The following is a 555,595-nucleotide window of genomic DNA, read 5'->3' as shown; positions in this document are numbered from 1 at the left end:
TAGAAGTAACAGGAGAGCTTAAAATGAGGAGACAATGGGGACAGGGCGGACAGAGGGAGTCGAAATGAAAACGAAGCCTGGTGAGAACGGGGCCTGGGGGAAGGCGAGGCGGCAAGGTCGGAGTGAGGTGCTGCAGGCAGGGGTCGGCTGGGGAGGAGGAAGGTGTTGGGAAGCAGCCGTGTGTGATGCAGTACAGCGATACAGGTAACTGTGTTTTGCCCACAGACTTCTTTCTTGTGGAGTCCTGCTTCAGGCACCGGATCAGATATAACCTGGGAAAACATCATTGTGGAGTGAAAGAGACCATTTTATTTGGGAGAGCTGCTGACCTGGTGTGAGAGTTGGAAGGTGTTTAGAAAAGGAGGTTGGTAGGAGAGAAGGGCAAGTGCAATGTTGAGCAGACCACAGGATGCTGCCCTGTAGAATCAGATCTTATCCTTGCCTCCACTGCAGAGACTTTATATGATGATGCACAAGGTTTGAGAGCTTTTCTACATACAACACTGAGCAATGGACTGTTCAGTTCTCTTTAGATTATTCAGAGTGTATCTGTAAAATGGATGAAATCCAGGTCTCTCTGAAGACCTTTACAAGGCCTTCCTAGACATCACTGGGACAGGATTTCTCAGACAATAATTACGGACTTTGTGATCTCTTCTTACCTTCTAGCCTGCCTACTGGATACTGCAAAAGTATTAGAAAGAAGAGTGTCACACATGCCTGCCCTGCTTTTAGGCCTTCTGCAAGGTGTTTGCTTTTGACAAGCTGGGATACTGGGCTTTACGTTACTACATTCAACGCGTGATGTGCTGTGCAGTTTGTCTGCTGTGCTGTCTCATTCCGTTTGCATCGGTACATTTTGGGTAACAAGGCTATACAGCCTCATGAGGATGCAAGATGTCCTCAGCATCTGTAAGCCATTTCATGTAGGAAATATGCCAAGGGAAGTTTGGAGGCAGAAGGACTGACTGTTCAGGTGACAGTAGCACAGCTACTGTCCAACAACAAATTCCGCCCACCTACAAACAAAAATCGTAAACCTAATTGTATCCTGAATCACGCACCATCTTACATCTGGTATAACTGAAAATATTAAATGCCGTCATTAGTCAGGTCTTGTGATACATCTATCACAATAGTAATTCAATACTTTCGAAATACAGGGAAAGGTTACACCAGTTCTGGCACTTGTATGGGTATAACTGCATCTGCAATCACGATGCTATGTCATCTTTATATTTCAAAACTGAAAAAACAGTAAAATAAAAATCTTTATAAGCAAATTGTTTAGCAACAGCTGTGTGCTGGGCATTTAAAAGTTGAATTGTGAATTGCAAAATGTTTTGAGAATTATTATACTCCTCGTCTTGAGAAAACAATACTACATTTCAAGTGAAATGCAGTGTTCATTTTTGTATAAGAACAAGATGGCTGTTCTTTTATAATATCCAAGCCCGATATCCTGCATCCCTCAGGAAGAGCCACCAACAAGTAGGGCTAGACATATGTGGGAATGCCTCCTAATACACTCCCATTCTCCAGCCATCTGCTGCTGGTGGCATATAGCCTGTTTAGTGAAACAGTGGATTTCTCCTCATGATACTTGTCCGGTTTTCCCCTGGACCCATCATCTAGTAGTGAATTGCACCGGTCTATCAGCTTGCATGAGAAGTCACCTTCTTCATTTTGAACGTGGCTTCTCCCAGCTTCATGTGATGCTTCCCTTATTGGAAGAGTAAGTAAGCAATTGGGTCCCTTCCAACTTGAGGTATTCTATGACTGCTTCACATTGAGTTGGTATGGGGCTGGTCTGTCCTTCCACTGGAACATTAGATGATTTACCTGATCCACACAAATGAAGCCAAAGCAACCAGTGGCTCTGTAGCCTGCTCGCCAGGCTGCCTACCCTCCTCTGCTCGCCCTTGCTTTCCTCTGGCAGGTCCTGTTCTGAAGCGCTTCCTTCTCCACTTCCCTCACCTGTTTTCTGCTCCTTGCTCTCACACACCCTCTTGGACCTCAGCTTCAAAGCCCTTCTTCGACCTATCTGTTGCTATTTTTTTTTTTTATATCTTAGGTGGTAGTGAAGACCTCCACTTCCCAGTGATCCTGCCTTTGCTGCTTTTATCTGTGCTTCTCAGAACGTGACCTTGCCTCCCAGCTGACTTAAAAGCTCTTCATTATTTCCTTCTTTTTAAATCCCTTTTCAAGGCTAACTTCCATGCCAGATACTGACCAAATAATGATAAGTTGAGGGATGCTGAGAATAGCATCCTTAGCTGTTAAAAATAAACCAAAAGCAAATATATGGAATCTGTATAAAATAGAACATATTCACACAGTAACTCTTACCTGTGTGTGTAATTCTGAGCTCCAGCCTTATGTGCACGCCTCTCTTACCATGTATGAGAAGTGCTGGAGAAATAAGGCAAATATTTCTGAGTCAAGCTGGGGTTCATTATATGTTTTTGTGAGAATTTATAGAAAAGAACCTTCACTGTTTTCTTGGAGGAAATTATCAGATTATATATGTATCTGAATATAATAAAAACCCAAGTAGTTCTGAATATAATAAAAACCCAAGTAGTTTATCAACGTCTTGGTTTATAAGCGGATGATAAGATTAAGAACAGTATTTAATCATAGTAAAATTTTCTAAGTTAACGTGTTACAAGAGAAGTAATTCTATCATCTTTCTGTAGTGGATAAGCTGAGAGAAATATTTGAGAGTGTTTAAGTCAATGTACTGTATTCTCTCTTAGCAGGAAGGGATACATAGACCTGAATGCCATATATGAGAATCTCTAGTCTCTGCAATTTATATATTGGAAGAATTCATTCAGTTGAAGTCTCTGGATGACTTTTTGCAATGTGTGCACTGGTTCTGGCTGATCCACATACCACTTATAATGCTCTTTGTACCTGAGGTTTTTCTGCCTGGTGTTCTGTACGCTTTCGGCCTTTTGTTTCACATTTAAAGGATGGCTTAAAGGGACATTATTTCAATGAACTGTGGGACAGAAGGCAGCAAATAGTGACATATCTGTGGAACTTGTATGGCAAATTATGGCATGGTAAGTGAGGGGTTTTTCTTTTAGCTTGAAAATAGTCTCTAATAAAGAGGAAGAACTGGAGGAAATGTCAGTTCTCCAGTTGCAGATGTAGACAGAAGGACGTACAATTGGCTTAAGCTTCAGAGACCGTCCAGTCCTCTAAAAAGGTATTTGCCAATGTATAATGACCAGATACTCAAATATTATTCATGACTTGCAGAACTAGAGGTGTCTCAGTATTATCTCATTTTCACTGTTTTTTGTTAAGACTAGAGTCCACTGAGCAAATGCAAATCATAAGGTCAAGGTAGTTTGACATACGATTTTGTGACCATCTGTGAGAGATCTTTTTTTTCTGTCTCGAAGTCCCCTTTGACACTTAGATATGAGTGATCTGGCACATGAGGAAGTAATTTTATGTGGCAACATTGTCTCAGTGAGAATTAAGCTCTTATAGTCCCCGAAACCTTGCACTTCTAATTCTTGTTCAGCGCATAACATTTTTTTGCTTTTATTTTGAAATACATGAAGCTGTCTGAGCTAGATTTGATATTTTCTTTAAATGGTTGATGAGCCAAACAAACGTTTAAAAGGACATAAAGCGAACATGATATCCAGGCATGTTATTTAGGTCTGTTACTTACTACATGGTGCATTTTTGATACCCTAATTGCCTTCTTAAAGACACCTTAAGTCTCTGCCTTCTAGTAATGGACAGAATCATCTAATTATGATGTAGCGGTACTCAGGTTGTGTCATTAGACAAATCTGTGGGAGATACAGGTTCTTGTAATCATTGTGGTTGCCTTAGGTGTTATGGTTTGTTTGGCATTGGCAATTACAGTGAAACAATAACACTGTTAAACAGTAATTACTTTGCTTTCACAGAAGCAAAGCAAAAGCATATAAGAGAAAGTCTGTTGGAAAACAAGAAATAGAGGGGTGCTTCGGTCACAGCTCCACATCCTTTGATTCCAGGACAGAATATGAATTTTAATTGCTCTTATACAGTGAAGTGCTCTGGGGTTTGTTGTTGTTGTTGTTGTTTTGTTTACTTTTGGTTTGGTTTTGTGTGTGTGTTTGTGAGGGTTTTTTTTGGTGGTAGTGGTGTCTTTTCTGTTCCTTTTTCTGTATAAACCAGGCCAAATAAGCCTATGTGACATTTCACCAGAGTGGAGAAACTGCCACAGAATAGGTAACTGGTTTGTTTCAGCACTGGGGAGTCCCACTGGTTATTGCTGGTACCTTTGATTCCTACATAAAGAATCTTCTAGCTCATGCTTGGAGGCAAAAGCCAGAAAGACTAGAAAGATAACAGATAACTTTTATAATCCTTGTACCATGGATTTGATTGTCCCTGGTTCCATATGTCTTCACAGCCCGAACGAATATTGTCAGTGCCTGCTGTCTTCAAAGCCCCTTTGAATCCCGTGGGAACCATAATTAATTGGTCTTGCCAGTTATCAGACACTGTTAACCTAATACTTCTGTTTCTGCCCATGGTGGTCTTTGGTTTAACTTTTTATTTTATTCCTTTTTTTTGTATGGTAGTATGCGCAGTTAAATTGTATCCAGTTACATAGTCCTAGATAATGGGCCAGGCCATTTATTTTACAAGCGGCCACTATTCATTTGCACTTTTGGAAGTGTTGCTGATGTAGTTTAAGCCAGAGAAGACCACATCCTGAGACTGTGAACACACTGGGGACATTTTAAAAAATTAATTTAAAGATGTGTAGCTTTAATTCTTCTTTACCGAGAAGTATATTTCTCTTTGAATCGGGCTAGTTTTTATAGGTGCAGCCTTCTGTGACTGTTCCTGTAAGGAAGTTTTATAGTGCTTTATTACAGCTCTGTTTTCCAGTATAGCTCTGAAAATAACAACTTTGTGCTTCTCTGTTGCTTATTGATTTTTGCTTGCAAGTTCATAGAGTTTTTGGCATTGTGTAAGAGCCCTATAGACCCATTATACTAAATAGTATATACATACTGAGTAAAAAGATTAGAAACAATCTAAAGAGTGAGTAGCAGCTTTGCGTAAAGACTGCAAGACTTCTGTGGAGATTTATTATGCTTTCAGGCCAAAAAGTAATGCCAAAGAAAGACAAATCAAAGGACATGGCCATAGGCAAAAGCCTATAGAAGCAATTAATTTTTCACCTCAACAGCCACCGCTGACCACAAAACAAGATCCTACTGGGTAGGGTAACAAAACTAATAATGGATCTAGCCTCTCACAATCAAGGTGGCAAATTAGGGACATGCCCTTGCCTATCTGCAGTAAAACAGTTTAATGTTAGTGCTTCCATATTAAAAAGGAGGTCTTCCATACAGGGGTTTTCATTTGAACCTGAACTTGTTCCTGCTGAGGTCCTGACCTGCAGGTGGAAGGATGCCCTCGCTTGCAACTTAACGTCTGAAGCTGGGGAAAGCTGTAGCAGTAATGGGCTGGCCACTTGCTAGATCTTCTTTTTATGTTAAAACTTTAAATGACTGGTAACTTTACTGTTTTCTTTCTGTGAAGTTCATAACAATTATATATGTATTTCTTTCGTTGTACCTTTGGATTATATGGTTTTAAATTTATTTGCTGTGTTTCATGATTAGTATTTTCAGTAAAATTCTACGGGATATGTTGTTTCTCTGGAACTCATCATAGAACCATCTTGCTTCCTAGTTCATATTTGAGGATCCAAAAGCTTTAGCTGCATTTTTATGTAAAGTTTTTTTGCTGAATGGGAAACTTTTATTTTATTCTGCTCTTTCTGCACTCTCTAGGCCCATAACATATTTTCAATTTCCTTAGATATACCATGTGTCTATGAGAAACTATTGACAGTTTGTTCATCTGGGAAGTATTTCCCCAAATTCAATGGTTTGATTGCAAAAAACACTAACCACGTGAGGAGAGACTACCTACTGAAATATAACTTACAAATAAGAAATTTCATTTCTCTATTACAAGCTCATACTAAAGGGTGGCCACATATAGAGAGGAATGGCACAGGAATGCACCAAACCAGCAACTTTGAGTTGAAGAGCAATATAATTAGAGGATCAGGAAGAAGCTTGTTAGTTTCTAACTACATTTATGCTAGGAAATGAAATAGTCAATCATCTGAGTTAAAGAGCTATTGTAACTTGAGTGTGATTCAAGGGTACTTAAGCTAATTGCTTACTGGTTTTTTAATAGCATATGACTTTTTTAACATAAGGGAGTGTGACAGGGAAGACTTGCTTGACTCACGGGCTTCAACTCAAATTAGGATCAAAGTGATTTACTGATTGATTAATGACACATAATTAGCCAGCAGTCAGTGAACTTCACATTCTGGATCAATATCAGCAGGTCAACAGATAAAGCAGAGTACAAGACACTTGCAAAATGCTAAAAAGCACCTACAAGTTTCTAAATACCTTTTTATAACTAATCCCCCAAATTTCTAATACCACAGGAGCATGTTCACCTGTGCAGGCCCCTCTCTTGCAGGATGGGGGGTGACAAGCATACTCCCCTCTTTTGGCTGTGCATGTTCTCCTGCTGGAGATGGGGCTGCTCCCGCTTTGTGTGGAGCAGTGCAGCTCCCTGCCACCTGTTAGTCTGTGCGCTGGCGAAAGGGCACCCCACGAGTTCCCGCATGCACCCCAAGCTGCGGGTTCTTCTGCCGCTGCACCCCATCCCATCAGCCCGGCTCTCCCTGTGGGACGGGGAGGATGGCGCGTCAGGCTGAGACGGGAGCACGATGGTGGCGGGGTGACTCCCGGCAGCATCCGAGGCAGGGGTCCGACTGCTGCGCTGAGCGCCTTCCCACTCCCAGGTCTCACCCCACAGCCACAAATTTCATTCCATCTTTATACTTCTCCTCAAGCTGCTGACTCTTCTCAAAAGCCTCTTGGTAATACCCTGGTTGCTAGTTAATCCAGCGCATGCCTATTGTAAACAAACATCATCATTATTAGTTTCCTTATTTGATTCACAGTTTTGGGGTAACCTCCTCTCAGACCAGGCAGTTTTGGGTGTCCTGTCTGTACGTTGACATTCCTGCCATACCACCAGTTACTATCCAGGCCATGCTACTAGGACAGGTCCACCACGAGGTTTTGTTACCTCACAACTCAGCTGGTATAAATTTAGTGTTATAACATTTCATATTCTTGACAGGTGAGGAGCTTTGTGGGGTGGAAGAAATGCCAGGTGGTCTATCACTCACCCTGGAGCCATCCCTGCTGACTCCTTGTACTTCATTGCTGGCTTATCCAGCCAGAGGACAGGCTGGTCATTTCACATTTAAAATACCAAGGAAATAATCTCATTGTATGAGAGAATGCTAAGTAAGAAATATTTTAAATTAAAATATTTTGATGAAACTCACAGATAAGTATGTATCTCTGGTAATTCTGGTAAGAAAAGAGTAATATAAAGAGACAAACCAAATGGGCAGTTATCCCAGTCATCCCTCTTCAGCCATGGCCAAATGTAGCTAACCAAGGCGAAAGGAAAAAAATAAGCCATGTATGCTATGGTAGTTCCCCAGATAAATTTGAATGATATATAGTGGCATAATGATATTTTCTGCTTTTCGTTTCTATTTATTTTCTTGTAATTGCCAGCATTCAATTAGCTGTTGACCATAACTGAGCATGGGACTCAGTAATAACATTTTCACAGTGTCCTGGTTTCGGCTGGGATAGAGTTAATTTTCTTCCTAGTAGCTGGCATAGTGCTGTGTTTTGGATTTAGTAGGAGAAGAATGTTGATAACATGCTGATGTTTTTAGTTGTTGCTGTGTACTGCTTACGCTAGTCAAGGACTTTTTCAGCTTCCCATGCTCTGCCAGGCGCACAAGAAACTGGGAGGGGCACAGCCAGAATAGTTGATCCAAACTGACCAAAGGGCTATTCCATACCATATGACGTCATGCTCAGTATATAAACTAGGGGGGGGTGGCCAGGGAGCAGCGATCGCTGCTCAGGAACTGTCTGGGTATCGGTCGGCGGGTGGTGAGCAATTGCATTGTGCATCACTTGCTTTGTGTATCATTATTATTATTATTATCATTATTATACTGTTACTATTAGCATTACTATTTGACTTTATTTCAATTATTAAACTGTTCTTATCTCAACCCAGGAGTGTTTCTCACTCTTACTCCTCCGATTCTCTCCCCCATCCCATCGGGGTAGGGGGAGTGAGCGAGCGGCTGCGTGGTGCTGAGTTGCTGGCTGGGGCTAAACCACGACAGTCCTTTTTGGTGCCCAACGTGGGGCCCGAAGGGTTTGAGATAACAACAGATTAACCAGAGGGTATTAAGGAGTCTGTTAACAGTTGCCGGTCACGATATTAGTTCATCTGATCTGCACCATGTTCTTTTTTTTGCAGCACGCGTTAAAGCTTGCTGTCAGTTTGTGTAGTGTGCTATGCTCTGCAGTGATTCATGATCTTTTGCTTGGGAGGCTCCTTATCAAAACCCTGACCTTGAGCATTCTTTGGTATTTGGGTTTCATACAGAAGTCACTACTGTACTTCGGGTACTACCTCATAGAGAGAGTTAGCAATTATACTTCTTACTCTGAGAGGCTTGTTGTGGAGGAAATACAGAATGGCACCTTTGCTGCTTTCTTCTATGATGTTTCCTCCTTCATTACAACAACTTTCCAGTATCTTGAACACCCCTGGGCAGTTAAGATACTTCTATTGATACTTCTTGGGAATGTTGTTTCCGTTTTGATAAAGGTCAGTAAGCAGTTTAAAAATACCATCCAGAGATCTACCCCAAGGCTGGATAGTTATGAGTGGCAGGGTGTGTGGGATCGTATGCGCAAGTACCTAGGGCAGTGGGGACTTCCAGTGTTTTGGAACTTCACCCCTGAACAAATGCAGAATCCTGAAGAATTAGTAAAGTATTTGGAAGAAGTATGTTGTCACCCTGGTAGCTCCAGAGAGACACAAATCATTGCAACATGCTGGGGACTGGCCCATGCCTATTGAGCTGTGGTCAACGCTAATCAGTACCCTCAAAAGAAAGAGAAGGTCTCTGGATCTGATGACAAAACAACAAGCACTGTGGCTACTCAAACCCCCACTACAGGCCCTGCGGCTACTCCAACCCCCACTACAGGCCTTGCAGCTACTCAAACCCCTGCCCCAGGCACTGTGGCTACTCCAGCCACAGCCATGAGCACTGCAGCTACTCAAACCACAGCCATGGGCGCTGCGGCTACTCAAACCCCAGTGACAGACACTGCGGCTAAACCAGAGAACCAACCTGCGCCGGTATCAGTTGCCCCTATACAGAAGAAAAAATACATGAGGAAATCAGTTCGTTTAGTAAGGGATGAAGATGAACCAGGGCCATCACGAGAACCAGAGGAGGAAGAACCCATAAATGAGATGGTGACCACCCGATCCCTATCCCTGAGTGAGCTGCGAGATATGCGAAAAGATTTCGGTTGTCATCCAGGCGAGCACATCATCACCTGCCTGCTCCGGGGATGGGATAACGGGGCCAGTAGCCTGGATTTAGAGGGTAGGGAAGCCAAGCAGCTGGGATCCCTTTCCAGGGAAGGGGGCATTGACAAAGCAATTGGAAAAGGGGCAAAACCACTCAGCCTCTGGAGGCAACTTCTGTCAAGCGTGAAGGAAAGGTATCCCTTCAAGGAGGATGTTTTATACCGCCCAAGCAAACGGACCACCGTAGAGAAAGGTATCCAGTACCTGAGGGAATTAGGCGTGCTGGAGGTGATTTACAGTGACCTGAATGATGAGCAGTTACCCAAAGACCCAGATGAAGTCAGGTGCACACAATCCATGTGGCGGAAGGTGGTACGGAGCGCACCAGCATCGTATTCCAACTCGTTGGCAATACTAGCCTGGAAAGACGACGAGGCACCAATGGTGGATGAAGTGGCTAGACAACTCCGGGAATAAGAAGAAAAGCTCTCTTCCTCCCTACGGGCCTGTGTCTCGGCTGTGGAAAAACTGTCTGAAAAAATATGCCAAGAGTTCCAACAACTCAGAGAGGATCTGTCCTACTCCCCACCTGCACGGACCAGTGTCTCAGCCATTAGGAGTCAACGTCCCTATGCTCAAGAGAGAGGATATAGAGGATACACACCACGGGGCACCCTGTGGTTTTACCTGCGTGATTATGGAGAGGACATGAGAAAGTGGGATGGAAAACCCACCTCAACCTTAGAGGCACGGGTGCGTGAGTTGCAAGGAAAAACTATTAGAAAAGGCGGTTCTCCCAGGAAAATTGCAGCTCCAGTTTCCAGTGAGCAGTTCCCCAGACAGAGTAAGAGGGCTAATTTTACTTCCGACCTTGATCAGGGGACTTTTGATTCACATTTACAGGAAGTGAACAGCGAATACTGTGACCAGTGTTAGAGGGGCCCTGCCTCCAGCCAGGTGGAGGAAAGGGACAACCGGGTTTACTGGACTGTGTGGATTCGATGGCCTGGAACGTCAGACCCACAGGAGTATGAGGCTCTAGTGGACACTGGTGCACAGTGCACGCTAATGCCATCAAACTATAGAGGGGCAGAACCCATTTGTATTTCTGGAGTGACAGGGGGATCCCAACAGCTAACTGTACTGGAAGCTGAAGTGAGCCTAACTGGGAATGAGTGGCAAAAGCACCCCATTGTGACTGGCCCAGATGCTCCGTGCATCCTTGGCATAGACTACCTCAGGAGAGGGTATTTCAAGGACCCAAAAGGGTACCAGTGGGCTTTTGGTATAGCTGCTTTGGAGACAGAGGAAATTAAACAGTTGTCCACCTTGCCCGGTCTCTCAGAGGACCCTTCGATTGTAGGGTTGCTGAAGGTTGAGGAACAACAGGTGCCGATTGCTACCACAACTGTGCACAGGCGGCAATATCGCACCAACCGAGACTCCCTGATTCCCATCCATAACCTGATTCGTCGACTGGAGAGCCAGGGAGTGATCAGCAAGACTCGCTCACCCTTTAACAGTCCCATATGGCCAGTGCGAAAGTCTAATGGGGAGTGGAGACTAACAGTGGACTATCGTGGCCTGAACGAAGTTACACCGCCACTGAGTGCTGCCGTGCCAGACATGCTAGAACTTCAATATGAACTGGAGTCAAAGGCAGCTAAGTGGTATGCCACAATTGATATTGCTAATGCATTTTTCTCCATCCCTTTGGCAGCAGAGTGCAGGCCCCAGTTTGCTTTTACCTGGAGGGGTGTTCAGTACACCTGGAACCGACTGCCCCAGGGGTGGAAGCACAGCCCCACCATTTGCCATGGACTGATCCAGACAGCACTGGAACAGGGTGAAGCTCCAGAACATCTGCAGTACATTGATGACATCATTGTGTGGGGCAACACAGCAGAAGAAGTTTTTGAGAAGGGAAAGAAAATAGTCCAAATCCTTCTGAAGGCTGGTTTTGCCATAAAACAGAGTAAGGTCAAGGGGCCTGCACAGGAGATCCAGTTTTTAGGAATAAAATGGCAAGATGGACGTCGTCAGATCCCAATGGATGTGATCAACAAAATAACAGCTACGTCCCCACCAACTAGCAAAAAGGAAACACAAGCTTTCTTAGGCGTTGTGGGTTTTTGGAGAATGCATATTCCAAATTACAGCCAGATTGTAAGCCCTCTCTATCAAGTGACCCGGAAGAAGAACGAATTCAAATGGGGCCCTGAGCAACAACAAGCCTTTGAACAAATTAAACGTGACCTAGTTCATGCCGTAGCCCTTGGGCCAGTCCGGGCAGGGCAGGATATTAAAAATGTGCTCTACACTGCAGCCGGGGAGAATGGCCCTACCTGGAGCCTCTGGCAGAAAGCACCAGGGGAGACTCGAGGTCGACCCCTAGGGTTTTGGAGTCGGGGATACAGAGGATCCGAAGCCCGCTATACTCCAGCTGAGAAGGAGATACTGGCAGCATATGAAGGGGTTCGAGCTGCTTCAGAAGTGGTTGGTACTGAAGCACAGCTCCTGCTGGCACCCCGACTGCCGGTGTTGGGCTGGATGTTCAAAGGGAGGGTCCCCTCTACACATCATGCAACTGATGCTACATGGAGTAAGTGGGTTGCATTGATCACACAACGGGCTCGAATAGGAAACCCCAGTCGCCCAGGAATCTTGGAAGTGATCATGGACTGGCCAGAAGGAAAAAACATTAGAATATCACCAGATATATGTATTCAAAGTTTTGGATCTCTTTCCCAATTGACTCTCACAGCCTATCCCAAACTGAGCTTATTTATCACTACAGAAATCATATGACTTCTAAGACATTAGTCTTAGGAAATTTTGCTCACAACTGCTAATGGGGCATAGCTTTCCAGAAACCATTAATATAGCATTATTAACATAAAGCATAGCAGTGCCCTTTCTCCTGCTCTGTGTCTCTTTTATTAACATGATGTTTTATCAAGGTCTATTCAAGAAGTGTCCTTTGATCCTCTTTCCACACACATTGATTTTTCAGTGCTTTTAAAATACCGGTTCCCTGATCCAGTTCTGAGCACAGTTTCTCTTGCCGACCACCAAAAGCGAAGAGGCACGTGATAGGGACACAGGAACAAGGGCTGGGGACTTACTAAACCCAGTTTGCCACCAGAGAAAACATGATGTTGGATGACATCCTAGAAATAATATAGGTTAAAAAATGTATCACTAAATTGTTTTTATTCCTGGCTCTCCAAGCTCTCAAATAAAGCTCTTCTAGCCGTGGCCAGGTGATGACTTAGCAAGGAGACGAGGCAGTGAAAGATGTTACTGTGCTTGCTGGTTTAGCGATGCTTCCCTGCTGGGAATTACCATCCCCGTAGCTCTGCTCAGGAGGGAGAGCATTTGTGAGCATTAGGTTCACCAGAGACAAAATAAGCTGAGTTAGTCTAATATGTGAATAAGCAGAGTGAACTAAACAGGCTGATTTAGTTTGAAACAGGCCAGGAGCGTCCACACGAGCTGTTTGATCAGTTGGTGCGTGAGAGTAGAGGCTTCTGGCAAAAAGGCAGCAACAGCCACAGGGGCAGAAAGTTTTCCTTTGGGTCCTTGGGATGCAGAAAAGCCTTCAAAAGAAATTACTTGTGTTCAGCACAATAAAATACTTGCCATGTATGTATAAAAGTATAAACTATGAGGGATCTAGTTTCCCGTTCTGCAAGACCTCCTCAGTACAAAGACAGCAAAGAGGTAGCGGTGAAATATTTGATGAAAATCACATTTTTTTCATTCATACATTCAAAGGAAAAAAATTCATTATCAATAAACAGATATTCTGTTATGGTCTGATGTACATCAGATTGTTTATGCTGTGAAACAGACTCTAACTGCTTTTTGCCTGCAACTACAAAAGTGCAGAATATTCCTTATATATAGCTGAACACTTCAGAGAGGTATTCCTCCCTCTTTAGGTTTTCTTTCCTTGTCTCCTGGTACTTCATGTTTGCAGCATTTCCAATATGTCCTAAGTATTTATTCCATATCTCTTGCTCTTTTTTTGGTACAGGGAAGATTTCGTGTACACAACCATCACTGAGAATGAACTGGATATAAACACCAATCCTACTTGAGCTCCATATGGGCAAACTTCTTTGGAGGAATTAAGCTATTGTCAAATATACGGTAACATGTCAGTAGCTAGAAGTGAAATTCTTCAAAATTAGTTTCTTTTCCCTCCAAACATTGCCTGTATATCTGCATTTCCAGATTAGGAAATAAATCCTAAAGCCTTTTAGATGGTGTATTTTACCTGTGTATGTCATGAATATAAAGACTGCAGTTCCTACAACTGCTAGATGTGTTTGGTTTTCTTTTTTTCTTTTTTCATTTCTTAACAGGCAAAAATTGCAGTTCAGACTCTAAGAGACAGACATGAAAAAACACCAGGAAACATGCTAAGAGCTTTATTAGAAAGATTTCATAAACATCAGATGGTTGACTAATATGTTTTTATATGTTGAAATATTTTATCCTAAGAAGTCTTCAAATTAATGAATTGCTAGAGCTTGTGATATTTTAAGGGAGAAGTTTCAATGCTTTCATAGATTTATTTAAATGTATTTGTTTGTAAAGTCAAAGTCACTGTATTCATAGTTGATTTTCTTTCTAGAAGACATCTGAGGTATATTTTCTATTCCAGATAAGCTCATACCTTCCTTGACCTCTAATTGCCACAGACTTCAAGTAGAAGGTGCAAGCATTTGGTCTGGGTCGTGAGAAATTCTATTACTTCTTATTTTTATTTCTCTTGGCCTCTATCTGAGGCTGCTTCTAGACAGGACAAGAGATGAGATGACCTTCTTATGGGGTGGGAATGTAACAGTAAAGTCACAGGAAGTGAAATTTTGATGTTTTTTGTTGAACTGCTTTTCCATTTAACATCACAAGGGTTTGCTGTATAGACAGTTTCTGTCTATTTTAGCTAAACATCAAAAGACTTACTACCTGTTTTCCAAACAAGAGATACAGAATCAGGCAATCTGAATCACAGAAAGAGTCTGAACTGTGTTTACTGTCTTTTTTTTTTTAATAAAAAAAGTTTAGAAGGAGAGTTTGAGGCATCATTTGGTAGGCTGTTACCCTCATCCCTCTATTTTTCCATTAGTGTTATTTTAATGTCTGTTTCTACTACATTGTTGTTTTTGTTATCAACATTTTTACCTTAGCATGAATTTGTATTTCATAACATGCTTGTTTTTAGCAGTGGCTTTAGAAAAAAGGTACCTATATGATAAAGTAACATGGAGAGAAAGTATCCTTTATGTTGCTACTATATGGACATTAACAAAAAAAGGGTAGTGGTAGTGGTTTTTTACTAGTTTAATATGCACTTTTTTTTTTATGAGACAAACTCAATGAATTTGTTTTGTTTAATGGAGTTTGGATTTTTGCTTTTTTTTTTTTTTAATCCTCAGTAGCATAATAAATATCAATGTCATAGGAGGATTAATGTGTATATTTTGGGCTCTTGTTAATTGAAAGGTTGCGATGTTCTTTTGATACTGATTTACACAGGTAATCAGTATCAGGTTTTTAATTAGTGTGACTGTGGCAGTATCAGACAGTAGTGAAGTTTGGATATGTGCCCTACAGGATGCCCCGTAAGCCCGTATTTGGTCTGGATCAGGCACAGTCACACATTTCTTCTGAATTAGAAAGAGGGAGAGGAGGGGAAGAAAAGGGAAGGGAGAGGAAGAAGCCTCAGTCCTTTTTCCCAGGCCATTTCTCTAAAGCCTTTAAGACTTCTAGGACTTTGGCACATTAATGCAATTCAAGACACAAGGCAGGGCTCACTGGGAAGTCTGGACAGGGTGTCACATCAAGTCCTACCACAGTAATTAGAAAAGCTGTGTCTACTGGAAACCCACACTGATGATTTGTTTTTCTAAATCTCTTATGTTATATCTTACTTAAGTGGTGGATTTATTCTCTGCTCTTCATTTAAGATGAAATAATGTATTCCCCAAAACAAGGGTAAATGCAAAACCATAATGAGTCTAACTGCTTTGGGGGGCAGTACTTTATTTGAGAAGTGGCACATGTGGATGGATGAGATGTGCCATTCAACAGAGAGAAGGATGTTTCAGTATCTCCTAGCAGCAGTGGCTTGTAACCCTGAGGAAGGCCTGGGGGAATGTGTTTTTGGATCATGTTGCCGGCCAAAAAAGGTTTTGAATTGTGAGTAGGGAAGATTTCCCTAGTTGCTTGTGTTGTCCAGAGTTTGGAAAAGCAAAACTCTGTACTGTATGATAAAATTATTCACACTTGTGTGATTTTACCAGCAGTTTCTTTTAACCTACAAGTCCCTAAACATTGGGCCTAAACCAAGTCTATGCAAAGAAAAAGCTTTAGAAGTCCAAGGCAGAGATTTTAGATCTGAAGAAAATTCCTGTTTTCTATCTCTCATCAGCTCCATGCCAGGGTAATAACCTGTCCTGGTTATGCTAGAACAAATATGCTGTAGCTGTAGAAAGAGGGATAGTGATTCATATTAAAACATTATTAGAATATGAAATGTATGGTGTTTTTTTTTTTTTCCTAGGCTTGTATCTGGAAAGTCCACAGAAACCAGAAAAACAGATCAAAAAGAAAAGACTGTCTGTCTGGCCAGCTGCCATCTGTGTTGCTGCTGGTCAGTGGGGCTGTCTCAGTGCTGACCCTGCTGTGGCTTTATTGTTTTTTTCCAGTGTTACTGATGTATAAGGCTGAGGTCTCGAACACTTTGCAAAACCACAAGGAAGAGACTTCAGCATTCAGGCTTGTTTTTATGGTGGTTTGGCTCAGTGGCTAAGTTCTGCCAGGTTTACTACAAACCGTAATAGGCAAAACACATTTGGCCTAATGATAAGCAGATCAGGAGTAAAGACCTACTTTCTTGTAGCAAGGAGGTCTGCATAAAGCCTGAAGGTGTCCCCTATGGCCATCAATCATCTCTCAGTCTTCATTCTCTTTTACAGCGATCAGAAACAGCAAACCTTGCAAATTTATCTTATCCATTAGCAAACCTGTGTGCAAACAGTATACATTAACCAACCATCCAGGGAGCTCAGCAGTACTTAGTGAGACCTTCTCTTGCTCTCAGGAGGAGGAACAGTATAGGGGATGTTGACGTCGGTAAAGTTTCACAAATTTATATTGTGGCTCTTATACACAATCATTACAGCATTATGCATGGACTGATGAAAGGGTTGAGATACAGGGACCAGTATCTGCAAAGATAAACTGCAAGACAGTAGCTAAGATGTGATTATGGGTGATCAGAAGAGAGAGAGTGTGATTCAGAGTGTTAGCAGGCAGAATACAGAATATGGCACATCTTGGTTTTGGTTTCATCCTTGACTAATGGTTGAAAACTATTGCCATCTTCATATAAGCTGTTTGCCTGATGTGAAATAAGTTTGGGATTAGCTTGGTTAGCCATGAACACAACAAACATCAATGTAGTTGGTGGTGTTTATCCTTACTGACAGCCCCAGGTGCTAGCTATGCCAGGAAATCAAGCAGGACAGGAAACGGTCAGATGCTAAGATGCCATCACCGTTTCTGTTTAAATGCCAGCATAGTCCCTGGCGCAGATTTGCAGGAGTTCAGTCCCATGGACATAAGGGCCCCTTGTCCTCAAGGCCAAGGAACAGCTGTTGTCTTGTTTGATTTGCTAATGTAGGTACAAGCAAGGAGACTGAATTACGTGGCCCTTCAGGTGGGTCCTACAGATCAGTGTTAAAGTACCAGCAGAGGGAAGCTTGTGCTGCCACTGTATTTGCTGAACACCTTGTATAGCTCCAAAAGAAAAAAAAAAAAAGCTTCAATTTCCAGTGTGCCAGTCTGTATCCTAATCCCACACATAACAGAGGAACCTTAGATGTCTTACTGAAATCAATATGACAATTCCATATGTGTGTGTGTATGTTTCATATATATTCATATATATGTGTGTCGTGGTTTAACCCCAACCAGCAGCTAAGCACCACGCAGCCGCTCGCTCACTCCCCCTGCCCCGGTGGGATGGGGGAGAGAATCAGAAGAGTAAGAGTGAGAAAAATTCCTGGATTGAGATAAGAAGAGTTTAATAATTGAAATCAAATAAAGTGAGATAGTAGTAGTAATAATAACAATATAATAATAAACAGTAATAATAATATACAAAGCAAGTGATGCACAATGCAATTGCTCACCACCTGCTGACCGACACCCAGCCGGTTCCCGAGCAGTGATCGCTGCTCCCCGGCCAACCCCCCCAGTTTATATACTGAGCATGACGTCATATGGTATGGAATAGCCCTTTGGTCAGTTTGGATCAACTATCCTGGCTGTGCCCCCTCCCAGCTTCTTGTGTACCTGGCAGAGCATGGGAAGCTGAAAAGTCCTTGACTAGCGTAAGCAGTACTTAGCAACAACTAAAACATCAGTGTGTTATCAGCATTCTTCTCATCCTAAATCCAAAACACAGCACTGTGCCTGCTACTAGGAAGAAAATTAACTCTATCCCAGCCGAAACCAGGACAATATGTGTGGAAGTGCATAGGTATTTGCCATGGCCTCATCAAAAACTATGAAAAAACTCCCACTGATTTCAAAAGGAAAAAGTACAAGTTGTAAGTATGAATTACTTTTTTTACCTACAAGGTGAAGCCCTTGTTTGTTAGAGCAATTCATCATGTTGTCGGAGTACCTAAGAAAGAGGAATAAATAAAACCAATAAATAATAACAAAAGGTAGCACAGTTAGCACAAAGAAAATGATTTGCAGTCAAACAAGAAGAGTATTCCTGATAATAAAACATAAATATAGAAAAATAAAGCAGTTTAATGCATGAAATAATATTCTTATTTTATTAGATGATGTCTGGAGGTGACAGTCACAGATCAGAAAAGACATATATCTGAAACTTCTGCCTTGCTTCATGTCTGGGAAGAAATATCAGAAGAAAGCTCTGGAAGAAAACTTATTAAAGAAGAAAGTAAAACATAAATCAATTTAGTGATGGTTTGCAATGACAATGTAAACAAATCAGTTTTGTACCTCCAATGTGATAAGGATACAGAAAGTAGTGTAACGGTGAATTATACGTGTTCAACCAGTCTGTTGTCATGCTGATACCTCTGTGGGTAGCAAGTATGGATAATACCAGCCCCTAAATAAACAAGATGTAAGCCTAACTACAGAGATTTTATCTTGTCTGTATTAAATGTCTCAGTCACAGCTCGAAGTCCAGGGCTTCACTCCTAGATGAAGTGCATTATTTGATAGGGGCTCCCAGAAATATCACCCTGCATGGTGGGCCCTGGGCAGCTCCACTCCTTTGGAAGGTGCCGGTGTCACCTCTGCCATGGGACACCCTGCCTGCCAGGGTGGTGTAGGATGCAGGAGTGCATCCTCTTTTCCCCTGGGAGAATGGACTCTGCCTTTCCACAGACAGGCACATTTCTCAGGATGTTTAGAAAACAAAATACATAATGAATTAAGTTAAAGCAGACAAACTCCAAACCCTGCAGTAAAGCAAAGTACAAAAAAACCCCGAACCTTACAAGCACACAGAAACTCAGAAGAGAGGACAGAGCACATTTACAAGACAGAGAAAATATAAGTATAAACCAGAGTGATATACCAGCTGGGAGGAATAAGACAACTGGATAAAGATATCAAATATGGATGGAGATACAGGTACATGAAAAGGAGAAACAGACATTACAGTTTTTGTCAGACTACAGAAAAGATAAGTACTAGAAATAATATTATGGGGATTTTTTAGGAAAGAGGAGAAGGGGTACTCTGTTTAAGCTGTGGTATATAATTATCTGGAACTTCAAGAGTAGAACAAAGAATGATAAATTATGTTTAAATAATAGAATAACTTATTCCTGTAGAGATATATGATGTATAAACAGTTTTTAAAGGAACTAAGAAAGCATGACAGTAATTTTCAGAGTAATTTCAAGTCATTCTTTGCGGGACCAGGAGAGTTTATGAGTAGAAATAGAGAATTATGAAACTAAGCAAGAAACTACAGACCTCTTACTTTTAAATTAATTGCCCAACAAGATCTTAAAGAAATCAGTTAAAAAATGCATGTCCCTTTCTTTTCTTTCCATATTTAGGCAAGGTGATTCTGGAAAATAAAAGGATGTGTGGATGGTACACTTGAGGATGATCAGAAGCGCTCCCCACCAGGGCAGTGGAAATGGAAGGAAATTATCTGGCTGCACTGTGGTTTCAGTTCGCGGCTGTGATGGAAACAAACTAGTGGTTGAAGAGTCGAATTAAGAACAGGAGACAATATTTATCCTAACATGAGAGTCTCTTTAACTGAATGAAGTAATGGTCCATTGAGTAACCAGCGTACCAAGTCAGTACTGACCCCCCTTTGGCAGGCTGCTTTTATAGCTCAGAACACCAGAGCTGATGCAAACAAAAAATGTGTTTCTCTGAGCAGCGTCTTGCACGCCCTGTGAAAGTAGGCGGAAGCGCGTCGTGAGCGCTGCACTTCATCATTTCACGAGTAATTATATTAAAATTGGCTATTGGTTTCACTTTATCCAATTCTAGGCGCGGCATAAAACTGATAATGTAACTATAAAACTATATGAGACATCAAAAATCAGTCCTCTCGCGCTCAGTTCAGCTGCGGGTGTTCTAAGACAGGTATTGCAGGGGGTCCGCTGTGCTACCAGAGCCAGGCACCTCAGTCCAGCCTGCCCTGTGGAAGATTCTGTGGCAATGGTTCAACCATACCCTGAGCGACAGCCTGGTGTCTGTTACAGCCGTCTGAGCTTTCCACCCACCCGACGTTTCCCCTGGGAACAGTGAGCGGTAAGGTAGCAACTACTGCCACGCCAAGTGTTTGGAGCCTTCAGAGCAGGCGTCGTGTCTGGGGAAGGAAGGCTGGCTGGGGCTCAGAAGGCCCCTCACACCAGCGGACATTCGGCTCACACTTTGAGTGTGAATCCAGCAGCATCAACTGTTGGGGACTTTTGATGGCGCCATAGGTTGTGTAGGAGAACTGTGCAAGAATACATGCTGATGAGCTGTAGAGTGGCTTTTAGTCCAGGCTGATCATCGTTTCAAAAAAGGGTGGGTTTCTGCAGGACCATTGTCGTGGTTTAGCCCCAGCCAGCAACTAAGCACCACACAGCCGCTCGCTCACTCCCCCTACCCCGATGGGATGGGGGAGAGAATTGGAGGAGTAAGAGTGAGAAACACTCCTGGGTTGAGATAAGAACAGTTTAATAATTGAAATAAAGTCAAATAGTAATGCTAATAGTAACAGTATAATAATGATAATAATACTAATGATATATGAAGCAAGTGATGCACAATGCAATTGCTCACCACCCACCGACCGATACCCAGACAGTTCCCGAGCAGCGATCGCTGCTCCCCGGCCAACCCCCCCCCAGTTTATATACTAAGCATGACATGGTATGGAATAGCCCTTTGGGCAGTTTGGATCAACTATTCTGGCTGTGCCCCCTCCCAGTTTCTTGTGCGCCTAGCAGAGCACGGAAAGCTGAAAAAATCCTTGACTAGCATAAGCAGTACTCAGCAACAACTAAAAACATCAGCGTGTTATCAACATTCTTCTACTAAATCCAAAACACAGCACTGTGCCTGCTGCTAGGAAGAAAATTAACTCTATCCCAGCCGAAACCAGGACAACCATTAAAAGGACGGTCTAGGTAGCTCAGTACATCCCCCTTATCACTTCTTCAGCCTTCTGGCTGAGGAGCAGGAGCCTGGGGGAATGGATAGAAGTGCAACAGGGTAGTGTTGATGAGGAAGAACAGTTAGTACAGAGGCAAGGAAGACGACAAACCAGAGCTGAAAGTGAAGATGGGCACAGCCAGCTGCCCAGACCTTGCTCCCTCCTGCCTCTCCTTTAGAGCCCCTTCTGACCACACTAAGCTGCTGATGGCACCCATTCTGGGTGTTGCTCAGGTGGCATTAGATGTTAGTTTGCAGGTCTACTCCTGGGAGAGGAAGGATGGTAGTGTCAAACCCAGGGCCAGGAGAGAGGTGGCTGTGCTGGAGCTGAAACCAGGCCACCACGAGGGAGACAGACTGGGCAGGGAGGTCCCAGCAGGCTCCCCGGCGGTGCTTCATGTGATGCTGCTCCCCTGAGCTTTGGGGCAGATGGTGGAAGAGGATGGAGTGGAGGCTGGAAGAATCCAAGCAGAAACACCCTCAACGAAGGGTAACACGAGACTTGGAAGGGGGAGCAGCTTCTCCCACCCAAGAGCTGGCCTCTTGGCCTCTCCCTGCCTTTGCGGCTTGGTTGGAAGGTACGAGAGGGCTCTGATACAGCAATGAGCATGGGGGGATTTTCTGTTGGTTGAGTAGAAAGGAAGTGGTTGGGGCAGTGGGTGGAAAAAAGAGGGGCCATGGCACTTGGGCACACAACAGAGCTTCAAAGTGATAAATAATGGTCTTTAAAGGAGAGAAAAGATCTGAGACAAAAGCAGGATCTTTCACACACTGTGCAAGTACTGCAGGATGCTCTGGGCAAGGCGTCATTTGAATCTATGGTATCAGATAAAACAAGTGACATCTTTATGAATCTGGGAAGTGTCGGCTGTGCAATAGCTGATAAAAAAGCCAGCAAGTGACATCCTTCTACTCTTCAGGGATTCATATGTAAGTGATGAGAGATTAGACTACCAAACTGATTTTTAAAATTAAAATAAATTAGACATAAGCAGACTATTCTGGAAACACCGTCCTTACGGCATTGCAATAGATTTTGTAAGAAGTTCTGTATGTTCAGGCCAGAGTAAGAGGAGATATAAAGACAGACATCAGATGCACAGCATAGCAGTTCGCAAATTTATTTTTCCTTTCAAAGCAGTTCTGTGCATACAGGTGCTTCATTTTCAGCACTTAAAGAAAAATCCTAGTAAATGATTTTTCACTGTGGAGTTCACTCAACTCCCTTGCTGTTGCCAGTGGGATTAGGGCTGCCCGTACCACAGCATGGGTAGGTAGCTCGTGAGCCTCTGCAAGCAGGAGGTGTTTTGACAATGGCTTTCAAAGATCTTTACTGATAGTGGCATAATATCAGGTCTACAGTGTCTGCAGGGAAATGATTATAGTTTCTGCTGCTTATCTGTTCCCAGTAGGATTCATTTACCCCAGCTCCTTTTACCTGTCAAAGCCTTAGCCATGTTCTTTTATTACCTCTCACTTTCTTTTTTTCCTCTAATCCGTCTTCATCTCCACTCCTTAGTGCAGTAAAGCCACTATTTATTAATGACATTCTTAGTGGTAATCTCTGTTAGCAGTCCTGGGCTCCTTCCCAGGCTACGTTTGGCCTCACTCATTTTGGAAAAGCACTTGCAGAAGAACTGTGCAGCTTTGAACTTGGTTTTCAGAAGTTAAAAACAAAGAGCTTACAATGCACTGGGCTGTAACCTGCTTCCATGAGAAACTGCTTCAGAACATCCCTTTGGTTTTGTTAGTGGAGTGCCTCTAAATTAATTCTGACTTGAAATTTCCAAATGACTTGAAATTTCCAAATGAATATTATTGCAGGTTTATAGTGACACATGTATTCTGCTACTTATTTTAAACCACAGCCAGGCAGAAAATAGGCTTTCATTTCTACATTTATTTTTAATTTTATTTTCATTTTATATATAGTTTTTCCCCCTGATTTGAGGACAAACATTTAAGAAGTACAGTCTTTTGCTGAAAGTGAAGTCCATGGTATGTCATTTAAAAAACTCAAATAGACCAAAATGTTTTCAAAGCCAAATATACTTCTGAGCCCTCTAGCAGCCCAGATTAATGAAAATCTTGTCTAACAGTGTGTCCAAAACAAAGAAAAAAAAAAAGGTTGTTGGAATCTAGGAGACAAGGGAGATTTCTTCTAAAATTCTCTCACATTTCCAAGAGAATACTCTTGTCTTTTAGAACCTGCATTTTCAGAACAACAACACTGGAAATGTTCTTTCAAATCACCTCTGTTTAAAATGTGAAGCATATGTAATGAGTGACTGCAACTTCTTTTAAAATTTGTTTATAAAATATGTTTATTTTAAAATAAAAATATTTCCTGACCTTTATGGTTGGTTTTTACTAGGAATTAGATATGAAGAGATGTTCTCTGGCAACAGAGGGGTTTTTTTTTTTGTACAAAAGGGACTGTCCAGTATCATCTAGTTGTTATATCTCCTTCCAAAGGAAACATATATTAGGTATTCTTCTGGAAAAGGTATTTCTCTGAGCTGGCAGAAGCCTCTGCATCTGCTGAATATTGCTAAAATGTCACCAAATCCAAGAGAATGTAAAGTCTGTAACTGTTCAGACTTCTTCTTTGTACATTTCAGAAGATGTGAAGACTTCAGGACGTCTGTGAGAATACTGGATTTTTGAGCTGAAAATGGAAGTGCAATCACATATGAGGCTTTCAGACTGCAGGAAATTAAAGTCCCAGTGCTAGCCAGAAAACAAACAAAAGGACTGTCCATAGATAGATTGCCTTTCTCTAACAATTTTCCTCTTTTTAAAAAGAATTTTGAAATTGTGTGTGTGTGTTTTGCTTTTAGAATTGCCCTTTTTATTAGGAGTTGTCTTTTGCTTCTACATTTCTGAATTAAGTGCAAATGTCTTTGGTCACCTTCCTCCTTGGACATGCATGTGCAAAAGCTTTAATCATGATGACCAGAGAAGTAAAGCATGAATTTTAATATCTCTAATAGGAAGTAGCTACCTGCGCTTGATGGTATTGCATGCACAAATGCCATGTTGTGCATAGGCCAAGAGACAAATAAAATCTGAGGTGCGCATTCCTTACGCAGCTCCTTTGCAGAGTGTAATGAAAAGTTTGATCACAAAAGTAGGTGACTTTTTATCATTAGGATGATCACCTGTGCTCAGCTCGTGTGCTGATTTCACATTTGTCTGGTCAATTTTCTAACTTCAGAATTATTCTTACTTCCCTCATGTACTCATTTATTTTGGTGTTATTTTTATGTATAAATTCCAAATGATAGCATGGTACATCTATTCATGTATTCATAAGTTATACAAACTGGTGCTAAAAAAGCTGTTATTGAATTGGCTTCTAATAACTGCACGTGTCACAAGCAATATAATCAAGAAATTTTAGACCTCTCTAATGAAATGAATGCTACAAAAGCAAAGCATGCCATATACTATGCTCTTGGTTTGTCTTCACAGCATTTTGATGTGAAGATGTGAAGGGGGAGGGGGAACGTATCAGGCTTGCCTATGACAAGCTGTGGGATGGTATGCAATGGTTAGAGGGACGGGGTGCTACTGTGAGCCCTCAACCTGTTGCGCAGAGGCATGATGGGGACACTGCAGTACAGTTAAAGTCTGGCAGAGATGAGCCGGGGGCTCCTGAGATAGTTAGAGCTCACAAGGAAACCTTCGTGAAACACCCCGAGGGAAACAAGGGATGTTCCGCTAAGAAGGTGACACGGCCAACAGCCCAGATGAAATGCCTCTACACGAACGCACGCAGCATGGGGAACAAACAGGAGGAGCTGGAAGCTGCTGTGCTACTAGACAGCTACAACCTGATTGCCATAACCGAAACCTGGTGGGACGAATCCCATGACTGGAATGTGGCTATTGATGGCTACAGGCTCTTCAGAAGGGACAGGTGAGGAAGGAGGGGCAGAGGCGTTGCCCTCTACGTAAAGAAAGCAATACAGTGTGAAGAGTTGCCCCTGAAGAGTAGCCACAAGCAGGTCGAAAGCTTATGGGTAAGAGTCAGAGACAGAGGCAACAAAGGGAACCTTGTGGTTGGTGTCTACTGCAGGCCTCTTGATCAAAGGGAGCCTGCTGACAAAGCCTTCTTCCTCCAGCTCCGGGAGGCTTCGCGCTTGCAGACTCTTGTCCTGCTGGGGGACTTCAACCACCCCGACATTTGCTGGAAAAGCAACACGGCGAGCTGTAGGCAATCTAGGAGATTCCTGGAATGCATAGATGACAACTTCCTAAGCCAGGTAATAGACACACCTACCCGAGGGGACGCGATACTCGATCTGATGGTCACCAATGCAACTGAGCTCATCGGTGATGTCAAGACTGGAGGCAGCTTGGGTTGCAGTGATGACGCATTGGTGGAGTTCATGCTCCTGAGGGACATGGGAAAAGCGAGGAATACAGTCAGGACCCTAAATTTTAGGAAAGCAAACTTCCAGCTCTTCAAGGAGTTAGTCAGAAGGACCCCCCGGGAGACGGTCCTCAGGGACAGGGGAACGGAACAGAGTTGGCAGATCTTTAAGGACACCTTCCATAGAGCACAAGAGCTATCAGTCCCCAAGTGTAAAATATCAGGCAAGGAAGGGAAGAGACCAGCATGGCTGAGTCGAGACCTGCTGGTCAAACTAAAGAGTAAGAGGGAACTGCACAGGCAGTGGAAGCAGGGAGGGGTGTCCTGGGGGGAATACAGGGAAATGGCCCGGTTGTCTAGGGAGGAGGTCAGGAAGGCCAAGGTGAGGATGGAGATGAATTTGGCAAGGGATGTAAAGAATAACAAGAAGGGCTTCTACAGGTATATCAACCAGAAAAGGAAGGTTAAAGAAAGCGTACCCCTCTTGATGAACAAGAAAGGCGAACTTGTATCAACGGATGAGGAGAAGGCTGAGGTACTCAACAACTTCTTTGCCTCTGTCTTCACTGGCAACTTCTCTCCTCACCCCTCCTGAATCGATGGACCGAAAGATGGGGACCAGGGGGGTAAAGCCCCTCCCACTGTAAGGGAAGATCAGGTTCGAGACCACCTAAAGAACCTCAATGTACACAAGTCTATGGGACCTGATGAGATGCATGCCAGAGTCCTGAGGGAATTGGCTGATGTAGTTGCCAAGCCACTCTCCATGATATTTGAAAAGTCATGGCAGTCCGGTGAAGTCCCTGCTGACTGGAAAAAGAGTAATGTTGTGCCCATTTTTAAAAAGTGAAGAAAGGAGGACCCTGGGAACTATCGACCTGTCAGCCTCACCTCTGTGCCTGGGAAGATCATGGAACAGATCCTCCTAGAAGATATGCTCAAGCACATGGAGGACAGGGAGGTGATTCGAGACAGCCAGCATGGCTTCACCAAGGGCAAGTCCTGCCTGACCAACCTAATGGCTTTCTATGAAGGAGTAACTGCAACAGTGGACAAGGGAAAAGCAATGGATGTCATCTACTTGGATTTCTGTAAAGCGTTCGACACAGTCCCCCACAACATCTTTCTCTCTAAATTGGGGAGATATGGGTTTGATGGGTGGACTGTTCGATGGATAAGGAATTGGTTGGATGGTCGCATCCAGAGGGTTGTGGTCAATGGCTCGATGTCCACATGGAGACTGGTGAGAAGTGGGGTCCCTCAGGGGTCCGTACTGGGACCGGTGCTATTTAACATCTTCATCAATGACACAGACAGTGGGATCGAGTGCACCCTCAGCAAGTTTGCAGATGACACCAAGCTGAGTGGTGCAGTTGACACACCAGGAGGATGAGATGTCATCCAGAGGGACCTGGACAAGCTGGAGAGGTTCAACAAGGCCAAGTGCAAGGTCCTGCACCTGGGACAGGGCAACCCCCGGTATCAGTAAAGGTTGGGGGATGAAGAGATTGAGAGCAGCCCTGCAGAGAAGGACTTGGGGGTACTGGTGGATGAAAAGCTGGACATGGGCCAACAATGTGCGCTTGCAGCCCAGAAAGCCAACCGAATCCTGGGCTGCATCAAAAGCAGCGTGGCCAGCAGGTCGAGGGAGGTGATTCTGCCCCTCTGCTCTGCTCTGGTGAGACCTCACCTGGAGCACTGCATCCAGCTCTGGGGCCCTCAGCACAAGGACATGGACCTGCTGGAGCGGATCCAGAAGAGGGCCACCAAAATGATCCGAGGGCTGGAGCACCTCTCCTGTGAGGCCAGGCTGAGAGAGTTGGGGTTGTTCAGCCTGGAGAAGAGAAGGCTGCGAGGAGACCTTATTGCAGCCTTCCAGTACTTAAAGGGTGCCTATAGGAAGGATGGGGAGAATCTTTTTAGCAAGGCCTGTTGTGACAGGACAAGGAATAATGGATTTGAACTAAAGAAGAATAGATTTAGACTGGATATAAGGAAGAAATTGTTTACAATGAGGGTGGTGAAGCACTGGGACAGGTTGCCCGGAGTGGTAGTGGAGGCCCCATCCCTGGCAACATTCAAGGTCAGGTTGGATGGGGCTCTGAGCAACCTGATGTGGTTAAAGCTGTCCCTGCTCGCTGCAGGGGCGTTGGGCTAGATGACCTCTAAAGGTCCCTTCCAACCCAAAACATTCTATGATTCTATGATTTTGACCATACTGGCATTCTGAAATGTTTGACTGCCAAGACTGAAGGATAATTGGTGAAATACTTAATTCTAGACTGCCCACTGAATTTTGACTAATGTGTACTTTCATTTACTGTGTTCTCAGCATGTTGTAAGGAGTTAAATTGCAGGATGCCTTGCCTGAAGCTATTATTGGAAGTATAGCATTCTGAGCACCTGACTGTTTATGAACAGCATGATGCAGAAACCACACTGCAATGACCTTTGCTTATTGCTTATTACCACGATGCTGTTCTTATAGATTACAGTTGATTTCTGAATTAACACAGGCTGGCTCTGCCACTCAGCAACTAATCACTTTATGAGCAGGATACCAGGTAAATACTCCTATGGTAAATAAGATGTTTCAAGCCTAAATTTGTAATCTAAATTCAGACACCAGCCTCCATACCACAATATGCAGAATGGATTTTCCATCTTTCTGTTCAGTATTTCACTTATGCTTGGTTCAGACACAACTAGTGTCAGCTGGAAGAATTAATTACTTAATTATTTTTACAATCATTTGATCTCAGAGTTGCAAGCAAAAGTATGAACCATTTTAAATAACTTTCTACATCAGCATAACAAATGGATTTCATATACAGTAATTAAATTATGCCACACTACTGTATAGAAGTAGAAAAGGCAAATACAGGTTTTAAGAACTGTGCAAAAGAAAAAGGGGACACCATACCTTTGGCAGAAGCAAGAAAAGTCCAGAGCCAACTTACTCAAAGAATGACCCAGACAGAAGATGTAATTCAGCCCAAGGATTCAGATTCAGCTCTCTGTGACCCAGAGTCCAGTTTGGTGCATCACATCTGCGGCTTAATGCTTCAAGGAGATTGGTTTTTAGCTTCAATACAGTACATGAGTGAAAGCCATGCAAGATAATAAAAGTAAAACCACAGGCAAAATGTAATTATTGAGGTGGCAATTGCTAGTAACTGAAGGAGAGAAAATAGCAAGAAAAAAAATACAAAATTGGAAGACAAGGGTGAGCGTATTAATGCTTAGCTTAGCTGCATGTTAGTCCCAGCTCTTTATCCTTTGTGTTAGCCAATAAATAACTGCTGAGTATTCTTGAGCTGTGTACATACTGCTCATAAAATCGCTCTGTGAATGATGAAATATGGCCAAACCTGTAGAGTGAGAGTTATTGAGGGTCTCTATAATCTGCTGTACATATATGAGACAGCCTGTCGTCCATCCAAGTGGCTGGATCAATTAGAAAGCTGCGTGGGTTCTACCTTCTGCCTTGTGATTCCTCAAGAGAGCAAAATAGGCTTCTCTCTTACAGCATGGGCATATGTCTGTATGACATGTGTATTTGCCCTTTGCAAACAGGTGCCAGCATGGAAACGTGCCCTGCTTATCCATGAAATAACCTGTGGGTTTAGGATCCTGTGATTCTACTTTTCTGTGGAATTACAGGGACTTTTTTATTTCTGCAGGTGAACCAAGTTCACATTGCACATGCTTGGCACCGTGCTACTAATCCACATGTATTTTGTATGCTTGATTCTTCTGTCAGTCTGCTTATCAGATATGTGATTGTATTGCTATTTCAGGATGAGGCATAGATAATCCAGTAATAATTAATTTTCTATGCATCTTCATCTCAGGTTGTTAGAACTGACACGTCCATCATTTCTAAAGTTCTAGAACCTGTTTTTATTGAGCCTTTAGCCCTTCTTTGTCCATTCTTCTATGATTATATCCCAAGTAATTTAATATATTATGCTTACAGTATATAGCCATTAAGTATAGATCATATACTTATATCATATTATATTATAGATTCACTCAGTTTCAGTCTGTATTGGTAAGAAGTAGACCAATGAATTTAAATTACCTTAAACACAAAGATGTTCTTTAATACCAGGAAGGGGGATTGTAGTTATTAACATCAAGGAGGTGTGTCTAGAACAGGGCACAAACAAAATGTTTTTTCTTAAGAATATAAGACATGCCATACTACAACAGACCAGTGATTCCAGTTAGCCCAATATGCTCCGAGAGAGGCAACAGGAGATGCTATTCAGGAAGACCACGTGAGCCTGGCTCTTTTCTGTAGTCTTTTACCTGTGTATTTCCCCAGCACACAGAAATGTATTAGGAGTGTTAGAGGGTACATTTCTGCCTGTCCTTTTCTGTGCCTCTTTAAGGAGACATTACTTTGTCTAATCCCTTTTTGAACCTATTGACACCGTCTGCTTTTATGAATTTTTTTGGTAGCAAATGCCAGAAGTCCACTGTCTGCTGTGTAATCAAGTATTTCCTTTTATCTTTATTTAACCATTCTCCTACTAGTTTCTTTGAGCATGCCTTAGTTCTAGTGCTGTGGGAGCTGATGAACAGTTCTCTGCTCACCCTTTCTGCTGCCTTCATGACAGGATAAACCCCAACCACATCCCTCTCAGCCTCCTCCTCTGGAAACTAAGGACTCCCGGGCTTTTGTGTCTCCTCAAATCACAGCTGTTTCATTCTCTTGATCATTTTAGTTACCTTTCTCTATACCCTTTCTAACTTGACTATGCCCTTGTGAGATATAGCTACCCGAACAACAAAAATTACTCAAGGTTTGGGAGCACCATACTTTTTTTGTACAGTCACAAAATGATACCCACTGTCTTGTTTTTTGATTGACACTAAACATTCAGCTAATGATTTCAAACAACTGTCAATGATAATGCCAGCACCTCTTTTTTGAGTTGTGACTCAAATGTAACTTTCTTCAAAGAGCACTTAGCAACTAGTCACCAACAAACAGCTTTCAATCATTGTAATTTATGACTAAAATTAGCTGTGTGGTTACTCAAGCTCTGTGAATTGTTCAAGGAACTGGCTCTAGAACTGATTTTGAACTACTTTTATTGAAAATATTGATCACTTAATACAGGGAATAAATTGAAACAATACAAATGTTACCAGAAAGAAAAGTATCTACCTCATAACATTTCAAAATTTAATTGACAGATAGGAATCTTAAGACTGAAAATTTGTGCATTCTAAGTTGTTAAGAAACATATATAGGAGGCTGGTCTCTTAGGGATAAACATTGCCTAAGCTTCAAGATAACAGGGTGCAAAGTGAAGGTCTCATTGCACCTCCAGGTGGAAGCACCAGGATAAACACAGGCTCAGGAGTATCAGGATAAACACCAGAGAGCTGTGCCTCAAAGACAAGCCCTTCCTTTATAATCTTACTACTAAGATGAAACTGCATTAGAAGTAGAGGAGGTAGATATATGTAACTGGTCGTATCCTATCTTGGCAATCAGATCTAACTCTAACGTAATTTTGTTACTCTGTGGTTATCTAAACCAGTCTAATGTTATACCCTGTAGTCAGTTCTACCAGAGGGGAGAAGTCCACCATTTCTACAATTCTTGCTTACAGCTACTTCCTTTGGTTTTCTCTACTTTAACGTTGCCTTGTGGCCTAACTCGGATAGAAACTTAATATATAATGTTTAATTTGGCCTACTAAAAGGTCTATTACTATTATTACTTCCCCTGGTGTTTTCTCTGATAATGACTTCCATTTGCTCTCTGGATCAGGTGCAGACCTTTTTGTGTTTATCTGGTACTCAGCATAACTGGGTTCTCAGTCCTGTGCTTTTCAATACTATTCAGGTTTTACGCCGGGGTAAAACAGACTCTGAAGAAGAGAGAAAAGAGGGAGAAGTGGCATAGGACACACCACTGGCAAATAGCATCAGATGCGAGTGGAGAAGTTGCTGGGAAGGGATCAGATGAAATTTCATCTGGCTTTCAAGAAAAAAATTCTAACCAAATATAGACCAAGTTGCCTCAATATCTGCCCCAAGATATATAGGCAGATTGATAACAAAAATCTACTAGCAACACACAGGTCGAAGCAAATGTTGCAGCCAGTTGCAATACACTGGTTATCACCAGAGAGGCTGAGGTAAAACAGAAGGAAGGGTGAGGAATTAAATTTAATCTGCTTAAAGTATATGACCTTTTGACCTAGATTAAATAAAGGAAAAAAACCCCACATTTAAACATGAAGGAGATTTGTTTAAGTTAAGGGACAATATTGGTACAAGATAAAATGCTTATCTTGGTAGTAAATACATGTAAACTGGAAACCATATCTGAAGACCAAGTTCTGGAATAATGTCCTAAATAGAGTCCTGAGTATGAAAAACCTAAAGGGTTTTAAAACTGAATTTGAAACATTTTTGGAAAGATTATATAGAAGTTCCTTGGAGAAAAGATTAAGTTCTTATATATTGTATCTGTTACTACCTCCAGAAGGGCAAGCAAGAGAGACTTTTATTTACATTTGTGTAACAGAATGCAAACATTATATTGATCTCATGTGTTGGCTTCTGCTGCTTGTCTTTGGAGCAGGGCAGGAGGCTCTTCCCCCCTCTTTCCTAATCTTTCCTCCTCTTTTCTAACCCCAGGCTTGCAGGACAAAATCTCTTTGTGTTTCTATTGACATTAAAACTGCCAAGGTGTGTTTGTGGTGTATACTGCTTATGTGCTCAGCATTAATCCATTTTGCCAGAACTGCAGTCAACAAAGAATTTTTCCCTAAGTCAGTTTTGCAGGGACAACAGGTTTTTTCCACCATCTGGGAGTTTTCTTCAACAAATTCCTTCTTGTTGTAGAAAACTCTGTCATTGACAACTCCCTTAATCTGTCCTGTTATCCTGTGACATTTAATTGCTATGGCTCGTGACCTCTTATTAAAATTATAAGCTTGGTGATGTGGAAGCATCATGTGCCATTGCAAGTGGAGTAGATGCTCTGCGGGCTTCTTCAGTAGCCATCTGCCTGTACCTGAGATTTCTGGAGACTGGATTTGCCCCCATTATTCTTTTCAGTTCTGTGCTTTTATATTACAAATGGGAGTTGAGTAGCTTGTTCCTATTAGGGTTTTTCTTCACACTGAAGGCTTGTTTATTTTCCTGGAGAGTACAAATTTCATCTCTGCTGAACACAGCACAAGTGAAACAGGAAGTCAACAATACTTATCCCACCTAATTTTACATGTTTAGATTTGTTTGATCCAGCTGTTCTTGATAAAACAGATGGAGGAAACTTAACCATTGGGAAGGCTTGAGAAAAAGATGTTGCAACAAAGCAAGTTTGATTTGGACACACAGACTACCTTTTGGACATCTTGCTTTTCTCAAGAAGGATGTCCCCTAGTGAACCAACTGTGGTTGGTTACTGACTCATCTCCTGCTTGAATTAGCTACCAGAATCCAAAAGGCTGTGAACTACTATTCTGAACCCCTCACAAGACTTTGACAATCAAAAGGGAGATATCTGAAAACAGAATTAGAAGAGTAGTTAATTCAGTGCATAGCCAGAAACAGATACATTTTAAAAGGTGGTTGAAGAAATGGCATATTTTAAGGAGTAAGAGAAGGAGAGATGAAGTTACAGTGTGTTACTGTTGGACATATTTGATCCCTGTAGTTTTTAAACTCTTCAATATAGATAAAATTCTGATCGCTTTTCAATAAGCTTTATGCCCTTTGGCTAAAATTCAGAGTTTGAATAGAGAATGTTACAGTACTAAGGTTTGGGGCTGTCAAAGAGATATCCACTCTGGACTAGCTGCAAAATTTTTCTCTCATCTGAATAAGGCTGGATGGGATAAAAGCATTCCATCAGACACATTACTCTTCTTGCCTGGGTAAAGAAAATCACTAGGTGTACCTCAGGGTCTTTGTTCTCCCTGGCCATGGTGACTGTAGGTCCCCCATGGACAGAAGACATTGGATTTTGAAGCACTTCTGAGGAATCAGGTAGCCTCATGTCTCTTGCAGTTTTTCTACAGGCCAAGGAAAAATATAAAAAGGAAACCACCGAGGAAGCACAACTCAGCTTGCATATATTCTTTGAGCAGAAAAAATTATCAACCAGATCAAACTTTTTGCCAAATGTTAAAAATCCCATTTTTAAAAAAAAGAAAATAATTGCTTGTTGCTTTTTTCTGTTTGGGTTTATTTGTTCAAAACTCTGATGTGGTTTGTTCATATGGCAAATGAATTGGCTCTTATCTGTACTCCTGAGTAAGATGTCTGTGTTTGCTTTTACTGAGCAATTAATTTTTAATGCTATTTACTGAGAAGAAAAAAGGCAATAAAAAATACTTACCATTAAATTAATTATTATTAAATTACAAGGAAGAGAGAATTTACAAATCAAAACAGTATTCTTCAAGAAGGAAAGCAAAAGAAAGTGGAGCTGTGTACAAAAACCTCATACCGCACCAATATTGAAATTCTGATTACAGAACAGATTAGGACAAGAAGAAATGGCCTCAAGCTGCATCAGGGGAGGTTTAGATTGGATATTAGGAAAAATTTCTTCACAGAAAGGGTAGTCAAGCATTGGAACAGGCTGCCCAGAGAGGTGGTGGAGTCACCATCCCTGGAAGTGTTCAAAAAACAGGTAGACGTGGCACTTGGGGACATGGTTTAGTGGGCATGGTGGTGTTGTGTTGATGATTGGAATGATGATCTTAGAGGTCCTTTCCAATCTTAATGATTCCTAGTTTTTACTTTCATTATAAATGATCCAGCCACCAAGCAAGGAGGCGTGAGGTTGCTACTCTACCCTTAATTGGTTTAGTGGTGCACTTGGTAATGTTAGGTTAATGGTTGGACTGGATGATCTTAAAGGTCTTTTCCAACCTAAATGATTCTATGATTCTATGATTCTAACTTTAAAGATATTTTCAACAGAAATTAATCTCATTCCTGATCATAACTGCTAAAGAAAAATAATAGTGTGAGAAGTGAGGATGTGAATTTATAGATGATTTAAAAAAAAAGTTCTGAAATTGCCTTTTATCAAGAAGTTAACAATGCAATCCAGATTTAGCTTGTGAAAACTGAGGGAACTGTGTTCACACTTCTGATAACAAATTACATGTTGGAGAAGAAACATCCATGCAAAATGTCACCATTCACTTGGTTTCTCTTCTACTGATATATCAAGAGATGTGTAAGATCAGTCCATCAGTTGCTCTTTATCAAGAACCTTGCTTGAGAAACTGCCAGGATGACCAAAAAAAAATCAAACTCAAAAATCTTTTAAGCAATCATGAATGAAATGTAATATTATAACCTTCCACAAATTATATTTGGAGATCTATACTCTTCGAGAATATATGTTGTCCGTTTCATAGAGGCTAATGCCACTGACCTTCTGGAGTAATTATTACTTTCCAGGAATGCAAGGACTGAGACCAGTGTCTTGTCACTTAGTGGAGCTGCATGATGGTCCATGAAGGCAGCCATGAAGGCAGCCATGAAGGCTGCATGAACACGTATCTCAAGAACTGAATACTGCCTATCTGAAATAACTTATTAAAACCACAGTTATAAAATGCAAAGAAGACTTAAAAAAAGTCCCCAAAACCAGAAATCAGTAAGACACATTTTGGGGAAGAGAAGGAAGCAAAACAACTCTGTGTATTATGGCTATGCAATTATTGAGGAAATTACAGATATATTTAAATTAACTTGTCAGAAAAATCTGCGAACCCATCACGGAAGTGGTAGTCAAAGAGCAACTTTAAAAATGCACTTTTACTAATTCAAGCCTAGATATATTTAGACAGGGAAGATTCTGCCAGCCAAGGTGCTGAGATTGTCTGAAGAACTGTAATGCATGTAAAACACTTAGGACCTTTTAATCTGGTTTTGCATCATTTACAAGTAATTTATACAAACAAGCACTAAACAGAAAGGACATTAAGATTTGCTAATGTAAAATCACAAATTACCAATCTTAGGCTCACTACTGCAACATTAGCTGATCTCTTTTGTAGATGAACATGGCATAATTTTCCTCTCATAGGACGCTCATATGAGTTGGTGCAAGTGGGTGCAGATACATTGAGGCACTAAAGGTACTAAAAATCCTTTTGTTTTTAACATCACTGTTGTTCTTCTAAAAACTTATTATTAAATTGGGTTTTTTATGAAACTGTTTTTAGAAAAAGAACAAAACCCAAAAGCTCAGTCTGTATCTAGACATATATAAAATATATAAAGAAAAATACTGATGCAGAAAGGCTCTATATAATGTCAACTGTTACACAACATTATTTACAGGCATTGCTCTACCCAGGATGGTTTATAAGATTATTTCCACATCTGGGTGGTGTTAATGGACAAGTTAATTATTTGTTATAACTTTGATTAAACTGTTTATGAACTATGACTTTAATATCAGCTCTACAACTTATAGTGTCTAGATAAATGGCACTCCTATTGGTTTCAAAGATGGTCTTGACCCACAGATGTGAAATCAGTTAATGGTTTGTTCTCTCACTTTTACTTTAATGATCCTGGTAAGTTCTGACCAGGATACAAAAGGAGTTTGAATCTCGAAGAAGATCCCTGACTTTAAACAGCTTCTCATAGTGGCCACATTTGTGGTGGTCAGGAGATGCTTTTTCACTGAGGCATCATTGCACGGAGGCACACCACTGAGGCGAGAAAAATAAGAAAATAAAAATCTGCCTTTTTTTTTTTTTCTTATCAGCTACTTTCAGCTGCATATTTAGGAGAACTCTCTTGTTGGGTGAATGATTCAGACAAAGAAGCTGTTCTGATAACCCTACAGGGTATAGGAGACAAGTGTTTTGTTAGGGGTCTTTGGACTATATTACTATAAAGCAGAACTTCTGAAACTCCTATTAACTCAGTAGGCTATATAACTATGTATAGATCATGATGTTGTAGAAAACATCAGTGTAATGACAGCTGCACTTAACTGCAGACACATCTCAGCAAATATCCTCTATTTTTATGAGTACCTTAAGAAATGTATCAGATGTATAAAATATGTAAGAAATGTATAATAAGACTACAAAGAAAATGAATAAGAATAAAATTAAAAGAACATAACAAAATGTATTTTTAGTGTACTTATCCTGAGTCAGGGAATTAAAAAGGACATCTTTTTTTCAGGTACTCTTTGATTCATTAATTCAACTACATGCTCTCAAGTATAAATGGTAAAAATTTCAGTAGCTTCCTACCTGAGGATGACAGGAGTAAAGACATCGTACCAGGAGCAATGTTTTGTTTGCAATTTCAGTTGTTAGGTTTGGAGTTATGTGGACAACCGGTACCCTTGATGGCTGGAAACAAGAATGATCTCAGCTGTGGGACTGAGTCACAGAACAGACAGGTAGTCACAAGACCTAGGGCAGCAGCTGAAAGACTACATTAATTCAAGATGAAATCTGTAATACTGTGACCAAATCACCAGGGAGTGCACTCTTTAGGACTCATCTTTTACCTAACAATTACAGGTAATAACAGAGCATTTAAAAATATACAGGTATTTTTATAATCTTTCACCAGAGTTATTTCAGGGGTCAACAAGCTTTTCCTTGTCTGTCAAAGGTCAGTAAGCTAGGACTGTTTCTGACATGAGACAGTCCTGAGCCTGTATCCTGTATCAAAGCTGCTACTGCATTAAAAACTAGCCAGATTATGCCAACTGTTAGGTATTCGCAGCAGCAAAGTAACTGGAGTCTTGAAGGTGTGCTATCCATGTGCAGGTTTGCACGCTGGTGTGCCTGCTCTTCAAAGCTTGAAGAGTGTTCAGTCTTACAGTGAGTATGTAGGTCATGATCCCTCCTGCTCCCTTCATGCCCACCGCATGGGTACGTGGGATGTAAAATGTCTGGCGTCAGCCAGACTCTCTCCTGATGCCAAAATCCCAGAATCCGTGTTCTTAGCAGATTCTGGAAGAGAAAGGAAGAATGGCAAGAACTAAATAGCCATCCTAGATTTTACTTTCATTATAAATAACCCAGCCACCAAGCCAGGAAACATGATATTGCTACTATGCCCTTAACTGGTTTAGTGGTGGACTTGGTAGTGTAGGTTAATGGTTGGACTGGATGATCTTAAAGGTCTTTTCCAACCTAAAAGATTCTGTGATTCTATAAAGGCAATACATTTCAAAGGACTGCAGCTGGGGGAAGTCACTTTCTTTTTACTTTCAAGTGGCTGTTTATGTCTATGTTAGCTTCACAGGAGACCTTCATGAGCTGTTCACACTGAGTTTCATAATCCTTGTGGCAAATAAGAAATGCAAAAGCCTTTATCACTAGTGGAAGTCCTCCTGGAGGGCTCAGTAGTGGCAGGGTGGTTGGAAGCAGTATGGATGCAGTTACAGATGGGATGTGGGCAATGTGAGAATGGCAGTATACATCCTCAGTACACTGAAGCCACAGATAGAGCTTGAACTCTAGTGGCATGGGCTGTGATGACAGAGGACACTTCCATCCACCTTAGCAGTGTCATAACAAGCCTCAATGCAATCTGCTCTGTATTTATGCTTTCTTGGCGTGGAGATGACTGTACCTCTGGATTTCTTGGCTGCTAATGTGATCAGCTTCCCAGGCCATCTGCAAAAAATAGTGTTGAGGGGTAAAAAGAGATGGCTCTCTTGATATCTGCAGTATACACCTCAGCCTCAGAGTTGCAAGGTTCAGGAAAGAGCACAGGTAATTTAATTCTCTGATTAAATTTTAATGTCTGGGAAAAATTTTTCTCAAAGGTACCCAACCAAACATTTAAAGAAGCAGCCACACTGGTCTTCATCTCTTCCAACCTCATGGCAGCTGTTACCATGCGGAAAAACACCTTCCTGAATACATGTAATGATGAATAAATTTCCAGGGGCTCAAAAGGTGGATCCAGGAAGGCTGCAAATACTGACGTCAGGCCTTACCAAGTGACAGTCTTTTACAGATGGGAACAAGTCGGCCAATCCCTTAAAAAGGTTGTGTATAATTAGATATGAAAATATTGAAATATATATATATTTGTGGAAATATTGAAATACAAAAATGCCATGCAGTGGCCTAAGTTAACTACCAAATGAGCTACCAGATGACTTGGTTCTTGACTGACCTAAAAAAATAGTAGACTCCTTCAATTCTAACCAAGAGTTTAGGATAATTAAAAAAAAAAAAGAAAAGAGTGGATAGAAAGGTCCAAGAACACACAAGACTGATAAGCTGGTGTATTTTGTTAAATAAGTTTCATGGATCCATTTTTATAGTTAGTGAGCACTTTCACAAGGAAAGAACAAACATTCTATGAATGCTGATGAGCAGCTGTCTGAGCCATTATGTCAGGCATCTGTGGGTTGGGACAGAAGAGCACCACAGAGTTCTGTGCTAGTAATTTGGGAAGAAAAAGGCAAACTCCTGGGATTTCTCACTGTAAAAGACAGTGAAATTTCATATGAAAACCACTTATTATTCTTTCTGTTTCATCCAGAATAAAATCTCTGGGAATACGCATGCTAAATTATCAAGTACAATTTTAAGCGTGACATGCAAGAATATATCGGATTGACCAAGATGCCATAATTTTCTCAAAGGCAAAGCTGGCAATTGATCATGAGAGTATCTCTGGCCAGTACTTGGTACCTCCTATTTATCTTCCTGTAACCTGGGATAAAAGACACAGAACTACATCTAAGTGCTTTGTCCAAATCAAGGCTAGCATCCGTAACTGGAAACACCACCTTAGTTCCTGCTGGTCAATGACTTGAATAGACTGTTCTGTGGCTCAGACTCCTTATCCAGAAATATCTTCCAGGAAATCACTTCATGAATTCTGGAAAAAAACTCTAGGTATCCAGACAGGATAAGGAAATTAGTTCAATCCTCAAACAGGTAGAAGCAGTACTTATTACAGAATACCCTCAGAAGAAAATATGAGAAAAAGGATTATTTTTGTGACTCAAGTTATTTGATCTCAGATGGCTGAGCATAGGCACATTCACACAGTGGGCATGGGAATGAATATGTGTCAAAATACAATACATATTTTAAAAATGAACTGCATTTTAAATATGCACTGCATACTTTTAGAGAATCCTTATTTTAGACCCGCCTCTAAGACTGTGAAGAAACCCTAGAGATATATGAACAGGAAGAAGCTTTTCAGGTGACCTCACACTGATAGAGCAGTGTAAAATGAGCTCAAATGTGGATGAGAACCAAGGATCCTGCTCTGTTGAATCGGCAGTGTTATTAGAAAGATGTGTGGCACAGTGAGTGAAGTAAAATGAATGTAGTTTAACACATTGCAGCATGTCTACTAAATTCACATTCTATTCTGAAACGTGACTGTGCAAAAGGTTGTACTTTTTCCTTCATGGATGGCTCTATTTTAGAAAACCATTTTTTTAAAAAAAGTTTTTATTAGTAGCCATTGCAGCCATAAATGTAACTGTAGATACTGGTAAATCTAAGATAGAATAAAGTCACTGTAATGTAAATCAGCAATTAAATTCCTTGCTCGCCAGCGAGGTCTTGAAAAATCCTAGTTTGATCAGGCACAAAGTGTGGCTGATCACTGAAAACCTAGAAATTGAAAATCTACAGAAAAAGAACTAAGTTCAAGAAGCACTTTGGTACTTTTTCTGAAAGGAAAACGGGACTGAAAGACATGCAGGGGAGAAAAATGGTCTAAAGCAGTCTAATTAAGAAAGTAAGACGGTTTGTATTCACTTTCTTATTACTAAAATATAAATGTCATTTTTCGCCATTTTCCAGGTTCCTTTCAGTTAATAGCATTGCTTTTGTGAAATTACTTGAAATCATTATTTATTATTGTTTTATTACAAAAGTGTACTTCATTTTACATACTCCCAAAGAGCTCCTATTTTTTTTTTCATGTGCCAGAAATTAAACATCTAAAATTGCAACAAACAAAATGGATATGTATCTGTGATTACTACTAATTTTAATGGAATATTAAAGTGCTTTAATTCATCATCTTTCAATCCATCTCCACAGACCAACCCTCTATCTTCTGAACCATCTGTTTGCTTTACAGAAGACTCATAACAAAATAATAATAATTTTGTAGTGTTGTGGGGTAATCTCTATTGCTTGATTTTTATTAGACCGATGCAGACAAACATCTATGAAGACACAGACATAGGAGGCACTGCCTTAAGCAAGGGAATCACCTCCTGAGGTGACCTGATCCCTTCCAGTCCTGCTCTGGCCACAGAGGGTTGCTCCTCTACTTCCTTGAACAGAAGAATTGAGCAACCTTTTTGTCTGTGGAGTGGTACCAGAGGTCATTGTCACTGCCCTTCCATGGATAAGTCCATCAGGTGCGGCTGAATTCAGTTCTTTGTGTTACCAGGACTAGAGACAGAAAAGTCTGGCCTACCAGTGATGGTAAAACCTGGTCTCAAATACATGAAAATATAAAGCAGTCCAAATGTTTTGCCATTACCTGTGTGAGAGGGTGGCTTACTGAACAAATGGTTCAAATGTCTTAGTGACACTGGACCAAGGATGTTATGCAGGCATTAATCTGTTGTATTTTATATCAGAAGAACAACTGCCTGAGTAAGAAACTTGACTACAGCTTCTGACTTCTCATCAACCTACAAGTGAGGTTTGTCACATTTCTGGCTGGGTTTTCTGGTTTTATTTAAGAATGAAACACTCCTGCAATCTGAAATGAAGTTACAATATTTTCTTGTTTGTCTTTAAATATATTCCCCTATGAACGTTCTCTAATGTTCAGATTCTCAAAAAAATCAAACAGGCCTTAACCTTTTCTATCTGCTGTGCTTTAGTCAAGATTGTAATTTGTATAGCCTTTTCTTAATGATGCAGAAGAAAACATTTATAAAATTTTCATTTTAAGGCACAGCATTTGAAGTTACAGTTTCATAAACGTCCAAATGAAAATTACTTCGTAGTACGCAAGAAGATGACAGGAAAAAAACCTCCACAAAACCAAAGAATGTCTTGTTAAGCACTTTTAAATTCCTGAAGCATTAAGCATCCTAGACAGATCCATTCAGCACAACCCACACTCCTGTAAGGTTTTATGACCCTTCAGCCCTTCAGAAGGCTGCCTTGTTTGGTGTGTACATCCTGCGTTGGCAAGCTGAAAGTGTGTATAAAGGAGGCATGCCACCCACACTCATATTACAGCTCAACTACTTCATTTGCATCTGTGCAAATTCTACCCGCTTAGGCAATTGCTACATATACACCCACTCAACTGCTTGCTATTACAGCAATTCTATAGAATGCTATTATTACAGTATTTAACTGAAGTAATAACTAGAGCAAGGCCACCTAACCTCTTGACAATTGGGACCTGAATTATATTGCAATGTTTATTTTGGGATTTGATGGTGAATATGGTTAATAATGCTTGAAGTGGTGCAAAATCATTCAGGAGCAATGGGACCATCAATCACACTGCTCTGAAGTGGAGACCTCAGTCCTGACTGTAGTCTAGCTATGGTATGAGCTGTGCAACCCCGTGGAAAGGAAAGTGTCTAATGAGATAAGGCCATATTTTACTGTGTCTGTATGTACATGAGTTTAGAAAATAACCATGTATTCAGGTGCACATAATAGTTAATAGCCATGTAATTTGCATACATGTCTGTCAGTAACATCACCACAGGGCAAGTATGTTAAATACACTTCAGTCCTGCTAAAAGATGTACACTTATGGTCATCACTAGTATTTTAACTGCTCACACCAGCACTGGGTTTGGTTCATTGTGCCCAGAAGGTCACTGAGTTATCAGAGAAACTATGTATGTATGTGTGGTTTCGCTGGGGCACCCCATGAGTGTTGCAACCCAGAAAATAGTGTGTAACTACTGTAAACGTTTCTGAACCTCTGTGTGTATTTTGGGATTAATCGTTTTTTCCTCCCTCTTCTCTGAACTTTCTGGCAGCAGGTTGTGACATGATTGTCACGGTCTAGAGGCAAAATTTAAGTATTTCTATCCTACAAGCAATATGCAGCTCTTGGTTGACTTAACCAACTGCTTATTGAGCTTTCAGCCATTGACACGAAGGCTAAACAGTCCACTGTGAAGCTGGAGTGAATGGAGGGAAATCACCAGATATATTTCTCACCTGCATCTAGGCTGACCTCCTATGAAACATAAAAAACACAGTGTGCTTATGTTCAAAAAGACTGTCACCTTTTAATATCTAAATATCTGCAAAGACTCTGTCCTCTCTATGTACTGTAATTTCTCAGAATATATAGCATTGATCAAACTACAGCTAAGCAGAAAAATTCATTCTATTTCCCCTACCTCTAGGTGCAAAAATAGCTCAAGGCTATCAGTGCAGGGAAGGAAAACGATACGAACATCAGTAGAGTGGAGATATATTGGAACAGAATGCAGAGGACACTTGCAAAATATTAAGGTATAGAGAAAAGAGAGAGAAGAATACCTGCTAGAGACCATGTTTCTTTATAAATTGGAAGAGACACAAAAATTCCTGATGACTTGTCACATCTCTGCTATCTGAAAATGATCTGCTGAAAACCGTTAATAAAGCATGCATGACAAGAAGGCAGGATGAAAACCTACAGTACAGTGAAGTGTATTGTATACACTTCCACCAAGTGGCAAACTCCAGCTGCAGTGGTTAGAAGGTCTCCAGCCTTGTGGGCTGAGAACCACTGTCCCTGCCAGTAGTTAGATGCTGAATTAGGAGCCAGCTGGCCTACACTGACAGCTGTGAAAGGGGAGAATAATGAGATTGAGGATATGAAAAAGAAATAAGAAGTCTTGAGTAGCAAAGCAGCCTTGGCTCACATGATCTTGTGTATGTAAGAGGGATGGCTTACACAGAGTATTGAATCTGGACCAAAGAGCTCTTCCTAGAGCTAGGAGTAAGTACTCTGTGTTGTTGCTCAGGTCAACACCTTCTGCTTCAGGACAAATGAACTGAGTTAGTTTTTAGACCATAAAGTCTTAATGTCAAGTGATTTTCTGTTTTCCTCCAGGCCAGAAACGATATTTGCAAGAACAGGCTAAGGCTTGAGCTCTCAGCCTTGGCAGAGTTCGGCTTGACTCCGTCCATTTTACATAGGCAAAAAGAGAACAAGCTTTCACATGTAATGTCTGTATTCCCCTGCCTGGGCAATATAGCTCCTCACACCATCTACAGCCAGCAAATTACATCCATCTAACAGCTTTCCAAGAATGTTATTGGGGGATGTTTCCTTCAGGATCTAAGGAAAAAGCACTACCCTTTTATTTATCTGCTACATTTCCTTCATCTTCATCAGTGAAGCATTCTCTCCTAGAAAATAAAAAATACTTATTCTTTGTCTCAGCTCCCACTTCTACTCCTTCCAAGCCTGCCTGCAAACAATCCCACAGCTATGGTACTATCCTGATTCCCACATTTTAGCATCGGTACTTGATATCTCTAGAATATCAGTTCTGAAGGAAAAAAAAAAGGGTTCAAGTTCAGCTTGTTGAGACTTGAGACCTCCAAGACAGCCATTTCTTCCTATCACTCTACAACATCACTGGCTGAAATAAGATCCAGTCCTAAGGACCCACAAAGGCCACCACTTGCTCCAGAATGCGGTGAGTAGCAATTGCTAATCCTGTCTAGGTTCTGGTACTGATGCACTAGCAAGTATTAAGAGACTGAGGCACTTTTTTGGACCAGCACCAAGTAATCAGTTTCTTTTAGGTAAGAAATTTTCCAGCCTCCAAACCCAAATGGTCACTTTATGTTAAGCATAGAATCATAGAATCATTTAGGTTGGAAAACACCTTTAAGATTATTGAGTCTAACTGTAAACCAGTATTAGCATTGCCAAGTCCACCACTAAACCATGTCCCTAAGTGCTACATGTACATGTCTTTTAAATACCTCCAGGTATAGTGACTCAATCACTTCCCTCGGCAGCCTGTTCCAATGCTTGACAACCCTTTCAGTGAAGAAAATTTTCCTAATATCCAATCTAAACCTCCCCTGGTGCAGCTTGAGCCCATTTCCTCTTGTCCTATTGCTTGTTACTTGGGAGAAGAGACCAACACCCACCTCACTACAACCTCCTTTCAGGTAGTTGTAGAGAGTGATAAGGTCTCCCCTCAGCCTCCTTTTCTCCAGACTAAACAACCCCAGTTCCCTCAGCCGCTCCTCATAAGGCCTGTGCTCCAGACCCTTCACCAGCCTTGTTGCCCTTCTCTGAACACGCTACAGCACCTCAATGTCTTTCTTGTATTGAGGGGCCCAAAACTGGACACAGTATTCCAGGTGCGGCCTCACCAGCGCCGAGTACAGGGGGACAATCGCCTCCCTGCTCCTGCTGGCCTCACTATTCCTGAGACAAGCCAGGATGCTGTCGGCCTTCTTGGCCACCTGGGCACACTGCTGGATCATGTTCAGCCGGCTGTCAACCAACACCCCCAGGTCCTTTTTGGCCAGGCAGCTTTCCAGCCACTCTTCCCCAAGCCTGTAGTGTTGCATGGGGTTGTTGTGACCCAAGCGCAGGACCCGGCACTTGGCCTTGTTGAACCTCATACAGTTGGCCTCGGCCCATCGGTCCAGCCTGTCCAGGTCCCTCTGCAGGACCAGCCTACCCTCCAGCAGATCGACACTCCCACCCAGCTTGATGTCATCTGCAAACTTACTGAGGGTGCACTTGATGCCCTCATCCAGATCATTGATAAAGATATTAAGCAAGACTGGCCCCAGCACTGAGCCCTGGGGAACACCACTCGTGACCAGCCACCAACTGGATCCATCATTCCACATTCTGCTGGAACCGTCCTTGGTGAAAGGGAGCCAACTCCAAGCGCAACTCACCTGCAGTGTCACGCAAGCAACACCAGACCGGGACCGACCACACTTTCCATATCCTATTTATTTCAACTTCCAAATAGCAGTAGAAACTCTATTACTTCTCTCATAAACAGATTCAGAACCTCTTTTTTCTTGCTAGAAATCTTACCTGAATATAAAATGTGCTAAAGTTATAGACTGGCCAGTAACACTTACTTATTCTGTGTTTTGACTGACCTTTAACTAAGTTACTTTTTTCCCTTCTTACCCCCAAACCTATTTAACAGCAACAGTTTTACCCTGTTTGAAAGTTCATTTTGCTAAGTTAAAAAAAAGCCACGTGCCTCTGTCTTAATTCTCCTAAAACAAGCTTCTGCATCTCTCTCATCCTTTGGGCTCTTTTCTGTTCTTGTTTCAATCTAAATTAATCTGTATAAACAAGAAGGAAATAGAATTAAATACAATATTTCAAAGAAGATCTCAGCAATGCCTTCTACGCTGGCTGTAACACTTCACTAATCCTACCAGGAATTCTTGCCAGATAAACCCTAGGGTTGTACTTACCTCTTCCATAGTTTCATCCCATTGGCAGGATTGCCTGGCAGGATTTGCAATTGGAAAATGAAACATGGGTTTATCATTTCTGCACATCTTGAACTACTATTTTCTTAACATGTATTGGTCTGGAACACACTGTACAGTGCAAAACAGAGGAGACTCCTAACTGTTCTTACTTTCTCAAATATAGGTGCTAAATTTGCTATTTTTCAGTTAGCTGGTACTCTTAACTTCACGAAGCTACTAAAAAATCCTTACTACTGGGCCTGCAATTACATCTGCTAGACATTGTTCGTGTATAGACTGAGAAAATTAACTGGTTCTATCCTTAGAATTTCTGAACCTTGATTTTTCACTCTAACTTTGCAATTTCTGCTCCTTCATCTTTATTATCAAGCTACCAATGCTGCATCTCATTGCCTTTATTCAAAATTAGAGCAAAGTACTTTTTCAGACCTATTAATTTTTTATTTCTATCTCACCTTCATTGGTTGCTACTTTTGTTTTTATCTGAAGGTAGAAAATCTTGACTGTTATTTTTTTCTGCCAGTTTAACATATGGTCCTTATTCACAAGACACAGTTTATTATACCACTCAGTTCCTTTTGCTCCATTTCTCACAGAATCTTTATATTCATGATAACACCACATCATACTCTAGGTATTTGTACAATTATTTGGGAACCTTCTTTCTAAAATGTTTGCCCATTTTTCATCTAAAAATTCCAGACTGTTGAAATTTTGCATCTCTTGAATATCTTTTCCCACTCTCTGAGATTCAAATGCCTAAATTATGATTTCATGTAATGACATTAATTGCTCAGAGTAGTTTTACCCATCATTAGAAATCTCCTTTCATATCCAAGTCTGCTGCTGGAGGCCCATACCAGATTCCTAAAAATACTCTGAAAAAGCCTCATGCCACTCTTCTTCAAGATGACTCCAAAGAAAAAAAATGAGAAGGAAAAGCAAAGATAGCAATATAATTGTTTTTTATCATACAATGCTATTCAATACTCCTTATTCCAAAGCATTTTTTAATATCCATGTTATCATGATTCTTATTTCATTATAGTTGTTCTTCCACAGCAGTTTTAGTTCTTTCATCTCTGTACAGATCCTTTGCAAGATAGTATACCATCATGCAAACACAAGGAAACAAAACAGATGCAAACAAAACAAAATACTTTATTTCAGCTACATTTGGTGTTGGCCAGTAAGCATTACGTACAACCCTTTTTCCACCTGCACGGATCACCTGAATCTACTCTTGCCACTTGAAGACTTTATATCTGCATTCTGTTGACCTCTCTACTAGCAAAAACAGTTTTCCAGTGATTTTGCTGCTTCATGCTAGGCAAGGAATATTAAGTTTTTCCTAAATGTCCTCCCTCAAGAGAAAAGCTGTTGTTGAACAAGTCTGCCTTGAGCCATAAAAGGCTGAAGCCAGCAGAAAAGCATCACTGGTGGATGCTTTTTTGCAGGTTTGTGACTACTTCCCCTGAATTACAGCTACAGCAGAACGTATGCACGGGAAGAACTGTACTGCAGCCACACATTTTTTTTCATGGGAGCCATGCAAGGGCTGCAACTGGGATGAATGTGGATAAAGAGAAGATGCTGAGATTGCAGCACTGTTTTCTGTCCTCTGCCTCTTCTGAAAAGCAGGTGGCAAGCCAATCTGCTTGTCTCAGCTGAATCAAGACTCTCAAAAGCTTGGAGGGAGTCTAGTTGTTGAAGAACCCTCTTTGGGAATAAATCCTACGGGACAATAATTGCAAATCCCCTTTACAGTGTTACTGAATATGCTCGCTTAGTCCTCTGAGCATTTTCAAGTTTGGGTGAATCTTTCTTAAAGCAGTGTCACACTCTGAACAGCAGGTGGTGGACAATTCTGCCTTCCTTCAGGACCCGTTTCAGTCCTGAATCAGTATGCTGTATCCTGGAAGAGACAAACTCCAAGTTCTCTCTTAGAAGCCTTTTCATTCTTAAGAAGTTGACTCTAATTACATGTACATTTTTTCTGTTGTCCACCTGGGAAACTAGATTCTAGGTTCCTCTCCTCTTCATTTGCAAATCACTGTTATTCCTCAATTTCTTGTTCTGTATCAAATCAAATCAAATCAATGAAATCCTATCACCTGTCTCAAACAGGTCAGATTAATTATTTTCTGAACTTAAAAATTGGTACCTATTGGTCTTATCAGTCTAAATATGACTTCTGTCATATTAGTCATAGGGTGTGCAGCAATACAACGTAAGGGTATTACATTTCAGATTTCATCCGCTTAATTTAGCCATAATAGCACGGTCTAGCTGCCTTCTATTTAATTATACCCCAAGTCCGTGTGACACCCTGTTCTCCTAAGCTTTTTAAAGAGATTCTTTCCGTTGCAAAACCATTGCACATTCTCAGCTCAGTAGTCAACACCGCTGTCTGAAAGTTTTCTTAATCAATGTACACACAGATTGACTGGAGGCACGGCCCGGGGAGGCCTCCTTCTTCCAAGCCGAGAGCGGGCTACTCCCGCCTTACGACCAGTGATGCAGTCCATGCGGGAAGTCGTGCAAATCCTGAAATCCACTACCTGCAGCTGTTTTAAATCCCATCTGCCTGCAGGATTTATTGGCTGCAGGGCCGGCACCGTCCACGCAGCTGGATAGGAAACACCGCTTCATCGCGTGAGGCCAAGCCGCAGGCTTTCGCCCCGGCCGCGGCCGCAGCCGGCGGCGCGCCCTTAGGCCCAGCGCTCCCGTGCCAGAGCCTCCTCGCCGGCTGCTTCGTGGGCAACTCCCCCCCGCCGCCCACCAGTGGGAAGGGGCGTCCCAGCCTCCGCCGACGGGGAGGGGGGGGGGGGGCCGCTTGTCCTCAACAAGCTCGTTGAAGAATCAAAAATGGAGACCGTGGGCGCGGAAGCCGCTGAGGGCCGCCAGGCCCAGCCCCGCCTCCCGTGGCCTGGGCGCGGGGGCGGCCGCGCCCTTATCCCCGGCCTAGGCCCCAGCCGCGGGGTCCCTGTGACGGCCGCCGCCGCCGCGGGCAGGTGAGCGGGGCCGGGGAGGCGGCGGCGGCGGCGGAGCCGGTGCCGGGGGCAGGGCGGGGGTGGCGGGGGCTCTTTGCCCCGCCGGGGAGCCGGCGGCGGGCGAGCGTACGGCGGCGTTGCGGCAGCCGTGTGCTTGAGCAGCGATCCTTTCTGCGGGCCCCTGGGCACCAGAAACCGAGGAAAACCCCCGAGGTGTCGCAGGTTAATGACATTTGCAGGTGAAGGAAAGGGATAAATGTGGGTGCCGGGCACTTGGCGTATTCTCCTTGTGCCTGAGCACGACGGGGGCCACCGCTGAGCGCGGATCCCGCGCGTCGTGCACCAGCTCTTACCTGCCATGTTTCTGGGAACTGGGCTGAGCGCTGATGCCCGCCCAGGGATGGTTCCTCATTTCCACCTAGTGAATCAAACCCGAGTGGGAATTCAGTTCATCGTATTTCCTGAAGCAGTAAGAGAATAACTGGGAAGCAATACGCTGGGTTAGGTACCCTCGGTGTGTGCGAAAGGGGGAATAGCCACTGAAAGCAGGGGACTGGACTCTCTAATTGCTGATAGTCTCTGTTTTGAGGGGATAGACCCTTCAGTTTTGGAGCGGCTGCGCTGATAATTCATGAAGGTGGGGAAAGTGGTAGAATCATAGAATCATGGAATGCTTTGGGTTGGAAGGGACCTTTAGAGGCCATCTAGCCCAACCCCCCTGCAGTGAGCAGGGACAGCTTTAACCACATCAGGTTGCTCAGAGCCCCGTCCAACCTGGCCTTGAATGTTGCCAGGGGTGGGGCCTCCACTACCTCCCTGGGCAACCTGTGCCAGTGCCTCACCACCCTCACTGTAAAAAATTTCTCCCTTATGTCTAGTCTAAATCTGTCCTCCTTTAGTTTAAATCCATTATTCCTTGTCCTGTCACAACAGGCCTTGCTAAAAAGATTGCCCCCATCCTTCCTAACACAGCAGTGTACAAGATGGGTGGATTTATGGAGGCAAATAAAGTGGGTGGTGACTGCGTGAGACCAGCAAAAGAGTTCTTTTCCATGGAATTGCCACAAAAAATCTGGGAAACGTAAAATTGGAATTTCATTTACGTTGAAAGGCAAGGTACAGAGTTGTAACTGTTAGATCACTCTCCTTGTGAAACAGAGCGGTTGAGTTTGACAGAAGGAGGAGCCTGCCACAAGAAAGCAGGTGTCAAAAAAATTCTCTGTAGAAGAGTCTCCAGCTACTTTACACTCATCTTCCCACTCCACTCTGCTAAACCTACTGCCAAGAACAAGCTGGTGAGCAGGAAGACCAAGATTATCCACTTTAGTCATGGTTGAAAGCCAGCTACAAGGTTTTCATTTTGATGCCGTAGGTCTCTTGTGACAGCTTTGCTGTTGCACTTCCGTTCTCTGGGATTACAGTGTTGATAAAAGTATCCCTATCAACAAATGATGCTTCAGCAAGAGCTGAACAGTCCTTTTTGGTGCCCAACATGGGGCTTGACGGGTTTGAGATAAGGACAGATTTGATTGGAGTGTGTGAGACCAAATTTATAACTGTTATAGCTACTCATCAGCAGGGCTTGCCATGGAGCTTGCTTGCCTTCCTGCATGTTAGAATCTAGTGCTTGTTTGTGGCTGCTCTTTGCTGTTGATGTTTGCTGTATGCCTTGTCATCCATAACTCCGAACAGGGCTGTGCCTTACACCACTCCACCCCTATATTCTACCCAGAGCTTCAGAGAAGAAAACCAAAAGTGGAGTGGGTAGCATATAACAGGTTTGCTCATAGAAGTATGCAGATGAAGACATAAAGTCAGAAAAGCCTGGACTTGCTGCACTTTATGATCTTTGGCGCTGACTGTGGCAATTACAGTTTGTTTCTTGTAGGTGCTTGTTCTGGTGTTGGAGCAGAAAAAGTTACTCGTTAAACAAGCAGTAACCTGACTGAGGCAAATATTGAGTTATGGGTTACTGAACTTGACTGCAATAAATTTAAATCTCTGGCTAATGCTCAAGAATCTTAAAATCAGCCAGCGATGCTGGAGTGCTCTTGCATTCTAGAGAAACCACTACCTGCTGTCAGGCAGGCAGGGTCAGCTGTAGGAACAGACTAAGTCAGGAGCTGCATGTGGCAAACATATCACTAGGGCCGTGGAGCCCACTTGGCCTTTGCCAGGGCTGGAAAATCTGAAAGAAGGCTGTGTTGGCATGGTTGTGTGGATGAGGGGTGAAGAGCTGCTTTTCCCAGTGCTGCCAGCAGTGGCAAATGCTGTCCCAGGCACCTCCAGCGCTTGGGAAGGAGCCACAGGTGCCCAGGTTTTGCCTACTGGCTCTTCGTCTAGCTCAGATGATCACTCCACTGTTCATGTCCCTCACTGCCAGCTGCTGCCAAACTGAGGGACCAGAAGCCCAGGCTGGACTCTCTGCAGAGGGTAAGGAGAACCCAGACCTCTGGTAGCAGTCGTCTTGGCTAACGCTGCTGAAAATACTTATGACTTGCCCTCTTTTGAACTTCTAAAAAGTAAGCCATACTTATACAGAGAAATCATCTGATAAATAGCTTTGACAGTGAATGTGCTCTGTGTTGCATGGATCCTGAGGCTTCCCTGGCCTCCAGCCCTCGTCCTTTCAGCCTCTATTATCTGGGTGTATAAAAAAGATCCATAAATACATAGGATAATCTCATCACCCTCTATATGCGGTAGTGGATGGCAATTGCCAGCAGCTATCTTAGCAAGACAGAGAGACAAAATGTTTGACTCTGAGCTATACCAAAATAGGCATAAGGTATATCTACAGAAAACTTTTTTCCTAAATTGAGAAACTTCCATTATTAGAGAAATTAGAGCTGTATTTTTATTTTTTCTCCTCCATGCAGGACATGATAGGTAGAAAAGAATCCTGTGCTTCAGGACAGATACCGATGACCGACCTAAGCTGCCTTGCCTATGTACTGGAAGAATGGACTGTTGTGGAGTACCTGAAGAAATACCTTTTTCATGTGGTCATCATCTCACTGACAATGAGTGCAATATTAGTTTTTTTTATAGTTCCTTTAACAATCCTCTTTTTCATTTACCTTAGTAATATTTTGCTTTTAATATATCAGAGGAACAGTGAGGTAAAAGCAGATCCTTTGAGTGATGTTTGGGATAGTGCAAGGAAAACTATAGCAAGCTTTTGGGATATAGGTGCAAGAATATGGCATGGTAAGTATGACATGACTTGTCTGAAGCTTTGAATTACAATAAATAGTAAATACACCTAAGTTTTAATTTATTTTATTTAATTTCTTTCAAATAGATGCAAAGAAATCACATTTATTATACTTTGTATGGCATCTAACCCAAAAGTTTGTGCCTCAAAGACTGATTGCAATATAGAATAAGCAGAATGAAAGGATAAATTAGTTTATATAGGGTAAATTTCTGTTAAGTGGTTAGGCAGGTGCAGTTTGCTGTATGTGGTATCAGAGTGAAGCACGGTGTTCATGTTAGTTCTAGTAATGTAACTGCAAGGGAGATGTGTGATTTATTTTTTGCCTTAGTAGCCCTTTAAAACCCACTTAATAAATGATCAAAACACAACAATTAGTTGAAAATGTAATTAGTATATTTTTAGTTGGTGAAAACTACTTTGCGTTACAACAATTGAAAATAATTTTAAGAGCTGCATGGACAAAGAAATAATTAGATACCACATTTAAATTTGTACTGTGGCAGAATTTAAAAGTAACCTGATTTTTCAGTTTCATTACACTCAACCTTCAGATACTTTCAACACACCCTGCTCCCTAGGAGAATCCTCAGCTGCATGTGAAGCACTTGTTCTTCCCACAGTTATAATTTAAGGCTATCAGAAAGACTTAACTTTGCTGCCGTAAGGATGAAGAATAACAGGTTGTTATCTATGTTGCTATCCTTCCTCACAGTGTTTTCCCTTAATCTTTGAACATCCTGCAGTATGAAACTTTCTTCACCTCTTCCTAGGACTCTCCCTGCTCCATCCCCATCCTTCTCCCTGACTGGCTCATAATAGGTGCTATAGCAGGGCTGGAGATGAAGGCAGACAGGGTGGAAGAGAGCTCTTAGTTGGCAGAAGCTGTGGCTTTCCCAAGCCTTTGTATACATTAGCCTCCTACTCTGGCTCCACCTAAAACCTAAATCAAATGTAGGAAGAGTCAGGAGAGGCATTTACAGAAGTTCATGTCTGTGAGGAAATTCACTTCCACTGTGAAGTAAATATATTTAACTCTCGAGGAGAGAACCTCTCCTTGGGATTCTTATGGGTTCTGTTTTGGACTTAAACATCTCAACCAGAGAAACTTTTTATTATGTAAAATCCCAAACTTTTCATTCTGCCTGACACAGAATGGCGATTCATACTTCCATATTTCAGGAAAGCATCCTGACTGGTTGTTTGCCTCTCATTCCACTGATGAAGCAGTTTCACACCAGTGTAGTAAATTTTTTTTATTATTATTCTTGTACTTTGGACTGGGAAAAGTTCCAGTGGGACATAATTAATTTAGTCCCCTCACTGGGGAAAATGTCAGGTTCAGGTCTGATCTAGTGACTAAACTGACCAACAAATTAGTCCACTGATAACCTGTGGTGTTTGAGGGGCTTCCTCTTTGCCATTGACCATAAGTTCCATCCAGAACTTAATTCTTTTAAAAGCCACTGCAGAGGCTTTCACTATTCTCTGAAAGTCATTTAACAAAGGGCAGTAAACAGTTTTCTTTAAATTGCCAGATGATTTACAGCTATCATTGTCAGTGTATTGCTTTCCATCCCAAACAGGTTATGAGCTTCATGGTGTGGAAAACCTACCAGAAGGACCAGGCATTGTTGTGTATTACCATGGAGCTATTCCTATAGACTACCTTTACTTTTTGTCTAGGCTGTTTCTCTGGAAGAAAAGACTTTGTCTGTCAGTAGCTGATCATTTTGTCTTTCGTTTACCAGGTAAGAACATGGTCTCTTGTATTTTAAACATCCTGGATTCACTCAAACTGTTGGTAGTTTAGGTGACATTTGCATTTATTACCTTTCAAGAGAGCTTTTAAACTAAAAGACTGCTTTTAGACTTTTAAACTAAAAACTGGTAGATGCAGAAGGGCAAACAGGGTAGAATATCCTGTCTTTTAAGTGAAAGGTCATAAAAACACTGGTAGACCCTCCAAAGACAACAAATAGACATTATATAATCCCAGTGGGATGAAAAGTCATGCCTCAGTAGAAAGTGTAGGATAGGACTATATTATTGACCTAATACTGGCTGATCAGCAGTGGGCTGTGAGTGCAGAAGAGCCCAGTAAATGGTAGGATATCAATTACCTACTTGCCATCTACACTGAGTAGCCATTGCAGTGGGGTATGATATCAAATCTATATTTTGATCAAAGCTTGGAGTAGGGCACAAAGCTTGTTTGAAGATTTTACTGTTGAAGAGAGCTCTGTAATACTGACAATGACAACACATCCAACACATTGTAGACTGAGAGAGAATTCCATTGTGAAAAGGAGAAGATACAGAAAAGCAAACCTCATTCATTTTTAGGAAAACAAGGCATAAAGAAGGAGCATCCAGAAGGAATAGCAGGGAGATTATTTAAAGGCACCTTTGTACTACTTATATGAAAAATTATTATAATACTAAAGAGTAAAGGAAGCTATTTAAAAGTAGAAGGACATTCTTCAGAAAAGGAAGTTGTGTTCAAACACTGAAAACAAAGAGCATAAACTCAAACAAGTTTGATGCAAGAAGATATTAAGGCATCCCTGGAAAGATGGTGAGGAAGAATTTGCTAAAGGCATAAGTAAATACTGTTTAGTACTAAACACGTAAGAAGCATGAAGTCATCAAGAGATGATTGGTTTTTAAGAGGACCCCTAAAGGAAGATAAAGCTTAGCAGAATGTTGCAAAGGAGACTTCTTTCTTAAGGGATAAATGAGAAGGTACTGTTTCAAATTGAAGTGTCCGTAGCAGAGATTTTTATTACAAATGTATAGTAAACTATTGTCATGACCAAGCAACATTCTCAGCTGTGCAATTTCTGGACTATTGATGTGCACATAACATATTGCTTGAATTATGTTCATGCTAGAGGAACAGAAGGTAGCAAATATGGTGTCAACCTATAAAAAGGCTACCAAAAAGGCATCTGGTAAAAAAGACCACAGATAATGGGCATTAGGCCTCCCTATTCACTGCTTTAGTAGAAAATGTGTCTGAAAGTAATAGACTGAGTGAAACTTCTCCCTAACTTTCTCTTGCTCTACCATACTTACCTGTTTTTTGTAGAGAAATGTTGTACTTCACAGACTTCTTCTTTAAAGAACACTCATGAGCATATGCTGAACCTTAGTCTGTTGGATTAATTACAGTTATGGGAGAAGTCTTCTTGTGAATGAATAACTGGTTAAAAGGTAGGAAATAAAGGGTAGAAATAAATAGCTCATTTTCACAAAGAAGCAGAATTCATCAGGTATACCGATGAAGATCGGTGCTGGCACCTATATTGTTCAAAATAATCATTATCTAGATCAGTAGTGAAGTGACAAAGCTTTATACTGGCCATTTTTTTTCAAGGCAGTAAAAGCCCAGAGAGTACAGTTATCTACCGATACTGAATCACTGGCTGATTAAATGGCAGGTGGAACCCAGTATTAATTATAAGCAGTGCAAAAGGAAAGAAAAACAAGTCTAAACACTTAAACCTGTAATTAGGCTTTAAATTTTCTAGATGATTTTAGGAATATATCAGCTTAAGTCTCAGCAATCACCAAAAGGCAAACAGAATTTTAGGCTTATCATGAAAAAAGAAAAATCAGAAAATACCATTACGTGCTCAAAATGGATATGGTGCCCACATCTTGAGTACTGCGTGGAGTTCTGGTCTCCCCATCTCAGAAAAGCTGCAAGGTAATAAAGATACAAAAAAGGACAAGAATGATCAGAGGCCTGGCCTGGCTTCCTTTGAAGAGCCAGTACATAGGACAGAAGTCTTGCATGACTGAGGGATGTAAAATTCTGTGTGACCTGGAGAAGGGGAATAAGAAGTGATAATATGTTCATGTGATATATCATAGTTCTTGACAGGCAAAAGTTTTAAAGCCAAGCAAAGGAAGTACCTATTCACTTAAGAAGGATATGGCATTCATGGCTGCAGGATGAAACAGGAATACATGAGAATTCACAAAGGGATTAAACAAAGTCAACATCTGTCTTTGACAGAAAGACCTATCAAACACGATGCCTTGAATAAGATTAAATACAATTCAATTACAAGATGCAGCATTGTGTTTTCCACTGTCTTCCAAAGTTTCTGTTGCAGACTTTTGTCAAAGTTGCAGTGCTGGACACCATTTCTGGCAGTCCATAGTTGTTGTTTATGATTGTTAATATAAGTAATTTCTTCTCAAACCATGCTGTTGGGACAGTGAATTTGAAGACTGGGGAAACTCATTTGCTGAAGCTGTCTATGGGAGTTCCAAACTGATAGATTTAAAATGTGAAGATAATATAAGAAAGCATAGAGTGCTTCTGTGGTTCTCAGTTTATCTTTTGGAGAAATCCCAGTTACGGAAACAAAGGAAGGAGATTCATTAAAGTGTTCATGCAGTGCTGAAACTGCCCTGCTAACTTCTGCCGTTCATGCATCTTAAGCGGTCCAATTTGATCCACGTAGTTAGCAATTTAACCACAAAATACTCAATTTAACAACTCAAAACCTCAATGTTTAAAATGTTAAACATCACATTTTAAAAGAACACTAAAAATAGTTGCCTGTCAGGTATTTATTTGCATAGTAGTCTTTATTGTATTGAAAATTTATATTTTTTTCTGTATTAAAATATTTAAAAATGAGGAGGGAGGAATAGATGTTTATTTTGAGATTTCTAGCTATAGTGCACAAGTTTCAGTGTTTTGATAATTATAGAAAATAGCATGCGGAGGTATTAGTTTCTTGAGATTCTCCTGGTAAGCTGGTTCATCTTTGTAACATTTGGGCAAAAACACTGTCATGTATTTATCATTTTGCCAGTTTTTCCTCTGTATGGGTTTTACTTCCTTCGTACAAATTTCCCTTAGCCTAAATATATAGCTATTAGATTTTAATTTAGCTGTAGTCTTTCTCCTACGTGCAAGCAGTATTTGTGATACATTGTTATAGTAATATATATATTTGCTACTTATTTATTGCAGGACTTAAATTATTATTGGAAGTGACTGGTATTATGCTAGGTACAAGGGAGGAGTGTCTCATTGCACTGAAGAATGGACACTTGGTGTCTGTCTCACCAGGTGGAGTTAGAGAAGCACTATTCAGTGACGAAAGTTACCAGCTCATGTGGGGAAATCGAAAAGGCTTTGCTCAGGTTGCTCTAGATGCAAAAGTGGTGAGTATTATGTTACCAATCCCAGTTTATGCTTATTGCATACATGCTTCATTATAAAATGCAGCTTAGGAGCGTTTGTTGGAAAATCTTCCAGACAGAAGAAAAGGCTTGGGAGTAAAGATTTCTTTTCCTACCACTTTCCTCAAGCACATTAATCCATAGGGAGCAAGGGGTTTATGGAACTCTATAGCTTTTCGTGACTGTTGCAAGGCATCTATCTCTACAGTTCCATGTCTACAGTTCCATCATGGAGGCATCCAATTTCTTGTCTTGACTGTACTTCAGGAAGCTGCACTGTGCTCCTTCTGCATATTGCCATAACGTTTCATTCTTTTTTCTCATCCTACTAGACTTATATCTTTATCTTACTTCTACATACCTAGTCATTTTCTTATGGCTCTTTAATGTATTATCCTTATCTTTCTTTCTTCTCATATATTCTGGGAAGGTCCAGGATTTTGTTCTCACCCTTACTTTTCTTCACGTTTGTGACAGATTGCATCAACTAACACAAGGTGTGTCGACAGCAGTGTCTGAGTTTGAATCGTGTGTGCACTTTTGAAGCAGTTCTTCCATCTCCCTCACTTACCATGCTTTAATTCATATCATGGAATGTGTTAGAATACCTGAGCTGCATTTGTTTTGGCTGAAACGAAACCAGAAGTGGGACCTAATACGCTCCAGTTGCAAATGGGCGTTCAGTCAATGGTACCAGTCAAGAATTAGTTCTACATAAAAACAGAGCACTGAAATGCGTTCAGTGTTGATGTCAGATCCTCAGCATCCTCCAGAGATGTGCTTCTACTGGGTTGCACTCCACTGAGGTACACATGGCCACAGTTTCAGTTATATTTTCCATATGGACGATGATCTACAAATACAGACTTCTACCACTGGCTCTGACTTTTTCCATATAATTCCAGATGTGAGGCTGTTTCTCTGATATAGTCTCTGGGAAATAATTTTATTTGGGATGGCATAGAGCTGAAAGAGCAGCAACCCTGTTTTATTCCTAACCGCTACTAATGATCATCATCACCACTAGACATGTGTTTTCTGTCTTAATTTAGACTTAGCATACCTAGTGCTCTTTGTGTCTGACAATACTGGTACACATCCAGGCTTCATCTGTTCTGCCATGAGCTTTCTGCTGCTTTCTCATGGATTGCACAACAGTCATTTTTCTTTACAGTCTTATGAATATCTCATCAATTGTAGTGCTCTTCTTTGGCCTTCCACATAAACATAATCCTTTTCTGTCTATGTAGGAGAATCTGTACAGGGAGTTGAGTTCTTCCCATGAAACTTGAATTTCTTACCACCCCTTTCAGGTTTTTTATGCAGTTATATCTCTTTCTCGCCCATCCAGTTTGTTGCTTCTCAAATTTTGCTTTGGTCTCTTGTGCTAATGCTCGTACTACAAAGTACCTGTGGTTGCAAAATGCATGCTTCAGGTTAATATTTCTTCATAACTTTATCTACCTCTGAAATCTTGTGGGGAGATAACACCACTAGAATAAATTTAGGGGGATTTGATTACCCAATGGATAAAGTAATTTTAGGCTGGGAGTCCTATTTCTGTGTCTTTATTTGTCCTGTTATGTGGCCTTTTAACAGTTGTGTTTTATGTGCTTCTGTTCCCTCTCTCACCCTTTTTCTCAAAAAGCATGGGCTGGTAAGTATTAGTCACAATACTTAATATGTTGTGGGGGCCTGTAAACCACCACTACTAGGAAAACATCAGAATGCGAATAGGATAAACCCAGCCAAATTCATATGGGCATTTTGAATTCGCTTATAGTCTTTCCTCTTCTTTACTAATTTAATAATATACTCCAACAGTCAGAAGGAGATGTCACTTTAACAACTTGAGTGATTTCTAATAATTTTGTTTTCATATCTGTCTTTCAAGCTATCTCAAACATTTGAACAATATTTTTTGCCAGATGTTTTCACTTCACTTGGAACTTTATAGTGTAATTCTACAGTGTAATATGTATATTTATTAAAATAAAAATGGAATTAAAAAAATATGAGCACCCTTAATATAGAGTGCCACCCTTATGAAAAGACATCACAAAAATCCTTGATAGTATTCCTCATAATCCTTCCAATCTTCCATAATTTAGAAGCATATGAAAATAGCTGAATAGTAGTACCTAAAATTGCTGGCACCTCCTATTAACATAGTTTGGTTTGGGGTTTTTTTTTTTTGTTTAATGAATTGGGTATTCATTGAGGATAAGGTTCTTGCAGTGTGAAAGGTTCTTGTTGTCATTTGTATAACATGTTTGGTAAAACGGGCATTATGTAGGATTATCTGTTACCTGGAGGGCAGAGAGAATATTTTCTCCTTTGACACCTACTAGCCTCAGCTCACCTTTACTGTGAGTGCTGCTGGCTATCACTTATTATTGCACTCATTCAGGGTTGGGTTTTTTTATGATCAGGAAGTCTGTCTGGATCTCAGTATGGTGGGCCTCACTGTAATTAGCTTGCAGGCTCCATTGAATTTTGGGCATCTTTCTCTGGAAATCTGTAATCAGACACACCTTAGGTAACTGAACACTTAAAAAAGAAGTGCTATGCATTTAACAGTAGAGGGGGCAGTATGAACCTTATATGCCATTTCTTATATAAAGTTAGACCCATAGTAGTAACTGGATTCCATCTTTTGCCAAATTTGGAGTTTGATTGCTCCTGTTTGTTCTCACTGCGTCCTTTTCAATACTGCCCAAATCAGTCTTGTAGGTTGTCTGAAGAGGGGATAGACTCGTCTAAACTAACAGAACTTGCTCTGTAATGTAGCAATTCATATATGTTTTCCTAATACTTATTTGGATCCTGGATGAAGGTAAGAGAGGACTAGAAGTGCCTTGTTTTGAATTTATTCTACACACCGTGTAGCCATCAACCAAAGAACCACACACATTTTGCAATATTCATAATGACTACATGGTGGTTCATAACCTGCCATGGGTGACTTGAATGGGGATTTCAAAACAAAAATAACTTTATATATGAATAGACACTCCCATTCTTACAATGTAATGGAAGTTCAACAGTTCTTCCACTGAAAAAGTTGAAGAAAACCAAACAAGGAATGTAGTTTCAGCCTCAGTCCTTATCTGCAGATTTCCACATTAAGTATCCACTTCATCTTGTATAACTACTCTGCTTACTTGGGGTCAGAGAAGGAGAGCATTGCTATGTAATGTAATGTTCTGACTCAGTGAACTTCTGAGACATACATTTGTCTGAGGTGAATTTATGTAGGCTAGGGGCCTGAGCTTCAGAAATACCCTCTGCCTGTGGCTGGAGTTTGGCAGGCTAATGGGGAGGAGTCATCATTTCTGAAGATCCCTGCATTTTTTCTGTGCCAAGAAATTGATTCAAATCTAGTTAGGTAAAAGATAAACAGGGACTACAGTTTATAAAATTCTTAAAAAAGTAGAATAACCCTATGTACCAGTACCTGCTGGGGGCTGACCAGTATGTGCAGGGGATTTGGACTAACCCAGAGGTTCCTTGCAACCTCAACTGTCCTGTGATTCTGTGATTTTCAAGCTGGCCGGGTGCGATCCAGCTCAGTTCCAGCACAGCAAATCTAAATCTGTAGGTTACTGCAGATCTGATTGTGCTGCTTTACAGATGCAAGCTTTTATGTGTACCCGTTTTTATCAGCTTAGGGACCGAACGCTGCTACCCACTGTACTTCATTGGCTGATCATTGTATGCGAGTAACTTTCATAGTTGCCAGGTTTCTTTATAGCCTAAGATATGTTTCTCTTGCACTATTCCTAAAATTTAAAGTGTTTTGTCTGTATGATAGATGGGTATCAAACATTTTAAATGTTAGACATACAGTATTCAATCAACAGCTGAAGTGAAATGTGGTATTTTTAGTGTCCAGTAGCTGTATGCTTTTAAAAGACATTACTGATTATTTTTTAAGGGATTATTTCTAAGAATTTCCCATAATTTCTCATTCTGAAGGGTTTACTATGACAACTTTTGTTTCATATTTTTGCTATCTGTCAGTGTTTTTTTTCCTTAAATGATTTCCATCGCTTTGAGTTCTTTGTTAGGCTCTAGTTAGGTAATCTTCTTGCGTGGGTTTTTTTTTTCATCCTGTGTTTTCTCTTCTGTGGTAATGATTCTTGACAGCATAAAGGTGTTCTTTCATTATCTTTTGGAAAAGTAATTCCAACAACATGCTCAAAATATGGTTTAAAAAAAAATGAAAAGGGACAATAGATGGGGAAAAAAGTCATTGTGTGTATGGATACAATCACTGTTAGTTTGTCTACAAACTACAAAATCTTACCTCAGGCTGTAAGACATGACTGTTTCAAGTTCAGATATCTCAAGTGTCTTTCTTTTTAATTACAATAATGAAGTGAACTTGTTCTGTAGCTGCCTAAGGATCTGCCTTCCAGAAGGTGTGTAGTCCAGGTCAATGAGGACATGCAATTGCCTTATTTGTCTAAGGGATCTGCAGAAGTTTTTTTCCAGTGGGGTATTATCCAAACATTACTGCTTCAGTGAGACCTTACTTGGAGAAGCAGATGAGATGAGCCGAACATGAATGTCTGCTTGCTTTCTGCAAGACTTCACGAACTGAATACTTTCCTATTCACCACATGTGATGTAAGCTTTAGACAGAGAAACTGCAAAACTTCATTTTACGTTTCAGTCAGCGATACTGCAATAAATATATAACATACAAGTTACTGTTTTTAGAATCTCAATTAACTTTCATAATGTACATTCAAAATGAAAGGTATAAACCTCTAACACAATGTCAGTCATTTTCCTTTCAGATGGTGACTTTAAAAGAGCAATGTTTGTGGAAGCTGAGAAAAAGAATTGGTTTTTATTCTGGAGTTTATTTTTTATAACAAGATTCCTTGTTTGCTACCTAACTGACATAATTATCCTCTGTATTCAAGTGATTTTCTTAGTTGCATTAACAGGCACTAAAACATAAATTCGAACTTGGTATAACATTTTTACCTTTTTGGTTTTTTGTGATTCCTTAGCCCATCATTCCAATGTATACTCAAAATGTCCGGGAAGGATATAGGATGCTTAAAGAAAGAAGTAAGAACTTTAAAATGTATTTTAAGTATTTGGAATGTTTTCTGCACTTCTCTCTCAGATTTCTCTTTTCTCTTAGATGTTGCTTTTCAGACTGCTGCTTACTTTGGATTCTCTAACACGCTTGCTGTGGGTCAGAGATATCTCAAATATGGAAATAGCTTGTGTATAACTGATCTGTGCTATGTGATTTGGTTCTTGAATGCAGTCTTATTTCAGTGATCTATTAAGTCTGTTGAACTTTTTTTTGGTGGACAGTTACCTAAATCCTAATTTCTTCTTGAATGTCAGACAAAGCATGCATTTTTAAGAAGTCTTCCATATTAATCAGATTTCAAGTTTGGATTGTGTTTTCTGTGACTGTAATCTCACGTTTTTCTCCCTTAAACTATTTCAGGATTTTTTAGACAGTTGTATGAAAGTACTCGATTGCCGTTTATTCCTCCGTATGGAGGACTTCCAGTTAAATTTCGCACATACATTGGGGAGCCAATCCCTTATGATCCGAATATAACTACAGAGGAATTAGTTGAAAAGGTAAGTTAGCTACCCTTGCAATACTGAACTATATACTTTGCCCTGTATTATATATACACTTGAAACTAGTTTTTTGTATGCTTGAATAAAGACAAATACACTTTTACTAGGTTGTTAAAGCAATGGGCAGTTGAGCTCCAGGATTATTTAATGTACGGATACCTACATAAGTATTGGCATAGTAATAGTCAGTTGGTATGCCCTCATCCTTTCAGAATGTGTGAGCTCTGTCTTCTTGAGATGCTAACTTTGCGTCTCCCATGCCTTTGATAACTTTGGTAACTGAAATGATGTAAACTATGTTTTAAGTTTGCTTTTCAGTAACCAGGAAAATAAATTTCATATATAACAAATACCTTTGAGAATCTTGTCTGAGTAACATAGGGCTCTAGAAACAAAGTTCCACAAGAGCTTCAGTCTCATTGTCAAAAGGAAAATGTTAAAAAAATAATTTGCATCTGAAATATAAAAATATTTTGAGTACCTACAGCTTGGTGATATCAGTGGTGCCCAGAAGCATAAAAACACTTATAGATCCAGGGTTTAGGCATTTTTCAAAATACTAATCTGTACAGAAAACACAGTTTTAAAATTTTTTCATAGAAGATGAAAGGAGGGCTTTGTGCAAAAAAAATCTGCTATGGTCTAGGAATACACAGATCAAAGCACTTGTTAGGAATCACTGATGTAAAAACCACCTTGCTACCCCCAAAAGATCCAAGAAGGCTAGCTTCTCTTCTCTTCTTTCCCCTTTTTTCTCTTCTTTCCCCACCCCCCCTTTTTTCCCCCCTTTTTCTCCCCAAGGATTTTTGCAGATTGTTCTGGGCTTCGCAGCAGCAAAACCAGAAAGACAGGTTTGGTCTGTTACAAGGGAACTGCCCCAGCAAGCTGAGTTTGGTCTTAGCAAGTTTAGGAGGCTGGAAGCAATATTAGTGCTAAGACTGCCCTTGCGGTTATCCATATTCTTGGATTTTGGGAGAACAGTATTTCAAAACTGAAACTGAAATTTCCCACGACATTGATTTGCTTTACTAAGTCGAGCCTTTGACCACCCACTTAAGTGGGAGTACACCTAGGTCTTCTGTGGCTCATATTAGTTAAAAAAGAAAAACAAATGGGTTTGAGATGAGCAGTTGCCTGGCTGACCTCTATCTGATACTGCCTGGAAAGGAGTCGGGACATGAACCTGTCAAGAAAGGTTTGGCCGCTCTCTTCTTATATTCCCAGTGACATTCTACCATCACTGTGGGGTAGATCCCTGGAGTATGTAGCTACCCTTATTTCAAATTTAAATACATGGGGAAAAACTAAGGGAGATTATTTCTTATCCCTAGTAGAAATACAGAATATTTTATGTGTTCTCTTCACAAATTTGCATTTGAATCTCATGTAGAGTAAAAATGAACAGAATTTAGATATGAATTCTCTTATTATGTGCATGCTGCATATGATACAATTACAGAGGAATTCGTGTTGGGAAGGACAGACAGAGGTCCCTACTCTGAATTCCTGGTCCCAGCAAGGTCAGCTATGAGATCAGATGAGGTTAGTCAGGCTTGATCCAGTGCTCTTGATGAAAACCTTCAGGGATGGAGATTGCACAAACTTAATGTTTGCATGTGTTAAAGGCTGCTTTGACTTAGTAATAACCAAGTTTGATAAATCGCAATAATTTGAGCTTATCCAAACTGCAGTCAATGTTTTTATTCCTTTCCTTTCCAAGGAAAGTGTCATTAGGGCAACTAGCTAATATGAAAGACAACTTTTTTCCTTAAAGTAGATCTTATGTGTGAATTTCCCAATACCTCTTCAACCTCTGAGAAGACATCAGTGATTATACTGTTCTTCCTTGCATAAGCAGGTCTGTAAAGGCAACTTTCTCTTCTCTTTTCAGACAAAGACTGCCGTCCAGGCTCTCATAAGCAAGCACCAAACAATCCCAGGCAGCATATGGAAGGCTTTACTGGAGCGATTTGATAAACGGCGTAAAAGTGATTAGAAAAGTGTTTATTTGATTTTTTTTACAGCATACAGTAAAAAACAATGTCCTACAGCAGTGATGACTAATAATTGGTGTTCAACGAGTTTAATTTACAAGTTTCTAGAGATTCGACAGAAGAAAACAATTAACCTCTTGAAGGTTCCCCTGTGTCTTTGAGGATATTCTGAAGTCAGAAAGATTGAAGAAGAAAACTTACGTATAATAGCAACGCGTCAGCTAAATTCCCCAAAAGGAAATCATGTAGCCAGGATTTGCCTGGTTCCTAAAACAAGTATGTACATACATCTGAGAGCCTCAGAAGTTTTGTCTAGATCTGTGTTTCTGTAGAGTTTTGAGCGGTTCACGGTCTAATCTCAGAGCAGAACCTCAGAGTTGGTGTTGTCCCACCCTTGTGGGCACCTTTCCTGTCGGACCCCACGCAAGACGGTGTCAGAAGAAAAACTGTCTCACTTCAGCTAGTGATCTACTGCTTAGGCTATTTTTCTTGAGAGACTATACAAAGAGAAATAATCCCATTAAACCAGATATTAGACTCCTACAAACACATCAGCTTAGTGGTTTGGGACCTTGGAAAGTAGGAATGCTACATCCAAGACTTCGCCCCGACAGAAAAAAGAAAAGTCTCTCAAAGAGAGGAAAAAAGCTTTAGTTAAGTCTAGCACTATACAAATACCTGTAGAAAGTAGTTTCAAGTCTGAGCTGGTACATTCATGCACTATTGCACCATACAATACGGGTTTAGTGGGTGAGGCTGCCTGCAGCCTGAGAATCCCTGCATCATAGTGTGTTTGCAGTATGGATGTGCTGTGCTCACCCAGATTTCCCGGGGAGCAGGGAGTGGGCTGGGGGCAAGCTTACTTGTGATGCAGCCCTGAAGCTTATCATCACTGGTTGTTTGCCCAAAAATGTGGTACTGCAACACTGCCGTCCCCATATGGATTGAACTGAAATGCCTGTTTGGAAAGGTGGACATAGGCAGTGTAGTCTTTCTAATACAACTTTCAGAATACTGAAACTTGCTACAAAGCAGAATGTGTTTTCACAAGCTGTGGGATGTTGTTACTGGTGGAAGTTGGGGATCTTTGTATAATGTAAAATAATGTATAATAATATGCCATTAAATGCAGCCAAGTCTGTTAACTTAGAACACCAAGAAAGGTAATTTTTGTGCCTTGTTTTTCTTTCTTGCGCTTTTAATACCAATATAATCTTTCCCCTCAACATTCTAAAACTTTATGTAGCATCTAAGGAAATATGTACAACATTTGCCCACTTTCACTAGAAAACTAAATCTGCTCTTTGGATTAAAATAAATCCCCCCTCTTCCCATGCTGCTTCTCCACAAATATTTCTTGCACGTCTAGAGAAGGGAGGGGGACAGACAGGTGAGTTATTTCCCTGGAGCAAAAAGACAAGAATCCCGTTCTGAAAAAAAATATCAAATCTGTCCTAAGACATGGGAATGTTTACTTGAACACCTTAACTATAATTGCTGTGTACAGGCAGAAAGATTTTTTTCCCAGCAGAGACTCAGTGTGCATAGGAGATGATAAACTACAGCAAATCGAGATGCTGGCTGATATGCGTGGACATGGACAGGAATTCAAACCATGCAGTTTTACATAGTGCACTCCAACAATATAAGCTAAAGTTCAAAGCCTGAGCTTAAGTCAAGTGAGAAAAGGAACTAAAAGAACGGGCTATCAAGTCCCAAAATGGACACAGACGAAGAAGCAAGAGGAATTAGGAGTAACGGGAATCTGAAAGCATTCCTTGTATGGCAGAAACTATGTTGAAGGACTAGACAGCACCCTTCTCTGACTATCCTATCCTATTTTTCAAGTGCATTAGCATCATCAATTCAAACACTTTAGTCATCTGAATTTGAAGAACCTCCATGCTTTCTGATACGTGATGCCAGGGGCCGTGCTGCAACTGGGAACAGAGCACTAGCCTTCGACGGGGGATATCTAATTGGAGCACTGATTATCTTTCAAAGTGGGAATTTGAGCCCGTATCTCAGACAGCTGTTAACATTTTGCTAACAAATTTCAAATTTTTCCTGGGCTATTATTTCATCTTACAGCAGTGTCCCTGTATTATCTGCAGCTTAGCTGAAGTGTGCTGGAGTAAAAATTAGTTTCTATTAGTTGTCTAATGTCACAGTTGTCTTAAGAGTATTTCCTGGGGTCTCAAGGTGATAGACAAAAACTATTACTGGGAGATGTGAGTGGTTTTGAATGACGTGTAAGACAGTGATTTCTCTGGCAAAAAATATTTAAACCTTCCCCCCCCCCCCCCCCCCCCCCCGAAAACATAATACTGCTCTAATAAAGAGCAGTTATTACAACATTGTTTTAGAGGCCCCCCTCTAAATTTTTACTTTTTAGAGCATAGAAACCAGAACAAAAAACTGGTATTACAGAAACCAGCAGAAGCTAGACTTCCTTTCCACACAGGTAGAATTGTAATTGCGGCTCGAAGCGCTCCCCCGCTGCGCGTTATTTGCTAGCGTATGGTTTTGAGGGTGACCTGGGGATAACAGCAGCTGGGCGAGCGTGCGGAACCCTTTGGGGTTTTTTTCTTTCTTCTTTTTTTCCTTCCCCCCCAAGTTGAAGGGCGGCACAGCGGCCGTGAAACACGTTGCTGCAGCTGCAGGACGGCACGCCCCCGGGCACCCCCTGGCGGCGCTCGCTTCCTCTCCCGCCGGAAGTGCCGGGCGGTGCGTGCAGGACGCGGTCCGGGCGGCTCCCGCAACTTCCGGCGGCGCGGAGTTCCCCCCCCAAACACACACGCCGTTCCCTCCGCTCCGCTCTGCCGCCGCCGCCGCCGCCCTCCTCCTCCTCTTTCCCTCCGTGCCCCCCACGCCGGCTCCTCCGCCTCCTCCCCGCTGTGGGGAGCCGCCCTAGCCTGGCCGCCCCGCGGGCACCCGGCCTCCCGCGGGGGCGGCGGGCGGAGAAAGTAAAAGCGGGCCCCGGTTGGGACGCGGAGCTGTAGCCGAAGCCGCCGCCGTCAGGGGAAGGTGAGCGGGCTGTGTGTGTGGAGGGGGTCCCCGTCCGGGGCCTGGTCCTCACTGCGGCCCCCGCAGGGCTCCGGGTGGGAGGTGGCTTGCCTTGGTCACCACCGAGCTTGGGGCCTTGCTGTGACTGCCGTCGGGACGGGAGCTGCGGCCAGAGCGCGGTGCGGGACGGTGCGAGGGCAGCCGAGGGAGGCGGGGAGCTGCTTAAACGGGGCAGCCGGGCTGGGCGTGTGTCCTTCTTGCCAGAAAAAAGAAACTCGCCCCTCCTCCCCTCCAGCCTCTTGCAGAAGGAGCTGCCGGCCTGCTGTCACAGAAGCAAAGGGCAGGCCTGTTCGTGTGTCAAAACAAGGAGAAAAACACACTCTTGACTTCCAGCATCTTTCCAGTCGCAGGTGCCATTAGCAGGGTTACCAGGGTCTTCCTTTTTTTTTGGTGTTTGTGGTGGCATTGCTAATTCTAGTAGAAATACACTCTATAACTGACTGATGCAGTGGAAAGTGGTGTATTTCTGTTGGCAGGGGCAAGTTGTAGCTGTTGCTTTTCAGTATCTTTCTAGTTTGGAGATACTGGAATGTTCTCCACTTACACATTTCATATACATGCTGAAATCACCCTGTACGTGGTTTACAACAGTATATGTTGTGTTCCATAATTGCTTCTTCTAGCATGATCAATAAGGTCTCGGTTAACCCAGTGTCTGCTGACTACAGCTGAAGACCTGCAAGTTTAGTTAAGGAATTTTCTGGGTCATGTGCTAGAAGTCAATGAAAGGAATTGTATGTTAGCCTTGTTTCCATTTCACTGTCAACATAAAGCCTTAAGCGTAAGCATAAGTCAGCGTGCGCTGTCATTAGTCAAATGAGAAATTGCATCTTTTTCATCTAGTGAAAATATATGCAAGCTGCTCTATTAGGAAGTCAGAACTTAAAAATACTTAGTTTGAACTGCACAACAGGAAGTGTGTTAGTGGTGTCAGTTAAAATAAGAGTTCCTTTAAGGGTATGCTCGTATTACAGAGGGATTCTGCCTGTAAGTTGGATAAGGGTGAGACTTAGTAGTATTGCACCCCATTGTAGTTTTTCAATTTAGATGGTGGCAGATGTCAGAAAACCTCTGACAAGGAGGGCAGGATAGTCTCTCTTTGCTTGAATGAGGTCCTAATCAGAGTGACATTGCTGGTGTTTCTAGAAGACAGCGTGCTTCATCTTGTCATTTTAACTGCTCTGGGCAGTCACAGAGTGGACAGCTGTAAAGTTGGAACAGACCATGGTGACATTATGTGTTAGTAGTGTATATGAACTATGTTGGACCTTTATTCGATGTGGAGCATCCTGTGCTTTTTTTGATCATGGAAACAAAATCTGTCTCGCCTTCTTCACTGCCATTGCCTTTGATAGGGTGTTCAGTGTGGCAGTAATATAAATCACACTTCAGCTTCAATACAGAGTATTTTTTGTGGATGTACCATGGGTGATCAGAACAAATGCTGGAGTTGTTATGGGGGGAGCAAAATGACAGGCAATAAAGGCCTGGAGTAGGCCTTTATGTGGTGGAGAGTAAGTCAAATATGATCGAGGATGGCTATCTATATTTTGGGCTATGTTAGCAAGGCCATAGCCATTAGATCAAGGAAGTATTTTTTACCCTCTTTTCAGCACTTTTGAGACCACAAGTCCAGTTTAGAGCCCCACAATACAAGAAAGATGCTGATGAACTGGAAGGGGTACAGAGAAGGGCACCAGCATTGTTAGGTGGCTGGAGCGTGTGGTGTCTGAGGCTGAGGAAACTGTGTGTGTTTAGCCTGAAGAAGAGAGGACCTAAAGAGGATCTTACCACTGCTCTTGATGAGTGGTTGTAGAGAGCAGGGAGTTAAACTCTTCTTGGCAAAGGGACAGGAGGCAACAGGCACAAATTGCAGTAAGGGGAATTCTAACGAGAATAAGGAAGAACAGTTTCACCATGAGGGTGTTCAAGCACTGGATTAGGGGCCCAGAGAAGCAGTGGGATCTCCATCCATGGAGATATTACAAACTGGACTGGACATGGCCCTGAGCAACCTTATCTAACTCCTTAGTTAGCAAGAGGTTGGACAAGTGCTGTCCAATGAATCTTTCCAATATAAATTATTCTATGATTCTCTTCAAGATGAGGAAACAACATTGTTCAGAGTAGAGTTGACTATCCCTAAGAGAAGGCAGTACTTTAGGTGTTGCCTCTGTGGTTGGCAGCAAAGAAGATGTTGGATTTTAATTTCTGTTGCAGGTTAGTGCATAGATATGCAAGTAAACTTACAAAACTGTGATGATTGCATTTGAGATATTGCATCTAACATTACAGCCAAAAGGACGAGTAATATTTTGCAAGGCTGACATCTGTGGGCAGGACTTAAAATTTACTTGATGTGGATTTTGTGTTTCAAGAAAGCCATAAACAATTAAAAATATAATAGATGGGAGAGTATAACTTTCAGTAATCTTTAAAGCTATATAATCACCTCTGGGTTTTGAAAAATGTTTCTGTGCCATAACCCATGCTCCATATTGTTCTCTAGCTAGTAGGTGGAACCCCTGGAGAAGTCCAGGCATAACAATCTGATAAAAATTGTTGTGTTGAATGCTACTCCTAAATCCTGCTTGGTCTCACAAGTTGTGTTTCTTGTGCTTGCCGTGGGTGTTTGCTGCCTGACAGGTTCTGGAGTTCGACTCTGGCAACTGGAATGAGAAAGAGCTTTGTCTTGCGCTCCCACACGCTCGCTCTCTCCTGTGCTCTCCCTCAAATTCACACCCCCAAACACATGTGCATGAAATCAGTGAAGTGCATGTCACTAATGCTATGTGCTTATACATCGCTGAAGATAAATCAGCTGCTCATCACATTGTCCTCAAGAACATGCTGAAGAGCAAAATGTTGTAAACCTGAATTAGTAGAACGGGCATGGATTGTGGGAGCAAAGTCCTTGTCACGAGATCAGCTTTCTTCTCATTAGTAGGAGTTACCTTGAGCAATGTGGGTAGAGGGCAATTTCAAAACAGAAGGAAGAGGAACATCCTTGCTCTGTCAGCATGGGAGGAAGAATTGAGACTGGGAAATAAGTGACATGAGCTCTGCTCTAGTACATGTTTCGACATCTCATAGCAAATGTGCAGTAAAACTGATATGCTTTGTAGTTTTTGTTGTCATTGGGGTTCTGATAGTATTAGCAAAATTATCTTCTGAATTTCAGTCACCTGTTGCTTGCAAAAACAGAGTAAGAGTAAAGGAGTGATAGACATATGTCTATCTAGGCATAGGAACTCTGCAATCACACATGCTGTAGGTCAAATTTTAATAAAAAAAAAACAAAACAAAACAACAACCCCAAGCTTAGATTCTTTCAGATATTATTGTTCTTAACCGGTTTCTCTCTACAAGCCTGCAGTATAGTTGCAACATGTTTTTTCTTCTTCGTCCTGACTAACAGTTACTTCAGGTCTTGACTAAAACTTTATTCTAGACTAGGATAACTTTTTTCCCCACAAGGTGTTGTGTTGTTCTAGAACTGTAGCTAAGATAGCTAGGCATACAGGTTGTCTCATGTTTGTAAGAAGAAGTAAATAGCAAGTTTTCCCCTAAATGGTACAAAGCTAAGAAAAAAGTGTTGCTCCAGAGTTACAGAAAGCCTGAAATATCAGCCCAGAGAGGTCTAGCCCTGAAACTTCTTAGGAGCTGGCATTGGAGAAAAGATTCTTATACACAGACACGGTAAAGCCAGAGCAGTTAAAACTTTTAGAGGACTTTTTGTGGTCCTTTTTGACTTGTCCTTTCTGCTGCCTCTCTGTGTTGTGCTCTGGGACTCGGCGTTTTGCTATCTGTAAATTTCCAGGTGCAGTTAAAGCTCTCTATGGGAGTGAGACTTGCTTCTTTGAGACCATCTTCTTCCCGAGTCATTGTATGCTTGTGCTTAGTGGAAGTGTTCAGCTGTTTTTTTTATAGAGCTGGATTTGACATTGTGCTGTTTCCTGTTGTAGTCGGTGCTTGGGACAAGGTTTTGAGTGTACCGTGTATTGTGTAGAACAATAAATTAGACTAATTAATACAGCTTTCTGAAAATTGAAACTACAGTATAAATTGGTATTGGTAACAGTATAAATGTTCTGGATCTGCATAAGTTGAACAGTTTTTAATGAGATAAAATCTTAGCCTGAGATTAAGTAATTGCACTATCTTTCTCAATTAGAATTGTCAGCATTTGTACTACACAAAAGAAAAGGACTGAAAAAATCAAGTAAAACTTTGCTGTATGAGACATTATGTTTCCAATAGGTGCTGCTGGGATGTGGGGTAAACGGTATATGAATAAAATGCATCAGAAAGGTTTTTTTGTATGATTAAACAGTATAGACAGGTCTGTCTTTTTTGAGGATTTATTCATCTGCCCCCTTTTTTTTTTTTAATTAAACAGGAGATGATAGGTGGAAATGAATCCTGTGCTGCAGGACCAATACCTATGTCCTACTTAACCTGCCTGACTTACATTCTGGGAGAATGGACTGGCGTGGAGCATATTGAAGATTATCTGAGTTATGCAGTCTACCTTTTCTGGGTGCTTTTTCCACTTGCAGTAGTTTTTCTACTTCCAGGAGTTCTCATCATCCTCTTCTACACTTCCATTCTCCTTCTTCATGTTTATAAAAGGAAGAATGAACTAAAGGAAGCTTATTCCAATGATTTTTGGGGTGGTGCAAAACAAATGTTGGCTACTCTATGGGATGGACATGGAAGAATATGGCATGGTAAGCGACATCTGACTTCTCATTAAAAATTGCTGAAGCTCTTATTCCTGGTTTACCTTTCAGGATTATCAATATAGATATGATTCTTGCTGCTGTGGCATGAGATCTAAAATTCAGGCCCATTTTTTTTCCATTTTATCAATGACTGACAGTGGTGCTTAGGAGAAAAAAAGCCATTGAGACTTTTTTGGATGTAAAACGTTTTGTCTTATGCATTTATTCCTTTGCTGCTACAAAATGAGATCTTGTACCCAGTTGAATGTAGACACAATTTTAAAATTTTTTTTTCTTTTTTACTTTTTATAACTACTCCTGGATTTCCTTGTTCCAGGAGGACCTGAAATGATTGTTATGTTAAAAATTAGATCAATTAACTGTATTATTTCAGAATCAATATGTGAACACTGGAAGTTAAATGCCAGTTCCCTGATAGCTAGTATGTCAGCACATGTTAGCATAATTTAATTGCACTTAACCAGTCTTCTACATATAATGCCAAATGATGGCTAAGAGGAGCACTTAGTGTCAGTTCGCTCGCTAGTTGCTTCTTCAAATTGACTTTAGAGCCCAAAACTGTTACAGAACCCTATTTTTTATTTTCTTTCTATGTATTTTTGGCAACTACTTTCTGCTAGAATGTCAAAACTAAGGGCTCTGTTCCTTGTCCTTTTACTATTATTTCTTTTATAAAGACAGACTTAATAAACGATTTGGCTTTTATTGCTAACGAAATGGTAAGCCTCTCTCAGAACCATTCAGTCTAGATGCAGCTAAAGGAAAAAGAGATGTTTAAGAGCAATTTACATAAATAACAAATCCTTCTTGAAAATCATCTCTATTTGTTCTCTAGTCAAAGGGAAGCGGGTGTTCAAGGCATTGATAACCAGATGGTGCAGTGGCTATATCAGATAGGCTTTGTAAGACTAAGATGTAACTTTCAAATCTAGGAAAGTACACTAGATTGAAATCAACAGCTACATCAAAGAGCTTAAAATGCTCACTTCACAATAAAAAGCTATTTACTTTTTTTCATAAGAAAATGATTTTTAAGGCCTTGGCTCTTTTCATCTTTAGTAACTTTTTCTTTTTATAAGGTCTAACTTTTTATTTGTGCAGAAAAGATTCTTATCCAGTCCCTCATTCACAGTTGTGACTTTTTTCTGCCCTGGCAGCTGCTTCCATGTTCTCTGTACACTTGTCTTGCTAAAGAATGAAATGTTTTGTGATCATTTTTTTCCCCCACTTGATTAATCAATATATCATAGGAAGAACTTTTCACCCTGAAATCTTACAGCATCAGAAAAAAAACCAACCCAAAAACCAACCCCACAAACAGAAAGCCCCAAACCAAAACCCTTGTAACTTTGATACTTGTAACTTTACATATGTTATGCAAATGCTAGATGCAGGTATCATTCTGGTTATGATCAGCTGGCATGAAGCAGAGTTAGTGGTCACTTGGGATGCTACAGATGATATGCTTGCAATATGTTGCAGCCCCACAGGTATAGAAAGTAAAATAGAGGGAGAAGAGACAAGAGTACCTTCAGAATTTAAAAAAAAATTAATGAAATGGGAATTGCAGACCTGACTAACTTTGGAAGAAGTGACAGGCTTTGGGTTGGGGGTTTTTTGTTTGTTTTAAAAAAAAAAAAAAAAAGCAAACAAGATACTGTAACAGTACTGCTCAGTATTAACTGAATGTGTTCTATACTGATGTGTTTTGATATTTTGTGTTAACTGAATATATTCTGCACTGTTAACTTAATTAGAAATGTAAGTTCAGTAAGAAACTTGTGTGTGTTTATGTTTCAATTAAGCATATAAAACCCCAAATAGCTTTTAGTACTTTAGTACTTAATGATGGAAAAATGGAGCAAGTATAACTCTGAGGGAAATAACAAAGATGAGTTCCATACCCTGGAGTAAAAGGAGACATGTAAATGGATGTTGTCATGTCAAATCTTAAACGATTACTGGTGGCAATAAACTTTGAAAGGTGAATAATAGCTTGAAAGAATTGTGTTTCACCACCCCTATCCAATCCTTATTTTGATTTCTCTTGAATGATTCATTCAGAGGACTGTGCAGCCTTGAAGACAGTGAACAGAAAAAATAAGGAAAAATGATATCGTTCAAGACAGTGAGACTGGGTGTTTTGTTTTCAGTTTTTTTTGTTGTTCTTCTTTCTTTAAATGTGGCTCTTCTGCTTTAAATGAAACTTGTATTTCCTGTGGAAGCAACTTAGTAAATACTGCAAGTAACCTCTTGACTTTTTAGCAGTCACTTTGCTCTTACCACTTCTCAATAGCTATTGGTTTGTTTGCCAACTTGCCACAAGTTGGGATAGAATTGTATCAGACTTTGACATCTGTTATGCCTTTAACTCCTAACAGGTTATGAGCTTCATGGTGCCAAAAATATTCCTGAAGGACCAGGGCTTATTGTGTTTTATCATGGACCTACTCCTGCTGACTATGTCTATTTCATGGCTAGATTTTTTATACAGAGGAAGAGAATCTGCCACGTAGTAGCTGATCATTTCGTCTTTAGATTACCAGGTAAGATACTTCATTATAAACAATCAGTTTGAGAACTGTAATTTTTTATTTGTTACAGTGTAATTAATAAAAATTAATTAAAACACAGGAACACAGCTGTCAGAACAGACATTCAGACAAATTTAGTGAAAGCATTGAAGAACAGCTGTCTCTAACATGTTCTTTACAAACCAGAATGAGTTTATGAGACTGGCCCATGCAAGGATGGGTCAGACTGCTGGGTGGGCAACACATTCTGATGACTCTAGGGTGTTCAGAAACAAAGAGAAGGAGATCATAGGAGAAACAGTTGTCTCTTTACTGGGTAGCAAAGACTTCAATAAGATGTTTCTTTTTTTATTACTATAGGCAGAATGAGTGGTGTAACCTGACTACGAAATAAACTGGAAGCAATGCCCTTAAAGTTGATAATATTAGTCTGGGGAGACAATATATGTTCGTATCCCACCCAGTTGAGTATGGTGGGCAGTGGAGCCTGTCCCCAGGAAGACTGTTTCAAGTAGAATCTGTTTTGAAGGAAAGCTGTAAAAGTGTACAACAAGTTTGTGTGAAACACGAGGTGAAGCATGAAGCAAATTCAAAATATGTTTAGGGCAAGATTTTGGCTGTACAGCCTAGTGAAAAACACTGCTGACTGGTGACATTATTTATGTGAGGGGTTTGGTTTTTGTGTGCGTGAAATACAGTAGTACCCAGTTCTTTTTCCAAGTTCAGCTTGTGACTAAAAACCTCGTAATTCATTTTGTGGATTTACAGGAGTGTTTTGTAGTGTACTGATGCTTTTAGTGGAAACAACTCATAGCACAAAACTGTCCTTTTGCCAGTATAGTTTTATTTCAACCTTAATCCCTGAAAACTGAACTTTTTCATACTGATAACAGCATGGCTTTGCCTCTACAACCGCTTTTGCCAACTGACTAGGATTTGTCAGTTGATTGCTTTAGCATACAGCTGACTAACGTAACCTATTTTGTAATTTAGATTTGGCTCCATATTATATCTTTTAATACTTATGCAGAGTTGTTTATCAGATGGGACATTATTTTGTTTTTCTCCATTTCTGCTTTAAAATAAGTTTCTAAGTATGAGTATAGTTACGAGTCCCCCAGATATCATTTAGTAGCATCGCAGAGACATCTGGCTGGATGACTGGTCTGGAAGGACTGGGTTCAGCAGTAGTGTCTAGCTAACAGCTGGTTTCTGTAGGCATTCCTCAGGGATTGATACTGGGACCAGTGCTGCTTAATGTTTTTATTGCGCACCTAGATGAGGGGTTGGAGTGTGCTCACAGGAAGTTCACTGATGATACCAAACTGAGGGAGCAGTTGATACACTGGGGGTTAGAGCTGGTATTCAGAGTATCTTCACAGAAATGAACTGGCAGAAACATCATGAAGTTTAGCAAAAGCAAATGTGAAGTTGTGCATCTGGGACGGAACAATCCAGTGTGACAGCACCCTGGGTAGAAGGTAGCTTTGCAGGAAAGGACTTTGGCATTCTAGTGGACAGCAAGTCGAACGTGAGTTAGGAGCATGCCCTTGCAGCAAAGAAGATGAACTGCACACTGAGTTTCTTTTAGCATGAGTGTAGCCAGCAGGTTGAGTGAAGAGGTTTTTTTCCCTTGTCTTGGCACCTGTGCAAGCACGTCTCACAATGCGGTGTCCAGTACAAGACAGATTTTGACACACTAAAGTGTGTTCAGTGGATGATGGGGGGCTGGAGCACACAATGTATGAGGAGAGGCTGAGAGAACTGGATTTGTTTGGTCTGTACCAGATAAGGGTGGGGGAAGGCATTACTGCTGTCTTTGGTGACCTAACGGAAGGGTGCAGAGAAGAGAGAGTGAGACTCTTCTCATAGGTGCACAGTGATAGAATGAGAAGCAACAGAGACAAGTTGCAAGACATGACATTTTGATTAGATGTGTGGAAAGGTATTTTACCATGAGGGTGATCAGACACCTGAACGGATTGCTTAGACAAGTTGGGGAATCTCCGTCCCTGGAGACTTTCAAAACTGTTGGGTGAGGCCCTGAGCAGCCTGATCTAGTTGGACCTGCTTTGAGTGGGAGGTTGGACTAGATGACCTTGAGAGGTCCCTTCCAACCTACATAATTCTCTGGTTCTGTGAATGAATTAAGGCTGTTCAGGGGAGACAAGCTCAAAGAGCCAAGACAATGTTCTGGATTGTGTTTCAAAATCTGCACAATAATCTATGACTGGCAACCCAGATAGATGCCGCTTCTCTTGTGAATCAAACCAGAAAGACTGCCATAATTTTACGCTAGTACTAAGACTGCCTGATCTTGATTAAGTCTTCAGATTAAATTGGATGCGTTTTCAGAAGATGTTTTAGTTAACCAAAAGTTATTATGCTCAATGCAGGAGAAATGGGGGGGTCAGGTGGGGGGTGGGTTTGGGGAGTCTGTAGGCTGTTAGACACACTTGGATTAGATGATTTAATGATCCTTCTGTTTTTATGATTATTGAATCTCCTATGAATAGCTGTGAGGACTGGCTTGTCCCATGAATCCGAATCTCAGGTCCATGCTAGTATGCAATTGCCTATATGCAGTCTCATTGCATCCTATGCATTGGGCACTGCTGTCCTGAATTAACTACAATTAACTGGTTGTGTTTGTAAAACATTGCTGTGCCTCCAAAGGGATGCATGAACCTGCAAGGAGTCCAGCATGCCTCTCCCTACTGCTTAGTCTTGGACAATACAGCTTGGTAACTTATGGAAGGGAATCTAACCTAACAGGAGATCTATAGGTATCTGGAGATTCCTGTTGAACATAGCCTAATGCATTTTTCTTTCACGTTGATGTAAAAGGAAATTATTTCATTGTCTCAATTTATACTGTATCAGTGCTGTGTATGCTTCTGTTGCTTACATTTTGGGGCAGAAGGATATGAAATATGGTCCTGCAGCTTCTTTTTTTCCTTTTTCTTTTAGATACTGGAGGTTAGTCACAGAAAAAAACCCATTCCAATGGTTTCTGGTTCTTTTAGATTCTTAGCTTTGTAATGCTTAGGAGTTAAGAGAAAATCTTTTCCCAAAGAGTGCAGTGAGGACTGAGATTTCGCTTGTGTTCTTCTCCATCACCCTCTCCTATAGTATGGGCCATGTCTGCTTCCTAGACTCACCTGGGACCCCTCTTTAAAAGGTTGCCTGCTATTTTAGGGATCTAAGACAGTCCCTCTCCTGTAATGTGCCAGAGGAAAGGAGCTGTGGCTTCTTGTCTGTTACATACACAAGGTGTTGCAAAGTGTCTTGTGGACTGGATGTTCTGCAGATAACCATGCACATGTACCTACAATTGTGGAAGATTGGGTTCAGTGGTCTAAATGATTCCTCTCTCTCTGTGTCCTAAAGGTCAACCATAGAAGAATGATGACATCCTTGCCATCTTGCTACCAGGTAGCTGATGGCCCCTATATTACAGTCACTGGGGCTAAGTTAGAGAAATGTATATAGTGCACTTATTGAGATGAGTGTTAAATGCATTACTGTGTACTCTCCAAAGGGTTTTCATACATCGGTGCGGACACAATGTTGTGGAAAATAGCAGAAGAGTGTGCTGGGGCAAAGGGCAGAGTCCAGGTTAAACTGTGGATTAAAATTAATTTTGGACTTCTTGGTGTTTGGGAAAAATAGCATCCCTTCATGCTCTGGAAGGCTGAACATCTGTGTTTAGATAGTTTGGAGAGTTGTTTTGTTGTTTAAAGTAGAAAACCAGATTCTTGGTCACTTTCATGCAACAGCCAGGTACTACCCCAGTATTTCTTCTGACTCCATGATGACCTTTGCATTGGGCACAGAGTACCCTGGCTGCCCCTTTAGGGCCACTGCCCTAGCTCCTGTTTCTCTGCTGCTCTAATGGAGCTGGTTCTTCCTCTTTGCTACTGGAGCAGAGATATTGGTGGTAATGTATGATCTGCTGGCTAGGCTGTGAGGTACAGCTCAGAATGTAAGGTATATACTAAAAGTCAAGGGGGGAAATACAGCTGAGAAAGACTTGAAACCCCACCCCACCACTATTCTGTATTACAAATTTTTGCCTGTATTCTGTCTATATTCTCTTCTTTTTTCTGACCTATGAACTGGACAGACTCATGGTGTTGCTCTATCACCTCCCCTGCCCCTTCCCCAGCATCTCCAATGCAGAAAGGAGAACTATCTTTGCAGCTTCTGCTTCCTTGGAGTCTCTTGCCTTGCTTGGCTCAACGCTTCTCATGACTGTTTTGTCTCTCTCCTGAACTCACTGACTGAAGGAGCTTAAGAGACAGGCAGCTTCCTACCACCCAGTACATTCCAGAGAGCTTTAATTAGTTTGGGAATGTAAAACGTTGTAAAAACCAGCTATTGAAGATCCCACAAACAAAGCACCTGAGAGAAATTAAATTACTTTAGGAAAACTCTATTTCGGGTGTCCTCTGTGCAAATGCTACTAGATGAAGACTGCTAGCGTCATCAGCAGTGTGTGAGGCAGGCACAGCAGAATATGAGTGGGTGTAATGCAGCTTGTGTTCTGTTGTCATGTTTACAGACAGATCCCGATTGTGTATAGGTATAAATCAGGAGTAATTATACTCACACCAACTACAAAGACTAGTCAGAGATCAGAGTATAGTTAAGAATAAAGTAATGACATGCTGCCTCATGCTCTCCTTCCCAAGCCTTTAGTTTATGCGGGCTGTAAGAGGAGACAGATCTCTGTCTTCTTAACTATAGTTGGACTCTTCTTCAGTGTGTGTGTGTGTATGTGACAAATGTGTGTTCATAGTAACAACTATTAATTTGTTAATCTGAGGTTAAAAAAAATGAAGATCTGTTATTCAGGGGCAAACTCGACTAGATCATTTCTGTGTCCTTGTCTATGATAAGGTTGTTTGCCTCAGTGGGAAACTTCAAGAAAGAGAAGTAATCTTTCCCATACTGCTCAGTCATCTAAAGTTCCCATTTTGGTACTCAGTACTCATAATAAATACTGTATAAATTTAAAATTCATTGAACCAAGTGAACATGACTGATTTCCTGCAAACAGAGGTTTATGCTAGTTATGTTCTTTTACACTAGACTAGTTGTCTAAATTGATCAGTTGTGTACCCATTTGATGCTTGTAAGCAAATTTTTGATGTTCTGCTGTTTCTTGAAGAGTAGGGTCAGTATGACATTTCAAATTCAAGATGATGTGAGGAGTTTATGTGATTGTACAGTTAAAAACTTCAGTAAATGAAAAGTCTTAACTTAAGATGAATATACCCAATCCAGGTGTGCCAGATGCCTCTTTGCATGGAAGGCCATCTGGGTACTCACAGACTGAACCAGGGAGTCAATTCCTGCACTGATCTGTAACGCAGAGAATGCTGCATTTTCCTTGTCATTCGCCTTCTTGTGCATAGACTGCTAAGTTGACAACAAAAAACCACAACAATTTGCTGGTATTTTGTCTTGTTGCACTTTATTAGGACTGTGCTACATTTGAAAAGTAGAGCTTGGGCAAGGAGCCGGTGCCCTGGAGCCAACTTTCCAATTCCTTTGAAGGGACACATGAAAGATGTCGCAGAAGTGCTTGCCAGTTTTTTCCAGTTTAGTCCTGATTGTGAGATAGCACCTGACTTTACTATGACAAAAAGCCACTGAAAACCCTAAATCTTCAACTTTTAGACCAAAATTTATAAGCAGGACTTCAGTCCCTCGAGTAACATCTCTGATTTGGGGTTACAGGTTGTTAGGCAAGTAAGTTTTAGCCATTGTGTTCTGTGTTAGGAATCTGTACTCAATGGTAGTATGAATTAACATTTTCTGAATTAATATTATCTTACCCTACAGGTTTTAAAATATTACTTGATGTATCTGGATGTATACATGGACCAAAAGAAGAATGTGTCAGTGCTCTGAAGAAGGGCTATCTGATAGCCATTGCCCCAGGTGGACTTCGGGAGGCACTCTTCAGTGATGAATTCTATACTATTATCTGGGGTGATCGGAAGGGCTTTGCTCAGGTGGCCATTGATGCAAAAGTGGTGAGTATGACAATCACAGAAGAGAAGCAAAGAATGCTAACTTGTTAGTACTGTCTTCCAGGGAAAGCTGTTTTGATTATTATATTTTATATATATAATTATATATATAAATATATATATATAATTCATTTTTATTTATATATATATTATAAGTATTATAAGTATTTGGTGTTACATTGCTGAGTGTCATGAGTGTGGTCTGCTTGCTCTCATGACTACATTTCAAGACTCTTTTTGTTGCTTTTGATAAGGTGGCTTTGGAGTCAGCTAAGAATAGTGTGGTCAGGAAATCCAGAGTTTAAAAGAATGAGAGATTAAATCCAGGACGGTTTCTACATTACAAGCCTGTGCTGTTTTACACGTACCTGGTCAGGATTGTGATGGCTTAACCCCTGACCAGAACAGTTGGGAAGGAACCATACATCAACATTTCTGTTTCCAGTATCGATGAAGTATAGACTCACTGGCACTGTGTACTGTATTGGCATTTTATGATAGTAAGGGATGTCTAGGGCATACAGCAGCAGCAGGACATGCTGTTCACTAGTGTGAACTGTCTCTTCAATTCTAATACCTAGCATTGTGCTTGGTCAGCAGGCAGATAATTATTCATATGGGACCAACTGTGAAAGGCACATAAATGTATAATATATTTGATTTGTAACTATTTTAATAATAATTTCAGAGTCCCTCTCATTCTATATTTGTACTTGAAAGATGTGTGCATATGTCCGTAGGTCTGCATGTACCTAATTTGAAAGTAAGTCTCACACCAAGGGTTTTATATTTAGGTACGTCAAAGAGACTAGTTAAATCTCTGGATTTTATACAGAAATGGAATACTTTTAAGACCCAATTTTAAGCATGTGACACTTTTTCTCAGGAGGAAAATAACACTGTTTAAACAGGATATTTTCAACAGATTTAGATTTTACTAATGTATTGTAATAGCATATGAAAGACCATACTTGGGATTCAGCTATGATTGTACTAGTTATATTTATTTTATTGAATGTGTGTTGAATTCCCTTTTGCACTCACACAGGTCTTGCACCTTCATCCCCCCCAAAAAAAAACCTGAGAGATGCAGTAGAATAGGAACAGTGTCGGAGGCAGGCTGAAAGTGGGGAAAATATCTTTATTTAGATCAAAGATGAACTTTAAGTCACCTCTGATCATGAGCATAACTCCTCATGGAAAGAAAAATGTGTCTAAAACATCAGAAAAATGTTTCTAAAACTGGGACCTTCAGCTTCTTGAAGTTGTCTTATTTCAGCAGTTTGTTTGCCAGAATTTTTGTCACATAAACCAACTTGGTACATAGAAAACTCTCTACCTCTATGTCAAAAGTAAGATGTTCCATGTAAGATGGCCCTAGAATAAAGAATTTTGTTACCATTCAGTTTAGGCAACTGCACTTCTTTTGTTCTTTATAGTTGCATTGGATTATTTACAGACTTCCCCCCTCCAACCCCCCCGTCCCCCAACTTGATACCTGTCTGCAAAGTCTTATTTACTAGCTCATCTCCATGCTTGTTTAAAAAAGTTTGAAAGAATCTGAATGTTTGAAAATTCCATAAAGAGTTCTGTATTTCTGATGATGCTATATACAGTGAGTACATACTATAAAATGATATTAAAAAACTTCATGTAGTACTAAACTCCACCCCAGTTCTTGTAAATCTTGATAGCTGTTTGCAAGTTCAAACACAGCGATAAAAACTTGAAATACTCAACACTATTCCAAATATTCATCAGCAGAAATAAATCATGGACATGTATTGAATATGACACATCATGTGTGAAGCAGTACAGTCAGCATAGCAGAGATGAATCGGACAAGTTTAGGGTCCCAATCCTGTGAATTCTTCCCTTTGAGTATAACTACAAATTAGGTAAGAGGTTTAACCACTTAAGTCACAACTGTGCAAACACTGCTAGACAAGGGGAGGCCTAAATGCTCCATAGGTTCTGAAATCCTGGAGTGCCTTGAGAAAATGGACTTGCTGAAACAGCGACTCACTGAAATCTCATGGTATTCTTCAGCTTGAAACCTCATGGCAAAAGGTTGCAGGAGACCTTAAGAATTCTTGTTTTGCTCTCTATATGTCCTTGTCTGAGAAACACTTCTGAAATTAATTTGCTTGTTGGGTTTAAGTGAGGTAGAAGTTTCTTAGGTAGTGCTATCTTCATTAAATTCTTAATTATTTTTTTTCCCTCCTAGCCCATCATTCCTATGTTTACACAAAATGTTCGAGAAGGCGTTAGGACATTAGGAGGAATAAGTAAGATATTTTCTATTTTTTTTGTAGTTTATTTTTCCATATATGTTTAGCCTATCTCTGTAGAAATAATCCCCGTATAAATTTGACACAACCTTGTTTCTGGAGGTTTGCTTTCTGGTAGGGTTCAGAGATGTTATTAGGATTTAATATCAACATTAGATATGGTGTTGGCTCATCTAAGTTACTCTCCACATAACAGTGTGCCTTCACAGAAGCAGCAGAAGAAAGGAAAAAGGAGCCAGAAAAAGGCAAATAGATTTAGAGCACTTTTTTTTCTCTGCTTACATCTGCTAGGCCAACTCTAGGTTTTCTGCTGTCTGTTAAGAAGCAAAGCAAACAGGGGTTTGCAACTGACACGTAATTTCTTCAAATGTCCTCCTAAAGCTCTGTGCTTACACCTCTACCTGAACTTAAACTTTGAATGGTTTGGAATACATTTAATCTGTAGTTGGTTTACTATTCAGCGCTAGACCTGTGGTTCCTCAAAAAAACCTTGCATTTGCCTGCTCTCTGTTCTCCTCTCTATGGGACTTCCAGCCAGCACACAAACAGATGGGTACATGTCTGAAGGGTCCACCTCTGGGATGATTAGATGCCACATCTCTGCTGATCTGCTAGTGTTATATAGTTATATAGTGTTTTGTAATCTCCAACTTACTATCTAGCAGAAAGGGCCTGAACAGTCTCCTTCACGCCACATGTTCTGCCTCAAGTATGGCATTGTCATCTTCATCAGAGGACTGCAGGGCAAAACAGTTCTGTTTCTCTCCCCCTCTAATTAAAAGCTATATATTGCATGGAGAAAGCAAGTCATCAGATGTAGATGCACAGAATAATTCACACATTCGTGAGGTTGTACAAAAAACCCCAGCAATTAATTGTTACTGTGTTCAGGAGAATCTTCCCAAACAAGCAGAAATTGAAGCCAAAATCATTCATGCTATTTGTGCTACTTGTATTCTACAGCAGAGGTGCTAGAGGAGTTGAATTCTGTTGATTGCTGGAGGTGTTACTCCAGTTTCAGTAGTTTTGGAATATTCTTTGTCCTTCTAGGTTGCATACAGAAAATTCCACATCTTGGTCAGTAAGGATTTTCCTATGCCAACACCTCAGTTAAAGGAATTTCTTGTCTAAAATTGAGAGAGAGAGTATTAGCGCCCATTCTGCAAGGAATCTGTTCTGGGTGCATTTGGGCTAGATGCTTACAAGGTGGCCTGTGGAGAAGAAGATGTGTCCTCTTAGAGCTAATTGAAATACCTTTTTTTTTCTTTCTTTCTTTTTATATTGTTTCACTGCAACCAGTGTGTGATCTGACAGACCAATTCAGTGTTTTAGCATGACTGGCCTTTAGGCAGATAAGACCATTTCTGATCCTCTGGACCTCAGCGGGAGTGAACAGAACAGTCTTTCAATACTAGTTTCTTATGCTAACCTGTAAAATTAACTGAACTGTAACCTGTATTGTGTAGCATTCCCTTCCTCTCCACAGAGGTAGCTACTGGATCTTTCTCCTCTTCTTCCTTCTCTTTGCAGCTACTCTTTGGAGGAGAGATTTCACACCAAGTTAGGGTGGAAACAAGTCTGCGGTAGCATTAACACAGCTTTTAGGAAATGAAAGTCAAGGGTAGAATGGCACTTGAGATGACACATTGTTTGAGAATCTGGGTCAGGGGCTGGATTGCTTGACGGACTGTCATGACGGAGTGCTTTAAATAGTGTAAGGAATCACCATCAAAGGTATTAGGAAAAGTGGTTTTAATATGATGTTGTAAGTTTTAAGACATACTGGGGAAAAAAATATTACAGAATAATCTCAGTCTCTCTGTCTTCCCCCCCACCCTCCCCTTTCTTCCCCACGGTCCCCTTTCCTTCTTCTGCTTTTTCCCTTCCCCCTAATTTTTTTCACATCAGAAATACTTAGGTCACTATATGAACGTGTTAGATTGCCCGTAGTTCCTCTGTACGGTGGGTTTCCAGTCAAGCTTCGTACATTTATCGGAGAACCCATTCCATACGAACCAAATATAACTGCTGAGGAGCTAACTGAGAAGGTAAGATAGATATGCTTGTATATATTTAAAATATTGACTGTTCTGATAGAAAACACTGGAATATTCTTGTCAAGTGATTTCTGCCTTGGAGCTAGTTATAGGAGGTGGTGGAATCATAGTAAACTTTAGGCTTCCTTAACTCTGAATGCCCTTCTTAAATGCTATCTTTTTATTACTACGCCTTGTAGATGTTCTAGGCCTTTTGAAGTCAATACTGCACCCTGTATTTGCTTCAAGAAACAACTTGTTTTAGGGACTGAAGAAGTTCAGTCAGATAAGACTGCTCTGGGTTGATAAAGATATAAGCACTTCACCCAGAGAATGTGTTCTGGTTCTTGGTCTTTTCAGAAAGATAGTAATGAAGCCTTTCAAATATAGCAAATCTGTGCTCACAAACTGTTGAAATTCCATACAATAAAAAAATAATTTCATTGCTTTGTACAGTGTGTTTCCATTTCTATTTCCACCAACTTCTCACCCAACAAATTAACTTTTGAATATTCCCCTAGTTCAGATTTAGGTGGTTTATAGAAAGGATTGTCAGGTCCTCATGTTCATTCAGTTTATTAATAGATTTCACAGTGCAGAGACATAAACAAGTTAAGTGATGGAGCAGTCAGATGGAGGGGGCCGAAATAACCATTTTTGAAAGCTCCACAGATGGTCACTTTCAGCATTCTGAAAACTTCACTTGAGAGAAAGAGATTTTTCTTCTTGACCATGCAGATGTCAGTTCAGTTGTCTCTCCTCATCTGTTTACTGTCTGATTAGATAGCTGCAAAATGACATCTTAAAGTGTTTATCTGCATTATCTTATGCCCTGGTTATGGAAACCTGATTGTTTCTTTTTGGGGGTTCAGTCTGACAGGACTTCAGAACTGTTGGCTTTCAGGAGAGAATGTGTGTTTAAATGACTTTCAAATGTGCTTTGGCATCTTTCATCTGTGCCAACCCTCACTTGCTTCTGACTTAAGTCCAAATTCTGCTAGATAAGGCCCCTAGAATGTGAATCCCCTAGAATCCTAGTTAGAGTGGTTTTAAGTTGTATCGCCTGTTTCAGGCTATGGCACAGTATGCATTTTCCCATTATATATAGAAAAAAAATGAAGCTCAAATTTTTTACTTAATAGAAATTTTGGATCTGTAGAGACACTTAGGACCTTAGGACCAGACCTATAAAGAGGTGTGGGCAGGAACCTTCTCCCAGGACTTAACAGTTGATCACATACTTCATATAAACAGTGGGAGCTTGTGCCAAGAATCAGTTTTTCCCTTGCTGACCACTGGTTTACAAAGGCAAATAGTTCTCTGTTCTGTCTCAGGCCTTAAGAATTCAGTAGTCTGTGCTTCTCTAGGCAGAATAGGAAGGTTACGGCATGTCCTTACCATAGCTTTTGCATATTGCCCTGGTTTTGAATGTTCTCCATAGAGCTTTTATATAATAAGAATGGCTGCTATTTACTTCTTGGCCTGCTACATTTTTGAGTGAAAGTGAATGCTGCTGTCATATGCAGTATTTTAGGTATGGTCTAAGCATGCTTTACAGGGCCAGCTGCTTTAGGGGACTTAGGTGCAAGGATAATTAACTTTGTGCAAGCCAAATGTGCTGAGACACAATTGTGTTTCCAGTGCTGCTTCTGAGCATGTGTAGAAGCAAAGTTCTTGCATACTGGAAGAGTGTTACTGATGCAAACCTGGCCATAGGCAGAATTTTCTGAATGGCAGTGCAGCACTCAGCACTGACAGGCTTTATAGATCTAGGTCTCTTCATTAATTTACTCCATTGTCATTTTACTATTGTGTATCGCTAATAGAGCTTGTGAACACAGCTACTATAGAGAAAAGATGCTAGTTTGGTCTGTTTCTTGGCAGTGATCCCACAAACACATCCTGTGGGCTTAAATATGGAAAAATAGTATTTTGGATTTGTACTAGTTCTGTGACATTTGAAAGGATGAAAAAGAGCCTAGAACTTGTGTTAATGTATGAACAATATAAAGATGACTTAATCTGACTGAAAACTTTTCTCTTTCCTTACAGACAAAAGCAGCACTCCAAGGTCTAATAGAAAAACATCAGAAAATACCAGGAAATATATTTAGGGCTTTAATGGAACGATTTCAAACAGAAAAGAAAGAAGATTAAGGTCTTCTGAATACACTACTATTTACTTATAATATTCTTAAAGTCATATTTGTAACTTATTCCTTCTTCCAATAATAGGTTTTAAATACTGTCCTAATGATACTGCTGTATAATTTAAGATGTAAGACACTTTCCCTTGTCCTTCCCCCTGTCCAGTATCAAGCTCAGGAACCCAAACTTCAAATCATTCATAACGGGGCAAAGCTTACTTTTTGATAAATGCATTCCTGCCTTGAAAATGGGTTGTTGGTTTTGTTTGGTTTTTTGTTTTGTTGTTTTTTTTTTTTTTTTTTCAAAAATGACACTGCAAGTCTTTATGTACATAGTGGTTTTTTTTGTTTGGTTTTTTTTTTTTTCCTCCTCCCACCCATGGTTGCTCTTTAATCTGAGTCTTACTGTCTTGATCATCATCACTGTAACTAGGTTTTGCAGGCCAGATTAATGCCATGCAGCATTTATGAAAACTTCCCTTAGGTTGTTACTCTTGTGCTGCTGGAAAACAGTCAGCTTTCTGTGGCCTGCAGAATCTCTAGCTATGCCTGCAAAACCTACGGTGGAAAGCGTTTAGTTTTACTACGGTAATCTCGGAAAGAGTTTGCAGCAGTGAAAATTGATTAGAGAACTGCAGTGAGCGGAGGAAGTTTGTTACAGAATCCGCTCCAATGCAGTGAATAAGAACCCTACAGCACAGCTGCTACTCCAAGCCGAGCCATGTTGTATATCTGCCTTTGAGTAGAGAGTTATCTGTATACTTCTCAGTGAATCTGCAAATTCTTGTTTGAAAGAATGAGCCAAGCATGTAAACTTTAAGAAGTGGAAATGAGAATCCTGTTTAGTAACATGAGCTCATAAAGCTTTATTTTGAAGGAAAGAAAAAATTAGTGCAACACTCCTTTTAAAAGAAGTAGTAGTTCTTTTGAAAACCAGGATAAACATTCCCAAATACCCTTTAAATCTAGTGTATGTGTAAACTGTTAAACATCCATATTCTTCAAACACAGTTATTTACATAAGTTATTAAATCAGTTTTGAGAGGGAAATCCTATATACTTTCCTTAAGTGAAAACAATTGAATGAACAGGAAAGAATTGCAGGATTGGGCTTTTGTGCACTTACAGTAAATTATATTATTAATATTGCTTCTGAACTAAAGCCTATGCTTTTATTGTCCAAATAGGAAATATCTGAAACATTTCTTCTGATTGCAAGCAAGTTTAATCTACAGTTCTTAAATTAACATCTGGGAACTCTTCAGTTTTAAGAGGAGGACAAATTCCTTAAGGAAAGACAAAAGCAGTTTTTGCTATATTATGTGGTCTCCTTTCAATATTGTTGGGGTTTGACCTTTTCTTTTAAAGAAAAACAACCAACCAACCAAACAACAACCCCCCCCCCCAACTTTTGAAAGAGCAGTTGTATTCAATTTAGTATCCATTCCTCCCACCATTTAAGCACATGCTTTGCTTTATATTTTTTTTTAAATGTGTAAATTAGTGAGATTACATAAGTGCATGTGGATGATGCCCTATGTTAGAAAAATATCACTTTATGGGAAAGAGTCTATAAATTATGGTTTACAAAAAGCAAAAAGTTTACTTATTTTATGATGTTATTTTATATCAAAAGCATTTTATGTGGTGTTGAATTAAATTTTTTACAGCTTGGGTAAGAATTGTGTTATAGAAAAGCAAATGCCCATTCTGGAGTCTTTTAAAGGCCTTGGGTTTTATTTGAAGGCAAGATTGTGTTCTTTTTAATTTATCGGTATATTTCTAAAAATATTATGTTAACACAGTGTGTCATTAAAAGTGATAATGCCACATTCCCACATTGGAGTATAACTTAAGTATGACCTTGTTTTTACTGTCCATCTCAAGGAAAATGTATGTCAGTCTATATTGTGAAATTCTCAAAGGCAGCTGAACATATTTTGTGTTGAGGTTGCATATATGTAAAAGAAAACTCAGTCTAAAAGGTTCTGTTATACATGAACAGACCTTTGTGATCCGAGATTTTGTAAAATTTATTTTGCTAAACATGTGGGCTGTTTGATGCAGTTTTGTCCCTTTAAGTATTGAAAGATGAGTATAAAAAATGAAGGGCAGTATTGGTACTCTTTAAGTGTTCGTATTTGTGTAGGCCTTTCATATTTATTTCTGTATGTAAAATAATGTATAGAAGACACCTTTCGAATAAAACTGACAACTGGAACAGGCTTCTGAAGTTTTGTGTTGTGTTTGAACTAAATGAAATTATACATGGCCTGCCCTGCTGAACCTTCAGTGGTTTTGAGCTGCATGTAATACCCTTGAGAAGCTTTTCTTCCCTAGTATCTGAATAAGGGGTGGAAGGATCAAAGCCCCAGAAGGAGTGAATTAAAGGAAGAATAATTCGGACAACAGTGGAATAAAGGACAAAAGTCACATAAGCAATACGGTCCATGTTTTAATAGTTGTAATCAGCGCTGCAGGAGGCCTTAACAGGCCCTGCAATACCACTATAGTTACATTTAAGATTCCACAACAGAAAATGTCATAAGTACTGACTAGTAAGGTGTATTTGTATGTATTCAATGTGTGAATGATTACCTCCTTTATTTCATTGAAAAAGGGGGCACATCTGGAGAGAGACTCTTACAAGTAAGGCTACAGACCAGGCTTCTTGTTAGCTGATTTGGTTTACTGTGTGTTAGGCAGCAGTATTTAAAGGAAATTTTAGCAGCATTGGACTAGACTGCTCATTGCCTGGTTAGCCTTTGGGTACGCTGAAGACGTTCCAGGTTTCTCCATGCGAACGGCATAACCAGGATGTGCATTTTTTGCTTGTTTGGAAGGAGAAATAGACTGACTGCTGTACTGACAGGTATTTGTCATTATTTGTCAGCAAGACCCAAATCTCCTACTGGCCAATTTACTGTCCTGTTGTGTAATAGCAGAGCTCAGTCTGAACATCTATTATTAGGATGCTTTCATAAGAAATTAATCACTGCAAATGCAAGGTAGAGCAGTTAATCAGCATTGTCAACACAATTGTGTGGTTCATCCGGTATCGGATTTGCTGTACAAGTATACCATTATGTTGCTTCATCCTATTACTCTGTAGGGAAAGACAGCTATGTTGACACTTAATGTGTTAGCTCTACAGTGCTTAATCCCTATTAAGCCCGTCATAGATGCTAGACTGCTTTTTTGGTGTTATATTTGCACCAGAAAATCACGCTACCAAAAGTAAACATGGAAGTGCGTGGAATTGCTACGTGAGCGTAGTAGCACAGGAAATACATGTTAAGTAAGAAAATCCTCTAAAACATCTCTACTGAAACTTCATGAGACAATCTGATGTCACTTTCTTAGTTCTATTCGCTTCATGTCTATGAAGGTCCTCGCCAGCAACAAAGATAATGCATTTCTACAGTACAGATCTGTATACAGATGATGCTGATGCCTTTTTGTATATATTTGTATTGTATATACTTGCCTTTTTGTATATTTTTTTTAAATTCAGAACTAGCCAAAATGAATGGAAGTCTCAACACAAATTTCTTTTCTTATTGTGGGTTATTTGCAGTATTTGCTTGTCTGCTTTTTTTGAGTAATTTTGTTTTGCACAGATGGCTGCAAATTTACCACTTACTACCTTGAATTTTGTCACAGCACACGTAGAGTGCATACCACATGTTGCTTCCTGAAACATTTTAAAATTGTTATAATGATCTCTTCATGTCAGAAAATTGGTCACAAAAGTGTAATAAACTTTTGAACTGTAGGGAGATTTTTTAAAAGAAAGAAAACTGTTCCCTCATGCTTCTCACTTTTGTGTGTGCGTGTCTGAAACATTACAAGAAGGTAAGATGCCATTTGGAACTAGCGTCAGGTATCATCTATAAGGCAGACCCACTATTTTTTCCCCACCATGGAGCTGAGTCGGCTGTTGTAGAGCAGATCCTATTCCACCAGGCCTTGTGTTGCAGCCATTGCATGAGAGAAAGCCCACCGCTCCCTGCTGTCCATACTAGTTACTATAACAAGAGAGCACAGCATCATTCTTCAAATCACCTTTGGCTCCTGTTTTCTAGCTAAAACCACCGCATGCTCTGGAAACATGAGATGCCAAAGTTCTAACAAAATACAGAGGGGAGTATTGTATTATTCAGAGAAGATCTTAAAAGTTGAAAAATTTAAAGTTAATAGGCAAGAAATGGAACCATTCTTACCTAATTCCTTTTAATGGGAAACAGAATGTGCCAAACGTCAGGGAGGGTAGGAGTTTACAATTTTGTGTCACCTTTACAGGGAATTTGTGGCAGATGAATTGGGATGAGTCCTGTTGCAGATGTGGCTGATCTTCATATGTTCCAGACTGGGGTTTGCTTTTCTTTTTCTTCCGATAGTGTTTTCTTATGGTAAGGTCTATGCTGTGCTCAGAGCAGCTCCACTCTTCCTTCAGTTACTTCTGAAGTGAAATGGAGACCCCAATGAACATTTGTTAGTTCTCTTTTTGATCTATTTGAAGTCTACCAAAGGAACCTAGAAACATTTCTGAGCTCCTACTTCAGCTGCTGTGATGGAGCTGCCAGCTCTCCAGACAGTTCTTCAGTAATCAGATTTCTCCTTCCCATATAAAAACCACTCTCCTGACAGATCCACCAAAGCTTTTGAAGTGCCCTGTCCATTCAGAAATGGATTGATTTTCTTTTGCCCGTCATGCAGTGGATTAATTTTCTTAACTAGGGAGCACAGCAGTTACAGGCTTGCTTGGTTAATGTTTTTTACCAAAGATTTCCATGTTCCAGATGGACTTTTTGGTATCTTGATATTGCTTTGTGAGAACAAGCTTGAGGGAAAATGTTGAGTGCAACTTGAATGCTCAGTCCCTGAAGGCATTAATGAAAATATAAACCAAGCTCCACAACTGAAATAAGCACACCCAAACCCCAAACTCATTTTGGAATCTTAATTCTGGACAATCTTGAGTCACGTTTATAGAAACAAAACTTCCTGGCTCCTTTTTCTCCTTGCAAAACCTGCCACCAGCACAGAAGCGTAGCAGCTCTGTTGGTGTTTCCAGGACCAAAGTTGCCATCTAAGTTGAGCAAGGGGTGCTTGTTTGGGAGGAGCAGCCTTAGGAGAAGACCTCAGCAGCCCTCGAGGCCTGTCTGGAGCAAACTATAAGCCAGTAGACTCTGGTGGAAGGTGTCCAGTACTCAGCACTCATCAGTTAGCAGCACGCCAAGGGTTGCTATTTCCCCTCGAAAGCAAGCTAGCAGTCATGCTTGCTATCCAATTCCTCTCTCCATCACTAGTCTTGGTCTATGTTCTTTCCCGCAGACTCCCCTGCTTCCCATGATGATACCCAGGATCGTTCAGGACATGGTTTGAATCACACTAAAGCTTTGCCTTTGCAGGGGAGCAAAGCAAGCTCGAGCACCTGCAGCACTGGTTCGCCTTGCAGTAGGGGCAGTGCATGGCACTGCACTGCGGTGGGGCTGCCTTCGCAGAGCAGTCCGGGGAAGGGGCAGCAGCCAGGCTGGCCCAACCACCTTGTTTTCAGTGCCTCAAGTACCCTGAAATATCGTGTTCAGCCCAGGGCTGTCTCAGGTGTGGCCAAGCAGACACAAGAAGTTAGAGCTGAGGACCTAATGTGCTTAAGTTTCAGTCTTTGTGCGCATCCCACCACCACCTGTAAGATCCCCATAGGGAGCAAACCTTAGAAGGGAAGACTGCTGTTCTCATAGGTGAGGAAGTTTTATATAGCCTCTGGTATTTTTCTGTCATATGTACAGTATCCACAAATACCATTTCTGGAAGGAAATAAGCTTTCTGCATAGCAGCTGTAATAAATGAACCAACAAACACTCATACTACACAACTCATTCCACCCTTCTGGTGCAGCAACTGGGTCGTACGGCAACGAAGCTGGTGAAGGGTCTGGAGCACAAGTCTTATGAGGAGCAGCTGAGGGAACTGGGGTAGTTTAGTCTGGAGAAGAGGAGGCCGAGGGGAGATCTTATCACTCTCTACAACTACCTGAAAGGAGGTTGTAGCCAGGTGGGTGTCAGTCTCTTCTCCCAAGTAGTTAGTGATAGGACAAGAGGAAATGGGCTCAAGCTGCACCAGGGGAGGTTTAGATTGGATAGTAGGAAAAATTTCTTCACGGAAAGGGTGGTCAAGGATTGGAACAGGCTGCCCAGAGAGGTGGTGGAGTCACCATCCCTGGAAGTGTTCAAAAAATGGGTAGATGTGGCACTTTGTGACATGGTTTAGTGGGCATGGTGGTGTTGGGTTGATGATTGGAATGATGATCTTAGAGGTCCTTTCAATCTTAATGATTCCTAGTTTTTACTTTCATTGTAAATAATCCAGCCACCAAGCTAGGAAACATGAAATTGCTACTCTACCCTTAATTGGTTTAGTGGTGCACTTGGTAGTGTTAGGTTAATGGTTGGACTGGATGATCTTAAAGGTCTTTTCCAACCTAAGCAATTCTATGATTCTGTAGATCTGAAGTTGTGCTCAACACAGCACTTTCAAGTTGCTTTGGTTACTCCATGCCCAGTGCCTCATTTGCAAAGCTCTCCTCAAGAGCCAGCAGATGTACAGTTTGACAAACATTTAAAATTGGAGGATGGCTTTTGTTGCTGTCTGCAGCAAGGTGAATCAGGAGAACTCGGCATGTGGGTGGCTAAGCACCCACAAGTGCCTAAAAACACACTTCAAGGAGCAATGGGAGTAGAGACCTGACCTAAAAAGGCAGCCAGAGACTCTCAGCCATTGGAAAGCATTAATCAGTCTTTCTTCAGTTTCTTAACATCTTCTGACCATTAATGGCTACAGCAGCAGATACCGTCTGACTTTATTATTTACACAGCAGCGTAGGTACGTGTACACGTGTGCATGCGTGATGCCCTGTTTCTTTGGTATAAACAGGAGCATGGAACCTGCTTTAGCTGCTGTTGCAAGGCAAATAGCAGACCATTATTATTCAATCCACCTGAGCTTTGCAAATGTCAAGATGATATCATTCATGCTTGCTTTGTCATTATTATCCTTGATAATTTTTTTTTAGCTGGTGCACCAAATATTTTCTGTAGATGTACTGATTTCTAACAGATTGTCGCTTCAAACCGTGCAGCAAAACATGGATAGCAAGCAAATAATGATTCCAGAGCCCCAGCTCCTAATTTTAATGCAGATTTCTGTAAGTGTAGGAACTAAATTTATAGGAACATTTTCATCAACAAGAAATTTGCCCACCTCTGAGGATTTGGGCACCATTTCGAATGTCTAAAATAAGAGACAGCATCCATGTTAGCAGCATGCTAACATCAGGGCAAATAAAGCCAGAAACACTCAGGTTCCAGAATAGCATTGCCACCCCAACAGATATTTGCAATACCGACATCTCTGAGCTCCAGAGCTACAGCGGAGTATCAGGTTTGGCAACAAGGGGAACTGATACACTCAAATATAAAGGTTCAATTTCACCTGTAGAGGAGGACCTCCTGAAAAAGACTGAAGGTTTTATACCGGGCCTCTCCTTCAGAAGGAGCTTTATTTCTTTGGCAAGCTGTCCTGTTTCAACAGTCCCTCCACCTTTCCAGGCAGCACGCCAGGCAAGAGACAGCAGTGGAGACAGGCAGTCGAAGGAAAACACGTGAGCCTGTATTATTGGCCCTTTTGGGACAGAATGAGGACCTGCTTCCATCAAATTTAATCAGATTTAATACTCGGCTGCTGGGAACAGCTACTATTTTGCAACTGGGGAGAGGAAAAGACAATTCACTGAGCACAGGCAGGCTGCATGGGGAGAAGGTAGTGGTGATTCATCCAGATATAAATGTGTCGCTGCTGGGGTGGGGCAAAGTCAATTTTAAGAGGTGCAGCAAGTGTTGGCAGCTGCGTGAAATAAATGAATCAATCAAATGAAGAAAACATGACTGGCTCCACATAACTCATACGCACATGTTCCACGTTTCCTGTCCTGGGATCCCATGCTCTTCTGTGTGTGTGCTGTGTTTACCTTATATTTCAGCAGAAAAAGCTGAAGGTTTACTTCTCCCAGGAAACCACTTGTCTTACAACAGCCCATCCGTAATGGAAAAGTTTGATCCTGCACAAGGTGCTGAGTTGTTTTCTTTTTTTTTTTTCCTTTCCATTACACACATTTTGCCCCTTTGTTTAGTGAGCAGTGCTGCCTCATTACAACCATCCTAATAAAAATCACTAATTTCAGCTGCTGCTAGCACAAAGATGGGTTAATATTTAGCAAGGCAGGTTATCTTAAGTTAGAAAAGCTGTCAAAATGCAAGATGGCTCAGATAGTGCAGTTATGCCCCTTTTTAAGATGCAAGGAAAACTTTTTATATGCCTGATCCCCAAAGACATTTGCTCTGGCCAGTCTGAAAGCAGCCCTGTCTGCCCAGCTCTTGAAGTTAGGTCTGCTTTTTCACATCTACAATACAGAAGCCGTAACGCATAGCATGGAATAACCCCAAAATTGCATCACCTCTGCAGGCATCTGAAGGCAAGTGAAGGAAGGATTTTTGCACAGGGAAGTTCACAGCGTGAAAAGGCATGGCTTGCTAACATTTTTGCCTGTGTTTTTTCATTTTCTTCCCCAGGCATATTGTCTGGATGTTTGCAGCCCGTATTTCTGATGTCAGAAACAGTAAGGACACAGGGAATTAAAAAGCATTGCTGCCTTGGCACAAGTGGAAAACCACACTGCTGAAGCAGAGGTTGTTCCTCTGAACACTTCAGCTGAGCATCTCTGAGCGCTCGCACCAAATCCTCCATGCACATCCTGACAGCTTGCAGGAAGAGCTCAGCTCAGCGCCGTGTACCATCTAAGACAGCAGCAATGCAAGGTGGCACATAGGGAGTGAGTTATTCATGCAGTCTGACGTGGTCTGAAAAAGCCAGTATGAAAAAGTCCTCTTTGCAGCCTCTGCTTAAAAAAACGGATGTGTGAGACCTGGGAAGTGCCAGGACATGGAGTGCTGCCTTGCCTTGGATAAAAGCTCAGCTCTGGCAAGGCAGCAGGCGACAGTGCCCAGCTCCATTACTCACGCTCCCTACCACGTCTGACCAGCTGTATCTCCTTGCTGGCTCTGCCTGGTCCTGCTACACGAGCTGATCTGTACACTTACACCTTGACACCTAGGCACAGAGTGCTCATATATTTGTCCCAGGCAGTTACAAGATAAATAACAGAGAGATCCTGAGCCCAGAAGTTTCTCTGCTTTCTTCCTTCTATACCAGCTGCCTTCATAAGAGGCACAACATCTCCCTAGAGATCTGGCTTCCTGTATGAATTCAAACGGCACCTCTTTAGTACTTCTTTTGAATTGAGGTAGTAGATAATGCAGAGCAAATTATTGCTTCCGGTAACTCAGGTTTCAGAGAAATGTCAGATAAAGTCTTCAAGGCAACCTGAAATGAACACAAGACTTTTATGTTCTTCCAAGATTTTTTGTTTTTCTCTAAGGCTGCCCTGCTTTTTCTTCCTCTCCCTTTACAAAATATAGGAGCTATGATCTCAAAAGATGTTGCACGTGTGCACACAAGAAAGAGTAGTCTGAAGGATAAAAGTGCAACCAAACACTTCCCTTCCTACTTTAATTCTGCTTCAGGCAGAAATAGAAAGAGACTGTATTACCTTAATGCACAGTCAGAAGCATCCTGTGGCATAGGCTGCTGGCAAAAATAGATTACCTATGCAAGAAAAGTTAATTAAAGAAAAGGTTTTATGAGATCTGTGTTCAAAACAACATTGAAAAAAGCTAAATTTGAGGTTTCTCATGTCCTACTTGCATGCACTACCAGGGGAATGGCATACCTGATTGGAAATACAGTGCAGTGACTTCTCAGCCACTGCTCAGGGAGGGGATGTGCCATAATGGGTCAAATCATTAGCCCGTATCACCATCGAAACCAAGGCATGCACTGGTGAGGCTGGCAAATTCCCACCAGACAGCTTGCCCTTGTGCAATTCTGTAGGGGCTGTGTGACGAGTGAGACAAATCCAGACCAAGCAGCAATGTCCCTGTGCCGAGCAGGTGGCACAAGAACCTTTTAAATGGGCAGAAGCCACAGGTGACATCATGTAGGTGGTGGGGTAACGGGATCAGGCAGGAGCAGAAATGGTCCTTTTGGTTCCCTGCTCCCCAGCCCGCATTTTAAAGTCTCACCATGATGAGGAAAAGCAAACAGTGTGTCAGAGGTCCAACTGAGCACTGAGAATGAATCCCGAGGACCACACTCTTTGGATACCCAAATTTCAAGAACATTTCTCATTTAATTGCCTGTTTTCTGAAGATGTCTGATTCTAGTAATCCATACATGGAAATCGAAGACAGAAGTTTCACTCTGTAATTCTTTCTGCAACAAAGCCTCACAGAGGTGCTCTACAAGCAAGGTAAATTAATTTTATGTGCTAAATAATACACCACTTCAATGAAATCCTGTCCCATTAGGGTGTTGAAGAAGCTGTTATCATGAAGTCTCATGTCTTTCCAGCAAGGAGTAACAGTTTGGGATAGGGTGATGTGCCTAAATGTAAAAAACTGCTAACTACATAAATAGAATAGAGTTGGATAATTATAACTTTAAAGACCAGATGGATCACATACAAAAGCAGAAGCCCATCTAAAGGCTAAAGTTAATTCAGTATTAGTTACAAGTCACACATAGGAGTTCATGTCACTTTAAAGATATAACCATGAGGCATATTTATTCTTAATTGCCAGTAATGTCCAGCCTGCTATCGGCTGGAGCAAAGATGGGAGAGCTGTAACCTCTGTGTGAGCCACAGTGCTTCCCACAGCAGGCAAACTAGCCCATTTCTGCCTTTATACGGTAACACGGAACTTAAGCTTCAACCTCATTTTTCCTTTACAAACACCGAAGACAATGCACTGTGTATGCTGCTCACATGGCTGTGATATTTGGAGGTGTTCATTAAAGGATAACATTAAGGCATGCTATATGCTTTATGCTATAGCAGAGTATAAGCACATGGCAATTATTTGCATTCCTTGGAAATGGTGAGAGCTCTAGGACATTATGGCTCAGCTTAGGCGGGGTGTCCTTATTTTTGGTTGGGGTTTTTTTTTTTAAGGTTTTAAAATATGGGCTAGGTGGAGTCACACACAAAAGTCAAAGAAATTCCAAGTCTGCACAACAGATCCTGGGGTGAAACTGTAGGCAGAAGATGGCACAGGGTACCTAACAGAACACTGACTAGTCAGAGAAGTTGAGAGATGGGTTAATTTTCCTGCTTTTACCAGGACATTGTTAGGACATTCCTCAGGACATCAGACCTCTGACAAAACGCCACACACCTGTAATGTAACCACACAACTCCTCTCCCACTGCTGTACCAACATGGTCGGCTGGAATCAAAATAGGTACAAAAAGGTGACAGCTTTTGAAATGTAGACTCAAACATAACAGATGGCAAGCACAGCCCAAAGCAAAAACAAATCCCCAAAGGAAAACACAAAAACAAATATCAGAGACAAACAGGCATTTAAAACAAATGAACAAACAAACAAACACAAAAATAAAATGCCTTAAAGGAAGAATCTTGGACAAGTTAAAAAATCATCAGACAAGAGAAAAAAAAAGATCAGTAGGGACAAACGTGCAATAAGGAAGAGCTGAGTTGCATAATGCTGCTCGCTTAGTCTGAAGAAGCCTCCAGATGTTCCCTCTTACTCTCACATAGCTACAAGTTGTGAAATAGCTGGTTTGCAGAGGGTGGCTAAGCGGAGGCTGGTCATGGTGCCTCTCGTCTCACACTGGCCCAGGGAAGAGAAACTATACTCATTTCACTCTACTGGTGGATCCACTGGCATGGCAAAAGAGTGCACGAAGCTAACACATGGAATAAAGTAGGGCTAATGCTAGTGAAGGCATAGAGGAACTACTAACAGTGACTACTGCCAGAGACCTACTAGTCACGGATGTTAAAAATGAAGGTAGGTCAGCATCTAAATGACCTTTGGAGTTTAATGAATTGATCAAATTCCAAATTTGGACTGCTATAGTCTTTACAGACACAGGAAATTTAAAATTAATATAAGATTAACTTACTTAAAACTATGAGATAGTTTGGAGATGAACTGCAGCAGCTCACAATATCAGTAATAATCCATTAGCTCAATTCCAATATTTGTAATGGTAATGTACTTAACCTTATCCTTCTGTGTTTTGGGACATTATCAGTGATCTTGCCTTCCATAAACTGGTCTACTTGATTAATAATGTAAGTCATGAGCACACATAGCAGTTACACAGCAGCGGGAAACACCATGTATTTCTTGGGTGTGATCGTGGCAGTACAGTTTATGCTCACAGCAGTTAACAAGAGCCTGATTAAAAATAAACAACTTGGTTACTGGAAGATGCTTATACTGGAAGACACAGTAAGTATGAGCATCCCTTTGTGCTCTTCTTTTTTTTTTTTTTTTTTTTTTTTTTGTGCAGCCTCCTGTGAATGAGAAATCTTTCCATGTTGGAAAAACCTACTGCTTAAGAACAGACATGAAGCCTATGATATGCATGACCTGGTGTGCTAGGTGGCAGCAAATGCAGCTAAAGCCACCAGTTAGTCTGGCTCTACATCCTCTGGAGCTACACTTTTGCCAGCAAATAGAGCTCTCTTCCCCTTGCCCAGTGAAAAGAAACACAGATGAGCACATGAGAATAACGTTGATATAAACTGGTTAAAATATCTGTGGACAACATACTTTAGAGCGTAGTGTACTTTAGAATTCACTCAGCCCCAAAACATGCCAGAGAGCAGGTTTCCAACCCATCTTCACATCAAATTCGCCTGTGGTTCTATGCTTCACCATGGGTCTGAAATGCTTCCACAGCAAAAATACTATACAGTATCAGTGCTTTCCAACTTTCCAGTTTCATTTCTGAAGTCACAGAACAAATGCCTTTTATACCTGTGCAACATTCAAGAGAAGAAGAATAACTTCTCATCTCCAATCTCCCTTTCCAAGTGTCCCATTTCTGTGGTAGGAAGACACCGCTCCTTCCCATGCACACAGGTCTCTAGGTGTATTATTAGCAGTATTAAGTCAAGCCTCTTACTAGCTCCCAAGCTGAATAAAGCAGGAGACAAACACTGCTTGAATAATTTTGCCAAGACACTTGGGGCTTTTATTACCAAGTCCCTGTATTTAGTTTTTCAGCATGTTTTTTTACTGGAACTGTAAGTATTTCTGTCGTCTTTTAAGGCAGGAGAGTCAAGAAGTGCTCTGAATAAGCACTTTTCAAGCCACTTGCAAAAAAATCTCTCATTCCTTTGTTAAGAATCTAACTAAACTGTCTGCTACCTTTGTTCAGCCCAAAAAGAAACTGCTTTGTTTCTTTCATGCAGAAGGTTTATGTTAAAAGCCCCCTGAAGAAAGCTTTTGCCCCATAGGTTAATAATTTGCCTAAAAACATGCAAAGTAAATCCCTCTTAGCCTAAGCTAACTAGTCCCATGTCATGGCATCTACCCACCCAGTTAATGTGTCCCATGAAGCCCCGCATTCGGATAGAGGAGTAGGAAGCCGTGTTAGAGGTCTCCAGCTCCTTTCAGAGACACCTAAATGCAAGGACAAGATCTTTAGGTGAAGACTCCTGGCTTCAGAAAGGCTGGTCAGCCAGCCATCCCACTTGCTCAAGGCAAGTGTTCCTCTGGGGGTGTAGGACAGTTCAGCTCAGCAGAGAAGACCAAAAATGCTCCTTGTGTTGCCTTTCTGGGGGATGCTCTTTCACCTCACCAATTATCTGCTTATGGCATGTCATCAAATGACTTTCCAGTGCTTAAGATTGTGGCTTTGATGTCTTCTTCCCCCTGATTCACATGAACAGTTAAGAAAATTATTTAAGAGTGTGTTTCTGTGACTCGCCTTTTGGTTTCTGAGCCTTTGGTGGGGAGTCACAGGGTTACAGGGACTGAGGATTTAGGACTCTTTTGAAATAAGACAGCTACCAGTAGTGTTGCTGGGCTGCTGTTCCCCCCATTATGCTTTGCCAAGCTACAATAACAAACTGCTCCCTCCAGACCCTTAGCCGAACAACAAGACACATGTGAAAAACATAACCTTGAAGAATCTATCAGTCACATATCATCCCTACTTGCAGTCAAGTTGACTTACCCAAGATATATACCTACATATTCTTTCCTCTTTTTGAACTCACACTAATTATTTACTAGTTTGGTAGGTTGTTTTGCCCTCATCTCCCTTTCTCTGTGACCTGAGGGAGGCCAAGAAGCAGCATCTAAGAAGGAGTGGGAGCATGGCTATGGAACACACAGGCAGAGAGATCTGGGCACTGGCCTTCACTGCACAAACTTTGGGTGCTGCTTGAGGTGACACTGCACGTGCAAATATGGCAATGAAGTCCAAGAGCGCTATTAAGGCCATTGGAGATGCTGCCAAAGACAGCAACAACTTGTGTAATAGTTTAATGATTAAAGCACTTGCCCAGGAGGCAGAAGTAGAAGAAACTAAACCTTCCTCAACCCGAGGGGGTTTGAACACAGTAAGATCAAGGAAGCAGCTGCATCTTCCCTGGAGTTTTTCCTAATTGTTGGGCTTGGGACAAGACTGGGGTGAGGCTCAGCTCTCCCTCCCCCGCTACTTGATGGGGCTCACTGAATGGCGATGCTTTCAGGAGCCTGGAAGTGGAATAAAAGCAACAAAGCACCTTATTCTGTCCCCTGTGAGCAGGGCCCTTCTCAGGTGATGGAGGAGTCCTGAGTTTCTGCACTCCCCCGACAGCCCTGAGAGCAGAGCCCTGAAATCCCCCTTTCCAGTGGCAGGGTCAGGCTCCTTTCACTTTATCCCCTCCTTGGTGCTGTGGACCAGCCGGGGGACAGCTGCGGACTGTGGCCCCATGTCTGAGAGCACTTTGGCTCTGAGGGGCCAAGGAGCGGGGAGGACCTGCTGGCTTGCTCCCTGGGCAAGAGCAGCTTTTTTGGAGATCTTCCTTCAAGACAGCACTCAGGACCCCAACCATGGCAGCCAGAGCATCCTGTTCTGCTGCTCTGGGCAAGGTGCCTGTTGGGATATCTGGTGGTTTCCTGGGGGTTCCTGCTGGGACAACACCAGTAAGATTGTCCGAGTCGCAGGTCAAGTCTTCTCCCAGTCCCAGAGGTAGTCTGGGAGCCACTTGCATCACTCCTGCGCTTGGGGATAAGAGCTTCTGTGCTAATACTGCCTAGACTCACAGAATAATTAATGGTTTAAAGGATCTGTGGAGATCATCCATACCAAGCTGTTGTCCAAGCTGGACCAGCTTTTGTCTTGTTTGGTAATAATTTCAGAAGCTCAGAAGTTAGCATCCTTTTGCTGATCCACCAGGATAAAAGTTTTAAAAAAGATGCTAGAACCATGGTAAAATGACCACAGTGTACTTTATTTAATGATTTTGGTACCTTGTGTTGCAATAAAATAAAAAAAATCTACAAAATCCAAATATATAAAATTTTCAAGTTTTCCTTTTAAGTTTTACAAGAAAAATCAAGTTGTAACCAAGGAAATTTCTTAGTATGAAGCACTACTTTCAACTTCATTTCATCACAAATTGCAACTTACTTAACAGACCAAAAGAACTATGGTACTGCAGTACATCAAATACTTCACACACTGTGTTCTTTACTATAGCACATGTAACCCCTGCCATGGGAGACAGCGGTCTCTAGCCAATAAAGACACTCTTCACAATCTGAACTCTAAAGGAATGTTTGTATACATGGATTCAGAATATATATATTTACAGGAAGATTTCTTTTTTATTTTAATAACTATTTTGATTCTTCATTTCAAATAAAATACCAAATACATTTTTACAATGTTTACAAGTCAAAGCACAAGTTCTGCAATGATTATCATTCACCTCAAGTCACTGTGCTTGTACTGGGGGGATATCTGCACTGTTCCATAAACACAAATGTGATCTTCCATTACTTTATTTCTGCAACGGTGACTAAGGAGTATAAGCACAGTAACAATTATTTTAGCACAATCAGTGTATAATGCAACAGTTTACAACAGAGAACTGAGAAACTATTGGTCCGTTCTGTTCAATTTGCTGTTTATCTGCCAACTGTTATGTTAGTCTTTGTCACATAAATTGTGTACAAGAGTTAAATAACACAACTTGAATAGGAAAGAGCACACATTTTTTAAGGCAAATTAATAAGCAGCTTATGGTGTTTTTTTTAAACTATACCCCAACAGAACCTAAAAATAAAATGTATGTTCTGCAAGTGTCAATAATTATGTCTTGTTAAATTGATCTCCTCTATAAATTGATCAACATGGCTTTGAACCTGGTTATTCAAAATGGAAAGAACTCCTCCCCCCAAATCCCCAAATATAGAAAGTGCATGACTTCATATGTGCCAAAACAAAACAAAAGGCAGCTGAGGTAGTTAGATGTAAAATGTATTTACGAAAAATAACCAAAAAACTAAACCCAGGAAGTATACAGTAAAAATCCACTCATTTGGAATTAATTTTATATCATGCAACAACTTAAAGCAGAAAACTTTATGATTTCTAAAAGAAAAAAAAGAAGAAAATTATTTTAGTAATAATAACATAGGAATGAACACAGAATATACTATTGGAATTTGAATTTCAAGTATTTGAGTCTATTTGCATGTGCATTTTTTTACAGGCTTTTTATAGTTTTAGGAAGTCATTTATTTTTTATCAGGCATCACATGAGATCTGGTCTACCTCTGGGACTGCAGCTCCTGGAAGGCAGAAATACACTGCGAGTGCCTGAAGATGCACCACCATATGTGCCCGGAGGCACCACCATCTCAGCTTGGGTGAACTTCTACATACCCACCCTCCACCGCGGCCACCTGAGAGTCACAGGGCCAGGGATCCCGTGCCTACGCCTCCAGGGGACTGATTGGATAGATGTCCGGAGAGCCTGCCTGGGATGTACCCATACGTCTGGATCCATGCGGGATGTGCCCATGCGGGATGCGCCCATGCGGTGGGGATCCCCCATGTGATGTTCCTGCAGAGCCTGTGTGTTCACACCCGGCACAGGCAGAGGCCCCGCGCACCGAGCAGTCCCCAAAGAGAGGATCAGCCCCCACCTTGGACCACAGAGTCACACCCCTCTTGGGCCTTCCTGCCGGCACCCAGCACCATTGCATTTCAGCCCTCATGGTGACCTTTTCTAATCTGGAGAAAGGGATGGTGTTCCCCCTCCTGCAGACAGGACAGTCTCCAAGAAAGTGTTGGCTTGAGTCCACTCAGGATGAGCAGGGGTTTGGGCTCGCATCGCGGTCCCAGAGCTCCAGCTAACAGCCCCTGGCACAGAGGCAGCCCCAGCTTTCCCTTCCATTCCTGCCTAGGAAGAGGAGCAGGCAGTTTTCTCTACCAAAACACACAACTTGAGTGTGCAGGTGCAAGAAAAGACTTCAGGCTCTGGGAATGAATTTCACAAAAAAAGCCTACTTCTAGGAGACAGACAATTTGGAGATGTGTTCCTGTCTTCAGTAGCAACAACCTAATACATCCCATTACTGAATGTGCAATGTGCTGGCTCTTCTGAGTCCTACTGTTAGGTCCCACTGCTGAGGGTCACAACATGGGTACACGCAATTTGGTATCATGAATTCTGCACTAGGCACCTGGCTTGAAGGAATCTCAGCAGGGAGCATCACAAACCAGAAATGGTTTTGGTGGGGATTTTTTTTGATAGGCCTGTGAAAATATGGGGTTTGTACTTCTGTAGTGTGTGCATATGATTTACATATAATTTATGAAAAGGAAAAATTTATTCATGCCTTCTTTCATTTTTGTTTTCTATTAAACAAGGAAATCCTGAAACTCCTTTGTTTTGCTTAATTTTACATTTCTAAGGTCCCTGTATTTTGATTACCATTTTCAAAAGTGATGTGTGGTTTTGACCAACTTCATCTCTGGCAGCCCAAAATGAGGAATCACTGATGTTCACCGTGTGCTGAACCTATGTACTACGGTGGCAGAGCCACTGGTAATTGCCAATTAAACTTTCACATCCTGAACATCACGGCCTTTAATTTTTCCTGCTCTTGCCACAGAACTAAGTGGAAAACTAGAAAACTGGAGTGTGAGATTTCTTGGTGTGGCACAGTATTGCAATTTTCCCCAAAATGTTTGTCAGGTGTTCCTGCTCAGTTGCTCAGATTTTTTTTCGGGAGGAGGGAGTGGGGCTGTAAGAATCTCAGGTTCTCAGACAAATCAAAGCTTTATAGTTTTATGCAAACCTAAGCAGTAAAAGATAATCTGATTTTGAAGGGGAGAGAAGTATTTTTCAGGCCTTATTTCATAAAACACAGGGATGCTAAAAGGCACGCCTTTGAAACAGGTGTAAAAATCTTTTTCTTCATGTGAAACAACAGCAAAGGCAATCCCTTGTTTTTCCCTATGCATATCAGTTTGCAAAGGACAGAAAACTACAAACTGCATTTTTGAGGACTGCATTGCAGCAGCTAATAAACTTGTTTGTGTTCTTAGTACTAACCTCTACAGACTAGGCATCCAGCTTGATGTTTCAGTGTTTTGGCATTGTGGGTATTTGACATACATAGGCATCCTCCTCACTGCATCATAACTTCTATTCACCGCCTTTGCTTTTCACAGAGGCATGCTACAAATAATATCCCCAAGTCTCAACAGGGGATGTTGTTCACAAGTAACATCTGCCCCAGGAAGAAGCAGTCCCCCTCCCTGTCACCAGTTCAGCTGTGTCAGTGGTAGCCACTGGAGAAACTGGAACAAAAGAGGACCTACCTGCACCTGCCTGATCCTACCCTCGTGCCATCGAGGTGCCTCTGTCCCTTCTCTGTGCGACCCAGCACCAAAGACTGAGATGAGGTTTGTCAGGATCCAAGTCCTAGATCCTTTTTCAGGGGTTTCAGTGGTGAAAGCATGACAGGCAAGTATTGTGGAGGGCTGGGGTGGCAGGCTGGCGAGGAAAGCAGGGGGAACCTTGCCCGAGCTTAGGATAAAATTCACCACCCCAACTTGTCCACTTTTTCCCCTGCTGCCCTAACGCCCAGTGACTCAGGTTTTATAGAGATAATTTTCTTGAAATGGAAACATGTAGCTTAAAGGATATGCTTTTCATAGAAAATGTTAAAATATTATTAATATACTAATAAGCCGTCTGAAAATTTAAACAGCTATTTTAATTTATTCTGGCATCCAGCCAGGTATCTTGGCCTCATCCAGTGACTAGCAGAATTGGAAGACCTAGAAATGCTTTAGTATTATTTCCAGTGGACTGTTTTTTTTAATACAAAGCCTGATATTCCTTCCTCAGACATTTTCATTGATTTAGCTTAATCAGTATGGGGTGCATAATGACTGACAGTTTCACTTGATAGTAAAGTTCAAGTGAGCTGTAAAATAGTTATTAAAGAGATTCCTTAAAAATAAATTTCACTTAGAAAGGCATTGTGAAATTTAAAAGCAAAATGCCCATGTGCTTACTCCTGGGGCTTATTGGACTCCATTAAAGTCAAAAGAAAGTCATCCATTTGCTACAGTGGACCTTCAGGGAAGCCCTTTATGATTATAAACTGCCTGTAATCAAAGCAAATCCCAGTATAATAAATGCTCCTGTCCAGAGTGCTGGTGTAAGTATGACTTATTGATGTGTTCACCAGGCAGAATTTTTCTATGAGTCCTTTAAGAGTGTCTTTTGGTTTGTTTTTATTTTTGCTTAGCTGTAGATCATTCAAGAAGGTTTTATAAGCACAGCTGTTATCAAGTCTGTCTTTTTGGATCATTTGCCTCACATGAAATTGCTTTGGAAGGCTCACCTGTTTTACTAATAGCCTAGAAACACGTTTGCACACATTTCCCCAAAACAAATCAAATTCACCAGTCAATCTGAAAACAAACTTTGTTAGTTCTGTATCTGAAGAAACACAGGGTGGAAGCATGCACAAATTAGCCTTTGAGTATACTGAGTATACATTTTGCTGTAATGACTGGACAATATACTCTTTTTAATTACTACTGGGTTTATTAATAGTTCTTGTAGGAATCCATTTGGAAAGTCCACTGTGAATTAACTGACATGCTCCTTGCATATCACAAATTTCAAGAGAACAATGTATATTGAGGAAGAAAAAGTTGGATTTATTTTCTTTTTTCTTTTCCTTTTTTTTTTTTTTTTAATACAAGATGATTACAGAGAGCTGCACAAAGTTTTAAAGCACAGCTGTACTCTGGAAAATTACTATAAAATCAGCATGGTAAGGAACCATGTTTATTGTGTCCCAGTGGGTATCATTTCCAATGCACTTGGCTTACAGTGAGAAGATGACTCTCCCATTTGCTAATGCCATGGGTCAAATCCCGAAGTCAAACTGGGGTTTGCATGGCTCTGCAGCATGACAAATAACAGTTGTTAAGTTAACATTTCATTAAATATGTAGGTAAGTAAGCACGGGAAGAAGAACAGAGCCAGCTTCCACTGTTGAGACAGCCTTATACATGGAATGGCACCTGCAGGAAAATACAGTGATGCTTGTTTGTTAGAATAAACATTAGCTTGTTAATAATACACAACTCCAAGAATAGACAGCAAAATATGTGTCCCCTCAAGCAGAACAAATTATGCAGGGGATAGTTTCTGCCTTGAGAATCAATGGGAATTGATCTAAAGGAACTGCAGTACTGTTAAAGAACCGCAGCGGGATAGAGGATCTGTGCTTGCTAATCCAACACGATCCTGAGTTAGTGGCTGTTCTGTGAGTCAGGAATGATCTCAGAAACAAAAGATATTTACTTCTAGGTTGCTATGGGTATATACCAAGGCTTTGGAATGATGAAATAAGATCATTTGAGCTGCAAAATGTGACAGCTATCTTTAAAAATGTTCCTGCTTTGTGCTTGATAAAATTACTTCAGTATTTGCATCTTTAACTTGTTTTTCCTTGTCTAACTATAGAGGTTATCTGAGGTCTTGTGCAAAGGAATTTTTGAGTTTTGTACTACTACATGAGGAAAAAAATCCATTAGATAACGTGAGTGTTGTCTTCTCTCATCGGTGGGGTTCGCACATGAGGATCATAAGCATAGGAGGAAAACGGAAGCAAGAAAAAAAATCAGAACAGTTTCTAGTAAATTTTGCAGACTTGTTTGGGCGAATCTTTGAAGAAAACAGACCTGTCATGACATGCTACACCTACAGATCATTCATGAGGCTATGGATGCCTCCATAGTGATTTCTGCTGAAATCAGGGTGATACTGTTCCTGCTTCTAAACAAGCAAAAATTGATAACTGATATGGTTGAAAGTCCTTCAGCAGTGATTTCCATGATGCACTGAGTGACAGAATACCTGAGCATGAACAAATACTATGAGGGCTCACCTACTCTAAAGATTCACAGCTGTTCCCTTGTTATAACAAGGCTTTTACCAGATCATCTACTGATCTCTATTTTTTTCCTGCTCTACAACTCAACTTTACAAGTGTACCCACTTCCCCCCCCCCCCCCCCATGTACATGCTCCTCAGCTGTTCAGGAACAAGTTGATGTGAGAACTATCAGCACTAAAGGAACATGGACTTGCAAATCCACTATTATGCATGTACTGCATGTGAAACTGAGAGCATGAGAAAATGCACAAGCACTTGAACAACACCAAGCCTGTAATATTCCATATACAGAAAAGCCCATCTTCTAAGCCTATTTTAAAACTTAGGGTTTTTGTGGAAGCCATCTGAGGTTTATCCTCTGTAAAGAAAATAAAAAAAGTTCTTTGACCTACAATCTATTATAAAGATCTATGATTTCTAAATTTAACAATCGCTGGCATAACAGCCATAAAACATCACAAAATCCTTGTCTCCCAGGCCTTAGTTTGAGACACCTTTATATCTTATTGCTAATAAACAACTCCTGTCAATAGCAATGAAGTTATTTCTAAAAAGTATCTTTCACTGTCTCCCTGTATGTTCCAGTTAGTTTGTAACATACCTAGAACTTTCTCACTCAACACCTTCCTAGAGGAGAGAGTAATTGCACCATAAGTAGTATTTTGGCATTAAGGTTTGCTGGGGGCTTTTTTTGCTGTTAAAAGACTCTGCTCCTCCCTTTACTCACTGAAACAGCAGAGGCAGCTTTTCCACAGTGTTTCACAAACGTCTCTTAACCCTGACTGGAGGAATCATTTCTTTGCTTTCGTGTCTTTTTGATTTCTGGCCTCCCTGCTAAGGTTACCAGTGGAGATGCTTCCACAATAAAACATATGTACAGATTACTCATTGACGTACATACATGTGCACCCTGTGCAGATGGACCAGAGGGGGCTGTGGCAGCACCCTGCTTGAAAACTACCAGGAGGGGGTACAGACAAGTTGTGAGTTCTTGCAAAGTCCCATGTTGCTGCAACTGTGTTCCTCCAAGTACCAGAGCTAGGTTTAATATTAAACTGCCCGCTTGTTCCTACTGATTTTTATAAACTGCAAGTATACTAACCTACACCCTTCCTGCTTATGAAAGGACTTAAATGCTTTCTGATCACAAGCCTTTCTTTATTCAGAGATCAGGTTTGGTATAGGCAACATTAGATATTTTTTCCCTTCTGCTTCACGTCAAAGTAGCTAAAATCCACCTGTGTGTTAAAAGCAATGAATAAAATATTTTCTCCACTCATTCACCCAGTTCTTAGTGCTGTTTCTAAATGTGGTATGTGCTTTGTTACAGTCATTTCTCCAGGATAAACTGTTCCACAACCAGCACAGTAATCTCAGAAATGAAATTGTACTGCTGCTGGGTAGAATGACTTTTTGGTTGATAAGGAAATCAATGACCAGAAGGAAATTTGGCCAGTTCCCCACTGATGGTAACTAGAGCTGTCTCAATCCCAGCAACCCTCTTTCAAATACAACTCCTTGCATGTACAAAACAAATCAAATGGATGAAAGATTCATAAGATGAATGATGAAAGCTTAGCTAGGACGAATTTACTAATGTTGCATTTCTTCTAGGTCTCCCTTTCCAGTGTGGGCACCACGCTGAACACAGCTAATAATGGCCTTCTTTTTTCTCCCCCTAACTGATTAATGTTTGCTCACGGGAGCTTGATTACTGTATTACAAGTCACAAATTTGCAAGATTAAAAATGTCTGTTGAATTAATTAGCTGCAAATCAACCGAAGCAAAGCTTGACAAGTTCCAAGCTGTTCCAGTAAAATAAAAAAGGAGGAATCAATAGCAGCCACAAATACATGACAATATGCTGGCACTTTGTGACTATAAATAGTGGCAGCTGCCCTCTCTGCTGACAAAGGAAGATTTTTCATTGTCCATACAGTGCTGTCTAGAGGCTAAATCCTGCCCAGATCACTGTGGCAATCTCGCCGACGGCTAAAGTGTTCTCAGTGAAATATCTCCTGTGGGCCAGCCTGACAACCCAGGGGGAACTGGAGCTGCAAACAAGCTGCCTACTTTGTCTTCCCTTTCAGCAAGAGCCAGCCCTGCAGTGCCAGCACCGGGACCCATCACAGCACGTGCAGACGCTGGCCGTCAGGAAGACTACGTGCATCCCAAAATGGGAATGCGGGGCATGACGTTGGGAGTCATTAGTGGCTACTTTTGAACTTTCCCTCTGTAGCTACTGCCATTGTCTGACCCAGTCACTGCGACAGTTTTAGATCTATCTGTCCATAAATCAGATCCTATTGGAAAGTTACTATATTTTTCAAACGCTATCCTTAATGCTGAATTGTGACTCAGGTCAGGAACTCAAGACATATACTTGAGCTTCAATGCAGCAAGTGCCTTCCCTGGCTAGTAACCTTTTCTTCAGCTTCATAAAATTTAAAATTAATTCTTATCAAACATTGTCTAAGAAACAATCTGGGATACACGGATAATAATGTAGAACACATGCTGAAAAAAGCATCAGTAATTAAAATTTCAGAAATAGCTACTGTGTATTCATGGTACATGTAAATTGACAGGGGTATTGTTTTCAAATATATGCATTTGAAATTTATCTTCAGTACATGATCCATGAGCTAGCAAATCTTTCCTTCTGACAACATGTATCAGGCAACTGATATTTGTTGGATAACAAACACTCTGTAGTGTTCTTCAGACAAAATTCAAGTAAACCATCCTAATTATTGCAGCTTATTTCCTTCATAAACTACTGACATTGATAACTGATATTCAGTGAAAAAAATACAATCAACATTAATGAAACACAAGGTTTAATTGGTCCCTTTGCCATTTGCCTATATGTTTTTTTTTCCTTGATTAACTAAATGCGATAAATCCTTATTTCTTTTGTACAACTTTTTTTTTTCACCACTCTATTCTTTTACCAAAAAATTTAAGATGATGAAGTATAGCATTAGACATATTTCCTCCACAACTTTTAATTAAAGTACTGGCATAACACATTGCAAAGCTGTCTCCAATAACGACTGGAATGTGTTTTCCAATAATGTTCTGTTCTTTTTGCAGTTATCGCTTGATTACCCGTGATGGCGATGCTCCTGATGCCTTTTTTAGGCTTAGAAATTAAATAAACTATAAGATTGAATCCTAATAGAATCTCAGGAGCCATTGTCATGTGTATACACACACACACACACGTATATGTATGTATATATAAAAATTCATTTGATACTGTAACTTTGCTCCCAAGTATGAGACATGATCCTATTACTTTTATTATGAGAAAAACAAACACTTTCACAAAGAGTACTCTTTATAGCATGCTCCAAACTGTGGGCGCTGAACTTCTTGCATTTGCCATAACCTGGGCAATTTGCACATAACTGTGGTTCAAGTGTACTGTCCAGAGAAACCACATCTGTTCCACATGCTTCACTAGATGTCATAGAGCTTGTTTGCCCTTTGCTCGGCCCAAACTGATCTTTGTTCGGCAAAAGAACCGGGATCACAAAGGGAGTGCACTATGGGCTCGGGGAATTATGGATAAGCTACATGGTGCATCTCTAGTGCACACACAAAGTCTGCCTGAACTCCAACGAGAAACCAGGTGAACGTGGCCAGAGTAGCACACAGTGCATTAATAGACCTGATTCAAGGCAGCGTGTAGAGATTCAGGCTTTGTCACAGTGCTAACCATGTTCATACAGCTTTTGGTCAGGTTGGAAGGTGAGCAGAGTGATTTTGCACCTGCCCCAATGTTTTATTGTAGACATTACTCTGGCTGGGCGCAGGCAATGGCACTGGACATGCACAACAACTTCAGAGTCCTCAGCACTAAGGGGACCGAATGCATCAAAATACTAGAAGTATGTCTGTATTGCACAGGATAACCTTTCGGTTTTGCACAAGAGGAGGAACAGCCTCAGAATAAGAGGGAGGGAGCATGCCCTTCTCCTCAGTAGCGTGCAGCCCTATAGCCTTCCCCTGAGAGATAGTAGCTGGAGATATGAATCATTGCTAGCTGAAGAGATAACTGAGCCTGGCCCTCCCCTTGGTCTCTGCTTACCACGAACCTGCTGCTGGAAAAGCAGTCATGAGTACTTCTGTGTAAAGCTCCATCTGATAGCACCCTAGAGGACCCAAGTCCTTCAGGTAAGATGGGCAGAAGAATACCTGCTCAGGGGATCCTGGCAGGCCTAGGTGGGAGATAGGAGCCGAGCTACTCTGTACTGTGAAGACCGAGGTGTTTCTGACCAAGTCCAGGAGCCAAATTTTAGGTGCTTGAACATCTAGCATAAAAAGTTCAGGAGCTCCTGGTTAGTGCAGTTTGGAGGCCTCTGATGTGCCTGCACTGACCTCTGCCTGTGTGCCGCAGCACGCCAGGTATCTGGTCCTCCTGTGTTGTGACCTTCGTCCAGACCATGCACGTGGTTTTCCTCTCTGTGGGCTCTTCCGTGCATGAGGTGGGGGAGAGGGTGCTGGACTGTGCCCAGGCCTTGCCCTGAGCGGGCTCATAGCACCCAAACACATCTTGCCTTAGCACTATGTTACGTCTCTGAAGGCTCTCCTAGACATTCAACTAGCAGCCTTTTTACCTTGAGGAAATCACTTATGGGTGAACTTCTGTTTTGCAGTACCTTTTACACACTAGATGGCTGAGTGGACACACCTATTTCACACTAGAAATGCTTCTGTGAGGTTTAGTTCAGTGCAAAAAAACCAAACCCAAATCCAATACTTTGTTAAAAGGATGTGGACTTTCCTACAGCAGAACAGATCTTGTATAGAAAAGCTGCTAGCATGCCTAGGGCTACAGCATGCCCAGAAGTAAGATCCAGAAGCAATTGCTTCCAAAGATATTTGAAATAAGAGGCTGAAATCTACAGATACAGAAAATGTCTGTATCCATAGCAGTCATGTCTTTGTTTCTACATTGACAAATCCATTACTTTAAGTTTATCCCAGCCATTCCCAGAAATGAGATTTTTGGCTACACTTTGAAGTTTCTTGGCTGTTTTTATTTTACACTGCCTTGCATGTAGAAGTTTAGATTTGATCTATCAGTTGACCATTTATCTCACAATTTCTTGTAAATCTCTATCAATGAATACAGCATCTGTAACTATTGTAATTATATACAAGCTTCTCTCTTACCTCTCTTGCTCATGCAAATCACCCCATAAATGCGCTGAAGAGGACTTTTCCCCCTGCATCTTGCATATCTGTTCTCTTTGCTCCAGGATTCAGAGTAGGCACATGGCTTACTAACAGGTATATAAGATCCTCTGCATAAGAATTAGATGCTAAGCATTCAGAGTAAAATGTAAGTACAGGAGCCAAGCTTATGTGTTTAGAAAAAGTTCCTTTTAATGAATGTGCTGGTCAGCAATTGGCTTTTGTAAGGATCATAGGAAATGACTGGTTTCAGAGAAATTTTTCAAAGTCTCCTTAAAAGGATCACAAAACAGCAACTTGGTCAAGAGGGGTATATATGTTTGAACTAAAAAGGAAAGAAGAAATGTTTTGATTCATGCTGAGTTAGCAGTAAGTTCAGAGTATGTATTTCGGTTTGAGCCAAGTGACATTCAGGCTCTTTGGTATGAAGCAGATCTGCAGCTGTCTTCAGTTAGGAGCTAGGAAGAGAAGACTTTCACTGCCATGGTCTGAATTCATGCAGTTATTCACTCAAGGCCAGGAGCCTGATTTTCTGATATTCATACCAGTGTACTGTGAAGAAATCCCACCAAACACCTGCAGTGAGGTCGCTATGGTAAAACAAATAGTCCCAGGGGACCCCTCACATGTTAAAAAAAGCTTTGCAAATGATCTGTAGATCAGTGACACTATTCCCCTAAACTTGTGTGAGCAAGGCTTTACAAGGTCATCTCCACTCTCCTGTAATGTAATCTGCTCATACCAGATGTGAGAAATCATCTCAAAAGCAGATCACTCAGCAATTTGCAGCCAAGTGAAAATGATGATGGAATTTGTGTCAAAAAAAATCACTGTACGTGAACTGCAGTAATCTGTTGTGGGTTTTTTAATTCCCAGATTTAAAAGAATCTGTTCTCATTTTGCATTTTATCTGTTTTATCAGAGTAAAGAGGAATGAATTCAATGCTGTAATGAAAAGACATAGTCCTATAAACCATCAAGGGAGGGTTTAATAATGTAATGTCTCTGGTATATAAATGGCTGTTTGCCACTTACTCCATTTGGCTTTCTGTTGAGAGCATGGGCTTCATGTGAGCTAGTCTAATTGCTACAATTAACAAAATTAAATGGCTTATTGTGTATTTAGACAATTGTTCCCACATTTAGCATTGTTATGCTACAGAATTAGTAATTACAGTGTTGGGCTTGTAAATTCAGGGACACGTGTTGTGATTATTTTCATCACGCACCTCTTCTAGGGACTCAGCCTAAATAAGCTTGTTTAGATGGATGCACAAATGCAATTTATTCTGCTTCCCACCATGCACAGGAGCAAGAGAGGCAGCAGTAGGACCCCAGCAATCTGCTGAAGTCTTTTCCTTGGCATTGTGCAGGCAGTGCAGGGGGTGCAGAGTAAATCACAGCGTCTCAGTCACTCCAGATTGCATGACGTCAGGGACAGAAATGAAAAAGGGCAGTGGCTTTGGGAGCTGAATCACTGGCGGAAACAACTAAAACTCAGTACAGCGCTCCTTTTAAGGCTCTTAAAGAGTTGTATGTTCAAAGCACAAGCACTTGAAAATTGTTTAATTTGGGTTCTAAAAAAACCAATATGTGGTTTGTGAATATTTGCTGGCCAATAAAAAGCAAATGAATATATTGTGTGATCAGGAGCCCCTTTCCAAATAAAGCAGCACTCATACTTTTAGTACCACTCATGAATTGCTCTTTTGGGGAGATAATGCTATATTGGCTAGACTATCATATATTTTAAACAAATTTCAGTTTAAGAGCTATTCACCACATATTAAAAATTGCAGCTCCAATAAAGTTTTAATTTACCTCCTCTGCTTAAAAGTTTACAAAATCAGGCAGCTGAGGCCTAACATTTCATTTCCGAAGGAAAATTTCCTCAGATATTATAGAAATTAATTAATAGAAAATTTGTTGATTTGCCAATGAAAATAGTGTTTATATGCCATTAAGCCCATATAACCCAAGCACAGACACATTGTTCTAGCATAGGAAGCATATTTAAACTGACAAAAACAAAAGTGGAAATTAGTTTTTTCATTATTAAATCTGTATGAAAAAAGTATTGCACATATTTTCAAAGAATTCATTTTTTAAAAAAAGATTATCTTATTATAGAACAAATTTCTTTTAAAATAAGACAAAAAGTTTATCTTACATTTTCTTATATGTTTTCTGAATGAACACGGGTATGCATTGCCTCTCCTTAATCTAATTAGAGTAGTGAATACTACTTAAATTGTCTTTTCTGTAACATACAAATCCACAACTCTCAGAATTTTGGGATCAAGTCTTTAACCAGATAAGTTACTGTTAAATCTAATGGCAAATTTGTTTGATTCATTAGAATAATGCTTACATGACTCTTACTTCTAACAAAGAGATGTGACTGGTTTTCTTTACCCAGAATATAATTATGAACTTTTTCATATTCCTGTTATTCTGGAATTAAATTTAAAAGACCTGATTTTTTCATTATTTCAAAAGCAGAAGTTAATTTTTTTTATGATTCTTTTTTTCTTTTGCTATTGCTGTCTTAATTGAACTCTATTAATAGATCTCAAAACTGTCTGTGGCAAAAAGAATAGTGCATATTGATTATTAACTGTCCGTAAGGCCATCGTGGGATTTCAATGTGGACTATGTTTAATCTTGACAACGTCTATAAAAAATTCTTACAGCTTTTAATGTGACTGTTCACAGTAAAGCAAATTAAGAAACTGTCCATGTCATCCGAGTGTCAAGATTTCAACGGCCATCCTGTTCTCAGTGCAAGTATCACTGACATTATGAACATAACAGAGCAAGATTTTGGAGAGCAAATTTTGACTTGCCTTCTCCCCCTTCCTCAAACAGCCAGACTGAATTCTGAAGACAAGCTGTGTATATGTACTGCCACATATAGCACTGTGCACTCAGACCCTGCAGTAGCTTTCTTAAGATAAATTTACAAACATTATTTAAAAAAAAATGCTGGGAGAGTAAAGAAAGTAAATGCTATATATTAAAGACTACATGGATAAATAACGCCTCTGTGTCCTTCCTTCCAAAACCAAACAAGAGCAAATCAGACAAGCTCACCCCAAACCTTCTTCAGAAACCTTGCAATGCAAGCACTGGTCCAGACCGTAACCCTTTAAATTCTGTACAAAGCAATGTTTCTTCAATTCTGTAAGCCCTGACCAAAGGGCTTGAGGGTGCTGCCTGCTGTGCCTCACTCATGATAAAACTTCTGAGTTGTTAAAGCAGCAGCAAACACATCGAACTGTTTCCAAAAGGAACCCTCACACCTTGAATTACAAAGCTTACCATTTGCCTTTTTTGTAAAGAAAAACAGCAATTTCCTTGTGCAAGCTATAGCATTTGATTCTGGAGTGAAGGCTGTACTGAATTTGACAGGACAAAGGACTTGCTCCCAAAATGTTTTCTTAGCAGTTCTTGCAGTGGAATATTTTCCGACAAAATATGAGTGCTTTTCTCTGAATAATCAGCTATATCTCCATTGAGGAAAGGGCAATCCCTTTATAGAAAGCTTCAGGTGTAGACTATCAAAGAATTATTTTATTTAAAAAATTGCTATAGAGGCAGTTGGCCACTGCTTAATTTGAAAATACCTAAGACACCCTTGAAGCACAGGTGTTTTCTGATCTGTGTAAAGTTCCCTCTGACTTGCAGATTCCTGCACTTCCACAGATGTTTTGTTTTGAGGAACTCGCCCCAGCAACGAACAACAGGTATCGAACATTTCACTAATAAAAAAAGTCAACATTAAAAATGGCGAATTGAACACATACAAATAAACATAGGCTGTGTAACCTTGGCCATTTCATAGTACAAATATTAATAACAGGAAAGACTGACATTGACCCAGCAGCATATACAGCAGTGACTACACTGGATATACCTGACAGTGAAGGTTACAATACCAATCATCAGGTCTTCTCCATCCTGACAATGCCATTTACAACAGTATCTCTTCAGTTCTGCTTCGCTCTCCTAAAACGGATGGAAATAGTTATAGCAAATTGTTTCTTATGGAATCGCTTGGTGTCTTTACAAGCCATTTACATTTGAAGCAGGATCCATGGTTTATAGAGTATTCTAAAAGTACCCATGTAGGCTTTCATATGGCATTACACTGCAAAACAAATCCATAATGTGTGAAAACCAGGTTTATATCAACCTGCAGAAGCCAGTTGATAAAGTTCATGGACCAATTCTTAAAATCTAAGCTATAAAGAGAATGAAATGTATTAAAAGATTTGAGGTTTATAAAAAGTAACCTTTTTATACCATATTTTTACTTTACAAAAATATTGAAATAATTCATGAGTTTTTCACTCTGCACCAGCTTTAAAAAAAATACTATCAAATTTTGACTTGCACCTTTAATGCATCTGAAAGCACCATCAGGGGATACTTTTAACATAAAGGAGGATACTATTGACTAGATTTAGGGAGGTATTTAAAACCCAAAAGCTTGCAGCAAAAGCACTCTATTACAAGAGATTCAACGTAATTTTTAGACATATCTGGACACAAGTCTTGAACAGGCAGAAGAGGGTCTTCCACATAACTTGCTTATATTATACTTCGGTGAATATACTTACTAAGAGGTGGCTGAAAGCCTTTAAAAGACATCACTTTCACCTTGGGTGGGAAAAATCAGAGCTGTCTCTACATGTTGAGAACTTGACTGGTCTTTCCTGCTTTTTGTTCTGGTAGGGCTCGTGCCACTTGTTATCTGTCCCTCAGGCAATATCAACCTTGCAGTTAGACAATGTTTGGCACTAGAAGGGTATGGCATGTCACAGTCTCTTGTCACCCCTGCATACATTCACACACTGAATCATGCATTCTGAGTCCTGAAACAGAGAAGTTTCAGTGTGTTCATCTCCTCGTAGTTTCTTCCGAAATATCTGAATGGGGTCCTCCAAAAAGTTTAGAATACGAAAACTATACTTCCCTGTGTTCTTTTACATATTTTTTTTTTTTTTTTGCAAATTGAACACTGAATCATGATTATCATTTAATTTACATCACTACGTGCTAGAGCTCCTTATTCCTCCTGAAAACCAGAAGTGAGCTGCATAGGATTTCTGTTGAAAGTAACATAAAGAACTGAAACTGCGTTTAAAAAGACTTTGAAATTCCACAGGAAACAAACAGCTCTGGTAGTATTAATGTTTATGACCTAATTAATCAGAATTTAGTTTATTTTCCATTGACAGCCTTACAAACATGACGATGTGTCTTTTTAATTAAGAACTATTTTGCAAACCTGTTCTAACCTGAATGGTTTATTTATGGGAGTATTGAAAACTTCTATGCTCCTATTTTTTCCCCAGAAAACAGTTTTCATAACAGCAACATTGAGTGCTACCGTTTTGTTATTTTGAAAAGGGTTTTTTTTGTTTGTTTTTGCCATTGATTATGCAAATATCAATCATTCATTTCTAAAATAAAATGCACTACTGGCTCAAGTTGAAAGCTCTGGTCAGAGCCTTCCTATTGGTTTCATTATAAGTACTGTGCAGTCAGAGTTTCATAGCAGCAAGGAGTCGTGGGTGAGTTTCCCCAGCTGAAGTAACTGATCTGTATGTGTGGGCCAGGGTTTGGGGTCTTTTGAGGCTTTCAGGTGCTGCTGCTGTATCAGTGTCCTGCAGACAGACTGCACACAGTGGATCAAATGATAATCATGATGATAGCCAGACTAAGAACACTACAGCTTGCTGCTCTACTTGTAGTACACAGTTTAGTTATTCCTACAGCCCTACTGTCAACCCTTAATTTGGACTGTAATGTCAGAGCTTCTTCAAGCTGTGTTTTTGTTTTGTTTACAGTGTGGTTTCATATTCCAAGCGCTCCTGGATAAGGGCATCATCTTTATACTGTAGCCGTGGAGGAGCAGGGGAACATTCAAATGCTAAGATCGCCTTCCTCAGGCTCCTGTCCAACACGTGTCTCTCCCATGCTGGGTACCTGTTCCTGAACAGATCGATTTTAATGACAGACTCCTCAATCCTTGGTGGCCGGGATGAAGGTGTGGATGGTGCGGTGGGTCTCACCTGAAACACAGGCACACACCCATCCCTCTCTGCGAATTTTTGATCCCGCTCGCTCGTGACACTCCGGTTGTTGGAGATGGACCGTAGAGTGTTTGTTGCCACTTCTGGGGGTAGGGTGAAGGCAGCGGCAGGGTCCTCACAAGCACAGCTTGGCGACTGCCCAAACCTTGGTCCGTTGGGGTGAAAGAAGGCATAGTACATTAGCATAAAAACAATGCCCGTTAAAAAGCTGCTGAACACTACACACAGTGCTGGTATGGCAAATGCATCAGAGATTGGTGGGGCCTTGTACAGATACCAGAGAGCACTCAAGGCGGTGTTTTCTAAAAGGATCACAAAATAGTAAATGAAAAGCCTACAGCGTGTCCTTCCTTCCTTGACATTGAACCAGCTGAAGATATAGATTATCCCAACAACCATGTCGAAAACTATCTCCTCCCATTTAGTGATGCAAAACTCTGTCTCGCAGTGGACGATCCAGAAGGTCATGATGCACCAGTGCAGCACGATGAAGATCCCAAAGTACAGCTGGAAAACCGAGGCAAACAGAGCAAAAGTAATAACCCTTGCTGCAATTGTGAAGAAATGCCAGCAAAACTGGATTATAACAGCCATATAACTGATGGGTTTCTTGTCATCACGGGAGTCACGAAGGGCCTTTTGGTAGGAAGCCAAAGCCCAAGCCAGGGATACAAGAGATGCTGCAGCAGTAAGACCTAGGAGAAAACAGGAAATGCAGTTAAGGTGTAATGAATATATCAGCATTTCGTTGAAACTGGTGAGATCCTTGCTGCTTTAAATGCGCTTTTCCCCACTCACATCATAAAATCTCTTACTTCTCCTTTAGCTCAGCTAGCACTGAGAAATGGCCCTCTACTGCTGAGATTTCATTCCCCTTATAAGCACACTGGCATGTTGGATACACATGGACAAGAGTGGCCAGCAAACTACACTGAAACACTTGTCTAGCAATTTTATGTTTGAAGAATTCATTAATTCACAACTGAGCAAGCCGGGAATAGGTGTCTCTGTCAGCTGTGTGATTTAATAGGACCCACTGTGGTTATTGTTTTAAAGAAAGACTATAAATTTTCCAATTTTGATAAGTCATTAAAGAAGCCTAATATAAAGCAACCAAGTCTTTCTAATTAAAATACCAGCATCATATACATATAAACTAAATCAATAGAAATGTAAAAAGCATAGATCTAAATTTTTGAAAGAAATTAATGTAACTCTTGTTATGTCAGTTTAAACTAACAGCCTTACTCTTGCTGAGGGAAAAATATTGCCCATTTTGATATTTCCACCACTTTTAAATATAATTTTAATAAGTAGAATATGTCAAAACTTTATTTCCTTCCAGTTGGAAATTAAATTGATTTTATAAACGTTGGAATTTTCTACTGAATTAAAATTCTGAGTATAGATCCTCCTAAAGTAGGGAGTTACGACTGTTCATATAGCCATTCTGTCTCCCATATATCACAGAATTACTTATTTATAAGGCCCTCAACTATAATATTTCTGGAAAACCTCTCAAATATTTTTCACAAAAAGAATGCAATATAAAATAATTTCTCATGAGATTTTCAAACTTTTTTTGTGAAAATAATTCCTATTCACTTGAAAATAAAAAAAAACCATAATTTTTTTTTTTAAAAAAAACTTTATATGCTTATTTTGAATGTGTATTATTCTTTTTTCCTCAAGTGAGTTTGATTGTTGTTGGTAGATAAACTTAAAAAAAAAAGTCGCTTTGCAACTGAATCTAGTTTTTAAACTAATCTGTTACTGCCATACACTACCAGAAAAATACTTTACATTCCCATTTAAGAAGTGATATAGTTCAGCAGAATTATTCAAATGCTTAACACTTACATAGCATTCTGTTAGAAATGAATGATAATTCTTCTTTACTAGAAGATTAATTTTTATTTACTTATGACTCATATCAAGCTGCTTTGCATGGAATGGGAATTCAATTGACATGCAAAACCCCAGCCTTTTCAGTGTATTTATTATTTAAATAAAATGGCAATAAATAACATTGTATACAGAGGAAAAATGTATGAAATATTTTATACTTAAAACTGGTTTATTACCAAAGCAAATTTTATATACAGTTAATGAATGAATTCATAAGTCTCAGCATCCCAGACTGAGAATTTATTCCTAGGCCATTTAAAGATAATGATGCTTCAGCTTACTCTATTTCTAAGCAGTTCTTCAACTTTGAACTAGTTATTGAAGTAAATCAAACTGAAATGAAGAAAACATTTCTTTTGTTGTTGTTAAAAGCTGTTTAATCATTTCAACAACCTCCGGTTCTGGATGCATAGACAGTATTTTTCTTCCCTGTTCAGTAGCTTTCTTTAAAAGCTAACCATCAAAAATGTATTACTCAAATATTATAAATTTTATGCAAATTTTGTTAATACAGAATGGTAAATACATGTTGCTATTCACTTTTGAAAAAAAAAAAAAGTTTATTTTAAACCAGAAAGATGTAGGTTATGGATATTATTATACCTGATTTTGAAGGGGAAAAAAAAAATCTATTTAAGCAATCCACCTGGCTTAACACATTAAGATTTTGCTCAGTAAGTGGTACAGAGGGATTCATTGCTTTCAGGAGGGATTGTGTTTGCCAGTGTTTTTCCCTCAGTCACTGGCAGGGTGCTAATTATGTTGTGAGCTCCCATGAATCCATGAATTTAAAAAACCTTTCTTTTAAAAACAAAAATAATAACAAATAATCAGCAGAAATATAGAACAAACTTAGGATTCCAGGGAGAATTTTTAATAAAACTTCATCATTTTTCTTCCCACGCAGATGCCTGCATGCCAAAACACCAATGTTACTTCTGGAATCCTCCTTCACGGAAGGAATAAACTATCAGCGATGAAGACAGGAAGAAGACATGGTATAAATTATTATTTTCATTTCTGACATGTATATTTGCTTTTCATGCTGGGCTGCCTTTCAGTGACCATTATCTCTGGAGACAACACTTACAGCTGAAAACATAAGTTCTCGTTTTCCTGTAAGAATGTTTAAGTATTGAAAAACCACAGTTCATTTCCCTTATGAAATGAAAAGTTTGGAAAGGTAGATGAACAGGATAAAGGATAAGAGAATCTTTCAATACAAATGAGCCACTCTGAGCAAGAGCTCAAAAATAGCAGCACAGGAAAGAATAATGTGAGAGAGAAATCCATGTATTTTCTTTGCAAATCTAACTTTAGTGACCTCACACGCTCCCCCAGAGGTTTGCAGAGATATCATCAGTTTCGCATTAGGAGGTGTAAAATCATTCAATAATGCACACAGACTGTTCCAAATAAAATGTTAAAATTCGTAGGAATTTCCAGTATTCTAATGCTAATTAATTCATAGTCATTGTCTGGAACAGAAAGAAGCAAGTACAATAGCAATGTAATTCTGTTATTTAAATAGTCATTAATACAGAAACATCCTTTGCTTTTACAGAACAAACTCAGGGATATTGGCATACAGGAGAGAAAAGGACACAAGGGAATGGACAAAAGAGAAGAACTGCCAGTTAAAGTATTATTTATCTACTCTTGTGCTATTGGCAATGGTGTTAGGGATACAGAATTAAGATAAGGCTAAATGCTTCCTGGGCACCATCCATTTTTTTTTTTTTTTACTGATGAGACCAAGCACTAAAGAATTATTAAAAGTATAATTAATAACAAAAGCAATAATGCAAATGGCAGTTTGCAAATAAAGACATGTCACTATATAAATAATTCACTGGGAATGGTTAGAGATAAAGTGAATTATTGTAGCACTGAATGGTGAATTCATTAATTAGAACATATTGATGCATTTGCTGAGTATGTGTTCATAGAAACCTCTTTATCCGTATTTCAAAATAACTAAAATAAATTTCTGTTACTAGCAAAACAAAACTTTAAAGGCATTAACATGGCACCAGGAAAAGAGAATAGAATGTCCTATAGACCTAATGGGAAACAAATAATCTGTAACAATGCAGGTGGTTTAACTTCCGCAGTCAGGAAGGCTTACTTGCCATTCAGAAATGCACAGAGAAGATTGCACTGTGATCTGTGGAGCCACCCTTCATGAAGAACGAGCATCAGCTTTCCTGCTTGCTCAGCTGCAGCCTCCACACTGACCCTTCAGGTGTCGCGGCAGCTTTCTGGTATATTTGACAGTCTTGTATATCAGTCTTGTATTTAGAGTCTTGATCTTGGAAATTAAGATTAACTAGCCATTCTCAGTGAATATATACTCAAGAAACTATATGGTCATCTGTTACAGACTGTTAAAAGTCCAGGAAAGCAGGAATTCTGTAAAATGACCTTGGGAAACATGAAAGCATGTTCCTGTTTTTCCCTTTTCTAAAGCTGAACCTTTAAATTTTTTCCTCAGTATACGATTTGGTCGCTAAAATTCTGTCCTGAAGAGTCTTTACTCTTTACAAAAACAGGCTTTGCACAGGAAAAGGATCACTCCACCTATTGCATCAGGCAAATTATGCTTTTGTTTGTTTCTAAAATGGACACCTGAAAAACTGGTGTTTTTCACCAGCAATTAGTCAGCAGTGTACCTACCCACCACTAGCCTTCGTAGCTTAGCCCATCAACAGTAGTCTCAATAGTGAGACTAGCCAATAAGTCATTGTATTAGGACAACTTTCTGTCAGAAACTAATTAGAATCTATTTTGAGTGAAAAAGACAATTTAACCTCTTTTATTCTGTTAACAGTTTGCATTACTTAATTATATTATTTGTATAAAGGAATGACAACTTTGTAATTACAGATGAGATTCAGATGTCCTTAAGATAGCGCACTTCCTGTCTGAAAACAAAGAACAGAATTGCCTTGATTGAATTATAATTTTTGCTTCCTTCCCTGGAAATGATTCATTTCTCCATATATAAGAGATGTTCTTGCCTTTTATAGGGCGTGTCATATCTGTACTGGTACTTTAAATATAATACATAATACACTGCAATGAGCTACAGCTCATTAAAGACAAGATAAAAAAACACAAACACAACGTTCACAAGTGAAAGCAAACATGTATGAGGGAAAAGAGAATGTGTACAGAGATAGGTACAGCCACAAATGTAGTATTATTTCAAGCAAGCTGAAATAGCTACAGGAGAGCCGATGAAGTTCTCCTCGACTGTATTTGTGAGAAATCTGACTGCAATGTTCATGAGTAATTCAAATAGAATTGCTCACAACCGATAAGGGTTTTCCATACTACATCTCTGCTTGGCAATTCACAACTTAATTGTATGCTGCTGACACCTCTGCCTTTGCATTATTGTTCTCCCAAACATGCACAATTTATTTAACCTTGAGGAAAGCAATTCAATGTCTAAGCAGCATATATGATTTATTAGTTTGTATTTTTCTCCCACTCCCACAATATAACTTTTAGAATGGTGCGTAACTGAAAAAAAATACGGGTCTCATTCTCACACTAATTTTACCTTACTCCTGATTTGTACCTGAGAGAGTAAAGGCATATTCAGGTTCATAAACTACATTTTTTTCTAATCATATCAGTCCATAAATCCTATACAGAATAAGTACAGAATACCTCAGGTCAGCTGAAAACCCTATAAATGAATGACCTGATCAGAGAAAGCGCTTCTTGACATTCAGCCTGGTTTCAGAAATCAAACTCCTGCCAAGTCTGTCTCTGCTTCATCCTCCTTTTTAAACTTGTACTCATCTCGTCATTTACAGGAGTAAATTAAGGTAAAAGCAGGAATACCAAATGCAGCAGGACACCTGGGCATGGAAACATTGCCTGGGGATCTGGAACCACGAAACATTTTTTAAGAAAGCCTATTTTTACGAGGTTCCTACCCAGCTGGAGAAGTGACATTATATGTATCCAAGCTTCCAGCTGCTTCTCTGAACCAAAGCAAGGATCTCTAACATTCCTCAAAGGCCTCAATCCTGTAGGAAACAGAATATCATGACTGCATCCCTCCAGCTTCAGAAAATGGCTTGCTATATTTACACAGTTTTTGCCATGCTGCTCTGCAAGTATAGCCACAAGCTATAGTGCAAGTTCATGTGGAGGCCTTGCAGGCAGCTTGACAATAGTCTATGGGTTTCCACACTAATTCTTTTATTCCCATACACTTTTACGGCAATGTACGACGTGGTATACATACTGTGCTTCCACATGTGGTTTAGTACACAGGACGCTTGGCATGCTTCAGGGGCAGCTTTTGATCATATCAGGGACTGTGTGTCCAGGTTCTCAGTATGTGTTTCATGCTCATGGGTCTCACTCCCTGACCAATATTACGAGATGAAACGTAAAGATGAAGCTTACTTTTTTATGCTTTCCTATGATCTAAAAGGATAACAATATAAACTCTTGCCCTCACCTAGGTTATTTCTTTGCTTGATGACTGCAGATGTAGCCTGCTGGGGTAAGCTGTAGTACTGTACTGAAGTATCCATACTGGAATCCATCCTTACAGCCTTAAGTGTCTGTCATCAGGTTTCATAGTCAGGGACATTTCATAGTCAGGATCCTTGCTGACACTGTTTGCTGGCACACTTCTTTTTTCAGAAGAGGGGAGCACCGCTAAGTTAATGTCTGCAGTAGGTCCAACCCCTAAAGTATGTTGTATGCTGATCTTAACATATCTTTCTGTACTCCAAGTTTTGTGGCCTTGTTGTCCAGGGTTATTCTCCATAAGCACGTTGCCAAGGTAATCCTATTACTTTCCCACATCAGCAAGTTTGTCTTACATTAGCTGTCCTAAACCATAGCCAAAGGCTTTCTGTGCAATTGAAACAAGCTGCTTGAGGTCAGAAAGGGACTTTTTTGTTCTTTCTTCAGGGCCACTAGATCTGATCGTGCCCAGATAGAAAAGGCACCTTACTGAAATTCTCCACTTCTGTAGTTTTGCCTAGACTGTTTGTTACCCACAAACATGGGAGTGATGGTGTCTGAGAATGCATCTCTAGTAGTTCATATTTCCAGAGTTTGCCACAGGCTGCATTCACAACTGGGGATATTCAAGGCAATATAGATGGTTTCATCAGTTCATCTGCCAATGTTCGAGTTAACTTTTTCCCATTGCATACTGGGGTGGCGTAATGCAGCATAAGGGATGACAGGAACTCTTCCTTGTTGAAATGTAAGTCAGATTTATGCCTGATATTACTTCTCTTAAATGTTACTTAATGCTTAGAGAACATGCTAGCACACATAGGAATAATTTCTCCCATGATACCTTTCAGCTGCTTTCTATAGATACATCTGGTGAGACAACTTCCAGCTGTTTCTTTAATTTGGCTCTCCAAAACATCTTACCTTTGCCCTGGAAGTCTAGAAACATTCTACATATTAAATGTTACTGTCAACCTTACTCATTTTACCTACTCCTAAATTTTTTCCAGCGGTGGTTTGGACTCTGTGTAGAGGACCAAAGTCAACTGACAAATATTTGGCTTATTGTACGTACCTTTAGCAGATTCTTAAGAGTCTGTACCAGACACCTGCCTAATGATTTGCCTCTTGCTGCACTCAAGGTCATATCCATCTTGGCAAATCTAACTGTTAGACATCCTTCTGAGAAGCTTCTGCTGAGCAGCAGTCCTGGTCATAGCTTTAAACAGGTCTACAGCTGAATGATGGTCATAATTTTACTCCAGTCTAACATCAAGAACAGTTTCCCTTTGACTCTCCCCCAAATCTAAACTAAGTCTTTTACCCAAATTTTGTTGTTAATATCCCAGGAGTTCTTTTGGAAACTATGAATAAAATCTACTACAGATAAAGAAAGTCAACTTAGCATGCAGGGACCACAAGAACCATAAAAGTTGGACCTCTCCTGTCTTTCAAGAGACAGTAATTCAGGCCTCTCTTTCTCCACAGACAGCTAATGATGAAAGGGTTTTGGGGCACAATAACCAAAAGCTCTGCTACCTGCTCATCAATCTGTAAAAGTAATTGACTCTTTTTAGATAATTGAACTGAAGTCACACTGCTGGAATATGCTAGCTAAGGCCAGTTACTAGCTGAGTGCGCATCCTGGTGATCCTCCCTCACAAGTATATTTTCCTAGTGTTTATTAGTTTCTTGTTCTACTAAAGACGTGTTATATTTATAAATTACAATTCAGGGCTCCTTATTAGGCCCTAATCAAGTCCAGTCCTTCACAGGCAGTGACAACTCTCAGGTACTCATGTATGGCATGTAGTCTGTATGCTGCCAGGCTTGGCAAGACAGCATGAGATCATTTCTCCTATTAGGAAGCTAAACTTAGACTTCTGTACCTTCACAGCTAGACTCCTTGCCTGTTAGGTAATTTGGTATCTTTATATTCCAGTGAAGTATGTGCAGCATAAACATACCCACTGACTCCAGGCTCATTTCCATGATTTGTACGTTTCTTCTTGGCAAAAAGTGCTTTTGATGTCTTGTGGTTGCTGCAAGTAGCTTGTAGTAATCAAGGGATTATCTGGAGACTGCAGCAACCCCAAGCAGAAAAAAACCCCTGCCATTTCCTCTTGAGGAGAAACAACATCATGATAACATAATGCTAAGCTAAAGATAGGGCACCATCTATGGGAGAAGGCTCCACCTGCACTGCTCGGTCCAATGCACTGCACATATGAACACCTTCCGTAAAGTCAACGGCAGAAGCAATACCACTTCTCCCAGCTGCCCAACAGGAGAAAAAGATGCAGTCTACTAGACACATAAAAAAATCCTGTTGAAACGTAAGTTTTGAGGAAACGCATTTCTGTCTATCCACATTTCTGTGATTTTACCTTTATTTGTCTGTTAAGCTTTTATATCCTTTTGCTTATGCAACTTCTGGAAAAAGTTTCTCTTGGCATATTACACTGATTTGGAGGAAACAGGCACACAGATTTTGCTCCATGGCTGCTAACAAGATCAACTGGAATTCTTTTATTGGAAACACTTTGGAAAAATATTCATCAAGTGAAAAAAAAAAAAAAAAGATGTACACAGTAAATGCCATTTAGATGATTTCAGTCTTTTATGAAAACAAATGATATTTTTTTCTTTAGAAATATGCAAATATTTAAAAAAAAAGACATTGTACTTAGTCTACAACAGCGTACGAGCACGAATAGGGAGAAAATGAGTATTAGTATTTGTTTCTTTCACACAGTCACTGTCATCACCTGTGCCAAGGCCTGTATGCCGCCCTTCCCAGCTGACAGCGCAGCGGCCTGCCAGGCCCCGGCGGCTGCTCGGGGCCGCTGTGGGCACGCACCGAGCCCATACAGCAAAAGTTGGCAGGAAAGTAAACCTTCAGAATAACAGCTCTGAAAGCAACACCACCAAAGCCAGGACTAAACCAGTACACGATTTGGAAAACAATCCGTTAAAGTGAAAACATGGCGGTGCTAGAAACAGTGCTGGTTTCCTAATCGATTCTGCGTGAGACTGTTTTCTAACGCACTGGGTGTCGGTGCCCGGGAGCTGGCAGCGGGGCGGCCTCTGTGAGGAGAGGCCAGGGCCTGCCCCGTGCCAGACACAGCCGGTTCCAGCCGGTTCCAGCTGGTTCCAGCCAGCTCCAACTGAGCCGCTGCAGGGCGCAGCTGAGCCCATCAGCCAAGATGGTGGTGCCTCTGGGAAAACATTATTTAAGAAAGGACAAAAACGCCCAATAGTCAGAGGAGGGGGAAAAGAAGAAAGGGAGAACAGCAGCGTAAGCACCAGGCTGAGAGGAGGAGGAGAAGGAGAAGGAGAAGGAGAAGGAGAAGGAGAAGGAGAAGGAGGAGGAGGAGGAGGAGGAGGAGGAGGAGGAGGAGGAGGAGGAGGAGGTGGTGCTCCAGGCGCCCGTGGGAGAGGACCACGGCGGAGCAGGTATTTCCCTGCGGCCTGTGAAAGACTAACGGTGGAGCAGATATCCACCTTGCAGCCCGTGGATATTTCTTGAAGGAAACTGCAGGCTGTGGAGAGCCTGCACTGGAGCAGGTTTATCCTGAAGGAACTGTAATCCTGTGGGAGGGACCGCACGCTGGAGCAGAGGAAAAACATGAGGAGGAAGGAGTAGGAGAGGCAAAGTGTTATGGACTGACCGCAACCCATCGTTCCCCATCACCCCACGCCACTCAGGGGTCAGGAATGCAGGAGGGAACTTGAGGCTGGTAAAAAGAGGATGCAGGGGTGAAGGTGTTGTTTTAATTTGTCTTTGTTTCTCACTATCCACATCTATTTTAACTGGCAATAAATTAAATTAATCTTCCACAAGTCAGTCTGTTTTGCCCGTGATGGTAATTGGTAAGGGATCTCCCTGTCTTTGCCCCAACCCACATAGTTTTTCATCCTATTTTCTCCCCCTGTGCTGTTGAGGAGGGGGAGTAGCCGAGCAGCTGGGTGGGTGTCTGGCTGCAATCCAAGGTCAACCCGCCATATCCAATGATCTCACTGCAATATATTTTTGCATGCACAAACCATACATGTGGTCATTAAAAAGCAATGTTCAGGCTTCAGGGGCCCGGCTGTATATGCTCCTTCCAGGACTAGTCAAGAAAAATACTTCCTTGCACAGGGATACATGGAAACATACGTCAAACTTCTGTAAACCTTCCTTCCTCTGAAAAGTGTCCTGCTACCTGCTAAGACCCTACAAGGCATTGGTGACCTCAAAGAATGGATGTTTGAGAATATCAAAGCTGCCATGTAATTTCCTGAGATTTAGTTAGATGATGTGGGAGCAGAATGGCTGAATAGCCAGGATGACTGGAAAGTTACTACAACAGCAGTTTTTCTAAGTCTATAGAGAACAGTATAAATTCTGGAAAAAGGAAGGACATATCAACATCTGCTTGTTTTAATTTAACGCAGTCACAAAAAATTTACTATCTTCTCTTTTTTTTTGAGTGAAACGCACAAAATTCAATACTTCAGTGATGTGTTTCGTAGAGATATATATATTTAAAGTGAGATAGAATGATAACAATCAGTCAGTGTACAATACAAGGCACAAAGCTTTGCCTCATGAACACTGAGTGAATCCCATACTTGTGTTGCAACAGGCGCATAAGAATTCAAAAGTTACAAACAAGGGAGAAAACATCCTTCCAAGGGGTATTTACCTTCACTTTAAAAATGCACATTTTTTTTCCAGTCTATTTACCTATGGTTTTCAGCCATTGATTTGGCTGAAGTTCTGTAGGGTTCAAACAACTTCAGCGTAACATTTTGTGGACCTTCAGAATTTTAAAAGCAAAGGTTTCCAGGACATCAGTTTTTCACATAGAACCCCTCAGTACCTTTGAAATAGTGTAATGTTGGGACATCCTTAAAGATGTATTTTTTTCTTTCTTTCTTTCTTTCTTTCTTTCTTTCTTTCTTACTTTCTTTCTTACTTTCTTTGTTTTGGGGAAGTATATCTCCTCCCCTTCTCAATATGCAATGGTACTATAGAGATCAGGGTATAACCTACAAAGAAGACTTGATGGTTAGTGGTATTTCCAAGTAGTTGTTTTTAAATTAATAGAACATATGTGTGTCCAGTTACGTAAAGGCTAAACGCTGGAGAAGAAGGAGATGTGGACTTTGAAAGTCCCATCATATATACCCCTCAGAGTGAGGGCTTAAAACATTATTCCTGATAGCTCTAAGGGTCTTAATCATCTGTGTGGCTAAATGAATATCCATAGAAATGTCAAGAGCATGGACAAAGCAACTTTAAAATAAATTTTAAGTATCTGAAGACAATTTTCCTAAGGCTGAAATGAGCTGGTGAAAGGTATATGTTCCTACTATTAACCAAGCTTTCTGATATGTTTTCCACCAGCATCCCACAAGCAAAACAGCTTGAAATGACCATACTGGCTGTAGCATGGTGGAACATATCAGAAGTAGTACCCGGCGGATCCAAACTGTCTCTTCTAAGTATTTTTTTCAAGAGATACTGGATATCAAAAAATACACGTAGCAGTATCACACTGCCTCTAGAAATGTCTGTTGAGGATTTGGAAGAGGAAGGTCTAAATCAATATTTCAAATACACCAGAGATTGATTTATTTTTTTTAGATATTGCACTAGCAGTGGCCAGCATCCAACACAGAGAAAACTAGAAGCCAAGACATGTTTTGGCATGAAAAATATCCCAAATACCTTATATGAAGTCTTATTACAAATCAATAGCATGGGACCAGGTCACTGGCAATGAAACACTGACTCCATGCAGAAAGATAGCATGGGGCCATTACTCCCCTTAAATCTCCTTAAGCCATAAGTTTAGGATTGGCTTTCAGTGGTTCATAGGCTCGTATTGGCTTTCTGAAAGGGGATAAATTTCAGCCTCATTAAGCAACTGATATTTCTCCCACTTGCACATTAAAGTCATTCTGAAGTTAGTACCTTATTTGACACAATTTGTCTAAGAAATATTTTGTATATATAGCATTTTTCTGTGTTTGCCTTTTAAGCTTCTCTAAGCTTTTCAGCTCTGAAGAGGTGCTGAGGATAATGACTGATATGTTGCTCAGGGACAAAAGGCAATTAGTATCACTCTGAAAAGGAAATCGATTCAGCATTTGTGCAATCCCTCTTAGCAGAGGGAAAACTGGAGCTGTTAGTTTTGTCTGCTACATGATGCTATTTAAGTTTCCTCTGGATCAAACTGAAATGCTATAGTTCTCACTCTTTGTTATGTTTCTTTCACTTTGAAAAACTTCAAACACATTTTCACAATACTTCATTAAATAGACTTATTTTTCTGTTAGTGGAAAAGCAATCACTAACCTCCTCTCCCCCCCGCCCCCGCCAAAGAAAATCCATAGTTTCACCTACTGTGCAGATAATGTAAATTGAAGCAAAGTCTAACTAATTGATTTGAAGAATATTCAGCATATTCTGGGAAGTCTGGAGATTAATTCTAGTTCTACCTCATACCTAGCTTTGGATTATCTTAGACATCATGTTTATATCTTTGTCTTCAATATTAGTTATAAAGCCATTCATTATCAGTAAGGAAGCTCTACAACTATATCTCTACCTATCTCTCATATATCTAGAATATGTCCACATGATATACATAGGTAAATGTCTACACTTTATATGTACAGTATATTTAGATTTATATACTACATACAGACAGATAAATTGGCACAATTTGAAGCCTCCAAGAAAAATAATGAATCCACATTTCCTCTGAAAAGCTTTTTCAATATTTATATGTGGTTTGTGCCAAAAAATTGCACCTCATTCCAAGATTAAATTAATCTAATTTCAATTTCTGGTGCTTGTCTAGAAGATTGAAAAAACTTCCCTGGCTCCTGCTATCAAACATTTGTTTCACGTACAAGTACCCACAGAGGATGATTGAATTACTTCTTCAACCTTTTCCCAATATTCTGGGCTGATCAGTCCCTTAAAGTCTTATATCTAAATGGTTAATCAATGGCCGCTGGGACCATTTTGTTCACCTCCTTTGAATTTCCTTCAGTAGCTCCATCCTCCAGGAGGTGTGCGTCACAGAACAGAGCACAGGCTTTCAACAGTAGTCTTATTGGTGGTGTTCACAGTGGTATGTGTCTACTGTGTATCTTCCTTCTACAGCCATGGATCAAAATAAAGCTCAAAGCCACAACTTGACACTGAGATCTCACAAAAAACCCTCTCCTCTCTGCTGACTGCTGTCCCATCTTCTGACTTACTGTTTTTTAAGACAGAGTTTTTCCCATCCTATAGGTGTAGTCTCTGTTTCTGATTCTCAAATACACTTTTCTGTATTAAAACATAATTAGCTGGATGTGATAATTTTGACCAAATGACTCACATCAACCTGTGATGGGAACCTGTCCTATGGACTATTAACTATGCTCACATCTCCGTGCAAAGCCTGGAAATGTAACCAGTCACTGGAAACCCAGCCAGCAAATATTATGTATCATCATTCATAATGCTATCAAACAAGATGAGAGCAAGGATAAGTGTTTGGTAGGTGCTGCTAAGCATTTCCTCATTCTTTCCTAATTTTCATATCCATCTAGATGACAGCTTTCAGTTGACTTGGTGTGAGCCCTACTCACTCCTACTTCAAGACCTCATAAGATTTTAAGTCCCATGAACTTGAAAAAAAATAAATACATTATTCATTATAGTTGTTGCCATCATTCTGACTTGTAAGCTTGACAAGGAAAGATAACAGGTCTGGGTAACAAGACCTAATATTCATGAAACAATTGTTTGCAGAATTCTACTACCTAGCCTCTAATTCTTTGTTATCTGAGTATGCAGTTAACCTTTCAGGCTAATCTATACTTATTTTTTAGCTCTGTGCACCTTTTCTTTTATCATTTTAAGACTTTTTTCTTTACTCATCTGCACATCAGTCTGCTCCATGGTAATTTTTAAGAATGATCAAGTGATTTCGACAGAATTTGACACAGAAATAGATGTCTCAAAGATACCAAGTTCTGTAAAGTTCAGGGAAAACGGCAGGTAGAGAAGGGTCTAAAGAAGTGTTCCCACTGAAAGGAAAGCAGACTTCAGGCATTTTTATGCCTGAATTTCAGGCATTTTTATGCTTTCAGGCATTTTTATTCCAAGAGCCAGGGACCAATTAGTAAGTGAATAAATATGTTCCTGGCAGCTGGCAAATCCACATAGATATAACTTTGAGCTAACCTCACCAGATATTGCCTCTTACCCCTCCAAACCCAGGGTCATGAGAGAGAATTGGGAATAATGTAGGGAGTGAATAGTATAGTGTTGTAATCCAGGGGATCTGAGGAAAAACGAGATACTTTGAGGGCGATGATTAAGGGCAGGGTAGGAGTAGGAGACACTGTGTGAGAAGGCTATGAGGACATGATGTGTTTATTCCTACAGCAGGGATAGAAAGAAGCCAGTAGGAAATAAGGGTTCATTATTTTTGCTGCTTGAAGAACCTATGGAAGTATATTAATAGGCATTCTACTTTTCTGGAATTCACCTGCTTCTCCAATATTTTTTTAAAAATGAATGTTTCAACATCTGTAGACATCTGCAGTAGAGTTCTCCAAGCTGGAGACAGTATAGTTCAGGCTGGAAATAGAACACAAAGAGGGCCCCATAACTGGAACTCAGAGACTCAGATTATGTTTTAGAGATTACTGAGCATCTACCTAAAGAGCAAACAAACGGGTACTAATTTTACAGCAGTGTGACTTTAAATCAGGTTCTCTGCAGACACAAAGGGGGAAATGGCAGTCAGCTGCATACCTAATATTTACTTGATTTATTGGTTTGTTGATATGGTGTGACAGCAAATTAGCAAGGCATTTTTTCTGACACTGAAAATGATCAAGAAGTTATCAATTCCCATCACTGGCACATTTTTACAAACAGAATAACAACAACAAAGCATTCAATCTACACTAGTAACCTAACAACACTAAATATTTTGATACAAAAATTCAGTCTTTTCTCAACAAGAGCACTAGCAACAACTGATAAAAGCTCAGAAGTAGTAGCTCTAAACCTATTGGTGAATACACCACACCAACAAAATGCATCCACTCTGGTCCACCTTAATCATCCTGATTTGGAGAGGAAAAAGGATAGATGTACCCACAGTTGGGTGGGCATGAGGAATATGCTATTTACCTTCAACTTTGGTAGTGGTTTGGATGTGCAACAGTGAATGACTATTCATTCAGCCTGCAGAAAAAAAGCTTACCCCTCCTACATTCAGGGAACTCATCTCTCTCAGTCAATTAAAAACATAGCTATTCCTTAGAAAACAGGATTCCTAGAAAGCCTTCTGAGCCATCCACAAATACTCTAACAAACAAAGAATCAAAACCAATACCATGACAAACAAACATCACATTTCAAGATTTGAAAGGTAATATGGAAATACGCTTCAAAGAGTTTACATTCCCCATTTTAGCAAAAAAAAGTGTCATGATCTATTTGAGTAAATGATGTTCCACAGAGAGATGAAGTAAATAGGCAAAAGCTTGTTTTATAATCACAGTTCTTATTAGAGCAAATGCAAAATAACTTTCCTCAAACACTCAGGTACTGGTGGGAAAAAAATATTTCACGTTAATCAGAAATCCATTCAGTATGCATGTAGAATGTCTCTACAAGTTTTAGTGTTAGGATACCAAAATAAGCTATATTTTGAGGTATTAATATTTAATTTGAACCCTAAGCACTTTATGGCCTGGTTATACCCTAATGAATTTAACATTTTTCTGTTACTATTACTGACTGGTTTGGAACAATGTATTATGGATATTGATGCTCGCTTAGGAATAAATGCAACACTCTTGCAATAACCAAGTATCCTTAAATTATTAATATTACTATTTTCTTTCAATTTTAACCTGATTTGGGAGGCAGGAGACAGACTTGACAGATATGAGTACAAAATTTAGAGATTTTCCTTATTCTGTTTTTGAAAAGTAAGGTCTATCAAGGTGCAAGAGTGTGAGTCAATTCATGCTTTCTCAGATAGTCAGTGCTTCCTTGTCCTCTCGCCAAATAACCGCCATAAGGGATAGCTTAAACATCTCATCCATTTCAGTTCTGCATCTTTTCCTTCCAGTGTTTTTGCCCCTAAAAGTCTTCAGCATCACCTGCCTCCCAAGTGTTCCCTGGGACACCTCCCATTCCACTTTGTCATCTGCAAGGTTTTCAAACTACACTTTCCCCAATGCTCCTCATATTTCTTGCTTTTCCACAGGTTTCCTAGCTCCTATATTTGTTTTCCACAGAGGTGCTCCGAACCCCCTGCCCTGCTTCCTCCCATCCCACGCCCTTCTCACCTGATGTCTCCACAGTCCCCATGGCTATCCCAACACTGGGACAAGGTGCCCAGGCCTCTGCTTTTAGATACAACACCCTGATGACTGGGACATTGAGACAGTAGCTGTCTGGTTCAGGAATGTGTGGTGGTCCACCATAAAACCTAGACAGCTATCATCTCATGCTCCCTTCTCTTAGCTGCAGGCTGTCCCAGCAACTCACTGCTCTGGTGCTCTGGTGTCCAGCCTGTACCTACTCACTGACAGGTTGTACCTATTTGTTGTTCTTCAGCTCTTCCCCCCACGTCAGCTTTTCTGCTTTCCTTAAACATCCAGTTCTTTCAAAATCCTATTAAACAACTTTTTTTTTTTTAAAGAAAAAGATCCTCCTACAGCCATGAATTCCATAGGAAACTAATATTCTTGTTAATTTTAAAGAAAGTGTTAGTTTTATTAACTGCTTCATATTTTAATATGAAATATCATGCTGAAGACAAAGGTCTGCTTGTGTGAGTAACTACCAAGTGAGCAAGGGTATTCACTGCTTCTTACTTTTTCCAAAGCAGCTGTCATTATCTAGGGCATTTCAATTCACTTTATTCTGTTCTGACTACCGCTCCTACTTGCTGAATTATGTCATCAGAACAACCCCTGCCCTGTGCTTCTATTCGTTTTTATTACCTCTCTTTCTCATAATGACGTGAGAAAAACCTGAATACAATAGTCAAGTAATCAAGGTACAGTTCCGTAGAATGCAGGAATATATTTGTAATTATTTGCTGTCACATTGTATTTCTGTCTGCATTAAAATAATTTATGCTATTCACAGAGCATCTAGAACCATAATTTCATAATTTAACATTAAAATAGATAAAGTTATAGGCATGATCTCAATACACCCTATTCTCAGTGCAATTTCAAGAGTTCACAAACTGCATATCTCAAAGGCTTATAGGAAACATGAGTGATGTTCATGCAAAAGATGTGTCTGTTGATATTTAGTTAGTAAAACACATTATTTCTGTCCCCAGTATAAGATTCCCTCTCCTTTGTCCGTGCTGAAAAGGTGACAAAATTTCCCCTTATAGCTTCCATTGTACTCCTCTAAGCTCTTCAAGCTGAGCAACATATTAGCTCCCAGAATGTGCATGTTCCTGCGAATGGGACATTTTAACAATGCTTTGCAGATCTAACACCTTTTCTCAAAATATTTTCGTATTCTCTATAGTCATTACATTATTCTTAAAATAGCTCATGAAGAATGTCTGTATAACATCCATTTGCCTCATGGATGAACCAGGGAAAGAGGAACTGAATGATTTGCCTGAAATATCAACGTACAAAACCTTTTCAAGAGGAGGAACACAGGAGTTTTAAAGCAGAGCCTATTACCGTAGCCAAAAAGAATATGCCTTCAGTGGCACCTCAGTACCACTTCACAGCAGACTCCTCAGCCAAATTTTCAAACAACAAATTAGCTGTCTGCATTGGTACTGTGCTTATCAGTGGACTCGAGCACCATTGTCCATGAGCCAGCATTACAATCTGTGCCCGCACTGCAAAAGCTGGCTTAAAAGCATAGAGCTGGATCTTTGGAAGTTTGTTTCCTAAGAAATCAGATTACCAAAAAGATAAACAACTTGTATATTTGGGAAGCCAGCTGAGTTCCACTCAATCTACCAAAAGCAACTGGGCTTTGAAAATAGCTCAAAGCAGCAAGGAGAAAATGTTTTCAAAACAGCCTTCAACAGTACTGGGCAGTGACAGGGATTTCATTCTTACAAGCACATGGCTAGAACAATTACAATTCAGAACAACCACAATCAGCTATTCTCAAGAGCTATATAAATAAAACCATCTTATCAACTTAACAGCTTTCTACATCCTAGATCAAGAAGTGCTTAGTTTATCTTCCTACAGCTGCAGGTGAAGTTCTGTGCCTGTGCTCACCTGAGACAGTGTTTAACCACTATCTTTCAAGCATACTGAGAATGCCTGCCACAAACACTGGCACGCCTTTCAGTGAGTAAGACAGAAATTTTCTTGGAGCTTTTCCAACCTTAGATGCCATTCACAAGATTATCACAGCCGTGATAGATTTGTTCAAGACCACATTTGTGCAAACAAATTTCCAGTGGGTTTCATGCTAATTCACTGGCAATAACTGTTAGATGAACTAATTCTTCTTAAATTAGTTCTACAAAAGTGTAAAATTTCAATAGTTTTCCTCATCTGAAAGAGACTCGAGGACCCAGTATTTACGAGCATAAATTCTGTGGATTATTAGAAGAATTTGGTTCGCTAAATCCTTATGAGCCTTTTGAAAATGTCTTCTCTGATGTACTTAGTACAAATACTCAATCAAATGCTGTGACTTGAATTTATTATTTCTGGCCAATGGCACATTCCAGCACAGTCACATCTGGTACTTCTGTATGTGTTGCCATAGGGTATATACTCTGCTGTTTAAATAGCAATTTAATAGCAGTGCTGGCTAAATAAGGATATTGGCTTAAATCCATATTTTCTGAAATCTTCAAGATGAATGGAGGCAAAGATTTGCTATTTGTCTTTTAAAAATTCTTTTGCATTTTTAGAACAGAAATCAAGTAGCAATTTTATTGGCATATTTGCAAGTAGAATATTAACAAATTTCCCTAACTCTATAAAAGCTAATGTATACTAGGTATCACCAACCTGAACAGAATTATTACTGTATGGTAATAATGTCCTCAAAATAGAAGTCTATAATGTGAGCACTTAAGCTCACATAATGAATGCCAGGCTATCATACAATTATTACTCTGCACAGTATATAATTACAGAAACTGGAGAATATTCTGGGCTTGCAGTTTCTCTATTGTTGGACTGTTTGGTAAACTTGACTGGCAGCTTCTCTGTTAATTTTTTTTTAACCAGCAGGGAATCAAGTCATGCAGTCATTTTGAGTGACAGCTAAAGAATACTGACTAATAAGCGAACACCCTACACTGCATTTTAAAAATGCAAACACCATCCAGAAGAAAGAATTGAAGTAGCCAATTTGTATAATAAATGACTTTGCTAGGCATGCATGATGACAGAACTGAGGAAAAATGGGATGCCAATCCAGGTGCGCTGCAGGCAGCAGGCATGCACAGCACAGGACGCCTTTACATCCTGAAAGGCAAACACCGCATACCTTGGCTAAAATGCCAAATAATTAAATAAATTGTTAATATAGTTAGTTTGTTCATTTTTTGCTTCCTGGGATGAAATTAATCAAAGGACCCTTTGCACCTTTGAAGACAAATGCTTAAATAATCACATGTATTTATCATAGGAAATGTAGGTCCTCAGCCCTCAGAGCAGCTGGAGAATGGAACGAGGGAGTTTGCCAATACCTTAACATGGTATAAATTATAGCAGCTTGAAGGTGGCTGTCATTTGCCTTTGCTGCCGACTGTTTTAAGGGACTATTGATTCAGCTGATGAGCTTTGGAGGAGTGTAGCCACGTTGCCTTTCCCAGGGCCGTGCTCTTGGCACAGGAGGGAACAGCTACTCACCTTCCAGAGCATCAGGGAATCATTGCATACTGGAAAGCTCTCCTGCAGTCCCTGGCTGTGAATTAAGGGCTGCCCTGTGGTGGGAGTGATTGCCTGTGCTTGTGAAATAGGTCAGCCTGCCAAGCAATGCAAGGCTCTTCCCTCAGTTACAAAGCATCAAAGCCCCAGAAAACCATCTAAGCTAAATGTTTGAGAGAGCAGAGGGTAACGGAGGGAGGAAAAAAAGTGGAGCAAAGGTTTAATGGGTTGTAAGCAACTGGAAAACAACTGTGATTCTTTCTGTGAGGAAAAATAAGGCTCTCCAGAACTGCTTTCAGTACTGGCACATAGCCATATCTGAGGAAAGGGGTACTGCAGAGGAACATAAAGAGCGGTTTCTTAATAGAGTTTCTTGTGCTGACTGTACTTGCCAACGTTTCACCTTAGGGGTAAAACCTTTTACTTTTGTTTGCTGAATGGTGACCCATGGTACAACAAGGTGCAAAGGCAACATATAACACAGTAGGATTTGAGTCATGTTAAATCCATCATAAGAAAGATTTTAGTGGAAATTTGTGAAAAGTCCTGGTTCCAGTTTCAAAAGTAACTGAAATGTGGATCTTTGGCAGTATTTAGGTACTTAATCTCACCAATGTCAGTGGGAATCAGACATTAAAGCACTTCAGATGAAATCCTATGGGCCAACATCTCCACATTTAAAAATAACAGTTTGCTATAAGACCCCTACTACAACTCAAAATAAACCCTTACGCTGAATCCTCAGTGCCAGTTCCAATTCAAGTTGGAAATCTCTTTTGAACTTAAGAGTATAACATTGACCATCACCAGTCACTCTTCCTCCTCTTGCAGTGTAGTTAGGGATTACACAGTTATGCAGATCTCAGGCTTAGGATGTCCAGAACCACGAACCTCACAGCTCGCTCTTCTTGATATCCAAGTCTTTATACTTTCTTTCTGGAAGAGCTCTGCACTGCAAGTATGAAGCACTTGGGCAGCTTGCTATGTGAAGCAAGTGGAAAAGGCTATCTTACATTGCTTGGTCAGATTAAGGGTAGGCTGATGGCTGCCACTAATACCAGGGTTGATATTTTCTCGAAGAGTCTAACTGGCATATCCTAAATGCCTTATTTACCTAGGATGTAGGTGCTTTAATTTTTTCATTGTTTTTACCATAAATGTCATAACTAGGCCTTAAAATATAATTATTGTTCTAAGGCTATCATCTAGCAACAATGTCCTAATGTAACACTAATTTCTATCCCTGCTTTATACCACTTCAGAATTAGCAATTGGCACTTCTTTAGAAGCAGATGCTGCTGTGGCTTGTGCAGAGACAAAAACAGATTCAGTGTCTCAAGATTTTCCTGCCAAAGAAGACTGATTACAGTTTTTGAACTGTGAAGACTAAATAGTTTTGGAAGTGTAACCTGAGAGCACATTGACCTGGTCCCTTGCTGAGGACATATTCACTGCCTGTCTGGGAAAATTACACTTTCCCCAAAACTTGAACTACGTTTTCAACAGTCGTTTTCTTCTGCTAACTTTTAAATGTTCAGCCTTGCTCTGCTGTTTCCAGGGGCAGACAAAGAGGCTCTATCTAGCTGAGATACTTGTACATCCTTTTCTGCCTTTGATCATTCATGCAGCCATGAAGCTCCCACATAAACAACAGAAAGAAATGAAAAATCCAAGATAAGGTAAAAGCACCATTAGAACAACCTTCCAGGAGGGAGAACACATTGTTGTTCAGAGGCCAATATATTTCTAGAGCAAGAGTCCTTTTACAAATTGCTAATTCCTTGCAGCAGTCCATGGTTTTCTCTAAACCCTGTAAAGTGAGTGTGAATGGGTGTTAAGGACTCTGTGTAACTACTGAAGACCTGAGCACAGTCACGAAACAATTTGCTCTACTTGTCATCAAGTGCATAAGTGCTGCACGCTAACGAGCCATAGGCATAGACAGGCAGAGCTACCTATCATGAAATCCAGGCCAATGCGAAGAGGGACTCATTCACCGTGTATTCAAAGTACAGCGTAGGTATCATTCTGGCATATCCTCCCAAGGGTCATTTTGCCCCAAAACACAGCACAATACCCCATCTGACCAGATATATTACTGGCAAAGACGTAGGGTATAGAAAAAACACAAGCAGACATGGCCAACTTTTCTTCTGAATCAACTGAATACAGAGGAACGGAAGAGGCAGTAATATATCAAACTGCTTCACAAATGTACAGCCAGCTGAAACATCAAATGGCAAACCCAGAAAACATTTAAAAATCCTACCCATGATTCTGACAGAGATGAAATTGTTATTGTCTGCTCACTGTTTGTGATTATCTTCTGCAATCCAAAGGAACACTGTGCCATAAGTTTCGTTTTTTAAAAATTTGGGGGTTTTGTTTTACTTCAGGAATTTTCAAGGTTAATTGTCAAATCCTACATGACACCATGTCAACTTCTCTGTGCTAAATATAGGCTTTTGATCAGCAGACTGTCAACTGTATTTACTTATAAGTCAGTGTTCTTAGAGACACATCTAAAGGCTATACTTAGAGGTTGTGCCATAATACTGCAGTGCTGCAAAAACTGGTCACATATGGAGGTAAACAGTTTTGAAAGGTTAACCCTCCTCAGCCGTGATGTGCTCTGACATCCTGTGGATGCCAACTGGCTGCAGACAACACGAGAGAGGAAGAGCTGTGGGTATGTCAGAAAAGGAGACAGCTGCTTATTTGGATGAAAATTTACAACTTAAAATGCTAGGATGGAAAATCTGCAGGGTATTGTAGGAAGGTCAATGATATGGATGTTAAGACTGGGAGCAGACTCACAACTGACTTAATCCTGAGTGAGCTGTACGCCTGAGATAATGAATATTTATTCTAAGTAATCAATTATTTATATTACATAGAACATAAATATATTTATTATAAAAATATTTTAAATATGGTATTAGTTAAAAAATATAAGGCATCTAGCACAGTCACCCTAGACAAGCATACAAAATATCTGCAAAAGATTTTCAAGGTCTAATTTAGTGCAGACTTAAAATAAACGTGTCTCACACTCATCTATCCCGAGATAATCTCCTAAGCAAATATGAGCTGTGTCAGTAAATACGGTTTGTGATGCACTCCTCTTCCAGCTGATAGAGCCTACTTTCTCAAACAACTCTCTCAGTTAAAGTCTTCTCCTTTGGAAATATTTATGGTTGAACCTCAAACACCCTTGTAAAATATTATTATGTTTCTATTCTCATTTTATAAATTAAAAACTGAAACATACATAGACTCCTTTAAGAAGTGCAGCTTATTTAAGCAGTTTCTTTGATACTTCAGGCACTGATGAAATGTCAGTTCATCTCATTATCTCCGTGTAGCCAGGTTAGGTATTTTTAGAAATGAAATGCAATCTGACTCAAGTCTTGGTGGTGGGTTTAAGGTATCTAAGTAAAACTTAACAGTGATATACAGACAGTTGGACCTGAATTTCTACAAAACTGCAACTGTCCAAACTAACAGAATGACCTTTGGGAAAAGTTGCAAGATTAATCCATTTTCCCATGTCTCAGGTCCTTCCTTTTCTACAAGGCTCTGTTTTCTTTTACTAAGAAGAACAGATAATTCCAGAGTCAAGAATATTTTACAGAAAGTATCATACTTTTTCCTTTAAGTCCATCAATAAATCTTCAAATGCATGCAGTGCCCTGATATTTCAGAAAATGTATTCCATAGAGACAAAAAGATAAGAATAAAATGAATTAAAAAAACCCACTCAGCAGATATGGTATAACTGATAATATCAGTCACATGTAGTCCAAGGTAAAAATACATGGCTTTGTTAATCTCCAGTGAATAAAAGAGAAAAAGCTGTAGGGCAGTATTTATATATCCTTATTCATGCTAGATAGCGTTGTCCTGTTCCTACAGTAGCAGCACTACTCAGGATCACTGTAAGGATACCAGAAGCTGTTTTTAATGACAGTTAATATGCTTGAGAATATGCAATATTGTGATGGTCACAAAAGTACAATTCAGAGAGGCAAACAACCTGTCCATGGCATGTTAACTCTCTGTAAAACCAGATTGTTCAGCTTGCTTGTTATATGGAAATGTAATAGCAATAGTATCTGATCATTAAAGACATTGATAAAAAAATACTAAGGAAAAGCCATCCATTCACGTTCAAATCTACACACTTTTTTTTTATGCTGTTTTTGTAAACAGTCTAAAAATAAAAAATCTTGTCAAAAAGAAGCCTTGAAAGAAAATGTTGCCCTTAAGGGTTACTAAAAGAGAAAGTAAATTCAAAAGAAATATGTTCTGCCTTGTGCAGGCGAAAACAGAAGAACCAGCTAATTGCATACAGGCAGATGCAGGCTTACCAGTGAAGCTAAGTCAACTCTAGTGTCTATATGACTAAGGCTGTGCAGCCCTGCAGCACCATTTCCCTGCGTATCCATGTCCCCCCACCCTTCGCCTAATCCTTCTGGCCTGCTATGCTGGCTCAGCTGGCTTTACATGAGTGTGACTGACTCCATGATGGTGTTTGAGGGAGCATCCTCAAAGACAGTCCTGACAGGACCATTGTTAAGGTTAGGATAAGTTTCAGATGGCTGACGTAATTTCTGCAGGAGTCCATACCATCCTTTAGGCAGGGGAATTAAGGTGATGGAAACCTAGGCCTTGCTGTTGAGAGGTGATAAGCATTGAGGAGTCCTGCAGGAGTGGATGTTTCTTATTTAGTTGTGGATGTTTCTTACTTAGTTGATAGAAGTATTAGAAACCCTATAATATTTGGTGGCTGATTCAACAGGCACAGACACCATCTTGTGATAATTTTCCACTTTGTTAGAGTCTTTTTAAAGTACCTGATAACCTGCAAAGAATAGTGGTGAGGACTCATTTTTTTTTATTAATAGCAAAGCAAAAGAAAAAACTCTCTCGTATATAAATACCAGTGAAGAATGACTGAGAAAATAGGAGTTGCTGCACTGGCTCAGGCAAAGGTACATGGAGCCTCATATCTCTGGCAATGGCCAAGATCAGTCACCTAGGGAAAAGCACACAAACTGGTCAGCCATACTCTCCTCTTTTCCAAAATGTGGATTTATGTTTTAGCTACCTTCAATTCTCTTTCTCTTCCATGACCACTCCCAGATTCTCTTTGGACTTGTGTAACATTTATCACACAGAACATCCTCTAGCAAGGAGCTCCACACCTTAAATACAGCCTCTATGAAAAGCCACATCTGTTTATTCATTCTGAACCTACCATCTGCTAACTTCCCTTCTTAGTCATCAGACCTTGTACCAAAAGAAACTGAAAACCACTCATCACTCCTCAATGCACTCACAAGTTCATATCTGATATACATAATTTTAGCTTTCAGTTTTCAGAAAAGGCTGAAAACATGGCCCATGTGTGTTCAATGTCTTCAATGTAATAACACATCTACTTTTGTCCTCCAGAGAAGAGAAGACGACCTGCCAATAGGACAAAGAAGAGACTGCCAAGCTGGATCAGGCACTGTAGGATTGACTCATCCCTGGTGGAGGGTGGACAAAAGCCAACACTAGGTTTTTCCTGCTGTATAGTGGGCTGTTCCAGTCAGAAAGATGAAGGAGAAAATGATACAGCTTTTCAGTAAACTCCCTAAGGATGGGACCAAAATAAAATGTCTGCATATGTAATACTTTTTTCTATGTATTTACTAATCTTCATTTTTACACACTGTAATCAACAGTGAAATAGTTAATGGAGTGGTCTCTGTTCAATAACTGCCACCAAACACCTGACAACACATTGACACAAAGGAGATATTTCACAGTACTCATCATTTATTCAGACTTTCCACAAACACAGGCACACATCACTTTCTTGATCTGAAGTTGTCTTAATTTACTTCATAACTATAGGGATTAGGAACTTTAGTAGTAACTAAACTGAGATTCTGAAGAACAAAATGTCAGCCTCAAACAAGAGCAAGTTACATTCCAACTCATCTGAACTGAGCTTCTGGCAGGAGCAACAGAAGCTTTAATGTGAGTTTTTTCTTACTTTTTTCTCAGTTTCTGAGTCTGTACAATTCTCACAGCATACATTAATACATCAGACACATCCTGTTGATGAGGGAAGAATCTGGAAGAGAATCAGGTCTATTTAAGTCAGTAGACCCTCATGTATTTCTTATAGACACAAGAAATAAAATGATAAAATGGAAGCCTGCAACATAGCAGTTGCCCAGTATTGCTCAGTATCTTTGTTTATGAGCCAATAAAGTTTGAGGCATCAGGCTTGCTGATGTCATTTATAGGAAGAATCAAAGAAGTTAACAAAACCGGTAAAAAGAAACACATAATTTGAACACATACCTTTGCAACAGGCTTGCATGGAAGGCAAAAAGAAGCTATTGAGCCTGCTTACCTGAACTTCTTTTATTACTAGGCTATCTTTTCCTGCTCTCTCCAGAAAATAACAAGAATGAAGAGCTGAAGTCTGCTTGTAAGTGGAGCGATTATGTTGAATTGGCTGAAGAACACGGTGAAGTCAACAGAATGTGTACAGGACCTGCCACCCTCAAAGTCCCTAAATGCTGCTTACTTAGACAATTGTCCTAGAATCAATTTTGGCAATTAGGCAATTTTTTTAAAGTGTTGGCCCTGGAGCTGTTACGCTATTATAGTCTGAACCAGCAGTTCCAATTGGCTTTGGAAAGTATTGGTGACATATACTTTAGCATTAGGGCCCATGCAACTAATTTTTATTTTCCTGTAGCAGCTCCATGCATGTATTTCTATGGGTTGTACTGGAAATTTCCCCACTGGTTCGCAGAGGGGCTATGCACATATATGTCATAGGGACAGAAACTGTCACTGTTTTCTTGGCAATGAATGCCAGCTTGTCCCTTTCTTGCATTGTTTCGCAGAACTTCATCACAAGTGACATTCTGCAATAAGACCAATGTAAACTGTAGTATACACTACCAGCTGAAAATATGTACAGAGAAAATATATATTCAGTATGTTGTACTGTTACAGCACATAGTAAAAAATACTAAAAAACCCCTTTATCTCAGTAAGCCCTGTCTGTAACTCAGGAAAAAAAAAGAACCCTCAGCCTGGAAGAATCTACATTATTAATTTCCATTGTATGAAATCTGAATGGCTTGCTATTTGAATAGAATACAATGCTCACCTTAGTTATGGCAGGCACTTGCTCAACACATCAATTTTATTCTTATAAAGAAATACAATTCTTCAGCAGAGGAAATGGCATGTTTCTGATCTACTTGGCACTGCTTGAGTGACGTACTAGATGACATAATGGAAGTTTTCTCTTTATGGTGACTGAGTGTAGCAATCAGCATCTTTGTACTAAGGCAGGTTTAGATTCTTTATCAGACAAGTCCTGACACATTTCAATGTAATTTCACTGAAGGTGTCTTGTAGAAAGGTTAGTTTTGTTCTGCTTCCTTGTTTGCCAGTAGTTGATGGCCAGGCCAACTCTGATTCATGGGTCATAAATACATCCTTCAGTCAGTTGATAGGACGTTTATATCAAAAACATATGTAGGATTCATTACTTCATTATGAATAATTATTAATTATTGCATAATTTAGATTCATAGCACAAATAAGTTTCTGCCCCATGGTCTGTGTATTTTCTTGTAATTTAATTTCACAATCAGTCTAGTGCCCCCCCCCCAATAAATGCTCTGACAAATAAGAAATTAAATAAAATCTTAGGCACTATACCTAGCTCCCTCTATAAATACCTTATGCTAAAGATGATCTTTCCAGAGAGTTTGTAAGGTAACTAATAAAGGTCTTAATGGATCATGTAGGAGACACAGTCTAGAGCTCAGAAGTTCATCATGAAGAGTATTTGGCCAAATGCACCTACTCATGTCAATGGAGTTGCAATGCTTCAGCAATACCAGCTGCAACAGTAAGAAATGGGTTGCACCACATTACTCAGCTCAGAAGTGACAACAGCTGTTCTGGCATGTTACTTGAAAGAGAGAACTTGGAAGTCTTGTTTCCCGAGTTATTTTGGTATCTGTGCCAGCTGTGTGGTGTGCAAGAAGGTGAGAGACTGAACTCTGCAGTGACAGGAAGAGATTGCACTTAAGTGGCCACCTAAAAGCAAAAGAAATTGCATTTGGTTATAGGTAGCTAGAGCAGAAGGAGGCCAGTATATTCACTTGTGATACAAATCATGTCATCCTTGTTTGCTAATATCAGTATGATCCCTTGCTATCTCTGCCAGCTTTTCTCCATTATCACCTTTCAGTCTGGATTGATTCATACATCCCTCCTACAGAACACCACACAGCTGGGAGTACATCACATCTACTCATAATCCATATTAAACAAACCTCATGATAGGAGAGCAATTACCCACAGCTACTCATTAGGTCCTGCCAAAGGACAAAAACAGAACAATGTAAGGACCATATCACCTGCCCTGTTAGGACCTGCAATGTCTCCTTCATAATAATAGTTCACAGATCTAGAAGAATCAGACTTTGTAACTTGTTCCTTCTGCTGCCAGGAATGAGTGAACAGGTCATGCAACTTCTTTTCCACATTCAGATCCCAATAAGAGAAGCTGATGAAAACCAAGACCCAAAATTACCCTGGCAACACCTCTCAAAAAACCTCCATAAAAAAAGTGGAGGAAGAGCGGAAGAGCAATTCGGAGAATAGTCAAGACTTTCACCATGAAATGTCAAGAGTTTTTGTGCAAAGCTGAACAGCTTAATCCATTCCCTTTCAGGAGAAGCACTGACACTCGCCCACAACCATGGGTACATGGCCTTTATAGTCTGGTAGGTGAAAGGCATTCTAGAACATGTATTGATATACTCAAAAGTTGACTCAGTGACTGATGTCTTTCCAATGCTGTTTTTAGGACAGTATAGATCTGAGATATCTAATCTACAAAATAACTAAATAAGGAAAACCCAGCTATTGACCGCTCAGAGCAGTCTTCTAAGTCAGTTTGTCTGTGAAGAAAAAGAAACCATTCTTGATGTTGTGAACTGCCAATGCACATAATATTTCCTCTGACTATTCATCTGCAAGTCTATGAGGAAGAATAAAAGACAGTAATGAGTTGTAGAAATGTTCAACATCATACTGCCTACTACTGAAGCAATAGCGATAGAAAAACTGTTCCCATTCGCCATTGTAATAATTGACATTGTAATAAATATGACTTTAATAAACAGATAAACCTTGTAGTGCTGCTTCATGGCCAGTGAACTTGGGATTTTCTGAATTAAGTAGATTACAGAAAAAAAGCATCATCTCAGAGAAAACCCTGCCTCTGGTTGCCCAATATACAACATAAGGCTTGGTAGCAGAAGCATTATAGTGTATCTTGATTGTAAACATTATTCATTGGGAATACGAAATGGAAATTGGAGCTCATATTCATCCCAGGGTTGTCCCATCTAAAAGCGTCAAAGATATATTAGTGAAAAAAAAAAAATACTATAGTGGCAGCTTGTATTATTGTTCTCAGTTCTGCATTAATATAGTCTTGTAGTCCTGGCAAATTTTAACAGACAAATGGCTCCTTAGATAAGAAGAGTTAAATGCAAAGAGTAATTAAGCATGCGATAACTTCAAGATTCCTTATGAATGGCTGCTGAATTTCTAATTCCTATGTTTCTTTTATTCTCCAACCCCCAAGTGTTCTTTGGCTACCAGGTAAGCATTTAAAAGAAGTAATACAGTGTTTATATGATGTGGATGATCTCTGGTACAGTTGCTTAATTAAACAGTAAGGTTTACACAGGCACAGCCCAGGGCACAAAGCTCTGTTTGATTTAGATCCTGGCTATCAGACAGCCATCAGGGTCTGAAAAAAGTATGGTTAAACTAACAGCTCCTTTTTATTAGTTGGCAGGCATATCAGTGGTAATGTATATTCGGTGAGAGACCCCTAGAGTCTGAAAACTAATTTTTCCTTTTTAGTGAGCAGAATTAGAAAGAATTCACCTATGGGTTTTCTGCTGGATTTGTGTATGGATCCTATTTACATTTTTATGTATAGTAATATATAGTTTTTGAAATAAGTGTAAGCTGTGCATTTTATAATGGTAAAGTTTTATGTAATATCACTGAAGCGCTGTGTAGCTGAAGTCTTTTGATACTGCCATAAGGATATCCATGCTGGCCAAAACTTGAAAGATTAAACTGGGGACCTCTATAGCCAAAAAAACCCATGAACGTACTACAGCCTGAGCTAAAAAATGCAGATTTGCTAGGTAGCACTGTAAGAAACTAGGCATAGGTGCAAGAAGACCTGTTACATATTCCCTAATGGGATGCAAATCATATTGATCCAAGTCTTAACCAAAACCAGTTAATACCTTAGACTGATGTATTTCTATTGCAAAGGCTTTCAGGACTTTTCATCCTTATGTAAGAATACTTACATTTTCCAATTAAATAAGAAATATAAATATTAATAGTATTACTTATGTTTGCCAGTGTAAGCTGACATAATTATAAAGATATTTTATTGGAAGTGATTCATTCACAGCTTACTTAGAGATTACATCTTTCTCTTACTTGCCTCTGAGGATTTTATAAGCTACGGAGGGCCAAACTAGGTCAGATCTAGAAGAAGTTTAAAGGTGCTATGAAAAGTAAGATATTCTACTTGAATGCTTCAATGCTAAAGTTTTGGTCTCACTTTTATGCAAGTATTTCAATTAACCTGAAATATGAGTCTATAAAGAGACTTCAAAAGGGCTTTTCCTGACTTATGAAAGTTTAGTAGAAAAAATATTTGAAATGTAAGCATGATATTTCTCCATATATATTAAAAGGTTCTGCTCACATTATGTGGTTATAATATTATTCAGTGTAACTTCAAACAGGTGTCTTCAGGCTCTTCTAGAAAGCCCAGCTACGACTACAATTGATTTATGGAAGTAGTTAGGGATACAGTGGACACACAGCATGATTTTGGCTCATAAACTTGATGAATACTTGATTAGCAACAATGTCATTTTCCCCTTGCCAGAAACAGAAGACAGCAAAATGTTTTCTTCCCTCCTCTTGTCCACACCCTTGTCCAGTTTTCTGCAGGCCACTGCAATACTAGGGCAATGCATTGCGTGCCTGGCATAAGCCTTTGGACCTTCATCCAGCACCAGAAAGCCCCTTTAATAATAGCAAGGCCTTATATTGAGGTCATGTCAGGTATTAAATAGGTACAAATGGGTATTACACTTGAACTCAGTCAAAAGGTCATAAAGATCAGCCGGTTTACTGTGCTTGTGTGTGTCCACTGACTAGTTCTCCTCCCTCCCGTTCCTCTGCACTTTGCCTGCTGTGGATTAGCTATGCCATTGCACAGGAAAGCCTCTTCTTGGCTCTGGAGAGGCAACAAGAGGAGCTGCCTTGATTTTCTCAGTCTCTTGTGACGTAAACGGTTAGGTAGTGCACTACCTATGTGCTGTACGGATGTGAAACAGTTCAAATGTGTCTGTTGAAACTGGATCAGACAAGCATGTCATGAATTGATTCATCACTGCTGTTGCAGCTGTTAAGAGGCCTTACACAACCAGGTGGAATGCTTGGAATTGCTAAGCAAACGTTACATCATTCAAAGGTAGCATTCAATCTTTCTAATGCATTTTTAAAAGGAATGTCAGGCTCATTTCTAAGAGCTGCTTTGATAGTGTTGATAATACTGTGATTAACCAGGCTTTTTATAGACAGACTTAACAGTTTGCAGTCAGGGTCACCACAGATATTAAGAGTTTCTGATAAAAGCTTAAGTGAGGAATTCATTTATGCCAACAAGTTACCCATTTAAGGCTATGTCATTTACATTTGGTTTAGGGTAACAGTCATCTTCACATCTAAATACATTTCAAATGTTGATTTCTTGATACTTTGCACAGCCTACTTATTCTGTGATTACTTTTATCAGGCTACAGCATTAGAAAGGTTACTGGTGGCCTCCTGATGTCAAAAATGTCTTGTTTTTCCTTCCCCATTCCCATCCTTATCCCCATCCCCTTCCCCTTCCCTTTCCCTTGCACTCCTCTTAAAAATGCCATCTTTAAGAGTGAATGAGGAGCTTCTTAATAGTCCCAAGTATTCAAGGGTACAAAAGCCTTTCAAAGAAAAGGTAAGGATCTCCAAAAGACAGTAGCATGCTGACATTTGACATAGGATGAAAGAGTGGACAGAGAGACACTTCAGATCTGAATTTTAAACTCAGTGAACATGAATTTTCATTGTCAGTAAAACTAAAGCAGAGAAAGTGAGTTATCTAAGGAAAAAAATCATAGCATAGCCCATCTAACCACTAGTTCTGTTATTCTCCCAATTTAGAAATATATTAAGCAGCCATGAAGAAACAGAGGGAAAGACTGATGATCATTTTAGCCTTGTAACTAAAATTTGCTTACACAGACTAGAATCATTATTACAGACTTTCTCTAAAGACACCTTTTAAATAAAGCAGCTCTAAATCTATAGCTCTAGGGATTTCAGTAGAGCTATAGAAAATCATGCTTCAGTGACTCAGTAAATCTGGGTCTGAGGTGCTTTGTGCTGGACTATATGGCCCAAAGTGCTTAGACATCTCTCAATACACATCTCTAATTCTTCCAAGGTTCCTCTTGCCTTTCTTTAGTATCATGACTACTTAAGTAACAGAATAGTCCAGCTCTGGACCACTTTCAATTTTTCTTGCATCTCACTAGGATTCCAGCTAAGGGTATTTGAGTGAAGTACAATATAAAATTTAAGACCTTAGATTTATTCTAGGTACTGCAGACATTGCTGACCCAGGAATTGGGGACCCTTGGTTTTAGGCTTTGTGCTGGATGTAAATGGGATATTCACTTTATTTAGCTGAAATCATCTTCCCTGAATGTAAAATGGAGCTAATAAGAAGCAGCTATGCATAGTTACTGTGGATGAAAAGCAAATATAGAAAATTAATTCCTAAAATGAAGCAGGTGAAGATACTGTCATGGATTATGAGTACAGGTGTCTGGGGGACCCATGACTTATGCCAGAGCTTTAAAGTCTTAAATAGCTAGAGAAACTCCTAAAAAGCTGGCCACAGTAGGTGCTGCAACAGCAGCAACATTGTCTTCTCTGAGAGGGATAGCATGTGATAGCATTTACTTCTCCAAGCACAGTGAAGCAGGTGACTTGCCTGGATGCAGAAGCTTATAAGGACCATTGTTTAAGCAGGCTCTATTCTCCCTCTGTTTGCTCTGTACCTGAAACCATAAATAATATTTCAATTTGAAGAAGCTGCTGGACAATCATTTCCATTAGCCACTACCTCAGCTGGCAGACAAAAAAAAAAGACTGCAAAGCTCATGCTATTGCCTAAAACATTGGGGGCTGCTGTGTAGATCTAAGATGAAAAGTGGTTAGGCTAGGGAGGGCACAACACTCTCAAAGAAGGAAATTAGGTCTGTTAGAAACTGGTTAGAAAACATAGCTCACACTATATTGATAACTTCACTCTCAGTCACCAAAGGCTCAGCCCCTGTGATGCTGCATGTTGCAGTGTAATCCCCAGTGCCGAGATGGGTGCCTTGCTCTCGGCTTAAGTGAGGCACAAAATGAAGTGAGATAGATGGTTAAGGAGCGATCCCTAACAACCTGCATGCTGGCTGTGCCAGTTGGAAATGCTGAGGAAAGAGCTGAGTTACAAAACCTCCTGGGCTTAGGAACTTTGAAGAAACTGGTATTTGCAACCAGATGAGGCTGAGATGCGTCCATGCAGTCAGGACAGCAAGCACCAGGAGTTTGCAGAGTGTCGAGCGCAACATGGCTGGTTTGGAGGTTTTTTCTTTTTGTTTCGGTGAACTGACCATTTGGAACAAGATGTCTACACTGTGCCTTACAACCTAACAAATCATTTTAATCTTCAAATTGCTGTACAAAATAGGTAATCCTTGCTGAGCCTCTGTGAAATATGTTCAGTTGCTCAGTCACTACTGAGATGAGTGCACCATGCAGGTTTTGGTAAGGACATTTACTGTCTTAATTTTATCAGAGATGCAAACAAGTATGGAGGAGGTTAGGAAACTAGCACGAGATCTTGCAGTGACTCAGAGGCTGAGACTACACTGAAAATTAGACGTTTCTGAGCTATTGTGCTTAACTCTCGGCACTATTCTATGCCCTAGCTGATTCAGGCCACTCAAAAGGGGTGTAAAGTAAAAAGGGAACACAGTAAAACATTTGGATTCAGATGTTAAACATCTAAGCTCAGTGAAACTAAATCATTACACATTAAGACTAAAATAAAGACAGACTCCTGTTCAGACCAGACCTAGGGTTAGTCTTCAAACAGCATAAAAATACGTACTTTTAGCTCCATTTCCAATAGGCTTTATGAGTAAAAGCTTGCCTTTTGTTAATGAATAGCTCACACTGTAAATTATGTATATGAGTTTTGCATTGAAAACCATTTTTTCTTGTGTGAAAAGACTAGGGGAAAAAATGTAATACACACAATGATTTGATTTTATCTCAGCATTTTCTCTACCCAGTCTAGATATCAGAAGCATAAAACAAGTTCCCGTCCTGACCTTATAAAGAGCTGTTGCTGAAGATTTAATACCTTCTTTTTGGGTTTTTTTCATAATGACAGTAAAATTGGCCAAACAATTTCTAAATCAAAAGCATTTGGTTTCATTAATTCAGACACATTCAAGTGTTCTCACTGTACTTTTATGTTTGACCTTCTCTAAGTGAACCTCCAATTTAACTAACAGCTTTCTGATTCAACAAGGCTTTTTGGGTGGAGAGTGGGAGTTTCTCCTCCAGGAAAACAGGGGTGAGGTCTCCCAGTCCACCTCTCCTCTTCTCCACAGGGGTCTCAGGCTCCTACTCCATCCTGTCCACTCCCGCACATGCCTTGTGCCAGCAGCAGCACTTGTGCAGCTCTCCAGTTAGTGGTTTGGCAAGATGATCTGGTTGAAAATGAATACATTTTGTTTGTGCATAGGGTTAGTTTCAGCAGGATCTGTGTGGCCCCAAAAGTCCTACCACTAAACAATGGAAAGGTAGGAAAAGTCTGCCAAGCAGAGGGCAGGAGGACTGACTCTCTCGTCAGTAATATGACTTTAAATTGGCATAAGTGCCTTGTGACACTGGCCCTAGAAATTAATTTTAGGTAACAATTGCTTTCGCTTTCCTACTTTGAAAAAAAGACAAAATATAGAAAATACAAAATAGAAAAATGCTTTGAAAAGAATTAATGTGGTGTTGTCTATGGATCTCAGTGAGAAGTGTCTTCCAGGGCTTCAGCTATTCAATTTCAATGATCAGAGGCCACCGTTATCTGAAAGACGTACACAGTCTGCTTAAGCATGGCTAAAGTTTCTGAACAGCTATCTTGAAAAATGCCATTTGTACAAGAAAAAATAACATCTTTTCTTCCATAAGATTTGTTTAAAGACATTTATCAGCTATATATTCCTTAGCAGGGGTTTTATAAGAATTAAGAGGGCTCAGATTCAGCTGAACGCCTAGATAAATGCTTTACTTAAAAAAATCAAATACAACCAAATTTAGGAAAGTACTTGAGGTTGAGATGAATTTTATTTATAATGAGCTTTGATAAAAGCATTCAAATGCTTAAAGCCAAGTACCTGTTTAAGGATTTTTCTGAACTAGAATCTAAAGGAGAAATATAGATTTGAAGGATCAATACAGTCATCTACAAAGAACTGACCAATAACACGTGGAGTGCCAGGGATGAATTTTTTATTTTTTCTTTAACTGGTTTCTGTTTTCCAAACCTGTGTTTTTAATGGCTGAAGGTCTGGACCCACATACTTTTTCCTCAGTAGCAACACTGGCTTAAAAAGTTCTTATCTTCTTTCTCTCCCCTGTCCCCCCATATGCCTTAAACTTCACCTCATCTTCAGAAACATCTGTATTATTAAGGAAGCCTTTGAGAAAAACAGGAGTTTAAAAACTTTGATCGCTAAGTTATCCAGTTTAGAAGGTAATGCCATAAGCAGATGCACCAGCACAAGTGAGAGCGGTCAGCTTCAGGAGGGGACAGGAATAAATAGGTTGTTTTGAAACTTACCTTGTGGTTACAGGCTGAATCTGAATAACCAGTTTATGAGCCCAGAAGTTGTCAGCATTATTTAACAGACATAAAAAGTTGTGGGTGCCTTTCTACTGCTTAGCTGTGCAAATGGTTAGTTTACATGCAGTTTAAAGGCTGGCTGGGGGTTTCTTTAAAAATGATGCCTTAAGCATGGTTCTTTGCTGAAAAGTTACTGGAAGAACAATATTGCAAGTATGGGGTAGGGTATGTCTCTTTCAAATCCATTCTACTTAATGTACAACTTAAAGCTGTGCTGCTTTTGCTGCCAGTAATGCAAATTCAGGATACTCTTAAAAGCGACATTAGCGTCTTACTTCAGCAACTATGAGAATTTTGGGATGAAATTTAGGACTAAGTCCTGGTTCATAGAAAGGTCTCTTGGTGCTCTTTTGACTAAGTAAGGAGCTAAAACTTCCCTAGGATTGGCACACTGCTGACTGGCAGAGAACTATGATCATTGTACTCCAACATGCATTGGGTTTCATGGGCAAAACTAGGTGTTTCTCCCAGCTGATCAGAGGGAAGAATAGGAAGAAGTAACCTTTCCTTCCCCAGCAGTGCTAGCCATTGTTTAGAGGTGCTGGAAGACTGAGACAAGAGTCATCAACTACTTAGATGATGCACAAGCTGAAACAGCATCAGGTTTTGCAGGTTTGTTAGAGGCTCAGGGACCACTTGGGTAAAGGCTGGTATGGTGCTTAGGTATTGTGTTCAACTTTGCACAGCTTAAACTGGTTGGTCACAAATGACAGCTGCCTGAAACTGCAATAAAGGAAAACAAGACTAATGGTTTATAGTTAGACTCAGATGGTGTCACCCTGGCTCCTCTGGAAGAATTTTTTGCCAGAAGCAAATGGACTATCTATGGAGTACAGTGAAGGAACTTCATAACATAACTTAGAGCATCAATTTAGTAAAAATTGACATAAGAAGTGGAAAATGTTAGTTGTTTCTAAGCATACCCAGAAAACATAATACAGTTAAAAACTCAGGATATGTATGCTTGGTTACTTTACATTCCAAAATAACCACATGAGCTTGAATTGACAAAAAAATGGGGGGGGGGGGGGGGGGGAAGAAGCAATTCAAGCTGCATGATGACCAAAAAGTATTAAGTTGGCTGAGGTTTTTGTAGGGGTTGCTATTTTCTTCCTTTAGAGGAAGGATTGGGATCAGCTGTGAGTTGTGTCATTATCTACAATTCCTTTAACAGCAGCATGGAGAAAAGCTGCCAAAGCATTTAAAATTAATTCAATCAGGCTAAGAGGAGTATGTCAAACTGACTTCTTTGCCTGCAAATTACAAAATTATCTGTAGTTAAAATTAGTTTCTAACCATCTTGGAGAAGGAGATGAGCTCCTAAAACTACTGTATGCTGTGATGAGGCTGTGATGTAGGCTGAGCCCATCAGCAGTACTTGCAAAATCCATTGCTATTGGTAGAGCTGCTGAGGTGCATATGTGGTGCACGTGATAACCACTGCAAGACAAAGGAGATGATAATAGTAACTGTAAACTATGAATAGCAGGCTATTATCAGGAAGAAAATAAAATCATCTAGACACTGAATTATGTTCTCTTTTTCTCTTCAAAATTCAGCATAGCATAGCATAGCCTACTTAACGCTTGAGTATAGTAAAATTAATTTTTGGACTTATTACTAGTAGCTAGAAACATCAATAAAATTTCCCTTAGCAAATTTGGTTTTAGTCACATCTATCTTCTGATTACTGTCCTTCAGCACAGGGACCATTACAGTCAATTACATTGTTATCTGACTCAAACATGTGGACAGCTCAGTCAGTGACTTTAATTACTTTCTCATCAAAGCCATGTTGGACTGTGTCTGAAATTTCTTCTTTGCCTCCTAGGACATCGTAAAGGACAAATGATTTTTGCATCCCGTTCATCAAACATGACAGGAAATCTTTTAGTTTAGTCATCTCAAGTCAAGTTCTACAAAAAACTGTATGTATGCCTCGATTGGCAATGGGCTCATATCCCTTGAGATCTGACAGGCATTGTATGTCCTTAGCTTCGTGGATTATTTTCAGAAACAACAGGCAAACCCACACATCTTCACTCACTGAGTCTGAAATCAATATATTAACAGAATCCTTTTGTTAAATTAGTCCCTTCACAATACAAAAATGTTTTCAAGTTGTCTCCACTGGAATGGAGATTCACAAGGTCCTGTGCTTACATGCTAATTAATTGTGCTCTGCTTTAGCCTTGCCAGAATTACTGGTGGGGCACATACATTTTTTTCAGACTGAGTAGGACTTTTGGTCCTAGCTGTAACTGCCAAGGCACCAATCTGCAGGGTTACTTTCTAGTTTGCTCTAGAAACTCGAAGCGTCACACCAACAAAAAAAGCTCAAACTTATTGTAGATTGTTTTGAATGTGCAATGAACTTAATAATACTTAAGTGCTTCTTATTGTTACTTAAGTCCGTGAACACATGGATAAAGAGATAAACAGGATGTAACTACTGGATGTTCATATCATAAACAGAGGGATGTTGCATTATTATTGTAGAAAGCAGGGCAGATATCTCAGATATACTCAAAAAAATTGCCCCATGGGGCCATAATTAAAACTTTTTTATCAAGAACACTTATTTCCACAGAAGAAGGTGTACTGCAAATGTCAATGATTTCTTTCTGATAGCTACAGCTGCCAGTCCGTGCATCTAAGGGGGCATTTGAGCCAATGTTTGAATAAAAATAATCATGGCCTCAGAGAGAATAAAATTCTATGAAATTATACTCTAAATACTGTTGCCTTTAGAACAGACAAAACTGCAGCTGTTCATTTCATGAAGAACAGATTTAGACACATGCAATCAGGGTGAGAACTGCTCAGGGATGTGATAGATGTTTGATTGCAGAAGGGACAATTACTCCTATAGGGTTTTGAGAATCAATGAATCACTGAGGTTGGAGGGACCTGGGTCATCTAGTCAAAGTCCTGCTCAAAGCAGGATGAACACTGAATACAAGCCAGGCTGTTCAGGACTTTTGAAAATCCCCAAGGAGGGAGGGTTCACAACCTCTCTGGACAACCTATTCCATGATTAATTCTCTTTTTGCTGAATTTTTTTCCCTCTTATATGCAGTCAGAACACCTGTTTCAATTTTTGATCGCTGGCTCTCATACTCCTGTTGTGCAACTCAGGGAAGAACCTGCCAAGAGGAGGGAGCAATACTTCCTACACATTTTCCCTAAGTATCTCTCCTACTGGACACTGTCAGAAATAAATTATTGGTGTAGCAGAACCTTTAGTTTCATCGTGTGCAGTGCCTCACGTTCCTGTGACAGAACCTCCACTACTTTTCTGTATAGACCACTAAATAGTAATTACTCATTTCTTTTTTTTAACATTTCTGCTCAGCAATGACTGATGTATAGAAACGTAACAAAAAAGGGTCTGATCTACAAAGAGAGAGATTACAAAAGTTATTTAAGGCATTAAATGCCTTACATGTTGTAATTTAGAAAGTTGAATTTAATTTTCTTGATAAAACGACACATGGGAAACATCATCATTTAACAACAGAACCTAGTGAATTATGGAGCAGGGATCAGGAAGAGAAAATAGCATTGAGAAGGAGCATGCAAAAAGAGTGCAGGTGTCAAACATGCATTTGTTAGCAAATGTGTCACTATTACTCTGAACTGGAAACTATTGTCTTCCACTGCTCTAGCACTTTCACACCTCTGCTCTTGTACAAATGTGCAAGAAGAAGAAATGGCAAGGGGTATGATGGAGGTGGGGATGCATGATTGCAACCACCCCCACTCTGGGAGGCACCCAGGCATTGCTGAAATAAACAACAGACTCAGACCTGTAGGAGTGCAGCTTGGAGGTAATGTCAAAGCTGTTGAAACTAGTGACTTGACTGGTTTGTTGAGCTGGAACTATGTGTACCATAAAGGTTTTGGGTAATGCAACAGAGTGCTATCACATAACAAGAAGACTGGTTCAATGGGACTTAAACAGAATGGTTATCAGTGATTAAAGTGGGCTGGTATTGAGTTTACAATCTGAGTACAGTCTCTTGATTTCTTCACACAGAGTTCTCATAGACTAGCAGAGTGAACTCAAATGTACCATTTAAATATGTCAAATTAATTTTGGAGTTTATGTTGCATATAGAGGCACATGGGGCACTGGGGTTTCTCTGCTACGGCTTAAAGGGAAAGTGCTGCACTGCCTTTTGTCCACTATTCTTTTGTACCCTTTGCCTTCATCTCCTTTATACTTAGGATTTTTAGCCTGTGCTGTAAAACCTGCTACTTCTTTAAAGAAAACAATTTACTTCAGGATAAGTTTGTAGGGAGAAACAATACCTTTCATTATAACAACTTCACTTGTATCCTTAGAGCATCATGTTTACATTATTATTTGTGATTTACTTAGAAAAGAGAGAAGTGGATTGCATGCCATTCTTGGAACTGGGATCCTCATCATCTCTGTCAACCCATTGGCACTTTCAAAAGAAAGGGATTTGAAGTAAATGTTATGCAAAAAAAGTTGCTGGAACATTTACTTAAATTAAAAGAATGCCCAAATGCACTCCTATATCATTGTTTCTTATAAACATGAAGTAAGTTGTAAATGCACGTTAGAAGCATAAAATAAGCACAGCAGATTTTTGCTCATTTTTATTTCAATTCCTTAGCTTTTAAATTTTAATTTGGTTTATAAAACAAATAGTACTGGGTTTTTTTGTTTGTTTTGGCTTTTATTGAGATAGTACATGGAAGAACACATGTTTTTGCAGTTATGAAAAAGTGTAATCATTAAGGTGCTGGAACTAGGATATGGGAAATTTGCACAGATTTCACAGTTGTGCTGTGGGCTTCCTTTTTTACTCTGGACAATACTTTAAAAGCCCTAATACCCTTTTCCTCCAAACCTTGTCTGTTTACATACCACTTTCACTTGAGAAGAGACTATAACCTACCAAATGAAGGCAGAGTACAACATGGACCAAGAAAATGCAAATCCTACTCTTTTTACTGTAAATGCATGCACTAAACAAGCAAGGGACAAATTATTTGCAGCAAATATGTCATTTTCCCCTTAGATATGCAACTGTTTTGTCTAGGAAGCTGCAGAAAACTTTTACAAGGTCACAGATGAGCAAGCTTCATATGCATTTGTGTGTGGTTTAAGGGATTTCAAGTTTTAACATTTAGTGTATTCAGCAGTGGTGCCACTTAAACTGGTTTGAAGAGTCACCACCCTCCTGCCCTGAAGTGGTTCCCATCTCCACACCTTCCCCACTGTTGTCATGGCACATGTGAAAGCATGACTCTGCAGCAAACTGGATCACAGATGTCATCTGGCCAAAACCAAAACTATTTCTGTCCAGGTTATTGTTCAGCTGAATCAGTTCTGCACACAGAGTGAGGGTTTTTACACAAAATTGTGGAGTGACTGTCTTGGAGCACATTCCTGGGCACACGGGAAAGAAAGTGATTGGGAACAGCCAGCATAGATTGCCTCGTATGCTAAATGCTGAGGACACTGGGCAAATGAGACCAATGGGTGTCATTTACTTTGACTTTAGCAAGGCTTCCAGCTCTGTCTGCAACAGTATTCTTGTATTCAAGTTGGGATGTTATAGTCTGGAGGGGTGGAAAACTGGGTGGGTGAAGAAATTGGTTGGATGGTTGGGCTCAGAGGGTGGTGGTTAATGAGTTGTACTCTACCTGAAGGCTGGAAGAAGAGAGCAGCACAGGGGTCTGTCCTGGGACCTTTACATCTTTGTCAATAACCTGGAGGATGCGACACTGCACACTCATCAGATGTGCAGATGACACCAACCTGGAGGGATCAGTCAATATGCTCAAAGACAGGGCTGCCATCCAGAGGGACCTGGACAGGCTAACAGGAAACTTATGAAATTCAGTAAGAACAGCACAGTCCTGCCCCTGGAAAGGAAGAATGGCTGGCAGCAATGCAGGCTGGGGATGGTCTGGTGGGGGGGCAGCTCTAATGAAGAGGCCCTGGGGACCATGGCAGACAGCAAGTGGTGGATGTGTCCTGGTGGAATGGCAGGTTAGCACACAAGCAGCATGGCCTGTAGATTGAGGGAACTGATGATCCTGGTTTATGCAGCACTTGTTAGGCCACGTGGACATACTGCATCCAGTTTTGGGCCCCCAATACAAGAAATGCATTGATCAGCTGGGGTGAGCTCAGCAGAAGGTCCCTGAGATGGTCAGGGGCTGGAGATGCTTGCCCTGTGAGGAGATACTGCAGGACCAGGGCTTGTTCAGCCTGGAGAATCTACAAGGAAGTCATCAATAAGATGGATCCAGGCTCTTCACAGGGGTACAAGATGGGAGAATGAAGGCAATGGGTTTAAGTTGAAACAAGGGTGTTTCAAACTGAACATAACAAATTTTCTCCCCATGAGGACAGTGATGCAGTTGGACAGGCTGCCCAGAGCAGTTGTACAGTCCCCATCTGTAGACTGTAGACCTGACTGGATAAAGCCCTGAGCAGCCTGGTGTGACCACACCGCTGCTCCAGCCTTGAGCAGAGGTCCCTGCCAACTCCAGTGACTCTGTGATGCACACCAGAGTCAGTAAATGCTTGAACTGGCTCTGCTACGGACCAAACATATATGGAAGTGTGCTATTCATCCCCCAGATCAAGTAGTTGGGATGTATATCAGCAAATGAAACACAATGCTTTCGGCCCTTAAAAACACATGAAAAAGGAATACTGTGCTACCACACTCTGTACATTAACAACTACTGGATAAGCAACACAAAGATCTTCACTACCAGAGTTGGTGTTTATCCCTCTGTCCCTATATAGTCTTTATTTTTGTGTATTTATGTCTGTGTGTATGCAAAGATATCACTTTTCGAGAGATTTACCCCAAGCAAAAATTACTCTGTACGGAGTGTTTGTTACTGTATTGTATACATTTCTTAGCTGTCTCAACAGTGCAGAGAGTTAAATTTTTCAGAAGCTCTTAGAGGGCGAGAACTGGTTATAAGGGTGTGGAGAGGTTCAAATTATGCAGTACTGATTATCAGAAATCAGACAGTCAATGAAGCTGATCTCTACAGACACTCGGATGCTGAGTGATTGCAGTACAACACATGCATAAGACTATCTTGGATATATTAGGAAATAATTGGCCTTTTGTGCTTGTGTGCATTGTACTTGAAGAGATGGATAAAATGCTGGATTTAAGAGAAAAATAAATATCAATACTTCACAATTCACACCCTCCCATAACACTTGAGACGTGGATTACCGATGTTCTTTTCAGAGTATTTTGTAAGGCAGGCATGCGTGATCCTCACCTTTTCAGATGAAGAAACAGACGCACTGAGATTGAATGGCTTGCCCAGGATCACATGTTAAATCTGGGACAGAACCACAAAGAAAACCCATGTATTAAGGGCAGCATGTCCTGTGCCTTTCTAAGCTTATCTTTCATCATCTTTTACTGCCAAATTAGAAGGTTACTGGGTCAGAGAAGCTGTTTTCTTGTCCGCCAGTGAACCACCAATTACAATCTACCTTAGGACCAGTGTTACTCCTTAACATGGTATCTGTGTACAAACGTGGATATCGGTGTTCACCCTTGTAGGCAGTAATTGCCATTGGAATGGAGCCACTGAAAGACACTGATATCCACCTGACTCTCCTCTTCTCTCATAATTTAGCCTTATACGAGAAGAAAAAGAAAAAGAGAACTTGGGAAAGGAAGAGCGAGAGAGAAAGCAGGGAAAAAGATGCAACACCATGGAGAATGCAGAAGGACAATAAAGGACAATGGAGATGGAAAGGAATATGGAAAGAGAAAAAATATGAAGGCGGAAAGAGGAAGGAGTATAGGAAGGGAGAGGAGAGACATAGAAAGCAGAAGTAAAAGATGGCAAAGAAGGAAGACCAGAAGGAAAGCAGAAAAATTAAATGAAAAAGAAAGCATAGCAAGAGGAGAGATGAGGGGAGAGGGAGACGTCACACAGGCGTACTAGAGCCTGTTATCTGAATATGTGTATTAATAAATTTAACAGAACTAGCTAAACTACCTTTGTTTCAATGTCTAATTCCATGGATTATCATGGAATATAAATGCAAAATGGCTTTAAAGTTATGGCCATAATTTCCAAGTTGTAGTAGAAAAATTAAAATATGAAAAGCAAAGTTTAACAGTCACGCCAGGCACTACACAGTCCAGCCTGATCTGTATAGTATACTTTCCAGAGAAAAAATTGTGTTTGGTATAACAAAATGTGGAAAGTTTATTGCATGGTTCACTGCATCTCCTGAAGCAAATTCATAAAAAAATGCTGTATTGCACAATAGGATGGAAAGTGCATCATGAGCAGCTTTATGATACTTTTTTGCTAGGTTCTTGCAAAATGCCTTTGAACTTCCTTCCGGAATAGATAAACTTTTATTTTGTGCACTACCATAGGAACAGCTATTTCTATTTTTATTTAATTAATATAAACTGTCATAACTTCTTTTTAAGATGCCATAATTCATTGGGAGTTTATAGCTTACATTTATAACTTGATTTTTTCAACAGAACAATTGGAACATTAATAACAATAAAGAAAAAAAATGAGATTTACTTTTTTACATTCTCTCTAAGCCTAAGCAAATGAATTCAGAGAATATATTTTCAAGTGAAACACAACATCATGTATAGGTACTTCTGTATCCAGCTAGAAGGAAAGTACTTGCATTAGAAGAAGATTCAAATCTATTTGGCAGAAATTTTTTTAAATAGATGTATTGAGAGGAACAGATAGCATTACATTGTGGTATTAAAAAATGCCAGCTCAAAATCTGACAAATTGCAGAGATTAGTCAATCAAGAAAAAAAAAAAAAGTTTCATTTAATGGAGAAAGATAACTTGATGTAATTATCTCTTTCTTGGTTTTCCTTTCTGCTGCAGCTATACTTTGCTCATTCTCTCTGTCATTTTTGGAGCCAGTTCAGCTTGCCTTCCCCTGAAAGTCTCTTACATCCTTTCAATAAAGTAACAGGGCTGAAATATCACATCTTGATCCATGTTCAGACAGTGGGTGGGCACTACATGCCTTTGTCTTAGGTTTAGTATTTCATACATACATACTCCATCTCTAACTTTTCCCATTTAGAAGTATCGACTACTTTCATACTTCTGGGTGAAGTATTGCCTTTCTTCTTGCAAGGGCAAGGACACTGACATTGATTCTCATCAAGCTTTAATTTAAAGAGGACAATGTAATGGAAACATTATGTGCACACTTGTCTGCTCTCAGCTCCACGATTCATCATAATCACAGAACGTTTAATACATGTTTTCAACTGAGAATGCCTCTTCTAGGGAAATGACAAGGGGTTTTTTTTTTGAGGTTTGCTCTATAGGATACTGTAGACAACGAAACCGAGATTAAACAAAAATAGAGTTAAAGAAAAATCCCAAGTACATCAGCCTCCTAGAAACTTTGCTGTCACTACTTTTCAAAAGTGACCCAACATAAGCCTGTAATGTATGTCAGATGCTACCAAAAGACAGGAATTTAATCCAGCTGATCCTCGTGCCTGCTTTGTGAGGTGAAGGCGCGGGATGGGGAATATTTATCATTCCCGGAGAGCAAAAAACAATAACCAAAGTCATAAAAACCCTGGGAAATCCAGTAGTGAGGCATTGCTCTGAGGCTGACATCCAGCTTGATGAAATACATTCTTCCACAGCTGAAGGTACTTAGAGGAGAAATGAGAGAAACTACCCTACATGACCGGACACAAATGCTTCTGTGCCCCATGCTGACCTCACCTGGCTACTACAAAGGCCAGGAGCATCCCAAACTGTTTCTGTGCACCGAATCTTCAACTGAGAGCTATTTTCTCTGTTTAGAAGGGGTGGGCACATCTGAAAGATGAATTATTCCTTTACTGCACATCTTGGGGCCTGATTTCCCAGTCTGCAGGGAATAGATCTGATTTTGATTGGGGCCATTCAGTAAGAAGAAATGTAAATTGTGGTACTAAGTGTCATGATTCCTAGTGCCTCACAACAAAGCAGTATAATCTTATGTTTTAACCACCCTACTGAAACATCCCAGCCAGGTTTAGACCAGCTCCTTCCAGCCTGGTCAACAGCAGGGGCCTGTCCGAGAGGCAGTGGGGGCTCCACCAGATACCCCATGCTGAGCTCCCTCCCAGCACCCACTTGCAGCCAGAGCCACTGACAACAAACCCACAGCACCATCACAAGGGTGACTGAAGCAAGGTCAGACTCGTTATCGGTGATGGTGGTGTTACGACAGTTGTTAGGAAATGCTTGTAGCATTCAGGTGACAGCTGTCTTGCGAGGGATCTACAGGAGGACAAGACGAAGATGATTAAAAATCCATTGCAGTTATTTCTCAGATTGGTTCCAGGACTCTTTCCTCTTTGGTTAATCCTCTTCTACCCTCACTCAGGCACCAGTAAAACTGATTTTTAATCTGTTCATAGTTTCAAAGGGATCTACTTGTTGATATGAGGAAAAAGAGGGAGGATACTTCCTAGATATTATCTATGAGGTTTCAAGAAGGAGACTGGCAGGAGGAGTAAAGAAGAGAAAATGGTTTCAAAGATCAGTGCATGTCATTTCAAGGCTTGAAATAAATTTGACAGAAGTATGCTACCTATTTTGAAAACCAAGTTAGAATTTTCAAAAGCAGACTCTGGCCTCAACTTACTTTAAACACTTAAAAACATACCCATCAAGGCCAGTTCATCTTAAGACAAACAGAAAACAAATTAAGAAATCACTGTTCTTTGGGGCCTCATTTGGTTAGTCTTAGTCTGATTTTTTAAAAGGTTACCACATCATGCATATTATTTTGAAGTCAGGAAGTTTTTAAGCATTATGTCATGGCTAGAGTACATGGAACTAAAGAAATGCAGTTTAAAAATTACATACATCCATGGCCTACACCATTTTCACATTATAAAGGTGGGAAAAGAGTGGATGACATTTTGATTACAGCTGTGTATGTCAGCAGGAAACTGAGGGTGCATGTTTGGTGAATCACAAGATTGGATAAAAATAGATTTATTTAGGCACTAGTATAATTAATCACGTGCATATATAGATGTATGTATATAAACTATTTAGAGATTGAAAAAATTCAGTAGATATATACACACAGTTTTATGTGCATGCAACTCAAACACAACATACCTGATGTTCACAGAACAAAATGGTCACAGTAATTAATAGCCCAAGTGTAAAACCCACTTATTACAGCCTGGCTGATGATACCACAGAAAACCTCCTTATCAAATATTTCTGGTTTTAGGTGAGCGGCAGAAGCCTGCCAACCTAGCTGGTACGCAAGAGTGCAAGACCACACACAGGCAGGCCCCTTCCCTATGGGAATGACCTGACTCCGGGTCTGCTGTTTCCCCACCATATGCCCCATCAATCCCACCACCAAAGAAGCAGGTGAGGAGGATTTTTCCTGGCTCCTTTTCCTTCTCCTGGGCTCAGACTTCCTCTCCTGGCCTCTGGCACCACTGCACCCCTGTCCCCCTCCCCCTATTTAATCCTGTCCCAGGGATTAAATGTCACTTCAGTGTCACTGTTCCCCACAGAAACTTGGGGTCAGCTTCCTAGGGCTCCATCACAGCACCTGCTTGTGTCAATGTGGAACTGCCTGTAGCCGTTTTCTCATATTTTCTCTCTAGCACACAGCTATTCAACACAGGTGTCACCAGAGCAAGGTGACAGTTCACAGCATGGGGGTCTGAAGGGATGCCACATCCCCAGCTTCCCTCTTGTGAAGGCGCTTCTCTGGGTATCAAGGTGACGAGACAAGCTGCCACCTTACCTATAGGCACTTGCTGACAAAAGCCCCTGATTAGCAGTGTGGCCAGCTCCTCTGGTTTTATCATGATATGTATTTGAATCTGCCCACTCTTAGTGTGAAACAATATTTCTATTTCAGTCTTGCAAAATTTCCCATTTTCAGAACAGTCCCTGCTCAGAGGAGGTAAGATGCGGGCACTGCTGACTGCGCAGGCTGCTGCCCTAGTAAAACAGCATCAGTTCCCACCGTTTCCAGGGAGACCAAAGGGCCTTAGCGAAGATTTATTTGGGGGTTACACAAACAGCTGTAGAGAAGATGGGACTGGCTGATGTAAAGGAGCAAAAAAATGGACAAGAGAGAATGGTGGTGGATATAAGGCAATAAGAAGCAGAATAAAAAACCTTGATGCAGTGCAGGAGAATGTCTAGACTGGTGAATAAAATGGGCCAGGAGCTGTTGCCTAGCCCTGAGGGCAACTTCACTTGCAACCCTACGGTTATTATTTTCTTTCTGCTCCACCTCCATCTCCCCAAAACCCCAAACCCAGACAAGCAGGGCAGTGTCATCCAAACTGCCCTCTGGAAGCAGATCCTGGGTCTGTGCTAATTCCCTGAGCAGCCTAGCCATCGCCGGCGAGAGTACTGATGGCTTGGGGGGGCACTGTATACCAACGTCCACCACACCCTGGTCCTGTTTCATGTACTTGGGCACATATAGCTATAGATACACATACAGAGAATGTGACAGCTGGCAAAAGAAGAGGGAAATACAATCCACAAACAGATGTGGAGGACCACAGAAGTCAGGACCAGTGGAGAAGCAGGAAAAAAGCATTATTTGGACAGCTTTCTGTACAGGCTAATTGCTGTGGGATGCAGTAAGGTAGCAAGGCAGATCCCCACCTAAGCAAAGGAAAACAAAGAAGCCTTAAAGCAATGGACAGGGAAGCCACTTACATGCATAGGGGTTGGCTTATCGTTGAAGTTTGAACCTGAGACGACCATAGAAATATTTGAAATTGTCAGCCTCAGTCTAAAAGTGAAATTATAACAAGATAAGCAAAATCAATGCCATTAAAAAACCCTCATGATTTGTAAGCCAATCTCATTATTTTTTTGGAAGTAACACACTCTTCCTTAACACCTCACTTTGGCACTGGTGAATGCAGCAAGAAGGATGAAATTGCTCATCTCAGTAGCCTGTTACTATCAGTGAGCAGTGTGTGTGACTGTGGCATGGTCCAAAACCATCATTCATTGATGTGTGACATAGTTATCAGATCACTAAAGAAAATTTACATGCTGCAAAGCATTTAAAGTTAATGAAAAATTTCTTTGTGCCTTCTGTGCATGTCTGTGCTCCTGCCTGCCTCTACTGTTCTCCCTCTTTTCACTGAGGTTATGGATGAGATCAGAAGTGAAGGCTAACTAACCTTTCCATCTTAGATTGTAAGTCCAGAGTGGCAGGGTCAATTAGAGGTGCAGGTGACTGTGGAAGAGGCAGAAACAATCCTTTCCATTCTCAGATCAATAAAAGGGGGAGTACTGGGTCTGGCTGGGATGGAGTTAACTTTCCTCATATTAGTCCGTACAGTGCTGTGTTTTGGTTTTGTGGCTAAAACAGTGTCGATAACACACCGATGTTTTGCCTATTGCTGAGCAGTACTTGCACAGCACCAAGGCTTTCTCTTTTTCCTGTTCTGCTCCCCCTCTCCCCTCCCGCAGTGAGCAGGCTGGGGTTGAGCAAGAAGCTGGAAGGGATCACAGCCGGGACAGCTGACCTGAACTGGCCAAAGGGATAGTCCATACCATATAACATGATGCTGAGTGACAAAAACTGCGGTAGAGGAAGAAGGAAATTAGGGATTTTGGCTTCCAAGGTGGCCATTGCTTAGAGACTGGTGGGGCATTGATCTGCTTGTGGAAGCTGGTGAGTGATTGCCTTTACATCACTAAATTTTTTTTTTTTCCTTTTTCCTTCCCTTATTAACCTGTCTTTATCTCAACTGTTAGGAGTTTTCTTGCTTTTGCTCTTCCTAGTCTCTCCCCTGTCCTCCTGCAGGAGGGAGAAGGAGTGAGCAAGTGGTTGTGTGGGTGCTTGGCTGCTGGCCAGGGTCAACCCACTACACTAGGGTTTTATCCCAGCCTTGTAAAACTTTTACCAAAGTGCAAGGAGTTTGTTATGCATATTTTTCTGTCATGCATATAAACACATAAAATATCTATTTAAAATATTATTTTGTTAATAGAAAGGAAAAATAGAGAGATGATTTAATGGCCAGCTTGATTGCAAATTTTAATATTGTAATATACCTTTAACCAAAGTTGTCTTCAATTATATCCCAAAATTTAAAATAAGCATACATCACAGAAACACCACATTTCCTAACCAACCTTTTACCTTTATGATAGTAACATTAATCAACATAGCCAACTTATTTTGATGACTGCATAGAAAAATCTTGCGGGGACCCATCTGAAATAATTTTTTTCAACCGAGATTAAAAACCTTGGATATCTAAAGGCAGAGATAAATTTTCGCTCCAGTTGCTGCTTGCTATAAAGACCCAGGCATAAAACAGACAAAATTAATGTCCTTCCTTATCTGAAAATTTTATTTCTCAGAATGAGCATATTTTTTGGACTGGACATAGTGTCTTTATCTTTTAATAATCTTTGTGAAATTAAGTTTGTACATACTATACCTTTTGCTCAATTATGTCTTTAATCTACAGCAATTCTATTAATATTATTTTCTGCTTCTAAAGTCCTGTTCTGGTAAGGATTTCTGGAACCCAAGTAGAGTGCTGCCCCAATCCAGAACGCTGTGGTTGTCCATGATGTGGTAGAAGAAACAGGCATCATCTGCAAACCATGTCCCAGACAGTGGGTTAGGAAAGCTAAAAAACCTTTAGAAAAGGAAATTAATTTTCTCTATTACTGCAATGTAAGATAGTTGTGACCTGTGGTTTTTTTCTTAAACAAGCTGTAGTGGCATAGGAACCCATGATCCATTTTTCAATTCAGGAAGGATTACATGGAAAAAATGTAAAGAAATGCCACATTGCACTGATTTCCATACATTGTATGATAGCCATTACAACAGTAAATAGTCTTCTGAAGCGTCCTTTTTTAATGCCAAAATTAAGTATGAAATTAATTCATGATGGTCACCTGCGCAGAAGTTTTTTTTAATGCAACACTTTCTTTTGGATGTGCCCTTCCACAAAGAACTTCCCCTCCCTAACACGCAAAGTCAGTGGCACTGGCTACAGGCACTGGCTACAGGCTCAGGGGACATGAGCTGCCTGGGCACCAGTACTGGCCCAGCAGTCCTGCTGCTCTCTACCCACAGTGTTAGTAAAACCACTCTCTGTCTCTTAGGGACTGTTGGGCTGGAGCATGAATATGCTGTTGTTGAACAGAGCAGGAAGTATTACTGATGCATGGCTTACAAAGGCAGATCCCACAGCCAGAGAAGTAAGTGAAGTTTCCTCTCTTGCAGAGGAAGGATCCTACCTCCTCCTGTCCTGTTTTATCCATTTGCTGCTCAGAGGTGCAGGAGCAAAGGCTGTCTTAGCAAAGATCTCCTCTTCTCCCCTCTTCTAACCCAGCACTCTTCCCTATCCCCACTCTCTGGCTCTTCCATGAAGAGTTTATGCAGACTTATGGCAACCTCATAGATTTTATACCTCATAAAACCTTTCTGCATAAAGGATTTTGATAAATAGAAGGCTCAGGGGGGATCTTATTAATGTGTATAAAGACCTGAAAGGAGGGTGTAATGAAAATTGAGCCAGACTCTTCTCAGTGATGCCCAGTGTCAGGACAAGAGTCAATAGGCACAAACTGAAACATAGGAGGTTCCCTCTGAACACAAACCCCCGCTTTGTTTTACTGTGAAGGCCACTGAACATCAGAAGAGGTTGTCCAGAGAGACTGTGGAGTCTCCATACCTGGAGATATTCAAAACCTGACCAGACATGGTCCAGGGCAACAGGCTCTAGGTGATGGCCCTCCTTTGAATAAAGGGGTTTGACTAGATGGTTCCCAGAGCTCTCTTCCACCCTCACCTAGTCTGTGATTTTGTGATTTGCTGTTTATTTCTTCTCCTAACCATTTTGGGAAGGAATTTTGGACCCTCGGTTTTTATTTAGTTTTGCAGCCGGCTATCCAAGGCACACAAACCTACAAACACAGATTTACAAAACCCGTAAAAGACTCATGCATGCTTCTGTGTAGCTGGGTTTGACATACCTCTGCTCAGTTCTGGACCCTTCTCTCCTCTCCTGAATGGTGCACTGTAACATAATATTGCAATACGTCATAGCAACAATCACCAGAAATGGCAAAATCCGCCTCTTGGCCTGACTTGTGTTCAGTCATTTCTTTCCATTCCTCAGTAGGTGTTTTAACTCTATCTGCATGACTGGTATCAGTAGGAATCTTCTGCCACCTTGTAAATGGTAGATCCAGTGGTTCAGTGTAGCTGCCTTGTGCCTGGATACAAGGAATGAAACGAACCTCTTTGGCCAGCAGTGCTCCAGCCTCCTGACAGCGTCCAGATGTATTTTCTGTTGTAAGATGGTGTCTGGTCTCAACAGAGCTGGGTCAGCTGCAGCTGAACAGCTGTACCACTTGATGTTGTACTAAACAGATCTTTCTGTGTGCACTGTCTGTCTTTCTCTGATCAGCCTCCAGCTTTTCAGACTGTTCAGATTGGAAGGCTCACCACTATATTGTGCAAAGCCTTCGAAAATCTCCTTAGGGTTTTCTTCCTCCTAAATCCTCTTCTGTCATTTGCTTCACTGTCACAACGACAGCTTAAAGGTAATCTTTAATGTTTCTGTCCCATTCATCTCCTACTTTCCAGCCATGAATAAATCTTGCTGTTGCTTTCAGTTGATAGATACCTGCCAGACCCTGGCTCTCAAAACCAAATAATTTGGTGATGCTTTAGCCATTTCTTGATTCAGCAATCACATCTTCTGGCTTTCTCCCCATGGATGAATTTCTGACCCTCCATGGATGATTCCAGTCCATACATGTTCCGCTTTCAGACTCTGTTTTTCTCATCCCTGAGCATGACCTGCAGCTTCTCAATGCTTCTCAATGCTTTGCATATCACATTCAAATGTGGTCACCCTGCTGCTTTTGTCTTTTCTAAGCTTGCCCCAGTCATCTGGCATTTCACCCCACACACCATCAGTGATGCATCCCTGTTCCACCCATGTTTAGTGCACAGAAATAGCTCCCAGCTTGTCTTCTTCATACTACCAGCACTGTCCTGTACAATTTTAATAGGCAGCCCAGTGAAAGGGGAAAGAGGGCATCAGGTGGTGTATCGGTTGTGAAGTGACCAGGGTGGTGCATCCCCACTGTCGTGGTTTAGCCAAAACCAGGACACCCACCCACTGTTTTAGGTAGCTGACATGTCATGGGGCATTTCCAGGTCCTTCTCCTCTCCTGCATGCAGGGCGGCAGGGCTTCACACAAAGGAGGTGCACAGGAGTGCCTCCTGTTAGGCTTACAGCTGCCTTAAACCGTGATACCCACACAAGTAGCACAAAGGGAAAACGAGGAACACAAAGAGAAGGATTCATGCTTGCTACAGACCCATGCTGCCAGTTAGGTGAATACTGCAGAACTAGCTTCACATTTGTGACCCAGCTGTAATGCAGCAACAAACAGGTGACAGGTTGACAGGTGTCTGGATGGGGATGATGTCTTAAACTTTGCTTACAAAAGCAAAAATATTTGTGTTACCAAGGTATGACAAAGGGAAACGTAAGGCTGTTGAGGTTGAATAAATAAATGTAAATCTGGGAAAGTTGCCCTCGTGCCAGTTCTTATGCCATGGGGGGAGGCACCCCAGGGCACTTGATCTTGCACTGAGCTCTTCAGCTCTCGCAGTGTTGAGTCTCTAAGTAGTTCACCTTTGTTCCTTTATCCAGAACCTATTAAGCTGTGGTCAAGGGGTCTGCAGTGCTAGCCAGCTTTAGCCACCAAAAAACAGAGCAGATGGTAATATGGCTTGGAGCCTTTTTCAGGAAAGCCAGTGTAATTATTACTTACACTAACTGCAACTCCAAAATACTCTGCTCCCTACCCCAATGAACTTACCATCTTGTTGAGGACAAGACCTGTCACATTCCTCCTCATAACTGTCATTACGATTATCTCTCACACTGTCTTCCATTCCTCTCTCTGCCTCTGCTTTCCCAAAAATAGAGCTTCTCATTGTCTATCAGCCCACATCTTCTTGGTGCTCTTTTGTAGTCTCTCTGGTCTCTTTCACTCACAGCAAGAACTTCAATAAAATACCTGAATTCAGAACAAAACTATCCTCTTTTTCATTCTTCCTCAAATCTCATCTCCATCTGATAGGTAAGGCAGCTGACAACTGAGGAAACTGTTTATTATATTCAGTGGTAGTAAACAGACTGTTTATCTGTCCTTTCCATTTTTTTTTTATGTTTCTACTTTGTCCTCCATATGTTTTAACTCACTATGAGTTGTTTTCAGTATATGTAGGGATGGCACATAGCACAATTTGGCAAGCTTGACAAGTAGCTATAAATACTACCTCAATGCAAAATACTAATTAAAGAGAAGTAAAGAATTTCTTACAATTATTTCTATATATTCCTATATATACCTTGACAGAACCCTGCTTGCTTAAATGCTCTTCAGCTTTCTGGTACTTTCCTATAAAGACTGTTATGGTACATCCTCTGATTCCAATTTTTCATCTTTATGTTCTCAAAGTCACACTTTGAATTTCAGCTTCAAAAGACAAGAAAGCATGAAAGAGACACTGTTGAAATTGTAGCTGTAGTAGACCATTTGTGAGAGGAAAACAGAGTGCTTTCATGTATTAACTTATTTGACACAAATGCTCTGTTCTGTTCTGAATTCATACAGTTTGAATCAAACCAGGAAACTAGAATTTTGATTTAACAGCATAAACTACTCCAAATTTCCTGGAAAAGTCTGAACAATAGTGATCTTTTAGCTGAACAGTGCTTGAGTCTGGAAAGCAATCAGTATTTGAGTTTGGGTTTGTTATGCAACCAGGAGCAAGAGCAGGCAACTTGAATTTTAAAGTGAACAATTTGCATTGTACTGTAACCACTTTGTTGCTGAATAGTGTAGTGGTCCTGCATACCACTGCTCTCTTCATCACTGGGAGCTTGATTTCTCATTGCTTTGCACCTCTTGAAGTGGTTTATGGCTGTGTAAAGTGGATAGTTAAAAAATACTGGTTTGGTTTAATCATAATTCATACCTACTTTGCACAGGATGCAGCGAAAGACTTTATATGTCACTCCAGCTATCCATTACCGTAGACATCATGATCTCTTAACTTACTAGATCTGTCATATTTGGAAGGATAAAACCATCTTTTTTGCCCCATACCCATTTCAGGAACCAGTGCCTTGATTAATTAAATGGGCATTTTAAAAGTAGTTAACTTGTTTGACTCTTGCACCCCAATCTCCTTTTCCCCATATTAACATCATAAAGGGAATTTAAAGAAGTTTAAATTGGCCAGATGGCACCTCTGGGGCTGAGCACCCTGTCAGCATGCTCCTAGACCACTTACTCTCAGCTTATTATACGGAAGCTGGAGGTTCCTATATTCTAAAATGTGTAAACATGGCAGACACCAGCTGGTTCCTCAGGCAGTTATTAAGGAAGACAGCAAATACTGGAGATACTGAATCTCAGTCCACAAAATCATTAACTCAGTGAGTGCATTTTCATTTTTGCAGTCTCCAGACCATTAGATGACAGGGCAAGATTAAAAGAAAAAAAAAAAAAAAGACAAATTTAATCAGAGCTTTGTGAAGTGCACTAATTATCTACAGGGGACAAGATGCTACAATAGAAGACTGTGGTTTAAACTCCCTTTTCTGAGACTCTGGAGCTTGCATTTGTTCTGAGTGAGCAGCGTGTTAGGTAGGGACTCTGGGGTAAACCTAGAGTGGATGTGTTTTGTGATCAGTGGACTGTGTAATGAAATACTGATGCAATATATTTCCCTTTTTCTGCAGGGGAGTCCCTCTGGGATTGGATGTAGCTTCATTTGATATTATAAAGAATTTAAAACTGGTAATAAATGTGTGCATATCTTTTCCTAAAAAAACAGGTATGAATGTTGATGCACTGATTATTTATGATGTGTGGAGTTGTTTTTTTTCCAAGCAATATAACGAATCTGCCTTGCTGTTCTTTCTTTCAGCAGTCTGAAACTGTCTTATATGCACACCATGTATTAGCAGCCCCAGCAAGAAAGCTAAAGAAGCCAGCGGGGATGAGCAAAGCAACCACTGCAGGCCTACATGATTCCACCTTTGCTATAGCCTCCTGCTCATTCTTCTCTGTACCCAGTTGCTTTCAGCTTCCCCTTCACCTATCTGTACTATGGGTTTCTGGTTGTATATTTACTATCAGAGATGTGAAGGACAAAGTTTGACCTGAATTCCCATTTCATTTTTTTCAGCTTCATAAACTCTAGATTATATGCCCAGTGGCATCTATTCAACCCCCAGCCATTCTGATGAAAGCCACCAGAGCGCTTCTAAGCCTCTTCTGCAAGAGCAAGCCTAATATTCCTCAGCATCTCTTTCAAGTGGGTGCTTAAAACGCCAGAGTCTATGCTTTGAACTGCTAAAGTCATCCTCTCCTCCTCTCCCTCCTTCATGCTCTTCAGAGCAAACAACTTGTCCTGGTTTCGGCTGGGATAGAATTAATTTTCTTCCTAGTAGCTGGCACAGTGCTGTGTTTTGGATTTAGTAGGAGAAGAATGTTGATAACACGCTGAGGTTTTAGTTGTTGCTGAGTACTGCTTATGCTAGTCAAGGACTTTTCAGCTTCCCATGCTCTGCCAGGTGCACAAGAAACTGGGAGGGGGCACAGCCAGAATAGTTGATCCAAACTGCCCAAAGGGCTATTCCATACCATATGACGTCATGCTCAGTATATAAACTGGGGGGGGTTGGCCAGGGAGGAGCGATCGCTGCTCGGGAACTGTCTGGGTATTGGTCGGTGGGTGGTGAACAATTGCATTGTGCATCACTTGCTTTGTATATTATTATTACTATTATTATTATTATATTATTATTATTACTACTACTATTTTAGTTTATTTTATTTGAATTATTAAACTGTTCTTATCTCAACCCAGGAGTGTTTCTCACTCTTACTCCTCCGATTCTCTCCCCCATCCCACCGGGGCAGGGGGAGTGAGCGAGCGGCTGCGTGATGCTGAGTTGCTGGCTGGGGCTAAACCACGACACAGCTACAGCTGCACTCTGCAGCCGTATAACCCCAGCGTACAACTTCTCCACGCTGCGGACATCAGCGAGGACCCGGGCCACCATCCCGCAGGAGGTTCAACCAAAGCACTGTTCCCTCTGAGGGGCACTCCCTAAAAACGCTTTTGCAGGATGCTTACAGCTGCATAATCTGGAGCTGGGGCTGCAGAAGCGACACAGGGCCAGCCCTGGTCAAGAACTACCTCAGTTGGTTTAGTGGTGGCCTTGGTACTGTAGGTTAATGGTTGGACTGGATGGTCTTAAAGGCCTTTTCCAACCTAAACGATTCTGTGATTCTATGATGAGTAAGAATGACGCTCTGCCACCGCTGTGACGGCTCCGGGCCGGGCTCTCACTAGATGGCACTGCGATGCTGCTGCGGGGGAACGGCAGCGCAGCAGCCCAAGCACCGGGACGTTTCCCTGCCTGCTCTCTCTTCAAGTTTGCCTGAATGAAGCATAAGCAAGCTATGAAGGATTTTCCGTATGTTTTGACAGCGAAAGAAAAATGGGATCTGCCCGCTGAATAGTCCTGTTCCCTCTCTCCACAGTGAATAAAGCACCAAGAAGGATTTTTCTGGGCTGTTTCTTCTAGCAGGCGTGTGGAGGCTGGTGCTTTCTCTCACATAGAAGTCTGTGTGGCCTGTAGGAGTGGCAAATCATGCTTCACAGCTCACTTGCATTAATTTTTAATTGCACAGCAGAGTTATACCAATGTATTTTAGGAGATCCTTGTGCTCGCAAATACTTTGCATCTTTCAAAATTCATCAAAATAGATCTGACCTGTCACGGAGATCTTGTTCTAGCTTCTGTAGGGATTTCCCTCCCAGACTGAACATGCACATGCAGCAGCTGACAAACAACAGCATCCCTGATGTAATGGGGAGAGGCTGGAATTTCTTGATTCCACACACAACTGAGCCAGCAGGACACAAACTGCTCATTACAGATCGTGTCCGAGAAGCTGCATGAAAGACAGGCTCAAAATAGATGAAATTCCATTTTAATTGCAGAGGAATCCCCTTTGGCTAAAATGGGGCACAGGGATGCTAAGTAAACAACGGTGCTAAAGGCAATACCAGCCTTTTCACATTCCACTTCTCAAAAGTGAAGAAATAAAACATGCTGTATTAGTGAGGCTTTGAGCCTGGATATCTGAAGGTAGCATTAAACCCTCAGATGAATTATAAATTAATACACTGTTTAAGCATTAGAAAAATATATGGGATTAATTGCAAATGTGACCTGGGATCCTTGGCCTAGAAGCAGTCCTCAGATTAATGAAACTCCTGGAAAAGCCTTTGTTGTGATAACTGAGAAGCACTCTCTCTGCACGATGAGTAAACAGGTCAATAGTAGAGGTGGATCATATTCTGACTGAATAAGATTTCATTTCTATCGACCTATTTGGCAAAGACTATGAAAAGATGTTTTTAAATCCATACTGCGTGGGAAATTTAACTGCCATTATGGTAGTTTTTGAGGAAGTTCTACATAATTATGGGTCTTCTTTTGAAGGAATATAAAGCATCAGTCCCAAGAAAACTTCTAATATTAGGATGATGACTTAGTGTTTATACCCACACACGTGCAGATATATGTGTCTTTGTGAGCCTGTGTTGGTAGTATGTCCGTGATTTAAATCTGACTTTTTAAGGAATTTAGTCAGGGTAGAGACATATTCTGAGCTAACGTAGGAGGGACAAAAGATATCTGGAAGGCGTATGGTCATTTCTCACAAGTGAGTTGACAGGGAGTTTCTGGAAGGAGTGGTCTCAGTTGTAATAGGGAAACAACGTTGTGTTTCCTCACCACAAGACAGATTTTAGCAGATCCTAGAAAGGTCTTGCTGTTTCCTGAACTCTGCTTATTTATCAGAGCTGTCCCATCTGTTAAGAGGACTTTTTAAATAAGCTCTCATTAGGTAGTCACCTCAACAAATGGCTAAAGACAGCAATCCCGGGTAACCTTTACAAATGTGTTCCTCTCTACAGCTTTTGTATAACTGTCATCCTAATCAATAACCGAGTAATTGAAATCCTCCAAGATCAAAGTTGTGACCTTCTGACTGCCCTCCTTTCTGATCTACTTTCTCTAACTCCTGTAGAGGAGGACAGCAACATCCAGAGTCAGATGATTGGCTTTGTTGTCCTAAACGCTAACCAGTCTGCCTCAGCTGTGTCAGCCAAAACATATCCCCTCCTTACAAGCTCAATAACATCCATTCATTTTCTGCTTCTGAAGTCTAGGTATCTTTTTACACATTAAAAAATAATAAATCTACTGGTGTTTCTACATGCAAGATGAAATTGCATTTTTTTTCTCACAATTTGAACATACCTTTTAGACTCAATAGCTATTTTTATAATTTTCAGAAAAATAAAATCATGTTGCTAGCCATCCAGTCTCATTTCTTATCTGGTTTTGCTTCACCTGGGAGCAAAATCCTGGCCACAATGTGAGCAACGATAAACTTCAGGTGAACTGAATGACTCCAAGATCTTTCCCTGTAAGTTTCTTTACACTATTCCCAATGTATTTAGATGCAATTAGATTATTTTAAAAGCCTGATACTAATAGTTACAGTAATTATTTTTTTATTTTTAATGTAATACAATAGAAAGTTTTGAATTATGTAGTTCATTAACAAATCACCATGAAACTATTATAAAATCAAGGTTTTCTCCAAGCATATTTTTTTCAAATATTTAAGACTTTGTAGTTTACAGGAGAAAAATATCCTCAGTCCTAAGAACTTGAGACTTAAAACTTCAATTTTGTAATGGGAGCCAGATCCCTGACTCCACCTGGATCCTCAATGAAATCAGCAGGTCTGTACTGTGTAGGAGTCTACACAAATCCCATTTTCAGGCTCAGTATACGTTAATGATGAAACAGTCTCGTGGTTTAACCCCAGTCGGCAACTAAGTACCGCACAGCTGCTCGCTCACCCTCTCCCCCCTGGTGGGATGGGGGAGAGAATCGGGAAAAAAAAAGCTGTGGGTTGAGATGAAGGCAGTTCAATAGGACAGCAGAGGAAGAGAAAATAATAATAATAATAGTGATAAAAGAATATACAAAGCAGGTGATGCACAATGCAATTGCTCACCACCCGCCGACCGATACCCAGACAGTTCCCGAGCAGCAATCGCTCCTCCCTGGCCAACCCCCCCCAGTTTATATGAGCATGACGTCATATGGTATGGAATAGCCCTTTGGGCAGTTTGGATCAACTATTCTGGCTGTGCCCCCTCCCAGTTTCTTGTGCACCTGGCAGAGCATGGGAAGCTGAAAAGTCCTTGACTAGTGTAAGCAGTACTTAGCAACAACTAAAAACATCAGTGTGTTATCAACATTCTTCTCCTCCTAAATCCAAAACACAGCACTGTGCCAGCTACTAGGAAGAAAATTAACTCTATCCCAGCTGTAAACCAGGACAAACAGTAAAAAGGTGGTATTAGACACTGGTGGCTTGGATGGGATAAAGGGATATAGCAGTAATAAACATTTTGGCATATATTTTAAAGTTTTGCTTGTTTTTTTTTTAACCAGGAATTTAGTAATTGCTTTGTTTTAAAACTTATGTGGCTTTTATAATGTATTTCAGTGCATATAAGGTGGTAGCCTTGGGAATTATTTTCATGCATTAGGAAAGAACTGAAAATTAAGCATGTTACCACTAAAAAAAAAAAAAGATGGTGCATCACATCTAGTACTAAACGAGCATGTAGGACTGCGGCAGGCTCTGTATATTAAACATTTTCATGGATCTCCATTTTGCAATAGGACAGCTCTAGAGGTATCATAACAGAGGACTGATTCATATTCAACAATCTGCTCTTTCAGATAAGAAACATTTAATTTAGATTCTTTGAAGACTTGAAATAATTAGTTTTTTACAAATTTTATCTTAGAATTTTGTCATTTGCACTTGATCAGTTATTTTTTCTAAGCTTTTCATAAGTCTTAAATGTTGAAAATTTTCCACTCGGTTTGGGGAATGAAACAGATTGCTAGTCATCAGAACTTCTTTACTAAGACCAATCTTAAGTGCGCTTTTTTTCCTCCTTTGTCTTTAATTTATTTTTGGTAGTTGAAAAATCAGATCTTTTGATTAATCAGCTTGAAGTTGCTGAAGTAAGGGAAGTTAGGCTTCTCCTTTCAGAATTACTTAATGAAGGGTTTTTCCATTATTTTTGTCACTTGCATAATCTCTCACAGTAACAACAACATCTGTCCAAAACATAAAAGATTCAGCAAGCAAAACTAGCTAGACATAATCCAGGCTCCCTGGCACCACGTACTTTCAATTTACTGATTATTTCTATCCAATATACTTCAGAAACAACTTCACAGCTCAGGCCTCCTTGGCTCTATTAGCCTCCTTTTTACTTGATTTGAAATCACTCTAAAGGTAAGAAATCATGCTAGTTGCTAGATAGTATCTGTTAATTGCTCCTGCAGATAACGAGCACCCTAAGGGGCAAAAAAGGTTACAAGGCCTATAGAGACACACCAGAAATACATAATTTATGCTTCTTCCAGCAGTTAACATTGCAATATTTCTGTGTGCACAGTCTATCTTATGCTGTTCAGCCTCCAGCTTTTCAGGCATTTCATTTTTGGATGGTTCACCATAACAAAGTAGTTAAACCCCCAAAAATCTCCTTAGGGCTTTTTCCTTCTAAATCCTCTTCTGTCATATGCCTCAATTATTTGATGGTGAAGGAATTTCCATTTCCCTGCTCTTTGTTCCTCTCCTCACTTCCCCACTTGCAGTCCAAAATAAGTGCCAAGAGTGGTGAAAAGTGTTTAAAATAATTAACTTGGCATCTTGTACAGCTTGATTGCAAAGCAGGAATTATTAGTACAAATGAGCAATGCCTGTAGGACCTTTGATATAATTGTTGTTTTGTTTATGCTGACAAAGTATAATGTTTGCATTTTGTTATTCAATCGTTATTAAGATCTTTGAGACAGTGAAGATAATGTCTTTGGCATACAAGAGGCATTTATAATTATTAGAACAAGAATTGTAAAATGTAGGCAAGATCTGCACATGTCATGTCTGCCTGTGGGAACCAGTTAAACCAGGCTCTATGAATGGGCCAGATATTTCATATTCCATCCCTAGAAAACCAGTTTCCTTATGCATGCCCCTTCGATAAAGTGTTTGCAATGCAGGCACTTGCAATCAAGCGGTTTTAGCTGGCCTCTGTACCCATCTCCTTTGCCCCAACAGTTCTCTGAAGCAGCTGATGGTGCCTGTGTTGGTCTACTCAAACAATCTCGCTGAAGAAATCTCATCTATCTTCTGATTCACTGAATTCACATTGTGTCTGCCAGTATGAATTAGACAAACCAGTTGTACGAGGACACTCCCGAGGTATCATATCGGAGCATTTTCCGTACAAGGCTGCAAGGCCAATCTTGTGGCAGGTGGAACAAGCTGTTCCTTCCTCGGAGAGCCGCACTCTGTCATTTTTGAGGGCAGCCTAGATATAACTCACTGTATGACCTGTAGCATTATTACGTCACAAACACGTGCAGTGTCTCTCATTGCTGCAGGTTTGACACACAACGGCCATGAGTTCAACCACGAGTTGTTTAAGTGCAGCATCCTATTTTCAACCTAAACTAACTTTTAGCTTAGCCCTGGGTGATAATGCAGGAAGAGTTTTGTGGTGGAGGCATTCAAAATTTCTCAGATTCTAAAGCAATGCAAATTCCTGGCATGTGCATGGAGCAATGTGAAAGCTCTCTCCACAAATTTTTCAAGCAGCTATCTTGCAGTAAAAGAGGTAGAAAAAGTTATGTGTGTTCATCTCCCTTGATTTTAGCCATCTTAAAGTCAGACACTGAAACTAAATTAGTTACCTGGGCTCCATTTCTAGTCCATGGAGAGAAGTGAGCATATCTATAGGGTAAGTCATCTCACTGATATTAGATGCCTCTCAAGAAAGAAAGAATGTCCTTCAGGTGCCTCTCTCTCTTAATTGGCTATAAAAGTAGCTTAAACGGGACATCTAACTTTTAAACCGAACTATAATTCAGTGAGATTAATTCCACCCTTAACATGCAGTTTCCTTAGTATCATATTCACAATTCAGCAAGGTATTTAAATACATGCCCAGCTTTCCGCAGCTGAATAACTCTAATCACATGGGCTGGCTTAAGTATTGTGTTATACCAGGACTCAATGTTTCTTGAACTGAACGCTTAACACTCTGCGTGACTGCCTCTGTTAGACTCCAGGCTGCTTGTTTATGACACTAATTCTCTTTAGCTTTCTTGAGCAGTAGCATTGGTATTTCAGAGGGCAAATGGAAAAAAAACTATTCTAATTTCTTGGTATTTTCGAAAGAAATAGATGGCATCATTTACTGCCACGCTTTGTGCTGCATGTCTGACTAAGAGTTCAAATTATTTCTGCTTTCCTTTGCCTAAACCTTTTTGAATTTATTTATTCTCTGCTGTTATTTACTGAGACTGTTTTATCTAACTCTGTTAAGTGTTCTGGGACACAGATGGTATGAAATGCTCCACACATAATAAAGACTCATTGTTCAGGCAGCTCCCATGGCAGTTGATGGTAGAGATTCCAGTACTGGGCCATAAATTGTATCGGTATTGTGTAAGCAGGATATTGTTGACACTTGATGTTCCCAATTAAAAAAAATACAAAAAGAAAGTTGTCAGTTTTCTGAGCAGCTTCCAATGATTTCTTCACATGAGAATTTAGGGAGCATATACAGACAGTTGACGTCTCTCCATTTGGTGTAATGCTCATTTCAGGCAAACTTTTCCTCTACAGCTGGCTAAGGAATATCTAGTTTAAGACAGTTTTTCTCTCTTGCTGACCTAACTATACATGCTCTTGCATAAAACTCCCACTGACGACAAGAAGAATTGGATATTCAGAGCAGTATCTATAAGAAGGTGTGGATCAAAAGCCCGCTGAAACCAATGGAAAACCAAGCCCCCATCCAAGCAGACAGCAGAAGGGAGAACATTGCTAAAACAAGCTCACTGGAGATAGCTTGAATTCTGACAGAAAACAAAACACGCCAAACCAAATGTAAGCTCATTTAATATACAATTCAGAAGAAGAACCTGAGCCTGATGATCAATGAGGTTTGAGAGCATTGGCATATTCCACCAGAATTCATCTAAAATAATCACTCACAGTAACCCTGTGACAGTGGATGATGTCTGAGAAGCATAACTCAAAATCATTGAGCCAAACTGAGGCTGAACCTGAGCCAAAACTGGAGCAAACCATTGTTTATCAAGAACCAAAGCTGAACCCGAACCGCCAGTGTGAAATCTTTGTAGAAGTCCCTTGTGCCCTCCCCAGTGTCGGATGCCCGTGCAGGGGGTCCCGTACCCCAGGCCTTGCTCAAACAGCCCCAGCGCGGCAGGGGAGCAGACTGCTCCTGAGCGATGCGAGGCCGGCTGTCCTGCAGGACACAGATCCGCTTGGCATGCTCATCAAGGCTCACGGGAGTATTGCCACTGACATTCCCGGTAGGAGAGACTGCCCGCAATACCTGCAGGTCTTACAGCATGAGTTACACCGGGGGCGTCAGCTGGAGGTGACCTCCATGGATGGGACCCCCCTGGGCAATGTTAAGCAGGGGTGAAGGCTATGCTTCTGCAGGCTGCTGTGAGGGCTGGGTATCACTTGCAGTGCTGGTGTCACAGTTGTTCTAGAAAGCTATCTTGTCTGGAAGAAAAGACACAGGCCATGTGCTTTTCTTCAGCATAATGTTGCAGAAGGACTCATTCCCACAATGTCTCACAATGGCTTTGAGTGAAGCTTGCATAGGGATGAGAATTAAAATGTAAGGTCAAGTTTGGTGGGTCAGTTATGTGCTTGCACTTTGCTGGCCAGTACCTTTACCTGTTTGCCTCTTTCTTCCCCTCTCAGAACGGCACATTTCTGCTATTTTAGATGTAACTTTTCAGTATCCTTGGGTTATAGCACTTCATGGCAGCAAGAAGGTATAATTTTAGCATATTTTAGTTTTTATGCCATGCTCACTCAATCTGCCTCCTTACCTCTTTTTGTTCTTTTTCTCTTAAGCAGAAAGGCAACAGAAACCAGGCACTGAAGAAAATGAATACTGCTCCCTGACAACAAAATAGAGAGCCAACTGTTGCAGCCAGTTTTAATTTGCATTCCCTGGTGAAACCCTGAAGCTTACTGGGACATGGAAACACAGAGGCTAGAGCAATTTATCATCATGCACATAGCTACTGCTTTTTCTATTTCTTTTTCCTTGCAATTGTTCAAAATGAAATGTTAGCAGAGATGCAGACTTCTGCCAAACCTATAGAGCTTTTAGGATGTCCATGTGCAAGGTGAATTCTCGGTCCTGAGTGAGGAGAGGTGGGCTCATTTCTTGTGCCCCAGCTGGAGAGCAATACAGATTTAGTGCCTGTTTGCCTAGAAATCTCTAATCTCAGTCCTGAGTCCCTCCACACATAAATACATGAACCACTCTGGGCAGTTTGCCTATTCTTGCCTCACTTTGGACACAGTTAGATGACGTATTGCTAATTTTTGTTGATTATTGTTTTGCGTCTTGTAGCTTAGTATTGTTTCATTCGTTTCTTTGTGTTTCATTGCAGGAGAGTGAGTTTGGTGACCCAAATACATCCCTTCTCATCTGACACCTGACATTCCTTTAACTATTGGGAGAGGCCAGGATAAAAACACACTCTGAGTTTTACAATTACAGCCTTTGTAATGGCTTTAGAGGGTTGAATATATTTTAATGGTTGTACACAAAGACGCTGAGCAGCTAAAGCATCTGGTTTTGACAACAGAAATACTGGTTGAAAGCATCACCCTCCCTTTTCTTGAAAATTTATGACATCATTGTCTTTAAAACCAGCACCTTCTGCAAATGACAGGGAGGGAAAGGTGTGTTTGGGAGGGGGAGTGGAGGGAAGGACAGGAAGGAGGAGGAAATAGGATTTGTCACTGCGGATTAATAAGCCAGAGAATGAACATTTGGGCAGTAGTGCTTAACTGGAAGCAGCATCAAACAGTCACTGTGAAAAACTAATAAATATTATAGCACTCACCGGTGAGGTGCCAATGAATTTGTATGTATGTTTTTGTGTCAGTATGGGGGAAGCAATCCAAACCTAAATATTAGTTAGTTAATTAATGCTATCCTTAAGGAAAGATTTTGTTCCTCTTGGCCATCTTATCAGGCAGCAAAAATGCAGACCCACTTACAAGTAAGTTCACAGTCTGGTGGGCAGGAGATACTTCAGTAAAAGAGCAAAAATTAAACAAAATCTAATTGTGTTCCATACAACCCTATTTTTTAAAATAAATATATGTATTTAAAATCCAATAATGATTTTAAAGTGCTTATTAATGGAGTCAAGAAACTGTAAGTTGCAAAATATCTTGTGATTGGTTTATTATCAGTCACAAGACTACAAGATATTAATGATTTCACATGATGTCATAAAAAGACTCACAAATATTTTCATGGCTTTCAATGGTATATGATTCCAGTTTTTTAATGGGGCAAGCTGTCACTTGGGTCAACAGGTACTTAGACAATCCCTCTGTAGCCACAACATATTGACAAACACATAGCTGCAAACTTTTTTTTAAGTTACAAATGCTTATCCATTTGAAAAGCAGATTACCTATTTATGTGCTTAACTATGGGTCCCTTTTCCTAACTTTAGATACGTGATTTTTAAAGTGCTTGTCAAAGTAACAGGTTATTGGTGTGTTACAGAAAGAAACCAAAATAACATCCCAAAGACTTGCTTTAAAAGTCTGGTGTTCTCTTCATTATATTCCGGCTTTCCTCAGACTTGAGATCTTTATTTTTTCTCCTTCCAGACTTGGCAGTGGAGACATTTGGCAAAGTTTTCTATACAGTTCTTGGGACCAGGAATTTGGTATCTGAGAACCATCTTCCCATAGTCTTGCCAGCAGGGTTATTTTATTTCATGGCAGGTATGGCTCATATGTAGAAAAATGTGTGAAAGTCTCTAACTGGAATTCTCTCTTAGTCAAGGACTTTGTTCTACAAATTACTCATGTTAAGATATTTGTCTAACCATCTCCTACAATACCTTTCAATTTTACTTTTAACTTCTGTATATGCAGTGATCTGCCTCTTCTGTTTTAAGGCTGCATAAAGTACTCTCTGTCTAGTTAGTATGAAATCTGGAAATCGGTTCACAGTGTGTACAGATATCAAGATTGTCAAAACAGGTTATATTTTTAAGTGTCTGATCTTCCTAATTTGTTCTGCAGAGCCGCTTTAAATACTTCTGACTGTATAATCTGAAAGACTTGGTCTTGGTGACTGTTCCCTATTGAGGAAACCTCAAGTAGGAGAAAAAAAGCCCATAATGCAGAAGAGTTCCCCAAGTGTAGTAACAGATGAACATAAGACAAGGCAGCTGCACCGAACTTGCAGGACAGCTATTTCATTTGTGTTGCTGATAACAACCAGTGCAAGACACTTCACTGAAAGGTCTAAGAAAATCTACAATAAACAGTTCAGGAATATCCTGCCATGAAGAAAAGGGCTTTTTCTACCTCAGGAAACAGAACTCTGAAAGATACAAGCACATAAATGCCTCCAGAATGGCTGGATTGTAAGCATTTGCTGTTAGAATTCTTCTTCTATATTATTATATAATACTTATAATAATAATAAGGTTCTTCAGTCCCTGGTCACCCTTACTGGTTGCTTGGCCTCAGTGATACTTTATGACAAAGGGATGCCTTATACAGGCTAATGGTTTAAAGAGAGCACTTTCTCAATACAGAATTTTGACTTTGCCACCATTCAATTTACTGGTCTTTTACCTTTCATGTTAGGTGAAGTACGGCTGATGTGCTTTCCTAGAGACCACTTGCAGCTCTGTGTATTTTATCCAGCTGATCTTTTCAGAAGAGCTTTTTTCAAAGCTCTGTTCATTCTCATTGCCTCACTTGCATCTCAGCTTCAGAAGCAAACACAAGACCCTATCTGTGGGGAAGCAGATTTTGCTACCCTCTTACATTTAAGCTTTTTCATACCAGGAAGCCTTTCATACAGAGATGAACTGGGATCCCTTTTTAGATTGCTCTGGTTCTTGGCCCATGTTCTTGTTCAAGCGTCAGCTAAAAGTGAATTTTTACAGCTGCTTGAAGTCATTGAGAATCGAAATTTAGAAGTGAAATGCTGACACCACCTTCCCCATTACAGCATTTAGCTGCTTCTGTCATGCTGTAATCAGCCCTGTATTGTAAGCGTCTGTGTTGTGAGCCTCTCTGATCTAAACATTTGTTAGCTTAAAATATCAATTCAATTGCAATCCATTATGCTCTGCTCAGAAAACCCATCTGGCTCCAAAGGCCGCCGCCACACGATGTGCTGCTGCTGCGAAGCCAAAGGCCTGATTGTGCCCTTGCTGACACTGCTCTACATCTCAAGGAATAGCATTAAAGTAGCTGAAAGTGAACCACCCCAGAGCAGGTGTGGGGCATGAGTCAGACAGGTGTATGGCTACGTCATGCACTCTTGCAAACTTGTTTTCCCAGTTTTGCTGCTACTCTCATTATCAAGGAAGTGAAATTCAAAGTCTGAAAAAAAAAAACCCATCAAAACCAGAAAACACCTTTGGATTTTTTCTTGACGAGACGATTGTAACCCCATTTCTTTCCTGTTGAACCACCATTCAAGACACTTTCAGGCATTTCTGAGACAGCTCTTTAAAAACAAAACTGACTCCATAGGCGTGGAGAGTAAAATCATGCTTTTTAAATGAAATGCCAAGAAAAAAGATATAAAATATTCATCACCTAGAAGAATCACTTTTTACTGAAAACCATTTTAGTGTCTATTGTGCTTGCAGGTGAAAATAACTGATTAAAAACCTCTAGATGAGAGTCATGGTCTCGTGGCGTGCCTATGAGATCTGCTGGGACTACAGCAGGTCTGAAGAAAAGACATGAGAAGCCATTTTCATTTTACTGTTGCCTTGGACTCACGTTGCATGTTTTCTGCCTTCTGTTGAGCAAAACCAGCAAAGAGCCCAGTTACTTAGGAAAGCAGTTATGTTTTGTGCTATATATAAGTAATAAGGATGACAAGCTGCTATGAGCACCCAGAGAGTAAACGCTACTGTGCCACTTAGGTCAGGCTCAAGATCACCAGAGCTCAATTTTTTATGGCTTTGGGGCATCTTACTTACTAAGCTTCATTACCAAGAGTGACTAACCTAGGAGTTCAAAATGAGCTCTGAATGCCTTTCTGTGGCATGGGAGACCTAGGAAAGATCCAATTTAACTACATGGTGCACGAACAGCTCTTTCCTGTCTATCCACCTTTCCAGTGATAATGAATCACTCAATACATTTTTCCACAGAGCAGGAAAGAGAATATGAGAACACCAAAGGCACTCGTTAAAACCTGAAAACAGCCTGAAGTTGCATAAGCTTTCCGAGGGCTTTGACGCAGGGGTGGCAGCAGATGGCTGAAGGAGGGGTACACCCCATCGTTTGCTTGCCCCTGTGACAGCACGGCTCACGAAGCAGCCCCTGAGCTACCGCAGATTTTAGCACAGCATAAAACAGTAAGCTGAGATGGGGGTTAGTTTATTTAATTTCACAGACTGAAAACTGCAGTGAATCAGGAGGCTTTTCGTGAGTCATTCAGTTGTCCCCGCCGCTGGGGACACGGCAGCAGCCCTGCTCAGAGAGATACGGCAACTGGCAGAAGGGGCTTGCTGCTGCTGATCTCTGCTACACGTGAGTCCCAAAAGCCCAGTGGCCCCAGTACCCAACACCTGCAGGATGCTCCCGATCAGCCCCTCGGCCACTCTCTGACCCTGCCACAGGGTTGCTGGCTCCTCCCGGCGACACTGGGTGGGTGCTCCAGGAGGGTGCCACTGCCAGAGCTCCTGCAAAACCCTGTGACAGTCCCGGACGGCTGCTGGAGGGCGACAGGGAGGAGGACTATTTGTGGCTGTGCCAGGAAAGCCACACCGAGAGAGGATTCAGTTCATGCTTTTAACTCAATTATGTGAGAATGGAAGAATTCCCCTGCATCTTGAAATGTCCACAGGGTGGGAAAGAGCATGCAGACACAGTATCTATTAAATGTAATGGACTGGGATCAATAGTGAATCAGTAGTCTCATATCATGAGATTCTTCCTGCCCAGACCGCACTCACGAGAGCACACTGGCCACCCATGCACAAACGACACGCTAAATGCCCCAATCAAAACTAAAACTAGAAATTCTGTCTTCAACTGTAACACAAAAGCCATTAATGATTTGTTTTCAAATTGTATTCGTGATATACAGAGAACAGACTATAGTTTACCAGTTTATTAACTGACACACTATGAGAAATAACACCCACAGGAAAAAAAAAAAAAAAAGGATTTGAAATTTATTTTCATTCTAATTTAGTTAGGGAAACCAAAAACTAATAAAATACATTTAATAGGTTTGTATCCCCATTAGGTTAGGTAGAATGTCAAGCCTAACACAAAAGAGAGCTATTTAATACCTTTTTGTAAAACCATGGTCCTTTACATCCCAGCCCAGTGAATAGTCTTTATTCATGAAAGCAGTTCCACTGACTCCAGTGAAAGGTGCCCACAGGGGTGACCCTCCTATGCCAGACTGGGCCTTTCGTTTGAGTCTCCCTGTAGCACTGGCTATTCATTGATACTCGCAAAACTCAGAGCACAAAGCAAGAATGCAATGGGGTTTGTTTATATTTGCAGTTCGATACTCACCTAGTGATGTACAACAGAAAAATACTAATACTTATCAAATAATTTATAGATACTAATTTCCATAGGTGATTTCTTCGTTTGTAGTATATCCTGTATACAGCTAAACTTGAACTTCATGCAAGACGCATTTTAAAACATCCAGTCCCACTTTGACTTGCAACTTTCAGCTAAAATCACTCTCAACAGAAAGGATTATTTTTCTGGTAAATTTTGGCCAAAAAGTAATTTTGCAGAGACGCCAAAAGGTGCAAGGTGAATAAGGAAAGGGGCATATCATGCACTAACAAAGAAAATGGCTGACAGAATTTCAGATCTATGTATGTGGAGTAAAGCTGGATGTGTACATCGGCTCCCTGACAGAAGCTTTAAAGGCCACTGCATGAGGAAGAATTCACATTAATTCTTATCTTTGCAGTATTGTGCAGTCTTTGGGTAGGACACAATCACGACTGAAATTTCTCACTGCTATATTAGACACAAGAAATCTTTTTCTGTGCCAAGCATGCATCACTTTTTTCCCACCCCTGAACAAAAGTACCAGTCACAGAAAACACAGTAACCCAAAACGAAACTACAAATCTGTTCTTTGGCAAATGTGCTTTTAGCACAACAAAAAGGGAACAGAAGGATATCACTTTCTGACATTCCCCAACAGATAAAATTTAGTGTGTAGGAAATACATCACGCTCGCAGAAACTAATGCACTACTTTGTGTCTCAGGCTGTCTTTACCACTATGTATATATTAGCAGCTTTGTGGAGCCATTATTAAATTTAAAAAACTGTAGATAACCCAAAAGTAATTTTGTTTGATTTTTTTTTTGTTTGTTTGGGTTTTTTTTTTTTTACCATTCACCCCCAACAGTAAGGAATTTCTCATCACAATATCTCCAGGCTGGAGGTCCAGCTTAGACCCATCAGAGGGGAGCAGCTGATGCGCTGGAGAGCCGGGCTGCCTTGCTGATCTTAGCAGGCTGGGAGGAACCGCAAAAAGACTTACAAAGGCAAAGGAAAACTCTTGCATGTCCTTATCATTTTGGGCCCCCAGTACAGGAAAGACTTTGACAAACTGGGGCGAGGCCGGTGGAGGGCCACTGGGCTGGTTAGGGGCTGGAGCACATGGTGTGCGAGCTGGGTTTGTGTAGCCTGGAGAGAGGGCTGGTAGAGAGGGGTGTGAAGCAAGGGAAGAGATCTAATTGTCATTTTCTCCTACCTAAAGGGGAATTATAGAGAAAAAACAGATAAACTTTTCTTAGAGGTGCACAGTGAAAAGACAAGAGGCAACAGTCACAAATTGCAGCAAGGGAAGTTCTGATCTGCTATAAGAAAAGAAATTTTCACCAGGGTGGTGAGCACTGGTACAGTGCACAAGACCCAGAGAGGCTGTGGGATCTCCATCCAGAGAAGTACACAAAACTCAAAGAGACATGGCCCTGAGGAACCTGATCTATCTTTGAACATAGCCCTGCTTCAAGCAGGGTTTGGACTAGACAATCTCCTGAAGACCCTCCAATCTAACTTATTCTTTGATTCTGTGACAAGTTAAGAAATGGTATCTCTCAATATGTATGAGTTGGAAATGCCACCCACAGGTGAGATTATCGGCTTGGTACTGGGACAAACTGCATCAAAAAGCCTTGAGAAACCAATCTTGAAATTGTATTCATATGCAAACAGAAGTTTCTAAAAACACTTACAATTCTTTCCTTTCAGACTGGCATAATACTTTCAAGGTATTACAAAATATGTGCCTAAATTTGGGCTAACATATGTAAATATATCACAGGATTTTTCAAAATTTAGTGAAGAAGGTACCCACCTAATATCTTTGATAATCAGCTGTGAGGCCTTTCAATAGGATTTTGAAGCTTAACTGGAGACATCTGTACCTGCAAATGTAGCTAGGATTTCTAACATGGCCAGAAGAAAGGAGACAAAAAGAGTAGCAGTAAAATGTATACTAAATCTTCCTAATACTGTTTTTAATCACTTTTTTCTATTAGAATGACATATGCAGATTTCATGCTGGTATGTTATGAAGCCTTACTGCTGTTCATTTAGAATGACCTGAATGACCAGCATAGTATATTAATTTTTCCTGTTATTTAACAATTGGCAAAAAATGGGCAATGAGTGGCCAAGCCCCACAAATGTTATTTTTTGTATCCTATTAATATGTCTACATAGTGCTATGAGATCCTGTGGTCCTTTTATGACCAGTTATTAGAAGCTAAACAAGGATAAAGATACCAGCACAAACTCAGTAAAAAAGAGTCACCAGAATATATTATTTGGGAAAAAATGTTGGAGGCAGTTCCACTCTTGTTCCTGACATTGCTGGAGGAGTTATTTTTTTTTTACTGCACTTAAACAGGAAGAAGAATAATGCTCACTAGTATCTTCTCTAGTTGTCTTTCAGAACTTGAGGTCCTGTACGCTGGGTTTGTTATGGAGGTGCTAAGAAACACCACCATCATTCTGCCAACTCCTTATCTTCCTGACAACAGCTGCCACATTGAGTACATTGCCTCATTTACAAGTTGTATTGATGTATCATACCTATAGATAGCTGAACGGATGGGGACAGGACATTGAGAAACACAGGAAATAAAGTCATGGGTGCAGGACATAAAGCACTACAGGGTTACAAAGAGAACTACAGGGTTACAGAAACATCATGGACTTGTAATCACTCCCTGGACATAGGTACTGAAAGGGAGTTGGTGTTCAGAAAAGATGGAAATAATGGTAACAGTGGTGTGTGTGAATGGAATGACAGACTGATGTTTCGGAAAGGGATCCCTGATAAAACAGGTTCTGTTTGCATGCAAAATTACTTTGGGGAAAGATAGTGGGTGGTTCTTAGAATCTGCTGTAGCACTCCAGAGTTAAATTTGGATATGGATAGAGATGTTCAAACCATTATTACAGGGAGAAATTCTGCAGAGAATTGTCTCATTATGGCAGACTCCAATTTCTCAGATATAGACTGGAGAACAAATGCTACTGAAGGCAGCCCAGATACTCTGCAGTGTGAGAACTGACAGATTTTCTGACAGAAAGCAGAGAGGCTTCTTGCTAAACTTAGTTACAGAAAGTATTGAGGTTGTTATAGGACAGCTAATTGTAAAAAATAGCATCGGATCGCATGAATGTTAGTTTAATTTAAATAAAATGGAGAGATAAACAAAAATAGATCTGTTAGTAAGTCTGTCTATCAGAATTTTAAAGAAATGAGTGAAAGCAGCAGAAGTTAATTGTTCAGGGACTTCTCTGTGAAGGAGACTTGGATTTTGAGGCAAAACATAGAAGAATTTCTGGAACTTTTAAACCCTGCAAAGCAAAAAACTTCTTGAAAAAGCCTCAAAACCTAGCTGTATGCAAACCCACCTCAGAAATGGTGCCTGGATGGAAATGGAAAAAGGATGATCAGCAATAAAGGCTGTACCTTATAGGTCAATTTTCAATAAGGGGTCTTGAAAGAAGGGCTCAAAGACAGAGCCAGCTGATAGCAAATGAAAACAGATAGGAGAACTGTATTACTGTAGATGGAAGCAAAACTCAAAGCTCCTTGTTTTCACCCAGTGTAACCAGAAAACCTCTGCTTCAGGATTCTAAAAAAGCTGGTGTATGAAATCCTGCTGCTGGTGAGAAGCATCTTAAGTAAGTCTCTCCACTCAGAACTGGTGCCATGTGACTGGAAAAGAGGCAATCCAGTGCATTTCACAAGCACCTGGCTAAAACAGGCCTGCAATATCGGCTTCAATACAATACAAAGCTTTAGAGCAACTTTTAAAGCAAAAACTAATTGAACGTAAACATAAAAGAAGATGAAAAATAACAAATATCTGCAAAAAAAGTAGATCATAAGACAGCTACAGAGTCTAGACTAACATATCTTTCTTTTATAACCCCTTTCTCAACAAATAAAATGTGGCAGATCTATTCTATTAAAACTTTGGCAGAATGGTGATTACCACGTTAGTTGGAAACTACTGGTGAAGCTTGAGAAGATGGGGATTAGTGGAAAATAGCTAAGGCAGGTAAAGGAACTAGTTAAAGAAAGATACTTCAGGATTATTTTGACATGCTATTGAAAAACTCGGGCTGGAGTAGGATTACTATTACTTTTTTCAGTACTGATTACCTTTGGAACCAATCTTGTCTGAATATTTCTCTTAATGACCTTGGTTTTCAAAAGTAATATACTAATAGGGTTTTGGGAGACTTTATCAATGTTGAAAAGGACACTGATACGTGAAAAAATCAGGAGTACCTTGCAGGCTGGAAAAGTAGAAAAGACATGAAATTTCATTGCATGCATTTAGTTGCTAATACATTTTGTTAGTGTAATTGAAGCCTCATCAGAGTGACGTGACACCAGAAGAGCCTGTGTATTTTAGAGGATTATGAAATAATGAGGATTAACCAGTGCAATGCCTGAGTCAACAGGGAATTACAATCCTAGGTCATACCTAGTGAGATATTGCCATGAGAAATATAAGAGCTCTGGAGAAATGTAATCTGGAGTACTCTGTACAGTCTTGGTCATCCGTATTCACCAAAGATGAATTCAGACTGGAACTGATGCAGGGCAAGTCTATGAAGATAATCAAGAGAATGCAGAATGTCTCATGAGATGAGAGAATGAACATCAGGAGGAATGATTCTTACTTTCCCATCAAAGTGTCTCTTATTCCCTAATCCCATCTGTCTTTCACGATAGTCCCACTGGGCAGGGGAGAGCAATGCAATGTCTCGTCTTGAAGGATGCATATTTGGACTGGCTGGTGGCTGGTGCCTAACAAAAAGAATAATGGTTGAAGTCTGCCTGCTTTGCCCTTTAGTGGAGGCTTTCATTTGTCTTTTCTTCTTCTGATTTGGCTGCTTTTTTCACAACATTTAAAGAAACATAATTATCTTTGAGAAGTTGGCTGGTTTTTTATATTTGATTGAAATAGTGCAATGGATCAGAAGTTCTTAAAAGTTGGGACTGAAGGACAGAAATGGACTATATAATCACATGAACCTCATTTCCTTAGGGAACAAGTGTGAAAACAGGGATGGCACAAGAATAAATAGGGACAGACTGCTGATGAAATTAAAAAGGCAGGACAGCAGCAGCAGGTCTCTATCAATCAGAGAATTAAACTTCCAAGTGGTATATTAGATACAAATGGTATAACTAGTTTTAAGATTGTAATCAGGTTATGAAATGGATTACATGACATGATCGCCTTCAGGAAGTCCTCTTCTGTCCTATCAGAAACAAGTAGGTGCTAATATGATGGCTCTATCCTAATGAGTGCAAGATAACATTTTAAGATTTGCAAAGTGGCCTACAGATCAGTTGAAAAGTCATTTGCAGAAGACACATTTACTCCATAGTATATCATATTTGTTCATCCTTGTCATTGAAAATCTGTTTTGCCAAATTGCAGGCAGAAACTGTGACTATTGCTTGCTCTGCTTTTCTTTCTCTCTGGAAAGGCTGGGTGCTGGACTGCAGTGGTACAGAACCTTGACAGCACAGAGAAAAGCAGTGGCAGCTTGCCCAGAACTCCAGTGCCGCACCTTATTTCCATACAAATGTACATTGAATTGTATAAGATTTTACATCAGAATTCTTTTTTTTTTTTTTTTACTTAAAGAGCACTGCAAGTGTAGGCAGCACTTTACAGAGCAATCCAAAATTGCTGTGAAGGTCACAAAAAAAGAAAAGCCATGTAAAAGCATAGCGTTGTCCTCACAAAAAAAATTGTAAAGCCTTAAATGAATTTCAGTTTATTGCGCTGATACGAAAAGAGTTTGAATCCCTGATGCACAAGGATGAGCTTTGCCGGAGGATTTTTTAATGAACTAGCTAACATGTAATTTCCTTCTGCCAGATAAAGTTAGGACCTATCAGCCATGTCATAAACTGCTAGCAAGTCTCTGAACTTCTTGTTCAGCTCAGGCAGGAACAGCAATTTGTTTGGAGCAGAAGGACTGGAGAGCAATGCTTGGTGGCATTGTGAACTTTTGTATGCTGGCTGCGGTGTCAGCATGCGAACAGCGTAGGAGTTTCCAACAGAGCTGGTAGGAAATGGGAAAATGGTTGGCCAGGGAGATTTCAGAGAAATAGTTTCAGCAGAATCCAGCAAGTCTATGGGAGTGTGGTGACTTCAATGAAACTTGCTGAATTTATAAATTGTTATGAACTTCTCATTTTGCTTCTGCACTGTTGTCAGTCTATATTAAGAACTGCAGCTTTATATGATATAAACTTTGATTAGACTTTGATTAAACTTTGATAGAGATTTTGATTAATAGTACTGTATGGAGAAGCCAGAACAAACTCCCCAGGGCTGACGAAGAAAAAAATGTCAAATGCTGACTAGCCAGCATAATATGCAGTAAACAGGAATGAGAAGCTAATCTATAATTTAAACAATGCGTTAATTAATACAGCATAAATAATGAAATCTGTGGTAAATCCAGGGAGTAATCTTGTCTATCTGCTCATCTAGGAGCAGCTAGAACACCATGCCCTTGAGTAAGACGACAGTAACTGTATGCTAACGGATAGGAGTTTCTTTCCAATCAGGTGATCAGCAGGATTTTTTGCTTGCTGGTTTTTACTAATTTTAAGGTGGGAAGTCTTTCTAAAATCAAATGGCATCGTGGGAAAATTGAAGGAAGTAAAAGGAGAGTGCCAAGGGATGACTGCCAGTCTGTGGGCATGATTCCAAAACGAGGTGCCACAGAAAGGGACAGCCCTGACCTTCCCTACCCACCCTGATGCCATGTCCCCCCTGCCTCCCCAGAGCTGGCACTACCAGTTGTGTGACATCTCCCTGCCCCAGGGAGTCCAAGGGGATCCCACTGAGACTCAACCAAGTTAGCAATGGGGAAAATAAAAGTGTCCGAGGGACTCGGCGTGCGGCCACGGGAATGCCAGTGATGTGATGGGAACACACAGCTTGGGTGAGGTGCCAGCAGGGCTTTCCATGATTAAATCAGAGATTTTCAGGGGCAGCCTGCAGGTAGGTTGGCTTCAAGTGATTGCAGAATAACCACGCTGAGCCAATTTGCCAGTCCAGGTCTGTCTATCACTTTGTCAGTCCTAAGACCCTTTGAGCCAGCAGAGCAAACGTAGTGACATATCCACAGACCCAAACAAGGAGGAGTCTCGTTGTCTTTAGACTGATCTTACTGTGTCAGCAAACCTGCCTAATACTTAGTCTATGGCAGTTTATTGTTGGAAGTGTTTGTTTTTATAGAAAAGACTGTGAAACTACTGCTTATTTACTAAAATGGCTTGAAGGGCAGAGGCATTTTTAAGGGAATTACTTGCAGCCTTCTGAATTTATTGGGGTAATCCAATAATCCAAACACTTTCAACTCTGGTATTTTGGTTCCCTGTGACTCAGAGGTAGATCCAGTGCAGGACCTGGTTGCCCAGCCCTGGGAGCAGAACTGAAAACACAGGGGGGTGAAGGGCCCAGGTCCACAAGGAGTTTCAGGTGGGTTGGTGTACGTAGGCTGGCACTGAGATCAATTAGCCCACCCTGGCCTCCAGGCTATTGCTGTTAGAGTGTTTCTGGTAGCTGAACTAGCTCACCTGCAGATGGTTCAGACACTTCTGTCCACATACATGCCCTTATGCAAACAGATGGATGCAGGATGAGCATCAGTTGTTTCAGTGGACTATCTGCTATTGCTCCCCCCACATGCAGAGCTGTCCCATTCCTCATACAGTTCCCACCTAGAATAGGACTGGTGACCATGAAGCTGCTTAGGACACGACTTTTCTACAGAGACAAGAGAAAAACCAAACAAATGCAATGCAGTTTGAAGGTGCAGCTGGCTCAGCAGAGAAGTTGCTGTGGGAGTGCTGTGCTCAGACCACACGGAGAGAAAGGAAGGGAAACAGACTCCCATAAGGAAAAGACTGAGGAATTACTTATTTTCAAGGCACATCTGTCTTCTAGAGAGTAGATAGTTCTTCAAACTCAGAGGAACCACCAGGGTGGAAAAGGTGGAGGTAATGGTGGGGTTAGCACAGCTCCAGCTTAGTCCAGCATCATACTGAAGTTGTTTGTCTTTTGAGGAATTAGCACTGAGAAATCATCAGCTTCCCCCATAAGCCATTTCATTCCTTCCACTCTGAGAGGGACCTGGCTGCTGGTTGTAGACAGAATAAGAAAGATCTTTGCCTCTAATTGTGCCAGTTTTGATGAAATCTTAAAGAAGAATTAGATTTTTAGATAATAATTTAGATACTGTTTTATCAATACTCAGATTTCTCTAGATGCCAATGCAGAAGAGAGATGCCACTCCATAATGACTGTCTATGGCCTCCAGCATAAGCAATGTTCTGCTGCAGCAGTCACGATACAGTGGTACACAATTCTTGCTAGAAGTTTACACTGCTGGTTTTTAATTCATGCTTGGGAACCCCAGGCAAGTGCTAAAGGATCCTTGTGGTGCATCCTCTGGGCTTTTGAAGTGGCCTTCACTGCAGTGTATGGTAGACTGAGAGGGAAGGTTTTGCACACATTGGACAATATTTGTCTTGATCTTCAAAAGGACTTATGTACATGCCTGTATTTCTTACCTTGATTAGCAGGACTTAAGGACTGAAACAAGAAATAATCCACACCTAGCCAACACCCATTACAAAATGGGGAATCTTCAGTCACACTGACAGCATTCTCCTGTTGGGAATGATGCTTATTTGGTGCATTTGGAATGGAAAATATACAATTTCATAAATAAAATATTTAACAGTTTTTCTTGCGGTCATTAATGGTTTGATATTAGAAATACCCAGCTTATAGACCAAGACATTTCCAGTATCATTCATTTCCCATGCCAAATTTGTGGTTTGTGATGGAAGTATACTTATAAGAATGTGGAACAGCGATGGCACTTATCAGTTGTCATGATAACTTTGTCCTGTGGGACAGAGAACTTGAAGAACAATAACAAAAACCAAGTAGCATTCTCTAAACGACGAAAATCAATCAAACACTCTGTTTATTGATCCACGTTAGAAATCTCTCTAACAGGCTCAGTGAGTGGACAGCTAGCTGAAGCATATACCTTATGGCTAGGTCTTTTAAAACACCCAGTTGTAGCATGATACCACTGAGAGAAATTATGCTCTCCTTATGCAGCCTCACAGCAAATCTACCATCCTATAGTGCAACGTATTATCCCTAACATTTGTTTAAAAAAGGAGAGAGAACAGAAAAAGGATTTTCACAGCTGGCAATGTACTAAAACATATTAGCTTTCATCAGGAGAATATAATGGTACTACTGTTTAAGAAAATGTTACAAATTTGTTTAATTTTGTTAGTTTTTTTAAAATGGAGCCTCTTCTCCTTGGAAGATGGAAGAAAATGGGGGAAGAGAGGATAAGTAAATATTTTCAGCCTTCTCAGCTGAAATCCATAATTATAGTTTTATTCCTCTCTGGTTTCTGATACATAGATTTCACAGAGCTGATTGCAGGCTTCAGGAACCATCTTTGCCTTTTAAATTGGAGCATTTCAGGTTTTCTCTAATTAACAACCACTTGCAGAGCACATCACAGGCTTAGTGCCTACTCACCAGCCAGGTTTCTTATACACAGATCTGTTATTGCTCTAAAATGAGGGAGAGAGGCCTTCTGTATTAATAGTTTATGAAGATAGCTAAATTACAGCTGACCATACAGTATTCTGGCTATGTTCTTCTCCTAAGCCTCTCTCTCCCGTCTCTTTTTCTGGGGGGACAAAGCTTCCTGAAGTGATAATACCTTCTGAATGATAATAGTTTGGACTGGTTGGTGTGGGGCAGCATCATTTTGAGAAATAGCTCTAGGAACTGCTTAGGCAACCTTCCTTGTACAGAACACCAACTAATTAAAATAGAAACTTTGGCTTTCTTTTCCCCTTAAGGTGACAGAATTTTAGATCTAAAGAAACAAAACCAAAAAACAGAGGAAGCAGAACAGCTGCTATTAGATGTCAGTTCAAAGGGGAGGTGAATGAAAAGCCTCTGATTTATCCACAGAAAACTGGCCAGGATCTGGGTCTTCACATGGTTACCCGCTTTGTTCCCAGTCCTATTTCACCTGATCAGTCTCACTGCATGTTACTCATAATCAGCTAACTAGACCCAGAGCCTCTTGGAGCAAGGTGCTGTTACAGTTTTATGTTGTACAGTGCCAAGCAGATGAGTTGTTTCTTAAAAATAAATGGCAAAAATGCTGCGTTTCCTTCCTCCCTTTGTCCCTCCACTCCTCCTCCCCTCTTCCCTTCACTCCTCACCACCTCATGACTTCTGTGTCACCTTGTGGTTCGCAAGTTCTCATTCACCTCATGCCCTTGCTAATAATTTCTGCCCAGGTGCAGAAAGGCAAAAGGCAAAACAATGGTGCAATGCAAAAGGAAAGCTGTCAGGTAGACAAAAGTAGCATCAAAAATGCAGTAGAGAAGGAGATATATCTATATCGCTGACTGACAAAATCCTATAGCAGGACATATGCATGCATTTACCATTTTAAAGAAGTAATCATGCTTGCTGAAAGTGTCAACCTTAGAAGGAAACCCAGAGCTTGAAGGAATGAGTATTGTTGTAATGCTCAGGAGGTGACTTGTATTATTTCAGATAAACATGGCCAAGAACTGATGGACATGTATTCCACAGACATTGGCATTTTCTTCACAGAATAGCTGTTTTCTGCTGTGACGTCTTCTGTTTTGCATAATACCATATGAACCTCATTACTGCAGTTTGGAGGGTTTTGAACATTCACAGAAAGAAGCATAGGGAGAAGAGCAATAGTTTGATTGATGCAATTTTCACATTGGCCCAGTGGATAATCAGAAGAGTTCTTCTATTACAAGGACATGCAGAAAGCAAAACATTATAAATTCTACCCACAACCCAGGGCCAATAAGAAAGGTTAAAAAAACTCCAACAACACAGGCTTTCTTGACAGTCATTGTTAACAGCTTAATAGCGGCTAGCAGGCAAGATCTGCTCTTATGCCAGGAGTACAAGGCACACAGCACTTAGAAGGATAAATATGTATGTATAGAAATTGCATCTTCCTAAAATGATAAAACACAAATAGATTAAATGAACCCCTACCTTGGAGAGCCTGGAGTGTACGAGTCTGTACAACAATACAGAGCTGCAGGACCAGCTGTGGTGCACTTTCCAGAAACGTGGCTAGCAAATGCAGCATACTCACATCTGCATACTCATACACCATTTTCCAATAAAACCGCCATCTGTCATTCTCTCCACTCCGTCGACTCCGGATACCCAAGTATATTGTGTGGAAATACCTAGAAATGAAAGAGAGAGTTTATAGAAATGCAGAAGGATATGTTACAGGTAACACTTCTGCTTGAAAAATAACCAACGTTTTTTCAATGTACTTTGAAATAATGAAAATTTATTTAGAAGGATTATTGTATTGCCATTTATAATAGTTGATGTGATAAGAGTAAACTAAACTGAAGACAAGCCTTGCCTTCATAAAACCATTTAAAAAGCTTAGTGTTGTCTTATGTGTTAAATAGTATTCTTTTCAAGGACCCAGTTTTCTGAATTGAAATATAAGGGGAATGTGCTGATTATATGCCCTCCCTCAGAGTTTTTTTTCAAATAACGAGGGGATAAAAGCTGATTCTGCAATGGTCTCTACTCAGAAGCTGCAAAGAAGTGATCTTATTTCTGCATGACTCTATGAGGACTTGGAAGACCACGTGCACTGCAAGCCTGGGCTGGTCTTAGCCTGGGGCCCTGCTGTGGCGGAGCTCATTGGCCTGCTTTTCCACTTGTCTAATGCATTGAATACCATACTTCAGATACTGCCAAATACATAGTGCTTTTTCTCATAGTTTGATTATTTTAAGAGGAGAGAAGACGTAGCCTTGAGTTCCTATTTTACAAGGAGCAGAGATCTGGCTGTGGGTTCCCTTGGTGATTAGAAATTACTCACTACAATAGCTCCTGTGCAACAGCAACAATAAGAAGAAGCAGGAGCCAGGAGCCCAACAGGCTGCTGCTGCTGGCAGTAGTAACCAGCAAATGAGAGAAGTAACAGTCAGAAAGCCATGTCAGTTCTGGTGGTCTGTGCACGCAGGGGGAAAAACACCTGGCAGCTAGTCAATTAAATGGATTTCAGTGGGTGCAGGAGCAATGAGTGGTTTTAGAAAGCAAGGGATGTCTTCTGATGGCCAAGCCACCCAGCTGCTGTGATGCCTTTCGTGACCCTTGCAAGAGCTTGCAGCAGTCTCCCGTGATACACCTGTGTCACAGCGCAACGACCGCTCTGGGTGGCCTTTGATCTGCTCTATTATTCTGATCTTCTCTCTGTTATTCTGTGCCAGAAAGTCTAGGCTCCCACCCTACTCCTACAATTTTAGTTCAAAACTAATTAAGGCTGGCTGAAAAAACAGTCTCACTTAGTGAAAAAGTCTGAAGATTAAGATGTTGTCTTGCATCAGGGTGTCTTGCATCCTACCAGAGTGCCCTGTTGGGCTACTAACTGATACGGATCTCTGTTGCTCTTTTTCTCTCCTTATTTTTCACATCCTGGTCCTGAGAGCATTTCCTTATAATCTTTTCAATGTTTTCACAGCACTTTTTTTTTTAGTGAGATTATATTTTCTAGTAAGAAAAATTTTAGTATATAGTAAGCACTCCTAATATGAATTGTTTTAGTTGGTTAAGATAAAACATTTCAGTATTCCTCCTCCTTTTCACAAGTCCTTATCTTAAAACCCTTTTCATAACTGGTGGAGCATGGTGAACCATGGAACCTCTTTTTACATAGGCTGCATGCAACCTTTCATCCCCCGTCTGTTCAGTTGCAGCTCTGGAGGTATCTTCTGCTGATGAGATTTTTGGCCTCTGACTGGCAAACAGCCCAAGAGTCAGTTGCCCCCTTGAAGAATGACCACTGTGCTTATACCCCACGAACCCTTGTACCCAATGCACACGCCACTGCAGAGCCACAGCTTTACTCGGGAACGCACGTCAAACAAAACCAGGGAGTAGCACAGAGAAACAGCTGAGAGGCCAGATCTGACCCTGCAGCACTTCTCTTGACAATGCCCGTCATAGCAATATAAAAGGAAAACACATTAAATTCACATTTAAATTAAAATCACACCAGCTGGCTTTGAATGTTATCGAAGTCCCATGTGGGAGTGAAGCAGCAATGAACCACTCAGAGATTTGAGACCACAGAGGTACAGTAAACAAGATGCCAACCCCACCTATCGTGCAAAACACTGAGGAGGTCTAGATGGGTCAGAGTTCAATGGGACAACAGGGGCACTCCGGTGTCCTCAGGGTTAGGTAAAATGAAATGACCTGCTGCCCAGATCTGAGAGAAACCACTGAGCCAGAAAGGCATCTTCTGCTGCGCAGTTCTGCCAGTGGGGTTGGTTGGACCCTGAGGTTCTCAGTCACAATCAGGTTCATTGTTCCTAGACCTCTCATTAGTGTCCTGCAGCACAACAGGGATAGGTAAGACTTGGATTTCCTTCTGCAGTTTGGTTTTTGGGTGGGGTTTGTTTGGCTTGTCTCAAACATCCTCCCAAAGGGCACACTTGGGCATATTGCACATAGGGAGGGCAGACATCATCTTCAGCAGCCTTCTTTTGAGATATCACTAACCCTTGCTATAAATACCCAAAGTAGCTTTGGCTGCCGAGGGTTGTGCCAGGAGGCTCTAGCTCTGCCAGTGGAGCCATCTGCAACTTCAGTTGTACAGCATTTGTGCAAAAAATACTTTTCCTATTATGAAAATGACATGCTGTGCCAGGCAACATCCCCTAGGGTTCTCTACCTGCTCTGCAGAGTCCTTGTGCATGGCAAATATGTTGTGATTAATGAACCCTTATGGAAATATTTCCTCTCCCATTGCACTTTATTGTGAAACACTGGCAGTGAGTTATTGGGGATTGGGGAATCATTGCTCTTTGTCTACTTAGCTCTGTGCAATTTAGACACAAGAGGCAGAGGAGGAAGATACTTTCTCTTTTTACACATTGGGGAACAAATTTCAGCCTAGGGTGGTATTTTTTTCTGTCCTATCAATTTTGGCCAAATTAATTGCAGGCTGAAATGAGCATTTACACACATAATTACTGTCACTGATTTATAAGCACAATCAGGTGACTAGACAGCTAAACATTCTCATTTGCATCCACAATTAATTGCACCAGCAACTGATGTTAGGTGTGCAAATTAGCAGTTATTAAAATAAAAAGATGGTCTCATAAAATGCTTCATATATCAAAGACACTTTTTTCCTATAGTGAAATAGAAAGAAGAAAAAAAAAAAAACTGGGAGAAAGTGCTTTTCTTGTTGTGGTTTCCAAATATAGCTTAACACCGCAGTAATGACACATTCCATTTTATATATATATATGCATGATGTAATTGCATCTTAGACAACCTCACTGGAGTCCCATTGTCAGCAAATGCTATATAGGCACACTCAGACGTAGTTCCTGCCCTGAAGAGTTTTTATATTTTGGTCTTCTGGTATTGTTTTGGTGGAAACTCACATTTTTCTGTTAAGTCCAGGTTGTGGCTCTTTATATAGTTATTCCAGAAAGATATAGGAAGAAGTAATAACAGCTGTGCATTGGAAAATATCTTAGGTTCATTGCAAGGTAAACTGATGCCAATGAACCTGAAAGAGCAGATGTGGATGTTACTATTTTGATTGTGATTGCATCCAGAGGCCTCAACTGAAGTCTTGTGCAGGTGCTGTACAGATATACAAAAACTGCCTATCCATTTCCCCAAAGAGCATTTAACTGACATGAAAAGAAATGACAAGGAGTGAAGAAGTGAGAGTTAGAGCACCAGAGGAAGAAAGGAAAAAAAAGAGGAACGGGAAGTATGGTAACAATACTGCCATCTAGTAAAGTAACTACTTCATCTAATAAATCAAGATAGTCCATTAAAGTTTCTGATTTTCACTAGGAAAGTAAAAACAAATAAAACCTCCACCCCTCAAAAAAAATCCACAGCTCTCATGTTTGTGGAGAAAAGCTTAGAAGTAACTGAGTTTCCTAAAGATTTTACAGTTAGAAGACTATAAAATGTACTATGAAAAAGCAATATAAAACCTTATTATTTTAAAATTACTCTTTTTTTTTGAGCCAGACCACTGCTTGGGTTGTCAACACTGATATAAACAAGCTTACTATTCAGAATGAAGACAATGGAGTAGGAAGCAATACCTCCTATACCGCTGATAATCAGATGGCAACATATATATCGTTATTTGAGGCTTAATGTCTTTTTTACCCTCTGGAGGAAGCAGAGAATGCTTCAGTATTTAATTGTTTTAATTTATTTCAGTACATCACACAGCACAGTATACAGACGATTGATAAAGCATAACCCTGACGGATATGAATCTGAGACAAGATCACAAGTGACATTCTTCTTCCATTATATTAATGAGGGAAGGCAGTAAAGTAAAAAAACAAACAGAAAAAGCAGATAAGTCCTTGTGCTGCCCACAAGAAGTGTTGAAGATGAAGGACACATAGAAGAAAAAAAATTACCTATTTTTGTAGCTGTGGAAAAAGTGTGTTTCTGTTCTAGGGAGAGACACATTCATTCTCATCAGGCAGTGGGTCTCCAGTGTTTCCAAAATCAAGAGTCCTCATTTTACTCCAGGTTTACATACCAGTCTTGAGGAGGGTCAGCACAGACTGATACACCTACATTTGAAATATTTCTGCTGACACTTCAATTACATGATTAAAGCATGGCCAATTGTGCATTTAATTGCAATGTGATAGTGTAATTATATAATAGAAAATACTTATAGGAGTGCTTTTCAAGTTTAAAGTGCTTTACAAACATTAATTGATTAACTGGGATGAATGTAAATAATCTCACAGGGTTCATTCCCCAGGAATTGGCAGCGGACCAACCTAATACCTTCCTGCAGGAGCAAGGTATAGCTTTTTCTCAGCAAACTCAAACCCAGGTGGGATTTCCTAAGCCCATGATGGGGATGAGTTGCCCTTTTCTTGTGTGCAGAATAATGTCACTCCTTTCTCCCTTATTCTTAGGAATGTGATATTCTGTCCTGAATTTGTGGATAAAAAACCTTCTCCTCAGATCTTGCTCCAGTACAAGGTAGGCAATGAGGTCCCCAAATACTTTTCAAACAGGAGGCAATTCCTCGGAGTCAGATGTTCTGGAAGAGAGAGTTGAGATGCCACTGGCATCTGGGCTAAAGGTTTCCAACCTGACTACGGTTCATCTACTCTTTTATAAAAGGCCTTCGGTGAATATCCTGGTATCACTGAACCTGAAGAGGCTTTTAGCAGTGCTTTAACAGAGCTTGGGTTTTTACCCATTTTACATCATGGTAGCTGGGTGTCATTTATGCCCATTACTCTCTACAAAATCGTTTCAGAAGCTGCTCCATTGTGCTTCACAGACACTAATCTTTTTAGTACAGACAGCTGAGGCTTATAATAAGCAGAACAGAGAAACCAAATCCTGATTGCTGGTGGACTTGTTCCCATGTGTGTGGGACTGAACTGTTCTTGCTGCACATAGTTTGGCTCAATCGTCTTTCAGTCTTCTAAGCTCCTCTGAGCTTCCCATCCCAAAGTTTATTATTTGCCCTTACTTCCTTTCTTCCAGCCCCACAATTTATTGCAAATCTTTAGCTACAAACTGAGATTTTGGAGATGAGGAAGAGTTTTGTTAAGTTGCTTTTGATTTAGACAGTGTGCACACGTATGCGCATACACAAGCACAGAGCCATATGCAAGTCCAGCCTGACTATGGCTCTGAGCACTTCTTGCTACAGATTTTCACCTTAATGAAACCATCCATCTGACGGTAATATCCACAGCTCTAGAAAAAAGTCTTCCATTTAGAAGTGTCAAAGACTGCATCGCTACCATGTGCTTAATCTAAAAAGGCCTTAGGACAATACACATGAACGAGAGACCATTTGCATTCTCTGGAAAAATGAAAATGTTCTGATTTCATGCCTCATGTAGTCCATATTTATTACAATTGCCTAAGTCAGTAGAGGACATTTGCTTATGTTACATAATCTACTGAAACATTTGCGAGAAGATCAAAAGTCATTAATGGCTAGTTGTAGCAGTCCTACACATTTATTCTGATGCCTAATTTGCCCCTGTATCAAACAGTACATTAAACAATTTAGCCATACCATAAACAGTTGTTCTTTCTGTGTTTGAGGTGTGGAGAATAAAAATCACTACTGCAGAGCTAAAAAACAGTAGAATAAACAGCAATTCAGATAAGTGGTATTTTCTTCTGTTGCTTAGTTACCAGAGAAAACTTAACTGTATTTGTATCTCAACAGTATTTGCTGTGTTAAATAACAACAGATTGTTCTGTTTTGCTTCTTGTGTGCCTTTTTATTAGGTGTGCCTGAATACTTAAAAGAAAAAGATTCTTTAGCAGGAATACTTACTTCCTTATCAATACGTGCCAACACTTCTTCTTTTTGTTCTGAAGAAACAGATAAATCCCTTCAGTTTTAATTCCTCTTTCTAGGAAGGAACAAGCAGCCAATTTTTAATTTTCCAATCAAATTATTTTTTGATGGGAGCATTAAGGTTTAATGTGCAAAAGGAAACTGAAATGCATTCTGTAGCACAGCAGTGACCAAAGCTGGTCCAACCAAGCACGATTCTGGCAATTTACCAGCAGTCAAAAGTCTGGGCTTAATTTACTTTAAATTATGAATACAGCATCCTCATCTGTGTCACTGAGATGAGATCCATGTGAGGACAGATCCCACTGGGGAATGTTTCTTCATAAGAGATGATAAAAGACTTATTTCCAGAATATACCTCCATTACAAAGATAAAAACCAAAACCCAACTTCTTGTATTTAATTTTCCCTTGCAGTATTTAAGACGTCAGAGACATATCTCCTTTATTTCCTTTAATACAAAGGAAGACACTTTATGAGCATAAACAAAATTATTACATCTGTTTCATTATGACCTATAAAGCATTCCCCAGCATCTTCCACGACTGAGTGATCCTTCCCAAATGGCCATGAGTCGTATTGCAGCAGCATTTTATGGTCATCTAAATTTTAATGGCCATCTGAATTTAGATACTTTCCGCATTCCCCAAATGTAACCAGTCATCCCCAGCCCTTTCCTTCCTTTCCTGACATGGCCAAACTGCGGACCTCTAGTATGGGAAGCACTGGTGCAGAGAGGTGGTAGGACCAGTTAGGGCTAGTACAGGTTTAACAAGGAGAAGGCAGGGCTCCCTAAAGAAATTGCTGGTGCTCCCTGCTCCCCTACTAACCCCCCTCACCTGTGGGGTACTGCTGCTTAGCCCCACTGCTCAGGTTGAAGTTGGATTCAACCCTGCGTGAGGCAAAGGCCCCCTGAAGGAAACAAATCTGCTTGTACTGGAAGAGAGGTGCAGCTTGCATGCTTGCATTGAGTGGCACAGATGCCAAGCTGTCCTGTGCTAGCACCCCTCCGGCTTTGCCAGTGTTTTGCCATCCCTTCCTTTTCTCTGCACCCTGTGGTTCTGGTAAGACGGGCAGCAAATCCCCTGCCTATGCACAAAGCGAGGTGATACCCCCACACCATGCCCGCCACGTGCTGCCACATAGGACAGAAGTACTCCTGCAAGTCTGACATTTAGTTTAACAATTCCCGTGTTTCTGTTTTCAAAGCTGGGGTATTCCCAGCATGCGCTCATCTTCCAGGGCTCCCCATCAGCCTGGCAGCTCTGCGGCATCCCGACCAGCCTGTGGCTCCCCGTGCTGCCAGGCTGTCCCTGCCGTGTCTGTCGTGCTTGTTCTCGTGCCAGCTTTCCCCTCTGTAGCACCGGGGCCCAGGGGCAGACGGAGCTCAGTGGCCATGGACCCATCGGGCAGGCAGCTGATGGTGTCACCGCCGGTGACAGGGATGGCTTAAATTTGTCGTGGGGTGTGATACAGCCACTGGCTGCAGCTCCTCAAGATACTTCTCAGAAGTAAACTTTAGTGCATTTTTTGCACTATCAACTATGGGCTACAATTAAAAAGGAGAATGAAGAAGTGAGATTAAAAAAAAAATATTCATAGTGTGCTGAAACTGTCTACAGCTTTGTATCTCAGAGTTTCTTCACCAGGCATTGCCACTGGTGCTGCATAACAGCTGTCTTTCCTGTTTCAATCAGGGCACGAGGCCATTTAGACATGTTCAGCAGCACAACTAAAAGGTTTTACTGCGCTCTCATTTCCTGTATGGCACCGCACACCTGCGTGCTCTTTAACCACAGCCACTGCTTCACCAAAAGCTGATGAAATAGCTTTGGGCCTCGGAGGCCCCTTGGTTCCCACCTGTGGGAAACATGGGAGTTTCTTAGGTATCATCAAGGCTGCAGCCCTGGAAGTGATACCCGTGTGAGACCAGACCCCTGAGGGCAAGCAGCTTCCTGAGAGAGCACAGATCTGCCCTGCTCTGTGTCCTCTGAGAAGCTGAGGGCTTTCCCGACATGGAAGGGTCCATACGGGTTTCCTGAAGCAACAACACTCAACTGAAACTGTTAGGAAGGCATGGCTTTATTGATAAATGCCAGGGCACTCCAAAGAGTTAAATTAAAATCCTGATTCACAGTCTGCTGTGTGACTGTCTCCTTTTGGTTTTCTTCCTACAGCGTTACATGCTTTTGGGGATGCCCAAGTGGAAGGCTGTCTCTGTCCTATGAACAAGGGTTGACATCCCCAACCAATAGTGGTTTACATTGAATTTCTTTCTCCTCTTCTCCTCTCTTCCTCCCCATGTCATATTTTCATTTGCTTCTAAGCTTGTCTGCCTGTTAGTCATCCCAAAGCACCCTGGGAACTGAATCCTGGTTTGCCTCTGTGTCTCAGTCTGGAGATATCAAGAAGAATCAGGGAGCAGAAAAGCACAGAATCCCCCAGGGAGCTTCAGGCATTCCCTGGAAAGGCAATTAGTCATGGCCAAGGATCTGTACCATGCAGCTGTCACAGGAATATAATCATTATCATAGGCATCCTCACTTCACCAGCCCCTGGGGTTGCAGCAGGAGCTGAATTGTTTCCCTGTTCCTTCCCAGCTATGACAAATTCATGATGATAGCCCTTGGAAATGGTCCTGAGACACCCCTCATCTGGCAAGGAAGATGCACCTGTCTCCTGACCACCTATTTGACTGCACTTGAAGAAGGGACCACTTGTACAGTTAAGAAGTGGGCACAGCTGGAGAACAGTGCCTCTGGCTTCTTCTCAGCTTGGGGTACCAGCTGTATTTCCCAGCTCTCTGGAGAAGCAGTTGGGCAGCATCCCATCACCACATAAGGATAAGACCAGGATAAGGCATCAAGAACCCTTTGCCTTCCTTACCCCATATTAGTTTCCACAGGAACAAAGTGTACAACGGCACACTCTGGAAACCGGGTTCCCATGGCTGGAGACTTTGCAGTTTGGAGACAGGCCCTTCTCCTGGGTACCAGTGTTTATTATGCATACTGCACACAGGGAGATGCTCAAGGCCCCTCTGGGGCAGCCGAGTCTCTCCCAGCATCCATCTCCAGAGGGGCTTGGGCTAGTTATCAATCTGAACAGTCCACAAGGGAGGGTTCGACACGAAGGTGGAGCGCCAGAGCAGCTAGCAGGGTAAATACCCTGGAGCATTCCTGTACCACTTCTTGGCCAGCTTTGTTAGGGAACCCTTCAGTGGCAAGCTCACAAACTCGTGGTCAAATTCACCATCTGTAAGAGGGAACACCTTCGTGCCATTATGTACAAGAACCCATGTTGTTTGTTGCTTTCTCTGATGTCTTTCATAAATTAAGTAGGTGAATCTGCCTGCAGAATAGGCAGCTTTCCAGTGTCAACTTCCACAGAACAAGAGCAGGCAGTTGTGATTTCTTTAGTCCAGGAAAGGAAAAAACTGCATTTTTAAAGCAGAGGAGATGCCTGAAGTATCTTTTGCAAAAGTCAAGAGAAGCAACAGTAGTACAAATACTAGAGAATCAGAATGGCTAGGGTAGAGGCTATATTTTATCCCCAAAGACAAAATATAATGTGTTTCCTTCCATATACCCATCTTTCTTTCATGACCACTGGTGTGTGCCAGGATGAATCTGGGTTGTGTCACTCTGGGGGCCTAGCATGTAATCGCACACTGTGGAGCAGCAGGAGCTAGCTGCCTCCACTAACCAGTAAAAATGAACTATTGCCAACTTTCCCCTTCCTTCCTCCAAAAAACCTTCCAAATTGCTTATAAGAGCTTTTATAGGACCTGCCTGCTCTTTCTAGCTCAGAGAAAACACACAACTGAGAATTCTGTTTGGAAATATCTACGCTGTAAATAACTTTTTATTCATCCTATTTAAACAGCAGTCTATGCTTCAGCTTTTTCTTTTGAAGTACTCAGGAAAAGCTATTAGCTAATCCTCTGATATAAAACTCTTAATAAGTTGAATGCTCATTGTTTGGATGGAGCAATCTATAAGCATTCAGGAAGCAATGTGGGGATTAGTCACTCATTAAGATATGGACAGACAGTGCTCGTGTGATCTTTATGTGATATTCAAATGGCTGTCAGCATTATTTAACAGGAATTCAGGCTAACTTCCTGTTGGTGCTTGTAAGTGGTCCTGACTAATGGAGAATGTGCTTTAAATGTTGTCTGCTTGAAGAATTTTATATAAGATTCAATTCAAAAACAAATTTGCCGGCTAATAGTATTAGTAGTGCTGAACAGCATCTCCCAAGGAAGTGGTCCTGAATACCAAGCTGAACACCACACTATAGCTGTGTGCTTTGCAAATGTGCTATTCAGAAATATTTGGAATAAAGTTGCTAACTTGGGTTTTGCCTAAGGGAAGAGCTCTAGGGCAAATGACAGCATTTTCATTTCAGCCTTTCATCAGTTCCCATAGGCCAAATCCAAAGGGCGTCAGTGCAAAAAAGACCTTGAGGAATCTAGTAGGAATTTTGCCAACTTACAGACCTCCCAGTTCGCCCCCTTATCAATATATTATAGAAAAAGATGAAGGAATATAAGAGGTGACATGCTGGCAGCAACACACAAACCAAAGGAGAAAATAACATGAGCTGGCAAGACAGCAATTACATTTAGGACTTGAAAGCAAACTGTGGTCATTCGAGATCTACAGTTTTTAGTCTAACTGGAATTCTCAATTCCAATATTAGTTCCATCCTAAAATATAGCTGAAAACCCAAGAAGCACTGAAGGATAGTAAAATGCCTATGAGAACAAGTGCTTCAAGGAATAGCTTGTATCAAAGGACATGAATTTATAACAAATGCTGAGACTGACTGTGAATTCAACAGCCATTTTGTTTGTAAAGTTATTCAGAAAAGAAGGCAGACATAACACAGGCATGCAACAAGAATGAAGAAAGATTTTTTTGCTGTGGCAGGAATTCCCTGGACAAACAAGAGAAAAGAGACCTGACCACATCAATCTCTTTTATACTGTATTTTAGGAAGTACAACCTAAGGGGCAGATGAACACAATGGCTATTGAAAGGGGCAGCACAAAATAGTCTGGGGTGTCAGAGCCTTATACACATATTATGTGTTACCTGATAGCTCAGAAAAGATTCATTCATGTGCAGCAGGAGCAACTCCAATCAAAAGTCTATTTAAGAAAAGAATTACTTCAGAAAAATCTGTATGATCAGTATGAGTTAGTCTACATGGGCAGTTACACACATTTAATTGAAATTATGAATTTATAATGGTTGATTTAAGCATTTAAATTCTTGACTTACAGGAGGCTTGCTTTGGTTTAGGATTGATTAAAAGCTGGCTTAAGGTAAACTGAAATAAGCCAATAACACTGAATTAGTCTGTACCCAAAGGTTTGAAAAAATTTAGCTGAGGTTTGGCCTATGAACACTTTTTTAAATACTGTTTTTAGTTGGGTGCAAGATCAGTAAAGTTTTGCAGCACAAAACACAATCATATTTGCATACAGATGTATATGTATAAGCTTGTCATTCCCCTGCAGTATAGGCATCTTATTCCAGTAGAGAAGGTTATAACACCTGGTAGAAGGCTTGTAAAATTTGGGAGACCATACTGTCAAAATGCTACAAATATATATAACTAAACAAACCCAAAATCTGTGTGCAGGTATGTCCCAAACTGTTGTACGTATATGTATAAACAAAGAGCAACATTTTAAGTATCAAGTTTGAATTCATTGCCGCCTAACTTGCCCTGAAAAGCAGTGTAATTAAGAGCCTGATGTAGCACAGGCATGTTTTCAAGAGGGTAAAACTGGACAGGAGTGGTTTGCTAGGAGCTATAGGGCCACCTGGTCCTCACCAGGGTGAGGGGGGAAATGCCAGACCTGGAAGGCTCTTTTGGGACTTGTGGAGGGAACAGTTGCTCCCCACACAGCATAGATGCACTATGCCTTTGCACCTGGGCAGGAAACATTCCCTAGCACTGGTTGCCCTAAACACACTGCAGGTTAAAAGAGCTCTGAAGGGTATCTACAAATCCTACTTTGGCTGAGGTATGTCCACTGAGACTGGCAAACTGTGATCTGCTTCACCCTTCCATTACAATCTTAATCACAGAATGGCTGGGGTTGGAAGGGTTCTCTGGAAGTCATCTGGTCCAATCCCCATGATCAAGCAGAGCCATCACTCTGGAGAAAGTCCAGACAGCTTTTGAATATCTCCAAGGATGGAGATTCCACAATGTCCCTGGGCAACCTGTGCCAGGGCTCAGTCACCCTCACAAAGAGTTTTTCCTGATGTTCAGAGGGAACCTCCTGTGTGTCAGTTTGTGCCCATTGCCTCTAGTCCTGTCACTGGGTGCCACTGAGAAGAGCCTGGCTCCATCTTCCTTGCACCCTCCTTTCAGGTATTTATGTACATTAACAAGATCCCCCCTGACTTGTCTCTTCTCTGTGCTAAACAGTCCCAGCTCTCTCAGCCTTTCCTCACAGGAGAGATGCTCCAGTTTCTTAATCATCTTTGTGGCCCTTCACTGGACTCTTTCCAGTAGCTCTACATCTCTGTTGTACTGGACAGCCCAGAAGAGCACCCAGTACTCCAGATGTGGCCTCACCAGTGCTGAGTAGAGGGGCAGAATCACCTTCCTCAACCTGCTGACAACACTCCTCCTAATGCAGCCCAGGACTCTATCAGCCTTCTTTGCTGCAAGGGCACATTGCTGGCTAATGTTCAACTTGGTGTCCACCGGTACACCCAGGTCCTTTTCTGCCAAGCTGCTTTCCAGCTGGGTGGCCCCCAGTGTATACTGGTGCATGGGGTTGTTCCTTCCCAGGTGCAGGAGTCTGCACTCTTCTCCTGTTGAGGGTCCTCTTCATGAGGTTCCTGGCAGCCCATTTCTCCAGCCCATCAAGGACCCTCTGGATGGCAACACAACCCCCTGGCATATCAGCCATTCCTCCCAGGTTTGTGATACTAGCAAACTTGCTGAGGATACAATCTGCTCCATCATCCAGATCATGGATGCAGCATCTCTCAAGATGTTAAACAGGATCAGAGCCGGCATTGGCCCCTGGGGTACACTGCTTACCTACTGGCCTCCAACTAGACTTCATGCCACTGTCACAACCCTCTGAGCTCAGCTGTTCAGCCAGTCCTCAATCCACCTCCATGACTGCTTCTCTAGGCCACACTTCATCAGCTTCTCTGTGAGGATCTTATGGGAGACAGTGTCAAAAGCCCTGCTGAAGTCTAGTTAGACAATATCCACTGCTCTCTCCTCACCTACCAGGCCAGTCATTTCATCGTGGAAGGTTAATACTAAAGTAAGAAGAGATCAGTATGGCAGAACTTATTGTCAGGTTTACAGGTACAGCATTGGTGAAAAAACTGAAAGTTTACAAGTAAATTAAATATTAAAAAAATGTAATTCTAGCATCTGTATAGCAAGCAGATAGCTCTTTAACTACCCATCCCTGCCACCAAAAATCCCTCAGAGATATGGCAGATGCAAGAGCTGGAATTCCTTGTTCAGACTGACACCCCATCTCCAAAATGCCACCTGCTACAAGCCTGATTCTTGGCCTGGACTCTACAGATTATTACTTCTTCAAGGAATATATACTACCTGTCTTCCTAGCTCTTTGCACAGTGAATAAAAATGCTCTCAAAATCCTAAGTGCAACTGAAGTTATACGTAATGCTAATAATACTACTGCTAATAATAATAATTATAAGGCTGTTTGGCATTATTTGCTTAAATGGAAAACCATTTATATTAATCCAGACAGCAAATTGCATGAACTTCTTTTAACCTTTGGAATCCATTAAGAAATTCAGTATTTTTGGCTAATTATGGTTGCAATTCATGGGGCCTACATGCCTTCTATGTTAGCTAGGTAAAACACCAGTGTCCCCATGACATTTCCTTCCTCTGTGGATCTCAATCACCCAAGTGCAGAAATGGGTTTTGCACGTATGTGGCAGCTCTGAATTTAAGGAGTATTTGAGGTGAAGGTGGATAGGGATGCAAGTGTGCCTGATAAAGGAGGTAATAAAAACTATGAACTGCTCTTCTCAGCTCTTTGAGAGCACAATTAAGAACTTGCTTTCTCTGCTGGTACAGCTGGGATCAGAAGCTAAAAGAGCTTGGGGAAGCAGGAAAAAGTAAGTTTTGCAGTTATTTTTTTTCTATGGAGAATATTATAAAGAGAAGCTTTCCCTTTTTAGACCTATCAGTTTCCTTTCTAAGAACAATCTGTCTGATTGCTACTGGCTCCCAGGCCACACATATGCCCTCAGTTTCCAGAGGAAGTTCAGAAAAAGGGAAAATAACTGGGAAGACTACTTCTGTATACAGAAACATGCATGCATAGAAGGGGTAAAGCAAACATACAGGCATAAACAGCTCCTGCTGGGTGCTCCAAAGAAAGGACTCGTGGTAGGTTAAGAGGGTGGGAGGCTATGCAGATGGCTTCCCCACACCCACGGCCATGGCTGGTCCCTATGTGTCCCTTGGCACTTGCACCATATTCCTGGAATTTTCAGCCTTCCACGCTCTGCTGGGAAATAAATTGTTTAGGTCTAGGAGGGATTAATGAAACTAGCTCTACCAAAGACCTATGTATTAGTGTTCAAAGATGCATATCATTTCCTACAGCTAGAGGCAGCCATTTAGATTTGGCAGATGTTATTTTATTTGTTCAGGCTGAAAGGTCACTATAATTCTGCCAGCTTTATTTTCCGTATTTAAAATGTCACCCCAAACAGGTAGCTAAGGTAACGCATTTGCTTTCTACGTATCTTCTATCATTTTCCATGTCAGAGAAGGTCTTTTATGTCTTAGGAATGCTAATTAAGTTTGAGAACTGGTCTTTGAAAAGCCACTCAAAGGAAGTGAAGCACCTTTTTAAGATGATTGTCTCAGTTCCAAGGGTGTTCGATTCCATTGTTTTTCTAAGGGCTTTGACATGTTTGCTTCTGGCAGCATTTCTTCGTTCTCTCAAAGCATCTCTTCATGCAAGAAGACAATTATAATGATCTGAAAGGTTTCCTGCTACTGTCCTCCATTTCTGTGCTCACATATACTTGTGTCTGCAATTTGCACCTACAGAGATACACGACAAATTTGACCCTGTGTTTTGAAGTCCATTTCAAAAATGCAATTAAAGCCATGGCTATATGGAAGTCTACTTTGATCTATCTGTTGACGCCCACCCTCCATGAATTCTGGCTGTGCAAACCCACTCTCTCCTTCATGCCAGCTCCTGCACACAGCTGAATCTCTGCTGAGCTGTTTCGACCTGTCATGCAGGTCAAGAACTACCCGTTTTTCTTATTTAATTCTGGTTAGTTTTCTGTCATCTTAGTGTGCTGGAATGGCTCCATGAGGATCACAGAGCACCAGAACCACAGGGAGAGGCAAGAGAACAGGAAGCTGTGGGCAGACAAAGGCAGGAGGAAGGTGGGACCACATCACCCAGCACTTGGAGGGAGTCCCAGTCCCATGGCAGGGCAGCTTCATTTATTGGAAAAACCTCAGTGGTTCCAAGGACGCAGTTTTGCCTTGCCATATTTCCCAAGGGAATACTTTGATTCTTTTTCTAATTAGAAACCCCCTGCCTTTTACTGACATTTGAAATGCAGGTATCTAAATGCATTTCAACTGGCATGCTGGTCAAATATGGCTAACTGTACTCCAGAGAATCCTGTCTGTTTATTAACTACCTTATCCCAGGCACATAATGACAATAAAAATCTCTGTGCATTGTTTAATTGAATGCACTGCAATTTTGTTGTTGTTGTTGTTTTAAACTGAAGAGTTAAAGCTCTTGTTTTGTATTATAAATTACTTGAAAGGAAGAGAAAAACATTCTGGTATTGAGGTATATTTCTGAATGGTTTTCTTCGTACATTCTGTTTTTCCATCTTGTCCTTGTCAGGATGGACATGAAAGCAAAAAGTCCAAAAAGAATCTTTACAGAAGAATACTTACTTTCCTTGTAAAATACATTAATGATCAACGCTGTCTCTAACGACCTGTGATTCTTTCTTCCTTATTGTTGTATGTGTTCTAAACCAAACTGCAGACCGGCATGATATACTTGTGAAGCACTGAAAGCCTAGGTCAAGATAAAGACCATCATTCACTCTTTTAATTTGCTTTTGAAATTAAGTTTGAAAAAGTCTGCCGAAAACCTGTTCCTGTGCCAAGGGTTTCCTTTTGTACTGACTATTTAAGTAGTTTCACAAATGCATTTTTATCTTTTTTTTCCTTCCTGACCGCATGGTTTGAACATACAGGTCAGTGTGACCTTACAACTTCCTAGGGGAAAATTAGTTGCAGAGAGATGGCACACAAAGTAAGAGACACTGACAAAAAATCAGTGGGTTTTCTGCAAAATACGTTTACTGTTTCTTGGCAGTCTCTGCCCTCAACTCCCACCTTTGCTTTAGTAGCATCTGCTGTGATTTTCTTATCTTGTACTGAGTGGTCCAACCAGAATTTCATTATTGGGAAAGTGCATTCCATTCACTAATGTGTATCTGATTAAACCTGGCTCCAGATTACCTTAAGTTAGAAGCACATTATAGCTACATTTTCACAGAATGCTGAAACATACCACTTCCCAGAAAGCACTGGCACAGTCCCAACTGTTGCTGAAATCACCAGGACTGAGACATCTAGCTTCCTTTAAATATTGGGTCGGGTCAGATCAGTAAAATGGGACAGCCTGAGCATTTTATATACATGCATACATATATATACATGCACACATGTCCCATATATATGCACTCACACCATATACCATATTATTATACATCTGCTGGATGCTCTACAGGAGTCTGCATGCTTGTGACCTAACTTTTTTTCCCAGATGCAGACCGAGATTCAACAAAACCGTTTGAGGGAAATGAAGGCAAAGAACTGAGGCAATGTCGGTAGAAGCTCTACCAGCTAATTCTTGCAAAATGGTAAACCAGGAAGTTCAGCCAAAGGCTTAGAACAAGCCACAGGTTTCTTCTCACGCCAGCCCATCTTGCGGGATGCAATTCCTCCTACAGGCCCCAGGCTCATGTGCTACTTCCCTGGGCTGAATGGAGTCTGTGGTTCCTTCCTCATTCTACAGTCCCCTGTCCAGCCGTACTTGTGTCTGTTACACATCCTTCCCCCGCAGCGGTGAATCTGGTGCTTAGGATTAAATTTCCATAGCTAGGCTTAGACCACTTTGTCTAAAAGAGCAGATTAAAAAGAAGTGAACCTGGTCTTTGCAATTCAAAATGAAAACCAAACAAATAAGCAAATAAACAACAACAACAAAAAAATCCCCTGAATGAGCCAGTCCAAATCCCTTCATTTAGCTGGCTTTCAACATTGTTTTTTCACACTCTTGGACTTCAGTATATCAAGCAAGCCTGGAAGCCAATGAAACAAATTTCAGCACTCTGGGAATCTGGCCTATGTTTGCAACGGGTGGACCTTAACTAGGCACAGGGAGTGCCAGAAGTTGTAAAGACGACTGATCCTCTTGAGACCTCCAAATTAATTTTAATGAACTGAGGAATTTGACTAAGCTCCTGTTAAGCTTTTCACATTGGAAACTGCTGTTTCAAGGCAAACCTGTGGGGTTTCATCCATCTCTATCTTCTTGGCTCGATTTGAACTGTACCCTCGTGATGAGGGGAAACACGTCAAGCAGGGAGGGAGGGAATGCTCTAAATGATTAGCACCAGGAGTGAGGAAAATTTGGTCTTAATTCTCATTCAGTATATCTCATATAAGCTTGCAGAATCACTGAAGTGGAGATAGGCTAAAAACATACTCAGTACAACAGATAAGACACATATCCACAAAACCACATGTGCACATAGAGTTGAATGCAACTCAATTTAGGCACCCACAGCCAAGAGCGTGATGAAAATCTTGACTACTCTGCGGAGCAAACAACCAGTGTTATCTCCAGTTTCATCCACAAGGAACACCAGAATTATGGCAGTGCCCAGAGCTACCACCACATGGGCCTCACTGAATGGCTTGGTGTCTCCTCCCTGCTCTTGCCCACGTGGGATGTACCAAAATTTACGTGCCTACGACTCTGATATGGACCCAGTGGTGGCTATAAACTCAGTCACTCCTGCATACAAAGAGCCCCTTTGTCCCCTGTTCCTGGTTGGGCCCCCTTGGCCCAACCACCTTTTGGTGATCAAGAGCAGAGTGTGCTCTTATTGCAAATCTTTCCTGTGGCCTTCTGGCTCAGTAACTCCCAAGAGACATGAGACTGGGGCTTGATTCCCCGCAGGCTGGGGGGGACGTGCAGGAAGCCCATGCACTGCCTGCGCACTGCTCTGCCCAACAGACTGCAGGCTGACCTGTTACGACTTCTATAGTTTTAAGACAATTACCAAGAACCAGCAGCTGATTTTCAGCATCCAGTAGGTAACCAAAAGCAGATGAGATTTCAGATACCTCCTCAGTATTTCCTCCTTAAGTATTCTCCTGTGTCAAAGTTAACAAGAGACCGGCCATTAATTCTAATGCAATATAGTAGCTTTATCTGCTTGCACATCTCTCGTCATCTCTATATGGGAATGGTACTGTTCAGTAACATTGTAGGTATATTTGGAGGCTAATTAAATTAAGATCTGCAAAATACTAGCTCCCTGGGATGGCAGGTGCTATATAAGTGAAAGAAGTTATATTTAAAATGTCATGTTAAGGGAGATTTTTTTCTTCAGACTATCTCACAGAAATCCTCAATGTGTTTTAAAGTTGAAATTTCATTAACAAGTTGTCAACACCAGCCCCTCCTCCCAAAACTCTCTTTTTTCCCTCCCACTCTTTCCCCAAAACACCAGCCATCTCGAAGCATCTAGAATGGCAAAGGAAAACCTGGCATTTTTAAAAAAGGAAATATTCAAAGTAAGCAACAGGAAAAGTTTATTTCTTTTTAGGGCTTAAAATGCTTCTCTGTCTCACACATACAAGGTTACCTCATACACAAACACACATACAGACACACTTGCAGAATGCATATGTACATGTTTGGTAGCTACATTTATGCACACAAATACAATTACACTTTAAATGAAACAATATATTGTTTTAGTAGCAAAGAAGAAATGACTGGGGACTTTTACCACCTCATTCCTCCATTTCAAACTCTTTTTAAGGCTCATTTACTACTCTGTTAAATTAATGAGTTAGCAGAGCACTGATTCCAGTTCTTCTAAAATGGCTAGATGCAAGTAAGGACCCTACCAATTCAGTTTTGACCAGGAAAATAATTGCTTCGTAGTAGATACTGGTTATAAATCAAAATTGCATGTTTTCTCTCACATTTCAGGAAATAATAGCACTGTGTCCATTCCAAAAAAGTCATGGCAATCCCAGGTACTTCCTAATGAAGACTGCTACCCTCCATCTGTATCACATCAGGCACTTTATTTTGCCTGGTCTCCTCTTTTACATCACAGTTTCCAATAGTTATTAAATGCATCCTGGCCAGCCATTCTTTTAAATTAGCATCCCCCATAAGATGCAATATCCTCCTGAATTCCCCCAAGAACCATTGCAGCTGTAATCTGCACTTAATATTGAATTTGCACCAGAGAAATTCATTAGCTATGAACAGTATAAGACTTTCTTTATGCATGTTTTCATTTCATTCATCCAAAACCACCATAGTCCTTGGCTCCAGCAAACAAATTTGGCCTCTTCCCAATAAAATCAATTGTTAACGCACATACTGAAAAAAGTCCTGTGTATTCAAAAAGGATTAGTTCAGCTTGGACCCAGAGATTGTATCCTGCTGAATATCTTTTTAGGCTTTGGCAATGGTTTATAGGTTAAAAAACCCTGTTTGTTATATGCATATCACAATACTCATTCCACTTATATTCTTAGCAAAATCTGGGAATACGACACAGAACTGACATAATAGTTTTAGAGAGGATTATAAAAAAAAAAAAACAAAACAAAAAACCCAGAGCTATGTAGATATTAGACAGATTTCAAACATTTAAATATTCCTTCCTCCAATGGCACTTTGAATATTCAAGTTGTGGTAGCAGACCTGTGTGGTTTTATATATATACAACATAGAAAAGAACACTATATACACATGCATACACATATACACACAAGTATGAACATACACAAATATTCTCTGTGTTTTTTGCAATTTTGCATTAATACTTGATACTATGACATGGTCATCCAAAACAGGTAGCAAAACTAATATCATGCCCTTTAAAAGTCTTGTAAAATTGTAATCAATTACACCCTCTTTGAGATCCCAACAAATAGGAAAGAGCCTGAAAAATTAGTCTTGCAAAGCTTAAACTGAGAAGCAGACAAGGGTAGACTGACTTGAGCACTGCAGCATGCATGAACTAAATAATTTGTCACTGCATGTCTTAGATGTAATGAAATCTTGAAAAATGGCTTTTCCTTTTACAGTTCTTTCCTGTAAGGAATGTAACTACATGCAGTATAATTACAGCAGCATAACTACATACAGAAACTCTCCAGCCCTCCATTTTAAAGGATACAAAAAATCCTGTAGTTGTATACCTTTCAAGAATGACTGTGCATTAACAGAACCACTGAAAACAACTATCGGGGTAATCTAGGACTTTTGATTGTTAAAATGCATCTGACATAGATGGGGACTTGATGTTGTGCATTTTGAAGTGAACAGACTCAGAAAATATATAGGTTCCTCTGTATATTAAAAAGGCTTATTTAAAACTGATTCATTAATTTGGATAGGCAAATCCCCACACTTTTCCCTGAATGCAGTACTTTTCTTGCTTTTTAATTACTATATTTTATAAAAACCTTTCTTAAAATCACATGAAATGAAGGTACAGAACCAAAAAGAGCAAGGCTTTTCTAAAATGCAGTCACTACATACATGTAATAAGGAGTAGATTTGTCAGGAGTTTGAAGGAGCTACATCCCCATAGCCCCTCATTTTCCTCCTTAGCATGGGTTCCTCCAAGCCATATAAACCAGACCCAAACTGGGGCTGTACCCTAAAGTTAAGATGTATTAATGCACTGTACAGCTGCTGCCTTTCAGAGGTAAAGTAGCCTTAAACTGAAATCATCAGGAGCTATAGAAGCTCAGTATCTCCATTAAATAATTTTTGCTCAAGTGGTTTTATTTGAAAAATTTGGATACAGGTAGCTACATGCAAAGTAATAGGCCAAAAATCTCACTGTCCTACTTTACTACACAGAGATGAATCAGTAGCAGTTCCACACATGTCAATGCAGTTACACCAGTATTTGACCTATACTTGCATAAAGCAGAGTGAAAACAGAATTACATCCCAGATCCAAAACTTCTCTCCTATTTTATACTACTAAATTATTTCTCATGAGTGCAAGCTTGCCTTCTCCTCTTCTTCATAGTTTCTGTATCACCAGGTCCTAAGTGGACATTACTAAGCCCAAATTAAACAAAAGTTCTATTTTGGCAATTATTAGCATACATCCAGGATCTTTATATCTCAATGGGGAATCAATCTGTGACCTTTTAATGTATGTATTCCTAGTTTGTAACCACTATTAATATCCTGAATTTTCATTCAAATACGATTACAATGATGTGACTTCCTCATAATGCATCTGATTAGTCTTCCAGTCCAGATAAAAGTCTATTGCTGTCAATAAGTTAAATGGATATAAAGAATCTAAATGGATCATTCAAAGGGCCAACTTCAGTTTTATATTTTCCAGTTTATAACTGAAATATTTCAGCTATAAAGGCAGTGGATTAAGGGCATTACTGGAATAGTGTTCCTTGCACTCCTCAACCTCCTCCAAGCAATACAGACTCAGACTGAAAATTCAGGTAATAAAATGCAGTAATAAAAATATTGTTTGAACTTGTGTATCTCTATTTTGTTCTGTTATAACCCTGGAGCTTACACACTTCACCTGCAAGCAAGAAAATACAGTAGAGAGATGTGTTTGGCAGCTGCCTTTTCTATTTAAAATGTCAAGTTCACATTTTCAACTATTGCCTTCAATTCTAAGGCAGTAGTTAAACTATTCTAGCTTGTGGCATGGAAAAAACTTATCAGGGTTAATTTTCTATTTTTGATTTACAGGAAGAGCATGAGAAATCCTGCTGGTTTTTGCACTTGTCCATGTCATGTGTGCTTTTCTGTATGTTCAGATCTTAGTGGCACCAGCAGTTAGCTTTACAATTCAGATTCACAAATTTATTCACCAGGTTCTTCAATTCTTTCTAGACTATACTTTTAGGTGCTTTTCCTCAGGAAAAGTATTTTTAAAGATGCTCAGATAATTTTATTAGCTTGCTGGTGTTTCATTTTTTATCAGAAGTTTCATTTGCCCTGCATGTTCCAGATAGATAGAAAACTTGTGTGAGAATAATTATAACTGAACCAAATTTTATTACAATATTGTTTGTTCTGGAATTATGAGCATGGGTGTTTCATTTCATTAATGTGCATTTTGGTTTCTTGTTTCATTTCTTTGTATGATACAAATGTTTAAACTGCTAGAGTGCCCAGCTGCACACAGAGCATACACCAAGGACTGTCATGCTGGTTAGACTGTCTAATCTGTCTGCCTTGACCAGAATCCAATGATAAACCCTTTCTACTTCAGAGTAAAATCCACGCATGCAGGCAACTCAGTTTTCTTGACTTGTGCTGAATCTTGAATGTTGAAGTACTTTGCGAAAAAACTTCAGAAGCTTCTGAGGACATCATTTGCTAAAAAAGTGAAGAACTCACACACTTGAGTGAGCTGGTACAATTTTCGCTTCCAAAACATGTGATTTTCTACAAGTCTGTGATGAATTTCAACTGCCAAAAATCTTCCAATTAAGTGTTGCATTTACCCAAACAACTGAACCTCATTACTGTCCCCTGTCTCAGAGTGCACCTTGCCAGGGTTTTAGTCTTCATGTCATGATGCCTTTACCCAAAGTGAACCACACAGACCCAGGTAGTAGCCTTCTGTAGAGCATTTGTGATCATCTTGACACATACATACTTGAGTGCAATAGACTCAAGATTTTTTTTTTTTCCTGCTCCCTCCGTGACAGTGAGAGTGGGAGACAAAGACTAAAGATCATCCCTTCAATGAAGTTATTTAGAAAACCTGTAGAAACAAGTTTTTTCAGGAGGAGAATATCAAAACCATATTGTGTGCATATTTAATTTTTCACATTTCTGGAACAAAAAGGCTCAGTTCTGCTGGGCTTTCTATGCCAGCTTGTCTCTACAGACAGCTGCTCACACATGCCGACCTCTTACAGCTTTTCAGATTTCCTTTCAACTTTAGCTCTCCATTGGTAAAACAAGTTTTTCAGCATCTTGAAAATGAGGAACAGGGTCTTTTAAGCCGACAGCTGCTTCCACTGTCTTTTCAATATATACCAAGATTATCTCATTTGAGAAGCCATTATGATGTTTGGTATGGATTTAAGATAGACCTATTATATTCACACAGAAAACACTACACTATGTATTAGTTCCATTTTTCTTACTTTTGGTGCTGACCTTAGTTAAGCTAAAAAAGAAGACAGAGTTTTACTGTCTTTTTTGGTTGAGATTAATCTAATACTTAGTTATTCTCGGACCTTACCACATCTCATTTCACTCTTAGGTCATTAATGCACACATGGATCATCAGTCCTTGTACAATGCCCTGGGGAAAGCTGGTAATTAACTTATTTCCATACTGACCATAAGCCACCTATAGCTCCTCCTTGTTTTCCTCAGTCAGTTTATAGTCTATAACACGGTTTTATTTTCAGCCTGCCTACCCTGAATGCTTAATTTCCTTAAATAGCTCTGACGAAGCCATATCAAGATCACAGAGGCATAGCTGAATTTGTCCTCTTTCCTGGTAAAGTAGCATTGTGATGGCAGAGCCGGTTCCTAAGAAGCCTGAAAAGAGTCAGTGGGGTTTTGAAGGTCTGTGGGGTGGAATGAAATCAGGAAAAGGCTGCTTTGGGTTACAGGACACATGGATACTAGGAAAGACCACTGAAGTTTCACGCAGGTATGTGAAGGGCTTCTTTGGGCTCCTCCTTGGCATGCCCTCTCCAAGTGCTCCTTGTTGCTTATCCCTCTGGTAATACTTACTCTCACCCTACTCAGGGAAACTGCCAGCATCACTCTTCTGACTCCAGCCTGATGCCGAAGGAGTCCTGCACCCTTCTCCTGTGCAGCATCCCCCAGCCATTGCCTTGCGCTTCATTCCTTCCTGCCAGGGGCTGGGAAAAAGAGCAGGAGGAGAACTGCAAATGGAGATGCCTTTTACTGGAACAGTTGATACAGGCTGTCTTTTCATCACAGGCAAAGTCATCTGTTGCTCCAAATGGCCCCCTGCCCTAGACAGCCTCCTACTATGACAAATGCCAGACATGGCATCCTGTTAGAGACTTTTGGCAAAGTCTTTTCAAAAGTCTAGATAAAGAACTGGCTGACAAAATGCTTTCTGCTATTTTAATGACAGATTTAAATTCTATGAGATTAGTAAGATTAGATTTTTCTTCTTCATGGAAGCCTGACTGATTTGCATCTATTGTATCATGCTTAGTTTAATGTTTTATAGGCTCTAGCTAGCTTTTTTCAGCTAATGTTCCTGATCCTAATTTAAGGTCAGTGCTTTATGTTCCTCAGGTCACCCCTAATACTTTTTTTTAAGAGAAGTGTAGTATTTGCTATACTCCAGGTGTGTAGGTAAGTAATAGACTCTAGCATGAAGCTACGTCTTTATCAGCAGCTCAGCCACTTCCTCCTCAAACATTCCCGTAATTCCTGCATGAACAGTGGCTAGGCCCACTACCTAATTTCAGTTTATTCTACTGCTCCATTTTTGAACATCTCACCTCCTATTATGCCTAGTTCTCACTTGCAAAAACAAGTATTACAGTAGGAGTATATGCATCATTTTCTATCACAAGCACTAATGCAAAGTCATAATCACACTGCCTTGAAATTACACTTCAGACCTGCCTTCCTCTGACTCAGGGCTTTGACTGCAGGAACTAAGGGAGAAAGAACTGCACTCTCTTCCCCTCTCCGCTGGATGCAGGCAATCATCCTTTGAAGACATCGCCGCAGCCAAGGCAGGATGCTGGGGTTTGGGGCGGGAAGTGCAGGTTACCTGGTAGAGCTGAGAAAATTCTCGCTTTCCTGTTTTTTCTGACTTGTCTGTGTGTTTAGAGGCAAAACACTTGTGACCAGATTTGAGGGGAGGAAGAAGTAAATGTCAGCCTGTGGACCATTATCCCTTTAGAGGTAGTGAGGGTGGAAGAACCTGCCTCCCTCTGTACCACGGTCACAGGCTACTTCCCAGGAATGGCACAGTGTTTTTGCAAAGCCTATAGCGTTGCAGGGATGCAGGACATCAGTGTTACACTCTCGTCACATGACACTCTAATTCTGGGAGATTTTTACCTTACATATAGGAATGCTGGGAAGGAAAGCATTTTGTGGCAGCTGGTGTAGCAGACACAGGCTGGCTTTTCCTCTGGTCTCTTCTGGACTATTACATCTATTACATGGTTGGCTGTGTTTGCAGGAACCAGGCTCAATGATCCATGAACTGTCATCCACTCCTGTGGGGAATAATTGGGGATAGCAGGAACAAAATCTCTGCTATTTTAGAGAATTTGGGATTCTTGTTCCCCGTTTCCCCTGTGTGCTGCAAGAGTTGTGTGAATTCTTTAGCTTATCCCAAGCTTTCAGAGGTGTTAAAAGGTTTGCTGGGCTTGCAGACCTGTCTGGAACTCAGAGATATTAAAAAATAGTAACAGAGTGGCTAGATGAAAGAACAAATGGATGCAAGCCAGAATCTGTCCTTTGCCAGATGGTCATCTTAATAATACTTTGCATAAATATAGCATTAGGAATTTATACTTTGGCCTCTGAAGTGGATACATATCATTAATACTGTTTTACAAATGTGGAAGCTGAGGATTGAAAAGGTACATTCAGTGGCCACAACATCGCTAAACACGTATGTGAGTTATGCCAATAACTTACACATAGGTTATGCAGAAAAGGTCTTCGTGGTTACATTGCATTCATGGAGATCCTTGGAGTAAACTGTGGTGTTCAAAGAAAGCACAATATGTCTCAGCAGCCACACTATAAATCTGAGCTAAAGGAGACACTTGACTTTAGATCTACAGATCTGTACAGCTGCTTTCGGGTATTAGAGTTTGCTCCATGGCTTACAATAAAGGATGCTGTAATTCAGTCGAGAGCTACAGCCAAGCAGCATGGTAGAGTTCAGCACTGACACCGAAACCATGAGATGTGCTTCACCCACTGTGCCTCAACAGGTCGGTAGGTTTTTGTGACTATGTTCAGCTCGCACACTCTGTGGACAGATATAAGCTTGTTTCTGGCCATGCTGCAAGCAGACATCAGCTTATTTTGCCCATACTCCAAGGCAGACAAAAGAGGCCATGACCATATAACCTTGGGCTTGGAAGTAAGCTAACAAACTCATCTTCCCTTAAATCTCACCATGTAGGTCTAAGCAAGGGACCAATACGGATGTATAATTTCCTGCCTCTCTAGTTATGCATTGACATCTGCCCTAAACCACAAAGAGTAAGCATATCTTCAATCTTCCTCTTTTACAGTAACCTCTCAGTAGACTTCAGAGTTTCCTCCTTCTCATTTGGTAGTGAATATAATTTTGAAAGCATGCAGAGCTATGCCTTTAAAGCATTACTCAGTAAGACATCTTGCCAAGAACCCTGCAAAATGTCTACTTCCAAACTGTTCTTCACTTTAGCTCCTTTATGTTTGATGTGATTTGTCTCTCGGCATTTAAGTACAATTTGGTACAAGGGATACTTTAATAAGGATTTAGGGCACTGTGTCTGAACCAAAGGGTCACAAATGGAGAAGGACAGTGGAAAAAAATCAGGGTGACATGAAGTACTGTAAGTTTTATTATATTATAAAGCAGAGAGAATGCTGTTTTCCAATTCTACACATACACCCTAGCCACTCAAGGTCAAATAATCTGTTAACCTCTCCAGACAGACACATGAACATAAGCTTACATATCCTTTTGTTACTCTGGATATATTCTTTGTTCTTATATTTACAGTAAGTGGAAAGAAATCATAAAAAATTGATTAAGACTTTGCCAAGTTGAAAAGCTTAGGAACACTGTTCCAATTTACGTTTTAAGAAGAAAAAAGCCTGGAAATATTTAATCTGCAAACAGCTGCTGGAAATGGTGAGTTAATAGGAAAAACTTTTCTTTTCCTTGAAAAACCAGGCTTAAATAACAATACATAGAAATAATAACTTTCATACTTTGGAAAAAAGTAGCATAAAAATAGTGTTGCTTTAAGTGCTGTAGATATAAAAGCCTCAGTAAGTACAGCTTAACTGTGATATACTGCTATGTAACTCCTATTTATGCTAATGGGTATCTCTTAAATACTTTACTGAGTACAGTGGAAAAAAAAATTATGGTATAAAACAAAGTAAGCAGAAATGATTCTCAGATGATATGTACACCCAGCTGACCCCACTTCAGCTCTGAAGTGCCTATACATTCGGAAATGCTGCTTACCACGAGACCTTCAGGGAGCCAGCTGAAGATCGTAATACAATGTTTTGTGCCTATCACCTGTACTTCCAATAAGCCAGTTATAAACCAGCTAAGTACTGGTGAAGTACTGGGACATATTTTTATAATCCAAACAAATGAGAAGCAGAGACAGGAGCTTACTGGGGAAGAGAAAGCACCTGCAGCAATATTAGAAACAGAGGTATTAAGAGCAAAAAGGAAAACTTCCCACTGTATCACCATACACGTAAATAACTTTCTTTTACTGCTGAATCACAGAGGAAATGGCCTGGGTGTGCAGTGGCAGAGTCGTTTTGTTTAACACAGACTACTTAAGGATTATACACAGAAAAATACGGTATCGCACAGAGTTTGGCATCTGTTTTTGCAGCTGTCACACTAGCCCTGCAAGGGAGCATTTGGAGCTGCAAAAGAGGCCAAAGGGGACTATATTCCACACAATCATCACCAGGAAAACAGGGTGCCAAGTGGGTATTTGAGTCAAATTTATAAACCAACTTGCTTTAGAACAGTGCTTCTATTTTTAACACACAGGGATGAGCCAAGAAACACTGAAATCCAGATTACAGAAAGATATAGTATTACCCTAAGTTTCTGCCCAGTGCTCTTAAATATTTGAGCTTAGAGCCTATGGGGTAAGTAAGTGCAGCTTCATTTTGAAAAGCAGTAAAATGGAAACAGCTGACAATAATTCAAAATAAGTGCTTTTTAAAAAGTATCATTCCCTGTCAGAGACTGCTTAGTAATTTCTAAATTATTTTTGCAGGCAGTAATAATTAAATGGTCTAGGTCTTAACTTAAATAAAATGAGCCATGCCCTTTAGTTCAATGTTTCATGTTTTGCATTATGCAAATGTCATAAGAGAGTACTAAAATGATGTTCCTCTCTGCCCAAGACAAGCCAATACCTGACTCAAGTTCTCCAGGTATCTATTGGATAAATTTTAAAATTCCAGACTGCAGAAGCCCAAGTGCTACTTTTCTGAGGATTCCTTCATTTAGATATGTAATATTTTTTAAAATCTCAAATTTTTATAAAAGCAGTGGAAATCTCTAAATTTACATACAGATCACTTTTTTGGTGTCTGATTTAGAAATTCTTAATAACATCCATACAGTTATATACAGAGCCATTAGTATTGCTTATTTGGATCAGCCTTTATTTAATGAGTTTCTCAATATTTTAAACTGTTTACAGAAATTTACGCTGTGGTTTTCAAGAAGATCAAAACATGTGTCCATCAGAGTAAATTTTTAAAAATTATATAAAATGACCATGTAACAGTGAATAAACTTATGCAAATTTATGAAGCTTATGCAAATTTATGAAGCATATGCAAATTTATCACATTATTTGGCCCAACTCGCAAAGTTCTGATCATCTGTCACCTCATTTATGACTTTATCCAAAGTTCACTGAAATTTGTGTGTGCAAAGCTGCAGTATCAGTGGAAGAACCTAATATTAAAACCATGCAGAAATCAGCTAGCTTCCTGGTACCATCAGCCTGTGTTACTGCTTGTTGCTTACCCCAGCTTCTGGAACATCAGGTTCAGCAAATGTTTCTTTCCCATAATAGAAAACGTTTTAACGGTGCAACAGGACAGCATTCAGCATGGGCACAAACACGTGTGATCTCCTCACACTGATAATTCATGCTTAAAACAGCTATTTGGAACAGCTGAAGACCTGCTTTCCTTCATCTGACTCTTACATACCATTGTGGCATTCATGCTGCGTGTTATGCCAGATTAAAATCCAGGGTTTGAAGCCTATCCTGTCTTCTGTTTAAGTCCTCAGCCTAGACTCTTGTCTCTTGACCCATGTTTTTTAAGCATACTACTCTTTCAAGGTCATATTAAGGTCTTCCAAGCACATCAGTAAGGCAAGGGAGCTTGTTTTGGTCTTTACACTCTGAGAACAGGCTTGCCTGCAGCAATTCTATTTCAAGCATCCTCATTCCCAGGTCAGTACAGCCTATTTTTGTTGTGAATTTTTCCTGCCTCCCTGCCACACATATTTACCCTTGGACAACACCTAGTTCTCAACCTCACCAGTATTCATCTGCTACTTCGCAAGTTGTCAAATGACTACTCAAGCGCTAAAAAACCCAACCAAGTCTCTCTAGAGTCTTAATTTAAGTGTTAGCAGGGAGCTGAAAATTAGCAGTAATGTTCCTGCCTGCAGCTAAGAAAAAAAATAGTGAGAACTGACACTTTAATGATTGCTAAGAAAGGCTGGGTAGCAAGTTTGCTAGTTGCTCTCCATTCCACCTTCACTGCCAACACCAGATGCATAAGCACCGAACCTACATTCCTGCAATTTCTCTCTTGAGGGTAGGAACCTGAGCTACGAATGCAACTTTGGACAGTAAATGCCTGTGCCAAGTAAGTTGGTGAGGCCCAGCAATCTGCACAGGAAACTCTGGAATATTCCCACATTGGTGGCTGCACTGCAGAAAATTTTACACGCTGCTGTTTTCAGGTGCACTAGTCCACAAAGCTTGTTCGTAGAAATTCAGCTCAGTCATCTTCTTCAGCACCCGGTGTTTGTAACTTCTACCTTCCTGATCCACCTGAAACTCCTCTATAGGTTTTTTTAAGCTGATGATCCCTGCTCAGGCACTCCTTTTTAGGTCTTTGACAACTTACTGCCTCTTTGATGCTGACTTAGCAGCTATATCCTATACATCCATAAAGGGCGCTTGCTCTGCTGAATGCTTTTAAATCAGTTGTGTGTGCTTTTCACTTCAAATCATCTTCCCACTCGCACTCAATGTGTACAACTGCTTCCCTGTCAGGCCACCAGCTGGTTCACAATCCACAGACAGTGCATCTCAGCATTCGCCTTGATAAGGCTGACTTTCTATGACCACGTGATAAAAATGGCTGCCAAAACCAAGATGAGAAATACTTCAAATGTCAAGTTTACTAATCGGCTGAGGGATCTAACACTAGCACCCTTCTGATATTTGCTTTGTCTGCTATTTGCCACCACACCGCCAGTCAAGGTCCAATTGCGTTATGCTCAAGGTGCAGTTGTGTCCAACCATGCACTCAGATACTGTCTGACCCAAATCCTAATTCCATGCTGTCACCACTGAGCAACATCACTCTGCTGCACATTCACCATGAAGGTTTTTCAGCTCAAGGACCAACACACCCCCAACTTCCTATTGTAGCTTTCTTCCCCTCCTCTCTCCTTCCGCTTCGTCTCATATCTGAGGATCCTTGATGGTCAGTTTAGCTATGCCATAACTTCTTAGTGGCACGGTAACATCTTGCCAGCTGACAGAATGGGTCCAAATCTGCTTCTGTGTTGAAAGCCTATCATTTAGATAACAGATTTTGATAGACTGCATTACATCTGGTCCCTCCTAAATTGCTGCTGGCCACGGCCAATGTGTAGCCAGCACCCAGAGCTGGGCTTTCAGGACAATCTGTGTCAGCTACATGGCCAGGTGCACGTTATGATTAACTGCACAGGGGACGATCTGCTCGCCAGGGAGGCTGTAAACACACTGAACATTGCCAAGATTGTCATGGTTTGGTTTGGCCAGTTGTGCACATGCTAAAAATAAAACGACAGCAGTAGACACTGGGAGAAGCACTTAACTTCAGACAGAAATCTGTAGTGACAAGTATTAAAATCTCACGTCAAAAAATTTAATCTAGGACATCATAGGTCCAGCTGAACTCTGAGCCCAGGAGCGATTTCCATCTCCCGGCTCTGACTATTCACCTTGGCTGCATGTCAGCCCAAGGCTGAGGACGTGGGTGGGATGGGGACAGTCACCCTGTGCCCCGGCAGGTCTCTATGACGGGGGGTTAAGGCTGCGGGGCACAGCACTGAACACATCCATCCTGTGGTTTAGGCACTCTGTGACATAAAACAGAGTGCAGGAAGCAATGAAAGCTGGAGAATTCATATCTTCTGTATAAATAGCTCTCCCTACATGAACTTTGACATCTTATAATTCTGGTGCAGTTTTCAATAACAAAGATACTTGGGATACTAGAGGGATACTAGAGGGATGCTAGGTTTGGTGGAACATGGGCATCTTTAGAGATAAAATGAGCAACAACCCTCAAAATATGAGGCATTTGAGAGGTATCGGAGTAAGTGCCTACAGCAGTTTATGAACAGATTCAGAGATGACGGTTCACAATTTACCTGTAAAACTGTAAACAGTTTTGAGAGAAATATTAATTTCACAGCACAACTTGGAAATGTACCGTTCAGCTGTGATAGGCTCCTAAATGTTAAATGTATTTTACTGTCTAATACAAATATATGAGGGAAAAAAATCCTTTTTACTGGAATGAGTAATCACTACCCAGTGTTTAGTAGTCCAATTCTCCCTTTAACAGTCTATTCCCTACTTCTGACTGTATCAGTGATTCAAGAATAAATATCAAAGAATAAATAAAGTGGATGCAAGAGATTTCTTAATACATAATGACTAGGCTGCACTTTATAGATGAAATCTCAGACAATTCAATTGTTACATAACCAAGAGTCTCTTGGCAATTCAGGAATTGCTGTAGATGGAGGCTGATTTCTCTCCTCTGCCTAGCCTCACCATAGCTTAATCATACTCTATTTCTGACTTAAGTTACAGCACCTCACTGGCAACATAATGGGCATTGATAGCATCTTGAAGACAAAGGAAAACTTCCTCTCTGAAGCGCTGCAAAACTGAGTCATGCATAGTAATGCCCATCTTTAAAATAATTAAAGTCACTCATAATTTACACATGCATTTCAAAGAACAAATCATTACAGTGTCTAAAGAAAACAAAACCTGTCATCTTTCTCTTTGCACGGCTCCCAGGAAGGCAATGGGATTTTGGGTACATGCACATCTTAGTCTGATGACTTCCCTCTACACGCCATGTACCATCTGAACATACTGAGCACAAAGTGATGGCTGAAGCGACAGGGGAGCATTAGCAAGCTCACCTGTTCTCACCATCCCTCCGGGCTTGTTCCTCTTCAGTTTTTCCCTCAGGAGCATTCAGACTGTGCCCTTGTTCTCTCCTCTGCCTCCAGACCCTATAGAGGCCTCTTCGCCTTTGTTGAGAGTCAGCAGAACCACCCTCTCTTTTCGCTGATGCACTGCACGCCTGCGAACAAGGTGGGACTTGCAGCAGTCTGCTAGCACTTGTACATACCAACTGGTGGCAGGAATTATGGTGTTATTATGTCCTTATTATGGTATTATTATAATATGCCTTATACCTTTTCTACCTGCACCTTAATTCATGTATTTAATGGACCCGCTTCCATCACACTTTAAACCTAGTGACATCATAATTTAAAAATAAAACTTAGAATTTCCCATTCCATAAAAGCCACTGATTACTCCTTAGCCTTGCTACAGACATATATTTTACAACCTGAAGACACCACTCTCCTCACCTAGCATGATCTCTTGAGTAACAGAAGCTAAAAAGAATATCATCCAGCTGAGAGGCCTCCCTTTTTTCCTCCAGGAACTGTTTTCTCCCAGCACATAAGTACAGACACCGAACTCACACTGAACTCAGGTCTCGTATTATTTTTACAAACAGCAGCTGCCGCAGTGTCTCGTCACTAACATGTGATTGACATGAGGAACACAGCTCGTCCAGCGTGAGGCTACATGACAGCAGTGCAAATGGTGCAAGAACCTGATATGCCCGTATTATCCATGAAACTACATCCTGAAACTACACCTCCCGAATAACGGCCTCGAGAGCCAGGTTAGCCCAGCAATGGCATCAAAGGTAGCATACCCGGACCTGTACAGATATGACCTGAGAAGATACAGGCCATACAAAGGGAGCCTTAAGAGGGCCCACGCTGTTGATATGAACAGAAGATGGACAACAAAAGCCTTCTCTTAGTTTCTGAGGAACACATACTTCGTTACCAGTGCTCTAATTACAGTCTTAATTTGATTTAAGTCCAAATGAAACCCTGAGCCATGCTCTCATTAAAGAGCACTTATATTCCTATACTCTTTAGGTAAGCAGCTAATTTTAAATGGCTGGGAGAGAAATTAATTGCATTAATTTTAATAACATTTCATTTAGAAGTCTAGGAGAAAACTAAATGACAACAGTTAAATAGATAATGGTGTAAACATTTTCTTCATTCACTGATTTATTAGAGAGATTCAATGCAATTCAAGCAGCTCCCCTACTAGAAAGGCTGCATGGCACGGACCATGATCATCTGTAGCGACAAAACAGGAGGCTTCCTCCCAGCAGTGACCCAGCTACAGGGCACTGCCATGGGCACCATGGGGTGAGGTCTGAACATTGCTCTGAGTGGATTGTCTCACACATACCCAGCTGAGAACAATTAGACAAGTATAACAATCTCATTGATGCTACTTCCCTTTTTAATAACACTAATTTAAAAAATAAAATTCTTGATTGGGTTTTGTTACTGCCTTTTAAAGCAGTAAATAGAACATAACTAACTACTATCCACTTAAAACTGAATTTTTAAGGTTAAAAATACTGCTTTTGCATGCAGGTTTTCTTAAATGTATCTTGAAAAAAATCGCAAACATTTTATAATTTTAGTTCTGAAAGCTTTCAGAAACTCAAGATTAGTTTTGTATTTTCAAATTTTTCAAAATTTATTTTATTGAAAGGTTTTCTTTTCATTTTCTGAACCTTGCTTCAGGACATGAAATGGACTGACAATGTAAACAAGATCTGCTGTCATCTAAACTCAAAGGCTGAGATATGCAGTTAGGGCAGTACTTATTAATGGTTTTTATGTTATGCATTGAAAAACAAATAAAAAGAAATTATCAGCTTGGACCAGCTTGAAAGTTTCTTCCTTGCAAAACACAAGATCCAAAGTTTTAATTATATATCAACTCAAGGATATAAATGGTTCCTGGAGCAAAACCTCAAACACACGTGTCCACCTCCCAGCTGAATGCCCTACCCACCAATCTACTGAATCACAATCTGCATGTCCCTGAATATTTAGTTTGTCCATGATCAGGACTCATTTGGTTGTAATTTCAGTTACTATGGCGTTTTCAAATAAGGCGATCTACCAGAAAAGAGAAGGCATAAGTTTCAGCCAGTCCTGCACCCTATCCAATGATGCTTCTCAAGTTAAAACTAATTTCTCTGGCTCCTGCAGAGCAGATTCAGTCTAAGTAGCATGTCAGATATGGTCTCAGTTGCCTCAATAAAACCTTTCCATCCTAACTTGATTTTTCCTCTCCCGGGTGTTGCACATTGACTACTGCAATGATTCCCCTGCAGTTATTTAATTAGAGCCTAATCTTACCTTCTCACACAGAGGAAGACTTTCTGCCCTAGTATTCATAAACTGCAGCCAGCTATTTGGCAGCAGCGTTGGTTTTGCTGGTAAAAGTAGTTTTGCCTCTTTAGCACCTCTCTAGAGAGGGATGTGCCACTCACTTCCCCACAGCCTCCCTGGCGCTGCCGTGGTCAAAGGGGATCAGGGCACAGGTGACAAAAACGAAGCCCATGGTCCCGGTCACCTCACAGCCAACAGCTGCAGCAGGAACCGGGGGGCAGAGGCAGGAGGAGGAGCAGGCAGGTGCTGATGCTGCAGCATACTCACCACTCGGGAAAGGGGTGCCCCTACATCACGAGCAGAGAAAGGAGAATACAGCCAAGAGCAATTACTTTAGGATAGTTACCAGTTTGTGTAACACTAGGGCACTGTGAGGGTGTTAAGTGCTCCACCGGCGACAAGTCTCCACTACAAGTGTTCAGCCAGTTAACTCTTATCGTCATCAACCTGTTCAAATTAAACATGTTTCTGGTGCTTCTAAAGCAAATAAGAAAAAAGTATATCACAAGCAAAGTCCAGACACTTCCCTCAGGTATGTTTTTAGGACGTTTAGCGGTACCAGAATCCATGCACAAAGTGCAGAACAGACTATATTGCTGGTCAATGAGGTTAGAATAACACTGATTTTTGTTTTAAATACTACCCTGTAAGTTCTTCTACTTAGAGAGAAAAGAAAGTATAATTCGGCAGATTCTCCCGAGTGGCTATAAGGCTCCCTCTAATGCACAGGGGAAATATATACTTTTCCTCACACCACTTCTGTGATTTCCAGTTTTGCTTCTGTTAATTACTTTTTGTAAAAAGTAGATTTACATTATATTAACACACCCAACCTTCCCTAGCATCTTTGGCAGTCTTTGAGGTTTCATGTTCGCATTCTATAAGCCCTAAAAAGTATGCAGGTTACTTTACTGGAACAAAAGCATATGTATTTCCTTGGGACTTTGCCTGCTTCTGGTTTGGAGCATGAAGTGTGCAAACTATATGTAACAGCCAAAAGAGATCTAAGCAGAAGTGCAGAATCATTCAGAAAGCTAATACAGACACAGAACATACATAACCTCCTTCCCACCATGCATGCGCTGAAGGCATCTTCCTGTAAGCAATGTTCATGGGAACATCTTCAAATATAAAACTGCATGCCAGGTCCACATTTACAGGCATCTCTGGAAACGAGGTAGAATTATCAGTCAACATTTTGCACTAATGCAACACGGAAGTCGTAGCAAAGTGAAACAATCTTCCATCGCACTACCACTGCCATCTGATTTCTGCTGCTGGGTGGAGGTTTGAGTATCATATATGGGAAAAGAAATATTAACTGCATTACTGTTTTGAATTAACTGTGCTGTAATCAGACTATGCACTCTCATGTCATACAGATGTGCTTTCTGTGCAGCAGGAGATGGAGAAACCCACAGCCTGCCTGGCTTGATGCCTGCTGAAGTATCAGGTTGGGGATACTGCCCCAGCTGCAGATGAACAAGTAGGGAAAAAGATGCAAAAAGATTAGTAAGCTTGGGGTGCATCTGGGGAAAAAGAGTGACTGTATCAACGAGAAAGAGAGGCTGTTGGGATCCATAACCACAATATATAAACCAAGTTGAGGAGGAATGAGGCCAAAACCTGCTCTTCACAGAAGTTCAGATGGGAAAGAAGATCCCAAAAAAGGAGCAGAGCCAGGATAAGCAAGGGTAGGCAACAACAGGATCTATCTTAAGGCCTGCAGAAGGCAAGATAAGGAGCCAAGAGGAGGAAGGAGGAGGCAGCCAGCGGTGTTCAGAAGCAGCAGGTCAGAGCAGATTCCCAGGCAGTCCACAAGTTCCCAGAGTCTCTCTTACTGCAACAACAGTGCTTTGGGCACAGCCTGTCTCCAGAAATCAATAACCTGGAGAGTGATTGCCCTCAGCAAGCAATAGCTAATTACAGAGACCATTCAAGGCATTCATGACATATGTACCAGTTATCCTTTTTTTTTTTGACTGTAACAACTTTGTAATTTTCCCAGACCCACCCTAAATCTTTTGAAATTACAAGAAGGAATGGACACAAAAGACGTCAAAACCCCAAAACCCTATTGTTCCCAAAAGAACAAAGGCATAACTTTGTCTCAGTTCAATCTACTGTTTTGTTGTTTTTATACTATCCCATACTTCATTGCATAATCCATTTGTGAGTCAGTACAATTCTGAACAGCGTCCAATGAGAAACTGAGTAAATATCTGATTTAATGGTTTCTATAAAAAAGTGCTATAAGCATCCTCCTGTACTATTTGTTATCCATAACTGGGAATTGATTTTATCACATCCTAGCATCCAGTGCAAATTTTTGTGCATGATCTTTTAGTGAAATAGCCCAGGCAGCAATAACCTAGTGTTGGACATATTTCCTAGAGCTCTGAATTGGTGGCAAAGAACATTTACAAGCAATACTTAAATTACAACATGCAAGGGACAGATGAAAACAAAGCCTTGTCCTCTTCAGCAAAATACTAAATTAAGCCTTTTGAAGAACTACAGCACTGACTTAGCTTTTTTTTTTTTTTTTTTTCCACAGAGCTCTTCTGTCAACTTGCATTCAAAAGTTTTACCTGAGTAAAGCTGGCCTCTAAGTGAGTGGTAACACCAGGCAGCCTGAGTTTAATGCTGGATTTCCATGCCTTTCAAAATGTTTTGCATCTTTTCCCTTTTAACCAGCTTGGAAGGAAGAAAACAGGACAAAAGTCTGTCTTAATTACTGACACCATTTTGTGATCAAGTATTGCCTATTTACAGGGCATTTTTGATGCTGTGTACTTGTGCCCAAAGCTGACACAATTTTATATTATATCTTGATGGTACTTGGTGGGCTGGGATTATTCAACACTGCACTTTTTGGAAGAAGCCAGCAGGCGTTTCTGACCATGACTGTTCACAAGCACCCAAATGTACTGCACCACATAACACTAAGCATGTGCTTTACTGACAGAAAACCTGCCTACAACTTGGATTTAAAAAAAACACTCAACTGCATGGGGACTTACTGCTTTTCATTGCACGGTTATGCTGGACCTTCACTTTCCATACTCCTACTCTGCTACTTAGTCATGGATAACACTGCTGCTTCAGCAATGTTAGTTAACCCATATTTTAATAGTTACAAACATCTATAGAACGGAGGCAGGCTTGGTGTTGAGTCTCAGATTTACATTTGTTGTGTCATCGTGGGCAAGACTGCTCTCATGGCTCTGGCTTCTCATACAGAAAAATGTAAGGATAAATACTGCACTTTTATGAGGGCTGGAGGAGAAAAAGGGCTTCAATAATTGGAATAAATTAAAAACTGAAAAGTTGCCAGATCCAACTGTGAATCCAAGAAATCTATCCCATGCGTGTTTCTGAAAGATGCATTAAGTATTTCTGGGTGCTTACTTCTATCAGTCTTTGTCATATGCGGACGCACAAACTTAAAAATAATTTTGGAAAGCATAGCATTAAAAGTCTCCATCTCCTCTTAAGATTTCATGACCAGTTGGAGGCACCTAGAATAAAATATGCTGTGTTGCCTGGAAAGAAGAATCTGTGATTGAGCTTCCCACAGGTTTGAATGACTGAGCAGAGAGGTGTAACAGGTTCTACGCTACACAGCCAAAGTTAGCCCCAAAATGTGCAAGGTCCACTGTAAGACTTTGAAATAAAGTATTCTACAGCAGGAATGATAAAAAAGAGAGATGAAAGTGTTTTCTATGTGTCCATTTTAAAGACTGTTATTTGCTTGTCACTTTATGGAGGAAACATGCCAATTCAGGACAAGAAATGTTCTAAGTTGATTGTATGTGATTTTCCAGGTACATTGGCACAACGTAAGTTATCCTTGTTCCCTACATTTTATGGGATATCATTTTTCCTAATCTGCAAACTTAGCAATTAATCAAACATAAACAATCATGTAAATATATTTTATACTCAGAATTAAACAACTCATTTCTACTCTACAGTAACTGTTTTCTGATCATGCTATTTCTATGGTTTAGAATGATTAATTTTGGTTTTTTCCCTACATTCTTCTCCTCCTCAGAAACAGTTTGGGGTTTTTTCACCTGTGTTTTACAAATAAAATTTTCATTTGAATAGAAGTTAAGACCAGGAAAATGTCATTTTAAGAAGTTAGCTTGTCCAGAAGGAGCCCTGTCTCCAACCAGAGCACTATTGGCTCATGGCAGATGGAAGGCAGAGGCACACATTTGGATAACATTGGTAGGGGGAGCCTTTGGAAAACCAGTGCAATGCTAACACTAAGTGAAAGAAGTACTGCAGTCTTGAAACATTTTGCAGATGGGAGAATCAGCTTCCTGACAAGTCCTTTTATAAGTGATTCAATGGAAACATTTAAGGAACATTGTGCCACCTTAATTAGAGGGGTTGCCATATGTAATATTTATCTATTAATTGTACTAGAACTCTATCTTTCAGTCTTGATCTAGTGTTGTAAGATAAATTTGAGTGATAGGTGTGCGTTTTCAATTTTGTATTGTTTTAACACCCACTGATGCTGACAGAAACTGGGATCCATTTCATCACTTTTTCAAAACCATAGTAAGAAAACTATGCTCCAAAAGGGCTTGTATATGGCAGACAAAAAGTGCAAAGAGAAAAAGATTCTAACAGCCTGCATCAGATCAAATGGCTGGCAGAGTTAGAAATAGACCCCAGGTCTCTGACACCCCAGTCCAGGCTTGTATCATCTGATCTCTCCTGCCTCATTTATTTACACCAGTTTTTATTATCTGCTGCTTAACTGAATTACAGAATCCACATCAACAGCTGGGGCCCACAAACTGGATATATCTTTTTAATAAGAAATATTTAAAATCTTTATTTTAATTGTCAGTCGTCATACATCTTGCACTAGCTTGCTTCCTTTTCCAAACATAAACGCTCACTGCTTTCATTTATTTACTGATCATTCATCTAAGGCTAGGGAAAGCAATAATCGCACTCATGATAACAAAAATCAATAGAGCTGTAAATAAGCTTTGCTACAGCTCCTAACAGTTTTAAGTCATTCATTAGCTAGAAACATATAATGCCAGCCAAGGAAATACACTGGCTTTCTACACTTGTTTCTACACTTTTCCTGTAGTTGTACCCATCACCTTCTACTTATGGGTCACAAGAGAGGATTCTGTGGACTCTGTAAAGGCAATGAATGCATTGCTAACCCTATTACACATAATGTAATGATTTTGCTGAATAGACAGAGGGATAAAGATAATCAGTGTGTTTCTATACAGCCACATAGACTTCTCTGTTTCCTTCACATTCTGCCTTTTGGATCAAATCTCTTTTCCAAACTCCCAGCCAGGTTTTCCAAAGGCCTCCAGGAAGAGCAGAATAGGTAATTTTAATAAATTCCAATCATATTTTGGCCTATGGAAGGACACTCAAAACATTCAGGCCATTTATAGTTTACACCTCTGATATCAGAAGGTGAAACATCAGAGTGTAAAAGGACAAGCCCCCACAAGGGAAAAAGTATTTGGGAAAGAAAACTGCTGCTTAAAATGTGTTAAAATGGAGACCTTGAATTTGAACCCTTTCAGAAGGGTAGCGAGCAGAAGGGGAATTTGACAATCTCACTGGGGTATTCCTGGGCAAGAGGAGACTCAAGTACTGTAGAGCTAGGAAGGTCAAACACATTGGCTACAGACTGTATCACTTTCCATTTTGCCTTAAGAAAACCAAAACACACTACGGAGTAGTGCAAGAGTGCATGAAGAGACAAGATAGGAGGGGAAAAGACATGGCATTTTGAGGTCCTCTTCCAAATTTCTGAGCAAAGTAGCACTGTAAACTGTATCCCATCCCATTTAATACATTCAGCTCTTTTGATCAAGAAGCAGAACCTTGGAAAACTTCCACAGACATGTTAGCAGGGAATACTGCCTAATTGCCAAAGTATATATACTTTAGTTTAAATTTATTTGACTTTTTCTTACTTGCAACATGAATTTCAAGCTCATATATTTTTGCAGAACAAGTTGGAATCTATGGGGTTCAATAAATACAGTGAAAAAATGTGAGGTACTAGAAATCCTGGTAATCTTGATACGTTTCTCAGAAGACTATGAAAGAAAGCTGGATTTGATTGCTTGCCAAAGAACAGAGGAAAAGGTCTTTAAGCTAAATCTTACTGGATCAAAGATGACATCTGACCACTGAGAAACAAATCCTTTACAGTTTAGTAAGTAGCAAAGCCTAAATAACTCCACCAGAGCACCATATATTAACACATATCTGACAACTTTGCCAACAGGAGCTCTTACTGTTTAATCATAGAGGAATTTTGGGCTTAGCCTCCAAGGCAGACATATAACTATTTTCTGAAAATAAAGAAAACCTAAAATTTACACATACTTTGTTTCCTCATACCTCTCTACACACAGTGTAAAGAGATCTGAACGGAGTCAGGTATTTTCAGTCTGAGGCTGAACACACAAACTCAACTTTCTCATGTGAGGCTCACGTCTGTATTCATTTAAGCTTGATGTTCACAGTGGCTGAGTTCCCTCAGCTGCATCTAGAGTCAAAGGGTCCAGCATTCATAAATAAATAAGCTAGTAAATCAGACTCCCATGGCTGGTCAGTCATATTTCCTACTAGAAATAATAGCAGATACTTTCCCAGCGCAGCTATCCACAAGGGGCATCTTATGTCCTAGTCTGGGACTCATTTAGGGAGTTATTAAAGGAGGAAGATTTAACTTGAAGAATGCTCTTGTCCTAGATATGTACAAACACATTTATGTAGGAGCCCAGGTGCCCCTGTTAATTGGCACTGACTTTATAAGAGCCCATAAGAATATTCATAGAATCGAGAACATATTTCTAAATGATTCATGTTGACGAACCTCAATTATCCATTTGCAGCACCATTACCGTGTTAAATATGTGATGACATGTGCACTCTTCATTATGTTCAATGTCATCCTTTATTCTATTTATAGGCAAAAATCTGAATCTTAAACAGACATCAATTTCTGGGAAGCTTTGTCATAATTTTAGTACTGAAATCTTGATCAGAGTTTGAAAGAAAAAAACCCAATTTGTCTGACTGGAAAACCATCCTATAGGCAACAAAATGGAAATACTGCTATAAGTTTATAAAACAGATAAACTTTTAATTGAACTGCTAGCATGAAGCAGTATCTAGCATCCAAAACCTAGATTCGGGAGACCCCGTAGTATCAGAAATTTTCAGGCAAGACTTCACCATAGGCACCACTCTAATACAACAAAATTTAATGTATGCACCATTTCACAATTCCTCCCACACATGTTAGTGCACATGGCTTATGCAATGTGCCTCACTTCAGAATCACCAAGCTGAAACTGCTGAGCCATATGTGGCTTGAAAATAGCTTCAATGCAGCTCCAGTTTGGGAGATATAGCCTGCGATTAATAAATGGTATGCCTGGCAGGAGGGCTGCTGGGTAACATTTTATTGCTACAGCAGAAGATCGCAGCCCAGTCATGCCCTATAGGCAACCTTTGGAGACTGGCATGACGCTCCTGGGACACTCTCATGGGAAGCAGAGTAGACTGCTTCCCAGCATCCCTGTATCTGCCTTCTGGCCCAGCAGTTGGCTCAGAGAGCACACAAACCTCAGAAGACCCAGGAAAACTTCTGCTGAAAATTAGTCAGTATGAGCAGACTAACTTCAGCAGTGGAACTATTCAGTTCATGAAGAGGGAGGTGAGAATTAGAAAAGGTTGCATGGAAAGTCAAGTAACAACAAATGAAAATAAAATAAAGCGAACCCTGATGAGAGACAAAAGTGGTGATGGAGTATACCTATACCTTTTGAGTTTGTGAATATTTTAGTGCATGTGAAACAGAAAAATTCATATGGCTATACAGTTGGGAGTTATCGTGTGGATATTTAAAGAACAATTGAGAGCTAAATGCGGCTTTCATCTATACAATCCAAAAATTAATGTCTTCAGCTAGCCTGAACAGCTAATTCTCTGAAAACCAAGATGATGACTTCTCAGAACTTATTTTCAGTATCATGCAGCTAGATTGGTGTTGTGAATATTGTGGTAATTGAAACCCTGACAATTTTTTGGTAGGTAGTCCTCAAATACCAGTCCAAAAAGCAGTTAAAAGCTCAGGCTCAGGAGACCTTGAAAAGCCACACAGGATTAAGGCTAAGTCAAAGCTACTTAACTCTAGAAGAAAAATGGAGGATTTAGGCAAAACAATAGATATTTAGACTTTGCCTTTTTGACCTGTTCCTTCCTGCTTATTACAGTCTAGCGGGGAAAAATACTTTCTTTTGAAGAAGCTGTTCTCCATTACTATATTTTCACGGAAATCATAGGTCTGAGAAAAATCTATAACCAAAAGCCTCTTCAATAATATAATTGCTAAACAGGGGAAACCATTATCTATTGACCCAGCTAAACAACATAGTGAGTCATGTGTTTCCACTCTGTTAGAAGCTTTGGTCAGGCCAATATTCCAGAAAGAGCTATTCATAGGAGAAAATCAAAGATACTGCATGGTCATCTCATTACAGTCAGCACTGTATCATTGCTTCACAGTGTGAGAGCATGGCTGAGCAGTCAGGCTGAAGGACTGGGAAGTCTAGAAACATTTCCTTGTTTAATTTCAGAGAACCTGTGGCTACAATATATATGATGTTGTCCAAGACCCTACCTATAAGTCAAATGTCCATTGGGAATGAGCTAGTGACCAGTCACGCCCATGCCTGTCTCTGATCTGCTGTGGGAGTGATAGCTGGCCCATGCCAAAGCTGTGCCAGGGATGAGGCTAATGGTAAGGGCAATCGCATGCCGGTGCTTTGGCCTTGGTTCATGAAGAGTTATGTACACAGCCAGTGCAACCTGGTATCCAGGTCCTGATGTCTGCCAAGGACATGCCACTGACATTGTCCAGCTGCTGTCCACCTTCCAATACTCTTGGGTCCGGACCCCTGGACACCTGAGTTTCTACCACTGATCAGCTGAAAAGCCACTTAAATTGCAGCTCCCATAGCCCTCCCTTGTGTCCTGAGACACGCAGAACCAGGCAGACTTGGAAGGGGATCCTGGTTCAGATGAGGGAACACATTTTTCCACAGCAGCCCCTGGTCCTGTGGATATGCCCTGAGGGTACTAAATACACTGAACATCCTGCATTAGGATGGGGGGCAGGCAGCTTGCAACCCAAAGCAGAGCAGGGAGTACAGGTAAATAAATGCAAAGAGCATGAAACTGAACTAGTTTTGACAACACAGCACGGGTTACTTAAATACTTGATCTGACTTAGATGCTCAGTTCCAGCAGTTATTGATGCTTGACGACAAGATGTGAAGACAGAGATGAGACATTCGCCTTGGCCTGCCAACCATCCTCACAACCTCAGGTATTGAGATCCTCCCTCTCTTGTACACACCTCTCTCATTTTCTGCAAACCTTTCCTTGAAATTCCTCCTGGGCATGATATGGGGGGCTATGCACAGGCTGTGCACCAGATTGTGCACAGAATTGAAAATCCCACAGTATATAAGCTGACAAGAATAAGCTGTTGCAACAGAGAGTGGAATAATGGTTAAATACCACTAAATATGGACTTTGGGAACCTGCAAGGAGATATGCAATGAATGTGCACACAGGTGCCCAGATGGATATGTGCAATCGAATGTAACACATGCTAAGGCCCTATATGCTGTGTGAAAATATAAATGGGTGGCACTCAGGCTATCCCCATATCTAGTATCGATGCAAAACCATCACAAATTAAAACTGTAATCAGGGCAGCTTAATTTAGTAATGAACTCTGATCTACTCTGAGAGCTGCAGTCAGCAATTTCCAATTTGACAAAATATTCATGCATAGATGTTCTTACCACTAATCCAGTTTTAGCATAAATGATATTTAATGAAAAACGAGTGATGAGCAGTAAATATTGGGTAACAGAAACTGGAAGGGAAGGAGGAAAACAAAATTAAATTTATCATGAAGGAAAAGCAAGTAACCTATTTTGACAATTTTTTTTCTTAATTTTTTTCTCCTGTGTGGTAGGGTAAGAGAAAAATCAATAAAAGATCATAAGAAATACCAAAAGCTTTGGAACTTTGCATGTAGAAAGGCTTGAGGGTCACTGCCATCCTCCCAGCCCTCTGCAATCTTTTGATAATTTGATGCAATCTGGAAGCACTTCAGTGCCAAAGAACAGTGGCTGCCTTCCATCACCCGAGTCTGCTGCTCTAGTTTACAGGTTCAGTGATTTAGCCCTTCCTTAAGATTAATGCTATTCTTGCATTTATTCTTCTTAAGGAAGGTCTTTTTCTTGACTGTGATTATGAGTGAGTGAATAATTTTAGAGAACAATTTAGCCCCATGTTTACCTTGCAAAATCTCAGCAAGCAGATTCTAATTCCGTTCAATTTAGAATTCAAATGTATTTGATGCTTTTTTTTCTTCTGTGGATTAATCGTAAAATTACTTGCTGTATTTGATATCTGAACTGTGCAGTATCAGTGCATTGGTCAAACAAGTCACGCAACCATTTGTATTTCAGTCTGTATTGTGGTGTAAGATCTTCACCCGTGCCAGTGTTAAATAAAAGCCCTGCCTCTATTCAGGCATATGACTTGAAACAATGCTTTTGAAGAGTTACATGGGTAAAACTTCATTGCTTGGAAGCTGAGGAAGGGGCAAGGGAAGAAAGCAAGGCTGACATGCTTCCTGAAAAGCTGGAACAAATATTTGGTGAAATACTTACAGAGCAGACTTGAAAGAGAAGACTTAAAAGGTGGCATTTAGAAACCTTAGGCCAAATGTTTGTGAAGACTCCAGCACAGCTGCCTTCCAACATGTCAACACCAAGACTCCCTGGGCACTTTCAGGTCCAAAACCTCCCCTGGAAGCAAGAGATCTGCACCTGAGCACACGCGTATGTCCCAAATGCCTTTAGGGCTGGCTATGTGACTCAGTACAGTCACCTGCAGCATTCAAACTACCTCAAGCAAATCTACCCTGCACTTTGTTGCTTGTTTTGTTTTGTTTTGTTTTGTTTTCTGTGATTTTTTCTTAGTTTCCTTGTAGGTTGGCAGGCCTAAGTGTGTTTGCTACCATCAGGATGATTTTTCCCCCTCTGTTTTATCTCTAACATCTCCCTCCCTCTGCAGTGCTCTCCTGGGGAGAAAGGCACAAGGGAGGAACAGTACCAAGAGATCCTGCTCTGTCACTGTGTCGCTCTGGTGCTGCCCTCAGGGTAAGGAACCTGGCTGAGAGCAAGGGCTGCTTAGCTGGTGCGTGCATACTGCGACCAGGCTGCCTGCAAAACCTGAGCAGGCATCTGCCTGGTGTCGTACTAAGAGATCAGAGACCTCAGAGAAATGGATCTGAAGGTGATTATGCACCAGCTAGTGAAAACTTCTACATGGTGGGTGGGAACAGCAGAAAGATCACAGCAAATCACAGCAGTGGAGGACCCCAGCCCAGGGAACCATTACTATGTAGGGCTACATTACCACTGTGCTTTGGTCTTCATTGAAGTTCAACCCTGGACAAATCACAGATGTTTGTAACTTGGTTAGAAAGCCTTTAGTTGACAATCATCTAATTAAATCAAAGAATACTACGGCTAAGTTCTTTTAGACAGCAGAAAAAAAGATGCAAAGATTTGGGTAAGTACATTCCCTTACATACTAATGAACTTTCCTCTGTCAGGCTGCGATAGAGTCCTTACTATAAATGTGTATTTGACAATTGCCTTAGAAAAGTTGAGTATATTCAGCACTGTTCCATCCCGGCATTTCTACCCCTGGAGCTGTAGAAAGAGAACTCATGCTGAGTAAGATAAAAGCTGATGCCAGGCACAGAACTTATGCATTGAGGGGCAGGGCACCATATATGTTTAAGAACCAAAGAACTCCTAGGACACACTTGTATCATTATGGATTTTTTCATCCTCTGCCAGATAGAAATGGGTCATTTGCTTTGTCAGAGGAAGGGATTTTAAAGAGTTACTTAGCATCATACTATACGATGAGCATTCCACACTGGAGTAGACTGCTTTCTCATTTCAGGGTGCGTACTGTTTTCCACCATCTCTGATGTGTCCTCTCCAGTTGCAGTCCTTTTGGTCCTTCTCAGGAAGGAAGTGATGTCCCCACCCTACTGCCATCTCATCAAGAATTTCTTGTTTATTCCCTTCAGTTACTTTTTATTTGCACTTCCACATGGTCTTCCACATCATTCCTTCTCTCAGTTCTGTCATGTTTTAAAAAGGGAGTAGGAACCCTTTGCTCCTCAGGTTCTGCACTACTAGTGGTAGTCCAGATTTTTTAGCTTTCTCCCTGTTAGTGATTGTATTACAATTACTTTTTTTCCTGTGTATGCTTACTGCACCCATAACCTACACCTTTACATAGACATCTCTGGTACACAAATGCTTGTTAAAGCAGTAGCAGGAAGATTGAAAGCCACAATGCAAACGCATGCATTTTTGCAGGCATTATTCACGTGAAGGAGATATTACTTATTTGCTACCTGGTAGCAATGACAGGGCCTGTTAATACTCCTGCCAACATTCAATTTCTTGACAAGGTCTACCCATAAATACATCTATTTAGATTTTTTAAATCTTAATTAAATCAAGCACTGGGCATATTAAACAGGAGCCTTGGCCAAGTCCAAAACTAAACAATTAATATCACTTTTAGGAATAGAGCACTTGGAAAGCTGGCTCTCAACTGCCAAGGAAGTATTTGTTATGAGGCAATACAGTTCTCCTTTAAAAATGCAACTATCAAAAATATATCTATTTTGTGGAATTATGTTGACTGACAAGTTACTTCTCAAGAAATCAAAAGTCAAATTTTGATAGTACTTGATTCATGCTTTTTAAGCTGTTAAGCTTAAATACTAATTAGGTGTCTAGAGCTGACATTATTTTTAAATTTTATATCAGATATTGTATTAATGAAAAAACAAAACCATCAGCACTTATGTTGGAGACAATCAATGAAAAGAGAAAGGAATGTCTGTTTCATGAGAAACTGAAATTTGGGGGTTTTTTTCCATTTCACATTAGCACAAATCTGCCGCCAACCTACGCTCCAAATGTTGGGATTATGTACAGATTTGAAATATCTGTTTCCTACCAACTTTGGTTTCTATTACTGCATCAGTCAAAGCCTTCCATTCACTAGCTGCTGCTCACTCCACAAGAAAAAGCCTGAAAGAAATAAGCAGGTCTTTTACATGTAACAGGAGGTGGCACAGGTGGACCTCAAAGGCAAGCCTAACGCTGAGCCCAGCTCCTCTTTGGGAACTCCCTGCAGCCAAACCTCTGTACATCAGAAGACTGTCATCTCCAGCACATGAGATGCAGACAGAGCTGCTTGACAAGTAGGACTCCCTGATGGCAGAAAAGGGATTTTTTTTCTGTTGTCTGAGTCTCATTTTGGTCAAAATGGGACTAAATGCAAATGTTTCAATATTTCCAGAGAACCAGAATGCCCCTCAGCCTTGCAGCTGCTTGCTGAAAGTGACTTTTCCATCAGACTCACTGCTGATGCCGTCAGGGAAATAGATGCTCCTCTTTTGAACTCTGCTTTGGTTTTGCAGAAGACTTCATCAAACACGGTACATTCTGAATCAGAGAATTCTGCCCCCAGGAATGAGCACTTCAGGATGAAACTTTATCAGACTTTTCCTGCACATGGTACTGAGAGACACTCAACGACTGCTGTATCATATATATATGAGTAGGAAGAAGCTTTATTCAGCAATCAGGACCCAAACTCAGTATTTGCACTCCAAGGCAAATTGAACTGAGGCATCTGTTCTTTTCTGCCTTTATAATCGTGGTGTCCTGCTGTTTCCTTCACTAGATATTTTTAATCTCATCTGGTCACTTTTTAATCAAGACTAATTTTACAGCATAATTATGTACTATGTTTGCCAGTTAATTTGATCCTGAAATGATACTGCTTCTGGAAAAATGTAGGATGTTTCAGACATAATGCATAAGGAGATAGCAGTAGCTTAAAATGGGAGTTTGCAAAGATCAAGCCATTTATTTCCTACCATCATCTTGCTCTAGCATGTGCTGTAAGCCTCACTACCAGCAATCAATGCACTTTTTGACAAGTTATGTAGGCATGACAGTGCCTTTAAGAAGGATGTTTTCATGGATATCCTTTTGCTTATGGTCATTTAAGGTAGAAATCTCTTGTGTAGTAAGATGCAAGCACTTAGAACCATAGAATCATAGAATTGTTTAGGTTGGAAAAGACCTTTAAGATCATCCAGTCCAACCATTAACCTAATATTACCAAGTCCACCACTAAACCAATTAAGGGTAGAGTAGCAATTTTGTGTTTCCTGGCTTGGTGGCTGGATTATTTTTAATGAAAGTAAAAACTAGGAATCATTAGGATTGGAAAGGATCTCTAAGATCATCAGTCCAACACCATCATGCCCACTAAACCATGTCACAAAGTGCCACATCTACCCGTTTTTGGAACACTTCCAGGGATGATGACTCCACCACCTCTCTGGGCAGCCTGTTCCAATGCTTGACTGCCCTTTCCATGAAGAAATTTTCCTAATATCCAATCTAAACCTCCCCTGACACAGCTTAAGCCCATTTCCTCTCATCCTGTCACTAACTACGTGGGAGAAAAGACCAACACCCACCTCACTACTACCTCCTTTCAGGCAGTTGTAGAGAGCGATAAGGTCTCCCCTCAGCCTCCTCTTCTCTAGGCTAAACAACCCGAGTTCCCTCAGCCGCTCCTCATAAGGCCTGTGCTCCAGACCCTTCACCAGCTTTGTTGCCCTTCTCTGGACACGCTCCAGCATCTCAATGTCCTTCTTGTACTGAGGGGCCCAAAACTGGACACAGTATTCCAGGTGCAGCCTCACCTGTGCTGAGTACAGGGGGACAATCACTTAGCAGAAGTGCTTACCTTGTTAGGAGATCCTTAAAAATACCACAGAGTCTCCCAAACCCAGCAAGCTGTCATTGACTGTCACCTAATCCAAACTCTAAATTTAACTCTTATGCATAATCAGGGATTCTCAGTTTATGAAATATTATGTGCTCCTAGTAATATGGAAGTGTATATGATCAGGAAGGAGTACATTTGCACTGTATGAAGAACTTTGCTCTTCAGGGTGATTGCACCGCCTGAGCCCATCCAGCAAGGGGCTGCATCTCAGCAATAACCTTATATATGACAAAGGCTAATGTTGTGCCAGGAAGCATTTCATTACCTGAAGGTTGAGAGTTGGCACCCAGTCTAGATTAAGTTTGTTAAATCAAGAGTTTTAGGAAAGTCCTATGAATGCAAGTAGACACAAGAAGATCTGCAGAGAGGAGCAGTCAACAAATAAAGAGAAATGTTGCACTTTGTATGGTTTCTATTTTGGAAGGCAAAATCAGGTTTGTTGAAGAGTCTGGTAACTGAATTGTCCTAACACTATCTGGCACTTCTATTTAAGCCAGCAGGACATTAGCATCTTCAGATGAAAATGAAACAAGAATAATACTTATCACTCATTTTATTTCTTTTTATCTCCTTTGCTAATCTAGTGCCATCAAACTTGACTCTGTGTCAAGATCAGAAAACACCTGTTCCTAGGCAGTTTACAATACAAAATATTCTGCATGTGTTCATTGTCCTGGTTTCGGCTGGGATAGAGTTAATTTTCTTCCTAGCAGCAGGCATAGTGCTGTGTTTTGGATTTAGTAGGAGAAGAATGTTGATAACATGCTGATGTTTTTAGTTGTTGCTGAGTACTGCTTATGCTAGTCAAGGACTTTTTCAGCTTCCCATGCTCTGCCAGGCGCACAAGAAACTGGGAGGGGGCACAGCCAGAATAGTTGATCCAAACTGCCCAAAGGGCTATTCCATACCATATGACGTCATGCTCAGTATATAAACTGGGGGGGTTGGCCGGGGAGCAGCGATCGCTGCTCGGGAACTGTCTGGGTATCGGTCGGCGGGTGGTGAGCAATTGCATTGTGCATCACTTGCTTCGTGTATCATTATTATTATTATCATTATTATACTGTTACTATTAGCATTACTATTTTACTTTATTTCAATTATTAAACTGTTCTTATCTCAGCCCAGGAGTGTTTCTCACTCTTACTCCTCCAATTCTCTCCCCCATCCCATCGGGGTAGGGGGAGTGAGCGAGCGGCTGCATGGTGCTTAGTTGCTGGCTGGGGCTAAACCACGACATCATCTGTGAAATAAACACACAACAGATCTTTGATTTTATCTGTTAATCTTCCATCATAAACACAAATGAGATGAACAGTATCGAGAGTGCAAAAAGAGGATGATAGACGGTATTGTGTGCACCCAACCTGGACCACATCCAAAAAGTCCTTACAACATTTGGAATAAAAAACTTTTGATCTGTCCACTTTAGCAGTGCTTTTTGCAGGGAATCACTTACTGGGAGTTACAGTCTCCTCACTGAAAGCACTGAAGATGATTTTCATTGCAGAGTTTTTGCATAAATAAAGCGACTGAGAGAAGCACAGCACAAGTTTGCCTCTTGCAGTGTGATGGAGGTTTTAAAACTACAAGAACATAGAATGATGATCCCCTCTTAAGCGTAAGTGGTTTCTCATGGTTTTATTCCTTTTATGATCTTAGGATTCTGCAGAGAGATACAATTTTAAGAATAAGAAGCCTGTCCATTCTGAGTGGTGATTTAGAATAAGAAGTTAATGCTGCATGTACTTTAGAGTCTTTTCTAAGCTACTAAATTACACACAGAAGTAGCAGGGAGACGCTGGTAGTAGTTTAATTTTTAAAAAAACCTCACCTGTTTCTGAAAGCACAACCAGGAGAGGAAGAAAAAAAGGCAGAAGAGGAAGGAAAAAGGAAAAAGAAGAGAAAGTCAACCTAGACTCACTGAAATAAGACAGCACTAAAGGTCTGACTAAACTGAATTCACATTCCGCTATCATTCTTTAGACATACATGGCCATGACGTGCACGAACCATAGTCTGCAATTGCAAATCATATTATTAATAACAGCAGCTAAATTCTTGTTGAAGAGTTCTTTATTTTAACAGCTACCTGACTTATTTCAATAGGGCCTTGACAGGAGTATGCTACTACTCTATATGTTATTGCAGATGCGGAGGTGAAAAATATAACAGTACTGTAGGCAAAAGGTATGATTCACTGAGAGGAGTTTATTGAGTCCTTAGGGTCACTGTTGAACTATAGATAGAAAACCCCAATTGTTACATTGCCATGATTTGCTCAGGTGTTTGCCTCTTTCCATGAAAAATGCATATGCTTTTATCTCAGCCCCCAAACAAGATAGGATGCACTAAATGTGCTTTCCTCATCTAGCTGTAAAACTGAAACACATATGCTTTTCCATTATAGAAGCAGTGTATTATGCTCGCTACACCATTTTGTTAACTCTGTGATAGTATCTGGCTGATGTCTAGGTTATTTAGCATAAGCAATCACAATCTATCCATTATGCTAAATGAATAATAATATCTTCTGGGCTGTGAAATGACAGAAATTCATAGTTTCATAGACTTTGAACAGGTTTTTGCTGATACAGCAACATGAAGTTCCACAGCTGAATACACATTCAACTTTAAGCGAACACTAAAAAAGAAAAAATGTAGATGTTTGTCTCCTCCTTCTTTCCTTTCAGGAGAAAATTAAATTAGAATAGCAGTCAAAATAATTTCCTCTCAAAACAAACATGTAAGTATGGCCATGCACACACTATTTCTTTGTAAAAATAACTAAAATGTCTTCCACCTAAGACTAGAAAAATATTATCTGTTTGATCTAGGGTATGTTGCTTCACAGAAGGGCCAAACTCCTCCCTCTGTAAAGGATGAGCTTGATTGCACCTTTTCATCTCACTGGAGAAGCTTTTGTGAATACAAGATAAAACCAGTCCATTCAATGATGTGATACAAGATGTCATATTTTATTATCCCTGATTTTGCACACCTCTAATAGTTTCCCCAGTGGCACCAGGAGGCCTCTACTCCCATCAACAATTTGAGATTGGACCCCTCAGTTGTATTAAAAAAAAGTTCAAGTCCCTGGGACTGTAAGAAGCTGAATGGGAACCCTCTGAACGGACCAGCTGTTGCTGATGCGTAAAATGAAATTCAATAACCCCCATTAGGGTTCATTTATAGTAGCTGTTGATAACAGCTACTCTGTATTTAATGAGTGTTGGCTTCTTTTAAAACATTAATCAAAATCTAGTGGGTCACGCTAGGTATGAAAATAATGTCAAGTACCAGCTTTGTAGAGCTACATCTACTAAAAGCAGGTCTTTTGAGGTACACACCTTATCTTACGGCCCACAGCCCACAACATAAATAAGAATGGCTATGCATAAAACATTAACAAATGCTGGTCCTATATTTATAGATAAAAAAAATTTAGTCACAGCTTGAGTTTGCAATATTACAAACTGAAGGGCAATTAAACCATTTATATGCAATTTTAATTCTGCTTACAGAAGCTGAGTAGCACAGCTGGAGCCATGTCTCTGTAATTTTACCACAGGATGGCTATACTATATTAAATAAAGAAAAGAAAAAAAACCCCACCCTGAATTTCTCAGACTACCACAGAACAGTAACTACTTCTTCTTCCAAGAAGGCACTTAGTCATTTAAAACCAGTGTCATGGCATCCCTAAAATAAATTAATTTGATCAACATCATCAATAGAGATGTTCAGAACTCACAATTTCCATACTGTTGGTAAAGTCAATATTTAAGAAGAGTTTCATTTCAAATTGGAAAGACAGACGTTTCTGGGTAGGGATGCTTTCTCAGAATGTATATCAGGGCAGCGAGAAAGAACTATACATGTTAGTCAGATTTTTCCAAATTAACATAAAAATAGAGACCCCAGTTATGAAATGCTGTGAACAATAAATCCTGCAAATTTGACATTACAGCTCCTGATAATCCCAGATTAAAAAAAAAAAGGAAGCACATGAAGCATTGATCCTGGTCAAAAAATATACAGAAATCAGCATTTTAGCAGGCTAACATCACCTGTCCTTCTGCAGCCAGCATGAAGCTGACCTAAGGCTGTGAAGGTGGCCTACATTACACATTACGTAGTTCTGGCTTATTTAACACATTTATACTGCCTCCTGATCCAGCACCAGGCAGCCTGGGTGTGCAGGACCCAGTCCTAGGGGCTTCAGCACAGCCCGAATTCCCAGACACATCAAGGTATTGGCAGGCCTGGCAAAACCCTCAAGCGGCTTGCAGGCTCAGAGTAGTCCTTGCTCCCAGGCCACCTCTGAGCAGAAGACCTGAGAAGTGATGGGTAGGGTTTCTGCCAGGCAAAGCATGAGGAAGAAACCAGGCCCAGATGCAGTGGAAGCCTTTTTGTGGTTTGTGGGGTTAGATGATCATCAAAACCAACTTACGCATTTCTTCAAAACACTGGATTTCAGCAAACTGCCTTCCCTGTCCCTCCTCCTCACCCTCAATAGCAGAGTTTTGCTGAAAAATGTCTTGACCAGATCTGAGAAGTCTGCAGAGAATAGGTGACTTGGCTATTCCATAAACTTTTTACATAAGCCCTCTCTGTCAATTTGTTTTAGATAATAAATCAAAGGTTAAGGATCATATGAAATCATGCAGAGAATTACTTCAAGGCTCATAGCAACATCATCAGTACTTTATACAAAAAGTCAAAAAAGCAGAAAACATTCTTTTAATTTTAAGTGTCTAGACAAATGATTATTTTAACCAGTAATCAGAAGTGAATTCCACCACCATAAAAAGACATTAAAATCTTTAAGAGGCATAAAGTTCAGTCTTGGGCTACATAACCTGCCAAATCTTACATTAATGAACAGTCAGGAGCAAACAGGGATGTCAAATACTTTATACCAGAACCATTAAGTGCCTTGAAAATACAGTAGTAAAACCTTTGTGTTAATATCCACCATTAAAAGGAAAAAAGTGTAAAAATAGGAATGATATGTCCTAAAAGTTAAAGTTTCTGTACAGCTTCTTCATAATGTCATGTCAAGGTCAAACCTCAAAGAATATATAGGAACTCTCTGTTAAAGGTTAGAGTAATCATCCCCCCAAAAGAAAGGTATACACACATAAGTAGTAGTCCTATCTTTCTTCTGATTAAAAAAGATCCTCAGTATAATGATTTTTTAAGTGCTAAAGGTTATTATGTATTGTAATTTATAATTAATTTGCATCTCCCTTAGAAATAAAAAATATTGTTATATGGAGCTAGGATAAAAAGAGATTACATAAATGTGCTCACAGGTTGGAATCTCACTGAAGAAACAGGATAAACTCAAAATATGTATGTGCTTTTGTAGAAGGGCAACTACTATTCAGATAACTCTGTACAAAAAAGTTAAAGATTTTTAACAGCACATAACAATTCACAGATAAAAGAAACATCTATCACTCATCTCCAAGGGACCTGAGAACAGGAAGGACCAAGCTTGTCCTCGGCGTATGGAGGATGACCATATTTAATAATTTAAATATGATTTGAAGAAAAGTAAGGCAGCACCTGCAAGCTCAACTCAAGACAGTGCATTTAGTGACCATGGCAAATATCCAAGGACTCCAAAGGAATCTGAACAGGCTCCATTCAGTAGGTTATGATACACTTTCAACAAACCCTCTTCTGTGAAAAAGCATTTTGTGAAGTCCACACGGGATTTTTCTAATGGGTCAAATGGAATATGGTTTATACAATTTAATCTCATTGACTTGTCCAGTTCCTTAAAACAGGAAGCACAAATTTGACGTTTAGTGGAGAAAAGCAAAACACTCCCCCCACCTCCCAAACACACACAACTACTCCTCCTTCCTCAAGCCCTCCTAAAAATTCAGGGCCCCTATAATGTGTGAGTAGTTCATGCTTTTAAGCAAGTACTTCTCTATACCTTAGGTTAGCAGTTAATTAGGAATAATATTCAAAATTAAACCACTGGCTTGTGGAGGTGGTGTGATATATCAAAATGTGCCAGATACAGACCTGCTGCTCTTTGTCCCTGAACATCATGATAAACTAGCGATGGTGAAATATAGAAATGAATCTGGATCCATCAAAACAATTTGCTCTCAAGCTGCATTGCTCAGACAGAATAGTACATTAACAACAGGGCAGAAGGAGTAAGTAGGTTGTTGCACCTTCTGGATGAAGGAGTTCATGTAGAGTTTGAGAAAAGGTTGTACATGTGACTCCTTCCTCCAACAATAAGGTTCATTATACAAAATTTCTCCTTGGCAAGGGTAACATGAAATTTTGCCATTCGCAATATTCATACCGCAGGAGACTCATGCCATTTTCATTCAACCATCTGGCCACAGAACATTGTTTTTCAGGGTATTATCCAGTCTGCTCAGATTTAGATATTGCATCACCTCAGTTTTACGTGTTTGGCGAGGGAACGCAGTTTAGTTTGCCCAGCTTCTCTACAAGTCAATGGAGAGAATCAGGTACCTTTGAAGACTTGCAAAAGTATATCCAGTCTTCCTAGCTTACATATTTCTCCTTTTTTCCTGCCAATCTATGGAATTCAGGCATTTCCAGACAACATCAATCAAGTCTGCTTAAATGAGGGGTTCACCTTTTTCACTGAGATGACAGGAAGCTAAAGGAAAATTTTGACAGCTTGATTCACTTAGTCCGCAGAGCAGTGGCACTTCACAGAACTGCACTGGCAATAAAAATGTGTGAAAGAAGTGGAAGATCTGGATGCCAGGCTGTCTTCAGCCTGATCAGAGCTGAGGTCATGTCTCAGGACAGTGGCCCACTGAATACTCTACCGAGAGCTCTTTAGACACTATGTTACTGTGTCCAGCACATTGAAAAGGAGCAAGTGCTGCAAGAGCTCAAGTCCAGTTTATTAGTTAAAACATTCAGTTGTGAGAGGGCTTACTTATTTACACATTTCACATTAAACCATGTCCTTGTCATATTGCTTAACGCCAGGGACAGAAATTTAGATCCTATCCCTTTCCCCCCAGTACTGTCCTCATACAAGTTGAAGCCAGACACAAACATCACACAGTCTAGTATTTGGGGCTTCTTGGTTCAAGTACCTTTCTGCCTCATCTTAGATTGCGATATACCTTTTGGCACTCAATTCCCCAGAAAGAAAGACTCTTCTGTGCATACAGACTGACAAAATGTTAGTGCCTAGGGAACACTCAGACCACATGGGAGGCATCTAATGAATTTCAATGCCTGATGGATTTAATAGTCTTGCTAAGTAAGCAGGCTGGATCAGTGTCTAGGATTCAGCAGAGTTTAAAGCATTCTAATTTCATTGTAGGCAGGATTTAGGCAGACTGGATCATAGCCTCACTTTTTCATGCCCTTAAAACAAGAAGCAGCAACGAATACTCCAAATTGCAGTCCATAAAGGTATTGTAACAGTTCACAGCAACAAGCTTCACCAGGAGCCAAGTTTCTGACTCCATATGCATATGTATGTTTGCTTAAATAACAGTAGTAAGCTGAGATCTGATGTAAACTCTATATAAAATAAGCTGACAAGCTGACAAGTTTTTAAGGGTTAAGAGACTCCAGAGCTATCAAACACAAATAACTTGCTCCCACTCATCTAGTTATGCTACAGAGCATGTTTGCCATGGTTAGAAGCTTGTATATCAAAAGAATAAAAATGAATGACAAATACTCTCTACAAAGGCCAGATACTGGTTATCCTACTGCCTGAGACAGAGCTCTTCAGCAATTAAGCTTTTATAGTGTAGAAGGACAGGGGAATATACCAGATCTATACATGAAGGTCTATCGTTCTTCCAAAAATCTGTGATATTATGCCTTGCTCACACTCATTAAACCAAATGATGCTTTCCTTTACAAAGGCATATTGTATTTACTGTTGATCCACCTCCCAAAACAGAAGACTCACAAACACAAAATCAAGTGATCAAGTGATAAACCTGCTCATTTAAATATCTTTGCTACACAAGCCACTGAAGGTCTGAGCTCAAATTTCTTTCAGTTGATGAACTCACCCCAAGGAAATTAAGACAACAATTTTCATACATAAGTGGTATGCACTTTTAAGAGATCAGAAACGCAGTTTGCCTTATAACTCTGTCATTCTCACCTGCAATATTGTACGCAGAGCTTGTTACTCCTTTCAAAGAGAATATTGCTGAACTAATGGAGATGCTCAAGGAAAAGGAATGAGAATACTTTTCAGAAAAGAAAAAAACTTCTATCCGTGAGTATAATTGAAAAATACTGGTGCTGTCAGTTCAGTAAAAGAAATGGGAATGATACTGGTACAGAATACGTAATTGATGTTTTGCTTTGCCTGCAGAACAAAGGGCTACATTCACAAGACTTGAGAAACAGGTAAGGACCTATAATCTCAGAACAATTTCCAAGAAGAGAGACTCAGATAAGATCTTCCCAGCATGTTGTGCAGGCTGGTGGTTAAGGCGTTCTCTTCCAAAGGCAAAAGATATGGGCTGAAATCCTTCCATAAGAAGAGGGATTTAAGCCCAGGCCTTGCATGCTTCGGTAACTATTGCTCTCACTTAGTGTACAATAAAGAACCACTGTTTTGGAAAAATTAGTAAATTAAGCAAAATAGTTTTCGAATGACCCATTTTTCAGTTCTTTTCAATTCATATTCATGAAAGTAGAGCAGAATACAAATATACAAAATAATTCAGGTAGAAAAAAGGTAGAGTGTGAAAACAGGAGTCAGCAATCGTAAACACAAAGTGAAAGGGTACCCAGTGAAACAGAAAAACTAGTATCACTGAATATTCAAAACAGATATTAAAATGCTTTTTTGACATGTTATGCAATGAAACTATAGAACTACTTTTCCCCATGAATTCTTGAGGTCAGGAATATACGAGCCAAAGAAAAACAGTTATATAGACAACAGAATCTGAACTATTATATTGCAATTTTTGGCAGCAGCATTGATTCCTAAATTTCCAGATTTAAGTCAAACTCCTACCAGTCACAAGGAAACTAGAAATAGTCTTCATCTTGGTCTACACTGGATTCTCACAACCTTTTTCTGAAAAAGTTTGCCGTAGATAGTGTCTGAGAATAATTACACTTTCTTAACATGGGGTCTGATATAAAGTGACTATGTCTATGTTCCTATACAATTTTGTTGTCCAAGATACCATAAACACAACTCCTAGCCCATTTTAAAAGCCAAATTCTTTCAAGTCTACATTTTGTGTCGATGGCTTCTCTATACAAGCAGCCAAACTGCAGTCACAGCCCTGCTTTATTTTGGAGCCAAGTCCTCTGTTTCATGACCGTTAGTTTTAAAAAAATAAAAAGGAAAGAAAGAAAAAGGTATGACTATTAGGAAGACTGCATAGCTTTCAGGAGAATCTCTTGGGAAAGTGGTGTTTCAGAAGCATGCTGGAAAGATTATCCTGGGAAGACTGAAACATGTATTCATGATAGAAGGAACCCTTCTCTTTATTCCAGCCATCAAATACCTGACATAGATTTGTAGTCAGCGCATCACAAAATAGATGAGACTGTAGTCAAATTTGCTTTTGTCATTTAAGTATATGATCTTGCTTGGCAATGTTATACCACTAAAGTGAATTCAGATTTAAGTCACAACTTCAGCTTACTACGTATCTCAGACAGCCTATTTTGCTTCAGTTTTCAAGCCTGACTGCCATCATGTCATTTTTGCTTTCATTGCTATCCCTAAGAGGAGACAATAAAGCTTTCCAACTTACAAAGAGTTACCATCCATAAATTTAAATGCTGCCACTAATCATAAGAATACAAAATATTTTTCTAAAATAAGAGATTCAGAAAGCACTATTTTTTAAACAGAATATTAAATGTTTCTTTCCATAAAACCCCACTGAACCAAATATAACACACACAAAAGAAACCAGACTGTGGCAAGTCTAGACAAAGGCTGGATACAATGAAAGACACAGGAGCGCATTTGGTACTATAGAGCTACTCTCCACCCCTATCTTGAAATTTTATAAATTTTAGCATCTTCAAAGGCATTTCAAAGGTAGTGCATTAGATACACAATGGACTGCATGATCTTATAGTCCCCCAAAACGGAGAAAGACTGTATGAACATACTGTTTGTCCCTCCATGGGGTACAGCGGCTGTAATGTTTATGCATGTATGTTACAAACCCCAGCTGGCTCTCTCCTTTTCTGGCTGAATCTGCTCTTAAGAAACACGATCTTATAGCAGCTAGACCAAATCAAGGGACATTATGATAAGACTATGAAACAGTCAGACATTCTGGTAATATGAGGCAAGTTTTTCTCATAATGGAGGAATCCAAGCTATAAATACTAGAAAATGGGAAGACAGCCCTAGCACACCACTTTTTATTCTGGTAAGAAAAAATAAATAATACTGTGAACTACAGTTGCTATACAGTTACTCTATAACTCTGCTTGCTGGAACTGCTCAGTGTGTATCTTGAAAAAGAAAAACAAAAATTCACAATGACTGAAATTGGAAGCTAAAAAACCCCCACTCAATCATGAGCTAGACTTTAAAACAAATACATCAACTTGGACTTAAATTGTTTTTTAAAAACACTGCATTGAAAAAAATTTGAAAAATCTTTATAATTAATTCTGAATTGAAAGGAAAAAAAGCTTCCTCTCCTAGAGGAACAGCTCTGCAAAACCAAGGTGGATTCATTAAATGCTCTGGTGTTCTTGAATCTTCATTTTCTTGCTAAATGTTTGGCCCAAAATTCAAGTGTAGCTATAAAAGAATGACATATTGTATTGAACTCAGTGGATCATCATAGTATGATGGGGTGAGAATACCAGGCAAGGATAACACCACTGCTATATAGGATCCATATGGGGGTGGTGGGGAACCAAAACCAAGACCAAAACAAAATCCTACACCAATCTCTGTGGTGGGTCAGCAGGAATTTTAAGCAAGGACTAGCACACTATGATAGTCATATATTAAAACCCACTTTTAGTCACCTGGATGTTCTCAGTCCTCAAGTGACCTTCTTGCAGGTCCTCCTGGATTGGCACTGCTGAGTGGGAAAGAGCCATGGAGCATCTCAGTGCAGAGAGCCATGGACACAACGAGGCCAGAAGAGAAACAGGCTCTGCTGTGGGAGCCTCACCCTCAGCCTCCCCTACGGAGGGTACCCACCCATCGCTCCACACAGTCACCCCACAGAGTACCACAGCCTCAGAACAAAGAGAAGTATAAATGCCTCTTCCCACCCCCAAGCAGCCTGGGTCTCTGAGCAAGCTCTAGGAGTCATTTGAGAGAGGTCTGCGAACAGTATCTCACAGCAGATTTGAATATTAAACAAGCAATTTTATTCTGCCTGGCCCTGCAGACTATCAACAAAATTGTTGCATTACTCAGAGTTGTCCTACATACATTGCTACTCACATGCTAAACACCTATATAACCTGAAGTTCAGGTTGCTACATCCTACATTAAACATAAATATTACAGTCTTAGTAAAACAAACAAACTAACCTAAAACCTCAGGACTGAAAATGATCAGGGACATTGTTGCATATAAAATACAATTCATGCTGCAGAGCTGTTATTTGGTGTTTTTTTCAAACACAGGAGAACTACCAAAAGAGCAGTCCCTCTGCTCCCACATACAGTCACTAATCATGCATTTCAGAGTTAGGCAATGTCAGAAGAAAGGTTGCCTGTGCAAAATTAATCCAGTCCCTTTGGGTATACACATTATGATACAGTCTTGTAATTACACATTCACACACTGTTTTTCCCCTCAGGACCACTGCTGTATTCAGTTCACAGGAAGGAAGAGTGCTCTGTTAAAAATCAGCCCGACAAGCTTCTGTTCTTCTTTTGTTTCCTCTTCCAGGGTGGATCTGTGGTTCTGTGCCGCTGTATTTACTGCCTGCTGCCCAACCTTGCCCCAGTAACAGAATTAGTGTCCTCCCAGCCTTTCCAGCAGTGCTCATCACTGTCATACTCGAACAGTTCACATAGACTGATTTATTTTCTGAACACTTCTCTGACTGAGATAGTGTTATAACTGCTTCCATTTGGCACATGCGGAGCTGTCATATGGAAATTCAGGTATACAGTTTCCACTCACTTTGAGCAGGTATAAACCAGGAGTTAATGAATTCAGCTGAGCACCCAGAAAAAGATCGGTGCCCATTTGTGGAGGTCTGGTTTAAAAGATTTGTCTAGTATTCTTATATAAAACTTATAGCAGGTGTGGAATCCAGGTTCACAAAGGAAAATTTAACTGCCTTGAGCCTGAAACTCTCTTTCTGAGCTGCCTTGTGCCATTCAGAAACTTTCAAATTTCACAGCAGATTAAAAGGCATTTTACAGAAAAATGAGCTCCATTACTGCATAGTCCAGATTCACTCCCTCTCCCTCGCTCGCTCTCAGAAAATTTGGATTGGATTGGTAATGTGCTCCTCCAGCACTGCTGTTTGAGTCCTTTTGCTCCACTCTTTTTCACTCTCAATTCTTTACTGTGCCTTTGATCCACACCACAGGTCCAGGCTTCAAGCTTTCCCAGTCTCTCCTCCTCAAACAACTTATCCTGGATTTAGCTTTTTTTGTCTAACCATTGTCATGTACTTCTTCTTTTACCTCAGTCCCTTCTTTTCCCACCCAAGTCCCTGCACTGTCACTGTCAGGTCATCCTCCGCACCTTTGTCCAGTTAGTCCTTCCCCTCATTTGCTAAATCCATCTCTTTGTTTGAATCTGTTTTTCACAGTCAGGCTCTTCCCAAAACCTTTTCAACTTCCATTGCCCTCTCCTCATCATCTCTTCCCCTACCACCATTTTTGATGGGAGAATAATTTTATTCCAAACACACTCAAAATCCTGTTAAAATTTCAGAAAGACATGATGTCTGTTGACACTAAGTTCTAGGAATATGCAACTCCTGCTGGTTGCTGCAGTTTCTTACCTGCACAAATAAATAACTTCAATACAATTTTAACAGAACTTTCATGTCATTTTAGTGAAAATTAATATTTTAACTTAATAGCACACATATGGGTAAGGAGACTGCCTTTCAGCATCATCCTTTTAGGTACAACACTCCTTTGAAAGAATAATTACAACTGCAGGAGCTGGGGACAGTTTTATGCCTAAACTTCTTGTGGTATGATGGAACCTTATATTGACCTGAGTAATTCTTCAGTCAGGGACATTCAGCCAGTTGTCTTATATAAATTGTATCTGTTCATGATTTTCAAAGTGTGACTAGCAATGAGGTTGCATTTATGATGCTTAATTTGATTTTTAATTTGGCCTCTGTGGGTCAGTGCCTCAGAGAACTGCTGCTCCTGATAGGCATCATCATGTGAAGAAATCTGCATTCAGGCCAGCTGTGTTTATGTATCATTCACACTGGTATCATACAATGGAGAAAATCACAATTTTGACTCTAATTGTGGCAGCTGTGTTCAGTGAAGTGTCCAAATTAGAAGCGACCTATAAAAGACTGTATTACTTGTAAAAGGAATGTGCTCTGGGGAATTTTCTACACAATGGAATATTTTGGGAGCAAGCTTTCAAAACAAATAGGAGATTATATATGAATAAAACCCATGAATGATGCATGTAACCATGAATGAACTTTCTGAATGTATCATTGTGCCCTTTGATAGAAAATATTTCTCAAAAGTCTCAAAACAGTTGAGTTTCAAGTCCCAGTAAAACTGGCTGAAGCAGAACCTGACAAAAAAAAAGTATTAAAGCACAGTTTTAAAAGACAAGTGTATGAATATTCTGCAAACATTAAAGCTAAAGCTCTGCATACACTGAAAGCAAAAATGTAATTTCTGTAGCATAGATTGTGAAACCAAAAAGCATTACCTCATCAGGAGATCTGAATCCAGGAATTCCAGCCAATTTGCTAGTCTACCTGGTGGTTTTGTCAGCTGAAGGCTGGATTTATTTATAAATTACATCTATACTCTTCTGTTGTGCCACACAGACCTCACTGACAGAAGGATTTACTGAAAATGCTGTGCTGGAATCAATGAAACTCACCTCGTAAAAACCAAAACAAGACAAGAAAATTCACATACATTTTTAGATATACTTTAATTTTCTTCAGTTCATTTTTTATTCAAAACATTGGCTTCTCAGAAGTTTCACTGTTTTTTATATGTTCAAGAAAGTAGATTTGCAGAGATTTCAGCATTCAGTATTTTTCTATTTCAGTATAGCCTGCACCACAATAATAACCTGCTGTTTGCTTCACTGACTGCCTAAAATACTTATAGAAGAAAATAAATTTAAAATGACTGAAGCCTCTCTTGACTTCCAAAATAAATAAAAAAAGTTTTAAAATTTTTGAGTGAATCAGACTCCGACAAGGTTTGAAATATGAATGACGTGGGTCTGGGTTACAGGAGCTTTGTTGCAGAAAGATTTAAATAGAACATTCAATTTGTGGCTTAGTATTGCAGCACTCTGGGCATTTTTTGGTAACTCCCCAAAATATGACTGAATTTTCTATCTCCTAAACATAAATTCCACCCTTTAGTAGGTCATTCAGGTTAGCTTTATATAAAGCAACCCATAATGGAAGAAAAGCTGTATGATATTCCCATAGACTTAGAAAACATGGTTCCAGATGAAATCCCCATAAAAGGGCACTTTTCTGCTTGGAAAAAAGCACACTCAAAGACTTCTTAAATGTGGCTTTTGGTCAAAATGAAATGGTCATCCAAAAAGAGCTCTGTGTGTTTTCACCCGAGACCCATCTCAATCTTTTCCAATGGATGATGGAACAGAAAGGGCAAGAATTGTGGATATTCTAGAGGAAGGATCAGAACTCAGTGATACTGGGAATTGCAAGGAATAGCCCAAATTCAATCCTATGAAATTCATGCATGTTTGAATTACAAGCGTGCTTGGGCAAAAAAATACCAAGTGTACCAATAAAAGGCAGGTCTCCATCTCGTCATTATGCATATTCTTGCCAGCTCCACAACTGAAACCCTGCAGCAAAGGTGGTATGATTCAGGGAAAATTGGCTTAAGTATGTCTGCAACCTTTCTGTTCAAGCCTGGACAGTCTTCAGTCATGTTCTCTTATGCTGTCTGAGCTAACCTCTGCCTCATAGCAGAGGGCAAGATCATTGTGCAGCTTCTGGTGAAGATCTTGAGGTACATCCTCCAGCTGCATCTTCAGAGAACAACCTGTGGCTGCAGTCCCTCTCATGAGGGAGGCTGGCTGGGTCACGTTCCACTGCCAACTTCTTGCAGTAAAAACTCACTCACAGAAATGGGGCACTCCACAGGGAATAAAAGGATAATAGGATCTCCCATGCTTGAATTAGAGGCTGGAGCTTTTATTCACATTTTAACATGCTTCATTAAAAAATCCTGATTACTTCTGAAGTGTGGTCCTATCTCCCTTGGGACAAATATGCCATGAGAACAAAATTAATTTTCACTGTGATTCTCTGTTAGCAGCAAAGACGTCCTGCTTTTTTGTGTACCTCATTGTCTCAATGGGAAAACAGCTTGTGCAACAAGTGCTAAAAATGCAAGCAGTTTAAATCTAAAAGAAGGTACTATCTAAATCTAAAAGAAGAGCATCCTGATGGGATGGGGGAGAGAATCAGAGGAGTAAGAGTGAGAAACACTCCTGGGTTGAGATAAGAACAGTTTAATAATTGAAATAAAATAAAGTAATAATAATAACAATATAATAATAATAATATACAAAGCAAGTGATGCACAATGCAATTGCTCACCACCTGACAACCGATACCCAGCCAGTTCCCGAGCAGCGATCGCTCCTCCCTGGCCAACCCCCCCCAGTTTCTATACTGAGCATGACATCATGTGGTATGGAATAGCCCTTTGGTCAGTTTGGATCAACTATTCTGGCTGTGCCCCCTCCCAGTTTCTTGTGCGCCTGGCAGAGCATGGGAAGCTGAAAAAGTCCTTGACTAGCATAAGCAGTACTCAGCAACAACTAAAAACATCAGCGTGTTATCAACATTCTTCTCCTACTAAATCCAAAACACAGCACTATGCCAGCTACTAGGAAGAAAATTAACTCTATCCCAGCCGAAACCAGGACAGCACCGAATAATGATCAAAACAATGGATTTGTGAGAAATATATCTAACAGTTGACTTCTTTGGAACAGTTGCAAAATGCATGTGACATGTTCACGTTTGAAGGAAGGTTGCATTTTGCTGAAATACTGAAGTGATTTCAGTTTCCCCATGCCTGAACAACAGGCAGATTTTTTTTCCATTTGCAGCGCTGTCATTAGAATATCAATTTCAGAAAAATTAAAAAAAATAGGAATAAAAAGCCTGTAATTTATAGAGACACTCAGAAGCTGATAGGTGTACTTTTAACTTACCACTTCCAAATTTTCAGCTACATGTATTTTTTCAAACACAAGTAGCTAGTTTGCTGGTTTAATTATGTATAAAATCATAAAGCATTGTTGTGAATTTAGTTTCTATTACGTTCTCTGTGTTTAGTACGCTGTAGTTTTTTTTCATGCTGCAACATTACTTCAGACCTCCCTGGACTGAAATGTGATCTTCTTGGATGCTTTTTCACTGCCACATAATCACGTACCATTCAATCATTTTAGACAGCTATCTGCTTCTCACTCTCTTCAGCAACTCTAATGGACGACCCTTATCCCAAGTTCATTCACTCCAACTTCACAACGTATTGCACCCAGTAATACATGTTTCTATCTGACTAGCAGTAAGTAATACGGAAGCAATACAAACATTTGCGTTGCATTCAGCTCGCTCACAGCAGTGCACTTGATCTGACACAATTCTACCTGACATGGTGTTCATTTATGCGAGTTCAATTTGCAGTCTGTATTTATTTTCTCCTTACAAAATTTGTTGTGAAGTTGCTGGCACTTTCTTTTTTACTAGATTGTTGGAAAATTACAGGTAAAAGACACAATGTAAATATAAAATCCATATACATGTACGCAAGGGTAATAATTTTTTTACTGGTTTTGTTTCCTTTTAAGATGATCCAAAATTTAGAAACAGAGGAAAAAGAATTGTCTTTGTATTCACATAACAGTAAGTCAACATCTACATGTTTCAATTCTAGTATGGCTACTGAGACTTACAGGAAAATCTAGGCCAGGATTTTCTCTCATGGTAAATCTTGATAGACCAAAAATAGACTTTTCTTATATAGCTTAAATCTTTGGAACCATATATTAACTCAAATATACAGAAAGTGCACGCGAGTTCTATCACAACAAATCAGTAAGTAAGAGATACAGGGAGAACACAAATGCAGTGTCGAGAAAGGAAAACAATACTTGTATCACTTAAATATTTACATTATACATGAAAAATACATCATATACACCTCAGTTTACATCGTCCAATAGTTTTAAAGCACAGGAGGCTGACATGGATGAAGGTATCAGGAAAATGAACAAAACCAGAGATAAAGTCTTTTCATTGAACAGCGCCTGGTGCTATTAATTGGAGAACATTGCTACTTGACTACGTCTACCCTAGCAAATACTTTTTTTTTTCCTATTCCTCCCTTTTGGAAGCAGGCAGAGAAAAAAGAAAGGCTGGCAATGAAGATGAATGGGGCTATCACCACAAGCCTGAGAGAATTCTGAAAAGGAAAAATCACAACATCTGCAGTTTGTGGATTGCTCGTGAATGTAGCTAAGCTGAACAACATTTCCCAAAGCTTGGGAGAAAAGATTAAGATTTATGTGAGAGCAAAGATGAAGCTTTCTTGCTTTTTACCATTTGCTTTGCTGACCCTTAAGCAAGCAGCTAAATAATGTTCTGTTTTGAGTAAATTAGTTCTGACTTGCTTTAATTTACTTGAAGGTATGAAAACCAGGACCAAGATAGCTGAGGTGGAGCACTGAGGTGAAAGTGCTTCACTTTCACACCAGAAGTCCTTCAAAAATTACATAAAAAAAACCCATTTCATTCTTCTTTTACCCAAAGTGACTGAAGCACTTCTAAAGTACAGTTAAAATAGTCTTCTTTAAAGGCTGTAAGCAGCAACAGTAATAACAAAAAATAGCATTCTCCCTGCATTTCCCATTGCCATTTAACACACACATATGGATGGATGGCTTCTATTAGCATCATAGGAGAAATCCACCTACAGTTGATAGCACCTAGTCCACCGTGCAAAGGCCTCAGTCACACATCATTGTTCAGTAGCCCCTCCACTCAATAGCCAATATAGAAACGTAGTATTCAGAAACCTGTACAAAGCATGCAGGTTTCACATGCAGTGCATAATACATGGCAAAACATCTCAGCATGGTGATTCAAAACCCCAAGACATTGAAACAATGAAGTGCCCAGGGTCTGCTCACCACAAATGCTTAGCACATGTGCATTGGACATCCCATTTCTCTCTTAAGCTAAAGAAGCTGACTCAGTGCTACAGACAAACATCTCAGGCCACCAAAGGCAGAAAGCCTCATTCTCTGTCTAAGAAGGACTGCCTCCTCCCCAACCCAAGAAACCTTTCTTTTTTCAAATAAGGGAGTAGTTTAAATTATATTTTAAAACACAGCTGTGTTTTATACACAGCTGAAACCAGTCTGTAAGGTAACATTTTCATGATTAGAATCAGTCAGACATGGGAGACATCTGATTTTCTTCTTCCAGCATGAGGTATTTCAAAACCAAGAGTGTGCTGCAACCAGCAAGTTAAAAGGGGTTGAAAATCACCCTTTTCTTATTGAGGCTGAGACTACTGAACAAATCCACAGAGATTTCGCAGAACTGAGGGTAAAGACCCCAAGACTGCTTCCTCCCAGCATGGTTCCTGCTCAAAACACATGAATGTTATATAGAAGACAGGTATCACCATCACTTTCTCTGATGGGTCCATTTAAAAGAGTGCCTACCCTGTCTCCTCATGTGAAGGTCCTGAATCCATTATTAATTAATTCAACAGTTATCCTAGTGTATTAATAGTGTGTGGCAGAAGTACTACAGATGCTAATGCATCCATGCTGCAACCTTCAGCTGTTCTTTAAAACCTTTTGAAAAGTGCTTTTGTCACAATCAAGAGTCATTAAAATGCTGTTATTAGCAGAAGACCTGATGGTGATGTTCACTCTCTGCAACTGGAAAAGCATTAGAGGCTGGACTCTCTGAACACAAAAATTTTGAATGTTGCCAGCGTTAAAACTGATCTTAAACTTTATCAATGCTCAGTGTGAAAAGAAACAGTTTCAGAGCCAAATCTTCCTATAACTCCTATCAGTGCCTTGAAGTGATGTAGGCTATAATGGTTTCCTCAGTTGCCTTCTGTCTGTAGAGGGAAGGCAAGGACTGAGCAACGCAGAGCAGACTTGGGCAGGGGTAAGCTCCTGGGAATTACTGCTGCAGTTTCTCTTCCCTGTTCCCAGTCACACTCTCTATGGGTTGCCAGTGAGGTCAAGCACTGGAATCAAGTAATCTTGCCCAGCTGCTAAATTGAATTTGTAGGCACAGATTGAATATTCCTCCCTCTACCCATGGAAAGATGCTTAAAAAAAAAAAAAAAAAAAAATTAGAAAAAAGGAAAAAGAAAAGGCTTACCACATATACTTATGACACACAAAAAATGCAATAATCAAGTCCTTTAGGAGACACTTGATCGTCTTTTACCACCCCTGTAAATCACACTTCAATACTGAATAGCCAACCCCCCAAAAAGGCAGAATATTTTCAGACCTCTTGCATTCAGATTTGTGTTTACTGACATCTACTGGCTGTTCTGACTCATGTCTTCATTTGCCAGTGGAATTAGAGGTGGGTCAGTTTTGCACTGCCGTAACTCCAGTGACTTTAACAGCATTAGCCACATAAGAGAAAACTGGTCCTTCCTGTCCCTATGTATAATACAGAAAATCTAATTTACACGTACTACTTCTAAAAATTATCTTTGTAAAAGTGTCATTCATTAATAAGGTACCTATTAAAATACCTCAAACAAAAGGACACACAGTGAAGTACATTTGCCAAATTCAAAACCAGCCCCCCTAAATACTTTTCCTTTTTGTGAAATCCAAGCAGAATCCAAGGAGAATCCTCCTTTGACCAGGCAACAAGTGCTTTCCAAAGAAATGCTGCTGGTAGAATATAGTTAATAAAATGATTTGTTGGACCACAAGAATTAGTAAGATGATGCTATCACAGTGTATTTTGCAAACTTATACAGAAACAGATCACTTCGTTCAGTATAACGAGATGATTCACTAGCACCCATTGACTATTTAGAAAAAGAATACTTTCCTCCAGCTATTACTCTACAAAAAATTTTAGGCAGGCAGAAAATAACCAATATTGCCTGAAAAACAACAGATGACATATTTATTCAATGTGATCGATGTCGCAGGAATTTTTCCAACTGAAATCTCAATGGTTTTATCACCTCACCTGAAAGACAGCAATTGTAGGGAAGCTGCATATCCTTCTATTGTGCCTCAGTATTGGTTAAATATAGTCTAGGAAACACCACTGCCTCTTGACTCAAAATAAAAAAATGCTCTCTGAAAAACTGCCTGAAAGGAGAGCAAATCAGGATTGGCTCTTCATGTAAACAATATGAATGGCAAAATTTGATTCACCTTTAAAGAATTTTGTAATCACAAATTTTCTTTGTTATAACAAATTCTGCTAGGACTTGAATTAATCTTCCAAGAGAAATATTCAGAAGCTTACCATTTTGTTCAATACTAAATTAGTTAAAGCATTCACAGGAGTGTTTCACAGGAATTCACAGGAAACAGTTTCTCTCTCAGATTAATTTGAGAAGAGCCAACAGATGACTCAGTCTATGACTTTATGATGTTTTCCTACCAAACCCAACTGTTCTACCATCCTGGTTTCAGCTGGGATAGAGTTAATTGTCCTCCTAGTAGCTGCTATAGTGCCGTGTTTTGGATTTAGTATGAGAATAATGTTGATAACACACTGATGTTTTAGTTGTTGCTAAGTAGTGCTTAGGCTAAGTCAAGGACTTTTCAGCTTCTCATGCTCTACTGACTGAGAAGGCTGGAGATGCACAAGAAGCTGGGAGGGGGCACAGATAGGACAGCTGACCCAAACTGGCCAAAGGGATATTCCGTACCATATGACATCATGCTCCGTATATAAACTGGGGGAAAACTGGCTGGGGGGTCACTGCTCGGGGACTGGCTGGGCATGGGTCAGCGGGTGGTGAGCAATCACATTGTGCATCACTTATTTTGTATATTATTTTATCATCGTTGTCGTCACTGTCATTGTTGTTTTGCCCCTTCCTTTTCTGTCCTATTAAACTGTCTTTATCTCAACCCACAAATCTTACTTTTTTTTCCCCAATTCTCTCCCCATCCCACTGCAGGGGGAGTGAGCAAACGGCTGTGTGGTGTTTAGCTGCCTGCTGGATTAAACCATGACATGTCCTGAAATCAGCCAATACTTTCTGACGCTATCAAAAGTAGAGCAGGTAGCAAGGCTCATAACAGAGTGGCATTCTCCCACTAGCAATGAGGAAAGAATTTCAGTTTCCTGAAGTTTCAGTTTTTCCTTTCTCTCTTGCACACTGAAATCTTCCAAGAAAGGTACCATATACATTAAAAGTATTTACTTCCATCACTGTTCTTAAATAGGTAGCTTTTAAAATGTAAACATAGAGTATTGGACAGGTGTCTGCTTTAAATGAATCATGCTTTCATGAGATTAATTCCTCAGGGGGAGAATTTTAGATACCTGGATTATCTACGTCAAGTTTCCTAAATTTTACAGAGGAAGCACTAGAAAGAGCTACTGATCTCTTGTGGATGAACAGGTAAAATAGAATACTCATTTCTGAAGAGCGATGCAAAAGAAGTATGCATCAAACTGAAGGCAAAACATGGGATTTCAGGAAGAAAAGTCTCACAAGAAACCCAGGAGAGATGAAGAATATCTGAAGAGACACTTAAGAGTTGGGCAGTTCACTATCAAAAGAAGCCCAACTACAGTTCATACATTCATAGTCTAGAGATGAATCAGAAAAATTCAAATTAATATTCCAATAAACTAAGAAGTGTGTATTTAGGCTTATCTATATTCTGTACCACATGCTGAGAAGGGTTTTCCAAATTCGGTTATCACCCTTCTCTGAATATATACAAAAAAAGTTTTACAGTGTCAGACAATACTGACTGCCAGAGAATTCTTATGGTGTTGCATCGCCAAATAATATTCCTCTTTTTCCATTCTGTTAGGTGCTATCCAAGATGGCAAGGGCAAGTTAGGAAGCTTAGTAATATCACAGATAAATGCTCCTTTTAAATATGGAAATGCATTCTACAGCTCCCAAAATAAATTCTCAGATGAACACACATCATCCTGCGAAGTTTAATTAACTAGTGTTTGTTTTTTTTCAAAACAGCAGCCTTTTTAGAACAGTATATAGAAACTTCTTTAGTTGGCTACTGAAATGTTCAAGGCCTAATTTTTTCCCTCTGTGAAAAAGACAGACTGGTTTCTGAAAACTTCACTGGTCAAATCCTCTAGCATGAAACTATGAACAAATTATAAACCAACATATTTCCATGAATAAAATATCATTGGCATATAACCCTGCTAATAGAACTGAATGAGGGGTAATCCACTGACTTAACTGGAGTATCAGGCATCTTGTATTTTGGCCTGATTTTTGTTTATAAGTAACTTTAATTCTATAATCTAATCCTTCAGCCATATTGCTAAGACAATATTACTCCCCAGTATATAATTAAAGTTTTATCTTTAAGGACAAAATACTGAGATAAAAGGTCTGTTGTCAGAACGAGAAACATTAGCTGCTATTATTGTTTATTGTTGGAGAGAGACAGACACTAATGGCTCAACTGCAGTCGTTCCTGGGGAGGATCTTATGATTCCAGTATGTGAGAGAAGCACAAAACAGAACCATAAAGCATGGCACCTAGATTACAAGCAGCCAGGCATTCATATTTTAATATGTGAGAAGCATAATTTTAGCACTATGAACAATGCATCATTATAAACATGATAAAGGAGATGACAAAAAAGAAACCCTACTCACAATAATAATATTCTGTTTTCCTGTTTTCTACAAGCTGTCCTGAAGCCTTCCTCAGAAACACGATGATAAAGCAGAGAGGATGCATACCTTGAAGATCTCCAACACCTTGAAGATCTATTAACTAAGAAGCAAAAGCATTCTAAAATCAAAGGCCATTGCTAGTAACCCAGTGCTCTGAACTCCCATCTCAAGAACATCAGCACTATCTGATAACCCAGTCAACACAGCTCCTGAGTTTCAACCAAAATTAGCAAATAGCTATGCAGATCAGGAGGTATATAGGTAATACACCGTTTAAAGAAACACCAGCTAAGACCAAACTTCATGAGGTAAAATGAAAATGTAGTGCTGTAGATGGATATATAATCTCATCCTAAATGAACTTAGTGGGATACCAGAAGCAGCGTAATGACATTAAGATGGCATACTACATTGGTTAAAATGCCTGAGAGGAGATCTACTCTGAGTGCCTAATATAGCCCCTTTTCTGAAGGGTTACTGTAGAAACAACTGCTTTCAAAACCCAGACTCTGTCTTTGCATGATTGTATAGACCGCAGTTCATTTTTTGTAAACAGATGAAGCATATTTTTTAAGCAAGAGCAGTTATTTCAGGAGTAATATACCTTTTAAGAGTTTGTCACTGTAAATAAAGGTAGCAAAGTATGTCACTGTAAATAAAGGTAGCCAGTGGCTATTTTAGCCTTCTTCAAAGATGGAGATATGCAGAACACATCAGCTAACATTAAGAAGAAAAAGGGAATTATATGTTTGTCCACTATAGAAACAGGATACTCAGTTTCCCACCAGTGCCAGGATCTTCGCCCATCTGTGAATAAGACCAAAAATCCAAGCAGTAACAGCCTATCACAGATTTTTTGGGACAGGTTGCCTTTTAGAATTACTAGACCAATTACACATAAAATTACAGATTATTTTTGCTTCCCCACCAATTACACCAACTTCCCTATTGTTGACTGTTGTTATTTATCAATAAACATAACTTTGTTCTAGAGCCTTTTATTGGTCAATCTCAAAGCAATTTTCAGTATTGGTATTGTTAACTCTATTCTTGGAGACAGTGAAGCACAGGAGAAAGTGATTTCTTTGGTTTCTCTGGCAAGATACACAAGGGGGAAAGAAAGAAAGAGGGGTGATTAAGAATGCACTTCAAAAATGACAGGGAGTGCAGTATTAAAGATACTATCTAAGTAGCCAGGTCTTTTGACTTCAGTGTCCAAATCATACTCTTTTCACTCATCTCTAGCAGAAACCTTCTTAGACCTCCTGAAGGAGTGGTGAATGCCCTGTCACATTTCTACCTAAAAATATGCAGTGTCTTTTAGAAGAGACCTGCTTTACAGACACCTCTTTCCCATGTTTATTGTTTCTCAGTGAACACAGATGAAGAATATCATAGTCAGAGAGACAGCTTTTAATAAAATAAATAAAGTCTGGAGTTTGAAAAGCAAGCTGTGTTCCTCATGATCATTTATCAGCAAGATTTTGACATTCACAACTTCATTAAATAACTTTGCTGGTGACACAAGACAGACCAATGTTCTTGTTATCCTGCAAGGCATCATCATTATCAGCATCACTGAAAGGGTGAAAGGTTTCCAAAAGAATGACTTTTTATTAAAAGGAAGGATCTGCAATTTAATTCTGAATACACACACAGAGCAGACCGATGAAGAAAAGATAATTTTAAAAAGCACAAAAAAGCCACCATCACTAGTCAGAGCCCCATTTAAACAATACAGATGTTATTTAATCATGTTCCAATTGTAAATAGTACCCCCAAATTCCCATTAGAACTTTTTTGTGACATTATTAAAGACAGTTCCCACCCCAAGGAGTTTAAAATCTAATGTAGACCAAAGAAACCCATGAAAAAAGCTATTGTTTTAACTAAAAAGAACAAAATATATGATTCTCATATCTGTTTCAGATGTATAATGAAATAACAGTCCAACAGCCAAATTAAAACAAAATTTTCTTCAGCATATTTGAAGATGGACAAGGTGAAAAGATTTTTTTTACTGCAAGGGAACTACAGTACATTATAGCAAAACATTTACATTTATTCTTTGATACTGGCTGATTGCCATTGGAACAGGTGACCCAAAACCCAAAAGAGCATATAATCTATAGGCAAGAAGCTAACAAAAACTTATGCATGTTTTCAGGTTACCTGTACTCAGACATACATGAGACTGCTAAAAATATAGTAACAGTATGATCATTAGAAAACATACTTACAATTTTTAAAAGGTTGGTAACACAGTGGATTGCCTTCACAAAAGAGAATTGCACATGGACTTGTAAAGCTATAGTATTCTCTCTGCCAAATAGATGTTAAATCCTTTTTGAAAGTACTTATCTAATCTGAAGGCTATTATATTCTTTTTTTTCAGGTTCAGATATCATGTTGGATCATTGAATTTATTTCCAAACACAACACAGAAAATACAATGCAGTGACATGGCTAATATCTGAATTTAATACAAATACATTCTGAGATTAGATTGCCACTATTTTCAACTTCACAAAACCAAGCAGACACTCTGTTCTTGGATGTGCAATTGCTACTCCTAATAAAATCCAAATACATTAAAAAATGAATCAGTGGGAGCTATGTGAGTAAAGAAATAAAATGTGCCTATGTGGAAACTCTCCACCTCCCCGATTGTTGGTGAAACGTAAGAACATTTGGAGGTAACTTTTCAGACAGGACTAGGTGAAGCTACAATGAGAGGAGACTTCAGTAGAAAAGAAATCCATGATGGACACCAAACATCAATATAAATTCTCCTGAAAAAAATGGCCACTTTTGTTCCTAATGGAAGCTGAACTTCTCTGCAAACTTTGCCTTTTCTGTGCCTGCAGAGTTCTTCTAAATGTCTTAACCAGGGTAACTGTAGGTAAGCACTTACTCTGCAGCATGTCACTCTTCATTGAAAGAGACTGTGGAGCTGCTCCAGAGTGAACTCAGTGACTGAACTAAATATTTGGGATCAACTGAGAGTAACATATTTCCATGTGAAACACAGCCAGAGCAAACCTGCCAAGTCTTACGCAATGTGCATTCAGCATGACACTCACTTCTGCTCCTTCTCCAGTCTCCTGTTTCCCACGACAGTACCAGCTATTGAGGGGAGCGTCTGCCTCAGTCTGGCAGCCACACTGAGCATGACTCCAGGACTTGAGCCTACTACTTAGTGCTAGTACCTAATTCTCCCCTGGCTCATCAAAGGACCCTATATGCCCGACACAATTTTCCAGTGAATTTCATGCTCTGTAATCCACGTTTTTCAGAGCTGCATGTGCCTGGCAGGTAGGTCCCGCCATGTTCAGGGGAGAGATGTGACAACGTCCTGAAGTGCAGCAGAATGCAAACTGGCCGGGCTCTGTGTTCAAAGGAACCCCAGGAGAATCCAGACTTTCCTCTGCTACAGCCTGACACGGCTTCTCTCCATCAAGTGACCTTGCACACATGAACCATGCACAAGCACAGCCAGGTGCACATTGCCACATACAGGTCTTGCATATCAAATGAGAGATAAATAGAGAAATGCTGAAATTCAGAAATCCATTTAAGAAGAAAAATCAAAATCATGGAACCGTAGAATAATGTCAGTAGGAAAGGCTTAATGGAGGTCATCTGGTTCTACATGGGGCCAACTCTGAAGTTATACCAAGTTGCTCATGGCCTTGTCCAGTCATATTTTGAATGTCTGCAAGAATGGAGACCTGACAAGCTCTCTGTATAACTTGTCCTCATGTCTGACTGTCCTTAAGGCGAAGAACTTGTTCCTTATGCCTGGCTGCAACTTGTGTCCATTGCTTCTCATTCTTTCACTGCACACCTCTGAGTCTTGTCCTCTACCATGAGGTAGCTGAAATCAGAAATTAGACTCCTTCTTTTTCTTCTTCTTCTTCTTCTTCTTCTTCTTCTTCTTCTTCTCTTCTCTTCTCTTCTCTTCCTCTCTTCTCTTCTCTTCTCTTCTCTTCTCTTCTCTTCTCTTCTCTTCTCTTCTCTTCTCTTCTCTTCTCTTCTCTTCTCTTCTCTTCTCTTCTCTTCTCTTCTCTTCTCTTCTCTTCTCTTCTCTTCTCTTCTCTTCTCTTCTCTTCTCTTCTCTCTTCTCTCTTCTCTCTTCTCTCTTCATACATCATATGCTCCAGCACCCAAATATGCATCATACATATAAAACAAAATGGTTACAACTGCTGGTTCTATTTTTAATATTGATTTTGTTGGCTTCTATGATACAACTGAATATACAGTACAATATAAGCAAAAGTGTTTCACCAGTGCAAAGTTAATTGGGGTAACTCTACTTTTCTCATAATAGATCTATACTGCACTATGAACACTTGTGTTCATATTGGCACTACATTTGTTCCTGGGGGATGTTGAGATTTTTGGTAAGCTCTCTGAGTCGATTTCAACAGACCTGCAGAACAACTTGCCCCTCCTTCCTAAACATCCATGGAGTCACAGGAAGACAACAGCAGACTACCAGTAATGGAGTGGAATTAGCTGTTGTCCACTCCACAGGGCAGTTACACTAACAAGCAACAAACTGTCCTACCTCAAGTTTCAGCTTATACTTCCTGATGTGCTTATTAACTCAAATTAGGAAAAAGATACATGGCATTCTGCTTAGGGTTTTTATGTATGGACATGCACATTAATAGTCCCAGACTTTATTTTGAAGAAAAGCAAACAACACACACACAAAGGAAAAGAAAGGCTCCAAGATTAAACTGAAAGGCTGTGCAGATTAATCTTACTTTGCAGTTTTGCTCTCTGTAAATGGTCAGGGATAAGATCTGACTCTTAGAATAGATTTTCAGACTTAACTCAGGATTTCCTAGTTTGGTCAAAGCAGTTAATTTAGAACCCCCCAGTGACTAAAATGTAATCTGCAGCTTTCATTTTACAAGCTATTACACAGGTTGAATGCTATTACCATTTTTCTTTGTAATATAGGCTGCTGGCAAGTATATTTCTGTTTTTAATTGTGCAGAACTTGAGAAGTGGGATGCTAAAAGACATTTTTTAAACATTCTTGATGAAAACCCACTAAATCAGCCCCGTGTCACATCATGTATGCTTAGTACATCTGCATGGTGAGGAGGGGTTCACAACAGCTGTATCACAATGTACGTCACAACTTAATGTACCCAGAGAGGGTACACAGAGCATCCTAGGTGTTTAACCTGGGTATAGAATGACTACTTCATTAATAAAACAAATGTGGAGAGCTGTACATAATGGAGATGGTGGCACAGGTAGGAAAGGGATAAGAGCTACTTTTTCGGGACCCACTCCCCAGCTCACACTCTCAAAAGAAATATGTGCTGCTGCTCCAAATAATGAACTATTAAATGCTGAAAGACGGGCATCAGCACCACCATCAGCTAGGTGAACATGTTTTGTGGGAAGAAATAAGCGAAACTATAACTCCAGCAGATTCTGAATTTGCATTCTCTTTGCAATCTGAATTGCAGCTCTCACCACAGGCTCGAGAGAGAGGAGCAGGATGTAAGACACACGCCAACAGATTTAATATCATTTGTTTTATTCTAATAGGTAAGCTGGCACGGGTAATTTTCAGATCAATTTTCTTCCCAACACACATTTCTGTACAGATCTGCAGTAATTCTGTTCCGGTAACTGGCATTGCACTTGTGGAGAATGGCTGTTATTTAGTGAGGATTCACACTTTTATCTTGTTACACATTCCACAGTCCACTCAGCCAGGTCACAAGTGCAAGCCAGAGTAACCAACAGAAAACCTACAGGGTGCTAAGGCTTTGCCCCAAAGAAACAGTTGAGAAAATATATTCTAGAAGGGTCAAGAGAGAAAAGAAAAATGATAAGGAAACAATCGTATATATAAACTGAATGTTTAAACCTTTTTCCTCCTGGAAATGTAAATGACAGTTCGGGTGAATGGCTCTCACATGATGCTGTCACCCTTCATTTTGCAACTCTAGCTGAATGATGTCTAACAGAAAGCTTTTTTCACCTCACCTTCAGGGATTAGATTTTTGGAGAGTACCTAGGTAACTTCTAATAGACGAACATTAAAGGCATTCAAATCTGTAATGCAAGGAATATTCTAACTGACAAATGCCTCATGGTTTATTCCTGTATGCTGCTAATGCACTGCAGTGTATAGTAGTAACTATCAGCTTGCAAACCTCATTATATCAATATGCAATAAATCACTGTCCTTTCTTACTAGTGAGAAAATGTAAAACTGAAATGCATGATATCTGATATACCATCATTCACAGTGCTATCCATGTAGAGCCCATCGCTAATATATATAACCACCATTAAGCACCTTCCCCAGTACAGTTTTCAGGACTGGGCCTCTATACAGCAAGCTCTTTGTCAAAGAACTGTATCATAGGTACAGTGTTACATACAATATAGCTATTATTGCTTGCTTGAAGTTCTATTCATTTAAAAATTAATTTTACTTCCATCTTACCTTGCACCACATTTAAAACAACCCCTACAAATCATACCTGCTCAATGCATGCTAGGTCAACTTCTTGCTATGCATTATGATCACCATTAGATAGACACGCTATTCTACACTATTCAGACAGACATTGGAAAGGCAGAGTAAAGCAACGCAGCACCACACAGAGATACCAAACTAAAGCTAAATGGTCTAAACCTAATCTGAGTCTATGCACTCTAATTGCATTAGCGTGACACTATGATATCCTAACAAACTTACACCTTGCACAGCTGTGCTGCTTCTTGTACTTGGGCTATCCTCTACATACGTGTGCTGGTTTTGTCTGGGATAGAGTTAATTTTCTTCACAGTAGCTAGTATGGGGCTATGTTTTGGATTGGTGCTGGAAACAGTGTTGACAGAATCATAGAATCATAGAATGCTTTGGGTTGGAAGGAACCTTTAGAGATCATCTAGCCCAACACCCCTGCAGTGAGCAGGCACAATAATATAATATAATATACAGATAATATAGAGATGTTCTTGTTATTGCTGAGCAGTGCTTACACAGAGTCAAGGCCTTTTCTGCTTCTCACCCCACCCCAACAGCGAGCAGGCTGGGGGTACACAAGAAGCTGGGAAGGGACACAGCTGGGACAGCTGACCCCAACTGACCAAAGGGATATCCCATACCATATGACATCATGCACAGCACATAAAGCTGGGGGAAGAAGAAGGGAGGGGGTGGATGTTTGGAGTTACAGCGTTTGTCTTCCCAAGTAACCATTACACGTGATGGAGCCCTGCTTTCCTGGAGATGGCTGAACACCTGCCTGCTGATGGGAAGTAGTGAATGAATTCCTTGTTTTGCTTTGCTTGCATGCGCAGCTTTTGTTTTACCTATTAAACTGTCTTTATCTCAACCCACAAATTTTCCCACTTCTACTCTTCCGATTCTCTCCCCCATCCCACCGGGGGCGGGGCGGGGGGGTGAGTGAGTGGCTGTGTAGTGCTTAGTTGCCAGCTGGGGTTAAACCACGACAATACACTATGTGGTAATTCTTGACCTGAAGAGTTCATGGTCTGAAAAAACACAGCCATAAATGGAAAATGGGAAGAGAAGAAGAGCAAAATACTAGTATTCCTCAAGTCCATGAAGCCTGCCATGAGCACATCAGCATGTGCTAGACCGGCAGGGTTAATAACAGGAATGAAATGACCAGGGTAATAGCAGGCACACGTTTTGCTATGCTCATGCAGCTGTGCTTTTGTTGAGATTTGTGATTACTATCTGTACTGCTTGCTAGGCCAAGGACACTGATGAAGACTGCAGTGGTAGTGAGAGTATTAAAAAGTAACTTAAGCTAGTTACTACTAAGCAATATCATCATGTGGTTTTAAAAATTATGTCTGTCCTAGGTATAACTATTCTGCAAACATACTGCAGATATTTATTTCCATACCAGTCAGGTTCTTCAGTAAAAATATTACTTTTTAACACCTCTTTTGTACAATGAAAAGTACAAGTTGCGGGTGGGTGCACAGACAATCTTCCAAAAGGTCAGACGAGTCAAGGCCAGCATATTAGGGAGGAGGATAGCTAGACTCAATGGCAGGAATGCAAACGTATTAGTTACCTGATGTAAGTTAAGCAGTAGCTGAGCAAGTTTTAACCAATCTCAATAGTGTCTAAATGCTGCAATTAAAGTTTCTAAAGCAATAACAAGCATTCAAGTCCCTCTGTTGATCTAGCCTTGGTATTTGCCGTGAGTAAAGATAGTATGTTGTAGAAAATACCTGCATGGATGCCAGGAGCCACTCTTTAACATTAAAAAGGAGTTTGTTTTGTTTGTTTGTTTGCTTCTGCAGAAGTACCTCTATGTGTTTTCTAGCTATTCTGGTGCTAAGATTAGTCCCTCATAATAAAATTGATGGATTATCCTGACATTTGTGGTGGCTGGTGAAAAACATTTGCAGAGGTCTTGCTTAGAATTTTACTGCCCTAAAAAACTCAGAATTATGAAAATCTTGTAAATGGAGCTTCTCTGAAAGGCTAGGTGTAGAAGAATGCACCTACTGCACAAGAAAGGTCTTTTTCCAGCTGGTAGAGTGAGACTGAAACCCTAATTTATCACTCACATTAGTACGGTAGAGTAGCATGCTATGTGGCATACATTTCCCAAAGCCAGAAAGTCACTGTAAATTGTCAAGACAATTCTTCAGTCAGCTAATGCCCACGGACACGACTATACATGGTTAGAGAAGGATGGCTCCCTTCTGAGCAGGATGCCAGACTGGGGAGAGGGGGCACAGCAGAGTCAGAAGCATGACCTTGCCAAACTGAGGTCTCCCTACTAGCCTTGTTTCCCGAAACCTAGGGGAAGATGGAAGGTCACAGCGCAGGATTACTCTGCCAACTATCATTGCTGGTGAGGGCTGTGGCAATTTCCTGGGCTAGGCAAGGGAGCAGGCAGGCTCCTTGCCAGCAAAAGAAGAGCAGGGAAGTGGGTTTGGGGTCAGCTCTGCTCAATTTCATGCAGTAAGTGGAAATGGGAGGGGGAGATAGACTGAGAAGACTTTGGAAAGCTCTTGGCAATTACAGTCTTCCAAACTGATATCCAGTGCCCACAAGAATTCTTTATCTTTGCTTACACAGATATTATTGCACCACATTAGCAATACTGCAAAGATGAGGGGCACGAAGTTTACCTCTAAACATTATAAACCTATTTATATCATGTACAGTCCATGTACATAGTAATACTAGTTAGCTGTCAAAAATTTACTATGATTTATTTTTTTTCATTTCCAAGTAAAATCTTTATTGTCTTTTTTTCTGAGCTGTTATACTAAGAATAATAGGTCTTTATTTTGGGTTTGGTGATCTAACACATTGGGTGAGTACAGAAAACCCAGAATAAACCTCAGATAAGTGTGTGAAGGGAAGACAGTATCAAAATAAATAAAATAATTTACTGTGAATTGCACAAAACATTTTAGCCTGGATTAACAGAGTTTCACCTAGCACCAGTCTGCAGGTTTTGGCAAATGACCCACTGAAAAAATTTTGCCTGCCTCTACATCTGGTAGTACTTTGTATTCTCTAAAACCTAGCTATACTTACATCCAACAAGAAGGTTTGAACTTGTCTACTGGATTTACATCACAGTCGCTTATTAAAGCCCTATTGTGTAATCTGATCCAGGCTAATGACATGTAGGGTCTCTGAATCTTCCTGCCATGTTAGTGCTACACATGAATAGGGAGGCTTTTCTTTGCGTTAAATTGCATGACTGAAACACCCAGTATTTTTGCTTATACTTCAGGAGGAGGTCTCAGACTGGGATAACTACTGCTGACTCCCTGTAACCTTGGGCAGATCACCTCACCCTTGCATGGCTCATTTTAATCTTCTTTTAAACATGAATAATAACACTGGAGAGCACTTTTATATCTTTGGATGAAAGACAATATATTACAAAGTATTTTTATTTAATATCAGAATATAGCTTTCAGAGTAACATCTTATATTGAGTGGAAAATGATGATCTTACATAATCTGTTGTATATGGGCACTGACAGCTTATCCTTGAGGGTCTGGCAAGAAATACCTATGAGAAGGTAATGGCTGTGAAGAATATTTTTCTCTAGGCATGACACATCCCCTAGGACACAAAGGTCTCAGCAATTAGTTTTGTTCCTCTTCTGAGAAAAATGCATTAAGCAGTATCAGGGAAATCTTGTAGTCACTTGGGGCAAATGAACCCAAAGCCCAACTGCTGTTCTGTATGGGCAGAATTTTTTTTGTCTTTCCAGGCCCTAAATGGCCATATTAGCCCCTTAGAATATAAGCATAATGAATGAACAAATAAATAGGGACTATTTCGTGTAAATTTCCTCACAGAATTAATTCTGATTGTATTTAGACCACAACCCAAGTAAGAGCTCAAGCTCAAACTTACCCAGTACATCAGTGCAAGTCTACTCCCATTCACATGCCCAGGGCAAACTCCTGGATGATGGTGGGGTGGAAGTTTCACTCCCTCCATCTGGATAGGAAGTGCACACTGAGCCTGGCCCATACACCTCTGGATATCATGTGGCTGTGCAGGAACCATGCTGGAAGGGCTCTTACATGATATACCACAAAAGCAGAAGGAATTTATAGCACATGAGCTTTATACACTTATTTAAAATTACATATGTTTGCAGAGCACCAACCTACCAGCAACCTCCTTCACTCAACACGTATTTGGGGCCAAGAAATACTCCATACCCAGGACCACCAGCTAGACTTAATAGACAGGGCTCTAAGTCAGACTCCATCTGCATGGAGTGCATTGAAGGGAGTTCAGGCTGAAAACCCCAGCTGAGCACACATTTATGGAAATGCTTCACCCTACTATTGGGAGACAAACAGAGCAACTCATAGGTGGGTACCAAATAAATATTTGCAAGTTGGGGGCTTTAATGAATTGTTTGCATCTTCGAAGTCTTCTCTTCAGAAAATGTCTCTAAAGAGACAACAGTTTATAATGCAAGACAGCAGAATATGCTCTGGGAATTTGAGGTATAAAAAGCAGTCCTGAAGACAACAAAAGCATAAAGAATGTACAAGAAAGTGCAAACCCTTCTAAACTAATCACACTGGAAACACTTTCAAGTTGAGGCAGTGCTCTTCTAGTGTATTTCTACATACATTGAAGTGTCTTGGTGGGGAAAAAAAAAACCATATAAAATAAAAATAACCTTTCTGAAAGCATTTTTCTCTAATTTTATAATCACAAATTGTGCTAGAAGAATGGAAAGCCAATTCAGAGATTTGTTTATTCAGAAAATGGCAAGAGACTCTTAGAAAGACCATTCTGTTTTTATCTCTTTTTTAGTGGTGCTTTTTGGTAGCATTTTGGTTATTCACTTTTCACCACCAGCTGGCCAAGTCAATAAACTGTGTGGGTCACACATGGGAGAGCTGATAAATGAACAACTAGAAGGATTTAAATTTAATGTCAGCTTCTGCATTACAGAAATATTCAAAGTATAGGAATACAGAAATACTGAATGTTGAATCAGAAATACAGTGACACAGCTGGTGTTTCACAAATAAATAACCTAAGGAAATTTGTTTCTACTCAAATAGAGAAGAGATAGTAAATAAATATTATTACCTGTAAATAAATCTCTTGCAAATGCTTTTGTAAAACAAACAAACCTTTCCAACCCAGTAAATGCAGATATTTATTTGCATGCTGCTGAAGCCAAAAATCTTGAATAATTTTGGCCATTAGAGTGTACTTACTCTGCATCTATTTGTCCTTTCCTTTAAATAGAAAGCTAATACTCCATTCTCCCTTGAAGGCTTATTAGAAGATAAAATGCCAAAGGATAAAACAAACACAAATTAAATGGTGGTAGGAATCCCAAGAGAAGAGTAATTCAGTTTACATTTTGGGGGGTTTTAATTGCTGGTAAATTACACTTCTGAAATCATGTTCAGAGGACGAAATGGTTTCTGCTCTGCTTTGTAAACCATTTTCACATTTTTCAGGCATGAAGCCAACTGACTACAATGGCATATAGAACTATAGAACTCATAGGATCTGCATTGACCATACATTCATTTGCATAATGTATTTAATGTTTCTATAAATACATTACCAACAAAAGGACGGCTAAGGAGAATCTCTGTCCTTTATTGGATGCGGGGGGAAACATAGTGACAAAGGATGAGGAAAACGCTGAGGTACTTAATGCCTTCTTTGCCTTGGTCTTTTAGACTAAGACCAGTTGTTCTTGGGGTACCCAGCCCCCTGAGCTAGAACACAGGGACAGGAAGCAGAATGAAGCCCCCATAATCCAAGGGGAAATGGTTAGCAACCTGCTACACCACTTAGACACACACAGATCTATGGGGCCAGATGGGATTCACCCGAGAATACTGAGGGAGCTGGTAGATGACCTCACTAAGCCACTTTCCATCCTTTACCAGCAGTCCTGGCTAACCGCAGAGGTCCCAGTTAGCTGGAGGTTAGCAAATGTGACACCCATCTACAAGAAGGGCTGGAAGGAGGATCCAGGGAACTACAGACCTGTCAGTCTAACCTTGGAGCCAGAGAAGGTCATGGAGCAGATCATATTGAGTGCCATCATGCGGCATGTACAGAAAAACCAGGTGATCAGGCCCAGTCAGCATGGGTTCATGAAAGACAGGCCCTGCGTGACTAACCTGATCTCCTTCTATGACAAGGTGACCCACCTAGTGGATGAAGGAAAGGCTGTGGATGTTGTCTACCTAGACTTTAGTAAAGCCTTTGACACTGTTTCCCACAGCATTCTCCTGGAGAAACTGGCTGCTCATGGCTTGGACGGGTGTACTCTTCATTGAGTAAAAAACTGGCTGGACGGCTGAGCCCAAAGAGTTGTGGTGAATGGAGTTAAATCCAGTTGGTGACCAGTCACAAGTGGTGTTCCCCAGGGCTCTGTTTTGGGGCCAGTCTTCTTTAATATCTTTATCAATGATCTGGATGAGGGGATTGAGTGCACCCTCAGTAAATTTGCAGATGACACTAAACCGGGTGGTAGCGTCAATCTGCTCGAGGGTAGGATGGCCCTGTAGAGGGATCTGGACAGGCTGGATTGATGAGCTGAGGCCAATTGTATGAGGTTCAACAAGGCCATGTGCCAGGTCCTGCACTTGGGTCACAACAACCCCATGCAACGCTACAGGCTTGGGGAGGAGTGGCCAGAAAGCTGCCTGGCGGAAAAGAACCTGGGAGTGTAGGGCAACAGCTGGCTGAACATGAGCCAGCAGCATGCCCAGGTGGCCAAGGCGGCCAACGGCATCCTGGCTTGTATCAGGAATAGTGTGGCCAGCAGGACTGGAGAAGTGATTGTGCCCCTGTACTCAGCACTGGTGAGGCCGCACCTGGAATACTGTGTCCAGTTTTGGGACCCTCACTACAAGAAGGACATTGAGGTGCTGGAGCATGTCCAGAGAAGGGCAACGAAGCTGGTGGAGGGTCTAGAGCACAAATCTTATGAGGAGCGGCTGAGGTAACTGGGATTGTTCAGCCTGGAGAAGAGGAGGCTGAGGGGAGACCTTATCACTCTCTACAACTCCCTGACAGGAGGTTGTAGTGAGGTGGGTGTTGGTCTCTTCTCCCAAGTAGTTAGTGATAGGACAAGAGGAAATGGCCTCAAGCTGTGTCACGGGAGGTTTAGATTGGATATTAGGAAAAATTTCTTCACGGAAAGGCTTGTCAAGCATTGGAACTGGCTTCCCAGGAAAGTGGTTGAGTCACCATCTCTGGAGGTCTTTAAAAGATGTGTAGATGTGGCACTTAGGGATATGGTTTAGTGGTGGACTTGGTAGTGTTAGGTTAATGGTTGGACTTGATGATCTTAAAGTCTTTTCCAGCCTAAACTATTCTATGATTCTATAAAAAAAGATTTCAAAGTATGCGTTGTATTCATTAAAAGAAAAAAAACTTGCTTCATATATTTTTCTGTCTTACCTGAACACCCCTTGTTCATTATCTACTCAGTTACACATCAGTTTCCACGCACAAAAACAACCATGGTAAATTGATCATAAGCAAAAAGAAGCAAACGAATTAAATCAAAACCTGACCATACCTGACCACGTTACTTCCAATTTGAAAACAAAAAACAACCCAACATTTCAAAAAAATTATTATTGCTTTTATAGCTCCATGCCCTGCCAAGTGAAAATACGGCAAAGTATGTAGTTAGTGAATGGCAATTTTCCAGGGCATGGCCCTGTTTTCTCACTTAACTTCACTCATAACTGATGCCTTACATTGTTAAGGTCAACTTTCAAGTACCAAATACCAACAGCGGAGCGTAGGTTCTTTTAATAAAAAACAAACAAACCACAACATGTGATGGTTACAAGAGCTGGAAGGGAGAAAGGTGAAGCTATTTCAATGTTTGGTAGCTCGTGTGATAAGTGATCAATAATAATAATAATTGCGGTGAAAGGGAAACAAATACTTTGCTATACAAAAGAGGGGATTATTCTTGAAACACCTGTGTATTATCTGTGCATTGCAGCACTTTAGTTACAGTCTGGAATGTGCTGAATATTAATAGAGGTCAAGAAAAGCAAATCTTTCACCATACTTAATGTTCTTAGCTCTTGAGTGTCTAACTCTAATCCTTACAGAGATAAATGTTATAAATGAAGACTGTTCATAAAAGATCCATCCCCTGACTCTTAAAAGTAAGATCCACACTAAGGTGGATCTTATAACAAGGTTTTTTCTTCAGTATTCTTCTTGATTATTGTTATACAGAATGGAACTATTGTTAGATAATAAGGCTCAATTATGTGAGTACTTACAAATATCATGAGTCATCCCATTAATGGCAGTGAAGTTAAATAAATTAAAGTCACAGGTGCTACACTAAAAACAGAGATGGTGACAAGGTAAAAACGTGTTGCCCATGGGATCTGTCAAAGCTCTGCTCCCACAGCTTTCCAGAGATCAGAGGATAGAAGGGAGGAGCAAACATTTCAGGACCTGAAGGTTACCACACTGGATTATGGGGTGTTAGGTTTTGGTTTTTTTTTTTTCCTAATACAATTGCAGATTTCTTAAGTTAATCTATTTTCTCTCTTGGCATAGTCATTCCAATCCTAAGACCTCACTAATTTTGGTTGTTTTATATATGACTGTTCAACCAGTTTACACACCTTCTTCTGTCAATCCCAGCCATTAAAAACAAGCAACACACTCCCCCCCCCCCCCGCCCAAGAACAAACTGTTGGGGTTTTGGGTTTTTTTTTTTGTTGTTTTTTTCAAAAAATGTTTTATCTAAATGAAAGGAATCAGAAAAAAAGGATGAATATTGCAGTGGATTAAATTCCATTGCCCTTCAACCATATAAGAATTCTTTTTATGGCAAGGCGATATCTGCTTTTTTACTGGCATTATGAAGGGATGCCAATGTTTATGCTAATTTACGATGCATAGAAGAAAAGGTCTTTTGATCAGAGCTTTTTATTTTTATCACTTTGATTGACTGTCAGCTATACTAATTATCATAGAACCATTGATCATCCTTTGTTGCTAACTAGGAAATGTTGACATGTTTTCTGTGGCATTATTTAGCATGCAAATTTAAGAAGAAATGGTGCTAGACCTAATAGGCAAAATTTTCATGTCCATTCTGTTTAAGAGATGGTCAACAGCTATTTAAGAATAAAATAAAGTTTAACTGGGCAAAGTTCCTGTAACAAACATATAGAGTAAAGAAATGCAGCTGTAGACAGTATAGAAATGCTTTCTATTTATTTGTACTCATATTCTCTCTACACCTTTCCTTCTGAAATCCATTCGCTACCCAAATCCAGCTCCTGAAGTAAAACCTCAAGAATTTGATTCTCCCCAAAAATTATTACAGGCATTTCATAACTAAGAATAAAGTGCAAGTTCAGCATAACTTTTTCAAACAGCATCTGTTGATACTTTTCCAAAAAATTTTCCACTTTGTTTTAAAAAATGATAGGTTTTATAAAAAAAATTCTTACCCTTTACACACCAATCCTATATATTAGACAAAAGAAAAGGAAAAAATATAATACACCTCAGAGAAGGAACTAGAAACAATACTTATCCACAGTACACTGCAAATGTGTGCACTGTAGAGTACTACTGTAGAGCTACTCCACTGTGGAGCTGCATCTACTACACTAGTGATGAATTTATCCTTATATCTTTTAATCTTGTGTAATGGCATGGAATCAACACAGTAAAGCCCTATTAAATTCCTTGGCAGCTTCTTTATTAAGGTCAATACAAAAAAAATTACTTAAACTGACCAGTTAATTATTTAAAATCCACTTAAAATTCCCAAGGATACTACTATTTCAGCAGAAAAACCTTAAACCTGTGAAATGCAAGAGGCATTGTGAGCAGAATATGAAGAGGAGATGAGGAAACCTGATGTGTACCACTCCTGCACTGCCACCCCATGAGGGGATTTATAAGTTCATTTCTGCTTCCTGCATTACAATTACTCTTTCTGATCACCAGTGAAATAATAATTAGGATCCAGAAAGCCGTAACTTCTGGAGTCATAGCAAAGAAGATGTAAAAAAATCATGAAGTCAAGATGGAGGCATTTAACCCTGCCTTTGTATGGGCAAACCACAGAACCAGGTGCAAGAAGGACACAGGTATCCTGCTTGTGACCAACACAACTCAAACTTGTAAATGTGTCTTTGAACAGTAATTTTCTATTAAAATTTCCTCTAATAACCATGAAAATCCTGCCTCAGTAGTTACCTAATCACCATTACAGCACTCTATAACTAAGCACTGCATAACTAAGAGCAGGACCTCACAAATTCCTCTGATTATGGGGATACCCACAATGCTTCTGCAGTACTGTGAAACCACGCTAGTATCATGAAAGAACCTGAGGAGCAGCCACATGGAGGTTCACTGTCATTCATTAGAAAAGTAAACACTGCTGACAATATAGTACAATATTTTTTTAAAAAATGTAAAGCCACAAAAATATGGGTTTTTTCTCCACCTCTTTCTGCTGCCCCAGATATGAAAATTGGCAGCAGATTAACTACAGAAGGTTATATTGCAATGTTTATGACCAGGAGTGGAAGCTTTTTTGTACCTTTCATAATGTAACTATTCCATATATGGACAACAGAATATTTTGGGGACTGACCCAGAGGTCTGCAGACAGTACCTCCCTCCCTCAAAAGCTTTCCTTGCATGGAGTGGACCAGTAGTATAAACCAGCCCAAAAGCTACCCCAACTAGAAAGTTCCTTTGAATTGTACAAACCCTGAAATAACACAAAACAATCACAAGAGCTCTTCTCTCTCAGACCTTTATATTGTTATTAAGAATAACAGAAGGAGCTGGGTCATGGCTGAGACACTTCTGCATTGCAGAAGTAGTAGGAGGAGAAACCACACACATTTTTTCTAACTTACCTTTGGGACAAGACAGTCACTGTTCAACACCCACAAAGAGGTTGCAACCATCTTTGCTGCATGGCTATGAAATAAGGCACACACAGTTCAGATACACCTCTGAATACAGACCTTTGGTCCTATGCTTGTCAGCTTTCATGATAACATGGAAATGCCTTGTAGAATTCACCTTTATTGATACCAGTCATCATATGTTGAGCTGTCAGTTTGTTCACCACTACACGCTACCTTGGGTAAGAAGTACTTCTGAATAAAAATTTTACAATCTAGGTATTAAAGTTTAGTAACAATAAAACACAAGAGCCCTGATCAATCACATCAATAAAAATGCATTGCAGTGGGGTATTTAAAAATTATAATACGGTTTAGGAATTAAACTAATCACAGCGCTTCTAGCGAGTGCCATCAGTGCTGAATCTCAAAGAACTGTAATCTCAAGAAAGGTTTGAGAGATGTTCGGGATATGCAATAATTATACAGGAAAGATCTTTGTTTTTCTAAAGTATAAAATTTAATATCTTCTACATCTCACAGGAGAGCCTGAGACATCCTATAGTCACCAAATCTTGTCAGAATTTTGGGCAATTCTGAAATTTTTGATACATGCCAGATAAGTCCCTTGTGACCTCTGCATACTTCCTGAAGAGAAGGAAGGTCATGTGCATGCTGAATGAAAAAAGGAGAAAAGGCATAGCAAGAAGCAAAACAATCTGAATACAGGGGCCAAGTGTTCTTTCCAGCATCTCCTGTCCAAGCCAAAATTATTGGTTTGACCCCATGGTCATGAGTAGGAGAGACAAGTGATATGAGTTCCCTCTGTGGACAATCCCTAAACTATACACGGTCTTTATTAAAAAAAACCCAACCAAACCTTAAAGGTCTAACAAAGGCATTTTCTCTTTATGGAAATACATCTGCATTACTGGTGTAATGGGGGGACAAATGCCTCTCTGGGGAGGACGGCTTCTCTGATGCACCCTACTCAAAGTTGCAAAAGTTTGGGAGCCACAATTGCACTCCTGTTTGGTTAGCAGCCTCAGCTGTCCTTACCCCTCTCCGCCAATTCAGAGAGAAGATAGATACTAATTTTCAGTTGCATGTTGTAATCTGCTTTTAACAATATTCATGAAAAGAATTCATATTACCAGCACGTTTTCTCAAATTATGTTCTTCCCTCACAGAAAAGCATTTTTTCTGATATCTTTGAAAACAGCATTAAAGACAATTCTTTCTGATTACTGTCAACACTGAAATGTCTCATGTGGTTCTATAACTACACTAGCTTTGAAATCTGGATTTTTTTTTAATTCCTCCTACTCCCTTCAAATCATTTTCTTTAAAAACATTAGAGATTTCTTTAAAGGCAAGGGGAAAAATAATGTAGAAGTGTTTTTATTCTCCTCCTTATATTTTAGAATGCCCTCATTTTCTTAGGCCAAAAGCCCCACGAAATCATGAAATTAACCTGAGACCACTATCACTTTTATTTTGTATTTAATAAGAAAAGGGCTGTTTCTTTCCTTTTAATGGATGAGAGTCTTTAAAAAACCCACCTCTATCGACACTAGGCAGGTATAACAAAGTTTTTTGTGCCTTAGCTTCTACGTATCTAGGCCTTTGATATAAAAGATTTTAAAAAGGACTTTAAAAAACAGTTCTAAAGATCAACAAATGTAGCAGACTTTGAATAACAATATATATGTGACTTTCTAGAAACCAAATTCTATCCTTTTGTAGTTACAAGAGTTGGCTTGATACTGCACGCAAGTCTGAATGTAAAAATTATGGAAAAAATACCTTAAAATTTCTTGTAGCTGCGAAGCTGTATTTGCCAGTAGACTGTATTTATTAATTTAAATCTCCAGAAACCAATATGATTCAGCCAAGGAAGCTGAGGGACAGAGGATGGGAAGAGGCGCAAGGGCAAGAAAAAGTCAATATGTAGATTAAACCTGTATAAATGCCACGTTCTTAATCAATGTTTTATTCAACCACTTTATTCAGAATTTTAAATTATGATTTTAATATAATTAATTGCATGAGTGAAGACTTGTGTCACTATAGTAGGGCAGAGGTGCCCTAAATGAGGGGCAGCACCCTATAGTGCCTCACTGTGTGTACAGACATACCAAAAGTCAGCTCCTGTGCCACCCAGTTTATTATCTAATCTGGTAATTGAAGCACAGGAAAGGGGATATTGCCCCTACTTTAGTAATAAGAGCAAAGGGGATGTCTGGAGGTTTTGTAGGAGCAGATATGGGAATTTATCCCAATCTGTATTTTTTTATACCACTCATTCTTTAACCATAAAATCACTTCTTTACACTGCAGAGCCAGCCTGGCTACAGTGGGCAAACTGGAGCCCGGCTGAGTATAACTGTACTGGCTCTGGCTGGGATGGAGTTAACCTTCCCCACAGCAGCCCTCGTAGTGCTGTGCTTTGTAGTTGAAGCTAAAATGGTGTCGATAACACACCAGTGTTTTGGAGCGTGCTGAGCAGTGCTCGCACAGCATCAAGGCTGTCTCTCCAACCACCCCTCACAAAAAGGCCAGTAGGCTGGGGGTGGGCAAGAGTTTGAGAGGGGACATAGCCAGGACAGCTGACCCCAACTGGCCAAGGGGTCCATGCCATCTGATGCTGTGCCTAGCAATAAGAGCTAACAGAAAGGACGAGGAGGCACATTCGTTATTAAGGTGTTTGTCTTCTGAAGCAACCACTACATGTACTGAGACCCTACTTCCCAGGAAGTGGCTGGACATCGCCTGCTGATGGCAAGTTAAGAATAAATCTTTTTGCTTTGCTTTTCTTTGCTTCCGTGCATGGCCTTTGCTCTTCTTCATTGCATTGCCTTTATCTCAAACCCATGAGTTTTTCATCTTATTTTCTCTCCCTGTCCCGCTGAGGAGGGGGAGTGAGAGAGCAGCTTGGTGGGCACCTGGCAGCCAGCCAGCATCAACCCACCACAATAACACATAAATACTGATAATGTGTAAGGTATACATTAACAGAATTATGAAACTTTCCTTGCTTCATCATCAGAGCTTGTTTATGCTAGTATAGATAAAAAAAAAGAATGGCATAGGTTTGCTGAAGGATCTTTATTTTAAAGAGTCCTACAATGAGAAATTTCTTTGAAGATGGCTAGACAACACAGTTTAGTAGTTTGCACATTCTCCGAATGACCACAGTTGATTTCAAAGTCACTCAAGTGACAGCAGCTATAATGGGGTTCTATCTAATTTCAACAGCCAGCTTTTAGTATCAACACACATTTTAAGGGCAAAGGTACTATTATGAACAGTTAAAACCTATTGCTGTTGAACTGTCAATGGAAGCATATGGTGTTTATGAACTAAAGAGTATTACATTTTTTTATCAAGCTACAATGGTATTTGGCCAAATATCTTTGTTCTTATTCACATGCTGTATTAACTAATGTGATACTACTGAAATTTTTCATTTAGGAACATTGTACAAAGTCAGATTTCAGATCCATAGATAACAGATTTTTTTCAGCAGATTGTGACAAATAACACAGTCCTTATAGCTGACCTTACTGGTTTTAGAAGGGACTTGACAAATAATTCTTCAGGTCCCTTTCACTGCTACAGACTTAACTTTTTCCCATCCTTAAGTATGTCTAACAGTTAAAATGTTCAATTTATTTTTATATTCTTTATGACTTTATATTTTTTCTAACATCAAGATGTCTGGATAGGCTACTTAACCCCTTCAGAATCCTTCAGAGAAACCTTGGTGTTGCCTCTGAAGAGGCTGTATTTTATGCAATACAGTTTACTCATGCAGAAGGAAAGGCACAGTGAACTTGCAGTGCTCACCGCTGCAGCAACTAACTCCGTTCCTCCTGTGGGTTATCCATTCTTTCCTATCCTAACTCTGAGTACCTGTAACCTTCCATGTGCCATCAACTTTGATCTCACTCACTCACTATTATTGTCTTTAGAAAATTGTTCGAAAGAAACATGAAAAATAATCAGGAAAATTATATATGTCTTTCAACCTTCTTAAACTCCCCTAGGGATAGAAAGAGATAAAGTCCTACCCTACATGTTGGGAACTTAGATGTAAAATTTGATAACCAAGAAAGAAGAGGAGAAATCCAGAAGAACAACACATTTAACCTGCCTGTTCTGCCTGGACAGTGTAGAAAATGACTGAGCTGCAGCCTTACAGCTTCAGTGCCTGTGTCTACCCTGCACTTGACAGGGTAAGAAAAGGCAGAGTTATGGTGTGCTGTATGAGCCATCTGCCTTTCAACAGCACAACTGTATCATGGATGGCTTGCGGGCAGCTTAAGACTCCCAATCCTCTGCTGGCATAGATACGCTAAATCCTCTCTCTCAGTCACAAGTTTCAAGTAGATATAAGTCCACTGACTTGTTGCTGCTTTGGATTTGTATTGGACTAAGTGGAAGGATCAGCTTGATGTGAGAATGGGTGGCATGGAAAGGATTGGCTGTAAAATGTTGTAACTGTCATTTGATTTTTCCAACAAAATTGATATTCATCAGAAGTTAAGAAGATAAATTTTCTGAGCGAGCTGTGAGCTACCCAAAAATTATTTTTTCCATCAGATGCTGCATCACCTTAAACAATAAATAATAATAATATTTGTAAGCTGGACATCTGCAAATTCCAAATGCAGTTTATCATTCGTGAGTCTTTTTCAAGGACAACTTTTCCCATCCTTCCTCATGTCTGGTACAATGTCATTATTTATTTGTATCACATCATCACCAAGAAATAACAACCAAAACCAAGGCTCTCTCAAGACGGTCCCTGTATGAATACGCAGTGGAAGAGTCTCTGCTCAGCAGAATGAACTGTGCAGTGACGTACAGGGAGAGAACCAGTACTCAGCTTTAAGTAAAGTCTTAGCAGTCTCAAGTCTACACTCTCTCAAAGAGAAAGCACCTCTGGAAAAATAAGTAACTCCTGAATACCGCACAGCCTGAGCGGGAATCACAAAAATGTAATTGCACTAGCTTTGAGAGGACTGTTCCAGAATGTCTAAGTGACAATGCAAAAGTTTTCCTAACAAGATCCTACGTAAATCAAATTGTCTTGAGCAGTTAGAGTGGGAGCCCTGTAATTTTTAGTCATTTTTAAGTAAAAGAATTCATTTTTAATAGCATTTACTTTTGTGATACTCTCTAATTAGCTTACAGAGCATTAAAAATACTGTATAAAATGGGTGGAAAAGGAATTGAACTTTTTAATGTTCACTACTTTTTGTTTATTTTAATCAGTGTATTATATGCCTTCAAAATATTCACAATATACTGTAACGTTCTTAGGTTTTTAGTGTCATTGCACAACAGAAGTTTTTTAAAGTCATAATAAAGTAAGACAGTTATTGATAATCCTTGAAAAATTTTGGAGCATTGTCTTTTATATTATATACATTTGTAAGTAGACAGCCAGAGTCCTAGTCCCTTGCCTTGCTTCTACATATTGTTCTTATATGGAAATCAACATTTCTTTTCAACACAGGCTTTTCCACATTTCTTTTCTCAGTATGAAAGCACTTTAAGGGGTTATCTCTACCTGCAGTTCATTTCTTGCCCTTATGCTACAGTTTGTCACCTGCTGAGTTGGGCCAGTACAGCTGTTTATGGGTTATTCCATAAACCAGGTCACGAAACTCAGCCAGAGTAAAAACCACCTTGTTCCAACATCTGCAACAAGGACATGGTTCAGGGGAAATGTTTAAAGTTGCAAATAAACTTTCTGAATAAACACAAGTGCTGAGAGAGCTTCTAGCATGTGCTATTGTATATGCTGTCATTATCCTATATATTGATAATATTCTGTCTGAATCTCTGAAGTTGACTCAAAGTAACTTTTCCAGTATTTAACCTCAGTGATTTTCAGGATCATCCAGATGACAGGTGTGGTATGGCTGCCTGTGTATTGCTTACAGATCCTGTGTATGTTAATGAAATTGCTGTTTCACTGAATACTTCTGGGTAGGTAGAATTGACCACAGTTACGTCATATCTCTAGTAAAGAATAAGGGAAAGTCCCTTGCTAGGAAGATGTATTTAAGTGGAAACACCTCACAATAATGAGATACCTCAGAAAATGCCCCTTGGGGAGCTTCTCTGAAGGAAACAGGCTAGGAGGAGTGGAATTTCCTCAAAAGCAAAACAAAGACTAGACGTTTTGCTGGGTTTCAGAGGCCTCAAAGCATGAACGACTTGAAAGCAACTGAGATTCTCAATGTCACACAAAAAATAAAAGACGACAGCTCTGCTGCCTTTACACAAGCATCTACTGTAATTATCAGACCACAGATGAGGTAAATTGGCTACACAGACGAAAAAGAAAGTGTCCTGTGACTCAAAAGGGAATAGCAAGGTGACCAGTCATGGATCCCAGGTGTGACTCTCACTAATACTAATCACACTCAAAAAGAGGTGAAGAAAATAAGTTAAGGGAAACACATAAGGATCTGCTGCTTTGTTCAAATGTACACACTCCTTTTATTAGTTAGAGAGAATTCTCTTTCTCCCTACCCAAAGGTTTTCTTCCTGATCAGTTCAGCTTTCAGATGTCCTTTGACCAGCTAATCTATGAACATAAAAATGACCACATTGCTGGGGCTCTGAGGGATGTTTAGGGTGTCCTTCCTTAGGGGTTTTGGCTTTGATCAGGAGTGTGTTTCTAAAGCGAACCGCCCAGCTCTTCCCATTTACTTTAAAGAGGTACATTTATCTGTTGATCATAAAGAGGCCTCAGGGCATGCAAATGGATTTCTTTGGGACATAAAAAACTGCAAAGCTGTGCCACAACATGCACCTAAGCCATTTGAATTGTTAGTGAGCTAGTCCAAAGAGAAACAAGGGAAATGCTGACAGTGTGGACATGAGGACTTCAGCAATGTTTCACTCCAGAGATTGGCACCTCTTGCACTGCTGTGCTAGCTAATGCAGTCACAGCCTTACGGATTTCCACAGCAAGAGATCCTAGGACTGATCACGGATGCTTTCATTTCAGCACAGGGGTGATGCTGGGGTCTGTGCCTGAGGAGCTTCCCAAGACTCCAGAAAACTTAAAAGCCTCCAGCAGCAGCAGGGCAGCAACCTGGCACGTGGCGGTTGACAACACGTACACACAATTTCTTCTAATTTTTGCAGCTAATGTCCTTTAGTTTCAAATTTACCCATTTCAAAAATTCCACTGCTTTGTTTATATCTCACTTGATTGAAATAACTCTCTGCTATTTTAGATTTAATCATAATCTCCACAATAATGTAGTTCCTACTAAAATACACATATTCTGAAGATTATCAGTGACTGACATAGAGAATTCGGTAAAAATACCCAAGAGAACTCTTCCATGGACTAAGAAGAAAGGATGACTGAGACAATCCATCAACATAAATTTAAGCTGTATAAATATTTTTATCTTGCAAGCTAACTCACCAAGAATTAAGTGTTCTTCTGCACCTATCATAACGGTACATTTTATTCAGAGTTTTGTTAGGTTACTTTCCTTCATTTAAAAATTTTCTTTCAGAAGGCAACAACTAGCTTCTTAAAGGAAATTTGACTAGTCTTAAGTAAGCTACTTGTTATTTCACTACAATGCAGTATTAATGGGAGTAACATAAAGGATAATGGAATTAAGAACTTGGTAACAGCTCGAACAACATCCCATTACATCAGACTAATTCCAGTGTGTTTCTGTATTAATCTGTTCTGCACCACTCCAGTGTGCTTATGCAATCAGAGCAAAGAGCTGTTACCAAGGAAACCAATCAACCCAAGACCCCTTGTGTGTGAAAAATGCAGATATTTAACACCAAAAATCCCATACAAAATAACTTCCAATAGCAACCCAGACTGGACCCACCTCTGATATTTATAAGTTCCTGCAAATCTGGCAATTGCTGTTCTGACCTTTCAGTCACATCATTTTGCAACTGTGGACTGAATAAGAAAATTTCTGTTAAAAAAAAAATTTAAAAACGTATTGGTCCAACACACAGAAAAGTTTATCCAATCTTATTAATTACAACAAAAATGCAAACAACAGAATTGTATCCCACAATTAATTCTCTGTTGTTTTTATTAAGCCTATAGCCAAAAAAACTAGGTCTGCTCTCAGTGTTGGCCAGTGGAATGATAATCCTATTGCACAGAATGAGCTGATACAAACCCTTGCTGTCAACAGACAGGCTAATAATAAAAAAAGGGCATAACTTTAACTCTTCATACCTTATGGTAAGAAGCTTCTTTCCAAAGCTGCTAATCACAGTTAGCTAGTTAGCAGATGGTAATGGCCAAATTCCTGAACTGCATATTTATTGTAAATGGCTACAGGGCTGGATACTAGATTAGCTGCATTCTCCAGCAATGTACAGACCTGGATTCTACACAGGGAGAAGCAGAGACACAAAGCCCCTTGTTCGTCAGGACTCGAGTTCTTAAAATTACCACTAATTTTGCTAACAGACATGGCTAACTGCAGACGCTCAGCAATACTGAAACTAGGTCTGTATGCACACAGATTAAGTTTAAATAAATGGCTTTAATTTTCTGGTTTCTTCTATACTCCAAACTTTAAAGATTGGTTTTGGAGATATTGTCTGCAAGTGCAAGGGCTAAAATTCAAAGCAAAAGTTTTCTAAGCTTTACATCTCACGTAACTGGAACTTTAAGAAAAGCTTTTTGCTAAGAGAGAGAAATTGCTGCCCATAGACACTGAGAGTTCTTAAATGACAACTAAGTCCTCCAGATGTAATTTATGAAAGCACAGGAATATTACTTAAAATATACGTACAGATGGCGCAGAGCTGCTTTTTGTTGAAGGCCATTAGCTTCATGGCACATAATCTTGAAAATGAGTCTGTATTTTAATATGCATGCTACAATTTACTGTCTCTAACAATCACGGATAATATCTTGTTGTAGAACTGTACCTGTAAAGGACACACTGTAGCTAGAAAGATTAAATTGGAAATTAATTCCTTACTGAACAACAGACGGCCTAAAATTGAAAGATTCTGAACATATGGAACTAACAAATACTAATGAAGCTTAACAAAAATTTGCATGCTTCAGGGGATTTAACTATAGCTCTAAATCATTTGTGTTACTAAATATGCACACACTGCTTTACAGAAATCAAACCTTTCAGTTAACTTCATTTGTGCTAATAGAAGTCACAAAAGATACAGCTGGCCTGCTCCAATGGCACAAAGCAACGTCAGAGTTCGAGTGAGTTACACAAAGCCCTAGATCACTTTTTATTTTTTCAGTGCAGGAGTGAAATAGTTATTACACAGTTATCTCACCTTAGACAGAGATACATCACATGTTTGGAAACCAATCCATGTTTCTTGAACTGCTTAAACAGTTTAACATAAGCCAATGTTGTCTATGATAGCGTTTTGCTGTTGTTAAATTTAGCATATGTAAACACAAAGAGAGACCCTTTCTTAAGGTTTCCTTGAAGCTATGTTGATCCTAACTGCTCCTTATCTACTATCTTCATCAACTCAGAGAGCTTAAGTGGTTATCTAGCAGTAAAAGATAAATAAAACCATTTAGAGAGCATAGTTGCTTTTACCTCCTCCTCTTCCATGGGAAGTTTTACTTCATTCTGTTCTAGCAGGTATCATGGACCAAACCCTGAACAGATTAACCTGAAGTATAAATATAAATATTACAGTATAAATATAAAGTATTATATAAAAATATAAATATAATATAAAGTATGAAGTATAAATATAAATATTACAGCTCTTACAGATTGCTGTAAGCTCTAAAAGCAGCAGCCTGTCTCTCCTCCCAGCCATGCTCCAACAAAATGATTGTTTTCAGCTTTCCCTCACACATGATGCAGATCTCTTCTTCTGAAAGGAGTTCAGAACAGATCATAAGGAAGCCACCTTGATTGGTTTTGCACCAATTGAATGAACTTCTAATATTAGGAATCCAGCTATGATCTGCCATGTGAAAGAAAAGCAGAAACTTGGGGTCTGAGGCCAAAGGAAGGGGCTACTGTGGGAGTATTTTTGCTTACTGGGGACTGGAGGGGTGTTTTGTTTTGGGAAGTCAGGCACAATGGCCAGTGGAGAAAGTAAGATCTGGTGCAGTCTTAAATCTCTGTTGCACAAAGCAAATGATGAATATCTCTTTCTTTTAAAAACACTACTTCTGAGCATTTCTAGAGCATTGCTAAATTGATGAGCTAGCACAGAATCGATGTGAAGTGCATTTGCCAGGCTCATTTGGATGTTTCTCTTCTTTCTGTGGCCAAATTGAAAGTGAGCTAACTGGTACTTTGGGGGCTCAGCAGATGACTCTATCGTGTGTTATCAGAGCATTAAATAAAGCACCTTCTCTTCTGGTGCACACAATATTCATTTTTCCCTTCCTTTTTGAACTATATAAACAATGTATTGCCATACAATATATTGAACACCTCAGTCTTTGTAATAGTCACTTGTTTTGTTAAAGATATACATTATAATAACTTTTTAATTTTTTAATCAGGAAAGACAACTGCATTGAGTTATATGGTAAGTGTCTCCAAATTACTTCTGTGGAAGCTGACATGTGAAAGTTAGCCTAGGTTTGGAAAGTTGCATTTGGTGTTTTCTGGTTCCTACGTCATCCCTGTTTTATCTGAAGATCACACTGCAAGCTGCAGGATAGTCTTAAAATGCCCAGGCTGGCTGTGAATGAAGTGGCTTGGGTACCAAGCTAACTAGGGGTAATAGCACAGAGCTCAAATTTACCCTGCCCTGAAGCAGGCTATCCAAGAAGAAGAGTAAATTGTCTTTCTTTGTGCAGGTATGGGCATTTTTGTGGGTTTTTTTTTCTGTTGGGTACTTTTTGTATCTTAGCTAGTTAATTTAGCTCAAGCACCTCAACACTGCAATGCAGAGTAGCTACGGGTATCTGTAGTTAACAAAGCTGTTCATGCTACCTCAGCTAGAACAGAATTCAATACACTCCCTTATAGTTTAATCAGTCCTTCCATGCTAGCAAAAACTGTAGTAACAGAAATTTATTTCAATAACGTAAGCAGATGAGTCCTGGCAGCAATGCAATAAGCAAGTCTATCAATTTACTTTTATCACATTTTATGCTTGTGCTCATTCTTACATCTTTTTTCAAGGAAAAAACAAAGGAAGTATTACCGTAGAAGACATCCTCACACAGAAGTGAATCAGCAAAAACAATCTACCTTGTCTGTGTGCTCTAACAAGTTCACGTGTTTACAGAACATACCCTCAGAGCCACCAGGCATTTTTCATCTCTTCTATCTCCTCACACCGCAAATGGGAACAGATTCCTGTTGGCAGCCAGACTCTGGGAAGCCAAGTCACACTACGCAATGCCTTATTACATGGAAAAAAGATAACTACTTAAAGTGTGAAGATATTATCAAAAAAACATCTCCCTCTGTTACCAGGAATATAATCACAGCTGACCTACGTTCAGTGAAGGTGTTAATGGAAGACATAACTACAAGTATTTTTTTGAGCTCACTATGTTAATAGCACACACATTTTGGTCCATTAGGAGAAGAGAAGAGTATTAGTTTCCAGCATGCTGCAAAGGAAATCCCGAGGGGTGAAAATTCAACACTTTTCATAGAAAAAGCCTTCTCCAACCAGAGACTTTATCAAAATATTTTACAGCAGCAATACTTGGAAAATAAAAGCAAATATTGCTTTTTTTATATTAATGACCATTAACTCACTGAACCCTAATTTAATAAACTATGGTTTATTAAAAGTAGAAGATGAAGACTGGCTAAAGAGGAAGTTTCAAATAAAATGACTAATGATTAGTACATTCATTCTTCTGTGACCAGCCACATTAAGTGCACTGAAATAATTAACTGACTTGAAAATTTAGGTCTGAAGTTTTTGAAAACAGGCTTTTACAGATGTTCCTACTTTCAGTAAAAGCTCAAGTAGAAATATTAGATAAGAAAATATGCATTAAGAAAGTTTACACAATATATACACTTGATAAAATGGGAGACCAATCCAAAAGAAAAAGATTGGAAGTATTATTTACTTACTATCACTTAAGACCAAAATTTAAGATTTGTATGTGTGAATCAAGTGACTAAACACAGCACTGAGTAAAAGTCACTCACCACTGTTGAGCTGGTAAAGGCTCATTTATTTAGAGTTGAATTCAGATGGGCAAATGTTTGCAGGGCTTACTGAATTACAGACCAAAAAGTGACCAAATCATTATAAAACTGTCATCAGAGGACCATGGGCAAGACTTGCTTTTTGTATGAAATAACAGTAATTGCCGTAATAAGTACTAGCCCTCCATTGAAGAACCAGAATATTTTAATAACTGTGTTTGAAGTATGATTCCTACTATTTGGTCAAAATCTCGAGCAAATAATGTTCACTGGCACGGTTTAAAATATAAAAATCTTAGTCTTAAAAATGAATTAAGATTTAACACAGAAAATCAACAGAAATTAAAGGCAGATAATGAAGTTCCTGTGTACTTGAAGAAGGAATACACACCTGTTCATTACAAGAATGAATGATGGCTATAGTAACACACAGGGAGAACAGGACATACTATAAGGACAATAAATATTTTGTTGGGATTTGAAACTGCATGAAATAACTTAAACAATAAAAATTATTTAGGTGAACTTTTACATTAATCTATGTGGAATCAGCAAGCAGACGTGCTTGCTAATGGCCTTTTCAGTTTTCTTTTAAGTATTCACTCAGGAATTTGCCTTTTGTTTTTATCACATTCGAGGAAAGCTGTCTTCAGCATTAGCCTAGTTTTTACACTGCCTTGCTTCAAAATGTTAAGTCAGATTCATAAAAATGTAATAAGGTTAGAACATTTTGTCCATATAGATTTTTCCACTGTCATATCGGGGTATGCAATCTGTATGCAGTTTACATAAACCAAACTTCCAGTCTTAATTGGCAAAGCAAAGGCAAATCTCTATAACCTTTAAAAATTATGAACTGCATTTTCAATAGACCAAGATCCAGCTTACCTTATGTTGGCACTGCCTAAGCAAATCAATGGTAAGTGCACTTTTGGAATTAAGTCCTAGAGATTAATTTTTTTATAATATGCGCAGACTTTTTTAATGTGGACCCTAACTTACACAACAACCACTTTAGTCAACATTGAAATAAAAAATATTAAACTAAAGATACATATATACATCCATATGTATGAATGTATATGTATAAGCACAAACATATCACACACACACACACATATGAAAAGATATGAAAAGACCTGAGCAACCAGGTGGAAATAAAAGATGGATCCAAATTCCCTGAAGCTTTTTTTGACTTAGGAACATGTGAAAAGTTGTTCTTAGTGAGGGCTTTTCTAAATTAAAAATGCATTCACAGTATTTAACTTGCTGCTGCCACTTCTGATTCAGGTCTTTGTTTTGACCAGGAAGCAAAGAGCTGAAGCATCGCTGGAGTCAGCAAAAGACTGCAGAAAGAGCAATCAAATGACTCAGCAGTTAATAGCAGATGACTGCTAAGACTTTGCTTATCTGAATCAGAAGATGAGTTACAGTTTATGTAGATGAGAAATAGGAATATTCCTCTTGCAATGGACAAAACTGTTTCTTTTGCCACAGTACAGTGTGCAATCAGCTAGTAAGAAGTGGAGAAATCACAGTGAGACCAGTTTGGTTTTTATAATGAGAAGGAAATAAATGCTATTTACCCACCCTCTTTGCAATATATAAATAAAAAGCTGACTATCTCTGAAAGCCTGTAATTGCACCAGCAAAAGAATCTAATTTAGCCATATTATCCAGGTAGCATATGCAGTGACACTAAAACTTTCTTTACAATACCAGAATTTTGCTTTCACCATTGACCACGAGCAATCATGACCTTGGGTCAGAGGTCCGCCTAGCCCCAATGCTTTTTTTCATCTCTGGCTTCTTTGCAACAGCACTACTAATTCCTTCACTGCTAATTGCCATGTGGACACCTGTCCACTTGGAACTCTATTAAGAATATTGGGTTTGTTTCATAAGCAATTGCAAATCCATCATATATTAATGATTCTGGCTACTGTCAACCGGGGTGGCTTCAAACCAACAATCAAAATAAAGTGAAAACTTTGACCTCCTTCCACTATGTAGGGCCACTAAATTAAACTTAATCTGTCATCTGTGGCGCTACGTGGCAGCTGCTGGGAGAACATCCAAGTTTTACAAGTCTTGGAAGTACGACAGCATCAGATAACTGCAAGAAACAGCCTTCTACACTCATAACTCACATCCTGACTCTGGCATATTCAGTGCGGACAAGAATTTCTTAAGAATTTTGCCCCTTAAAAAGGGGCAATTTCAGGGCGGGGGGGGGGGGGGTTGGAGAGAGGAAGAAAGGAAGAAAGAAGGGAGTGGTATTTCTGCATTACTTTTAACACATTCTAACTACTCCAACTACATGCCATACAACTGCCCAGCAATGGGAAGAAGATAGAAGGGTAAATTTTCATTGTGGTGCATGGGGGTTTAATTATACGACTCCCATAAATGTTAATGGGAATCACGTGATCCCGTCCTTCTACAGTGCAATTAAAATTCGCCCAAGAGTATCAATCATTTCTCGCACCAGAAAAGGTAGTTTAACAGAGCTAAACACTGAGATTAAAAAAAGGTGTGCAGAGCAGAGAGAAACATTGGATGTGAAGGCTGGTTTGGGAACAGGCCCAGGAGAGTACAAAAAACTCAAATTCTGTCGTAATGTCTAAAGGGCTGAGATGAGGACAAAAAAGAAAGAGAAGAGAAAACAGATCATTTACAGATAAGAAATCCTGGTGCAAACAGTCTCCACAGATATAAATTCTATTTGGTTTAAGAATATTATAGCTAGGAGAATAGTTAGGGTGAAAATAGCAAGGGGGATCCTGAAATCTGTAATGCTAGACTTTCCTTGGTTTACCCAATGTAAATGGGTGTCATAGGTGAAAAAAATAGCTTGAACTGCGAATGCTAACAGGCAGCTGATAATTGGGGGTGGGGGGTGGATGAATATCCGAAACAGAACTTCTGAGTCCTCCGGCAGAAGCCTGCTATTTGCTAGCTGTAACTGGTATGAGCTAGGAGAAAATTTCAGTAACACCTGGGCTAAACAAAAGTGGCATGTCCTAAATCCTCCTATTAATGAGGAGACATGAGACAGAGTCACCAATTAGGAGGCTGATCATGCATTGTGCTTCTGCACAGAGACTATTTAGACTGGCAAATCGGTGGTTTGGGTTCTGGAGAAAACCACTGCTGCCAGAAAGAAGGGCTGTTGAACAGAGGTGGTCTCAGAAAGAAAAAGGGGGCCTGGAAAGAAGGTGAAGGTCTTGGCTGGAGGAGAGATCCTGGAAGTCAGGGAAGATCCCACAGATCAGATTGCTTCAAGATGGATGCCGGGGGATGCTGAGGGACCTTGGCTGGTGACACCTGAGACAGGTGACTGTGAGCAGCAACACAGTATGAACCAACATGACTTTCTGCCTAGCCTTCCCAGGGCGGCAGCGACCCCTCTGTGGGAAGCTCAAGACCTAGGGAGCAGAATGCTGTGGGGAGAGCAACCACTGACTGTGCAAGCTAATCAGGTAGGGTAAAAGCTCTGCTCTCACTGGCTCTTAAATAAACCTCACTATGCAGATCTGCTCTGGGTTGCTGTTTATTCTGCCTTCTCCATGAGAACAGGCTACTGCACACCTTGATTCCCATGTTAATAAAATTTCAGAGTTTGTTTCAGCTATACTGCCCTCTAGTATTCAGTCTAAACCAAAACTTTTATTACACTTTAATGGAAATCCTGTTTGATTTCAAATGATAAGTGCCTGTGGTTTCTGGTAAAAAGATCTTGAATTTTATTCCAGCTTATGAACCTAAAGTTCAAGACCCTGCTGTGTAGTGCCTGGAAGAAACAAATCATTGGAACCAAACCACTGTGAAATCAAAGAGAGTGAAGACTTGAAAAGGAGAGACACTTTTTTCTCAGCCTTCCAACAAAAAAAAAAAGGAAGTTATACAAGAAAATATTTGTTATTACTTACCTCAAAGGGATAAGGCCAAAACTGTTATTTTCTGTGAATGAGATAAAGACCTTAGAGACAGCAGGTGTTATAAAAGTATAAAGTACTGTATTAGAATTAATTATAAAATGTAAGTGTCTCAGAAATAAGCCTTAGCAAAACCAGCTTAGACATTAAAGGTGAACTCTGAAATAAGCTCAGTACTATTTTTATTGTGATTCCATAAAAATACACATATTTTCATTGTCATTTTAAAATCTAAAACTGGGTGGTAAACAAAAGTCCATAAAAATGCAAGGTTTCAGAAATTATATTTATTCCACACCTATACACAATCAAAACTTGCTAAATAAAAGCTGGGCGAGAGATGCTAGAAAAAGGGAGAAGGCACACAGGATAATTAAGTGGCTAGGGATCTCCCTGGAGCTTGACTTGATACCAAATAAATCTCTCCTAGTCACTCTTGTTGGAACCATTTGATTTCATACTAATGAATGGCTAATTCAGTGGGCCAAAAACAAGCACACAGGATCTTCCCACCACTTCTAGAATCTGCCTTCCTTTTCCCAGCATTATGAGCATTTACCCTGGTTTACCCAATGTAAATGGGTGTCATAGGTGAAAAAATAGCTTGAATTGTGAATGCTAACAGGCAGCTGATAATTGGGGGAGGGGGAGGTGTGTCTATATGTGTATATACGAAGCAAGAGGGGTCCAATGGCGGAGGGGAAGGAGGGAAATGAGAGAGACTTATTCTGTGGTATAACTATGAGGGAGACTCAGATTCATGCCTATACTCTGCTCAGTTCTCTCTTTGATTGAGGAAACTTATAAAAACCCTTCCTGTGTCTAACTCAAGGCAGGCTGTTGAACACAGATCTACAAAGTGAATCTGGAGCACTGTGCTATTACTCCTACTAGCCTCTCTTGCTCTTGAACAAGAATTTCAGTCTGGACTTCATAAAAAATCCCTAAGAATTTTATTTTTAAACAAAAAGGTTGAGAAAATGTGCCACCTTTTGCAAACACGGCATTTCAGATCAAAATCCTTTTGAGAAGTGTTTCCTAACAAGGTTTATTTAAAAATAACCACATAACAGAATGAAGCATAATATATACAAGGCAACCTAATGCAACAGATCTTTTTTTTTTTTTCCTTTTTTTAGATGTTAGCTGACTTTTTGTGACAGAAAAAAAGCAAATTGGGATTATTTGATCTCCCTGTTGTTGTATTCCCTCTTTCCCCTCTCATAGCAGCCAAGGACCTCCAGATAGTTACCTGTGCTGTGTGATTGACTCTGGGGCTGTCCATGGAATGCCAAAAGTATCAGAAATTTGATGGAGTCAAACCCAAATAGTCAAAGCAAGAGCAAGTCCACTTTCAAAATTCAAAGCAGAACTAACAAAAACAGGGATTTCTGTATTTAAAACAAACAAACAAACAAAACACCCCAAAACAAAGAAAAAAAAACAAAACACCCTAAAACCCAAAACCCAATTCCATCAGGAACTGAGAATGTCTGTAAGGTGCTGAGTATTTCGACTTTCTACTGTGTTGACCAGGAGTTGATCGAATTCAGTGATACACAGAACAAATGCCCATGAGCTAGGAAGTTCTGCACAGAGCTCTCTATCATTTCATCTGGCATGAACTGTTACACTAAGCAGAATACAAAACTTTGCATGGGGTACAGCTTTTGTGCATCTGTGTGGAGGTGGCAATGCAAGCCTTAAGGTTTCCAACAACTGTCTGTGATGGTGAAATCTTAATATTTTAAGTTCCTGTCTTGCATCCCAGAAAGACATCAAAACCTTTAACTATGAGCATAATCCAACCTCACAGTCTCCAACTATGGTTTTCAGTACAGGTGAAGGGTCTCCCTGGCTCCAGAAGATCACTACTTGTCTTTGGATTCACAAAGTGCCATAGTTAGGATTTAATTCATCAATCAGACCATTTGCACGACTAACAGAAACAAATGAGAATACAACAGAAGAATACAAATGCTGTCAAACCATTATTAGTTTTATTGTACTACCATTACATCCTATATTGGGGGAAAAAATAAGTTTACCTCTTAAACATTCTGCTATTCCATCCCCAGACAACACTAAGGACAACAAGGGACATTATACAATACCCTACCACTTAGGAGATGATCATGATTCTGGGCTTCATAAACTCATAAAATAAGACTAAATTTCTAATATATTTAAATGTTTATTTGGGATGTTCAGAAATTATGCTAACAGACATTATGCAGGGCTTTTTTCCCCTCTTATTTTTATCACCCCTGAACAGTACATGAACAGGTTGGACGGGACTTTGAGCAACCTGATCTAGTGAAAGATGTCCCTGACCATGGCAGGAGGCTTGGAACTATGATCTTTAAGGGTCCCTTCCAATCCAAACCATTCTATGATTTTTAAAGTTCCCCCAAAACTACCCTTCTTGAAAAAAATTGGCTGGTTTCAACCACTGACAGAGCTCTGCAAATGCAAGTAATGATAAGAAATGTATTTTGACCCCTGTTTAGTCCAAAGTGTTATGTATTCTCTATTTCCTGAGTATAAAGAAGAAAATATTTTTAGAAGCACTAAGCAAGCAAAAAAAAAGCAGAGTATTTACTGATACAGATATTGCATATTTTTCATGAAGGTCATGAGATAAAATTGGAATCACTTTAAAATAGCTTGTGCTTCGATTAGCCATTTTCCAGCCCTGTCTTTCTTCACACAGATTCATTAACATACCCCTAGAACTGTCATTATCCCAATATTCAGAAGGGTTCTTTTTTTAATAATTAGTATTCTAATTCCAAATTAAATGCATTCAGCATCATTTTTCCTTCAGCTGAAAAGGGACTGCAGGAGTACACACATTATTTCTTCATAAATATTTTGCTGTAGTAGCTGCCTGAAATAAGATGTTTTCCTAGTCCTTCTTACCAGAATACTGTGATTATTTCACAATAGAACTGTCCCCTTCCCTACCACAAAATAACACCACCCTGAAGGAGATGCACTGCTTCTCAGACAAGGCAATCTTATCCACTCAGCTGCTCCCTCCTCTTCCTGCACAGCAAGTCTTTCCTAATAATTCACCCCAATGTAAAGATTTCGTGGCCCTCTCAGCCACTGAGAACAAGTGATTACTTTTTGTCTTAAAATAGCCATTTGGAAGACAGTTATTGGTCTTCTCTATCCTTTATCTTGACAGGGCCCCTGAATACTTCCGTGAACTAAATATTGAAATAAAATCATAAACATGGCAGTACTGGCATGTCTAATAAATGACAACATAGGCAAATTTTATCATTTCAGGATCAATAACCTCATGATTACAAGGTAAAATTTTGCATTATACCCACCTTCACAGTGTCCCATGTGCCCTTACACTGCTTTGAAAATACCCAGGCATTGGGAGCTTTTCTTTCAAAAGCTTTAATACTAACACAAACCCAACAGGAGTTTCCAAAGGCCCTGAACTCTAGTCTCACAGTAACCAACATTAATATTTTCATTGAGTGGACTGGGAACCCAGCTCAGAGATGAGTCTTCCTGGAGATCTCATCCTGAATTATAATATTTTGAACTACAGGCTATTAATTAAACAAATTGTAATTTGCCCTCTCAGTTTGGCTTTAATCAGCAAAGCTTTCTGAATGTGGACATGATCTCAGTGTAAACCTGCAGTTTCATTAATTAAAATCAGCGAAGCTACCTCAAATTTATGAGAGGGTAAATGCCACCAGAATTTGGTCTCTTGCATGCCACTGTTTTACTCATTTGGCAATAAACCCATAAAGACAATAAATCAGAGCATATTCTAAAACCATAAAAACCTTCAACTTGCCAATTGAAACACTAAATGAACACGCAAAATGAGTTTTAACTCATTACTCATGAGTTTTAACAGAACTGGTAAAGAAAGATACATTGTAGTGCCTATTTTGAGAGGTATGAATGTAATCTTTAAAAGATTGCTAGAAAGACTTCTGTGAAGAGTGGTAATGTGTAAAATATGAAGTAATCCAAAAGAAGCATTAACCTGTGGGTTTTCTTTTGTCTGCTGTATATCTGTTCTTTTCATCACTTCTCATTAGATCCACAATAGACAATAGAAAATAGTGTCACATTATTCTCTGTGAGCTTTTATGAAAATTTAAGATACTTAAAGGGTCAGCAGTAAGATTATAATTGTCAAGGAAGGGGTTTCTCAAGCTATCCCCTACAGAACAGAGAATTAGCACAGCAGATTAGTCACCCCAGTGCTGCGATATGAGCATGTGATACACTGCACCATACCATGCTACTGTTTCAGAGTTGCCAACTCATGCAAATCACACAATAATTGGTATTTTCCCTAAGGCTGGTATAATGAGATTACATAAAAATAATACATCTTTAAAAACTAATACAATTCTGAGCCATATGCTTAGAAAAAATCTTGAAGTAATTGCTCTCCTTAATCTTAAAAAGCCAACAAACAGAAGGAACCAAATTCTGAAATTCATTACAGTTAAAATTTCACAATTTTTAAGCCAATGGAGATCACCTAAAGATCAAGTTGGCAATACTGCAGGAATGCCACCATGGTTAATAATTCCATTTCCAAGCCACAACTGCTGTACACATTTTCTATTTACCTCTCCATCATGTATTATGTGGATTAGTTTTGGATTAGAGTTTTGTTAATCTTAGGTACAGAAGACAAGTTCAATATGGGTCTTTGAGGAAAAAAAAAAAATCTTATGATTGGAGTTATTTAATTTTATCATTAACTGGACACTCTCTGTTGTTGCCTAAACTAGTGAAGGACTACAGGTTTATGTGTATTCTCCCTCTATGGTGGATCAGCACAGAAAGCCAGTGAAAGGGCCATGTCAGCAAAGGACTGACAGTGTGAGAAGGGGTAGGAAGGGATTCACTGCGTGAGGGGTCTGGGAGAAGCCTCACTGACTCAAATCTCCAAAGGAGAATTACGTGGCTTGAGTTGGAGTGCAACAGTGCTGCAGCAGATAGCAACTACTGCAAGTGTTTTGCAGTTTGAGTCCATCAAATATTGCTAGTGGCAATTGTGCTTGTGTGCTGAACATTTGCCACACAGGCTTCTTTACTTCTCCCAAAATTGTTTAAATTACACCATGGAATGCATAACTACATGTGTATATCACTGCGCTTATCCTCTATACAATTACATTGTTCTTACAACAAGCAGAGTAAAGAGGTGCTGTTAATTTCCTAGAACCCTTTTAACATGACTGCTCACTTAATTTAAAAACAAAGCAGCGCAAGTAACTTAGTCTAACTATTCATGCCATGACTCTGCAGATTAAACAACTGATGCATTATGCCTCAAAGTCTTTTGGAAACAAAAGCTAGTAAAGCATGGACTTGCCTATATCATGCATATTGCACAGATACCCTCTTATATATGTCTGGAAACCCGTAAGAGGCCAGTACAATGTAGAAAGTGAATTTTGTACTATAGCATGTACAAATGGTAAGATACAGAAATCGAAATAAAACTGCTTTGGCCCTAAATAACCAGAGAACTGACTTCTCCAAATGATTCAGTGTCAGCTGGAAGCAGCTGAAAGGCATGAGCTGAAAGCACCCACTTCCATAAGCTGGGCCCTCAGGACTTTCTTCCTGTGTGGTCCTGGCTTTCACTCTGTCAGGTCAACAGACCCAATTCTGCCAAACCTAGGGCATGCTGCAGGCTACAGCATCTCTTCTCTTCTCTGAGCTGACTGGGGTGAGAGTTTAGAAATGATTGTTTATAAGCTTTGATCCTGGTTGTCTTTATATACATACATTGTGGTAGACTTTGGTGTATTACTGTCAGTCTGTGTTTAATGGATAAGCTGTAAGTATTTCAGTGTGTCAACAACATAGATTAAAACCCAAGAGGAAGATGAGAAGTGAATATTCCACTGGTTTTCTCTTTTTTTTTTTAATAGGTAGATCGTAAGACCTGGGGGCATAGAGAGTTTTTATTGGACATTTTCCAGCGCTAGCCAAGGAGCAGCACAGAAGCAGGCATTCAGAACCTGAAGTACTTAAACCAATAACAAATGATTTGTAGTTTTAAGAATTTTCATGGCGTTCATACTGTTTCCTAAAGTAAGCTCAGAGAGATGCCTTGCAAAATTGATCCTACTGATTAATGCTAGATATTTACTTCATTTCCCATCTGTCTTTCATACTATTTTTTCTACTTATACAACTGTATGAAGCTGGTCATGCTTCTGCCCTACTCGATACATAAGATGAAGTCCTCTTCATCTGCCTAGGAAATTCTTTTAAGAAAAAAAAAAAAACAACCTGTAAGCTTACAATTCTTTTGAATAATACTTAGCATCAACAACAAAATATCTCAAAATCATTGTTGGTTTTCGTTAATATAAATTCGGACTTGAGTTTCCATCAGGAAACTTATCTGCTTAAGATGATGAATTCTTGTATTTAGGTCCCTTTAGTCAGTAATTCATTGTTTCTGATTAAATGCAGTAATTTTTAAATTATTATAATGAGAGTTTAATTACCTTTTACTAAGCAGTAGTTAAACATTATGCAAACAAAGATTATTCCATGCTGTTGGAAATTGCCCCTCTTCTAAATCTTTCCCCAGTCACATGCTACCCTTAGACATGACTTACATGTTCTTGACAGATCTACAGTGAAGAGACCGTACATTTGATTTTTCAGAGAGTATCCTCCTAAGGCAACTCTCTCAGACAGAATACTACCTTCTCCTGCCCTGCAGAAGGGCCCAATATTCCTTCATCTGAGAAATGGGCTAGAGCAGTGGTCTCCAAACCTTTTTGATCATGCATGCCTATCAGTAGAAACATTTTCAGCAAAATAAATTTTATTTATGAATTATATTCATGTACTACCGTACTAATATATTATATTATAAAACATACACAAAAACAGAAATTGAAAAGGATGAGATAAAGATGAAATAAACACTATTTTTAAAATATTATTTTATTTATTAATGGTACAAAAAATATTTTCTTCCCACACTCCAATGAGTTATCTTGCACATGAACCCCCTGATGTGTGTACACCCTACTTTGGAGACCACTGAGCTAGGGCACCAAACTGCTTCTAATGCACAGGATAAATGCACACCACAATACTCTGAAGCCTTGGCTTCTCTTATCAAGATCAAATGGTCTGCTGGTGTGTACCCTAGCTCTCTTTTCAATCATATACCCAGGTCCTTTTCAGAGACACAAGGGGTATATATCCAGGTTTCATCACAAGATGATATTAGGAAGAGTTCCAAGGCTGCACACCTAAACACAAAAAAAACTCCTGGGTTCATCAGTTAGATGTCTTCACTGTATACCAGCCTCATTTTTCAGTAGGTACTAATGAGTTTGACAACTGCAAGGGACATCTCTCTGGAGACATTTAGGGATGATAAATACAGTAACTCAGAACAGCTTCTTCAGAAACCACAGGAAAAAGCAGCTGGGGAAAACACTGACACAAAAGCCAGGTTATATCTTATCTTCCCTAACTTCAGCATTGTCCCTGAGGCTCCTGTCTGGCCCTTCTGAGTCTGGCCAGTTTTATTCATCTCCCTCCCCCAGGGAGCAGGAATGGAGAGTCCTGATCATGTTCAAAATTAGCTAGCTTCCTACTTTTTCTTTTAAACACCAGCAGAAGGGTTGTCTAAGGCCATTGCTGTGTTCCTCTGCATGCTAGTTGTCTCAGGCAGAAATTAACTCTTTAAAAACCAGGTACAGTTCAATAATCAAATCAGCTAAGACATGTGAAAGTCATAGGATCTTCACAGTTCATTCACAATTTTTACTGTGTCTTGGCTGTGACTGGGAGCGTGAACACAGGATCCTCAGAGATTGCAACTCAGTCTTCTATAGGATAATTCTGGCTTTCTGCTAAGTCCTTTAAGCTGATTCACATTTTACTTTAGGAATCCTTACAAAATATCAGCTAATCTTTCAAATGAGGTATTATGGTCATACAACTGGAAAAAAGATTAGTCAGAAGTTGCTATTTCTAAGTATTAGAAAAGATTATGAAAGCGTAACAACTCAGGTATGGTGTACTTGCTCAAAATCCATCTCATTAGAAATGCTATGTAAAGCTTCTCATTTCTGGAATGCTTCATAAAGAACACATTACAAAACATTTTATAATCAAAGATTATAATCAAGCAGTTTTAATCAAAGTGAAAATTCTAGAGAACTTTCTCAAACAACACAGCATCCTGATGCCAGGATTTTACAGGTTACATCATACACCTCAAGCATTTCCTCAGTATTTCTGGGAGTGTCTCTCCCTCATTGCCAGGTCCCAGGTCCTCATCTTGCTCCAGGGGGAGCTGTGCAACTATAAAAATCGGTCCCTGAAAAAAAACCCTCAACTTCACCAAGCTCACACAGCATTCAGTAGCTGATCATTCAGCACCTCAGACCCCAATAGGCAATGCGTAATTTTGGCAGTAATGTACCTATCAAATGTTTTTCTGTGACCCAGGACAGGTTTTCTGACAACAAGACATTATCTATTAACCCATTATCAATAGGAATCAGTAATGTAAAGAATCAGTGTCCAGATTTCTCTTGCATCCTCTTGCTTGCTTAAAAGCATCCCTTCTAGACAGAGAGAAGGTAGGCAGATCGGCAGACTAACGCTACCAGCAATTCCCTTCACAGGCTCCAAGTAAAAAGCTCTGGATGGGACTGCCCCCTCTGCCCTGTACACAGATTTTACATACAAATCCCTGAGTGTATTGTCTTAGGTGCACTCATGCCATTTTCACATGTGAATTTGCTGTCCTCTGGATTCAGGTAAGGAAGGGGATGAATTGAGACATCTTCACTTAAAGACATCTCATTTTGAACTTTGATGTCTTTTAGATTCTCAAGCTAATTCTGTTACCCACACTGACAAATTTTCAAGACTTATTCATACCTACCTATACATGCCTCCATGTCTCCAAAAAAAATGAATCAAGTCAGATGTGCTCTGAATATAAAAATGAATTATTGGGTCTCCACACTTTCATTTATCTTGGGTCAAAAACCCCAAAGACGTACAGTCTAAAAGCTCTCACCCTCTTGCACCCATCAGTGCTCTCTGATCTCCAGCCTGTCCCCACATTCTACATCATAGAATTGTTTAGGTTGGAAAAGACCTTTAAGATCATCCAGTCCAACCATTAACCTAACATTACCAAGTCCACCACTAAACCAATTAAGGGGAGAGCAGTAATTTCACATTTCCTGGCTTGGTGGCTGGATTATTTTTTAATGAAAGTAAAACTAGGAATCATTAAGGTTGGAAAGAACCTCTAAGATCATCAGTCCAATCATCAACCCAACACCACCATGTCTACCCATTTTTTGAACACCTCCAGGGATGGTGACTCAACCACCTCTCTGGGCAGCCTGTTCCAATGCTTGACCACTCTTTCAGTGAAGAATTTTTTCCTAATATCCAATCTAAACCTCCTCTGGTGCAGCTTGAGCCCATTTCCTCTCGTCCTATCACTAACTTCTTGGGAGAAGAGACCGACACCCACCTCACTACAACCTCCTTTCAGGTAGTCCTAGAGAGCGATAAGGTCTCCCCTCAGCCTCCTCTTCTCCAGACTAAACAATCCCAGTTCCCTCAGCTGCTCCTCATAAGGCCTGTGCTCCAGACCCTTCACCAGCTTTGTTGCCCTTCTCTGGACACGCTCCAGCACCTCAACATCCTTCTTGTAGTGAGGGTCCCAAAACTGGACACAGAATTCCAGGTGCAGCCTCACCAGTGCTGAGTACAGAGGGACAATCACCTCCCTGCTCCTGTTGGCCACACTATTCCTGATACAAGCCAGGATGCCGTTGGCCGCCTTGGCCACCTGGGCATGCTGCTGGCTCATGTTCAGCCAGCTGCAACCAACACCCCCAGGTCCTTTTCCGCCAGGCAGCTTTTCAGCCACTCTTCCCTAAGCCTGTAGCGTTGCATGGGGTTGTTGTGACCCAAGTGCAGGACCCGGCACATGGCCTTGTTGAACCTCATACAATTGGCCTCAGCTCATCAATCCAGCCTGTCCAGATCCCTCTGCAGGGCCATCCTACCCTCCAGCAGATCAACACTCCCACCCAGTTTAGTGTCATCTGCAAATTTACTGAGGGCATACTCAATCCCCTCATCCAGATCATTGATAAAGATATTAAAGAAGACTGGCCCCAAAACAGAGCCCTGGGGAACACCACTTGTGACTGGTCACCAACTGGATTTAACTCCATTCACCACAACTCTTTGGGCTCAGCCATCCAGCCATTTTTTTACCCAGCGAAGAGTACATCTGCCTAGGCCATGAGCTGCCAGCTTCCTTAGGAGAATGCTGTGGGAGAGGGTGTCAAGGGCTTTACTAAAGTCCAGGTAGATGATACTCACAGACTCTCCCTCATCCACTAGGTGGGTCACCAGGTCATAGAAGGAGATCAGGTTGGTTAAGCAGGACCTGTCTTTCATGAACCCATGTTGGCTGGGCCTGATCACCTGGTTTTTCTGTACATGCCGCACGATGGCACTCAATATGATCTGCTCCATGACCTTCCCCGGCTCCAAGGTCAGACTGACAGGTCTGTAGTTCCCTGGATCCTCCTTCCAGCCCTTCTTGTAGATGGGTGTCACATTGGCAAGCCAGTATGTCAGTATTAACTGACTCTTTTCTGACAAAATACAACCTTTTGAGAAGGCCGCCTTCTGATTTTTCTAAATATACCTAAGAGATACACATATTAAAAAGAGAAAACACTCCAAAGCATTCAGGTTGCAAGATCCTCCAGACACATCTGAACCAACTAGTCTTCCAAGGGGACTATAAACTAAGGAAATACTCTCTAAAGAGTTAAGTTTCTCTTTCAAAGTTTAGCACTTAAATTTCTAGTTCAAAAATACTTGGCTAACAAGATAATGTCTGTGATCTGGAAGACAAAGAGCAGGGTCTTTGAGGAGGATGCTATTCATGCTTCTAAAAACAACTTTGTAGATGACCATTTGTATGTTTTTTATTTGTGTCTGGTTCATAAAGCAATGAACTTTTAATGCGGCAGCATTTAGTTTAGCCTTGAACAGGTGCTCAAGAAGGGAAGAATGCAGTAAATACCAGCATGTAAGTTCTTCCAAATCATAGATATCCAAAAGATAAAAGCTCAGATTCACCCCACAATGCATGAAGAGCCATCTGTAAAGCTGCCAACATAATTGCTCACAGAGCTCCCCAAAGAGCCAGATGCCACCACTTGAACACGTTCCCAACTTAGTCATCTGAGTACTGAAGACAGGAGGGAATAGCAGGAAGTTGAAGGGTCAATGGCATGCCATTTATATTCCGAAAAGATGAAACGAATTTTTGGAGAAAATTAAACTGAAAGGACGTCATGCCAAACAGAATGTGCTTTAGCAGCACAATTTAGTACTAGAAATAAATGTGTATGTCATTCTGGAGTTTTTAGAATATGAAAGGCATGGAAATTGTGCTCTGATAATAATACAGAATGGAAATGTGGCAAAATTTCCTCATAATTAAAAGATGTAGTGAAGACACTCATGCAACTTGTTTTTGATTCTCTGCACTTTTCCAATCAGGGCTTTGTTTCCAGAGCTTATTCTTGCAGTAAAATTAAAGCAGGCATTTAAAAATCTCATTTTCTTATGCACCTGTTTCTCCGTTTTACTAGCAGTAGCTGCTGTAATTTTTGTAAGTGCTTGAAGGCTGATACTTGTGCAATGGGCACAGTATAACAAAAGTGGATAAATATAAGGACAAATATCCAAAGTATAATTAAACCATGCATTTGATCTTGTCTCAGCTCTGTAGCTTCTTTGTATCACATTACCATTACAAAGCACTGAGTCCTGAAGTCTTAAAGATTCCACAAATTACGTGCCACAAAAAATATAATAAAATATCAATCAAGAAAAAAAAAGTTTTCCAAGATAAATACATTAGTCTCTGGGTCAATGGAGGAAGCACTACTTCTGCAAGACAGCAGCTCAGTCCTTACCCCTCTTTTCCGATATTTTTCCCGTCTCATTCTGAAGGGGCACATGCCTTTCTACTCTTTGCTTGGTAGTACTTTGGTCTCATATGGCACCAGACTGGCTCCTCCTTGTATGTTTTTCTTTATAATCAACTGAAGGACAAGGAGACATCTCCCTCTCCATGCCTTTAGCTGAGACAGAGTCAAGAAGTCCAAAACGTCACAGCAGTGCCAGGAAGCATTGGACAGATTGACATGGTGGCTCGGGGAACCCCTTATAGGCACAGGTTAGGTTTGTCACTCGTCATCTCTTTCACCCCAGGCTCAGCACTGCCAGGTCCAGCTAATGCTTCATAGCTCATTCAGGAGACCTGTGGCCCAGGCTAAGGTGGGACAGTGCCCACAGTTTTTGCACAGGAATCCTCACCATCAAAAGAATTATCTGCGCTTCTTCACTTCCTCGCCATTCCCCTCTCCATCGCTACACAGATACCAAGCCACACTCACCTTCTCTCCTCCACCCCTGACTGCCAGTACTGTAACCATTCTTAACTCACATTATTTGATCATGTAAAGCTACTGATTAATTTGCTTTTTCCTTATACCAGGGCAGTGCTCTCCCCTTCACAGCCTCATCCCAGTGACTCCCTTCCAGCTTATGATCAATAGTGGAATAGGTCCACAGTAGTCCATAATTTTTTTCCAAACTAAAAAAAAAAGTTAACTGGACTTCACCATTTGAAAAATGCTGTTATTCTGTTCTGTTCTTGTAATACCAGAAATACTTGGGATCTTCCTGCTCTGATGTTCAAAAATGTATCATATATAGCAGCCTCCTGTGGCAATACCAACTGCACCATCATTTTTAAGGCCGAAGGACTATTTTCCCTTTCTTTGACAGAACGTATTTTATTAATGAAGAACAATTTCTGGCCCAAGAAATAAAGCTGCTTCTTGATTGTACAAAATTCCAAGACAAAAATCAAGTCTGAGGTATAAGTCACAATTACAGTCATCTTTTTTGAGCACTTGCCTTTCAGCATTGCTCATTTCAACTTTTTATCAAGTTACTGAGGGTTTGCCAGTACAAGGGTCACTCAAGAAAGTTAATCTGAACTAATTTTTAAAGTGGATTAGTCAAAATATATTAAACCTCTGTGTAGACACTTTCATTCAAAATTACAGCACACTTAATTAACTAATTTACTCTGGAAATTAAGTTAAATTGAATCAAGACACTTTTAATTCTGATTCCGAGTATCCACATGAGAGTTTAATGTCATTTAATTAATCCACTGTGGATTCACACTTCTATTTAATTTGGATTACCTTTTTGGAAGGTTCCAGTTCACAATAGCTCTGATGCTGGACTTGGGCCAGAACTTTCAGAAGATGAGAATTTCTAATTTAAAAAATAAAACATGGGCCAGTGATACAATTAAAACTTCGTGTTAGAAAGCTGCCCTCATTAGATTTCTTTCTGTCATTTCTGAAGTGTTAAGCTTGATGAGTTAAAACAAAAGTAGTCATTTGATAAACTTTTTCATCTAAATACTATATTTAAAAACTGGAATTAAATTCAAGTGAAATTAATTTATTTATTATTGTCATCAATAGTAACCCATACTGCTAACAGAGCTAGAGAAGATTTAACTGATTTTTCCTCATCCGCATTCTTGACTGTTTACTTCATTTGACATGCTTTTTGTATAGTCATTTTTCACTACGCTGTTGGAGGTTCAGGCTCCCCACCTGCTTCCACAAAGGTCCTGCAAAGCAGAGCTCAACAGCAACAACACTGTGATGCCATTATGGTCTGAAACAAACAATCCCATTGACTTAAAGTGAATGCTTTGAAAATTTTTCATGATGGAGGTATTCAGAGAGCCTTGTGGACATGCAGGTCCCAGGATGCTCTCCAGCAAGCCACCAGCAGAGGTGATCTTCCAAAGAGTTTATTTCTAACTTAAGGCAGGCCCCAGTGAGTATTCATACCAAACGGCAGGAGCAAAGACTCAGGTTATCTATGGGAAGTGTTGCTCAGCGTGATGGTCCCAGAAGCCATGGTGCGCACCATTCTGGGACTACGAATGTGCATACCATCCCTCCTCATACACATTGGACAGGATTAATGAGGTTCATACTGAGACTTCTCAATTTCCATTTTACCAACTGAAATGATATATAGTTGTTAAGCAGTTCTTGCCTTATTAGCGATTACTGCTGGGAAACCGCTGCTAGGCCTCAAGTTATCACTAGGTCAAAATTCATACCAGTAATGAATTGGTCCAAGTATAAAGGGATGGCATTTGTAACAGTGCCTGAAATCGAGTCCTGGTGAAGCACCAGAAAGGAGCCTGCAGAAATAGTGGGAAGGGATGGATCTAGACATGGCTAGTATTATAATTTGTAGGTCTATGCACAAATCCTTATGCTTATACCATCTCTTACGCCATTCAAATAGTATGCAGAAGGGAAGGTCTGCATGTGTTTGCAGGAACACATATGCATATGCTTATGAGTAAGATGCTAGAAAACTGCCTTTCTGCAAAACTTTGTTGTGGGGATTTTTTCTGGACAGAATTATCCCTTTAAAAAAAGAAATATTATTTACATCGCTGTCTAGAACAGAAGGGGTATTGCCTATTGGCAGAATTCAAGTGTCCCTTAAAGAGAAATTTTGCGCTGACAGCAGTAAAGTTGAAGTAATGCAATAAAGCACTGGCAGAAGATATTTAAAGGATGCATAAATAAAAAAAAGACTACTTTAATCAAAAGCTATTAGGAAATTCTACTCCATTTAGTAGAATGGCTTTGAAAAAAATTAATTTTCTTGCAAATAGTACCAGTAAAGATTTTTTCATATTTTCTAAGTACTGCAATAAAAATTGTTTCAAAATGGAAATGTAATCATTAGTGTCACTTCTTAGCAGCAAAAAAAACCCCAAGAATGCCATAACCAGCCTCAGCAAATTTAGCAGTTAGCAATTTTAGAAGTACACGTTTTGGTCAAATATTTTTTGCTGTCCTGATATTTACTGACAGCTGTCAATAAGAAAACTGGTTCTTATTTTTAGTTAACTTATAATTATGCTCTTCCTGACTTCAGCATATGAAGAAAACGTTCTTTTAGGAAAATCTATCACATCTGCTCTTCTAACATTGGCAACACAGCTGAACAATTTATTTATTTTTCGCCAACTAACACTGTCACTTGTCTGCAGTTTTGCGAACTCACCAGAAAAAAAAAAAAAAGTGTTTACTTTTCCCTTATGAATGAAGTAGTGTGCATACAAAAGGCATATCTGTCATCTGGATTTACTGAACCTCCCCTTCAGGAATTGTACAGGGAGGACTGCTACACGGATCATACCTTAACATATTTACCATTCACCTCTGCCTACCTTCAGTATCTTCAACCCTGGGTTATGTTACAGGTCACTGTCAGCTCATTGTTGTTAACTTACTCCCAAGCACCCATCACAACTCTCTCCTAGACTGTAATTTGGTAGTGCTGTTGTAGGCATGATGGCTTCAGGATAAAAGGGAAGAAGGCTTGTAGGAAGGGGAAGTGTCTTTTCTTAGTCCTGCTGATACAGCTGGGAAAAGCAGCCAGTCATTAGGATCTACTGTCCCTTCACCAGACCTCACGTAATTCCCACGCAAAAGGATGCTCTGACTAAAAAAGCAGGCTTCTCTCCCATCAGGGCTGAGATGGCCTACTTGATTCTCACTGACTGGAAAAGGGGAAATATAACCCCCATTTTTAAAAAGGAAGACCCAGAGAACTACAGGCCAGTCAGTCTCACTTCTGTGCCCAGCAAGATCATGGATCAGATTCTCCTGCACAGGGAAAATACGGAGGTGATTGGTGATAGCCAACGTGGCTTCACTAATGGCAAATCACACCTGACAAATTTGGTGGCCTTCTAAAATGAGGTTACAGCATTGGTGGATAAGGGAAGAGCAACTGACATCATCTACCTGGACTTGTGCAAAGCATTTGACACTGTCCCACACAACATCATTGTCTCTAAATTGGAGAGGCATGGATTTGACAGATGGACCATTTAGTGGATAAGGAATTGGCTGGATGGTCACACTCAAAGAGTTGCGGTCAACAGCTCGATGTCCAAGTGGAGACCAGTGATGAGCAGCGCTCCTCAGGGGTCAGTATTGGGACTGGCACTGTTTAACATCTTTGTTGGCAACACGGATGGTGGGATTGAGTGCACCCTCAGCAAGTTTGCTGACAACACCAAGCTGTGTGGTGCAGTTGACACGCTGAACGGAAAGGATGCCATACAGAGGGACCTTGACAGGCCTGAGAGGTGGGCCTGTGCAAACCTCATGAAGTTCAACAAGGCCAAGGTCCTGCACCTGGGTCAGGGCAATCCCAAGCACAAATACAGGCTGGGGGGAGAATGGATTGACAGCAGCCCTGAGAAGGAGGACTTGGGGGTGTTGGTTGATGAGGAGCTCAACATGACCTGGCAATGTGCGCTTGCAGCCCAGAAACCAAGTGCATCCCGGGCTGCATCAAAAGAAGCGTGACCAGCAGGTTGAGGGAGGTGATTCTGCCCCTCTACTCTGCTCTCGCGAGACCTCACCTGGAGTACTGCGTTCAGGTCTGGAGCCCTCAGCACAAGAAGGACATGGACCTGCTGGAGCGGGTCCAGAAGAGGGCCACCAAAATGATCCGAGGGCTGGAGCACCTCTCCTATGAAGACAGGCTGAGAGAGTTGGGGTTGTTCAGCCTGGAGAAGAGAAGGCTCCGGGAAGACCTTATAGCAGCCTTTCAGTACATAAAGGGAGCCTACAGGAAAGTTGGAGAGGGACTTTTTACAAGGATATGTAGTGATTGGACAAGGGGTAATGGCTTTAAACTGAAAGAGGGTAAATTTAGATTAAATATAAGGAAGAAATTCTTTACTATGAGGGTGGTGAGGCAGTGGAACAGGTTGCCCAGGGAAGTTGTGGATGCGGATGCCCCCTCCCTGGAAGTGTTCAAGTTCAGGTTGGATGGGGCTTTGAGCAGCCTGGTCTAGTTGAAGACCAGGCAGGGGGGTTGGAACTAGATGATCTTTAAGGTGACTTCCAACGCAAACCATTCTATGATTATATGACTGTGTTAATTTCCTGAAAATCCCCTCATTAGCTACTGCTATTATTTTCCAATTCCAGGCATATTAGCCATCATTGCCAAGATACAAATTCTATAAGCACTTTAGTTATGGTCTCTGCCTGAGAAAGTTTATAGGTTAAAGGTCCAGCCCTGCTCAGCAGGCTTTCAAATAGGGGCACTTAGTGTAATTACCTGCAGAAACATATTCTAAGACAAGACTCAGAAGGTAAATGAAACAATACATAAGGGAAAAAAATTTGCTGAGAAGGGCTGAATTTCAAATCAAGTGGGAGCTGACAACACATTTTTCTGCCTTACATACACCTATATATACTTGAGGAAAAAACCAGCAGGATTTTGTTTGTGTATCAAGCTTCATTTTGCTCCAGTAAATAACTATCCGGCTGAACAACAATACAGAGAGACCTCAAACATGTTAGCATGGATTAGCTTCATAATTAATTTGAAGCCAGTAAGAAACAGTGATCACAAGTCACTATTTGCCTGTGAGAATTCAATCATCTCATATCTTGTTTACAAAGTCATTAAAAACCTTATTCTATCAAAATCTCCAACTGTTTAAGAAACACAACCAGGAGTTAAATACATTTTTGCTTAACAAAGCAAAGACAATATTCGTGTCATACTGTAGATTGACAGCTTTCATCTATGATCACCTAATATTAATATTCATGTATTTAAAACACTATGATTATCGATGATATTAAAAAAAACCCTCATGAGAAATTCTAGAAGGAAAAGCCCTTCATAGACACTGTAGTTTATATTTATGAAGCCTACCAATTAATTGGTATCATCATCTGTATTCATTCTTATACATAAAACATTTATCTTTGTACAGTTTACCAGGCTAATGAGATATGTCAATTCTTTTGACTTTACAGAAAGAGAACAATGGCTTTTCCAAAAGGCTTAAATAGCTCCTTTACTGCTGGTAGTTGTGAAGTCTCGTTAAAAAATCCTCTTCACCCCCTACAATACCAAAAAGGACAGCTACCTGTGGTGCAGAACAGTTAAATTACATGATAAATTTCATAGGCAAACAGGTATTACCATCAGAGGGGGGTCAATGTTCTAGGGGAGGCATCTGTGAACAGGAAAGGTAGCACTCCCACCTGAAATCTGGTTAACAGGGAACAAGGACGATAGGGGTAGGCAGGGGGAATATCAGAGGATGCAAGGGGCAGCAACAACAGCCCAGGGCTAGAAAGATGAAAGCAAGGAGCACAGAAGGGAAAGCCACTTGGGGAGATATTTACAGAGGCTGACTTTTTCCCAGGCTCCAGTTCCTCCTACGGGCAGCAGAGGAGACGGGCTCTTCCAGGGCAATAATTCAAAGCACCAAGCAGCTATAACCAGTCTTCTGCTGTCAACTCCCCTCCTGGGGGAGACTGCCTCCTTTAAGCTGAATGCAAGATTAGGTTTCCTAGGATAAATTCAGTCTTTGTGAATTCCCATACCGTAGATTTTTTTAAAAATTTCAATCTCCTAACTCTCTTTTTAAAGGCCCTGGTAAAAATTTTCATGGCCTTGAGTGGCAATATACTTTGGCCAATGCCGAGTCCTAGCAAGTATCCTATCGTAAGCCCTACTGTGAACAGAGAGAAGAGAGACCATCACAGGCTGATGGGCAGCAGGCACTACACCTGCACAAAGCCAAGCGGCACCGTGTGGGCATGCTAGCACAGGACCTGAAAACAGCACAACACCCGAGCTAATAATTTCAGAGATTTTGATCCCAGAAATATTCATTGGCAACCTTGGAGACTGTCTGTCTCAGTGTATCCTCACAACAGATGTGCGGAACATTTAACTTTTAGATCCCAGGCAGAGCTAGGGTTGACACAGACCACAACTTGACCAGCTATATTAATGCCGAGATGTTTCTACACATCAGAAGCAGTCCTTTTTTCACCTACATAAATGCACAGTCTAAACTATGATGCCCATATAGTTTGAACATTTCCAGGCTGAGATAGTGGCTGAACTGACGTAGACACTCAATTTCCATCTTACATGGATTTTTGTTTTGTTTTGTTTTGGCATTTTTTTCAGTATCTCAGTTCTTCCTCCAGCAAATCAAGAATTAGCTAATGATAGTTCAGGTCCTTCAGACTGGCTTTCAGTGGCATCAGTCGTTCATTCTTGTTTGGGAGATTATGAGATAATATATTGTACTAATAATGTACTAATAATTGTAGTACTACTGTACTTCCTCATAACTTTCCAGTTATTTCTATAGCTAATGCATGTGACTATATCCAACTCATTTGGTCCTGGTGGTGTCAACGGTCTTGTATGCTATAGAGTGGGTGTAACATGCAACGCCATAGTCTCTAATCCAAGGTACAACTAGACGGTATAGGACAATTTCTGACCTTGGTCGTACCATATCACATTAGCTGTTTATTCCATCAAATACCATCTCAGATTTTTCAGATAAAGTAGATCTGCTTTTATTTTTCTATCAGAATCCACTGCTGTATGTTTTATTGGAAAATAATTTTCCTTTTGATTCTGTGTTTTCTGTTTAAATTTTCTCTCATGGATCTTTTAATGTTACATCAGACTATCGGCACAAGTTTTTCTAAAAATAAAGAAGTGAAAGAACATTCTTGGAGATCTTATTGCCCTCTAATATCTGCAGACACTATTGTCTCCTGCTTTCCCAGACAATCCGTAACTGGGGAGAATATAGCTCTATTAACCTTGCTATATCAGCCAGAATGTCAAAATCTGTGTTATAAATCTTCATCTTAATCATTTATGATTAAATATTCAGATGAGATTATGTGCAACCTAATTCTACACATCCATCTCCACTTCCCTAATTAACAGCAGACAGCAACAGAGGGGGAAAAACACCACCTTTCTGAAGTAACTAGGCAAAACCAAGATTTTGTAGACAACTTGCACTTCTAAGCACATATTTATTTTTTGATCACCATTTAAGAAAGAAACATGATTAGTGAAGTTATGTATATTGAATTATAAATCTATTGCTTTACTATAGATTGCTAAATATTGCCAGTATCAATCCCAGTAGCCTGAAAACTCTTATTTTTATGAAGTGTCCCTGGTTTCAATTCTTCCCCATCAGTCAGAGAATTTGACATGCTAACAGTGAAAGTTACATAGGAGGCAACTTTCCAGGGCTCAGTGGGTAAAATTCACCCTTGTTCAGAAAAGCGGTCTAAGATTTGCGAAGCACTAAAGATCCTCTTAGTCTTTACTCTACTTCTACTCAGAACTGCTTCAGCTTTAAGCACCAAATTTGAGCTACTTAGACCCTAATTTTGAGAGGGGCTGAGAAAGTGTACCTCATACTGAAACCTAAGTCATTGATACACATCACCAGATTTTCAGAAAAATCAAGCTCGAAAGCTACTAAAGGCATCACTTAAACTGAGGCAGCCAACAAAACCTGTAAATCACAGACTCTAAATGAAAGAGACCTCACAGGAAAAGACATGAAGTCTGTCCTTCTATCAGCCTGAAGCTGGCTTCCCAGTATATTTTCTACAGCTCTGCAAATAATAGATTCTTTATTTCAGTGAGAAGAAAAAAAAAAAAAAAAAAGAAGTTTAGCTCAATTAAAATCTGATCTTGGGGAAAGACAGAAGCAGGAAAAGAAAAATATGATTACATCTTTCTGCATCAACCTGGAACAAGTATGAGCCAATTCATAAATGAAAGCACCAAATTTCAAAATGACGTCACCTTTTTAGCATGAAACGTCTTTCTCAAACATGCAGGCATTTTCACAAAATTACTGGAATAAACTATCTTCAAATTTCCCCTTTTCAGCCAAAACTACTTGCTAAATGCAACCTGAATCTGTTATTATATCCCCAAATGACATTCCTCAAGCTTATTTGGGCTGGAAGCGAAGGGGGGAGGGGAAAATTGCCTGGCTCCATCCTCTGCTGCTTTTTCTAATTGCATTTAAATGATCCGTGCAACTGGTCTCCTACAACTTCCCTGAGGGGTAATATTTCACAGTCTAGCTAATCTCACTATTGAAATGTGTCCTGTTTTTCAGCAAAAAAATCACTAGCATAAAGCACAATCAGAATCATTTTTGCTGACTTTTAAAAAAATTTAAGTTAGTTTTAAGATCAAGAAGTATGCAAATACAGAATATCAGCAGAATATACAACTCTGGATGCTTTAGCAGTGCAAACTAATCTGCCATCCAAGGTGCCTCATGTCTACTCATGAGTCCAAATCTGCAGCTGAAACTGAATAATCTTTTGGCCCAAAAATATTTTGTTGTATCTGAATGAATGGTAGTTACCTTTTTTTAAAAGCAAAAAAAAAAAAAAAGAAGCAATGTAAGCCCAAAATTATTTTTCTGTATTACACACACTTACTATTTGATTGATTTAATCATTTATTTCGCCGGCTGACTCATGTGACTGCAGGTGTTTGAGTTTAGTAGGCTCTGGCCCTGATTCTTCAGCTGCTTGTATATGTACTTACCACAGGTGGTGTGGTGTTTGCAGGACCAGAGTTCTGTGTACGTGCCTCGCTGATGCACTACTCACCAACCAAAAATCCCAACTCTTCGGGGGGAAAAAAAAAAGGCACCACTGCTCACAGTGATTGAGTAATTCCTTTTGCAACTATTATTAGAAAACTTACAATGCAACCTAATAGCCTGATTCTCTCTCTTTTTTTTTTTTTTTTTCCACAGGATGAGTAAGATACTATTTCGTTTGTGAATTGCTGAACTGGAATCAGTAGGCTGATTAAAGGAGTCAGACACATTATTAAGCCTGTGGGGACTTCAGGTGGATCCTAAGGCAGGGGTGCCTCAGCCTGCAGACCGGCACGCAGGGTAATGTGCCCAGTTACCTCTTGTACTTTAAACTGGTTTAACACAAAGTTAAGTACTACTTAACCAGTTAAGGCTGTGGTACTCTGCAGGAGAGGGACACATTCCAGACTCAGTCCGAAACATCGATTTCTTTTTTTCAGACTAACTCAGTTTCTGAAGCACCTAAATTTATCTAACACCAGGGAAAAGGGACACCTCCACGCCTGAGGTTAGCAAAACTCCAGTATGAACCAACCAACACACACTACTGAACACAGCCTCAAGAAAGCTCTTCAACACTACCTGACATAGACCTGTGTCATTACAATTTTGGACAAGGAATATATAATCTGGCTCAGTGAAGCAATACTGTTCTGTTTCTCAATTAGTCTCACTCTCTGGTTGTTGTGCTCATTCTGCAGCAGCATGTGAAAATGTTTCAAAGTACAAAAATTAAAATAAAGCCATCTGCACAGTAACACGATGTTATTTTTACATTTTGATTTAAGGATACTATAAAATACTATACACGCAAAGCCCACCATTTGCAGGAACTGAGCAAAGTCCTTTTACTGTTACCTTAAAAACTCCAAGCAGGCACATGGACAAGTAAAATAGCCAGGCTGGCTTTTGTTTGGAGCAGTTTATCTCTACACTTTGGATCTAAATGATATAATGTTAGTCACAATCTTCAGCTATAACAGTTAAGTTTCTTCTGTCACTTTGCAGACACCTAACTAAACACCTGAATGCTCATGGCTGCTGAGCAGCCAGTAAACTCTCACCAAGGTTATGTATCTAAACTGAGGGTTGTACCTTTTGAAAAAAATCTTGGTCCCACATATATATTATCATAGCAAAGTTTAAGCAAAATTTCCTGGCATACTGCAACATATGGAAAGCTCTAATTTAACTGTGGTCTCGGGGTATGCCACAGATACACAAGCTTGAATCCTATTTGAGAAGATACTTAGCGGAAGCTTAAATCATTGACTCTGAAGTTTTTAAGTCCTCTGATTTCATAGTATGTGACAATACATCTCTGTGGAGCACAATCAAAATGTAGAAAGCCTCAATTTGCTTTGACTGTATTTCTACCAGCAATTTTTTTTTATCTGTTCAGATCATGCCTGGAGAATAAACAAAATCCCAATATGCTCAGACCAGGCTGTGAAATGCAAACTTCTATCTGATATAAAATTCATAATTTTGAAAACAAAAGGAGCTATAGGTTGGAAATTCTGGCAAAATGTCAATGCAGTGATTTAAACATAAGTCTCCTGGATGGGAGGAGGAGAAGAAAGAGGCTAAGAGGACTATAAGCTCTCAGTGCACCACGAGCTTTGGGTCACTTAGTGAAGCCATGGCTGTGGCCACACGGTGCCCCTCTCGTAATTCAGCTGCGTGGGTTGTACTTAAACACACCTGCTAGTGAGTTAGTTCCTTTCCTACTCTACAGCCCCTTGCGAATCCCCTTCTTGTCCAGTTCTGCTGAAAACTTCCAGGGTGCATCAAAAGTTTTCCCCTGCCAGACAGTATGCACACCACATTGCCTTCATCTATAAAATTCAATACAGTACTGAGAAAGTTCCCAGGCCAGTCTGGCAGTACCAATCTTTAGTAAATCCTTTTACACTTTATTCCATTCCCCCCTTCAACTGTATGTCTTTAAAAAAGTTTTTAAAGGGAAGGATACTTAAAGCTTCTTTTACTCATAGATCTATAGTTGCTGAATATTTTTATTTCTCAGCTTCCTAAACATGCAGCTGTTCTCCAGTCCTATGGTACTGTCTTTACCTTAACAGATTCAAAATATACATGTAATTTACCAGTTCTTTCAGTATTCTGGAATGGAAATTATTAATTCCCTTTGATTTTACAAAGATAAACTTATTTACTGTTGCTTTCACTGCAGCTGTGGTTATTTCTATTCTAATACCATCATGTACATTATGTGTCTTCCCTTTGCCACCATGCTAACATAATCAACTTTACTGACAAATAAGGGAAAGCACCGAGCCATGTCTAGATTATCTTTAATATTCACCCTCGCAAGATAGCAGCTCTCTTTCTTCCTTTTTCTGTCCCTATTACATAGCTGAAGGGTGTTTTGCTATTTGTTATTTCTTCTGTAAAGCCCAGCTCGGCTTGGCTTTGGGAATCCTCACTTTATCTCCAAACCTCTTGGCCTTTGAGACTTAGTGTTGATCAGACAACTGGGAAGGAAAGGGTGCATGCAAGGGAGGAAGGTGTCTCTTGTGTATTCCTAATGGTGTTGCATATGTCCACTTTATTTTAGAGCCACACCCTACAATTTTTTCTCTTTTTGGATGTTCAGGTTCCTGGCAGTGACTAGCATCATTAATTTCAAAGAAATTTTTAATTTCTTTATATATTTATATATGCAAGTTACTAGCCATTTCCCTCAGTCATGAAATTTTGCTCTTTTGGGGAGAAAAACCAAAACAACAAAGAAACCCACTTAGCAACTTTTTTATTTCCACAAGAAACATAAAAGGAGGATATGTGATCATTCTGTTGAAGGTTATTTGGTGTTATCAGCCTTCCATAGTATCCTCATCGCTTACTGGGAAATTCTAAAAATTTCAAAACATCCCCATAAAAACCAGAACACTGTAACACATCTTATTGATACATTAGCTACTTGATGAAGACTGTCAGCTACCACATGAAAACATCTATGATGATTACTAATAGGCTGTGTTCTCCAATATCCATGTAAGTATTTAAAATCTCCCACCCCCCCCCCCCAGTGATACCATTTCCACAGATTTCTGGAATGTCTACCCTTCCCTTCTCACAAAAAGACTCCAGTGCTAGCCTAGGGAAACCACCTTTCCAGACCCTTAAAAAAAAATATTTTTTTAACATATGTAACCCACCCTTTCAAGTTATTATAGCATTAATACTCAGTAGTATACCAGCAGGTCTCTAGTTTGAGTTCTTTCCTCAGTAGCATACAACACTCAATGCCTATTTCCAGTCATGAATTCACCCGATTCAAGTTCTGCACAAATGCTCCTACTTCTTCCCTTTTTTTGCACAGGTTTTTGGGAGGTCTGTATCCATGTTTCAGTTTTTCCTTAGGGACAACACTCAGCCACTGAACAGATCAAGCACAATCCTAGCAGCAATGTGTCAACACTTTACTTTCTCAGCAGCTTAGAGTTTTCTTTGGTAACCAAATTACTATTAACATTTCTATACCCACTGTTCTATCCCCATTTTACTCCTCTTGCACCAGTTTTGTGTGTGTGTATATATATATATATAAAAGGTATAGGGGATATATGAGTTTCCCCCAAACTTCTCATTTCTCAGTTTAAAGTCCTTCTTCCAGATGTGTCAGCGCCAACTTGAGGCCAGTTTCTCAGACAAGAAGAGTGCATCTTTAGACATCTCTTTTATCCAGCTGCACAGTAATGGCTGGTGCTTCAAAACATGCCCCTTGTAGCATTACAAGTTATGTGCTGATCACCATTGCTCCATCATTCATCCATTCTCTTATCCCACTGGAACATAAAGGAAATTTCCAAACATCTTAAAGACATTTTAAACCAAAGCAGAAACACATCTACCACTGACCTAATATTCCTTGCTTCTACATGCATGCCACATGATTAGCAGACTGTTTCCAAAATGAAAATCTTTGGCATAGTCCTGCTGAAAGGCTAGGTTAACCAGGAAGTTAAAAAACAAGGCCAGCATTACATTCACAGTAATGAACCAAATCTTGTGGCATTATGTTTCCTCTGGTAAGCATGGATTTATATGAAGAGGGGATGGCTCCCCTTTGAACCCTTCCTTGATCTATTCAGATTATACTGGAATTTTAGAGAAATAATTACTCAGCGACAGCCTTCTCTGTAGGCAAACAGGTTGTGAGAGAAGTTCTCTTCCCCTTATCAGCCAGATGAATTGGAGAATGCTATAGAAGTAGGGAGGGCAATTATTTCCTTCCCAAGAACACAGAAAAACATGTTACTCCTCAATCTCAGTCTGTTCTTTTCCTGAAGAAATACAGCCCTGGGCTGCATCTTATCACCAAGACAATTACATGTCCCTATGTATGATTTCATTATACATCTTTGGTATAAACACTGTTATGGTTAGAAGGCTTCCTATCGATAGGCTTGCTAGAAGATACAGACCCTAGAGGACACGAAGGACAAATGCATAAAAGTTACGCATTGCACTTAACATCTCCTGACTGGAGGCATCCCTTGCTTTCAATGCAAACCCACTTCTGTGAATGTGAACCACAGATAAGTTGCTATGGTTTAATTGATTATAGCCATAATCCTTCATAGGAGTGCTTATTCTCATTCAGTGTTTAGACTAATTTTGTTTGTGTAGAGCCAAAACAGAAGAAAGTTTATACCATATTTGTGATGCTCCAAGCACAGACCAGCCCAAATACAACTGAGCCACTCCACAAGAAGTGATGTAGTGAAAGAGAAGTCCTAACCTGGGTGCAGGAATGACAGATCTGTAGCCTTGTTCTAGTAGCACACAATACCTATGCCATACATGTACTCTCAGCTCTGCGTTTACCTACCACTAGGGCAAGAGCATTAGAGTGAGAAGGGATTTGTCTATTTTTAACAATAACTATTTAAGACAGAAAGAAACAAAACCTTCCCAGCACAACCAGTAGCTAACACACTGTGGTGTAGAGTGTTGGCCTACTAGTGGCAAAGGAAAGAAAAAAAAAAAAAAAACCCAAACCAAAAAAAAATACCCCAAACCATTTTAAAAAGCAAAGGAGGTAAACTTCCAGAAAGCAGTTTGTCCTCAGCAGATGGATCCCACGGGTCAGACAACTCAGGAAGGATAGGCACAGCCTTTCACCCACAGGATAAAGCAAAGGTAACTAATATACTGAAACTGTGCTTCAAAATGATAGTTCAACAAGTTAAGAAAAAGATACATGGTTGTGAGATGCTAGTTATCAGAGGAAATATTCACATTCTCTAAAGCTGGTCCTGTCCAACAATTTGGATTCAGAACACAAGCAGGCAAACTCTGATTTAGCATGTAATTAAGAAATACTCTCTGAATTACACAACTTTCATTCACTTCTTCAGAAGACATGAGAACACTGCAATCACTTGCCAAGTTTGATCCCAACATGCCATGGGGTAAATGGAGACCCTAAACTGTCATTCTATTTAAATCATATGTAGGCTAAAGTGAGTGCGATTGCTCAGCATATTAAATTACTACTAGTGTGTTGATAGTTCCTCATGAACAATCTATGGCTCTGAATTATTTATTGAGGAGGAAGTGGCTTTTGAAGTGAACATTAGCTCTGAGAGAGAAATAATGCTTGAATATGATAAAAATAGTTCCCAAGAGAAAAAGGAAATTAAAAAAGATACTTCTATGACTGACAGCTCCCAGAGTTTACCTGACTCCTTCATGCATTTCTTCTCTGTGAAGTCTATATGCTAAAATGATGTTCACCTAAAATAATAAGACATGGGACAGCCTGTGTCAGGAAATTGCTTGCAACAAATCACAGCTACATACACATTCAGTGATGGGAATCAATAGGAGTCCTAGACTATTCCCATGGCTTTGTGCTTCCTTGCCTCTAGAATCCAATACTCCTCATAGAAATGCAGCTTCAAGGGAGACACAGAGCAGCCTTCCTCTGGCATCAAAAGTGATGCATCACAGAATCAAAGATATTTGGGTTGCAGTGGAGACGAAGGACACTTAACTGAGCATGGAGTGACAGTAGGAACAGGGAGAAGGACCCAATTCTCCCACTGGTCCTTCAAGTTCTCAGACACATTTTTCAAACCCTTGCCCCCTCAGCAGGAGTCTTCACAGGTTTTTGAGGGTGGGGAAGTGAAAACACAGATGAAGCAGTGGCAGACTCCCGCATAACACGATAAATCCGATGTGACACATTCTACATTATGACCAAATTAGAATTTATTTGGTCAAAGAGGTATTCTCACAATAAAGTGCACTCTTGAGTGACAGCTGCAATATTTAAACCCAAAACAATTACTTGAAATGAATGTAAATAATCCTTCTGTCTTCCTTTCTCCTTCCCCACAACTATTAAGGTTGTTATTCATGAAGAATTCTCCAAAGAATGATCTATGGCATGCCATTAGAAGGCATATTTCTATCGTATTTCTATTGTTTATTTATTTGCAAATAGTTTATACACACTAGACACAGATCAAATCTTTCTGTAAGTTTTCTGTGAACAGATTTGAATGTTGAGTTTATTCTTATTTCAAGGTTAGTCTTCAGTTTTCGAGGTGCCAAAGTTAATTTCTTTTCTAACCAATCCTTTGTGTCTACTAATTAGAAATATCCAAAACAATTTGCTATTTAAATCATATGTCATTGCTTCTGATCCTTGATTGGATGAGTAATGAAATTAAGTGAGACCCACATGAATTGTGAATATTACTACTGAATATGTAATTAAGGTTTTGATTAATATTCTGGCACTCGGGCTTAAAATACGCCTTCCATAAGTATTTGCACTAATAAAGCTCAAGCTCAAAAAAAATCAGTACAAGTCATTAACACAGTCAAACTGAATTCATAAGTGAACTTCAAAGGAATACTTGTAAGGTTTTTTTTTTTTTATGATGATGGTTATGAACAGTGTCGTTTTAAGTGGGACTCCTATATTAGTGCTAGCTGTCAAATAAAGCTACTAGCCATCTTCCCTCCTTAGGTGCTGGTATAGAATTAAAAATTAGGGATATAGGTTTTGCTGAGGTATTTTAAACATTCTGTATTAATACAAATTGATAATTTAAACCCCAATTGTTTCAAAGCTCAATGAATCATTTTATGGAAATTTAAAATCCTTTAAGACATAGAATTATATTTTTAAAAATTGAAATATTATACTTTTTCTTGTAATACAGTTCTATTTCTTACTCAGAGTATCTATTAGGAACATTTTTTCTGTCATTACTGAAATACACTTAATTCAGCTGACAGTCAACATTTTTCAAAATGTTCTTCCCATCCAATACTTTCTGCACTTAAAGAAAGCCAATCAGAGTACCTGATAGTTTATAAATACAAAGGTATGGATGTATCATTTCATTTTTTTGTTACAGAAATCTCTCTTTTGTAAAACACCACAAATAATGTTGATAACAACTTATTAATACGAATTCTGCAGCAGTAGGATATATCACCAGACTGGTACCTGTCCTATTAAAAGATGTTAGCCCTGTGGAAAAGTTCTGGCTCTTATCACAGAAGGGGTTGACTCCCTTGTGAGAATCCACACACTATGTAATAAAGAGATGGGCAGTGTAGGAATAGTTAGATTCAAGAAGGACTGAGTCCAGCTCTGGAATTGACTTTGAGATGAGTTAGGAAAGGCACCTGCTCAAAAACACCACTCTATTTTGAATACACTCTTAGGCCACAAGTAGTAGCAACTCCTCATTACTTGTATTACGGAAGTATCCCAAAACCTCCACATAGTATCAGCCTCCTGCTGTGATAGGAAGTTATCAAAGGAATGGAAAGAAGTCCTTCCCCCAAACAGCTTACCACCTTACCAACACAGGTGAGGCTGGAAACTGTTAATACATTTCAATAGAAGACGAAAGGAGACACAAAGATTAAAGACCTGACGTGGGCTATCTGAGGCAAGTCCCTCATGAAGAACCTCCCATGGCCCAAATCACAGGTTGGTCTCTCTCCCTCTAGAGGGGCTATAACTTTACAGTGATGAGTGTAAAACCCCCACAAACTGACAAATCAAGCCAAATTTCCCAAGTTCTCAGTGTACCTGACAGCATCTGAGTAACAGGTCCTACCTGGCAAGGGAACAGGTCCATTTCAACTGAAGCCTCCTCAGCTCCTGGCCTTTTATGCTTTGCTTATCCAAAACCACCAGTAAGCTCTACAAAGGGCTGAGCCTGCCTCTTCAGAGACAAACTTAGGGACTGATGGTGGGGTAGTTTGTTTTGAACCCTTTGTTAGTTTTCTCAGCAGCCCTCTTGATTTAATCCAGCCATGCAGGCAACACACCCAATAATTAATTAATTCTCTAAGTCAATTGGATCATTAATGGAGTAGCTCTGCCACAGAAATGATACTAACAGAATGAAGACAGGTTATACAAAAACATACATCACCAAAATTTTATTTTTTAGGTCCAAGAAAAATAATGAATGGCAGACTTAAGTACCAAACACAGCCCTCAGTTCAGTAAGGTAATTTTCAGACCCTGTTATCATGAGTTCTTAATTAACCTGTGTGGTAAAAATTCCTAGCAAATGGTTGTTGACTGTAAATGCAATGCCTTCTTCTGACACATGCATTAATGCACTATTGTAAAAGTTCAAAGCCATTATTATTGAGTTGTCTCAGCCACATTAATTATCCTCTGCACTGTATTTGGCTTCATTTGGGTAAACCTTCTTTAATTGCCCAGTCTTTACTTACAGAACATCTTTGTTTAATATACTATGAACTCTGTTTACATTTATGCTTTTTCCAATAACTCTTGTGTTGAACATAGTTTCCACCATTACTACTGGAAGTGTTCTACACTCAGTTCATTTGTCTGCTCTCAGCCATATATGTCACTGCTGTTGAAGCTGAAACGTCCAGAGTTGGAAAGCTTTGGGCTGACGTTGATTCTAAGACTTCCACTATGTTTATAAAAAATTCCTAACCTTTGTTATCCAGGCCATTTGTTTCCATAGCATGTTGGATCCAGTTTACAAAGCAAACTAACAGATAAGGAAAACAGCACAAGAGTGGAGGTGATGAGCTAACTTAAAGCAGCAGAAGTGGGTGGGTGAAGGAAACTGGGTGAAGGACAGAGCTTTTTAAGCTGTGTAGCATATTATGGCATAATAAGCATAAACCCTTGAAGAAAGAAACCCTTAAAATATTAAAATTTTGCTTTAATGTCCCAGTGAAGTCCATTATGGAGAGATGTTCATGTTTTCAACATGTTTAATTTAAAACATGTTTTGACAGGCACGTTGAAATGATAATTTGCTTTGAATTGTTTCCACCTAGATAATTTTCCATCTGAGTATCTTAAAATATTTTACAAAAATTAAGCTTCATAATATCCATATAACAGCTACACTCCAAATACATACTAAATAACTAAAGGATAACATTTTCAGAAGTATACATTGCTTTTGACTGTCCAAGTTGAGCCATTTTAAATCTCCTTCCCCTTTTAAGAAAAAAACTACAATGGTAATAAGCCCCACTCCAATGACAGTAGAAGGGAGATGTAGTTCTTCAGTTCTGAAACTCAGATAAAAAAGGGCAACCAAAATTATGCATACTGAAAACTTGGGCTCCACTTGCTGTGGAGCTTGTGGTGAGTTGGGAGACAAGAAGTTGGGACACGAAGATAAAGATTTCCTGGGGTTTTATTTCAGCCACAAAACTGTGCTGCTTACATTGATAAAAATCAACTACAAAATTGTTATCAGAAAATCAACTCAGAGCAAGAATCAGGAACTCAAGCGTTTTTTAAATTTCTGTCTAATTGACTTTTGCACGAGACGGGGAAAAGGTGAAACAGCTACTGAGTGACACATCAAAAACGCCTTTCCTCTTTCCTTTTTTCTAAGGTTGACTACATATGGCAGAGAAATGGTGATGAAAAAATGAATAAACCAATCCTTCAGCCAATTCAGATCATTAGAGCCACTCCCATAAGCTAAGCAGGCATTTCCATGTAGGGATGTATTACAGTCCTCTTTGTGGTTATACTATACATGAAGGATGAATGTTTGTAAACAGAAGTGCTGGTGGTGTACTTTTAGGATAAGAGAGAGAGAAGGTTAAAAGTTGGGCAATAAAATTTAATTAAGTAGTAAAAAAGAAAGATGGACAAATTTGTATTTGGTCCCGTTTGAGGGCCCCAAGTATTAGGTCTTCCTCTCTGGCCTCACGAACATGACATTTCTGTCAGCATGGTGACATAGCTCCAGCAGGAAGGACAGTAAATGTCCCCATCCAGTGTTGCCTCAGCCGCAGTGCGGAAAGAACTCTGGGAGACAGGATCTGAGCCCTCACAGCTGGAAAGGGCAGTGGAATCGTACCTTCTGAAACCTGAGCAAATACTCTATACAAGGGACACTTCTCCATTACTGTAAAACAAGGCAGATTCAGTAATACTTGTCAGGGATCTAAGCTCATCATTGCTCATACAGCAGGTTTAAACAATGCCTGTCAACTGGATCCTCTAAGGGATTTTGGTGCTACTCCAGCCTAGCTTCTGGTTTGCATTGGGCTTAAATGAGAAATAGGAACTCAGGCTGTGTGTGCTGGGGAGGTTCTGGGCACAGCCAAAACACAGAAATACAAGCCTCTAGGACACTTTCAAGTTGAACATTATGGTCTGTTATGTTTAAGTTCCTCAAGAAACTTCTAAAAATGTTGTTGAGTCAATTTTATAGATCCTATTTTCAGGTCTATATGCCTGAAGAACATCTAAATTCTACTTTGCGGAGCTAAGTCCTATTTTAGGTCTGGCTCACAGAAAGATTTCCATATAAAGTGAGCATATAAAGATTAAGGTTGAAGAAAAATAAGTACAGACCACAACTCCGCCCATACCCTTCTTTAAGATAAAAAAGACTACACACTTATAATGACAAAGTTTATCATTCCACACTAGCCACTATTAAACCATGAAAGTATCAGCACAGTTTTCTATGCACATATAGATCCCTCTATAGAGAACTGAAGTGTAGTGCTTGATATTACAAGGTACTTTCCTTGGACCTGCTGCAACTAATCTACTGATCCTATGCACCACACATGGAAAAACACCACTCGAAGTTGGCAGGATCCTAGAATAGATCAGATGTTTACATGAAAACATCCCATTAAAGTGAGTAATGTCGAAAACTGTGGCACCGCTAACCTTCATTCTTAAGGGCAGAAATCAATCGGATATATAGGAGCTGATAGAGATAAGGAAAACCGTTCTTCCATCTGTAAGTTCGTTCACCTTCTATTCACGCTAAAACATCTGCATCTTTCTCTGAAGCAGCTGGTACTGGTCCTTGGTACATTAGTCTTGCCTACGTCACACCTTCCAATTTTAGAAGAACAAGAAGTTACTTTTGTTGTCGCATCAATGGCTGCCAAACTTCCTTTGAAAGCACCCCACAAAACAGTCTCGCTCCATTTGCTCCAACTTGTGGTATCAAATCATTTGTAACTGATAGCCTTAACCACCCCCACTGATTATCCCTGCCAATCAAAAAGATTTATACATCTCGCCACACAAATCTTACACCATGAACATACTGAACAGCACAAGCATGCTGTCAAAGGAAAAGTAATGGAAACAGTAACATATTGTAGCAATTATTTTTTCTTGGGGGAAAAGACCCATTTCAGCCATTCAAGGAGGGAAACAGAATGAGAGGGAGAGTGATAAGAAACCACTTCAGCAGTCAGACACCACAGGGAGATGATAATTCAGGTTATGGTTGTCAGGAAATGCAGGTAAAGTCTCATGGAAAAATATATACCCAAACCCTACTATTTTTTAATTCTAAAATTTATTAAAAGATACTTAAGAGTACTCCCTCCCCTATAAACTGATGTCAAACTGATACCACACATTTGTATTTACCATTGTTCAGATGACTACCCACTGCAGTCAGAGTTTATCTAACATTTTCTCTGTGTATCTAACATTTTCGCTCTGAGTTTGCCCAGACATACAACTCTCCTTTTTTTCTGCCTCCTTCTCCAGTCTCTCAAGCAGTCACTTAGAAAATTATTCAAATAATCTCTCTTTGGTTAGTGGCTGAAGGGAAATAAACTGGAGTTTTAGGTACACATCGTACAAGGATTAACTGGTATTCCTGTGCCTTTTCATAACCAACTTCTTTCTATATGTTCCCTCAATTCTCCCTCATGTTCTCTTTTATATAAGCCTCCTTTCATTTTAAAAATCAAACAAGTCAAAACAGTTCTTTTTATAGCCTGTTTGCCACTTCCAGTCCTATACGTCTACTTGACACAGTGTATACAACTGACAGCTGTGCTAAAATGGACAAAAATGGCACCACTTTGTAAACATACTTCAGCAAACACAAATTTCTACTGTACCTTGAAATGCAAGCAAAAGAGCTATTGATTTTGTCTGTGCCTGATAAATTCCTCCCAAACAACCTGTTTACTGAAACTGTAAGTCACTGTTGTGACTAATCTGCTGTGTATTAAAAGCTACTTCATTGGAATAGAGAGATGGCAGAATGAGCTAATACTGTTATAAGTGACATAAGAATTGATTTCATTTTAATTTTTCTAGAACTTTTGTATGTTTCTAGCCAAGTCAGTCCTTATGGACAAATATTAAGGACTAAGCCAGCTGACAAGGAGCATACTCCCCCAAACAAGGTAAACTCTGATGCAAATAACATGAAGATGTGGAGCGGGATAACTGAAGCTATAGATCGTGCTGTGATGTTACACTTTCTTGCTTTCCCACAGGAGATTTGGACATGCAAACTGACCTTTCAGCACTAAATACTTTCCCTGATGTAAGTAACAGAAATTTTAGCACGAAAAACTCATCTGGTTGCAAGAACCTTCTGCAAGATGACATCATCTAAAAACAAATAATATAACATGAAACATTTCTTTGAATTCATGGTATGTACGCATAGTCATTCTGGCATGGCATCGGAGAACTCTGGAATAACCGCTATACATGGGGACACGAAATCCTCTGAAATACATACCTTTAAACTCTTATAGACTTTCCACTGGTTTGTAAAAAGCCAAATATAAATTCTTTCCATATCTAAGTTTCTAGAAAGCATTCTGTGTACAAAATATTAGCTCTCCTACTAAGCCAACTGAGCTATCAGAAGTTTTAGTGCTTAAGCAGTACTTTGAAAATCTGAACACTTACGTAACTGATAAATATTCTCTATAGAGAGAAGCCTTGTTAATTATTAAAGTACAGTATCTTTCTTCTAAAGTACATCAGCATCTTTTACATGTAGCTGGGGTTATTAGAATAAACTGAATACCAAATCTGATTTGTATGCAGACTTGTAAGAGATTTTTAAGAACATAGTAAAGATTCACTTTTGTGTTTAAAAAAATTATGAAAGGCACAGCCTTCATCTGCATATCACTGTCTTCAGAAAAAAAAAGAAGAAACAAAAAAATTGAATATTTATTCTGCTGAATGTATTAGCAAAAGTTAAATGTAGTTAAGCCACCTACAGGATGGGCTGCCCCTTCTAATCCTGCTTTCTGAGGGGAAAAAAATGAAAACTTTTAATTCCTATTTCTGACAGTCTATCACCTTTCCTGAGTCCTAAAGACACAGCAAGCAAAATAGTTAGCCAGTAGGACTTTAACTCCAGCACTGCAGTAACTCAATAAAAGAAATATGGTATTGCTGAGTGGTAGCATTTCACTACACTAAGAGACAGATGGGGAGGATATGCAATAATCTTGTCTAGGAAACGGCTATGACTCATAAATTTGGACTCAATGTGACAAATTATCTGACAGATTTCAAAACAGTGAGAAAAACTGGTGTCAGATTGAGATATTATCACATCTCAGTGTGAAGTCCAATGGCAGCTGGAATTATTGACCACCTAACTACACTGAACTCCTACACTACTACTGAACAAAAGTGTCAAAACTACTATGCAGAGCAAAAGTGTGAAAACAAATGAACCTATTTAAGGATGGAGTTGAGCTGATTTAAAGACTGGTGATGTTTTCCTTAATTTCAGCTACCTTGCTCACCGTTCCAGCTCAGGGCCCCAGTCATGCTTAATAGTGAGCACCCAAGGAAGTCGTGAGGACTTCTCATACACAGTGCAGATGCCATTTCCTCCCCCCCCCCCCCCCTTTTTTTTTTTCTGAAAAATGCAAGAGCATCAACTGATTGCAGAGGTGAAGCTACGAACACAGGCAATAAAATTTCTTTGGCGGATGATCCAGTCCCGTGAAAAACACTTCCACAGGGCACCACAGAAACTGCAACTTACACTGCTTCCAGAATCCAGCATCACCTCTACAACTCTCCTCCTCCAACTTTTCTTTTTTCTAAATAAGAACCAGGAAGGAGAAGGAATATAATGATTTCTTAGTATTACACATAAACAGATAAAGCTAAATCATAGCATCACTTCTCAGGGAACCAGACCCACTTTGGAACAGACACCTGCCCCAGACAAGTGCCACCTGGAAGGGCCAGCCATTAACCTGGCATCTCCTCCTCCTCCTCTAGGTGCGTTCCTACACAGCTAGCAAATCTCAGCCAAAGCCCCTCACTCTGTTGAGAGGGATATACTTGATCATCTCACTATCATCTCAGCTACCCAGAAATAATTTTAAAGGGTAGTTTCCAGTCCTCTTCTTTCCAATGATTCACCCTTCCTCTGGCCTTGCTGGCTACAGAAACTTGACAGATCCCTTTCAGGCGCTTTGACTGCAGCCCTTCAGACAAAAAGACAGCCGCCATGGGAACCTCCAAGCACCCCGAGCACCAAGGCAGCCTGCTCACACCATTCCCCTACAAGGCACAACAGTTGTCCTGGGGAGTTACTTCTTGCTTTCCAGGCACCACAAAATGGGCACTATCAAGTCCTCCAGCCTCCTCCTCTCGCTCACCCAGTTTCCCCCAGCCCATGCTCCTCCCAGGGCTGGCTCTTGGGACCCCTTTACCCAGCTTCAGGAGCATGGCTCTCCAGTCCTGCCAGCCCAAAGGAATCTTGTCCACAGAAGAAGTTTTCAAGGAAATGAACCAGCTCCACAGATACCAAGTGAACGCTATTATCTCTTACATCCAGTCACCAAGTCCTGCTATCCGCTGCGAAATCTGAAAGCCAAGGCTAAGCCTGGGAAGCTTAGTGAATCAAAGGGATGCTCAAGGGCAGTGGTTACATACTTTCATGCCAGGCTCAAAGGGCAATAGTTTATCTGAATCCTACTGGCCCATATACCTTTACATAGTCCTTACAGACTATAAATTAAAGCATCCACTTCCCTTCTTTTCCTTTCAATGAAATACAAAGACCCCGCGCATTACATCCTCCTTGTACTCCCCAGAGTCTGCTAATAAAAAGCCGTGTCTCTCACAGCACCTGCTTAGGAGAACAGGGCTCCACAGTGTGGCTTCCGTGCCCATATATTGGTAAAAAGCAGAACATGCTGGAAGTACGGATAAGGAAACATATCTGTATCTGTCTCTGAAGGCAGAATCTCATCAGTGACCATATTTTAATATGAAATTAGCTGCCAACAAAGGCCTAGTATCTGCACTCAGCTGTGGCAAGCAACTCCTCAGAGACTTCACTGGAATTTTAACTGAGGGACAGTGTTATCGGGAAGCCTGTGAACATCCAACCCCCTGAAAAAAGATATTTACATGCTTATTCTTCAAAATGGAAGAATTCAGTCTTCTAAAATTCTGGGAGGAAAAAAAGTTATACCAATTTCGAAAGAAAAAAAAAAGATGCATTTTTATTCAGAACTGATTGGCAGCTTAGCCTCTTATTTACACTCTAGGAAAAAATTGTTTTAGTAATTTTAGATTGCCTATTTCCAGCATTGTTCCATGCCACATTAAAGACCTCATTCATTTCCCATTAGCACATTTTAGTTAAAATTAACACATAATCATTTTCAATGATCTGGCTTTCAGTATATTTGTAAACAAAAATTAATCTCAAATGTAAGAGAAGAAAAAGCTTTGGAATTGTTAAAAATCATCCTGACAGAACTAATCACTAAACCCACATTTTTTTAACTTTTTTTTTTTTAATCCAAGAACACTGGGTTTGCCAGTTGTACCCCCAGTTCCTCAGGAGGGCTTCCTTAAATAAGCAATTGGCGCAATTCCCCCCAAAACCTTTGGCAATGTGACAAATAAAGGGAAACTGAAGACCTCAAGAATCAGTTCAACACTTAAGAGGAGACAGAGGTCAGCGAACGCCAAATGAAAGCAGAATGAGCACCAATCTCGGTATACTGAGAACAAGGCACAAGTAAACCTCTCTTCTTGTACCCTGGTATCCTTGCACATATGCAAAACTACCAAACACCAAAACCTCAGTTCTCATAGCTAGGGCTCCTTGTTGGCAGAGAAAGGACAGAAATATTACTGTAATTTTTGCTTGTGCAGGATTCAATACAATAAGTAACAGAAAACTTAAATATAGGTACAGGAGAGCTTTAGCCACAGCCAAAAGAAAAAGAGAAGGAAAAACTGAAAGCTGAGAGAAAACACAAAGACAGAGGCACAGAATGAAGGGTAACATGGGTTTTGTCAACTGTGGGGACGGTGCCCCCAGCAAGTGTGCACTTGTGGTGGTAACAAAGCCGGCACGGTCTGTTTAGCTCCGTCAGAGAAGGAGTTAGTCTCCAAACACATGCAACTGGAAAACACTTTTGCTCATCCTTCAGCCTAAATGCTCAGGAGCTGTTTGCTCAGGCCAGTGCAGATGTTACACTGCAGAACAGAAGTTTTGGACTATGAAGTGTGAGTGCTCCATTTTCCAGAAAATCATAATTTTTTTCCACTGATCATGTTAGTTCTGACTCCATGCTTATGTACAGAGTTTCTCAGGGGTTGATGTGACCTCTCCTTTTTGGTGCTGATTATTAGTTTTAGATGATTCCAAAGGCTCTCCCTTATGAGGAATATACCTAGGGAATTAAAAGGAAGTCACTTTAATCAATTCTGAAGTGCTGATATGCAAGACTGTATACAACTGGCCATATAATTTGTACATTTGTGGAAAACCACAAATAAATACTACTAAGTTACTGACAGACAAACAATTCTACGGCTTTGTTTCACTGGGAAAAAAAAAAGCATAACAGGCTAAAACATAAACAATGTGCTAACACTCCTTGTCAATTTAATATTCTGGTAGTCTTACGCTATTGCGCATAAAACATGAGGAAAAGCTACATATGATCAAAAGACGCTCACCCAGCTTTAAATATAGAGGACTAGGTGCTCTTGCAAGGAGGAAATCTTACGTTAAAAGAGATTGTGCTTCATCAGAAAGGAAGCAGCTGGAGAGCTCTAAATCCCAGCCACCTCATCTGACAGAAGTGCCCTACAATATTGGATCCCACCCTGCTCCACCCAAAGCCCTGCTCTTTGCGTTTTCCAATACAGAGTCATGACACCAGACTTTGTAAAACTCTCTTCTGTGTCACTCAGCGTGATACACACTGTTTATCTTCTGGATGGATGAGTATCAACATGAATTTCTATGTACAATTTGAGCCATTGTGCCTAGTCTTCTGTCTCTGCAGGATCAGGACTCAATATTCCATGAAACGATCTCATTCAGAAAATCCTAAATTTAACTTGTGTTCAGCCGTGGAGGTAGAGCATACAGGAACATACAAGCACACAGGAACATCCAGAACAAAGCATTGCTTTTTGTTCAAAATTCTGCTTCCCTCTCAAGTTGTGTCACAGTTAATATCGAGCATACCTGTAACTTGGAGTTAAGTTTCAGAAGTTTGGAAAATTGTATTTGTTACAACAAACCAAAGAGTCTGCAAAGTGAAAGATACTTGGTTATGGCATCCCAAGATCTTTGGTCTATTACTGAGCAGCACTTGGATTCCTTGATGCTTAAAGGCCGCAAGCAGAACTGAGCTGTATTGGGTACACTCCTGCACTACTACAGAGCAAAAGACAGTCCCTGTCCAAAAGGGTGGGGCAGAGATTAAAAACACCAGAGTTAGAAGTTTAGAGTAACAACGAACTAAACTCTTTAATGAAATAATTGTGAAAAACTAGTGTTTCCAGAACAGAAACATGACCAAATTCCTCTCCCCCCATCAGACAAGAAACCCCCAATGTATTTTCGCCTGTTGCTTTAGCGCACTGCCCCACTGGATGACCTTCTTCAACACAGTGTCTATCTGCCACGATTTTATGTGGAAATTTTAATTCCTTATACACTACGTCTTCTGAAGCCTGCACTTTTCAGGCAGCACTAAATGTATTTGCAGGGCATTTGGCCTCCACATAAATCTTTCCTGGAAATGTGCTTAAAATAAAGGAAAACGTTACTTTTGCAAACTATGATGTCATCTCCCTTTTCGGTTAGCGCCCTCCACAACCTCCTTCAGCGCATCCTTTCCGTACCGCCCATTACGTCGCCTGCGAACGTTTTTGAGAGCGGCTACCCAGAAGTTTGATGTAGAAGACGTTCCTTTACTAATCACAGATCGAGGAAAGGCAGACGCAGAGCAAGGAGCAGACTGCACGCAGCACATTTACGTATAAATATCAAAACCCAGCAACGGGTCGCTCAGGAACCTTTCCTGAAAAGAAACTCTTCGCTCGCAGCGAAGTTCCCTGCTGGCGGCAACGCTCGCCCGGCCGCATGCGAGGAGACGCCCGTTCCCGGGATATTCCCCTGTTCCCCCGGCCTGTTCCCTGGTTTTGACGTAGCCCCCGGCACAGGTTTCGCGGGAAGTTTCGGGCACCTGGCGTCAGCCCGGGGCGGCGCCCGGCGCTGCGGGTGGCGGCGGGGGGGACACCCCGCGCCCACGGCCCCCCACGGCCCCGCGGGGAGCCGGCCGCCCCCGAGCCCCCTCACGGTGCGGCGGGGGCCGCGCTGCCCCGGGGAGGGACCCCGGGGAGGGACCCCGGGGAGGGACCCGACGGGGGGACCGGCGGCCGCTCGCCGCGGCGCCGTCCCGCCGGCGGCCGGGCTGCCTCCCCCGCGGCGAGGGGAGCCGGCGCCGTCCCCCCGCACCCCCCGCGCCGCCCCCGCCCGGCTCCTCACCTCCAGACCTGCCCGAGCTGCAGGATGTGGACGAGCGACTGCAGGAGCCAGACGCAGAAGGCGCAGGACGCCGAGCTGCCGCCGGCGCGGGGAGCGGCGGCGCCGCCGCTGCCGTTGCTGCTGCTGTTGGTGGCGTTGCTCTTGCTGGCGGTGGACGCCTGCCGCTGCGGCGTGCAGGGGCGAGCGGCGTCGATGTCCGCGGCCGCCGAGCCGCTGCTCACCAGCAGCTTGCTCTCGGCGGCGGGGCAGTGCCCGCCGGCGGCGGCGGCGGCGGCGGCGGCGCTGTCCTCGGTGCTGAAGTCGTGCGCGAACCAGCGGAAGCTGAAGACCTGCACGGAGAGGGAGCCCAGCAGCACGAAGAAGAGGGTGAGCCCGAACCACCAGCGCTGGCCCCGCAGGTAGTAGTCGACCGCCAGCCAGATGTCGGTGCCCACGTCCGCGAAGTACACGGCCAGGGCGGCCAGGATCCAGAGGCAGTCCCACAGCGAGTAGCGCCGCTGCTCCCTGCCCAGCCGCAGGCACAGGGAGGACGAGCCCCCGCCCGAGCCCCGCGAGCCCCCGCCGCCGCCCCCGCCGCCGTCTCCTCCTCTGCCGCCGCCGCAGCAGCAGCAGCAGCAGCAGCAGCGGGAGCCGCCGCCCGAGCCGTCCCCGCCGCCGCCGCCGCCGCAGCACCCGCCCCCGGGCGCCTCTTCGTCGTCGCTGCCGCCGCCCGGCCCGGCGCCGGCGGGCAGCCCCGGGGCCAGCGCCTGCACGGAGCCCGAGTGCTCGGAGTTCTGCAGCGGCGTGAACGCCACCTCGCCGCCCTTCTTCATCTTCCGCCGCCCGTCCGACTTCGCGGCCATGATGCCTCCCTCAGCCCCGCCGGAGAGCAAGCGGGAGCAGCGAGCGCTCCTTTATCCCGCGCCTCCCCCTGCTCCTCCTCCTCCGCCTCCCGCCTCCCGCCCTCCGCCGCCGCAGCCGCCGCGGACCCGCCGCTCCCCTCGTCCCCCGGCCCCGCTCCGCGCCGGGCTGCGCGCCCGCGGGCGGCTCCTCCGCGGCGGCCGCTCCCGCAGCGCCGCCTGCCTGCGGGGAGCCGCGCTCAGCCCGCCCGCCCCGCCGCCTCCGCGGGGGCCGGCGGTGCCGGGGCCGCCGCCGCGCTCTGCCCGAGCCGGGAGCAGGCAGGGCAGCGCTGCCCGGAGCGGCGCATCCCGCCCCCGCCTCCCCGCCCGCCTCCGCCCGCGCCCGCCGCCGCCGCCGCCCCCCAGCTGACTGACGCCGGGAAAGAGGATGACCTCATCCCTCTTCCCTCGCTGCCGCCGCCCCCCGCCCGGCACCGGCACCGGCGCTGGCGCAGGGGCGGGGAAGGGGGCGCTCGGCCGCCGGGAGGGGAGGCCCCGCCGCGGCCCCGGGCTGCGGGAGCGCGGCCCTGCGGCGGCGGGGGGCGGCGGCGGCGGCTCGGCTGCCCGGCCCGGGGGGGCGGGCGCGGCGGCGGGGAGAGGGAGCGGGGTGTGGCCGGCGCCCCCCGGGGCCGGGGCTGCGGGAGGGGCGCGGCGCTGCTGCCGGCTCCGCTGCCCCCCCCCCCCCCCCCGCCGCCACCGGGGTCCTCGGCGCCGCTTGGGCTGAGTCCGCCCCGCCGGCGGGGGGGGAGTGGCGGGAGGCGGGGGGGATGCGGACGGGGCTCTCTCCCTGCGAGCGGGGCTCCTGGGGGCGGGGGGGCCGGCACCGGCGGGGATGCCGAACCGCCGCGCCCGGGGCGCAGAGCGGGAGCCGCCGGCCGGCACCGGCGTAGCTGCGCGGACCCCCCCGGCCCGGCGAGTCCTGCGTGGGGCGGGGGGCAGGCTGCCCCGCCCGTCCCGCAGGAAACCCTGCCGTAGTTCCCCCAACTTTGTGAAATGCGGCGGGGAGGTGCAATTCTCCACTTACGCCGTGACTCCCGCGCTCTTAGGGGCGTCTGGGGGCAGGCGAGGAGCCACCGCCTTACCCCGCCAGCCGGAGAGATCGCGTTTGATGCGTGAAATTCACTGGGCGAACTCACGATGCCTCCCCCCCCCCCCCCCCGCCCCCAGCCCCCGCCACCCCTTTCCCCGCAGCGCGGCCGCTCCTCGAAGCCCACCCGGGCGTTTCGGTGGCAGAGGTGGCCCCGCCTGCAGTCTTCAACTTTGGCCGGGGTGTGTGGGGGGGAGCCGTCCCGGGTGGAACCGTCCCGGGTGGAACCGTCCCGGGCGGAGCTGGCGGCCGCTCCCGGGCGAGGAGCCCAGACCCCCCCGGGCGGCCCCACGGCAGCCGCCGCCCTCGCAGCCCGGCGGGGGCCCGAGGCGTGGGGTGGCTCCCCGGTCCCTGAGGGCCACCAGCCTCCTGCCCCCGGGAGTCACCCGGGCCGGGAAGCCCAGCTGCAGGGCGCAGGGCTCGGGGTGCGGGCGGGGAGGGCCGATTGCCACCCACCCTTGGCCCTTCCGCCCGCTCTGTCCTCCCGCAGCTCCAAAACGTATGGGGTGAGCAACTGATTGAGCTCTTCGGCTTCTTTTCTTTTTTTTTGCGCCTCTGGAATATTTTATAAGCATGCCCTCTCCCTCCTTAAAATAGAGCGGTGAGGTATTTCAACCACGTTGCTGGAATATCTTAATAGGAATGCCAGCGAGACTGTGATAGGGCACTGTTACATTAAGAAACGCGACTAAATATAGCCCCTTCAACTTCATTAATTAAAGAGAACAAGTCGTATGGACAGCTGAAAAATCTGCCTTCGAACTCTTAAATGTACATGGTAAGTATAAATTTGCCTTCTGGAAATTAGCTTTTACTGATACATACGCCAGATTTCAAGAAAAGACCACAGCGTGCATTACTGTATTATTCAAAGAGTGCTAAGCACACAAAAATCAAACTTTGAAAGGTGAAGGGTACACATAAAACTAATTTGGCTTGTTATTTTGCATGTTATCACACATTACAAGAGTCTTTAATTACATCATCACATAATGGTTCTTAAATAATACGCATTTGCTCTGCAATCTCTGGTACAGGGGTATAGCTGTACTTTTATTTCTGTTCCTTTTGTAACCCCATATTAATTTCGTTCTCATTACAATCCATATGATCTTTATTGCCTTAGACTTTTAATGCAAATTGCTTCTTTCTCAAGGTATCTTTTAATAATTCAGTCAGCACCTATATATAATACAATATATTCACTTAAGATTACCCTTGTCAGCAGCGAAGGTGCTTAATAATGAAGCTAATTTAGCTGCAAGTTGGTGGTTTATATATACCAACAAGTTTCCAGTGTTATTCTATTTATAGTTACATCTTTAATAAAATGGTTTAGTGTGCACTTTAAGTTACTTTAATTGAGTCTGTTTGACATATACAGGTCGAAAAGATGCTACAGATTTGTAATAGAGGTTACAGTGTGATGCACAAGTGGGGGGGTGGGGCACAACTGTGCTCCTAGAGCCGAAATCCTAACCTGAACTGCTCGGGCTGGGGGTGGGGTGTGAGAGTGACTCAAAAGTGGCAGAGTCAGGGTGGAGGGAATAAAATGCAGGAGATCAAGGTCCAACACACTAAAAGGGCAGAAGGTACCTCTGAGCAATGCAGTAGCTATTTAGGAACATAAATGGTGTCAGTCTAGCTGTACGTCATCTTCAGAGGTCATGGTAGCCTGCTTAAGGCTACCCCACTGCTAGCCAGCTTGGAGGAGGTAACTGCTGGGGCCAAGTGTCCCTACATCCTCCCCTCCGGGCCACAGATGTAGGTCAAATTTTCTGGTATATTTACCCTCAGCCACTTATTTACCACTAAGGGGCAGAATTTGACCAAAGGGATTGATCCATCACCCAGGAAGACTCTAGTTCACCACAGCAGGCTTTAGATTAGACCTGTAAATCTGAAAGGTGTTCAGTTTGCCAGACATTTTATTGTGATGGAGAGAGTTTTACACTTTCTTCCCTATATTTTTCTGTTTTGTGTCATTTCCCCCTTCCCTTCCCTTCCCTTCCCTTCCCTTCCCTTCCCTTCCCTTCCCTTCCCTTCCCTTCCCTTCCCTTCCCTTCCCTTCCCTTCCCTTCCCTTCCCTTCCCTTCCCTTCCCTTCCCTTCCCTTCCCTTCCCTTCCCTTCCCTTCCCTTCCCTTCCCTTCCCTTCCCTTCCCTTCCCTTCCCTTCTCCCCTTTTTTGTTTCTTTTGGTTGGTTTGGTTTTCTCTTCTTGGATTCAGCTACTGTTGCATTTATGAGGGAAATAATATACTTTCCTAGTGATTTTCATGTTAACAATGGCTGTCTGTTAAATGAAGGCAGTACAGTAGATAAACGTTTAAACTTAAATTTAAGGCTGTTTGATACTTCCAGAGGAATGTCTTCGGTTTTGTTTTCTCACTTAAAAGAAAACAAATGGAAGGGAGCCCAAGTCATATGTAAGTGCTGAAGAAATTGCTTCCAAGAAACAGAACCAAATTTCCTCTTTGTTACACTGACATAGCTTCTGTGGAGCTGTATCGAGGCCAGAAGAGTTTGTATACACGCGGTGTACAAACCAGCGTGTGTTCAGCAAGCCAATGTTGTTACTAAACCTTAGAAATTATTAATTGCAAAATATAATTGAAGGGCAAAAATGTGATCACAGACATCAATACATATTTCATAAACCAAGTGCAGACACGTTCATTTCTCATGTAAAGCTGCTTTTTCTCTGAAGGAGATTTTATTCTTGGCTTCCTTTTTCTCCTCCTTTCTTTAAAGAAAACATTTTTATGGGTATCACAAGTATTGCTTTTGCTTTGTTCTGAATTGCAACTGCTGTTTCCTTTTTCCCCCCTTACAGTATCAAATCACCTTTGCCTACTTTAGGGATACTTTCTTGTGTGTGTCTTTCTGTTTTTTCATTGTAGACTGTTCTCAGCTCAAACCTAAATGTCCAGGAAATACAATTCTGGTTCCAATCCTCTTACCTTTACTCTAAAGTATTTTTTTTTCTTCAGGTTCCTAACTGTGATGTTTTTCCCAGTCTTCTCTAGCTATGTATTATAGATGGCCCTATCAAAACACACTCAAGCTCTTGCTTGTAGTTCTCTTATTTCACCATTAGAATATCATTATACTCTACAGGTCCAATCAATTTTTGCATGCATTCATACCAAACTGTTCCCAAATCTATTCTTTTTTGGTTGGCAATACTTTTGACAATTTGCAGTTTGGTGCTTAATGTTTCTGCATTTTCTTCTAGCTCAGAGTAACTGAAGCATCAGAATGAGTTCACGGTACCCTGGATTTGACACCCTCTGGCAGTATTTTGGCACAAAAGCCTGCCTTTCTTACCATGCTCAGTCCTCTGGGGAGCAGTTCTGCATCATGAAGGTGCTGTGAAGAACCCTGCTGTCCTGGCAGGGCTTGCAACGCACCGGTCCCTCCTGCCGAGCAGAGTTCCTGAGCACCCCCCCCTTAGAAATAAATGCTGGTGACTTCTTCCGGAAGATCTGGTGAATCTGCTAGCAGATTTGCTTCCTTTCCTCCTTCCTTCCTTCCCCTTTCTTTTCTAACTACCTTCTGATACATGCTTTATTTCTCTCTCAAAGGCACCCAATGCCTTTTCCTGCACCGTGCTTCTCTCCGTCTTGCTGTGCCTGACATAAAGCGGGGGTGGCCTGATGGAGAATCTGGTGAACATCTATTTTCTCATTCACTCTGACATAGTCTCACCACTGTGTCTTCCACACACCTGACTTTAACTAGTGTTCCGTGTTAAAACAGTGCCCTCAGGCACACATGCATGTGCAATCAATTTCTTTAGAAGCAGCCAGTGAGAATTATTCTACAAAACGTTCACAAGTTTTAGATGTTTTCAATAGATTCATGTTTAAGTTACACAGACAGGTGTCAGTGGAAGCTGTAATATAGGAAGTTTAATGTTTATGCACTAATGTACTTAATTGCCTTTTTGCCCGAATAGCCTCCTTCACAACAGGCACATGCCACTGTATGCTCTGAGAGGCATGTCCTTTTGATGAAGCCACTATTTCAGCAAATTAACATAAGCACAAATCAGAAATACGTTGGTAAATTGCTAAACTATTTAGAAAAGTAATATTAAAATACTTTATATTTTAGAAACATATCACGTATAAACAGCTTTTACTTGCTTGCTTTGGGTTCAGATCATTTTATTTATAAGCCTACATGTGGATTCACACAGAAACATTTTTGAACTATAAACTTGCCTTTAAAATTGAGAAAAGAAGCATGAATCAAGTATCTCCATATGTTAGCCTACTTTTACAATTACAAAGAATGCTCTGGAATGTTCCCTGGTTTCAGAAATTACTTTGCTTTATAACATCCTGATACTGATACATGTATTTTGTACGCCTAATTCTCTTTTCTGTAGCATGTGAAGGTTCATGTGAAAATGGCAACACATGTGCACCCACCACATGAGATCTGGAAAGGAAGAGATGCAATGTAGCAGGGCTCTTAGGTGCACACCTAACTTTAAGTAGCCTACAAATCAAACTTAGTGGGACTGCTTATATACTTATGTTTTAGGCATATACTTACATTTTAAGCATATACTTATATTTCATGCTGAATTGGGGCTGTAGCTTCTTGTGTAATATTTCCAGACTGTTGAAATGTTAGAAACATGTAAATACACTCTAAATAAATAAATAGATAAATAAATAAATGCCAGGTTTATGCAGCCAGAATAATTGAGAACAGCCCCACCTTGATGACAGCATACTGACTTTAATATTATGTATGAAAGAAGAAATGATTTCTTAGAAATTTTGAAAGATTTAACTCAGGATTTCTTAAATTTACATTTATTATTTAGAAACAGATGTCAGTTACCTTTCATGTTGTTTCATAGTATGTATTTAAAAACGTAATCAAAGATAGACATAAATATATAATGAATGATAGCAGAAGACGTAGCTTTTATGGAACGCCTAAGGGGATATTAACATGCCCTATGACACTGTATTTAAGATGTAATTAAGAATTTTCAAAAGTCTGAAGAAGAAAATGAAAAGTCCCATTTTCTTTCCCCTTTTTGCTTCACCTATTTAAAATTATTTCAAGCCAAGAAAAAGAATTGTAAAACAAAGATTCAGCCACAGCACAGAAAGTTATGACACTGCTTTGCACTGCTTAGTACGGAGGAGTTTAGGGACTTTTCCAGACTACTGCTTTTCTTCATGGAGAACAAGTCCAAGGGACCATCTTAAACTGATGTGTGAACAGAGGATGTTTATATTTGCAAACACATTTATAAATACTAACATCCCACAGGACTAGATGGTATTCATCCAAGACTTCTAAAGGAACTCCGAGGAGAACTTGGTACTTCCTTTTTTCTTATTCTCATTCCCTTTCCACAAATGACAAACTAGAGGATGGACAGATGCACTATAACTGCTCACATGTACTGAAGAGGAGGGACTCTTGTCTTTTGTGTGGTGAGTTTCAGCAAGGCAGTTCTTGGAGCTGCTGGGAGAATATTAGATGGTCCAATGAGCCAGTCAGAACATGGTTATATTTTTTTTTAAATCCTTAACATCATCAGCAAAAGAAACTGAGACACTTAAGGGCTTAAACAGACAGAAATATGTCACCTAGATCAACCTAATAATATATATAAAAGCACACCAGGAGAAGTGGATAAGGAAAAAAGATAGTTAACTAATACTGGACCCTTAATGGACACTTTCAGGATCTGTTATATCTGAGTCTATGTTAGGGTCTTTAGGGTCTATATTTTAGCACCCAGCTCTAGCTCGAGGCTTTCCCTGCAGTGCAAAATTAAACATTCTTGCTTCAGTATAATATAATTAATAATAATAACAACAACAACAATAATAATAATAGCAAAATCCTCTAGCTACTGTCGTCTCACACAGATCTTCAAGGACAGGATGCAGCAGGGAGAGACAGCAGAAGTCAGCCCCTTCTCTCTGCTAGCCTTGCCTCTTCCAGCTGATTGAGTTATCTCACCGCTACTTCCAAGGCTCCCACGAGTGCCAAATGCCTGGGGTTCTTGTTGACCCAGGCAGTCTCTTTTCCATGCTGCACCTCTGTTCCCTGTGGAGGCACCAGTGGTGTCGATACCTGCCCAGGCTCTCCACAGGCAGGGCAGGGTGCTGGGAGCAAAAAGGCAAGGCAGCAGCCTTGCTGTGCAGGAACAGCAGAGTGCACACGAGGTGGCACCTCTGTAATGTCTCTGTCTTTGGCCAGCAATTTTGGCAAAAATTGTCCCACTTGCAAGGGACAGAGATGAAATGACTTCTATGCCAAAGACAGCAGACATCACTGCATACCATGTGGAAGAGGCGAGTTTGGGGTTTGGCACTAGTCACAAGCTAAATATGCTAACCGGCACGTCTTCCAAGCAAGACCTGAGAAGGGGGTTCTTACGGTGTTTCAGGTTTTCTTATCAAAGTGTAATCGCCTGGTAATATGTGCTGCAAGCACCCATGATGCACTTGAAATCAAGTCCTCTGCTGTGGTGGTCCTGCTAGTGAAAGGGTTGAGGTGTTTGCATGGCGCCGGATCCAGGGAAGCGGATCCAAAACCTGATTTGTACACCGTATAGGCAGAGAAAATAATTTTCAAATACAGAAGACAGCTGCTAAAGGAGGGTGTTCACTGTTAGTAATGAAAAACAGATTAGGAAGGCATTATTTACACTTGATAAATCAGAAATGGCATCAAAGAGAGCTAGTATTACAAACTATTAATGAAAGACATAATAATGAAACAAATCACATAATAGATCACAACGAAGTGATTCAGTGTAATGAATACTGATACTAAGTAAGTGAACTGTGTGCTCTGGGGATACAATTTCAAATCCATTCCAGTGCGCGTGGTAGCAGTGTTAGCAAAAAGAGCACTTTTAGAAGAAACTGACTCTCTTCCATTGCTCACTCTGATCACATCCACACCTTACATTAGCTCTCCCTTTGATGACGTGTAAGGTAGATAAAAATGAAATTACCTGCCAAGACCCGTTATATGCATTTTATTTTTTTTTTTTGTGTCAAAGTAACAACTGAAATCTCATCACCCATGCAGATATTGGCCAACATTCCTCATTTCACAGAATAATGTGAGTAAATAAGCATTGAACATATTAAAAAGACAGACAGACAACGTTTCATCAGCACAGATTAGAAACTCATTTAATTCGTATAATTATAGAAAGAACATTGCTGCTACAGAATATAGTAGTGCCTGGAAACAGGTGAAACAGGTCTGAAATTCAGATCTTCGTACAGATTTTAAATTTTGGAGGTACTAAAGGTGGAACCTTTGATTAAACAGAGGGATGCCCTATGTAGCTTATACACAATATTTGTATTCTGGTCACACACATGAAACTTGAGGTGGCGTGCAACTCATTATTTCATTTCAGACTCATCTGTATCCTAAACACTTTCTGAGTCAATTCTGGCAATGTCAAAGCTTACCAAACCAAATATTAATTTGTGCATTTATAGCTCAATATGTTTCTATGTATTGTGCATTTTCAAAAAGAATTAGGCTATTTTTGAAGTGAAGGCATTCGCATATATAGCACTGGAAAGCCAGTTAGGTGGCTAAGAATGGGCACTGCAAAAGTCATCAAGCTGAGCAGGGAGCTGCCTAAGCCTGCCAGTAAGCTATTGCAGTGTTGCTGGTAACAGCCTCTCTTAAGAGACCCTTTGAATCTAAAGGTTCTCAGCTGACGTTCTGGCTCAGCTACAAGATTTTACAATCAAATGTCGGTGGGAGGCTTACTGGCACAGGGTGAACTCCTGAATAACAAATTCTTTATTACTCTCTGCTATGGTGTTATAGAAAAAGAAAGCAATATATGGTAAGGCTGAAGAGTTCTGTAGTTTGTTTGGAACATGATTTTGAGAAAATCTAAATTTTAATAAATGTTGAAATTGAAACAGATTTATCAAATTAATAAATATTGACAGATTTGACCAAAGAGCTAGATTTAACTTACCTGTAAATTATTACAGAAACAAAATGGTTTATGTTACTACATATGTCTACCATTATGAATGCTCAGATCAAGTCCACAGAGCCATGTTACAGATTTAAATTTCTGCTTTCTAGATTTCAGTCATGCAAAGTTTTTGAGCATCTCTAATAGGATTGGAATGCAGTGTTCACATTAGACATGTTTAATTTACTGTGATGTTTTTAATGCATTGTTTTGACATTCCTTCACAGTAATTACAATACCTTCAGAATTATAAAATACAAGTAAATCAAATCAGCATGAATTTGGAGAAGCAACACACTCAGAAAGAATCAGAAATCAAGCAGCTATGGATAAAGTTGCACTACAGTGCGGCCATCACTTTCATCCTCAGCAAGCCACCTTAAGGGAAAAAACATAAAAACCTGTCAGAGATACAGCACACACAAAACTTAACAAACAGACAAATCATGAAAGCCTGTCTCTGCACCTTTGGATTTCTAGGAGAGTTTTTACATTGGTTTATGCAGAAACAGTAACCAACCTGAAGGAAATAGTGATTTTTTTTTTTTTTTTTTTTTTTTTAGTATGCTCATATGCATAATTTAGAAGTGTAATTAACTTTATAAATATAGATAGGAAATATACATTGATTTTATTTGTTGTTCATTTGTTGGCAAGCAGATTGTTTCATTGAATGGCATAAAACCAGAATAATTTAGAGTAAGGAAACCTGTTCTGTGACAGCAGGTTATTGTCCATGTATTCCATTCCAGGTACTGTTTATTTCTCATATCTCCTTGTTGGCTCACAAAATGCTGAGTTGTATGGCGGGCCTGATCCTGGCCCTGCAAGAGCCTGTGGAGGTTTTACTACAGACTCTATGTGAAATAGGTCTGAGTCCAAAGCTCAGGTAGATTGTTGTTAACTGGAACCACAGAGGCAATGATATTAATTTCCAGAGAGAGTTAAAAAGCTTCTAACACTTTTGCAAGGCTTACGACAGACTACCTGAAGTGATGTCTACTAAGGAGCTAGTATGGGAGGGATTCCCAGGCAGTATAGCGTTAATGTAGCTCACATCTGATGTTGCACCATTTAACATCTGGGAGATATGGCTGAAGCTAAACAGTTCCAGGCTGAAACACAACTACTCTTGGCAGACAAAATTGCTCATGGAAGTCCCAGAGCCAAGGAAAGGTGTGACGCATAAGCTAGAAAACAGGTATTTCAACTAGTTAGTAAAGGACATCCACCTCCTTTCAGGTTTCTCAGCGATTAATATCTTTTAGAGACAGCATTTGTATCAGAGGAATCTTTTCTTTGTGAGAAAATGAACCCATTCCCCATTTATACAGTAGGCTATGAGATGAGAAGCTCCAGGTCTGAGCTGGAATGGGGACATGAACTTACAGTTTCCTGTATCCGAGGAGTGCCCCATAGCCTCTGGGTCACTGAGTACTCTGGGGTGGACCTCCTAATCTCTTCTATTGAAATTCTTCTATTTTGAGTAAGTAGGTATACATTAAGGCAAGAACATGACTCTAACGCACCAACGTCCCTGTTGAATGTCCTAGTCAGCAGTCTGTAGAATCAATCTGTGTCAGTCACTCCCCGACATCAAAGATGTGATTCAAGTTCTTGCTCCAAATGGGTCCCTTACATACCTTTGTGTTTTTACCACAAGGCTTTAAATAAAATTGGGGAAAAAAAATCCCTGGAAAAAAAATGTTTGTTGCAAGCTATCTGTTTCAATAATCTTCCTCTGACTGCTGAGATCTGAGAACTTGTACAAGAAGAAGAGGTGGAGTGACATCAACTGAAAATCCCATCATGGACTGTTTTGCACACCTGAGTGGTACTGTGGTCTACGGACTTTTGCTCATGTCCACTAACCTAAATTTAGGTATCTAGAAGATTAGATAGTACCTGAGCATGTGTTTGGAAGAAGTTTAATGAAGGGAAGTTTAATGTTGTTGGAAGAAGTTTAATGTTGTTGAGTTTGGTAACAGCTATACATTCTCATGACTTGGACTGTGGAGCCCAACTGACTATCCAAGAACTAAAAAAATATTGCTTTTTTGGGTTCAGGATTGGGATTTGCCTGCCATGCATTGTCAAGTTTGCAGAAACGTTTAAGGGAAGGATAAAATTAAATACTCTTGGCTACCATTTCTGTTTTCAGACCACCAGGCAACATGCCTCTTTCTAGATAGAGGGAACTTTCACACTTGTCTGTTCTCCAGATGCATTAAAAACCTATTTTACACTTAGAAAGACATGAATGTGTTTGCTTCTGTTGTTTACACTGAAATGCTTTAAGCTGTAAACTGTATACTGTAGTGAACAGTTACTCCAAATATACCTTGTGATTTCATTTCCAACCTCTGAAGGTGCATTACTTCAGTTTGATGCAGACTGAAGTAGATCTTCTTTTTGTACATTAGAAGCCCTTTACCCCAGTACCTCTTTATCCAAATAAATGTCTAAATTTAGGTCATTACCCTCTTACATTACACTGTAAAAAGGTTTCTTTTATTTTTACCCCATTTGCTGAATATATCTTAGACCCATACTAAGCAGACGTTGAAACAGAAGGATTTTAATGTTGCTTTTGCACAATAAAATAAAAAACCCACTACTTTTTCTCCAGATTTGTATCTATACTGCCATATTCTACCATCCTCCCACCATCCCATATTTCTGATTCCCTCCCATGCCTGTTTGCATACCCATGATATTCTTGTCAGAGCTACATATGCACTAGTGCTTGCGTAATGGTTCACCAGACAGCTTCTGCCTCTTGAGAATGGCATACTAATATGTTCTCCTGGCAAATGCACTAAACTGTGTCTCTCCCTCCTACAGTCATCCAGTTTTAATAACTTGGAAAAATATGGTGTCTTCCTCTATATATTCTTCTGACAAATTATTTCAAAATCAGCCAAAGGGTTCAAAAGTTACTGTGGATGGACTGTTAGGAAGACAACATGGTTAAAAAATTCTTACTGTTTTAGGAAACCACAAGAGAAACAACTGAGAGACTAAAAAGACTACTACTAGTTCTTGTTAAAAAGAAAACAGCACCTACAGAGTGACGATGAACTGATCTACTGACCTGTTACAGTTGAAGCAATATACTGAATTCCTAGATATGTCTGTGATTTCTACTTTTTCCAGAAACCAGCCACTTGCTGTAGAAGAAAAAAAAAAAGAGCAAATTTAATATAATTAAAACACAAATAAAGCATAAGAAAGGTTTCTGATTTCATTTCCCAACCCTGTGGGGTTCAGTACTTCCAAATGTATTCGATATCAATAATAAAACTGAGATGTAGATAATTCAAATTACTACCAATTTCTCTCAGTTTTACAGAGAAGGTCTTTGATGTTTTTTACAGAAAATATAAAGGAAGATTTTTATTACAACTTAACATTTTTCCACATTGAACAGAACAGGCAGTAAGACAAATGAAACAGTGTATGGTAATATTGAATACATTCTTGAAATCCCATTGTGCCCGTTTTAGTACTCTGAAGTACACCCCAGTGGGCCTTGATCTTCAGTGTCCACCAAACAATAAAAACGGATAGACTTTATCAATACATGCAGTTTCTTCAATGATAACTCAAACTCTTAAACAGCAGGAACACAGAAATTTTATTATTCCTTTCTAATTGATATATTTCTATTTATATAAACCAAGTGGTGAATCTGAATGCTGCTCTTATCCATATTTCTTCAGCAGTAGTGATTCAGAATAGCATTTCCATTTAGGCCGACACTAGTATCTGGTTTAGCTTTAAGAATGTATTTAATATCTGCTATAATCTCCTGTTTTGCTGTGTGAAAAATACCTTCATTATTATGCTACGGAATTTTATTTCATGGAGTATTAAAATATGAAGTTTTAAAAATAAAACTTCATTATAGAAATACAATATTTGTGCTGGCATCTTTAGTCATGTTTGCCAATGCAAATACTTAATGACAACATTTAAAAACTAATTAGGATCATACTGCTAGTAGCTGAAAACCTTTTAGTATTCTTTGCATGTCCTAGAGATAAAATACTATATTCTAACAAATTATTTTGGTTTTTAAATATTTGGACAAAGTACTAAGTGGGCTAAACCCAGTGAAAATATTTGTAAGTAGGATGAAAATATAATATAAAAATATTTGCAAATTGTAGCAATTTAGGTAAAACGTCAAGGCATAGCAATGTTTCTCACTTTTCATGGACATTTTCAAACAATTAGCTAGTATAACTAGGCCATAAAGTTGTCTACATTTTTCATCTTCAATTCACAGGAGTCATTTATTGATATTGTGAAGTACTTTTGGAACTCCTTTAATGAAATCTTGTGAATGGTTTAATATATCATAGACTCTACTTGGAATATATGACCTTTCATGAAATCTGTGTAATTCAGAGTCAAGATTATCAGCAATAAAAATTTACAGTCTCTCAAATTTACACGGCACTTTACAAACGAATATAAAGGCACGTTTGCTCACTTGAAAAGTTTAAAATCTAATGCTTGCTCCTTTATTGACAAAACTCCAACAGACCTCACTGAAATCTCCAGGTATGGAGAAATCTAGAGGCAGCTAGGGAAGATTAGCAAACAGATGAAACATTTCAAAGAGGTGTTACATTTGAGGATGCTTTTGAGGATTACAGCTGATGTGACAAAAGACACTTGGAGATGATTTCAGAGAAAAATGTAGAGGAAGGTAGTCATGGATGTAAGATGAATCAACACACACCAGTTGTGTTAGGAAGGCAGTATTAACAACTATGTGATGTTGATCAGAGCACAGAGGGGAAAGATTATCATGTTGTTGGTAGTTTGGGAGCCAGGAAATACAAATTCAACTTGTATTTCTCCTGCAGACTTCTGTGCACCACTCAGAGCGCTAAAAGTCTGCCGGTGTGGAGTTCCCTTCCCAGATCAGTTCTAAGTTGAAATGTGTGCATGTACAGCAGCTAACACGAATGAGATGAAAGTCAGCAGGAGGAATTTATTTATTATAGGTATTTCAACAGGTTTGGTGTTTTTTCTTTTTGAGTTTTCAGTATCATCATATGTACAACATGACTGGGTAGTTAGAAAAAAACCTGTTCAACTTTTGCCTAAATAGGAGCTTATTTGCAGAATTTTGCTGGGTTCATCCTAGATATGATAAACCCTTGCCACCTTGTAGTGTCTCATGCACTTAGATCAATCAGGTTTTACTAAACCTAACCCTATTTCTTTCACATTGGTTAAGCAAAATTCACTTAACTAGAATATCTCAATACAATCAGAACTTTTTGTCTCAAGCTGTACATTGCCTGCAAATTCCACTTACATAATTGTACATAATCTAGGGTTTTTTAACACCACTAAATGTAAGCTCAGAATATTATCTGCCCTAGTTTCCCATCTTATTTTTTTTGTAAAATTCAGGTTTTAGAGATTATGTGTAATACACCATACATAGAAACAGTTTCCATCGTCATGGGTTGGTATGTACTGTAGCCACATCCTGACTTAACATCAGGGCAAGACCTGGTGCACACTAGTGTTCTCATAGTTTAGCTTTCACAAGAAGAAAAGCCATATGCGTGTCAGAGGGAGCTACAGCGTGCTTTGACCAGAGTCCCAAACTTGCCTAAACATTTCTCAGATAACGTTCAAAGCATGGAAAGTTTAGCCTGCAGTTTGAAAATTCGCTCCTATGTTAAGACATCTAATAGGAGTCCTGGCTGATCCATGTTTGAAGGATAAAACCTTCTGAGGTTTATACTAACTAGATCTCTGTTAATAAAAAAAAAAATAAATTCAAGGTGAAGTCAAGGGAAATGTGATAAAGACAGAGGGGCTGTAAGCAAGAGCAGTCAAACTGACCTCATTTGTATACAGATTTGTATTAGCTAGCTGGAGCAATAGCATGACTTCAAAAACCTTTCCAAATGTCAGGCAGATCTTTAAGCAGAAGATTTTTACAAGGCTATTAAATACATGCAGTATACTCACCAAATCCTTTCCCATCATGACCAATTTCAATTGAATGTAGGCTTCCTAATTTTTTTGTCTTAATCTTGAATGTATCAACCTTTAATATTAAAATACAGTTATTAAAAATAATATACCAGTGTCTGGAAACTTATACATTTGTTTACATCAGTTCTGAGACTAATTCAAATGTAATAATACCAATTCAAAATAGGTGGCTGACACCTGTTGTGGTTTATTTTCCTTACTGAAGATCTGTGGTATAGCTCCTGTCCTAATAGGTCTCAGTTTAAACATGAAAGATTCACTTTTCAACTTATAGTAGGACAATCCCTACCTCTTTCCTGACTTTATACACCAGAAAAATATTTTTGCTCTCTTATGAATTCTCAGCTGATACAGACTTCTAAAATGTTTTCAGGATACAATACATTAATACATGTTCAAGAACATAAAAGATAAAGGCTTTTACTACATGCACCATTATTTCTCTCAAATGTTATGTATTTTAATTTAAAATATTACCCTGTTTCATATTACAGATTTTTAAAAATGAGATCCTTTTTTCATAAGACATTTGACATCACTGGCTACCCATTGACTTAGCTGGACTGCTAACAGGATTTCTATTTCTTTTTTCAAAGAGCAATGGCACCTCCTGTGTAGTACTAGGCAAAAGGAAGTACTACTCAAGACACTTTCTTACTTGCTCCTTGTAAGGTAACTAGATTTATTAACCTCCTCAGTATGGAAGACAATACATCGGTAAAGATCTTTTAGAAGATATTCAGAGACATCCTGGCTGAAGAAACTCGGACAAACTGCAAGTAAAAAGATGTTTAGTACTGCTGGAGATAATGAGGTAGATCTCATAAGGAAGATATTTTAACTGAAGTTTTAATTATTCAGTCATTACCTTTCAAGAAATCCACAGGAGAAAGATGTGGAAAATACATTTATTTTTGCTACATAAGGGTAACCATCATTATACTCCATTGCACAGGTGGTGAGCAAATGGAGCAATTCCTTTGCCAGAGTAATATGTTTATTAAAATAGGACAACATTCTGCTAAGGTACTAGGACATCATGCAGAGAATCAGCATTCTTATGCAAATATCTGTATCTGAACTAGAGGTCTCTGAATAGCCTAAAGCATGATGGATATCAGAATCAGGTTGATGTGCATGGTTCCATTTTATCTGGTTATAGGCTGATACATTCGGTGAGGCTCACAGCATCAGTTTCCATGGCAAAGTAAAATGATGGGATGTAAGAGACTGATGTATTCTCAAGCACAATATTCAAAGTTTGTGCAACAGCAAGGGATATTGCACGTAAATGCTCATGCACAGGCAGTGCATGTTGTGCATTTCAGATCAAGGAAATACATAACTGGGCAGATGAGTGGATGCAATATGATGATGTGTTTGGGAATAAGAGACAGAAGAGCAACAGAGTCAGCCAGATATGATAGAAGTAAAATGAGCCTTGGTTACTCTGGTGAGAAGGTGAAACACAGAGATAGCTGAGACTATATCTCATCTAGTGATGTGGGAAACAGGGTAAGTGCTTTAAGTTCTGTAAAGATCTTGCACACATTTAAAGTTTTCTTTCCCAGTCCAGAAATGCACACATCCTATAAAATCTATGTACTCACCTTTCCTCTTTCAAAGGGGTCTTGATGCTCCAGTGAGTGAGAGAGTTGAATTACCTCAGATTTGTCCTCGTTCCCAAATAAAATAATATGCACATTGGCATCAGTCCCTGCTCCCCTTTTGTCACCTGTGTATACTTTAATGGTATATTCTGTCAGATTTCTTGCTTGACTTCCTCCTTTATGTAAGTTGTTATCTATGTCACTCTTTTGTTTGTCTCCTCTAATAACAAAAGATACTGGGATTTCTCTCTGTATTTCTGGCTCATTTGCATCCACAGAAAATGCTCTGAAAAACAAAACCGCATATGTTTTTCTCTAAGTAAATCATACATTAAATAAAAAAAATCCTACGAATTTATGTGGGACAGTTAAAGATGGACTTGTTTTAAAAATATCCATTGACTGAACCACTCTGTGACAGTCATTTTAATTCAATGCCTGCTCAGTGTTTTCAACTATTGTACTGTAAAATGGCTAAAAAATTACTAGCTTTACATAATATACTTACTCATTCACTTCAAATACATAGATAGGATGCTCCTTTACAGCTTCTTTCAAATGCAATTTTTTAATGTCCAGTTTGCAGTCTACAAAGAAGGAAATGAGGTATAGTGAAAATGTTGCATTGCATGTCAAGGAATTAGGTAGAGTCTGTTGTTGATATAATGGTGTCATTCCTACTATATTAAAACATCATTTGTTAGTTAATTTATGAATACCAACAATTGACTTAAAAATTCTGGAATCATCATAACATTCCTTATTTTGTTCCTATTTGAAACCTCAACTTTGAAATTTAGCAGTAAGCATTTCCTTTATTTTAGTGAAGCAACGGATTGTTGTCATCGCCATCCTTGGACAGGCATGCAGAAAAGATTCAGCATGACTCAGGCAGGCACATTTGAGGAGGAAGAGCAGAAATACATATCCGGTGCTTCCTCCTCAGCAACTGGTTGACAAGAGGGTTGGAGCTCCATTCCACATGCAGCACAAAGAGGATCTCGTGATATGGCACGTATGAAGGAAGTTCAGCAACTTACTGTATACCTCTGCTGTTTGAGAAAGATTGCTCTCGGACTTACACTTCCTTTTGAATTTTCTGCTGGGGGCTTCAGCTACATGTTGTCTATAACACTGGCCTGAATCTCTTGCCACTGGTTAGTCATGAAGACAATCCATTTTCCCTTCTCTTCTATTGTTTGCCCCTTCATCCCTGTTCAGCAAACTGCATCCTAATGTCTTCTACTACTGTACAAGTCCCTTTAATTATATCAGTAGGAGTCTAAGATAATAGGCTCAGGCTCCTAGGGAGGAATCCAGGACATCCTGTTGCATTCATGACCTGCCCAGGCAGTGCATGGAGAGAGTCAGAAGCTTCAGGAAGGGGTTTCGAACCACCTGATCTTAAAAACCTGCTCAGATACTGGAAGAAGCATAAATGCATTAGAGCAACACTCTGCCTAGGCTGACCAGTCCTGCAGGGTATATCTGACTTCATACACTAAAAGAGCTTTAGTGTTTGCGGATTTTTGGTTCAAAGTCTTGGTCCAAACCAGTCTCAGTCCAAACAAGTCCTGATACAATATGGACACCCTTACTCATCTAAAGCGCTTTATCATCCAAGTAACTCTTTTGGAAGAAATGTATTATACATCTGCCCAAGCGTCTCTTCACAGCACACACAGAGCCAATGAGCCCCGAAGTCCCTCCTTTGTGAACCGTGTTTTCAAACCTGACTGGAAAAATCTTGCCTGTCACGCTCTCTGTGGTGCCCTTTGGCAACATGCAGTTGCCATATTCAGTGATTGTCAGACAGATGGCCGTAGTTAACTTGCGCAACTGAAGCAGTGGGAAACACAAGTAGTGAGCTACACACCTTGCTCCCCAACAGCAGTGTGGCAGGGCTGTCCCTCTCCTTCCCTTCCCCTCGATAGTAACTGCAGCTCCACACCATGCCCCCTCTGAAGCCCCTGCAGCCAAGGCAGACCGTGTTGCGGCACAGGATGTGTTGACCAGCCAACCAGTACGTACACGCTTACTGCCCAAAGGTATTTGACGTCTATACACATTTTACAGATTTGGTTGAAATTGGGTGGTGAGTCTGAAAGGTTATTATGAGGAGCCAACAGATGGGCAAACAAAAAAGACAGAGATAAAGTGCAAACCTAGAACGCTTGTTTTCCTAGAAAACTGTCTGAAAATGGTCAACTGGTTACTATGTAACACATAGTAACGATTTGCAATTATATAGTGAATTTCATTAAAGGACTTCAGAAAACTTTACAACTAATTCTTTGTATATTCCTTAGTAGCATGATAGCCATCCTACAAATGAGGCAAAGATATATTAAAGTTATGACCATTTTAATGAAATTCAGTGACAAAACTACTGATTGCCTAATAGGGGTAAAATCCCGCTCCGAATGTCACAGGGAGAAAACAGAACAGGTGGGGAAACAGTGAAAATAACTGAATCACAGAAGGACAATTAAACAATACCAGTTTCTTATGTGAGCTATAATTATTCTCCTAGATAGCTTATTAATAGATCACGTATTAATTGCAGAATATAATTATTCATCTTAATTTTCTGTTTTTCTTTCCTGTATGGAAAGGAAGTTTACTTTCTTGATGCAGTAATGATATAGCCTTTAGATCCAAGTACTTTAATGTGTCAAAATGTAGGATTTTGCTTTATAAAATATTACCTTTCAGCAAAAATAAGAAAGAAATTAATCAGCATTTAACTGTGGCAGTGATTTCATTGCTTTTAACAGGAGGCTAGCTCTGTGATTCACATCACTGACTTTAGAGAGCAGCAAAAATACTTTACCTGTTTTACTGCTGATCAAAAGAACGACCTTGTCCAGTTCTCCCAATTCAACAGCATCCACAATAACTAGGAATGACTAAAATAAAATTATTCAGTATTACAATCATAAACTATATTACTTAATTATATAGGAAGATTTGAAAATAATATATAAGAAGTACAAGAATGGATTAAAAGATAAATTTTACAGTACTTTAAGACAGAGTACCTCATTGTCCTCTCCCTGCTGGACATTCTGCAACGACCAGAGAAGGGATCTGTCCCCTGTGTCACCATGAGTACCATACATACATGCAGTCATATGCACTAAATTTCTCTCACTCAAAATATTTCTGGAAAATACTGTTAGATGATATGTAACCACTGCAATATCAAGCAGAAAGAGATCGTTAGGACTGTGCCACAACCTTGCACTGCTATTTGACAAGATAGCAATGTGCAGTCAGATGTAATTAAAAAAATCAAACATCTGAAAATGGTAGCAAAATTCAATTTTTTTCCAATTTTCCCTTAATTTTGTCCTGTAACTATGAACACTGGTGATGCTGACAACTTTACATTAAATTAGAGAAAAGCATGCCTATGTTTTATGCTGTTTGTAACAGTAGCGCATTATGGAAAAATTACTGCAGTCAGTTGCCTTTTTCTTTCTAATGGCAAATGCCTAATATTAAAAATTCTAATAAGTCTCAGACTCATCAATCACTTCTGGGATCTTTACAAAGACTAACTTTAGCTAGGGTGACAAGTCCTTCATACTTCATCATCTAAGAGATGGAGAGAGAAGCTCCTCACATGTGATTCAGAGGACCTAAGTTGCTGCTTTGAACTTCACTATGATGGAGCACATCCACTGACTATAGAGGGAGCTCAGGAAGATGAGTCTATACGTTGTCACCCATGAATTTGTGCTGTTTGCTATTTATGCAGTGGTTATAGTTATTTAATTGAAGACAAGATGACAGCACCTGAAGACCTTTAAAAGTAAATGTATACACAGAACATCTATTTATATTCATTTACATTTTACTCATAGAACCAAATGATGTGACAGTTCTGAATATTTACTTCTTTTAATCATCTACCTATCATCTCCTTTTTATTCCTGTAGACATTCTAGTAGAAGGGGATGAATCCTGACCTTGCAGAAGACTTCTGTAGAATGTGGCTCAGAGCTTAGATCGGTCAGACACTTATCCCATACAAGACTGTATGTATAAACAGATTACCTGCATCCTTTGGACATCAAGAAGACAAAGTCCAGGTAAAGCAGACAACAAGCTGTTATTATCAGCTTTCAGATCTAATGATCTGAATACTAATGATCATCTAAAATACTGGGTTCAGTACAAGAACCAGGTCTGTTCTATGGGCTTTGCCTATTTACCCAGCATCAACAACAGGAGAGAGAGAACAGACCCTTGTTGCATGCCTACTGCAGCTGAGCAGGTGCATGGAAAGAAACCCATAGTGCCAAAAAGGTTTTACCTGTAAAGATAAAACTTTGTAAAAGCCTAAGTGGGTAGAGGATACAGCTAAGTTTAAAATGGAAATCAAAAATTGATGCTGCCTAAGGAACAACAAATCATGGCATGGTAAGATATAAGAGAAAAGATTAAATACAACAACTGTATGGAATATGGTGGGTGGTGTTAGAACCAAGATGAAGAATCAGGAGAGGAAACTATGGTCAGGGATGCAATGCAGTGAGTGGGTCACTACACAGAACAAAGAAACCTGTGCAGTGCTTTTTTTTTGGCTATAGCTCTGATTTTCTAAGTGTTCTTTTTAAATTTTACTTGATCTCTGTTTTGCCACAGTCTCCCAGACCTGAAACTTGAGAAGTGAGGCTGGACCAGCCCAAAAAAAAGAAGTGAAAGGATTACATTTGGAAGGCTTGTTTCTTGGATCACTGTGTCAGAGAGCAGCAAGAGTGGGCCTGCCCCACGAGGGTGGGCAAGACAGGAGCTGAGCACGACCCCAGCGCAGGCAGTGCCCTCACTGACCAGGTGACAGTCCTGCAGCATCTGCATGTGGCAGGCAGAGCTGTCAGCAGCCCCAGATGCAGCAAACAATGAAAAACATCTGGGATCCATCCTGGTGGTCAAGATGGGAGCAGCAGGAGAAAGGGCCAGAGACAAGACTGAAAATGCAGCTACAACATAGGTCCAAGGTCCACCCAGAAGACAGAGTCAGAGAGAGGACTAGAGACAGAGGCACATCTGACGTAGCTCAGGCATGATCTTAAATGGACATCCTTTGCCCATCGTGGCCAGTGGTTCCAGGTGAGTCTGCTCAAGGCAAGTAAGATCTATTGTCTTACCATGGCCCTGACACACTGGAGTCAACTGGAGATTGAGTTGAATCAACTTCGGATCAGATTATACAGTGGATAGAACTGGCAGAGTACATTGTACAAAGAAGGGCAACTGAAGGAAACAAATGTAGGCAAGGGAAGAGGGCAAAAATGCTTAAATGGTGGTCTTTGTTCAGGCAGTCAGATCAGGCTATCATAGGGCAAATAAGCTTTCATCTCTGTAGTGTACTGAATAGATTGGAGAGGGGAAAGATGAAAGAAATCTCTGAAAAGAAGTTACATACAATAAGGATAACATATATGAATGTTACAACTCCATTAATTTTATAAAATTCTAATGATTTCATACTCTCAGTGTGAATTGTGGCTCTGTCTTAACTTTGTGGAAATAATCAGCTATTTGAAAGTAACAAATAGATTTTTATTTCACTTTTTCACTGCTTAATCATTTTGCCTTAAAAGCTACAGTAGTGCAAAGTTCACCTTCTGTACAGCCCTGTATGTGAGAGAGAGAGAGAGCACAGACCATTTCACCCCTGGGGATTCCTGAGGCGTAAGCATCTCAGATACAGTGAAGAGAAACTATTTATGTATATACTCAGCTGGAGGCCTCTCCCCATTAATACACCCAAAGGCACATGTGTGCACAGCCAGATCTCAAGGGTCCGCACTGTATTTTATCAACTGTGTTTTGATGGTTTCAATTAGTCATTAGCATATGTTTCATCACAATCTCAAGTACAAAATAAAAAAAAAAAAAAAGGAAAAGATAACTAAGAGATAAAATAGTAAGGCACTCGATGAATGACAGAGCTATATCTGAAATTTAACAGCACACGGCTTCTGGTTAAGGTGATTACGATCAGCTGCTTTCCATTCCAATTAACACAATACTGGTTTTGCTTTTAGCTGAGAAAAAGAAAACCAAGGAGAAAATAAATTAGATTTAGAAAGCTGACAGAAAAGCAGGTCTGTATTGCACAATAGATTGCAAGTAAGTTAGTGTGTAAAGGTTCACTTTGAACTCCATGCGTGCCACCTGCTGTGAAGCTGCTTAAAGATTTCTTGGACATCAAATGGCAAAGATTTGGGGGAATATGTTTTTTCACTGTCCTAGTTTTTTTCTTCACTGTGGTTACAAATCCCTCCTTGAAGACTTCTAAAGCACATGTGGAAAGAAATAAATGCAACAGAGATGAGCTATTTTCTTTGTTTCTTCCTTTACCTAAACACATAGGTAATATTATTCTTTTCCTGTGATGTTTTATCTCTTGACCTCAAAGTATTTTACAAAGAAGGAAAATATTACCAAAAAAAAAAAAAAAAGCAAAGAGTGGGGAAGTGATTTTTTCAACCAAGAGGTCCGTGACAGAGCCAGAGTCAGAACCAAGGTCATGAGGGTTCCAGTCTCACTGCCCATTTATCACCCACGCTGCATCTTTCTCTCACCATTTCTGTGTGCTTGTGCATGTACCCTAAATACTTCTGCATGTGACAGTGATTAGTCTTTTGCAAGGGGCACACTCATGTGCTTTATGTTAATCTGATCTCGTGTATAGGAGATGAAAGCCATTAAGCCCTGTTCTGTACCCATACTGTGCAAGTCTTCAAGTGAAAATAACAGCTCTAAGCAATATAAAATCTAAAGCCTAAATACAACATTTAAATATTCAGTTGCAGCCAAAATATGCAAAAAACCCCCTCAACTCCTGTTAATTCTACTGAGATTACTTGCATGCTTACATTTAGACACATGTAAACACCTCACCTCACTGGGCCATAAATTCCAATCCAAAGCATATTGGGGTAGTTCATTTCACACCCACTTCATCTCACTTTGGATGAACTGACTTACTCTTTACCCAGGTAACTCATTTGTTTTCTGCGTAAAACTCAGACACAAATGATTCAACTATTAAGTATCATTATTTGGTCTGTTTATTAAATTGAGAATTGTTCTGTCATGTGGTGGCATTCGGTAAGCATCACATTAGAAGAATATGGAAGGTATGGTGGATTTTAGGTGAAAGGGTTTCTTTTATTTGCTTAACAGAGGTGACATATGTAAGACAATTGTTGAGCTAATTTTAACAGGCATAAATATTTGGAGTGTATAAAGGTAATAAAGCTGATGCTTATAAGTAGTTTTGAGCTGTTATTTACTGAGAATCTTTGTTTGGAATATGCAAACAAAAAAATCACTTAATAGTAAATGAATTATAAAAAAAACCATGTTTTAATGCCAGTAATACAAGCAGCTGAGGACTAAACAAAGGAGAGTAGAAATATTACAATATTGCAAGAAAGGAATATTTCTTATAAACTGTTCTTTGTAGCATATAATAATGGTTCTGTGCAATCAAATGAACATTGCATTTCCTACTTTATGGTACAGAAATTAAGCTGAGTGGATAGCATTTTCCTTCATATATTTTAAATTCCTGTTCAGACTTTATGAATCATTAAATAAAGACAATAAAATTTTCTGTTTTGATAAAGATTTCAATTGTAATATTAGGACATGTTAACCTCCTGGACCACTCTACTGCTTTAAAGTAGATTTATACCTACCAGAAAGTGCTTCTTTTAATGGCCACTCTACAGGGAATTCAATCCATCTGTCTCCATTAAGAGAAAGAGGAAGTGTTTTATTTATGGTGAGACTAAAGGTATCCAGGGTTGATGTGTTCTGCATTTTAAAGTGACGAAGAGGCAACTGGGATATGTTGTTTTCCAAACTCTGGAGACCAAGTCTCACTTTATAAATCATTCCCAAATCAGATGGTAAATGTATCTAGGAAGCAACAAAGCAATGAGTTAGCATCCAAACAGAGTTATATAGATATATGAGTAGCTAATTAGTTACTCACTAGCAAGATAGGAAGATTTCTTTAACGGGGTCAGCACACACCTAGCCCTATTTACATCAGTCTTGGTGCTAAAAGTCCCATCGAGTTCAAAGGCAGCAGGACCAGGTTGGTTGTAAGCGCTTACAGAAATATTAGCTTTATACTCTAAGGGCATTCATTGTAATTACTCTATCAAATTCAAATTGCATACTGCACTGATTTCTAAATGTGAATACTTAATGCCATTTAAATTGATATGCATTATTAACTATGACTATTTGTTGACAAAAAAAAAAAAAAAAAAAAGAATATGCTTGATCATCATGAACTTGAGAAAGCCAAAAATTAAAAATGAAATCTGGTGTGCAACTGAAAATTTCAGTTCTGCTTTTCTTGAATATTTAAACAATAATATCTGCAATATTTACAGCACTACATGATTATTTCTCTTTAAAAGGAAACTCAAAGAAAATTTAAATATAGACAAATCTCTATATTATTTTACATCACATGTTATTTGGTTCTTAGCCTGATGTTCCACTTTGTTTTCCATGGAAACCGGATTTGACTTGCCGTTGCTTCCATAAAAAAACATAACCAACTTAGATATATTTTCTGACAACTTTTCAAAGTCTGTTTCTGTTTCTTCTTGATGTTTTGTGAAATAAATCCTCCAACTGCCTTCTGAACAAATAAAATAAGGAAAATTAAAAGGGAAAAAAAAGATTAAAGGTGTATCTGTTTTCATGTACCTGAGATAAAATTTGTAAGATGTCTTATTCTACATGGGGAGCATTAATATACAAGCACTTCATCTGGGTGCTGATCAGCTGCCTAAGTATATTGCTATTTCTTACTATTACAAAGGGGAAAATATTGTCAGTACTAGTAAGTGTAAGAACGTATTGTGATGAAAATATTCTCACATTATTATTTCAGAACTGATGAATAAAACAGACAATGTAATGGCAAAAGCTATACCTGAATTCATTTGCTCTTTTCTTGAAGGCCAGGCAGAAGTGCTCCCCCTCTCCTGAATTTCTAATTAAAAAAATATTAAAGAACAAATTAATACTTTTGTAGAACAGTATCTAAATGATAATAAATGCCTGTATTCATCTCTAGTGAAGCACTTGACTATTATATCATTTAGATTAAAGATTTAACTAGGAAGTGTACAACGTGATTTTCTACTTAAGCATCATCTCCTACATATCATCCTATTTAATGAACTGACTCTAGAGCTAGCTCTTTACTATGAAATGGTTGTAACATGAAGATTCAAGTATTTTTCATTTTAAAGCATTTCTGTTTCATTTATACAATTTATGCTCTGGATGAATCAGAACTAATTGGATGTTTTTAACGCCCATTTTAGGGGCTGATGTTCCTCCCACTGATATCAGCTCCCATTGATTTCAGTGGGATTTGATACAGACCAAAACTACTTGTAAACATTAGATAGGGGCCTGAACCAAAGATGGAAAGTCTTCTTTTGAGATCACAACCAAGTCTAGATTTGCTAATTATTGTATAAAAAAAGTCACAGGAACATGCATTCTGGGATAAACAGAAACTTTTTAAAAAAAAAATTGAATAAAACCATATTATATAACCTTAAATACACTAAATATTCCTATATTTTATTCAGAAAACTCCCAACATACTGTCTAAAACAAAGCTGAAATTATTTGGTTGTATTTGGTTTTGCACAATAACAGCTTCCTCCTTTCTGGGTTTCAAATGGTTAAAAGTTAGAGATGATAAAACAGCGGAAATGGATTGCACTGGAATTCTACTCAGTCTCCTAGGCTATTGCTGGACAAGAACCATCATGCCAGTGCCGCTATGGTGAGCAGAGGTGCCCTGGGAGTTAGGAGGGAAAGAACTAGAATAGTTTCTGTAATCTAAGGACTCGTCTATACTGTCTATTTACTTCTCTTAGGGGCAGGATCACAAGAAATACAGGATGCACATTCCCTTCTTGCGTTGGCAAAGAGTGCAGCCACAGGCAGCAGGGTCAAAACTGCTCCTCTGTGGACTGGTTACCCACACAGGGTCAACCAAAGGTATGTCCAGTTCCTGACAAAAGCTATCCAAACAGTGTGGCATAAATAATGTAAAACAGTCATCTTGAATGCAATGGAGCCATTTTCTCCGCTGCTTAAACATAGTTTGCCCTGCTACTTACCTCACTTTTACTATGCCTGGCAAGTAGCTGGCAGAAGTATTCAAAGCTTAAAAAATTGCTTGCAAGAGAGGCAGCAATTTGTAAAGAAAATAGGCTAAATTTGTTGCCATTTATGCCACTGTAAATCTGGAGTAACAAAGCAGAAATTATCCTCTGGCAAATAGTGGTTATTAAATAGTACTAAAACCCAACAGTGTTCAGACACACTAATTCCCTATGTAATGACAATGGTCTACTGGACTATTTTAAACCATAACTTGTTTACAGAGGCAAATCATATAGCTGCATTCTGCGGTTTGGAACTAATTTCTTAGCAAATGATAGTTTGAAGATAATATTGACCTGTGGCATTCAGAGTTACTGAGGCAGATCTTTTTCCACTGTGTCTGTCTTTTAGCCACGTTTGAGCCATAAACAATGTTTCTGTCCCTGCAGCTGCTGACTCTTTCACAAGAATCTTCTCCAGAAGCCAGTCAGAGCCTTTCCCTTTTTCAACCACCATCCTTTGCAAAGTCCCAACATCTACTGCTTCCACTTGAAAAACATCCACCTGAAAAATTCAGAATCAAAAAGACGTATGGAAACAGAACCATTCAAACTAAAATAACAGTGCGTTTTGAAATATGAAAGTGAGAGGAAAATCAGATTTTTTTTTTCACTAATTCAATAAATATCAACAGAACCAGAGATGACAAGTTTTAAGATACTGAAGTCCTGCTTTAAGCAGTATTCCCTTTGTGGTTCTGCAATTTACTGCTAAAACACCTCAGTTTCCCCACACAGATCAACCAGTTGCTCATGCTAACTTCCTGAGAGGTTTTCCTTCCCAAATTTCACATTCAATGATTTACAGGGATACCATTTTACACATCTCTTACTCTCAACAAAATAGACCCCCAAGGCTCCCTTTTGAGGAATGAAATGCAGGGAATGAGAATGGCAGAAGTAAACATCACGTAAAAGTACTTTATTCTCTTAGGAAATAATAACAAACTTGGTCCCAGATTTGACTTAATACTTCTAGGATTAGTTTTAATAAAATTAATTGAATTTAAGGAAAAATATTAGATAAAGTTATAAGTTTAAATTAGTCCAACTATTCTCTGTCAGTTAAAAAGTCCACAATATTTTTAAAATGCTGAGAACAGTGAAGTAAGATCCCTAAAGAAAATGGTGAGATGTCAGACATTAAACATTTTCACAATATGTGATTTTGGCTTTTTGTGGGTCTTACACCTACTTCCTCAGCTGGAAAACAGAGATTAATTTCTTGGCATAGAGACATGCCACCTGTTCTGCTTTATAGATTTATGAATTATCATCTCATTTCTATTAGGCTTGATAACTGGTAAAATCTAGTGTTATTTGTGATGGCATTTCCAGCATGATTTAGAGACATAAAGATGTTTTTTAGAGGACTAGATTGCGATAATGATCAAAATACTTGAGTCCTGAGAAGTCTTCTCAACCTAATCCACTCTGAAGTTGTTTAGCCAGAACAAGATGGCAACAATCTTAATTCAAAGGATTATGCAGAGATGAAACAGAAAAAAAGCAGTTCTCTTGCTCCATCAGGCATAGGTTTGTGTCTTCCCTGGACAGGTTTTCCAAGTGAATAACTGATGAAAGATTTGTGTCACCAAGACCAGTCTGACCAGCTTGCAACTTAATGAGACCCACCATGAATTAAAATATTGAGCTTGAAATTGCAGATAATATATGACCACCTATTAAAAAAAAAAAAAAAAAAGAATCTCCAGAAACAGAAAAAATTCAAACATTTTTTCTTCAGCTCTGGTCTTGGTGGGTTACCTTTAACTTTTCTTTCTCATTTTTCATTAATACATATACATATTAATGTGTGTGTTTGTGAAGTACACCTTTAACAGTTTCCTAAAAATAATCACCAACCTCAACCTGTCATTGAATTACTCTGTGGCTTCTTCTAGACTGAAATGTAGTGTTATTCAAAAACTGCTATAGTGCATCATCTAACCATCACATCTTCACTGTCACCCCTACGTTATTGTGTGAAAGGGCAAAATGAGAACAGTAAACTGACAATGATTTTAAGGAAAAAGAGTTAAAGAGGTACTTGAATAGCTATACTTCCTTATGATGAGTCAAGGTTATCAGCTGGTTAGTGAATTTACACTGGCAAAAGCATGAGATGGAAATTAAGGCTCTCGGGATAATGATGTCCTTCGGCAGCAGAGCAAATACATTGGAAGGGCTGAAATTCTAGATGGAGTGCAGGACTGCAGCGAAAGAGGCTCCTCTTCACATTTTCCATAGTTAAGTCAAAAAAGTGATGTTTAGTGTCAACACCACAATTATATTTTATTACCTATTGGACTAATTTGATGATTTAATACCATTTATCTGAGCTCTTAATTTACCTTAATTGTGATATTAATTTGATCACTGCTTTATTCTATCTTTAATTGGATTGGTAAAGTTATAGCATGCTTGAATAAAATAGAATGGCTTGTTACACTTATTAAATAAAATGTATTAAAAATACACAGGGCTAGAAGACGGGTGAAAAACACAGATATACTCAAGTAAGAAACATACAGACCCCTGTCTCTGCTAGTAAATAAATAAATATTTTAAGTTCCCAAAATGTGAAAATTTATCTTAAAAATTACTGCTTGTACTTGCAAATGGTTATGCTTATATTAATACATGATTTATTTTATTGGAAACATATGAGGAAGCTTTTGCCAGATTTGAATACTTGTTAGAAGACTTAAGAGAAAAGAGAAGATTTAAGAGAAAAGGGTTTTCCAGAGGATGACTATTTAGTGACACTATCACCAGTGTCTCAAAAAAATCTGTTGTTAGTGATCCAGTTTTGGAAATGAGAGAGAATTAGGAATAAAGGAAAAATACAGACAATATTCTGCAGACTTCTAGACTTGTGCTGTCTCCAGAATTATAGTTGGGTTTGACTTGCAGTAAGCTTGACAGTTAATAAACTCTATTAAACTAGAAAAACTTCACACAACATCAGCAAAAGTAGTTGTACACCATTCTCCCTAGTGGTAGTGTTTCTGAAAGCACTTAATAACTCAGGTGCAGCATGTAATATAGGTTATTCATAACCTGGATAGTCCAGCCACAGGTAACAGCAAGTTTGTTTATATAGGTAATGCATGAAAGGTTTTCCAAATCCTTTTTCCTCTGAAAATAGGTATATTTTGGCTGAATAAACATTTGTGAAAACTTTGATGTTTGGTTTGCAAACTCATCATTTGTGGATGTGCAAATTTAATGAGCCCATTTTAAAGCATGTAAAATCTCAGAAATCCATGGTCAAATTTGCAGATTGTTCAACCATCTAATAAGCTGTAAGTTGAAAAACTATTAACTAGACTAGGAGTTATGACAACTGGGGTAAACTCATGTCATGGTTTAACTCTAGCCTGCAACTAAGCACCACACAGCTGCTTGCTCTCTCCCCTCCACCCCAGTGGGAAGTGGGAGAGAATTGGAAGAGTAAAAGAGAGAAAACTCGTGGGTTGAGGTAAAGACAGTTTAATAAGTAAAGCAAAAGCTGCATGCACAAGCAAAGCAAAACATGGAATTCATTCCCTACTTCCCATCGGCAGCCAGGTGTTCAGCCATCTCCAGGAAAGCAGGGCTCCATCACGTGTAACCGTTACTTGGGAAAACAAACGCCATCATTCCAAATGTCCCCTTCCTTCCTCTTTCTTCCCCCAGCTTTATATGCTATGCATGACGTCATATGGTATGGAATATCCCTTTGGTCATTTGGGGTCAGCTGTCCCAGCTGTGTCCCCTCCCAACTTCTTGTGCACCCCCAGCTTACTCACTGGTGGGGTGGGGTGAGAGGCAGAAAAAGCCTTGACTCTGCGTAAGCACTGCTCAGCAATAACAAAAACATCTCTGTATTGTCAACACTGTTTTCAGCACCAAGCCAAAACATAGCCCCATACTAGCTGCTATGAAGAAAATTAACTCTACCCCAGCCAAAACCAGCACAACTCTTCACAAAGATTACATTTTCTTTTTATGTGTACATTTGAAAGTGTGAGTGGTGTAATGAGCTTTATTGTAGTCAAGAGACCAAAAAAGAACAAAGAGCAACAACTATAATTGTTAGAGCTAGATGAACAATTTGCTAGAGACAATTTATTCACAAATTTAATCCACTTTTCTCCTCGCAAGCTGTCTGCAAACAGACAGATTATGACATATATTTCATTATAATTTTAAGAAATTGAATCATTATTAATAATTTAGTTAATGTTTTTGTGAATTCATTTCAGACCACAGATTAGTCATAAAACATAGGAAATATCTGAGTTGTTGACAGGTCTTGTATGTCACATGATACTCTATCTCTTATCTGATTTACAAACGGGGACCTTATAAGTTACTAGAGGCTTAATTCTTCTGCAAAAAGAGAAAGAGAGAGGGAGAAAACACACAAGATAGGTAAACTTACAGAATATAAAACTTTTCTTTTTCAGATTCCCTTAGGGAAATGTTAATTGATTTTAGTTACTACTAGCAAATTAGGTTTGAATGGAGGAAAGCCACCTTAAATATTGATAATAATACATATCGTCTAATTCAGCAGACCTTATATTGAATTTTCTTAGAATAGTATTAAAACACTTTGTGTGTATGTACAGCACACTAAATTTTCTTAACTAACACTGACCAGAGAAAGAAAGATATTCTCCAAGACTGAGCAGCTGAGACTGACAATGTGAGAGCCGTGCATCCTCTGTGACCCAGAAGAGCTCTCCTAGCAAAACCAGAATTGACACTTTTCATATTTCTTGGAAAAGAAAATAAGCACTGAAAAATTCCTTAAAAACAATCATTCCAGCAAACCTTTCAGACTATTTAAAGTTTAATTTTTGTTAACTCTTTTTCAGATTTCCTTCAAATATTTCTTTTTATCCTGGGACCCATGTTCTGAGCATTTCCTTGAATCTATGACCCCATTTGACTTCATTCAGTACGCTTCAGTGTCAGCTCTGGCAACTTATCACCGTCTGTAGCAGTTGCAATAGCTCTTGTAACAGAAGAAGCATTTGAACAGTCACTATGCAATATTTACCTTTACAAATGCCAGTCGTTTTATAGGCTCAGTACTGAGACTTGATGGTTGGTTAATGACCGTATTCCCAGCAGAACCGAAAATGGCAAGTCAAGACACACCATATGCTTAATTTCATCAACCTGTATGCACAAGTGATTTCCCGTACTGCTAATGTTGCTATCATTTTAATAGGCTTTTATTGGAAAAAGAGTTAGAGTGTCTAGATAAAGGACCTTTTCTATTAAGCTTAGCAAACCTATTGATTTGCTGCCTGATTATTTTGATCTCACTTGTTAATCTGGAGAAACTCCAGTGAAGACAAAAGACTTTTAGCTAGCACTGGGAGGCAAAATAAAGACCTCCATAACACTAAGCCCGAATCAGAAATAGTGTCAGAACATTTCTGTAGAAGGAGACAAATGAGAAAAATAACTCTTGCTGAGACGTCACCCTTCAGACTGTGGTCCCGTGGGCTCTTCCAGTTGTGCTGAACTGAACTCCCCCACCCTACCCTAAATGCCTGTCACATCACTACCTTCTCTTAGATGGAGATTATCACCTTTTTAGCTGTGCCAACATAACCACACATTCAGCTTCTCTCCAGCCAAATATTATCAAGATAGACAAAGTGGAAAAGCCCAAATTATTAACAATATTAATTGCTTAAACTAAATAAACATTTGGACAAAGTGAATGTCACTGTGCCAGCAGACTGAAGGGGTGGAAACATTGGGTGGTAAGCAGCAGCAATGACAAGCACTGGTAGCAGTACGGTCTTTGCCCAGCTCAGTGGAAGGTTGAACAGTGCATCTGCCTGTGACCTCAGCACCTGAGGTCAATCTGTGTTCTTTACAAGTGCTTCTTTAAAAATAGGGTTTCCCATGCATCTGAAAAAGCCAACCCCAAACTTCCTCCTAAATTCACGTACTTTTGCAAGCATGTTTTCATTTTATATTAAATTGTCATCCAGAAATTCATTGAAAAAAACTTTCTTTACATGAAAAAAATTCAATTAATTTAAATTACAGTGTATGAGTAATTAGAGGTTTCTGATAACCTACAGTTATCATGGTTCATCCATCTTCAACAAGATTAGTGGAAAATAAATGAAAGAATGGGGGCAGTAGAAAAACCCAAATCATATTTGCCCTGAACTGACCTTATGTTAATTTGCTTAGCATAACTGGAACAGAATCTTTTTGAAACAAGATTTGTACGCATAGAACAGCAACAGGAATAAGAAAGAATAGTGGTACATTATAATAATTAGCAGCTATGACCATTCAACTAACTTGTAAAAGGTATTTCAATCAGACTTCAAGTAAAATGCATTTAATAAAATGCAGAAGGATGGCTACAGAGACCAATATCATCAGCCACATCCACATATGCAAAAACACATTATATTACACAATAGAAATTTTAAAAAAAAACAAACCATACCCCAAAACAAAACAAAAAAACCCAAAGGCATACATCACTGCACAAATTCAAACCCGTCTGATGCAGCCTGATTGTTGGACTGGTTTAATAACGGTCCAAGTTTGAGATCTGGTTTAACAGGCAGAGAAAATAGGATGGATGTAATTTTCTTCAACTTTAGTAATGCATATCATTGTATAATATTTTGATTAAGACACCATAATCCAATATTCAAATGATTCTCAGGTGGGCTCAACCTGGCTGATAATGGGACAATAAGATGTCTAACTGATAAGAGTCCAAATGCAGCTGTAAATGGAGAATATTTCCAAGCACATTTCATGGTTGTGAGGCCAGTTAATAAGCTTATGCTCTTTAATGTTTTCATGAGTTAACTGGAAGAAAACAAGATTTTAGAGATTATGCAAAAACAATTGCTAGTTATGGCACTTGAAGAAGTAGGGTGCTAAATTGAAGAATGCTCTGAAAAGATTTGTGAGAGTTAATAAATCACTGGGAAGCCTGCCTTCCAGTGAATCAAGCAGCCTAATCTATTTAACTTCTCAAAGGCATACTGATTTGCTTATTGTCAGAAATACTGTCAAAGGCAGCAGAAATTTTGTGTAAGAGCACTATCCAGGCTAACAGTCAAAAGTGTAACAAAATTCAGTTCCTAGAAATTAAAGCTTGACAAATGGTTTAAAATTCTTTCCCTTGCAAATTTATTGCGGCCTTCCAGTACCTAAAGGGGGCCTATAGAAAGGATGGGGAGAATCTTTTTAGCAAGGCCTGTTGTCACAGGACAAGGAATAATGGATTTAAACTAAAGAAGAATAGATTTAGATTGGATATAAGGAAGAAATTTTTTACAATGAGGGTGGTCAGGCACTGGAACAGGTTGCCCAGAGAGGTGGTGGAGGCCCCATCCCTGGCAACATTCAAGGCCAGGCTGGACGGGGCTCTGAGCAACCTGATCTGGTTAAAGCTGTCCCTGCTCACTGCAGGGGGGTTGGGTTGGATGGCCTCTAAAGGTCCCTTCCAACCCAAAGCATTCTATGATTCTATGAAATTTAGACAGAAAGTTGTGCAAATGTTTTTAAAAGAAGAAGGCTATTTAAGCTTTGAAACAATTTTCCAACTAAATGAGCACTTCATCATTGGAAGCCATTCATTCTGAGTTAGATATATTTTCTAAACTATTTAACTTGAACTGAAGCTAATTCAGTTCTTGCTGCATTGAGGAAAATGATTGAATCTTTTATTTATTGAAAAATGCAGACTTGGGTTGGCAACAACTGTTTTAAATTTTTTCATAATTCAAGCTAATAAAGTCAGTTTTATTTTATTTTAAAATTATCTTGTTTATTAAAAAAATGAAATAAATGTGACATAGAATTCACTCACTCAACTTTGCCTACCTAAAATAAGTCTGTAGTCAGACAATTGGTTAATTTCCCTGTAAAATCTTGATAAAGCAGCTGGCACTCTGTAAGGATAATTAATTTCATTTTAAGACAAATGTCCAAGTAAAGAGAGAAGGTAACCACCTCCTGGAAGCAACTGCTTCACTCCCTTTCTGCAGAAGAAGCTTAAGCCACCATGTTAGAACAAATGTGTACATCACAGACAACTAAAGCTAAGTGAGATGTATTTCAGCTTTAGAAATGTAATTTATGTAATTTATTTTTGAGCTCTATATAGACAGAAAGCTGCCCCCCCCCCCACGGTAAGCACTTATTTTTAGTGTTAATTAATTTTGTCCAATTTTCAATTTTTGACAACAAAGTTTTACATTTTTTTCTTGCTCTGAAAGAATATTTCAGGAAACCAAAATTATTCATACAGCTCTAATCGATTGGCCAGTGTCGTGTAGGAAAACTAGGTGATTGCAATGGTACGTTCTAGCTCTTATCTCCTACAAATCTGTTGCTAACTGGCTGTAACTACCGACTAGGGAATACTATCCTAGAGGTATCACTGAGAACTGCAGGTCTCAGAAATCTGCCACTGTCTTCCAGGGTTACATAAAGCTCTACTTACATTCTTTCTTTCTGCTTTTCTCCTCAGAGTTTCTGGCAACTGCCACCAGTCTTTCCTTCACTATCATGGTATTCCATATTTTCTTAGTTTCCATCTGAATAATCCTTCTGCTCAATGACCAGACCATTTATTGTTCACTTCTGTACTGCAATAACTTGGCTTGCAGCCTATCACTATGATTAATACATTTGGATCAATGGCATTTTGCAATTGTTTAATCATTATGTCAGATATGCTTTCCATAAGAGAAGGTTTATCTGCAGTTACAAAATAGTATTCTAGACATGATGTGCTGTGGACACTGCAGAAAAATATTGACTTCCTACTAGTGGTCACAGTACACTGTCCCACATTCTAGTGCTTTTTAATGTATTTTGGCACATGCAGATTTTTTCCTGAAGTAATTTTTAAAATTGCCAATGCTTAATCTGTAAGTGAGTACTGAAACTGAACACCAACAATCACCTCTCACTGACAATTTTTGTATGTGCTGCAGTTACCATGGTACCAACCTGAGCAGTTGATGTCTAAATATAGGGCAGGATAAAGAATATATCTTTTCAACAGCTAATAGAATGAAGTAAAAATTCAAGGAGATTTTACTGCTTCAGTAACCTAGAGTACTTAAAATACTGGCCATTTTCATCATAGAGAGATTAAAATACTTAAATACCGGACATAACATGTTCAGTGTAGTTTACTGGCTTTGATGGAATTGATCTGAAAAAAGCCACATTCTCAAAGAGGAAATTTATGGGCAACTCACAGCCATATGACAGAGCATACAGCAAGTCTATCAACGACCATATAAAGAAGCACAAAGAATTTCATTCACTGAAAAATGTTGGGTGGCAGAAGCAACGTGGAGATACCATAAGGATTTCACACAACTGGGCCATTTTTTTTTACAGAATGTCTGCACTGAGTATACTTGGTTCAAAAAAGTGTTTGTAGTGGGTAACATTTATCAGATTTAAACTGACTCATGAAGTATGAATAAATGCTATTAGGATTTCATGAAAGCTGAACTTCATGAAGAAGCGTGCTGAGATTGCTTTGTCTATCCTTACAGTTTTTAGGAGAACATCAAACAAGGCATCAATGTCATAGTAATTTGAAAGAATACGGTTCTTGCAGCACTAGTCCTCACACTCATTTGTCTGAATAGATCATCAGAAGCTCAGCTCGCTCGGTGACAGTGTAGCTCTCTCAGACATGGGGTGAGATACAGGGAGCTTACTGGTGAATTAATAATATCATGCATATTACTTTATCTACCAGTTCTCTGATGGTTTCACAGGTGTAAGGACTTTGGAAAGACACAAAGCAACTTTTCAGATATAAGAAGCTAATTTGGTCTTTTACTATCTTGTAACTCAGCTCATGTAAATAAAAGACCTGTTAAATGACAGAAGCATATCTCCAATCCACTGCAAAGTCCCCTGAATATTTAAAAATTTCTATCTATTTCTGCATTGCTAAACTGTTGTTTGTAGCAGCCCTGACATTCTGTGAGACTAACACCATATTTTGATGTGATTTCTAACAGAAACACCGTTCCAGTTCACTAGCTGTTACTGTATAGTCAGGGGAAGAATTATTGCAAGGAAAAGCACATTTTAAAATGTCAGAACAATTGTTAAGATTCAGAATGCAAATTCTGTCTGTTATACTCTAAAATCCCCTCAGCCACCAAGTCCAGGCTCTCTGACTGCAGGAGTGCTCGGCGCAATATGTGATTGGGCTGGTGTAGAAAGAGGCATTCTACACTTGAGAGCCTTTTTGGAGATTACTTATAAAGGGAAGAAAACACTGGGAATTTTCCAAAACATGTCATGAACAAAATGTTGCTGCAAAGGCAGGAGCCTTGCTTGCAGAATCAATTTCCACTTTGTCAGTTAACCAAATACCTTTACTTTATTTTCACTGAGCAAGGAACGAATCAAGACTCTTCTGCGTTTCTGTTACTTATCTGCAAGCAATATCTTTTTAGGACCCTAAAATATTCCTATGCTGATATCTACTTTTAGAAATATAAGGATACTGTGTTACATTTGCACACTGCTGCTATAAATGTCAGATAAGTAATGAAGCGATGGCTACATGCCAGCTCTGCCTCTTACTCCTTAAACCAGAAAAATTCTGTGCCACAATGAAGTAGATGCAAATACTATAAAAATCCCTTCATGTTATGAATCTTTGTATTTCATTTCTGTTCTTTTAGGCAACATTTCTGGATGTGCATCCCTAGTCCTTCTTCACTACAAACTACCAGTCTAGAGATCAGATTGCTCACTTGTGGAATTATGATTTAAGGAGAAATCCAGTAAAACTTACATTACGCTAACTTTACTCCATGAGGACAAAAGGACTGCAGCTCTAAAATCCAATTAAATCAGATTATCAATAAACTATAATCTGAATTTCAATGTTAAGGAAGACAAATGTGCCTTTATCAAAACTGAGTACCCTCATCCACAAGTATTTGGTCCCTTAAAGATAAAGATTTAAACTCTCTCACTTTTCTTATGAATAAGCATTTCAAGTAGGTAAAAACCAGTAAGATAATGACCCCTTTCAACTCCCACTGAATTAATGAGGCTGGGGACAGTTAGGAGCTGAGCTCCTCCTAATCCCACATGTCATGCCTCTATTTTGGTTATCAATCTAAGATGATTTGCAAGCTTGCTTCCTTAGAGAAACTCTCATTTGTTTGGCAGACAACACCAGCAGAAGGAAATAGTTTACTGCATGATATTTCCAAAAGAGGGACAGGTTAGAATACCATAATCACAGTATTCACTGAGATTTCAGAAAGGTAGAAGAGTGCACACACTATAAGAAAGACAGGTAGCACTGTCTAATGTAAAATATGCTCAGCATTTCTGGTTGTGAGATGCTCGTGTTTCTTTTTCTAAACTTTAACTATTCCAACTCAAATTTTCTGTAACAGACATTTGTTTCAGAATCTTCATTAAATTGTTTTAATCCTCAAATTTGTTTTCATATAAAGATCCGCAGAAAATACACTTCATTTATTCCATGTTTAAAAAATCTAGTGACCTTTGTAGCTGAAAATTTCACTCCTGCTATCCAGAGCTTCCAACAGGAATTAAGTTTTATGTCAAAGACACATTTGGCTGTAAATCCTCCCACGTTTCTGCAGCACATTCAGTAACTAAATTCCCTCTAATTTCTGTTTATACTGACAATGCTAAACCCAAATGCATCTCTGGCAGCTATGCTGATCTTTGACTGGTCTACATCTATGAGCTGCGAGACTCACTCCTGCACAGTAAATGAACGACTCTTTTGGTAGACCTAAGAAAACTACGGAGGGCAGTGGATGACTGTCTGGAGAGACACCAAGAGCCAGACTGAGGGGTAGACTGGCAGTGGAAAAGCAAAAGCCAGGGAAAGGATCCTTAGCCTGAAGAATGGCATGGGAAGAAAAGAGGTATTAAAGGCAATGGAGTATCTTTATAACTTTGCTGGAAAAGCAACACGGCGAGCTGTAGGCAATCCAGGAGATTCCTGAAATACATAGATGACAACTTTCTAAGCCAGGTAATAGACACCCCTATCCGAGGGGACGCGATACTGGATCTGATGGTCACCAATGCAACTGAGCTCATCGGTGATGTCAAGACTGGAGGCAGCTTGGGCTGCAGTGATGACGCATTGGTGGAGTTCACGCTCCTGAAGGACATGGGAAAAGTGAGGAGTGCAGTCAGGACCCTAAATTTTAGGAAAGCAAACCTCCAGCTCTTCAAGGAGTTAGTCAGAAGGACCCCCTGGGAGACGGTCCTCAGGGACAGGGGAACGGAACAGAGTTGGCAGATCTTTAAGGACACCTTCCATAGAGCACAAGAGCTATCAGTCCCCAAGTGTAAAAAATCAGGCAAGGAAGGGGAGACACCAGCATGCCTGAGTCGAGACCTGCTGGTCAAACTAAAGAGTAAGAGGGAACTGCACAAGCAGTGGAAGCAGGGACAGGTGTCCTGGGAGGAATACAGGGAAACGGCCCGGTTGCGTAGGGAGGACATCAGGAAGGCCAAGGCGAGGATGGAGATGAATTTGGCAAGGGATGTAAAGAATAACAAGAAGGGCTTCTACAGGTATATCAACCAGAAAAGGAAGGTTAAAAAAAGCGTACCCCTCTTGATGAACAAGAAAGGCGAACTTGTATCAACGGATGAGGAGAAGGCTGAGGTACTCAACAACTTCTTTGCCTTGGTCTTCACCGGCAACCTCTCTCCTCACCCCTCCCAAATTGATGGACCGAAAGATGGGGACCAGGGGGGTAAAGCCCCTCCCACTGTAAGGGAAGATCAAGTTCAAGACCACCTGAAGAACCTCAATGTACACAAGCCTATGGGACCTGATGAGATGCATGCCAGAGTCCTGAGGGAATTGGCTGATGTAGTTGCCAAGCCACTCTCCATGATATTTGAAGTCATGGCAGTCAGGTGAAGTCCCTGCTGACTGGAAAAAGGGAAACGTTGTGTCCATTTTTAAAAAGGGAAGAAAGGAGGACCCTGGGAACTATCGACCTGTCAGCCTCACCTCTGTGCCTGGGAAGATCATGGAACAGATCCTCCTAGAAGCTATGCTCAAGCACATGGAGGACAGGGAGGTGATTCGAGACAGCCAGCACAGCTTCACCAAGGGCAAGTCCTGCCTGACCAACCTAGTGGCTTTCTATGAAGGAGTAACTGCAACAGTGGACAAGGGAAAAGCAATGGATGTCATCTACTTGGATTTCTGTAAAGCGTCCGACACAGTCCCCCACAACATCCTTCTCTCTAAATTGGAGAGATATGGGTTTGGTGGGTGGACTGTTCAATGGATAAGGAATTGGTTGGATAGTCACATCCAGAGGGTCGTGGTCAATGGCTCGATGTCCACATAGAGACCGGTGACAAGCAGAGTCCCTCAGGGGTCTGTACTGGGACCGGTGTTATTTAACATCTTCATCAATGACATACACAGTGGGAAAGAGTGCACCTTCAGCAAGTTTGCAGATGACACCAAGCTGAGTGGTGCAGCTGACATGCCAGGAGGACGAGATGTCATCCAGAGGGACCTGGACAAGCTGGATAGGTGGGCCTGTGTGAACCTCATGAGGACCGATAAGGCCAAATGCAAGGTCCTGCACCTGGAATGGGGCAACCCCTGGTATCAGTACAGGTTGGGGGATGAAGGGATTGAGAGCAGCCCTGTGGAAAAGGACTTGGGGGTACTGGTAGGTGAAAAGCTGGACATGAGCCAGCAATGTGTGCTTGCAGCACAGAAAGCCAACCGTATCCTGGGCTGCATCAAAAGCAGCGTGGCCAGCAGGTCAAGGGAGGTGATTCTGCCCCTCTACTCTGCTCTGGTGAGACCCCACCTGGAGTACTGCATCCAGCTCTGGGGCCCTCAGCACAAGAAGGACATTGACCTGCTGGAGCAGGTCCAGAGGAGGGCCACCAAAATGATTCGAGGGCTGGAGCACCTCTCCTACGAGGCCAGGCTGAGAGAGTTGGGGTTGTTCAGCCTGGAGAAGAGAAGGCTGCGAGGAGACCTTATTGCGACCTTCCAGTACTTAAAGGGGGCCTACAGGAAGGATGGGGAGAATCTTTTTAGCAAGGCCTGTTGTGACAGAACAAGGACTAATGGATTTAAACTAAAGAAGAATAGATTTAGACTAGACATAAGAAAGAAATTTTTTACAGTGAGGGTGGTCAGGCACTGGAACAGGTTGCCCAGAGAGGTGGTAGAGGCCCCATCCCTGGCAACATTCAAGGCCAGGTTGGACGGGGCTGTGAGCAACCTGATCTGGTTAAAGCTGTCCCTGCTCCCTGCAGGGGGGTTGGGCTAGATGACCTCTAAAGGTCCCTTCCAACCCAAAGTATTGTATGATTCTATGATTCTATGATTCTAACTCTATGGGTAAACAAATACGCAGGAAAACCACTGGCATGTCACTGAAGACCTTCAATAGTTGCAAAATTGAAGCTAAAAGCACTTGATATAGTCACTTTATTACTTTATCAGTATTGTTAGCATCAGCCGCATAAGCATCAGTATTTTCCACCTAAGATAGATTTAGATATTCACATACACACGCACTTACAATCACAGACCATTGCAAACTGGACTTCGTAGACTCTATCCGACTCCCATTAAGTGCATGTGAATTGGACTGGGTTATAAAAATGCAAAACATCATGCAGAAATTATACCTTTCCTTTAGTGAAATTATCATCTCCTTTTCTGATTAATTTTCTTCTGCCGGTATCTCCCAAAAGGCCTTGCAGCATGACATACACATCTGCATCTGTTCCTGACCCAGGGGATGCTCCCGTAGTGATATAGAGAACATAGCTTTTCACTGTTGGGAAAAAGAGATCAAATGTTTACCAAAGTTTAATCAGTTAAAAAATATGTTATTTAGTAAATTACTACTGTTATATTTTCATTTTTGGTCCTGCCCAGAGTGATCAAAAGGTCAAACTATATTATAATGCTTAGAAAAGCACATAGAAGCATTGTAATTAATATTTAAGAACAACTATTACAAGGAATAATAAGCTGAATAGTTTGTGAGTGGGCCTGAAACACAGGCAGAAGAGAAAATGAAAGAAAAATAAACACATCACAAATTGTTATAAAAACATGTATAATATTCTACCACACACTTGCATGCATTTAAATATGTAACACTCCTGTGAAACAGTTCCTAGGCTATGGGTGATACTAAATTAGTGAAAAAATACATCTCTGTCCTGAGCATCACAGAGTTCAAATGAAGCTGAACCCTGTCAGAAAGACAGCAACTTTTGTGTTTCTTCTGGCTCATGGTCCAGTCAGTGGCTGGCCACACTACACTGCGCTGGTTGCAGTTACTGGCCTCAGCAGAGGATTTCCAGAAACGTTGTGTGTTCTTCGACACGTCATCTTACTTACAACTCTTCAGCTGAGCATTTCTTGGTTGACTGCTTATGTTAAGTACCTGTTTGTAGTCCCAGAGAAAGGCATAGCACACTGGTGATCTGGCCCCCAAAATGAGAAAGAAGCCACATCCCCAAAACATTCAATTGAAAAAGATAAAAAAAATATGGGGAGAAGGTAAAGAAAACAATATCTGTCCTCATGTTAAATGCTCCTTGGAAAGAGAAGCAGCATTTGTAAAGATTTGAATATCTGTGCTCTTCCAGGAAAAAAAAAAAAAAAAAAGTATTTAAAAGACAAAGAACCTTCCCAGGGAATAGCCCAGCAGTACTCTTCTCAAATTCATATTCAAGGAGCTTCTTCCCAAGTGCTTTATTTTGGAGACTAGCTTTGAAAGCACAGCAGAAAAGGCAAGGAAACACACATTACTTGGGCTATTGATCTAAACCCTTAACTCCCAGGAAACACTTGGAGGAGACTGGGATATTCTCATGGTAGAATATCCATTTAGGACAAAAGTTCTTCCATTCTTCACTAACTTTGGTTATAAAACCTCCTAAGAAACACAGAGCAAACTAAAAAAAATCCAGTCTTGAGGTGATCAAGGCATAACTCGCATGAAGGAGTTTCATAACATATAACTGCTAGATCATAGAAGAATGCCTGAAATTCTGGGAACACAAACAGCTGAGCTTCTGTTGTCAGGGGCCATGGATCTCCTTCTTATCTGAAATTACAGTACGAGAGTTATTTCCTCTGGATTTCCTTTGTTTCCTCTGGGAGAAAACCAAATAATATTATTGAGAAAAAGCTGCACTCCGAATACTGTTGAAAACTTTTTTAATGTTTTCAGTGCTGTATGCTTGCTCTTTTATGTGTCACAAACTGATACCAATCAGACTTGAATGCACAATGCTCAGTTACAGGGACTGAGATTTTTTTTTTTTTTAAACATTGGAGTGGATTGGACCTAGCCATGCATCACTAGCTAAAATGAATAGAAAGTATCTGCTAAATCCTTTGGCCTGCTCTGAAAATCTCAGCCATCATCACTGACCAAATCTTTTCCAGTGTTTCTGATTTGTGACAAACCTGCTGGAAAAGGAGAGCCAGCTGTGAGAACTGGAAGCTCAGCCACTCTTCCTCCTTCTTCATCTGCAAAGTTGCGGCAAAATGGAAATTCTAGAACATTTTTACTTTCTCTGTGTTGAAGCTTTACCTTAGCAAAGAGCAAAAAGAAATACTTTGCAGGATCTGCTGTGCTCTAATGGAAACTATAGCAAAAGACAAGCTATTAAACAGCTATGACACATCATCTCAATATTAAAAAAGAAGAGGAAATAAATTTTTCTAAAATGTTTTTGAAAGCAGCCTTTTAAAAGAGAAGGAATAAGATATCTCTCCCAATTAAAAATAATTAAAATGTTGTCAACATTATTGCTGTAGAGACTGCAGTAAGGGAAAAAAATATTTGGAATGGTTCAAAAAATTCCTTTATGTAACCTATTCATCCAGCATATGGAAGAAAAAGAAGTGTTGATATGGCCCTTTCAGCTTGTGAGAAATGTCAATATGCCACAACATTTTTCAGTGCAGAATGTTTTCTCATTCTAAGTAACAGGAGAAAGAAAATGAAGTGTTTCTGGGAAAAATGGAAAAGTAGAAATTAAGAATGTTTTATGGCATGTATATACATCTGTACGTACGTTTCATATGAATATATAAAGTATGTTACTAAATATTTTTAGTCTCTATGAAATTCTGTATATAAAGTAATAAAAGGGTGGTTCTGAGCTAAGTAGCTTAGTCTTACTACAAGAAAACATATTTTAATAATGAGGTCTCTTACACTATGGTACTACCAGCTACACTAAGAGATAAAGTACCATTTTCTAGACTATTTAAAGCCAGACCAGACAACATATTTGAAAATATGTTGCAGGAAGTAACCCTGCTTTAAAAAGGGCACAGAGAATTCACTCATACATTTATTCATGTCCTAACTCACTAAAATGACCAAACCCTTAACACGGTAAGTTGAACCATCTTTGGTTAGCAATTGTCACTGGCAGATAGTAACATTATTTTGCCCTCAAAAGACTCCTATTATTTTTCATTATGACAGACACATTGAAAAGATTTTTTTAAAATGCAATGTAAAGTATAGTGTTAATACAATTTCCCTTTCATACTAACATCTACGTTCCTGAACAGTTTCTTGAAAATCAGATTTCATTTACTGTGCTTTATTTCTTCAAGAACTGAAAGAAGCAAGAATAAAGTACATGCTTCAGAAATAAAACATACCTTGATTAATTTTGTTCTGGACATTATTTTATAATTATTTCAATTTCCTCAAAAACATAATGAGAATTATTTTGCAGTTATGGTTATAAAAGTGAATTTTGAATCTAAATATGGAATTCAACCAACTGCAACTGCATTTACTTGTAATAGAAGGGGAAATCTCAGACTCTCTGTGAGATGCAATCTTGTAAAATCAAAATAAAATAACATAGCAATGACCATCCTGGTTCTAACCAGCGGTGTAAATAGACTGCTAACTTGTCTTTAATAACAGATATTATCCACAACCTCTTATACCAACCTAGTTATTTCATACAAGGTTTCACTCAGTCCTGCTATGGAATCCATGCAATAATAGAGGAAATGTCTTCCTAAACCCCCAATGATTTACATATACGCCAATGCAGGGAAATTTCTATTTTCTTTCTTTTTATAATCCTACCTAATGTAAATGTGCATCTTTTCCTTGCTTATATAAATGATGTTGATTTTTTTCTAACAGCTTTGAGTCATTGTTTGGAGCTAATGAAGTAAAACAGGCTAATAGATGTCACTGTTTTCAACCGCCAAGTTTCCGTTCTGAAACTTTAACTGTGATCCACTGTCTCCTTCAACATCCAAGAAGCAGTCTTAATTTTATCAATAGGTTTGTTAGATGACTATTTCATCTGGCTACGAAGATGAAATTAACAGCCTGCCTACCATTTAAATGTCAGGGGTTTCAGCTCACTAATATCACGTATTGGACAGGAAATTTTTTTTTTCCTCCAGTTTTTAATGAGAACAAAATAGAAACATTAACGGACAAAAGCATGTCTGCAGTGTGAAAGAAGATGATTCTTTCCCTTAGACTTCTTTTTATTTTGCCAGCATAAGAGGATAAAGATATTTTTTGTACAGTGAAGTGCCACAGCAATTTCAGTGCGATGTCAGATTTTAGCTTCAGCATCTTGGACATCAGAAGAAAGATTGTCACTTTTGCTATTCACTTCTTTTTTTCACATGCCAACTTAAAAGGCAGATATTTTCATCAAAAGGCATTTCTAGTGTCTGGCTTAATTATTTGCCTTGGATCACCGGATCTACAACAAGTAACAGCCAATTTGGAGTTATATAAATACTGCAATGTATGCCAGTGGGTACAGTTCTGAAAAGACACCACTGGATATGCTATAGATGATGGCACATCTGTATATATGCCCTCCAGAAATCCATCTAAGTTTACAAGATTTTTGTTATCCATAGCTATCCTAATAAGTCTTTTGAGCGGTCTCTGAGGCTACCACTCTACAAGTGTTGTTGCCAGATGCATTTACTTTTGTAAATTAAAAATTATGTAATTTTTGATGGAACTGGAAACTGGAAGCCATAGCAATAGAATTTGAAAAAAGGAGACTTTTACAATAAAGACACAATAAGTAATTGCTTTAGTTTTTATTTTTTACCTCACGGCAATGCCAAGTCTCTCCTTCTCCAGCTTCTTCAATTTCTAGGCGAACTTTGAATATAGTATTGAATTTCTTATTTAGTTCAATTGAAGTCTTATAAATCTCCTTTTTTTTAAGGGATCCTTTGGGGATTATGACTGAAGTAGAGGTACCTTTTTCACTACATACAGTTAGAGACATTTTAGGAGTCATGGAACTAGAAAAAATATCACTAGTTGTGACAAGGACATCCCAAGTCCCTGTTGAAACAAAACAGTAGAAAAAAATTAATGGGTTTGCTGAATATCCAAAATAATACAGCAATTTGAAACAGGCTGAACTAGTGAGTGACTAGCAACCCATTCCTGCCTTTGCAATGAGCTGAAATATTGGCACGTAACAGGTTCGCTCATTATCATTGATTTAGTGAGAAGCAGATTTGGACACCAGCCCTTCCGTAGTGATAGCTGACCCTTTAGAGACGGGCCAGCCCAGTAGCACTATGCAGACAAGACTGCCGGTTCCATATTAGAGACTTATGAAGAGCCATGCTGATCTGTTCATTTTTCCCCTCATGTTTTTGTTTTTCCTCTGATGATTTAAAATCTTTTTTCTTACTAATCACCACCCAAAAGTAGTGTATTTTCTACTAGATAGTACTGCTTATCAGGTTTGCCTTTGGTCAGGGGAAGGTATTTTTTCATTTTAACTTTTTGAGGAGCTAGTTAAACTAGAATGTTAAAATTTGTTATGTATATTCTGTAACAGGATGCTGATGAGAAAAACTGTTTCAGAGCTTGAAATGTGATGTTTTTATCACAGATCACCACAATTACCATGCCAGCAAAGTACAAAACTTTATCCATTTCTTCTGTGAAGAAGTGATGTTTGCTGAGAGATTAAAAATAGTCCTATATTACAGCGCATAGATTTGCCTACTTTAGGGACACAGAAATCTCTCAAAACCAGCAGTTTTATTAAAAAAAAAATGCAAAATTATACAGAAACAGAATAGTATCTCATGTTCAAACTAAAGGTCTGGTTTGAAGCATAAAGATTCTAGATGAATTGGCAGTCATCTAAAGGCTTATAAGGACTGCAGACCAATACCAGGTAGGCTCCTGAGTAACTTCCGTAACTCTATACTGAACAGATATTTAGTTAAACCTCCAATCAACAAGACAGTTTTCAGGATCAGAAACTTGTACCCATCAAAAAAATCCCACTGATTTAGCCAGCTTTAACATTTTAATTCATATTTATAGGGTATATGGAAACTCAGGGATTCAGGGCTATCAAAACCATGTTTTCGATTTTAAAAAATCATGACTCCTACAGAGAGGCTTTGGTTGCCTGGGCTGGTGCAGAATTGAACATGACCATTTTTTTATTAAGACAACTTAGCTCTGTTTATGCAAAGTGAGGCAAAGTATGGATTTAATAATTTCAAACAGCTATTTTGTAAAACAGGGTATTTTACTTTGAGTAATGGAAACAGTGACTTTCTGAGTTTATGTCCATAGTCCTGTAAAGTCCAGCTTCCTAACCACAACAGGCAAATCTTTATCTCCTACTATAAACTAATGCAAATAAAGCTTTACTACTTTAGATCAGGTGAGGATCTGTGCCATAAATTCAGGACTTGGTGAAGGTAAAAAGTTAGTACTCACCATCTTTAAAATAATCTAAAATAACTTCAGATGTTATAACTTTATGGATCTTCGTAAATAGCTACCATTTTCATGTCTATGAGCATTAATTATAAATGAAACCAATGATATCCATGAAAAAATGGAAGTCAAATGAATATTTATCATATCCCCTGTGACATAATCCAAGATTTTTTAGCCCTTTAGTACTGAAATATTAAGCCTTTAAACTATCAGTGTTTAGCTGCCTAGGAAGACTGAATGGAAGGACTATCACTGTTGGATCATACAGTAACATACGCTGCTATTATATGCTAACTATATTGTATAATGTCTGATAAATTTGTCAATATCCAATTTAAAAGCAGCTACATTAAGCTTCTTTCCTTCTCTTTAGTTAATTCTAAAAGATAGCTGTGCTGAAAATTCATTCTTTCTTTCTCAGAAATCTTTTAACAGAATGGCATTAACAGACTGCTGAAATTTGGCAACTTTGTCCGTTAGCGTAACTCTTTTCCCTCCTTGATGTGCAAGCCATCATTAATTTGATAGATCACAACTGTGTACATTTTGAGCATTTAATTTGCTAGTCCGAATACGTCATTTCTTCAATACCCTTTCACAAAAAAGACTTGCCATATTCCCAGTCATCATAACTTTTTTACAGCTATTCCAGCTTGAACCAGTCCCTCTGGACAGAGGTGACCACAAATGCACGTAGCATTCCTGGTGAAATATCACTGTTTCTCTGTAGTGGCATTAATTATTTTCTGTCTTCACTGATAATGCCTACATACTTTGTGTGGTCACAATTAACTTTACTCACAGCCACATCACATTACTCCCTAAAATATTATGCTGCAATAATATAAAAAAACCCAGGTATTAGTCATATCCTGCTGATGAACTCTTGTAGCAGAAATCATTACAAGACATGGGGATACAGATCCAATACAGTTTTTAGACTCTTAGCTCCTATGTAGTTCCTAATTTCCAAAAAAAATCAATGGAAATTAAGAACCTGTACCAGAATTAAGAGCTCAAATATTTAGTTGGCTTTATGCCTAATTGTATTCAAACTTCATGCTACAGAATTCGGTTCCATTGCTTTCCTCCAGTTTTCAAAGTTTATCACAACCTCTTCATCTCCTGATAGAACTCTCAGCTTTGTAGCAGCAACAGATTTCATCAGCATATTCATTCTCTCTTCTCCGTCTCCTTATAATTCTTCCTTTTACTACTACTTTCCACTTTCTTATTATTACCTAATAATTTCCCATAAAGCAAATGAAATTCAGTACTGAAAATTAGACAAGTTAGATGTCATTACATTTCTCTTACTGGGAAATATATCTAAAGAGTATCAACTTTGTTTTACAATGTATCTTTAGTAATGCCATGATACATTTCTTCTCATTTCTTATTTGCCTCTGTTATCTTAACTATTCTTTTCTTCAAAGTGCTTGTAAAGGTTTGCATGTGATCGATTACTAGGTCTATAGTCACCTACATTATGCTTTCTGGTGTTTAGATGGAGGTATTACTTTTGCTATTTTCAAGTCATAGCTTTTGTCTTCATAAATCTGTTTGAAATCCTTGCTACTAGATTTGCCACTTCATTTCCCAATTCCTTCAATATTCAGGGTTAATGATTCCTTTGGTTGTCACTGTTTGAATACATGAAACTTGAAGTTCTATTTGCATTTCAGATTTGGTGATTTCTAATAACCTCATTCCCATTAGTAATTCTGGTTTTGCTTCCCTTGCCAACATTATGGTTCCTTATTGAAAACAGAGATAAAGTGTTCTATTTGTTTAGGCATTTTACGTACATCACCTTCAGTCTGCACTCTATTGTTCCTGCATGGTTACATGTCTTTCCAGGTTCTTTTTATAAGGAAATGGTTGAAGAACCCTTTCTATTTGTTTTAATTCTTTTATAAAGTCTGTCTCAGCTTGACATTTAGTAAGTCCCATTGCATCCATATATTTTCTGACCTCTAAGGTATAGTGTTCTTTGCTGATCAGTCTTTTGTTTCTCCATTCTTTATAGGCTGTCTTTTATTTGTCATATTCTTTCTAAAGTTATTATATACCCAGACCAGAAGTGATTTTCAACAGATACAGAGCTGAGTATTAATAATCATACAATGGAACATATTAGCAATTCTGCATTTAGATTTTTGAGGACTGCGTGTGTGTGGGAAACAAAGAAAGGAAAAAGCTTTTACATAGTTATGTTCAGACACTAATTAAGGCACATAAACAAGGATGCAAGTTTTCTCTCACTTTTCATATTATCAGTGAAGAAGGATGCAACAGACTTTGACCAACCTTGGGCTTCTGCTCTGAATTACCCTCAGGAGACTCCTGCCTCGCTCTGTGGATTATGTAGGGCACCTATGTAATCTACTTTCTTAGAGACCTGGAATACTTGCAGTGGTGCCATACAGCTTTTTCTTATTCTGAAATTGTCACTACTCTAGCTGCTCATCCTATGCTTATATTTCCATGGTATTCTGTCCTTCTGTTGTCTTACCAACATTATTTTTTTGTTTCCTTAAATGACATAAGATATTTGCTAGTGGACTAAGGACAGGTAGCTAAATACGAGAATACACACTACTAACTGTGTCTGCAACTATGTATAATATAAAACTCTCTGAGCATAAAATGAAATATCCATGAGCATAGAAATTAATAAAGATTAGTTTACAAAACTGCTGATACAGAATGCAAATTCACACCTTCAGATTAGTTAAATTTTACATAGTTTGGTCTACCAGTTCTGATTCAGATTTCATAAATGGACCCAAACCAACATTTTACACCTCTTCAAAAAAGACATGCAAGAGAGCTAAGAAATCCAGTACCCTGGCAAAGCATAAAAGACTTATCATATTTTCAGTGTCTAAGTTGTTTCTGAATTTTGGTCTTTTTTTCATTAAACAATTTGAATAGGATATTGGGTTCAGGTCAACTAACTGTTTGCAAGAACTTGTGCCATTGATGTAAGTAAAAAAGAAAACTGCAAATAAAAGCAAATGCTTTCTGCAAATATATGAACATACGGGAAAATCTCATTCTGCTAAAAGAGTTTTTGTATCTCTTCTTGTGATTTCATTACTGTTGCAGGAGCCTTCTGCTCTGCACTGAATGCCATATGGAACAACCTACCTCTTTCTGCTTCAGCTTTTTTCTAGCCTCTGCTAAAAACATAGTTCCTTCATTGCCTCTATCACTTAATATCTCCCTTCTGCTTTAGTCTTTCTTCCCTGAACATTATGATGTATTTATCAGCTCTGGAAAGTGTTTGGAGAGACAACTTTTGTGAAAGATGCAACTCATTTAAGCTATATTATTTCTGTATTTTGGTTTTAGTCTTAAAAATAACCCCAAAATAATATGAATTAAAATTAAAAACAAAAGCTGGAAGGAGGTTTGATGATTTGGACCTTACCATAAATGTTTCCTGTCAACATCCTATTCCTGACTTTTCCAAGAAGTTTCAACATTCGTTCTGTCTGTGCGTCACCAACTCCACTGTCTAACCATTGCTGGCAAAGAAATGCGTATTGACCATCAGTCTTGCCTGATTCATGGATGACAATTTGATCCAGGTACCATCCAGCTCCATAACCCACATTATGGTGCTCAACAAGCACTTTGCTTAACTGTCCAAGGTCTACTGCTCTCATTTCAGAGATACAAACCTGAGAAGGTAAAGGCAAAATGAATAGCAAAGTGATTAAAACATATTTTATCGTCCATCTTTAAGATTATGTTTGGAAAGACAGATTCCTTTCAATGCTGAAGTACCTTTTCCTTTCTCATAGTAAAGAAAGATAGTATAGGCTGACATTCATATTTAGAGACCCTGTTCAGAAACTATGTGGATCCTTGAATATGTACATTTTTTTTTGTTCGTGATCACTGCATCCCAGGCTTTATTATGAAAAACATGCCACTATTTTGGGTAGAAAGAAACCTCTGATCATTAATTTACTTACAGAAGTCTCATGAAAATTGAAGTTCAGCCAATCCCTCATAACTGAAACAAGGGGAGTGCTTCAAATATCAGGATAGGCCTGGTAAATTGAATTTTGGTTTAGATAAGGCATTTTTATTTTCAAACATTTCAAAGTCTTTTATATTCTAAGACATCCTATTTTTCATATGGGAAATGTTGTATTATTCAACTCTGAACAGAAGTACTGACACTGGTGATGTCTATGCAAACAAAGGAAGATACTGACGTTAGAAACTATAACTAAGGCTGTGCACGCATACAGGCAAGAATTGATGTGCTCTTCGGATGTAAATAGACATCTGTTTAAATATTGCTACGGCTACCAGTAAACAAAAGCTAAATGGTAACTGCACTAGTGCATGTTGGGGTGAATAAATTATGTGAGTGAGAGAATGAATGTGTTCCGTGCAAGAGATAATATGAGTGGGTGGGTAGATACATGGGCATGTGTGTGGGTGACATTAAAAAAACCCCAGATGGATAGTAGAAACAGATGCTATAATTTTTATTTGTTGCCAGCCAATTTGCCACCAGGCAGGAAAAAGCATGAGGACCAGAAAGCAACAAAGGAAGAGATGATTTTTAGAAAGAATTGTGTCATCTGGTCCATTCTCCTGTCTGTGTTGGACTATTCTCTACAATGTGCTCAGAAAAAGAAAATATCAGAGTTATTATTCCTATCACAGCCTTAGGGCTTCCAGCATTCTTACCTTGTTCTATCCACAATCATCCCAAACAGTTACCATGGCAAGTTATACCCCTTCATGTAATGCATATGTAGCCCAAAATAAGATCTAGCTGTGAGGAACATCTTGTAAATAACTTTTTGGGAGCACTCATTGCTTTTTTAATTTTATTCTTTGTAGTTCTGAGCCAAATATAATTTTGTTGTCAGTCTACACGACCCTTGACTTAGAGGAAATAGGCTGTATTGCTAATATTCATGTTCCTTCACAGCTAACTCTATCTCAAAAAGGGACGTATCATTAGTCTCATTGTTTTTGATAATAATTAACAGTCATTAGACAACAGTGGTCATAATCACCCATTGTTATCAATGAATTCTCATAATAATACATTAAATTGCCTACTCCCTCAGCATTAGCAAGAATGTACTTTTGGTTGATGTCATTACATTTCTTTTTTTTTTCCCCTCAGTATAAAGACATTTGGAACTGCATTAAACACACTACTGGAAGTGTAATTAATGAAAACCAAAAGGATTTTATTTAAATTATCTTGCTTTAGATAAAGTGTTAGCTAGGCAAAATTACAATCCCCATTTATTTAACCCATTAAACTGGTGAAAAAGTTAGACATACAATTACTTAAATAAATATAAACCAGCCTTAATTTCTGTAGTAATTAAGTTAACTTTACTCTCTTTTCTTACTCTTTGTTGAAATTTTCTGTCTTCCTAGCTTTTCCTTATATTCCAGTCTTTTATCAGTCAAGAAAAATCCTTTTTTTCATATCTGAAGTTTCCTTATTTTTGTTTTCTTTGACTGTCTATTCCATATTTTCCAGGGATATTGCTGACGTATTCTTATCTCTCAAAACAACTTGCCCTTTACACCCCTTCTTTTCACCTTCTATTCTGAGATACTCTCACTAAAACCTCATTCAACTTTTTTATTAATCTACGTCTATGCAACAAGAACGTAAGACTGGTAGTAGTATATCAGACCGCAGATCCATCTAGTCCAGTATCCTGTTGCCAACAGCTACCAATAACAGATTTCTAGGGAAGAGTTGAAAAACAGGGCAAATACATAGAGACGCTTCTTGAATATAAAGTCTCTCAGGCTTTAGCAATTTGTGGTTCAGAGATTTCCTGAGCCAGAGATTGTGTCTTTGCACTTAATAGCCCTCAGTGGAAAGCTGTCTTCCATGACAATGCACAATGGCTTTTTGCACCAACATGAATTTTACCATCTACAACATCTTGTGCAAGAAAGTCAAATGGATTAATTATGTACTGTGTAAAAAGCCACCTCCTTTTGTTTTGAATCTGCCACCTGCAGGTTTCATTTAATGCTCTTGAGCCCTTGAATTTCATGAGAAAGTAGAACTTACTAGTTTTCTCTATGCCATTTTATGTTTCTTATCTCCCTCTCACTTCCTCTCATCATCCCTTTTCCAGGCCAAACAGTACTTGTTTACTTAGTTGTTCCTTGTATGGATGATATTTCATATCACTTGACATTCTTCTTTTACTTCTTAAGACAAGTCAATCAGAACAAAACTCAGCATCTATTATGCATCCGCATTAGAGAACTTACCTGGAGGCATGACTGTATTTTCTACTTTGGGGTGGCTGGGTTTTTTCCTTTTTCTAATAATTCCTAAACATTTAATCTGTTCTGTTTCCCTTTGGGTTTGCCTCCACTGAGCACTGGGCTGACATCATTACAGAGCGATCCTAATGAATGAGCTATGAATGAACATGAGCCAGCAGTGTGCCCAGGTGGCCAAGAAGACCAACAGCATCCTGGCTGGCATCAGGAATAGTGTGGCCAGCAGGAGCAGGGAAGTGATTGTTCCCCTGTACTCGGCGCTGGTGAGACTGCACCTGGAATACTGTGTCCAGTTTTGGGCCCCTCAGTACAAGAAAGACATTGATGTGCTGGAGCGTGTCCAGAGAAGGGCAACAAAGCTGGTGAAGGGTCTGGAGCACAGGCCTTATGAGGAGCGGCTGAGGGAACTGGGGTTGTTTAGCCTGGAGAAGAGGAGGCTGAGGGGAGACCTTCTCGCTCTCTACAGCTACCTGAAGGGAGGTTGTAGTGAGGTGGGTGTTGGTCTCTTCTCCCAAGTAGCTAGCGATAGGACAAGAGGAAATGGGCTCAAGCTGTGCCAGGGGAGGTTTAGATTGGATATTAGGAAAAATTTCTTTACGGAAAGAGTGGTCAAGCATTGGAAGAGGCTGCCCAGAGAGGTGGTGGAGTCACCATCCCTGGAGGTGTTCAAAAAACAGGTAGACGTGGCATTTTGGGACATGGTTTAGTGGGCATGGTGGTGTTGGGTTGATAGTTGAGCTGATGATCTTAGAGGTCCTTTCAATCTTAATGATTCCTAGTTTTTACTTTCATTATAAATAGTCCAGCCACCAAGCCAGGAAACATTAAATTGCTACTCTACCGTTAATTGGTTTAGTGGTGGACTTGGTAATGTTAGGTTAACGGTTGGACTGGATGATCTTAAAGGTCTTTTCCAACCTAAACGATTCTATGATTCTATGATTCTATAATGCCAAGGACACTTTCCTATGAGTAAAAGCTATTTCAGAGCTCATCATTTTGTATGCAAATTTAAGGGGTTTTCCCCCTCACAGCCACTGCTTTTCATTTAGCTACAATGAATTTAATTTGCCATTTTATTACCAAGTCACTCTGCGTGAGGTCCTTCTGCAAACTCTGCCACCAACTTTCATATTTATTACCTTAAATAACTTAGTACATCAGAACACTGCCATCTCACTGCTCAACCCTTTCCCAAGAATCTATTGAACAATGAAGAACATGAATGCACAAAATTGCTAAGCTGAAGAAATCTTTCGTTGTCCACAGTACCAAAAATAGCTCACCTAAAACAAAGGATCTGCTTGGGAAGACACTCATCACTCTCTTGCTCAATATAGTGGCTCTGATTTCTTTAACACTAAGAGCTGTGTCATTGACTCTGTATTAACATTCAGCTTGAAAGTGCCATGTAAATTATTTATTTTCAAACCTCTTCTCCAGGTTATGTCACAAACTATGTACCTTTATGTCTCTTATTAACTCTTCTAATTGCCTATAAATATTTGCCCTCAAAAAAGCCAAGAATTAACGTGTATTTTTAATATCATCCAGGCAATCAACATCACAAACCTCTTCCTATATTTTAATAGCACAGTTTAAACTAAGGCAGCAGGATTCTGCAAACAATGACATCTTTTCTTTTTTTTTAAAAAAAGGCGGGGGGGTTGTAAGAGACTTAAAAAAGGAAAAAGAAACATGCCTAAATACCTTGGGTGCGAAGATTATGGCCAAATTATTTAATATCTCCCAATGCACAGTAATTTCACTAGATACCAGGACACTAAATACTGTTATGAATCTAGAACTATGTTATTGCTATGAAAAGGAGAGATTAAGCATATTTTTAAAAGATGTATTTAATTTTCCTCAGTAGTAAATAAAAAGGGAAGTAAACTTATATGCTTACCTCTTTTCATTCTTGCCTAAACTATTGGTTATCTTCATTTTACAGTGGAAAATGAGGGACACAAGGAAAGTGAAATGATACGTTCAGATCATCAGGTAAACCAGTGGCTGAGCTTAGAATGAATGTAGGCATCCTGCCTGTGAGTGCTCTATACACTATGTCACACAGTACATTTAGAGCAACAGTTGTCTGAAGATGGTACCTAGAGCTGAGCCAACAGAACTCTGACAAAGAAGAAAAAAGAGAAGCAGAGGAGGTGATGGCAAATTTTTAAAGACTTTGCAAATGTATTACCAGAGAGTCAGAAAAAGATACAGGAAAGTGTAAGTAGGATGGTTAAAGAGATGTTCTTCTACACCAGAAACAATGAACAATCCAGCAACAAAGCAAGTACGCAGAGGGTAGAGGTCTATAAAATCAAGAATAGCAAAGAGAGGGTGACAGAGAAAAAAACATTCACTGTATCTTCCAGTAAAAGAAGCAGGGAAATCAGGTGAAACTAGCTCGTGGAAGTTTTACACAGGTTGCAGATCAAGTGCAGTCCATACCACCACAGGAGATTGTAGATACTCATCACATGTTTAAAAAGAGTTTACACAAATTCATAGAAGAAAAATTATCAATGACTGTGGAACACAAGGATGACATGGCTGGTTTCTGCGTTTCTATGCTTGAGAAAATATTTTGACATTATGAAGCAAATGAAGGAAGAATTGTCTGAGTCGAGGCTAGCAAAGCAGGAGAACAGGTTGCCTGGGAAAGTTAGGGCATCTCAGCCATGAGAAGTGTTAGGAAATGGTATAAAACACGTATAGAGGATTCTGTTTTATTATACAGTGATCAATTGAAAAGTCTCTTTAAATCCTATCCAGTCATATCCGGGCTGAGTCCAGGGTATGTGTGAACATGTTGTGTAGATATAATCATTACTATGGTAATCAGCAAAGCTTGACCAGAAAATCTCTCTTAGGATTTATCTTGAGCAGTCACAGTATGTTTACAAGCAGCTTTACTTGTTTGCAATTCTATATATAAATGGATTAATTAACATATAGTAGCTAACACATTTATAACCTCTCTTTCAACTGGACAGATCTTTTAAAAAAACAGATTTTAAAGGACCAGTCACAGGAAATAGCCCTGATATTTCTGTATCAGCTTCACAAATAACTGAAAACTAAGCCACGGAATTTTATATATTGTTGGGTTCAATTTCAGTTTCTAAGAACAGTTACTGATGGTTTGTGGGTTTTAAATTTATTGGTACATGAATTATTCTTAAAGTGTAATCCCAATTCGGGTAAAATGTCTATACTTAGTAAGCAGCACATGTTTCCCACAGGTTACCACAGTGTAACATCAATGCTTGTATTTGATAACTGAAAAGAAATACCATATTGGAAGAAAGTAATAAAATAAAACACATTAAGCAAACATGTTAGTAAAATAACTCAGTACTAACCTGTCCTCTTTCAAAATGTGAGTGTCTTAGTCTCCTTTTGCAGGAATCTCCCTGCTCTCCAAATAGCGTGATAAATACATCTGCATCAGTCCCTGATGCAGGCAATGTGCCCGTATGAACACTGATCGAGTAAAGAACTCCTGTCATGAAAAATCAGTGACACAAGACATTACCAAATGTGACTATTTAACAATATAATTACCAAACATTACAAACCAATTTATTTTAGGTAAAAGATTAATTTCAAGACCAAGGAATGAAGTTATAGTAATTGACATTAATGCTCTGTCTGAGTTTCATATAGGTTGCTAACTACCTCACATCAGCACAGTACAGCATTATAGATGGAATGTCATTTATGAATCAACTGAAAGAATCACACTGATTTTATCAGGCTTTGTAAAAAGCCTTGAATTCTTGTAGGAATTAAAGGTCTTCAACTGAGTTAGGATTTATCAACTCTAACAATATTTTACCAAAGAAAAAACACAGATATAACAGATGAAATCCACTTTTTGTTCTAGATCAGCTGAATTCTGTTTTAGTCTGGCATTTTAATAATTATGGCCAATATCAAGTAATATGTTCAGGAGAAGTGGCTCAGCTATTTATACAGATATGCATTGTTATCATTATTCTTCACCATGAAGGATGGCTTGCCATGACTTTTGGCTGATGAGTTATATAGTACATATTCCTTGAAGCAGCATGACAGAGGATTTTTTTCTATGGGTTCTGTAAGCTCTGTGAAGAATTAAATGTTATAACAGACTGTTAACATATATTTTGATTTGCAGTCTAGCCTTCAGTTAGATATTAAATGCAAAAAGTTTTAAATTTTTTAACTAAGACTTCTGTTCATAGAGTATAATGAATGAGAATTCTTTTCTAAATATTTCATAAAATATAATCAGAAAATAGGAAGATGTTATATTTTAAATACAATGATGAAATGAAACAGAGAATGAAACAGAGCTTCTGGGGCAGAAATGGAGCTCAAAGAAAACCTCAGAAAATATTGTTTTTTCTTTTTGCAATTCATGCCATTATGGCTTTGCACATGACTTTTTAAAATCTGTGATTTAGTCCCTCACCGAGTGTAAATTAGTTGGGTTTTGGAAAATTCAACAGAAATACACTAATTGGGCTTTGTGTATTTTTCAGACTTTCAAATTGGTACTTAGCCTAGTGAAAACAATATATGTCCGTTGTTTTAAAACAGAAAAAATGCTTGAAAGACCCCACATGGTTTACAGAGATATATTGAATGACTCTTTAAAAATAATTTTGAGTGGCTTTTTAATATATATAAAAAACTTTGTAATCTTGCCCATTATGTTCATCCCATTAGGCAGTTCACAATCATGTGTGTGAGTGTGTGTGTGTTTGCTCATGTATTTATTTTTTTAGTTCAGCAGCATACCCCTGACTGGTGGCTTGTCTGGCCTGACCACTGCTAGCTCTGTCACAGTCTCAGATCCGTCTTCTCCAAACAGACTTTGAGCTTCAGTGTGAAAACCCAGCTCTTGTTTAGTGTCCAGGTCTTTTAGCCGAAGCTGCAGGCAGAATCAGAAGAAGAAATTCATTTATCTAAATTATTTTGTTTCTTATTTCCATCCCAACAGAAACAGGCATTTCTTCCTATTGTTAACACCTGCACACACTTTATAAAAGCTACCTGATTCTGCATAACAAGAGCTACAGTAGTTGCTGCAAGCCACTGATTGTGCAGCCTGATGTTTATAGGTGTATTCATCGCGTATCAACACAGGCATAGGACCCATTTGTAGAAAACCAATGAAGGATACAGATTAAATTGACCTGTATATACTTGCAATTTCAGAATGTCAAATGTATGAATACAGTTACATCAATCTTAATAGCATACGCCCATTTTGCAAAAACATTTGTTTTGCTGTTTTTTCTTTGTTTACACGTGACTTGCTGTATCTCAGCTAGGATTTTCAAAGTTGGCAGAAATCAGGTGTCCAGTGGCCTTCAGGGGTCCAGGTGGAAATAAGTTATTTGGAAAATGTATTCCAATAGAAGGTGCGAGCTTAGGTCCAGCTTCATTCCACCTGACTTTAAATACTCAGTGGAGACTGAACAGATTAGGTTCCAAATCTGTGAACTTAGAACCTCCAGACCAACTGAGGAAGCACAGCCTTGGGAGCCCACCTATCCTAGCTACTGAGACACTTAATGTGGAGGTCAGATTCACCAGAGGGAACTCAGACTGTAAACTTTATCCTAGGTCAGGTTATAAAATACAGAATGACAAATTATCAAGCATATGCAGAAGCATTTCTGGTAACTATTATATGCAGGACTGAACTTGATACATAGCTAATGACTACAAATTTGCAGAAATGGTTTCTTCAGCCTTTAGAATCTCTTTGTATAGAAATAGTATATTCAAGACATTGAAACCAAAACTTAATTTCACCAAGACATTAAGTAACTGAAATTCTCAGGCAAGGATTCCCAAAATTACTGTGGTGACTTATTACCACTGTTGACACCAGTGGCAACAACAAAAGTTTGTGACTCATTGTACAGGATACACATATCACTGTTTGGAATTCCTGAGTACAGATTTCCTTACATAGACTTCAAGTGCAAGCTTTGAAATGCATAAATATTTATATAATTGAATTATATAATTGAAATTATTAGGAATTTGCCAGTTCCACTCTTAAAAATTTTGTCAGACTATCTTGCCCTTTGAGTTTCTAGAAATGTAATTACTGAATATTTTCCATTCTTGCTTATGCTTTTTGCCCAGTGCTTCACAAGATCAGGTATAAAGCTTCCAGACAAAAGTAAACAATTCCGCATGACTGTTTCCAGAATTAAACCATTAATTACTTGAATAAACAGTGTTTTTCTTTAGATAGTATTAAATTCCACTAAAATTGCAGCCAGTTGTTTACCCATTTTTTGCACTTGCAATAACTGAATTTTCTCACACTAAATGTCTAACTTCTTCTCATACAAAAATATCCTCCCTAACTTCTATCAATATAAACATCCCTAACTAAATATCAATAAGTATCACAAACTCCTATCCATTTTAAAATTGGACTACGGGTTACCTGCATATGCAGGCAGATGACCTGCAGAAACTGGACTCATAAAAATGAGATGTGTAAATTTATGCAGACTTTGGCCTTAAAATAACATGTACCTGACAAATTCTTGTTAGTTGTAAGATTACATCTAAGTGTGAACTTAATCTCCAAATCATATAGTGTTTCTATATGCTATACAAAAGTAAAAAGGATTTTGTATTTTATTTTGGAAAGGGCCAGAAACTATTTTTGAGCAAGAAAAAGCTACTCATTCTAGAGTATATAAATCTTCAAAAGATACAGAAAAGACATAAATTTTAGCTAAGGTTGTATCATTTTCTACAGAAATGTGCAGAAAACTGTAGGAGATACCAGGAAAAGCTCTGGTACTCTGAAGCTTCTGCAAACACCAGAATAGAGAAAACAGAGTAGCAAAAGGAATGTAGGGTTTTTATCTCCTTTTTAGCCTTTGCAGTTTTATCTGTAATCTGTGTTTCTGTGAAATTTCTGAAACATTGGCTATTACTTCTTTCACTTAAAGAGAAAGAAAGGAATTCTTTTCAGTTGAGGCTGGGTTTGACCACTGATTCATAGCGAGCTTACACATACTGACTGCCTCCTGTAGTCTTTCTATTTCTATACAGCATCTCTATTTTTTACTGCACTGTAAGAGTCCTAGTAAAGCGAAACCAACTTGTTAAATTTTAGATTATGCTTCCAAGTATAAATAATTTATAAACAGACTAATAAATGAGTAACAGATGTTATAAGCATATTACTGGCACAAGCAGTACATGTTATTGTGGTTTATGTTGTGGGTTGTAAGTGCACCAGTAGAAGAGACTACATAGGTCTCTAGCAACCTATTGACTTCTTGTAGATTATAACAATTTATAGCTAATAATAAACCAACTATTAAATAACTTAATTTCAATAATTTAAAAGTATGAACAAAAATCACTTAGCCATTTGCAGAGGGTTGTCTTTGAAAAGAAAGCAGAAAACAAACTATTATATTTATGAATTTCCTGCCATGTTTTGATTTTGAGCCACCAGTTCTGGAGGCTGAAATTAGATAACATAATCACACAATGGATATAGTGAGGGTAAAGTCAACATATTTTTGGAATGCTTTATCAATGGCCTGGAGATGCATATTTAAAATGAGAAATTAGTTTTGCTTACCTGTTCTTTTCATTCTTGTAGCCTAAACTGAGACTACAAAATTAGCTGACAAAGAACAAATTTGGAGAGAAAATATGAACAAGATAAACTCCTCCTCTATCCTCAGCAGAGCTCATAAACTCAGACTTAATGTTCCTTTGAGTACCATTAACCCATTCAAATTTCAGCCTGGAATGAAGCTGTCTCTAGCAATTCCCATCAGAACAGTTTCTGGACTGTTTATTCATTTAGGGAATCACCCTTTGATCTTTTAAATCCATAGTAGGGTTCAGGTACTGTGTGGCCGATTTTACTAACCTTGGAATAATTCAATGCTATGTCCACAATACTTTTTGGGCCCTTACCTACAGGCAGAGCTCATTGACAGTTTTTCTTCGCATTAACCTTCAAGTTTAAGTATTTCCCCAAAGCCCAAGTATTATCAGGCCCAACACCTTTCTATTCAATCTTCCTACTCACCCTGGGGAAAGGTATACAGTTAAAATCTGGTTGAATCATAAGACTGACAGCATTAAATCATTTCTCCATCATTTTTTATGAGAGATCTTAAGTACATATTAAACTACAGTCAGATGTTTAAGGTCCACTGATGACGGTGTTGTAATGAATAAATACTAAAATATCAGCTTAATTGGTTTCCACAAGTAGGGTGCTCTGTTTCAGGAGACTGTTGGTATTTCCATGCAGGGTTTAACATATCCTAACATTAGCAGAAAACACTGCCTTCCATGTCATGATAAGCTATGAAGAATGGATCTGCACATCAGTGTATAAGTATAGCTATACGCACTTCAGCAGGCACAAACAAGGTAGATCTGCCCACAAAAAGATCTGGAAGCTGTAGGTGATCATCTGTAGATACCAGGTAACTGGGCCAAAAGATGCATGGCCTTGCTAGTGTGGTGCAAAGTGAAGCTAACAATCTGTCTCTCAACAAAAGATATTTACTGGTATTAAGAAGAATTTTACAGGTTTATACGTAGCGTATTTGGAATACCTTATGAAGTTTAATTCCTCTTCCCAAGCATGGACCAGACAACACAAAGGAAACTTTTGTTATATCTCCAATATTACCAACAGTCAACTGTTAGAAAAATAAAGAAAAAAAAATTAACTATATGTTGTATGTAACAATTTGGATGACATATTTTAAGCCCAGTTAAAAAGATAAATAAAATAGGTAAAAGTACTAGTCAAGGACATTAACGTTAGGGTGAGGAAGTCCCACTAAGGTTGCAAGTTAATTTGGACTCACATATGTATCATAATTTGTGTTTATTTTTAACTGGGAGAATTTGCTGCAGAGTCTAGGCCAACACGAAAAGCAAGGAAATGCATGACTGATTCTTTATTTCCAAGTCGAATTCATATTACTATTCTTTTCTCTTCACTTTCCTGTTTATCTCCTCTCCATCACATCTTTATTCTCAAACTTGAGCTGAAATTTTAAACTCAAGATGATTTTTAGCCCTGGCTATTGGTTCTGTTCTCAGTTATTCTAGCGCTCAAAAGAAAGGATGGTTGGTTTCTGTAAGTCATATCATACACAGCCGCTTGTAGCTTTCATCTTGCAGCAGTAAAGCAAGTGATGTTTATATCGCCTCTTTGCAAAAGATGGGTAATGATTTTTTTTCCATGTTTAAGAATAAAAACCTTTTGAAAGGGGTGACCCAGGTCCACACACCTGTCCAGAAGCTGCCATTAACTTCATGTGCATACTACAGAATTGATATTTGCCCAGACCCAAGCTCATAGTAGAGAGACACAGCTTCTAAGTAGTGAAAACAGATTAGTTGAGGTTTGAGAAGTAGAATGTAAAGGAAGTATTGAATAGCTTCATTATTTATTGCCTTACTGTTAAGGCCTACTAGTCTTAATTCAAAGTTAATGAGGCTTTTCATGTCAAAGTTGGCATTTGTTCAAGAGAGCTTTCATAAGTGATATGTATTAGCCCACATGTGAGGAGTTCTCCTAGTGCTGTTTATTTAAGACATGCAGGTATAAACATTAACTCTGACAAACAAAAAATCATTCCACATAACTTCACATATGTTGGCCACAACTCTTACTTTACTGAAACTATTTGGTAAGATTTGTGTGAAATAAAAAAAGAAACCAACCAAAAATGGATTATCATTCAGATTCTGAACTTTCTGTGCAGGGGATTTCCCTTTTCTTCCAAATACAACAACTTGAATATCAGGAACATCTTCTGGTACTTGTGTACAGTGCACCCATGTTTGCCATCGTCCTCTGCTTTTAGTATCAAAATTTTTTGGAAGAAGAGATGTCACAGATGTTTCTGCAATGAAAACAAACATACATTCAGAGCCCGTAACTAAGTTATAAGGCAGTATAAGCTAAAAGATACAAGTTTACATTGCCTGGTAGTGCTGGATCTAGCACAGGCAAGTCAGGCAACAAAGCCACAAACCCCTCGTTACTCATTTTAGCCCTGTGGAGGTGTAGAAAACCAGGCCAGCTGCTTCATTAATCCATACCACACTTGTGCAGGGGCCATGCCTATCTCCTCTGTACTGTTCCAAGGACAGGATATGTGCTGCCAGAGGAGACTCGTTCAATACTGCCATTTGCATCTTCTCCATCCCAGGCATAATTTCTTCCTCCTTGTTTACAGAAGGCGTGATTCACCTTGGTCCAGGCCCCTGCCCCTCACCTTTGGGGTACCAATGCTCAGGTCTGCCTACATTGTGAAGTGGCCTTGTACTGGCTCTGTTCTGCACTGCCATGCAGTAGCAATTCACACAAATGAAGGATATTTCTGCTGGTATTACCTTTGAGCGGAATTGCCACTTCTACAAAATCTTTCTCGGAGCATTTATTGATCCAGTCATTGTGAACAAAAATATGTGCAGAAAAAGGGTAGAGGACTTCTTTTATAACAATTTTTTCCAAGAACCACTCATCTGATTGGAAATAAACAGAACATTATTAATTTATAACTTTTAATCAACAAAATGTTCTGTGTATGCTGTCACAAATTTCTATCTTTAGAAAATCAATAAAATGTTTTCTTTTGCCAGACTTCTTAAGGAAATAAGACTTCTGAAAATATATTGGCTATGTGTATACGTGTGTCTGTCTGTTCCCCTACACTCCAAAATATTCAACAAACTGAAGAAGTCTTAAATTTTTTACAGATCTTGTGAAATTAAACATAAGGATAGATTTGATTTAATGATCTATTAATGTCCCAAAGGAGGGAAAGGCTTCTGTATGAGATTTTTAGACATGAGAAGTCCCTAAAGGAAATGATATTATCAGAGTCCTAAAGGAAAAAGGGTCAGGATTTCTACCATATTAGCCATCAGAAGATCCACTCAACACACAACTTACTTTCTGGTGAGGATCTATGCTATCTAATAAGGCATAAACTTCAGCTGCAGGTTTTCTCTTAATTGAGACCATTGTGTTGATTGTCTGGAAACAAATCATTTGAAGACTCAGACCACTGAGTCTTGGTAAACTTGGTTATACTCCAACTCCTGGTGAAGTCAATGAAAGTTTGATCATTCATTTTAATGTTACCATCTACGAACTATGTGGGAAATAGTCTCCAAATCAGTTTTTCTGAGTCAGAGTTTAACCTACAGGGTCACCTTATAGTCTTGTTTTTTTGATAAAGATAAAAGAACAAGAGACTCAGCTTATCATGCTCTGGAACAATCTTATCTCCATTATCAACATTATCTGCAAAAGTAGGATATCTGTAGAACCTCTGTACTGTTGCCTCTAAAAAACAATGGGCCAAAATTGTAACCAAAGTATTGAAGAAAATATCAATTCATGATGCTTCCTGATGTTGCTATTTAAAGTAAGCAACTTTAACTCCAACAGCTGCTGTGGAGTCAGAAGAAGGACAAGAAAAAATGCTGCAGGAAGTGCAGCCTTTTTATCTGCCACTCAACCTCACATACGCAGAATCCCTTAAAAAAGAATATATTTCTTATGGGTTAGAAGAAAAAAAGCTATGAGGCCAGAACAGCCTTTCTTCCATGTTCCACTTCTCAATCTGATGAATTGATTTTCTGTTCTTATCTTTACCTAGAAGCATTTAGTCCTGAAAAAGATATTCTCTTTTAAAATGAAAATGTCCATCAGCTAAAAATGGAAAGGGAGAAAAAATGTCAAAAATTGCCAAGGCGTGATGTCATATTGCTTCCTGAAAAACAAAAGCTTTGTTGACTGTACTTATAAATACATAGTATCTTTTATGGAGAAAAGTGTCACATATAATTTTACCATTTTACATTGTCATGACATTTCCTAGGAATCCTTTGCACATTTTAGTAAAACCAAGCTGGATACATGATGTGTGTAGTCCAACAGCAGTAATGAACAGCAGAAAACAGAGAGCAATTTCAGATTTTCTAGAACTTTTAAAAAATTACTTGTGATTTTTAATCTTATATTTAAGACATTTCTGAAGTTCTATGATCTCCTACGTCTGATAATCTACGCTATTATTACCATACACTAACTGAAAAAATTGCTGACCTTTTTTTAGACTCTTAAATCCAACAAGAACTTGGTTCAACTTGCCAAGGTATACTGCTTTGATTTTGAAAACATCCACCTGCAATATGAAAATAATCAAACAGATATTTTAGTTAAACTTAATATGTATCTACTTTTGAATATTTATCCGTTTAGCCTTGTGTGTCTGGTCATCGTTTTGTATCTCACTGGAAGCAAATTTATCTCGTTTATGCCATTCCATTGTCTTTGAGTTCATAATTAAACATTACATGCTATTACTGATATTTTCTGATCCAGTTAATATTATGAATTATGAATTTAAAAACGCTGATGTATTTAATAGGAAGTAATTTTGGAAACATCAGATACACACAGTAGCAATAAAGTGCTCATTTCTCCTACCTTCAGGGACTGAAATAAGCAAATCAGATCAATTACTACTTGGACTGAAAGTTACTTTGATCCAGAACCTAACCTAAGGAAACTGATAAACAATAGGTGTCTAATAATTCTGAATGCCTAAAGCAATTTCATTTTCACTAAAATTCACAGTTAATTTAGTAGGAATTAGGCAGGTGAATGGGAATTAAGTGAACAGCATCTGGGAATGTTTCAACCACTGTGCTATTGGGATAAGGATTTTGCATTGGAGCCATCTCTATAAAAGGTCAAATTTTCCACATACAACAGGCTTGCATGATAAATAGACCTCATGGAATCTTCCTTTTCTTCCCTCTGTAAATCTTCGTAGTATATTCACCTTCTTGCATATACACATTTGTCATCTTCTTTGTGCAGTCATCTTCCTTCATAATCAATTGGAAAGCTCACATAAGTATGCACACTGACACTGGGGACGAACATTGCTTAAAATGTGTACTTGTTGGCTTTTTTGAACCGTGCCTGAAGAAACGAGGTTTGGAAACATGCTGTTCATGAATGGATTCATCTACTCTTTTGGGAAACCAGCTGCAGAATAAAATCTCCACAAGTAAGACTCTATTTCTTGTGACTTCATGAGTTATCTTGTTATAGACAGAAGCAGTTGTCTTGGAAAGGTTGGGTTGAAAACACAATTTGAACACAAAAGTTGTGGACCAATTTGGGGGTTTGAAAACAAACAATAAAAATGTTGTATTGTTCCCATAGTTGCTGCCAAGTACAACGACATACAAAAATTCATGCTACCTGTGAGAACCATATTGATCACAAGAGTCATCCAGAAAAAAAGAACGAAGACTGAGAACAGAGAATTAGGCATCTGAGGGCACGTTGGAGTAAAGAAAAATGTGAGAGAAAGAATACCCAAACAGTTGTTACTTGAAATCTTTTCTATAAGAAGAAGATTAGGGTACTATAGCCCAGGATATAGAAAAGCCCTTTAGAGTTTCAGACAAAGGATTTAACATCCTGAACAGGCCCCATTCAAAAACTGACACAGAATCTGGATTATACAGAAAAAATCCTTGTGAATTTGCAGATGAGTTATATTTCCGCTGGAGTGAGTAGTCACAGAAGTCAATTGTATTGTTCACATATTTTTCTCTACAAGCTTTATTCTTAAAGAAAATTTAACATACATTCTTACAAAATAAAGAATAAAAAAAGAAAAGCTCAGGACAGTCCAGTTTTTTGAAAAAAACAGGAATCAGTCCCTCTTTCAGTCTGTACTGATACTTTATCCATTGTAGCAAGCAGTCTTGCTGTTCAGATTTCTCTAAGGTATTAGCTTTAAGATATATTATATATAAATATTATCTATATCACCAAAAAGATTAATCTGTAAAATTTCCTGCATTACTCCTTAAATCCAGATGAGCCCTACTATCTTGTCATTATTATTTCAGATTTATTTTGTGAAGTCTGAACTAGCAGTTTGAGCAGTTCTTGATGAACATGACATTGGGCATGCATATTCTCTTCCACAATGGAGAAAGAAAATATAGGAATACAGAGGACATAATAACTACCAGTTTGGTTTTTATACAAAACCGACTGTGTTTTCTAGAATGTTTAGAATTGAAAAGAAAAGCAGATAAAATAAACAGAAGCACGTTTGAAGAATAAATGAAGCATATTGCAAGCAGATTTCTCTAGATTTCCACATCACAGAACAAACTAATCTGGTTTGGCTGACAACAATGAAATACTCCCTCCTGCCCTCCCCAAAAGAGGATTCCTATGTACTTTGCAATGATTTTATGATTCCCTTAAAACAAAAATAAAAAAATCTTCCAAACCTAAACTCAGAGCAAGCAGTAGAGTCTAGTAAAGTATCAGCTAGACATCTTTTGATCTGAAATAGATATTTCCTTTTGATCTGAAATTTGTTTCAGTTACTTTGTTCTTATGCCAATAACTACTCCAAGAATTACTCTTCTAGGAAAAGCCCATTAAGCCTCAAAAAGCAAGAATATGTTTACCATGTTTAAAAGCAGTAAGTGGGTGGAAGAATTGGAAACACAAAAAAATAAAACTCTGCGTGAAACACTGACATTAGTGATCAGGAAAGTTAACAAGAAAAGGTCATGGTCTGAAGTAGGTACAAAGGCAAAATATGCTACAGAAATGTTATCAGTTCTATCAATCAGCCATATATTAACAAAGCACTAATACCTTCCTGGCCTTAAAAGTCTGGAATATTAAAATAGAACTTTCAGAGTATATTTAGTCCAACTCAAAATCACTTAACAGTTTCACTGTTGTGCGATGCTGATGATGCTTAAAAGCAATGTTACCTATGGAAACAATCACCTCTCAGTTACAAGAGAAAATTATGTTTATAATACATTAGTATTTTTGATACTCTGTCCATGAAATGTTTTATGTAAACGTAAGTTTTAATAAAAAGACACTGACAGATTCAGTTACATTTTTCCTCATTTTTTTACCTGCCCTCTAGCAAAAGTGATCAGGCTGTTTCTCGAGTTAAGCCATCGTTTCCCCGAGTGACTCTTTTCTCCTTGTATACAAAGATAGGCCTCACCAGTGGCATCTGCTTTCTTCAAGTCTCCCATGTGCAAATGGATTGCATATTCCACAACTTCAGAAAAAAATACACATACAAAACCAAGAAGTCAGCAGGAGAAAATGCTCCTTGTCTTCTTTCCCAGCATCTGCGTTATGTACCAACCCCTGGTAGAAACAATTGCAAATTTCATCTGAATCCCATACTGTGCCACAGGACAGGAAGCACAGGTCTCTTCAGTCTTGGCAACATAGATAGCCAAAACACATTCCTGCTGCATAACTTCCTGTTTGGTGATCCACAGAATATAGATTTGTTCTGCTCTGACACTACTCCCAGAAAATCAGCACTACTGGCCGCTGCTTGGGGCACAGGATCTCCTATGCACTGCCCCCTTCCCCTAAGGCAAGGAATCCCTTTCTGAGAAATACTTCATGTTTACATGCTCTTTGGAAAGTCTAAGTTCTGCTTTCTAAGACTATTAACTCATATTTCTTTGTTCCTTCCTTCTGCATGTATCATTTTCTCCTTGAAATGAAATGGGAGCTTACACTTATAAAGTGGCTTAGAAGAAAGCCGGGACCTAATTGTCCTAAGCTTTAAACTCATGTGATTATCATCTCCCAACAAATGAACACATCAGGACTATCAAGCTTTCTCACTAGTCACACCATAATACTATTACAATGTTCTTGAAGTTAAAACATGGTAATAGGAAACAGAAATAATGAATTAAAAATGCTTTCATCAGCTTTAATACATAAATAGAAAAACCTCTTCATATTTTGTATTAGTCTCCAAAGAACCTCCCATGTACTGTATAATAACCCACAAATACAGATCAGCTAAGTGAAATTTGAGCTTAAGTGAAAGCATTCCTGATTTTCTCAGCTGTGGTCATAGTATAGCCATTAGAAGAAACTCCTGTGGCCACTATGTGGAGCTTCTGCTTCCTTGTCTGTTTATGACACAATATGCAGGGGAGTGGTGCAGATGAGACCAGGTTGAGTTAATTCCAAAGAAACTTCATGGAAAACTCTTATGTTCACTTTTTAAATGACCTATTTTAGTTCCTGAGTTTATCATGGAAACAAGGAACAAGGAAACACTTAAACAGAAGCAGGTCACAATCTCAATATTCATGGTTATTTGCATCATTTTAACAAGGAGCCTAGGAAAAGAAAGAGTTTTTTGAGGGTTGGGTTTTTTCCCCCTTAGTGTTGTAAGTCTGCTCTTACTCAGATTACAATAATAAATCTGTGCTCGTTTGTGTAATGCTGGTGCTGTCACTTCAGGAGTCTAACTTTGGTGGCTGTATTAGGAATATGATCCTTACGTAGTCAGCAGAGAAAGGCAAATGCTGTAGAAAACACCTATGATGGGTTCCCGTATATTCTAGAGATAGACACTAAAAGTTAGGAGTCTAAACTTAGATGGTCTGAATGTTCCTCTGCTTACAACCACAAGCATCATTACGTTGGCCTAAGAAAAAAAGCTATTACCTTGCAGCAACACAGGTTTGTAAATCACACCTTTCTAATATTTTTCAGAAGGAGGAACCCATTTTTATCCACTGTAAAATGCAAAGTCACATTCAGGATGTGAGTAATAAGCAATGCACATGTACCAAGAATGTATTCAGGAATGCATATATTATCTCTTCAACTTTTTTTGTCACAAGTTTCAAGACTGTTTTTCTGGGTTTTTTGGGGTTTTGGTTTTTTTTTTTAAGGACTGAGCAGCCTTAAAATCCAACATTTTACAAGTACTAAGCTATCTTTGACTACTCCAAACTATTCAGCCCCAACTCTCTCAGCCTTCATCACGGGTGCAGTAAAGCAGATATAGACATCTAGACTATATGACAGTTACGTGCTGGAGAAAAAATTCCAGCCTCGCTCTGCCACTTGTTCCTACTTGGGACCTGGCTGGCTGTACAATGCCTGCTTTCCCAGGAAATGCATGTGAGCAAAGAAAGGAAATGGTGCTTTAGACAGACATGATCAAGGAGCAAATAAGTACTTTCAGTCTCACAATTAACAATACAAGCCAGAGAGCACTGAAATACACATTATTGAAGTCTGAAATACATACTTCAGTCTAAAATACATCACAGGATACACAAATATCTGAGTATAGATATTGGAAACATCTGATATTTTCAGTACAGTTTGCTTCTTGAATCGAATTTATTCCACGATAGAAATGGCCCGATTTAGCCAAACTGTACACCATTTTAAAAGATATAATTATGAGAAATTTCTGTTTGAAGGTTTGAGAATGATTGTTAGAACCCAGAAGCTAAGGCTTTCATTTATTTTCATGCGTAGGTGATAGGAAAACAGGGAGGAAAAAAAAAGTGTTCTGAGGATATTTATTTTTAAGCTTTTCTTACAGCTCTTTTCACGAGTTTGTGCTATTCATATTAAGTGTTATAACAAAAGGCCTGAATTCAAATATTGTGACATCTTATATAGCTATTTCTTTATATGTCTAAAATAAAAAGGTCACATGACTGGAACAAGGGTCCTAAAGGGTGGGTTTGCATATGGATTTAAAAATTAATATCTAAAAGGATTCATTAAATAAAGGCTGTATCCGTCCGCTAATAAAGGTGTACTCATTGCAATAAACTTCTGAAATCTCTTTGTTTCTCTTAATCTTTTACTACATGGGGATGACATCTGAGAAAACCTGTTTTCTGAACAGTGACTCTGTTTCACTGCAGCACTATTTACTTCAGGGACTTCCCCTGGGATAGTTTTTTTAAAATTATTTAAACCAAGAGCTGGGAAAGTACTTGTAATTGACACCATGACTCATGTTTGATGATAAGAAGTAAACCAAGAGTTTTCCTAGAGTGGGGCCCTAATGTATCTCATCCCTTTCTTCAAGGCAGTTAAATATGCACTGCCAGGTGAAAGACAACATAGCTGCGTTAAAGTCAGTGTATCGACGCAGACTTGCTCTTGCTGGAGACCCAGATAGTTGAAAGTAGACGAACTGTCCAGATGGCTCTTTGGCATTTAGGCAATGGCATTTTTGCTTTTAGAGGAGTTAGGATATGAAAGTAAGACTCTGTGTCATTCATCTAGAGTGTTGCCTTGCCTGTATACCTTGGTTGTATAAGCAGATTCATTGAAGTCAAAAGGCTACTTGTGTGAACGAGATCAGAAGAGTTTGCTCCACAAATCTGATCACTCATGTAAGATAGATTAGAAATCACAGTGCTCACAATTATCTTTACTGCTTTTGCCCAGTATCATTAATACACTTAAACATGAGCTTAGCTTTAATCACACAAGTAGTATTCAAATGAGATACACACTGAAAATTAGAAACATATCTAATCTTTTTGCGGAGTCAGTATTTTCAGCTGAATCTGCTGAATCTATTGATGCATAACTTAAAGCTTAGTGTCATCACGGCAAATATTTCCCATTCATTTTCAAAGGTTTTGGATCAGAGGAAGGACTTCCACTATACAAATGAAACAAAAATATACAAAGCAACCCCTACGAAGGAAGGCATAACACAGAAGACATGTTGGAAAATGGGGTAAAACTTCTTAGGGTGAGTTTGGGATCATTCTCACTATCAGATGAACAACATACCCCAACAACAACAATCTACTAAAATAAGATGTTCTATTCAAACTTGCCATTCTTTTTCTGTTCCCAATCTTATTTATAAAAACTCTGTTTCAGATGGAAGCCAACATAGTGTGAAACTGAAAGTGATCACCTAGTGCTTGTTAAAAAGGGGGAAAAAGCCATGAATTAAAGACAGGACAGAAGGTGTTGCTTTGAATTTGCCTTTTTTTGTTGTTGTTGAATTTACTACGTACTATTTATTCAGATATTTATTGTGATAATTCAGCAACATTTGCCCACAGACCTCTCAACAACCTGTCAAGGGTGAACAGTTTAAATGATACAATCACACCCTTTCTGAATCTCAGAGGTAGAGTTAAACCTTTTACACCATTGTGATTTTAGCTTTGTAATGAGATCAGTCAATGCAGGTAATTTTTCCAGTGTCGGGGGGAACAGTAAGAAAAGCTGTTGGGGAGGAAATGAGCTATCAAAAATGAACTCCTCTTCTCCTGTTAGAGCTCTCAAGACTGCTTACTGCTCTCTTCGTAGATTGTCAGGTTCTCTTCTGTAGATTGTCAGGTTCTCCATAGAAAGATAAGATGGTAAGGATGAGAATGCAAATGGAACAGGGTAGGGTAGCTGTTGGATATAGCTGACAGGGACTGTTTCTTCATAGGCTTCTGCAAAAATTCTGCTCTACAAAATAGTAAAATAAATAGAAAAAGGCAATATGGGGAATTCCAGAGGTTATTGTCATAACTCCCCATTGAATCAGTTTTGGTTTTAAATGAATGTTAGGCAACTAAGAATCAAAGATGAGTAGAGTAGGCAGGGATATTTTTTAAATGTTCATTTGGTTCTATGGCAAAACAATGTGGAAAACTAAATTTGATGCCTAACACTGCTAATTTATCCCATAAGAAGTCTCAAAAACTTAAAATTACCATTTCTGTGAAATTAAAGGTTCGGGACAAGATCCTCAGTTGATATAGCCACACAGCTGATATGCTCAAGGCAGTGGAGCAAATCAGTTTATGCCAACTGAATATCTGATCTTATTAATCTAGTCAAAAGTACAGGGTTCATCTAACTTACACAACAGAGTGTTGTATAAAGATGCCTGAGCGAGCAGGAATTTGAATCAGTAAATGTAAGCAGAACAGCATGATTCACTTCACCAGCTCTACGCCTAAGCTAGTCTGGTTCATGCTAATTTGGTGCCATGCTTGAGCTAATAAGCCTAGCAAGTCAAAAGACTACATTAGCCGAAGCATCTCTAAACTACTTTCATTTGGAAAATAACATGAAGCTTACCATTAACTTTAATGAAAAAGGAATTATTTGATAAATATGAGCTTCTGGGCTGAATTCTATCTGGAAGAGTTAAGTATCATGTAGTGAGCGACTAGTTCTCCATGCTCAAACACATCATGGTACACTACCACATAATAATGATCTATTGTGATTAACAAAGCAGTGGAAATGTTATACTTTATCTATTAACTATAAAAACATGAAGTTGGGTGATTTTAATACAGATCAATATGTTTGTTACTACAGATGTTTCTTACTACAAACATTAAGCACTTAAACTCTTCAAGTTCTTGTGTTAACAGACTTGACTGGGGAAGGGAGGAGGAGCAGGATGTCAGTAGACTCCAGACAAAAACACTTTATTTGTGTCACAGGAGCCTGATGTCAGCCACAAGAGGCCAGTTCACAACTGGTGTTAAAAATCCTTTAGTAAAGAGAAGGTAACATGATCTTCAACAGTTACTTTGACAGCTACGTATTTCAAAGTTCTTACTGTAGCTTCAAAAAGTTCCTATTGCTATATAAATCCTGGTGCATGCCTTCAACTGCAGTCACAAATAATGACATTCTAAAAATCATCAAGAAATTATCTAGAAGTTATCAAGAAATATGGAGTCTAACAGCAAGAATTTCTAAAATGTTAATTGTTATTGTGTGCAGTGACTTTGTTCCAGTGTGTTCATATTGTCCTGGTTTCAGCTGGGATAGAGTTAATTTTCTTCCTAGTAGCTGGTGTAGCACTGTGTTTTGGATTTAGGAGGAGAAGAATGTTGATAACACCCTGATGTTTTAGTTGTTGCTGAGTACTGCTTATGCTAGTCAAGGACTTTTCAGCTTCCCATGCTCTGCCAGGCGCACAAGAAACTGAGAGGGGGCACAGCCAGAATAGTTGATCCAAACTGACCAAAGGGCTATTCCATAGCATGTGACATCATGCTCAGTATATAAACTGGGGGGGGTTGGCCGGGGAGCAGCGATCGCTGCTCAGGAACTGTCTGGGTATCGGTCATCGGGTGGTGAGCAATTGCATTGTGCATCACTTGCTTTGTATCTTATTATTGTTATTATCATTATTATATTGTTATTATTATCATTACTATTTTACTTTATTTCAATTATTAAACTGTTCTTATCTCAACCCAGGAGTGTTTGTCACTCTTACTCCTCCGATTCTCTCCCCCATCCCATCGGGGTAGTGGGAGTGAGTGAGCAGCTGCGTGGTGCTGAGTTGCTGGCTGGGTCTAAACCACTACAAATATACACATCAATGTCGTGCACAGAATTATCACAGAATTCATTAAAAAAAAATTAATCAATTTTTTAATCTGAAGTCCACAAAGGTGCTTGATAAATAATTTGGCCCATGATACAATAGACTAAAATAATGTGCACACAAACACTAGGATGGACAGACTAGAAAAGAAGTCAAAAAAATTATTTGCTTCTGTGACGCTAGCTAATACCCAGAATACAAATTCAGCTCTGAGATAATCCCACAGAACCTAATGAAATTATGCAATAGAATCATTTGACCTTGGTTTATTTAATAAAATTGTATCTGAGGAGTTACCTATAGTCTGGGCTTTGGCACTCACTTTTAAGAGGAATATTTCTACAGATAGAAGAAAAAGCAGTTTCAGAGATTCAAGTTTAAATTTTGCTTATTTTTTGTTTTTAATTGTTTTTAATTATTAATTTGTTTTTAATTATTAAGAATATATTCAATGATAGCTAATAGACATGATGGGATTTACTGGGCATGAAAAATCATTCTCATGCCCCACCAGATGAGGTGGCATATGCAGGAGACATGGACAGAAGATACATTAGAGCTCAGAAAGAGGTGGAAAAACATGGAACAAATGTGTTTGTAGATGCAGGAAAGAATTGGGAGTGGCCACTGCTTTTAACAAAGGAATTGCAATTTTCCTGAAGATTCCAAATTAGCATAGATATGTATTTTTGCCTTGCTAAATCTCATGGAATCACTTAGTTTAGAACAGAAGTAATTATATTAGTATGGCCTTCATTACAACCAGACAATTGACGTTACTGATAAAGGTTACTGTTTATTTGGATGCTTAGTTTTTAGCATTTACTTTGCTTCCTGTAAAGTTATATACCTCTTGTTTGCTTTGTCTGGGGATAGCAATGATTGATATAATTCAGAATTGTTCTTTTGTCTTTATCTGAATTTATTCTATCAAGATATTCATTAAAGACATCTCCATAAATTGATGTCTCTTTCAGGGAAATAATGAGAACAAACACATAAAAATGAACTTTTTTTTCCTCTAGTAATCAAACTGGAATACAAGAAAGAAGCTAACAGAAATTTTAGACTGAATTAGTATTTGGGCTACAGTGAATAAAACTGATATTAAGACTTCCAGTTGTAGATCACTGGAGTCCACAAAACAGTCTATAAGAAACTTCCTAGGTTAGTGGATACTACCCATCTATGGAATGATTTTTGAGGGAGAGTATATACACGTCTTTTTCCCAGAAATTTTCCAAGAAAAACACCTTAACTTTCTAATATATCTCAAAACTGAATTGCTTTACAAATCAAGATAATGTTGTCTGACAGTATCTCCATTTGATTCTTAGCATAATAGAGGCTTTGAGGGGTGCATTCTAGAAATATCTTTTGTTTGAAATTCTGGAGTTTTGATATGTAGTTAAGCATTTAGCAATTTTGAATTCTGAAAATAATTATCACTAGTTATAATTTTCCCCAATCATTCATAAATAAATTGGGGAAATAGAGCTTTTTAGCAAGCTCTAGATTCACTATATTCAACATTGTACATCCTGCATAATATTACATCCAACATCCAATGTTATTTTGAATCTGACAGATCAAAACTCTAAAATAATAAATTTTTTTCAGTAAATGAATACAAGACTACTAATTGTTTAGAATTATGCAAAGACACACAAAACCAGAGGTTTAAAAGGTCTTCAGTGTTTTATTTGTTCAAGTTTCAACTTAAAAAAATGGGATGAAATATTTAGGAGAATCTCCTTAGAGAACAGTGTGCAAAAGTTCACATGGAATATTTTATTCCTTTTTCTGGGCTGCTTCCATCTTTTTCTATTAGTTTCTGTTTAAGTAGACCACTCTTTGTACTATAGCCTCTAGCAATAAACCTCTTAACTGTCACTAAAAGCTTCAATATATGATCTTTGCTATCCCCATCAATCCTCTTTATTCTAATGAGCTGAATAGATGGGAAGCCTGTTCTTAAATAGCTAGTGATCAACTTATCTGTATGCAATTGGTTGCTCCTCTCCATATTCCTGGGGGGTTGCAAGAAATCACTTTATTATGTCTCTGGCATTATGCAATTCACACGTGTTACTAACAGCAGAGAAACATGTAACAGTATACATTTTTGTGGAATATTACTTGCTGTGCTATAAACTTCTCACCAACATCAGTAAAACACTAGTGCTATTGAAATTCTTGGATACCTCTTTGCTGGCTAATTGTAATACATTTTTAAAATTCCATTTCTGTTTTGTAGGGGGTCTTTGCAATTCTTTCATTCTCAAAATTTTTACTATGTTTCTAGGTCATATACATTTCTTTCTGAATAGGAAGATTCAGGTAATATCACACAGTAGATGATATTTTGTACACATCTTCAGCTGACATAGCGTTAATTTGAAGAGATAATAAATAATCAAGAGCTAAAATTGGAACATCATCTAACATGAAAGAAGCCAAATCCTATGTTTCGTGTCAGCAGTTACAGCATCTGTCATAATCCTGACACCAATGATTTCTGTTTTCTCAGCTTTCTTTTGTGATAAATGCATGTGCAAAACCATCATATTCCTTAATATCAAATACTCATGGAAATCCTCACACAGTATTCTAGGCCCCAGAAAGATATACTGATATTCCAGTGACAGATCCTGACCCCAGTATCAAAAAAGGACTTAGCTTACCAGGCAAAGGCTCCTGATCTGCATAGAGAGCTGGCAGTTCCACACATTTGTCTTCATTAGGGTTGAACCAGCAGTCAAAAGCTAAATACATCTCTTCCTTTGTGCCTGTGTGCTTCATATGCAGTAAATCTAAGTGCCATGGCTTTTTTAGCTCGCTATGTGGGCCAGTTACCTGAACCTTGTATATTGAGCCAATATTTGCCAGTTCATCCTATGTGAGGAAAAAGAGAAGATGAATGAATCCCATTGTGCCAGATCAAATGCAGTTGACAGCTGTAGGCAACAATTGAACAAACTTCAGTAGTTAAAGAATTGGGGCAGATTTATAACTGCTACTATTTTTCCCCTTTCTAATCAATACAAAATTGATTTACTAACGTGAATGAGGAGGTAGAATGCTTGAGGTTTGATGTCAGGGAACCAGTGATGGCAGTCACTGCTGAAATTTGTACACAGAACAAGGCACAGTGTTCATATATATTACACTGATTCAGTAGACTATTTGCAGGCACAGAAGCTTTAGTCAATTCTAAAAATTTGCAACACTATTAGAAATATTTCTTACAATGTGTAACATTAAAATGGTGCAATTAACTATACATTTGAGGAGAATTAATCTCATTTTGAGGAAACATCCAACAGATCCTCCATCTTTACGCTACATCATATTTTCATATAGAAGCTGTCCATTAAAATCTTCCTCTTCTTTCATTCATGCTTGAGAAAAAAATCTAGTTCTGATAGGGGTAGTACAGCATCTCTATGACATACCTTTGCTTAAGTTAAAATAGAGGAGGCCTTAGATAACTATAATTATTGTTTTTAAATCAATAATTTTTCCGTGTAAGGGAAAAAGAAGGGAGAAAACAGAAGTTGTCTTTTCCTCTTCCTATCCTCTACTTCTCATATTCTTTCCCCTTCTTTTTCATTTCAAATACTGCCTAGCTAGTAGAAGTGCATGTGCCCTGACTTCAGCCTTTCCTCTGACAGGGGATTTCAGTTTCATATGATTTCTTTATATTTACCAGAGGTTCTTGGAAATAACTTAGGAAAACCTTCTGGGTACTCCTCATTTTGGATCATGTTTATGGCCTAGGGTGGTCTGCTTAGTTCCTCATTCAGTAAAGAAAAGAGGAACATCAAAAAACAGCTAATTATTTCTTTAGCTCAATCATGAAGTTCAATTTACCTGACTAATATGAAGAAGAAGCAGGAAACAGTTTCTTCATTTACAACTCCAAGGCTGCTTTCTGATGAACCCCAAAATGAAAAGTGACGTATTTTCACGCACTCTTTGGACTTTTTGCCACGGCTCTCTTCACCCTTTTTTGGTTTGTTTTTTTTTTTTCCCCTGATTTTCTCTTGCTACCTGCTTCTGCGGTCCCAGCAGTCAATCCTGAAGAAATATCTTACAAGATGTGGCTTCATGGACATATTTCTTTGATGCAAAGCTGGCTTGTGAAGCTCCTACTTCCCTGTCTGCCCACTTGCTCCCATTCCCTCAGTCCTGCCTTATATTTGTTTCTGCAGTTGCAGGATGAACCAATCAAAGTTAAAATGAAGGCTGAGGAATAAATCAAAGTTAAAATTTCCAGTTTTCTCACCATTTCCTCAAAACCCACAAAGGACAACAGAAGGATGGAACAAGCAGTACAAAAACAGGACAAGTAGTAATCACACTTCCCTTGAATATTGTCCTAGCTTCCAGTACTTTGTGGCTCAGGGATCTCCTGAGCCAGAGGAGGTGTCTGCAGTGTTTATCTTCAGGTCAGTACCAAATTCTACTGCACTGATCTTTCATGGAGAGCAAAACCAGAAAAGTGTAAGAGTAACACAGCGCTGGCACTGGGAAGGAATTATAGCTACAAGAGGGAAGTAAGAGCATTGGGAAAAGAAGCAGGCTACAATTCAAGGACAGTGGACCTCAGACACTTCTTAATATTTCAGTTAATGGGTAACAGGAGGAAGTGAAGACAAACTATAGAAGGGCAGAAGAACTGAATAAAGGAGAAGACTTGTGGGTAAAAGGGTGCTGACCAAGAGGAAAAAGAAAGTGATAATGACAGGCAGAAAAAGAGAGAAAACATGCAAGAAAAGGCAGTTAGCCTGGAGAAACATGGTGGCAGGGATGAATAAATTACATGAAAGAAAAATGAACTTTCTGTAAGTTTCATCTCATTTATGATTCTTCCTCCTCCATCATTGGCCCCAAAAGCTCTATATTATCCCATGGCATATTGTATGTTTATAAATTACTTAGTTTTGTGAGATCAATGAAACCTCTAAATCTGTACCTGCAGTGTGGTATATACTATGATATGCACCAAGGGACCAATTCACTCACTTAAGCATTCTCAGTATGAGACATAGAGAGAATCTGCTCATTCAAAAACCATTGTTCAAGCGACAGCGTTACTGCCTACAAACAAAAATTATGATCTATGCCAAACTACACAGAGGACTTAAAAATCAATTTGGTAGTTTAGTTTAAAGAAACAATTTATCTCAGAATTAAGTGGGTTATTGGCTACATGATTCTTAGGCTTTTCTTTCAATAGAGAAAAGTTGTAGTACTTTGATCTGAGTTTCTTTTCCTGTAACTTGAAGTGGCAACTTTTTGTGACTCAGGTTGCCGTAGAAGATAAAAGAAAGGCATATTGGATCCTCTTCATTGCTCAGGTCAGATCCAGTGATGTCTATTATCCAGAGACCTGATGACTTCATGTTGATTTCGGGCAGTTTAGGACTACAAATCAATCTTCTACCTTTAAAAATGATCCAAGAGAAAGAGGAAAGATGACATCATGAAAGAATGGCATAATATAACAGGATCATAGCCTTTATGGTACACAAAGAAAGCTCCATTTGCAGGTTATGTTGTATCTGTAGCAACAGTTCCCGAAGAATAACACATCAATACATTTATTATATTTTTTTGCCAAGAATTTAACAGCTTAATGTTATTTCTCTGTTTAAAATTTAGTTTCAGAGGTATTTTCTTCATGCCAAGGTATTTTCCTTGTCATGTTTACAAGTAACTACTGAGACAACACTCAGTAACCTTTTAGAGGTCTAATTAATTGTTCTTAAAAAAGCAATGTTACTAAAACCACTTTATCATTTAGAAGCACCAGCCATCTGTAGCAAGTAATGCAAAATGAATAATACCAATGAACTCCACTTGTAACTAGATCTTACCTAGCAATATAACATGTACTATAATAGTGCGAGACTGACAGGTAAACCTATAATAAACACACAAAAATATTTGCCAGATCCTCAGAAGATCAATATTGCTATTTCCCTTTCTTTTTCTTCATTAATTGCTGTTATCATTCATTTTCATCCTGTTTTGACCATTCAATAGGAAATAAAAAGTTTTATGTTTTTTGTGAAAAGTTGGCAGTTTTTTTATACATCCCCAAATGCTTTAAATCTTTCATTGCAGTGCGCTAAATTTAATTCGGAAGGTATTCCATACACAATACATGGACAAGATGAAATTTTATTAACTTTGACCTTACCAGATGTGGGTTTGCTATAATAGTAAGATCAAACTGAAAAGTCACATTTTCAATAAAAGAAAGATACTATGGGGATCTGAAAGAGCTGTAGCCAAATTTAAATAAATATATATAAACAGGCAGTCCAGTTTTGCAGAATAGCTTACCAACTGTCACAATCTCACAAATGGTCTCACATAACCCCAGATGAGTATCAAGCCAGTTCCACCATGGGAAGACCCATTCTTTGTCCGAGTCTTGTGATTCCTTGACTGTTACCATCTTGAGGTACATCCCAGCTCCATAGCCTTCTCCATCATGTCCTATGACCACTTTTTGCAAATGACTCAGAGAAACAGCTTCCACCAAAAATGAATCCACCTGGAAAAAAGGAAAATACTTAATAAAACAGAGTTTGGAACTGGATATGCTTGAACTTCAGGGAAAATGTAGTTCCGGATTCAGCTGAGAATTTAAATTTGTGTCTGTTTTTTTGTAATATTTAACATAATGTCTCCCCTGTGAATCTAAGAAAGCACACACTGATTATACCTAACATTGAATCCCACATTCATCATTAACTGTGCATTGTAACTTGATCTTTGGACATTATGGATCATTTCATATTACAATAAAATGCATATACCTCAACCTTCTGACAGTCAAACAGTTGTGACAAGATTTTGGTTCTAATCAAATTTCTATCTTTCAGTGTACTTGTAGTTTCTAAAATTTATTATATAAACCTAGATATATAGTAATAGTCCTAAAGAAAAAACAGAAATCTAAAAAGAGTGTATTCACTGCAAGATAGCTTCTAAATTCTTCTCCAATAGTCATAAAAGCCTGTCTTTTTGTCTTTCTTACAAAATGAAAATAATTGTGGAAACAGCAAATGGAGAAAAGAGGAAGCAATAGAAGGGAGGAAGTTAAGACGAAGGTGGAGAACCATTTGAGCAAAAGACAGGAAATGGGAAGGGAAGCAGAATGGAGAAGGCAGAATAAGAAAAAAAAGTAAACACGGGTATCAGTGGATGAGAATAGGGACAACAAAAACAACAAGATAAGGAAAAATGTGAAATGCAAAGAAAGAAATTATGTGCCCCACTAAATTCTTGCTTGTTTTGTAAGAAAGCCAGGTGTTCTGTATATGGCCCAGCCTAGGGCCAGAGGGACCTGATGGTAGCTTATAAAGATCAACAAGGTTATGAACAACTGGAGTTTGAATAGCAACATCTTGGGTTATAATTAACACCGTCATCCCAATAAAACATTAATCCAGTAGCAGGAACTTACTAAACCAGATGTCAGGACAATTAAAAAAGAAGATATTAGTGAACTGATCTCTAAAATATGTAGTACTTGCCAAATTCCTATGTGTTGTCCCTGCTACTTTTTAAATAAAAATATTGGAGAAGTAGATTTTCTGCTACTAATATTAAAAGTACTTTCATAAGACAATTTTTTTTTTTTTCTAACAACAGTCAGGACCCAACAGCCAGATTGTAAGCAGAAATCATTAACTTTTTTAATTAAGACATTTTAGGAAATAAATCTGTGCATGAAGGGAAATTAAAATAATTATTGTACAGTGTTATTTTCTGTATATAGGCTTAGCCTGGAGATATACACAGAAATGAAATTTAGAAATTCTCTTAGTTTGTTACTGATTCCACTTTTACCCTACCAAGTGTTGTGGCAATTGTCTAATGAAATAACTTCACAGAAATCTAAGACTCTCCTTGACAATGTATATCTCAGTAGTGAGCTTTTTCAAACTTCAGTGTTCAGTGAGTGAACCTGTCATAGGAAAGCCTAATACACAAGAGAAGAATTTTCTTGTTATTGGTCATCTAGAAACACTGCTATTGTGTGCATTCTTTTCTCTAAGTGGAATTCTTGTCTCTTGTCTAAATTTACTGACTAGACATTGAGCTAGTGTTTCACGTGGGATTGTGGTTACAGAAACATCACTGATTGCAAAAGTCTCACAGCAATTTCTGTAACTTATTTTGAATCACTAATTTTTAATTCTTTGCTACTTGTGCTGTCCTATATTTGGAACAGAAGAAGCAGCAGGATCACAGAGGTTCTCCCCAGTAATCTGCTTTCTATGCGCTCATGTTGAGCCTTTATTACCATGTGGGGATGTTCTTGTACAGGAAGGAAATAACACTGGCATTAGTCTACTGTGAATATCTGGAAGATAAATTCTGTTTCCGAATTCTTGCCCATCTGTAGCAAGAGGTATTCTGAGCAGGCATTAAGTGACACTTAACGCAACTAACCCCTGCACATGTAAGACAGCATTTTTTGTGCCATTACCTTATTCCTTTGAAATTTTCTTCCTTTTGCTAAAGATGTATGAAGTTTCCTCACACCTGTGTCCCCTCTTTTGCCATAGAGAGTGATATAAACATTTGCAAAAGTTTCTGCTCCCCAGCGGTCCCCAATATGTACTGAGACAACATACTTATAGACTGTACAAAGAGAAAAAAAAAAGTTTAAATAAACCTGATTAAGTACAAGGTGTACCTAAAAGAAAACAGCAACACAGAATATTTAGTAAGACTACTGCTTGTTTTCATTTCTGCAGCTACCAAAAAACTGCTACACAGTGATTGAAATAGTCAGGTTACTCTTTATGAATCTGATCTCTTCATGCTAAGCTCAGTGAAGACTTTCCATTAATTTCCTTAGAAATTCGAAGGAAATTGGACTTGGATAATTTAGATTTATGCAGCTTAGAGCTACTAATATCTAGACAAATTCTGCCCGATTCCATTTTACTGTGCGAGATCTGGAAAATAAGAACTGATCTGAATTTGTTCAGAGACTGTTAGAAACTTAATTATCTTTGCAGTAGATAATAACTATCACAGGCCAAAGAATAAGACACTATGTAAAGTATGCAAATTAGGATAGCAGAGACATGTAGCATAGCATCTGGATGCACGATATGACATATAAGTATAAAAATTTACAAAATGCACTTACTTAAGGTGCATGACAGGAACTATAAACTTTTTGTCTCTATAGTGCTCCTGTATAAATACATTTCTACACAGTCAGATTGGATTTTCTTTTGAGAAAGATCATTATATTGCATATGTATTTATACTCATACAAAAAGTATAACCAAAAGTTTTCAAATGTAATTTTTAATGTACAATCCTGCTGAGTTAACATTTAATTAACATAATGCTATAGTTTCCTTTAAGGTTGTGAATAGGTTTCAGGTTTTCAGGGACCAGAACTTCTGAACTTTAGTTTAGAAAAGCAGTCATGTCTCTAATTACTTTTATCTCATGTATAACTGCCAACTTTTCTGAACAAATGTGGTACTTCTTTAAGTCTTCACATTCCAAGTGCATCTCTGAATATACTCTGAAACTCTCAGCATGTCAAAAAATAGTCCTTAAGGAAAAACAAATAAAACCCTTTTTTTGTACCATGAGGATTATTTCTGATACTTGTGTTAGTAACTAAAGCTATTATAAGCTAAGTAGTTCAATAGTAAGCCTACTACAAATCATTTCCATGGCTTTGAACATGTGCTTTATCTTTAAAAAGTATAATTATATTGTTCAGTTTTGCCCACTTAGAATCATACAGAAGATTTAGCAACTGTGAAACCCAATACGTGACTTAACTGGAAAATTAAAATTTCTGAAGTGGTCAGCATTTTCACAGTGCATATATGAAGACATTTGCAATAGAGCCACTGAGGACACCAAATTCAGACAAAGCACTCTACTGGTTCTGTGGCATTGATTTCTTTGCAAAAGGTTAGTTTACATTGTTTGTATCTTCTTACTGTTTTTACCTGGTAAAGTTTTCTGGTCCTCATTGACTGCAGGGAATTCTTTCACCAGCTCCTTGTCTTCTCTGTTAAGAGAGAGCCAGCACTTACAGTCAAAGTTCAGTTCTTGTTTTGTACGTAGCTCTTCTAAATGAAAAGACTTCAAATGCCAACCATCAAAGCCTGGCACATCATCACAGCTGACCCGAATCTTGTATACATCTCCCAGATCTCCAGTCTCAACCTGCAACAAATATCATAAGGAAGAGTCTACTGTCAGGGCTGGTTCACTTACAGAGATTTTCCCAAACAATGTAGAATTCCTGAACTTGACATTAACCAATGGAAAAGCTGAATCAGAGGCTGGAATAAGTGTGATAAGGGAATCAATCCTTCTCTTTTTCATGGTATGATCATGGGTGACATTGTCTCCCTTATTCTCCTTTGTCTCCCTTATTAGTATTGTGAGCATGATACTCTACCATTAGGGTGAGTCAAGGTTAAAATTAGAAACACCTGTGCATTTAAGCTCTTTAGACAAAAAGTAACATGTAAAGCTTCAACCCTACTGGATAAGGGGAGCATTAACTTACAATTAAAGGTTCTGCTACAAGCAGTCAATACTGATGCTACGTATGGGAAATTCAGTATCTGGCTGCTGATTGTGGTCTTCTGTGAGATCTGGTTAAAGCACCCAACCTAGGGCTATGGGAACTGGGATGATCAAACTGCATTAAGCACTAATGATCTGCATGACATTAACCACTGCATGATGTCTTCTGAACACCAGGAAGAGGAGTGCTGCAGCCTTTCACTGGGCAACTGTAAGAAAGACAGGTTGGGAAGTGATTTTTGAGCGAAACAAGACAGAACTATTATTTTTGTTCTGCTTCTCAACAGAGCTCTGCACTTGACAGCACTTCACTGCTGACCTAGCTTGCTTAAAGCTAGTTCATGTGCCTTTGCACAGTGGACACATACATGTAGAGAAGTATCAGCTACTTAGTCTTATGCTTATTAGGGAGGCACCATATAAAAGTGTGGTATTGTCATTTTGGGAGGGAGCTGGCCACCTTTATTAACAACTGTTATGCAGATAAGAAATAGTAAAACATCAGAGTATGAAGAGGAACAGTTAATTGGAAATAAAGCAACCTGCCAAAATCATTTTACAGAAGCTTGAACTATTTATGATGTAGAACTTAGGAAAAGAGGCCTATAGTAGGAAGGAATTGCACTTGATGACTTAAAAGATCCCTTCCAGTCTGAATTTCTTAAGGTGTTATAAGTGGTTACCATGCCATTTCTACAAAATTTCAAGGTTTAAGGCATTGTTCTTTAACAACCAGGGAAGAAATCCTTCCCACTGTCTACATAACAGCCCCGAGGCTGCAGGGAAGCTCTCAGCTCCTGAACTGTAACTCCACAGTACCCACAATAGCCACACAGCAGTAGCTTTCCATTGAAGTCGAGGGCACCAGACTTGTCCTCTCTTTAAGCCTAGCCTGCCCTGCCTGTCTGTATGCCATCATGCATACAGAACTTGAGGCTGTCCCAGACTACCATGCACGGGTGACGGGGGTTATGTCTCTTGGATCTACCACATTCTCACAGATTCCTGACCTGGTCTCCACCATTGCACCATGGAAAGGGAAATATGTGGGCAGAATTTCATGTCAAGAGTTTTTCATGACATGCTATCCTTTGCAGCTGTGTATGTTGCAAAGGATCTCATTAGCTATGGTGGGCTGTGGTCTAATTCTCCTAAAATATGCATTCATCTCTTACTAAACTTAACAGGAATTATCTGGGTTCATTGAGAGGAGAGCACATGGGTTCTTCACCCATCTAAACTACAGTTCCTTCACAGGCAACCAGATCATTGCTGTTTCTATTTCAGAACCAGACTACTGACTTGTAAAATTACTGCCTGCAGATTTTCTTTCTTGTAGATGGACCTCATGACTGTATCACACAGCTACTCTAAATGCCGTGCACAACTTATTCCATAAAGCTCTCTGGTTTGGAGTTGCAACATTACAGAACTTGGTTATTTTTATATGACAGGGCAAGCTGTACCTCACATTTTACTTTGTCTTCTGCTACCCAAACCTGCAGATCTCTGGGCTTCTAAATTGTTATAAAGACGTGTTATAATCCTTGTAGGAAATGTACATGAGATACATAGAAAAATCATTTCAGAATACAGGACAGACTATTTAAAAGCCTCTATTGTCCCTTTTGTTTCTAGAATCACAATTGCAATTAATTCCATGGCTGTCTTTGGACCAGCAAGCACTAGCAATCATTATATCTATGATCCGTGGAATTAAACACCAACAACTATTTTCAACTGAGTGTATTAGATATTTCCCTCCTTTTCATGGGTTTGTTTTTTTCCCCCACAGTTCTGGCCATTATTATCCTTTCTGTTCAACTCCATCACTATAACAGAGCATTGCCATTACATCATTCTTGTAATCCTTTTCTGAGCAATTTGATACTATCAGTTTCCCTTTGGAATATGATATCCTATCTTTGATCCCATAATTGTTTTTTCCTTCCATCAATGCCTATTAATTGATGTAACATGACCTTCAAAGTAGACACAGACAAATATTCCATCACAAAGTATATATCCAATGAATATCCTGGGTTTAAGTTTGCAGGATGTTTGCAAGAGGACAGTTTATGTTGTTCTTTATTCATGATTATAATTTCCACATTTATTTCTTCTGAACAGTTTTATGTAATACTCAGTACTTGAAATCTGAGCTGAGTTGGATGTGATTTGTCATATACTAAACAACATAATATTTTTTCCATTACATGATTGAAGGAGCATAGCTCTTATAATCAAGAGGATGCTCTGGCAAAGCCACTGGGGTTTTGAAGCTCTCAGAGGCAGATTACTGATGAAGGTGATTAGTGCATTTCATAATATTTCAAATCTTTTCTTTTTTGACTCACACAGGGCTTCTCCAAAGACATCATGCCTAACGTAATTAAAGCTTTGTAAAATTTACTGTTTGGGCGCACATTTAAATTAAATCCTTTATCACTTCCCTGTTGAAAAAAAAAAAAAAGGTGCATAAATGATTCTAGTTAAAAGGGTGTGGTCAAAGCATTCTTAAAGTTCAGCTGAACATCTTTCTGTCAGGAACTTCAGAAATCCTGCTACTTGTTGTTTGGAGCATCATCTCATACTGTGGAAAACACATAGACTATTGCATTATGTGTTTTAAAATTTTCTGTCACCCTCATAGTCCTTAACACAAAGTGCATTCCATATTTTTTGTGTATTTACAAACAGTCCTACCTGCAGAGCTCTGTTGCTCATTTAGTACTACCTGTGCTAGTGCTTTAGAGAGTAGTTTTAAGGATCCCAATCCCACAATCTGTCAGTCGATGTATATTTGCATTTTATGATTCTCTGGATAATAGAATGTGCACAATACACTAGGACTCTCCAAGGGCATGGTCTGATAAGCTTACTCGGTAAGTAACCAAGAAACACTGATCAATGGGAGAAAGTTATATACACTTTACAAATTTACTCATTCCACGTGAGATCAACAATTGATTCCTATCATCACCGGAATATCAAGGAAAAAAATTCTACTACTGCACTGTCAGTTTACCTTCATTTTCCCAGCTATTTTTCAATGTGTTTGCTCATTGGAGATGGCACGCTAGAACTCTGAGCAGATTCAATGACATTGACACATTCACCTATTTCTCAATGTATTTATTAGAACTAAAGTGTTCTAATTAAGTTTATTCTTATTTAAGCAGCTGACCCACTGTACTACAGAAACCTGAGACCACCGAAACCAAACAACTGTACCTGATAGCATGCTGCTATTTTATCTCTTTTAACAATTTATTCTTTATGCTTGCTACATGCAATTAAACTACACCTTTCATAGCAGTTGGTTAGAAATATTTTGGATCAAATAATAATTCTGAATACAATACACATCTGTGCATATATTCGAGTGAGAGCATGTGGAAAATCATGAATTTATACGCCTTCCTGTCCTCGGTGTGCAATAAATGTATCTCACAGATCAAAATTAAGCTTACTGTTTCAAAACAATGTGAGCTGCTTATAGCACATAACCTGTTGTTCTTTTTACTGCACTATATTACTGAGGACACTTGTCTAGGACCAGGATCTTGCGGGGGGGTTAAAAGTTTATTTACTCCTGCTTGTTGGAAAGCTCAATTCACCACTTGTCCTCCTTGTGATACCATGCTCATGCCTCCAGCCTGCTGCTACAGTGGGAGAACATGAGCAAGGCTTCTTCATTTTTTTTCTGAATAGCCTTAGTAAGAACAAAGAAAGGGAGAGCAAAGAGAAACTGCATTTATTAGCCGAACCACCTAGAGAAGATATGAAGGTATTTATGGAGATACATGTGAATCCCCAAATGCTCCTTTATATCAGGCCCGCTATTCTGATTTCCTTAGAATGCCACAAAAACTGTAAAACACTGTAAGTAATGTGGCAGACAGACAACATTTCATGCACAGTAAACAATGCTCAAATAGTATTAACTTCTTCATACAAAGCAACAAAAACAAGGACACAAATAGCTAAGGGGAAAATATAAGCACTAACCCAAAGCCAATTCAAAGTATGAACAAGCTTTTAGAAAGCCATTGGGGTGGAAGCCCAGTATGATGGACATGGTACTATGGTACCTAGGAGAGTAGACTGGGAGGGACAACCACAGCTGACACATAACTACTAATTTCTCCTAGCATGATACTCACTCATTGAAATTAGGCAATCTTAACAAGGAATACATACCATTTAGGAAATTACCAACAAGTTGTATGTAGCAGAGGTCTGCTTTATGGAATGACGCTTGCCAAAATTCAGCCAGCTGGTGTGGTTGCTCCATACATAGACTCTGCCTCTATTGATCTCTTCAGTTTATGTCACTGGCTTAGGAAGCTCCTTTTGTTGCTCAGTGTGTTTCCTGTCTGTTTTCTGATAAGCAGCTGCTTTCTTGTCGTTAACAAGTACCATTTATCTTTTCATTTACTCCCCATAAATTTCCTAAATTGCTTTAGCTTGTTATTTAAATTAAAAATTCAGCCTGGATCATGTCATGATGATGAAGCTTTGACAACATTTTCTAAATGTAGTTTTGCCATTGTTTTCAGAATGTTTATTGCAGCCATTGAAAAGTATTTCTGAGCTTTATAAAACTGCCTTGAATTCACAAGCTATTTCTCTCATCTCACTGGCTAGTAGCTGCACTTCATGCCAATCAACAGAATTTGCAGTGACTTAGCCTAGGAAGCCAGGGCAGAATTTGAACAGTAAAAGATGCCTCAGATTAGTCCTCTCAAAGCAGCAGGATGCATGCCAGGTGTACAGGTAGTCAGGACTGTGTTAGGGTTGATTTTAATACCGGCCATATATATGCTATTGCTTCAGGGTTCATCAGACTTTGATATGCATGAATGCATTCTCCTGTGACTTATGATTATCCAGAAAAATCCTCTGCCTGCTGGCCTGAAAGGCAGAACTATTTTGGGGGAGAGTGAAGACTGCTTTATGGAGATTGGAAAAAAGGAAAGAAAAGCCCACTTAGTAATCCTCTGGGACTACTGTCCAAACCTTCATCTTCTGCATTCTCAAATAATTGTATATTGCCTTTTTTATAAACAGCAACTCAGGAATCTTTAGAGAATTAGAAAAAATGCAAGACAAGCTGATGAATGCAATAAATTACACAAAAGGAACCATTTTTCTCCATGATACATACACTTGAAGGCACTGAAAATTCAAAGAGAACACTACAGCTGCCTGTAGTAGAACAGAACTACCAGCAGAAGATGACCCAAGATCTAAAGTTATATCATTCTATCTTTTTAAATAAATATGTAATTTCTACCAGCCAAACTAACATTCCATATACATATGTATCTTTTGGCTAGAGAAGATGTCATGTTAAGCTCTGTGTAGTACTGTATATTTATGACTTACAAGGAATTCATCTGTTGCTCTGGGTAGAAAGCACACATATCCTGAGGTTTGTGGGGAAAGCAGAAGCTCGTCACTTTTGCCCTTTGAGCCATAAATCACAAGGGTCCTTTTACACTCTTGTGGTTCTGGGGAATCTCCATCTGTTTTAATCTGCACTCTCCACTGTTGTGCTAAACAAAATAAAAATGTCACATTTTTAGTATCAGTGGCAGAGAGTAATGGAGGGGTTTTTTTGTTATTACAACAAAGAATTTAAAGATTACTATGAATTTATGTCCCATTTTATAAAAATAAATAAATAGACATTCCTTTTCTTTAAGATAATTATAACTTAAATAAGACTTGATAAACATAAGGCAGCTGTTGAAGTGGGTATGCAAGCAGAAATTAATACCAAGGAAGCAGGAAAAGGAATATTTGGCTAGGTTTTTGCATTCTTTGTAACAAAATAGTTACTTTAATTGCAGTAATTAATTTATTAAATTACTGTTCTTAAAGTGTTCATATGTAACATGAAAAAGAAAACATTTTGAAAGACTTGTATGTGATCCATTTGTAAGAACTGCTGGCTAATACACAACTAGTTAAACAATGAAATTTAAACACATTTTCTCAGATTTTTCTAACCTAATTTTCCATGATCAGTCTCATCCTTTGTCAAATCAGATCATTCATTAGGGTTGAATCCAAAATTAGGGAATTCCAAAGAAGTGTTTGCACTGACCTCAGCTCATGGCTTGGGCCTTTCAGAGATCCTTTTTGGTAGGTGACTTGTACTCATAACAAAGTTTGAAGTCCAGAATGCAACCAAGAAGCTACAGAAAACCATTGCAGGTATGGAAAAAATCCTGTCTTAGATGGACAGTGTAGATTAGAAAGTTACTTAACTGCTTGAATATGAATCTTCCCCCTGAATTCAAAGGAACTATTTGTAGCAAAGACACTTGATCCTTCATGGCAGGGGGAACTTAACAGTGGAAGGAAATCAAAAACCTGTTTAGACTGTGACCAGTCCTGTGATAATATAATAATTTACTAATGGGATTAACATAAAGGAGAACTATTTCATGATTGTGTGCAAGCCCACATTGCAATGTGCTGACAAAATAAATTTTAGAATAGTTTAACTCAGAAATAAATTGGATGTGATTCTTTTTCTTACAGTACTGTGTACTTTTTTCATACCTTTTGTTTTCCTCCACCTGCTTGGAGATGGAGATTGGGTGAAAATCTGATCTGGTTTTCTTTATTTATGATTTTTCCCCTGTTTTTCACAGTTTTCTTTAGCTAATTCTGGTTTCCCCCTTGTTATAGAAGCTTTTTCTGCATTACATGTGACTGTTCCCTGACTCTTCTGGGCTCAGCTATAAAACAGCAGGCAAATACACATCTCACAGTCAGTCTGCTGAGTAACACACTAGCTGAAAGGTTCCTTCCATCTGAACTCTTTTTTGAGGTCATTTCCAGGAATGAGTCAGATGTAGTACGTGGAAGATCCACACTTTGCCTAATGAGGAACTTTTGTTGTTTGATATATGTGCCAGCCTTGAATTTTATCTTCTTGTGCCAGGTTGGCATGTGGTACCCTTCAGGGTGTCACACTTGGTGAAGTCAAGCATCGTTTGAGCTCCTGCTGTTCCTGAGCACTCCAAGGGTTTATGAGCAGATTCAAATTTTTACAAAGACTCCCAACATAGCCCTGAACCTCTTATCCTCTCCAATCATGCCTCATTTTGAAGGCTGTCCCAGGAACACAGCAGAGGGGAAATTAAGATAATTTTGCGTTACTGTATTTCCCATGTGAGCTTTTTTTTTTCTCTCTGTAATATCCCTCTGCTTCAGGAGAGAGCAAGCCCTAAGTTAAGAGAAAGCACAGATGCATAACTGCCTGTTCCTTGCTCAAAAAGGCAGCATGTTTAGAGAAGGTATTTCAGGCAAGGTGATTTATTTTAATTAATATCCATGATTGTGTTTTTAATTATTATTTCAGAAGAAAGACTAAGACACCAGTTGGGAGTTTTCCAGGGAATAAATCAGTGGTTAACAGATTTAAGGCCTCTTAGCATCTGTGACTGTTTGTTCTCCTACATTTACTTTTAATGCTTCTACAATTCTGTAACTGAGCTAACCCATATTGACTGCATTTTCTGTCAGTTCAGCAAATTCATTCAACCTGCTCATGCCAGAATAAGAAAAAAATGTTTTGTCTAATATTATATTCACTTAGACAGCTACTTGGTGAGGATGGTGACACCAGACAGGAGACTGATGCCAAATACCTATTGTGTTCAGTGATTTCTGTATCTCTGTTCAAGATATTCTGAAATCATCAGTAAGTTCTGAAAATTGGATAGCTGGGCTTGAGTAGGTCATCTTCCATGTTTCATATGCATGGCCACATTAAAAAAAGAGACTTTTCCCCTGTTATTACTAAACTGTGTGAGCTTTCTTTCAAAGTGACTAGTGTGCTAGTGTATTATTGTACTTTTAGCTTATGTATAAAGCTACAGCCATTTTCTTTGAGACATCAGTATGATGACTGCTGAAATGAATGGTGGGGAGAAAATACACTTCTGTGGAAAAATTCACTGATTTTTTTCTTTTCTAAAATAATATAACCAAGGATCTGATTTCACATTACAAGGATGTATTCAGAAATACATTAGAAGCAGGGGCCCTTTTTCTTCTAGAAAGTCTTTTAATGACTAGTTTGGAACCTGAAAGATGCTTGCAGCAAAACTGTGAAAATCAAACCTGCAATGACTTCTGCACATAGCAAACTGGGCAAGGTAAAACAGAAAGTCAACATTGTGTAATATAATTCAGAAAACTGAAAAAAATAAAAAGGCTTTTTTCTGTTTTTAAAATATGATCAATTTATATGGTTTTAGAGGGTTGTCACCACTGTTTTTACAATACATTATTCCAGTTTTTTTACTCTGGTGGGTTTTGGTCTTAAGATCTAGAATGCCATTCAAACTTTGCTAGATGTAGGAGCAGGTTGCTTACTTCCCAGAGATTGTAGAAATTTGCGTTGCCTTGAGGCAGAGCAGTCAGTCTGCTTATTTTATTTTCTTAGGAAATTCAGCTTCCACCTGGCAATATATACTGTCATTGTTTTTTAGAAGCAGGAACAATCCATTTACAATTTGGGAATTCTGTGATTATTCTTACCCCATTAGCAAATACTGGCAAGGTAGGGAATAATTTAAGAACAAAGGAAGTCATGGGAGAATTTACTGCATATTTTCTCTTTTCTTACTAATTTGCTATATACCTTAATACCAACAACCTTGCACAACACAAGAAGAGCCAACCTAGAAATATCTATTAATTGACCTCTGTTCATCTATGTTGAACCGTATTTTATACACCACTCTCAAAGGTCCACAATGCTACAGAGCACCTATTGTGGTTTAGCCCCTGTCAGCAACCAAGCACCACACAGCCGCTCACTCACCCTCCCTCCCTGGTGGGATGGAGGAAAGAATCAGAAGAGCAAAAGTAAGAAAACTTGTGGGTTAAGAACAGTTTAATAATTGAAATAAAACAATAATAATAATTATTATTGGTGGTGTTATTGTCATTAAAAGGAGAACAAATGGAGAAACAAAACCCAGGAAAAACAAGTGATGCAACCACTTGCCACCCACCTACCAATATCCAGCCAGTCCCTGAACAGCAATCAACGCCCCTGGCCAACTCCCCCCATTTATATACTGAGCATGACATCATATGGTGTGGAATAGTCCTTTGGTCAATTTGGGTCAGCTGCCTTGGCTGTGCCCTCTCACAGCTTCTTGTGCACCTGACAGAGCATGGGAAGCTGAAAAGTCCTTGACTAATGTAAGCAGTACTTAGCAACAACTAAAACATCAGTGTTCTGTTCTCATACTAAACCCAAAACACAGCACTGTGCTAGCTACTAGGAAGAAAATTAACTCTATCCCAGCTGAAACCAGGTCAGCACCCTACAGGAACCACATTACAGCAACCCAGCTCCTTTTAACTAACTGCAGTGTGGACAACATTGGAATATACTAGGTCTTGTCTCCTTGCTTTGAGAGAAAATCTTTTACTATGTGCTATTACAATACTCCACCTATTTTGAGGCAGGAAAGGAAAAGAGAATATGGAAGGAGGGAGTAGTAAAATTTCCCCACAATGTAGGAAACATTTATAGAGTGACATAAAGTCCCATTCTCCCTCAAAACAACTTATTCGTTTGAGAGCTGAGAGCAGCTATCCACCTTCTCTACCAAGGAAATCCCTTTTGTCTTTTTATCTTGCATCAAACACACAAGGCAGAATCAAGAGAATAGAAATAAATCTGTCCCTATGCTTGATTTGCCAGAGCTTCTCAGTAATCTACAGATGTACAAAAGTTGCTGGGAAAACTTGATATAGGCATACTGCATTTTGGCAGAATCCATAGCCAGCAGCAGTGTTCACAGGGATCTGGGATTTATGCTTCGTTAAAGCTGGCACAATGCCAGCCTGGCTGAAGGACTGAGATCCTTCAAGTAACCTGCTTAGCAACGATGACTTCCAAACTCTCTTCTATGGCTAGGTGGTTGAACATCTTACTAGCTTTATTCAAAGAGAATGGGGTTTCTGACCTTCGGAGTGACTTACTGTTTTGTTTTGTAACCTTTGTTATAGACCTTACCTAAGCACATTGATCTTCTGAAAATCACCAAACACCACTGAATTATGCCAGTCAACTTTTTGTGACTTTCCCTGAAGCCCACTTGCAGAGTGCAGCTCATATAGAATATGACCACATGAATGCATAAAACATTGGCTCCCTAACATCAATACTGCTGCTTGCCTCTTATTTAGTAAATGTATATTATATGGAAAGTTTTGACTTCCATTGTGAGTGGGACTGTTTATCGCTACTATCTGCTGTACAATGTGAAATCTTCACAGCTACAGCTGCTGGGAGAATTTAAGGCAATTACTTTTTCTTCCAAGACTCTGCATCTGGAATTTTCTCTTATCAGCTCTAATCCTGGTACTATGTCATGATGGATTGACACAGAACTGAGTACAAGACCCCTTTCCAAACCTCTTCTGATTGTTACCCTCCTATAAAGCTCAATCTTTTCACATGCAAGATCTGTAAGATAACCAGTACAACACCACAAATTAAACTGTGAACAATCCTGAGATCAGTCCTGCTCATCATCTTTTTTTACGCAAGGCATAAAAGCATGATCTCTCACCTATCTCAGTTCCTCACTGGAATGAGCCCCTGGATAAAGAAAAGATGGCTAAAAGCAATTCAAGCTAAGCTCACGCATAGCTAATTGACAGAATAGTTCCTAAAAATGTTCATCTCCTTTATATCTTCATTATTCAGAACGTCTGATGTCAACGTAAGAAACAGAACACAGTCTTTGGGTCCTCCTGGACATCCTGACAGTGTGACGTTTCACAAAATTATTAATAATAAGCCTTTCCTTTCTCCTCATAATCAATATATGGTGTCTAACCACGCTTGACACACAGAGGCTCTCAGCAGTCTGTACATCTGTGCCTGTTTATTATAGCACAATAAAGAATCAAGCTGCACTGGAAAAGAACTTAGATTAGTAGTAAAATATAGTTTATTTTCTGAACATAAGGTGAAATAGATATTATGGCTGCATCTCTGAACTGTGCACTTAGCAGAATGCAGAATCCAATTCCAAGTAATTCTTGTGAAAATCAAATTTCTCTGTGGGAAAGTCTTTACTTACCTGAATTAATCAGTCTCCTCTTGTCAAAGTTATGTTGCCATGGAACAATAAAGCTGTTGGCTAAACTGTTTGATTGAATGCAAGTTATTTAATTTTCACTGAAATTGGAATTAGATCGAGAGATCAAGACTCACGCTACAGAAGGCAAGTCGCTGTTTCCAGAGCCAAATGTAAACATTACTTTTTTTACTTTAGTTTCTCCCATACAGTTCCCAGACACAGTTACACACAATATACATTTACAATTAAATGTTCATAAAGATACTTGTGTCAGTCTGTTTCCCTTTTCTGGTTAGGGAGAAACACAGTGATAGTATCTCAAATTTTAAACACTTTGGAGGTACTAGTGTATTACAGTGATGGGTCTGTCTTTGTAGGTATAAAAACAGACAGCTGGGTGGGTAGGTTTTTATTAAAATCTTTTTACTAATTCAAGCAGATTTAGTCAACTGAATGCACATACTACATTTAGTTTCACTAACGGATTTGGAGTTTAAGCCTGCATTATTTCTGGCTACTTCGGGAATACCCTGATGGATTTTGACCTGAAAATGCTTCCACTGACACTTCACAACATATTTTTCAACTTGATGACATTTTCTAGGGGACCTGTTCCCATGTGTTAAATGACAGTGACATTGGGATAAACAAAACAACACTTGAATCTCTTCTCAGAGGAATTCCTGGCTGATTTGAGGACAGAACAGTAGAAATATGAAGAAAATCAGAAATAGTTTATGAGCAGCATGTTTTTCTCAATTACTTATAAAGGCCTAGTCCTTTCTGTAGACCACTGCCAGCCAGTTTGTCTTAATTTTCTCTCACAGTCAATAGTTTACATATACAATGAGGTCACTTTCTTACATATTTGTCACTTAAAACTGATTTGCAGATTAAATTCAAACAGCAAAAACAGTGATGTAGAAAAAACCTCTTACCTTTAAGGAATGTTTTTTTTGAATTGCCATCCTCTAAAATATGAACAGAAAAAATGTATGTGAACAAGCTTTATTATCTTTCTTCTTAAGTTACCATCTTATTCAGAAAGGTTCTTCAGTAATAGCTAGGCATTAAGTATATACTATATTGTTATAACATTAATTTTCTTTTACAAAATACTTACTATTGGCAGTTAGCTCCCTCTCAGTTTTCCCATCATCTTGATATTCATCTAACCATCTTTCATTGCAAAAACAAAAACAATAAGATTAATAACAATTATCAGTATATCAAAAGTAATCTGACAATTACCTTCTGTCTCCAACAGTATTTTTTTAATACTTTTTTATCAAATTATGCCTTGAAACTACTTCCTAGATTGAATTTTCTTTTATACATTCATCATAGTTGGTCTTATTCATATTAGGAGAATTTGGCTCATTCTGCTCCAGGCAAATAGGAATTTTCATGGTAGCTGTATGAAGTACTATAGTGCTATATGAAGCACATTATATGAAACACTAAGTATTTACAGGATCAGAGACTAAACTGTACATTTGGGGGGGTTATATAACCTGCAGTAGTTAGTTATATTCATTGTACTTAAAATGATATATAACCCCTGCAAGTCTGGAAGTTTCTAAAGCTTCTGTAGATGTGCAGCAATGAACTGAACTTCTCTTTTTACTTTCCTTTTCTTTTATACTGATGAATTTAAGGATCTTTCCTGCAATATAATTTCACTACAAACATACATCCATACTCCTTCAGTTGATCCCCCTTGCTGATATAATAACACTTTACAACCTTTAACAATCTCACTTATTTAAAAATAAATAAATACATGCTCACTACCAACTTCTATTGGCTCCATGTTGATGTTGCATTTGTTTAAACGCAAGGGTCCATAATATATTTAACTTCTTGTATATAACAAAGCTCTATGAATAAATCTCACTTGGTTGAAATCTGAACTCCACTGTATGTCAACTATTGTTGCAATAAATAGCTTGATTAACTTTTGTGAGCTATCTCCTCATTCAGTCCTAAGAAACAAAAGATCAGTAGCAGTTTCTAAAACCAGAATGTACACTTTGACACATTGGCAGCACACTTACACTGCAGGCAACCAATGACAGGACTCCTCTAGTTCTATATATAATGTCTCTAATCTTTTTCTAAGAGCTTAGTAATTTTTTTTTGACAAGGCAGTTTTATAGAGAGTCCAAGTGTCTTCATTAAATAGCCTTTAAAGAAGTCTCATAAAATCTCCCTGTAATTAAAGAAACAATTGTCTCATTCATCTACTCTTTCAATAACCATCTTAAATGCACACCAAACCAATCAAAAAACCTAATAGCCAAAAAGGAAAACTAAACCAAAAACCTGATCTTTGGAATAATAGTTATGAGTAAATGGTTCTTAGCTAGTCATTTCCAGGAACCTTGCAAACTGAAACACTTGTTTTTGTAAAGAGGTAGGGTTCCTAGAGGAGAGCTGTCTTTACTGAACCCCTAAAGATTTTCAAGACTTTAAGGCACAGTTCCCAAGATAACATGGAAACTATTTCAGCCTTGTAACCCAAACTCATAGATTCCAGAAACTACGTACTACAGAATATAATTAGCTGATTCTAAATTACAGTTCTTCAAATCATTTCTATTGTATTAAATATACTAATATAGAAATAACACACACAAATCCTTACTTTCATCTATTGGCTTATTTTATGTGTTTTTTCTGTTAAATCCATATGATTCAACTCGATGACTGCTAAAAGTTCAGAATGCAGTTGCCTCAGGTAATAAAAAATTTGGAAAAATAGGCTGTTTAGTAATTGTTAGAACTGAGACAGTAAAGCATTTACCAATTTTGTCCATGGCAGCAAAATTCTAGACCTAGTAAGACAGACAAGTAGACATTTACTAAATGAAAGGAAATATTGTAGCTCTCCTTTAGTAGAAAATTTACAGGTCTTTCCAAAGATTTCCAGGATGTGTATAAGGTTTTCAGTGACTGAGAAAGAGAAACTGACCAAAACAGTACAGATAGATCTTTACACATAATACTTTTTAAAAGATTGAGAATGGAAAGTTTATTTACTTTCATGTGGTCTCTGTATATTTTAGATAAAAGACAAATCAATGCACCTTTTTTCCTATGCAACATTTGATTTTGGGCATTAAGCTATGACTCCCTCCTGTACCAATACAGCAACTTTGTTCTTTGTCTTCAACGGCAAAATTTTGTACCCCTTGTATGTTGAAAAACTCGGGCATTGCTCATATATCTAGGTTGTGTGCACATGCCTGTTCTGCAATTTTTTCCTTAGGTTGTTGGCAGTGTAAGAAATTCTTTTTCTCCATGAACGGCATACCTGTTACAAGGAAATACAACCTCCTGAGCTTCCTTTCCTTCTTTATGTTTGATGACAATCTTATCCAGGAACCATCCTTTGCCTGTGTTGAAATGACAAAAGTTTATCGTGAAATAATGCAAATTTTAAATAAATTTAAAGAAAAAAGCCCAGATTATCTTTTTCCAGCAGAAACACAGGTCATATTAAGACAGAACTCAGCTAAATAGATGATATATTGACAGAATGAAAGCTTTATTATTCTGTGTCTCTCGCAAGAAGTACAATGTTAATTCTTCTCTGCCTTGCTTTGTTTTAATTTTAAGAGGGGTGGTTTTTTTTTTCCTTGGAGACAAGCATATTCATACATATGTGAACTGCCACATTCACATCCCAGCGTACATCTTCTGATACCTAGTGATCAGGCACGAGGATGTTGGGACAAATCTGTTTATGCAGTTACCTGAGATCTGTGTAAAAGCTGGAAATTTTGGTCTTCTCTGAGTGAAGTTGTTATTGCATATATAAGAGTATTCATTAACAAATCATTAAGCCTACTGTGTCATTTGCAAAAGGACTGGGGCTGCAGCCTTGCAGGAGCTTTTTATGTCTAAGTGCCAGCAACTGGGAAAACTGAGGATCTAAGGACCCAGGGCCAGCGACTGGATAGACTTAATGTCTAAGGCCAGCTACTGGAGGCCTTATACATCCATACTTCATATATATGTACATATTTGCCATTGATGGACTGTCATTCTGATCAGCTAGAGAGGGTATGTCGTGGTTTAGCCCCAGCCAGCAACTAAGCACCACGCAGCTGCTCGCTCACTCCCCCTGCCCCAGTGGGATGGGGGAGAGAATTGGAGGAGTAAGAGTGAAAAATACTCCTGGGTTGACATAAGAACAGTTTAATAATTGAAATAAAGTAAAATAGTAATGCTAATAGTAACAGTATAATAATGATAATAATAATAATGATACACGAAGCAAGTGATGCACAATGCAATTGCTCACCACCCGCCGACCGATACCCAGACAGTTCCCAAGCAGCGATCGCTGCTCCCCAGCCAACCCCACCCACTGAGCATGACGTCATATGGTATGGAACAGCCCTTTGGCCAGTTTGGATCAACTATTCTGGCTGTGCCCCCTCCCAGGTTCTTGTGCACCTGGCAGAGCATAGGAAGCTGAAAAGTCCTTGACTAGCATAAGCAGTACTTAGCAACAACTAAAACCTCAGCGTGTTATCAACATTCTTCTCCTACTAAATCCAAAACAGCACTATGCCTGCTACTAGGAAGAAAATTAACTCTATCCCAGCCGAAACCAGGACAGGGTAGCAGCATAAGGCCATTGGTGCTGTTTGTGTTTGTGCGAGTGCTGAGTTCCTGTCTGTGTTGATCTGTGTGGCCAGCTGTGTGCATACATATATGTTTTATAAATGTATTTCTGTGTGTACCTACTGGGAACACTTACTCTGCCCTGCTACTAGTGGGACTGGCAGGCATGGGAGCTGTGCAGCCCCACTTCTGTTGGGCTACTGAATTCATCCTCTCCCGAACAGCAGTAACCACGGCCACATCCATGCTGATCTCTTAGATCACTTCCAATAACCATCCTAGTGACTGGTACAGTTCTCCTGGAAAGCCCTTTTCAAATACCCTGTTCTCACTGTGTCTGCACCACTCACAACTTGTCACATTGCTTACGAGGTTTTGCCTGACTCATACCATTATTTATCAGCACATTGTAGCAAAACAGCATGAGGGATGTTTTGGTCAGAAGCAGACGACTGTCCTATTTATTCTCATGCTCTGCCTCCCTGGCTGCATCTGAGTCTGGAAGTCCCTAGAAGGCAGCAGTCTTTGCCCCATAGGGAGGGCTTGCGCAGGCAGTGCATGGAGCAGAATGGCATTTCCCTTTCAAGACTTCAGGCCCAGGGCACATTAGGACACCCTGCAAGCTTCTTCTGTCACCCTCTTATACCTCAGATGCTCTTTGCTTGGAAGGATCCTACTAGCCTGGCCAAGATTCACCAGAAATCAGGCAGGGCACTTTGAAACAGGCCAAAAAAGATGAAAGGTGCTGCTTGTGTAAATGTACAGGGCTTGTATGGAAGGTTTCTATGGAGGAGAAGGTTCTTTCAGCAGATAAGACACATCATCTAGTGACTCACACCTGACCGATGCCAAAACCCTGCCGACTTGGACAAAATTCCTTTTCTTGCCTCCTACACAGTGGCTGTGGGAGATCTGTGCCTTGCAGTCTAGGAGCCTCAAAGAAAGCACATGTTCCATGATCCCTTCAAGACAGTCTCCAAATCAAGATGAAAGACCTTCTGCCCTATCACTCAGGCAAACAATATGATTAGAAAAAAGGGCAGCCCCACCTCTGAAGGAACCCTCTTTCCTGCCTCTCAACCCCCAAAAGATGGGGTCTCTAGATGGCTTCTCTCCTGACTCACCATCCTTTTCCAGCTCTCAACCTCCCTGGTCACCTCAGGCCAGGTTTATCTGGGGCCAGTTTTGGATACAGTTCAAAAGAGTTCTGTGACATCTGTCTGTACTGAGTACAATAAACAACCATCTTAATTATCGAGGCATAAATTTTGTTATTCACAGCATTCGATCCATTGTCCTGTTTAGACAACCCTCCAAAACCACAGATTTTGAACTCCTTTATCAAAGAACAGCTGAAGATAGCTGAGTCTGGTTGCAGATTTGTAATGCTGATCCTGTGATATGGCTATGCTGCCTGTTAGAGGAGAGATGAGGGAAGAGAGCATGATATGGTGTCCTGGGGGATAGAGTGAAGGTAGGCTCCCCCACACTGCCTTCTGTGCTATGTCTTGGCCTACTAGGATGTGAAACTCAGATATACGGTCATCCATATTGCTGAATGCAGCAAACTCTAGAGAACTACAAAGATACAAGAATCAAGTTTACTTCCCATACTAAGGCTGCACTTAATAAGCCTACTTCTGTAATAGTCACAAGTCTGCTCAGAGCCTTAGACAGTACAGCCAGTCAGCAAGATGGGTGTTGCTTGAGGCCATTTCAGAACAGAGTAGGGTTAAAGTGCTTTTCTCATCTAGTATCAGTGTGGCCCTGAACTGGTTTAAAAATTCTCTTCACTTGGCTTCTTCATAGCCGCTAATCTGCAAACATATCTGCAGTATTTACATTTTCAGTGCTTTTAAATGCTAGTTTTCTCTTCATTTACATCATTGCAGAGATGTACATCTCAAGGGCCTGTATTAAAAATTTGTCTCATCACAAAATTATCTCCTTTTTTTCTGAAAAACCTACAAGCTGAATGCAATGTCACTCACTGGAGCAGCTCCACATTCACTTGCACAGATTAAATAAATAACCAAATATTCTACTGCTGCCCAAAGCAGCAAGGACATTATGCTATAACTACTCAAAATTTGTTTGGTAGTAAAGGAGGTGTTGAATATCTTTAATTCTATCCTGGCCAGTCTTGACTCTTTGTCTAATAAGGATTGTTTTACCTCTGTGAGCAAAGATTTCATGAGTTTTCTATATGCAAATAAATAGAGCTTTCTTATAAATAAACTTGAAAACAAATAGTGGAATGACAGTATTTGACATTAAACTCGTGTTCTTTTTGCTGTCTATTACCACTGCTTTTCACCGTCCCATCACAGTGACTAGTCTGTGGGAAGACTTTTATCACTGCAAGACCTTCTGTCACATTTTCTATGAAGGATGCAATATAAATAAAGTGCATTGTGTTTAAAAAGGACTTGAAAACAGATTGGTCTCTAGGAAGTTAAATCCTACCTGGACCGGCTCCATCATGGCTAATCAGAACTTTCTCCAAGTCTCCCAGTGAGACAGCCTTTATGCAGAAAATATCCATCTGTGGAACCATACAAGGAAAATGATAAAGGTCTTGAACACAGCTATTGCTTTGTCTATAACAGTATAGAATAGTTTATTTTTTCTCTTTTTGCTTTTTCAGAATGAATATAAGTGTCTTATATCGGTCCTGGTCAGTCAGTGAGGCTCTTTTGAAGCTTTCCAAGGTGAGTAACACTTTAAAATTACTCCACAGAGACAGCACTCAATTCCTTTGGCATGACACAAGGACCAGTTGCAAAGAATTATTTGGTCATCTCTGTAGCACATTTTCTAGCCCTATCTGCCTCACCAAGACTGGAAAACATACTTGGGAATAAGGATTTAGAACTTGATTCTAAAATTCATGGTGATCTGTTCAGGAGAACAAAAATCTGTTACCATTTTATCTATATGTGCAATACAAATAACCAAGAGTACTCAGATTCTACTATGCAATGCTCTCAGTAAATGATTGATCCATCTGATAAAAATTATTCATATGATGTAATTCTGTAGGTAATTTTGAATAAAGAAAATACGTGAGAAAATGGCGAACTGCTTGAATAAAACTTGTAAATAAAAAGATATTTACACTTGTTGGAGAAACAGTTTGCTAGCCATAATTTACTCTTATTGATCAGAAGTAGCATTGTTTTTACTTCACCTGTCCATGTTGAAATTTTACATTATTATTCTTAGATCTATGGAGCTTCCTTTTGCCAGCATCTCCTCTTGTCCCAATGAGGTTGATATAAACATTAGAATCTGTTTCAGCACCAAGTTTAGCGCCAGTGTATACATGGACCTCATACACCAACACTAGAAGAAGAAAAAGCTTGAGATTATCCCTGTAGTTTGCACATGATTCAAAAGCTTTCCCATGAAAATTTTGCCAGAAGACTGTACTGACTTTCAAGTTTGGAAGTAGCAACAGCTATCCATGCATTTGTCACTTCCAGGTTCAAATCTTGTCATTCTCTGCACAAAAATACAAAGCTTAAAAAAATCCATTATGCTGAGTATAGCTGTGCCTTGCTCAGGAAAGCAACCCATCAGGCTAGTGTTCCCTAGTGCTCCATTTTCTTCCCTCATTCCCTGTTGAGTATTTACGATTTCAGGACCTAATTTGCCAAGTCTTTCTTGGCAAGTTATCTGGAGACCACCTAACTGTGCCTAGTCATGGTCTCAAACAATAGCTATATGTCCCTGGTACCAAGGCATTTTCAACCTCCAGATTTGTGCAAAACAAAATTTTCTGGGTGGCTAACCTTCATTTCATCTTAAAAGGAGAATAGCAATCATGAATCCTAGGGTTTTTAGATTTTCACCTCACATACAATGGTAGGCAAGCACATAAATGTGCTCCCTCATCTATAAAAAGTGCACACTCAACTTGTTTCTGAAGGTTTCAACATTTGTCACTAGTGGATGCTAACACTTTTAAAAACAGCTCTCACTTAAAATATATTTACAACTTTTTAATGCCTCTTTTTCTAGTCTAGACCAAAGTCTTATAGATGAAAAATGTACACTTAGCTTCAAAGAATTCTGGAATATAATTCAGAATTACTGTATTAATAACTTTTCCACCACACTAATACTATCTTTATAATTATCCAGATATGAAAACTTCTTTTAAAAAAAATAGATTCAATAAAACTAGATTCAAGGTTTCTGACATAAAAATATCATGTTAAAACAAATGGTAGATATGGATGGCAAGTAACAAAGATAAATGGATCTGATAACTAGCATAACTAAGCTATATATCCAAACAACATTTTATATCACAAGTTTTAGTATAATCATAACTGTGTGCAGATTAGCAACAGGAGAATACAAGACAAACAAGAAACTGTTCAAAGGACAGAGGATAAGAGGTGACAGCAAACTATGAAAGGAAATGTGCAACAAAGCAAAGAGCCACACTGATCACAGAGGGGCAAATTCTTGAGTGTGGAAGGAGAGAGGTCACATTTCCAAAAGAAAAACCTAACAACTATATTCATCTGTGACCAGCCATTTGAATAATAGGGCCAGACTACCCATGGAGCAATGCACTGGGGATTAGTAAAAGCAGGGACATATAAACATGAAGTCTTCTCCACACTTTTATATTCTTACTAACATTCCCAGTTTTGAAAAAAACATCTGTGGGAGCTAAGGAAAGGGTATAGACTGTTTATGACTGTTTATATACAAAGACTGGCATCTGTATTACTCACACCTACAAGTAATTCCCATGATCAAAACTGCAAAATTTAAGTAACTATAAGCACAATTTTAAAGTGTATTCAAGGATTTTTTTTAAAGAAGCTCTTTATCAATAAATGAATACAAGAATAAAATGCCAACAAGTTCTTTCATTTCTGTAGGGACACCAAACCAAATGGATTAAGTACAGGACACACCAGAACAGAATAAGAGATAATTATAACACAACACAAAGATATTAACAAATAAATAAATGACAGTTCTTTTTGTAGCACTGTGCATCTCTGTGGTAACCAGAGAGATGATAATGATCTAATCAAATACAGCTTTCTATTGCTACAAGCCTAAATAAATCAGTCTGAAGTAGAAAACATGCACATGTTGAAATGTAAAGAACTGGAAAATATTTTCCATAGCTCCTTGTGTCTATACATCTCTCACCATCTGGAAAATGTTAGGTCTGGCATTTATTTAGGCTACACAATCTGCATTATTTATAAAGGAACCTTCTTAACAAAAAGACCAGTTTGTGCTTTAAATTTTTGTACAGATTAACAATACGGGCTTTTATATTAGGATAATAAATGGAACGTTCATTTCCCTTGAGTATATGTTACAATGCACTTCCTAGGAAACACACAAAAAGTCAAGCAACAAAAATATTCTCAAAAACACTGTGTAACTGCCTGCTTAGAACACACCTCTATGAAGAAATGTTTGGACATTCATATAAACATTCACTAAATAGATTGTGGAGGCTAAGCCTTTTTATGCAAATGGAAACCTAGGCTCAGATCAGCTCGAGTGAATGCAATTTTTTCAAACTTTGTCAAGCAGTTCCTCTAGATTATAGAACAGTTACAAAAGGTGCTAGTGCTAATGGCTGCTGAGCTATGTATTGTTTAAATATAAGAACAAGATGGCTGATGCCACTCTAACAGATAAGACAAGGTGCCCTGGTAGTTTGATGAGCACAGGGGACAGATACAACCAAATCCAGAGAATGAACCTACCAGTCCAATGTACTGCGGAGACAGCAAGGCTCACCATATGTGAAAGTTGCCTGTTTGTAGCTTTCTGTATATTGTTCACAAAACACATTTTTTTGTGTACAGAGTAAAATAAAAAGACCCTAGAAAATATGTTCAGCCTCTGTGACTCCGGTTTAATTTCCTTTGAGAAACTTACCTACTCTAAGGCCCCCACTGCTGTCACATCTGAAATGGAGACCTGCTTCATTGCAGTAAGAAAAAGCCATCTAAAAACTCTGAGAATTGGAACTCTATGGCCTGATCCTCTATTCTGTAGTAGCAATTTCATTTTACTATACGCTGATTTAGTGCAACTATACCAGCTGAAAACTGGGGTGAGAAAGCAGAGAGATAGGCCGATAGGCAAAAAAAAGGAAAGAAAAATTTGAAAATTACATAATAAAACCAACCACTGAACAAAAGTCAGGGAATATTGTTTCAGCATTATGAGGGACCTGTTAGACTCACTTCTAAGCGTCCATCTACCGTGGGGCACATCAAAGTAATAGAAGAAACATCTTGAAAAATACAGTATCTTTGATAAAGGATATAAGAGGATTAATTAATACAAAATAGCAGGAAAAAATCTCAGCTAGCACTCACTAAAAAAGAAAATGACCTTTCAGAAAATAGGTGATTGAAATCTTCAAATTGCTAACAGAGTAACTTTAGATAAGCTCTATAATCAAACAGAAAACATTGGGACATGGATGCATGGATGAAACAGTTGAAAAAAGGGAGGCAAAATGTTTTCAGGCAGAGGTAGGGAGCTTCTAAAAGGCTCCATGAAAGACAGACATTAAAGCAGTATAATGACTATGTTAAAAAATGGCATATCAAAAGTATCAAAACTACTATAGGAGTCACTGAGCAGTCAAGTGTACACAAACCAAATTTATACTTGCTCAGTCCATAAAAATACTGCTACTGCTACCTCTTGAGACGTTATCATAAGACTTCAGGTGTTTTTTTAAACCACAACTCCAGCTTCTGGCATCTATTGATAACATGAGAACATGAACTACGTGGAATAAAGGGAAAGAGAGAAAGGAAGTTTTGTTTCTCTGATTATGAAGAAAAGGTAACCTAAGGGCATGCTAAGGGCAACAGAATAGAAGTTAGAGAACCCTTTTCTCCAGATGACTTATTCTGGGTACCTGAATCAGGGTTTCCAATACAGAAGGTTGGTATATTCCTGATCATTCACCAACGGTAAGAGTTAGGTTGGCCCCAATCTGCAAGCATAGTATATAATTCTCTTTTCCTTATGAAGGAGTAATGTACAGAATTCAGTGACTTATGACATTTTCCTTTGGAAAATATAAACAGTAAGCAAACATCACAGGTTGCTTTGCATTAAAGGCTAAGTTAATATTTTGATATGTTTTGGGAGAAGAAAATAATCCTAATAAAATTAAAGAATTTATTGGTGAGAATAAGAAAATGGAAGTTTTCACTGCAGAAATATTGGTCTTTTTCTACTTAGTATAAACTACTGTCCCATTGTCAGTTCTTTTCAAAGTAATTCTACTAAAAGAAAAGTACAGTCATTATTTTAGAATTCTAGTCAAGAGCAGATGAATTAAAGATAAATATACTTATCACTTATTACTCAAAGTACATTAGATAACCTTCCACTGCATTACAGCTGTCTGAGCCTAATGACACTGGTGTGCCTACAACAGCACATTAGTTTGAATCAAGAAACTGAACCCCCTGGTTGGCCCTCCTTACTTCTTTCTGGTTTGCAGCATGGAGTGGTTTTAGAGCAAGAAACTAGATTCTTTTTGGATGGAACTAAACCAGAGGATATGTTCCAGGAACACAATGATGATGATCTTGCCACAAATTGGCAGTCAGTCCATGGGAACAGACTAGAAGAAGCCCAGAGTAACTTCCCCCTAAATGCACATAATGAGGACATTGGACCCTTAGCACCAACCGCTTCACTGCGCAAATCCAATCGCATCAGGCCGCTAGTGTAAACAGACAAATTGGCCAAAGAACACAAACCCTAGAGAGATGGTAAATGATATACAACATTAAAATTGTCAAACTGTTTCTATTCAGTCCTCCCTTAATGATATCGATCCAAGATATTAGAGCCGTATTACACAGTACTGCTCCATGTTCTGCCTTTTTTCCATATGATGAGCCCGCTTGAACAAAATGGTCATTTTGGCTTGATTAATTAAACAGCAAGATTGAATCTCTGTCACGTGGTTTTATCATTTGGTATTTACTACCCAGTTTGCACAAATAGTGTTTGGCATTTTGCCATGACAGAAGGGTAAAGATACAAATTGGTGCAGCGTTAAGGCTAAAAGGGAACAATTGCTTAATGGCTGATAGTGGTTAAGAGGCACTATCTTCCTCAGAAGTGGTGCATATATTATTTGAGAAGACATAAATACAGAAACACTATCAGGTGAAGACATTTAAATTAGAATTACAGTTCTCAGGCTTTCTAATCTCCACTTCCATTTACTCCTGCTATTTGGAGCAATATTCTAAAAAATGTATGGGAATAGTCTTCATAACATGTAAGAAAATGATCAGCTTTGAAAAAACACACTTACTAATCAGTTTTACAATAGGAAAGAGAAGCTTGACTATTTACCTAAGTAGCTGGTGCCTCCCGAGTGATTAAACAGGGATGCAAATTTTGTAGAGATAATGCTTGAGTCATTACTATTTGCTTTGGTCACCTTTTGCACTATTTCAGACAGTGGGCACATTCTAACCTTTCTGTATATGCCTGCACATTTCTCCAACTGGAAAAGAAATCTTAATCTTTTGAGCTGGAATTTTTCCTGCCTCAGCTTCAATATTTGACTTTTATCTCAAATCAGTACAGTTATTCCTTCAATTACGTGAACAAGAATGGGTCAGAATTCACCATTTATATTCTCATTTGAAGTTTATGTTCACCTAAACAGAACAGTAGGAAAATTCAACACTTCTTATATCATGCACCACTTTAGATCAAAACTTCACCCATATCTGAAGACAACCCATGTTAGGTTGTGTGATAAAGGTCTTTTGCACACTCACAAAGGAGCATAGACAGACATTGGCAGGGGGGACCCCAGATAACACCCTGCTCTGGCTTCTCCCAGACCCATCACAGGAGCCATCAGCCCATCACCACAAACACAGGGACACAAGGGCAGGTGGGAACCATATCAAGAGCTCAGAGGAAGGGACACCCTCTCCCGGCCCTTACGAGAGCTGTCCCAGGAAAGCCTCGGTCCCAGTGTCCAGGCATGAAACCCATCGCGATGAATCAGTTCTGGATTATCTATCGGACTGCTGGGGTTTGCTGCCTACGGGTGTGGAACAGAATATAGGACACAGGGGAAGAGCATTTCAGGATTGCACAGGACTTATTATGGGATGCTTAGGGGAGGAACCAAAGGCAGGGAAAGGGATGGATCTAGGTGATTTGGGAGGAAAGAGTGTGGGAAAACAGAGTGATCACGGCATCAAGCGGGCTGGACACAATTAACAGTTTGCTGGTTAGTATGGTTGTCCGGCTGTGTCCTGCACCTGATCAGTGCAGTTTGACCCATTTTCTTCTTAAGTTGCTTTCTAACTCTTTTCCTAGGTGAAGGACTGCCTGTTCTCTCTCTCTCTGTGTATGTGTGGGTATGGGGTCTGAGTGCCAGCAACTGGACCGGGACCCAGTTGGGGTCCCACATGACAGCAACTGGAGAGACTGGAGGGAGTGAAATTCTCAGTGACTGGAGTGAGACCAGGGGTCAGAGTCCCATGGCTCTGAGGGTGAGACCACATGAGCAGCTGACTGTTGGAGGGAAGAGAGGTGTCCCAGCCAGCTGCCAGAGACACCATGGGGTACAGAAGCTAGAAAAAAGAAAGACAAGGAGTCAAAAATCAGCTCCAAGGTTTTGGGTCCCTATTGGGTGCACAGTAGAGTTTGGCTGGAAAAAGGGAGATAAAGGATAAGAAAAAAAATATCCTTTCCTCTAAGAGAGAAGATGAGCAATAAAGTAAGTGTTAAAGAACAGCAATTAAAAAACCAGTGCCTTCTGAGCTTAGTTTATATTTGTTAATTTTGTTTAAAGTTTCCAGCACATCATTTTTATAGTTAAGCAAATTAATACCACTAGAAGATACCCAATTGAACTGAAAGTACAGGATACAAATTACTAAATCATATCAGATTATACTTAAGTAATAAGTAGTACATTGTTTTACTGGAGAAAGGGACTTGATGTGGTTTGTCTGGTACTTGTAAGCAATTAACTTTTAAATGAGAAATGCAAATGGATAGTGTTTCATTTGCTTGTTCTTGAGAAAATAAATAGGAAATCCTTGGGAGGTCTTGCTGAGTTTATATTGATGTTCAATTTAAACATGCCTAAAATCAATAATCAATTTGTAAAATTTACAACTTCAGGAAATATCCAAATCCTTTCTAATGTGTCTTTCCTTACAAACTTGAGACATGTATTTTAAGGAAGATAATGTTCCTGCAAAAGCAAGGAAAGATGCAGTAATATAATGATTAAAATTAAATAAATGTGCTGCTTTAAACATATTCCCAGCCTTTGATAGAACTGACTTGACTTTTCACATACAAGTACATAAATGGAGTGTACATACCAGAATATTAGTACTTTTCTGTGAATGGGTATTTCAGACTGCATAACGCAGATTTGAGTAATTGATGTTGAATTAATTGTTCATACAACTTAATTAGCTTCTGCACTATTTTTCCATTGCACCAGTACACAATATTTATGTCACTGTAAGAAATGGCATAGGGTACTGTGGTATATGTTAATGGTCATAGGGCCTGGTTCATCCTGATCAGTCCCAGTTTTTGAAATCTCTTGAAGTCACTAAATACTCTGCAGAATAATTAAAAGAAAAGCAAAGAGGAAATGTGAGCTGGCACATGTGTGTTTCTCAGCATCTTCTGGCCTCTGTAATAGAGATCAGTAGTCCCCTTGGGCCTTAAAACCCATCAAAAACATTCACACATCACCAGTCTTGATGGTTTTGTCAGAGAATTATATTCTTTTGAGTTGAGGTTTTTCACTTGTTTGATATTTTCTTCTGAAATTATTTGATTGTCACTAAGTGCATGATGACCCTTTTTTATGTTGAATCAGTGATTCCTTGCAGTATTCATTGCTTCATTTTGAATACGGTTTGCCTGAATGATAGCACCTATCTGTGTAAGATCTACCACTGTCAGACAGTATTGTCTATGAGCTGCATTGTTGTCATTCTATTAATGTAAAGAGAATTCTATAAAAAAACCCCATCATGCTAAATTATTATATTGGCTCTTCCTTCATAGAGGTCCAGGACTTTTTAAATAATAACTTTATATGATGGTCTATTTCCCGCTTCACTTGAAAAGAACAAAGTGCGTCAAAGCTGTGGTAAACTTTGAAGTACCAAAGTGCCACCCTGCAGCTAACAATTTCTGTGTGAATGGCTGTGACTTGAGTCTGATCTGGAAAACACGTGTGATGATTCAGATCATGGATTTTTGGTAAAAACTATTTTATGCAGTACAAGAAAAGGTGATATCAAACTTGCTAAAAGGAACTGGATGTCACATGAAATTACATACCTTGATATGCCTTGATTTCCTGCCTGATGTCTTGCTCCAAAAAGCAGTATCTGCCAGTGATTTAGGGGCACTCTGGGAGATCAAGAATTTTATAGGGGCCAGATGCCCTGGCCACAGCTGTTATTCTGATTTTTCAGGAGGAAAGCAGTGGGTTAAAATTATCACTTCCCACTTCTGTGGAACTAGAAATTATCTGGAAGGGATTGTTTCATGGTTATGCTGACTTTTGGGCAGTCTGCCCTGGAAGAAACATGAAAAGCTGCCATATAATCACAGAATATAGCTAGTGAACACATGATCTAAAATACTGAGCACGTACATGGCAAAAGCTCCTTTGCAGGGTTTCTTATTGCCACTTCTCTCCACGTATCACCCTCACCCTTGTCTTCTGCAAGCCAGCACTCTATGGGGAGACAAATCTCTTCATCAGAAAGAGGGACTACTCTTTCAAGTCTGACTTCCTCCAGGTACCAACTGGGATCATTTCCAGTGTTGTCATGGCCAATGCGGATTTTATATAGCTGCCCAAGATCTCTGAGATTAATCTGTAATGAAAAAAAAAAAAAAAAAACCAAACCATCCCAGATTTTAATAACAAATTATAATGTTGTCTTTTAGCAGTCTTTTTGTTACTGGGCATGCAAGCTAAATGTGCAGCTAATGTAACCTAGAGTAATGGGTTTTTTTTAGAAAATGAAGCCTTAATATACAATGAATCCCAGAGCAATCAAGCAAAAGCATATGGAGTAGTCTGCAAGTGTAATTTTATTGACTTCACTACCGTATTATTTAAAGTGGCTAAAGGGCTCAAACAATTCAGTCTGGTTTTAGATCTCTTGACAGAATCCAGTTTCTAGTGTTATAATGTAAATCTCTATGTCTAGACAAATACTTTAACAAGCAGAAGTACCTTCAGTCATTGCTGCATGAAATAATATATTTTGCAGTCCATACAGTTACCATCAGCAGAGCCCTATTAACTATTCCTACCACTTACCAGTCTGCTATGGCCCACTTTTCCCTTTGTCTTCTATTTTTATGTGCATTGGTGTCAGGGTTAACTGTTTCTGTAAGTGCTGACGCCACACTGCAGCAAATTTAAACAATAAAACATGACTGTGTCGTGTTAAGTAGTGCAGCCCTGAAATAAGAGCCACTTTGTTTTGGGCTGTAGAAGTTTCCTGAGCAATGCTGATGGCAGGAACCTAAGCACAAAAGCAGGGTTAACCACTTTCATTTTCAGTGAGTTATGTTTGAAAGCTCATGGTATTGGGGAAAAAATCACAGAGAAAGAAAGAACAGAAAATAGTTGTTTCTATTACCATTATACTGATTTTGTACTGTTTAGCATCAAAACAAAAAGCAAACAAACAAAAACCAGATTGACAAACAACACCAACATTGACCCAGTAGTCTGAATCACCAAAAAGGATGAACTAAGATTTGTGTTTGAAGGTCCATTGGATCTGTTCTGGAAGGTAATATTAATGTCTGCCCCAGAGTGAGAGTTTTCCCTTCAATGTTTTTTGCTAATGAAGACTACAAGGTAATGCTCCTTTTCTCTGTGGAGCCGGGAAATGTCAGAGACACTAGAGGCACATCTCTTTCACTGTTTTGTTGAAATGTTTACCTAGGCAATGACACAGGGTAGTGTAACACTGACATTTTTTGGTCATGAGGACCATCACAGAAGAGAGTCTTGCGGCCCTAATTGATCATTTCCTTGCATCCCAAAGGCAAGCCTGGTACAACTCAGTCTCATAGGATGATAACATAACACATATGCTAGTGGTATAAAGTCTGAATAGAGTCACACTTATGGCAATAGTAGTAGGTTTTCCTATATTAAAACAGTATGTTAAAGTAAGAGGTGCTAACTGAAGGTATAGTTATAACATTAATGTAATAAAACCATGTACATCAAAAATATGTTGCTAATACAGCAGAATTACAGCAGCAGATAAAAAGCTCTCTGAAACTAGCACCAAATGTAGCCAGGACGTAGGCTAAGTTGCCATAATAACCCTGTCACCCAGCTACAAAACAGAGACTTCTGCAGTGGGCAAGGGACTGCTAAGGTTGCCTTGCAAATGAATGTAACAATATATTAGAACTCTCACCCTTTATGGCGAACAACAAAGGTGGTGCTCTCCTGAGATCTAGGCACTGCCTGCTATTTGTGCTGCAGAAGTGTTAAAGGGCACTTTAGTAAATAAAACATTGAAACCTTGTGACCTCATGCCAATGATTAAATTCTGGCAACCCCTGTTGAAAGAGGAAAGTCAAAGCCATTTTTGCATACAGTATTCACTACCATGACTCTCAGTCAGGACCAGGAAACTATGTCAAAGAGCCTCTTTTGTCTTCTTAAGCATCTAATCAGTTGTTTGGCTGTGAAGCAAACTGAAACATTACTGATAAAAAAAAAAAAAAGTCCTGCATATCTATAACGGGTATCATATAAGTTGGCTGAAAAGTGCAGCTATAACTTTCTTAATTACATTAATTTTATTTATCATATTATGCTAAAATGCATTTTTTTCAGAAGGAAGTCTAAGATGCAAGATACGTTTCCAGTTTAATCTGCACAGTGTGTCAACATTGTATCATAGAATCATAGAATAGTTTGGGTTGGAAGGGACCTTTAGAGGTCATCTAGTCCAATCCCCCTGCAGCGAGCAGGGACAGCTTCAACCAGATCAGGTTGCTCAGAGCCCCGTCCAACCTGGCCTTGAATGTTGCCAGGGATGGGGCCTCCACTGCCTCTCCGGGCAACCTGTTCCAGTGCCTCACCACACTCATTGTAAAATGTTTCTTCCATATATCCAGTCTAAATCTACCCACTTTTAGTTTAAAACCATTACCTCTTGTCCTATCACTACATGCCCTGCTAAGAAGTCTATCCCCATCTTTCCTGTAGGCCCCCTTTAAGTACTGGAAGGCCGCAATAAGGTCTCCTCGCAGCCTTCTCTTCTCCAGGCTGAACAACCCCAACTCTCTCAGCCTGGCCTCATAGGAGAGGTGTTCCAGCCCTCGGATCATTTTGGTGTCCCTCCTCTGGACCCGCTCCAGCAGGTCCATGTCCTCCTTGTGCTGAGGGCCCCAGAGCTGGATGCAGTGCTCCAGGTGAGGTCTCACCAGAGCAGAGTAGAGGGGCAGAATCACCTCCCTCGACCTGCTGGCTACATTGTAGCTGATGTTTGGCAGACCACTGGTACAACTGGAGAGAAGAGCTCACAAAAATAAGCAGAGGTAGGACAGCTGACAAAGAAAGGGAGAGAAAGGGAAAAAAAAAAAAAAAAAAAAAGCAGCAATTTGAAAAAGAAGGAGAGGGATATGATGAAACCCATTCATCACCATATCACCATGAAGGGATTTCCTGTTACTGGATAAGCAACACAGCAATCCATCAAACCTAATCAAATGGAGTTTCAAAAAAAATCAGTACAGAACAGAAAGCTCTGTCCAGACTGCTGGGTTTCTCCAGGAGATGGTCCTAGTTGCAAGCAGTTCAATTACATTCACTCAAGTCCTGTTTAGCATCTTTAAACATTCCTGCATTTGTGTTTTTCTATACTTCTTATCCCTCCCTAACATTCACACTCTACAAGAGGACACAACATAACCAAATTAAGGCAGTTATACCCATGTGTTGAGAATTTGTCCAAAGTGTCAAGCCAAATGTATTTGCTTGCTTTCAACTATAGGGAGGAAGAGTATAAAGTGTCCCTGTCTACTAGACTCACAAATTATGAGGTTTTTTGAATGGTAAACTATACAGGACATACAGATAATGGCATATTTCTGACACTGAAAGGTCTCAAAAATAATTAACAGCACAGAACACTGCCAAAATAATAACATGTTTAATAATACTGTTTATGAGTGTTCTTGGGGAAAAAAATATAATATTTATTCTTGGGTGGAAATTAAGGAAAGAATGTCAACGACAGAGAGCAAATCAACTGTATATGATGTTCTGGAAGACATATAATGCAATTACAAATTTAGTTTCAGCTCCTGTTGTAGTTTTGGGAGTTGGAACAATTTGTCTTGCTGTCAGATCAGATATCACATTGGTGTCTCAGTGGTATTGACTTGCTAACATGTTACTTTTTGCCAATCGGAATCCTGTCAAATGTATGTCAAATTTTGCTCTTGCAGTGAAATGCAGATGAAAATACTCTCGTAACACAGTAGAGCTAACGATACTCTTTTGCTGACATAAACACTGTATCTTGATGTTGCTCCTTCATTTCCAGTATTGACTAAATTGCCTCAAACTTCTGCATGGCTTGAACACAACCTGGCATTTATAAATCTACTTTTGTGGCCAGAACATTCTGGGAAAAGTTTTAGAGCAAAGTTGACTTTGTTGCGCTCATAAACAACATGCTTCCAAAAACCTTAGCCTAGTTGTTCTATATTCTGGCACCACGGCTGCAAAAGTAACATTCCATTTTACATGGAAACAGCCTTTCTGACAGAACTGCAATAAATGGTCATGCAAAGAAGACAGGATGGCAGGAATTCCCAGGAATAAAGCATCACTCTGGAAATCAGACAACTAGATTCTCTTCCTGGATCTGCTTTAGGCTTCCTGAGAAACATTACGTAATTCATAAGCCCTCTTTGCTTCACTTTCTCAACTATACAACAAGGATAACACTTAAATGTCTCTCACAGGATGGAAATTCAAAGTCATAAAATTTAAAAGATAACAGTTTGGGGGTATGAAGCTGCCATTCTTATGTGGCTTACATCAGCCATGTATAGAACATAAGATCTAAACTCCTCCAGAGGTAACAAACAAGGGTACAGAAACACAGATACCTCATTAAGGTAAAGGAATCTAGATATCACAAACATCAGATATACCGATCTTCTTAGGGATCACCTATTAGAGAGGTCTTCTGACAAATGCCAACCTCACACTCTTGCCAGAAAAAGTTTTACAAAACACTTGAATCGTCATTTACAGTACACTTGTTGGTTGACTGTGAAACTCCTCCTGATGCCTCAACCAATTTGCACCAAATTCTGTGATGAGCTCTAGAGGGGATGGACCTCATACAGACCCTGCTTATGTAAGAGATTATCAGCACTTATTAACCTTAATAATACCATTGTGAGTATAACAATAGTAGTAATCCTATTCTCTCTGTAGTATTTTTCTTCACTGTTATAGGCAATAAGATCAACACTCATTATATTTTATAGATTCAGTAGCAATACATATTCTTGAAAAAACTGTCCACCACTTTCAAAGGGGCCACATTTTCAAACCGAGGTAGCTTTGCCTCAGCCATGCCCACATTCTAAATGTATGCAAGCAGTTGAATGAGATTAGCCTGCTAATCAATACAACAGTATGCTTTGCTCATTGCTACTATTTATTTTTTGTACAAGCATAGGACAGAATTCTCTTCTTACCAAAGTGAATGGGAACATTTTCATTAAACCAAGCATTAGAAAACTTGGCCTTACTTTCAGAAACTGAAGCTTAACAAAGCTCATATTTTCCAATTTGTCTCTAAGCATAAATTGAAATCCAGGTTTATCAGCAAGAAGTTCTTCCTAAAGAGGATGCAAGGACTAAATTTTAATTCTGTTTCTAAATGAGCTATGCAAATACTGTTTTCAGTCCCTAGCATACCTATGATATTTTGAGTGGAGTCAGTATGACCTATTTTCATGTACTTAAGATGTTTAACTAAGTGAAAAGTGAAGTAAGAGTTCCTTGGCTTAACAAGAGACTGTTCAGTGGAAAGCTACTTTAGTAAAAAGATAGAAAGAATATATGTAATGACTCCATTTCTCTTTTATATACTGGAGTAAGCAAAATAATGTCACCGTATTCCTGTTGTATAGAAAGTATCCTGCAATCTCTCTGAAATAAACTCAGGCTAGCATGAAAAACACTTGCATAAGTCAACACTTCAGAAGCAGCTACACCAAAACCCTAATGTCTGACACAACCACTAGAGGCTATGTTTGACATACAGTTACTAATTTCATGTAAGGCCACCTCATTAACAGAATTTCAGAGAAGTCATGTGCAGCAGCTGGATTCCCAAAAGAAAGAGAAATCATTGACTGCATTAGTTTAACTTCTACAGCATCTGTATACAATGGAGAAATCTTGGGAAGTAGAAGATATTTTTAAATTATGAGCATGCAGCTGGTAAATGTTGCCAAAAATATCATAACTAATGTACTAGTAAAGTACCCAGGGTCCACCCATGGTGCTTGCATTTTCCAGATGTCTGAATTCAGCCAATTTGTTAATTACGGCCAACAAACTTGGGACAGTTACATACTAACTCAAGAATCAGAATATGTCACAGGGGCTCACACAGAAACTTAACAGTCTCATGAAAAAGGTGGATATAGACATGTAAGGAGTAGGATTAAAGGCAACACAAAAATCAGCATTATTTTTTCCCACTTCATGCTTGCTTTGGTCACAAAAATAAGCTGGGTAAATTAGTACTGCTTGTTGCACAGTGACAGTTAAACACTTTCTTTTCCAGTCCACTCAAGCTCTTTTCATCCTGTAGCTAGTCCAATATGAACACTCATTCACTTGACCTTCCTATACAGGCTAACAATGTGCTACTATTCACTAAAATGGGTGCCAATTATCTGTTACCGGGTTTATTAGAGAAAGGAAATGTCACATTGTTGTTACCTGCTAAACTAAAGGTACCAGCAGACAGGTTGTTTTTTCCACTCTCAAGTACAGCAAATGGGAAAATGTTTTAAGAATAACATTAAAGCTCTGCAAGAACTTTTACTGTGCGGTTAATTAAATTATGCCAATACCAAATATTTACGGTATCAGGGTGTCAGTTCTTGGAATTAAGCACAAAGATCCCATGTTAGGAGAATGCAGCCACTTATGTAGCTGAGGTTCTGAGTGATCTGAGCTTTTCCAAGTCAGACCAGGAGTATTTTACCGGATTTGAAACTTTCCACGGTGCTTAGGTGGGGAATTAAAACACTGCCTAGCAGAGGATGTTAACTGGAATACTGCCGAGCACTGACTGTAAGAAAGCTCAACAAAGGTCATGCCATGCAAGAAAACTTAAGCTTTACTTAACCTTCATCACATGCGTGCACATAATGCTAACAGAATGATGCTGTGGTTGGACAAGTGCACCTTATGCATGAAGAAGTGATGCATGATAAGAAAGACTGTGTTGGTGGGCACATAATAGTGCTTCAAAGAGTCTGAAGACACATGAAGATTCATTTAAGAAAAGGTACAGAGTAGTCACCTCAGTCAACAACCTAGGAGTAGGAGTAGGTCTCTGATTTACTCTCCTTTTGACTGTTGATTCTATAATACCCTGACAGACTATGAACCAGCCTCTGCAATATATGTCTGTCATCTCCTGGTGAATTTACAGCAATATTTATCACTCAGGCATGAAGTCATTAGCTCTGAAAAAAAAATTACATCTAACAGTGTCTTCTCTCAACTATGTAGGTTACTGTGAGCACATCAGACTTCAACTTTCTGCATTGCCTTCCTAGGGACTAAAGGGTTTTTTTTTAATATCTTCCTGACATAAAAAAAGGTTAACAGCCTTCTGGTCTGCAGTAGGAAGAGTGTTACCAGCAGATCAAGGGAGATGATTTTTTCCCCTCTACTCAGCCCTGATAAGACACATCAAGAGTGTTGTGTCCAGTTCTGGGCTCCCCAGCACAAGAGACATGGACATACTGAAAAGAATCCAGTGAAAGGCCATAAATATGATTAAGGTACTGGAGCATCTCTCACCTGAGGAAAGGCTGAGAGCTGGGACTGTTCAGCCTGGAGAGGAGAAGGCTTTGGGGAGGATATTACCAATGTGTATAAATATCTGATGGGAGGGGCTAAAGAAGACGCCAGACTTATCTCTGTGGTATCCAATGAACAGTCAAGAGGGAATGTGCACAAGATGAAATACCATAAATTCCACTTAAATATATGAGAAAAAAAAATTAGTGAGAGTGGTCAAATGTTGGAACAGAGAAGTTGTAGAGTGGGATATATTCAAAACCTGACTGGACAATGTCCTAAGCAACCTACTCTAGCTAGCCCTGCTTTGAGCAAGGGGCTGGACTAGGAAATCTTTGGTGATGCCTACTAACCTCAACTACTCTGTAATTCTGTAGCACTCAGTGCAATGGCATCACCTTATTGACATAATTATCTCTAGGGTGAGAACCAGATTTGACATTGCTAGTACTAAGAAATCCTTATAATGCACAGTGAAAATAATTTTTGCAGGAGACAGAACTGTTAAAGGGCTGGCAAAAAGCTGGCCATATAAAGTAAGGGCCATCAAAAACTTTATCACTTTATCATCTTCTGTTTCAGTTCAAGATAAATTGATCTTATCTTGTTTAGCATAAAGCCTGTACTGTATAAAGTGTCTATTCTCTTTATAGGGTTGTATCAAGCCCCCCCTCCCCCCCCAAAAAAAAAAAAAAATTAAGAGTAAGAGTGAGAGAATAAGCCACACATTAGTCATACCACTCACTTCTGAAAAGTGATTAGACACTGAGATAATGGGAGGCATAAGAATGTGAATAGACTAGAAAATGGCTGAGGGGAAAGCAAGGCAAGAGCATGGATTAGTAAAGGCAGAAACTGGATTTGGGCACTTGACATGGAAAGGTGGGGAAGCTTTTAACAGGGAGACCTTTAACAAAGGAAACTACTGTCATAAAATTTCAGAAACAACCACCTGAAGCCTACCAGGGGGCTAAATGGGCAGCGTAACCTGGGAGAGAGGAGTGACTCAAGAGAGATGGACAGGGGTTTTTAATATGTATTCATCTTGGACTTGTGTTGCCTTCAAGTAGAAAAAAAAGAAGTTTGATAGATATATGGCTGAAAGATTAAATCTGAAATTGAGTACATAAAGTTCTCTCAAGAAACTACCTTGAAAAGGAAACATGTATATACATATATATACACTCCATACTGGAGTACTCCATACTGCAGAATCAGTGAACGAGTAGCACCATGTTGACTCACTCTCATTTCTTGAAGATGAGATGAGTTGCGTTTTTCTCCAAGATTGTTTGTGAGGTCTCTACTATCCTTCTATGTTGGTTTCTTGGAACAAGCTAAATTTTTGCTTCATGCACAGCCTGTAGATGATGGAGATTGTTTTACATACGTCTCCTTTTTATCTCAGTAAGGAATGAGGTTCATGTCGTTATCACACACATTTTGTAGAGAGATGGACAGTTTCAAGTGGAGTTAAAGCCAGCAATATGACTGTTTTATGCTGCCTTAATCTTATCTGAATAAAGCCCGGGTTTCTCTAAGTTTTATCCAACTGTTTCTGGACCTAAATGGCCACTATGGCAAACAGGGAGAGCTGGAAAATAGCAGGACACGAGCTATGCCCAGCTTTTAGGTGGATAGCTACATTAGTGCTTGCGGTCACTTTTGCAATCTTCCCTCTTGGGGAGAATTCTCACTGAGCTTATTACAGGCTCTTTTTTTTTTTAACAATGGGAGAAAAAGCATGAAAATGGATTTGTTTCAACCTATTTTTATAACATCTGGTTTTCTCCCCACTGCTTCTCATTTTACTTTAGACATCTCAGTTTTGACTTATGAAAAAAATGAATATAGATCCAGGATGCAGGAATGAAAGACATGCAGTGAAACATGACAGATTCTTACAGTCCGTTAGGCTGATTCTAAAGGAAGCAGTGTCAGTTATTAATGTATAGATTATTTAAAATGACTGATAATTTTATTTAAACAAGAGGAAACCCAAACGAAAAACACCAGATAAACTTCTAAGTATAACGCCTCCATGTGATGCAATACAGCATAAGGCACACCTGATGAACACAATTCTTTACAAGCATGGTACATGCAACTGGAAAGAAAAAGGCTGGTTTTAACACTGTAACAGTCTCATCACAGGAACACTGTTTATTAAGTTTATGATCAAGTGTCTCTGCAAGTATTAGTAGGAGCCCTGCTTTTCATCCGCTTATATTACTTTCTGGCATTTTGCCCTGATAGAGTACGGCAGTGTTTAAAAGACTGTTTATACAGATGAAGAAACTTTAAATAGTGTAACTGGATATGGCACCAGCTTTACAAGTTAGAGAAATGGGCTCTACAGCAAAATTCACACAGGGGAAGGATTCCAGTTTCCAATTCTCCTAAAATATCACGCATACTCCATGTCCCATGCTTGCAAACATGGAACAACTACCTTCCTTACAAAGACAGCCACCAACTACAAAATATAACATTAGGTTAAAGTGAAGATTTTGAAGATTTCTTAGAAAAAAATCCAGCATTCTTAATAGTTTAATATAGTGTTATTTAAGATAAACTTGACAATGTGTTGAGATCAGTAAGGCCAACACTGTCCTAAAGAGATTACAGAGCTGATAATGAATCAAACTCACAAAGCAAAGCTTGGAAGAGTTCTTGTTAAGGAGGTGCTAGGTCCTGCCACTATCACTAAGGCTAGCATACAATATTTTGAAAGTAGATCCATGGAACCAGTCAGTGCCTTTACTGACTTCATTATTACTAGAATAGCAGAACTTGTACCGAAGGTAGGGAATTATTCTGCATTGAAGTAATAAAAACGGAGAGATTGTAGCTGGCTCTTACGGAAGATAATAGGCCTACAGTCTTCTGTTTAGTTCTCTTTGACACAAAAGGGAATATTTGGCATGACCAAACATTAAAAGAATACTTATAAAAAGAATTTCTTTATCAAACAGTGTGTACACGCATAAGACATAATTTGCCATGTTTCAAAGAATGATGATGCAGAATACGGGGCTCTGAAGAATATAATTTACAATATAATTAAAGAGTCAGTGTCTTGAGCAACTCAACATACTGCCAAAATCAGTATTTTTTAAATACTGAGAAATACTCAGGGACTGTGATGACACTAGAGGAAAATGCAGGAAACAGATCACAGCTGTGATGAAAGCTGTAACTTATGGTAGATTGATATCCCTCTGTTGGAGGAGGAATGACTCTCAACAGAAAAATTATGCCCTAAAAACTATGCCTGAATAGTAACAGAAGCAAAAAACCATAGCCTAGAAGTAGTTTCTTTGAACACACAGGAGCAATTACAGAGCAGAAAGGGAAATCCATCAAATTTAAAATCCTTTTCTTTCCCATTCCCATATTGTTCATCCCTGACTTTCCCATCTGGTAGGAAAAATTGCTAAGCCACAAGGGCACATATAATGCAGTTTACACACAACTATCTTGTAAGAACCTAGAACCCAAGACTCCAGCCAGAAACAAGAACTCTCCCCATCACACAACAACTGCAAATTACCTTCACTGAATTTCATGTGTTACCATCACAAGGAAATCTCCAAGGGCAATAGCCTTGTTACATTCTACCTGTGTTACACTGGAGGTCGACCAGTTTTTAAATCTAATTTACACAAACCTTAATCAGAGATAGCCAAAGTTAATGAAGTTACACTGGCTGTATACAGCAATGCAAGCAACATCAAAATCAAGTTCTAGATGAGCAACAAAATCTCAAGAGTATATAGAGGAGCACTATGTGATTTACTCAAGTTTTAACAACTTTATTTTCTCTTTATTTTTAACTTTACTGAATATTCATTATTTACTTTTAGGTATCCAAGTTACTATGCAGTTAACTGTACTTTGTATCAGTCTACTATTCTTGATTTTTATTCTGATAACCCAGTTCAGTTTTGTCTCATTCTCTTTTCGTGGGCCATTTTTCTGTCATTTCTTATGATATTATCTGTGACCAAAGGGATTTTTAAATGAGATGATACTTTGATTGGTTTTGTGGGACAAGACTGTGCTTTATTTTTTCCATTATATTATGCTGAACTCTTGCAGCTCCCTGCATCAGTTAACACTTTCTTAAAAAAAGGGGGGGTTACCTGGAGTTTAAATAGCCTTCAAATATGCAGCACATTTCTACACAAAGGACCATTTAGCCAAGATTTTCCCCAATGTACTTAACAGGTTAAACTAGTGTAATAGAAAGCAATAGGCACTATCCAATTTTTCTGCAACTCCACAGTTTTTAGCAATATTGGTGTTATTACATGGTGCTCTTAATGTTGGAAAACTGCAGAGTTACAAAGTGCTGAAATATTTGGAGAATGCAGCGTTCTTTTGGATTAACAAAAAATTCAGCTGCCTTACTAAATTGAGATATTTAAGGGAAAAAATGTGGGAAAAGGAAGCAAAATTACTTTATCTGTTCTTTTCTTTCTCTCCCCATTGATCAGCACTGACTGAAAGTTAAGTAAGTGGTTTTGAGAAATAATAGATGGACAGTAATCTGGTCAACCTTGAAGCTTTGATGGTGTGGTTAGAATTCAGGGAGAAGCCTCCTCAAAAAACTCTGCAGTTTAAAGGTCTCATTACACACAAATGTAAGGGTTTGATTACACAATTAGACTTTGTAAAAGGTTTAAGTTGCACTCCTCAGGCCAAATTCATCGTACTTAAACTGCACCAAAGTGCTGTGCCTATCCTCCAGGCCTCTTCCAGGCTTTCAGTGGTATATCACCAAAGCAAATCATCAGGTACAAAGACCTAGGTACAGTGTAGAAGACCTAAACCTGGGTGCTAGTGTGAATAGCAACAGATCATCAGAGCTCCTGGACCAGGTATCAGGTCTTGCTTTGATGCAGGGAGGATAAAAATGATGCTTTGAGAAACATACTGTTCCTTCCAAAGATGAAAACAAACAAATGTTCTTGGTACTTCCCTTGATGAACTGAATAAATGAGTAAGAACTTGCTGTCAGACAGCATTAACCAGCTGAATAAATATCCAAGATGATCATCTAGCCAGAACGATTTGAAAAGGAACACTTAAATTTAGTCCTCAGGTAAACATTTATTTCACCTTCCTGTTTTGATATGAGATAACCTTAAACCAGCATTATCTGCAAACTTTAGCCAAGTTACTTTCAGCTTAAATAAATGTATGGGAAAAACCACCATTGACTTGCCTCTGCAAGAACTTACATATTTACATTTCAAACTGGAAAAAAATCAGAGAAAGTTCCTGTCCTATGTGTCACTGATTCCCCATCATCTATTTATTATGAATAAATTATTTCAACCTAAATGACATATTGCAGATTTAATGATTGCAACAGGCACAGTCCCGAGGAACTATAGGAACTGGAGGAAATTGTAGGAATTACAGGAACTTGGAGAAGCCCTGGGAAATGTCATGCTTCTGAAGCACCTCTCAGACGCTTCTCTAAAGAAGAGAAATCTCCCCATTTGCTTGAAGAAGTAGGACATCACTAGTCTAAATCGCCTGAGCTAACCTGCTTGGTGTGATCTGACTTTAGTCCCTTGCCACCCTCCCTTTCCTTCTTTCTTCCTCCAACCAAAGGTTTGCATGGCAGTGTGCTTCAGTGGAAGCCTGAGGAAGCCCATGGAATAATTGACAGTGGATGCTGCCAAAGATGGATATGCAACACAAGCCATAGCCAGGACTACCTTATTACATCAACGCAAACAACAGGCAAAGAAAGTCTTTTCTACCTCTGCAAATGAACAACATCAACCAGCACATCAAGCAGATGCAGGTATGAAGCAGATTCTGAGAGGCATGTCTGCTTGATGTAGTTCTGACTACATTTGCTGATTCCAATCTTACCTCATAAAAGTCAGCCACTCACTCAGAAATACTTTAATGAGCCTTACACACTGCTTTGAGTCCTTTTTATTACCGCTATTACGCACTTTTGAGAAAAGCTATTTGGCATATGTTTTGGATTCTCCAGTGTTTATATAACAGCCATACTATACCTTAAATGTATCTTCACTGTTGGGATTAAACAGCTGGTGTTTCCCAGATCCCAAAATAATAGGGCCAGAAGCTTTGTTTTCTCCATAAGCGTAAAGGGATACTGTTGCTGTTGTGCCAGCTGTTGCAAAATCCCCAGTGACTACAGTAATCTTCCAGTCTCCTTCTGTAAAGTAAAAAATAAAATTAAAATGCTTTTATAACTGTTACTGATATGCAGCAAGTTACTTGAAAGATATAAATAAAATCATAGTTTATCCCAGGGACTGTAACTACTGTGCACCTAAAAGGTAATGATACTGGGAGAGGCAACAGAAGATTCGCTAAATTCTGCATCATTCAAACTCATCTTAGGCAAGTTATGTAACTTTAAAGATTTAGGAGGTTTGCAGCGTACTAAAGCTGGAAATATGAACACAGAGCCTAGTGAGATTTCTAGCAATAACCCCGTGGGCCATCACGGAAAAAACCCAACTTCCAGAATTTGGATTATGACAACACATATAATCAAGAAATGCAACAGGAAAAAGTATCAAAGTATCCCAATTAAGTACAATATCCGCTCATTTTATGTTGATGTGACACATCAACAAGAGGTCTCTTTGCCTGGATGGAGGCATGACAATGAGATTAGCATGAAAAAAAAAAGGATTTTAGAGAAAATTCTGACACTAGATGAGGACTCTTTAGAAAATCATTTTATATAAAGCTTCCCTGATACTAAAATGTCATCTTTGCTCCCATACAATGTACACAAGTTATTTAAACATCTGAAAGCAGCTTAATATAAATCTTATTTTAAAAAAGAACAATTCATAATTGGAAAATACATTTCAACGTTGGAAAAGCTGGGATCACATGCTCTCTACCCCTCTTTTGATTGCAGCTTTTGCCTGTATGAAACAAGTTCCACTTAGTGACTTAAATTCATTCTGCACAAGGCAAACAACAAATGAAATACCAGCCCACAGTCATCTTATAAATAAATGCCAGAGTGTACGCTGCAGTTTAATTAATCTGCATGAATTAAATCTATTATCTGACAGAAGTATTTAAGTTGGGCCAGCCCCATTATCCCTCAGTAATTTGCCCCACAAAGAATGAACCAGAGCGGGAAGTTTGATCTCCTGCTTGCCAAATTTTTGAGGTCTGGCTGATACCTGGTTTTGGAGGGTGGTAGATTTTTAAGTACATATAAATACACAGCTGGGAATTCAGAAAACAGCAACAGCTCATTTGGTCTGATCAATCAAACCTGGCCGAGGGTTGAGGGAGGTGATTCTCCCCCGGTACTCCATTCTGGTGAGATCCCACCTGAAGTACTGCATCCAGCTCTGGGGACCCCATCACAAGAAAGACATGGACCTGTTTGAGTGGGTCCAGAGGAGGGACATGAAAATGATCAGAGGGCTGGAATACCTCTCCTGTGAAGAAAGGTTGTTGTTCAGCCTGGAGAAGAGAAGGTTCCAGGGAGACCTTACTGCAGCCTTTCAATATATGCAAGGGAGGCTTATAAGAGAGCAAAGGCTTTTTACCAAGGTCTGTAGTGAAAGAACAAGGGGGAATGGTTTTAAACTGAAAGAGGGTAGATTTAGATAGGACATAAGGAAGAAATTTTTTACGATAAGGGTGGTAAGACACCAGAACATGTTGCCCAGAGAACTGTGGATGCTCCGTCACTGGAAGTGTTCAAGGTTAGGTTGGATGGGGCTTTGAGCAACCTGATTTAGTGAAAGATGTCCCTGTCCATGGCAGAGGCGGGGTGGACTAGATGATCTTTAAAGATCCGCTCTATCCCAAACCATTCTATGATTCTATAAAGGAAGTGAACCATCCAGTTTCCACTAAAAATTGTCAGCCTCCAGCTTGTAACAAACTCTTTTGTGCCTTTGAAAATTTGCATCCTCGTGGTTTTCTCTATAGACCCACTTTCTTTACAAAAGAACCATAGCACTAGGCTACAGAAGGATGAACATCAATTAGAAGGGTGAAAAGCCTCTATACACTGAAGGTGGAAACAAAGAGCATAAGGCAAGGGCTCCCTGCCCCATAGAAGAGCTCATTTACCAAAAAAAGTCAGCCTCTTCTGTTTTCAGACAATGTAATATTAATTCCTTAAAGTTCCTTATGACCATTTGGTTGGAAAATAAGGACAATTCAATTTACAAGTGCTTATGAAGAATGGTGCAGACAAAGGGTAAAATATGACCCACTACTCCTCCTAAAAATTCAAGTAACTGAGAAACAAATATTCATTTTAAAGCAGGAAAAATGTATTTTCTTTTGGACTTGTTCATTGTCTGATTTATTGTACCTCAAGTGGTTTTGATGGCCTTTTCTATTCTATTATCCTCTCCAAGTCTCTCTTTTGTTAAGCAATGCAGTTGGTACTCTTGAAACTGTATATTCTAGCTACCTCAGCTCCAGCCTCCAAAGGATAAGTGTAGTATCAGTAAACTATTTTGCACACAAGTACAACTCTCAAGGTAAAAAAAGGAATCAAACTTCCCCAAAAACATGACAAAAAGACGTTTGGTTTGCATTCCTTTATATTGACTTTGAGGTTTTTTCTTTCTCTGGAAAGAGACAGGACTTTATGCTTGAAGGACAATGTAGGTATAGGAGAAGAATCCTAAAATTTCTAATCTCTTTGACGCCAGAAATCCTCATTGCATTCCTTCATGCTTCCAAATAGAAACTGGAAACAGTAAGTATTACAAACACATAATTCTCATTCTCTTTGGCATAAAAAGCAGGTGTTTGTTCTGATGAAGTAGAATACCAATAGTTCCTTAATGACTGAAGAGGAATACACACTGAGGAAAAAAGAATACAGAAAAATGTGTAATGAGGTGACTTTCATTTAGCATACATGGAGAACAGGCACAAACTGACACCAAGTACATCCCTGGGGACATCAGAAAGTGGTACCATACCACAGATGACTTCCTAGAAATTGTCTTTTTTTTTCCTTTTCTAGAATATTAGAAACAATATGATACACTAAGAAGTTCTACTTCCCAGAAAAAGAATTTTATTTTACTAAAAAAATGTGATACAGAATAAAACTTAGATATTTATAAAAGCTCACGGGAAAAAAGTAAGTGAACAAAATCTCAGATCAACCACTCAACCAGGAATTGGAGCAGTCCCTGTAGGTGTGGGATACACAGCTTCAAGTCTCTTTCCCACTGTTCTGTGTTTCAGCAAGTGCCCCAAATGAGGCTATTTGGTGCGTATGCTTTTGGCTACCTAACTCTGCCTAACTCCGATTGAGACATTTGCAACAAACCCACCTTGCATTTCTGTGAAACAGGTCTTTCTGACAAAGCTGACCAGCTCTTCTAGACAGCACAAAGACATCTGTCTCACAGGGTCAGGACGAGAGTGCAGTGAACAAAATGTTCACTGCAAGACCAAGCCCATCTCCACTGAAGATAAACCAATTGGACACAGACTTAGTTTACTCCTGTTCTTTGCCACCTTTTGTTAGGCTTATGGGGCAGTTTTTATCTGCTGCAAATTTTACTGTATAACTAGACAAACACAGCTTAAGTGACACAGCGTAGAGATCCAGCTGTAGTGCAGAAAGGACTAAGCAGACTGATTTGAACTATGTGAAGGAGGATCTCTAGGTGCAGACCTTGCGGAAGCGAGGCGTGCAGAAGAGCTAAGGCACAAAGAGCGCTGAACAGATAGAAAATGAATGCCTTCTGAAAAAGGCATAGAAAGGAAGAAGGGCAAAGACACTTGTGATATAAAATAAAACTTATAATAGAGCCGGATTGGAATATAATTTCTAAAATATCTGGGTACAAATTTTATCATTAACTACTTGCCATAGGGACACTATTTAAGACAAAGTATTTGGGTCTTTGTGGATATCTTGATTGATATAATCAATTATGAATAAACATTTTCAAAATTTCTCCCAACAGCTCCTAAATTATTGTTCAACATACAGCATGAAGCCCTTCTCACAGCTGAGAAAATGTTATGTGTTATTAAGAAATGTAATTTAATCTGTGCTGTTTGCAAGGACAGAAAAGTCAAGCTGAACAAATATGAAATCACAGGTAAAACAGAAAATTAAAAACTAATGGTGAGAACAAAACTATATATAGCCCAGGAGAAAGAATCATGGTTTAAAATGTTAACTATAAAAAATATAAATTAAGATAGATCACCAATAAGTACTAAAAAAATATGAGTTTTCAAACTAACAGAGAGAAAATTAACGTTATGGAAAGAAAAATGACAGAATAAAAAGAAAGCATAAACAAAGTGATTTATTGTTTAAATTAAAATGTGAAGTTCAGAGTTTATTAAAATGTTCAAAGAGTGTGCTGTAATTAATGTTTTAAAACAAATACAAATGGCAACAAATGTGTAAAGCAATTAGTTCTGAAACAGAAACAGTCTTCATTAAAGACAGAAGACTAGAGCAGCATTTACCATTTGTTTCTTCTTGCATTTTCAGCTGTTGATGTATTTGAAATTCTGAAAAAAAAAACCAAAACCAAACCAACAGTTAATAAAGGATCTATCCTTTAACATTAAAGAAAAGGTTTGAAAGAAGAGATGAAAAAGACACTCTGTGATTCTAGCCAATACAAGAAAATGTTCCTTCTCATTCATTCCCTCATTACTTTCTCACTATCACCTATACTTATTATACAATGCAAACACAAAGTGTATTCTCTCAGAAATATAAGAAAGGAAGCTGCAAAATGGTTAACTCTGATATTTAAAGTGTAAATTCAGCCAAGATTTCTTCAGAGGAAAAAATTACAAATTACTGATCTTACTTCCATGAAGTTACAATAAACATTACCTTGAGGGTACAGCTCAATTTCTGAATGAATTATGCCTTGGGACATAAATGGAAGCCACCTAAGAATAAGAAAGAAAATAAGAAAGCAGGTAGGAATCCTTTTTTTCTCCACTATATTACCATATAACTGAATGATCCACATCTTATTTTCATACTGAATACATATAACAGCAAAGGGTGTCTACCTCTAAAATTTTAGTATTTGATTTGATAGATGTTAACGTAGAAATGATTTGACCCAACAAAGGATTTTATCTGTGCAAATGTAAGGGCTGTGTAAGTGTAAAATATACCTGTGTCAGGTTAAAAGACTCATGTGGCATGACTGTACTTATTTGTATAGCTAAACAGAAAAATATGGCACAAAACATTTTTTTCAGTACTATAGGTTGAGTGCTTATTATAATTTGTATGTATCTATTGCACTATTTCTTAAAATCAAAGTTCAGTGTTAAAAACAAAGATGGAACCAAATACTGCTCTTCCTTATTCCTCGTATGAACTGAGGACAGACTGATGAGTCTGAAAAAGTACAAATTAAGGTAAACATTGGTTAGGGTTCTTAGTCATGTTACTCTAGGCTACGGATAATTTTGAAACCTTTTCATTCAGCACATGGATTACCAACTCTTCTAGTTTCCTACTGCTTGGTAAAAAATCAGCTGGTCTTCTACAGGAAAAAAAAAATCACCGAGCTTCTGAGCTGTTGGTTTTTATTTACTCAGTCCACTTCCATGGACTCTCCAGGAATGACCTAAACCATTCAATCCCCTGTGAAGCCTGTTGGGAATCCAGTATAAGCTGGGCAGGATGATTCCAGAGTGGCTTTTGAGGGTTCCTTGGTTTTTGTCTTGAAAACATTAGCAGGCCAATTCATATAAGAACGAGTCCCTAAGAAATCAATTTTGTCTTAATAGACAGCTATTTATTTATATCACTTCTGCTAAAACCTGGCCACACAAGTATCTTCTGCAATCCTAAATGATAAAAAGTATCAGTCTGTAACTAACAAATACCGTATAAATGAAATCCAGTGAGAGCTGTTGAATGTTCAGAAACTAGTATCAGTTTAAGTCAGATAAAATGCTGATGTTTCCTTGGCTAAATGAGAAAAAAATACAGCATTTCATTCATATCCTGGATCATAAACTATTAATGTAAATAAAGCTGTGAGGCTGAAGATTAATAAAGATAGAGAGATTTCTGAAGAGCAAAAACTTCCCCCCTCCTTGAATAGAGCTCAGTGTTTCAGCTCTACATTTTGACCAACATGGAAGCTACCCCTGACCCCCACCGCTGACCTATTTTAACCCTTTTTCAGTGGCAGTGTTTCTTTGTAGAAAAGTTAGGAATGAAAAAACACCCCACTTCTCTCTCTTTCTTCTTGACAGTGTCTGTCACTGAACAATTTTTGCTGATCAACATCTGGTGTTAATTATCACAGAATTAATACAGCAACGTGCCCCAACATGCATCGTTCCTAAGCTGTGTTGCCCTGGCATGCACCATCCCTAAGCCGTGTTACTGGAGGACAGCTATGACAGAGAGCTGATTTTTCATGACTGAGGTAGGCAGCTGGCCTGATTTCTCTGTAGAACTTCCATTAGGAAATTTTACCTATATTATTTTAGAAAGGTAGCAACCACAGCTAGCAACAACAGCTGGTCTGCATCCAAGTCTACTCCAGAGAAATCCTCAGTCTTATACTACTATTTAAAAACATGTTACTGATTGAAGAAAGACCTCAGTTTTGGAGACTTTTATCAAAGTGAGAGAGAATCTTTATTCCTGTTTTTGAGGACGTGACACCAAGAGTTGCAAGAAGCTGTTCAAGTTTATGTAACAAATTCAAAAAGACCCAGACAAAATAACTAGGCATCCTGCATTTATTAAATACTATCAATTAAATACTATCAATTAAATAAATACTATTAATTCTAGTGCCTTGTTATATGGTCACATTGTTTCTCTACACTTCCTTCATTTCACTCGAATGATGCACATACCCACGCAATAGACTGCAAAACTGCAAACCCCAAATGTGGGATTACCATAATATTTTTCCAAATATGCAAAACGCAGTGTTTATCAATTGACTTTTAAGATTCTTGTTTAATAACTTAAATGGAACAACCACAAAATAATTCCGATTTTTGGGCATCCCATTTGTCTCTCTAGCAATACTGCTTATAAGAGAGTGAATGCTACTTCTGGATGGCAAATCTGTTTTCTTTCCCATTTAGAAATACACTTAATTTAGAACCTTTTTCTGTGCTTTATCTTTCCTTCCTGAATAGGTAAGTCATGCTTATAACACTGATCCTTGTATGATAAGGCTACACTGTACAATCTGGTAACACAGCCACAATATAAGCATTTAACCTTTGCTATGGACCATACAGCATATTAACTCAAGCAATCTGTTCTGCTACAACGCATTTTTGTGGACTGTATGAAACTGCAAAATAATCTAAATTTGCCTTTCCTTGGAAAATTCATATTTAGTACATTGATTGGCATGATACTGCTACTGATACGTATTTAAGAATATTTAAGAAAATTGTTGTAAAAATTACCTTTCACAACTGAAAACATATTCCAAGTTGTTCTCAGCTTCTCTGACAATGATTTTATCACAGTACCAGTACTGGGACTTGGCATTAGCCTCACAGCGCAACAGCACCTTCTGCAGTTTTCCAAGAGACACAGCTTCCACTTCAAAAGCATTGACCTAGAAGACGGAGGAGACATCACTCTGCAATTTGCCACCACTAAGTCCGCTTGAAAGTTGAAGTATTTTAAAAGCCTGATTAACTCTCACAATGTACAAAGATTCCCGCTGGTTTTAATGACAGCTGGACTGTATTCAAAGTGTTTGGATCTGAAAAGTTAAATGCCTTTTATCAGAGTAAATGAGAAAACACAACTAAAACCAGACTGCAGTAATAATACCAAATAAATTGGGTTTTCGGCCATCATCCAAAACGCTGCACACAACCCTTCGCTATTGTTTCAATACCTCGCTATTTGCAATTATTCTTCTCTAGGTAAGAATGAGTTAAAGCTATTATTTCCTTTGTTGATATTTATTTAAAATACAGACTTTCTCATTGTTTTCTCTTTTTGCTCTCACCTCCTCTACACTTTATTCTGCTGGAAGAGACTGAAATCTGACATGCCACTTTCCCGTTGTTATTCATCTAGGCTTGAGCTGGCAAAGTTTGTTTTCATAAGAGCATGAAGCTGATCAGGTGAAAGGTTCAGGTTGGTGATTTTCTCTCACAGTAAAGAGCATATAGCTTTCTCTCCCCAAATGTAACAGTCCAAGTCACACTTCTCAGTAAAAGGAGAATGAAGGAAAGAACTACATGGGAAAATTCATATCTGTAAAGTTCTCAGTCCTTAGCAAATGGCAGAACTGAGACTGCCTGTGCAACTTTAGTTCTCCCTTGTGTATATGTAATATATGATCAGAAGCTATTCACTCTGAAGGATCCCTGCCTCAAATTGTGCACAGGCAGGGCTGCAGCTTTTTAATACTTCTTTTTATCTTCATTATCTTGAAGACTCTATGCATTATTTACCGCAACCACCGAAACAGTTCGGTGAAGCAGAACTGATTTCCCCAGTGACTTCACTTTTGCACTTTTTCCATACTACCCCAGTTTTCTGGAAACACTGAAATGTGTTTTTTGAAAGGCCATCTGCATAATATTTCATTTTACCTATTTAGTTAAAGTACAGAGATTATTGCCAGAAACTGTCAAGATGCAAAGCAGTTCAGGTGCTCAACTGAGAAAGAGAGGGGTTAATTTATTGGCATATTTAGCATTTCAAAGAGCTTTCTTTGTCCAGAGCAGAATTCTCTTTGAACAAACCTCAGTTACAGCTGTGGTTGCTCAGAAAAGCTAAACTGGTTAGGCAGCAAGACAGAAGCACACAAAAAATGGTCACTCAGGGAAGCTTTAAGTGATTTGCCCAATATCATGTAGCATATCTGTGGCAGGGGTTAAATGAACTTGTTCAAGTCAGCACTCAACTGCCCCTGCCACAAAATGCTATGTCCCAGGCCCTGCCTTGCCACTCTGTACAATCCACTGTCTCCTTCACCCATTTCCATAACAAAGTACGCTTTGAGCCACCCCCCATAGCCCCTGTATAAATAATACACTGAATTTACTGTCAGTCTGGCTAGAATAATTCCCCCAGAAAACGCCACTTAAATTCTGAATTTCAGTTGGAATAGAACATTATAACTAATACATTAGTAATGGTATAAAATATGTATTTTTAAAATAGTATAGATACCTTTGAAGTTTCCCAGTGGGTTATTTTTATGCTTAGCCTTTTAGATACTGCTTTTTATTTTGTAATTAAGTATTCCACTAATAGCTTGACACTGTTTGTTAGACATACAAGTGCTAATTCTCAATAGCTCACAAAGGAAGAAACAGGCTTAATAGAAGGACATAAGAAGGCTAGTGACAGACCAAAGATTAAATTCAGTAGTTCCTGAAATTCGACCATACACTACTGCAGAAAATCAGGATGATGTATATTTTACTTGTGGAGGAGATCAGAGGTAATTGAAAGAAAAATGAATTTAAATCTGCCATGCATTAATCACAATATTATACTATTAGACATTAAAAGAAATACATAATGGACAGTCCTACTAAGATCTGAAATCATGGAACAATTTCTGTGCAGTCCTTTGGAATCAGCTGTACTCATTAAACCTTGGCAGAATATGTTTTATATTCACAGGCAGCTCTTCTCATCATCCTAAGGGGGTTCATATTATTTTTCTTCCCCTTTTCCTACCTGTGTTTTCACTCATTCTAGTTATTGCTGGATTAGTATAAAATTCTTTTCCTTAGTTCTTAAAAATTACTTTTCTAAATCTCTGTGATCTTTTTTATTAGGAACCTGTTAAGACCAGTAAAAGTTACTTAGTTTATATGGCTAATCAAATTGTTTTTCATACTTACCATTCCTCTCTGAAATGTCACTGGTATACCAGATTTATGCAGAAGTCTCAGACCAGAATCTCCTCTTTTTCCATAGATACACAGATAAACTGCAGAATCTGTGTCAGCTTGCTCCATGTCACCAGTGTAGACATAAACATGGTATAAAACAACTTCCGAAAATAATCAAAAGAAGAAAATACATGTATGATCACAATTCATTTTACTCACCACTCTAGCTTAATGGAAAGAATGCCAGCAAATTTGATTTGCAATTAATTTGCTGGAATATATTCTCCAGAAATCAGTCTAACTATCTGTTTTTAATATCCCTAAGACCACATTTATGAATATACAGCAGATGGAATATAATTCAGATTACATTAATACTGAAAACCATGTAACCGATATGTACGTAATTGTGCAACTGAAGTACACACATACTTGGATAGATAGGTTTTCCAGCTTCCACTACTGGCAGTTCACAGAGAAAATCTCTATCATCACGATTCTTTGACATCCATGTGTTTGGTGGAAAATTCAGTGTTTTCTTGCTCTTTAGATGTTGCAGTGTCACCTAGAGAAGAAGCGATTCCAGCTATGACTCAGTTCACTCTTTCCAGTGCTTTGCTTCTCAACAGCAAAACATATTTTTCTATATCTTTTTTTCTATCTCAGAAAACAATAACACAATCAGTAAATATGACATACAAAATTGCAGTATGAAAACATTTTTATTTCAGCGACTACTTTGAAACTTCTTACTAGAGAGGATCTTTATTCACACCCATGGTATTGCAGCTGAAACTGCCAGCATCTATTCTTTGAATATGCCTCAGACTTTAAAATTATCTTCTTGGAACAAAAAAATCTGTAATTGAAATTTCCTTTTTTGCCATAAGAAATGTCACCAATTCTGATTTCTGTCAGTGAGCCACCACTATGTAACACTGTTTGGAGTACTGAAGACAGTAAACTTTCCAGTAAGTGAGGTTAGGTGAGGCTGAGCTTTTGGAAGATGTGGAAAGTTTGGCACATTTTTATATTAAAATTAAACAGGATGATACTCATGATCTATATCCTTCTGAACTTTGGCAAGGAGAGGATATGTTGAAATATTAAATCAATTTTTATTATATTTGGCTCTTCTATAGCAGACCAAAAGACAACCTGGGTACCAAGACCCTCTATTTATTCCTCTGAAGATAGAATTCGAATTCTCAAGTTATTTGCCACTCTATCTTATGACATCTTGTTTCATATAAATAAAGCAGTTTCTTCTCTCTTTTATCAGAGCAGTTTTTCTCGGTCTTGAATTATAACAATGCTTACTACAGTTTTTTTCCATAGGCCTTCACTAGCAAAAGGAAATCAGTTCCAAAAAGTTGTCTTTCTGCAGTTGTGTTTTGAATGTGCAGATAGTATGCATAAACCTTGCAAACAAAATTATTAAAACAAGTATTCACATTCAAATTTTAACACAGGACAATATATGCCTTTATCCCACTTTTCCAATAAAATATTATTTTAAGTAAAATAAGCACTTTTTTAATACCAAAGCATGTATTTATTCTAACTTGAAATACTTTTGCAGCAGAGTCTTAATTTCTACTCTTTATTGGCAGAGCTCCCCCTGCTGATTCATAACAATTGCAAATATTAACTGCTCTGTCAGAAAAACACAGTGTTCAACCTGATTTATTTCTTTCTATGAAAAGAAATATTTGAAATATTTGAATCCCAGTTTACCCTACCAAATTTGGAGCAAATTGTTAAAAAAATATTTTGTAACAATCAGAACAGAAAGTAGGATTCCTGCAACTATTTGAGCAACTGAAATATTTATACTTACATTCAGTTTTGGTACAGTTACAGTTAGCGCCTTTGGGTTAATGTCAAAATCTGTTATTACTGTGTAATTCTGGTTGTCTAAATCAGGCTTTTTAAGATTTATTGAAGGCTGAAGGATAAGCTTGTGTCTTTTACAGATTCAAAATAAGAAACAAAAGACATACTTATGCACAATTCTGAAATAAATTTTACATGGGAGTCAGTATTAGCAAGAATTTAATATGAATTTCATCTGGTGAACATCACTAAATATCATGAGAAAAACAGTTAAAACAGAAGCAGAAAAGAATTATTCACCAATTGAAAAAACCAGGCAGTTTCTTTTTCCCTGAAAATGGTCGTAATTGTGAGCTATGTTTGGGCCAGTTAGGACCAGCCTACTCTTAAGCAAACTTTGTTCATTCTTCACATGTACTTGTCATGGGATAATCGTTGCTCCATCATTTTCAGTTTTTCATAGCTGGAATTTATAGCTAGAATCTCCCTAACACACACTGAACAGTACAGGCAAGCTTTCAGAAAGCAAAACTTGGTAGAGCCCATCAATACACTAAAATTGGTATCTATGAGCTACATGAATTAGGAATAATTACAAAATAATGCTACATATTTCCAGCTCTCAGATGATGGACTGTATCCATGCTTTTGTCATCTCTAAAGCAACCTAAGAAGGCAAAGCAATAAGAATGTATCACAATCAGCATTTTTTGATTTATGAAGCTGTGGCTTCATGAAAAGATGGGCTTTTAGTTCATAGATAAATTATTAAAGCAGAAAAAAATCACCATAAAAGATCTCACCCTTTGTAAGTTCCACTCTGATTGCTCATTCAGTAATTCATCGAGTTCAATTCTTATTTTGTAGATATTCCCAATGTTTTTTATTTTAACCTGAATAAAGCCAGAACAATACAGCATATAACTACAGGCAAAAATATATATAATTTACACTTTAAACTTGTGTGGTAGAGGCTGCATGCTGATTAAGTAAGGCCATGTCTTGCAAACTAAGACTGTATCCAATTCATGATTAAAAGACATTTCAGTCTCAGTCTCCCGCACATACAGAAGAAGGAGCACCCTAATGGCAAGCACAGGTCTATGAATTCTATGCTTAAAACTGTTACAGCCTTCAGGAAGTCTTGCAAAAAAATAACCCTAAACATTTCCCTTCCTGTACTTTCAATCATCACATGTGAAATAACTCAACAATCCAGTTCTCATTTATGCACAACCCCCTTTTGCCCTGTATTTCTACATTTTGCCGTTCATTCAGTTTGGACTATATTTCTAGAAACAATATAGCTACATCACATGTGGAAAAAAAATACATAAAACTACATCTTTATCTTTGCAATTGGTTCCAGATTTCTCTGAACCACTGCAGTATCTGAGTATACAGGAACAGCACACAACATTTGATTGGCAGATTTTGGATTATAGCATCCAGAAAGAGACTGCTTCTGTTTTGTCTAAACAGATTTCTGTCTGAGCCTTAGTTTGACCAAATTATAGCCTAGTAAAATTACAATGCTTGCCAGGGAAATGATTTGGCAGATATTTGAACTCTTCAAAGTTTAAAAAGTAAAAAAAAGTTGGTGAGGGCCATTCATGAGAGAAATGTGGAATACAAAATTAAATCCACTAAACCACAGGTCACGAATCTTTCATAATGCAGCACAGCAACATGACCATAAACCCCAGTATGTCAAAGTGAAGGATATAAAACTTTTGGAGACCTTAAAAAATAAGCTCTCAAAAGCTGGCAGAACACCTGCAAAACTTTGAAAATCACTGATACTATCTTCACTTTCTGACTATGATTTTCATTTATTTGCACTTTCTTGGCACTTTCAAGCATTATACATTGCATTTCAAGCTCTTAATTATGAAATCTACTCTATGCAATGCTATCTTATCCCATTTATCTGGGGTTTATTTGAAGTTTAACCATTATTTAAAGCAAGCATAAATCATTTTAGATCATTTGTAATGTACTGCTAGGAAAGGAAAAGTAAGTGCCTTATCATATTATTTCTCAAATAATACTTCTATTAATAAAAGGTTGGGTACAGCCTAATCCACTCCATCATTTACATCCAAAAAAGCTATTTACACTGTATAAAAATTATTTTCTTTTCATTCTCTTAGAAACACCTACTATTATCCACCCATTCTTTACCTTCATTAATAAAAAGCCCTCTTCTCTTTTCAGAGGTCAGAATTACCTCAGTTCCTATATCAGCTTTTAGCTGTCTCTTTGTGCTTTTGTATAACAAACTTTCATGGTATAGTCACAGTGTTACCATGCTTTAGTCAAAGATTTCTAGAAGCAAACAACTTTTACCCTTGATTTCCCTAATATTAAAAGGCACTTGGTAAATCACAATGGTTGTTTGAGAAAGAATCTGAGGAATTCACACCTGTATTTATACTGGTATAGTTGCTACATCAACCTGAATTTCATTAACAAAATAAATGCTAACTCCAGGCTTGCAACACTGATGTGACAATATGGTTCCTGTCTTTTCCATCGGCTTAAGAAAATTGCTTTGTTTTGTGGAGTCAGATTCCGATATCCTTGCTTTGCTGTATAATATTTCTCTCTATAAGTAGTCTTGTTAGAGGTAACCTGGAGACTTTGGGATTAAAGCAGTAGTAAAGTAAGGGTATGTATACAGTTTGACTGAAAAAACAACTATTGTCATTTCTCACATTTTACTCACAAACAAACCAACGAACCCACTTCTCAAGTAATGTGAGACACTGTCTTCTCATTCACAGAGCTGGTGTTCAGTGAACATAACAGCGCTGTCATGTTATCTGTTTATTCTAATAAATCCCTCTTTAGGCTTTTGGTTAAAAAAAAGTTACATTATCATTTCATGTATCAATACAAAACATAAATGTACCGAACTTTGTCAGAATGCAAAGAGTGACTTCTGCCTCAAAAAGCAGAGGTCTCCTAGAAGAAGCCCTCTGGTACCCTTGATTTTTCTCCTGCACAGTCTTAGAAAAGATTAAACAGACAATGACTACTCACATAGGTAAGGTAAGAGAGGGAAGGCCACATATGAATTGTTTTCATTTCTCAAGATAGTTCTACTTGAATTTTTCATAGTTGTGCATACTGCTGGTAAAGTGAAAGGTTAAAGAAAACTGACTCCAAATTGCCTGATTATTACAGGCTTTGGGAAGCTGTTTTCTTCCTAGAACTCCTGGCCAGAGCTATGATTAAGTGGACTACTTAAAAAAAAAAAAAAAAAAAAATTGTTATCTTCTGCTCTAGAAAATATCAGTGAAACCATATCAAGCTCAAAGATGTAAATGCTAAAAAGAAGATGTAATTTTTCTTAAGTCTTGCATTCCTATCCTCATTTCAAGACTTATCCTGCTAAACAGGTACAGGATAAAGTTTAAAGGGAAAAAAAGGAAGAAAGAGCTCTTACTCATAGGCCTTTTCTTTGTGGATTTATCTACTGCAGACTAAAGAGTGAAAAGCACTTTGGTGACATTTGCTGTTTCCTGCCTGAAAGCAATAGTGTCAGCGTGATGTAAAGAATCATAGCAGTAGCCCCAGGTGCTGAAAGATTCTGCTCTCTCACAGGATCAATATCCACAACACACAGCCATAATGGGCAATATCTATTTTACAGAAGAAAAATTGGTCCATCTCTTAAGAGTGTATGGATTAACATTGCAAACATGCTATTACCCGATGTTGCTTATAAATTATTCACTAATTAGGAGAACAGGATTCCCCGTGGATCAAAATATATAGCCTACACACTTAGAAAAGGAGCATTACAGTTGGTTATCTTCCTGACTATGCCCTATTCATAGAGAGTATTACTATTAATGTTATAGGCAGTAACAATCTTGGTTTGTACCGAGATTGTATTAGAAGAGTTGATAAGTGCAGAAAAAAAAAAAAAAAAATTGCACAAAATGTGAAATACATAACTTCTTCTTCAGTTAGCTGAAGACAGCAATATGCTACATGCATCTCAGACAGAAAGGTTTAAGCAAAACAGAAGTTTTAGCCACTTTGGTAGTTTCCTCTCAGCCTACCTAGACATAATTTCCTTATTATAATAGAAGTGGGTTTATTCTTAAATAATAGCAGAACCCTTTGTGTTTTCATGACATGATAACATGTAGGTTTTATTGGGCTTTTAGCAATTCCATAGGTAAAGCTTCTGGCATTTCAGCTATTAATAATATGGTAACAGAAAACAGAGTTTTCTTCCTTAACTGAAGCAATTCCAGAATATATATTTTATAGTATGCTTTGAAAACAGTATGCATGAAGATTTTGTTACTAAAGATCCCTAAATGATACACAAGTCTTATATCAGACATAGTGTGTTTAGGAGTGGATAGTTTCTAAAGCTAGTTTCAAATCAGTTACCTTAAAGAAATCAATCTACTCCTGCAGTTGTCCCATTTGGGCTACTATATGAGGGAGAGGGTGTTAAAAGAAAGAGCATTTCCTCTTTTGCTAACTATATGCACCAAGCTGATTTAATGCAGAATTCACAGAAATTAGACAGAGATTTATGGTGTGCAGTAAACATAGGAGAAAACCATTTTTTCTTTTCACATGACAGAATAATCTTTGGAAAGGTACACATTAAAATAATGTTCTTAGCCTTCATTAGCTACCTGAAACTCATCCTCCTGCCTGGGAAGAAACAGCTGCTTTCTGTTGTCCTTGCCAAGAGTTATTGGTCCAGCTGCTCCTCTGTCTCCATATATCCAGAGAATGACATTTGCTTCAGTTCCTGCATTTCCTGTCAGCATTGACACTTTCCATTCATCATCTGAAGGAAGGGGACACTCACCACCTTGGGGATTTCTCATTTCCTCTGTGAAGTACAGAACATTAGTGGGAGATGAAAATCAACATGAAACTGCCAGTCACTGTTGTAACTTTAGCACATAAGGAGACCATAACAGAGAGGGGATTGTATTTTTTCATGGCAAGTGAGATAGTCTGAAAAGATTGATTTATGTTTCTTGTCTAGACAAAAATGTACTGATTAGTTGAGCTACAAGAATCAACTGGAAAAGAACAAGTCTCTCTCACATGCTCTATCATCGTATTGTTCTTTATACATATTCTGGTGTAGCGTAAGGATGCTATGATGCAGAACTATGGCCATTAAATCAATATTTCTGGTTCCTTAGCCCAACATTAAGAAATGAGTGGAATTACTTGTAAATACTCCTCTAATGCCTTGTTGGGACATTATTAGCAGAATCACATGTCTGAGAATAGAGACAATTTTCATTTCAAATGAAAAAAAAATCATTCAGGAAATTAACTTTCTTCAAGTTAAATATTAATTAAATACTATAAAATACTCAAAAAAGAGCACAACATACCCTTGCCCAACCATACTTATGCATACAGTGCCAGCATTTGGGCTAAACAGGTTCTGCATGAATGAGACAATAGCAGCACAGTACCACTTTATGGATAAATTTCACAGCTTTAATGGCTGAGCAAATATAATTTTGGAAAACTTATATTTCACTTTAGAATGGCACCTAGTGATCTTTCATCTACCCTTAAGAGAAAAAAATAGATGTCAAATGGCACCTCTGCACATGTGATATGAAAAAATAGACTCTCTTGGGATGAAGGAATTTAGTTTTCAGTATTCTAATCAAGTGGAGTTTACAAACATCAGATGTCTGGAACACTACTTTTCAATAATGGGACAACTGACCATGAAGTCCTCTCCAAAAAAGGGAGTCCTTGCCCCCAAGAATTTATAATCTGTTCTGACACAAGAGGCAGGTATAAACCCTAAATTTGAAAAGATGAACCAACACATTGTCTATATACTGTGTCCTGCAGGGGTTCCCAAACTGCTCTTCATGAGGCCTTTTCATGCTACTACCAGGAGACTTAATATGCTAACCATAATGAATACAATCTGTGCTAGATTAATTTTCTTTTGTATCCCTCAGCTCATTCTTCATCCATTACATAGCTTTCTATGAACCAAGCTTTTGGAGGCCAGAGGCTCCAAACACGTAATGGAACTCACTTATAATTCTGCAGAATTCATAAATAGCCACTGATATGGGTTTGTTGAAGAATTCCCAATGCATCACTACGTGCGTTACTGCTGCACTACATACCTTGCTATGAGCGCGCTTTGCCTTTTTATTTGCTTGATTAAAATATTGTGCTGGGTTTCTCTGGGATACAGTTTTTCCCTTCACTTATTAAACTGTTTTTACCTCAAAGGCGGGGAAAAAAAACCCCCACAACCTAAAAAAAACACCCCAAACCAACCAGAAAAACAAGTGATGCAAAAGCAGTCACTTATCACCAGAAGAATGATGCCCAGCTAGTCCCTGAGGAACAACTACTTTGGAAAAACTCCTCTCCAGTTTTATTGCTGAGGATGACAATATACAATATGGAGTATCCTTCTGGTCAGTTGGGGTCAGCCGTCCCAGCTGTGTCCTCTCCCAACCTCTTGCCATCATCCCCCCCACCTACTCGCTGGGAGCGCGGAGTGAGAAACAGGGGTGGACTCAGTGCTGTGCAAGCACTGCTCAGCAACAGCTAAAATATTGGTGTGTTACCAACACTGCTTTGGTCACCAGGCTAAAACACAGCACCAGACAGACTGCTATGAAGAAAATGAAGTCCATCCCAGTCAAGCCCAGTACACATACTAAACAAAATAAAGCAATTATCTATGACAGAAATTTGCAAAATTTATCTGACTTTGCTTTGTTGCTAGCATTAAAATATAAGTTTGAAGGCAAATGAAAAACACTTTTGATCCTTGAGACTTGCTTCTTAATAAACTTTTATGAGCCACAAATTCCACATCCTGCTGAAACATCGCTGAAGCAAATTGGGTAAGTGAAGATGGATCGATTCAATATTAAGACATGGTCCTGATCTTCCTTTTACATCTCCTCAAATGTCACTTTTATGATATTAAACATTTTTTTTTACTTAAAAGTTGTACTCAAAAGGAATTATATAGTTGCTTGGATCATCAGGGTGTCCTATAGGTTAAATCAAGATGGTAACTAAAGCACTGAACCTGAATTATGATCCACTAGCATTGAACACAACTGATGTGGAATAATTGCATGAGGAATTGCAAAGGAATTAGGATCCAGTACAAAGTTCTATAATAAATAAGGACTAACTTCTGGAATCAGGGGAAATTTCAGCCCTGGTAAAGATTCTAAAATTTGGTTAATAAATTTTTAAGAAATTCAGAACTGTAGTGATATGACTTTTACAGCAGTGCATCTAATAGTGGTATGACTTTGGAATGGTTATAGTAATTTAGAAATAGGCAATAGTGTCATAATAATTGCTGGTTTTATTGTATTCTTCATCGTGACTGAGAGCAAGTTATTCTGAAAGAAAAAAGAAAATCCACAGACCAAAAATAAAGCAAAATGCAAACAACTTATGTTTACCTGAATAAAAAGTTAATTGCACTTGTCTTTCGGTGACTGAAATAACAGAACTATAGCAACGTAGTTGCTATAATAAATATTTTTGAGAACTTGACTATACATCTTTCTGTATCTGTAGTTACCTGACTCCTCACCTGTAACTCTGAAAGCTAGAGTTCCTTCCAGCTATCTAAAATCAAGAAGCATAAGGAATCCTAGGCTGCTCCGTATGCTTAGCACAAGAATTCCATACTTGGGCTATTGCTACCCAAAGCAGATACTGCAACCTCAAACTGTTACCTCTTGAAAACAATTATAATGTGCAAGCGATTCACAGGCTTGAAATGCTTTTTGTCTCATAGTTTACTGGCTCTTCTTATAGTTTACTGGCTCTTCTTACAAATGGAAATCAGTGGCTTTGATTAGGTACAGGCTAAAAATATTCCAGTCTGAAAAGAGGATTTGATGGTTACCCTGCATTAGTCATGGGAGTTTACACACTTCATGACACCATGCTGTAAATCTATTGCAACAAAAATTCATTCTGATAGGCCTGCATGAAAATGATGAAGTCACAATCCTTCACAAAGTTTCATAAAAATAACATTTTTTTTATTTACTTATCCTAAATTTAAAGCAAAAAGAATATTGTCTTGTCCCCGAAGATCATATGGTTGAGTGACACTTTTGAAATGAACCATCAGAAAAATTAATCTCTAGAGCAGAAGCTTGGACAATAAAGTTGATGCATTTTTATTACACCTTTTTGTATCATCATTTCCAATGTAAACCAAATGGAAATGAGATCACATTTTATTTGTATCTTATTTTCTCTTTTAAATAAAATATATTAAGAATTAATAGTAACTAACAGTATCCCAGACGTATAGGAAAGGAATGTGGAGCATATAGAAATAATTTCTCAGAGATACAATTTGTTAATACCAAACCACAAAGATGTTCTCAGTGCCACAGACTGTGTTTGTGTCATGGAAGCTAATGACATCTCTCCCCTTGCTTTCGCTGGCACACAGAGGCATGTTTTCACCATTGAAATTTAAATACGATTTGAGAAACAGAAGGAACAAGCAAAGAGGAAATCCCCAGTACCAAGCCATTTGGGAAAATCCATAAGATTCTTGCATGCTCGCTAGCTGATACATAATATGACACAAATCTGTATTTTCAGCAGGGCTGTTGATTTTGGCTTGCTTTCGCTACTCATAATGGAAGAGTAAAAAGGGGTTTTAAAAGACCCCACAATTATTGGTTTGAGTTTTTAGTGTCTTCTGCTTCATCTCCTTTATCCCTAGACTTTGTGGTCTTCTAACTGTATATACATAATTTCCCTTCTGTTTTGGGCAGCACAGTTGATTGGTATTGAGTCTATAATGGGGTGTCTTGCATGTGTTTTAGCTGTCTTGTCTCTGACACCCACTCAAATATCTCCATCCTGTGAGCTGTTAAGTAGAATCTGGGAGCTGCCATCATCCTTGTACAGTGAAGGAAGTTTCCTGAAGAACAGAGAACTCGCACTGCAACAGAAGCCCCAAATGCTATAGCACAGTTTTCAGTTTAATTAATCCTAAATCAATTACTACTTGCGAAAACAACAACCAAAACACAGCTACCAGTTAGCAGACACAGACATAAAAAAGATGCCCTGGTCAGCCTAAGGGTTAATCTGCTCTGAGTTTGGATGCTAAGCATACTGCTGGATTGTGTACTCAGTACAAACATCACCCTTTTTCGAATGTTAACTGGGAGTGAAAAAAGCAAATGAGTATTTAATGAATATCAATTTAAAAATTAAGGCTCACCTTTATATACCAAAAATCAGTTACCTTTAAAGTATTCTGAGCGAAAATACCTAACTAAAAATGAGCATTTTCTTTGAAGGGCAGAGTAACTTTGATACTTCTATTCATTTTGCATAACCAGAGTCCTCATTTATGAAAGTCAGAAATACTTCTTACAAAGTGCTATAGACTCTATGTAAGCAATTTCATGGCAGATATTGCTTCTATAAAAGCATCCTTTGTATCCAACCGTAAAAACACCCAGCTTCCTTGAAAGCAGGTTTGATGACTTGTGTGTTGTTGCCATGGGTTTCAGATACAGCATATCTCACCAGTTGCTGACAACCCACAACACTTTGAGAAGGCTTTGTGACACAATGATACAACATGAACTCTGATAGATTAGAAATGGAAAGTGGATGTTCTGAGCTAAGAATTGAAACAACATTGTCAGAGACAATTAACAGTAATTAATAATAATCCACACCTACGCTCTGAATTTAACCAGGATACTTTGGCTCAACTGACTTTATTTAAAATCCTTCCTGATACTTCGCATTATACCCATTATACTTCGCCATATTTGATATCTTGTTTACACTGCCAGACTTTTCATGTACACTTTGAAATAGCAGTCTGAGGACCAAGCTCAGAACCAAATCAGCAACCTGCCTGAATTATTTGCTACATGAATGCCTTTGGGACTACCTCTAGATGACTAAGCATGTCTCCCATAGTGGAAAATCTAGTATAATCTTGTCTTTAAAGCTCACTCAAGGTAACAGATGTTTTTCCACCATGTCAATGTGCCTCAATATGCTGTGTGGAGCTCAGCAGTTTCCATTTATCCCATCTGCTTTTCATTGCAATGTGACACAATTCAGGCTGTGCAGATAGGGTCCTTGGGTTCATTGAAATAAAAGAGAGGCATGAAGGAAACATGATCATCCCCACTCCTTAAGAGAGGTATCATTCCCTGTCTTGTTTAGGTCCTTTGTCACACCTTCTTTGTTTACTAAGATGCTGAATATTCCTGTAAAAGTTTTGAGTTGGTGAAATCAGTCTTAGACCATTTGTGCAACTTCTGTAGCTAAAGAAGAAAGTGGTTGTTTATTCTAGTAAAACACATCTGGTAGACTATCACTACAGAAGCATGACCAGAACGTTGTTTATCTATTCCTACCTCCCTAAACATAGGTATAAAGCTAGCCTGCAGTGCACCAAAACCTTACTCTTTCCCCCAGTGAATCATAAAGCAGAAAACATAAGTGTGAGAGAGAGCATGAATGAGAAATATTCCATTACTTTCAGTGAGCTTTGGATTGGGCTTGGTAGCACATCAATCTCTTAATTTCCACATAAATAGTCCTTATGACAGATGGCTAGTTACTTTTAAAAAAAAGGTAATGTGAAATTATTCAACAGTTACATGCTGATTGTTGCCTTATCAATATGCCACATTCCAGTGCCTTTTTAAAAAACAACAACCAGAAATATGTTTTATGTTGCATGTATGCATGCATAAATCAATAATCTAGAAAAGCTATTCATTGTCCTTCCTGAGGTAAGTCACTGCAAATGTGTACAGAGGGCAGACATAACACAATGCTATATCACAACTAGTTTATAAACTGTTGCTTACTTGAGGGTGGAAAAGTTGAAAGGCTTTGAGGTACTGGCTTCTGGGCTTTTGCTTGTTGGAGCTGAGATTCTCTGAAGTCTTTCTTCTCCTGACCGAGTGCTGCAGATGTTCCCATAGGCCCTTCCCGGCCAACTAAAACAATGAAATATAAATTCTGTCACTAGTTACTTAGTCATTTGCTTTTTTTTCCTCAGAAGCTTCCCTTATGTTCAGTGATAAACACTAACAACAGATTTCACAACTGTACAATGCAGTGGACACCAAAATCTTTTCTCTATATATTGCACAGCCACTAGCTATTATTAGCTTTTATTGTTAGAAGCATGCCATAGAAAGTGGAAAAAATCTGGCATTCCAATAAAAGTCCATTTACTGCTCTGAAAATCTAAGTAACAATTTAACATTGATGTACAAATAGAATGACTTGTTAAAATGTAGTTGTCCCCAAGATAAGCTCCTCCACCCCCCCGATGTTTCCTTTCTTAAGAGTGGGAATACTGAAATGAAAACTGCTAGAGGCCATTTCTGACAATATGAAGTGGCAAACAGACAATCTTGGTTGCTCTCATAGAAAATATTAGCTTTTTTTTATCTTTCTTTTACTGAGTAACAAGGATTCAGGAGAACTCAAGCCTGTAACAAAGTAACATTTAGCTTTATTTTAATGGCATGAGTAAGCCCTGCTTTGTTGAGAATTTCCATTGAAAACCTGCTCTTCCAAAAAGTAAAAAAGGAAAATACTTTCCTTGTTTCTACAAGGACACAGTGACAGAAATATTCTTGTCAGGGACTGAAGAGTAGGGATGCCATTACAGTGACTTTCATAATGCTTCTGTATGTCTCAGTCACAATATTTATAGAACAATTAATAAGACTGGTTATATGTTTTGATACTTTCTCTTTCCTGGTAAAAGCATTCAATGTGACCCTGTTCTGCTTGTGTCTGGCAAAAATCCGAATTCTCAATTTTGAACTGATGTCCAGTTTAGCATTTTCATGAGATATTTCATTTCTTGATCCCTGTGACTATGTCCACCAGATAAGAACACAAGTACTGTAATTCCACTGTTTTCTGCAGTTACAGTCCAAGTCAGGCTGGCTATGTTTGGTAACCAGTTGTTCACCAAATTAAAAACTTAATTCTCCTGAAGGAGAAGAGGCAAGCAGACAGTCCAGTGACAGTGATCCAGAGTGTGCTGAAAGCTAATTTCTGAGTCCTGGCTCGTTGACTAGAACAGGTCAGCTCCCTAGTGAGGGAGCTTTCTGACTGCAATAGCTCTTGAATCTGACCATGGGACAGAAGAATCACATAATCAATATACTAGTGGGGGAAGTACAATGTATTCCACACCATTAATAAAGAACCTGAGCACTGCCAAGCAGGCCTTCTCTAAAGTCTACTGCTTTCCCTATAAAATCAGGAAACACTGTGGTATAGCTGACAGCAAGACATCTCCCAGGCTTCCATAATCTGTGGCCAGAATGGGCAATAAACCCAGGAAGTCAACTCCATCTCTAACTTGTCACCTGTTTCGATTCTAATGCTCAAATGTTTATTTGTTCAGTAAAAAAATAGATTTCTCCTGTATCATTTACTGTTATAAAAAGAAAGAAATGAAGAAAAATTAACTCGCTACACAGGAGAAATTAAGTATGGACACAATAAACTTTTCACCTTTAAAATTACTGAAACATAACAAAGGAAATGTGTCAATCTAGCTTTTACACTTTTGCTTTGAATTTGTTGTTCAGAAACACTAATCACTAAAGCAAACTGTAGAATATTAAGAAATTACATACATTTGATGACCTGTGGGTAGAAAAAAATATTTCTCTCTCCAGTGTTAATGACTGGCTTAGTCTGGCCATCCGGCAGGAGACCAACATATATCCCTTTATTTCTCACTGATTCTAGACTTACAGATGCAGTTTCCAAATTCTTCTCAATTTTAAAGTGACAGTATTCATCACCTGTGCCCTAGGAAATTAAAAACAGCAATGTTAATTTAACAACTGAATTGATGTAGCTGGGCAATTTGGATGTTTCTTAAGACTTAAATATTACTAACTTCTAATAACATTTCCAATTTACTTTAAGTTCTTCACGATGTCCTATATTATTACACACATACATATATACATATCTTGGCCTTGCTTATTTCTTTATGAACAGAAAGACAGATCACTTAATTTGAGTAAGTAAAAGATTGCATGTGAAAGCATTCCGATTTCTGTTAGGATTTAGGCAAAGCCTAGGATATATTCAAAGGAGTTTCCCACTTAATCAACCTACATCTTAATTATTCATTAGTGGGTTTTATCTTCAATTTATTTAGGCTCAATACCACTTTAAACCCCTGAACATGTTTGTGCTCTGCCACATTCAAAACAATTATATCAGTTCATAGCAAACAGACATAGGATTAGTAAACACTGAGTCTAATGAGCAAATGCTAATTTCTCACTCGCTTTTTTGCTCTCAAATGTAAATCTGCAATAGTTAAAATTCCTGCAGGTGGAGAATACTATAGATCCAAAAATCAGAATATTTCAACCATCCCCCAAGCCTACTTTTATTACTAAATATACAGGCTACTGGTGAGGTATTTCAAGAATAAACTCAATGTGGTTGCCTGATGAAGAAAAAAAATCAGGGTCTTCATTTCAGACAAAACAGAATCATTTGTAAAAGCTAGGATGCCAACACCACTTCAACATCTTCCAAACTCACACCAGTGTAACTGTGTTTTTTTAATGAAAATCAAATCAGCACAACAGAATCTTGACAGAGAGTCAGCAGCTATCCAGCAACAAATAAATTTTAACTGCATCCACATTCTCAATAGTTTAAAAATATAATCAGATCTTTACAATCAAGTGCCAAATAGACATGACAGCCTCTCTTGCTATATTTTTCTATCTTTCCTTGGGCAAATGAAGGAAAAGATCTGAAAATTTTTCAATCTCAACAATGTTTTACCCCATTTTTATCCAAGCAAGTAAAAAAATATTCTCTGCTATCACTGAAAATTTACTCAAACTATCTGCAGAGGGAAATACAAAAAAGAACTGCTTACTGTTCCATTACACTGATCATCTTTGATTTTCAGATACATTCTCGGGTTTCTCACACTTTCAAACATGCAGACTCCAGAGCCAACTTTATACACCTTCCAGTAGGATTCCTGCTGCTGCTGACCTGCTCCACTGCAGCTCCCATCAGGTCGAAGGGACAGAGCCTGGCAGAGACTTGTGTTGAGCAGAATGATGGCACCATGGTGAAACACACCCTGCAGAACAGAGACGAGAAGTCCATTGTGAATAGCACAGCTTTTCTCCATATTAAACTTTGACACTTATATTGTTCATACTGATTTATTTTTAAGAACTTACTACTGTGTTTCCATGTATAAAACGTAAATTAGTAAGTCCCAAGTGATTCAAGTTTACCTCCAGCCTTTGAATATTTGCTGCTTTCTGTGCAGACATTAACCTGGACAGTGGAAATCCTTCCCTACTCCACAGCTTCCCTGCTTTTTATCGTTCAGCAGCGCAGCACAACATTCAGAGCACAAGGAGCATGGCAAGTTCAGGAAACATGTTCTCCTTCCAAATTAAGTCATTTCCCATGCAGCTCTCCTGTCTGTGTCTACCTTCCTACTTTTCGAAGGTTTACTAAAAAGTTTAAAGCTGCATCTTTTCTGCGTAGCAGCCCACCTTATTTGCATTTACCAGATGCAGTATCGGCATCGCTTGCCCCAGGAGAGCAGTAAAACAAAACTTCGCAAGTGCCGCCTACCTGTTAAGCCGTAGTTTAGCTCCACCTGGTGGAAGAGGATCACTCTTTTAGCTTGCAATCCTCTGCCATTTGATGAGATACAATCTGCTTTATGACAGTAAATTTTAGAAAAGTCGGCTTAATTTCCCTCTGCCCACCTTACCTTGACATGCACAACAAATTCTGTGGAAAGTCCAGCGTATCCTGTTGCTTCATCAGCTGTTTTGCCTTGAAGATTGAACGTAACGGTGTGACCTGGGCTCCTGGCTGACGCAAGAATGGCACAACCATTTGGTTGAAGGTGAACACAGAGCTCACAGCAAGTCTTGTCTTTACTCTGACAAAGTCAAAGTAGGAATAATAAATTACATAAACTACTAGATATGGCAAAATCCAGAACAGAGAGTATCATAATATAGTTTGTGTTGTTCAAGTTTCCACAATATTACCAGTCTAGTATGAAAATGTCTTTATATTTTTCAGATTCGCAGTCCTGATACCAAAATCCTAAAACTGTGGCCTCTGGAATTTCAAAGCACAGAAACAGTTCATCTTCAGGTGACACAGATCTAGGGATAACTTGAAAGATACGTGGGCACCTCAATCAGAGAGAGAGTTAGAGTCTCAGCCTACAAATGCAGCAAAGAAGGTTGGAATATAAAATTGACATGGACAGGAAATGAACTACAGCAACTCTCTGCCACCAGCCCCCCTTCGTTTGCCTCAGTGTTCCTCCTCATTTACTTATACTGTTCTCACAGAAAACACTTAAGGAGTCAGAAGTTTTACATGAAAGAGTACAGCAACACACTATCCATCCTTGTCTGTTCAGGTTTGCAGACTGTGATCCCATTGCATAGAAGATACAATATACAAAATACACATTTAAATATTTTATCATCAACCCCATTGTTGTTCTCATATTTAAATAAAATTAGGATTTAAATAAACATAAAATGCTAATAATCAGCCCAATAATTTAAAAGACTTCTGGCTTACATCATCTAACATTTTTTCAGCATTTTTAAGACACCAAAGAATCAATATTTCTAGGGAAAATTTTCATTTCCAAGGCACTACCTTCTGCAGAAAAAGCTCCAGAAGCTTTGAGAATACTCAAAAAACCTGTCTATCACATTCGATATAATTCTAAAAATAAAGGAAAAATCGTATGGATTTTAGAAGTGGTTGTGAAACAAGTGAGCAAGCATGTCCTCAAAACTAATTAAGTATGTATTGTAAGGTCAGTTGCAATTTTTGTATTACCATTTCGGTTTACATTTACATATCTTCATTCCAAGAATCCCCAAAAGTTTTAAATGACAGCATTTTTAACATTCCCTGGGAAAAGGAATGTCTTGTACAACTAAAAATAAGAAAATTGAGATCCAGATTTTCTATAGGTTGCTCAAAATCATAAAGCATGTCAGTAGCAAAGCAGAAAAGAGAAAGTTCAAATTTAAGTACCCAGTTAATAACCTCTCTATAGTAAGATATACTGCAATGTGACAGACTGCAAGGGGTTCTCTTTATCAGAATTACACTAATGAACATGAACACTAGAAGTCCTGCAAGGAGGTCTGACAGTTTGCCTTGCAGCCTGATGCTATCCCCATTGAGAAATCTAACTCTACTGAGAGTACTCTATTCCCACTAATGCCGATGCACATCACGTAAAAGAGGAATGGAACCTGCTTTGACTGTGAAGTTAGTCTCTGGATAAATAAGGGGAAGAACTCAAAAAAGTGAAAGGGAAACAGCTTCTTCCCTCAACAGTAGAAGATTTTCATTGGAAAGAACTAATTTCTACAATTCAATTTGCCTACTTGTATACTGCAAGCGCTGAGAAAGGCAGGCAATAGTAAGTCTTTGAAGATGGGATGAAATAAATCAAAATGGATCAAAACAAGTCTGGAATATTTCAGTTGGCTTATGACAGGCATGTCACTTTAGAAAAGACACAAAGGAAAAACGGGCATTTAAAATCAATCTTTAGAACTTATACTTATCCAAAAAGAGGAAATCATAGAACCATAGTTTGGGTTGGAAGGGACTTTAAAGGTCATCTAGTCCAACTCCCCTGCAGTGAGCAGGGACAGCTTTAACTAGATCAGGTTGCTCAGAGCCCTGTCCAACCTGACCTTGAATGTTTCCAGGAATGGGGCATCTACCACCTCTCTGGGCAACCCGTTCCAGTGCTTTACCACACTCATTGTAAAAAATTTCTTCCATATATCTAGTCTAAGTATACCCACTTTTAGTTTAAAACCACTACCCCTTGTCCTACTACTACAGGCCCTGCTGAAAAGTCTGTCCCCATCTTTCTTATAAGCCCTCTTTAAGTATTGAAAGGTCACAGTAAGGTCTCCCCACAGCCTTCTCTTCTCCAGACTGAACAACCCCAAATCTCTCAGCCTTTCTTCATAGGAGAGGTGCTCCAGCCCTTGGATCATTTTTGTGGCCTTCCTCTGGACCCTCTCCAACAGGTCAATATCTTTACTGTGCTGAGGACTCCAGAGTGGTGTCTCACCAGAGCAGAGTAGAGGGGTAGAACCACTTCCCTTGACCCGCTGGCCACTCTTCTTTTGATGCAGCCAGGATACAGTTGGCTTTCTGGGCTGTGAGCGCAAATTGCTGGCTCATGTCCAGCTTTCCATCCACCAGTACCCTAAAGTTCTTCTCCACAGGACTGCTCTCAATCCCTTCATCCTCCAGCCTGTATTGATATCGGGGGTTGCCCCATCCCAGGTGCAGGACCTTGCACTTGGCCTCGTTGAACCTCATGAGGTTCACATGGGCCCACCTCTCCAGTTTGTCCAGGTCCCTCTGGATGGCACACCATCCCTCAGGCTTGTCAACAAGCTATGAGGGCATTCCAGGTACCTCATCAACATGTGGCAAGCCAATATAAATTACTGCTTGGAATGGCCTGGTATTCCTACATGAAATCATTTAGTCTATTTAAAAATCCAACCAAAGGGTAAAAAGTAAACTGTGAGAAAACAGACAAAGCCCTACGTCTAAATTTGCCTATTCATTGGCAATTTCCTGGGTTCAGGTCTGCAATTCTTAGCTCTTTATCTGACTGGAAGCACAATTACTAGACAGATTAAAAACAGCATTATTTTTAATCAGACAATTAAATGTAATTATGAAGCAGAAATCCGTAACAACATTTCCTACCTTTCCAATTACGTGTCCATTAACAAGAGCAAGAGCAAGACGTGGCATCTGATGACTGCTGAACACACATATATTTCTCCCTTTGACATTTACATCAAAAAGACCTAAAAGTTAAATGAAAAAAATGTTAGAAGTATGAGAGTATATGAATTCATATTTGCATTTAATTACAATCAATGATTTATCATTTTCAAGGGAAGAGAATGAATCAAGTGTTTAACTCAACAGTTTGTCCCCTCTGATCAATGAATCCCCTCATTCTTTCAGGAAAGGGCATCTATAAACTACTGTCTACTTCACTGCCTTGAGAAGAAAAACCCTGAGACCTAATGATAAGGAACAAATTTCTTCTGATCAGTGTATATGTTTAAAAAAAAAAATCCATAAAAAGGAGCTGAGGACTCCGGCATAATGAACTGGGCTATAGCAATGAATTTACATGATAAATAACAGATAGAATCATAGAATTGTTTAGGTTGGAAAAGACCTTTAAGATCATCTAGTCCAACCATTAACCTAACATTACCAAGTCCGCCACTAAAACAATTAAGGGTAGAGTAGCAATTTCATGTTTTGTAGCTTGGTGGCTGGATTATTTATAATGAAAGTAAAAAATAGGAATCATTAAGATTGGAAAGGACCTCTAAGATCATCAGTCCAATCATCAACCCAACACCACCATGCCCACTAAACCATGTCCCAAAGTGCCACATCTACCTCTTTTTTGAACACTTCCAGTGATGGGGACTCCACCACCTCTCTGGGCAGCCTGTTCCAATGCTTGACTACCCTTTCTGTGAAGACATTGTTCCTAATATCCAATCTAAATCTCTCCTGACACAGCCTGAGCCCATTTCCTCTTGTCCTATTGCTAGCTACTTGGGAGAAGTAGGGAACATAAAACTCTCAGGTGGGAAAAGATAATTCATTTTATCTGTATCCATATTAGAATTTGTAAAGCAAACCTTGCAGCATAGCTCATGGCTTCTAAAATTTTAATTCTGGCCAATTTTCTAAATAATTACCTCTTAAAGCTACAAAAGACTGATGAAAGCTAAAGTAGTGCCATTTTTATTGTTCCCAGCAGCAACAGCTGATTTTTTAAACAGCTCTTCTACCAGTACATTATGTTGTCTGTTTGTAAAGTGCAGCTGTATCTGGAGGACTCCTGTGGTGTCCATAACGTAAGATTTTCAGGGTGTCATTGAGACCATGAGAATTATGCAGGCAAGGATCATTGTGCCCATCGGGACAATGCCACAAATCATGAAACACAGATGGGGTTTCTAGTCCTTGGGGCAAGATAGGCAGGACACATAACTGTCACAATGGGTCTCTGCTTTCACATAGAGATAAAGCTTCCTGAGAAATTAAAAAAAATCTAGACCAAATCATCACCTGATATAATTTGCCATCACCACTTTGAAGGCCTGTGAATTATATTGCCTTAGATCTGCTGAAGACAAATAAACAGTTCTACCAGTATCTGAAATGCAGAGTTTTCTATTAGGAAAGATAGGTAATTTATGTCAGAGGACTTTATTCCAAAGTACACACAAGGAAGCAGGGCCCCTAAATGAAAATTTAAACAACAGTTTAGGGTTCTTATAGCCATTAATACATGTAAATATTTTAAGTAAGGAAAATGTTTAATTATCTACTCCTATTTATTAGAGGAATCGCTATATGAGATCACAGTGAACTATAAAGTCCTCCTTTCTTGTGTTTCTTAAGCATACAACCACATGAAATATACTTTACCATATTTGTTTTTCTTGTCACCAAGAGCATCAACTCTGCTATCTGGACTGAGGCAAATGAAGCCATGGGTAAGCCTGTTGTAAAACTGAAGTGTATTGCCTTCCTGAAATTTCCACTTTTCAGCAGCCCACTAGTTTTGTAAACAACAAGCAGAAAAGACTTATGAGAAGATGATACACAGGAATTTGACATACATGAGAACAACTGACCTGATTTCACTCAAAGCATAATTTGAATGGTTTAAATAGAAAAAGGTACATTCTTACAGTTTCCTCTCTCTTGAGTTCCAGCTCTTGTCCTGTACAGATAAAAACAGTGTAATTAATTTACAGAGCATCCTCATTCCATTTGACACAGTTGCAGTGATGCTGGATTCTTCTCCCCACCACTTTTCACCTACTTCCTGGGAACGAGCTGGCATCTGTCACAGTCAGTTCTCTAGCAATCTTGCCATCATCCTGCCCCTGGTCCAGCCACCTAAAAACCAGAACCCATTTTGGTAATATAACCTTGATTGGCAACTCCCACAATACTGTATACATGGCATTTGCATACTGATACTTCCTGTTCTATTTATTAAAATCTCAAGGCTGATAAACAGCAATACAAAAATCCAGCTTTAGTGAAAAGAGATTGACTTTGGCAAAAATGGTTTTGTTTGTTTGTTTGTTCTTGATGAAACTTATAAATAAATGCTTTCCTGGACTGAGGTACAAGGGCCTAAGCCAATTATTAGAAATCAGAGAACTTATATTGATCAAATATCAATAACAAAGGGTGCAATGGTCATGATGTTTGCTCTTCCTGTATGCAAGAAGGCTACAGCAGGATACAAAGTGTTCCATGCCCTGATAATCCCTATACAGGGAGGCAAATCCACCACAGGCAACAATTTTACCATGTCTGAACTATACTTTTACAATGCCATTGTACCTGCTTCACATCTACTTACATAAGTTAAGTCTAACTCCATTTGAGTCAAAACGATTCACACACTGCGAGAGCAAGATCAGCAAGCATGGCATTGGGCTCTAACAATAACTAGCACATACCCTGCATTTTTCTGCCTGAAATGGATTTGAACTCTCCCTAAATTATGTATGAAGCTAGCATTATAGATCTCTTCATAGCAGTTCATCTCATCTAGAATACAGAATCAAAATTAGGTCAGGCAAAGATGAGGTGCTGTATCTGATAGGCAGAAAGCCCTTACTCACGCATAAATCAGTTTCAGTGTGCACATCACTCACTCTGAGCTGTCTCAGGCAGTTATTTATTCACTCAGAGAAGTGAGAGGTGGAAATAGAATTGAGGTGCCACTGGCAAGCTGTAGCTTGATTCATACGTGACTGGACTTTACCATTCCTAATATTTACACAGATCTTTATCAATTATAATTTTTCCGTAAGGTGTTGAGAATTAATCAGGTGCAGATAAAATTAGAAGTGAGCTATAGAACAGAAGATTCAGAGCAGCAGCATCTGCAGGGGAAAAGGCAGGGAAGTTAGGATTGCTTCAAATTATGTTGCAGCTCAGTGAGAGGCTGCAAGGCAAATGAGAAAAAGAGATGTGGTCAGGTAGCTGCATTTGTCATAGCTATTTCACAAGATCTTAAAGTCTGATCTTGGGCTCATTGAACCCCAAGTTAATACCCATACTAACTTCAGTAAAGTAGGATCAGTCTGCTAAAAAGACAACAACCCGCTCTTCTGAAAAGCCTTGCATTGCATGACATGGAAGAATGGATGGACCTGCTGGTGCCAGATCCAAGGTCTTGAATATGGGGAATATGTCAAAAAAGCACATCTTGAATAGTTTGCAAGGTGCAGGAATGGAAAACTTCACAGGCAGAATTTTTTATTGCTTTTTCATAAGCTCAAATGCACCAGAGATTTGGGGCAGGTACAACTCAGAGAGCTGTAAAAAAAATCAGACTATTTCAGCTCACTTGTTAGGAAACACATATTTCCCTTGACAGGATATCTCAGAAGAAAAACTATGAGTAATTACAAATTTATTAAAAAACTAACCCAAATGAAACACCACTAACCTGTGGCAAAGAAAAGTATAATCCAAATCTGTTATAGGATCCTTGATTACAACTTTGTCCAGAAACCAGCCGTTTCCTTAGAATAAATTAAAAAAAAAAAAAAAACTTAGTTCATGAGAGGCAGATTTAATGAAGTCTGACTTCCTATGGCTTTCTCCCTTCTACTGGAACTGCAAAATCTGCAGCTCCACTGGCAGGTTGCTAGTCATGGCTGCCCTGATGACTGGAGAGAACAGTACCTGTTCTAGGTACTGTAGAGCTTGCTTACAGGCCTGCAAGCTGCTACGTCCCTCCCTGGCTGTCATGGCCCTGAGTGATGCACATCCCCCGCTCATTTAACATCGTCATTGTATGAGAGGTATTTCTTTTGCCAATTAAAATAGCAACAAGATTAGATAGCAGCTTATCAAGGCTCAAAAGAAGTTGCTATGTTTTACAATATTTAGGCTCAAGAGTTTGAAAAACGGGTCTTGTGACTGCAAGCAATTTGAGTTTCCCCATTAATTGGGTGTCTAATGACAAGATAGCATAGCCAAAATCTCCAACTATGTCTTTACAGTTTAACTAATAATGCTAATCAACCTAAAATTATAGTAGCCCATTTCATCTGTAACACAGACTGCACAAGACGTACTCAGTGTCTTATCATGCAGGCACTACCCCTCTTCACAGTTTTTTCATCAGGATTAGTCAAAAATGACAGAACAGTAGCAGATGGTGTCCTTAACATAATGGTTGAGAGTATAGTGAAAGTGAACACAAAATACTTGAAATTTGTGATGATCCAATAAGGTAATTGTGTCACTTGAACGGTTTCCTTAGAAGCTTCTGTCTTTCACTTCTAAAATATTTTCATACATTCAGTTTTAGAAATACATATTGTATTTCAAAGAGAAGGTTAATAACTTTGCATGCAGTATTCAGTGACTATAGAGAGAGATTTCTGACCTGATCCAAGACCATTGTGTCCTATAACAATCTTGTACAAAACTCCAAGGTGCACAGCTTCAACAGCAAAGATGTCAGTCTGTAATCAATCAAGAAAATTTCAGTACAATCTAAAAAACAAAGCGTTCTTCAGCCGTGGAATCCTGAAGACCCATAAACCCACAGAACTCTTCTGTCAAGATCATCCTTTGAAATATCAGCTAATGATAAGGTGACAACAAACAAAGAAGGACAGGATTCCTGAAATAAAAGAAGTAAGTAATCCTGATCACTTTGCTAATGGGAGTAGTTCCATTCAAATGAATGGGATGAGAATCAGAAAAGTGAAACCTGCTGAAAGCTTCATTGGCTAAACAATTACAAATTACAGCAGATTTCAACATTAGAAATGCAGCTATAAAATGTAAAGTTTTCTCTTCATGTATTAAATCAAATTTTTTAGAAGAATTAAAAACAAAAGTACACAGTTTACCAATTTTATAAATGAAAAATTCTGTCTTCCAAAAGCACTGGTATACCTTTAGAAAGTACTTTTGGCTTAATGATGGAATCTTGGGGAAACATTGGAATGCAGTAATTATCTCTTTTCTAATTGCACCTTGCCTGGGATAACCGCCCACCTGAGAGAGAAAAGCCAGCCAAACATATGAGAAGATGCCTAGTCTTTCACGTACTTGTCCTTTCAAAAATTTCTTGGGTTTCTGTGACCTGAGCAGCTGTCTTGATCCTGTATCACCTCTTTCTCCATAGACAGAAATATAGACATCAGCCTCAGTTCCAGCATTCCACAGTTCTCCTGTTGTCACATGCACTTCATAGACAGTCACTGACAATAAAAGATGACAACCTTTCATATCACAAACACTATTATTGTTACAATAACATCTAGCTGTGAATGTGCCTGCAGAGTCCAAATACATCTGTGTCAAGGACAGTTAGAGTATAAAACTTTAAAAATCCTATACAATATCAGGTAAAATAATGTACAAACTTGTTTTCATGTTACATTTATGTTTTTTATCCCAGACTGTCACTATGGGGCATGCAAACAGAATTGTACTTTAAATGCACAATAGCATGTCTTTGTCCTGCAGCATCATTTGAAATCATCATAAAGCTGAAAAGTAAATAACATAAATCCAAGATTAGCCTCACCATAAGTGATGAGATCAAAACTATAACAAGCAACAGGAGACATTAATGTTTTGAAAGCACTGGTTAATGAAACAAGCAAAAATATAGGACCATAGTTTTAGTTTTCTAGGGCCTCAGAACTCAGAAAGCTGCAGTGTTTTATTATTTTACTGGTTCATGCAATAGGATAGGATACCGTTGCATTCCATATGGAAATTCTTTAAAGGCTGTAAATTTGGGAGGAAAAACCTAGGACTTAAATTCAATAAATTGGTTATTTAATAGAAATGGATAATTCAAATAAAATTAAATTTGGGTAAAAATCCAGTGAAACTGGGAATAAAGACTATGATACATAAAAATACATATCAATGGAAAACTGTGGTCATTAAAATGCAGATATAGGAATCCCGTAAAATTCAGAATTAAGGTAAAAACATGCAATTATAATCTTCAGTAGAAACATGGGAAAGGCAAAGCTTATGCCAACATACAGTAACAATATTTTGTTAGACTAAATGAGGTACAGAGTGAAAGAGGCAGAGAAAACCTCATTTTCTGGCACACAAGCTCTTTGTCCAGATGTAGGTGTCCTTGTGCTTCTCTGTCTTAGTAGTAGAAAAGAGTTTCTGGACCATGGGGTCCAGAACAACATCAACATTATCATAATTCAATTATCACTTTCCACTGAAAGATGTTATGAAGCCTGACTAATCCTCTGAAGGAGGTTGCTCCCACATCTGACTCTTCTGATGAACAAACACCTTCTTTTAATAACCAGTGAAAATTTATTCACGATCAGCCTATATCTGCAATTGTGCTAAGTGGCTGTTCAGTGTTTACAACTTTTCCCTTGATGCTTATTTTTTTATGATTATCTCACATTTATTTACATGGCATTTGTGTGCAGGTTACTATACAAGCTGTCTTTAAAGAATTCAGTTTGGATAATGGTAACAACCTAGCTAAAAGAGTAAGGACGCTGCACAGGTTATTTTAATGTGCCCATACAGAACGCTAGTGCTAGTTTGCTCCTAGCATCAGAGCTAACTCATTTTGAGAAGATGACTGGGTACCTCTAAACTGGGTAACTCTAAACTCCACTGAAGTACTGTAGACATATGCTATTAATAAATCCAGCATAGAGGCTTAAAATAGCTAACTCAAAAATTCAAACAATTTTCACAATTTTTTACATTTCTCTTTACCTCTCATAAGCCTAGGGATCATCCCAGCTTTATAATAAGTATTTATGAGTATTTATAATGCTTACAGCTTTTATCCTAGGAAATAGTGACTCTCTTATCGGAATGAAGCTGCGTTAGGGGAAGTCAGGTTGGACATTAGGAAAAGGTTCTGCACTGAGAGGGTGGTTGGTCACTGGAAAAGGCTCCCCAGGGAAGTGGTCATGGCACCAAGCCTGTCAGAGTTCAAGGAGCATCTGGACAATGCTCTTAGTCATACGGTTAATTGTAGGTGGTCCTGTTAGCAGGGAGCTGGATTTGAAGATCCTTATGGATCCCTTCCAACTTGAGATATTCTATGGTTCTATGATTCTTTCCTTTAGATATTCCATGGAAAAGTGTGAAGAACAGAGATTAAGAGAAGGAACTGTATTCTTTACATATATTTTTCTCTATAAGTGTAAAACATTACATTTGTAAACACATCATTCTGAAATTAGAAAGTGTAAGGGTTAAGATTATTTACAAAATTTAATTTTTTCCCCTATGTCTATGAATTATGAGAGATAGAACAAGGAGGTAAAACATACATCTTTTTCAGACCAGCTATTATTATTTGGACAAAAGCCAGCGACATTTAAGGCATAGAAACTTTTGACAGTCTTTAGCTAGCAGCATAGTCATGTACTATTTTTTCCCCAGAGTACACCTGTCTTAATACTCAAAATAGTTTTCATTTAGGAACTGTTAATTAATGCTGTGTTTTACCCACATCATTTACCATGTCACCACCCGATCTATTTAATTCCCCAAATTTTTCTTTATAACACCCACATGAACAGGTACCCCATGAACAGATCATGGCAGAGGCAGAGAATTCATTTCTCCAGACCAATGATCCCATGTCTAAGACCACAACAATCCTCTCTATTCCTACAATTCCCTCCATTAGCTACCTACTTTCCAGTTTCTGCAAGAAGAAAAGCAAAGGTCCAACAGCCACCAAACACTGTGTAACTCTGATTTATCCCCAGCAAGTAGTTCATCATCATATAATTAAAGATTGCATCATAAAACATGAGCAGAAGGGGACAAAAGTAGGATGGTTGAGGATAAAAAGTCAAACAAATGGTGCTCAGTCCCCCAGCATTAGAACCACAAGGTCTCTGTGTATTACTTCTTAACAGGTTAATTCAGACTTTTTTCCTTTGAATAAAAAAGACTGTTAAATCAGAAAGTGTTTCAGCCTCTTTTTATTCAGAAATTGGTTTTAAAGTGCCTCTCATCATCTCTCTCTCAGATTGAATCCAGACCTCTTTGCTGTTCTGTTATCAAACTATCTTCTCTGAAGTTAAAAGCTATGTTCCCTTTTCACTGTCTCATGCAGAAATATAATATTGGCAAGAAGACAAAGAGGCTGTCTTTCAATTACTAAGTTAGAGATGAAACTGCCTTCTCCAAAGCCTTCAGCATGACCCCTCTTATACCGAGGCTGGCAGAAATGCACAGAAGTTCTTTTCTTCCTCTCTTGTGTTAGGGAGAAATTGTTAACTACAAAATGCAGATTGAGAGGATGGTTTAAGTATGCTGTTGTACTTCTACTTGATAATAAAAATCTTTCATTGTATCTTTATCTCAGAAACAAGGAAACAACCTAGTCAGAAAGAAGAGCCTGAAATTTAGAAAGTGGGTAAGGTCAGTGTCCCAGAATACTGAGCAATAGAACATTTGGGGAAGAACAGATACTGTAAGTAGGGGATCAGAGCATGTTCAATATAACATGTTAATGATCATTAATTAACATTTATTTAAAGGGGTGGGGCATTGGGTTTTTATACCAATGTGCTTGTATGTCCTGCTACGCTAATAATATTAAAGTCTCCTGACTGAAGAGGCCAAACCTATGAGGGAGCAGGCTGACTGCCTCTGAGGCTTTTCATACCCTCAAGGGTGTGAAGATCATAACCACTCAAGATCAAAAACCATTGTCGTTAGGGCTGGACAGCCTCTCTCTACAGCATTTTATGAGCCATTTATAGCTGCTAACTACATCACTGGAGGAAATCTCTCCTGCTATTCCTTTTCTCTCAAAGACATATTAATGAGGCACAAACCTGTTTTTCTGCTCTTCTTTTCAGGCTCTTAATCTCAGTGCTCAGTCACCATAGATAGGCATAAATACAGCTCCAGTCCACCCAGCTCTTTATTACAAGAGTGACTGTCCCATGGTATGTTTTCCCGCATCCATGGGCCATTTTCTGGACTTCTGCCCCTCATTTTCATTTATATCCTCTTCCTCTGCCCTGCACCCACAACAGCTGGTACCATTGAAATGCCTGTTACCATTTCAATTTTGCAAGATGAACACAAAGTACCATAAACATACCACCAAGCTTTGTTATAGTATTAAACATTTTGAAAAGGGGGTTCTATAGTTTTTAAAGAACTTTAAATGGAAGTTTCTCTCATCCCATTAATCTTGTCCTTTGCAGCTGATATGATTTTTGGGGGAAGGGAAGAGAGGCAGCTGTGGAATCTGTCCCAGGTGGATCTTGCTCTAGTGAAAGCTCCAGCACAGGTAATACAGGTGGTGTTACAACTTTTCCCCCTCTACCATCGCACCATACAGTATAGGAATCTGTCCCAGCATTCTTGCTCCCTCACCCACATCTCTCCTAGATCTCATCACTAATCTTGTTACACCCTTGTACTTTCCTTAGCCCAGAAAAGAACAATGCCATTTGTAGAGAAGGGAAGAGCAAGCACAGACTTTCCACTCCCTTCCCATTGCTGAAGCAGAGAGACCGTATAGCACCAACATCCAGCATGGGTGACAGGGATTGATGTGGTAGAGCAGGACATTAAAACAGTACAACAGCAGCAACACCCAATAGTTTTTGTATTGTTTGTCATCATTCACCTTTAGAATTACAATACAATCTTCATGTGAGTAATGGAGCTTTTAACACTTATAGCCTTCTGAAATATTGTTGAAGTTTTGTTCCACACCCAGAAATTAAAAGTATTCTGGAAGCCTGTCTCAGGCACTTACAAGAACGAAACTAAAGCAGCAGCTACAATAGTCATACTGGAGCTATAATCCTCAGTTATTGAAAATAGAGTTTGTGATCTGACTTGTGACAGCTTCAAGGTAGTTCCGCATATGTGAGGTGTCTTTACTATTGCCTTTATTTTAAAGCAAACACAAATGCTGAAAATCTTACCAAAGAAGGAGTCTTTCTGAAGGACCTGTGAAATTCAAAGCATTAAAGACTCTCCCATCTCCTTTCCAGTGGTTCTTAATCTTTTACCTGAGTACACCCAGTAACCACAGGAAAACAACACAGAAAAAGTGTTGTATCAGGCAAAAAGTAATAGAGGTCCTGATGAAAAACAATGAACTCACCTCTATCTGCATCAGTCTGTGGCCTGACTTAGTTGATGTGGTATTGTGCTTACCTGGAAGAATAGGCTGACCGTGCCGTAAAACAGGAAGCTCCATACATATTTCCCCATCAGCCTGGTCCCAGGCCAGCCATCGATGTGCAGGGAAAGAAAACAGCTCTCCTGAGAAAAGGTTCAGCAACTGCACCTAAACAGCACCAAGAATTGCAATTTAAGTTGCTGATCTCAGTCCAGATAGAACAGAACATGAAATGTGTGGGATTCTGCTGAAATCTGTGCAGGTAGAGCTCTGTGGCACCGTCACAAATCCATGAGTTTAGGGCATGTCTGCTCCCTTGATACAACTGCCCCCAACCTGACTTTTCACTCAGTCAGATTCAAAAGTGCAGGGCAAAGTAACTCAAGTGCAGCCAAGAAACATGGTTTATCAGCTCAGGCACAGTCCCACAAAATACAGCTATGTTGTTCCAGCTGGTATATCCACGTGGGTTGGTGCTAGGTGGCATGTCTTACCAAACGCGGAAGTTCTCACTGGGAAGCTTGGCAACTCTTGCAGTTCTATTCCTTTAACTTATTTTCTTATCAGAACAGGAATTAAAGGAACAGCTTTTGGTTCTTCAACACTGCTTGTGACATAAATAAACCATGAAAGTGCTAGCCCAAACACCAGTCTGCCCTACACAATTTTCTTTCATGCCCAACTTCCAGCATATAGCAGCAAAAGGACCATATGCACACCAGCTGAAGAAGGGAAGGAGGTCTAGTTATTTTGTGCTTCACAGTATTCCTTAGTAAGCACCTCAGAGGCAGCTGTATATTAGAATAGTCCTTGATTAGGCTAATTTATACTAGTAGCTACACTAGATTTTGGACCAGCAGAGAGAAGCAAAGATAATTCTACCTGTAGTTTCACTCCTGCTCTGTGATTTGCAGAGTCTCATCTCCTTAATTCAAATATTGAATGTATCAGAATTACTGGAAACATTTTTATCTCTTTTACTACTTGAATACTAAACTGTAAAGAAAGAGATTAATCTTGTCTGAAAAACCTGGCATATCTCGGCCTGTCGATATCTACTGATGGATCTTGAAAAGGGAGCTTGGATTACTGAAGCAGCACCTTGTGGACATTTTCAGGCCCAATACCATCTCAGGACAGAGACAGACACAGAAACCATGGGATATTGGTGGAGGACTAGTATGCCCAATTACCAGAAAAGCTCTGCAGTTGTAGAGCGCTTTCTCTTAATTTCAGATCTTCCAGAAAAATGTAGGTTTCCGAAGGAACAATGATGTTAAGTGTCTGATGAGCCTGCTGCAGGTTCTTTCTCTTCTATGAAATCTAGAAATCAGTGGCTATACGGCTTTGGCTGTCTACCATACAAAACACTAGGTTACTTGGAGAGAGTGTTTGGTTGAATGTATTTCTCTTCTTGGACTTTCTGCCCAAAGTTGCAAAGGGAGAACGACTTAACCCTGGCTGATGAATCACGCCCTAAAGACTGCCTGACTGACTGAGATTTGTTAAGGAGACAATTAAAATTCATAAGCCAGTAATCAATGGAACACACTGAAGTCCTTTTACAATTTTACTGTTGATTTCAATTAATATATCCTAGCTGGGAAGTGAGAAGAGGAATAATAACTTCTTACTTTTTCTTTCCCTTTTTTGGTCAGACTTCTTCAATCTCTCAATAATGGGTGTCTTATACAAAGCAGGCAGTGCAGCCTCTATTCACAGAGGATGGTATACAACAAACCCACAAAGGTCCATTTCTTGAGTCATATTTTATGATAACCAAAGCTTCTAATACCAAGATTAAGCATACAAATTAACCTTTTCTATAAGAGAAAATCCACTGTTCTCTTCCAGCTTCTGAACTCAAATACACTTTAGAAATTGCTTGGCAACCTGTCCATCTGTCTCACAGGACAAAGCTACAAGGTATTTTCCACCCTTTCACTGCTTCCTCACACACATTTATGAAAAGAAAAATAGCAAGGAACAGAAGAAAAAAGTATCTTAAATTATATTCTGACTCCAGCATTCCCCAAAAAACAGCACAGCTGGAAAACAAATACCTAGGCTTTATAATCAAGGAATCTTCATCTGAACTGAAAGAGATATAATCCCTATAATTCTAGCATGAAACTTCTTAGACAGAGTGATACTACTAGCGACACAATATTTCAATGTAGGCATGCATTGGCTACAGGTATGAACTCACAGGATCTTGCCTAAACTTCAGTTAACACTGCCCAGACTTTACTTAGTTGTCTTTCTGAGTCTCAGTCCCAGATGAAAACAACTAGTTAAAGCATCAAATAGCCACAGCGTTTGAACATTGATCAGTGAATACTTAACTTCAGTGGACACTTTGCGTTAGATAGACCTAGATTTACCCTGAAGTGCAATTATAACAATGAGTTTACCAGCAACTTCTAAAGCCCTTCGTAAAATGCTGTCTCTTAACTGATGGATATGAAACTCTGGCACAAAAAGGGAAGTGTTTCAGGCATGCATAGCATATCATCGGCACACATAGTACATCACCGATGTTAAGGATAAAAGCCAGATCCTTTCATTCCCAGCCCAGAAACCTATATATTATGCTTCACGACTGAAGCTTGAAACAGGACTATCTGATTCTCTTTGCTTTATTATCTTTGCTTTACCTGCATCAAGATCTTTTTTTAAATAAGGTGGGAAAAGAATCTGTTATTGCCTTTTTCTCCTCAGAGACACAGAACTAGAAACATTTGCAATGTAGCTCTGGTGCTGTGCATAAAGACCCAGAGTCAGACACAGATTTGAGGAGGATTTGGCTAGACTGAGTTCAATGACTTTCTGGGTTTCAGCAAACTCTTGACACCCTGTAGCACACAAAGACTGTAGAAGACTCAGACTACAGCAGCCAGCTTAAGTGGTCTTTCTTGCTGCCCAGCCACACATTTTTAAAGAAACATGATGTACAGCTCTCATTAAACTGCAAACAAACAGCCAAGACACACCATTGTAAGCTGCCTTTAATTCCATACAAAAACACTTCTTCAAAAATAATCTCTTAAATGAAGCTGCATGTATTTGATGAGGCTAATATACTTGTCCCAGGGATTTTTTTCTGACTCCTATTTTGACTCCACCATCATAGTTACTGCTTTTGGAAAGATAAAATTCTTTCTCCCTTCTTTTACCTCTGCACAGTGCCAGGCAGGGGAGTTTCCTGAATTCGTATGTCCTATGCGTATTTTGTAGAGATGTCCTATGTTTCCAGTATTAACCTGTAAAAGAAACAACAGATGAAACACAGAGTATTTGTTAAAAGGAAAAGACATGCAACAGAAATTCATTTAGTAACTGTCCAGTGGCATTTTTGGAAATTAAATGGAATTAAATATTCTGATAATTAAACAAGTGTTTCCAAAATATTTTACTCTGGATAATCATTAGAAACTTGGCCCTTTTAGAGGACAACCCTTAAAAAGCCTGTTGGCCTGCCAACCCCATTTAAATGGCTTCAGGATGGTGCTATAGCTATTTTGCTCCCCATTTGAATACTGGCCTCAGTGGGACATGAATACAGACTGTATGTATGACTAAAAAGCAAAAGTGTCTTGACCTTAAAACCTGGCTCAGTTTAGCATCTATACTACTGACCTGCTACAAAATTATTTCTGTCTCCCAAGCACCTCCCACATACCTCTGAGTTTCTCCCTACCCCTCCAGGAGGGTATGCCTTACAATTTTGGAAACAATTGTGTTCAGCTTTGATGTTTCTTTTTACAAATCATTTCATTCAAATCAACTTAAAAAACTGTATTTGAAAGATTAGCTTTTGGACAGGCTGGATGAGTGCATCCAGTACAGATAACAGGGTGCTGAGGGAATAATTTGTGTGAAGGTCATTCAAACAACTAGTTATGAACTTAAGTGTAGAAATAGAAAGCTTATCTTCAAGGAACTGGAAACACACCATGAGTGTCTTCCCTCCTTGCTGTATCATTTTTTTTTCTTATTATGTAGGCTGGATTTGCTGTCCTCTTGTTTTCTGTATAATTGATTTTCATGTTTTCATTACAGTGTAGAGGTGGGTGTGAACTGAGTTCCCTGTATCATGAACTTCTCTGAACTTAGTGTTATAAATAATAAAGAGACAGAGCAGCGAGGACAGACTAGAGTTAACTGAGATCTAGCATACAGCACAAGCAGAAAGGCTTTTATCTTTCTATACGTTTCAGAGTAGGCACTCCTTAATTGTATTCAGTGCTATGGAGACTCACCTAAGAGGGGAACCCTAGGTCCCAAACTAGGGACTGCCTCCATATTTTACATTTAAAAGTCATTGGAGGTGAAATTAATTGCAATAGTGGGAGCAGGAAACAGAGACAACAACATCTATTGTGAAGATTGTATTTTTATCTGTCAGGTACCTGGTTACTTATCTACTCTTTTCAATCTTATACCTGGGTTTTCTTGATATCACAGATGGAGAATGGCATACTATCAGAGGTGCTGGATTCTTCTGAGAAATGCCATCAGGCTGAAGAGGGCTAAGAACTGTATTTCCTACAACCCAAGCAGCTATGAGGCTATTGTGAAAAAGGTGAACTCTTCATCAGTGCTGCCATTAAATACCTTTTCTCAGAAGGGGACTTGCTGTGCTGGATACTAACAATGGAAGCACCTGTTTGTTATATGGCCCTATAGCTGGCACCTACTAGAGACACCCACTGACAACCCCACAGACACACTCAAGCTATACAACTTTTGATAAGAGACCTACTCTGGCTCACTTAAATCACCATGCCACAAGACTGATGGGGGAGAAATTTGCTTGTGTACCTGGGAGCAGAAGCAGCTTCAGAAGACAGAGTTTATTACAGGTATAATAATTGCCACTATTGAAATAAAGCAGCAGGTATTTAACAAAGTTAAAAATTTACTCCATACCCTAACTCTTCACTTCCTCATTTCATTTTTAATATTGTAGCCCCATTTCAAATTTAAAAACTAAACAAGTATCTGTCGTCCTATATTTCTTGGTATTTTCTTGGGCACTATGTAAATTAAGCAGTAGTTCTTTTGAAACAGGCAAAAAATGTGCTGGATCAAATCAGATTTGCATAGGTGAGTGGGAAAGGACACTAAATTTAGTTCTACATTTAAGCCCTGTTTCTTGTTTCCAGATATGTGTGCCCTACAAAAAACTGACTGTCTTTTCATCACATAGATTTTGAAGTGCCATGCAATCTGGCAGGATACAAGAGGGCAACACAATGAATATATATTACTTACTGTGAAGATGTCTTCATTGCCTCTCTGAAATAATTTTCCCTCCTCTCCATCAAGAAAAATAGGCCCCGAACTGCTGTGATGCCCATACAATGTAATATAAACCTTTGAGCTTGTTCCTGCAGATGGCATATCACTGGTGAGGACTGACACCTTCCATTTCCTAGCTATCAAAAGATAAAAAGACTCACTGAATTACTTAAACATAAGATTCTTAACCAAAATGCATTTCAATAATCAAAATTCTGAATAATAGCATGTCAATGAATACAGAAATACGTATTTCACAAAATTACAGCATGCAAATATTGAGTTTGTGATGTTGGGCACACAAAAATCAAGAAATGTCAGGTTGCATTCACATCTTTTACTCTGCAGATGCTATATGACAAAGTCAAATTTGCATGAAGGTAGATCAGTTTTCAAACACAGTTTTGAAATATTGTATTAAATATGGCTTTCTGTTTACTTAGGATATATAACCTCTGCCCAATGCAGTGCTGCGTAATGACAGCCACGCAGGCTCTCAGCAAGCTAGTTCTGGAATTGCAGACTCATCACTTCAAGCATTAGGGTCTCTCAAAGCAAATTAGCTCTGCTGAAAGAGACCTTTTTAAGGAAGGATCTGTATCTCTGCAAAGGTGTGATGGGCTACGCAGATGTAACAGCTTGTTTAGAATCCACTGAAGGATTACCAGTGCATATTCTTGCATTGCAGTGTTGGCATTATTTCCTGAGATACCAATACTCTTTCCATGGTTAAATTTCATAAGTATCAAGACCAAGTACATGGATTTAGGATTTGGTTTAGTGGAAGCTGAGTATCAATGGCATGGAATTAAGGGAAATGGTATCGCTGAGGGATGGCTGATAACAGGAAGGAATATTAAGAAAACACCCTCACTCTCAATTTTCCTAATTAGCTGATACCCATCTCAAATGCTGTACATTTAAACACCTCCCAAGCTGACTGAGACTGTTTTGCACCACTGATTAATGTCACTGTTTCTTAAAAGAGAACTTGCTTTAAAGTAAAGCAGCAGTAATAAGGGACCTTATTGACTACAGAAGCCCCCTATCATCTAATGACTCATCTATGCTACACGTTTTACCTGTATTACTGACTTTTCCCTCCATCACAGTATCTTTGGTCCTGTCTGCTCTGGCTAAAACACTAAAAAATAATATAGCGATGATGAGTGTGCTCATCATGATATGATTAATTTTGTGTTTACTGACTATTTGAGATACTTAAAATAGATCTGTGTCTCTTAAACCCCAGGCAATAAGCTATCCTGCAGTTCTATTGTGAGGTTCAGTGAAACCACTTTTGCCTTGAGTGTCGCTCAGTATTTTCAGTGCTAGCCATGGGCATTTTCTTATAGGAGTCAGTGGACCTTGATCATGAAACACACACAGAATTATGTTGCAGCAGAATATTATTTGAGGACTAGTGAAACCAATGATTTGAGGAATTTGCATTTAGTTTTCTGTGGCATTCTGGAAAAAATAAGGTAGGATTAATATTTTTACTTGCTCATGTTTAGCCAAGAAAAGATATTTAAGAAATTGATAATTAGGCTGACCTAGGCATGGTGCATGTCAGTACCTTTGTATCTAGGAAATAAATGAGTTGAGAATATGTCCTCCATACCACTTAGCCATTATGTTTGAGTAATTAATTCTGCTTTTAATAAAAGGCAGAAAACAAGGCACAGTAAACGCACATTATGAAATCTAACATATTAATGGGACCTGATGGTAGAATCCAGAAGTTTTGTGTCTTGCTATAACCATTGGGCTATACCTATTGAGGAAATTTTTACTTCTGTGTGGCCGTTGTGCTTTGTGTGTAAAAAATGCATTCCTTGGGAAATGCAGTGTTGTAGAACCAGTAACTATTAAAAGAGATAGTTTTTCATACTTTTAGCGGAGAGACAGGGAGACATTAACGTTATGGTTAGTTCATCTTTGAGGACAAACCTCAAGACCTTGAACTTCCACAGTAGTGTTCTGAGATTTACTTATTTGTTTGAAAAATGCTGTAGGTCCATGAGCTGAGTAGAAAGTGTGAAAATTTTAAAAGACAGAGACAGAACCTGAGAGAAGTTATATTGTTTTAAATGCAGGCATCTAAAATATATTACTATCATGAGAAATTTGGAGTATATACCACTACTCAATTTTAAAGATACTCTTAAAGCAGCACTTTTCTGAAACTACTGTGAATGTGCAACTACAGTACCAATGCTTCCTAAGTAATTATATTGCCATTATTAAATAATAAATTGCCAAACAGCTACTCTTACCAACAGGTTAAACTTCATGATTATAAGAATTGTCATAGCCTGAACACACTAAACTGAAAGAATACAGAAAAAATAATAACTGTGCAACCTGAGGAGGAGAAGTAACTGGCAGAATCACATTTTCCAACAACAGAGCAGTGTGACCCTTCTCAAAAGTTGCTGTAAGCTGCTTTTTCCACAGCTGAAGTTAGCTCACTGTTTCTATTACAAAGGGGGTTCTTTACACCATCCAAAGCAGCGTCTGCTCCGATTTTGTGAGCCATGACTGATGACAGGTGACCATATAATCCTCCATGTTAATCTGACTTATAACTGAGAAACTAGCATATGTATACAACATCTAAGTGTCTCTATGTATGTGTATCTAACCTCTTAATTTAGTTTATTAAGGTAAGAAAATTGCATTAAATAGTCCCCCTAATTCTTACAGTGGGTTAACATGGTAATTACACTAATAATATTTGATAACATCAGTGCTATAAAAGTCAAGTAACTTGTTTAATAGTGATAAATTAAACACTTAAATGGTATTGCTTTCTTCTGGCATCCTTAGAAGTAAAGAGAAATATGCCTTATGCATTTCATAAATGAAAAACAACACATGATACCTAAGTATTGTTTCTATACACTCAGCTGGAGGAGCCTAACACTTCTGAGAAATCAGTCATTTCTCATTAGTTTTTATGTTATATACACTTTTAGATATGCAAAATCATGTAATCCAGCTTTCTATATATCACACTAGGAATAGCAGTGATTACTATAGATCACTGTGTGCAATGGCTTCATCTCCAATACACTGTCTTCAGTCTCTTGGAGCCTTTCCAGTTAATAGTTTCCAGTCTTCACCTCTACCCATATGTGAATATTCACTGCAAAGTCAGTAGAAGATATGTTTAACTTTTTTTTTTCAGGGCAAGGGTAGTTACACAGGTAGTAACTGGAGCACAGGCCTTATGAGGAGCGGCTGAGGGAACTGGGGTTGTTTAGCCTGGAGAAGAGGAGGCTGAGGGGAGACCTTCTCGCTCTCTACAGCTACCTGAAAGGAGGTTGTAGTGAGGTGGGTGTTGGTCTCTTCTCCCAAGTAGTTAGTGATAGGACGAGAGGAAAGGGGCTCAAGCTGTGCCAGGGGAGGTTTAGATTAGATATTAGGAAAAATTTCTTCACGGAAAGGGTAATCAAGCATCGGAACAGGCTGCCCAGAGAGGTGGTGGAGTCACCATCCCTGGAGGCATTCAAAAAACGGGTAGACGTGGCACTCTGGGACATGGTTTAGTCTAGTCTACCCTTGACTGGTTTAGTGTGGACTTGGTAATGTTAGGTTAGTGGTTGGACTGGATGATCTTAAAGGTCTTTTCCAACCTAAACGATTCTATGACTCTATGATTCTATAAAGATACCAAATAAATTCTCTACTATGTAACTGTTTTGTATATAAGCCTGTCATGCACTGGCAATGACATCTGAAAATTTAATTGTGAGATATTGCTGAAAGAAAAAAGGGAGAAAAAAAGAAAATACTGTATTTAGATTAAATGCTAGTCTTGACTGTTATTGAATAAAATTTTTGTATGATTAACATTTTTTTAAATCCCTCAATATTTATATTGGTTCACAGTAAAATTAGTTGAGAATTACTTTGATTTAAAAATAACAAATTTTCAAAACTAAAGGAAAAGGTTAACAAAGTCAATTGAACTGAAAAGTGAGGTATAGCAAAGGAAAATAAAAGAAACTAGTAAAAGGTTATTTAACCATACACATTAAAAAAGAATAAGCAAAGAAGGACTACATACACTCTGCGCTGAATTTGAGGACACAAACTAAATAAGCCTTTACAATAAAGTGAAAACTGCCTCTTTTTTTTTTTAGTAAGAATGGTGACATACAGTGATTGGGAAATGTCAGCACTGTTGACAAGAATGGACTATGGAATGGGAAATTTAAAATGGAAAATCAGAATGGGATGAAGAGTGCACTGAAATACTAAACCCCATGTATCTTACACCAAAGCAACACTAGGTAATGTTTTTGAACAAATTTTAAATGATGGACAGTTATCTCCAGATATATACCGCTAAACAGAAAAAAAGATTACCAGCATCAGTTTACTGCATATACATGGCACAAGGTATCCAGACTCGCATTGTTCGAGTACCCAATCTCCTCCATGATAATGAGAATTCATCTTTGTAGGCAAGGAAATTACAGTAGCTCTAATCTATCCAAGCATTATTTGAGAAATTAGTAGATAAAATGGAGAAGTGGATTAGTGCAACACTGTAGACTAATAAAATAGCTACCTAAATGGGATATTATACACTTTTGCAGAAATGAGAAGTATTAATTTATAGGGATACTAGCAAGTTTCTCAGGAATCAATGTTGGAATTTATCTGGATTTCATATTTTCATCAATACACAGCATCAAGTAGGTAATTTCTGTAACACAGTCGCTAAGAATTGTCAAGGTATAAGAGGATCAGAAAATCCATAGTAGAAAAGGTATAATACATAAAAGCATAAAGTGCAAGGAAATGCATTTTTAAAATACTACCAAAACTTAATGCTATGAACAGAGAATTTATCACTTGAAAAAAAATAGCAGAGTGAGTCATCAATGTGACTGTAAGATGCACCAGGAGAGAGATTTCTAAGTAGAGAAATTTTACTGTCAGTGTCCCAGAGTTCAGAGAGACAACTTTTTAAATGCTGCACAAAGTTCTGGTAATCATATTCAAAAAAAGTTTTATTGAAACTAGAAAAGGTCCTGAGAAAAACAACCGTGATGATTAGAGGAAATTGAGAAAAAGTTGATGTAGGAGAAAATGTTGAGAGAATGTCTGATTTTGTTGATAGATACCAAGGAGGAAAAAGACATATCTAAGTAAATAAATGATGGCTTTGGGATACACATATACAAACTAACCATGACTAGGCTTAGAATAGAAATTACAAAACAGTTAAGACAAACATCAGAAGAAGGACTCAAGCTCTACAGCATCCCTCCAGTGGAAGCTGTAATGACTGTAGATAACAAGTTTTAAAATGAGATATAGTAATTAAATGGAATTACTTACCTAATTGTGTGGTTTTTTTCTAGCAGGGGGCTAAACTAGATAAACTGAAACTTCCTGGGACTGTGATCTATATGTTATGTTGCTGTTTCTTTTTTAGTAATGGCAGGATAAAAACTGAATTCCTTCTAGAAGAATGGCATAATCTATATAAAGCCCTTGAATGACTGCTGAATTATTTTCTATCCTGTTCTTTACACATTATTTAATATGCTTGTCACTTCCAAGTATATTTTATCCTGACTTATTCAGAAAGACTCTATGCCTTTTGCAGTTAATTTGCAGAATTAAGCTACCTATATAAAGTAGCTCGTACTACTGCTCATGGTGTTTTTCCCTCTGTCAATCAGTACGTTGCTCTAGTCACCAGCATTTTGAGGTTCTCTCTTCAGCCTTCTCCAAGCTTACCTAATGAAAGAATTTTCTTTTATCTGCATATCTCAGCCCCTTAATATGCTATATCTTCTCTGAACCATTAATGAATATATAAACGCTATGACAGTATGGTACATCTCACTCAACATTTTATCCTGCTCTGTGGTGACCGTTTTATTTCTTCTCTTTCAGTTAACATACTGAAATTAGAAGGAAGTCTTTCTGTTAATATAACAATCATTTCACCACTTGCTGTGGTCTCTGCTAATTGTAACCTCAGGCAGTACCTCACATCTCACCTTTTGAGTGCTTAGTTTGCTCAGTAACCCTATAATAAGCATCTGATTAAAAGTTCTTGAACCTTGATCTGAAAAAATTAAGGTGCTGTGAATGCACCACAAGGTGCTGTGAATCCAGCAGAAAGGCTGTTAATTTGCCTATCTAACATTTAGACATTATTTACAGCATAGAAGCCTGGTACTCAGAATGCTGTATGGCATTTAGTTGGATTCTAGTAGTTTTGAGCTTCATTTTCCAAACATAGGTTTTATTTCTGTATTGACATGTAAAAGGATGACAAAATACCTTTGAGACTCTTCACTTGAAGCAATTCTAAAACATGCGAAGGAGGATGCCAGAAAATGTGGAGATGGAGGGAAGAACATCAGAAACAAGGCCAGCATAGGAAATAATACACAGCTATTTGGTGCGAAATATATTAGACAACGTATGTTGCCTTAGGGTTGCAATGTTAGTTTATTACATAGAATACACTGCTTCAAACAACAGAAATGTATCAGTTATTTATGGGGAAATATATCTGCCACTGGACTCCTAAAAAGAATTGAAGAGTGCTTCTAGGTTTCCTGCCTGTACTGCAAAACCCTTTTGCTCCATATCTAACTTCTACTTCCCTCCCATGTACCTTGTGTCCCACAGGGAGAAAATCAAAGCCTCTGGGCAAAATGGATTTGTGTCAGCCTTTAATTAGGTCCCCAGTCTGGATAACCAAAGGATTATGATCCAGGGCTTATCGTAGCATGTACAAGCTACTAACTAGCCAGTTAGTCTAGACACAGCCTCCAAGAGTACAGAATGGCCAAATTCTCATTCTCTAACTGAAAAATACCACCCTCCTTCTTCAGGTATATCTCTGACTTCATTGACATTGAAGCAAGGTACTATGCAGTGTTAGGGATTAAAATCTGAAATACTCTGCCTAATCAAAATATACATTAAACATTTCTCAATTTTATATTTAAAATCATTTACTGAAAATTACAAACTATATATAAGTGCTTACTATGCACACATAATATTAAGAAATGCTGTAAACAGGTATCCAAAATAATTCTAATAACAGACTGAAAGATCCTGAAACATATTGCATATGCATCGGATTCTTATAGTACAACTTATTAAAAAAAAAACCAACCAAACAAACAAAAAAAAACCCCAAATCACAAAAAAAACCCAAAAAGACATGGACCACCTTTAAAGTACATAGGTTAAAGAAGAACACATGACTAAAACATGTAGTGTATGTAGAACAATTTTAAGAGTAAGTGGTGCTTCCTCAGAAGAGAATATGGCAAGTGAAGTCAGGAAGTCCATTGACACAGTCTCAGTTCCTGTGTAATCCTAGTGTGAATAAATACTCTCCTTTTCTAGTATCCTCTGCGTAAAAGAGAAAAACTTCATTTGGGGTCTGGATGATCCTATATACAGACTAAAAGATCTCTTTACTCACATAAATGTTCTGAAATTGGCCTTTAAAAACTGAGATAGCAATTTGATAATGTTAATCTATATAAAATTAACATGACTTCTGTTTCCTACTTTTCATTGCATTACAGCACTTGAATAGTATTTCTTTCTTTTCATTTAAAATTAAACATATCAGTTGATTCTGTTCTGGAAAAAGAAAGACAATTCTCAAACCCTTTCTCAAATGTCATGAAATATAGGAATCTTATCTTAGAACTCAGGCAGGTATTTCAAATTTCAGTTCTCTGTTCTAACAAGCAGTAGTCGTTTTGCTGCAAATTAGATGGTTGGTATATAACTGAATACCTCTGAACAGACTACATTTCAGGGAAAACCTGGTTTTTAACCAAGAAATCACTGTCTTAGAACAGCTTTTCTTCCTATGTTGGTTACCATCAAAATTTAAGTACTCATCTGTATTTCAGCAATAACGTACAATTGCGATTTATGTTTATCTAAGTCTGGGCTGTATTCACATTAGGAGTTTTATTGGGTGTGGCATTCAGCAGTTTATTTCATGATTTTTTTTTTTTCTGAAGATGTTTTCACTAATCTAATGTTATAGAAATTCCAAGATCTCTATTACAAGTCTTTTTCATCTTTACTGTTTCCATTGTCCATCGTACAAAAGCCAACTTCCTCTTCTTCTTCTTCTTTTTCTTCTTCTTCTTCTTCTTCTTCTTCTTCTTCTTCTTCTTCTTCTTCTTCCTCTTCTGTAGAAAAGGCATTTTTATTTTTCAGATTTTCAGAGGCATTATGTTCAGTGTTATTTAAAGAAGTGTCACACTTCAGAAATGTTTCAGAATGACAGGTTTCTGCTGGATCTGCCAACATGGGAGAAAATTTTTCTCCTACAATATGAATTAGGCTTATTCTTAGGGTTTGGCATATTTTAGGCTTTCTATTGGGTGTCTCACCATTTGTGCCTATCACAAGGACATTGGGTATGTGTTTGGATACATTATTTTGACAGTTGCTGATTTCCACGGGTTTTACATTCATATCCTCTGTAACATGTAACTTCCCTAAACTGTTTTTGTCTTTCAGAGTTGAAGATGCAAGTATTCCAAAGTTACTAATAAAATCTAAGGTGTTATTAGCATAAAACCTATTAAAAATATTATTGGCAATCTTACTGATACAGTTATTCTTCAGAGTCACATGATTATTTTTGTCTGTTATTAAATCTTCACCTGACCATTGTAAATGTTCACTCTTTTTGGCCAACAAACGTGGGCCCAGCTGGTTCTCAATGTCAGATGCCTTTTGGTAGGCATATCCTCTCTGTTCCTCATTAATTGGTGTTACTGTCACCATCAGTATTGGACAATGTTGGCCACATATAGCATGGAGTTTATCCAGAGAATCTTCTTCCTGAAGAGCACTTCTGTTGGCATTACTAACATCAGTTGGCTGAGACTGTATGGGTTCATCATTTAAAGGCTGTTCCAATGGGTGCACCTTGTTATCAGGCAATCTAAATTCTACAGATGTAAAGGCTGGACAATTGTTATCAGCCTGTGTAGAAAGATGTGTGGAAGTAGAAAGTACCATGACTGATGGTGGGATCTTTTCTTTGTTTGCTGCAGGAGAGGAAGTGCTCTTACCATTGTGGTTACTTAAGTCATCCTGAAAGGGGTCTGAATCACTATTATGAGGCATATTGAAGTAGTTGCAAAAATTGTCAGAGGGTTTAGCTATGTCTTCAAGTTCTGAAGAAGAGATTTCATTGAGGACTGGGTACTGATTCAGATTGCCAAAGTGCGAGTATGGAACATCATCACTGTTAGTATCAAGGACTGTGTCTGTTGATGTTGTATCCAAATTATCATACATTCCAATCCGTTCAGGTGGTGATCTTCTTATCAAATGATTTTCTTTTAGAAGCCATTTGCCTTTATCTATCAATATTCCTTCATCTGCATTATCTTGTATGCTAGGTTGATAATGTTGCTTTGAAGATTCCCCTGAACGGTCATTAGTATAACTTGTCTCTTCTCTGTTAAGAGTAGGTTGTAGTGTTGGTAGAGAAGTATTTTCTCTTCTCAATATAGTGTCATCTTTGTTTATGTTTACTGGAAATTCTTGTGATGGTAGTGAAGAATGTGACAATTTCTCTGCAGAACAAGACCTGGGTTCTTGAGAAAAATAAATGTTTTTTTCCACCACTGCAGAGTGGAATTCTTCTTCTTGAAATACTTTTGACATATAAGGAAATCCTTTGTGAAAATCAGGCTTAAATGAAGCTTCTGTCTTGCCATAAAGTTGTTCAATAGTTCGTTTTACATAGCCAGTATTATAATGTTTTTCAAGCACTGCTTCCTCCCCGCTTTCATTGGTCAAATCACTGGATGCTCTAAAGTTATAATCACTCTCTTCAGTATCTGGTCTGTAATCTGACCAGTCTGAAGTAGCAGGACTTTTTAAGCATTTTTTTAATTGAGAAGTGTCTGAACACATTTTATTCTCCAGTTCTTCTACTTGCAATTTCTGTTCTTCTTCACTCATATCACTTTCTGTAATTTGCTTTGATTCATAACAAAATGATAATGGAGAGACTGTAGATAACCTCTCAGAGGTTTCCTCACAAGTTTCTGCATCTTCCTTGTCTTCCTGTACAGAATAATCCTCATTATTATATTCTACAGAGGCTTCAGCAGCTAGTTTAAGTTGATTATTTGTTTTTTTGTCACTATCTGCTGACTTTGGATCAACTTTCTCATCTTCACTTTTATCAATAGTAACACATGTAATATCTTTTTCACCTTCTAACTCAGAAGTATCCTGATCTAAAGTACAATTTTTATCATTAGAAGTTACACTATGAACTGTTGAGTTAGGTTCTACTGAAGTTTCTGACTCTTCATTAATGAATGATGTATCAGTGATTTTATCTTGAGATTTTTTATATAGGTTATCAGGCATTTCTTCATTTCTTTCAGGTGTCTCTATAGCTGATGCAAGGCTACAGGTATTTGAATTAGTATTGGCATATTGACCATCTAGCTGTGCTTTGGGAGCACTCAAGTCTAAAGTCTCTATTTCTCTACAAAGACCCTTCTGTGTACCAAAACAGCTTTCTAATTCATCAGTCAATTTTAGAGCTTCTTCAGAATTTACACTGTCATTTGGAATACAAGGCTCAACTGATTTTTCATTTTCATGCAAGGGTATACCATTATGAATTTCTGATATGGGCATATTTTCATGGCAATGCATGGAGTCCTGTTTTTTGAGTTCCCTCCCAAAGTGCAATACCTTATTTTCTGTTGATCGTTGAAAATGTGAGAAGGCAGCCTTCAGTTCATCAACTTTTTCTATGACTGTAGTTTGTTTCAGAAATTGTAACTGTGTAAATATTTCAGAACAGCTACAGGTAGTTTTTTGCATATCATCTTTGATTGTCCCAATCAAACTGTCTCTGAGATTCAGTACAAGTAGCCAAGCTAGGAGGGCATTGGAGGAAGAACCAAAAGCTGAAGAAGAAAGATCTGAAAGGCTGCAAGCTTTTCCTATACATCCATTATGTTCTTTCTGGAGACCAAGCAAAGCTGATTGTAGTTCATGCAGCAACATGCTCGACATGCAATTATTCTGAACACCAATTCCCATTTTCTCATTGACAATTGCACAATCAACTTGAACAGCAACTTCAGACTTTTTTCTTTGACGTAGGTTGGTATCTTGAATATCAGATTCTGACATCTTTTTACCATTGTCATGTGTTTCATGAAACAAGTGCAGCTTACCATCATGATGAAATTCTGACTTTAGTGAATACTTGGCTGCTTCTACTATAGTTGTATTAGCATGAATCAAAGAGTCAGTTTGTTTTTCACCCGAATCCTTGGCTGATTCTTCTAAAGTTCCCAATTCACAAGTAGGATTTAATGCTTTTTCTGCTAGATTATGTTCAACCAGATGGTTTTTTCCAGTCACATGCACTTTATTTGTGATAAATCTTGTTTCTTTATCTATAGAAGGATCAGTATTTTCTTTAGGAAAATGACAGACACTGCTATTCTCTACATTCCCTTCCTTTTTATTTATAGGGGGTAAGACAGAATTTGGTAACAAGTTTTTCAGCCAAGTTTGGACATAGTTTTCAACTGAATGCCCAACACCCTTGTCTTGAAAATCCTCCTGGTTTAGAGCCTCTGGTGTAATGGCTTTCTCTGACATATTTAACTTATTTACAGCTTTACTTAGATTTTTCTTCATCCCCTTTTGCTTTTTCTCTTTCTTTGATGGCAAATGTTCAGAAATATTCTTTTCCTTTTCTTTTTCAAAGTTAAGATTCTTTGGGATTTCTGACAATGGCTTTGAAATCACTGATGAGTGAGGCGTCTGTTCAAAAGAACTGGTTGTGAGATGTGTGCCTTCTTTCTCAGTACTTAATGTACCGTGACTGTGTTCAGATTCATTGTTTGAATCAACTGTCATTAGACCATCTTCACTCTTTGCAGATGAAACAATACTATTTTTTTTGCCTGACTTCAATTTTACCTTGGCCAACTTGTTATTACTTCTTGATTTTTTATTAAATGACAATCTGTTTTGTTTTACTGAATCCTGGTGATACAACTCATCTTCAGGACATACGCTTTTGTCTAAATTGACAGACCCATCATTGTTTTTTATAAAACATTCCGTTCTTTTTTTCTGAGGCATTTCGGAATAATTATCCATAGCCTCTGTTGTGGAATCCTTTGTGGTTTTGCTTGTGATATGCATTCCCTCACTTTTAATTGTCCCTGAAATTTCTTTATCTTTCTGATTTTCATATGTACCTTGCTCTAGAAATTTAGATGATTTTCTCCTCTTCTTCTTTTTGGTGAGGGAAGATGCAGATTGGCTGTCATCAATGAGATGTGTTGCCATCACAGATTCAGTCCTGACACTGATTTGATTCTCACTTTCAGTAACAGTTGTTTGATTTATTTTCTCAGTATGAGCTTTACTACATGGAGGTACCATCATCTTCATCTGGCTATGTCCAGGACAGGCTGAATGCACTGAATCTTGAGAAATAGGTAAGAAATCAGCAGCTTTGCTTTTTGTTTCTTCTTTTGATTGACATAATTCTGAATATCTTATGAAAGAACTCAGTGATCTTTTTATTTGTTTAAAATCACATGACTCATGGATGTGGTCTGCTGAACCTGGCCTAGCTGCCTGGTAAATTTTTGATGATGGTATGAAACCACTGACGTTAGCTTTGCAGGTTGATACTAAACTATTATATGTACCTTGTTCCACAACTGATTTCTCTAATATATTCTGTACCAATTCATCCTCGTCAGGCACTTCTAATGTCTTCCTATTTGTGGTTTCTATTAAATTACTATTTTTGTGGCTTACTTTATAAAGCATTTCTTCTTTTACATTCTCTGAAGAAAGCTTTAATAAATCATTGCCACTCATCTCACTAAAATTTGGATTACTGACACTTGATTTTTTCCTGCTTGAATGAGCTACCATGCAATATTCAGATTTATTTTCTCCGTTCTGTATTTCTTCACTGTAGGAAAACTGTCCTATTGTCTTCTCCTGAACCTCTTTCTCAGATACCAAGGTGACACTTTCAACTACTGCTTTCTTTTGTCTAACTCGCCTTGGCCCAGGGGTGGGAGGCCTATAAAAGTGAGGCCTGATATTATCCTCAGGTACATTGCTTACGTCTAGATCTGCAGAACTGTTCTTCTTACAGGTATTACAACCAGCAGTTTTTAAATCAGACTCTGATTCTTTGCCTGACACTTCTGTGTCAAATTGTTGTAATGAGTATCCCTCTTCTTTACTGTAGCTCTTCAAAAATGGAGCATCTTTTGGTTTTATATGTTCTGATACATTTGTATTGGATAAGCAGTCTTCCACACACATTGCAGAATGGCAGATGGTGGTGTTTTTGTCATCAGAAAGGCCAGCACGACTAACAGTGGTTGTCCATTTAATGGTTTCTTCCTCTTTAATTTTGAATCGAACTTTCATTTCCACTGTGATACTGCCATCTTGATTAAGGTGAACCGATTTCTCAATGTCATCTTCATACTGTGCCACAGATAAGTGTTCACCAGTAACTGACTGATTTCCTCCCATACCATTATGACTGTCAGGAACATAGGAAGAATCTGAGTTGTTATCATTTGAGTTGTTGTCATTGCTGGACCCTTTATCAGAAGAAACTGAGAATATCTGAGATCTTGAGCTTGAGCCCATTTCAGCTCTCGCTACGGATAATTACATTGAAAGAACCCAAATTCATTCAGTAGGTGGAAAGTAGAACAGATAAATATCATGCATAAGGATCCAGATGGTGAGACAGCAGACAGGCAGCAAAGGAAGAGAAAAGAAGAAAGAAGAAAAATTAGTACAAAAGAAGCTAATGAATTGTGTTTATTTTACCAGAGTATTAGAAAGCAAAGAGAAAAACATGGCTAATCTTGCTGTTCATTTAAGAAGTTGTTAGAGAGAGAAATATAAGCAATTTTTAATAAAGAATCAAGCATTTAACTACTTTTCCACTTAATTTTATTTTGCAATAGGTTATTTCTAATGCCAGAGTTATAGTATTATTTGAAGCTCCAAAGCCTAAAAAAGTACTAAATGCTCTCATTTTATACTTAGTTGGGAGTTGAGGTTGCCTTGAACCTTTCAAGGTATTCACAGGCCCTCAATTGTTTGGGCTTCAAGCTACCAACTTTATTTCTTCATGCCTTAGTGATCATTAATATATCATTTCCTATCAGTTCTTACAGTTAGTGCTAAAATGTGTCAGTCAAGGTGAACATATATCTTCCTAGGTTTAATCCAACAATCTACAGCATGAGTAATTACTGTGAGTAGTGTCACTGACATATGAATACACGGTTCAGATCCAATCCCCTGGACTGACCTTCTATAGAGAAGTAAACATTGAAGCACTTGAACTTCTTATAAAATCTGAATTTAAATCATGACATTCTGAGATACATTTTATGCTACAGTACTGCAGACGATGGCACAAAACTCAAAGCCAATGAGAATAATTCCAGACTTGAATGAATTTTGAGTATGGCCCATTATGTGTTTGCATACACATTAAATATTCCCAAAATATGTTTTCATTACTCTGTAATAACTCGGCTTTTAAAAAAATTATATTTCATCACTCTCTAGCAGTTGTCACTGAAGAGGTGAGAGATAAAAGAACAGGAGACAAAAATAAAGTTTTGCTCTCTTCCAAGAAGTTTTGCATGTGTGAGGGAAACAGTGCATGTACACCCACACAAAGACATCCACAACTGTTACTAATACCTAAATATGTAGAAGCCACCATTTAATAGAAAGGTTTCACTTGCAGAAAGGTATTTTAACACATGTAATATTAACTTATCTATATTGCTTGAATTTAAGCATTTCTTTTTGCTCAAGTGAGTCACAGATGGTCTCATATCAAGACTTTCACAGTTAACATATTACTGTTACAGATAAGTGTCTATAATTTCAGGCAGAGAGCCTTGCAAGTTTCCCAGGCATATATTTTACCATGAACTGAATCAGAAATAAAAGTTTGTGCTAACTCCTCTAACATAGACCAGATCTTATGCTTCCCAAAGTAAAAATCTCACCTTCTCTATCTCAGGAAAAGGAATTGGAAGAAAGTCCCTGAAATTTTATTTTTCAGGCTCTCACATCATCAATGATGTCTTCTACACAGGATACTTTTAAATTACTCAGGTTAAAGACAAAAAAGTGTTGGTTTTTCTCTCTCTTTCTGTAATTGCTATTAACTAAGGATTAGAAGGAACTTATCAGATTCTCAGCTGCTCACATTTTCTACCGTTGCAAGCCTCAATTTCTGGCTCAAAGCAAAATTTGGGTAGGATTTTTTGTTTCTGCAGAACTTTAATTCTCAAAATGTTCCTATTCATTCTCTCTTGACTTGTTAGTTATGCTCTGCAAAGAGCTCTCAAGCTGTGCAAGTCAAAGAACATGAAGGTGAGAAAAAATAAAATAAATAGTTTGGTGAGAACATGATAAAACTGCGAGGGACATGGAAGAAACTCCTTCAAGTAAATGGAAGCCAAGTGTCTTATGTATAAATGAGCTCCATGACACAGTCAAGATTACCATAGAAAGTCTCAGTACAGAAACAATTACAGTGTTCCCTGGACTCTCCAGTACAGCATGCAGCTGTATCAAGAGTACAAGGTACCTCTGGATTAAACAAGTTTCCCCCTAGACAGTACCTCTGCCCTACAGGATGCTGTAACACTAAGGATTCCCACACAACCTAAAGCTCTGGTACGGCAGCATTTTGTTCCCCTCAACCTCAGGCTATTCAGCTAGTCTGGCTTTTCTCCAAGAGTTCCTCATGTTCTTGATCATCCACTGGCCACTTCACACTCTTACTGACCTTGTCAGTGGCACAACTCCATGAGTAATCAAAGGCAAAGTACATATTTGTGTATCTTTTCCCAAACTTATCCAAAAAACATATATCACAGCCAGAAGGATATAGGAAAGGATGACACTGTTTAGACAAAAGCAGTTTCAAAAACATGATGAAACTGTGAGTAGATGGGTGCTGTAATGTTTTCCCTGTTTATGCGGAGCATGGGACATGGGGAAAAGTGAAAGTCATGACAATGACAAGTCAAACCTCCACTTGCTAAGGTAAGTTCTGAAAACTGCACAAGTTTTGCTCAAGAAATTCAGTCAATTAAGAGCCTGAAGTAGCGTGTGGTTTCTCTTTTACTACTGCTGTTATTAACTGCGACACCAAAAAATTAATGACAATCCAGTGCATTGAAATAAAATATAGATTTGCATCCATGTTCTAAATAAGTGTGTTTGAAAGAAAATATGCATATTAGCTGAGTACTTAGCAGAAACTTACGTTTTAAAAAGAACATTAACACTTTGATCTTTCTTATGCTTATAGAGCAGTCAGACCAGATATAAACAGTTTCAGCCAGCCTTTTTGAATATCCTTGATTCTAGTAAGATTGTCATGGTTTATGTATTATGCTGAGAGAGATAAACCAATTAATAAAATACAAATTAATTCAAAGAACTTACTATTTTCACTTTCTGACTTGGCGTTTGCTTTTGGGTACACACGATTTGCAATTCCAAGCAATTTAGCAGGCCGTGAATACCCAAGAGAATCATAATTGCTTCGTTTAAAAGGCTCTCTCCCTGCTGCGACTACAGCTCCAGAGCACAATATCAGGGCCTGAAGATTAGGAACCTGGAAAAAAAAAAGTAACATTAAAATCTCTGCCTTAGTAACCACAAAAATAATGTAAGAGATTTATCCCTTTCATGCTTTAATATCTTCACTTCTTAGTCTCTACATTAGTTTGCAGCAGGCTATTAAATATGTATCACAGCATGGAATTAATTTTTCAATTCCTTTAAGGCAATTCCTATCTCTGTGAGGGTATGTCTTGTTATATAAATATATTAAAAAAAGACTTCAAGAAGCAACTTGGATCCAGATCAAAATTTTCTTATAATTTAAGTGTTTGCATATGTACTTTTATTTCATTGTTGCACAGTGACTGTTGATACCCATGAAATAAGAATATGCATTTGGAGGTAGGTATACATATGAACATGTATTTGGAGGAAGAAAGGGGAAATTTAGAATACAACACAAGTACTTGACCTGTATTGCCACAGCAGAATAGGACACAATCACAGAACAATATACATTGGAAAAGACCTCTGGAGGTCATGTAGTCTAACCCTCTGCTCAAAGCAGGCCTGACTGGATCGAGATGCTCAGAGCCAAGTTTTTAATTTATGTTCCAAAATATATTGCAAGGTAAGGCTTACAAACTGCATTTCACTGACTTATAGGTGATATGGACAGTTTCCCAACCTAATACAGAATTTCACCAAATGGAGGGTAAACACAGTATTTCCCCTGAACTCTTGCAGCTCTGCATGGAATGCTCTTTCTATATACCTATTAGGTACAATCACAAGTGCTTTTCTATGGTTAAACAACACACAGATAAAACACTAAGTGAGATAAAATTATATAAAACAGCATGTAAAATGAAAATCAGGATTATTAGTGCTGCATCATCTGGGTTTAGAGGTGCAGAACCTGGTCCATGGTTTGAAAACTATAATAGACAATCAGGTGTCATAGTTCCAAGTCATTAATGGCAAACCACTCTGCATTTGTGTAATGACAAAATATGTGTGGCTATTAGATGTTATTTATCATATTTTTAAAACTTTAAAAATCTCAGATAAACAGCATTAAGACTAAAGGAAGTTTCTGTGTAAATGTGTAAAAATATAGAATTGAGAGCTTGCCTGAAAGAGGCCTGAGTAAGAAAAAGAAAACAGTTTTTTCATTATGACTTAAAGTAAAATGTCCTCACTTACTTCTCTCTGATTGCAAGATTCCAGTATATTTCCTTCAAGCTAGTAGCCTTTCTGAAGGGGAAAAGGCATAGAAAGGAAACAGCTGAAATTCAGCACATCAGATCTTACACCAGGCCAGTGTTCCAAGCTTAGAACTGACAAAATCACCTTTTTAATTAAAAACAATCTAGAAGCAATCATAGAAAAACTGTCAGTACTCATCTTTATTCTCACCTTTCTGCCATCAGTGGTATATAGTTTCACGACTGGATATTGCATTAACTCACTCATATAATCCAGAAAGGCCTCAAAGGTTTGTGTATTTTTCTTTCCCAGAACTATGGTACGCCTGAGCCTTACATCCCCATTTTTGAAAACAAGCATCTTTTTAGGAGTTGTTATTTTGCTTTCTCGATGGCCAAATCCATCTTCATTCTCCCTTGCTAATTGCACAGCTCGACGACGAGCACTGACAGGCCTACTGATCTGCCAGGGCAGAGGCTTTTTGCTAGCCTGTTCCAGGTTGATGGGCTTCATTTTCCTCTGATGGGAGCAAATATAAGATTTTCCATCTTCAAGATCCTCCAAATTGGTGATGTTGTGTCTCCCTTTCGGTGTACTAATATTCCTTACTCCAAAAGGTAATGGGACCCGTTTGGATAAACTATCCAGCAAGGCATCAAATGTTTTGTAAGACCGGTTATTAATGACCATTTTAATGCCATTAAACTGAGGATCTCCACTTTTATAGAAACAGATCCGTTTTGCCACTACAGGTTCAGTAACATTGAAAGGGCGCGTGGATAAACTCTGTTCACTCTCAGAGGAGTTTGGCTGATTCACCGAGTAACTAGTTGAAGGTGTTTCACTCATTTTGACAGCAATCTGGAAGAAAGAGGAGATGGATGTGAAACTTTTCTTATGACTAGTAATAATATGGTCTTCATTTTGAAAGGCGCAGAAAGAGAATTTATAAGAAACCAACAGCAGCAAGTTGTGCCAAAAATCATTGGATTTACATGGATCCAAGCTGTTATCTATGAATTCCACAAAGGCTCCAGTACTGTCGGATTAAGTTAGCATAGCTCTACTTGCAAATATTCCCAAAACTCTCCAATGTAATTCCAAATCTCTTAGCATTTTGGTACAGGAGACCTTTCCTTAGAAGAAGGCACTTTGTCAGTCCAGAATGATAATTAGATGTTTTCTTTCTTGAGGATGAAGCTAATGACAACATTTCATATTTAAGATATTAGCAAAATCCTTATTAGGAGGGAGCAATTTGTGCCTAGGCATGAGCCATATTCAGTCCAAAATAACAAAACTGAAAGACAATACAACTCATTCTGATCTCATATACTAGTTTTATACCAGGGCAAATCCACTGGAGTCAGAGAAAAGGCTCCTGATTTACTACACCATAAATTATACCAGAATAAGGCCGCAAAAATGTTTTAGAGTTAAGTTGCATCATAAATTGACAGATCATTTGCTTTTCTATTGTAAGTTTTATATTGTGTGATACATAAAGCACCACAATACTTGCATTTATACTGAGGGAAAATCTACTGATCAAATAAGAAATTTTTTAGTAAGAGAAAAGTTTTTAAATCCTTTATAAAGACACAAAGAATTCAGGTATTCTTCAGTAGAAGTAGCCTTTAAATTGGAACATTTAAATACTGGCCTTTTAAACAACAGGTTATTTCTGACAACTATGTCGATAACCTTCATGCTTGAAAATAGAGCACTGTCACTACAATCTTTCCATTTCAATCCAACCTACATACAGATACTGTAATGACAACCCTTTAAATGAATAAAATTGCTGTATCTTAATGACTGGCTTGCTTTGACTGGAACACAAGGTAGAAATGGCTAGTCAACTAATCAGCCTCAAAGAAGCAGTTTAGTAGAGTTTTACTGAAAAGCTGTATAGCAGTCTCAGGGAATATGTTTGTCATCAAATAATATAAATTAAATTCTTTGACAATGTCATCTTGATGTAGCTGCCATATTGAATAATGGAACAATCTCTTCTGGCTACTACATATTTTTCTTAATGAGGCTACAGAGAACAATATTTTAACTATTTTACTACTACATACATCAGTTCTGAAACTGATAAGAAAATGTTGCTATTTTTCAAGACAGTCAAGGTTCAAATAAGGTCAGATTTGACAAGATTTTATCTTACTGTGTTCTTACAGCTTTTCCAATAATGCATTGTTTTCAGCTTGACTGTTTTGCCTTCACTAAGAGTTAATAATTTTTTAAATGTTTGTTATTTTGAACAATGATCGGAGCACAGGAAGAAATGTCTCCTTTTAATACATTATTTATGCTGTGAATTGTACTCATTCTAAGTGCTAAAATTGAAAATAACCAAACAGGTCTGCACTAGAATGATGTACACAAAGATTGATTTAGGTAATCACAATTCCATTTAAAAAAAAAAAAAAAAAAAAAAAAAAACCAAACCAAAAAAAAAAGCCCCCAAAAAACCCTGCAAGTATTTAATTAAGGAATATGCAGGAAGAAATTTTCAAGCTTGGCTGCAGCAACTTATACAGCCCAGTCCATGATGGCTAGTGAAATGGCTTACTTTCTGTGGCAGGGAGGAGCTCCACTTCAACTGAAACCATGAGAGCTATAGGTGCTTATATTTTTTTGACAGATATATTCATTAGCTGCCTAAACTTTCATTACACTTCTAAACTAAGAAGTTGACAGGTGAGTTAGGACTGGGGACACAATTTGAACCAGCCATTCTATGCTTCATGAGTCATTCTGTTTATACTGATATTCCTAGAGGAAATCCGTAAGGGCATTTTTGTTGCTAGCTGCAACACAAACTTCCCTACTCTGTCTGCAGAGCAAATGTTCTACTCCAATGAAAGTAGCAGTGACAATAGTAAAGTTCTTGAGTGAACTAAATGTTGCGTTACCCCATTTCACTGGCCAAGAAGACTTGAGCTCACTAACAGAGTCCAGTCCAGGATCTCTGAGGAAGGGGAGAAAACTGTTAAGTCATCATCAATAACAGCCAGAGACAGAAATGAACAGACATAGCTCCTCAGCTACTCTGTACTATGACTTCTCACCCTTTATGAAAATGTAGTGGAATTTCATCTAACTGTATGATTATTCACTCTTACAGGAGACAAAATAGGTGGATTTTCTCATGAGACTAGTGATAATAATCAGTTTTGAATTAGCCTCTCAGAAGTTGTTCTAAATATTTGTATTTGTGTAAAACATTCAGTTATGTAAGCACCAACATTTGGAAGAGAAAAACAATGCATTTTACATAAAGATAATTATTAGACAGAGTCTTGACACTGTGGAAGTAATGAAATCCAAAACAAAGAGAGAATACACATATAAAGAAAAAAGACAATTTTCATTATAAACATGAAATAATTTGAATTCACAAAAGTAACTAAGAAGTTTTCCTTAGGACAACATAAAACGAATGATAAAACAGATAGTTTTGGCAAAGAACTGGTAGTTGCATAGCACACCATGTATGAAAGGACTGATGGTTGTATAGCACACAACGTATTAATACTCTCTAGTATTAATTTTAATAGTGGAAATTGTTTATGCATCTTTCAGATACCTTATAATTCCATCTTACAAATAGCAAATATTTCAACAAATGAATAATCAACATATTGTAGAAGTTACTATTTCACACTACTGCTGATCACACTGCAATAGCTTCATTTCATCTTAAACATAGTATCAATTTTCATACTTAAATGATTTTATTCTAAAATTAAGAAATAGCTGATATTACATGATACAGAATGTCTATTAAGATATTTTGGCAATTACAATGTTAAGAATTTTATTCTGCAGGAAAATCAAACTGAGTGCAGAATTGAATCCCTTTGCCTGCAATCTCATAAACAAAACCATTCATTCAAACCTGCACAAAGCTGCTAGATTTTATAAAGACACTAAGTGGAACACTTTATTCTAAATATATAATAATATGGCTAACATTATATATCTGGTAAGTATCGCATATAATTTCATCATACTCACCCACAGTTATATCCTATGTAAATAAAAGAGTAGTTAGCTTGTTTTCAGAGATTCATAAATTGTACTTGTGATTGTCTATGCCATACGACTTGAACATCCTTAGCCTTATTCCAAGTGCGCTCAGCTAGGAAACACATCATAATCCATTTGCTTAATCTCAGGTCATGTTAATCACCAGACCAGGTTCACCTCAGGTAGCCATTGTTCAGAGCAGAGTATCTAACATCTCATTCAGCAAGTCCTCTTATATTATTCTTAAACTCTGTCTACCTTTTAAATATTTCATTTATATAATTTTCTGTTCACTTAGATTGCTCAAGAGACTCACAGAACCACATAAAATAAAAATGTGGGTGGGGAACGTAGGTCATCTGTCTTCTTATCAGTGTAGGGTTATCCTCCAAACTAAGTTCTTTAGTGATATAAATTTTAAATATGTTAAAATGGAGCTTCTACCCCTCACCTTCTGACACTATTTATTAACTATCTTCTGGCATTAATTCTTGCTTTTGTTCAATCATTTGATCAAGATGATCGTCTTTGTGCTAAAGATTCTCCCATATTTTCTCTATTCAGATAACCACAATGAAAATAGTTCCACAGTTTCTTTCACAACACTCAATAAAACATGACAGTCTGAAGGAGTTTTGTCATCCATGAGGCATTCTTCATTTCAACTTGTTGGAAAAAGGGCAATCCAATGATTATACAGTGTGTGAATATAGTTTATGAAGAGACAGGAGGATTATATCTAACAGTAGCTTAACTATACCTCAGAATGTGGGGTTTTTTTCTTTTTCCAGTGGAAATACTATGTCCCCAGATGGTAACTGTTCCACTTAATTGCTACCAGATGTATAATCTGATTTGGAGCTTCTTTGCTTAATCAGGATTACAGCAAGCTCTCAAAACTAGCTGTGTAGAATAGCAGCAAAAACACGACTCAGTAGACACTACCACTCCATGCTGTAATGAGTTTTTAACTATTTTCCTTGGTAGAGAATTCAGCATTTATAGAAGTTTTAAAATACCGCTCCAGTTCAGCTTTCATAAGATGCATAGGTACAAACATTAAATGACAAACTTTCACAGATATTTTGCTATAAATATTGCTTTCTTAAATATTATGTTAATGTAATTATTTAGGCCCTTAATCTATCTTAGCTAATGTACTGCTTATATTCCAGTGAGTATTCTGTTGTTTACACTTGTTCAGAAGATAACAAGTGCAAATTCTATGTGTTGTTCTGATGTCTTATAACTTAACCACTTATACAGGATTTTTTATAGAGTTGGTTTTCTTTTAAGTGCAGGATTTAAAATATCATTGCTACACTCATTAGCTTTCTAGTGCATGCAAAGCCACTTTCAGCTAATCCATCAGTAGCTTCCATGTACCGCTAGAATTTGAGACCCAAGAGATAATACTTCTGGGACGTGGTGAAGATGATAAACAAGTGTCACCATTTGATGGTGTCAATGCCCCTTAATTCTCTAAGACTTCAAAAAGCTTACAAAGCTTCTGTCCAGACATATGTAACTTAAAAGCTCCATTGCATTCCTTCTTGTACTACAAACACTCCATATATTCTGAAAAGATAGACGAAATTGACAATTTAATAGTAAAAATAGTATCAATAAGAATTATGTTTAATTCAGACTCAAAGCAAACAAGCCATAAAAAATTATCACAGTCCTATAGCGATCAATATTGACACAAAAACGCTTTCATCCACTCATGTGGGCAGTTTGACTGACATCCATGGAACTACTAAAATTATGTGATAAGAAATTAGCCTTAATATTTGGAGAACAGTTGTGCTTTTAATATAAACCATTGGCAAAGAAAATTTGGGGAATATAAAATTAGTCCAGAAAATTCAAGAAGGCAAAATCAGGCCACATGAGAAAACATATTTGCAAGCAAGATTACAATTTTCTGGGTTGCTGTCATTCTCACTTTTGGATTACATGCCTGATTATCTCCAGAACACCTTCAGTTCTCAGTTCTGATACTAAACATTACATTTAACCTGTACTCGATATCCCTCTTTGTCCTGTTTTTTTGTAAGGGTTATTGACTGGTCAATAACTGAAATTATGACCATATCACTGTGAGGCAGTCACAAACTTCAGTTCTTGTCTCTCATGGAAAAGAAGAGAAAAGAGAAAAGCTCACGTTTGGCTCTTTGTGAACTCAGTGATAGATACGTACAAAGGAGCTACTCTAATGACCACAGGCATCAGTGGCAATTTTCCTCTTGATTCCAAAGGGTGTCCTCTAGGAAGACAGGAGCATAGAGATGGCCAGTTGAAGGTCCAGTGCCTTCAGTTAGCCTGAAACACCATTCCATATAGCAAAAGGCCTAGGTCAAGCACCCTAAGTAAATACTTGGCCTGCAGCCCCTGGGCTGAACCAAAGCTCAAGTGGAAGTTTTCAAAGTCAAGAGAAAGTTTCTAACTGACTCCAAAATTCTTTGTAACAGCCCAGAAAAGTACAGCATCAAAATAGTTGTAAAAAATATTTTTATCATTACTCTTTCTGATTTTGACTAATTACTCCTCCTTTTCTGTGGACTTTGCTTTAGTAACTGACCCAACACTTTCCACCTCGTTCTACAAGTCTTCAGTGTTTCTCAAGATCAGCATCATATCCAGCAACTGATGCCCAAGAAAGAAAAAATATGTTAGCAATTACATTATCATGTTTGCTGATATATTCTTTTTTCCTTGGCAGATAATCAGCGTCCCAGGTTGAGAAACATAAGCAGCCTTTTCTGCAGCATTATCCTGAGTCAGAGCAGGGTCAGAACTGTGTGCAGTGTGGCCCTCCCTGCCTGGCAATCCTATGGCTCTTGAATGACACCCTTTGTTTAAGTCGGAGACATATGGAACAACAGTTAACACTTGAGTATTTTTATCATTCAAGCGTGAGTCATTTCTTTAAAATCGGCAGTTGCTACACCAGTTAAACTATTACTGTTGACCTCATGCCCCAAGAAAATGCTGATAATGTGCCTTATATTTCCAAGTCCCTTCAACCTCTTATAACTCTGCTTTTTTTTTTTTTTAATTGGACTGCTCAGTAAGGAATGGAACTAGGAAACTGCTATCAAGCTAAAAAGGAAATTATCACATTAGAAGCAGGGGCCTGGGTCAAGTTCCCTTCAGTGTGCCCAGCCTGTTTACATCCTTTCCAGTAAAGCCTTCCAAAAAATGTGCCACTATTAATATGTTACTACTGATAAGATTTTTAGCCACTGCATTACAACAGCATTTTAGTGTTTGATATACATGAACTTCTTATCAAGTTAATCCCCACAGACTTTTATTCATTAAATTCTCCAACATAGATTTGATAACCAACAGCTGGGGGTGCAGAATGAGAAAAAAAAGAAAAAGTATGCCTCTGGGGAGGAAAACAAAACAAAACCCTGCTTTTAAGAGAGCTCTCCCTGGATGGTTAGATGGACTGCAAAACTCCTGTTTGAGCTGTTCTGGTTTTTGACCACCACTAAATTTAACTCAAATCTGAGTGCCTGTGTGTGTTCAGAAGATAGCTTCCTGTGGGAAATTTCTGGCCTGGCAGAAATACAGATTGACCCATCATCTTTAAGTGGGTTAGAATTTCATTCTGGAGTGTACAGCTTATTTCAGAGTTAAATGCATAATCATTCTTAGCTTAGTTTTCCTTATTTTCTTGCCTCAGGTGTATTTAACCATCTACACTTACCCTCTGTTCTGTAAGATATACTAACTGAAGGGAAGGGTCAGCCATATTTTCGTTTTTTCTGAGTATGGGCATCTGAAAAAAGAGCCATCCTAGACTGCATTTTGCTTTGTTTGTATTACATCTACATAATTCATTGTAATGATGTGTGAATGCTTACAGAGTGTCTCAAATTCTTTAAACTGGAAAAAAGAGTGACTAGAAATTTTTCCCTATCCCTAGTTTTCTTCTCCTACAACATTTCAAAAATTTCTTTTTTCCCCTGAATATTTGCCTTCATGACCCTCCCAGCCGTTTCACCATATTAATAATGCAGCCTCCTGTGCTGACCTTAATACACAATGATTTGTAAAAAACAGTTATGTTACGACTAACTGCAGATCTAATTGGTGCTGTCAGTTTATTAAAGATGACTTCTTCCTGTATTGGTTAGAAAACTCCTATGTGGACTTTAATGTTTTACTGAAAATTTCACTCATTAAGACAGCTAGAGTTGTTACACATTCTTTTTCTATACTCTTAACTTCCTTGTACTTCTTACTAATCTGTTAATTTATAACTATAATTCTTTGCATCTCCCAAAGAGCATGGTCAAAGAAAAGGATTAAACAGGCAGCACATGAGTTCCCTGGCCAGCTGTTATCAGCTTACCTTGAAATTTAACCCCATGTGCCTCAGTTTGTCTATCTGAAATTCTGTGCAATGACCTCTATTTCATAGAGACATTGTGAAGCATAAACTAAAGAAATCTCAGGAAGCTCCAGCAGCATAAGTGCCTATGAGGGACAAGTCTTTTGGTCCCTCCTGGAGGACATCATAAAACCCTTTGCTGGGGTCTGGTGTTATTTCTTTGAAGGAGTTCAGAGGTGTTTAGAGACAGTTCATAAATTGAGGCCAAGAAGTGAAAAAGACAAGGCTTAGACATATTACACAGCTTTGCCTCCTACAAATGCTTTAAAGTCTTTGATCAAAATTTACATCTTCAAACACTTGCTCTGATCTGCTGCCTACTCCTGTAGGCGCCCAGGCTCCTGAGGCTCCTGAATTGCTAACAGTACGGCTTTGCTGCTGGGCACGTGTACAACCATTCCAGCTCTGACAACACTAAGCTGCTTAGTGTCTTAGCTTTGGTGCAATGCACAGCTCGTCGCTGCTTTGCCCATCTTGCCTGAAGAAACCTGGCCGTCCCCTCTTACAGCCCAGGCAGCAAGCTGTTGCTGTCCTTCATTCCTCTGGCTAGTAGTTTAAAAAGAGCTCTCTTACCCTCCAGAGGTCCAGTTCACTGCCTCATTTAGAGCAACTATTTAAGTCCATATATCTCAGTTTTCAAGACAGTGAACTAGTTCAACAGTCCTCCTCCTATCTAGGTTTTGTGTAAGAAAAGACCGATCTGCGTACAACATCTAATTCTACAACACACTTCATAGCTACAAACGCCCAGTGGCGAGACACCCCTAAGTTTAAGCCTAGGTTTAGATACCCATTTCTTTGACAGACATGGAAACAGTACCAAATATGGATCCCGATCTAAAGGCCCTGCTTGTGCCCAGGATGCAGGAGCCAAGATATCTAACTCAAACCCGAGGATGCCCGAAGGAAACAAGCCGACCACCTCCAGTGTTGTATCACTGTGCCCAAATCCCCAGCACGAGTCTAGCTTACTCACTTTTGTTAACTCTAGGTGCAAGCAAGAAGATCTGAGAAAATACAGGTATGACTGAATTAGATTTAACTGTCATACTCGCAGTACTAGATGTAAAAAATGGAGCTGAATGCATGTTCCTAAAATCAACACATGATGCCCAGACTGAGTTTTAAGCCTGAAGACAGTCACCACTTCTATTACTGTAGCCCTCCAGGATAACCGAGTTTCCCCCTTCTGCGTTTATTCTCTCTTACCCTTGTATACGAATGTTATAAGTATATATTTCTGCATATCATAGAATCATAGAATGCTTTGGGTTGGAAGGGACCTAACCCCCCTGCAGTGAGCAGGGACATATGCATGTTTATATCTAACTAAGTATATATAGATACACAGATATACACACACACACTCTACTCAGATGTCTTCCGTTACTTTTATATCCTTTGGATTAAATTGACATTTTCTAGTGTCTTGATTGTATATTCCCAGAACTGTTGTTTCCCTTTAGTTTTATTTTGATTTGGAAGTACATTCTTCTAAACTTCTTCACATGCAGGGCCAGTATTTTACCAAAGGACTGACTTTATACATATATTGAATTTTGAGCCAATTAGATACATAATTTTATTTTTTTTTATGAAGACATCCAACCTGTATTTCTGCATTGTATTTTTGGCATAGTGCCCATTTCTAATCTCAGATAGTACTAAAAAGTGACATTAGATGGATAAAGACTTTTGAGTATATGCTCAATAAAAAATAGAAAGGCAATGTCCACCTCCTTCAAAAATAATCAAATCATATTAGATGTTATCACCAGCAAATGTCCATCTATCAATCTTTTCCTCTATCTAAATGAAGCCTCAAATGTTGTCAACATAAATTCTTCTACACACAGTAATATTGATTAAAAATTATACATAAACAAAACCGTACTACTTCATTTTAATGAAACTTTCACTAGTAAGACAATGTATTTATTTTTATTTAATAAATATATTTTGGTATTGATGTTATTCATTTTTAATCAAGTTATAATTAAATTACCAAAAGCAATAAAATTATTTGTAAGTAGGAAGTCTGTGAGTTAAATACATGACCACAGACAGAATGGGGAAAAGGATTGCTGCCGTCTTCAAGCAGTTCTATCAGTAACAAAAAATTAGAAGAGTACTTGAAAGTTTCATTATGCAAGGCACTGAAATGAGAGTAGATAAATGTTTCAGCTGGTTTCAGCTGGAATAGAGTTAATTTTCTTCCTAGTAGCAGGCATAGTGCTGTGTTTTGGATTTAGGAGGAGAAGAATGTTGGTAACACACTGATGTTTTAGTTGTTGCTAAGTACTGCTTATGCTAGTCAAGGACTTTTCAGCTTCCCATGCTCTGCCAGGCGCACAAGAAACTGGGAGGGGACACAGCCAGGGTAGTTGATCCAAACTGGCCAAAGGGCTATTCCATACCATATGACGTCATGCTCAGTATATAAACTGGGGGGGGTTGGCCGGGGAGCAGCGATCGCTGCTCAGGAACTGTCTGGGTATCGGTTGGCGGGTGGTGAGCAATTGCATTGTGCATCACTTGCTTTGTATATTATTATTATTATCATCATTATTATATTGTTATTATTATCATTACTATTTTACTTTATTTCAATTATTAAACTGTTCTTATCTCAACCCAGGAGTGTTTCTCACTCTCACTCCTCCAATTCTCTCCCCCATCCCACCAGGGCAGGGGGAGTGAGCGAGCGGCTGCGTGGTGCTGAGTTGCTGGCTGTGGCTAAACCATGACAATAAAGTACTAAATTTTTTTTTTTTTTTTGTATAAACGAAAGCATACGTTGGCAAAGCTATAGAATAAGTGACCCGCTAATATTTTTTTCTCTCTCTTAAGTTCCTTTAGTCAAATCATTTACTTTCTGCTTGACACAGATACAATCCAGTATTTTTTATTTAATAAAAATATTTTTGTATTGATGTTACTAATTTTTAATCAAGTTATAATTAAATTACCAAAATTTACCATATAATTTGTAATGGAAAGTATCTGTTCATTTCCCCACTTGATCAGACTGATCCCCAGAGTGACTCTTGTGGTCATTCTCCAGTGAAATAACATCACAAAGCCAAGAAAGAGCAGATGAGTTAACAACATATCACCTACCGTTAAAAACTAAGGAGAGGTCAGTGTCATGGAAAGGCCTGGCTGTCAACACATTTTTATAATGTTTCTGCTTCTGCTGCTCCATTACAGCAGAAAGTTGATGCATTTTCAAGCTTCCTCCCTCTTACTACTATTATCCTTCACTTGAGACAAAGAACTCCTTTTCTGTCCCATCAACTGTTAGTTTTTGAAATTTTCCCTTCATAAATTTTGTCACGGAGTCAAAATCTCAGAAAATTCATAAACAGAAAATAAAAAAAAACCCTACAACTAATTTTGAACTAACTGAAAAATTGTTTTCCATAATATTGAAATGTTTAAATTTGTACTTTTACTTATTGCAGATTTTGAAAATATATATGCTCTCTTTCTGCTTTTGCACATTCTATTCATCTCACTTCAGCTCTGCAGCCAACTACCCATGCTCCTCTTTCCTCTTGCCTAGAAGAGCATGAGCAGACCTGGAATTTTACCCAAATATATTTCGACTCTTTCTGCTTTACTTCCCAGGTGAGGAGGACTGTCACGCTATATCAGCAATGCCTGTACCAAGCATCTAGCTCATACTTGCTGTAAAGTGCCTGGGGAATGTGCCTGCATCTGGAAAGGAGGTATGCTCAGATGCTCCACTCCCCTTCAGGATTCAGCTGCATTAGATTGTGCTGTTCTGTGAAATGCATTCATGCTCTCATCTTCACTGTACTGAATATTGAACAATATCTATTTTCAGCTGAGTTTCTAACTAAAACAATGACAGGTTTTAATGAGTTAATTTTTATGTTATTGTCTCTAACCTTCTTTTTGACAATTTCAAACACTAATTAAGGAAAAATGCTCAGATTTTCAGACCATAATGAAGGAAAGTAGTATTCTTATATATCTAACATTGTCTAAAGGGATGCTAAATTGGAGAGATATATTCAGGACACCACCTTGGAATCCTGTGACAATGGTGACAAACAGGTTTGTATTATACTGACAAAGAAGGTACGCTTTATAATCACACTGGGCATGCTTTCATAAGACTCTAAAGGCACATTTATGTGGCTACACTTTTCTTCCGAAGAGCAGCAGTCGAATCCCTCTTTTTGCAGGCACAGCCATCTCTGTCTTCAGAGATGTGTAAGACAGTGCAAGGCTTTAGAGAATGAAAAAATAACGCAGAAATACCAAACCCCTCCAGAGCAACCTCTACTTGGAATCATGATCCTCATGGCTTTCACTTTGAATGTGTTAAGAAAAAAAGCAATTTGCAAAAAGTTACTTGAATGCTACTGAAATAAACCAGTATTTGCAAAATCACCTCTGATAAGGTCACCAGCCAAGGTCAACCCATGGCAATCTCTCAGAGGCTGTGACAGAACAATAGACCCACTGCACGGAGCAAGCGGGCAGGCGCACGGGCTCTGCTGCTCTATCTCAGCAGATAAGCAATCCTTGGGTCTTCAAATAAATCACGGGGAACAGCAGGCAGAAAGAGTGATGTTGGATAGATCTGCTCTCGTGTTTTTCTTAGCAGACTGCCACAGGGAAATACTCAGATGCTGAAGGATGTCTGTTTACTTAGAAGAGACTGATCTAAAAAGAACTGACATACTATAATCTGGTCATGCAAACTGTCTCTAAGCAATTAGGCTGTCTTATTGGTTTAATGCTATTTTAAGTTTATTTTTGCTTTTGGGAATTAGGCTTGCTCCTTGGAAAACACAGTATGTGTTATGCCATGTTGTACATCCACTTATGATGATATCAGAGGAGATTGTAGTCTTTGCATCATTTTTGTAAGATATATAACCCTAAACTGAACTGAGTTACTCTTTTGCCTTTTTGAACTACAGAGAAAAAGAAAATGTAACAGGCTTTGTTCAGAATGTTTTCTGGATACTAATCCTTAACTTTTATCTCCGTTCAGAAACACTGTAGGGAATGGGAGTGAAAAGTAATTTTTGTGTGGCCCCATTTCAGGGCTAAAAACCAAATTTCCATTTAGATATTTATTTCTTTTTATGGCCATTGATATTCCTTAAATTCTCAAAGTAAAAATTTAAATTGAGAGATA

The 555,595-nt window shown here is 39.2% G+C and overlaps 4 protein-coding genes and 1 non-coding gene across 6 annotated transcripts; 2 read left to right on the top strand and 3 right to left on the bottom strand.

Annotated features, from left to right (window-relative positions):
* Positions 1-51,934: 51,934 nt before the first annotated feature.
* On the top strand, positions 51,935-65,095 carry LOC104025354 (DGAT1/2-independent enzyme synthesizing storage lipids). Its single transcript, XM_009481120.2, has 6 exons — positions 51,935-52,262; positions 53,856-54,020; positions 57,266-57,459; positions 62,502-62,562; positions 62,957-63,096; positions 64,991-65,095. Exons 1-6 carry the CDS (start codon positions 51,935-51,937, stop codon positions 65,093-65,095), a joined length of 993 nt encoding a protein of 330 aa, XP_009479395.1.
* Positions 65,096-72,561: 7,466 nt separating this feature from the next.
* LOC104031679 (DGAT1/2-independent enzyme synthesizing storage lipids) lies at positions 72,562-88,231 on the top strand. Of its 2 annotated transcripts, XM_075704821.1 has the most exons (6): positions 72,562-72,889; positions 75,286-75,450; positions 81,289-81,482; positions 83,707-83,767; positions 85,679-85,818; positions 87,859-88,231. In XM_075704821.1, the coding sequence occupies exons 1-6, from the start codon at positions 72,562-72,564 to the stop codon at positions 87,961-87,963; spliced, it is 993 nt and encodes a 330-aa protein (XP_075560936.1). In that variant the 3' UTR covers positions 87,964-88,231. The 2 variants fall into 2 exon arrangements, with proteins under 2 accessions (XP_075560936.1, XP_075560938.1); XM_075704823.1 differs by lacking the exons at positions 83,707-83,767; positions 85,679-85,818.
* Positions 88,232-120,432: 32,201 nt separating this feature from the next.
* XKR4 (XK related 4) lies at positions 120,433-351,772 on the bottom strand. Its single transcript, XM_075705898.1, has 3 exons — positions 350,931-351,772; positions 203,175-203,374; positions 120,433-121,379 (listed from the first exon to the last, which is right to left on the bottom strand). The coding sequence occupies exons 1-3, from the start codon at positions 351,770-351,772 to the stop codon at positions 120,433-120,435; spliced, it is 1,989 nt and encodes a 662-aa protein (XP_075562013.1).
* A 9,450-nt stretch (positions 351,773-361,222) lies between these two features.
* RP1 (RP1 axonemal microtubule associated) lies at positions 361,223-542,816 on the bottom strand. Its single transcript, XM_075705067.1, has 57 exons — positions 542,178-542,816; positions 540,639-540,810; positions 524,052-524,215; positions 521,951-522,037; positions 518,810-518,942; positions 513,707-513,858; positions 513,033-513,111; positions 512,085-512,160; positions 510,435-510,511; positions 510,301-510,332; positions 510,035-510,164; positions 508,274-508,377; positions 505,254-505,427; positions 504,390-504,602; positions 503,113-503,290; positions 501,313-501,444; positions 495,091-495,293; positions 491,227-491,316; positions 489,020-489,152; positions 488,597-488,748; positions 486,182-486,336; positions 483,606-483,664; positions 478,774-478,937; positions 465,263-465,488; positions 456,755-456,909; positions 456,031-456,109; positions 452,246-452,327; positions 450,053-450,108; positions 449,868-449,900; positions 443,186-443,355; positions 437,206-437,425; positions 435,705-435,859; positions 433,547-433,760; positions 432,451-432,641; positions 429,877-430,087; positions 420,933-421,084; positions 418,060-418,138; positions 416,337-416,468; positions 415,662-415,843; positions 414,539-414,625; positions 410,709-410,841; positions 409,286-409,425; positions 403,048-403,300; positions 397,957-398,198; positions 395,297-395,423; positions 393,496-393,644; positions 379,072-379,279; positions 377,520-377,579; positions 377,044-377,222; positions 376,261-376,483; positions 371,581-371,735; positions 371,373-371,448; positions 369,048-369,126; positions 368,540-368,825; positions 366,903-366,981; positions 363,994-364,069; positions 361,223-361,277 (listed from the first exon to the last, which is right to left on the bottom strand). The coding sequence occupies exons 1-57, from the start codon at positions 542,814-542,816 to the stop codon at positions 361,223-361,225; spliced, it is 8,442 nt and encodes a 2,813-aa protein (XP_075561182.1).
* LOC142593074 (U6 spliceosomal RNA) lies at positions 416,010-416,115 on the bottom strand. Its single transcript, XR_012830876.1, has one exon. It is a non-coding gene; the product is annotated as a U6 spliceosomal RNA (small nuclear RNA).
* Positions 542,817-555,595: the final 12,779 nt, after the last annotated feature.

This window comes from Pelecanus crispus, chromosome 2, assembly GCF_030463565.1.
Source record: "Pelecanus crispus isolate bPelCri1 chromosome 2, bPelCri1.pri, whole genome shotgun sequence".
In the NCBI taxonomy this organism is placed as follows: Eukaryota; Metazoa; Chordata; class Aves; order Pelecaniformes; family Pelecanidae; genus Pelecanus; species Pelecanus crispus.
This window is presented reverse-complemented; position numbering and strand designations above follow the sequence as displayed.

Coding starts and splice junctions, on each gene's coding strand:
- LOC104025354 (XM_009481120.2), top strand. CDS start 51,935: ATGATAGGTAGAAAAGAATCCTGTGCTTCAGGACAGATACCGATGACC. Junction 57,460..62,501: donor TTGCTCTAGATGCAAAAGTG/GTGAGTATTATG, acceptor GTGATTCCTTAG/CCCATCATTCCAATGTATAC. Junction 62,563..62,956: donor TAGGATGCTTAAAGAAAGAA/GTAAGAACTTTA, acceptor AAACTATTTCAG/GATTTTTTAGACAGTTGTAT.
- LOC104031679 (XM_075704821.1), top strand. CDS start 72,562: ATGATAGGTGGAAATGAATCCTGTGCTGCAGGACCAATACCTATGTCC. Junction 81,483..83,706: donor TGGCCATTGATGCAAAAGTG/GTGAGTATGACA, acceptor TTTCCCTCCTAG/CCCATCATTCCTATGTTTAC. Junction 83,768..85,678: donor TAGGACATTAGGAGGAATAA/GTAAGATATTTT, acceptor TTTTCACATCAG/AAATACTTAGGTCACTATAT.
- XKR4 (XM_075705898.1), bottom strand. CDS start 351,772: ATGGCCGCGAAGTCGGACGGGCGGCGGAAGATGAAGAAGGGCGGCGAG. Junction 203,375..350,930: donor CAGCTCGGGCAGGTCTGGAG/GTGAGGAGCCGG, acceptor TTTCATTTCTAG/GTATTTCCACACAATATACT. Junction 121,380..203,174: donor TACACTCCAGGCTCTCCAAG/GTAGGGGTTCAT, acceptor GTTTTCTCCTAG/GTCTTACTGCTGCAGCATCT.
- RP1 (XM_075705067.1), bottom strand. CDS start 542,816: ATGAGTGAAACACCTTCAACTAGTTACTCGGTGAATCAGCCAAACTCC. Junction 510,165..510,300: donor AACTCAAGAGAGAGGAAACT/GTAAGAATGTAC, acceptor TTACAAAACTAG/TGGGCTGCTGAAAAGTGGAA. Junction 364,070..366,902: donor TCATGATGGGAAAGGATTTG/GTGAGTATACTG, acceptor TTTCTTCTACAG/CAAGTGGCTGGTTTCTGGAA.